Source organism: Peromyscus leucopus, chromosome 3 (genome assembly GCF_004664715.2).
Source record: "Peromyscus leucopus breed LL Stock chromosome 3, UCI_PerLeu_2.1, whole genome shotgun sequence".
Classification (NCBI taxonomy): Eukaryota; Metazoa; Chordata; class Mammalia; order Rodentia; family Cricetidae; genus Peromyscus; species Peromyscus leucopus.
This window is the reverse complement of record NC_051065.1, coordinates 59,266,325-59,843,040: the sequence shown is the minus strand read 5'-3', so window position 1 is coordinate 59,843,040 and position 576,716 is coordinate 59,266,325. Positions and strand designations below refer to the sequence as shown.

The 576,716-nt window shown below is 43.9% G+C and overlaps 7 protein-coding genes across 11 annotated transcripts; 4 read left to right on the top strand and 3 right to left on the bottom strand.

Moving 5' to 3' along the window:
- Positions 1-48,298: 48,298 nt before the first annotated feature.
- On the bottom strand, positions 48,299-56,044 carry Gcc1 (GRIP and coiled-coil domain containing 1). 2 transcript variants are annotated; one of them, XM_028866234.2, is made up of 3 exons: positions 55,620-56,044; positions 52,213-53,310; positions 48,299-50,910 (listed from the first exon to the last, which is right to left on the bottom strand). In XM_028866234.2, exons 2-3 carry the CDS (start codon positions 53,242-53,244, stop codon positions 49,597-49,599), a joined length of 2,346 nt encoding a protein of 781 aa, XP_028722067.1. In that variant the 5' UTR covers positions 53,245-53,310; positions 55,620-56,044; the 3' UTR covers positions 48,299-49,596. The 2 variants fall into 2 exon arrangements, with proteins under 2 accessions (XP_028722067.1, XP_028722066.1); XM_028866233.2 differs by lacking the exon at positions 55,620-56,044 and having other exon boundaries at positions 52,213-55,253.
- Arf5 (ADP ribosylation factor 5) lies at positions 55,364-58,478 on the top strand. Its single transcript, XM_028866235.2, has 6 exons — positions 55,364-55,534; positions 56,057-56,137; positions 56,680-56,789; positions 57,151-57,222; positions 57,726-57,851; positions 57,974-58,478. Exons 1-6 carry the CDS (start codon positions 55,468-55,470, stop codon positions 58,058-58,060), a joined length of 543 nt encoding a protein of 180 aa, XP_028722068.1. The 5' UTR covers positions 55,364-55,467; the 3' UTR covers positions 58,061-58,478.
- Positions 58,479-59,465: 987 nt separating this feature from the next.
- Positions 59,466-70,522, top strand: Fscn3 (fascin actin-bundling protein 3). Of its 2 annotated transcripts, none has more exons than XR_005091075.1 (7): positions 59,466-60,303; positions 61,931-62,627; positions 63,419-63,537; positions 66,193-66,352; positions 67,548-67,718; positions 68,063-68,263; positions 70,353-70,522. XR_005091075.1 is itself a non-coding variant. In XM_028866232.2 (7 exons), the coding sequence occupies exons 1-6, from the start codon at positions 60,160-60,162 to the stop codon at positions 68,261-68,263; spliced, it is 1,497 nt and encodes a 498-aa protein (XP_028722065.1). In that variant the 5' UTR covers positions 59,466-60,159; the 3' UTR covers positions 70,353-70,522. The 2 variants fall into 2 exon arrangements, 1 of the variants encoding a protein (XP_028722065.1); XM_028866232.2 differs by having other exon boundaries at positions 68,058-68,263.
- A 5,296-nt stretch (positions 70,523-75,818) lies between these two features.
- Pax4 (paired box 4) lies at positions 75,819-82,686 on the bottom strand. Of its 3 annotated transcripts, none has more exons than XM_028866261.1 (11): positions 82,512-82,686; positions 80,599-80,701; positions 80,119-80,249; positions 79,612-79,827; positions 79,251-79,326; positions 78,578-78,703; positions 78,274-78,356; positions 77,876-77,945; positions 77,224-77,279; positions 76,791-76,932; positions 75,819-75,981 (listed from the first exon to the last, which is right to left on the bottom strand). In XM_028866261.1, the coding sequence occupies exons 2-11, from the start codon at positions 80,609-80,611 to the stop codon at positions 75,845-75,847; spliced, it is 1,050 nt and encodes a 349-aa protein (XP_028722094.1). In that variant the 5' UTR covers positions 80,612-80,701; positions 82,512-82,686; the 3' UTR covers positions 75,819-75,844. The 3 variants fall into 3 exon arrangements, with proteins under 3 accessions (XP_028722094.1, XP_028722095.1, XP_028722096.1); XM_028866262.1 differs by having other exon boundaries at positions 77,224-77,240; XM_028866263.1 differs by having other exon boundaries at positions 76,791-76,929; positions 77,224-77,240.
- Positions 82,687-111,868: 29,182 nt separating this feature from the next.
- Snd1 (staphylococcal nuclease and tudor domain containing 1) lies at positions 111,869-543,976 on the top strand. The gene is made up of 22 exons (XM_028866246.2): positions 111,869-112,192; positions 146,391-146,540; positions 153,938-154,058; positions 157,852-157,930; positions 162,319-162,383; positions 167,064-167,205; positions 170,465-170,555; positions 184,263-184,376; positions 270,497-270,586; positions 311,488-311,588; positions 351,757-351,867; positions 369,707-369,779; positions 397,027-397,168; positions 448,292-448,401; positions 529,257-529,445; positions 535,276-535,417; positions 538,421-538,544; positions 539,375-539,444; positions 540,091-540,204; positions 541,946-542,149; positions 543,220-543,264; positions 543,379-543,976. Exons 1-22 carry the CDS (start codon positions 112,115-112,117, stop codon positions 543,442-543,444), a joined length of 2,421 nt encoding a protein of 806 aa, XP_028722079.1. The 5' UTR covers positions 111,869-112,114; the 3' UTR covers positions 543,445-543,976.
- Lrrc4 (leucine rich repeat containing 4) lies at positions 481,944-486,254 on the bottom strand. Its single transcript, XM_028866231.2, has 2 exons — positions 485,735-486,254; positions 481,944-485,558 (listed from the first exon to the last, which is right to left on the bottom strand). Exon 2 carries the CDS (start codon positions 485,456-485,458, stop codon positions 483,497-483,499), a length of 1,962 nt encoding a protein of 653 aa, XP_028722064.1. The 5' UTR covers positions 485,459-485,558; positions 485,735-486,254; the 3' UTR covers positions 481,944-483,496.
- Positions 543,977-549,224: 5,248 nt separating the features above from the next.
- LOC114691094 (60S ribosomal protein L38-like) lies at positions 549,225-552,931 on the top strand. Its single transcript, XM_037203698.1, has one exon. It carries the CDS (start codon positions 552,561-552,563, stop codon positions 552,768-552,770), a length of 210 nt encoding a protein of 69 aa, XP_037059593.1. The 5' UTR covers positions 549,225-552,560; the 3' UTR covers positions 552,771-552,931.
- Positions 552,932-576,716: the final 23,785 nt, after the last annotated feature.

Below are 576,716 nucleotides of genomic sequence, written 5' to 3'. Positions count from 1 at the left end.
TCCTGAGTATTTTAGGGGTAGATAAAATAGACATCTGTGTTTCTTTTTTTTTTTTTTTTTTTTTTTTTTGGTTTTTCGAGACAGGGTTTCTCTGCGTAGTTTTGCGCCTTTCCTGGAGCTCACTTGGTAGCCCAGGCTGGCCTCGAACTCACAGAGATCCGCCTGCCTCTGCCTCCCGAGTGCTGGGATTAAAGGCGTGCGCCACCACCGCCCGGCCCTGTGTTTCTTTACTATATAACCCAGATGAGCCAAAGGCATCTGACTCTTGTTTCCTCTGACCTGTTGCTACCATTTAGTGTTAATACTGACATGAATTAATATATATAAATCTTATGGTTTAGTCTCAACCTTCAAGAAAATAATTTTAAGCTTTCCTTTTTCCCTAATCTCATTCCAAAACTCACTCTACCACTGACCTCAACCCCAGTGCAACAATATGATGTGGAACCTAATTAGATGCTTAGCCACTGAAAAGTGCGCTTCCAACTTCCCACTTCTCAAACCAGAAAGTAATGAAAATATGAAGAAAATAAAACCAGCTCACAGAACCCTTTTCAAATAAAGCATCAGTTGCCATTACTCAAGCCCACAGCAAAACAAATTGAGTAGGATTTCTCATAGGTTCCAAATATAACAGAATGTTTCCCAATTATTTTATTTTTCTTTAGGAAAGATCTGCAAAGTCAGGTATTTCTTGTCATATGTACACATGAGAAAAGAGCCGAGCACTATGCTCCAGAAACATCAGATATATTTCCAGCTTCTTTTTGCTGTTAAAACCTGCCATCAGGCAGTTTATCTGCACAGTAGATGTCTACTTGGACACCAAGTGACAGTCTTACTAAATGTGTGACACTATAAACATAATCTCTAAGTGCTAACGATGCAGGGTTTTTTTTTTAATTAAAAGCATCTATTCCATCAGCAAAAGTCACTAAAAAAATAAATTGTGAAATTCAATGTAAACATAAAACTATAAAATTCTCAGAAACAAAAAATATGGAAGAAAAGTTTGAATCTAGGCTAGAAAAGAAGTTCTTAGACATGACATAAAAGATATGATCCATACAAGGAAAACCTGACAAACCAGGCCTCGTTGATTAATTTGATTTAATTAATTTGATGTTAATGAACTATGCCTGTATGCTGTAACACTGAGTTCCAGTATCTATCCCAGACTGGCCTGGAACTCCCTAAGTAACCCAGGCTGGCCACAAATTCATAATCTATCTCCTTCAACTTTCTGAGGCCTGCAATTACAGGCACGAGTCACCTCACCCAAGTAAGTTAAGGACTTTTGCTGCGCAGGACACTGGATGAGAAGGGTGAAAAGTGAGCTTCAGAGTAGGAGAAAGTATTTTCAAGTTATCTATCTGACAAAAGATTAGTAGTTAAACATATGATGAATTCTCCAAACTTAACACTAGAAGTGAACAATTAGAAAGGGGGCAAAGCCAGCAAGGCAGTGGTGGCACACACCTTTAATCCCAGCATTCAGAAGGCAGAGACAGGCAGATCTCTGTGAGTTCAAGGCCGGCCCTGTCTACAGAGTGAGTTCCAGGACAGACACCAAAGCTACACAAAGAAACCCTGTCTCGAAAAAACAAAAAGAACAACCCACAGTAAGATACCACTACAAATCTGCTCAGAAAAGGGAAACAAAAACTAGCAGTGACATCAAACACCAGTGATGGGGCAGGAACATGGATCACTCGCACTGATGATGAAAACAGTCCCTCTGGAAAGCAACTTGTCAGTATGGCAGACTGCAGGGTGGCCCTCAAAAGACGGCTATTTATGGTTTCATGAACTTTTGAAAGTGTTGCCTTATATGGCCAAAAAAAAATTAAAAAATAAAGACTTTGCCAGTATAGTTGAGTTAAAATGTGAAGAGAGAGATGATCCTGCATTATCTAGGTGCATGCAGCACTGTCACCGAGGGTCTTTGAAGGAGAAGAAGGGAAGTTAGAGAAGCAAGGATACTACAAATCTCACGTTAAAGATAGAAGGCCAACATAGGAATCAAGCCACTCAACATCCTAGCATTGCATGGGCTGGGATGTGGGAGCCCCACACCTAACCAGGGAGCAGCAGTTGATGGTTTTTTTTCACTCTGTGGGCCCGCCATCCAGATCCCAAATAAATACACAGAGACTTGTTCTAATTTATGAATGCCCGGCCTTAGCTTGACTTGTTTCTAGCCAACTTTTCTAACTTAAATTATCCCATTCCTCTTTAACCTTTTGCCTCTGGACTTTTTACCTCTCTTTATTCTATATATTCTTGCTTTCCTTCTTACTCCATGGCTGGCTGTGTGACTGGGTGGCTGGCCCCTGGCATCCTCCTCTCCTCCTTTTCTTACTCCTCCCTCTTCTTCTTTCAAACCTAGATTTCTCCTCCTATTTATTCTCTCTGCCTGGTAGCCCCACCTATTTTTCTCTTCTGCCTAGTTGTTGGTCATTCAGCTCTCTATGAAACCAATCAGATGTTTTAGACAGGCGAAGTAACACAGCTTTACAGAGCTAAACAAATGCAACATAAAAGAATGCAACACATCTTTGCATCATTAAACAAATATTCCACAGAATAAACAAGTGTAACACATCTTAAACTAATATTCACAATAAGGAGCTATGGACAGTTGGTGTCTCATGGGGGAAGGAGTGTCAATTTTCTTTAAGGGTATGGCTCCTGGTAAGTTGACTATACTCCATGGATGGCTCCACACCCAGAAGTATACAGGCAGCACAAATAATCCAATGGGTTATTTTTAAAGAGAATATAACTGGGTGTAGTAGCTCATACCTTTAATCCCAGCATGCAGGAGGCAGAGGCAGATGGATCTCTGTGAGTCCGAGGCCAGCTTGGTCTACATGATGAGTTCTAGCATAGCCAAGGCTATATAGAGAGACCCTATCTAAAAAGAGAGAGAGAGAGAGAATACATGAAATTGGGGAGATATTGAAGGGGCATGTGGGTGGATGTGGGAGGAATTATAGGGATAATATAGTCAGAATACATTGTATGAAATATATATATATATGTATTAAGTGCAAATTTTTCTAGTATAAGAAAGCAACTCCTAATCAGTTATGATTTCATATGCTAAAATTCTGCTATCATCTTTGCTGTGTCCAGTTCTGATGCTCTCATACTCTTTCTCTAGAAGAAGGATGGTTAAGGGTTCTGGCTCTCCAATCAGATTATTTGGGTCATATCCCAACTCTGGTCTTCATGATTTATGTGTGCCTAAGTTCTCCATGACCTAGGTTCCTCAACTTAGAAACTGGGTGAAAAATATTTACTTAAAAGGGTCATATTGTAATTAAATGAGTTAGTGTCCCCATAGAAAGTCCCAGCTCTTAAGTAAACACTCAGTAAATATACTTAACCATTACTTGTGCTATTTCTTTCTCCCTAGAGGGTATGCTATGACTACATACAGACAGGATCCAGTATTCTACGTGGAGAAGCTGTAGGACACAGCCAGTCGTTGATGAAGGTGCATCCATCCTTGTGATGGTATGAATGATCCTCTTGTTGTCAACCAATGACTAACTCCTGGGAATATCCACATTCCCTGAGAAATCACTTTGTCATCTCCTTTCCTTTTTTATGCACTTTTCCTCTACATTCCTACCACACAAGACAATCTCTTCAGTTAGGCTGGATTCAGAGTGTCTCCAAATAAACAAGTTACTGCTTTAAAACTTAGAAGACATAGTTTGGGTGTAGAATCATAGAAAAAACAAAGAGCTGAAAAGTTTTTCTTTTTAGGTTGGAACTTTTAATTTAAAAAAACTCAAAAATAAAAAACATAAAATGTACTATTTTAAAAATTATTTAGGCATTTTATTCCATAAAAAAAGTACTGGGTTTTGTTATATCTGTTTTATAATCATTGCTGTTTTTATTTTAGACAATATATGAGCGGTAGAGAAGATACCATTAGCTAGTCAGTTCTTAGAGATTTTAAACATCTTTATCCAATGCTAGTTTACCCTAAAACTTCTTCCATGGCTCACTGTTTACCCAGCTACCATGATTTAAGCCCAATGCCTACACTACCATTCATACAACCTTCTGTTAAACCAGTCTCTGCCTCTAGCCTCTGCTTAAAAATCAGATTCTGCAGGCCCCATCACCTTCCCAGAATACTGATTTGTTTATATCATATCACTGCTACTCTATGATTCCCCCCATTTTTACACAGCCAATACTAGACACCTTAGCATCAATTTTAAAAGTTCGTATTTGCTCATATTTCATCTGACTGAAATTACACACACACACACACACACACACACACATTTTCTGCACATACAGTGGTCTTTGGCTCAACAGAAAATTTGTAGGTTGAGCCAGTGTGGCAGCGCACACCTATAATCCCAGCAACTAGAGAGACAGGGGAAGGAACATCACTGCAATTTTGAGGTCCTCTTGGTCTACACAGAAAGCTCCAAATCAGCTCTAGCACACAGAAATACCGTCTCAATTTTTTTTTTGCGTTTTTTTTTAAATTTTATAATTTGATTTAATTTTACAAATCAGCCACAGATTCCCCTGTCCTCCCTCCTCCCGCACCCCCCCCCGCTCCCCCACCAGCCCACCCCTCATTCACATCTCCTCCAGGGCAAGGACTCCCCTGGGGATTCAGCTCAACCTGGTAGATTCAGTCCAGGCAGGTTCAGTCCCCTGCCCCCAGGCTGAGCAAAGAGTCTGTGGGTTAAATTCATTGACTGTGATCCTCACCTAGCCACAAATCTAACAAACCTAAGAATAAAGAGGTTGTCAGTTCCCCCAATGCACTTCCTTGCTGCAAGAATACTCGACTCCCACTTCCAAAAGAAACAGCCTACCTATTGATGGCTACTGCTCAAAGCAGACTGGGCAATATTGTTTACAATGACCACTCATGTTGACCTTTAACTGCTGGGATTCAACCTTGAACTTTCTTTACTTTGTGTCTCTAGTTTTGACTTTCTGCATCATAAATCAGATCTAGGTACATCTTCCATGACTGCTAATTACTAAATTTTCTAGGAATCTTATAGCAAAATTACTGGTGCCAAATATGCTCCCTTGTAAGGTTAAGATCGGTCTTCAGTGTCTACCTTCCAGGCTTTTGATTTCCATCTTAGGCTCAGCCATTACCAATAATAATGATGTAAAATAACTAATTCCATCCAACAAAACAACAATTCTAACAACAAAATGTACCATCTTGTTAGCATTCACCTTGTATGTTGGTGGAGTTGGCTTCCTTATACCATAAGTATACCATACCTATGCTACTACATGTAGCAGTTTCATAGTCATCATGGATAAGTTGTAACCATGAGCAAATCCTTCCAACAGCTGAGGAAGTCATTCTTATTTCTAGACTGGAAGTACCTAAACTGAATCCTGAAGATCAGGATTATTTTTTTCCAATTCCAGTAGTACTCTAGGAAAATATTACTCAAAATAATAGTTGGTCATATCTAAGAAACCAGATGAGGTTTGCAGGCAAATGGATAGAACTGCTTATGAAAATGTGGAGAATAAGGGACTGTGGCATACCCAACCCCAGTTGATACATCTGCAAAGAACCCCTACACCTAAGGCTCAAGGAAAATAACAGAAACTTGGGAAGAATGACTGTCAAAGCCGAAAGTTTAGATAGCTGTGGTGACATGGGTCTTTTCTACGTGTGACAGGGAAGCTGCACCCATCACCTCTGAACAATGATTGCCTGAACAAGACCAGCGTAATGACACCAGTGAGCATGCCAGTGTGGACAGGGGCAATCCCGTATGGTTCCACCCCATACGGAATGAAGAGCTAGAGGTGGGCAAGGCCTGATGAGAAGGCGAGAATCCTCCTCCAGGAAGGAGCTCCCACATAGGTTGTCCAATCCCAAGTGGTCAGCCCTGGACACATGCACACACAACCAAATATAAATGGACTCAGTAGGTTATATACATACATGTGTTCATATATATAATATGCATGCATATATATGCAACAAAAATAATTAAATAGCAGATCATGAATTTGGGAGGGGGATGAGGGAGGAGTTGGGGGAAGGGCAGGAGTGACACAGATACAGGACTCATGTATGAAGTTCTCAAAAAAGTTATTAAATTTTCAAAACACACAGGATGGGTGGGCAGATGTAGGGTCTCAGAAGCAAGGCTGTCTGTCCTTGACCTTCACTCCTGTCCCATCCCCCTCACCACCTGTCCTTCCACCAGACAGTTTCTGCATCTCTCAGCAGCTCTCTCAGATCCACAGTGAAAGGCCTAAGAAATTAGACTGAGCTGCAGAGAATTTCATCTGCGGGACTATTCTATTTCAATTAAAAGTTGAAAATCCACGTTGGGTAATGGTCTAAAAAAACATCAGGTGGGTAAGATGCATAACTGCTTCTAATAGTACGTCCTTTGGATCACAGAACCAGGCTCTGTGAAGAACAATAAGGAATTAACTGCTTTACCCATTCTTAATCTTCTCGAAACTGCCAATACTAACCTCACCACCACCACCCCCAAAAAAGAACTGGGCCCAGGGCTCTGTGACTCTTGGCCGTGGGGTGAGAGACTGGAGCACACCATACACCAGCTGCACTTGGATCAACACAAGGGCACAATGGAGGTAATGGAAACACTAACTAGATATTTATTGTTAGACAGTCTTACCTAAGTGTTATTCTTCTGCAGTTTGTTGCAAAGAGATGAAACTTCTAGAATATAGAAGAAGCTATTCTCTGGATGTGAAAAGGCTTGCATTATGATGTGTTTATGTTGACACTTTTTAAGGGGGAGAGACATCTAACAAAATCCATACAATAAATCCAAGTGTAAAGTATAACATGAGAAGAAACTCCCAAACCCTGCTGCGTACTGTATCCCAACACTGACATCTGTTGGCTGAAAATGTAGTGGATCCTCCTTGGCTAGTCTTCTCCCTCTTTCTCTGAGGCCTGAGAACAGCTCCTTCTGAATGGCACAAACATCTTACCATCTAAGATATGGCATGTTCTTCATTCTGAATGCATCACAAACTCACAGTCATGATTTCTCACATTACCCTTTAATTTTTATGAAGTTAGGTTTTTTAATGTCATTTTGGTTTCTTTTTGTTTTGTTTTGTTTTTCTGAAAAACATTTGTATTTGAAGAGTGGAAAATTAGAAACTCTTACAAATTTATATAATCTTTTTTTTAATTTAACAATTAACTCAATTTCACACATCAGCCACAGATTCCCCTGTCCTCCCTCCTCCCACTCCCCAACCCCCCCCCCCCCCAATCCACCATTTCCTCCATTTCCACCTCCTCCTAGGCAAGGTCTCCCTGGGGAGTCAGCCCAGCCAGGTAGACTCAGCCAAGGCAGGTCCAGTCTCCTCCTCCCTACACCAAGCTGAGTAAAGTGTCCCAGCATAGGCCCCAGGCTCCAAAGAGCCAGCCCCTGCACCAAGGACAGGTCCCAGTTCCACTGCCTGGGGGCCTCCCAAACAGTTCAACCTAATCAACTGTCTCCCTTATCCAGAGGGCCTGGTCCAGTTTCATGGGGGCTCCTCAGCCATTGGTTCACAGTTCATGCATTTCCACTAGTTTGGCTATTTGTCCCTGTGCTTTTTCCACTCATGGTCTCAACATCTCTCACTCATACAATCCCTCCTCTCTCTTGCTGATTGGACTCCCAGAGCTCTACCTGGGGCTCCACCGTGGATCTTTGCATCTGCCTCCATCAGACACTGGATGAGAGTTCTATCATGACAGCCATGGTGTTCAGCCATCCGATCACCAGAGCAGGTCAGTTCAGGCACTCTCTCGACCATTGCCAGTAGTCTACAGTGGAGGTATCTTTGTGGATTTCTGGGGACCTCTGTAGCACTCTGCTTCTTCCTATTCCCCTGGGGTCTACATTCATCATGGTATCTCCATCCCCATTCTCCTCCTCTGCTCCTGATCGAGCTGGGACCTCCCGCTCCCCTAAGCTCTTTCCTCCGAACCTTGCCCTCCATTACCCCCTCCACCCCCAGTTTGCTCATGTAGATCTCATCCACTTCTCTGTCATTGGGCAATCCCTGTGTCTTTCTTGGGGTCCTCTTTACTAGGTAACCTCCCTGAAATTGTGAGTTGCAGTCTAGTATCCACTTATGAGTGAGTATACAAATTGGAAAGGAAGAAGTCAAGCTTTTACTATTTGCAGATGACATGATAGTATACATAAGTGACCCCAAAAATTCGACCAGGGAACTCATATAGTGTATAAACACCTTCAGCAATGTAGCAGGATACAAGATTAACTCAAAAAAATCAGTAGCCCTCCTATATACAAATGGCAAACAGACTGAGACATCACCCTTTACAATAGCCACAAATGATATAAAATACCTTGTGGTAACTCTAACTACACGAGTAAAGGACCAGTATGACAAGAACTTCAAGTCCCTGAAGAAAGAAATCGAAGAAGATGTCAGAAAATGGAAATATCTCCCATGCTCCTGGATAGGTAGGATTAACATAGTAAAAATGGCAATCTTACCAAAAGCAATTTACAGATTCAATGCAATCCCCATCAAAATCCCAAAACAATTCTTTACAGACCTGGAAAAAACAATACTCAATTTCATATGGCAAAACAAAAAACCCAGGATAGCCAAAAGAATCCTCTACAATAAAACAACCTCTGGAGGCATTACAATCCCTGACTTCAAGCTCTACTATAGAGCTATAGTAATAAAAACAGCTTGGTACTGGCATAAAAACTGACATGTGGACCAATGGAACCAAACTGAAGACCCTGACATTAATCCACACACCTATGAACATACGATTTTCAACAAAGAAGCCAAAACTATACAATGGAAAAAAGAAAGCATCTTCAACAAATGATGTTGGCATAACTGGATGTCAACATGTAGAAGACTGCAAATAGATCCATATCTGTCACCGTGCACAAAACTTAAGTCCAAGTGGACCAAGGACCTCAACATAAATCCAGTTACTCTGAACCTGATAGAAGAAAAAGTAGGAAGTAGTCTTGAACACATTGGCACCGGAGATCACTTCCTAAATATAATACCAGTAGCACAGACACTGAGAGAAACAGTTAATAAATGGGACCTCTTGAAACTCAGAAGCTTTTGTAGGGCAAAGGATATGGTCAACAAGACAAAATGACAGCCTACAGAATGGGAAAAGATCTTCACCAACCCCACATCTGACAGAGGGCTGATATCCAGAACATATAAAGAACTCAAGAAATTAGACATCAAAATACCCAACAGTCCATTTAAAAAATGGGCTATAAAGCTAAACAGAGAATTCTCAACAGAAGAAGTTCAAATGACTGAAAGACATTTAAGGAACTGCACAACATCCTCAGTCATCAGGGAAACGCAAATCAAAATGACTTTGAGATACCATCTTACACCCGTCAGAATGGCTAAGATCAAAAACACTGAAAACAGCTTATGTTGGAGAGGATGTGGAGCAAGGGAAACACTCCTCCACTGTTGGTGAGAGTGCAAACTTGTACAGCCACTTTGGAAATCAATATGACACTTCCTTAGAAAATTGGGAATCAATCTCCCTCAAGACCCAGCTATACCACTCTTGGGTATATACCCAACGAATGCTCGATCATAACACAAGGACACATGCTCAACTATGTTCCTAGCAGCATTATTTGTAATAGCCAGAACCTGGAAACAACCTAGATGCCCCTCAACTGAAGAATGGATAAATAAAATGTGGTACATATTCACAATGGAGTACTACTCAGCAGAAAAAAACAATGACATCATGAGGTTTGCAGGCAAATGGATAGAACTAGAAAATGTCATCCTGAGTGAAGTAAACCCAGACTCAGAAAGACAAACATGATTTGTTTTTGTTTCTTTGAGACAGGGTTTCTCTGTGTAAGCCTCGTTGTCCTGAAACTCACTCTATAAACAAAGCTGACCTCTGAACTCAGAGATCCACCTGCCTCTGCTTCCCTAGTGTTGGGATTAAAACCATCCAGATCATTTTGGCTTCTAAACCATACCAAATCCCTCTGTAGACAACAGTCATTAATCTAGCATACAGTACACAAATAAGAACTATAATTTTACAGACAAAAAATTTGAAATGCAAATAAATAAGTAGGAATATTGCACCCATGTTTAGAAATATCACCTCCTCAGGTGAATGCTTCCTGCTGTTGGCACTGCTTACCACTGTCTCCTCCTGCCTCATGCAGAACCCCCACTCTTGGCTCAGTTCATTATATGTTTCTCTCTTCTTTGTAATCCTAGGCTTCTCTTTGTCTTCTGTCATTTAGTTGGAGAGCTACAGACTCCCTATCCAGTGCTCCACAGATCTAGCATTCAATGCCTAAGCAATGCTTAATCTCCCACACACTGAGACTCACAAACTGAAACCTTCAGCCTTTGATTTTCTGTCATTTCTCCCAGTCGATATCTCTTAATGTTTCAAAGACTCGGCATAAGAATGACTTTTTCAGTCCCTTCTGCATTATGGTGATTGTATAGCCCTCTCAGTATTCAAAGCTTAAACATTCTAGAAACAAGAGAATCATCTCCCATCTCCCCTTTCTTCTACCAAATGGAGTGTCGCCCACCCGGTTCTTCCCTGGTGTTGTGGCTGGTTCCTAACTCTGCTCCACAAACTCCCCAATCAATGTGTACAGCAAGAGGCTGGTCTCTGATCCCCGTCTGGACAAAGACAACAAGCAGTCGCTCCCTCCCATGACACCCTCATTACCTATTGTTGATGGCTCCCCCAATCCCTGTCTGCAGTCCAGTCCTCTCCCCTACTTTAGACTTTCATAACCCAGACAATTGCTGGCCCTTCTCACTTGGCTATGCCCCAAGTACCTGAAGATCCAGAGTCCACGCCACATGTCTGTCCTCAGACAGGCGTGGTGGTGTACACCTGTAATCCCAGCACTTGGAGGGATAGAGACAAAGGGATCAGGAATTCAAATCCAATCTTGCCTGTAGACAAACTTGAAAACAGCAATACAAAACGAAATCCTGAATCCAAAACAAAAACTTCTATTCTCCCTCTATCTCCTACACACCTGGCTCCAACTCCCTTCCTTATCTACGTAAATTAAAAGATGACCCAGGAGTCAGTCACAGCTGCTTTGTCCCTCAGTCATTTTATCTAATCAATCATAAGATGGATCCTGGGTTATAATTTATTTCATCCCACTCTCACCTACCCAATTACAGCACAGCCTGGTCTCTGGCCAACTAAGATCTGTCTAACTCTTCTCTAATATGTCACAGATGTCCAGTCAAGAACTATGTCTAGGTCCCTAGTCCCTGGGGTGGAGAGGTAGACAGACAATAGCCCTTCCCCTGTGGAATGTCAACAGATATTGCTCGTGTTGCTTGGCATTACAAAGCTAGTAACCTCCCTAAGACTCATTCTTCATCACTAACCGAGTGAGAGGACTCTTTAGTCTAAGAGGACCGTGGGGCCATGAGGTAGGAGACAAGATTTATGAAAGAGAACTTGGAAGACTGACTGTCACACTCACATTGAGCCATGGCACAATATCAAACAAGTTTCCACTGGATCAACCCACTGAGAATGCTGGGCTTATCTGTTACAGACTCTGATATGCCTAGTTCAGGCTATCACTATCTATCCCTCACATTATTGTAGGTAGCTCCTAGCTGATGTTTGCACTTACAGGCTTGTCTATGTCCTACCCAGTTTTACTGCTGTGAAGACAGAGGCTGTTCTGTCTGTTCAAAGTGCACCCCATCACATAGCATAGTGCCTGCTCTGCAATAAGATTAACTAGGCTCCTTTCCCAATCACTCCCTTGCTCTGACACTCCACTCTTGGTTTTTGTTACCGAACACCACACACACACACACACACACACACACACACACACACACACACACACACAATGGGCTTGAGCCCTCCTTCCCATCCTCATTGATGATATTCTAAAAAATCCCACCTCTCCCTTTCATTCCCACCAAGTCCACCCTTCTTTCACATTGCTTATGGAGTGTCTCCCATACATGTTCCATGACCTCATCTGATTTTTTTTAACACTTAGTGATCCTGTTTTCTTACCCACTTACCTTGTTGGAGCCTTCTCTACTTGCATGGTGTTTAGTGTATTTCTCTCCAAATTTCTTCACTACATGACAGGCTTCTTGAGGGAAGGTTCACGGATCATATTCTCCTCCCCATCCTCTCCAGGAGGTATGTGTTGCAGGGGCAGGGGGTGCTGTACACATATATGTGCAGGTATGCAGGCAAAAACATGAACTCATGTATGTGTGCAGAGGCCAGATCAACCTTGGGTGTTGTTCCTTAGATCAATCATACATTTTGTTCTTGTTGTTGTTAGATTTGTTTTAATTTATTGGTTTGCATATTTGCCCAGATGGATGAGTGTGCACTACATGTGTGCCTGGTGCCTGCGGGGGTCAGAAAAGGGCAACCTATCTATGCCCTGGAACTAGAATTATAGATGGTTGTGAGACATCTGGGTACTGGAAAGCAAATCCAGGTGCTCTGCAAAAGCAATAAGTTCTCCTAACAATTAAGGCATCTCTTGAGCAACCGTTTTGTTTTGGGTTTTGTTTTTTGATTTTTAGTTGTTTCTTCTTGTTGTTGTTATTGTTACTATTATTATTATTATTATTATCATCATCATCCTTCTTCTCTTCTTCCTCTTCTTCCTCTCCTCCTCCTCCTTCTTTTCCTTCTCTTCTTCCTCTTCTTCAAGACAGGATATCCACTGGGACCTAAGGCTCACCTTTTAGGCTAGACTGGCTGGCCAGAGAGCCCCAGGTATTCTCTTGTCTCCTCTTTGCCTGAACTAGGGGTATTCCACCAAATGTTGCACTGAGAGTGTTCCACCAAGCCTAGCACTTCGCATGGGTGCTGCGATGGAATTCAGGTCCTCAAGCTTACTCAGCAAGCACTTTATAGACTGAACTATCTCCCCAGCTCCCACAGATCATTCACAGCTCTTCCTTGAATGCTATTCATTAAATTCAATAACGTACTTTGCATAATACTGTATCTAACATCTGGACGGTCTCTGACCCAATGTTTGTTTTTTCAGTATGTCTCAGTTTGAGAGATTTTAGTGGCAACAATCCATAAGCCAAAAATGGAAAGCATAGCATTTACAAAGAAAGCTATCTTTGTATTACATCTTTTTATTTAAATATTGTACTTTAAATCTTTGTTGTATTCATTTATTTATCATAAGTGCTATTGGAAGTTAGAGAACAACTTAAAGAAGTCCCTTCTCTCCTTCCACCATGGGATTGAACTCGGGTTTTGTGTGGGATTGGCAGCAAGATACTTAACCCTGCTGAGTCATCTCGCTAGCCCCTTATATTATATCTTCTATGGCTACATAGTTTTCCATAGAAAAGAAACAGTCTTAGAGCTTGAAATAAGCAATTAGGTAAAATGTATAATTACTATTAATAACTTAGTAACAATTTAATGTGTGTTAAATCAGTGTCTGACACATAGGAAATGCTCTGTAAACATCTCATTTAATTCCAACAACAACACTATAAAAATGCTCATCTTGTCCTGAATTGTATCAGCTTCCCTGAGCTTTCTTTCTTACAAAGACCGTTACTTAGGATGAGAATGCTGGCCAGGTCTTATAAACACGGTGGGTTTGGTGAGCATATCAGAATATGGCTCTGCAGGATCAGCCTCAGGGAAGAAGGGTGTCTGCTTGGATCTTCCAGGGAAATTCTATTCCTGACACAGCCATTACCAGAAAGCTACTCCATATGCTCTGCTCACCACACAGCCTGCTCATCAGTGTCTGACACTGGGCCCACCCATTTGCCACGTGTTGCCTTAACCACAAGGCTGGGTATCCAACATCCCTGGGATGCTGACCCCAAGAATAGCCTAGAACCAAAATCTCTCCTCAAACCATTCAAGTTAGTTGTCCTCCAAGAGACTTGACCAGGCTCTCTACTTAGTTTGTCAAGGCTCTCAAGCATGCCTCACTCTGCTTTTTGGTAAATTATTTTTCATTTATATGCTGTACATTATTACTTTGTGTGCAGACGCCATCGATATTGTGCTGCACAAAAATAATTGATTAGTTATGAGTGACAGAGTAATTGGCACTACCCTGGTTACTCAGCTATTTTTATGCATTATAATTACCAGCTTCAGCATACCAGACAGAATTTAATGTTCTTGAAAATTAATATTATTGGAAGATTTTATATAGAAGAATGTAATGTTCTTGCATTAAAAGCTTGTCAAACACTAGTAGAGTCTCATATTGTTGGGTATTTATCAGCATTTTGTTTTAGTCATTTCAAATCCCTCTATCAAGCTGCAGAGTCTATAGACCACAACAAGTCAATACAGCTGAATTCTAGTGACTGTATAGTCTGCATTAGTATTTTCATTAGTATCATTGCATGTTTAATGCTGGATTGAAGCCTAGATTCTTTTATATACTAACTTGTATTATTGCTGTAAGTTTCATGAAAGTAAACAGATATTTACATATGACCCTACTAAGTGTCTGATGTGCCATGGCTGCATGAAATATAGTAAATAAACAGAACAATGCACAGTGGTGATGATGACTAAAAACACATTAATACAATTCCTTCTCTGCCCTGCAGCCTAGCTGTGATACAGAACAAAGACCCTACCAGGATGTGATGGTGTAGAGCTCAATGTGGCTCATAAACTAAGCTCATCCTACCAGGGTGATGAGACCAGGCCAGGATATCTTTAGTCATGATGGATAAGTAAGTGTCTTCAAATGTTTACCACATCTTGAATTTGATTTGCTCTTCGTTGCCTTGTGTAATTGTGTATAGTGCGTTGTGGGTTTGATGAGTATGCCAAAATTTATTCTCATCTGGTATGTGCATCTTGTCTCTTTAAAGGTTCAGAATCCAGGGTCACTTATCTGACTGTCTTTCCCATTCCCTATCGCTCACACTTCTAATCCTCCAGGCCGTGTAAGCCAAGAGGCCTCGTAAGGCACATGCCCAGGATCCTCCTCACTGTCTGTCTTCCTCTTTTCTTCATTTGACCTCATCCTTGACTCCAATCGCCTTTCTTTTCATTCCTCAGCATTTTGCCAGTGCACAGATAGAACTACATTTATAGAGCTACAACACATAGAGTGGCTCCAGTCTCTGTTCCTAAAGCATGATGTAGAGGACTGTATTTTTAAATTCTCCACTTCCTTTTAACATTTGCTTCCTTTAAAATGTTAAATTTAAGGAGCTCAGCCTGGTGGGAGGACGTGCAGAGATGACTGGCCACACTAGTGGAAGCCCATGAACTGTGGACTGGTGGCTATGGAGCCCCCATGGGACTGGACTAGGCCCTCTGGATATGGAAAATGGTTGTTTGGCTTGAACTGTTTGGGGGGCACCCAGGCAGGGGGATCAGGATCTGTCCCTGGTCTATGGGCAGGCTTCTGGAGCCTGGTGCCTGTGGTGTGACGCCTTGCACAGCCTTGGTGCAGTGGGAAGAGGCTTGGACCTACCTAGGCTCAGTGTGCTGGGCTCTGCTGACTCCTCATGGAAGACCTTGATTTGGGAGATATGGGGATGTGGGGTGGCTTGGAAAAGAGAGCTGGGAAGTGGGAGAAGGGAGGAGGGAGGAGGGGGGATCTGTGGATAGTATGTGGACTGAGTAGAAAATTCCTTAATGAAGAAAAATGAAAGAAAATAGTTCCAATATGAAACTTTAAAAAAAAATGTTAAATTTATTCCCGTGACTTAGAAAAACTTTCCCACATGTTAGCAAAAGTTACTTAATTAAAGAACTGTTCCCTGCCCCCATTATGATTGCTTAATAGATATGAATTAAACAGTCATAGACATTTATCATTACTGACTATAGGAACACTAAATTCAGAAAGAAAAAAAACACAGTAAGAATCTATCTTAACTTTGGAGTCAAAACTCTAATATTTTTTACAACCAGTTTAAGACATAAATGCAATTGAAGTAATCCATCATAAATTGTCTAATGTACATCAGCCAAAATGGCTTATTCCAACCTGATTAACTCTTCACAGATTTGCACAGAAAAAAACATACAAACAAGCAAACAAAAAAAACATTTACTTCATAGTATATACAAACATGAACTCAAAATGGGTTATAGACCTGAATTTAAAAACTAAAACTATAAACTACTTTCAAAAAAACCTAAAAATAGGGCTGGGGAGTAAGCTCGGCAAAGAGCTCGCTGCAGTCGTAAGGTCCTAAGTTTGATCCCCACATAAAAAAAACCAAAAGCGCTGGTGCAATTGCAATCCCAGTGTTGGAGAGACTGAGACAGGAGGATCTCTGGGCTGGCTAGTCAGCCTAGCCGACAGTAAGCCCTGCCCCGTCCCATCAATCAGAGACCCTGTCTGAAAAAACAAGATGGACTGCACTTGAGAAATGACACTCAAGGCTGATCTCTGGCACAAACACATACACACACACACACACACACACACACACACACACACACACACACATTTGCATACATACACATGTACCCACATCTGCACACACACATGCTCAGAAACAGGAACAAATCTTTGTAATCTTATGCTAGACCTTTTTTTCTTAGAGAGACCATAAAAAGCACAGTTTACAAAAGAAAAAATAGACAAACTAGGTATCATCAACACGAAAATCTGTGTTTTAAAGGATACCATAAAGACAATGGAAGGACAATGCATAGAATGAAGGAATGTTTGCATGTCATATATCTGACAAGGGCCCCGGTATCCAGAGTAAGTTAAAATAAAATCCTACAACTCAATCCAAGTTTAAAATGGGAGAGAAATGAAACAGTATTTCTCTAAAGATCCAACTAGCACCTGAAAAGGTGTTCAGTATCACTTGTCATTGGAAATACACATCAAAGCCACTATTATACATCACTTCACATCCACAAGAATGACCATAGCCCATAACATGGGTAATCATAAGCAAAACTCTTCCTACCACCAAGCATTGACAAAAAATAAAGTATCATTTAGAACACCCTCCTAATGGAAATAACCTATTTTCTGATTGATGAATAGATAAAGAAAGTGTGTTAGAGAATTATACAACAGAATAAGTCAATTAAAAAAAAGACAACTGAGTCACCATATGGGTGAAACTTGAAACTTGAAACATACACTAAGTGAAAGAAGCTATATGCAAAACCCCATATACTGTGTTACTCCATGTATCTAAAATGAGCAGAACAAGCAAACACAGTAGAGGCAGAAAGTAGTGTGGTGGCTTCTGGAGGATGGAGAAGAAGGGAACAGAAATTGCTAATAAATCTGGGTTTTGTTTTGGAGTCGTATAGATTTAGAAAACTGGGGTGACTGTACAACTCTGTAAATATACTAAAAACAACTGAATTGTATACTTTTATTCTCTTGCAGTGTTGGAGACTGAGTCCAGGGTCTTGTGTGTGTAAGCACACCCCTTACCACTGAGCGACATCCTCAGTACTTAGAATTTCACTTTAAAAAGGCAAGCACTCCTGGAGTTGATTGGGGGGAGGGCTGGAGGGTTGGGAGGAGGGAGGACAGGGGAATCCATGGCTGATTCCATGGCTGTAAAATGACTAGAAAGTCTCTTATATTAAATGAATGAATGAATGAATGAATGAATGAATGAATGAATGAATGAATGAATGAATGGATAGATAGATAGATAGATAGATAGATAGATAGATAGATAGATAGATAGATAGATGAATAAATAAATGAATGGATGGATGGATGGATGAATGAATGAATAAATAAATAAAGGCAAGCACTATGGTTCTGTAAAGTCTACCTCAGTATGGACTTAAGTTTCCTTGTGAATGTTTGGTAATAGGGAGATCTTTGTGTTGTAAGGCTGATGGTTCCAGGGACAGAGATAGGGGTCATGGGAGTTCCTAAGACAGGGACATGATAGACTATCACCCTAGTGCACAGGTTTCTTCACCAAAGCTTCATGCTGTCTTCCTCTCTTTTCTCAGAAAAATTCAGCAATGTGTTGTTGTTACTTTAGATGAATTACCTTCTCCTGACCTTATTATATCTTCCAGAGTATACCCCCAGAGAAGTCATAACCTAGACAGCAAGTACACATATTGGCATCAGCAAGACTACTATTTTCAGATAGTCAGTGGTGGCACACGTCTTTAATCCCAGCACTCAGGAGGCAGAGGCAGGTGGATCTCTGTGAGGTCAAGTGCTGTGGATATCGCTCCATATAAATAAAACACTGATGGCCAGTGACCAGACAGGAAGTATAGGTAGGACAAGGAGAGAGGAGAATTGGGGAAACAGGAAGAAGTGGGGAGAGACACTGCAGCCACCGCCAGGACAAGCAGCATGTAAAGACGCTGGTAAGCCACCAGCCACATGGCAAGGTATAGATTTATAAAAATGGGTTAATTTAAGATATAAGAACAGTTAGCAAGAAGCCTGCCACGGCCATACAGTTTATAAGTATTATAAGCGTCTGAGTGATTATTTTATACGTGGATTGTGGGACTGCAGGGTTTGGTGGAACCTGGAGAGAAGCCCTCCAGCAACAGTCAAGATGAGCCTGGTATACAGTGTGAGTTCCAGAACAGGCTCCAAAGTTTCACAGAGAAACCTTGTTTTAGGGGGGAAATGGGTGTGTATGTGTGTGTGTGTGTGTGTGTGTAGTGATGGTGGTGGTGATGTTATACAACCTTGTAGGGTTTCATTTATCACCACTGTAGGGAGGTTGGTGACAACTGTACTCACTTCATAGATTATAATGAAACCATCTACCTAGCCCTTACTGGGGTCCCTGACAGGGAGTAAGTACAGTGTAACTACAGCTATCATTCTGCCAAAGGCTTCTTCCTGTTCTCTACACACACTGCCAGTGTGGAACTGGGTATTTCTTCTGCCAATTGCCTGATGTCTCAGACAAAACAAGTGTCCAATAAAGTTTGATATGGTGTCTCAGTTATTCCCAAACACACAGGTAGTTTCTCTCAATAGTGTGGCTAGATTCTGGCCATAATTATTTCTCTGATCATGCTTATGGTTCCCCCTGGTGGGTCACAAATTTAATGGATGTGCTCATATAAGACCAGGACAAACCACAGCCATGAATGCTCCTCTCTCTGCACCTGTGTTCTGAGGCAAAGAGAAGACATATTGATGATGGCCATGGGGGTTTTCCCAGTTAATTTTGATGGCGTGTGCTAGACATCCTATGGCTTAGATCACCAAGAAGACATGATTGTCAGCAGTTGCAAAATGACAAAATTGTAGGGGTGTCTCCACTGTCTGTTTTGACTGGCTGATTTCTAGTTCTCAGGATGCCTTCCCTGTTTTTCAGGCAGCAATTTTTCTGAAAGTTAATTACCAACCATTGGTTCCCCCACAGAGCTAGGCAGCAATCTGTGTTAAAAGAGGAAAATCCTCTCTCTTATCTCTTATCCTCAGTGCAGTGACCAGTTCTTGCAGAAAATAGAGAAATAAGATAAAACTAAAGGAGAGCCTCAATAATAATAATAATAATAATAATAATAATAATAATAATCCCAGCAGTAATAATAAACTCCCTTGGAGCCAGGTGTGAGATAATGAGGCTGCCTATTATTTTCAAATGACTACATGTCATACCAAAAAATAGCAGTCTGAAATTAAACTGAAGGCCACTCAAACCCCTCTGAGCCCATGAGCATGTATAAAATAATTTTCAAATGCCATGGTGGTCATAGGTCAGACTATCTGTAGTGAATTTGCAACCTAGAGCAGGAGAATAGCAGATATACTCCAAATAATTCCTCTGAAATGCACTGGAGTTCCTGCAGCCAGACTGTCCTTCATCTTCAAAGATGCCCACAGGAAAATGACAACCAGTTAATCTAAACAAATGACCCATTATACTGAATCAAAATCCCAAATAAATGAAAATGATTCAATTCAAAAATTACTCCATATTACCAGTAAATTTTACAAACCTCATCAAAACAGTTAAGATGCAAATGATATTTGGAACAGCATTACTCTATCTTAATCTTGTTCTGCCATCTGCAAGATCCTACAGCTAATGGATCCTACTGCGACTTTACCATTTTTTACACTAGAATATTGAACATAGGCCCACAGGCTTTGTGGCATTGCCCTTCATGGATAAACTGATTCAGAAAAGAGAATCAAAATGAATTCCAGAAATGCGGGGTCCTCTCGAAACTAAAAATGTTTAGCATTCAAATGAGTGACCTACTATAAAAACTTTAAATGTTGCCATGCTTTTTCAGATGGGAGTAGCAAAGTCAACTGCAGTGAATTTTGCTAAGTTTTATGACTTTGGGCAATATAACTTCTCTGTGACTTCTTTTCCTCATCACTAAAATGAAGAGAAGATCAACACCTGTTGATTGTAAGGGGAGTTTTATGAGTTAATATGAACAAGAACGCTTAGCAGAGGGTCCGCACACAGTGGACACTGTTGCTATTGTTCCGATGGCACTGGATGTGGGGACTTCATCGTGGTGCCATTTTCACATGACCAACAGCATGAGCCCCTTTGGTTAGCACTTCAGGATGCTTGGACCGGAGATACAACATAATTAATCATCTAAGCCAACAAACAAGCTGTCCTGTTAACAATGTAGTAAACAGCTGATTTGTCCCCATTTGTCCAGGCACCTCCAACCCCTGAATATCTGGGGACCTGGGAAGAGCCCGCTCTGTTCTGCCAACACTAGTTAAGAGACACTATTAGGAAGCAACGTATGGAACACTCCTTTGTGGGAATGTGTGATGCCTAAAAACCTACAATGACATTTACACGACACCGTTGACAAGAAAGCCCTTCAATGTCTGATTGGAGTTCAGAACCACTCTTGCAGCATCAATTTTCACTTTTCTAAGAGATGCAGGCACAGGGGGATGACAGACTGAGTGCATGTCAACTGGATCCTAGAAGCAGACAGACCTTCTAACACCAAATCTTCGGCGTATGTTTTCCTACTGCTTGTATTTTCTACTTTTCAAATTTTCCCATTTGCTGAGCCTCTTTTTCTGTGTCCTGTGGATGTTGCTTTTACCCAGCACTCCACCCTATCAGGCAGGCTGATTCCTCACTGAATGTGCCAATCCTAAATCAATGCAGACCTAGTAAGCCCGGATTACTAGAGTCCAATGTTGTCACCTCCAAGAATCCCTTGTGTTTCATTTTTCTACAACCTGCATGGTTTTGAAAGGTTTGTCTACTGAAACACAGTTAACCCCTTACTTGCCAAAGGACATATGGGTTGTTTCCAGTTTTTAGTTATCATAAATAAAGCTGCTACAGACATACACATATGGAGGGGGTATATCATTTAGTATCTCTGTGATAAATGTCCAAGGGTTTCTAGAACATCTGATAGCTGCATGTTTACTTTTGTAAAAAGCTAACAAACTCTTTTCTATAATGACTATACCTGCTGTAGTTTCACTAGCAAGGTATGAGTAACAAGTTTTTCACAGACATATTATCTGTTGCACTATGATACCACCCATGAGTGATGCATTTTCTCTACATCATAGCCAGCATTTGGCATTGTCATTACTTTTCATTTCATTCATGTAAGGCATGGCTATCTCACTGAGATTTGTATTTAATTAACAGCTAGGAATGCTGGCCATCTTTTCATGTGTTTTATTTACTTTCTGTATACCTTCATCAATAAAATGTCTGCCCATGTCTTTTGCCTATTTTCAAATTGCTTTGTCTTTTTTTAAATTCTTGGTGTGTGTGTGTGTGTGTGTGTGTGTGTGTGTGTGTGTGTGTGTTGTATGCATGTGTTTGCATGTATACCTGCCTGTGTGAAGAACAGAAGTTGGCATTGAGTGCCTTCCTCTATGGTTTGCCATTTTATCATTTGAGACAGCCTCTCACTGAACCAGTAGCCCATCATTTTGACTGACTGACTAGCCAGTAATCCTCGGAGGTCCTCCTACCTCTGACTCCCCAGCTCTGGGATTGCAGGTGTGTACCACCAAGTCCAGCACTTATGTGAGTGCTGGGAATCCAAGCTCCGGTCCTCCTGCCTGCTGTGTGAGCGAGCATATTATACACTGAAGCATGTCTCCAGCCCTGAAAGTTCTTTATATGTTCTCTCTGCCAGTCTCCACATAAATACACAGCTTGAAAATGTTGTCTCCTAGGCTTCGTTCTCTCTTCATCCTTTAGTGGACACTTTCTCAAAACAAAAGTTTTTATTTAGTGCTGGGCCACTTATCAGTGTTTCCTTTTCTCGATCTGCTTGGAGTGTCAAACTTAAGAAGCCCACAATAGAGTCTGAAGCCAGTCTGGTCTACAGAGTGAGTTCCAGGACAGCCAAAACACACACACACACACACACACACACACACACACACACACACACACACAAACTGTCTTGAATGTTTTGAAAAACCAAAAGAAAAAGGAAGGAAGGAAGGAAGGAAGGAAGGGAGGGAGGGAGGGAGGGAGGGAGGGAGGAAGGGAGGGAGGGAGGGAGGAAGGAAGGAAGGAAGGAAGGAAGGAAGGAAGGAAGGGGCAGCCTACCCTAAGATTCGGTGCACTAGAAGGAAGATGACTGGCTCATTTGGGTTTCCAGGACTTGCCAGACTTTAGCACTGAAAATCCTTCATCCTAGAAAATTCTTCAGACCAAGACACACAGGACAGTTGACACCCCAACTAGAACCAGACTTTTTTCCTGCCTCACTTTTACAACTCCACACAAACAGTAGAGGAGTCGGTGCCAGGTAGACACATCCTTTGACAGCACCAGGATGCAATGTCCCTGTGAGTACGTAGAGTGACATACTGTTATGTTCGGACACACACCCAGGTGACTTTGCCATTCTCTCCATCATTATGGTGGGCATGGTGCTCCAGAAAAGCAAGCTTCTAGAGAAAGAAAATTTCACTGACATGCTCATCCCCCTGCTCCCAGATCTTTGGAGTTTGTACCAGAGGCAGCTCTTCTCAGAGTTCCCACTCACACCTAGTTTATATCCTTTGGGCCATAGGTCCTCGGTGCTGGCTACACACTGCACTCAAAACACTAACGAGTAGGACTCATCCAAATCATGGAAATTTTATTCTCTGGGAGGGAGAGGGGACCCAGGCATTTGTTACTGTTTTTAAAAACTCTTCCGAGGAGTCCAACAATGGGTAGCAGCACTGTGTCCCGCTGTTCTAGAATCTGAGATATAAATTGCTGGAGGGTAGGGATGAGCTCCACCTGCCCCCCGGAGCCCTTAGCACCTAGTGCAAGGTTCACCCACAGTACGCAGATTGTATATATGTATGTGTGTTTGTTTGTATGCAGATATATAATGTAATTTTAATGAGTGAGTAGGGGCTGAGAAGACGACTCTGTCACTGAAGTACTGGGTGTGCACACATCAGAACCTGAGTTTGATCCCAACACTCATGAAAAAGGAAAGCCTGTAAGCCCAGCACCAGGGAGGTAAAGATAAAGGAATCTCCAGAGTTTACTAGCCAGCAGTCTAGATGAAATGGCTCAGTAATAGAGTCTATATCAAACCAATAAGGTGAAAGGCCATTGAGGAAGACATCTAATGTCAACCTATGGCCTCTACTCAACACATTCAAGTGTATATACACACACACACAAAGATGTACATACACATACACAAAATACATACATATATGTACAAAACGAGTGAATAAAAGAGGAAAGATCAGCAATTCGGACCAAATATCATTCTCTTTGTCTCTCTTGCTTGAAATTAAAGAATCAAAGCAAGTAATAAGATAAATTAGGGCTGTCCCCAAGCCCTTTCTAATCTGCCAAGCTTTTGGAATTCAGAGACTGACACACTACCTCATTTCATCAATGGGCATTCTTACCCCTTACTCCTTTTATAGAACTATATCCCATCCCCAGGTGAGCTAGAACCTAGAGCTCCTAACAGCAGCGACCTGAAGAGGAAGCTTGTTCGATGTGTGGGGTTTCCAGGCCTCATTCCAGACTGGATGACTCAAAATGTACACGGCAACAACATCTCCAGATCGCCATTTGGTCGTTAAAGTTTGAGAAGCGGTGCTCAGCCCAGCTGTCAAGAAGCCATGGCAAGAGAGACACACAAGTGTGAGAAGCAGAGAGACCCTTTCGATGAAAGAGGCGGAAGGAGTAGAGCCACACGGAGGCCAAAGCAGGAGCTCTTCAGTCCTAAGCCTCCAAGGCATCTTAGGACTTGACTCCTTACCTCTCCAGTCTAAGTTGATACATGAGCAATCGAACTCACACAGCACAGGAGGATAACCCATAGGCACCACAAACTGTCTGTTTTTATCCCTGAAGGGCTGGCTGGGGGCAGAGCCAAGAAAAAGTACTAGATATCATCCTGTGACAGACTGAAAGGTGGCAGGCTTTGAGTTAACTACCATCTGAGGTAAGCTCTCCAGAGTTGCTCCCAGGAGGCCTTGTGGGTGGGTCTCCTCACTCCCACCCTCATGTGGCCAGAGTTGGAGGTTCCCACATGACGTGGTCTGTGCTGGGCCATCCCCTCTCAGCACTAAGGTCCCTTAGAAGCCTGGGCTTGCTCCCGCCTGACGTTTTAGTTCATACTTTGGCACCCTCACTCGAATTTCCAACTGGCAGCTCTTTATTTCTAAAAGAAACTACTTGCGGCTCGGAGATGAAAAGGGAGGGTTGTGGTCCCTCTTTTATTTAGCAGAACTTACACCTATAAGGAAACAATTCTTTGCATTTGTCTCATTTCTGGTATTGCTGATGTATCCTTTCCCGCAGAGACACCCGTGGATAGCAGTCATCCACCTACAGCTCCCAAACCAGGCTAGCCCTCAGGCAAAAGTGAAAACCCAAGAAATTCTGCCCGAGCCCTGCTCTGTCCTCCACCCTCACCTGAGTACAATCAAAAACATTTGCTAGCATCAGAGCAGACGACCTCAGCTAGAAACTGCACAAACAGTATTTTGCCCTTGGTGAAACTGCTTGAACTATTTTCTGTTTTACAGGATACACACACTCACATACATGCACAAAAAAAATTTTTTTTAATTTTTGTGCCTTGACTATAGTTCCAGGCAGTTTTTGCAATCTGCATCAGGAGGAGATTGATTAATGTGAATGTTTTAGCTGTGGTTTTTGTTTGTGTATAAACTTTTGTTAAAACAAGTACGGCAGAAGAAATGACCTTTATGTAGACACCTATTAAGGCACTAAAAGGCTTGGCTACATTCATCTGAGACTCGTACACATAACGAGGGGGACAATAAGGGGATCAGCAGCTGCAGGGGTTGAATTGAATTCTTCAACAATAGAAAAGTTTTTCAGACCCAAATACCGGCAATCAAAGAGAATTTTTGCAGATAATCCGAGAGAAAGAAAATAAAGGGGGGGGGAGCTAGCCAACTTTGTACCGGTTAGCATAAGGTTGCCATCTGAAACATGTCAGCTTAGGGGCAGTCCCTACCTCCATTCTTCGGCCGAACTGCAGTATTCAGAACTGTTTCCCCAAATAATCCCAGATGGCATGCCACAAAATTTCAATTCATTGTAAAAGCTTTCTTTGCTGTTATTATGTGATTGGAAGTACGAAAGCAGCGTGCCATTCTCATGGCACTATTTGCATTGGCTATTATCCCCTAAAATCCCTTTTAAACAGCTACATTGTCAGCCCATAGGCCTCATTTAGAACTACAAAAAGGCCCAGATTAATTCGATCAAAGAAAGAGCCAAGTACAAAATGCACTTTTCAAACTGTATCAGAGTATGTTCGCTTTACAGATCGCTTCGGGGCAAGAACCGCGGGGAGAAAAAGAAAGAACTGAAATAAAGGTTGGTTACGAAGCGAAATAACTCGGTTTGGCTCCCTGTCTGATTTATCTGAGCATCTTAAGGCGAAATCTCCAATTAAAAATTCTTCCAGGGAAATATATTTGAATATAAATGTGGAAACAGACACCCACAAATTGCAGCATCGCATGCGCGCCACCGGCTTTCAGCCATCATTCTTCCGCGGCAGTTTGAAGCCTTGCGGGGGTAATCCGGTTGGTAAAAGGCAGTTCTGAGATCTCGTATTCTACATTAAAACCAAGTCGTTTGCAGATTTTTTTTTTAAATCTATCTGACTTTTTGCATTCGATCCCAGAGGAAATGTTCGACGTCACCCCCAGAAAAGAAAGTGCAAGAAAACAAAGAAAAAGAAAAAACGGTCTGACATTTCTTTCCACAAAACCAAACAGACTCAAATGCAAGTGGAATTCCGGGATTATCCGCAGGCGGCCGAGGCTTTCTGCTAGCCTCTGGGTTTGCTGGTTTTAGTCTCACCTGGGGGTCTGGAGGGTGGGGAGCACGCTGCGACGAGCCGGGCTGGAGTTTGGGGCTCTTAGGGACGCTCCATTAGTTTCTTAGGCAGGGTCAGCCGCGTGGTCCCGCTGGAGAAAGCGCAGGCTCCAGGACTCAGCGCCCGGAGCTGTCTTCCTCAGCCGCGGCTTTTGTGCACGCAGAACATTTTATAGAGGAGCGAACGGCCGCACAAAGGTAGGCCGTGCGCAGCAAGATGTGCAGTTTGCCTCTTCAGAGACCCAGCAGGGCTGAAAACACCAGCAGCTGCAGCAAATGGGAGAGACCCGCAGCAGCGCGCAGCCAGCGATGGTTTTAGTCGGTTGTTTGGACTGAGTCTTTTGCTGCAGGAGACCTGGGCTGTCTGCTGTTCAAAGCCACCCTGGAAACAAAAGACCATCATACCTCTCTAATGACATAAAACATGGATTTAGAAAAGTCACGCGCCCCAAAGGGTTCCAACCGTAATCCAGTGGTCCTCTAGATTCTTAGTCACATGCTTGCCTAGAAATCTGCAGACTTAATAAATTACTCAGATCTTTTATAGATGTTCAATATCCCCTACAACCAAACCCTCATAATGGTCCCAAGAATCCCCTAAAGCAGTGGTTCGAGACCCCTTTGTGGGTTGAAGGACCCTTTTGCGGGGAGGTTGCATATTAGATATCCTGTATATCAGATATGTACATAAAATAATATATTCATAACAAAATCACAGTTATGAAGTAGCAACGAAAATAAGTTTATGGTTGGGGGTCACCTCAACCTGAGGAGCTGTAATTAAAGGGTCACAACGTTAAGAAAGCTCCTAACTGCCCTAGAGAAATCAAACATGTATAGCAAAACTTGGAAGAGTTACCCTTCCTCCCGCTGCAGGAAGCAGGAAGACAGGGAAAGAAGCGGATGGTGGGTCCAGCATAATGATACATGCCTGTAATCTCACCACTGGGGAGGCAGAGGCAGGAGGATCACTGCACGTTTGAGGCCAGTTTTAGTTACTTCGCGAGTTGCGGTACAGCCTGGGCTATATAGTGAGACACTGTCTCAAAAAACTAAAAACCTAAGTGGGAGGTGGGTGAGGAGGTGGGGAGGAGAAAGAAGAGGAATGGGACTTGGAGGTGTTGAGGCAACGGCTCAGTGGTTAAGAATGATGGCTGCTTTGATTCCAATGCCCAGCACCCACCTGACTGCTCCCGGCCATCCGTAGCTCCACAGTCCCAGAGGAGCGATGGCCTCCTCTGTCTTCCTGAGGGCAGTAAGCAGTACACAAACATTCATACACACAAAACAATAAAAAGCGATTTAAAAGAAATGGGAACAGGAGGATCGGGAGTTCAAAGCCAGCTTCTTCTGCACAGAGAACTGGAGGCTAGCCTGGGCTACACAAGACCTGGAGAGAGAGAGAGAGAGAGAGAGAGAGAGAGAGAGAGAGAGAGAGAGAGAGAGAGAGAGAGAGAGAGAATATACACAAGAAAAGGAGAGAAAGAATCAAGTTACTGTTGGGCCTGGTGATACACATCTTTAATCGCGACGGTCAGGAGGCCAAAGTAGGTGGATCTCTGTGAGTTCAAAGCCAGCCTGGTCTACATCGTGAGTTCCAGGCCAGCCAGGGCTACATGGTGAGACCTTATCTCAAAATAAAACAAACAAAAAAGCAATCAGGTAGTTTTCCGGAAAGAAAAACATTTTATTTCCTTCCAAAATCCCTCACGTGGTTTATCTGGACTTTTCCTGCTTACAGCAACACAGTAGAAAGAAAACTTGTTCTGAGTTTTTGAGACCTACATAAAAATGTTAAAGTTCTATAAACCTAGCCTTGCCAAAGAAATGGGGGAAGACAACCATATTTATTTATTCACTACGTCAGCCAGAGAAAACACACCTGAAGTTATTCCTAATGAATTCTAACAGACTGTTCAGGCTCTAGAATGAAAATATTCTCTCTGACTTTTATGCAGGTCTCACTGGGGCCCTAGCTGAAAATACCATGACTCCCTTTCATGCTATGTATTTGCACGATAAGGAGTCAAGAGTCACCTAAATTAGGCAGCAGGGTCAAAATGTCTGCCAGCTTCTCCTCACTACTTCTCCAGGCGACATCAGGACTCAATAGGACAGTGTTAAAGGCAAACCCAAGTAAGTTTGTTTCTTGGAGTTTGAGTGTGTGTTTAGCAGATGGGGATAAGGAAGAGCATCCCTGGTCCTACATGGGATTTTGAAGGTCTGTGCCTTGCCTCCTAGAGACAGTAGTAACCACTATGCTGCAGAGATGACTCAGTTTCAGTGTGACTGGTGTAAAACTTTTAGCCTCATTAGACATGACTAACTGAACCAGAATCCAAATCCTCTGTAAGGATACATTCCCCGAGCCATGCGCCCCAACTATTGGTACCTTATAAACCACTTCTCTGTTTTCTTTAGACCAGTGGTAAAAGACTTTTAAGTCTTTTTAAAAATTGTTTGACAAGGTCTGGAGAGATCACTCGGAGGTTAGGAATACTGGCTGCTGCACTTCCAGAGAACCTGGTTCCTGTTCCCAGCACCAGTGTGGTGGCTCACAACCATCTGTAACTCCAGCTTCAGGAGATCTTCTGCCCTCTACTGGCCTCTTCAGGCACTGCATGAACATGGTGCACAGACATATATAAGCCCAACACTCATGTGCATGAAATAAAATAAATCTAAAAAAAAAAAATAGAAACTTTCATACGTGTTTCTAAAGTGTTTTGATCAGGCATATCCCCCACTCTCTCCCTTCCAGTCCCTTCCACAGCCCCTTACCACCTTTCCCTCCCACTGCCATGTTTCTCTCTCTTGTTTAAGCCACTGAATCACTCAGTGCTGCTGGTATGTGCGCAGGTGTAGAACCATCTGCTGACGCATGGGCAGCCATTCAGGGGTGCATCCCTGAAGAAAACTCACTCTCCCTCCCTCAGCAGTCATCGACTGTTTCAGATGGAGCAGGACTTCCTGAGCCACTGATCGGTGTAAGCTAGGATTTCTCTGCATGTCTCATACATGTAGTCATAGCCTCTGTGAGTTCATGTGTACCAGGGCCCTGTCATGTCTAGAAAGTGCATTTCGCTGCAGATATCCTTACCTCTGGATTTTATAATCCTTCTGCCTCCTCAGAATTCATCCTGTTTAGGGCTAAGCACTCTGCAGTCTCTATGCTCTGCATGCTGACCAGTTGTGGGCCTTGGTATCAAACACCATCCGCTGCAAAAAGACACTTCTCTGAAGAAGGTTGAGAAATGTACTAACCTTCTGTCAGGTGTATAAGATTTTGAAAAAGGGAACTGGGAAAGAAAATGCCCTTTACCAAGATCTATTGTGTATTAAATACAATACACAATAGTATGGTCTAATGTGCCATCATAAGTAAGATAGTAATTGAATGCAGTAAAAAGAAAACACACTGATCATGTTACAAGGAGGATAAGGGGGGAAAAAAAGAAATGGGAAACCCACCAAGTCTGCTAAAACTAAGCACCTAGTGTAGATTCCTTAACAATGTATTGTTCATAGCTGTAGAAGTTTGAAGTCCATGATCAAGGCATGTCTGGTGACTTGTCTTTAGCTGATTTCTAAATTGTCTTCATTAAATAAAAAAACACGGAGCCAAATATAGGGGTGAAAGCCTTAGATCAGGAAAACAGGTAAAGCCACCAGCCAACCTTACCTCACCAACTCTGCAGCTTCCAAATGAGTTACCTTCTGTCTACCCATGCCTCTATTGACTTGCTGTTCTGCCCTCTCATTGGCTGTCTTAGCCCAGCTACCTCACTTTCTCTTCCTACACAACTCTGTCATTTTCTGTCTGTACAGACTCCCAGGCCTCTATGGTTGGCACTGGGATTAAAGGTGTATGTCACCACATTTGGCTCTGTTCTCTACTGTGGCCTTGAACACACAGAGACCCTGCCTGCTAAGTGATCGAATTAAGGGCATGTGCTGCCTGACTTCTTGTTTTCTTAAAATGGCTGGCCTTGTCCACCTGATCTCCAGGCAAGCTTTATTTATTAACATACATATAAAATATCACCACATTTCGGCACAGATAAAATATCACAATTGTCCCTTTCTGGTTTACAGACAGATCCTTCTCACTTGTACCCTCTGTTGGACCCCAAAGTTTAGGGTCTCAAGTGGGCACCCCAAGAACCCAGACTCCAGTCCAGTTGATGCAACAGCATGAGGTTTTTATTGAAGCTTCTGTACAGAAGAACTCCTCTGCTCCTAAGAGCAAGAGTCACATCTTACTGTAATCACATAGGTGCTTTTAAAGGAAAAACCCACAAAACCATAAGATTACAATTCCCATACAATTTCGTTTCGATTGATTTATGTCTAGAGGCTAACTTCACAAGATCATGGTCTGGTTACAGAGTGATCACAGAGGGGGTACAGTTATGTCAACAGGCACATTCTTCCTGAAACCTCAAGGGGGGGTATCAGGGTGGGAGTGGAGTTTACACAAAGGTCACAGTGGTCCTTCCTGGAACACCTGCAACTATCCTAGTCACAGTTGAGCACATCTCTTAACAGAAATCTTTTTACATTGTTACGTTGTTGAATAATGGCTGAGTCAGGTGGCCCTTGGAACTAGATTTTTTGTTTCTCATTTCCTGGGGCTTGGGGGTGTAAGCCTGAAGGGTTAGGGTCTTTCACCCTTCATGGCAGAAATCCACGGAAAGGGAGCTAGCTCCCTGGCTTGCTTCTTACAAGGGCACTAACACTACCCGTGGGGCCACATTCTCATGACCAAATTACCTCCCAAAGACCCTACCTTTTAATATACTGAAAGTTAGCATTTCCATAAGTTTGACAAGTCATACAACTTAGCCCAAAATAATCCAATAGATTAAAGCAAAGGGCATGACTGAACATAATAACATCAATTAGATGACCAGTTCTGAGGAAGAGAACTGGAGATGTTGGTGGCTAATAGTCCAGAGTAAATAAAAGATTCCTTGAGGCCAGGAGCTACATTTCCCTACCTTTGTATCAGCATTTAGCCCACACCCTCACATGTCCAAGGCTTGAAGAAAAGATATACTGTTGGCTGAATAGAAACTCTGGAAGTTCCTCCAATGTCTCATATGGACCTCAAACATCTTTGTAGGACTACTTCTACCCACAATGTTTATTCAGCATTTATTCCTCCAATCCATCCAGCGGATGAAAAGTAAAAGAGAACTTGCTAAGATTCAATTCCCCTCACCTTGCTCTCAGAGGAAGCCCCTTCAGGGACAGCGTGGGTACCAGCCCCCTCGTGGAGAAACAGTCATCTGACTCGTGTGTGGTAGCACAATCTAGTGTGTCAGAATTCCATCTGCCAGCCACCCTTTTCCAAAAGCAACAATAACAAACGCTGCTGTGGGAATTACATTTTTCAGATGATTAGGTTATACAGCAGACTAATCACTTCTGCTTTTATGAAGAGCAAAGTGCACTGCACTGCTGGCACTGTCCTTAGAGACTGTCGACCAAATAATGTAAGCAGGGCTGTTTATGTAAGTCCCTAATTGCTGATGAGATTTGGACAGTAAGGAAGCGTTAATGGTCTTTTCTGTCATATCTATTTTGTAATGTGATGACTTCTGTGGGCCTCTTCCTTCTAATTACATAAAATAACTAAAGTATTCTGTTAAGGAAAACATGGTAACTAAATAATGAAGAGTCAAAACCCACCTAATTAAGACATGGCTGCCAGAAATGAGGCCAGAGCTGCTTAGGGGCACCATTATCATCATTACTGGATGTCTCAAAAGCCTGCAGTACACTAATGTACCAGGGGAAATAGCCAGCATTAGCCATGAGGCATCTTCATCAGTGCATTCTGGAGTCTCATGTCTGTCAAAACCTCACTGTCTTTAGCAACATAATGCTAGAATTAGATAATTTCATACATTTGAAACTGGATCTTATTGTGTAAGTTCTTATTCTATCTACCTCTCAGCTCCCAAGCTCACCTCTGGTTCCATAAATACTGTTAAGCTTTTAAGGAAAGTGGCCCTTTGGGCTAGACTGGAGCTCCACAGTAGAAAGTGACTATTATACCCCAAACTCTGAAAAATAAAATAGGAAACCTAAACCATTGCATGTTTTTGTTTTGTTTTGTTCTTGTCTGTGATTTCATAGACAAGTTTGCTGACTCTGATCTCAGGGAGCAGCTGAAGTAAGGAGAGCTGGCTTCAAAACACAAGGACATAACAAAAGATCCTAGGTGCATTTGCCCCGGAATACACTAAGAGCAGAACCTAGAGTGCATCGTCACTGAGAGGAAGGGCAGAACCTGATGGGGGGGTCCAGGATGGGGGCCAGAACAAACTAACTTTCTACCCATTGAGAGACTTCCAGGGGCTTGGCATGAGGATGAGGCAAGGTGGCCAAAAAGAGTGACCCCCATGTTGTGCCTGCAAACTGAATGGAAAAGACACAAAAGGATCAGGAAGGTGTTGTTGAATGTATTATATTTCTGCCTATGATTTCTTCTAGAGTGTATATTTTGTAACCTAAAATCTGTCGGTAGCATGTTAAAGTTGGTAGAGACAAGCTTTCATAGACTGTTGATTGGTTAATGCCTGCATTGCCACTAGCCATAATTCTTTGGATAGCTTTCATTCTCCTTTATTTCTCTCCCAAAACTGCTCAGTATCTATCTTTTGAATCAATAAAGCCTCTAGCCAGACATGATAGTTCATGCATATAAATCTTAGCAGTTGGAAAGCTAAGAGGTTGGTTGCAGGAGGGTTGCTGCAAGTTCGAAGTCAGTTTGGGTAACAAAGTGAGGCCTTGCCCTGTCATAAAATTTTAAAAAAGCAAGCAAACAATACACAAAAATAAAAAGATGTGGGACATTGCCTCAAGAAACAGACAAAAAAAGAACTGTGTGACTTTTTCACTTTGAAACAGGGGATTCTGTGACTCCAGCCAAAGGAGATGATGAATAAGGAAAAGGCTTAGAGCTAACTGAGTCAGAAGTCACTGGCACCCTGGGCAGGAACTCTGCACTAACTGCAGGAAGCTAGAGTCCAGGGGAAACTCTAAACTGGAGCAGAAATGGGAGGCACACCGTGTAGGTGGCAGCTAAAGTTGAAGAAACTGGACAATTACCTGAGACAGTTGCAGGGTGTAAAGAGAAGACCAAATATAGGACCTAAATAAACATCAGGGTTTAGTGCATGTGATGGTATTGCACTGGGGGACGCTGGCTGGCCAGGGTATCCCACATGTGAGGGAAAACATTCTGGGCAGATACAGCAGTGGACCGCGAATGGCAGTGCTCCATCCGGGCACACGGAAATGTGTTTATTATAATAAAGAGATGAAGGGAAAGATAGGAGAAAGAAGGAAAGACAGAAGGAAGAAGAGGAAGAGAGGGGTGGAGGGTGCACACCTCATGGGTATGGAGAGAAAGAGAGTGGATGAGAGAGAAGAAGGGAGGGTTTTGTTTGTTTGTTTGTTTTGTTTTTCTTAAATCAGGCTTTTACATAAGGACGCAGGGCAGCCCTAAGGGGCTGGTTTCCAAGGGTGGGTTTCCAAGGGGCAGGTAAGAATATTAACATTCCTCCATTCTGATTTTTATAAAAGGGTGAGTTATGTATAGCAAGTGGGGGAGCAAGGTGCCGAATTCTTGAGACTGCTTCAAGCTGACAAGGGGTGAAGTAGGGAGGGGGAAGTCGGGAATCATGCATGTCGGGAGATCTCAGGCATCTGTTCCTTGAGGGAGCTGAGAAGGTAAGTTGCAGCAGTGGTGTGTTCCAGGAGCTTGAGGGGAATGGTATACCAAATCAGGAATATAAAAGCCATGGCATCTGCTGTTTCTCTGGAGGTCAGGTGAGAAGAGTGAATCTGTAAAATATGCTTAAAAAAAAATTAAAAAAAAATAGGTGGGGTCAACAATGGGCTCTGGAGATTGTTAGTTTCCATCAGACCAGATTTCTTGATACAGTGGCAGAACTTTTCCCAGGAACCTGTAAGACAGCTAGAATAGATTTAGCAGAAGTTTTTCCAGGAACCTGAGGTATCTGTAAGACAGCTGGAATGGATTTACATCACAGCAAAAGGTTTAAAATCTTAATAACCGCCTGGCAGTGGTGGCGCACTCCTGTAATCCTAGCACTTGGGAGGCAGAGGCAGATGGATCTCTGTGAGTTCGAGGCCAGCCTGGTCAACAGAGCTAGTCCAGGACAGGCTCCAAAGCTACAGAGAAACCCTGTCTCGAAAAACAAAACAAAACAAAAAATCTTAATAACCATTTGTAGCCAATACTGTATCAGTTTATCAAAACTCTATTTATCAATATTAAAACTTTGAATTTAGGCCGAGTGATGGTGGTGCACACTTTTAATCCCAGTACTTGGGAGGCAGAGGCAGGTGGATCTTTGTGAGTTCAAGGCCAGCCTGGTCTACAGAGCAAGATCCAGGAAAGATGCAAAGCTACACAGAGAAACCCTGTCTCAGAAAAAAAAAAAAAAAAAAAAACTTTGAACTTCTGGAGTTATATCTGAAGCCAATCTATCCTGTACCATGAAGTCTGTGAATGAGGCGTGCCTGTTTGTAATTTTAACAGGAAACTTATTAAGGAGCTAACAAAGTACTTGTAATCTTGGGATTGGGGCTGTTAAATTGGCATCCCCTAGTCATCAAACACCGTCATATGTGAGAAGAATAAATTTAAGAAGTGAGACAGTTTTCCTATCTTCATATAAACAAACCAGGATATGCTGAGAGAAGTCAATAGCAAAAAGTTACATTGGAATTTGTTCTGTGAGTTTATCTGATCTGGTAACAAGGTAAATTATGTCTAGACCCAGTATTAGCCCTAGGAGAGGGGGACCTGTGAATTTTATATCGAGAACTGAGAAGGCTACTGAAGCAAAACCTGGTCATCAAATGGAGTCAGAGATCCGAGAAGGGTAAGTCTTATCTGAGTGCAGACCAAGCAGCTTTTGAATCTGTTAAAAATGACAGGGACCAGCCCATTCAGTCCATACCCGGGTCTCCATATTGTAGTCACAACAGCATCAATCTTTGACCCATCAGGACCATAAAGTGGAAGTTTTTCCCGTAGAAGAGGGACATTGGGAACACTGATCTTACTTTGTCTAGGCAAAAGCAGTGCAATCAATTCCCCAAAGCCCTGCTGTTTGTCCACGGTCTGGGCCAGGTCCTGGTTGCAAGTGTAGCAAAAAGGGGGCATCTTGCCCAGAGGTCAGCATTGCCATCATCCAGATGGAGACATCTTCTTCGGAGACCTTGGGTCACTGTTAGGATCTGGGAGTCTCTGTCAGTTATATTAAGCTTTTTGATTAACATTTTACATGCCATATTCTGTAGGTCTCTGAGCATTTGAGGACTGCCTATCTATCTATTAGGTATGAATGGTAGACTATCAGCTAATATTCTCTAAGTCTCTCATATCTTAGCAGCTTTCATAAGGCTAGGATTTGTTGTCTCCTGAGAAGTCAAAGAAGAGTCATAGAGGAAAGATCCCAAGGCTGAATGAGAACAGGAGAAAAGGGGCTTGTGAGTCAGGGTGAGGCCCAACTCTGAGAAAAGGAAAAGAACCCTCTCAGTGGACCAGAAACTCCATCCTGAATGATTTATATAGAAATAATTTCTCAAGGTTATATATTACCTCTTCTGTTTTGCATAAAGGAGGTCAAGTGTCTTATTGCAATATCTGATCCAGTTTCTTGGTACCTCAGTGGGCATTAGGTAGCCACTTGGTTCCCTATGCCAGGGGTTCCACTGTAGCATGAATCTTAACATTTCTTATTAATAAAATCAAACCCAAGGCCGGTTATTGGGGTGAATACTGGAAGGTCAGAGAGACAGAACAAGCCACAGCTATCTCACCTCACCAGTTCCTCAGCTGGTCCTGTTTCCTCAGACTGGAAGCCTCTGAGTCCTCATCCAGAATGAATCTCAGCTGAACTGTGCTGCTTCAAAGCCTGAAAGCTTAACCAGCCGAATGCTTAACCAGCCAAATGCCTCTAGTTTCTGGTCCTCATGCCTTATATATCTTTCTGCTTTCTACCACCACTCTCTGGGATTAAAGGCTGGCTTTCTGGGATTAAAGGTGTGAGTCACCATGCTTGGCTTTTTCCAATGTGGCCTTGAACTCACAGAGATCCAGAAGGATTTCTATCTCTGGAATGCTAGAATTAAAGGTGTGTGCTATCACTGCCTAACTAGTGGCTTTTCTGTTCTCTGACCCCAGATAAGTTTATTAAGGTACACAATATTTTGGAGAACACAATATCACCACATTCCACCTTTAACTTGGCCTATAGCCTGTCCTGAGAACAGGGAACATAGGACGACATATTCTCCTCCATAACTGCTTCAAGCTGAAATGGGGTACAGGTGTTCAGGACCCTGGCTAGTCAAAGGTAAGGAGGAAACCCAGGCAATGGGGTATTTATCAGAAGTATGTGGTCATCTGATCTAGCTGTAGAGATAGGAAATAATTATGTTTTGGCTGGATTGGTCCATCAACCTTCAGCAGGTCCATGTCTTATAGGTTAAAGTCAGTAGCCAATGCTTGGATGTGTCAGTCAGCCAGATGGAAGCCCACTGAAACAGATACAGACTAGAGACAAGAGTTAAAATTTTATGAATTTATTGGGAATCTCTTGGCCCATGGTCTTAGTGATTGGGAAAGGGAAACCAGGAGGGAGAGAAATACCATCCTCAGGAACAGATATGTAAGGAAACTCATTTGTCTGGAGCTCGTTTGACCTCTGTGAAGTGGATCCAGTGGTTTCTTTTGATCCTGTGAAGTTTATTGCTGTGGGATGTTCTGTATGTCAAATGTGTTGCTCTAATTGGTTAATAAATAAAACACTGATTGTCCAGTAGCCAGGCAGGAAGTATAGGTGGGACAAGCAGATAAGAGAATTCTGGGAAGTGGAAGGCTGGGTCAGAGAGACACTGCCAACCATGACAGGGAAGATGTAAGGTACCGGTAAGCCACGAGCCATGTGGCAAAGTATAGATTAATAGAAATGGGTTAATTTAAGATATAAGAACAGCTGACAAGAAGCCTGAGCTATTAGGCCAAACAGTTTAAATAATATAAGCATCTGTGTGTTTATTGTATAAGTGGGCTGTCGGACTGCCAAGGCTTGGCGGGACCCAGAGAGAAAACTCTCTAGCTACAGTTTATATGAATTTTTATTTTGTAAAAGGACATAAAACTTTTAGATAAATTAGTAGTATCAATCATTACTGAAATCCAAATCATAGAAAAGCAGGTAATAAGTATCTAGGCTCATACCTTTGAGTCCTAGCAAGAATTACAGATTTGGGTTAAAAAGAATGTACAATGTTTACTTAGAGAGAGCCAGGTACAGATTGGGCAGAGATATCTTCAGCCTGATGAGAAGTTTAAGTTTATATTTAGAAGACAATCAAGGAAAATTTAAAATCCTGAGCTTATGACTCAAACTGCATCAGAACTCTATTAATATTAAAATCTGAAATTTTAAAATCTTAATATAATGATACCTCCTGCATGTGGTTCTGCTGATGCCCCAGAGGGGAGTGGATACATCTCTGGGCCCCACCCACATGAGCAGCTGAAGAGGAACAAATGCCAGGCCATGACTGGACCTCTGCCCCACCCAGATGTCTCAAGTGCCAGGTGCCCTGCCCATGCTGAAACCACTGACAGGAAGTGGCTTTTTTGCTGCCCTTAATAAAGATGGCAGTGAAGTCATGGTCATATGACCTGTCTGTTTTGACCTTGTTTAAGATGGTGCCTCACCACTTGGGGCTGCACACCAAGGTCCCACGGGTGGAACAGGAGCTCTTGTCAATAGAGTTAAGTGACAGAGAGAACAGATTTAAGAGATAGAATTACAGACAAGGAGAAGAATTAGAGGCAAAGAGAACAAGGTTTGCGTGGCAGGCAATTTTAAAGGGTGTACATGTGACAGAAAGGAACCTGGTGACAGATGATGACATAATTGCTTAGCAGAGACTGGAGGACCAATGGGGGGTGGGCGATGAGAAGGGAGCTGGGATAGGAGGTGGTAGGCACATTTTCCACAGAAAAAGGTCCAGCAGACTGACCTCAAGCATCTCAGAGGGTCAGCAAGGGCCAACAAACCAAGCAAGATAGCCAATGGACCATTGTACCAAGGCTATGGGCCATGGGATAGAGTGGGCACAGGCTGTCTCCATACGCCATCACATAGGGACAAGGGCTGGGGCTATGAGTCCAAAAGACATGTGGTTCTGGTACCAGTGAGAGACCATGGTCTAAACGAGAAAAATCCTCACTTGTGGGAACTGGCAGAAGGGAAGGGAGGAATCTTACCAATCCATCCTATAGGGTGAAGTCCCCAGGATGCTCCAGTCAGAAAAAATGGTGGGGGGGGGGCGATATAGGGTCCCCGAGCTCATCTCCGGGAGACAGGAGAAAGCAGTGGGATTGCCTGCTAACGTCATGGCACCAATGTTATGATATTGCACTAGGCGACCCTGGCTGGCCAGGGTATCCCACATGTGAGGAAAAACATGCCGGGCAGATGTAGCGGCAGGTGGTGGGCGGCAGCAGGTCATTCATAACCCAGGCACTGCATCCACACAGAAATGAGTTAATTATAATAGAAAGATAAAGAGAATGGTAGGGAAAGATAGAAAGAAGAGAGAAGAAGGAGGATGGAGGGTGCACATCTCGTGGGAATGGAGAGAAAGAGAGCCGAAGAGAGAGAAGGGAGGGGCTTTTCCTTAAATCAGGCTTTTACATCAGGGTGCAGGGTGGCCCCAAGGGGTGGGTTTCCAAGGGGCAGGTCAGAATATTAACAGTGCAGGTAAGAGAAAAGACGCTTACATCACAAATATAAGAGGACAGATCCCAGGAGAAGAGAAGGATGTTGTAGCACAGGAGGGAAGGCTCGGGAAGAGTTAACAGAGTCCTAGGCCACAGTGATCCAGGGCGGGGAGGGAGGGGGCTTCCATCTGGAGGTGCAGAATGGTAATCTAGAGAAAAAAAGGGAATTAGTAACCCTGGGGAAGTCTTTTTGGAGGGCTCTGCACTCCTTCAGACACAAGATTTCACAAAGAAATTCCCTGTGGGGGAAGCCCTCACTGTGGGGATAGAAGGTGGCAGTACTTACTTATTGCCTAAATTAATTACTAATTAATTTTTGGCCATGTCAAGACTCACAAATGGAAGCACCACCTTCTGGCCTGGCACACATCTAGGAAATGGGAATCCCGATAACCGCAGGTCCTCGTAAGGTCAGTTAGCTTAGTATTTTCGGCACACCCTCCCCTCCAACAGTCTCACCAAACGTATGCATTTTCAAGGGCTGCCATAATAAAGGACTACAGAAACGAGCTATTTAAAGCAGCAAAGACTTAGACCTCCATAGTCCTAGAGGCCATAGGTGCAAAATGAAGGAGTAAGTAGAGCCATGCTCCACCTGTAGGTTCCAGAGAGGAATCCTCCGGCCTCCTCCTGGCTCTGATGGCTCCTGCTGTCCCTTGACTTCTAATGTCTCCTCAAATAAATAAATTGTGCTGTGGGTTACAGGGAGGTGCCTCTCGTGTGATTATAACTCACACATAAGGGGTGTGAGCCCTGCTGGTTCTCTGTATTAGCATGTTAACCATTTCTAGCTCCATGATACCTAGGGTCAGCCTCAGATAGTGATCTGTTGACTGTCAGAAGGGGGAGGAAGAAAGACTTGGTATGTGGAGAAGAAAGTAAAGACCTCTAGAGAAAGAACAGCGTGTGTTGGGAGGTGGTCTTGAGTATGTGGAGGGGGTGGTCCTGAGCATGGGGGAGGGGGTTCTGGGCATGTGGGGGTTCCTGAGTAGGTAGGGGGTAGTCCTGAGGGGGGGGTCCTTCTTCATGCTCCATAGTAGTCATCAACCTTTTTGCCTCCTTAATTCTCTTAGTATTCTCAGTGACTCTATTAAGATATGTTTCACATACAATTCACCCATTTGAAATGTACAGTTTAGTGGGTTTTGAAAGTTGTTCCACAATCATCACCTATGGTGGCTTGAATGAGAATGGCCCCCATAGGCTCATAGGTTTCAATGTTTGGTTCCCAGGTAGTGGGACTGTTTGGGAAGGATTAGGAGATGTGGCCTTGTTGAAAGAGGTGTGTCAGTGAGGAGGCAGCCTTTGAAGTTTCAAGAGCCCAAGCCAAGCCCAGTACCCCTCTCTCTGACTGCTGCCTGTGGATTAGATGTAAACTCTCAGCTACTTCTCCAGCACCATGCCTGCCTGCTGCCATGCTCCCCACCAAGATGATCATAGACTAACCCTCTGAAACTGTAAGCAAGTGCCCAATTAAAATGCTTTCTTTGAGCTGTCCCTTTCTCTCACCAGCTCAGAAGTAGCACTCAGAAGAGTGGCCTCCATACCTCGCCTGGGCAACACAGTAGAGCTGGCCCTGGTGATCGAGGTGTGGGTTAGCCGCGCCCACAGAGCATGAGAGCAGAGAACTGGCCCTTCCCCTTGTTGCTTACTGCATAGGGTGAGCTAGCCAGGATAGTGCTGAAGATGAGGGAGAGCTGGCAGACTGACCAACCCAGCACCCAGAACCCAGACCCAGAACCAGGGCTATGAGTTGTCCCATCCTAACATCCACCCCATCTAAGATCTACTGGAGCACAAGAAGGGGCCAGTCCTGCAGATCCAAAACTGTAGGACCTCCAAGACACAGAGCAACAGGATATCCAAGAGAAATCCCAGTGAGGGCCTAGTATCAATAGTACAGCAAAAGCCAGAGGCCTCAAACCAGACCAATGACTCATTGCAATGAACACTTGCAAGTAAAGAAGTATGGACTAAAAATAAATAAATGCTTTCTTTTATAAGTAGCTTTGACCATGGTGTCTCCTCACAGCAATGGAACAGTAACTATGACACCATCTAATATCCAAAAGGTTTATACTGCTCTAAAAGAAAGCCTTGTACCCACCCACAGTTATTCCCCGTTATTTTCTCCTCCCCAACCCCTAGCAACTACTAATCTGATTTCTTCATCTATAGACTTGTCTATTCAAAACATTTCATGTAGGAGGAACCATAAACTGTGTGGCCATTTGTAAGTGGCTTCTTTGACTTCCTATAGTATTTTCAAGGTCTGTCCATGTTGTAGCATATATCAGTACTTCAGGTTTTTTGGGGTTTTTTTTTGCTTTTTTTAAGGTTTATTTATTTATTATGTATACAGTGTTCTGTCTACATGCATGCTTGCAGGCCAGAAGAAGGCACCAGATCTCATTACAGATGGTTGTGAGCCACCATGTGGTTGCTGGGAATTGAACTCAGGACCTCCGGAAGAACAGCCAGTGCTCTTAACCACTGAGCCATCTCTCCAGCCCTTCCTCTTGTTTTTATTTTGTACCTGTGGGTAGTTTGCCTGCATATATGTCTAGGCACTATGTGCATGCAGTATCCACAGAGGACATAAGAGGGCATCAGATCCCCCTCAGACTGGAGTTACAGATGGCTGTGAGCCACCATATGGGTGCTGGAAAATGAACCTTTGGGAGAGCAGCCAGTGCATTTGGGTTGTCAGCCTATTTGCTGACATTTGCACATTTTTGTGGGCTCAGAATAAACCTCAGAAGGTATAGGAGAATCACCATCCTTCTCACTTTGGAGCAATGAGAATTCCCATTCTCCACCATCAGTCAGAGCTTTATTACGGGGAACTTTTATTTTCTGTCAAAGTTTCTTTGGAGTCACCAGGTGTTGCTGTTCTCCTATGAAAAATAAGCTTACATTTCCATAGTTCCCAACACAAGTGCAAGATCTTTTTTTTTAAATTGTTTTTAACCTAAGTTCTTTCCAGATAGAAAATGTATAAAACACATCCTGTGGCAGTCAGAACTCCAGCTTCCCCGCTTCACACACACACAGATGCCAGTGCCCTAATTCCCAGAAGGTGTGACTTAGGCGACAAGGTGAGGAAAACTGAACACTGCTCAGCGGCTGACTTTTAAAATAGGGAAAGTCGGCTATGGTGGCTCACATCTGCAGTTCCAGCTACTTGGAAGACTGAGGCAGGAGGATCATCAAGCCTAGGAGTTTGGGGCCAGCCCAGACAACATGGCAAGATCTTATTTAAAAAAAAAATTAACTCAACCAAAAAGGATAAGAAGATTGTCTGGATATTTGGGCATGGCTAATATAATTACAAGGATCCTTAAGAGTGAAAAGGAGGCAAAAAGATAGGGGGAAGATTGTGAGGGTGGGTCAGTGAGGTGCTTGCCTTGTGAGCATGCCTGGGAGTGTAAATCTGTTCAAAAGCTGGTGGCCTGCAAGGTCACAGGCCCCAAGGAGGGACCTATTACTCTTGTTTTGCTAAAATGACATGAAAACGAACTGTCTTCTAGTTACCCTTGTACTCACAGACTAGCCCTGCTCTCAGCCTTGGTAGAGAAGTTTCTTTTTGCAGTGGGCACGAGTTAATACAGTCTCATAAGTGGTTAAAGTGCCAACAGTGAGTGACTGTTGAGTGTCTAGCCCTAACCCAGGCATCTATATCACCCACGTACCCCAACACTCAAGGAACATCATGGAAGAGAGGGGGCAGGAAGAATGTAAGAACTGGAGAATGGGAAGGAGTACTGTAAAACAGTGTTCTGGACATGACATGGTTGTGGTTAGCACGCACCCACAGTAGCTGTGGTTACCTGCATAAAACCTGCATAAGACTGAGCTGTACAGCAGATGGGAGAAGGGTTCATGAGGTCCTGTGCCTCCCTGAGGAGCTACTGGCAATTCACGGTTGCCGGGGGTAGGGAAGTATTTTATTCAATGGTGTAGCCCTGGGAAGTCACCAGTGCTCCAGGGAATACCCCGACACACACCCATGCTTATGCAGACAGTCCTATTTAAACTCAGTGGGACACACATGCACACTTGTGCATACACACACACACACACACACACACACACACACACACACTAAAATAAATAAATTAAATAAATAAATTTATTTTAAAGATTTATAACTACTTTAAGTGTGTGTGTGTGTGTGTGTGTGTGTGTGTGTGTGTGTGTGTGTGTGTGATGTAGGTGCTGTGGAATTCAGAAGTGGGTGTTAGATTCCCTGGAGTCAGAATTACAGGCAGTTGTGAGCCACCCAGCATGGGTGCTGGGAACTGAACTCAGGTCCTCTGTAAGAGCACTACATGCTTTTAACGGCTGAGCCATCTCTTCAGTCCCAAAGATTGGGAATCTTTGTAGTTAGAGTGAAATTACTTTTATATATTTACTTATTTTATGTATATGTTTATGTGTGTATAAGCACATGCATGCCACAGTATGTGTGTAGAAGTCAGGGGGTAACTTTGGGGAGTAAGGTCTCTCCTTCTACCCTTATATGGATTCTAAGGTCATCAGGCTTGGTGGCAGAGGTCCTTTAACTGGCTGAGTCATCTCGGCAGCCCCTAGTGAGAAAGTAATTTTTTTAAGATTTTCTTTAGTGCTGAAAACTCTGTATGATACCCATCTCTAAGTAATGTGAACCACTTAACCTGTAGGACAATACTGGGCCCCAAATCTTTCTCTCTCCTCCTAGCTGCAGAGTTCACATATTATTTTTAATTCATGTCTACATGTATCGACTCTGGTGTGCTCCCAATTTAGCATTCCCCATCTTGAGGGCATCTTGTTTCCTCTGATGTAGGCACTGTCCCCTCTTGCTGCTTATGTTGGGTCCCAGAAGTCAGATACCTTTGCCGTGACCTGGGGAACAAGGGAGACACGGCATCTCCTGGTTCCCGTCAGAGCCATGCTGGCACAACGGAGGTGTCGCATGCCACCCACTCTCCCACTTAACTCTGTTTCCAGCTCTGACCTCCAAGGGAACTTTGACTTCCCCTGGCACCTGAAGTTGCAAGAGCAGTTGATGTTGTTTTTAGCATACTGCTTTCTGCAGTTCAGGAAGTTGAACCAAATGGAGACCAGAACAAATGTGGAATGAGCCCATGTGCTGAACCTGCCACACAGACCCTGCTCATCGCCACCACTGCAGCTCATCCATGTAGACAAGAGCAGAGATCCTGGCCCCTCAACTCCACCCACGCTTCACATAGTTCCCCGATTCCTCACAGACTAAGCTCAGTGTCTTGAGTCTCTCTGTACTCCTCCACGGTGAACTATAGTCGTTACTTTTGAACCTATGTCCTGTGCTTAACATTGGCCAGATGCATTTCTAGTGCAGCTCCTAGGATAGGGGTTCTGTCTTCTTTTTAAATGGACAGATGAATAGTGATCTAACCTGATGGTTGCCCATGTGGGCTAGTTGAATCGTGGTACATAAACACAGCACACACAGGTGGGCATTTCTGAGTAAGTCACCCTTAGCTGGCTGAATCAGTAGCACTATCCCCTCTCTTCCCCTTTCCTTCTTGAATCTCTGTAAGAGAGATAGAAGTACTAGTGGGAGAGGAAAGAGGAGACTCTCACATCCACGGAGCCTTATAGTTGCAGCTGTTCCCTCCCTCTGTGCCTCATCTGCCCTGTTAGCCCAAGACCATGGTGCACCAACCTATCGTGTATCTGATGATCCATTCACCTGCCACGCAGCCCCTGCCCATCACCTGCCAAGAGCCTCTACTTCACTTAGTTAAGTCTCATTTGCGATCACGCCAATCTATCCTGTGTGTCTCTTGCTTTCCTCTTCTGATGAGCAAGGAGAAATGTGATTAGACAAGCTCTACCATTCCTTTCAGACCTAACATCCTGCACTTTCTTAAACATGACCATCTTTCACAGAGCTAAATGGGTTTATATAATCCAGGGTTCCAGGTCATGCCTTTTCCCTCTGTAAGATGTACTTTGCACAACCTAAGCCATGTGATGAAGTTGCTCATTGCTCATAGTCAGACTCATCCCAAAGTTTCTGTTCTTCCCAGCCTCCTCATACTCATATGATCCATTGGTCATCTGCCTTTCCCTGTGCAGCATTTGGAGCTGGAATGAGAAAGAAGATAGACTGCACAGGCAGTATGACTCATAACAAGGTACAAAAATCCACTCTGGTTGGTGACCAGGCTGGTTCCCTCCACCCCTTGGCCAAGTTGGTCACTACAACTGTGAAGATCACAGAGTTATCTCTGACTTGCACACATCCAGATATGACCTGAGTCATGAGTGGGATAGGGCTTCTAACATAAGTGATGAATGGGAAGGCAACCATGTATACATGGTTTGAGGGGGGGGAACCTGAAATGCTTTAAGGCAAACAGGGAAAGTACTTCAGGATACAGTTATTGACAAGATCTTTTTAACTAGAACCCCAATAGCACAGGAAAGAACCATAAGAATTGGCAAATGAGACTACAAATTAAAACACTTCTGAACAGCAAAAGAAACTATTAACAGAGTGAAAAAGACAGCCTACAGAAAGGGAGAAAAATCTTTGCCAGCAACACTTAAGACAAGGGTTAATATGTAGAATATTATGTATCAAGAACTACAAAAATCAAATACAAATCTCCCCCCACCCCACCCCACCCCCACCCCAAAAAAAAACACTGCCAACCAAACAGCAACAGAGAGAATACCGTCAAATCAGCTGCTCATGACATCCGGCAGAAACTGAATAGGGATGCTATGGCAGTCTGCTCCATTTCCTGGCTGAGCTTTCCTCCCATGCCAAGCTTCCCACTTCTCCTAACTGTGAGCACTTTTATACTATAAGACAAACAACAGTAACCTATTGCAAATACTTTACCTTCTAGCTGTCCTCGGGGTACAGTGCTTTTACTCTTGGGCTGTTAGGCTGTTCTTCTCCTCTCTATCAACCAATAAATGAGCCAGTAGCAATTTTCAAAAGAATACAAATTATCAGCAGCAGGGGAGGGGCGCGTGGCACATACCTTTGATCCCAGCACTCGGGAGGCAGAGGCAGGTGGATCTCCAAGTTCAAGGCTAGCCTGATCTATATAGTGAGCTCCAAGACAGCTACAACTACAGAGAGAGAGACCCTGTCCCAAAAGAAAGGGGGGGGGGAGGAATTTTTTAAATGTTTGAATGGATGTACTCTCCACAGATGGATAGTTCTCCTTCCAGAAGCCATGGATTATTAAATGAAAATCCCAGTGCCAGATGTAGGACATCTACCTACAAGTTATTGGCTAGGGAGGTCCGAGAGGTTCCCCCCAAACAATATAGGCTATTGCCATTTCTCTTGGTTATCCACCCAAACTTGGTCGGATCCAGTTGCTGAGGATATTGCATAGTTTGGTCACAGGACAGAGAATTCAAGCTGGAAATGGGCTGGAAGTGTCCTTTGTACTGGCTAGCCTTCATAGCGTCAGAGAGTTATGCAGGCCACAGAGGGAGCAAAGTCATTAGCAGTCTTATTCGGATATGAATCCTATGAGCTGCAATAATACTCTGTCAGGGAAGATGTGCTCTCCAGTGCAACAGTGGCCTGATCGTTATGGGGGTAACCAACCTCCTTCTGGTTAAAGCTGAGCCCGACGTCACACAGTATCGGGTTCTATAAACTTGATCAAGAGCCTGTGGTCAGAGGTCTCAGGGAGAAACCTACTACTGTTGTTTAGCTAGATGATGCTGTCCAACTGCCTTCTAAATAGTCATTTTCATACCTATAGCTTAGTGCTCTGCCCAGCTATCATCAGAGAAGCTTCTTATTGCATCAGGTAGTGATTAATTCAGAAACTCCTAAATGGCCAAAGTACTTGGCAAGAACTAATTAAGGGATTGGAGAGATGGCTCAGTGGTTAAGAGCAATTGATGCTCTTCTCAAGTATCGGGGTTCAATTCCCAACACCCACTCGGAAATTTATGTTTGTTTGTAACTCCTGTTCCACAGGATTTGACAACCTCTTCTGACCCCTGGGGGCACCAGGCATGCATGTGAAACACAGACAAACTTGCAGGCAAAACATCCATACATATAAAATCCAAGTTTTTTGGTTTTGCTTTTTAATTAAAAAAAAAAAAGAGAGAGAGAGAGAGAGACTTCTCAGATGGTGGTGGTGCATGCCTTTAATCCCATCACTCCTCAGGAGGCAGAGGCAACTAGATCTCTGTGAGTTCAAGGCCAGTCTGGTCTACTGAGTGAGTTCCACAGAGAAACTCTGTCCCCCCACCCCACCCCCAAAAAAAAAAAAAAAAAAAAAAAACAGAGAGAGAGACTCTAATTAAACTCCCTGGGCATCACACACACACACACACACACACACACACACACACACACACACACACACACACACACGAACGTTGGAGGGCACTTGTTGAGGATTCCAGTGGAAGAGGGAGGGGTGAGAGAGGAGGAATTGCAGCTGTGGCAAAAATGAGTAATTTTCATTATATAAATGTATGACATGAACAAACTAAAAAATTTTAAGCACAGCAAATACTAGTTCTGGAAAAGCAACTGTAGCTATGGATCTTTCTATCATTTCCAGAACCACCTAGAAATAACAGTAATCACAGGATATCCTAAATTTAGAGGGAGCAAGGTAAAGAAATGAAGGAAGTCTATTATTAAAGAAATGAAGGAAGTCGTGATATCCTGAGATAACTTTGCAGGGAATCATGAATCCTGATTTAAAGATAAAGAAGCATTCTTAAACAGATTACTTCTAGAGTATGAAGCAGTAATTATGGAAGTATCAAGCCCACACACTAAACCCATTAGAAAACATTTTCCATTGCAGTTGCACGCGCACACACACACACACACACACACACACACACACACACACACACAGTCCCAAGCTAAGAAATTCATTATATGTGAGGCAGTTAAAACCCTGAGGTATTCTTCCCTGGAGTCAAGCTCATGATTGACATAATGAAATATGGATTCGAGCTCAGAGATCAGTATAAGGAACTATGTATCTAGCTTTTTCATTCACCACTTACATTCACACTCTACTTGTGTCCAGATGTAGAGACACCACCATTAAGGAAACACAGTTCAAGTCACTCAGGTTTAATGACCATTGGTATTACCATAAAGATAGACTTCTGTTCCATTCAAGTCTGCTCACGTAGATAATCGGGTTACCTCCACCCATCCAAAACATTGTTAACCAAAGCCTTTGATTGTAGAATCAAAACTTCACAAAACAGATCTCAGTAATAAAAATAGCAAAAAGATATATATTAATGGTCAAACATTGGTCTTTCAGGTCCAAAGGTCTTTATAACCACAAAGAGCAGACTAAGCCAAGAAAAGAATTGGGCAACTGATACTGCTTTGACCCAGGTTTTCTGAGAGCTATCTTTCCTTGGAAGGATGGAATTAACCTTTGCCAAGACCCACAGGGCAGAAAGTATGTCAGCTGAACTTCACTTTTCCTGTGAAGGTCATAACAGTCTTTTGGAATCTGCAGCAAATTACCTTCTCTTTCCTGTCCCTGCAAAAGCAAACACAGCTGGGACAAATCGTGGCAGGGATTCCTTGAACCCAAAGGGGCCCCTAGCTTACTGTCTGAACACCCTGTAAGAAGCTAGGGTCTCATTTCTTAATACAAGTTCAATGTTGATGGAAAGACAGTAAAGTCATTCATTTAGACTCCTGGGCTGACCTTAGGCAGATAGCTTAAGCAAGAGATGTTATTTTAATCCTGTCCTGGCACAAATCAGATCACTTGGGAAATCTCTAAGCTCACATAGGTGCTCAGGACCCTCTCTAGGATGGTCACAAGTGGTGGGCTGGTTCCTGGAACCAGGGTTCCAAGTTCAGGGAGGAACTCACTATTCCACAGCCCTTTGGACAAACCGTTACTATTTCTAATTTCCTGGTCTCTTTCTAGCTTGATTTTATGGCCCCAGAAAAATTAGGACAAAAGTGGACCAGACTCTGACTGACAAGGAATATACACATAGTTGTTGTGTGTGTTCCAAAGTCAGCTGAACTCCTCTGGGAGTCACATTTACTCCTAGCTCGGAGCTAGGAGCATGACAAAGCATCTCATTTCTAAGGATTCTCGCCGCTTCCCTAACTTGCACCTCTTAGCCCCAGCCTCTCTCCCTAGCCTACTCCACACACACACCTCCAGAAGACGCTGTCTCAACACTTGCAGCATCCCTAGAGCCCAAGGATAATGCTGCATTAATGGCACTTGGCAGAAAATCCCACCCTAGTTTGAACTGCTCTGAGTTCAACACAGTGAAGAAACACGTGAGAATTCGAGAGAAGAGGCAGCAGAAATCCGAGCCTGCCCTTCCCACATAAGAGGCAAAGAGATTTCAGGAGTTGGAAAAAGGTATCATCTCTTGCCAGAAGGCCACCAGCTCCCACCACTTGGGAGCCGCTTTATCTCTTGTTTCTCCTCAGGGCTGAAGTGTAAGATCGTGAGGATGGCGGTGAGCGTCTGCTGACGGCCCAGGCTGTCTGGCAAGGTAAGGAAGCGGTAGATGATGTTCTTGAGATACTCCAGGTTGGCTCCTTCCCTGCTCTGGTCCCTGATGTTCTTCTCGATATGGCTCTGAAGGGCTCCGACCTCCTCCCGGTGCCGCTCCTCCTCTTCCAGCAGCCTCTCCTGCAGCTGGTGGGTCTCCACCTCCAGCCTGTGTTTCTGCTTCCTCAGGGATGTGATCTCCACCTCCTTTCGGGCCAACTGCTCCGCATAAAGGAAGAAAGTGGGCTCATTGGCTGCAGCGAGCTGCAGGGCTTGGGTCAGGCTTTCTGAGGACGCTGTGTCAGCCGCATCCCCAAGACCTCCACCACCTACTCCACCCACTCCACCCACAGGGCTTCTGCGTCCTGGCAACCCAGAGGACAAGGCCACAGAACGCAGTTGCTCCAGCTCCAGGTCCTTCTCGGCGAGCACAGCCAGGGCCCGGTCCCGCTGCTTACGCAGCTCCTCCTCCAGTTTGAGTGCGCGGTCCCTGAAGTCCAGCTGGCTGTGTTCCAGCTCCTGCCGATGGAGCTGCTGCAGCCGGGCCAGCTCCTGCTTCCAGTGCTCGGCCTCCTGCTGGTGCTGGCGTTCCAGCTCCTCACAGGACAGCCGCAGGGAGATATACTTCTCCTTCAGCTCAGCAAGCTGTTCCTGCGCTGCCTCCAGCTCCTTCGCCAAGTTCCCATCTTTGGTATTCTTGCTCTTAAGCACGACCTGGGCTCTCATCTTGTATCGCTCAAACTCCTCCTTCAGCTGCTTCAGCTCCTGTTGGTAGTAGAGCGCAGTAGCCTTTTCTCCGTCAGCAGCCTCAGAGCTGGGCATTATCTCAGGGTCACAGAGCTTCTCCACATCCAGGGTCACCTGGCTTTTCCTAGCTGCAACCTGCAGTAGCCTCTTGAGCTTCTCCAACTTATCCTTCAAGACATTGATATCCAGATTGGATTCATCCCCGTGGCTGTCAAGCGAGGGCCGGCTAGAGGCGGCAAGGGCCAGTGTTTTGTTCTCCAGGTCCAGCTGCAGAATCCGCTCCTTCAGCTTCTGGATGGTCAGCTGGTCTTTCTGTTTGGCTTTCTCATAGGTGCCCAGCAGTTCAGACACCTCAGAGATTTGATGTTCCAGGGCTGCTACCCTTTGCTCTTCGACCTGGGACTGCTGGCGAAGCTGGTCCTCTGCAAGGGCTGTCTGCAAAGCAAAGGACAGGTGACAATGCATCCAGAGAAGTCACAAAACCCTACGGTCACCTGGGTGTGGAGGAGCAAGGCAGAGAAGTGAGGGTCACAGATGAGGGTGGCCTGGAACCAGAGGGAACTGGGGATTTTTCTCTTATTGTTGTTTCCTTTTTTGTTGTTGTTTTTTGTTTTTGTTTTTGTTTTTGTTTTTGTTTTTGTTTTTGTTTTTCGAGACAGGGTTTCTCTATGTAACCGCTCTGGTTGTCCTGGAACTCTCTTTGTTGCCCAGGCTGGCCTCAAACTCACAGAGATCTGCCTGCCTCTGCCTCCCAAGTGCTGGGATTAAAGGTGTGCACCACCACTGCCAGGCTGGGAATGGGGAATTTTTAACTGAAGTTCCTCTGTATATACGCTACTTCTATGATAGTTTTCCACTTTTCATTGCGCTTGAATACAAGGTACATTCCTGCTAAAGGTGTACTTCCCAAATTATTTAAAGAAGTTATGTAACATTCTTTCCCTTTCCCAACATTCCTGGAAATTCAAAGCCAAGTTGGAGTCCTCTCTACATTGGAAAAAAAAAAAAAAAAAAAAAAAAAACACTATGAAACAGTCGTTTTCTAAAACTACAAACCTTGCCCAAAGGCATACACAAAACATTTTTTTTGGGGGGAAGATCCCCTTGCTTCCTTCAGTCCTTCTACCTATAAGCACGCACTTTTCAAGATACACAACCTTTCACTACATAGCTGTCCCAATATTGTCTCAAACAGCACAACTGGTAAGGTGCCAGCATCCAGAGGCCTAGATAAGGCTATCTGGCTTAGACCCAGAAATACTCAGAAACTCCTCTTCCTGTTGTGAGGACACTACACGAAACAAGATTTCCTAGGACTCACTGGTGGAATATTTCAGTTGGCATCAAACATCAGAGTGCATGATGGGAATGTGGAACCAGATTGCAAACCCAGAACTCAAGAGGCTAACAAGCACCAGGCAATCCTTGATAAGAGCAACACCCTATCTTAGGTGGGAAGAAGGGTGCCTTTAATGCCAGCACTTGGCAGGGAAAAAAACAGACAGTTCTCTGTGAGTTCAAGGCCAGACTGGATTACATGGTGAGACCCTGCCTTATGAAATACACACAGAGAGATAGATAGATAGATAGATAGATAGATAGATACATAGATACATAGATACATAGATACATAGATACATAGATAGATCTATTCTAATGGACAAAAGAAAAATAATAAAATCCGAATATTTCCTAGGTAAGTTAAAACGATTTCTTGAAGGATATGAAAATAATTACCTTCCTCATTTCTTGCTGTAACTGAGCCTGGAAATGGCTTTTAAGACGGGCCGCCTCTTGCTGAAGCTCTTGCAGCCGAGGGTCTGGTCGGTTCTTCTCATCTCGAATGGCTTGCAGCTCACCTTTCAGTTCCTCTACCTCACGGGTCAGCTGCTTGGTCTGCAGTTCAAACCCTTCTATCTGATCAGCTGCATACGCCCGCCCGGCCAGGGCTTCCCTGGTCTCTTCTAACCGAAGTTCCAGGTCCTGGCGCTGAGTCCGTTCCTCCTGCAACAGCTTCTGTAGCTCACGAAGCATCACGGCATGGTCACTCTGCTCCTGGGCACGATCATGCTGCTGTGTGATCAGTCGGGCTTTGGTTTCTGCTATCTGCTCCTGCAACCCCTTCAGTTCTCCCTCCAGACGGTCCCTCTCTTCCTCTGCCTTTTTATTGGCATCCTCTAAGTCCTGTTTCATCTTCTTCTTGTCCGCCAGGTAAGATGCCTCCATGCGGGACTTTTCCTGGGTGACTGTGGCCAAGGAGCTAGTCAAAGTAGCCAACTGAGTCTTCAGCTGATGTAGTCTTTTGTCCATCTCACTACCTGCAGATGGCCCATCCCCACTGCTACTACTAACGCCACTCTCTGACCCACTGGCCTCTTCGGCCTTTGGAGGAAGTGGTCCATGGGCCATTCTGTCATCTTCGACCCCGAACTCACCCTTGATACTCGTAAGACTGGCTGCAGTATCCAAGCTAGTGGCAGTTCCGGTGCTATCCTCACTGTGAGTGGAGCACCGATCATCCACGGAGTCAGGAAACGTGAGACCAGGAGGCTGCACACCTGCAAGGCCTACATCTGCCTCGTGAGATACCGACAGTACCTTGATGCTGGCCTCCAGGGCCTCTTTCTCCTTCAGCAGACTTTTGTAGGCGCGGACCACATCCTTGAGCCTTGCCTGGTACTGGAGAAGCTGCTTTTTCTGTGTCTCTATGGTCTCCAGCAGGTCTTTTTTGCTTGGGCCACCCCCGAAATTCATCCCAAACTTCTCCATGGGGGTTCTGGAGTGGATTGCTCCACGTCAGCGTTCTGGCAGCCCCGTACAGAGCAGCAAAAACATCTAGAAGTGAAGCAGAGAGGACCGTCTGGCCGCAGGGCGCACCCCCAGCTGTCCGGGCGGGTGGAGGGGCCGCGGTAGCCAAGCAAAAGCGTTGCGGAGCCTGGCGGAAGGTGGAAGCCGGTTCCAACCTGGGGACAGGGCAACGCTGGCCCAGCAGAAGCGCTCAGCCACGGCTCAGCCACGGCTCTCCGATACCGGCCCAGAGGCCGCCCCGCTGGCCACCGCAACCCAGGCCCGCCCACCTCGGCCCAGGATCGGCCCAGGGTTTACACTAAGCTCGAGTCCATCACGATTTCTAACAACCGGGGCCGCCACAGCAGCGTTTCCGGGTCCACTGGAAGTGACGGCGGCCCAACGCCACAGACCCCGCCTCCAGTGTGCGCGGGGTGGGCGGGGCTTCCGCCGCCAGGGAGCAGGGACGGCCTGGAGAGGGAGTGTCCCGCCGGGACAGTTGGGAAAAGCAAAGTCCAGAACACCTGAGCTGTGGTTGGGAGAAGATGCCTGACTTTGCCCTCAAACTACCACCAGCGAGCGACAGGGGGCGACGTCGCACTGCGTTTGCCCCAAAATTCCCGGTTCAAAGAAGCAAACAACTATTTGGGGCAAGGTGCAACATGTCCCTAAAAAACAACAGGGCTCATACTAGGAAAACTAGCCCAGCACCTAATGAACATAAAGCATAATGGTTCCTTTCCTTCGTTCTGCTTTTAGAGGGGCACGATATAGCTCTAAGGTCCATATTTAATAACAGCATATGCTAGGGACCTCACAAGAGTTTTTGCTTTCCAGTCTTTGCAAAATTCTGTTCAGAGGATATCAGCACCAATTTACACTTGTGGGAACATACAGTACAGAGAGCTAACGCCACTCAGTTAAGTTTAGGAATACTATCTCAGCCCACTTCTCAACATATTAAGTGCTATGCCAGATGGCACCCTAAAGAAACATGGCCTTGCCCCCAAGAAACCTGTAACAGCAAGGAACCAGACGAGCAAACAAGGAGATCCTGTCCTCACACTAGCATGTATGGGCGTAGTCGAATGGTATAAAAGAGATGGGGCCCCTGTCTAGAGGAAGCGCAGAGGCTCTTAGGGAAAGTATTTTGGGGTTTGAAGAATGAGTAAAAGACTGTCAAGTAAATTCCGATGTGGGAAACTAGTATCAAGGAAAGTGGAAAAGTCTGCAAGGACCAAGAATCATTTCTGAACAGTAGCCTAGGGCGCGGGAGAGGAGCGGGTACTGATGGGGCTGGAACAAAGGGTAGGACCCCACTTAAAGGCATTTAGATTTCATCTTGGGTGACAAGACATTAAACGATTTCAATTGCAAGAGGACACCATCAAGACTCTCGTCGGGCCTATAAGATGGCTCAGTAGTAAAGGTACCTTCCACCAAGCCCAATGACCTGACCTGAGTTCTATCAGGAAAACCCACATGTCGAAGGAGAGAACATATTCCCACAGGTTGTCCTCTGACTTCTACACACCCCCACGCACAAACTCGAAATGCAAGTGGGCAGGGCCTAAAAAGCAAAACAAAACAAAAGGCTCCCGTGACATTGTGAAGGTACCAAGGGGGCGGGAAGGTTGTGAGGAGTCTCACTCATAAAAAGAGAGATAATAGTGAAATAGGGATGAAGAAAGTATTTCTGTTCTAAGAATCTACTCGGGAGGCCAAGGCAGCTGCATCTCTGTGAGTTCGAGATTAGGCTGGTCTATATAGCAGGTTCCAGGCTACATAGACAATAGTGGGCATCTCAAAACAAAAGAGAAGATGCTACTCTGAGGACCTTTCAAGTGTATTTTTCGGCCCTGCCAAAGCCTTCTTAGGAATGGAAGTCTATGACTGAAGAATAAAGCAAAATCCTGCAGTCTTCGGAGACCCAGAACAATCCCCTTCCCTATCTCTGAGGCCCGGGCAAGGCTGCCAGGCCTCGCTAGACTTCAGTTCTTCCGCAAACGCGCCTGGGGGCGGGGCCGAGGCGGGCCCGGAGGGGCGGGGCCACGTGACGTCGGGCGGGCCCGGACGCGCGGAGGCGGCGGCGGCGGTGGCGGCGGCGCCTCCTCCTTCTGCTGTTGCGCCCCATCCCCCCCCGCGGCCGGCCGGTTCCAGCCCTCACCCCGCGTCCCTGCCCGCACTCCCGCCCCGGGCCCCACCATGGGCCTCACGGTGTCCGCGCTCTTTTCGCGGATCTTCGGGAAGAAGCAGATGCGGATCCTCATGGGTGAGGCAGATCGAGCGCGCGGCCCGGATGGGGCGCCGGCCCCGCCGCAGCCCTCCCGCCCCCGCGTCCCTCCAGCCCCGCTCACCTGGTACCCTGACCCCGAGACACCCCTCCACCAAAGCCTCTGGGGCTGCGCTCTTGTGCAGGCCAGGATCTGCGGTGTCGGCCCCGGGCCTGAAACCCGGAGCTGGGGCCTGGGTGGGGTGACGCTTCCTCCGCCCCAGCCCGGCTGCTAAAGAAGGGAGGATTCCGCCCTTGGAAACGACTTTTCAAAGGAACGCGGCCTTCCTCCTGGGCCCCTCACCTCCCAAGCCCCTCTCGCCCCTCGGCCACTTGAGGGGCAGGAGTTGGCACTCGCCACCCAGACTGTCCTCAAGGCCCGGAAGGTGGAGAACAGCTCGCACCTGGAGGCTCTCCCGCTCTCCGCCCCCATCACCATCAGCTGGCCAGTCCTCTCCTTTTCCCTGGTCTCTAGGGGGCTCCCTCGCTCCCGTCTCCATTCTGTGCCCTTCTCCGTTGCAGTTGGCTTGGATGCGGCTGGCAAGACTACCATCCTGTACAAACTGAAGTTGGGGGAGATTGTCACCACCATCCCCACCATAGGTGAGTCCAGGAACGAGGCAAGGGTTTGCGGGAATGTCGCGTCGGGCCATCTCCGGGTCTGCTCCCAGTTCGGCTGAGGCCCTTATCTGTTCCTGACCCTGACACCAGATACAGCTACTTGAGAAGTGGGTCATGGTATCTCTGTGTGCCTGCTGGTGCCTGAGGCGTGGACCATAAACCTAGCATATCTGTTGACCTCTGGTCCTTCTGGATTCTATTCCCTTTGGCCTTGGTCATTGCCCCTGGGTTTGTGTGCCTGTAGAGATCTGGATGGGTTTTTTGTTTTGTTTTGGTTTTATTTTGTGATATTTTTCAAGACAGGGTCTCTCTGTGTGGCTTTGGCTGTCCTGGAACTCGCTCTGTAGACCAGGCTGGCCTCCAACTCACCCAGATCCTTCAGCCTCTGCCTCTTTTTTAAGTGCTGGGATTAAAGTCGTTCACCACCACAGCCCGGCTGATCCGAGTGGTTTTAGTGAGTTCCTTAAGGGACTTATTTTTTTTCTCTCTCTCTCCTTCAAAAAAAAAAAAAAAATTATCTGCAGGCTTCAATGTGGAAACAGTGGAATATAAGAACATCTGTTTCACAGTCTGGGATGTCGGAGGCCAGGACAAAATTCGGCCTCTGTGGCGGCACTACTTCCAGAACACTCAGGTGGAGTGGAGGTGGAGGGTGGAGGGGCAGCCCTGGGAGAGGGTTCTAAGGACCAGGACTGAACTGCTGGCTGAGCCCTGGGCCCTCACCGCGCTCCCCTTTGCTTAGCTAGGTTTTACTCCTTAAGAACTCACCCTCATCTTATTCCGGGAAGCAGGGTTCTAGGACCACGCTGTCTAATGTAGCTCTCAAACAGAACATCTTTTACCTTGCTCCCTCTATCTTTGTGGTGGTCCCTGAAGAGCCTTAATAGAAAGCTACTAGATGAGAAAGATTGGTACAAGTGAAGATAGAGAATAGGCCAGGCTAGGGCTGGCCATAGGTGGGAGTGATCCCTCCTGCTTCCCTTCTTCCCGCCCAGGGCCTCATCTTTGTGGTAGACAGTAATGACCGAGAGCGGGTCCAGGAGTCTGCTGATGAACTCCAGAAGATGGTGAGTATCCAGATCTGGGAACTGGGCCCTTGGCTTGGGGACAGCGTTCTCCGGGGTGGTATAGAGGTCCAGTAGTCTGTGGGCAGGGAATATGAGGTTTTCTTTGTGGTCCTGGGTAAGTTGCATCTCACCCAGTTTGAACAGGTCTTTTTCATTTAAATACTTTTCTAAGTCTAAGGAGTTGGGGAGAGGGAGGGGTTACCTATGGTAAAGAGAAACAGCCTCTCACATTTCTTGATTTTTTTTGTTTTTGTTTTTTTGGAATTTTTGTCATTTTCACTTAGAGCCAAGTTCTTAAATTAGAAGGCTTTCTGGAGGTAAAATTTAGGGGTTTCGTGCTCGCTTATAGCTGTCTTGTGTTCAGCAGTAAAGTGCACAGTACACTGTTTTTCCTACCAAGAACCCTGCGGCAGGTAGAAAGGGGAACTCCCCTACAATGTAGTCAGCAGGGAGCCTAGGATTCCTTGGAACCGTGGGTGCCACCCTGTCTTCCGCCCCCTCAGCTGCAGGAGGATGAGCTCCGGGATGCTGTGCTGCTGGTGTTCGCCAACAAGCAGGACATGCCCAACGCCATGCCTGTGAGCGAGCTGACAGACAAGCTGGGCCTTCAGCACTTGCGGAGCCGCACGGTAAGGATCTTGTCCCCTTTGCGCTGGGTCCAGCCTTTCCTCGGGAGCTCAGGCTGGACGGAGGTATAAAGGTACCCCCTCTTCTTCCCTGGTGCTGATTTATTGTCTCTTTCTTCCTACAGTGGTACGTCCAGGCTACCTGTGCCACCCAAGGCACAGGCCTGTACGACGGGCTGGACTGGCTGTCCCATGAGCTGTCAAAGCGTTAGCCAGCCAGGGGCAGGCCCCTGCTGCCCGGAAGCTCCCGCGTGCATCCCGGGATGACCAGACTCCCGGACTCCTCAGGCAGTGCCCTTCTTTCCCACTCTTCCTCCCCACAGACAGGCCTCTGCTCCTGCTCCTGCATGTTCTCTCTTGTCGTTGGGAGCCCGGAGCCTTGCTCTCTGGGCGCAGAGGGCTCTGCTCTCCTGCCTGCTGGGACCTGTGGAAGGGCTTCCTGGCCAAGGCCCCCTCTTCCAGGGGAGGAGCAGGGATCTGGATTTGATTTCTTTTTTTTTTTTTTTTTTTTTTTTCTGTTTTGGGTGTACCCTTGGGGCCAGGTTTGGGGGGAGGAAACTGAGGGCTCCGGGTGGTGCTATGACGTGGAACTGGATATTGAGTAATAAATTTGCTGTGGTTTGTACCCGGCGTTGTCTGTAGCCTGGAAGTTGGGAAGCTGAGTTACTCCGGGTCCAGAAAGACAATATGGGAGAGGCTCACAGCAGCTGAAGTTGTGAGGTCAACACACACAAGCCCTTTTCTTCCTCAGCTTCTCCCTGTAATGTTTTCAGGGGAGGAAATGCATTTCTTCCTCAGTTCTGAGGACTGTTATTTAAGGGTGTGAATCCACCTTTCTCATTCCACAAACCACAGAATCTCTTTCCTATCTCTTATCTAGCTACTTAGCCGTTCTTCATGGTAGCTTTGTACACAGGGGAGAAATGGGCATTAAAAAGATAGGTCCCAGGGGCTGGAGAGATGGCTCAGCGGTTAAGAGCACTGACTGCTCTTCCAGAGGTCATGAGTTCAATTCCCAGCAACCACATGGTGGATCACTTCCTGCAAAGCTCAAGGAGAAAAGCTCAGCCTAGAACACAGACAAACTGAAATTATGGAAAGAGGTACATGAAAAGAAATGGTGAGACAATAGGTCTTATTTAAACTTTGTTGGGATCCACAGGGAAACAGGCAATCTTGCTTGTGGAACAGCCCAGAGCCCTGGTCTTTTACACGTCCTTCTTGATTCTGCATAGATGGGGTCTTCCCAGTGGTTCCCAGCAAAGGCAACACCTGTGCTCTGTAAAATAAGGCCATAGATGCTGCCCAGTGTGGAATCGTCTGCGTAATTTTAAATACGCATGTTGTTGGGGAAGGCTTCGGACCAGATCAATCGTTTTTCTTAAGAGTGTCTTGGGACCTATCTTTTTTTTTTTTGGTTTTTCGAGACAGGGTTTCTCTGTGTAGCTTTACGCCTTTCCTGGAGCTCACTTGGTAGCCCAGGCTGGCCTCGAACTCACAGAGATCCGCCTGGCTCTGCCTCCCGAGTGCTGGGATTAAAGGCGTGTGCCACCACTGCCTGGCGACAGAGTTTTTTTTTTGGGGGGGGGGGCTAGGGGTGGGGCTGGTATCCTTTCTGGCACATCTGGCTTTCTGCCCAGCCAGTTCACCTGTAACACAGCTGAGGTTGTTGAAGCCCAGTGCTGAAATTCCCTGCAACTAGGCCATTCTTTGTGAGCCTTTAAAGTTAGAAGAGCAATTTTATCCTCAATGATTATGTGTCCATTTTCCTCACCTTCGCTGCGAAGTAATTTCCACAACAGCTTGACCTTGTCTTCCCAAGGTCTCTAAAGATGAATAGATTTAAAAAAAAAAAAAGAAAAGAAAAGAAAAGAAAAGAAGGAAGGAAGGAAATGAGCCGGAGAGCCAAACAGAACCCCCTTATTAAGGAAACAAGTTGACTCCTATCCTGTTAATAAGAAAGGGAGGGATGGGCCCAAAGCCACAGGTTACAGTACTGGTCCCCAGTTTAATCCTACCTCATTGCTTGGAGTCCAAAGCTCTGGACCCACTTCCTTTGGTCCATGGATTGATGCTACCAGGCCAGTGCTCTTTCCCCACTCTGGTGGTCTAAGAGGCAACCTTTACAGTCATAATGCTCCCGGGTCACAGAGGTGCTGGGCCTTAGGCCAGACCTCTGCCTGGGAAGTTTCCTCTGGGAACGGCTTCTGGTGGGTACTACGGGCCTTATTCCGGGCCATATGGCCTGTAGGACTTCACCACTGGGGGGAAGGCTGGGCCGGACAGAGTCATCACCTGTGGCACTGGCCCCATGGCTGAGGTGGAGTGGATACACAGACATCCAAAGACCGAGGACCTAAGGGTTGGGCTCATCAGCTGGGCAGGAACCTACCTCACCTTTGAAGCATTTAAGAGTACAGTCACAGCCGCTGCAAAGAGTTTGTGCAGGAGACAGGTAACAAGGCGAACCTGGACTAGAACCAGTTTTCTGAGTGGCGTGTGTGTGTGTGTGTGTGTGTGTGTGTGTGTGTGTGTTGCATTCCCATCCTCGTCACTGGCATAGTCTCTGCTGTTGCCAAGCCAACACACTTCTACTCCAGGCTTTGGCTGATGCGTCTTCATGGCTCCACCTTTCAAAATCGTTTCCCTAAGATGGAGTGTCAGCTCTGGCCTGGCTGCTTGCCTTCAAAGTTTCCTACACTCCATCCTAGCAGTGTGGTAGTGTCACAAAACGGACAGGTGGGGAGTCCAGACTGGAAGGCAGGACCAGGCTTCCAAAAGCAGCTGGGCCATAGTACAAGACCCATGTTTCTGATCTGGAGAAAACTATTTTAAAGTGCTTGCTGACTTGGTCTCTGTTTTAGAGTAAAGTCTTCTCCTTTACAACCAAATTTATCACAGTGGCGATAATTGTATCTCAACATCTATACCTACAGTCAGGATGCTCTCTTGCACTTCCCCTTTGGAGAAGTAGACTCTGCAGGGAGAGGTACCAGGTACTGTGCTCTCCAGGGCCTGCAGAAAGGGTGAAAGAAATAGAACAAAGCGGAGCTTGTTTTCTTTTAGGTATTGAAGGATGGGAGCAAGGGAAAGAGGAAGGTTTTGCTTCTCTGAGGTGGGAATCTAGGATTTCTCATGGGTCCTGTGTGTGTGTGTGTATACATAAGCATATCCATGAGGACAGAGGACAACTTTCCAGAATCAGCTCTCTCCTTCCACCTTGAGGTTATCTCTTGTTTTTGCCTACACTGTGTGCTCTAGGCTATGTGGCCCATGAGCTATCAGAAGATTCTCCTGTCTTTATCTCCCATCTTGCCATAGGAGTGCTAGGATTACAGACAATTGCCACTCTGTCTAGCTTTTTTTTAAATTAATACATTTTCTTTATTCGTGTGTGTGTGTGTGTGTGTGTGTGTGTGTGTGTGTGTGTGTGTGTTCATGCACATAGCTATACCATGGCACACATGCAGAGGTCAGAGGACAACTTGCAGGGGTCAGTTCTCTCCTTCCACCAAATGGGACCCAGGCATCAAACTCAGGCCATCAGGCTTGGCAACAAGTACCTTTACCCACTGAACCATCTCACCAGGTTGCATCTAGCTTTTTAAATGTGGGTTCTGGAGGTAGACCTCAGGCTGTCAGGTTTTTGAGGCAAGTGCTTTTACACTGAGTTATCTCTCTGGCCCCTCATTGCATCTTAAGAAGTCCTATAACTCTAGAGGTGGACAGCCCATAAGACCTTTTTGTTGTTGTATTTTGTTTGTCTTGAGACAGGCCCCCACTATGTATCCCTGGCCGATGTAAAATTGGCTATACAGACCAGGCTAGCCTTGAACTCACCAAGTTCTGCCTGCTTCTGCCTCCTGAGTGCTGGAATTAAAGGCATGCACCACCACCACCCCCAGCCTAGAAATCTTTTCAAGTATGTTAATTGAGCAAGTAGAAATGTTCATAGCAAGGAGAAGCCAAGGCAGGTATGGAAGGGAGGGTGACTAGTCTTGTTGGAGGTGCTGATGGTACCAAGGGTCTTGGTTTTCAGTTGACTTGGTAGCACTCACTTCCCCTCCTCCCAACACCTCCAGACCTGGGAGCTCCTGGTGAGCAATGAACATGACACACAGGCCGTGGTTCGACTGAAGAACTTGCAGGGCCTCTACCTGCTGTGTGAAGCCGATGGTACTGTGTGCTACGGCAGGCCAAGGACCAGCCACCACGGGTGCTTCCTGCTCCGTTTCCACCGAAATGGCAAATGGACCCTCCAGTGCATTATCTCGGGTCGCTATCTGGAGTCCGATGGTGAGGATGTATTCTGCAACTCCAGGGTTCTCTCAGCTTACCATATGTGGACCCCTAGACCAGCCCTGCACATCCATGTGATCCTTTACAGCCCTACCTACCGCAGCTATGCCCGAGCAGACCACTCTGTGGGCCGAATCTGGGTAGACGCAGCAGTCCCCTGCCTAGAGGAATGTGGTTTCCTGCTACATTTCCAAGACGGATGCTACCACCTGGAGACTTCTACACACCATTTCTTGTCTCATGTAGACCGGCTGGTCCCTCAACGCTCATCACAAACGGCTTTTTACATGCAAGTGCGGCCTAGAGGGCTTGTGGCACTGTGTGATGGAGAAGGAGGCACACTGTATCCACAGGGCACACATCTACTCCTGGGCCTGGGCTCCAATCCTACGAGGGGGGAGGAGTGGTTCATCCTACAACATTTCCCAACCTGGGTCAGCCTGAGGTCAAGGACACGGAGGTTCATCTCAGTCATGTATGGCAAGTACCGGGTCCAATGGGGCAGGGGGGGGTGAGGGGTTGTGGCGGGGGGGGGGGGGGGGGGCGGGGGGGGGGGGGGCTAGGTACTAAAACGGAGAAACTGTTCAGGATGTGTTCTAGTTTTCTTCCTGTTTCTGTGATTAAAAAAATACCATGCTCAAAAGCAACTTGGGGAGGAAAAGATGTTTGTTTTGTCCTGTTCTGGGTTTTGTTTGTTTAACTTCCCCCTGACAGGACAGCACCCAGGGAAGTAAGGAAAGGAACTCAAGCAGAATCCCCCCCCCCCCCCCCCCCGAGAAACAGCGCTTCCCAGCTTGCTTTCATGACTGGCCCAGTTTGCTTTCTTATGCCACCCAGGACTATTTATTTGCCCAGGGGTGGTAGTGCCCATGGTGAGCTGGGCCCTGGGCCCTTCCACATCAATTACTAATTAAGAAAACGCTCCCAACAGACTTGTCTACAGGACAACCTGATGGAGGTAACCCTTCAATTAAGATTCCCTATTTCCAGATGACTCCAGCTTGTGTCAAGTCAACAAAATACTTACTAGCACAGGACAAGCTAGACACTTTGAACCAAGTCATAAGAAAGATCCTGGGCCCCCAAGGAGACGTCTCCAGAGGCAGATTAACAGATAAAGATATGGCTTTAAGGGAAAGTTGCCTGGACTTCTCTAGATTAGTATGATCTAGCATACGGTTGAGGAAGGAAAATACAGGGAACCCCACAATAAGCATGGAGAAGGGGCTGGGACTGAGCTAAAAAGCTGCTTGTGTGCACTTCCTCTCTAGATGCTGAGGTGTGTGCTGCCTCTGAGCGCTTGACCCCAATGTCCTTGTTCCAGTATGAATGTGACAGTGAGAGTCTTACCTTACAACTTCGTTCAGCCAATGGCTACTACCTGGCCCAGGTGAGACTTTGGTTTTCAATGCAAGAAACTATAAATACTGAGCTCTCCCTGTCTAGACATACTTTCTCCTTCCCCAGTGTGTATGGCCAGATAAGATTAGGTGAGCTGTAGAGGCCCTACCCAATAAACATTCATTTTCCTCCACTGGGCCCTCTTTCCTCTAAGAAAAAAAAAATTACTGTGGCATAATTTAAACAAATGTAAATGATATGATATATATGTAGTATATATTGTGTGTAAATATATGAGTGATGCTATATGAATAAATTGACCTACTTTAAGTGTAAAATTCAACGTGCTTCAACAAATGTATATAACCATGCAACCATATCATAGCCATACCACAAGTCAGAGAACAGTTCGGCCACCATCGAATTCCTGACTGTTCCTTACCGTCCGTTTTCCTCCATCCTTGGTCTTCTCACACCGCTGGTCTTTGCTTGTTCTGCCATTATATATCAGATGTGCCTGCTCTAGAATTTCATCGAAATGAACTCTTTACAGTATATATGCTATACTTCTCTTGAAGAGCAGAATTTTACTAAGATCCACCCATGTTGTTGCATATATCAGTAGTTCATCAACTGTGCAGTCTCTCATACTCTTCACAAGCATAAACATGATTTGTCTGTCCATTTGGTTGTTGTTAAATACTTGGTCTATTATGAATAAAATTGCTATGAACATTTGTGTAAGAAAATTTTTGCAGACTTTTAATTTTGTATATCTTAGGTAAACACCTAGGAATGAAATTACTGGGTCATATGGTAGATGTGTGATAACCACCTCAAGAAAGTGTTCAGCAGTTTTCAGCAGGGTGTGACGCTGCATGCCTGTAATCCCAGCAGCACTTGGGGAGGCAGAAGCAAGTAGATCAGGACAGGTTATATATTGTTTGAGGCCAACCTAAACTACATAAAGAAAAATAAGGACAGAAAATATGTTTTCAAAAGTGACTATACCTTTATGTTTTTCCAGCAGGGTGGGCGGGTTCTGATGGTTACCTGACCTTACCAGCCAGCCAGCACGTATATTGCCTATCTTTTCCATTGTAGCTACACTAAGGACTGTGTAACATCTTACTATGTTTCAGTTTGTGTTTATAGCATTTGTAAGTGGTTATCTAAGCATCTCTTCATATATCTATTTGCTAATTATGTATCTTCCTTGCTAAGTGTCTTCAAATTTTTGCCCATTTGTTACTGGGCCTATGGTCTTGTACCTAAATTGCATGAGATCTTCATATGCTCTAAATTCAAGTCCTTGCCAAAGCTATGTGCTGTACATGCTTTCTCCAACCTATGCCTGGCCTTTTCATTTTTTATTTATTTATTTATTTATTTATTTATTTATTTATTTATTTATGGTTTTTTTATTTTGTTTTTGTTTTGTTTTGTTTTTCAAGACAGGGTTTCTCTGTAGCTTTTGAGCCTGTCCTGAACTAGCTCTGTAGACCAGGCTGGCCTTGAACTCACAGAGATCCACCTGCTTCTGCCTCCCGAGTTCTGAGATTACAGTCGTGTGCCACCACTGCCCGGCTATTTTTGTTTTTTTGAGACATGGCCTCACTATGTGCCCTGGCTGTCCTAGAACTCACTATGCAGACCAGCCTGGCCTCAAACTCACAAAGATTCTCTTGCCTCTGCTGGGTTTAAAGGGATGTGCCACCATACTCAGAGGCCTTTGCATTTTTCAGAGTCCAGAGTGCTAACCATTACACCATGGAACCATACGGCCTTTGCATTTTTAAATGACATTTTTAAGAAGCAATTTTTTGTTTATAAAGTCCAATTTGCCAAATATTTAGATGTTTAATCCTTTTCCATCCCAATAAATCACTGTTCAACCCCCTAGATGCAAAGTGTTTTTCTCATGTCCTCTAGATGGTTTATAATATAATTTTTACTTTAAAGACTTAAAAACTGATTTTGGTGCCATGGTTGAACTTTGTCTCTCCTTCTATGATACCCTGGCCCCATTGCTTTACACTTTTCGCTGGGTGACACGGAAGACGTGGAGGTGGGAGAGCTGAGGTCACAAAATTATTTTTGTGGAAATCATTTTTTTCTTTCATTTTGACTTTACAAAGAGATTTTGAGGGGCTGGAGGGATGGCTCAGTGGTTAAGAGCACTGGCTGCTCTTCCAGAGGACCTGGGTTCAGTTCCCAGCACCTACCTCGTGGCTCACAACCATCTGTAATTCCAGTTCCAGGGGATCTGACCCCATTTCTGGGCTCCATGGGCACCAGGCATGTGGTACATAGACATACAAGTAAAACATTCATCCAAATAAAAAATTGAAAAAAAAATTTTTTCTTTAAAAAAGAGATATTTGGCCAGGCGTTGGTGGCGCACGCCTTTAATCCCAGCACTTGGGAGGCAGAGGTAGGCGGATCTCTGTGAGTTCGAGGCCAGCCTGGGCTACCAAGTGAGCTCCAGGAAAGGCACAAAGCTACACAGAGAAACCCTGTCTCGAAAAAAAAAAAAAAAAAAAAAGAGAGAGAGAGATATTTGAAAGCATAAGGCATAGTCTAGAAAATTACAGAGGCTGGGGAAAGGGAGGGTATGGGGATGGGGCCCAGCACTAAAACTGATGGGGAAAAATCTGAGGTTGTTAACCTTACTCCTGGTCCCTGATCCCCACATTTTCTCCAGAGGCGCCACAAGTCCATCATAGCTGATGGGCACCCCCTGGAGTCTGACACCTTTTTCCGTGTGCACTGGAATTGTGGCAAAATCATCCTGCAGTCCTCCAATGGGTGTTTCTTGAGCATCATATCCAATGGCCTGCTGATGGCAAATGCCACCATCCCAGGTGAGCCAAGTCTCCTCCCAGGCTAGCCCAAGTCAGGGATGCTGTGAGAGGAAGCTTTCACATAGGTTGTTGCATGTGTATGGGGAGAGAAAGAAGATGAACATGGAGGTCAGAAGACCTCAGGAGTCAGCTCTCTTTGTTTTCCCTCTCATTTCCATCCCAGGGATGGAACTCGGGTTGTTAGGCTTCTGCGGCAAGCACTTTCTTGAGTTATTTTTTAAAAAAGCTTTTGGAAGCAATGAGTTGACATCAGGTTTGGGTGTGTGTTATCTGTTCAGTTGCTGGAACAGACCCTCTTTGAGCTTTGGTTTTAAAGTTTGTGACAGACTTCTCTTCTGTTGCTTCACAGGGTTGCGGTGGGGATTAAACAGATTAACACATCCCAAAGAAAGAATATTTAGATTTCTTGTGCACTGTGCTCTGCTGAGTGCCCTGGCAAACATTTCACAGGCACCTAGTGTAAGACCTGGCACACAGCATGTGCTCAGTAAAGGTTAAAAGACAGACAGCATTCTGGGACTAGAGTGATTGGCAGCTCGGCAACGAGCAAAAACGCTTGCTATACCAGTGTGAAGACTTGAGTTGTGATCCCCAGCACCCACATGAAAAGCTGGGTGTGGTGTGGGTGCCTAGCACCTCAGCGCTGGAGAGGAGGGGATAGAGACTAAAGAATTGTTGAGGCTTGCTGCTGCCAACCTTTATGAAAAACGCTGCCGGGCGGTGGTGGCACACGCCTTTAATCCCAGCACTCGGGAGGCAGAGGCAGGAGGATCTCTGTGAGTTCGAGGCCAGCCTGAGCTACCAAGTGAGTCCCAGGAAAGGCACAAAGCTACACAGAGAAACCCTGTCTCGAAAAACCAAAAAAAAAAAAAAAAAAAAAAAAAAAAACAAAGAGAACAGACAAAACGACTCTGTGAGTTATACTAGGTTTCAGTCAGAAAAGCCGCTAACCAATCAAGAGGATAAGGTAGGGAGGGATGGAGCGGGACACCTGACCCTCCTCTGGCCTCCACGTGCGTACACACACACACACACACACACACACACACACACACACACACACACACACGCCACAAGCAAGCATACGGAAAAATACTGGCATCATCCTTGGGCACCCTTAGTGCTCCTTTCTTCCCTCTGGGAAAACACTTGAGAGAGCCAGCCTATCCAGATAACACCTTCCTGTTTCTTTCAGGGCCAAATGAGGAACTGGGGATTCGATTTGCCAATCGCCCCTTTCTCATCTTAAGAGGTCGGTATGGGTATGTGGGCTCCTGCTCAGACCATGACCTGATGCAGTGCAATCGAGACCAGCCTGACTGCATTCACCTCCTGCCCTGCCGCCAGGGCATCTATCACTTTCAAGGTGAGTGATTCCTTCTCCCATCCAGAGACCTGCATCCAGCTCAGCCTCAGCCCCAGGCCATCCTTAGGGATCTGCCACTCCAGACACTGCTCCTCATAAAAACAGGGTTTCAGTTTGTTTCCATACTTCAAGTTTCCAGGGTGGGTTAGCAGAATAGGAATTGGTGAGGTTCCCAGTGGTTCTGCTGCATTTCTCTAAAAGAATCTATTATTGCAGGCAGGATATGATCCCCTGGGAGATGGGGGAGGATAGCATACTTCAGGGAACTCCCCTTGGAGGTTGCATGCTTAGAAAACTGCTTTCCAAATGGCCAACCAACCCTAGCTCTTCCCTCCCCAGCACAGGGTGGATCCTTCTGGTCAATAACATCTTTTGGCACCTTCCGCCCTTGGGGAAAATTCGCCCTCAACTTCTGTATAGAACTTCAGGGGAGCAACTTGCTCACGGTGCTGGCGCCCAACGGCTTCTACATCCGAGCTGACCGAAGTGGCACACTCTTGGCAGACAGCGGAGACATTACCAAAGAATGTATCTGGGAATTTTAGGTAAGGGAGAGCAGTGTCAGTCAGGGAAGCAGGGGGGGGGGGGGGGGGGGGGGACACAAGAGGAGAATGGAGGTGGGTGGGGGAGGTTGTGGTACAAAGGCCAAAATGCAGTAATGGGCTCGCTTCTCTCCAGGAGCTGACCAACTCCAGGCATTTATTCCAAACCTGCACCATTCCTTGCACGCTTCTAAACCTGGCCTTGCTAGGGAGGGAAGAAAAGCATCACGCATCGTGTCTGGGCTGCTTAACTGTTATGCCGCGCTGACTTGTGGGTCTTCAGGCAGGCCTAGGTGCCCTGTCTCCTTTAAGATGCAGAATTTTACCCCATTTTGGGGGGAAAAAATGGGTGACTTTGAGAATGTATGTAGATAGGGAGGGGCACTTCCATCCTTACCCCTTGGTTTATTTCCAGCCCCGATGTTTCTCTGAAATGTCAACCTTCTTTCTCTCCAAATTGATGGTGATTTCAACCTCCCAGTTCCTCTAAATCAGCATGACTGATTCCTGTCCGTAGTCCTCCCCTTCTGAGGCAATTTTCTTCTGCCATATCGTCCCTCCCAGCCTGATCCTACTGTCCTTCCAGGTGGTCAGAGTCACTGCCTCTCTGAACCCCCTTCTGGCCGCCTTTCCCAAACAGTGCACATTCTTGGGAAAGTCCCTTGAGCACACTCTCTTATGATGACCACCACCAGTCTAGATACCGCTGTCATCGCTCCTCAGGAACAGTCCCTGTCCCCAGATTCAATCCCCGCCAGTCTCTTCTGCACCCAAAAGTTTTTGGTTGGTTTTGGTTTTGGTTTTTGTTTGTTTTGGCTTTTTTGTTGTTGTTTATTTTTCGGGACAGGGTTTCTCTGTGTGTAGCTCTAGCTGTCCTGGAACTCACTGTAGCCTAGGCTGGCCTCAGACTCACAGAGCTCCTCCTGCCTCTGCCTTCTGAGTGCTGGGATTAAAGACATGAGCCACCACTGCCTGGCTTGCACATCAAGTTTATTTTAACATGTACCTCCATTTCACCATTCTCTGTTCAGAACTTCAGGAGACTTCTTGTTCTTCAGCCCACCCTTTCACAGGCCCCATTTTCCTGCCGTGGAAAGTCAAATGAACTTTACAGAAAGTACTTCCGGTTTGTTGTGTTCCTGCTATTATTGTTGTCATGTAGCCCAGGCTGGCCCTTGACTTACTCTGTAGTCAGGGATGGCTTTGAATTCAGGATCCTCCTACTTCAACCTACTGAGTGCTGATTACAGGCAAGCTCTACCATGGCTGGTTTTACGTGATATCTGAGATGGAACCCACAGCTTCATGAACGCTAGGCAAGAATTCTTCTAGCTAGAACTGTGACCTTAGAGAAACTGCTTTCACATTTCAAGACCTCTGTTCCCTTGTATGTAAAGTGGAAGTAATCTATACCATAGGAATTATCAAGGCTAAAAACCAATCAGAAACTAACTATATAGACCCTCAGTATATTTCAGTTTTCTGTATGTTCTCTACACAGCCACCTTACTGTGCACAAACTGAGAAAAAATAAAATGAAATCTCATTAGGCTTCAACTCTTGTATCTATTTCATGAAGAGTTTGGTTTGACATAAATTTCTCAAGCTCTTCCCAAGCCCCAGATTCTAATAGACAATGTGCTGCAGTGCATAAGAACTCAGTCTCTAGACTCAAAGCCTGTCCCTTGAAGGTGAAACAAGAATACGGTTTCGACCTTGGAGGGCATTGTAAGCATTACGTAAACAGTAAATGCCCTGTGAGAGCTGGCATCTACTACATTCTTATTCTATCAGAAGTCAGTAACTCAGGTCAACTTCTTTGTAAACAGGGGCTTGTGCTTAACATGCTGGGAGGCCCTGGGTTCAGTGCCAGCATTAAACAAGACAAGACAAATATACAAAAAGACAAGTTCTTAATACATGCTCTCCCGTTAACTACATAGCCTTTCACTGAACTGATGGGGGCTTTATTTTTCCTATAAATGAACCTCATACTTGTTTAATGTTTCTCCTCAATCAGAAAGGGATAGATCACTCTATCCCCTCTCCTCTCACGGAATTGCTGAAGGTCCATTTCCTCTTCCTTTTCCAGGTCAATGGGATGCCGCCTGCCAAACTCTAAATCTTCCAGGCCTCCAGGAACAGAACAGGAGACCCAGAGTCAAGATCCAAGAGAAGAATATGTGTTGTACAATTTTTCCTACTGAGTTTAGCAAAACACCTGTTTCAAGAGACAATACATCACAACAGGCCACCCCCAGATCCGTATGTGTGTCTGACTCAGGCACATATGTGTGTCTGATTTGGGAGACATGGGATCTGGAATATCCCATTTTCTCTCATTGTAGAAAGCGCATGTACATATGAATGACATGATAATGGAAGGGGCACGATGAGGAATAAGGAGAGACCTAAATGGAAGGGGAAAAGGAACAAGGGAGGGTAAATGACAGGAAAGAATGACAGATTCATGTCATAAATGACAGTTGCAGGTTTTCTCTCACAAGCAGGGTGGTGGTGGCACACGATTTTAATCCCAGCACTTGGGAGGCAGAGGCAGGTGGATCTCTGTGAGTTTGAGGCCAGCCTGGTCTACAAAGTGAGTTCCAGGACAGCTAGAGACAGAGAAACCCTGTCTCAAAACATAAATAAATAAATAAATAAATAAATAAATAAATACATACATACATACATACATACATACATACATACACATACACATGCATATATATGTCTATATTTGAAAGCAGAAGGAGAAGGAAAGAGACCATTGGAAAAGTGGAGAGATATGAGGAGGGGAGTGCAAGTGAAGAGGAGCAGGATAAATGTGTATGTATGTATGTATGTATGTATGTATGTGTATATATATATACATACATATATACACAAAAGTGTCAAAATAAAACACATTATTTAGCTGGACGTGGTGATGTATACCTGTAGTCCAGTACTCAGGAAGCTAATAAGTTCCAGGCCAATTTAGGCTACACAGTGGGAACCTGTAAAAAACCATACACACATCCACACTACAACACAAGCCACACAAGCATTATTTTGAATATTAGCTAAAAATAAGAATAAAAAAAGAAGGCCAGAAGACTGTCTTCCCATGATGCTATAAGTTCTACCCAAGAGGAAGGAGCCTGATGGTTACCGCATGCTTCCCATCCCCCAGCCCAAATTAATAAACTTTTCCCAGTGGCCCCCCCTGAAGAACCAGCCGTGCCTTGAAGGATTCTGAATGAAGATGTGACTTGTAAATGTCTTTTAGAATCTTCTCTGAGGAAGATGATTTCTCCTGCTCTCAACATTCCTTAGTTGCCTGAAGTTCTTTGTCTAGGGATGACGCCCCGTGAGATTTCCCCCTTCCTTGTTAGCATGTTTGTTGGTTATCCAATACCAAGTGGTCAGACACAAAATCATATAAATACAAGTAACATTATGTGGGCTGAGTGGGATGTATATGTATGTGTATGTATGTATGGATGAATGGATGGACGGATGGATGGATGGATGTGTGTATGTAACAACAATTAAAAAGAGGCCATCATGCCTGGAAATCATGTATAAAAAAACCTAGCTAGCCAACTTGAGCTATTGAAATCATGGATCTTGAAGGAGAACCTATAACCACTACTTTCCTAAATCAGCATAATCCCTAACTACATTCTAAATATTTTTTTTTTAATGCCGAATGCTGTTTATTGAAGGAGAGAGGAGGTCTTGAATACAGGCTTACAGTACAATGGGAGAACCCTGGAGGGCAGAAGTTCGCTACAGATGTTTTACAATCTTGCATCTAAGCTGTTAACGCCCATTATGCAGGATACATAGACGAGGAACTTCCCTTAAGCATTCAGGAGGGTGAAACCCAGGAGGGAATTAGCATAGGGAGGATATCAAGGTCAATGTCAGCAAGCAAGGCAACAGTTATCCAAAACGGGGGCCAGGGCCCTACAGGTCCCCCTTTTACTAATAAATGAGCTTCTGACTTAGGTTGCGTGGGGCGTCAGCAGGTCACCTTACCTGTCATGGAGACGCCTGCCCAGGCCACACAGGCGCTCTGTCTTAGGTTGGTGAGCGCCCCCCAGGAATTATCCATCTCTGAATACTCATTATCAAACAGGCTCAATCGTGTAGCCAGAAGTTTTCTCCGGTCCTGCCTGGCCCCATAGTCTTGCAGCCACTTATAAAATAATCACTCAGAGGTTTAATATTATTTACAAACTGTATGGTCAATGGCAGGTCTCTTGTTAGCTAGCTCTTATATCTTAAATTAACCCATTTCTATTCTTCTATGTTTTGCCATGTGTTCTGTGGCTTACCAGTCTGCTAGCATGTTAGTCCTTGGGTGGAAGACTGGCGTCTCTCCAGCCTCCACTTTTCTCTTTCCTGTCTCTCTCCTTTTCTGTGTGCCTCTAAGCTGCCTTGCCATAGGCCAAAGCAGCTTATTTATTAACCAATGGGAACAACATATATTCACAGTATATATTCTCACTGAATTTGTCAAATGCAATTGGACTAGACATTGTTAATGTATTTATTGCCTGTATATATTGTATGTTGTTACTGTACTTATTGTATATAGTTTTTGTTATATTAGTTATAATTTTTTTAATCTTAGACAGAAAAGGGGGAAATGTGGTGATAATTTATTTGTTCATCCCAATAAAGCTTATCTGGGGAACAAAGGAAAAACCAGCCACTATATTAAATATAGAAGTCAGGCAGTGATAGCACACGCCTTTAATCCTAGCATTTGGGAGGCAGATATTCATCTAGATCTCTGTGAGTTCAAGGCCACACTGGGAATAGAGCCAGGCATTGTGTCACATGCCTTTAATCCCAGTGCTAGTTAACCATAGAGGTCTGGAGGTCTGTACAGAGAGACAGGAAGTGATAGAACTGAGCAGAAAAAGGAAGTGATGTAGCTGGGCAGAGAGAGGAAGTAAGATGACAGAGCACAGAAAAGCATATAAAGCATGAGTATACAGGAAGTAGCTCTCTCTTGGCTGAGGATTTCTAGCAGTAAGAATGTGGCTGGCTTCTTTCTGCTTCTCTGATCTCTCAGTTTTCACCCCAATATCTGGCTCCGGGGGGTTTTTTTTTTATTAATAAGACTGTTTAGCGGGGGCTGGAGAAGTGGCTCAGAGGTTAAGAGCACCGACTGCTCTTCCAGAGGTCCTGAGTTCAATTCCCAGCAACCACAAGGTGGCTCACAACCATCTGTAACAAGATCTGATGCCCTCTTCTGGCCTGCAGTCATACATGCTGTATACATAATAAATAAATAAATAAATAAATAAATAAATAAATAAATCTTAAAACAAAAAACAAAGCAATGCTATGAAATCCTACATTAGATTTCCCCTCCCAGCCCAAGCTGAGCACTAATCTTTCGTTTTGTTAAGGTTAGCAACTGTTTAAAGAGGCAATGAATGGACCCACGTGATACTTTCTCCTGATACAATCAGGATTGAAAGTGTTCAAAAAGTTATTATTTAGCATAGCAAGCTGCCTCCTAAAACCAGCATCCACGTCCCCAACTTTGGGCAAATTGCCCCATGTGACAATAAATGCTTACTCTTAAAGTCCTCTGATGAGAAAAGCTAAAATAAAAACATGAGCGATACTCAATTTGGAGAGAGGAAATGGCCTTAGGTTTCAGTATTTCTTCTCAAGATTCCTGAAAGAATTAATTTTTTAAAATTCAATGTTAAATAGAAAGTGCTAGAGAATAGGAGGCCTCTTTTCCAAGACGGCATTAAACACTGACACCAGGAAGAGAGAGGGCCTGCAGCCCCAGCAACCTGAAAGGATGAAGCAGAATTACTTGAGCTCAAGAGCTGGAGGCTGTCCTGGGCATTGTGAGACTCTGCTGCAAAACGGGGCTTATCTAAAGAGATAAGACATCTTGCAGATCATTTAATACAAAAGCCCTTCCTCAGCGTTCTGCAGACACAAATCCACACACAAAACTGAGGGAATGTGTGTGCGTGGGTGTACACAGTCGTTTGTAAACATGAGCACGCACACAATCCGATATCCAGTTCCCCACAAGTGACCCTTCATCCTTTGCTCGTTTGCTCATTCGTGGCCCTCAGCTGAAATAAGGCAGCTCCCACCGTCGCTGATGTCAGGCCTGTTGCTGAAGCAGTGGCTGTTCTCCAGCTGTGCCGCACATTGTCTTCTCATAGCCTTGCCTGTTTCCCTGGGCCACTCTATCAAGCAGATCTCCATCTCAAAAGCGGAGGAGTCAGGGGAGGGGCAGGCTGTGTTGCATTAGTCATCAAATGGCAGCCAGGGCTGTTGGTGGAAATGCTCCAAAATCTGTTCTGACCCACATGTGGTATTGGAAACGTGGCTGGTTCAGTGGTGGCTAATTGTTCATTTTAATGTGAATTACATATAAATAGATGTGTAGCTACTCACTAGTTCCTGAACCACCAGCTTTGGAGGATTTGCTAATAAGACTAGTTGAAGGACAAGCTCTAAATCAGTGCCTACTCCAGGGGGGACACACAAGCACGCTCCCACCCTGACCCCTGTAGCCACCATGGTTATCCACCCTCTGCCTCTCAGAAGAGGAAGGATTTGTTGGGAATTTACAGCATATACCTATAACTCTAGTACTTGGGAGGTTGAAACAAGCAGTAGGATCATGAATTCAAAGCCAGGCTGGAATTACAAGGGAAGAGGGGGAGGGAGGGGGAAGGAAAGAGAGAAAGGATTTAGAAACACAAGCCAATCTTCCTTCCCAAATATCCTGTACTCAGCTTCTTTTCTCTGGCTTCTTCCCTCTTCCCACATCCCAAGACTGCCTAGGAGAAGTCTGCGGCTTTCTTTGCAGACAGACTTGAGAAGATCTGGGACTCAAGTGTGCCCCTGGGGCTTGTATAAACATGAGAGCAGAATCTCGAAATGTCATTTCCATTCTGCTGCTCTGACAAAAATACACACACAATTAGGAAATTGATGTTTACTTATTTAGACCAAAGTAAATTGTCCTGGCAGGTGTGGTAGCATACACCTTTAATCCCAGTAGTTGGGAGGCAGAGGCAGGCAGATCTCTATGAGTTTGAGGCTAGCCTGGTTTACATAGTGAGTTGCAGGACAGCTAGAACTACATAGTGAGACTCTGAATCAAAACAAACAAACAAACAAAAACAAATAAATAAGAGAACGATAGTAAATTTTCTTAGGTGTGGCTATTATGGTTAGTTATGTAAGTAACATCTCATTTACATGTTTTCTTCAAACCTGCACTGAGGACTTAAGAGTGAAATGCTATGATGTAATATGATGTGTGCTTGTGTAACCCCAATACCTAAATAGATCAATAGTTACATATATATCTACATACATGGGATTGATAGACTCATTGGTATATAGATAAATATAATTCAATGCAATACATGTATATATATATATATATATATATATATATATATATATATATATATGGAGATAGATAATAGGTGATAGACAGACAGATAGGGGTACATTGGTGTTTGTGAAAAAAGAATAATAGCAAGAACTATTGCTAACTTTAAAAAAGTTTTATTACTGCCAAATGGAGTCCTCTTATAGCCAGTGTAAGTAATGGGTTGATGCTGCTTCTCCTGGCCCTCCAATCAGATGATATACAGGAGGGCTGGTGAGGCAGGGCCAGGCAAATTCCATACATGAAGAAGAAGCCACAGGGAGGAGGCAGTGGCAGTCTGTGTGGGGGAAAATAATAGTGTTAGATCCTGCCTGTCTCTGGGTCTCTCGCCTTAGCCCAAGTCTTACAACAGTGGGGCACCAGACAGATCAGGGCTGAAGTGTCACCAAGACTAGTGACAGGGCCAGTGGTAGGGAAAGCAAAGGTGGCGAGGGGGTTAACACCATGCAAGACTCTGTGGAGCTTGCTCGGTCTTCTCCCCCACAATAATGCGCTCACTATGGGTGTGTACGTGGGTGTTCAAATGCATGCCTGCATGTGTACAAGCAGAGGAACTTGGGCTTTCCCCATACACACATTCATTGGTCTACCATTTATGTGTTCAAATGCCTGCATGTGCACAGCATGTGCAAAGCACACATGTGGAAGCCAAAGGACAACTTATGGGAGTCGATTATCTCCTACCATGTGAGTTTCTGGGATCAAACTCGGGTCATCAGACTCAGTAGCAAGTGTTTTTACTTGCTGAGCTATCTCACTGGCACCCGAGTTGGGCTTCTCAGTCCTACCAGCCTCTCACAGTCACTGAAGAGGAGGGCTGAGATATACTTACCTAAGGGTATAGACACTCAGATCTCAATACCACTTCCTTTGCCTTCTGTAGGTGTCAGAGCTACTATGGACTCCCCAGCCTTAAGAGCCACACAAGGAATGAGGGAAGCTGTTTTGAGAGATTCCTTTGGTATCCTCAACTGGAGAACCACACTCTCCCACAGAAAAGGTGAAGAATACCCACAATACCCCTCCCCACACCCTCCAGGATCTGCACTGGACTCTGGGCACACACACCCTGTTCTCAATTCTTACCCCAGCAGGACTGGAGACAGGCTTGGGGTGGGGTGTCGCTGGCACACCTGTCTGGTGCCGTCCCCCAGCACAGCTGACAGAAGGAAGGACTCAATGGTTCCAGCACAGGCAGGGCTGCTGAGGGCACACTGCCAGGAGACTGCTAGAGAAATCAAAGTTGAGGGTCTTCTCAACTGCTAATGAGTCTTCCTACTCAGGAAGTCTGGGAACCAAGACTGAATAACCCTCAAGACACCTGCCCCCCCCCAGGCTGTGTCCTACACTCCAGAGGATGCCATCATGTGGGAGACCAGGGGATAGCACTGTGTAGAAATTCACTGTGAAGGCCTTGACTACCCATGGATTTTACCCATGCCTTCACCAGAAATAGGAAAGGCCATGAGATCTTCAGTCAGTCTTCCCAGTTCATAAACACCCCTCTCCTCTCAAGTACCTGAGCAGAGGTGATCCCTGGGAGAACTCTTGGTACCATCAGATCCTGAGAAGCACCTACAAGATGAGGGTGGATCCACTCAGAGGGAGAAATAGGCATGGGGACCTGGGGTGTGGTAAAAGACAAAGGTTCCAGGAAAGGTAACATCTTCTTACAGAGTTTGGAAGAAACAGATGTCACAAACTAGGCTGTCTTCTTCCCAAAACAGGCCTTAGGAAACTAGAAATAATAAAGTTCAAAAGATGATCCTAGGGACTGAGCAGCCCTTAAGAACAGGGTCTACGTATACCCAGGATCTAGTGCAGAGCCAGGCACATGAGGTTGCTAGGTAAATGTGGATGGATATATGGATGGATGAATAGGTGGGTGGGTGGATGGATGGATGGATGGATGGATGGATGGATGGATGGATGGATGCATGGATGCATGGATAGATGGATAAGTGAATGGATGGATGGATGGATGGATGGATGCATGGATGCATGGATAGATGGATGAGTGAATGGATGGATGGATGGATGGATGGATGGATGGATGGATGGATGGATGGATGGGTGGGTGGTGGGTGGGTGGGTGGGTGGTGGGTGGGTGGGTGGGTGGATGGTGGGTGGGTGGGTGGGTGGGTGGATGGGTAGATATGCACAGAAATCACCTGGCAGCTGTGTTTCCCACTTCAGCTTTTCTTGCCTGCGCCATTTGGCTCTTCTGTTGGAAAACCAGACCTGAAAGAGAGCAGGGACTGTATCACTAGCTGTGTTTTCAGCCACCTGGCACCAGCTGCTCTCACCATGTGTCCCTGGCCTGGACTCAGAAAGTAGAGCCTTCCTCCACCCTGACACCCTCTCTCCCTGCTCTGGCCTTTGCTCTCTGTCTCCTTCCTCACTTGAAGGCTTGAGTGGGGGAAAGAGGAGGGCAGTCAACAGAAAAGCAGGGACAATTTTTTTCTTTTCATCCTCTTGTTGTTGTCTCTACCTTAGCAGACCCAACGCCCTGGTCAGTACATCCTTCTCCTTTACAGTTTCCTCAGACTGTGTTACAGAGCTCACTCACCCTCACTGTGTCCTCAGGCAGAGAGGTGACAGCAGCCAGCTTCCCACGGGCCACTGAATCTGGATACTGCCCACGCTGGAACTCTGTAGAGACAGAGGTTCCCACAGTGAGGGTAAGGGAGGGAGCAAGGCATGGTCTCTTGTCAGTCCCCACTCCCCACCTCTTAAAACCCTAAACAACCCTCCTTCCCAAGGTCAAGTCACCCACAACCTGCACCCTTCAGCCTTTGCCCACAAGTCTCAAGGCTGTAGCCTTGTTGCCATACCAAGAACCTTCTGCTCCACTCTCTACCCCAGCCCAGCACCTTTCTCCAGGGCCTCAGCTTGGCCTGGGGAGAAGATAGTCCGATTCCTGTGGCTGATCCCTGGATGGGGACCTCGGGGAGCCTCACAGCTACTGTGGGGACCAGGAAGAGCTGGAGCTAAAACAGCTGCAAAGGAGGACGATGTCTTATGGCATTTGTGATGTTGACTTTTCTGTTCTATGGGGTCTCTCACTAGACAACAACACAGGCATAGAGGCAGAGCATGGCTAGAAGAGAATGCAGCTCCTTGGCAGTTGCTATACAATGTGCTCAGTATCTTGGTGCTACTTAGGGAAAACAGTTGTTCCATGCTTGATTGACCCCATAGAATATGGATGACATTCTGAGATGCTGAACAGGAAGCAGAGGAAGGGTGTGAAAGGCCCAGTCTAGCCTTGCCCTTAGCAGTTGGTGTCAATCCAGAAGTTAAGGGATTTAGGTTCTGTTCCAAGACATGCCAACCACTGGCTGATGCCCAAGCAAGTGACTTCATCTTCCTGAACTTCCATATTCCACCAGGAGAGAATAAAGCCATCTGCTAGACCCTCTTTAAGGAAGTATTGGGAGGGTGATTGATAAAAGAGTGAGGATTCCTCGGGATGGGCAGAAGGAAGAGCTATAAAATGCTAAGAATTTGGCTCTGGTTATCTCCGCTGGCAACTCTAATACCTACCTGGTAGTCTGAGTTGTGTCCAGTGCAACTTCTGATCTTCCTGTAGTGCCCGAAGGACTCGGTTGATAGAAGACACCTGGGGATATTGGGGTACACATTGGGAAAATGGTGTGTACACCCAGGATTGTATCCTGAAGATTCTTTGCCCTCTACTCACCATTCCGAAGACTAGCTTCCCCTTTCTCTCCCCATACTTCCTCCTCAGTTCCCTGACCATCACCACTTTTCAGAAGAGAAATTTGTGAGTCGAAAGGCTGATTCCAGCTTCCCCTAACACCAGGCTGAGATATGAAAATTGTCAAGAAAAAGGAATCTTCTCCCAGTCTACTGGCAAGCCCCAGAGTCGGGAGAGGGCACTTACACTGGGAGCCTTGTCCTGGGTGCAAAGCCCTTCAGCACAAAGCTGGCGCTGGATCTCCCAGGCAAAGAGTGCTGGACACTCGTCCTTGAGCTGAGCAATTCGAGCCACCACAGCTGGTGTGGCCAGACGTGGCTTGCTTCCCCCAATACCTTTGGGTTCCAAGACACCTGTGCGGTAGTAACGTCCTAAGATCTTGCTCACGCAGCCGTTAGATACCTGAGTGAGGTACAAAGCAAGAACAGGACACAGAAAACATCATAGGTAGAAGGAAGCTGAACATTCCTGGGACAGAAGGAAGCTACAAGGCAAAGCTACATGGCTTACTGAACCAGGCCATGGAGTTGAGAGGCTAAGCTCGTCTTTGGGCACCTAAAACTCCCCTTCCCAACCTCCAAGAGGGTCTTCTAGGAGGAGACCCTTGGGGTTCAGCCCTAAACTACTGCCTTAAGAGAGGTCCTTGGTGCCTGGTTCTTTGTCTCCATCACCAGATAAAGGGGTTAGCACTACCTTAAGGCTCCGTGAGATGTCACAGGGTCGCATCCCACTCATTGCTAGCTGCACAATTTGCTGCCGAGTGTTCAGAGGAAGAGGCCGGCCATTCACAAAGAGTCCCCCCAGCTGATTCACACTGCTGATTCCTGGGTATTAGAGATAAGCTTCGGCACATTGCATTCATCCTGGTCCTCACCCACACTTGCAGAAGGTCACAGGTTTTCCATCCTGGTCTGCTATCATATAATGCCTTTCTCTGAGACTGTGCCCACCTTTCCCCCAGGGTCCTCAAAACAAGCCACTTTCTTTAAGAGCTGGTTATGTCCTTTAATTCAAAGGAAGCAGAGTAAAGCAGGGAGGGAGCAACTGGAGAAAACTATGCCCAGAGCATTGGCTAAGGACAAATGAAATTGTGTTGTTGGGAGTCAAGAGTCGGGGGCAGTAATGTATCTCTGAACCGTTCTATGTTCTTCCAACTTCTCCCAGACCTCTCACCGTCCTGCTGCATGCTTCACACTGGTCCTCCTCACAGAAAGACAGGAAGCCAACGGGCAGGCTGAAAGGGGGAGCTTCTAGAAGTTTCCCTCCTGATCTGGTTCTGCAACAATATCGGGTTATTTAAGTGTGGTCTCTTGAAATGGTCGAGGGATGGAATGTTCGTGAGAGGGTCAGCAGGCTGGCTAACACTACAGCATTAAAATTCTGTTAAGTTCTTATGTGATGAACATCACAGGGTCAACTGAGGGCTGGATCTTTCCTAGTAAGGAGGCTGGGGGTGAGTAGGAACCAACTTCCCACGTATCTATTAAAGAGGGGCTGGGAGGTGGAAGAGACCACTCTTCTCAATACTTGGGCTTTCTCTCCACAAAGTGGACAACTTGACATCTGACCAGTGCCTGATTGACACACTTGAGCCAAAGACTCTGGTTCTCAAGTTCAGGTTTCACTATCAGGAAGTCCTAGATTCAGTTTTCAAAACTACCATCAAAGGCTTCCTTCAAAGCACTTAAAGAAAGCCCTACCCTAGTTTTTTTTTTTTTTTTTTTTAAATCTCCTCCAGGAAGCTCTAGGGGTAAATTTGGGGCTCGGCTCTACCCTCAGACTGGGATCTGGTCCCACACACTGGAGAGAGATCCATAAAGCCTGAGGTAATGGCTTCTACTAGAAGACACACCTCAGAGCAGCTTCTGAAGTTGCTGGGGCTGTTGAGTCTTTTGAAGAAGTCTAGCTTCCACAGTGAAGCTTCATTTTCAATGCCGCCTTCCAGACATTGTATGTATTCCTAACATTTCCTGACAGCATTTGGAAAGGAAGGAATGCTGGCTGCTTATCGGGAGCAGAAGCCATCTTGAACACAAGAGAGTCTGCGTAGCAACAGCCAGTCATGACTTCTCTGCTTTCAACAGCAAGCAGAAGGAGTTGAAGCTGTCTCCTTTCATGCCTGAAATCTTGGCAGAGCTGTAGGTAACTCCAGGGAACAGCTTATCCATGGAACTTTCCTGAAATAACCATGCTGCCTTGGCTCAGTTAACAGCAATTACTTAGCAAATAGGGGTATTAGGCATGAGCACATTGCTGTTTGTTTGGGACAAAGTGAGGGGAAAAAGGGGGACAGAGGCTAGAAAGTCAGCTACACCTGAGTCCTTGATGGATTCCTTCCTTTTAAATGGAGATCACAATGCAATAGGAAGAGAAAATCAGCAGGAAGGAAACACCAACAAACCCAGAGCCCATTGGCTTCAGTAGTTAAGGTGGCTTTTATTCCTTTATGCTTAGGCATTGGGAGAAATACCCCTTCAGTCTCTCAGCATTCCAGAAACTCAGTAAGAAAGTCAAATTTCCCCCCAAAGAAAACAGAGGCACAGACTAAGATTAACATAAATCAAGACCCCCTCAGAGAATAAAACTCAAGGTTCAGAAACCAGCTACTGAGCAGAAGTGAAAAATTCTGGCTCCAAAGCATAGAATTCTCTCTCTCTCTGTCCCCACCCCTGCTTCATACTTGGGCAACTGCCATTTAAGAAATGGGGAGGGAAGGTTGAGCTGGGGGTGCAGAGGGCAGGGGATGAGGGCTTAGACTATCAGCTAAACCAGGGTCAAAGTTACTGTGGAACACAGGTTCAATATTCTCATCTAAAAGACCTCCAAACCAAAATGAATCACACTCTAACTCACAATAGGAGACCCTATTTCCAACAGCCTCCCACACATTCCCAATATTTGTGGTAACTTGTCAGAAAAAAAAAATACCTTATATTCATTAGAGGAAAAGCAGGTTAAGGAGTTGAAGGGGCAGGAAGGTGAGTAACTGTAAAGACAGGAGGGAGCAAGTTGAGTTTGGCCACACAAAGGCATGGAGACAGTATGGGAGACAGAGCAGACAATGAGCATGCTGGTGAGCTAGCTACCTGGGTGGAGGAGAGGAAGTGGAAGCTCCAGCGAGAGGTCTCAGGCTCCTGGGCAGGCTCCAGGGGTTGGTGGTGGTCTGGTCTGATGATAGTCTCCACTCTGCTCTGCTTCTGTCCAGCCAGGGGGTCCAGAGCTACACAGAGCTTGTGCTCAGGAACAGAGGGCAGCCTTCTGGGAGTAGCCAGTGATGTCACAGGCCATGAGCAGAGGAGGAGGAGGGAAGTGTGTATGGGGCTGGCTGACACTGGCCCTGAGGCAGGGCAACCCACAACCAGTAACCCACTGTGTCCCTCTGTGGGGCTTCAGAGTCCACCTTGTGTCCACTTGCCCTGAAGGAAATAGAGAGCTATTCTCAGACTGGTTCTTTCAACACAGAGTGTACCCAAGCATGGGCTAGTATTCCTGAAAAGAATGGGGGACATGGAAGATGAGGAACTTCAGACTATGTTCCCAAAGTTTCACATGTATAGAAATACAAAAGAACATTCCAGAAGTACCAATATAGGTTCCCAGCCATAATGCATATGTCAGAGCTTTTAAGTCAACCCCAAGGTCATATGTGTATTATTATAAAAGGTAAATGGCATATGGCCTGGTCAAGTACAGACCAAGAAGGAGAGTGGATGGAGAAGGGTGTGTCGCACATGTCAGTTCTCTCCAGAGAGGATTCTCACCGATTTTCCAGATGTCCCTTGACTGAAATGACACAAAGGATGAGTCCTTCCCTGGAAGGGCCATCATGGACTTGAGAACACTGGCAGTACTAGGGATGGTGGGTGTCTGAGGATGATTAGAAATGCATGTGGTGCTTCTAAGGACACACACACACACACTATTCTTCCCTCTTTTATCTCTGGATGTTTTCAGACTCCATTTTACTTGGGATTAGGTACTTTTAGATTAAATAAAAAGAAAAAAAAAAAGATACTGCTGTTCCCACAAAAGACACCATAGATTGTCTGGGCCATTGCTGGGGTGAGGAAACCAGAGGGTGGGTAGGTTGTTCCTTGGGAGTGGGTTGCTGGAAGTGAACATTCTTGAGTGCTTGGGAGTCTTGTTGCTGTTGCAGTTGTGGGCAGATCCTTCTAAGGGTGTGGAGGAACAGATGTGGAAAGCCATTTGGGTCCACTTTATATTTCAGATTCTGTAACTCAGTCCCAAAAGTGATGTTCAAGTAAGCAGCCCTAATTTATTAAGGCATTAAGACTAGACCTAGATGTCATAGGAAAGAATAGTAGATCTCATTGATAAATGCTTTGGGTTTGGTAGTGTTTCAGAAGTGGGTATCGTACATGAACCTGGAGCTTGGAGTTGCAAACTCTTGTCTTCCAAGGCCAAATGTATCACAGAAATGGGTCCTCAGTCTCACCCTGACACATACTCCACTCCTCTTCCAGTCTGCTCCAGCTTCTTCAGGCTGGGGTGGAGCGCTGGAGCAGAGGGAAGACGGCAACAGATGGTTTCAGCACCAGGGGCAGGACAGCACATGCCCCAGGGCAAGGAGAGCCCTTCCACCAGGGGTGGCTGGGGGCTGCTGGTCACTCTGCTTAGCTATGCCTGGTGAAAGAAGGTCCCCAAGAAGGCACAGGGCAGCCCTGCTCTCAGTCCCCCTCTCCTGCCTTATTCCTTTCCCTGGATCTGCCCTTGCATCTTGGAGCTCAAGGCTCATGTCCTGAATGGCTTTTCTATAGACAGCTGCATGAGGGTGTAGGTAGGGGTGTCAGGGGGGGAGAAAGGACAAGCCCTAGCCCTGGCAGATGGTGGTGGCAGAGATTTCCCCCATAAACTACCCTCTCGCTCAATCTTTACAACAGGCTCTCGGGTCTGAACAAACAGAAGCTTTCGACCCAGAGGTGATAGGGAGAGGAAAATAAGGGGAAAGGGCCCTGGCGGGGGACCTAGCAAGCCCAAAGGCTCTGTCACTCAGCCCTCTGCTTAATGCGCCAGACTGTTTGAGGAGCAAATATCTGCCCTCACTGTCTGACTCTCTCAGCTGCCCCCTCCGTGTTTGGGGCTAATTGTCCCTCATTAGCTGAGCCCAGCCCCCAGGCTGCTGCCAGCCCCCGCCATCTGCTCACAATTATACATTAACTCAGAGATCTTGTCACAAGCCAGCCAGGCTGTGCGCCCCTCTCCTGGGTTAGCCAAGGCCATTCCAGCTCCTTCCTCACCTGGAGGTAGAGAGCCTGGACCGTTGGCTCCTGCCTTTGGGGAGCTCCTGGTCTAGGGGTCTGTGACTGTAGTAAAAGTTCTATTCTTAGTAGAGATGGCTAGAGTTCCTCCCTACTTTCCTCGCGAGGCTAAAAGGCGAGCTAACCCGTGCGTAAAGCTGGAGAGGACTGGGCGCGGCTGGCGCACAGGCCCGCTGACTTTGTCTGGCACCTCCCCGGGAGCTCTTGGCACCTGTTGGAGACGGTGATGCCAGTTCTAGGCTGTTTCACCCCTCTCTCTGGGGCCTTTGTGTAGGCTGTGGGGTCCTGGTCCTCATCTTCACCCTCTAAAGACAGCCCCATCTCCTGCCAGCCCTCAGCTTTCCAGAACGCACGCGCCACCTATCCAAAATCATTCTCCTGCAGCCGGCACCTCCCACTTTCAAGTTCAAACGGTTCCTCTGTTGCAAAAATATGGGAGTTCTTCGAATTCCCTGGATATTCCCGAGCGCAGAAGTCACACTAAAGTTGCATCCTCCACCCCACAAACTTTCAGACAGTCATTCTACTCCCCCAGTCCTGATTTTCCTCCAGTGTCAGACTCTGTCTGCCTTCAATCCCCTTTGCTCTTCAGCTCAAATTCTACAAGGCCCAGGTCCTTCCTCTGCTTCCCCCAGAAAGACAGAGAAAAGCGCACTTTCCATCCCGCTTTGGAGTAGGAGCGCAGGAAAAAAATCCTTTCCTCTGCTCTTTTGCACAACAAGCCCCTTATCTCTGAGCTCAAGCCTGACCCAAGTTTGATACAAAACTAGAGTAGGTCAGCTGTAAGTCTATACTTCCCTAAGACAGACTGGCACCAGACGCGGGAAGTTCAGAGAGACTAGAGCTACTGGAGACAGGACAAGGAAGCCCACTGGGTGTGAATGGACAGATCTGGAGTTTCCCGCCAAACACTGTGCCTGCAATCACAGTGAGACAGAACCTAAGGGTGACATTGTTCCAGCCACCAGCCCTGCGAACTGGAGTTCCCTGGGAATTGCTAAGGCTACCCTCACCTCGCTCTGCCTTACTTCGCCTGGCACTGAGTCCCTACACTACAAACAGCCAGTTGTCTGTTTTACTAAACAGCGTGTTTGACAGAGAGGTGCTGAAGACAGTGCAGAGAATTGGCATATACTCCACCCAGTTTCCCACGTCGGCATTTTACAGTAACACAGTACATGCATTGTAATTAATAGACAATATTGATGTTGTCACTTGCTGAAGTCCATACTCATTTCTGATCTCCCCACTTCTTCGCTGATGTCCCCATCTCAGTCCCAGGATCCCATCCAGGAGACCACTGGACATTTATCATCATGTCTCCTTCAGTTCCTCCTGGCTATTTCTCAGATTCCTTCTGTTTTTAGTAACTGGGATGGTTTCAAAGAATCAAGTGTTTTATAAACCACCTCTTGATTGAAAGAGCTTCTAGTTTATTTTTCCACTATGTAAAACCATAAAATCATACATATTTATGGGAGATCATGTGATATTTGATACATGCATCCATTGTGTGATTTTAAAAGTGAGTTTAAACATATCTATCTCCTCAAAACTTAATATTTCTTTGTGGTGAAAACATTCAAAAGTTAGGAAGAAGGGTCTCTGTGATTGGTATGTAAAATGAATAAAAAGAATTTCTTTTTTTTTTTTTCTTTTTTCTTTTTTTTTTTTTTTTTTTTGTTTTTTCGAGACAGGGTTTCTCTGTGCAGTTTTGCGCCTTTCCTGGAACTCACTTGGTAGACCAGGCTGGCCTCGAACTCACAGAGATCCGCCTGCCTCTGCCTCCCGAGTGCTGGGACTAAAGGCGTGCGCCGCCGCCGCCGCCACCACCACCCGGCAAGAATTTCTTAATAAAAAAGAAAAAACATTCAAAGTCCTCTCTTTTAGTTTTTTTTTTTTTGAAAAATACATTGCATTATATATATATATATATATATATATATATATATATAATGCAATGTAATATATATATATATATATATATATTACTGTGCAATGGAAGCGCTCTAGACCTACCTAACTAACTGTAACTAGGTCCCCTTGATTAACCTCTCCTCATTCACCCCTTTCCTGGGACTTTCCACTGTTTAGTTGTTATTTTTTGAGGCAGACTCTTATGCAGCCCAGACTGGCCACAGATTCAAATACAGCTGGAAATGACCTTGAACCTCTGGTACTTCTGCCTCCACCTCTCCAGTGGTGAGATTTACAGGCATACATCACCACAGCTGCTTCTCACACGCATGTCGCTGATGGGTTTGGGAGATGTGGACCAACGCGGTACAGTACCTCTTCTATCACCCAGACTAAGGGTACCTAGGCTAACATGGCTTGCAGCTGTTGATGTTGACCTTGATCATCTAGCTGAGGTAGCGTGTGTCAGTTTTGTCCACTTAAGTTACCTCTTCTGCATTCCATACTCTAATTTTCTGAAGGAAGATGTTGTGTGGAAGTCATATTTAAAGGATGGGGAGTTATAGTCACTTACTTGAGAACAGTGTCTGCATAGTCAAGTTGGATTTCTCCTGTGAAAATTTGTCTCCTCTCTTATTTATGTGCCTGATAATTTATTTGTTGGATATTATTCGTGATGTAAGGTTCTTTAGGTATCAATATAGATGTATTTACTCTTTGGGGTATAACTAAATGCACTACATAATTTTGCGGCTTCATTGCTTCAGGGCTGGCCATCCGTCCCTCGTCCCTTCAGCACGCCCTCACTGGCCAAACCCACATCGAGTTTGTGTGATTCTTGTTTGGGGGTTCTTGTGACAGTGCTTCCTCACTTTCTGACACTGGAAAGATCCTCCAGGCTTATCTTATCTGTTTCCCTCTCCTAGAACCAGCTGTTTCTTCAAGGAGCTCTGGTCCTTTTATTGGACAATGGTATGAGAAACCAGAATCTGGGGACTAGGGTACTAGCTTCTACTGGATGTCAGTGCTTCTAGTTTCTGTCAGTTGACTGACAGAACAAGGAAATACATGCATGTTTCCATATGTAAGCAATTGAATCTATAGTAAAGTAAACATGATGTTGCTAACTGTCGTCTGTTAGTACAGGAACCATTTCTGTTTCTCTCTAGTTTGGGTGTAAAACGTAATCCACCATCCACTTAATCATTTTTCCAGTTTCAGTACACATCATTGCTGTGTCAGAATGCTTAACGCAACCATCACTGAGTAGCATCTTATCCCCAGAGTACAGTGCTTATTTACATTTGTTTATTTCAGTGCTGGAGCTTTTGCTTTTTCTAGGAACCTCCTTATGCTAGATAATTTCTCCATCACTGGACCGCATCTCCAGCCTCTGTACTGACTCTCTAACCTTTCATTGTTTTAGACCCTTCTCCCACCCGGAGTTACCTGAAATAGCCACTTTGTTGCTCTCCTCTTCTGTGGGCTCGTTCCCAGATGTCCAGTGCAGCTAGCTGGCTTGCTTTGACACATTCTGTATTCCTTGTTTGGTCCCTCTGACCTCTCACGTGAGTGTTTCCGAGTTGCACAATTAGGGTTTACTGTATGCTCTAACAGTCTGTAGATCCCAGATGTGCAGCATTGTGTGTCCACAATTATATCATCCTACAGAATAGATTTGCTACCTAAGAATTATTGCCGTTCCAAGTTCAACCTTTCGCCGGGTGGTGGTGGTGGTGCACACCTTTAATCCCATAACTCGGGGGCTGGGGACAGAGGCAGGTGGATCTCTGTGAGTTCAAGGCCAGCCTGGGCTACAGAGTGAGTTCCAGGAAAGGCACAAAGCTAAATAGAGAAACCCTGTTTTGAAAAACCAAAAAAAAAAAAAAAAAAAAAAAAAAAAAAAAAAAAGGACCAAGTTCAACCCCTGGTAAACTGAACTTTTTATCATTATTATAGTTTTGCTTCTTCTAGAATATCACACAATGGAATATGTCACCTTTTCAGTTAGCAAATATCGGTCCAAGATTCATCCATGTTTATTCATGTCCTTATTGTTCTTTTGTTTTTACTGCTTAATACTATGGTATTGTATAGATGAACTACAGTTTATCTGTTCAGCAATGAGGGACATTGTATAGTTTGAGCAATTGTAAATCAGGATAGTGTAAACATTTATGTGAAGGTTTTGGTATACACACAAATTTTCAACACACTAGGAACACAAATGCTCAGTTACATGTGAGACTGTTTTTAGTTTTGAAAAAATCTGCTGAACTATATTCAAATGTTTCCACACCATTTGACACCCCTAGCAACAGCAGAAGACAGCTCCTATTGCTTTATATCCTTGTCAGCAATTGCTATGGTCTGTTTTGATGTCTGTTTTTTTTTTTTTTAATTTAATTTTATTTTTTTTTTTTTTTTTGAGACAGGGGCTTTCTATTTTGTAGCTCTGGCTGTCCTAGAACTCACTTCATAGACCAGGCTGAACTTGAACTCACAGAGATCCATCTGGCTCTTCCAACCCATTGCTAGGATTAAAGGAATTCACTACCAATTATGTGGTGATTTTTTTCTTTTGTTGTATTGTTTTGGCTATTTATTTATTTATTTATTTACTTGAGACAGGATCTCACTGTGTAACCCTGGAACTCAGAGATTTGCCTGACTCGGTCTCCTGACTGCATATGATACCACATCTGGCTGTTGCTTTTTTGAAACAGGATCTAATGAAGTCCAGGTTTGCTTGGAACTCACTAAATAGCCAACAATGACCTAGAGCTCCTAAGTCTCTTGCTCCCAAGTGCTAGAGACTACAGGCATCCACTACCATGTGCCAGTTAGACATTTTATAGATTCACATTTAACATTTAGGTTAATGACCAATTTTGAGTTGACATTTGTGAAATGTGTAGTCTCCTTTATTTATTTACTTATTTGTTTGTTTGTTTATTTATTTATTTATTTATTTATTTTAGTTTTTCGAGACAGGATTTCTCTGTGTAGCCCTGGCTGTCCTGGAACTCACTCTGTAGACCAGGCTGGCCTCAAACTCACAGAGATCCACCTGCCTTTGTCTCCCGAGTGCTGGGATTAAAGGTGTGCGCCACCACTGCCGGGCTCGTATCTTTATCTTTAATATGTCCTAATTGCTCAAATTTGTTTAAAAGACTATTCTTTTCCATTGTGTTTCCTTTGCTCCTTGATCAAGAGTATTTGACTGTGGGCTGGAGAGATGGCTCAGCAGTTAAGACACTTGTTCTTGCAGAGAATCTAGGTTTCATTCCCAGCATCCCCATGGTGACTCATAACCATCCATAACGCCAGTCCCAGGGGATCCACTGCCCTCTTCCGACCTCTGTGGGCACCAGTCACACACATGATACACAGATATACATGAGAGTAAAACATTCATACACATAAAATAAATCTAAAACTTTGAAAAGGAGTATTTGACAGTACCAGTATGGATTTATTTATCTCTGTGGTTTTGAATTTATCTATACCTCCGTGCTTTCACTAATACTACGATATATTGTAGCTTTAAAGTAAGTCTTAAGTTGAGGAATGTGAATTATCCAACTTTATTCTTCTCCATTGATATTATGCTGAATAATCTATGTCTTTTTAACTTTTTAAAAATTAAATGTGTGGTCAGACATGGTGGCACACTTCGGAAGGCAGGCAGATCTCTGAGTTTGAGCTCAGCCTGTTCTACAGGGTGAGTCCTAGGACAGCCAGGGCTACACAGAGAAACCCTGTATTGAGAAACCAAAATAAATTAACTAAATTAAAAATAAATGTGTTGAGAGAAGAATAAATTAAAAATAAATGAGAATTAAGCATGTGTGATATTTTATGCTTTAAAGCAGGTTCACAACAGAGTTGGGATGAAGGCACAAAGATCCCTTTTACATTTGCATCTACATAAAAACATCCTCCTCTGTTATCAGTATCTCCCACCAGAATGGTACATTTAATTACAACCGATGAGCCTGTGGGGATTTTGGAGATTTTTTTTTTTTTTTTTTTTATCACTGCGAAACTTCACCTTCAACTTAGTTTTCCGAGGGTGGTGGTTGGTGTTTTGTTGTTGTTGTTTGTCATGAATGGGTATTGGCTTTTGTTAAATGCTTTCCCTATATCAATTGATATAATAATATAGTTTCTTCTTTGTTAGCTTGCTGATGTGGTGGATTGCATTAATGGACTTTTAAATATTTAACCAGCATTGCCTCATTGGATTAAATCCCACTTGGTCACGGTGTATAGCTCTCTGCACTGCTAGGTTCAATTTGTCCACATTTTGCTGAGGACATGTTCATACACATGTCTGCACATTTCCTTTCCTACAATAGTTTTTCCCTCAACATTAGGGTAGTGCTGACCTCATTTATACGAGTTCGAAGGTTCTTGGATAGTCAGGTCTGAAGATGGGGCAGGGCTTATCAAGGTGTGACTCCAGTTGGCATATACCAAGACCATATCCTGAAACAGTATCTAGGACAGTGTGGTCACTTCTTGACCCAGCACATCTCAGCTTTTAGCCAGACCTGCTGTGCCCTCTGCATGATCGTGGATCGACTAATGGTTACTTCAGCAAATAATTACTGAACCCATACCAGGCTGGGAAGAGCAGTGAATGAGAAAGAATGAGATGCTTAGCAGGCCTTCTGCCTTGCATCTTTTTTCTCATGTTTCACTGAACAACTTTCTATAGTTTATCTTTCCAATATCTATAAAATGAGCCAAGCATGGTCACACACACCTTTAACCCCAGCACTCAGGAGGCAGAGGCAGGCAGATCTCTGTGAGTTCAAGGCCAGCCTGGTCTATGAAGCAAGACCCTCTCTCAAAAAACAACAAAAGAAGAAAAGACTATGGCTGCCTCATTGGGACTGTTGTATTACGTAAGCTAACACACATAATAACATTTTATGGGTTTGCTATTATTATCATCATTACTATTATGCATCGATAGTTTAATATTGCTATGTACTGACTGAATTTAGTAGTTACAATCTAGTCTAAGAGATTCTCAGGCCAACCTCCCTGCCCTGACTCTGTAGTCCTGTTGTTTCTGGCTCTCAACTTCTTCAGTCAACCCTTGTGATCTCTGCATTCACTGGCCTAGCTTATGAAATCCCTTTGTTGACCCAGAGTTACCTTGCTTAGCACCCTTTGTTGACCCAGAGTTACCTTGTTTAGCAAACAGTTGGGTGACTTTTGAAATGACAAAAAGGTGCACTTTAAGACACCCTCCTCCCCCCTCTCGTGATATATATATGTGAGTGCATACACACGTGTGCTACAACATGAGTGTAGAGGTCAGAAGACGAGCTTGGGTCTTGGTCCCAGCCCTCCGACTTGTTTGAGACAGGATCTCTTTGTTTACGGCTGTGTGAGTGTACTAGGCCAACTGGACTGTGAGCTCGCAGCCATTCTCCTGCCTTTGCCACCCACTTCGCTGTAGTGGTGCTATGGTGCTGTAGGGTTGCAGGTGCATCCTGTGGGGTCCAGGTTTATGTGGGCTCAGAGGAGCTCAACTTAGATCTTTGTGCTTTCATGGCAAGGGCTACCCACTGAATCATCTCCTCGGCCCCACATTTGCATCTATAAGAAGGAAGGAGATGAGGAACACAGTCTATTGATGATCCGAAGATTGTGGACTTTGGCCTAGGTTACAGTGATAGTGGATTCTACTTGTTCTTTTTAGTCATCACTGAACATAAGTTTATAATCTGCAGTCTGGAGTACTCTAGCTTGGCTAACCTTCCACTGTATAACCAGACGGAGCGGAAATGAGAAGGAAAATTCACTCCCTCCTGATAAGGATCCCAACTCTGTCCCAGAAATCCAGGGCTCTTCACCTTCACTGTGTCCACAAAGGTCCCCAAAACAACACCTGCTCAGCCTGACTGAGGCTGTGCACTACCTAGAGAGCGAGCTATGTAAAGATAGGCAATTATAAATAAAGTCTTATTACTATCTTTGGCTTGGCACCATTAAACACAATAATCAGATTTGAATGACCCATTGCCATGGATTTCATTACTAGCCCAGATGGCATCCCTCAACCCTAATCCTCCATCTTCTCTTTAGCAGTCCTCAAATGTTCTTGGTTCTACATCAAATCAGCTCTTTGCGGTCAACTCTCCTCACTGGAAGTCAACATTTTCAGCTCTGGCTAAATTTCGCATCACTCCACCCGCCCCCCAACCCCAACCCGCCACAAGACAGCCGGCCAATGTTGAAGGGAAGCTACTTTTTTATCTCTGACTTTTGTTCCCTCCTCCCCACCCCACCCCCACGCCCACTTTGCCCACTAATATGCTGGATTCTTTCTAGTCTCCAGCCCTTTGCATTCTTTCTCTTAACTTTTTTTGCTTGTTTGTTTGTTTTTAATTTCTCACAATTGAGTGTGTAGTTGGAAATGCTGCGACTGAGCACTACTTGGAGACAAAGCTGCTTGACCTCAGCCTCTGGGTTCAGTCACCCCGGAGTGTGGCAGGTAGATGCTGCTGCCTCGGGTCAGCTCCCGGGCGCCCCCTGCAGTCTTCCTGCAGTTCACAGTGACAGCAGGAGAGTAAGATCCACATCCTCACTCCATTCCTCTGCACACCTCCCCTGAGAGCAAGAGTGACGTCAAGAAAGGCAGCTGGCACCCAAATAGAGGTGACAAAGAGTCACATGAGAGATATGACAACAAACAGAGCGCTGAGACATCTGTTTTTCACCAAAGACCCCATCTCTTGCCACATGTCTGACTTTCTCTAGAGAAGGAATTGAAAAGATGCTCTGGACTCCAGCAATGTGGCCTCCTTTGGGTTATAAGCATAGTCAGAGGAAGCTGAGTCTGGGAATAATGGATCTCTTAAGAAAACAGGAAAGTATTTCAAAACAAGCACTTAAAAGATAGGTTAAGTTATCTAGTATAATTGCCCCAAGAAGCTAATCTTAGTAACCCAGGGAGAGGAGTGATGATGTTGGATGAGGAGGAAAGAATGTGAATTTTTACCTCTGGAGTTTTCTTTCCTTTTTAATTATGGCAATCACGTCAAACTGACCATTTTAGCTACTTCTAAGGGTACAACTGAGTGGCATTAAGTGTAGTCACAATGTTATAAGAATACCACCACTCTTTATTGCTACAACTTTTTCATTACCTCAAACAGAAATATGTGTCCTTTAAGCAACAGTTACCTCCACTTTCAACTGGTGGCGGCACTGAGTCTAGTTTCTGTCTCTGTAAATTTGCCAATTTTAGTTCCAATACATTAGTGGAATTATATGATATTTGTTGGGAATCAAATTCAGGTCCTTGCTCACACTAGACAAGTGCTCTTCTTCCACTGAGGCACATCCCCAGTCCACTGTAATAGTTTTTAGAGTGAAGTTCTTTTTTTTTTTTTTAAGATTTATTTATTTATTTATTATGTATACAGTGTTCTGTTTGTATGTATCCCTGCAGGACAGAAGAGGGCACCAGATCTCATTACAGATGGTCATGAGCCACCATGTGGGTGCTGGAAATTGAACTCAGGACCTCTGGAAGAACAGTCAGTGCTCTTAACCTCTGAGCCATCTCTCCAGCCCCTAGAGTGAAGTTCTTATACATTTCTACTTCCCTCCTCTTTCAGCACCCTAATCTCAATAAACAATGAACACTCTTTGAAACTTTTGGTGAATTTTGGAAAGGAAGGGAGATGCCAAGGTATGAGACTTAGGCAATAATAAAGATGTAACTCTAGGCAGATGAAGAATGAAATCAAGTCTGTAGATGTTGGTCTTTGAAGCAAGGAAATACCTGTGGAAACCATGGTTCACACATCTCCAGTACAAGGGAGAGGACAGGCCGGAGAAACTCATCACTCAGTTCACGGAAATGCCATACACTTCACTAGGCAATGGTGGTGGGCAGCTCTCCCCCACAGAAGAGGTTTTCTGAACTGGTGGGAACTTCCCTTGAACTTGGGTCTGGTTAAAAAGGTAAAAGAGAGCCAGGCAGTGGTGGTGCACGCCTTTGATCCCAGGATTCGAGAGGCAGAGGCAGATGAATCTCCCTGAGTTGGAGGCCAACCTGATCTACATAGTAAGTTCCAGGACAGCCAAGGCTACACTGAGAAACCCTGTCTTAAAAAACAAAACAAAACAAAAACAACAAAAACCAAAATCCAAAACAAAACAAAAACAAAAAAGGTAAAAGAGGGGGCTGGAAAAATTGCTCAAGGGTTAAGAGCAGTGGCTATTCTTCCAGAGGACCTGGGTTCAATACCCAGGGCCCACATGGCCACTCAGAACTGTCTGTGGCTCCAGTTTCAGGGGTTCTGACACCCTCACACAGACATACATGGAACAAAGTAACAATGCACATAAAGTAAAAATAAAATTATATATATATATATATAAAGTTCATCAAAGGAATCAGAAAACACTAGCTACATAGCTAAGGGCATATTGTCTATGCTGGAAACTGACTGCTCTCAAAAAAAAAAGGTAAATGAGATAGGGACAAAATAGAGAAATTAAGATGCCCTCCAAAAACCTGCCCAGTTTCTATGTTCTCTCCTAATGCATTCTTATTTTTTGGGAGATCTTTAAGTTGAAGTCTTGAAAATGCACGGTGGTATCATCCTTGTTCAGGTCTTACAGCAGCCATGTTGTTGAGACTTCATTATTAAAATTAAGAGGGGGGGGCTGGGCTGGTGAGGTGGTGCAGCAGGCTTAGAGCATTTGCCGGGCAAGCCTGATGACCTGAGCTCAATGCTTGGAAACCGTGGAAAGATGGAGAGAGAAAGGAGGTTTTACAGATTTGTCCTCTGACTCCCACACACGTGCCATGGCATGTATACATGCAAGTGCTCACGTGTGTGCACACACACCACACACACAATAATTGTAAACTTAAAATATTGTTTGAAGTTTAATAGAATAGGAAATAAAAGGGAGAATGATAAAGTAAGAGGAAGGAACGTGTGGGAACGAGACGAAGGAAAGGCATGGGAAACCTCCATCAGCGTGACTTCTGTGGCTGCGTGCTCTGCCTCATCAAGAGTGGGAGGCGCCAGTGTCAAGTGAGTGGAAAGGAGATCATTGCCTTAAAATACTGAGATGTAGGCTGTCCTCTGGCACTTTTTTTTTTTTTTTTTGCAGTCTCTATTTGAGACCTCAACTTACTAATTATTAAAGTGACTCCAGTCCATCTTTTTATTTTTAATGATAAATGAATTAGTTAGCCAAAGTTGCCATAACAAAGGATTAAAAAACGAAGTAGCTTAAACAATATGAATTTGTCTTGTCCGGGTTCTGGAGGCCAGCAGTCTGAGTTCCAGATGTCTGAAAGGCTATGGTTCCTCAGCAGGCACAAGGGAAATGTCTGCTCCAGGCCTGTCTTCAAGAGTCTTGGTCATGTTTCTTCATTCTGGCAGCACAACTCCAAATCCTCCACGGTGTTCTGCCTGCGCATGCGTATCTCTCCACTTGCAGCCTTTACTTAAGGGCAGCATTCACATTGGAGTGGAGATCTACTCTGCTCTGGTATGAGTTCATTTAACTAGCTATATCTACACAAAGTCGTCTCCAAATACAAGCAGATCAGGAAGTACTTGGGACTGAAAACTTCAGCTTATGCTTTTGGGAAAGATATGATTTAACCCACAGCAGGAATGATTCCATTGTTTTTTGTTTGTTTTGTTGGTTCGTTTTCGAGACAGGGTTTCTCTGTGTGAAGCTCTGGCTGTCCTGGAACTCGCTCTGGAGACCAAGCTGGCTTTGAACTCACAGAGATCCGTCTGCCTCCGACTCTCCAGTACTGAGATTAAGGCGTGTGCTGCCTCCGTGGCTGCTACAGCCGCAGTAGCCGCCACCATCACCTGGAAATTCCATAGTCTAGATTAGCACCTTTTCTATAGCTACCCCTTAACACTGTGGCCTACAAGAGGGACAGCTAGGCCCTTCTGGGCCCTAAGAACAGAGTGTCTTCTGTTCTATACTGCCTTGCCTGGCACCCAAAGAGAAACTCTGCACTGCTTCCTGTCTGTAAGTGAGTACCCAGCAAGGAAATACTCCCCCTGCCTTCCGCCAACACATCTCTGTTTTCATCTTCACTAGAAAGTCCTTCTCTGTGGTCCATTCAATAGGGTCCATCCTACTCTTACCTGGTCACTATGTGATGATCATTTTAGGTCTCAGCCTAGGTTCAGCTTGTCTTTTCCTAACAGTTCTAAGACCCAGGGGAAGGAGGAGACCAGAGCTGGCGAGTCTGCCTGACTGTCACAGTCCTCAAATTGTTTGATGCCTTCCAGAATGGACGAGTTACGGTGGAACAAGAGCCATGAGCCAGAGTAATGGGGTCCTGCCTAAGTACCCAGCCAACAAGGCCCCTCCTAGGAAATCAGAGGACAGTGTTTGGTTACCAAGGACCTGAAAAAGAAGACTGCCCTTACCCTGCCCCACAAAGGACAGGGCCTTGAAAATGAAGATGGAATTTAGATAAACAAGGACTATTAAGACAAATTATCTTTCTTTCAAAATTTTGAAGTAGCCGGGCAGTGGTGACACATGCCTTTAATCCCAGCACTCAGGAGGCAGAGGCAGGCAGATCTCTATGAGTTCAAGGCCAGCCTGGGCTACAGAGTGAGTTCCAGGGAAGGCACAAAGCTGCACAGAGAAACCCTGTCTGAAAAAATAAAACAACAACAACAAAACAACAAACAAAAAAAACACAAACAAAAAATTTAAAGTATTTTTAAGTGTATGGATGTTTTGATTGCACGTATGTCTATGTACCATGTGCATGCCTGGAGTCTGTGGAGGCTAGAAGAGAATGTCAGATCTCCTGGAACTGAAATTCTAGACGGCTGTGAGTGGCCATGTGCGTGCTGGAAATGGAACCCAGATCCTCTGGAAGAGCAACCAGTGCTCTTAATGGATGAGCCATCTCTCCAGCACAAATAATCTTTCTTAATTATTCTCAGGGCCTTTGAAGCTTTTGAAGATACTGACAGCTCTGTCTTAACCTAAGAAGGAAGTTATAAGAGTTCGTCTAATTGTTAATTTATAGGGTTGAACTTTGTTAACAGAAAATGACAATAAAGTTGTATAAACAGGAAAATGTATTCCAAGTGCTCAACACGAGTGTCTGCAGGAGAAACAGAACAGCGCAGAAGCTTGCAAGCCGCTCTTCTCTGTTACCCAGCTCCACGCTTTCCTCCAGTGATGGGAAAAGAGAGAAAGTCTGAGTGGGGGAAGCAAGGACAGCAGAGATCAGGCTGTGAGGTAAGGAAAGAAGTCCAATAGGAAATTGCATAAAACAGAAGAGACCAGTAACAATGGCATTAACTCGGTGCGGGGTGAGACAACCTCTAAGTGGCTCCCCAAAACAATGCCCTGTGAGCCTATTAATGGACAGAAGGGCTTGATTTGGGACTTGATTTGGGAGACAAATAGATTGGAATTTCCCTAAACCTATGCTCTGTTTGCCTTAGAATGGAAACGTTTCTGTTATGGGATTACCGTAGCAATTTCAGAAGATAATAATATATACATAAAACATATAGAATTGTCTCACCTCACTTTAATACTGAAAAATTGGAGGTAGTTTGAATAATTGGCTTAGGCACCAATAGAAGGCAATGGGAGGTGGGGGTGCTGGGAAGGGGTGCTTGCCCAAGCAGGTGCATGCGGAGGCCAGAGGTAGATGCTGGGGTCTCTGAGTTGTTCTATCTTACTGTTTCAGATGGGCTCTCTCCTTGAGCCTGGGGCTCACTGTTAAGGTTAGCCTGGCTGGCCCAGGAGGCATGGACCTGCTTCTCTGATCTCAGTGTTGGAGTTATAGGTCTTAGCTGCCATGCTCAGGTTTTATGTGGATGCTGCAGACCCAAACCCAGGCCCTCAGGCTTGTGCAGCAAAAGCTTGGCTCACCGAGCCATCTCCTTAGCACCAGGAGGCTTTTTAGCTACTAAAAATTATGAGTGTATGGATTATTCAGTGCATTGAAGTCCTCAACAAGGCAAGACTAAACAAAACACTCAAATAGGAAAGGGCCTTTTGTTACTTTTCCAAGCTGTTGCTTTACGGCCACAAGGGACTCACTCCTATTTATTACCTCTCACCTATGTGAATTCTGATCTGGAGGCTAGAACAGCATAGCTCTACAACTATCAATCATGCTGTCACTAAAAAGAAGCAATTTGCTCTCTTCTCAGAGTGCATGTTGGATTGCCTTGGCCTGAAGGCATGACAGAGACCGGCTTTGCCTGACCCAGCCTTCCTCTCTCCACTGCCTAACCCTGAAGGGACCTGAGTTTCGTCCTGCCTATAAGCCTCGGGCAGCAGGGTGGTAGCGACCTCTGTGAGCATCCAGATACAAAATAAAACAAAAAGAAACCAATTAAACAAGAAGCAGTCACTCTTGTGGTACTCTATTGGTTGAGAGAGCAAAGACTTACTTCTTAAGCCAAGAAATATAAAGGTCACTTTTGCTTTGTTTTGTTTTTTAAAGTTTTTTTTTTTTTTGGTTTTTCGAGACAGGGTTTCTCTGTGTAGTTTTGCGCCTTTTCCTGGAACTCACTTGGTAGTCCAGGCTGGCCTCGAACTCACAGAGATCCGCCTGCCTCTGCCTCCCGAGTGCTGGAATTAAAGGCGTGCGCCACCACCGCCTGGCTTAAAGTGTTTTAAGAGATACTGTTGTGGTCATTTTTGGATAACACAAGTTTTTAAAAGTCAAATGGCCCTCGATAGTAGACTGGATAAATGTGTGCTGGTGTCCTGATTTCAGCACCGAGGAATAAAGAGCTGATGGAAACAATGTAGTTGAATCTACTCACGTGCTTAAACCAAAGAAGCCACAGGAAGGAATGCATAGTGTTAAAGTCTAGATAGATTATTTTTCTTTTTTTTTAAAGCTTCACATTGAGAGAGGAGAGCAAGTAGGTGCTAACCGTTCATTCCTTGACCTGCGTGGTGAATTTCAACCTTCTTTTCTGTTATAAATTATTGAATGCTAAATTATTATTAAATTATTACATTTTTGCTTTGTATACTTTTCTGCCTTATCTTTCACAATAAAAAAGGTTAAGAAGTTCATCTCCTAAGAGAACTAGTTTTTGTTTGTTGTACTGGGGATTAAATCCAGCATCTCTACCACTGAAACAGCATCTTCATCCTTTTTTACTTTTTATGTTGAGACAGGATCTAACTAAGGGAGACCCTGTGCAAGAAGGCCTTGCAATTTCTGTCCTCTTCCCTCAGCCGCCTGAGAAGCTGGGATTTATAGACCTATACCATCAGCCTAGATGCCAGGCTTACTAGAAAAAGAACTCATTATAAACCCCAGAAACATTACTCAACAAGAAAACAGAATGTTAAATTTCATTTCAATGTGGAAAAATTCTGTTTTTTTTTTTTTTTTTGGATGTCTACTTGTCTTATTAAATCTTTGTACTCAATGTGCAAAATCTACAAAAATATAAAAAGCCATATTGCATTTTGGCCTATATGAATTATTGATGCTTACATGGCATTTTACATAGTTTATATATGTGTGATTTTAATGGCTACTTAGTATTTCATTGTATTTAAATACCATTGTATTTTGTTTGTTTGTTTGTTTGTTTGTTTGGTTGGTTGGTTGGTTGGGTTTTGGTTTTTGATTTTTGGTTTTTCAAGACAGGGTTTCTCTGTGTAGCTTTGGAGCCTGTCCTGGAACTCGATCTGTAGACCAGGCTGGCTTTAAACTCCCAGAGATGCCCCTGCCTCTGCCCCTGAGTGCTGGGATTAAAGTTGGGCAGTGCCCACTCCGCTCTTTTTGTCTTTTCTTATCCTTTCGACTTTCAATGGTTTTAAATTCTCTAGATTGTCATCATCTCTAAGCTGATTAGGTGCTAGATCCTAGGTACCCTAAATTCATTATCTGGGAACTCTGCATTTATCCCATCCAATTCCACAGCAGCCCATTTTATAGACGAGGAAACCGAGACTTAGAAATGATAAGAAACTTTCGAGTTTCTCTAGGACTGAGTTTCACAATCCGTTATATTGTGACAGCCACACTGGAGTACTGTTGTCAACCCCTAGGCCACATTTGTTTGAACTCTTTCCATTCTGCCCTAAGAAACCTTTTCTTGAGCTTTTCCAAAACAGAATCATAAGGTCAAAGGGTTTGAACAATGTTTGAAGGCTTTTATTCCAGACGTAAGGAGAGGGTTTTATTTTGCTCTTTGAGACAGGGTCTTATCATGTAGCTCAGACTGACCTCCAACTTTCAGTCCTCCCACTTTAGCTTCCTGAGTGTTAAAATCAAAGGTGTGTATCACTACGCTTGGCTCAAAAATATTCCCACTCCCCCACTCCCTCATGCTGGGGGTCTTGAGCATAATAAACAATGAACCAGTGAGCTACATTCCAAGCTAGAAGCAATAAGTGGAGGGCCAGAATCATGGCAAGCTTGGAGAATTCAATTTTAGGGCTTCTCTGTACAACTCCATTCATAAAGATGGTCTGTGTCAATGAATGCTCACACATTAGCCTCTCTGCTTGGTCCATCACACTATTTTAGAAGGTCTTGTTTTCTCTTTTTGATGTGTTTTGGTTGTTGGTGTCTGGGAAAAAATAATTAAACATTTTGGTACTATTTATTTATGTGTGCATATGCATAGTGTATGTGTATTGTATGCACATGATATGTAGGCCATCCAGAGGCTAGAGGAAGATGTCTGTAGTTTTCCTTTATTGCTCTCTAATTCTTCAAAGCAGTGGTTCTCAACCTTCCTAATGCTGTGATTTTTTTTAATACAGTTCCTCATGTTGTGATGACCCCAACCATAATTATCTTCATTGCTACTTCATAATTGTAATTTTGCTACTGTTATGAATCATAATGTGAATATCTGAGATACAACCCCTGGGAAAGGGTTGTTCAACCCCTAAAGCGATCATGACCCACAGGTTGAGAACCACTGCTTTAAAGAGATTGAACCAGAAATTTTTGATTGATTTTTGGCTAGGCTGGCTAATCAGAAAGCTCTCGGGATCTGGCTGTCTCTGCTCCCTGCTCTGGAGTTAGACACAAGCATAACCATGCCTGAATTCTTACATGGATTCTTGGGGATTCCAGCTCAGGTCTCCCAAGATGGCACAGTGAGCATGGAACCAGCTCCTTAGCCCCTGGTCCTACTTTTTGAATCAAAAATTTTCTTTTATAGTGATTGCTCTTTTTCTACCGTGTAATTTTCACTAACTTACAATCCAGAAATACTACATTAGATTTTTGGTGTGGACTTTATATGAGAAAAGTCATATTTCTCCATCTCTTAAAAACCTTAAAATATTGCCTGTTGTATTGTTTTTTTTAGATGGTTATATAATAAATGCCTTTAAAATTCAGTAACAAGGGAAATGGTTGGCTCTTCCCATCAAATAAAATGTTTCTTTTGATCAATGAAAACTATATAACCTTACATTATCATTTTTATTTTTGTCTTGGTTGCAAGTACTTCTTGCAGACTTCAAATTTGAAATCTACTAGAATGGGGGTTTTCAACCTTCCTAATGCTGCGACCCATTAATACAGTTCCTCATGTTGTGGTGACCCCCAAACATAAAACTTCATAGCTGTAAGTTTGCTACTGTTATGAAGCATAATGTAAATATCTGACATGCGACCCCTGTGAGGTTGTGACCCACAGGTTTCGAATCCCTTAGCACAATGATGCTACCCTGGAAGTTCTGTTGTTCTCAGAGGGCAGAGATTTTGCCTATCTTTGTTTTCTGTTTCAGGGGCAAAGCTCCGGGCAGAGAAATAGCTCAAAGGTGCTATGGTGAGAGTCTTATTTTCCAAATGTATAAACATCACATAACTCTCTGGTTGTTTAGCTTCTTTCAATTTCGGTATGAAACAACATCCTGTACTCTGAAGCACCCTTAAGAGAGCAAGCCCTACTAACCACTCCCTGCTGAACAACGGGCTGTTGTATAATTGAGACTTGTCTTGCTGTTTCACAAAACCATTTCTCACTGGAATTTATGCCACTCTGAAGCACACAGAACAGTCTTGGGGACGGTGTTCTGGGGTTTGGTGTCTCTTTAGTGTTAGAGTGGAATGTGGCTCAAATCCTTATCTTTTGGCAGAATTAATTTGGAGAAGACACAGCAAGGGGCACCCGAAAGCCGCGTGAGTGAACCGTGCACCCCTAAGCCGCCCTCTGCACCTTGGCTGCGTCTCGGCTCCACCCTTGCCCTTTGCCTGGCGCAATGATAGTCTTTCTGGACTCTGGTCTTTTACTTGGGGTCTACCCCACCCTCACATTCTAGCCACTTCCCTTCAAAGCCCTAGGCTCATTTCGCTGCTTCTTAGCCTTACACTCCTGACCTCTTGCTTTGGTTACTCTTAATTCAGACCTCGGACATTGCTTTCCTGGTGGGGATCATGCCACCCCAGAGGTTCAGCCTGTGATGATTTCAGGTCACTGCCTTCCCTGGAAAGGGCTCCAGGGCCACTCTTCATAGAGATTCAAGCTGTCTTCTGATTCTCTGTTCTACTTTATTCAGAAGATTGAGAACATACAATGTGACCACATCCATGTTTTTCTTCTCAAAATATTTGCTTTTTCCTTTGCTTGTTATTATTTTTCTATGTAAGCAATAAAATAAACCTGACTAGGTTAAACTACATGAACTTTTCAATAATCAGGCTGGGGATAGATCTAAATGATAGAGCATTTTCCTAGTGTGCATGTGACACTGGGTTCCCTGCTCAGCAGCCTGCTCTGTGGCTTTTGGGTTTGCCAACCTTTTAATTGTAAGAGTTATTCCTGGGGCTGGAGTGATGAGTCAGCGGTTAAGAGCACTTCCTGCTCTTCCAGAGGACTTGATTTTGGTTCCCATCACCCCCCACCCCCAATTGGGCTGCCCACAACAAATTGTAGCTTCAAATTGTAGCTTCAGCTCCAGAGGTCTGATGCCCTCTTCTGACTTCTGCAGGCATTCATACACATTTTACACACACACACACACACACACACACACACACACACACACACACACACGCACACACGCACACACGCACACATGCACACGCGCACGCACACGCACACGCACACGCACACACACAATCTTTTTGAAGTTAGTTCTTAAATCAACAGAGACAGATTTAGAGGCACACTCTTTTAGTTTGTTTCTCCTGAGAAACTTGGTAGAGTCTGGTACAAGACAGGTTTTAGAGGCCCAAACATTTATCTTTTACTTCTGTACTGTATTATGTGTACATTTGTGCAAGCTTGTATGCATGTGGGTATGGAGGACAGAGAACAACCTGAGGTGTTGTTCTTCAGGTGCCTGTTACCTTTCATTTGAGACAGGCCTGGAAACATTACCAAGTGGGCGAGGTTGGACAGCCACCAAGCTCCAGTGACTCTACCACAGCTTGCGATCACAAGTGTGTGCCACCACGCTTGGGGTCTGGGGATCTGAACAGCTTGTGGGACAAGTGGTTTACCAACGGACCCAGACCAAGAAGAACAAATCATAAGAATAATTTTTAAAAATTAGTTCTGTGGTTTCAAAAATTGGATCTCTAATCTAATTAACTATGAACCTACTAGAACTATGCCTATTAATAAAAACTTGTCGAAAAACCAAAAAAAAAAAAAAAAAAAAAAAAGCTGGGCGGTGGTGGCGCACGCCTTTAATCCCAGCACTCGGGAGGCAGAGGCAGGCGGATCTTTGTGAGTTCAAGGCCAGCCTGGGCTACCAAGTGAGTTCCAGGAAAGGCGCAAAGCTACACAGAGAAACCCTGTCTCGAAAAACCAAAAAAAAAAAAAAAAAAAAAAACCAAAAAAAAAACTTGTATGTATAGTCTATGTTGTGATGCGACAATAAATAGTGTCATCATTGGATACTTGAGATATTCCTGAAGACTTCTAGTTCTACACAAACATGTATATGATAACATCAAACACATTTGTCCAAGTAACAAGTATGACATAGACGACTGATCTGAATTTCATAAAGTAGTAAAAGAAAACATTGAGGACCAGGATTCAAACTTCCAAACCAAGTGCTGCATATGTGTCCTACAAAGTGACTAGTTTTGAGTGGAGCCTAGAGCAAGAGAAGACTGTGTGACTGCTCCAAGCTGCCCTGTAAACTTTTCTGTCCCTCAGCCACAGAATCCAGCAGCTGTGCTAGTGCTTGACTTACCAGTGGCAGATGGTCATGTATCAAGTGGATCTTACGGGGCCATATAGGTGAATCATGGACCAAATCATCATAGTGTTTCAACAAAGCCTCTAAAAATAATAAGCTGTCATTTGGCCTGTAACTGGGCCTTAATATGGACTAAATGTTTAACCTTGAACCAACAGATGATCATGCAGCCTGAGCAGTCCATCATGTCCTGGGAAATATCTGACCAATCAGGCCATGAAGTTAGCTATCTATAGCAGCATTGCTTCATCAAATATCAAATGATGATATTTATATACATACATGTACATAAACACACACACATAAATGGTTGGGTCATATAGGCCTTGAAGGCACACTCAGTTTGCATGAAAGGGCTCCAGTGTCCCCCATCCCTGCTCTTGCTGCAGGCCTTCCTTTTCCTAGCTGCGCCTGTGGCCTTACAGGCAATTCTCTCCGACAGTAGGTGAAAGAGGAAGAGAGGATTCAGGCCTGGCTTACCAGTGGCTACGTTCCACATGCAGGAACCCAGAAGTTGATTGGCTGCAGCTGCCCACCCATCTCTGGGAATTCTTGTAGGACAATAATGAATATAAATCCATTCAGTTTTCAGAACTTAGGGCAATGCACTTAGTTGACTATTTTGTAGGGAAGGAGAAGTGGCCAGACATTCAACCATTTACCAATTTATGAGTTGTGGTCAATATTGTGAAGCCCAAATATTAGAAGGGCAGTGGCTGGATTCTTCAGGCTAAAATATATGCTCTAGATCACGGTTCCATACTGGATGCTGTTTCTTCTATGGTTGGGATGAAGAGGTCTGGAAATGTTTTCTTAAACCTGGCTGTGTGTGAAATCTTCACAGTGAACTTCATAAGTTCACTTCTACATGATCTTTCCAATGTGATCCTGCATTAAGAGGAACTTGAGTAACCCTCCAAAACATGCTCAGAACAGCTTTTCTGATAGAATGCCTACTAATAGTGGAAGATTGGATAATAAAAAAAACCATTGTCTTGGGCTGTTACATGAGAGGGAAATACATTTTCATATGAATTAGGCCACTAAGTAATGTAGTGACCTATATTGGTTCTTTTGTTGTAATGGCTAACCTGTCCTATGTGAAATTGAGATACACATGGTTTCCTGAGGAGAGGAAGAAATGGAGACATAGACTACTGTAAGCAGAAGTTAAATAGAATTCATGTCCTAATGAATTAGTCTATGTCAAAATTTATTCAATAAGCGGGTGGGGAGGTGACTCACTGGTTAAAAGCACTTGCTGTTCTTGCAGAGAACCTGGGTTAAGTTCCCAGCACTAACATGGTAGCTTACAACCATCCATAACTTCAGTTTCAGGGGATCCAGCCTTCTCTTCTGGCCTCTGTAGGCAATAGGTACACATGCAGCACATCTACATACATGCAGACAAAACACTCATACACATAGAACATAAATAAACTAATTAAGAATTGTTCAATGATAATGCCCTCATTGTAATCTCAGCTTCTACTCTATCCCCAACATTGATGGAATGAGAAAGAGATATAAAACTATCTCCATCTTCTGTGCAGACACATGAACCAATTAAAAACTTAGTTTTCATTGCACCCCAGCCAGGCTGGCCCCAAATGTGGTATCCTGGAATTTCTAATCCTCCTGCCTCCATCTCCTGAGTGCTAGGATTATAGATGTCTGTGACCACACCCAGTTTTAGGCAGTGCTAGGGATCAAACCCAGGGTTTTGTACATGTAATCAGACACTGTACCAACTGAGCTATATTCCCAGACTCTGTTTTGGTTGTTTTCTTGAGACAAGGCCTCTATTGCCTATACTAGCCTGGAACTCACAGGCTCAGGCTGTCCTCAAAATCACAGCAGCCCTCTTGTCTTAGCTCGGTGTTGAGATTACAGGGATGAAAGAAAACAATGCTAGGCCAACAAGATATATATATATCTATATCTATATATTAATGACTTTTATATATTAACATATATATATGTTAATGACTCTTTGGAGCTTATTATAATCAAGGCTACAGGTCAGTCCAACCACTGCACAAATAACTATAGCACTGGGGGGATATGGAGCACATCACCTTGGAAAAGAACTTTTCAAAGGGTCTGGAGATACAGGGAAGGGAGAATTCATTTCTGGTTGGAGGGAAAGGCTGTGTCTGAACTGAGTAACAGGTGGTTCCAAGGGGAAGGACCTGGGTGAATAAACACACTTAGGTAGAAAAGCGGAGAGTGTGTTTGGAGTGAGTTGCATAGTGCAGCTAGATCTGCTGGAGCCGTGGTGAGCAGCCATGGCAATGAATCCCTGCTTGCATCTCTCTTGAAGGCAGTTGAGGGAGTCTGCCTTAGAAGTGAGAGTCTTGGTCCAGAGACAGCAAGGTTAAAACACAAACTTACTGCTGTTGGCTTTTTAAGCCTGGGAGCATGAGGGACCAGGATCCTACCTTGAAGAAGGTAGGAGACAGGGAATAAGGCAGAGTTGTAAGAGGACTGCATAGAGCTAGAAATAAAGAAGAGGTCCAGTGCTGAGGCCACCTTATACTTTCTTTCTTTTAGTCTCATCCTTGCTTTCTTTTCCTTGCCAACCTAAATGACACCTCTGCTACCTCTGCAGTGACAGGAGGCCTTGCAACAGGTACTTTCAAGAAAACTGGTGCTTTCCTGATAAAAGACGGGCCACTATTTCTGGTCCCGGCATTTCCTCTCTCTTGCCTCCTCTTTTTCTTCCAGTGCCTGGAGCTGAAGCAGCTCTTCTGCAACTATCAGAGGTAAGCCAAGAGAACTGCAGATGCTTTACTGACACGGCTGAGCCTCTGAACATGTATTTCTAACTGCTTGACCTGTGAGGGGGAAAGGTATACTTATCTCGAAGTTAATACAGCTTGCTATTATTTGTTGAAACCTCTGTAACTGAGTTTGCTAATCATTGGCTTCAGTGTTCTAGGGATAGAAAGAAATGCTCAGATTCCATTGCTTGGCCATCTTTAGTTAGAGACTCAGAATAATATCCTTCCCTATAACAAAGGTGGTGCCATTTTCTTGAGATTTGCTTATGTTCTGGTCTTTCGAAATCTGTATGGCAGGCAGGCTACAGTGATAAAACTCAACAGTGCTCCAAAGCCAATAGCTGTAGCAGGAGTAAAACAATATATAATTGTACAAGGCTACGACAACCTAAAGGGATTGAATGCTATTCAGGAGAATGAAATGAAGGTTGATTTTGCCACCAAATAGCAGTAAGACTAGGTTCAAAGTTGACCAGTTACAAGTTTTGTAACCATTACCCAAATCATGTAGCTGTATAGATGAGTATTATACCTTCATGAATCCTTGGCATGATAATAAAGATAAGGCAACTTGTCTTCCTTGGGTTAGTATAAAATTGCACTATAAGGTTTGCAAAATATTTATATCTCAAAGCATAGGACAATTTGCCTTCTTTTATTTGCCTTTTTGAGACAGAGTCTTGCTATGTAGCCTGGCTGACTTGACATTTGACATGTAGATCAAGTTGGCCTCGAACTTATTTCATTCCCCCAAGTGCTGGGATTCATAGCTGCATGCTCCTATACTCTTTCCTCCCATTTCCTCCTCCTCCTCCTCCTTCTTCTCCTTCACTTTTATTAAAAACAATTTCCCCAACATCCCACTCTGTAGCCAAAACTGACTGGAAACTCACTATGAAACCCAGGCTGGCTTCTCATGCTGTCCTCCTGCTTCAGCCTCTCAGTGCTGGGTGAGACTAGAGATACAGGAGCTATCAAGCCTGACTCTTTCCTTCCTTCCTTCCTTCCTTCCTTCCTTCCTTCCTTCCTTCCTTCCTTCCTTCCTTCCTTCCTTTTTTCTTTCCTTCTTCTTTTTCTTTTTTCTTTCCTTCTCTCTTTCTTTTTTTCCTTCAAACGGGATTTGAGTAAAAATTTTGGGCTGGTTCCTTGAAATATTTTTTTTTTAAAGCTGAAAGTGCTGCTACATGCCTGTAATCCCAGGTCTCAGGAGACTGAGGCAGGAAAATTGAGAGTTTGATGCTATTCTGGGACACTTTGGGAAATCCCATCTCACAAACTATTTTAAGAAAAAAATGATTTATGCCATCAAGCACTTACATTTTTTTATTTGATTGTTTATTTGTTTGGGTGTTTTCCTTGCAAGTATGTGTACCATGTTAAGTGCAATGTCAATGGTGACCAGAAATGAGTATCAGATTCCCTGGAATTGGAGTTACAGACAGTTGTGGGCTGCCATGTGGTGCTGGGAATTGAACTCAGGCCCTCTGAAAGAGCAGCCAGTGTTCTTAACCTCCAAGCCACTTCTCTAGCCCCAATTTTTTTTTAAAAAAACAAATGATTTCTTTATTTCCATGTGTATTGGTGTTTTGCCTGCATGTGTGTCTATATGAGGGTGTCAGAACCCCTAGAACTGGAGTTACAGACAGTTATGAGCTGTCATGTGGGTGCTGGGGATTGAACTTGGGTCCTCTGAAAGAGCAGCCAGTGCTCCCAATCTCTGAGCCATCTCTCCAGCCCCCCCAGCCCAAAATTTTTTTAAATGATTTATTTTTATTTTATGTGCTTTAGTGTGTTGCCTGCATGTATTTCTGTGTGTCATTATGCACTTTAATCAAGAATGGGCTATATTAGGCACATATAAACCTTTGAAAACCTACATAGAAGATTCTGGTAACAGACATGACAGCAAGATTAAAATTTAAGCACCTAGTTGGATAGTGTGTGATACAATATTTACCAGCCATGTGTGTTAAATTAATTAAAATTAAATAACATTAAGAATTCACTCCCTCAGATGCATCTTCAACACCGCAAGTGCTCATTAGCTAATGCTGGCTGGTGGCTACCATGTTGGATAGAACGTAGAGAGAACATTTCCATTACTGCAGAAAGTTCTAGGCAGTACCAATCTAGACTTTTTTGGGGTTTCCTTATAAATAAATATACACTGAAACTATAAAAGAAAGAGGGGAATAAGTGGCTGAAAAGTAGTTCAGGGCCAGGTGTGCTATGCTAAGGAATTGAATTTTGTCCTGAAGTTGAGGGGATTGGCTCAATTGAAAAGCACATTATGGTAAGAACCCTAGGGTAACAGTATGGAGGACTGAATAAAGTTGAAGGTAGGCTGAAGAATGGAGACAGAAGGCTCATACACAGTGGTGCTTTTTCCCATAGGAAGCTTATTAGAGAATTAAACACCTTTGTCTAGGTTCTGGATCCTATACTTGCAGGTAGAGGATGAGGAGGTATGTATGTCTACCAGAGAAGTAGGCAGATACCTAAGATCAGACTATGTATGGTAGACAGTTCTGAGTTCATATCTTGACTCCATCCCTTAAGATACTGGCCTCACGCTGCTCACTGAAAAAACTTAAAATCACATTTTTATTTATGTGTGTGTGTGTGTTTGTGTGTGCATGCGCATGCCACAATTTTCGTGAGGGGTCAGAGGACAACTTGCAGGGGTTGTTTTTTCTCATTTCACCATGTAGGTCCTAGGGATTGAACCCTGGTCATCAGACTTGCATGCAAGCACCTTCACCTGTTGAACCATTTTGAGGTCCCCGTTCACTTTCAAACAGACAAAAACAAAACACCAATGCCCTCCTTTGAAGATAAAGAGTGTATGTACTTTGTAGGCTTGTCCCAAGGACTAATTTATATACTGTAGGGGAAAAGTACTTAGCAGGTAGTGTATTTTGTGCATGCTCTGCTCCATATAATTTGGTTGTTAGTATTGACTAGTAGGATCAATGGTTGTGTAGAAGTATGAAATTAATACAAGGCAAAAGAGAGTTAACTGGATGAATAAGGGAAAAGGACAGTAATTATGATTAGAAAATGAGATATTTGGAATTACAGTTTCAACTACAAATTTATACTGCTTCAAATATCCTGGAGAGAGTGGTCAAACTGCTCCAAGGTCAAATTCACTAAAGAGGAGGTCCCGGAGTTGAGAGAACAGGATACTGGACAATACTGATAATATATACAATCCGGTGGAATGTACCCCAAAAGACCTCTTTTCTTTTTTGAATAGGGTGAATTCATGGCATGGAAGTGGCTTTGGAGATATAGAAAGATGCTGACCCCAAAATTCGATCCTGATGGGAGGCGTGGGTGAATACACAACTTCTTTAAAAAGCCACAGTGAAAAAGTGTCTTCAGTGTAGGGCCAGGTTTAATTATTAAATAATACATACAAGGACCTCTGATCTACAAAGGGGCACTCCAAGAATATAAATTCTCTCTGAACACTCACTTGAATGTGGCTTTCCTGTCCCACTTCAATATCCTTACCTAAACAGCTAAGGTTAGGAGTGAGGTAAGGTGTTGGCCGCCCAGCTCTGGGATGGCACATTCCAAGGATTTTCCTAAGCTCAGCTGGAGCAGTAGGGAAGAAGTCGAAAATCGAGGTCATTCTCCCCAATGGACAGGACGCGTCTTCCCTTTAAGAGATTATTACTTCTGTCAACAAACCTTAGTGGAACTCACAAGTACTAGACCCCAGCGGTAAAGATCCGCGGCCACTTTCCCGGCCAAGACTAACATCAGCAGGTTGCCCAATGACTGCGACTTTCCAAAGTTTCTCTACTCTGCAGAGGTGAAACATCGGAACTCCGAGAGCAGCCTGCACTGAGATCCCTAAGTCACCTCCTTGGCTCCAGGACCCAAGGCCTGCTTCTTCAGTTCCGGTGTACAGCTGGTCCACGTGGGCGTGTGCCTCCTGAGGGGCGGGGCGGGGGCGGGGCCAGGCGGGAGGGCGAGGCCGGCCCCGCCTTCGGTGCTCCCATGGCTCCCCGCGCCCCTCAGCCAGATGCTGACGTGTCCTTTCCTTCCCACTACACCTCCCGACACCACGGTCTCAGACTTCCCCGGAAGTCCCGCCCCACAGCTTGCCCGTCACCGCAAATCAGCTCTTTCAGCGCTTCCTGGAGCTCCCCACCCGTTTTGGGACCAAGGGGAGGGGCTTCACGAACAGAGTGCCTATTGGCTTGAGGTCCGGCGGGTTCTGGACGCTAATTGGCCAGAGGGCGGTGGCGCTCTGGCACGCTTGCGCGGCGAGTAGAACGTGTGGCGGCGGCGGAGATCGCGTCTCCTCTTTTGCTCTCAGTCCCGCTGCTGCTCTAGTGTGCGTGCGCCTGGCGCTTCCATCCAGTCCACCGTCGGGTACCCTGTCGCCTGTCTGCTCCTCGTCGCCTCAGCCTCTCACCAGCGCCGACACCCATTCTGACACCTCCAGTCCGGCCGGCCGCCCCACTCGCTGCCCTTCCAGCTCCACACATGGCCTCCTCCGCGCAGAGCGGCGGCTCCTCCGGGGGACCCGCGGTCCCCACCGTGCAGCGGGGCATCGTCAAGATGGTGAGAGCGGGGCCCCGGACCCGGTCCCCTCTGTCGCGTTGGAGCGGGAGTCAGGCATTGACTCCTTCCCCTTCCGTCTGCGTGCATGGTCTCAGTTCGTCTTTCCTCTGCCCCTTCCTTACTCTCCACCCTCTCCGAATCTTCACATGGCAGAACCCCGCACGAACTCCCCTTGACTTTTGCCTTCTGGGCACCCTGTCATGGTTCGGTCACAGTGATTTTCGTGGTCGCGGCTTTCGGAGCCCCTGGCTGTTTACCAGAAGCAGATCTATTACTGATTTTATGAACGGAGATAGTTCGTGGATAGTTCTTCCCATCCCCCTTTTTCTGTCCATTTTGACATGTGCCGACCAGTTTGCAGTTTTTCGAGCTCCTCACATCTTCTCTTTTCTGGAACCCCAGGAGTGCTTGGCTGTCATGAAGCTTTTCTCTTTCGACTGACTCTCAGTTACTTAAAGTTTTCTCAACTCTTTCCCCCTTTAGCTCTGTGTCTAAAGGCTTTCGTTGCATACTTTTTACTTAAAAATTTAGGCTGGCAGGGATCTTATGTTAATTAAAATTTCTTCACTTCCTAAGGGTAAGGAGACTGTTTTAAAGAGGGCAAGTGACTTGCCTTGAGGGCACATGGCAGTTTGGACTGGGGCCAATAAAAGAGCCCAGGTGTTCTGATTCCCTGTGTAGGACTCTTTAACAGTACAGATCATGCCTACTTACATACCTTCACTTTCTTCATTCTGAATTTTGAGTTCGATCACCCCCACTTCCACGATAATTTTGTAGCACAAATCTGTTTTACTTTTTGTATTATCTCTCCTGTTTACCCTCCCACGTCTTGAGATCTGACCTTTCTTGTTTGGTAACAGGTTTTCTGATTGAGATGACTGTCATGTTTTAGATTGTTTTTCATACATATCATAACTCCAACTTTTCTCTCCAGAGTGGGAAATACTTTTTTCTCAAAAGAGCCAGTTTTTAAACAATCTGTTTTGCTGTCCCATTGTCTTTCACAGGATTAATATATTCTACAGGGGGACCCGAAAAGATGGCTCAGTGGATTAAATCGCTTGCTGTGCATTCATGAAGACCTGGGTTCAAATATTCAGCACCCACATTAAAGCTGGATATGGCTGTTTCATTGCCTGTAACCTCAGTGTTATTCAGGGAATAGGTGGAGAGCAATAGAGGAAGACACTGATGTGCTCCTCTGTGTTCCAGTATCCTTACATGGCCTCTCCATGGGTGCTCAGGCACATGTTCCCTAACATACACCTGAATAGGTATACACATGTGTGCCACTCAGACACTAGTATTTTACAGTGTGTGTGTGTGTGTGTGTGTGTGTGTGTGTGTGTGTGTAAGTGTAAGTGTGTAAGTTCAGTCTACAGATTCCTGTAATTCTAATGTATTCATGTCTTAGGCAATAATCGACTGCCAGCTGAGATTTCTTGGGATATGCAATATTGCCTTTTTGCCTTTTCTGTTTATTTAAAGTCAGAATTCATTAGAGTTAACGAATAGGGAATTTTCAAGGTCCATGTTTTCTCTGAAATTTTGACTCTTGAAAGGATTCTCCTGAAGTGCTTCCTCTGACTCCCCTTTTCATTTGCACGGGTCTTCTCTTCATTATAGGAACAGAGTATTGCTTAGCTGTCTGCTGTGGTTTTAGTGGCCTGCAGTGGATTTTTTAGATTTCTTACTAAGGCTTGGTTTTTTTTCTTAAAGGCGTCCCTTTTGTAGGAAGCTGAACTTATTTTTGCTTCCAGCAATGTTGGAAGCCTCCAGCGTGTCCGTATTTTCTGAGGTAGTTGTGCCTGCTCACAAATTACTTCCCCTGTGGATACTGTATTATCAGTGATCAATCACATTTTCAGCTGGGTTCTCTCCATATTTCATTTATTTCATCTAGTAAGCAGATGTCTATAATCTGAGGTTCAGATAGGCTGACTTACCCAGGTACTTTTTTTTATTAGTAACATAAGAGGCAGAGGCGAAACTTGAGCCCAGGTCTGCCTGCCACAACAAAAGCTAGTGTAGACCATTCTGTGAGGCCTGACTCCGGGGTATTACTTTCTGACATGAAGGGTGGGGCCGGTGATGCATGGCCACAAATTACAGGAAAGTGAAGCTGACTGTAATTGAGTTGAGAAAAGATTAGATGCTGTCCCGTGCCTTGTTGGTTGCCGCTCTTGTGGTTGTGTGACTTCATTTGGTGCTTACGGCTGCTGTGTGCTTTGGAGTATTTGTTGTGTGGCATTTAAAATTCAGTGATTTGAGCAGTCTGTTCTGGGCATGGACTGCTGCACACCCTGACCACCCCGCAGAGGGTGGGTGTGTGAGTTACCAGTGGCAGATGTGTGCCAAGTTTAGGTGCCTTGTCTGGGATGAAAAATCGACCAGTGGCAAATTGCTCTCTGAAGCTCTTCTGCTAAGCAAAGTTGTATTTTCTTGGAGAGTAATAGTTTCCAGTGGTACTAGGAACTGCTTTGTAAGAAGTTTGCAAAGGAGGGTGGAGATCTCTTTTGCAGGAGAGAGAGAGAGAGAGAGAGAGAGAGAGAGAGAGAGAGAGAGAGAGAGGTGCTGCTCTCTTCTGCCTTTTGGAAGGGTGCAGAAATTGGAAATTGGAACACTGAGTAAGCAAAGGTGTGTTTTTGAGTGGGAACATTCAGGTTCCTCTGGACTGGGCTGGTCTGAGGGTCAAAAATGGTTGAAGGTGGAGGTTTTTTCAGTGAGAAGGAATAGTTCTCTCTCTTTCTCTCTCTCTCTCACACACACTCACTCTCTAGTAAAAGAAAGCGGTACCATAGGGAATCTGTTTCTTCTGACCTCTGAAAACCAAGTTTTCAAAGACTTTTTCACTAGCATTTTAAAAAAATGACTGTGATACCAGTGGCTGTGTGTGCTGTCTAGATTGGGTTCGAGACAGTTGGTTCTGGAGTATCCTTATGGAGGAAGTGGGCAATAAGTTGACACAAGCATTCTGGAGTTGTCTTGTTACTCAGGTTGGGGGAAAATGAACACAGGTTTCTGTGTTTTGAGTTGGGGTAAGACTAGCAAAGATGCAGGCGGGCAAAATGCAGCTTGAGTAATTCAATGTCTGGGTCAGGCCGATCTTACTCTTGAACCCCTGGAAGCTCCCCACTCTGGGTCTCGGAATACTTTGGTAGGCTTTCTTTTAGCTATGACAGAACATTGTCTGCAGATGTTCCTTAGGTGAGGTTCAGTTATCCCCTGCAGTGGCTACTTCGAAAAAGCTGTTTTCTCTGGCTTTACTGATCCAGTTTTCTTTGTTTTGGGGACAGAGCTTTCTGTGACTTTCCACTGTAACTTTGAAATTGGGTGTGTTTGCATACCTCCTCAGGCAGGCACACATGACAACTTGGCTTTCACAATTGTAGAATGAGACACATTCTTCAGTCCTCTGTGCGTGTTGCAAGTAGTTTACGTCATTGTACTTACAGGGAAGGCTGGAGGGCTGGATAGTCCCAAACTCACTCCCCCATAAGGGGAAAGCACCTTTTGTCAGTCTTCATGGTTTTTATTCATTACCTGTTTCTCACTGCTAAGTCAAAGGGAACCTAAAAGTCAGAGTGACTGACTGTAGTTTTGTTTCCATAGGATTCTTTTTTTTTTTTTTTTTTTTGGTTTTTCGAGACAGGGTTTCTCTGTGTAGCTTTGCGCCTTTCCTGGAGCTCACTTGGTAGCCCAGGCTGGCCTCGAACTCACAGAGATCCGCCTGCCTCTGCCTCCCGAGTGCTGGGATTAAAGGCGTGCGCCACCACTGCCTGGCATTCCATAGAATTCTTGCTGCCAGTTTTCTGTGAAGTGTAAATTTCCTCCCAAGTTGCTTTGTGGAAATTTCTTTGAAGTATAGCCTGTAGGAGAGTCTTCTTGTAATTCAGTTCATCATATATACTTAAATATATTTTAGGCTTCTGAGCTAAGAAGTGTGTTTCTTTTGAGATTTGAGTGGGGACAGAGTAGCCTGTTGATGTTGTTGGCTTGCTTGATTTTTCTTTTTTTAAGACACAGTATCAGGCTGTCCTTAAACTCCTGTGACCTGGGACTTCCAATCCTCCTGCTTCTGCCTCAGAGTGCTGGGATCACAAGCAAGCACCACACAGCCGGCTTTTGACTTGCTTCCTTCTGTATGTGCTTATTTTATGTGGGGACAAACACAAGCCACACTGTGCCTAAGCTACTTAGAATACCCTTGTCTCCCATTCAAAAATATGCAGTACCTGGAAAACAGTCTTTTAGAGGGCCGTGTGCACAGAAGTAGACTACGATAATACCCTGCCCTGTAGGTTTAACACTGCCCATTTCCCAGCAGTTACACATGGTAGCTTTCAGTCAAGATCAGTAAAGGAATACGAAGTTGTTCTTGTATCTTGAACACTGTTGAGATTTTTCCGTGAAAAGGAAGCATCCATCTGGCTCTAGTTATGTTAACTGAAGTACTGCTGTGTAACTAAATAAGTAGCGTGAGAAATCATCATATTTCCTTTTTTTTCTTTTCCTTGAGACAGGTCTCATTGTGAAGCACTATGTTGATTAGTTAGGCTGGCCCCAACGTGTGCCAGTCCTTCCGCCTTGACCTCCTGAGAGCTGGGAATGTGGGCACGTGCCCCTGTACCCGACTTTGTGATACTTCTTTTCTATTGAACAATTATTTACTGCATATCTGCTGTTTGTATGCTCTGTCCGGGCATTGGGATCCTATCCTATGGCTCATGGAGGAGTCAGAGAGTAAAGAAGGGAATAAGTAAGCATGGTAATAGACGAGAGTGAATTCACACAGTGGACTAGAACAGGTGGTTGGGAGCAAGAGAGTCGATTCCTTTAACTAGTGTGTTTAGGAAAGAATTCTGTCAGTTGGCATTTGCACTGAGATCTGATGGACATCAAAGAGCCAACCACAAGGGAAGTGTTTCCAGCAGAGGGAAGGATAAGTGCAAAGCCTGTGGGTTTCCATTGTTCTCCATGTTTTTATAGTAGTTCTTCAGTGTCTTTAAGTTCAGTCTCTCACACAAACGATATGGACTTACCATGAGTTATTACGTGTGTTTAAGGACGATAAAAGGAACAGGCAGTAGGGATGGCCATTGCTCTGGTGTCCTGCTGAGATCAGTAGCTGACAGTCTACTGAGTAAATGTGTGGAATGAGAGGTCGAGGGAAAATGTTTTGCTCTTAGTTATCTTAGTTTCTTACAGGGCCAAGAGTCAGGCTTTTCTGATGTCCCATGAATTAGTCCAGTATTTCCAAGTCTTCCTGTGATGGGTACACGGATGAAAATAAATGCCAGAGCAGACACAGTTAAGGGTGAAACAGCGTCTGTAACCATCAGTGTTTGTATTCTAAGCAGGTTCAGTAGGAGTTTAGTGTCTGTCACTGTCAGTGTTTATGCCTCTGTTAGCATTGGTTTTTCACAGAGTTGAATGCTGCTACAAGTTCCTTTTTAACCTGGTAAGCTTTCATTGTGTCAGTGAAGAGCTCAAACTAATGGTCGGGTGGTGGTGGTGGTGGTGGTGGGTGGGGTGGGAAGCTGGCTGTAGCACAGCTGGGCTCATTAGTCTGGCTTTGGTGGCCAGTGGCCAGTGCTTTGATAACTGGACAAATGATTCAATGATTTTTTTTTTTTTTTTTTTGAAAAAAGTCATGTGACATAACCCAGGTTTACCTCAAACTTGTGATCCCTCTTCAACCCCCTGAGTGCTGGGATTGCAGACTGGGGACACTGTGGGCTGCTAGGGACTCAAGTCTTACTGGGTGGATGTAGTCTTTTAAGTATTGCTGGGAATGAATACATCCCCACTTTCTGTTGCTACTTCCTCTCTTGGGAGATTGACATATGCTTTTTGTTTTTGTAGCAGAAACTGATGCTGAATCACAGGTTGTGAGCATTTAATGCAGATGGAGTGTTGTGGGATTCCACTTTCAGTGAGACTTAATATGATAAGCTAATGTGTTTTTCTCACTTAGCTTTAATGATTCAAAAGTGAACAGTAGTTTCAGTTGGCTTTTTATTTTTTTAAATTAGGAAGTCAAGCAACTTGTAGGAAACTTTAAGACATTTTGGTTTCATTTTCAGGTGCCATTTTTAAAAGTGTTGTATGTGAGAGAGGGTTGGAGAGAGAACAAACAGCACAGGGCATCAGTTCTCTTCAGGTGGGTCTCAGGGATTGAACTCAGGTCAGTAGACTTGGCGACAGGTACCTTCTCAGCTGAGCCATCTCTCCAGCCCTCAGCTCCCGTTTTTGAGATGTGCTGAAGTTTGTGATATAAATGTAAATGTGATGAGGGACTTACAGCAACATTTCCACTCTTACTAAGCTCTGATAGTGTAGGAAATGATCTGCTCCGGGTGGTCACATGATGTCAGCCTTGTATAATAGAGGTGAGGGTATTTGGAGACACTGTTTCAGTTAGTAAAATCCAATTTCTTAATATTGTCCCAGGGAAGCAGAGTGGCAGAGCTCATTGGCCTAGGATAGGAGATGAAAGTTTTGGCCTTCATGTGTTTGTTTTGGTTCTTCATCTGAATCAATGTGTTGGGTGAGATGTTCTACTTTAGATTTAACTTACCTCTACAGTGACTCATTGTCTCTGCACATCTTCTAGTCCCATAAAGCTATGCTTATACCGGAAGCCGTTACATTTCTTTTTCTTTTTCTTTTTTTCTTTTTTGGTTTTTTTTTGAGACAGGGTTTTTCTGTGTAGTCCTGCCTGTCCTGGATCTCGATCTGTAGCCCAGGCTGGCCTCAAACTCACAGAGATCCGTCTGCCTCTGCCTCCTGAATGCTGGGATTAAAGGCGTGCGCCACCACTGCCACCGCCACTGCCACTGCCACTGCCACTGCCACTGCTTGACTCTGAATTGGTGCTTATCCCACTAGAAGCATGCTTTCTGTTCCCATGGCTTTTTAATTAAAAACAAACAAAAACATTTTTTCTTTTTTTTTTTTTTTTGACTTTTCAAGGCAGGGTTTCTCTGTGTAATACTCCTGGCTGTCCTGGAACTAGAGTTGTAGACCAGGCTGACCTTGAACACACAGAGATCCCCTGCCTCTGCCTCCCAACTTTTTTTTAGAGGAGGTGGACTAGTTGAGATCCAGTTCTCTAGTGTGGCAGGTTAAAGAATGAATTGTACTGGGCTATGTGATTGGATGGTAGTGTGGATGGAAATTGGGTAGAGTGAGGGAGGGCTGGCTTCTTTTCAGTAATCAGAACCAACAGGTGTGCATGGTTGCTTCTGAGCGGGCTTTATCTGTTCATTCTCCCGTCTACTTCTGAATGCCTTCATGTTTTCCTGGAGCAGCAGGCCTTGATTTGTAAAGTAAGGGCAAGCGAGGAACTGGAGCAAACTGTTCAGGGAAGAGTCTGCTTTTGTCTAGGTCTTTGATTGAGGGACTCCTTGCCTGGAGGTCAGCTCTTACTTTTCTAGACATCTTCCCACATTCACTTTATGTATAGGAATTATCTTTATTTTTCTTATGCTTGGGATTGAACCTAGAGTCATGCATGCTGGCCAGGCCTGCCTACCTTGAGCCCCATTCCCAACCCACCTTCATCTGTCAATTCTTGGTACTTCTCTCATGGTTTTTCTTTTTAGTTTGTTTGTTTATTCTTGCTGTGTTTGTTTGTTTGTTTGTTTATTCTCATTGTGTTGTCCAGTCTGGCCTGAAACTCATAATCTTGCCTGAGTTTGGGTTATAGGTAGGTGCCACCTTACTAGACTTCAGTTTTTGTTTTTAAATAGAAAAACCTTCTTTAATCCTTTCAGGAGAAGATCTCAGGCTAGAAAAAGGATCCCCATGGTTTTTTAAGCAGGTCGTTGTATGGGGACCACCTTGGAGAGGCACTGAATTAGCATCTGGGAATCTGTGTCTAGAAAAGCCCCTTCTGTATGATTCTGAGAGGTTCAGTTTGGAATAGGGCTGGGACTAGCATTTGGGAGCCACTGATTTGCTTTACTCTGAAACTGTTTTATGTAGTTCAAGGGTCAGGACACATGATAGATAAGTACACTTGTGGGGTTGAGTATGCCAGAATTTTATGAGGGAAGATAGTGAATTCTCTTTTGGCATTTGTTTTAATAGCTCCCAGGATGCTGCATTGCTTTTAATCAGTTCAGTATTGGTCTGTCACCAGGGTCCATTTACAGTGACTGCCAGAGCTTATTCCTAGGTCATCACTGACAGCTGAGAAGTTCTTTTATGTGCCTGATTTAGACCATATGCTCCTTTTAGCACTTATCTGCCACTTTTCCTTGTATTTGCATAGATTACCGAGATCTTCCTATCACTTGGCACCAGAATCCTGGCACATTATTGCTATAGAAGTCTTTAGTATCATTTACAAATATGACAACTTTGAGTTCCCACTTTCTGGTCTTGGGATCTGAAAGTTTCTTTCCCTCCCCTTCCCTTCCCTCTTCTCTCCTCTCCTTCCTCTCCTTCCTCTCTCTCTCTCTCTCTCTCTCTCTCTCTCTCTCTCTCTGTTTTTCCTCCCTCAATCCCTTTCTGAGGATATCTTAAATCCCAGGCTGGCTGGGCGGTGGTGGCGCACGCCTTTGATCCCAGCACTCAGGAGGCAGAGGCAGGCGGATCTCTGTGAGTTCAATGCCAGCCTGGTCTACAGAGTGAGCTCCAGGACAGGCACCAAAACGACACAGAGAAACCCTGTCTGGAAAAACCAAAAAAGAAAAAAAAAAAAAAAAAAAAAAACCCGGGCTGTACTGATGATAACCTTGAGTTTTGGGTCTTCCAAGTCTACCACTCCTGATTTAGGTAGTGCTGGGGATCAAACCCTGGGCTTCATGCATGCTGGACAAGCCGTCTGCCACCTCCCCAGAGTCCCAGCTCTCTTTAATTTTTTTCTTTTTTTGTTGGTTGTTTTACTTGTTAATTAGCTATGCCTGTGTATTGCAACCCCCCTTTCCTCCCCTAAGTGACATAGGGCGTTGACTTGAGAGTTGGCGAACACATGGAAGGTGTTGGTTGAGTGGCGTGGAAACCACACCCTTCCCTCATGCCTTACTCTATGCATTTCTTCCATCTGGCTGTTCTGAGTTGATTCACTTTGTTAAAGTCCAGTGATCAAGTAAGCAGAAGAGGGTTCAAGTTTTTTTTTAAAAAAGTTAATAACCCTGGGAAGAGGATTGTGAGAACTCCAGTGTCTGACAGGTCAATTAGAAGAGAAACTGAGGCAGAAGAAACTTCTGAAGTCAGGTAAACTTGTAGGACCACTCCCTTAACTTTTGGGATTTGATAGTAGGTCTAAGTAGGCATGTCAGGACTGAATGGCAGGGCAACCCAAAGAGTGCCTGCAAAGAATCGGAGAATTGTTGTTGTGGGGACCCCTCCCACAATTTGGTATCAGAAGTGTTAGTGTGAATCCACAAGAAAAACAGGTTATTATTATTATTTTTTTTTTTATTTTTATTGTGGTAATTGTGGTAGGCGTGGCAACATCAACAGGGAGAGCCTGTGGCGTATAGAAGAGTATGAGGTCTCCTTGAGCTAGAGCACCCTGGGGTGGGTGCTGAGAACCAAACTTGGTCCCCTGGAGGAGCAGGAAGCACTTAAAGACATTATTTTATTTTATTATTTTATGTGTGTGAATGTTTTACATGTATGTCTGTGCACTGTGTACATGCAAATGCCCAGAAGAGGGGGACCGATTCCCGGGAACTGGAGCTACAGACGGTTGTGAGCCATCATGTGGATGCTGGGGTGCTGGGAATCAAACCTGGGTCCTCTGGAAGAGCAGCCAGTGCTCTTAACTGCTGAGCCATCTCTCCAGCCCCATGAAGCACTACCTTCCTAAAATTAATTTTGAAATTGAGCATGCAAGGTAATGCCCTATTAATGGCATTTTCACACAGTGGCAGTACACTTCACTCTGCTTTATGATCCTTACCCTCCTCCTCACTCTCTATGGTCCACTTCCCCACCTTGTGATCCCTTTTCTTCTCCAAAGTCTCCACTGCTGCTTCATCACAGGTATTCCATCACCCTCTTTCCCACACCTACCTCTCGTCAGCTCTCTCCCTCTGCTCTCATGGTCCTCTTCTCAGTGTCATTACTCTCTCTCACTCCCTTACAAACACACACACACACACACACACACACACACACACACACACACACACACAGAGTCTGACTTGTTTTGCTTAACATAATTTCTAGTTCCACCTCCTCCAGATGTCATGATTTTATTTTATTTTTTAATGGCTGAATAAAATTCTACTGTGTATATAATCCACATTTTCCTTAGCCATTCATCTATGAACGTATAGGTAAGCTGGTTCCATTTCTTAGAATAGTGCAGCAATAAATGGGAATGTGCCAGTGTTTGTGTGGTGTGTTGACCTAGAGTCATTTGGGCATGTAATCAAGAGTAGGATATCTGGGTCTTATGGTGCTTTGGGGAACCTCTGTTCTGGTTTCCATGATGGCTGCACAGCTGTCCCACCAGGTGTGGATAAGGTAATATACTTGCCATCGTTTCTTGTTTTTCATTTTCTTTGAAAAAAAAAAAAAGAATTTATTTGATTTTCATTTATGAGATATGTGTGTCTGTGCATGTGTGTGCTGGTGCACCAGAGGCCAGAAGAGGGTGTCAGATATCCCTGGAACCTCTGATGTGGGTGCTGAAACTAAACTCCTTTGCAGGAGTAAGCAAGCACTCTTAATTACTGAGTCATCTCTCCAGAATTCCCTACTCCTTTTTGAGCCCGGGCCTGATGTAGCTGAGGTTGACCTTGAACTCAAGATCTTAGTTTCCACCATGCAAGTGCTGGAATTGCAGGCTGCTGCCTCCAAACATGGTTGTAAGTGAGATGGAATCTCAAAGCAGTTTTTAATTTTCATTTTCCTGATGGCTAAGAATATAGAACACTTCCAAGTAATTACTGACTTCTTTGAAAAGTGTCTCTTTATTAGCTTACACATTGATTGGTTGATTATTTGTATGTGTGTTTTGGAGGCAGGGTCTGATGTGGCCTAGGCCCAGACCCAGGTTGGCTTTGAGCTCACTTTGTAGCCTCCATGTCTGGTTTGGTGTTTGCTTTTGTGGTTTATACATCTTAGACATTAATCCCCAGGTATGCATAGTTGGCAAGGAATGTTCCCTCCCTCTTTTGTTGACTGTCTATTCACTCTGGTGATTATTTCTTCTGTTGTGGAGAAGCTTTTCAATTTCATGTAGTCTAACCGTCTTTGGGGATTATTTTCTGTGCTGTTAGAGTTTTCAGGAAGAACTTGACTGAATATATTATCACTTATCTAGTAGTTTCAAAGTTTCAGGACTTCTGAGTGACTTTTGTACAACATGGCAGGTATGGCTCTAGTATCATTCTTCTGCACATGGACATCTAGTTTTCCTAGCAACAGGAGTTGAAGAGTTTTTGTTTCTAAAATGTCTTTGACAGTGTTGTAGAAAATTAGATGGCTGTAACTGTAAGGGCTTATTTCGGTGTCCTGCACTCCACTGGTCTCCGTGACTGTGACGGCACTCCATTATAATATGAGGTCAGGTGTCACGGTGGCACTCCTGGCATTGGTGTCAGGATTGCTCCGGTGTTGGAAGTCTTGTGTGTCTCCATGTGACTTTTAGGATTGCCCTCTCTAATTCTTTGAAGAACGTAGTTGATTTGAGTAGGTATTGAGTTAAATCTGTAGATTTCTGTCAGTTAATACAGCTATTTTCATAATAATCTCCCAGTTCAGGAATATGATAGATGTTTTTTCCATTTCAGTTTTGGTCTTTCAAAGTTTTTTCCTGTGAAGTTCTTTCACTTCCTTGATGGAGTTTATCATTTAGTATTTTGTCCTCTTTGCATCTGTAGACTTTATTTTAGGTGTAGCAAGGCTTGTAAATGCAGAGGACCTGTCTTTGCCTCTGACCACAAGTCCCCAAAAAGCTGTATGAGATTTGGTTGCGGGGGTGGGGGTGGGATGGGTAGTGGAGGCTTCACAAACCCAGCAATGATAGTGGCTCCTGACTACTTCTGTTTTTGGCCTTTGGCCTTCAACTTGGAAGGCTTGGAGACAGACAAATGGCCCCTGTCTGTGAGTGTGGGCTTGTGAGCGCATGCGTGCGTGTGTGTGTGCGTGTGTGTGAGAGTGGGGTTAGGCAGGAAGTTGGGGTGGTATTTTGTGACTTGGTTGACTGACTGGCTGGTCTAGGATTTTTAGTCATTTCCTCTCCTTGTGGCTGGCTGGTAGGAATGGCTTGGCCCTGAGGGCAGCTAAGGTCTCATGCTGTCTTTCTTTGAAGGGCAGGCTAGGCCAAGTTCTCAGCTGGACAGCCAAACATACAGCCCAGGAAGTAAGAGTCTGAAGAGAAGTCTGGGAAGCAGAACCTTTCCTGGGGAGGGAGGGGAAGGGGGGAAGCAGATGCCTGCAGTTGAGAAGGAGGGCACAGAGAAAGAGGCAACAGCCTGGAAGACACTCGCATATCCTCTATGGGGGAGAACAGGCCTCTAGAGGTAGTCCTGAGGGCCTCACCGCATGAGCCTAGTCTTTGGCACTACCCCTAGAGTGCTGAGGCTTCATCACTTTAGGAAGCTTGAGAGGCTGAAGAAGGCTCAGTACTGGGGACCTTAAAGCATTATTTTCTCATGTACTGTGCCTAAAGCCTGTGGCCGTGCTGTCTGCAGAAGCCACTTCTGTCATCGAGGAGCCAGTAGTCCTTGCAGAGCATCAGGTGGCCCCTGAAGATGCCCTCATCCGTGTGTTCTGTGCACATGGTACTCCTAGGCACTGGTGAAGGTGGTGGTCTGCCAAGCCATGAGAAACACCTCCATCTCAACTCGATGCTGGGTGAGGTGCTTGCCTTTCTTTCGCCTTTTTTGGAAGCTATTGTGAATGAGACTAATTTTTCCTCATTTCTTTTTGGTTTTTCAAGACAGGGTTTCTCTTTGTAGCCTTGGCTGTGTCCTGGAACTCACTCTGTAGACCAGACTGGCCTTGAACTCAGAGATCCGCCTGCCTCTGCCTCCCTTGTGCTGGGATTAAAGGCGTGCACCACCACCACCACCGCCGCCGCCGCCGCCGCCGCCGCCGCCGCCGCCGCCGCCTGGTTTTCCTGATTTCTTTATCAGCAAGTTTGTTATTGGGAGAAAAGCTAAGTTGGTAGCTCAGTTGATATAGTTTATTTAACGTGGGAAGTTGTGGGTTGAGCCCCAGTACCCTATAAATTGGGTGTGATACCACATGCCCCTAATGCCAGCACTTGGGAAGTGGAGATAGGAGGACTAGAAATACAAGGTCGTCCTTGGACACATTTGAGTTTCAGGCAGGCCTGGGATCTATGAGATCCTGTCTCAAAACAGATACACAGACTAAACAACAGAAATGACACCTACTCCGAATGGAAAGCTGCTGATTTTTGTATGTTGATTTCATATTCAGCAGCTCTATGAAAGTGCTTGTTACATGTTAGAGTTTCTAGTGGAGCCATTAGAGTCTTTTAAGTGAAGGATCATGTTATCTGATAATTCTTGTATGTATTATGACATTGAAATAGTATCTTGTCCTGTAGCCCAGGCTGGCCCCAAACTGGTGATCTTCCTGCCTTAGTCTTCAGAGTGCTGAGGTTATAGGAGTATGTCACCATGCCTGGCTTGTTCTTCAGTTTTGGAGCTCAGGGAGACATTACTGGTTTGTGAATCTTAAAATTCTAGGGGTCCCTGTCATAGTGGTAACTGGCAGATGTGTGACTTGAGTTCAGACATGTTATTCGCTGAACTGCTTTTAGGAGAGATGAAGCACCTTGAGGTAAGGAAATGTGCAGTGTGTGTACAGGTGCTAGGAGCTGGAGGCATGGGTGCAGTGGGCAGGCTAAGATACAGCAGGCAGAGATTTTCTCTTGTGGGCTCTTGTCCCATGTGCCCCTCATTCCCATGAAAAACGCTTGCCAGAAGTGAAGTTGGGATATTTCAGACCACAATTTCCTCTATAGTCTAAAATATTTAATATTTCCTTTGTTTTAAGGGAGAGCTAAAGAATTCAGATTTAGTTGGGGATTCCTGGTTTTTGTTTCCAACTTCGAGGGATGAGAAATGTGTTCAATTAGCAGAAATCTATTCTGTGCATAGATGATACCTGACTTCAGAACCACTTAAAGACAGCATAGTTTCTATCACAGTCTACCCAAGACCGCCAGGCTTTGTCCCTGTTGTCTTGGCATAATTATTACTAGCAGCCTGTTAGCTGATCTGAGTGATGAGGGTCAACTCAGGAGAACAAGTACAGGAGAGGATGTGATGGTGTAGCCCCCAGAGAACAGCATCTACAGTGTAGCTGGGCTCTGAGTCCCCCTGGGATGGCATGATAGAAAGGGGGGTATGTGGTTGAGAGTTCTTTGTGGGAGACAAGGAGTCTAGGCTTGACACCCAGGGCTCTGTGTGATTTGGGCCAAAGCTTTGGACTGGGAGGTTTTGCTGGTGGCCTCATGTGGTTGCTGCTAACTGGAGAGAAGCAGCTTTGCTTGTAGTGGAAAGAGGAACCTGTGAATTTAAATGTTTGTGCTTTCTTAGAAGTCAGATGGGTTGGAAAAGTCACGTCTTAGTTGTGGTTGGTTTTAAGATGTCTTTCCAGAAAATATGGTGTAAGGGACAGACATTTGGCAGAGGCAGGGGTAGGTGAACTGGTGAGGTACAGGCGGGAATCCTCAGAGTTGAGCAGAACTGAGGGTGGACGTTTGTACTAGAGAAAAGAGAGCAAAAGGGCCTTCAAAGCTTTTGCTTCAGTTCCTGAAATACACTCATGTGATGTCAGTGAGTATTCAGCCTCATGAATTCTGTCCGACAGAATTCATGATTGTCTTGTAGCCTTAATACCTGAAACATTTTTATTTGGGCAACAACCCAAAACATAATCATTGTGTCAAGTAAAATTTATCTTTTTACCCATTAGGGGACTGTCCTAGGCCTTAATGAGAAAAATAGTATATGCTATTCCTCTATGTATATTGCAAAGTAGAGACCAGAACCTACCTGAGTGCTGGGTTCCCACTGGGATCTGTTTTTCTGTATGCAGTAATTACTTGTATTATTGCTCTTGGCACGTCAGCCTTTTTACATCCCAGAGGCTGGGGGCAGCTTCTATTACTTAAAAGCTAAGTTACCTTGTTAAACTCCTCTCTGGTGAGAGCTGTAGAATCTCTCCAGAACTCCCGTTGGCTCTCTGTAGGGCACAGGTCAGCCCGTGGTTAAGGCTCCTCTGCCCTTGTATTAATTAGTCATAGCCTTCCAGCTCTGGGTAGAGGAGTAAGAATTTGAATTGAATTCTTAGGAGTTCTTTTGACAAGTGGAGTAGCAGCATGTCTGGGGGGAAGCCAGGAACAGTTAAGTGGTGAGGGACTTGCATTTTTATTCCTTTCTGACACTTTTCCCAGGACTTTAAGGGTAAGAAGAATCCTGAATGATATTCATCAATAAAAGACTGACAAGTCTGTGGTAGGTTTGTGATTTGTATTTTATTTTGAGATCTAATATTGACAGTCAGCATTTCAAATAGGGAATGTTTCCAAATAACCTGGAAATTAAGTTAGAAGAACTTAATACTTGTAGGTAACATACAAGTTGATGTACTTCTTCCCTCATTGTACCCTGTACATAAAGCAAAAATAAGCATTCAGTGTTCTTCAGAGATGATTCACTGAATAATTGTTCAATAATCTAGTGTCTTTTATTGCTGGTTTTTTTTTTTTTTTTTTTTTTGTTTGTTTGTTTGTTTTTGAGACAGGGTTTCTCTGTGTAGCTTTGTGCCTTTCCTGGAACTCACTCTGTAGCCCAGGCTGGCCTTGAACTCACAGAGATCCGCCTGCCTCTGCCTCCCGAGTGCTGGGATTAAAGGCGTGCGCCGCCGCCCTCCCCCCCAGCGCTGTTGCTGTGTGTTTTAAGAAAAGTGCACAGAACTTTACAGAAATAAAGAAGAGTCTATGCATGGACTTCCATTTCTTTACCAGATTCCAGGATCTCTCTCTGGTTCATTTGGCTGTGTATGATACAAAGGTCCTCTACCCGCTTTTGTCATTTGATGGTGGTCAGGTGGTCAGGTGTTGGGTGCAGTACATTTTGCTCAGGGACAGGATGAAAGCAGTGCTGTGATTGAGAAATTAAGAGATGCCTGGCATGGCTAGGAACACAGCAGCTTTTCCCTCTCCTGCCCTGGATTGGGATTTGGCTACTGTACTTCTGTCAGGATCTGGGCCCTGGAATTGGGGGGAGTTTAAGAAAGTGGGCTGGAGCCAGGCTTTTAATCCCAGCACTCGGGAGGCAGAGGCAGGCGGATCTCTGTGAGTTTGAGGCCAGCCTGGTCTACAAAGCATGTTCCAGGACAGCCAGGACTGTTAAATGGAGAAAACCTATCTGGGGGAAAAAAAAAGTGGGCTAAACATAGAGGTTCCGTTAGCTGAGGAGTCCTGGAGTGGTATTCCAGGTTTTTCTGCCCTTCTCACCACTGCTGCCTCCAAGTTTTGTTGCCCAACAGGAGTACTTCCTGTGGATTTACAAAGGTGACCATGTCTTTGGAGAACTGCTTCCTGTTTGTGCAGTGGTAGTACATAATTTGACAAGAAGTAAATCTTCCACTTTTGCTACACATGTGTACCCAGTTCTGAAACACCTTGGACATACATACAGAATATATGTGAGGAAAATCCCTGATCCATTACTCAAGATGCACAGTGCAGGCTGAAGCTGTGTTCTAGAAAGTACTTGGAAAGGAAAAATAGCCCCACTTTCCTCTGTCTGCTCTTAATTAGAGTCAGCACAGAACCTTATTGTGACAGATGTGTGGGTTATTTTCCACACAGCCCCACCTCCCTCAAGTTGCCAAGTGGATGTCTTATTTACCTCTGACATTATTTACCTGGAGATAGTGTCAGGTCCCACAATACCCATTTTCACAAGAGAAACTCTTCAGATACCAATCACAAGTTTTAGGTTGTAACTCTTATGTCTCAACCAACTACAAACCAGTGTCCTCCTCCCTTTCAGTAATTTGCTAAGACATCTCACAGTCTAGAGAAACGTTTGCTGGTTTATTAAAGATGCTTCTAGGGTGGGTACAGATGCACATCCAGGTGAGGAGATGGATAAGGCAGTGTGAGCAGGTGGGGATGCATAGAGCTTCATGCTCTTTCAGGACATGCCGCTCTCTCAGCACCTCTCTGTTCAGCAGCCTGGAAGCTCATCAGATCTTAGTCAAGGGTTTTAGAGCACGTGGATCTGGTGGCACAAGCTTCTAAGTCTCAGCTACTAAGGAGGCTGAGGCTGGAGGATTACTTAAGCCCAGGAGTTGGAGACCAGCTTGGGAAGCATAGTAAGACCTTGTCTGAAATTTTGCCCTCCTGTATGTATGTGCATATATGTGTACATGCTCTAGTAGGTGTCTGATGTCCCTGTCTAGAGTCTCCCTCTGTCATTTGCCATCTTATATTTTGAGACAGAATCTCTTACTGAACTTGATAATTTTTCAGCTAGAATGGGTAACTAGAGAGCCCTGGAATCTGGGTTTGTGGAGCTGCTATTCCTGGCTTTTTTTTTTTTTTTTATCTGTTTATTTTTAACTATTTTATGGGTATGGATGTTTTGCTTACATGCATGTTTTTGCACCATATACTTGCCTGGTGCCCTTGGGTAAGAAGAGAGCATCCGATTCCTTGGGACTGGAATTACACAGATGTGGTTGTGAGCTGTCATGTGGATGCCGAGAATTTAACACAGGTCTAATCGAAGAGCAGCCAGTGCACCTAACCACTGAGCCGCCATCTCTCCCGTCCTCTTTATCAGGTTTTTACATTCGTGTTGGGATCCAAGCTTGGTCCTCATGCTTGCACAGTAAACACAGTCTACTAACATTTTTAAGGTAGAGTTTCAGGTAGCCCAGGCTAGCCAAGGATAACATTGAGCCCAAGTGCTGGGATTACAGGTGCGTCCAACCAGCCTCTGATCCAGACACTGATTAAAGCTTGCGCCACCTTATGTACGTGCTTCAGTCTATATATTCTTCCTTTTTTTAGCTTCCTTCTTCTTTCCAGGCTAGCCAATCTTCCTCCGTGCTGGATTACAGTTGCTTCCAACCATCTTTCCTATCAGACACTAGTTATATTTCCTTCCTTCCTTTACTGTCTTTATCGTTATATTCCTTCCTTCCTTCCTTCCTTCCTTCCTTCCTTCCTTCCTTCCTTCCTTCCTTCCTTCCTTCCTTCATAAATTTTAGTCATTAGCACCATTCCCTTAGGTTGGTGGGTGGGGTTGAAAGTTGTAAACTTTATTCATTTTGTCTCATGGTATCTGGTCACATCCTGAGGCAAATGATAAGGTTCTATTCTAAGTAAACTCGGCTAGAGAGATTGCTCAGTGATTAAGAACACTGGGTTCGATTATAAGCACATGCATGATGGCTAACAATTGTTTGTTAACTCCTGTTCCAGGGAATCTGTCACCCATTTTTGGTCTCCAAGGGCACCAAGCATGCATATGGCGCATACATCCAGGCAAAACACTCATATACATAAAAGAAGAATAAATCTTGGGCTGGGGAGATGACTCCGAGGTTAAGAGCACTGACTCCTCTTCCAGAGGTCCTGAGTTCAATTCCCAGCGACCACATGGTGGCTCACAACCATCTGTAATGAGATCTGGTGCCCTCTGCTGGCCTGCTGTCATATATGCTGTATACATTTAAAAAAAAAATCTTAAAAAAAAGAATAAATCTTAAAAACAAAGCAAAACAACAACAAAAAAACTAAGAGTCTGCATTGTATCCCATTATGTAAAATAGGCTAACTTCTGCAACTTCAGTGTAAGTGTGGAAAGGTGGGATTGATGTTTGAATTTATGGAAGACTGATCTGGCTTGATTGGTGGCCTAAGCTTGATTATTCCTTTTCCTCTGTGTATCCCCCATCCGTTGTGTTCTGTGCCCATTCCTTTATGTTTCTCAGTGAGTTGAAAAGTAAAGACTATTACTTTTTTTTTGCTGTCAGTTTAGGCATTTAGGTACACATTTATTACCATGGTGTTTGGATACAGGCTTTGGGTTGTAAATCTGAGAGACTCTTGTCTACTAATCAAGAACAAATACAAAAATCATGGGGAAGATAATTAGAGAAGAGATGATAGCATTTGCTCAGACACCAACTATCCCTTTTGGGGATATGGGAAGTGACTGAAGAAATTGAATATTGAACAGTTAATTAGGAGATTCTCCAAAGTGGTCAGGGATATAGATTTGAGTGGTTTCTGTTGAAAATAGAGTAGACTTGACAGCTCACAGGAAATAAATCAATTGAGTGGTTAGAAGTGAGTTAGGCAAGACACTCTTGAAGGAGGTAACAAGGGAAATTCGACATCTGATGAGAGCACTGAAGGAAGCAGCTGGAGCGAACAGTGCCAAAAATAACATGAACTTCCTGGGGGAGAGCGAAGTGATGCTCAGGGAAGTTGGAGTTGTTAGAGGCAGAGGGAGAGGGCTGAGCCAGGGGACCCCTGGGGTGGAAAGAACCAGAAAAGGACAACTAGATGCTTAGATTGCCTGTCAGTCATGGTGAGGGAGTGGGGGCCTTGGAGAACATTTGATAGAGGAGTAGGAGTGAGTGTTACTGTCCTTAGGTTCTTGTTAGCTTCTGCAGAAATCCTGTAAACTTATGTTTACACACAAGCGTGTGTTAATGGTTTTTTGTTCTCACTTTCTAGAATCCAGTACTGGCTGTAAGATTAACAACAGCAAAAAAGCTTAGTCTTTGGTCATGTTCTGTGCCCTGGGCCTACCTTGGTGGTCAAGGTAGACATGGTCATTTGCACCCACAGACCTCACAGCCCAGAGGAAGACTAATGCCAGCAGTTACAGACTGATCCATATTGTCTTCAGTTCTGTGAGTGATTGGGAAGGCATCGCTGAGAAAACAGTTTAAGCTCTGTTTGATGGAGAATTACCAAGCCAGACATTTAGAGTGGGAGTTAGTGGACAGCACACCTCAAACTTCATTATTATGCAGTCCCCAGGGGAGCCCGTTGGATGCAGATTCTGATTCATAGGTCTGGTGCAGCATGAGGAGCTGCGTTTCTGGTGAACTTTGCAATGTCGCCGGTCTGTATTCTGCAGAGGCTTTCTGAGTGTCATTACCTTGCTCACTTGTTCTCTAGCATCTGTTGAAAGGTGATAGGGTTCAGCAGTCATTTTTCCTTCCCTTCTCTCCATGGCTATTGTTGGTCGAAGTCATACAACCAAGTTGTTAAGTGCTTGCAGTCTGGCTGGTTTTGTAATAGTCTCTGCTGGTTCCTCCACTTGGAAAGACTCTTGTTGCCTTAGCCCTGTGCTTTACACAGCACACACTGCAGACAACAGCTAAAGCACAGGGACAGCAGTAGGAAACCTTGGGAAAAAGAAAATCTAGTTATGTAGTAAATTATTAGTGAACCCCCTGCATTTCCCCAAATGTTTAGATTAGAGGTCGTCTGCCCTAGTCCCCTAAGCAATAGTTGTCACTATCACATTTGGCTCAGGCCTTGTATTAGTTCTTTTTTTTTTTTTTTTTTTTTCTATTGCTGTGATAAAATGTCGTGGTCAGTAAAATTGTAGACAGGAGTTTATTTAGACTTACAGTTCCAGAGGGACAAGAGTCCATTATGGCTAGGAAGCAGCAGATATGGTAGCAGGAGGAGCAAGCTCACATCTTGACTGGCAAGCACAAGCAGGAAACAGGGATTGAGTAACTTTCAAAGCCTGCCCCCAGTTACACACTTAATGCAGTAAGGACATGCCTCCTAAACCTGCCCAAACAGCGCCACCAACTAGGACCAAACATTCAAATGCCTGAGACTATGTGACATTTATCATTCAAACCACCACAGGCCCTGTCCTTGCTGATCTGATCTCTTCCTGATAATACAGAGAAAGAGGGCCAACTTCCAGGATTAAGGATTGTACCAAGATTGCAGGTTTTTACTTAAACCAAAAATCTAAAGACTATTCTTGATTTTTTTTTTATTTATTTTTTATTTTTTTATTTTTTTATTTTTATTTTTTGGTTTTTTTTTTCGAGACAGGGTTTCTCTGTGTAGCTTTGCGCCTTTCCTGGAACTCACTTGGTAGCCCAGGCTGGCTTCGAACTCACAAAGATCCACCTGCCTCTGCCTCCCAAGTGCTGGGATTAAAGGCGTGCGCCACCACCGCCCGGCAAGACTATTCTTGATTTTTTTTTTAACAAAAAGCTCTTAATTACTGTAATTCTAAATTTGATGAGTTTTTTCTAAAACTCTTGTGATATTAATAGTGAGGTCTGACTTTTAAAATATGCAGCCCCATTCTGTTATGTATTTAAAAGAACACCCAGTGGATGGCAGGCTTGGGAAGAAAAGGGGGGGTCTTCTTGGAACACAGGTCTTCTTGGGGCCATCATACTGAGCAGTATAGTGAGGAAGGTTTGAATTTTCTGAGTTTAAAATTTAAAACATTTTTATATTGCCGGGTGGCTGTGGCGCACGCCTTTAATCCCAGCACTTGGGAGGCAGAGTCAGGCGGATCTCTGTGAGTTCGAGGCCAGCCTGGGCTACAGAGTGAGTTCCAGGAAAGGCGCAAAGCTACACAGAGAAACCCTGTCTCAAAAAAAAAAACAAAAACAAAAACAAAAAAAACCAAAACAAAACAAAAAAAATCTTTATTTCATTTGGAAGAAGCAGTAGTGAGTGGATCACGGTTAAGGAGCTGGGACATGGAACGACACTGTAGTTAGTACTCCTTGTCTAGGAACGGCACTGTGGTTAGTACTCCATGTCTGGGAACGAACGGCACTGTAGTTAGTACTCCGTGTCTGGGAAGATGTGTGTGCCCAAAGAGTGAGATCAAGAGCAGTGGCTAACAAGGTGAGCAGTTCCACTACCTGTGAGGTCTAGTTCTAAGGATGTGTACTTAACCACTAAGATTCCAGAATAGCCTCTGTTGAAATGTTTGTGTGTTTAGCACCTTGATTTTTTAATTTTGTCTATTTTACAAATATCTTTTATTTATTCTTTGATAATTTCATATATGTACACAATGTATCTTGATCATATCCATCCCAAACTTTCTCATTCCCTGCCCTAAGACAGCTCCCACCACATCCTCCCCACCTTCATTTTTTTATTTATTTATTTTTTTAAATTTCTTTGTGACCCCTGGAGTCCAGTTAGTGTTGCTGACTAGGATATTGACTGATCTTGTTGGCTTGTTCTTGTGCAGGTCTTAGGCAGGTGACCTAGCTGCAGTTGGTGTATGAGAGCTACAGCCATAAAAGAGCATTTACAGCATTTTACATCACTCCTCGCCTGTCCTCTGGCTCTTACAGTTTTTCCACCTCCCTCTTTCCTGATGTCCCCTGGACCTTGTAGGATTGATACAGATGTCCCATTTAGAGGTGAGCACCCAGTAGTAGCTTGTTCTCAGCACTTTGACTAGTTGTGATTCTCTGCATTAACTTCAGAGAGAAAAGCTAATTTGGCCAAGGTTGGGAACAGCACTATTCTATGTATAGAAATGTAAATATTTAAAAGGCAGTTTGACAACATATACGTTGTTTAGTAAAACAACAGGAATAGGTTTCTCCATAGAACCTGTGATCTCTATAGCCATGGAAATTTGACTGGTATAAATTCCCTCCTATGGAGCAAACCTCAGATTTAACCAAATGTAGTATAATTAAAGGGGTTGGTTAGCCCCATAGCCTTCATGCCATTATTGTACCATGGGTTACATCTTGCTAGGAGTCACCACTGGGTGATGATACCACTGATGACTTTTCTCTCTTAGTAGCCTACATAGCGCCTGTTGGCATTCTGAAAGCTAGACCTCGGGGAGGAAGTTCTTAGGTCAATTCCAGATTGATTTCTCTATGTCCTACAACTAAGGTCTATGTGTTTTCAGCAGTTGGGTTTTCCCATCTGTTACGATGACTAAGCAAGAGCAGTGGCCGAATGGCCTGTGTTGATTTGGGGATTCTGGTGCTCCACTTTCAGAGTTCTTGCTTGAGTGTGTTATCACTGTGATTGTTGACAAATAACAAATTCCTAATTTTACCATTGCTCATACAGTTAGTAGTTTCACTCCAGAACTCTGTTTTGCAATTGTTCATTCATTTATTTGTCCAATGAGTTGGTCTATTACTATTATTTTGGTTTTCTTTCTTTTTTTTTTTTTAAAGATCCATTTTCCTTTTATGGTTTACTTACTTTTATTTCATGTGCATTGGTGTTTTGCCTGCATGTATGTATATGTGAGGGTATTGGATCCTCTGGAACTGGAGTTCCAGCTACTTGTGAGCTGTCATGTGGGTGCTGAGAAGGGACTTCTGAGTCCTCTGGAGTGAATGCTCTCAGCCACTGAGCCATCTCTTTCAGCCTCTATTATTTTGATTTTCAAGTTGTACCAATTTTGGCCCATGGCAGTTCTCTTAAGCAGGCTGCTTTATCGAAACGATAAAGTATGTTACCATTGTCCTTTTAAGCTTTTGGTCACAGCCACACATTCCTGGCTGAGACTGACCTTTTCCTGACCCAAACCTAGAATCAGCAGTTTCTCAAGGAGTTTTTGCTGTTTTTAGCAGAGAAGTTTTTAGAAAGCAGAATCTGGACATCAGGTTGTCATGCCCTCTTAGTAGGTGGACGTAGGAAATACATGTATGACATGGATGTCGGTCTATCTTTTGTTTCTAATCCTGATTGTGTTTTTCCAGCCTGTGTGTGTGTGTAACTTACTTCTCCACCAGTGCAAACCTGACTTGTTATCCCGTCTCTGTACATGATCAATTTCTTGCTCTTAATAGTTGGTTCCTCAGCTTCCAGTGACCTGTCAGTGTGCCAGCCAGTGGAGATAAGGGAGATTTAGGGCTTTTAAACACAGACACAGACACAGACACACATAGACACAGAAACACACAGACACACAGACACACAGACACACAGACACACAGACACACACAGACACACACACACACACACACACACACACACACACACACACGTGCGTGACACCCCTCCCCCATACTTGTTTTGTTTGCTTTTTTTCTTGGTACTGAGGATTGAAACTAGAGTCTGGTCCATGTGGAGGATGAACTATGCCATCAGTGAGGTTTTGGGTTTTTTTTTTTTTTTTTTTTTTTTTTTTTAAACCCATTGGTAGCACTGGTGATTTGGCAGTGGAAATGGTCACCCTTAAAACTGCAGAATCCTGGTAGGAAACTGGATCTTCCATTTCTTTTGGTAGAAAGAAAGCTTTGTTTCTAGGCTTTTCTTTTTTTGAAAGTGTCCCAGCGTTTCTTTTTAAATTGCTTGGAAGGTTTCAACTGGTTTTATTTTTTCCCCTCCAAATTGTGCCTTTACTGTTTGTGTGTAACTGAAATAAAGTACTTAAAAAAAACTATCTCTTCTGTGCTTTATTTACTGTTTAAAAACAACAACAAACCTTCATTTTTACTCCTCACATGAACATGTTTCTTCACCAGAGCACTTTTAATTCTTGCTGATAGTTTGTGTTGGATTTCTTTTTCCTATCAGAATGTTAAATGTAAGCGTTCTCAGCATCACTAGGCTGTGTTCTCTCCGGCTCTTCCGTATTCATTCGCAGTGTATGTGGATCCTGTAGACATATACTGCCAGCTATATTCTCTCATTGTTCAGGAAAGTAATATTCTTTTCTTAATCTTTACTGCGTACTTTGGTGTGATGTTCTTGTCTTTCTTTGCATTTTATTTCTCTAGATTATAACACTTAAGGAAATTCTTTTTTTTTTTTTTCCACGTTCAGAGCATTGAAGAGTCCTGATCACTGTAGTACTTTTCTATACCTTTAAGGCAGGGTACCTGAACCCGATCATTTGGTAGAGGGTTCAAAGTCCTGTCTATAGTCATATCCTTAGGATCTGGAGTTCATTTGCTTTTTTTGCTTGCTTGTTTTTGAGATTGTATTTTAATTACAACATTTCCCCCTTCCCTTTTCTCCCTTCAAGTCTTCCCATGTACCCTCCCCTGCTCTCTTTCAAAATTATTGCCCTTTTTCCATCAATTGTTATTACGTGTGTGTGTGTGTGTGTGTGTGTGTGTGTGTGTGTGTTCCTAAATATAACCTACTGAATCTATATAATATTACTTATATGTATATTTTTAGGACTGATTGTCAGTGGACATCCTGTAACTCCAATTGCTAAATGATCTCTTAATAAACACCCAGAGCCAGATACTGGGGTGAATGCTGAAAGATCGGAGAGACAAAGGAACAAGCCACTGCCACGTCTCACCTCTAGGACTCCTCAGCCTGAAAAGCTTCAGCCAAAAGGGCTTCTGCTGAAAAGGCTTTAGCTAAAAAAGCTTTCGTTCCTGTCTCCTCATGCCTTATTATGCCTTTCTCCTCTCAGCCATCACTTCCTTCTAGATGGATCTCTGTCTCTCGAGTGCTAGGATTAAAGGTGCATGCCACCACTGCCTGGCATCTATGTTTAATCTAGTGGCTTGTTCTGCTCTCTGATCTTCAGGCACAGTTTAGTAGGGTACACAGTCTATCACCACAACAACCAGTTGATCTGTCCTTCCCCAGGGAAGGCTACCCCTCCCAGCTTTGCTCAGCTCCTGGGCTGTCCTTGTGCAGTTGGGCAGCCATGTTGGTAAGACCTTGTGAGTAGAGCTTCTGGTGTTCCTAGGAGACACAGTCTTCACAGGAAGCTCCCTGATCTTTTGACTTTTCAGTCTTTTTACCCCCTCTTCCACAGTGCTCCCTGAGCCTTATGTGTGGAGAGTGTTTTGTTTTGTACATGTAACCATTGTGGCTAGGCTTCATTTACTTTTGCTTCTTCCTTTGACCAGGCCATATGACTATTGGTCTGAAATTTTTTGTTGTTGTTTGGCAACTGGAATTAAGTTCTTGGAAGTGACACTGAGTCTACTATATACTCGTCTTTTCTTCCTGAGTTCCTCTGTCTGGTTGACTTGTAGATCTTAGTCTCTCCAGTCTGGCAGTAAATAGAGCCCACTAGAAGGTTGTAAAGACTTGACTCTGGGGAACGAGGTCTGTAGACAGCTCTTCCGTGGCTTCCAGGAGCATGAGTTTCTGTCTTGCTGGGGAATCATCACTTGTACAGGGACTTGCCAGTACTTATTTTTGTAAGTCACCAGTATTGGTTCATGGTTCTCATATGTGTAGTATTTAGGGTTTATTGGAAAGTATGCTGGGATGCATCACATTACCATACCATGTTTTCTTCATCTATAAATCAGAAAATATGATAGAGAAAAGTGGTTTATGATCCCTTGCCATTTCCTGAGCTACACATAATAGATTTTGGCAGCTTGTGTATTATTATCATAGCCAGTCCATAATTAGTAGCAAATATCATTAATACTGCAAATTGGGCAAGGTTAAAAAGAAGAGATTTATTTTTGCTCTTGATTATAAATCAAGGGCAGGGGGCTAGATCTGATACTGGCCTTTAAAATTTTTATTTTAAGAATGATGGTGGTGTGTGCGTTTCACAAATGATGCTTTGATTTGGAGCCGCCAGCTCATGGGGGCTTGCGTTTTGAATGCTTTGGTCTCTGACAGCAGCTCTACTGGCTACAGAGAAGCTCCAGACACTTGTTTCTGTGTGCTGATAGTTACCATGTGGTTTTCGGCTGAAGTCACTATTGCTGCTTTCAGAGTCTTCAGCTTCAAAGGAAAAGTGCTGTCTTCTTCTGACTTCTTTGGTGACCCTGAGATTAACAACCTGAGAGCCTGTTTGTGGAGTGGCTGAGGAGGGAGCATATCCCGTCAGAGAAACAGCAGTGCCGTAAAGGGTTTCTGGTTCGTTGTTTTTGAATGGTGGGGCCTCTAATTTAGCTCGCCTCTTGATTTTAGAAAAAAAAAAAAAAAGGGTGGAACAAAATCAGGAAGAAAGATAGAAGCAGGTTGTGTTGACAACTGTTCTGGGATATCTCATGGACCACACGGCTCATGTTCTTCTGGGATTGCCTGCTTTGTTGGAATTACTTTCTTTTAAATTTTATTTATTTTTATTTCATGTGCACTGGTGTTTTGCCTGCATGTATATCTGTGTGAGGGTGTCAGATCCTCTGGAACTGGAGTCACAGACAGTCATGAGCTGCCATGTGGGTGCTGGGAATTGAACTTGGGTCCTCTGGAAGAGCAAACAGTGCTCTTAACCACTGAGCCATCTCTCTAGCCCCCTTGAATGACTTTCTGGTTCTCAAGAGATGATTCTTCCTGTTGTGGCAACAGCTCTGGTTGGCAGGAAACTGTTTCCTGATGGACTGAAATTTTCCCAACTTATTTTCTCCAGTTGTTCTGTGTTTATTCGGTTTCTTAGGACATTTCTGGATATTAAACAGTTCTGAGCTATACGCTTCACAACTTTTGTACCTTCTGTTCTTCCTCTCCTATTCCCTGCCTTCCATTTCTTGTGATGTTGAGGTTTGGGATTTAGGGCCTAGCAGCTGAACCAGCCTTGTTTTCATGGTCTTCCTAAGTGTTTATTGAACCAATGCTTTCAATTGTGATTAAGTTCTATTTCCTTCTTTCTTTTTCTGGTTGCTTGTGCTTTTGGTGTCGTATCTAAAAAATGATCATCTACTGGAAGGTTTTGTAGATTTACCTGTATGTTTTGTTCTTAGACTTTTATAAGTTTGACTTGCTTTCATATCTGTGATGCTTTTTGAATTTCTTTTGTTTATAGTGTGAAGTAAAGATCAAACTTCATCCTCCTGTGCGTGTCTGCACCTTTTGTTGAAAGTTCTGCTCTCTCTGCATTGAATTATCTCGGCACCTTGTTCAAAACCTCTTGGTTGTAAATGTGTGGCTGTGATGTGGCCCTGCTTTATATCTATCCTTAGTTGCCTGTTCGTAATCCTTTATACTGGCCCTTCCATCGACAACGTTGCTCTTGTCACATGTCTTTTATACCTCCAGAGACAAAAATGCCCCGGTAAGCAGAGCCGGTAAGATACCTTTCTTGAACCAAGATGATTTTGCTCTTGAACTGGGAAAAATACTAGCCAGTATTGGTATACTTAAGCATTTTCTGTATGATCATGTTTGTGTAGCTGGTGAGAGTATATTTTTGTATCTAATTTTCTGTCTTGTGATGGCAGTGGTCTGGATGTTTGAGAGTTAAGTGTACCAAATCATTTATCAGAGCCTAGTGAAGATTTAATGTCCTGTTCTGTTGCTGGGCAACATTTTAGTGGCTCTCCATATAGTGTTTCACTGTAGGTAAATCTCCCAGTAAACCTGTAAGTGGGTTTGAACAGTTTGAAATTCCATTTTTTTTTTTTCCAGTACCTTGTTTCAGCCTCTGTGGCTGTCTGTTTCGGGCCTTGAAGCCAGATCTTTTGAATCTCACCACATCCCTCTGCAACCTTTATAGGCAGAGCTGAGAAGTGTCAAATCTATACCCTCATTCAAGCTGACTCATTATGACAGCTGGCTTCACAATCCTCCTGCTGTAGCAGGTAGTCCCGAGATCGTTTTTTTCTAGAATATGTCATTTTATTATTCCAGTTGGATAAAGTGGTAACCATATGACTTGTTGTTTATGCCCTATAAATTAGCAATTAAGGATAATTAGTGTGTTCATGAAAGTTTGTAACATGAATCAGTCAGTGGAGCTTTGGCAGATCAATTACCCATGACAATTTCTTCACCGTCTTTATTCTTCTGAAATTACAAATATGATAAATGCTGTTTTCCTCACATCTGTTGTTTCCTGTTTGTCTCCTCACTTGAGCATCAGTTCCCCAGGAGCAGAAACTTCTGTCTTCTAGTCCCCTAAAATATGCAACTTGCCTAGAACAGTGGCCCACACTTTGTTGGTATTAAATGTTGATGAAAAGTCAATCAATCAATCAACCAATCAATGAATTAACTTTGAAAAACCCAATGTCTGTTTATTATGAAAACTGGCTTGATGCCATATAAAATATTAGTCTGATTTATAGGACGTTGGTCTTTTCCATGTTTTATATAGATATTTTAAGCATTTTGCCTTGGTTTTTATTGGGTAGGAGATCTTCAGTAATTGAAACCCTTTAGAATTTTTTTTTTTTTGGTTTTTCGAGACAGGGTTTCTCTGTGTAGCTTTGCGCCTTTCTTGGAACTCGCTTTGGAGACCAGGCTGGCCTTGAACTCACAGAGATCCACCTGCCTCTGCCTCCTGAGTGCTGGGATTAAAGGCGTGTGCCACCACCGCCCGGCCCCTTTAGAATATTTTTATTGAGGAAGGACTTGAATAAGAACTGTTAACAAGGCAGTTTATCAATGCTTAGAAAATGAGTTGTAGATAACTGCAAGAAGGGTATGGTGTATTTTGATTTCAGATCCTATAAATAGGAGGAAAACTAGTCTTCCTTAACATATAGGCTTCATTCTTCCACAGTGCCCTGCAGACGCAGTGTTTTCCTGCCTCTTCTTCAATGCCATTGGCAAACGCTGGGGAGACTATTTCAGAAGAAAGTTGCACCCATGTCAGTCCTTTCTGGCTGGAGGATAGGAAGATAGGTGTCCCTGTCATGATGAGTTAGGTTGGTTTGGTGACTGCGTCTTGAATTAATATACTTAATAATAAAGAACACACAGAGCATCTTAAGTGAATTGAGAGGGCCGGGAGGTGGCTTAGTCAGTAAAGTACGTGCTGTACAAGCATGAGAAGCTGCATTTGATCCCAAGTACCCATGTAAGAAAGCCAGACATGGTGTCACGCTACTCTAATTTCAGAGTTGGGGAGGTAGAGACAGGCAGATGGATTCCTGCAACTTGTTGGCTAGGGAATTGGGCTGAGTCATCAAACTCTAGGTTCTGTGAGAGACCCTGCCTCAAAAAATAAAGTGGAGAGTGATAGAGGAAAATACTGATGTTGACCCCTGACCTCCATACAATGAGGACTGGAGAGATGGCTCAGTGGTTAAGAGTGATTACTGCTCTTTCATAGGACCCAAGTTCAATTCCTGGTGGCTTATAACTAACTGCCTGTAATTCCAGCTCTAGGGAATCCATTGATGTCTTCTGGCCTCAGTGGATACTGATGCACATACATGCACATATTCACATACAGACACAAAGATACACATGAATAAAAAGTAAAGTCTAAAAAGGAAGAAAGGATAAAAATGAAGAGCATTTTCTTGTAACTGGATTGGGAAGACAAGTGTTTGCTTGTGTAGCCACAGTGGAGTGATTTAGGCCAAGGTCTGTGTGCTTAAGACATTGGCGACATTAACTGGAGTGCTAGTTTAAACAAGTATCAGGATCTGCATATTGCTTGATGGAATTCTCATGAAAAGGTAGTAGAGTGGGTAGATCAGTTGTGATAGAGTTATACATTGAAATACCATAGTCATGAAAAGTGAGTTGTATTTCACCCCAGCATGGATATATTTTACTAAAAAGAATTTGTAAAAGAAACAAGTCATTGTATATAAGACTTAGCTAGTAAAGCTCACAAATAGACGAAATGAAGTTCTGTTGCTTAAAGATTTGTAAGATGAATGGAACACGTGTGCAGAAGAGCAAGGGAGTGATTCTCTCATGGTGGTCATAGTGGTGGTAGGCATCAGAAGACTGGGTAGAAAGGACATGGAGAGTGTCTTAGGGTTTCTGTTGCTGTGAAAAGACACCCGCAACTCTTCTAAGGAAAACATTTAATTGGGGCTGGCTTATAGGTTCAGAGGTTTAGTCCATTATCATCATGGTGGGAAAGGTGGCTGTGCACAGGCAGATATGGTGCTGGAGAAGGAGCTGAAAGTTCTACATTCAGATTGGCAGGCAGCAGAAAGACAGAGTGACACTGGGCATGGCTTTAGCTTCTGAAACCTCAAAGCCTACCTCCAGTGATACACTTCCTCCAACAGAGCTTTACCTCCAACAAGGCCCACCTAATACTGCTACTCCTTATGGGCCTATGGGGGCCATTTTCATTCAAACCACCACATTTCACTCCCTGGCTCCCATAGGCTTCTAGCCATATCATAATGCAAAATGCAGTTAGTCTAACTTCAAAAGTCCCAGTAGTGTATCATAGTATCAGCACTGCCTAAAAGTCCAAAGCAAAGTATTTTCTGAGAATCATGGAATCTCTTAACTGTAATCCCCTATAAAACCAAAATGATAAAGCAGATCATATACTTCTAACATATAGCACAGGAGATGCATTACCTTTCCAAAAGGGAGGAAAGGGACCATAAAGAGGAAATACTTGACCAAAGCAAGACTAAAAACCAGCAGTGAACTCCAAACTCTGCGTCTCCATGTCTAATGTTAAACCCCCTTGAGATCTCCAACTCTGCTCAGCTTTGTTGACTGCAACAAATTTCTCTTTCTTGGGCTGGTTCCATTCCCTGGTAGCAGCTCTGCTTGGCCACTATTCTGTGGCTTTGGCATCTCTAACATCTTGGGGTCTCCAAGGCAATGCAGACTTAACCTTCACAAGCTTCACACAGTGGCTGTCTGGGCCTCCATCCAGGGACACCCTGACACAAGCCTGGCCTCAGTGGCTTAGTTGAGGAAGGAGATTCCATAATCCCTTTCTTTTATCCCTGACTCTAAAGCCAGAACCACATGCCTAAAGTCGCCAAGTTCTGCTGTTTGCTGGGGCTGGAATATGGCCCCCCAAAATACATTTTTACCTGCTTTCTGTTTTTGATGGTTTCCTTTACTGCCTAAGCTTAGCTATTCTGGAACTCATTCTGTGGGCCAGGCTGGCCTCCAACTCAGAGGTCCACCTGCCTCTGCCTTCTGAGTGTTGGGATTAAAGGCTCATGCTACCATACCTGGCTCTGAGCTTTTCTTTAATTCCTTTTCACAAGTTGGAGGCTTAGTTGGTGGGATCTTGCCCTGAGGTTACACTCCCTTTATTCCATTTAGCACCAGGCCTTTCTTTGATTTGTTTATCTCCTTGAACACAGGACATAGCTCTTTACCTTCCCCGGTAACCCCTTTCTCCTCAAACTGTACATTTTGTATGTTTTCTTGCTCAGCTTGCTCCTTTTCATAATAGATCTGTATAAGCATGGCCACTAATAACCAAGCAACACAGTCAAGACTAGACTGTCTGGAAATCTGAGCCAAAGCTGTTAATCTATAACTCTTCAGTTTAGCCTCAGATAGATTTTTTTTTTGGACAAGGGCAGAAAGCAGCCACATTCTTTGCCAAAATATCACAAGATTGGTCTCTAGGCCACATACTAATATTATTATTCTCTGTAACCTCTTGAGCCAGGCTTCCACAGTCCAAATCACCCTCAGCACCACTGTCTTCCATGCTCCTAATAGTAAGGCTCATTAAGCCCTACTTAAAGCATTCAACTGCTTTTCTAGTCTAAAGTCCCAAAGTGTTCCATAGTCCTCCAAACAAAAGCATGGCCTGGCCTATCACAGCAGAACCAACTTTTGTCTTAGTTAGGGACACTATGACAACTCTTGTTGTTGTTTGTTTGTTTTTCAAGATTTATTTATTTATTTATTTAATGTGCATTGGGGTTTTGCCTGCATGTGTGTCTATATGAGGGTGTTAGAGCCCCTGTAACTGGAGTTTCAGACAGTTGTGAACTGCCATGTCGGTGATGGGAACTGAACCCAGGTCCTTTAGAAGAGCAGCCAGAACTCTTAACCGCTGAGCCATCTCTCCAGCACCATGTTGTTTGTTTTTGAAACAGGGTTTCTCTGTGTAACAGTCCTAGCTATCCTGGAACTCATTCTGTATTTCAGGCTGGCCTCTGCCTCCCCATTGCTGGAATTAAAGGCATGTGCCACCACTGCCCAGCAACCATGACAACTCTTTTTTATTTTTATTTTTATTTTTTTTTACACGACAACTCTTATAAAAGAAAACATTTAATTGGGGCTGGCTTACAGGTTCAGAAGTTTAGTCCATTATTGTCATTGTGGGAAGCATGGCTGTGCACAGGCAGATAGGGTGCTGGAAAAGGAGCTGAAAGTTCTACATCCAGATTAGCAGGCAGCAGGAAGAGAGAGTGACAGTGGGCCTGGCTTGAGCTTCTGAAACTTCAAAGCTTACCCCCAGGGATACACTTCCTCCAACATGGCCACACCTAATAGTGCCACTCCCTTTGGGCCTATGGGAGATTTTCATTCAAACCACTAACACCTGGGGCAATGTTCTAGGCCTTGGATAGTGGCTACTCAATCTTTTACTTTTCTTATTCTCTGACTCATACATTTATGACACATTTTTAAAATTGAAAGCATTAGTTGAGTGAGGAGAGGGAGAATGTCTGCTAGTGGGTGTGTGGAAGAGTCTTCTCCTTATACTTTTTCGGAGTGAGCTTTTGTCTCAAGGATCTCCTCTGAGCTGTACCCTCCATTGACAGCCCTGCGGCCTTCCATACTAATCTTCAGTAGCTGTTGTTCGTTTTGAAGCATGGAGTTGAGAACCCTTCAGACTGAGTGAGCCCAGCTATCTGTCAGAGTAGCCTCATGAAGCAGAGGCAGTTTGAGTAGCTTGTGCCATTTTTACTGTGTGCCTTTTTTTCTCTTCTCACTCAGAATCTTTCCTTTTACAGCCCCTCAGGTATTTAAAAGTGAATGCCAGTGAACTTGAGAGCCCTTTCCACAGTTGCAAATAGGTTTTGTTCTGGCTTCTTAGCCAGGAGTGGAGAGAAGCCGCCACCACAGCTGGGAATGTAAATGTTTAGGATGTGGACTTCTAGAGGCAGTACTTGTGTGTATCTCATATGATGTTGCACATGCTTTGGTGTCCCCTGCTTCTGGCCTTGATTATGTGGGGTTTCTTTCTTTAGCTTCCCTTTCTTTAAGTGTTCATAGTTTGCCTTATTCTAGGATGGAAAGCGTGGAGATATTAACTTGTTAATAATTGAAAAGAACAGTGTTGATGCATGCTGGGATAAAATTACAAAGGTTATTAACCTCTATGTCTCATATGCCTTTTTATCCCAGTCTGTTTATTTTATGGCTTTTCTGTTGTTTGTTTAATTCCTACTTATATTTCTGAACCTGGCCCAAGGCTCTTTGTAGGTAATTTTTCTTATAAAATTCAAGCCAAATTCTGTTTATTTTATCATTTTATAGATATATTTGAGGACCTCTGGGGTGTAAAAGTACTTTTCTAGATGTTGGGGATTCATTAGCATATAACTTACATTATGGTGATATTATTTTTCAGGCCACCATTCTCTTTTCTTACCTATGTAGGTCCTCTCTGGGTGTGCTATCATTGTCCGTGGGCAGCCCCGTGGTGGTCCTCCTCCTGAGAGGCAGATCAACCTCAGCAACATCCGTGCTGGAAATCTCGCTCGGCGGGCGGCTGCCACACAACCAGATGGGAAAGATACACCGGATGAGGTAGGTGCTTGCCCAGGCCTTTCTGAGGCTATGGGCCTAGTTGGCAGCCTGCTCTCCCCTTTGATGAAATTTTGATGTGCTTTCTTTTCTCTTCATGGTAAGTATTTTTTGTCAGGATGACTGGATATATCCCCAGTAGCTTACATCTCATCTGTCATTATACGTACACTGCCTGACTTAGTTTCTTTTCATTTTTCTTTGAGTAACTCAAAGGAGAAGGGTTTATTTAACTCAGAATTCAAGGGTACAGTCCATCATAGCAGGGAAGTCAAGGCAGCAGGAGCAGAAAGCATCTGGTCCCAGCAGAATAACCAGGAAGCAGATGTGATGAGTGTTTGTGTCCAGCTGCCTGCCTTCCTTTATACAGGAGAGGATCCCATGTTATAGGGTGCCTTCCACAGTGGGAGAGTCTTTCTAGCTCAGCTAACCAAATCAAGAGTGATGCCCAGAGGCCTATTTCCCTGATGATTCTTTACCTCCTGATTGGTTAATTGTAGTAACAATCTCAGCGCCGTCCCAAATCCCTTCCTGTAGGCCTCACTTTCTCACTCTCGGAGAATAGATTTGAAGTCACATCAGTGTAACATTTTTATAAATGGCAGCCATCTGTCAATACTAGTGCTAACCTTTTGTTATAGTTGCTGATATCCCCAAAGCTGTCTGAATTTGTGAAACTGTAAAGTTTTATGTAAATGTGAGGTGTTTTTGTTTGTTTGTTTTTGGCAGTACTGGGACTTGAAAGCAGGGTCTCTCACCTGCCAGGCAAGTGTCTACTGCTGAGCAATATCTAGTTCCCTCTTCCCACACCCAATCCCCTGTCTTTTTTGGTGATAAGGTCTCATGTAGCATGAGCTGACTTTATACTTCTATAGGAGGGGATGACTTTGAATTTCTGATCCTCCTGCTTTTCCCTCCTGAGTTTTGGAATTACAGGAATGTGCGCGAAGTCTGGTACTGTGATTAAACCCAGGGTTTTTGTGTGAGATAGACAAACACTGCACAACCCAGCCCTAAAAATGAGTTTTTTAAATATTGTGTGTGTGTGTGTGTGTGTGTGTGTGTGTGTGTGTGATGCATAGGTTCATGTGTGGAGGTGTGTGTGGGTGTGGGTGGGTGGGTGTGGGTGTGTGGGTGTGTGTTATGCATAGGTTCATGTGTGGAGGTAAGAGGACAACCTATGTGAGTCTGTTTTCTCCTCCTACCATGTGGACTTAGGAGTTGGGCTTTGTGGCAGCCCTCAATCAGCTGAGCCATCTCCTTGGCCCTAAACATGAGGGTTTTTAAGGATGAGTTTTTTATCAATTTCTGGGCAGCTTGTGGCTTGTCATTGTGTTACACTCTGAGAAGCTACTTCTGAGCTTTTTCTCATCATCTCCTCTCTGCCTTCCACACCCCTGACTCTTACCACCTGGCTATGTGGCTTCTCACATCAGCTGATTCTCGACTGCTTTCACCCTTGCCTCTCCAGGTAGCTGCTGTCCATCCCAGTTGCTGTGGGAGGTAGAGAAGATGGTTTCTACACTTGGAAATGGTGGTGCTTGGTTCTCCTTTAGCTGCTTCTCTGGTCAGAAACAGGATTTCTGGACTCCTATTTGTTCTTGGCTGCAGCTTGGTGACTTTGGGTAGATTAGTAATTGGCTGTTCTCTGCTTTCCCCTTTCCAGGAAGTGAAGAAGAAAAAACAATAGCTCATGAGCTTTTATTTAAGGAAAGCATTTAGTTCTTTTCATCTTTAATAGTATTTTTTTAAATAAGGCAGTAGTGAGGCAGCATTGTAGATAATGGAGATGGAGAAAAATCACCCATAATTGTTCTATTAGCAGTAGTTGGTTAGACTCTAGAGATAATGACTAAATACATTCAAATCAGTTCCTTCTCATTGGTCCTCCGTCAGTAACGACAAGTGTTGAGACTAATGTAGTGTCTATATCTACCTCTGGATTGCTCAATGAGGATTAAAGTGCTCAGCACATTACAAAGTACTTAATAAATGTTTGGTCATAACTAGTCTGTTAGATCAAGGACTGAAGATTAAACATCTTTTGGCACCTCAGCCATTGAGTGAGCGTCACATGGGTGGATTGCTGTTTCAGGGTTCTCTCCTCCTTTCAGCTGTGTGCCCTATAACAGCTTGATTGCTCCTGATAGGTGAAGAGCTGCCTCTTCTTAGAGGCCATCAAGCTCTTTTCCCCAAAAGGAAGAAGCAGTGCAGCCTTATCTCAGAAAGGTTTGTTTAATTTCCTGTTTCATGGCTGAGAACGTGGGACACTTCCTCCTGTGTAACAGGGCAGTAGAATCTGAGCTGACTCTGGCAGGAATGATGGGCATGGAAGGTCCCTGGCACTCCATCTTAGTTTATAGTCCAGTGCTTTATCTTTTCCAGAGCAGTTTGGTGTCACAAGCCTTTTCCAGGAACTCTTCAGAGTTCTTTGTGAGGTGGAGCTCTTGGTAACTGCAGTCACTCTCTCCCAGCCCATGGTTATTGCTTCCTCCTAAGGCCTAGTCTGTCCTCCCCCTGTTATGGTCTGGTCTTCCTCTCACACCCTTGATGTGACATGGACACAGGGTTCCAGTCACAGCCTGATTTTCCTTGTGCTGGTCTCACTTTTCTTGAAACACCCGACCCAGTATCCAGGCCTTGATCAAGACCTAGCGAGTCTGCCTCTCTCCAGCCTATCTCTGTTGCACATTTCATGGCTGTTGATATGGTTCTTGTTCAACTCTTTTGTTGGGTTGGGACGTTTAAACAATATGCCCTTTGACTTCTCCTTTCTTCTCATACTTCCTCCAGAGATCTCAGATTTCTTTCCTCCCCTCTCTGGACAGGGTCTCACTCTGTAACGACAGCTGGCTTAGAACTCTCTATGTAGACCAGGTTGGCCTCATGGCCTCTGCTTAAGTACTGGGATTAAAGGGTGCCATCATACCCCCAGATCTTTTTAGAACATAATTTATGTACTCTTGCTTATTGTTATTCTTAGACACTCCAGTGGTTTTCATCACTCTGACAAGCTACATGCCGACCCTAGACCACAAGTCCATTCGTGCTCTGACTGCCCTTTTCCTTCTAATTAAAAAAATTACTTATTTTATTATTATTTATCTTTTAAGAATCTCGTATATGGGCCAGGCGGTGGTGGTGCATGCCTTTAATCCCAGTACTGGGGAGGTAGAGCCAGGCATATCTCTGTGAGTTCAAGGCCAGCCTGGTCTACAGAGCAAGATCTAGGACAGGCACCAAAACTACACAGAGAAACCCTGTCTCGAAAAACCCAACCAAACCAAAACCAACCAACCAACCAAACAAACAAATAAATAAACAAACAAACCTCATATATGAATACTGTATTTATCTCATTTCCCCCGTTCAACTTCTCTTGTGTCTACCCCCTGAAACTCCTCAAATTCATGGTCTCTTATTCTATTACTGTCACACATACACGCAAATACACACTTATAATCTGCTTAGTTGATTTTAGTGCTGCTTATATGTATATGTGTTTGGGGCCAACTGCTTGGTATTGATCATTTGTCATCGGGCTTGAACCACCTCTGTGGTCACTGGGCCCAGTGGTGATAACAGCACTGTTTTTCCCACAGCCTACTGGAGTCCCCTCTGCCTTTGTCCCCAGCTCATACTGCTTTCTCCTTCAGGAGTGTTTCCCCGTCCATGTGACCTGGTCACTACCCACTGTCTTAAGACACCGCCCCTGCAGGACCTTACTTTCCCTAGTCCCATCTTTGTGCTGTCAGAGCATTCACAGCCTTTCATTTCTGAGTTGGATGTTTTTCTCTACTGGATTGAGAACTCTTCCAAAGGAGGAACCTTTCCTCTCATCTCCGTGTCCCTGTGTCTGGTCGGCACCTGATTCAAAGCAGGTATACAGTGAATCAACACTTGAATAGATGAGAAAAGAAACAGAGTGACTCTCCTTTGGGCTTGGTGCACGGCACAGGGAGGCACCAGCTTTCCATTGCCGTGGAGAACATTGTCTAGCTTTTTTCCACAAGAAAGAAGAATCAGAAAGATTCAAGAAGAACCAAGGACATCATTATTCATTTGCTTTTCTTTGTGTCACTGCCCCAAATATCCTGGTATCTTCTTTCAGTGCTGCTCAGCTTTCTCATAAGTCCTGTGGAAATGAAAACAGGTTCGCTGTATGTCCCCAGCCGTCACTGCCCTGTGCCAGACTAATCCCCTGCGTTGCCTAGATACTCCAGGCAGCCTAGACACTGCATTGATGGGCACTGTGCTGGTTATATATTTATTTCCCAGAGATTAATTGAAGTGCCTGCTATGTGTGAAGCTCTATGCTGGTTTCAGGGGAAATTCAGAAATGAATGTCACAGTTCTACTTTCATTACAGCTTTTGAGGATTGAGGTGGTAGAGCAGGATAGCCAGGGAGTACAATGGGATGGTTAGAAGAAGAAGAGACAAGGAGTTCTGAGCATTGGGCCATGTATCAAATTCTCTAGCTTCACAGTTGACATTATTCTGGGTTTGATCTTGTCTCAGTAGTTTTAGGAGTCTGACCAAAGAGAAGATTGGAATTAAAACATTCTCTTTCATGACTTCAGACCTCATGCCTTTGTTTGGGTCTTAGCATGGCGTGCAGGCTGTCTGCTTCCCTGCTTCTGGGGACCCTAAAGAGAAGTGGTAGTCCAAGCTCAACTACTTAAAGGCATTGGTTTCTTACATAGAATTCTGGAATATCCTATGAACAGACCATGGCTGCTCTTCCTACTAGGCTGTTGTGACATTTGAGCAATTCTTGGAGCAAATTTCCCTGTATGGGCCTCTTACAGTTCCGGCAGGCTGTATTGGGACAGACCATCCCCCTGGCTACCCTCACTTTCATAAAGATTCTCCCCCAGAGTGTTCCCTTGCCTTTGTAAGGGACGGGGTCAGACTCTGTCCTGTGTAGCTCTGAGTCTTCTGATTATCTGTTGGTATTAGCTTATTCAGTAGCAAATTGCCCAGTTTTGGATAGAACAAAGCTTCAAGAAGGCCTGGTTTTGGAAAAGATTATAGACCCTTGGTGCTTTGTTTTTTTCCCCCCGTATGGAATCAGGTATATTTTCATTTCAAGTCCTCCAGTGTGGCTTGCTTTTGTTGTCTGACCAGCTAGTGACAGATGAGCTGTGAAACACGAGTGTCTAAGAACGGATGCCCTTTGAGCAGTCCTTAAAAGCTTTTAGAGAGCTTCTTTGTGGTAGATAGAAACTGGAGGATTTCTCACAGGGGCTAGAGATGAATTTCCTTGTGAACTGACCCTTGATGAGTGTTGTTACCCATGATAAATATGCTTCCCTTTGGAGCACTTGCTGAGCTCTCTCTCAGGTATTAAGAAAGCACTATGTTACTGAGGTTTGAATACTAATATGTTGTGAAGACAGCCATAGTTTGAACATTTTTAGAGGAAATAGTAAAAATACAGGAAGTTCAGTACTGTTGATTCAGAACCGTTTTCTGTGATGCAGTTTATAATTGGAATCTTATCAGATTTCACTTTGGCCGAGTGGTGTCTTCATTTTCAGGGAATGAGGTGATTGTAAACATGAGACATAGTGGTACTGTGAACTCTGCATTGCTGTTTGGTGCTTGTCTCTTTGCTTGTTGGTGTTTTGAGAAGAGACTCGCAGGATAGATGCGTAGAAGGTTGGTTTGGGCTTCTTAGCTGAGCCGAGTGCTTCCTAGAACCACTCACCATCTGGGTTAAATAACTGCACTGTTTTCATGACTTGCATCTTCCATTGGCTTCTGGTTTCCAGGAAGTTATATGGAGTTTTCAAACTTTGACGAAGTTTATTGAATGACCTCATAAAATAAGCTCCCTGGATAGAAAGGCTTATTCAGACCTTCCTTTTCAGGCTACTAATTATCTGATCTGCATTTTATTATGTGTATGCTGATCTGTGAAGAGATGACAGTGGGCAGGGTATGAAGATTGAATCGTAAAGGGAGAAGCTCCCTTTTATGCTTGCACTGTTGGTATGTTGGCTGCTGTTGTGCCCCTTGCCCCTTCCCTCCCCATTTCTGTCCTAAAGGAACTTGGGACAGGAGATAGGCCCTGGCTGTCACTTGAAGTGCCAGGGCTTCTCTGACAGACTTACTTAAGAGGAGACCTTTCCTCTTCCCTACCAGGCATGTCTAACCTTTTGACATTGTGACACAGTGTCATCTACAAAGTAAACATTTGAGAACCATGCAGTTAGAAAAAAAAAATCATACACACATGCAAAAAACCCCTCATAGTCTCTTAAATTACTATTTTATGTTGAGAAGCATTTATAGCCATCCTTAGCCACCTGTGGGTTGTGGGCTGTGGGTTGGACAGACGTGGACCATCCTAGGAGTGATGATGTGGACAAGACCATCTCTTTGTGGATTAGTGGATTATCTTGTTCACATAGAGCCTTTGTTTCCAATTATGTGTGCTCCCCCCCCCCCCGTCTGTCCTGAATGAGTGAGGGAATAATAATCACTATGCCATTTATAAGATGCTCCTTATCAAGAGCTGTCACTGGTGTCTTCCCAGGATTCTAGGATCTTTAAACATGAAAATTAGTATTAGTATTACAGTGTATGTACATGTGTGTGCGTGTGTATGCACGTGCACATGTTACAGTATGCATGTGGAGGCCAGAGGACAGCTTTCAGGTACCTGTTCTCTCTTTGATCTGGGGATTGGAGTTAGGTTGTCATGTTTGTGCAGCAAGAGCTTTTACCTGCTGAGCCATTTTACTGTTCAAATTCCAGGTTTTAGACCAGAGTAGAAGTAGAAGAGGAAACATTTTGGGGACTGCTCTCTCAACTTTATTGCTGTCCTTGGAATGGTGGTAGAAATGGCATAAATAAGGCTCCTACCTGAGCAGAGATTCACTCCCAAATAGTAACAGCACTAAAAGCTCTGCCTTGAACTGGCATTAAGGCAAGTACTTTGCAGACTGGAAGGAGACAAGCAGATGGGGTAGTAGTTGTTATTTATGATGATTAACCTCTAGGTGGTTCCTGGGGGGGGGGGGCTTCCCATGTCAGGGAGTGGGATGAGCTACAGAAAGCAGTCAGAGCACTGGCAGGCACGTGGAAGTGCTATAAAAATGGTGGCAGATATTGTGCACAAGGAAGCTGTAACTGAGCGGAGAGTGGTGGAGGCCAGTGCTGCTGGTGGTGTCTGGAGAGCTCTGAGGCCCGTGTTAGGCCTATGCTAGTTAATCCAGACCCTTTCTAGGAGGCCCCGAAGTGTGCTGTCAGTTGTCTGTATTTCCTCCTCGTGTCCTTGGCCAGACTGAGGTTAAGTGCCTAAACAGTTTTATTGAAGACATGAAGTTGCTTTGATGCTGATTGGGTTCTGGAGTAGGCAGTTTTCCCATGACACTTCTGTTTTGTATTTCAGCCTTGGGCATTTCCTGCTCGAGAATTCCTTCGCAAGAAGCTGATTGGGAAGGAAGTCTGTTTCACGATAGAAAACAAGACTCCCCAGGGACGAGAGTATGGGATGATCTACCTTGGAAAAGGTGAGCAGCAAGAAGAGTGGACTCATTTCTCTTGGAGCCTAAAGTTCATCCAAGGATCAGTTTTGATTTGGCAGAAGGCCAGAATGGGCCCCTGTTGTGCGTTAACTCTAGGAAAGTTGCTGTGGGTTGTATGGGAATTCCTGCTGGGCACATGCACATAAGAACAGAGACACACCTCCAGCAGTCCAGATCCTTGTTCACCCCTGTGCTTTCTTGGATTGGTGTAGGACCTGTGGCTTACTGTAGCATTCTTCTTCCAGTAGAGGCAACTCAACAGCTCTGTGCTTTGGGGTCAGAGTGCTAATTGAATTCCTATAGATTTCCTATATTGCATTCTGTATTCTTTTATCTTGTAGCTTTTCTTTCTGGGGACTCTTTAGCAAAAGAAGATCTGTTTGGGGCCAGTGGTTGTTATTTTAAAAATCTGTCTTATTGTTCGAATATTTTAGAATGAAAATAGGCTTTTGAATTGGATGGCTGGGGTTAGAATTCTGACTTTCCCATTCTGTATCCCTTTACCCTTTACTTCTACAAGCCCTAGTTTCTTCATTTGTAAGCTCCTGAGAGTTTAAAGGTATGTAAAGCAACCAGTTTTGACGTGGTCTACATCATCATTAACTTTGTGTGTGCTGACACATGCTCATATGCACATACAAACACATTTTTAGCTAGGTCAAATGATTCATGGAATATTAGGTGTGGTCTTCTTTGGATTGGATAGAGGTAATATAAAAGTGGGGAATAGAGTTTTGAGTGGGCAATGGGACAGTGAAAGACTTAGTTAAATGTTTTCTAGACAATAGCTAATGACATTTTTTAAAAGAGAAAGCCTGCTTAATCTGGACCAACACAAAGATTTAGTCTTAAATGTGTTAATATAAAAAAACAAGTTTATCAGGATAAATGTATAAGAAATGTGTTCATTATCCCTTTAGACACTCACACAATTTACTTTCAACTTCACTTTAAAGGGAAATATGCCAGTGTCACAGCAGTTTAAATACCTAAATAGTTTTGGAGTAGATTTTTTTTTATTAAGCTAACTGGTTAATTAATTAGAAGTCTTCCTAATATCCTAGCAACTTAGATTATCTGTTTGACTTAAATAGTCAATGCCTGACTCTAGGCCAGAATTAGAAGGTAAGCATAATGACATCCCATTAAGACTGAACTTTAAAAAAAAAAAAAAAAAAAAAAAAAAAGATGTCAAAAAGGATGAAGACGACCTTGGCATTTATGGCACACTGTGCCCAGAGCAAACATCCATTCATTCTCATGGTTTTGCCTAATCACACAGAAGGAGATAAATAAAATTTTTATATTATTTCTTTAAAAACAAACAAACAAACAAAAAGACTGAGTTTACCCAGCCAGTGGTGGTACACACCTTTAATCCCAGCACTTGGGAGGCAGAAGGAAGCGGAACTCTGAGTTTGAGGCCAGCCTGGGCTACAGAGTGAGTTCTAGGACAGGCTCAAAGCTACACAGAGAAACCCTGTCTTGAAAAACCAAAAAAAAAAAAAAAAAAAAAAAAGGAAAAAACAAAAGAAAAAAAAGACTGAGCTTAATTGTAGAAGTTTTAGAAGAGTGAATTGAGAATGGCAGTGGAGCCATCTTGTTCAGGTCTATTGGAATTTTTTTATGGAAGGTTGGGGAGTAGAACTTGTGATTAGCCTAGAACTTACTGTAGAAAGATGATTAGTCTTGACTTTTTAGGACTGGAACTTGCGATATAGATCAGGCTGCCCAGGAACTCAGAACACCTCCGCCTTCTGATTGCTGGGATTTAAGCGTATGACGCCAAGGCTTAGTCCTCTAAGATAAAATAAGATAGTTTTCTACCAGCTCCAAGATACTATTCGTTTGTAACCCCCTTTATTCATAATTTGATAGATAACATCCAAGAATGAGATCCTTGGCTTCTAGATATGTTTACTTTTCTTCTTTCCTTTCTGTCTGTCACATTTTGCTGCTTCCTTTGAAGCTTCAGTCTAAGGGAATGTATTTTTCTCCTTTCAGGAGAAATATTCCGTGTTAGTTTTCTTGAAAAAAGCAGTTCAAGGAAGGGAAGGTTCGCTTAGATTTGGCAGTCTGTCATGGCTGGGAAGACACGGCAGCAGGACCATGAGGTGACTGGCTGATCACATCTCATCTGTGGTCAGGAAGCAAGGGAGCAGGGAATACTGGTGCTCAGCTCACTTTCTTTTTTTCCCTTTTATTTGAACAGTGATCCCACCTGTTGTTGCCACCCAGATTGTGGGTAGCTGTTCCCTCCTCACTTTGGCTTCCCTGGAAACATCTAGAGTTGTGTCTCCTGGTGATTCTAAGTCTGCTTAAGTTGTCAATGAAGATTAACCATCACCCACTGAGAGCTCACTTTCTAAAAGTGTCAGCATTTCATAGTGTTCTGTAACAAGAACGTTTCTGAGAGCTTGGGGATATGTTGTTGATAGTGGTTTATGGTTTCTCACTGGTTTTGTGCCTGGGCTTCATTCTTTGCTATCTTCTGACTTTTTGGCCTCTTGGTGCACACCTTTTCCTTCACTGTTGCATCTTTTGACTGGACTCTCCACTCTAGAATTCTTGTGTTTTGAGGAAACCATTGTAATATTTATTAGTATTAGTGAAATCAGTGTTTGGATTTAACAGTAACCTCAGGGCAAAGGCTGAGGTTCTTAGCTGCAGAACCTTGAGAGTCCTTTGTATAAACATTGTTCTTAACATTTTTTGGTAGAAAAAGAAATATGCAATTTGCCTTTGTAGAGACATGTGTTTTCTAGTGACGAGGCATTAGAGATGTGTGCATTTATGTGTATGTATGTACATATACTTGTTAGTGCTTGAAGTCAGGATGTAGTATACCAGATAGATATAATTCTTGCAGAATTTCATTCTGTGCTGATATTACCTATCAGCTAGACTGCTGTGTTACAGTTTATCTGGGAACTTGCTCTCTGCCATATTAAAGATTTTTATGAAGTGATTTCTGCAAAGATGTCTTCTTTTATCGTTTTAGCCGACAAAGATTTAAGAGACGTACCAAGACTAAAAGCTTTTTCAATAGTATGGAAATGCAATTAATGTTTCAGGTGGAACCTAATGCTTAAGTGGAACCTTAATCAGGTTAAGTTTTATGTGTACCATCTTTTTCTTTCCTGTCCTGATGGCTGCTCTGTAAAAGACAAAATCTAGACACTGTCAGTCAGTCAGTCAGTCAGTCTTAAGCTGTGTGGCTTGTCTTAGTGGCCTTTGGAGTAGAGAATATGACATGGAGAGGAATTGGACTTTCTGGCATAAGTGTGATAGATGGCACTAAATGAGTTTATCTGCCTTTTTCTAATTCCTGACTCCGCCCTGGTTGGTGATAGCACACATTATTTAATTCTTGCAGGAAACCAGTGGAGCAAGTGCAGTCCTGATTAGAGGGACTACACAGGGTACAGGAGGCTGGATGTGTGTTCAGTGGCAGGTTCATCTTCGTGGCTGTTTTCCTGAGCTACCTGGCATGTGTGAGTCTCCTGTGGCTCCCACGATTGCTTTTGGCCTAGGAATACTCTAGAAAATTAGAAACAAAGTCCTGGGAAAAAAGGTTGTCCAAGAGACTAGATGTTCTGGAAGTTTCCTGAGAAGCCCAGTGCTGCATTTCTGCTGGTACCTTTCTCCATAGTATCTCCCTCCTGAAGAGTGAGGATGGTAGTGGCCCATCCTGTGGGCTGTTGCTAGCAGAGGCAGGTTTGGCTCTGGTGGTTCATTTCTTTCCTCAGATACTAATGTGGTTCATTTCCCTCCTCAGATACTAACGGGGAAAACATTGCAGAGTCACTAGTTGCAGAAGGCTTGGCCACCCGGAGAGAAGGCATGAGAGCCAATAAGTAAGTATGCAGCACTCACGACGTTCTTTGAGGCACCAAGAGGTTGGTAGCCATTGTAAACTGTTTTACTTCATTTCCTTCCTGTTTTTTTCCTACAAGATGGATAACCTCAGGTGCTTTAATCTCTTTTGAGATCTTCTTGCTCCTGGATTGTTTTGAGTCAAGAGGTCACTAAACATTTACTAATGGCATTTGATTTATGTATACCTCCTTTAAAAACAGACCTGGAGACTAGGCAGGTTTGTGGGTTTTTTGTTTGTTTGTTTTGTTTTTTATTCATGAGTTAGTAGGTCTTAGACAATAGATATGCAATTCCAGAGTATCTACCCAGCCAGCCAGCCAGTCAGCCCAAATATTGAGCCTCAACTGTGTATTAGGGTTCTATGCACTGAGAATATAGCAGTGAATAGACTTAGGCTGTGCTAGCATTCTAATGAGGAGGTAGACAATAAAACGATAGGCTGTCTCATCTGGTGTAATGTAAGGAACACTGCAGTGAAAAAAAGCAGGGGGAAAAAAAAGATTCTGCTTTGAATCTGTTTAATTGACAGGGCTACAGTTGTTCTGTTTTGAAGGTTAGTAAAAACTCTTTCCTGACCCTGTGGTCTTGAATCTGTAGATACTTCATTAATAGATAAAAGTGTATTTGTCTAGCCAATGGCAGTGTGAACTTGTTAGAATACACACACAGACACAGACACAGACACAGACACACACACACACACACACACACACACACACACACGGCTTATAGTACATAAATCATGTTCAAGTTCACTAGTATTCTCAGTAGGAGGGTGGATTGCAGCTGGCTTTAATTAACACTTTAGTCTCTGAAAAGTGATATGCTACATCAGTAATTTGGAGGCTATAAACATGCTATTTAAAACATTAAGTCCTTGCTATGTTATATGACTGCAGTAGCCAAAGAAAAGACTTTGGATAAATATTTGCATTAGGTATACCCATGATGAGAATGAGCCAAAAGCACAGTTACACCTTTTGCCTTCTTTCTGTCCTCTGAGACTTGGGACCAGGTCAATCATCATGTACCTGCAGTCCTTTCTGATTATAAGGAGACCTTTGCTGAACTCTGTAATTGTTGTGTGTTGCCTGTGGGAATTGGTTGAATTAAGACATTTGTTTTAGGTGGTGTTTTTGGAAGCACGCCACAGTTCTAACTTAAGGACAATTTATCTCTGGCACTGATTACTTGTGGCGATGTGTGAAAGGAATTTTAGCACACTTTGTGTATGAATCTTGGGCAAGGTCTTTGATTGGTTTTTTTTGTCTTTCGCGCGCAATTCTCTCTTTGTGTTTAGTTTGCACCTGTGAATTCATCGCCACTAGAAAATGCAAAACCTCTCTCTAGTCAGATGTGAGCTGAGTTTGCTCATACCATGTTGAGTGACTTACTATTGCTGTTTGTCTTTCTATTCTCCCTTGACCATACCTCGAGGAGGACTAGGTTCACAAGGTCGGCATGTCCAGACATCTTTTAATTGTTTGGATATATATTACGCTGTTTTCAACTTACCTCTATCTTGTACCTTACTGGCTGTCGCTATTCTGCTAGATCAATTTAAATTGAAAGTAGATGACACATAGTTTTAAAGTAAACTGGTGCCGCAACAAATCTAAGTTTAGCGTGGCCTCACGAAGTCGAATAGTTTGAGTACGCGAGGGGATGAGCAAATAGCCTCATCCATCGCTGCTCTATATGTCTTATGGTTTCTTCGCATCACTCGCTCGACAGTAGGAGAGATGACAGGAGTGCTACAAAGGAAACTTCTCATCCACGAGCGGTGAAGAGAGATTCTAGAAGAGAAGAAAGAGGAGGCCTGACAGGACACCAGAGAGTGGAAGAGTTTATATAATAGTGTTGGTATTTTGATGTCATGCCTCCATGGTTCTTCCTAGGTCGTTATAGATACATCTGTTGCATATAGCTTGTATTTTTCTCTATGTTTAGTTGTGTCAAGAGGTGTCGAATAGTGTAAACTTAGTCATTTTCTTTGCACTACTCCCTCTGCTTAGAAGTAATTTTCTATGTTTGGTTTGAGATTTTCCTTTATGAGGGCTGTACTCCTGTTGTTTCCTGCTGATTGAAGAAAGCTTATTTTCAAACTGCCATTATGCCTCAGTATGACTTTGGTATGTTCTTTGATATAGGAGTCTTATGCAGAGTACCATAATAATTATTGCTGTAGTTCAGCAAGGTTCAATACTATGCACATTGTTAGGAGAAGCAGTGCTTACACTTGGGTCAGAAGAAGAGATGGTTAGCACCGCAGCTAGCCAGCCACTAAGTGCAGACTGAGCGTATTACTAGCGCTTAGTTGCCGTCTTTGGATTAATACAGCTCACGTAGACAACGTGATATATGAACAGCGTGGGCTTTAGCTCACTATATACCAGTGGACGCACAACCAAACTAACTAAAAAACAGATAATCACCGCACACTAGATGAGTACCACCGTGTCTGAGGGAGAGGCATGAGCTTCTGGAATCTGGGATGCTTAAGCATTGAATGCTTGGTGAGCTATTCCCTGCGCAGTGATCTCCCCTTTTGAGAGCCATATACTTGTTCCCTCGCTCTCTCGATCCTACAGTCTTAGACCTGTTCCTTGGCTCTGGCAAGGCCCACCATGCTCTAGCTTCTAAAGATTTGAATATACAGGTATTTTTGAAAAGTATTCAGACCAAAAAGAGATGTCGCGCAGGGATTAGACTTTTGGATGCTTTTCTTCTAGATATGACCACTGTACAATACTCGTTATAGACGTATGCAGGATTGTTCACTCTAAGACATGCCACTCTCTTATTAGAATTACTCATCATAGTACCTTTATCGACCAGGTAACAGATGGTGGTAATTGTGCGATAGATCTGGAGTTCTGATGAGAGTGTGATTTTCTGGATATACACATAAATGCTTGGATCAATTTCTTTTGTAAGTAGAGAGGTAACCTAGAGATATGAAGAGCCACACCGTGCTTGTACCTGTAACTGACGCACGCCTGTGGGACTTAAGAGTCCTGTGTCTGTGCACAACGTCTCAGACTATACAGCTTTGCCAACAACGCTTGTTTTGCTTTTGTCATATGGCTTCCTATTCCGCTCCCAGCATCAGAGACAAGGGCTGAGCATGGAAGCCACGGCTGTCATCAGAGTGAGTCGAGGAGTAAACAATTTAGCAAAGAAAATGCACTAGGCAGTCGTATAGAAGAGTGGTGTGACTCGCTGATGTGTAGCGGGTAAAAGCGTTTCAACTACACCTCAACAGTCGCACGGGAGTAAGAGCGCTAGCTGTAGGTTGCAGTAATGGAATGCCGTGTTGTGTACCTGAATATCAGCAATCTTATACGGTATTCACTCAAGTATCTGATGTTCAATCCAGTCACATCTTCGATGAAGTTGTGCCTCTCATAGGGCATTCGGTGGAGAGTTGCCACAATGATGTTCAGGAGTGACTGTGCCTGTGGAGTAGTTGTGATAGGCTCCTGGGTCAGAGGAGGGCAGCCTGAAGCGGACAGAACATCTGAGAAAAAGGATGGCACTAGGCCAGAATGCGGTCACCAGTCCCAGCTTCTTCCACTCTCATTAAGAAGCCTCGTCAACTTGTGGTAGACGGAGGGCTGGAGATAGGGAGCGACCGAGCCTCAAGACCTCAGGGCTAGAATCTCCTCTGCTGCTCTTTGCTCTTGCCTTCTATTGTGATCTTGTGATGAGATTCATACAGAGATATCACAAGATAATCCTTCTCGAGATTACTTTCTTTGTTGCCTTACGAACTCTGGGCACGAGGGAACTCCCTAAGTAGGAATAGTGTAGAGAACTTAAGAGGGCTACTACATGGGATAAGAAGAGGCTTGTGAGAGTGTGGAGACATATTTGACTCATATATGCTTAACTACGAAAAGAATGTGGTAGCAGAGGCTAAGCTCCGGTGTTGATACTCAAGTACTTAGGGTACTAAGATGTAACGCATGTTATAGGTATTATTCTCGTCAGAGGTGTAGTATTGCTTTACTAGTTTTCGCGGCATACAAGACTACTGTAAAACTAACGTCCCCTGGGCGCGAAGAGACGTCTGAGCTAGCGTTCTAGACAAAATAGAGTTACTACATAATACTGTTATGTAAATCCACTCTACTAATACCACCCTATTTGATACTGTCTACTCACCGTTAGGTTTTGTTGTCATAGTTTTGAGACCACTTAATTGCTTAGATTAACAGATAGTCATTTGAGAACAAAAAAGATACATCAAGCGAAGCTCCAAATGTGGAGCTGGGCATGACTAGTCCTGAGTATTTCTTGTAAGCCATCCAGTTAGATTTTTGAGAGAGTTTCAGTGTATGTGTCTAGTCATGGGTGCTTGCAGAGGACCAAGTACCACGAAAAGCAGCTTTGTCTTTGTGTTCTCTCGGCGCTGGCACTGCATTCGAAGTGGGTATTTTCCACTTCTGTGAGGGTAGGCTGTGTTCAGCACAGGTATATATATATATATGGAAGAAAGAGAGAGATGGCGATCTCATTCATTACCAAGTGTTTCACAAGGCGCTGGGTAAAGTTACACGCTCAATAGGTCTATGGGTACATTTTGTTATAAAATAGGCCTCTCTGGGATGCAACTTCTCTATCTAATGATGACCAACCACCCTCTAGCTTTAGGTAGATATTTTGTTCTGTTCTATTTAAGATGAATGAAACCCTTATCAACACGCATAGCAATAAGTTCGAAGATTGGCAAGTGTGGTCACGCAGCTACGCGCCTGCCTTTACTCCCATGCATAAATATATCGTAGTTGCTTTTTTAACACTTTTAGAGGAGACAGATGAGTCTATGGGGCACTGTCTAAGAAAGGATTTAAGAGATTGAGAGCAACATACTGGAGGCCTACAGGCAGATATGGGGTTACGGATACCTGGACGGATAGAAAGTGGGAGTATAATTAACAGTATAAGTCCTAGGTCGGCATACTCTCTCTCACTGAGCTTAAGGAAGAGACTTGGGATCTTAGCTCTACTCTCTCTCACAGTTATGAGACACATGCCGGCGTACTTATGATGTGTTGCCAGCTGGCAAGGAGACAGGCTGGATCTCTCCAGTTGGGACTATCGCAGGACTGTATAGTTACCATGCTTGGGTTTAATCTAGCTCATCGAGAGACCACAGTTTATCGTAATATAGATATTTCCAACAAGATAGGATACATAAGGTCGTTTGGTATGGCGGCAGGCTTAACACTAGTGAGGTGTGACCCGTGGATTTGATATAGAAAGCAAATGGGAAGAAAACAGGAAAACAGAGACAGTTACGACGGACATTGCAAGCTTTTGTGGTCTCGGAAAGACTGGTGATGTCGCCTCGCGAATAGCGTCACACTTCTTCTGGACTAGTTTTGCTCTATGGTGACCTAGAGAGCCATGAAATCCCACTCATGAGTCGCATTATCAGGAGATATGTCAGAGGGAGCTCGTTTCTCAGATGAGTTTTGGTCCGTTGATGTAATCTCGGCAAGAGATACTTCTAAGCCCTTAACACTAACAGCGCAGAGGTGGGTTGCTCTCACCCTCCTGTCTTCTGAATAGCACAAAGTGCAACCGCTCTGCGGGACATCGGAGAGTTGAGTGCTCTTACGATGTGTGCTTTCCGCACCATACATGGTTGATAGCTTGACAACGCTTGGTGTGTTAGAGCTAGCGATCGGTAGGTTGTGCCACCATTATCACGCATGGCATAACACGCTCTAGCCCCCACATAGGAGGCCAAACTAGTCTCTTGTGCGAGAAAAAAAGAGGTTATCGGTCTGTTGGCTTCTAGAAGCAGAGTTGCGAAGAGAGAAACAAAGTGATATATACGGCTGAGATCTAAGTTTGTTTATGCCGTCTCAGTCATAATAGGTCTATTGGTAGCGAAAGATATGTGAGCTCATATAGAGAGAGAAGAGATCGAAAGTGCATCTGTGGATAGAGACTGACTCGGTGTATGGTGTTGTCGTAGTCTGCTACTTAGGAGAGTATGACTTGTAATTCGGTTTGACTGCGCGTCTGCTGCACATTACACGGATAATGTGAGTATGTCCAGATCGCACTGGCGAGGAAGAGTTATGTTTAGTAGACTTTACTGACGCTTTATAGGAAACTAGTGCGCGTCTGTTATGAATCATTGTACTTCCTGATGTTTGTGAAACCTGGAGTGCGATGTGGTGTATGGCAAGAGTGTGAAGCCCTTATTATGAGAGCTGCTGAAACTAAAGACGTCTAGTCGTAATTTCCTCATGTTGATACCGTGACCTACCTTCCTTTAGGCTTCGACCTTACAAGCAAACGTATCGAGGACGAAGAGAGTCAGATGGAGTAGTTGAAACACTAAGAAGACCCTATCTTTTGTCTCAGCAAGAAGCACTCGGAAAGTGTTATGCACAGAGTCTTGAGGAGTTTTCGGCGCTTGGTCATGAGAGAGAGCTTCCAATAGAGAGACCATGCTGTCACTCCATATCAGCCAGAGGACCCGAGTATACATTCAATTGCGGTCAACGCTCACAACTGTATCTTATAACTCTTCAGTCCAGTGTCAGTCGTAATTTGTTACACTGTGTATGAGTGGACGTCCTTTGTCCTGTCATAGGTGCTGCTTGTGCAACAGCTTATGCCTGCTACATACAAGTGCAGCTCTACTGAGTGGTGGCTGCTATGCTTTGTACGTGCCACTCGCAGTAGCTCAACACTATTAAATCACAAAAATAACAACACATATATTGGAGAGCAGAATTTTTTAACTCTTTATCTTTGTTAATATTGAGTCCTGAAATTTGACTTGAGCTCTTCTTCTGTTTATCGCATATTGTCCATTTATGTCTATGCTAGATATTGTCTTCACTCAAATTAGCCTGAATTGACGTCTTATGTAGGGAACTTAATCTCCTCTCATCACATATTCTCCTGCCTTCATAAAGGCGCACTAGCTCCTCTTTATACGTTCGCGTTGCGTAAAGTGCCCTACGTCGCGACAAAGCAAGGTCATAACGGGTGATATATCCAGAGACCGCAGTGTACTTCCTTAGAAACAGCCTTTCTTCCATGTCCTAATCTTAATTACCTGGTAACACTTGGCTCTCGTGGTTGCTAGAGAAAATGCCTCATGAATTGTGGCAAATATATGTTAGTGATTGTCTTTATTTTCCTGGTGGTAGGACACTCGCGGTTGGTTTCTTTGTACGCTTTGTGAAAGCTCAGAAAAAGTAAAAGCCAACAAAGAATACCAAGCTAAGAATTTCCATTGACAACTCCAGGAAAACAGCCCATTACTGTGGTGATGCTCGCCTGCAAAAGATTATGGGAATGTTGTCCTATCACTCGTGCCGCATGTAAAAAAGAGAAGAAAATTGTCATAAATTAAAGCTTAAATGATATCTACGAAGGGAATACGTGAGATAGAGGCCATTGGAAAAGAGCACGTTTAGACAGATATGTGTCTTACTGACCGTACATCCTTAATACGAGGCAAGAAAGGCACAACGAGAGCCGCAGGTTTTTGTAGAATTGGCCTGCTGTGAGAGAGAGTGAGGTTGGGCAGTTGTGGTATTTGAGAACAGATGCTCACTGTGGAGGGTGAATCTAACTAGAGTTCAGGGGTGGGGTTGTCTAATACGCGCTGAAACGTACTTAGGCACAGCATCTAATGTTATCATTTAGAGAGTGATGACTAGGGAGAGAGAAAGCTGGAGAGATAATAGATTTTATTGTCTCCTTCCTGATAGCGTTGATAAATCTTTGACCATAGTATATTATAGCTTCTTATGTGGTTATTGTACTCTTAGGACTCTCGCTCTGTTTTGTGAGAGTGGATGTGAACTGGAGCGGGAGAAGTGTGTTGTCTAACTATGTATTTGAAATCATTTTTTAAAATTGTGGAAACGAGGAGTGTTGCGAGCACCTCTTGTGCACATTTGATAGATATATTTGTTGTATTTATTTTGCGAGAGAGAGTTGCCTTGACTTATGATGATCTTACCAAATAAGCTCTCCATCTCACTCGCAATCATCTGCTCAAAGAAATTAGAATAGGAGAATTTGAAGTAACCACACAAGTTAATTCTACGTTGTTTACCTTCACTTGTAGAGGACCAGCCAGACTAACGCTGGGGCGCCGCGATGGAGCATCTGGCAGCTGCACAGGCAGAGGCTGGGTGAGCGCTCTTAGAACTGAGCGCGTGCCAAGGTCATGTCTGTTTCTATTCTGGAAGTTGCTACCTCTCTGGCTATTTACGTGGGGACTGACCAGAAATAGACTTCTGAGTGGTTATGCACTGTGCAGCAGATGAAGACACATTATGCACTATTGTTATTGCACAAAGTGAGAGAAAGGAGAGCAGTTGCGCTTTGACTGTGCTTTTTAGACACTAACGTTTAACGTGTTCTCACCAATTCGCGGAAAGTTCCAGGTGACGCAAGTATCTGCGAGAGCGTACTGCCTTTTCACACTGGTAGCAACGACTATAAGAAGAGCGCAGTGTCCATCTAAGTCTTAATAAGTGAACAGCCTTTGTCGTGCTTTCTCTGAGAAAAGGGGTAGAAAGTGCTGATTCTTATGTGTGGAGCAGAGGAAAGAATTAGGAGGAGTAAGTTACGTCTTCTAGAAAAGATTAAAGCAGCCTCCATAAAACTACTGCCTCCTAACCGCACACGAGCTATTGAAAGAGTGTCAAATTACGCATTTCACTGCCAAGTCTAATACATTTATTCTGTCTCCTATGTTTAACGTTATGAAAACGTTGCGTGTGTCTGGGTGTTGTTGAGGATACTTATGAGGCAAAGGTGACTCTGCTGTAGACGATAGGTATGTCATATCATAATGGCATCCGATGCTTTCTTGTGGGTGTGATTTGTGCTCTTATTGAGAACTGTAAGCTCATGCTTTTGTGTCGCCACTATTCTTATTGTATACACTTGTATATGGTTATACCAAGCTAGAATAGTGCTTTCTTAAGTTGCACGTGTTTGCTGTGGTCAGGAAATGAACGGTCAGAAAAGTGATAAAATGAAAAATGATGTTCTTGGGGGGTCAATAATGTGTGAGCTATGTGTGGGTCTGTTACTTCTGTGCCTGTTGTTGTGTCTTAGAACGGTCGAGCGTGAATCAACTGAAGCTGCTCCTTGAAGGAAGGCTTTGGGAGAGCAGACAGCTTGTGTGGACTCGGTGCGAGCTGCCCTTGCAGTTTAAAACCAACCGGGGTGGCAGAAAAGCTGAGGGCAAAGCTGAGAGGTAAGCGCCTGTTCCAGGGCACCTTGCTAGTATTCAGGGAAGAGAGATCTTGGCCGATGGGTTCCTGCTTCCAATCTGTGGTACCTGATGCTGTTTATTTCAGGAAAGTGGTTAATCGTGAAATATAATCTTGCCCTGGATGAGCGAAGATGGGCTAGAAGGTCCTAAATCATCAGTTTGATGGTTGTATTGGAGTATGGAAATATGATAGAGTAATGAGACGAGAACATTACTCTTAGGGCGTTAATCGTTATCAGATAATTGCTTGGCGGGTATTCGTCACACAGAGAATAGGATAGTGTCTTATGAATCGCGGGTGGTGATACGATGCCATATATATATATAATGGTATAGGCCCAAATCAGAGAAGACAACTTAAAGTGTTTGAGACAAATGCTGCTCTGTTTCTTTCTTCTCTCAGTCCAAACACTGGGTATTCCTGGGATTGACACGCTGTGCATCAGCGCCTCCACGCCAATTAAATAGGAATTGCAATAATCTATAAAGAGAAATGCGCTAAATTGTGTCAGCGGCAAAGTTTTCATTATAAGAAGTTTTCACTTTATGCTTCTCATCCAGATTGATAAAGCTTATATGCCCTATCTCACCAGCCACAGGCCATTAATAGGACCTTTACCTTTAAGGAGATTTTTGTTGTTTGAGCTCGTTGTGTAGTTTTGTTTGTTTATGTCCTGAAAGGTCAGCAGAGGTAGACACAGAGGAAGTACAGTGACAGTTTAGCGGTCACAACATCTCTAGCTGTACCTAGGAAACTGCTCGCATCTGCTTGGTATCTGAGTCCTATTGCGCGTGTCTCCTCATAGCGCCTTTCACTCTATGTATGGATCACTAGCCCATCAGGCTAGTCTCTTCTGCACATGCCTAGGCGGTTTCCCCACGATGATCCGTCCGTGCTGTGAGCCAACAACATACACTTGTGTGGGCCACTGCCGCCTGACTCTTTTTAAATGTTTTTAAGTCACTTTTCTCTAGGTTCCTCTCTTAAGTGTTCTGTTTTAGGTGTTTGAAATGAAACGAACTCGAGACTCATTTCAATAAGACGTGAGCTATGATGGAGAGGTGGAGCCTGTGGGTCTTAACTAGAACCAGCTCATAGCAGCTGATTGCTCTGATTTATTTGCAAGTGTGTTTAAATTATACGTGCTAATACATTCCTGAGGTGATGATAACCTTCCACAAGACATGACGTTCTAAAGACTGGTAGCTTGTTCAGGTATCAAGGTCATGAGGAGCTAGATGTTTAGCTGAACTCACATTTGGTAGAGTAGATGGAAGACAATACAGCAGGCACCTGGAATTACTGAAAGGGAACAATGCCACGCAAACCTGAACCTCCAGTTCCACAACAGTGGTGAGCAGAAGTAGAAACTTGAGTCTTTGTGACAGTGGACTGTCCTTAAGTTTCCTGGCATAGAACCTTAGCTCAGAATCTTAAAATTACACTGGTTTTGTTAATTTGCTTTTTATCGTTCAGATATACAGCTAAGGAAAAAGAAAAAGAAAAGAAAATAATGATTCTAGTACTCGTTAGGTCTTTTCTGAGGACTTTTACATCCTTCTGAGTCTATAAGCACAGACATTTGCAAGTTTTTCTGGAAACATTTTAATCTGTGTCATTTGATAGGATATATTTGACAAATATATCTTGTCTGATGAAAAGCCAGAGAGTTTACTTAACTTTTTAAAAGTTATATATTGTCTGGCAGTGGTGGTGTATGCCTTTAATCCCAGCACTTGGGAGGCAGAGGCAGGTGGGTCTCTGTGAGTTTGAGGCCAGCCTGACCTATAGAGGGAGTTCCAGGACTGGCTCCAAAGCTACACAGAGAAATTCTGGAAAAACAAAACAAAACGCTGTATATTGTGCCATAATTTAATTGGAAAGATACAGTAGCCTTATACATGATAAAGTGCTTTAAATACTTGTGATTATTCTATTATGCTCATTTTCTTTCTTGCTTTGGTTCAGAAACTTCTATTTTCTACTCATTACTGCTCTAAGTTCTTATTTTGGTTGATAAATTTTCTTGACATTTGTTTCAGTTCCTGCCTGTCTTTGAAGACAGTGAGTACAATTAAAATAATATCTATGTTTTCTAATAGCTGTAGGAGACTATAGATTTTTTAAAGTCACTGCAAAACAGACTTAGATCAGAGAATACAAATCATATCTCACTGCATGATTGCATCCCATATCTGAGCTACTTGTATTGTGGGTACAATTATATTCTCTCTGTGGAAATGCTTTATGTATTTTACAACTACTACATCCTTCTTTGTCTTTTTTCTATTTTAGTGCAGCTTAAAAGAATGGTTGCGATACTGTTCTCAGAAATAATAGTTCTTTCCCACTGCACATGCATCCACTATTCATAAATAGTTTAAAGCAGCTGTTCATTGATTTTTTTTTTTTTTTTTTTTAAATCTTTGCACATATTCGATTTCCCACTCTAGGTCTGACTCAGGAAATAATCTACTGGGTTTAGTATTTTGAAATGAATTTCTGACAACATGGTTTTGAAGTTTCATTAATGAAAATCTGCAGATTTTGTCTTATTTTTCAAGTACAATTTAGATAGATATACTGTGTTGATGTTTTCTGACTTGAATCTGTTAGCTGGTAACCCTTTTACAATTCAGATGGCAATCAGGCAGACCTCTGATTCTTTAAAAATGTTTTCATGTGTATCTTCTTGTTTAAGAAAATAGTTGCTCTGGGCGGGCAGTGGTGGTGCTTGCCTTTAATACTAGCAGTTGGGAGGCAGAGGCAGGCGGATCTCTGTGAGTTTGAGGCCAGCCTGGACTACAAAATGAATTCCAGGACAGGACAGCCAGTGCTGTTACACAGAAAAACCCCGACTCAAAAAACAAACAAACAAAAGAAAAAAAATGAAAAGAAAATAATTACTCTGTATTATAGTACTCAGTCAGAAGATACTAGATAAAGTAAAGGGCTAATTATTTAGGGGGACCTGTGCTCTCTGAGCTCTAACAGCTGAATACTGGGATCTCAGTGGGCCATTCATAAGTTTATTAGGTTCATGCATCTTTTTTTTCTATATGCTGCACACATTACATTTGTAGTCAGGTTTTGTTCAGGTTTAACTATGGTTTTTCTTCTGGATCTGTCCATGGGGTAGGGTAGTAGGATTTTCTTGTATTACCTGCTCCTGCAGTGCTGCTGGGTTCAAGTGAAATGGACTGGTCTGTGAATGATCTTGTGTTCTTGCTTTGTTGCCAGGTTTGCCAAGGAGCGCAGGCTGAGAATATGGAGAGACTATGTGGCTCCTACTGCTAATTTGGACCAAAAGGACAAGCAGTTTGTTGCCAAGGTGAGTCATTCTTAGCATTTTGATATGCCGAGTAGACATCGCCAGGCCAGTGGTAATGCCAGATTCTGAGTAATTAGAAATGCTGTCGCTTTTGACTATTTCAAGAGGAGCTTTCCCACCGTGTGTGTGTGTGTGTGTGTGTGTGTGTGTGTGTAGGGTGTGTGTGTGTGTGTGTGTGTGTGTGTGTGTGTGTGTAGGGTGTGTGTGTGTGTGTCTGTGTGTGTAGGGGGTGTGTGTGTGGGAGTGTGTGGGGGTGTGTGGGGGTGTGGGGGTGTGTGTGTATGGGTGTGGGTATGTGGGTGTGTGTATCGTTTCTCATTGTAAATTAGAGTAAGTTCATTATAAGTTCTCAGATTAAATTGTAGGCATTACTAGCTCAAAATAGCTCTCATATTTGAGATACCTTTTTATTTGCTTTGCTTTACAACTGGCACTCTGGGATTTCCTGTGTCCTCAGCTTTCTCTTCATTCTCTCTGGAACTATTGTGGTTTCAATATTTTTCCTGCCCTGAATTCTTTATTGGCTGATGTGTGTTGGGGTGGATTGCTTGCTTCCCAGGGAACTAGAGCTGTTGAATAAATTAAGTGGTTATATCACCAGTACTGTGCAAAAGATTTTCCTTTTAAGGTTTCAGTAATTTGAGTGGTAGAGTTCTATACTTTCCCAAATCCTATGAAGCTTTCAGTCTGTTTTTGCTTTTGCTAAGAGGCACTGAAGATTTTGTCTATTTATAGGCGAAGGGTGGTTAAATATCCTCACTTGTGGACAGTGACTCTCTTTATCACTTAACCATGAATTTAGGTTGGAAAGTCACTAGGTGGCACTGTCAGCTTGAGAAATCCCCAAACTATCTTAAAATGGTAAAATTCTGAGGAATTGGCTGATTTGTTCTCTCTCTCCTCTCTCTGCGCCTGCCTGCCAGCCAGCCTGTCTGTCTGTCTATCTCTGTCTTACCATGCTCAAAGTACTGGGTTACTGAGCTCAGCTGGCCTCTTCCCCTCCGTAGCAAGTGTCTAAGTAGCTGTTAGGTGATGGTAATCATTCTCGTTAGTGCACATGAACAGGTTTTGTCCAAGGGGACATAGTCCCCAGTGCATCTTCCATATCTTGGAATGGACCTTTGCTTCCTTTCTCTGATGAATATGCTGTTGTGCACTTGGACATGGGCTGTTTTGCCATCTTGAAGCTCATTTAGTTTTGTTTATATGTCTTATAAGGAAGACTGTATCTACGCAAAGGACGACCATCTGCTCAGCAGGGAAATGGGTCTTCAGTATGCTAACATCACTGAGAGGCTATATACCAGTGATATAGATGAAAGATGAACCTAGCAGATCCTACTGAAGTAAACAGTTGGAACTAATAACCTTGCCTTTTTTTTTTTTGAGGCAGGGTCTCACTCTTGTTGTTGATGTTTGCTTCCATCTTGCAATGGTCCTTGCTCAGCTTCAGGGTGCTCGGATTACAGGGACATGTTTATCTTAAATGTGACTCTGTTGTCAACTTGAAAAGGGAAAAAATGGCTCTTTCAACATTCTACTTTTTAAGTTCGGGACTCTTTGCTCTCTGGGTTTTGTTTTTTAAACACAATGAGTATTTTAATCACTCCATTGAATTTTTATTTATTATGTTGTCCAAGTGGGGTTTATGAAGGATAACCATCTCTCTAGAACCTTGATGTAAATTTAGGTCATTTGAATTACTTAGAAAATTATCTTTATGGATAGAAAAAAGACTTTATGTTTTCTTGAGCTTTAAAAATTCTTGAGCATCGTTTTGGTGTGTGAAAGAGGGCCAAGCACAGAGAAGGTAAGTAAAGCCCACATTCTTCTTGAAGGATTGTAATAGAGCTTTGCCTCTCCACTCGGCTCTTCATACTGCCCATCTCAAGATTGGCAAACCATGGGCCCATGCATCAAGCATGGCTCTGCCCTTAGTCGTGCATGACTTGTGGATTTTTTAAAGGAAAAGACTGTTGTGTGGCATATGAAAGCTCTGAAATTAAGCTTCACTGTCATGAGTAAATGGGGGTATAGCCAAGTGTACTTGTTAGAGCACTATCTGTAGCTCTTTTTCTTCTTTGTAGACAGTCTCATTATGTAGACAGGCTGGCCTCGAACTCACAGACATCTACTTGCCTCTGCCTCCCAAATGCTAGGTTAAAAGGCTTGTGCTGCCATGCTTGCTAGTGGCTCTTCATACCCTACTATCAGATTGTTACTGGGGTATGTAGTTGGTACTGAGCTGTTGAATCAGTTGCAGAGCATGAAATATGTACTATCTGGCCCATTACATAAAATATGATGGGCCTAGAGCTATGCAAATTGTGTCTGTGCTTTTCTCATTGTTGTGACCAAATATCTGACAGAAAACTTGAGAGAGGAGTGGTGTGTTCTGGCTGATGGCATCCTGGCTGGACAGGCCTGGCCCCAGCACTAGCTTGTGCATGGAGTTAGTAGCATGTGGCAGGCTCTGCACAGGGGCTGGAATAGGAAGCAGAGAGTTTATGTCAGATTTGAACCACCAGTGTATATAACCTTCAAGGCCCACTAGTGACCTACATCTGCCAAGTAAATGCCACCTCGCAAGGGTCCTCTAGCCACCCAAATCAATACCGTCATCTGGGGACCAAGCATCGAAACATCAGCCTGTAGGGGACATTACACACTCAAACTGTACCACTCACCTTGCTCAGAGAACCTTGATGAGACATGAGGAGCTTGAGAGGAACACAGTCCAGGTAGTTCTTTCATGAAGAAAGAATGGCTCAAAAAGGAACAGTGTTTGATACAATCTTATTATCTACTGCAGATTGGCAGCCGCTTTGTTTTTTTGAGACGAAGTCTATTGTAGTTGTAATTTTGAGCTCATGATCCCTCTGCCTCTACCCGCCACGTGCTGGGATTATAGGCATGTGCCACCATGCCTGGCCATGTCAACTGCTTGGAACATTTGGCTCTTTCATATTTCTGAATACAAGGTTTATTTATTATTTCTTCTTTGTAAGCGTAACTCCTTTCTTTCATTCTGTGAAAGAAAATACATTTCGATTTCTCATTCAAATACAGTTATTCACATGGACGTACACACGGTCTTCTCCATTTTCCAGTATGATTATGATTTTAAATTAATAGTATTTATCTTGTAAATGCTAATTACTTTATTTATTTATTTATTTATTTTATTTTTTATTTTTTATTTTTGGTTTTTTCGAGACAGGGTTTCTCTGTGTAGCTTTGCGCCTTTGCTGGAGCTCACTTGGTAGCCCAGGCTGGCCTCGAACTCACAGAGATCCGCCTGGCTCTGCCTCCCGAGTGCTGGGATTAAAGGCGTGCGCCACCAACGCCCGGCTGCTAATTACTTTATTAAGAGCTATATTGCATAGTAAAGCTAATTTTCATTTCCTATACTTTTTGTTTTCCCTGAAGTTAGTAATTTTTGAAAACATTTACATGCACATATATTATGCATATTATTAATTCACCTCTCAAATTCTCTACCTGTCTAAATTTTTTCTCAAAACATTCATTCGGTTTGCTGATCTTACTTCAGTACTTCTGTCTTGAGATGTAGGCAGTGCTGCTCTGGACTGATTGACTGCTCTTTCTCCCATGATGAGTTTCACCTTTCGATTTCATCGTAGGAGTTTTCTTTGCTTCCTCTCAGATTAGGACTATGCTTGTTAGATCCTGTGGCTTTTTCTTGTTGATTTGTTGTATCACTTCGGTGGCACATTTGTTCTTCATGAGAACAGACTGCTGGAGGTAAAGTTTTGAAGCTGTTCCTCTCTATTTCCCATAACCACTCAGTTGATAATCAGTGGGTATGTATCAGATGCCGTTTCCCATGAGAATTGATACAGTATTGCTGAGTTGTCATTTAGTTTCTATGGTTTTGTTGTTGTTTGTCTCCCCCTTCCCTTGTGATCTGAAATGACTGATATTTTCATCCATGTATGAGTCTTTTTCTCTCTAGAAGGAATTACCAAAATCTTTTTAAGCCTAGTATTTCGTCACGTCATAATCATGTGACATTGTGCTTCAGTGTTTAGACCTAAACTGCTTTGTTATCCTTCATATATTTTCTCTATTTTTCCTTTGTCTAGAACTCCTCTCATTTGGATGCCATACCTTGTGGCTAGTGTTTGGATCTTTCCTTCTTATTTTCTTTGTTTTTAAAAAATGTTTTATTGTTTGAGGTGAAGGTTGTATTTGATCACCTGGGGATTGCCTTGAACTTGAGATCCTCCAAAGTGCTGACTGTAGGCATGCATGACCTTTCTTTCTCTTTGTCTCTCATTTATCCTTTTCATTTCTGTGAATTTCATTTGTTCTGTGAATGAATCTCTTCTATTATTGCTATTTAAAAATCAAAATTCCAGAATTTGTTTCATGTTCTCTCCTACTCTCTCGAGAAATACCTTTAATTATTTTGCAGTTCCCTCCATGTTCTTTGTGTTCTCTTGTTGGTTATTTTGGCTCCTTATTTTTCGTATTAGAGGCGCCTCAGGTATTTGATAGACCTTGGTTGTCACATTTAAGAATAAGGTTTTAATACTAGGTTGTAAGGATTGGAACTGTGTGGATGTGGGGCATATGTCTTGAAATTTAGCAGCTGTTTCAGAGAGTTGAAGCCAGTCCTGGTGTCCAGCCCCTTGGTTGTTACTTTAGATGCCTGATTTTTAGTTCCTGAGTCCTTCTGGGCATCTGGGGTTAGGGAGTGGGGCTCTGTTATATGTATCAGATTGACTGTTCAGTTTTCTCACTTCTGGCTCAGGATTGGCTTTTATGAACCCATGGAATCAGAGCCCACCAGCTCTCAGGGTCTTACTGCAGTATCTACCTCTCCAGTTATCTGTATATTCTTGAGCTTATTATGTAAATAGATGACTAGGGATGTTAAACACATCACTTAAAATTTTTTTATTTAAAAAAATAATTGGAGAAGGAATCAAAATAAGTGTTTGGGGGACTGGAGAGATGGCTCAGAGGTTGAGAGCAAAGGCTGCTCTTTCAGAGGTCCTGAGTTCAATTCCCAGCAACCACATGGTGGTTCACAACCATCTGTAATAAGATCTGGTGCCCTCTTTTGGCCTGAAGGGATAGATGCAGGCAGAACACTGTATACATAATAAATAAATAAATCTTAAAAAAAAAAAAAAAAAAGAAAGAAAGAAAGAAAAAGAAACACACAATAAGTGTTTGGTTCAACTTCCTTAATTGGTACCTAATATCCCATCGTGATGCTGTACCATCATTTATTTAACCAGTCTCAAGAAGGTTGCTGGTCGTGTAAGCTGGTAATTTTCCTCATATTTAGAAAGTGTAGTGAATATCTGTAAATGATAGTTATTGGCTTGGAGGTGGTTAGAACATATTTGCAAATAGGTCTTCAGCAATATTACCTGATAGAAGCAAGCTTGGTTTCTAATATTTGTCTGAAGAAGGATTGACCAACTTCTTCTGAAAGGAACTCAAAATAAATATGTTATGCTTGGCAGGCCACTGCTTTTTGTAACCCCAAACCAACTGTGACTTGGCAGTCATTTGTAAACAATTGAAAATGTTAAGAGGTGGGAGTGTGGCTCAGTGGTAAAATGTTTGCCAAGCATGTGTGTGGGCCTAGTTTAATCCTTAGTGCCATTTCCATGACCTCCTGCATTACCCCCAACCCCAAACAAAAGAAAGGTGTGTTAATAATGCCCAGTAAGTTTTCAAGGAAGCCGAACAAAGGTCTTCACACCCACGGGCCTGTCAATCAATTCCAAACAGGGCTCTTTCTTCTGTAGTTACCAGGTTTAAAGGCACTAATTGTATAGAACACAACTAAAATAACCAGAAGTCCTTGCAAGGGTGACTCTTGACCTCTTCATCAGGATGCTTTGATGTCTGATAGTTGATTTCTGGAGAGCTGTAGATGAGTGTTTGTCAAAAGGTTCACTGTGAGAAATCTGAAACTCAACTAAGGATTTTCTTGATACTTGTGGCCTGTTGAAAGATTGGTTTCCATCATCTGCCTAAGCGGTTTTATCCCTCAAAGAAAGAGCTCCAAAGGAGGGCTCTCCTTGTCTTTCCAGGTTAGCAGAGAAGCATGTTCCTTTCACAGCGATTAGCTGAGTCTGCCTGAGACTTTTGTGCCTGTTGTGGCCTGCCAGTTCCCTGCCTGCCTTCCCTGTGGCGTTTTAGCTGATCTGTGCAGTTTGTAGCCATATGGTCCCCTGAGCACGTGGCTTGGCTTCCCTGTCCCTACTGCTGGATCTGTGGGCATTGCAGATTTCACAGACCTGAATAGCACTGTTGGGGGGAGGGGAAAAAGAGCTTGTTCCAGAGTTGTCTTCTCACTGCCCTGCTTGTTAGAGACCTCATGTTAGTTCTCTAATAACATAAACAAATAGCACCCCACTTTGTGCTTTGAAAAGATGTAAAACTACTCAAACTCCATCTTTCAAGCTTATCGTTTGAGACTTTTGCCTGAAGAGCCCAGGTAGTTGGCTGGCAGTGGTAGCCATGACCAGCATTGCAGATCAGGTTGTATGGTAGGTAGCTATGGATATAGCATGGATCTGCTAGAATGCAATCATTTAGTTAGCATGGAATTGATTTTACCCCAATATTGCTGTGTTTCTAGTTCAAGAGTTATTTAGCATCATAGCTGAGATTCCCTACCCCGATTTATTTATTTTCTTGGAGAATTCATCCAAATAGGTTTACTGTGGCATCTCCTTATAGTTTTGCTTTACATTAACTTTAGTGATTAGTGGTGTTGAGCCTGTGCTTGTCATCTGTTTGTGTAGTCTGCTTTAGGGAAATGTCAAAGTCCTTTACCTGTTTTTCAGTTTTTAAAAATGGTTTAGAGTGCTGGGTATTGAACCCAGTGTTTTTGTCCATTTTTAATTGCACTGCTTGGTTTTGTTGTTGTAGAGTTTTAGGGATTTTGCAAATATTCTGGGTATTAATTCTTTGTCAGATGCATAGTTTAGAAATATCATCTCATATTTTATAGGTTGCCCTTTTACTGTTAGTTCTACTTTTGGAGCACAGTGGTTATTTTTGTTTATTTATTTTTAATTTTTAGGCAATCCAGTTTGGTTTTATATCTAATAGATCATTGCTAGATGCAAAACAGTGAAGTTTTTGCTCTGTGAATTTCTTCTAAGATTTAAGTTTCATAATTAAGTCATGGATCCAGTTTGAATCAGTTTTTAGTGTGGCACTAGGTGAGGATCTAGCTCATTCCTTCATGTCTCTAGCTTCCTGGTATCATTTGTTGCAGACTGTCTTTCTTCACTTACGAATCTCCATCCTTGTCAGTGGCCTTTTGACCGCATATGCAAAGGTCCGTTCTTGCACTATTCCATTGTCTGAATTGCAAGTCTTTGACAGTCAGTCCTGTATGCTTTCCGTATCGTAGCTTTGGAGTAAGTTTTAAGATAAACAAGCATGCGTCATCCAGTTTTGTTCTTTTGCCTATTTAGGGGTCCTTTGAGATCCAGTATGAATTTTGTTATGGGTTTTCCTATTTGTGCAAGCCAAAATCAAACCAATGAACAACCCGTCAAACCTCTTTTGTTGCTCATTTAAGTGGTACATATAGTAAAACTTGAAGGATACACACAAATTGGTTTGTTATCTTACTTTGTTTTCTTGTCACTGTGATAAAATACCCTGACAAACAATTTGTTGGAGAGAGAGCTCACAACTCAACATATAGTCCATCACCAGGGAAGGCAAGGTAGGGGTTTGACAAAACTTGTCACGTTGCATTTGCACTCAAGAAAACAGTGGACTTCCCTGGCTCTTCTAGCTTAAAGTACCAAACTCTGCCACATTCTCGTCACAAAATATTTTCAGTGGCTTAAGAAACCTCAGTTAGATTTATCTCAGCAGCAACCCCACTTCTGCTACTGATTTCTCTCCTAGCTTCTTTTCCCTTGCTGTGCTAAAACTCTGACTAAAAGCAGCTACTGGAGGTTTATTTAGCTTACAGTCCATCATGGCAGGGAATTTGTTTTAGTAAGAGTCTGAGGGGACTAGTCTTACTGTATCCACAGTGAGAACAAGATAACAACGAACCCATGCATGCCAGTGCCCAGCTCCTTCTCTTCCTTTTTATTCTGTCCAGGACGCAGGGGATGGTGGGGGTGGGGGTGATGATCTTCCCACCTTGGTTAACCCACTTAAGAAAATGCCTTACAGGTATGCTCAGGAACTCATCTCTTGGTTGGTTCTAGATTGTGTCAAATTGACAGCAGTATTACACATAAGGATTATGTGTAAATGAGTGAAACATTGCATTTTAAGAGAAAAGAAAGCAAAAGTAATTACATTTGGAATTTTGATAGGATTGCATTAAATTCACAAATTGACAAAATCAAATCAACAAACAACCCACCCCAAATAATATTTACATATTGTCAATATTAGATCTTCTAATCCATAATCATGGGATGTGTTTCTGTTTATCTTTGTTGTCTAACAGTTTTTATATGTGTATGTGATATGTGCATGTACACATGCATGTGCAGGCCGGAAGTTGAATTACCATCAGTTAGGTAAAATGGCTAGCCACCAAATGCCTGCAATTTTCTTGTTTCTGCTTCCCGGTACTGGGATTATAGGCATGTACTGTCACACTTGGTTTTTGACACGATGTTGTGGGGGCAGGGCTGATCTCAACCGAGGCTTTCAAGCTTGCACAGGGAGCACTTTGCCTACTAAGCTGTTCTTCCAACTCCCTCAACAATGCTTTATAATTTGCATTATATAAGGTTTTTGTTTTTTTTACTTCCGTGGTTATGGTTATTCTTAAGCATTTTGTTCTTTGTGATGCTTGCTATTGGGGATGAAATTCAGATGTTATTGCTAGTGTATAGAAATAACTGATTTTGTTTCCACTACTTTATTAATTCATTTATTGGTTTAATATTTGTAGAATCCTTGGGTTTCTTCATATGTTTTGTGAGCAGTATAATTTTAGTATTCCAATTTTTATGCCTTTTATTTGTTTTCTTGCCTAATTTCTAGTTTTATACTGAGTGAAAGTGGCTCTTTGATGAACTTTGAAGCAAAGATACTTAATATGTTTGGTGTGATCTAAACTGGCCAGTATATTCTCATGCAGTCATACAGAGACATCAGAAAACAAAGAAATGAAAAAATTGTCACTAGTCTGACCTTATCAAAGGCCTGCATGAGGCAAGGAAGTTGTAGGGATGGCTTGGCCGGAACATTAGCCTCCAGTGCAGCACATCGGCTAAGGCTTGTGGAATTTCATTAGTGCTACAGCTGCCAGATGTGAATGGGAAGAGATTTAGGAGGGTTCGTAGGATGGTTGCAGAATAGACCATGCCAAGAGTCCACGTATTACTGTTCATTGCCACCCTATAATGTATTTTGGTATTTTACGTGAGTGTACTGCATTTGTTACAATTAGTGAACCAATACTAATTTGTGGGTATTAATTAAAGTCATTATTTTATTTAGATTTCTTGTAATGTCTTTTTTTCTCTTTCAGTAACATTAAATTTGCCTATTTTACTTCCTTACAGAATGTCAGACTTTCCGTGTTTTCCTTGTGACCTTGATTGTTTTGAGGAGCAGTGAGGTATTTTGTAGGATGTTGCCCATAGAAATTTTGTCTGATGTGTGCTTTCCTTTTAGTTATCTATGGTGGTATGTGATATGACTGTGCTTAGTTGGCTTGTACCAGGATATTGTTGTGATTATTAACTTTTTTTTTTGGTTTTTCGAGATAGTATTTCTCTGTGTAGTTTTGGTGCCTATCCTGGATCTCGCTCTGTAGACCAGACTGGCCTTGAACTCACAGAGATCCTCCTGGCTCTGCCTCCCCAGTGCTGGGATTAAAGGCGTGCGCCACCACCGCCCGGCTAGCTTTTTTTTTTTTTTAAAAAAAAGCAAGATTGCATGTGTCCTTCTGTGATGAACTAGGGAGAATAGACGTAAGCACACAATGCTAGGGTGCAGGAGAAACAGCCAGATGTCAGTTATCAGTGAGGTAAAGGGTGTGTGTCTCCTTTCCAGTGGTCTCATCAAAGAGCACTCTGGTCTGAGTGGAGAAGCCCTGTTTTGGTTGGTGCTTGCTTTGCTTCTTTCTGTACCGAGATTGGTAGTAGTGTCAGAGCTGTTGTTGGACAAGGCTGGGGTGCTGTTGGGAGGGCATCTGTAGCTGAGAAAGCTGTTGGAAGGCTTTGTCATTTGATGCTAAGAAGCCAAATAGCAGCAGCCCCTGGCCTCACAGTTAGCATTGTGGGGGGCTGTGCAGATAGGCAGTGTGGCGGGGGGCAAAGAAAGGGATCGGTACTTCTTTTCCCTGACACAGCTCTGTAGTTCTCCTGACTTGTGGTAGCCTTTAGCCTATATCTTACCATCACGAAGACATTTTTCCTGTTACAACTGGGCTTCAAGCGATGTGGAAGGAATTGGTTTAGTGCATGTAATGTTGAGTCCAGATGGTGACTTGTTCCTTATAGATTGCTGCTCTTAGCCTTGGGTGATCTCTTGGTGCATTTACACGAGGATGGCTTGGTTAGAGATCTGTAACTTGTAGTGAAAGAGAGCCATGGGAGCATACTTCAGTTATCCTGAAGAACAGCTTCCTGAGAAATAGAGCTGTTCCAGTGTAGTCTGTATAACTGAGCTGATGAGCAGGCTTTGGATAGGAATCCACTCTGCATTTTACTTATTGCACAGTGTGTGTCTATACCCAGTATTTTATTGCTTCTTCCACGTCTCTGTAAGCAACTGCTTTTTTTCTGGGCAGTAATGACACAGTTTACAGAGAAGTAGAAAACCATACTTCTCCCCAACTTCCTTTCTTCCCTCCTGCTCTCCCTCTGAAAGCTAAGCTTTACATCCTTGGCAGCGCCCGAGTGCGCAGTTCTGAAGAGGAGGTTGCTAATCAGGGATATGCCGAGCAGAGAGTCTGCTGCTGTGGCCTAAAATTTAAGCTTCAAAAACCATTTGCTGCTGTCACTAACATGTTCGAAGGGGGTGAGAACACCAACTTTGTCACAGGGGATGCTTAGATCTTCACATTCTGGAATCAGGGTGAAGGTGTGACACTGTGATACTTCCCCCCTGGTGTCACTGCTCGCTGAGCATGCTTGGAAGCCAGGGCTGTCAAGATATTCTCATGTCTTAGTATGGGGAAATTCTGTATGTTTTTGGCAACTGACAATTTAATAAGAGTTAATTTGAGTTTGAGAGGAAGTACAGATCTGTCCGAGAGTAAGATTTTGGAAATATTGTGAGACGTGTGCATTTGAGATGACTGAAGATTATCTTGTTTTTCTTTCGTTATCCTTTCGAAGGAGTTACTAACTGGTATAGTGGCTGTTCTGCTTGGTATGGCTTAGAGGAGTCTTTTCTTCTCTGGTTTGCAGTTAGAAGAGCAGATAGCACAATTGGTGGAGCCCACATCCCTCAGGTGTTCTGTCATCCATTTTCTTGTCACATAAATCCTCATCCTTTTGAAGGAGAGAGACAGGTCACTGGACCTTTTCTTCTGGGGCCTGTTGTCCACTCTTGATAGCTTTGGGAACGTACTCTGTTGCCATGAGGAGCTTTTCTTGGCATTAATATGTCTAGATGGTAACAGACATAAGATTTTTCTCTTTTGGTTTCTGTAACTGAATCTATTTTTTTAGTTGTATCTTCTAAGGCAGTATCTAAGTACCTCATGGGCTTTTTATTTATGTAGGAATTTTTATTTATTTGATTTGGAGGGTCTTATACCTTTTGATACTACCCGGTTCTGGTAACTAGCCCTAACTTGGTCCTGGTTTGCCTTCATGTTATATGTATATTTTTTTATTGCCTCTGATCTTGAAGTTTCTCTGGCCAGGAGAATTTTTGGTTCTGACTTTCTGGGTTTTTAGAGTTTAGCTTTCTTGACTCAAATCTGTCATATGGATATAGTAAAATGACTATGGCCACTTGACATTGTCTTTTGCTGCATTCAGAGCTGTAAGTTAACCTTAACATATAGCAGATAAATAATAATTCCTAATTTCCTTTAGTCTGGGTTAGACCCTTCATTATCTTTCTGACTGCTGGGCTTTTCTTCCTGCGACTTCCGTTACTCATCATGATCAAACTCAGATCTTTCCTTCTGCCAGCTATACTCAGCCTTCTATGGAGGGACACACAGCTTGGTTCTGACTGGCTTCTTTTCCTTCTTCCTGTTTGATGGTACTTAGCTACTGCCATTTTCTGTCGTGCATATTTTCTAACTTGTTTTTTCTTGTTCTAAAGATTGTCCCTTAGAGTATTCCTTATTTCACCCATTTATTTATTCATATATTTATTTATTTGTTTGTTTGTTTATGGTATGTGATTGGCTGGTTCTTTGTAAAGGTGGAGAATAGCTGCTTTTGGATGAGTCTGCAAATAATGGAATATATGCTGTGCTGAAGAATCTTAGGCCTTCCAAGAAACAGGCCTCCTTTAAGATAGATACTTCACAGTGTGCTGTCCATCATGGCAATGAACTGTCTAGCTGCTTTTGTTTCGTGCATAAAAGAGAAAAGGAATTTTGCCAGCCTTCTTCCTTTTGTGGCAGTTGACCCCATAGTTCAGCCACCTGGTGGTTCCTGATGGGGCCCTGATTGAAGCATAGTGGAGTCTGGTTTTCACTCTGCAGATGGAATGGATGGGAACAATATTTTGTAGTCAGCAGCTACCTTGTAATGCTTGCAAGGAAAGAAGAAGAAAAAAAATTCCCATACAGCCTTGAAACAACGAGGTCTGCATATAATTGGGTGGATTGTTGACTACTGGCCGTATTATAGGTTCTGGTTATAGCCTTGTTGTGGTACTGTCCCAGTGTGAATGGCATTTTATTCTGTACACACTGGTGGGATGTTCTAACCTTCACAGAAGAATATTTGTGCTTTTGCCCTTCAAATAGATATCCTTGTATCCCAGACTGGAAGTTAATCGTTTTCAGCTGAGAGTGGGGTGCAATGTTAATGATTTTCGGTTTCTAAAATCAGACGTGTCCATAGTAGCATTCTAAAAAGATGGCTTGTAGAGTAGCTGAGGTAATATTTTTGCAATTTAATGTGTCTGCTGTGAGATTAACAGCTAAGCAGCTCCTTCTCTGAGCTGAAATGACAGTTCTTTTCGTCCTTCACTTGTCTTTGATTTTTCTGCTTTCTGTTGGGGCATCTTGTTTAGATTCTTTCTCACCTTTTTCTAATCCAACCCTTGCCTCTGAAGGTAGGATTTTGATTTTTAGTTTTAAACTTGCATCAAGAAAATTTTTAGTCCAGACTGGATTTAGTGTGTTGGATTTTTTAAGTTTTTATTCTTATTTAAACAGAGTTTTTACTGTCTAGCCCGGGATGTCTCATTTTGGAATTTACAGTATAGCCCTCCCTGGCCTCAAGCTCATAGCAAGCTCATTGCATCTACCTCCTGAGATTGATTGTAGGTGTGAACCATCACACCTGGCTCAGATTTCTAGTTTTTCAGCTCTATATTTAAGCACAAGAAATAAAATTGATCATCTTTATGAATGAAACAGCTTCTGTCTTATTAAGAGATTATTATAAGGTCTTTGGAAATTGATTACCACAGATGGCTGCTTATCTCACCTTTTTTTATCTGCCTGTGGTGGCCTGGTTCTTTGCTGTGTGATGAGGACCCTTGAAGCCAGTTTAAGCATTGTTGCCTTCTTACTTGCAGGTAATGCAGGTATTGAATGCTGATGCCATTGTTGTGAAGCTGAATTCTGGAGTCTACAAGACCATCCACCTGTCGAGCATCCGACCACCAAGGTTGGAGGGAGACAACGTACAGGTGAGACCAAGGAAGTGTTTTCGTGACTTTTCTATTACTGTGATAGAAACACCATGACTGAGACAACCTCTAGAAGGAAGGGTTTCTTTGCCATATGGGTTTAGAGGAACACGATTCTGTCATGGTGGGAAACATGGCAGCAAGCAGCAACGGTGGTAGGAACTGGATGCTCACATCTTGACTGCACACACGGGTCGGGAGTTGGGGTGGGGGTGTAAGAACATGCACACATTCCACGAGGCTTTGGAATGTCAAAGCCTACACCCAGTTACATACTTCTTCTAGCAAGGTATCTCTTAGATTTCCCCAAAATAGTGCCACCAGCTGAGGACCAGGTGTTCAAATACATGAACCTAGGGGGGACATTCTCATTGAAATCACTCAGGAAGGTTCAAGTAGAGAAGCCAGAAAATTGGTTAAATATAATAGTTAGATGTGAAAATGCCACCACAGACAGAGACAAAAAGTGAGATAAGTCTTTGACATTCTGCAGATATTATGCCTTTATATTTGTAGCCCAAACCACAGCCTCTGCTCTACTCCATTTCAAATAGTTACTATTGGCACTCCTCCCAGGGAGCTGGAGAGCAGTTAGGATTGGGAATATTTGAGATAGTGGGTGAATTTTATTTGAAGAAGATCTTAACATTCCTGAGAGAATAAGATGGAGAGATTTTGTACCCGACTTACATAGTAACAGGGCCTATTTTTGATGGTCATTTTGGTTTGGTAGTTCCTTATGTTTTTGCTTTAGGAAAGAAAAAAATGAATGTGTATGTATATGCTCCTTGGGGTTACCTGCTTACCTTTTACAGTTGTTAACTATACTATTTGTATTGTTTTGTACTATTTGCTAAGTTTGGGCTGAATGAGTGCTTGCCTGACTATATGACTTGAGTGTGTATGTCAGTTCTAAGAAATTATGCTTTGGATGAAATTCCAGCAAGAGTTGGTCTTCAGTGTGCAGGTCGGTAGTTTGTGGTTAGATTTCATGATGATTTTCTTCCTATCATGCTGAGATTTGATGTGGTAGGGATGAAGATAGAGGTTGAGTATTTTCTTGGGTTTGCGTATGTCTTGCTTTAAGGCCATCACTCTTGCTCCTGGTACTTCCCTCTGATAACCTAAGGGTTCATGTTGACTGGTTATAGAATTAGGCCCTTGGCGAGAGCGAGTGCCAGAGGGCACTTTTTAGAAATTAAACATCATGATTGAAGTCAGTGTTGTGGATTATCCACTTTTTTTTTATTTACCTCATTTGTGGTTCTAAAGATGTGAAATTTGCACTTCCATTGTTTTGTGCACACACATGTTGTAGTGCACTTACAAACTGAGTTTCAAAGCCTGTTTCCATTTGTGTGGGAGTTTATAGAAAGCCCTGAAGAGTAAAATCAAAATATCATGATTGTCTTTTGAGTCAGATCATGCATAAAAAACACATACAGGATGGGTGATTTCAATGTCTGGCCAATCAGTTCATTTGCTTTCTTTTTTTCTTTGTAGAGGAGGCAATTTAATGCAGCCAACAGTACCGTGGTAAGGTTGAGAATTTAAATGCACGAAAGCTTAGGAATGCCAGAATGAGGTTGTCTCAGTGACTGTAGCTGTGCCTCATTGCACAGAGTAAATATACATCTCCAATTTGATCAGGATTGGGAATCGTCCACGATTCTGCATCTGTGCCCTACAGTTGGAATTAAGGTTCCCACAGCAACCACAACTTTGAAATTCTTGAATGTTAATTTTTATGTCTGCATCATTAGCCAAAGCATTATGTTAATGTTGACTGTGTGGCTGGATTTTAAGCAGTTTTTAGGGAATGGGTGGTGTTGAGCTTAGGTGAAATAAGAGGTTTTCTGAAGAAAGAGCTAACCTACCGGGAACTCAAGTTTTTCCAGGTTCACCTGGAGTTCCTCAGCTGGTGAAAGATACTTTTCTCTTAGCCTAGTAGCTGATGGGCAGTTGTTGATTTTTTTTTTTGTTTTTTGTTTTCCGAGTTCAGGCTGAATTCTGATTATCCATTTCTTGTTTCCTACCAAAATGAGTTATGTCTTTCTTTCTTCTGCTCCCCACCCCCCTTCTCTTTCTGTTCACTCCTGAGGTCTTACTCCATTTTAAGAAAGTTCTAAGTAAGGCTTAGCTATAATAGTCTGCAACATATGGCTTTGAGAGAAATAAGGACTGGTTGTCATTATTTGTTCATTAAATTCCTCTGGAAGATTGATCCTATTAGAGGTCAGTGATATAGCACCCCCGAACATGATGGCTGTTCTGCTGTTTCCCTGAGAAATCGTTTGTATTAAAAAAAAAAAAAAAAAAAAAAACGAGAAGTAAGCACTTGAGAGGAAGGGCACTGAAGGCCTGTCTTGCAAACCACACAAGCCAGTTATATTTGTTGTTTTAAATTTTAGTTAGCTACATTTAAAAACTAAAATGTATTAGCTTTCATATATGTTTGTTAAAACATATCCAAAATATATCAACATTTAATGAATGCTAAAACATTAATGAAGTAGATTATTGTTCCTCCCCCCATCCCCAGTCTTTGAAATCTGGTTTATATTTTACATTTATACCTCATCTCAATTCTTTTCTAGCACCATTCAAGGTTTAAGTAGCTGCATAAGGCTAGTGGCTACTTGTATGGACAGCTCAAGGATATACAGTGAGGGCCCTATGATGAACTTGAAATTATTTTGTTTAACCATGAATAGACTAGTGGATAGTTAGATGCTAGGGTATGAAAACAAATGGGCTTGGTCATTAAGTAAGGGTCATATGTCAAAGACTTTATGTTAAGTTTTTTAGGTTTTTGTCTTGAGGAATTTTAAGCCGAGGAGAAAGATGTATTTAGACTTACAAACTCTTAATGTCAGTGATTTGATTTACAAGATATGAAAGTAATTTACATTTGTACAAAACTGATCTATAAGGAGTAGTTCTGGATTTTTCTTTTGATAAGCCTTAATTGACCAAGTACCCAAGGGAGAATGGTATGACAAATGAGAACTGTAGCTGTTACTCTAGAAGTCCCTCTTGGTCCTGCAGGATTCAGAGTATTTGCCTTTCTCCTTAAAGAATTCCCCTGAGCTCTTACGAAGAGCTCAAGGTTCTCTTCTACATTTACTTTAACGTTAACAAAAATTTACAGTATTGGTGTAGGAAGAAAACTTGTCTCTAGTTCCCAGTGGTACTATAATTTATATAGACGTGTGAAGCCTGGGGAGTAGACATACCCTAAGTTTAAGGTTTCTAGTTTCCTTTACTACTTTCCAATGTTTGTACCTATGACAGGCAGGAAGCCTAATCAAGTATTCAGGGTAGAAGCAGGCATAGGGGCGCCTGCCTTTAATCCCAGCACCTGGGAGGCAGAGGCAGGTGGATTCTGTGAGTTCAAGGCTAGTCTGGTCTGCATAAAGAGTTCCAGGACAGCAAGGGCTACATAGAGAGACCCTGTTTTCAGTAAATAAATAAAAATAAAAACTATATTTAAGGTAGAGCTATTGGAGGCTAGTACTTGTGTTAGCTCATTTGGTACCTTAGTACCTTAGTGCCAATTAGAAAAGGATGTCCCTTTTGTAGGAAGCCTCAGGCCAGTCAGTATGTGTGCTTGGCACACAGAGTAGAGACTGAATTTCAGCTCCTGTTCTGTCTTTGTCCCTTTGGCTAGGTGCCCTTGTGTAAGATATAGCTCACACAAGAATATGTTCCTGCTCTAGTTAGAATAAGATCTGGTAGAATCTCAAAGCAAAAGATGGTGTATTTTTGGGAGATGGGGAGTGGCCGTGTGACGGCAGAAACCCAGAATGCTTGAGGATTGTTTGGGATGAAGGTCTGTGGTGAATGGATTGTACAGGGCCTTCAGGCCTGCACTTGGGAAATTACCTTCGGTCTAATTACCAGGTACTTTCTTGAGGGTGAGTGGCTTTGAAATGAAGAAAGGTGTAACTCAATAGCTTATGGTATGAGTCCTGTCCAAGTAAAAGAACCATATGGGAGAGGATGCAAATGCAGAGCTGGAGGATTCCAGGGGAGAAGTCTTGGGTGTGAGCATTGTGATGGGCAGGCAGATGGCCTTGAAGCAGTTCCTGCCATGGGGTGGCCTTCTGAGCTTCAGAGGAGGACCCAATGGGGCTGTTGCCTTTTAGGAAACTGGAGTACATTCTCTTCACCGTTTCTCTTCCTCCTTCCCTAGAAATATTTAGTAGCTAAACATCGTCGAAAACAGATCTTCTGAGACATCTAGAAATTGCCAGGTGGGTGGTGGTAATAGGAAAATTGGAATTTTCCGAATTTTCCTCTTTCGTGCACCATCTCTTAAATTTTACAGGAAGAATGTTTTGCCTAAGGCTAACCGTATACTTCCCCCTCCCACTCTCTGGTTATTTTCTAATTGGAGCTAGGAGAAGCACTTAAAACACAGATTAGAGCAACTTGTTTTTTTTTTTTTTTCTCCCAAGCCTTTCCTATATTTCCCAGACAGGTCCTGTGTTTTGATTGGAGCTTGGTTTGTTGGTGGACAGTGTGATGGGAGGGTTAAATGCAAGAGTATGTAGTATTTCCTTAGAAGCATTCAGGCGGGTGTGCCTGCAGGTCTTGGTCTTGCTTCTGGATTATTCCAGGTGAATCCATTGATAGCTCTTAGGAGATAGACAGACACTCCTTCATGCTGAAAGTCTGTTTAGAACTCCCATGTGATGCTTTTTTGAACCTCCACGGGTATCAGGGGTTCTCCAAAGGCAGAGCTTGCTTTATCCAGTTGTTTGCTATAAAGAAACACGTGCTAAGTCTCAGGGAAAGGCTCTGGCTTTTCCAGCTGCTGCCTTGAAGGAGGTAGTACATTGTGCAATCTCAGGGCTTCCTAGGGAGCTTTTGGCTTTGATATGAAACTGGAAAGCCTAGTGCTCCATCGCCCAGAGCCGCCTTGGGCTTTATGTTACACTTGGAGTGTTAATGACAAAGGAAACAGCCCCCAGGCTTCCAGTGAAGGGGCTGACTTATTCCCTCATGAAGTCTGCACTTGCAGTGCTATTGTAGTTGGCACAGAGAGATGGGGCTGAAATTTACCTCAGAAGTCAGGTGCATCCTTTGCCCAGCCCCCAGGTGTGTAGTGGATCAAGTTTGCTTTTGGTTGCAGAACCTTTCCTCAGAATCCTTTGTGCAGCACTGCTGGCTCTCCCTCCCTCTTTCCCCTTGGACTCTGTCTCCGAGCTCGAGCTCGGTACTCAGGCAAGTGTGCAAATCCAAGGGTAGCTGCTTTCCCAGCTGGTAGCCCACTGCTTTTGGTATTTAGTCACTTCCGTTCCCTGCCTTTGAGCCTCCTCCCTGTGAACTCACCACAAAGGTTCTTTCACACCAGGGCCTGTAAACATTCAGACCTGGCCACTGAAGGGGCTTTCTAATCTCCTTGTATCCTTGCTGCCTTTACTTTGGGTGACTTTCTCAGGCTTGTACCAACTGGGACTCTTGGACAGGCAGTTGGTAGAGAGGAACGGCAGGTATTTGCATTATCAAGGATGCCCTGGGATTCTTGAAGGCTTTTTGTCAGAGGCAAGGTTGATTCAGGTTCTGATAACTCCATTGTTGTGCAGGACCCTGGGATGCTTTGCCATTTAGACACAATTTCAAGTGGTTCCCAGACTATTCCTTCTGGTTTTGACTTCTGAAAGATAGGTGACTAGTTCCTCTGGACCCTCACACAGACCATGTGACCAGTAAGATGCCTACCAAGAGAAAACCGTGGGGCTGGAGTTCCCAAGCAAAGTAGGGGCAAACCAATAAGCCCACTGACTGTGATTGCAGGCTTGTAACTGGGAGCATAAGGCAAACAGCAAATTAGAGAGGGCATTAAGCTTGGCATTAAGGGCCTTGGAGACAAGCAGAAGCTCTTTGAAATGGATGTAGAATTTCACTGGTTTCCAATGAAGAGATTTTGGGGACCATGGCAGTGTGATCAAAAGACATAGAATGTGTCAGAGTGCTGGCAGAGGCATTCAGTACCCATTTCCAAATTGTTTGGGCATTTTTGATCTGGGCATTTTTGAGATGGACACTTGAAACCTCCTTTATTGGAGGCTGAAAACAATTACTATTAGGAGATGATAGCTCACCTATTTAAGATTCCAGAATGTGTATGTCCTGATATTAATATCTAGGTGCCATCACTTAAAACATTGCTGTGATTTGCTGCTCAGCTGGAGGGCAAGGTGATTAGGTCAAGACATTGGTATCTGGGCAGATAGTAGTTTCCTAAAATGTACACTCCACTGATCTTTCTCAGTGTATTTTAAACCAGAAAAGACAGCATGTGCCCGTCTTGTTGCGTTTGATTTGCTTTTTTTCCCTCTCTTACAAATTATAGTTCTTTTCATTCCTTGAGCTTGAGATCCCCTTGCCTCTTTCTTTCAGATTTTATTTTGTAGGATTTTAATAATCTCCTAGTGAGCCTTGGTGATTAATCCTCTGAACCTTGTACATTTACCTCTTTCAGCCCATCTCTCTCTTCTGTTCCTTTAATCATCACAATCACACAGTTTTACATTTTCAACTTATCTAAATCTTGCTCATGCTGTGTGTTCATGTTTCTTACCGCTTCTCAGTGCCACTGAGGTGTCATAATTCTCTGTTGTTTCTGGACTTGGTGGCACCATCGTTTACTATTCTCTGACCTCTTAATGTGCCTCTGTCTTGCTTCCATTCTTAAGAATCCTGTTAGGTCAGAGACTTCTATACACACAGCCCTTTCCTGCTCTCCAATATCCCGTAGTATTTGTTGATGTGCATGCCTGCTTTCTGCTGTGAAGTCTTAAATGCTTCTGAGGCCAGGAATGGCATTTCTCATCTTTATCTCCTCTTTCAGAATCTTGTAGAGTACTATGAATATAGTAGCCAATTATCAAATGTTTAAATCCCATATGCTGAGGCATAAGACTTAGTTCCATATATTGCTTTTGAGGGGCATCATTTTGCCCACTCTAAATCCTCTGCTAATCCCTGGACTGCCTCTGATAGGTCTTTTCAGCTGGGGCCCATGGACTGGGCCTTAAGTCCCAGGAGTCTCTGCTTTCCTGTTTCCCATCTCCCTCCTAATTGCATCGCTTGTTTTTCTGGGTAGTTTACACCTGGCTTAGAGTTTTGCAGCTCCTTCTTTTCCCCACTCTGTTTCTGTCTAGTTTCTGCCTCTGCGTGACCAGCTCTGCCCCTTCCTGTATGGTTTTCCCTTAATATGTATTCCATTAGCACAGTGCAGCCTGGGTTCAATCCACCCCAGGGGTTAATGTCAGGACTTTAGTGTCTGTGAAGATCAGTCCTTGTTTGACTCTTCTGACACCTGCTCTTCCTCAGGCCATTTCAGACACCTTCTTTTCAGGTGTGCTGATTCATTGACGTCTTTAGGTGGACTTTTTACTCAGGGCTATGCTTTGTTTTTCCCTTCCTTCCTGTTGTTGACCTTGTTAGTTGTCAGATTATTTCTTTGCTGGAACTAATTTTAAAATCAATTAGAGAGCTTCCCGTCATCTTTCTCTCTTTATTTATGAGGTGCTGATTGCAAAACTACCTACACTGTGTTTAGATAAATTACTTTTTTAAAAAAATGTAACATTTATATTCAAGGCAAGTTTAGTGCAGCCATCCAATGCTTTGCATTTTTGCAGGCCAGAGCTGTAGGCTTCAATTCTTGGTGGGCTAATTAGCTTTGGGCTGGGAGAATTTTGTTCTGTTTAGGAACCAAACATTTAAGTTCCTCATATATTATAGACTTTGTGGTTCTGAGGAATTATATTTATTAACAAGATGTTTATAATTTCAGGTGTGTGTGTGTGTGTGTGTGTGTGTGTGTGTGTGTGTGTGTGTGCCCTCCACACGCGCGCGCGCGGGACCTCCAGCAGAATGATGGATTAGGGTGAAGCAGCAGTGGGTCACCCCCACTGTTTGCACAGAGAATCTAGAGCTGAGACTAGAAAGGGAAGCTGAAGGACACAGATGCTTCTCTTTTCCCTAGCAAATGACAGACCCATTGGTTAGGCGTATTTTTGGTGTCACTTTTCATTTTAGCCTTTCTTTGAAAATCTGCAGTCATTTTCTAGGGTGTTCAAAGTTTATAGTCCTTAATTCACCCACTACCATGCGCCCGGCTGGTTTGGGGTACGAATGCCTTTGCTCAGCTCAGTGTCTTGTTTATGTCCACCTTGGTATAGGGCTGCTTCCCAACAGGACCTCTGTTCAGTTTAGCTGTGAAGACATTCTAGAAACTCTATGTACTTTACTTTCTCACATCTCTGCTTTGAGTCAGTTTGTCCTTGTTTAACTATGTGGCACACTTGGTAAGGCTAGGCAGAAGCATCACATGATCTTTCTGGTTACACACTGGTCCTCAGAGTTTGCTACTTCTGTCAATGCAGTTTGGAAAATCTGCGTATTAGATGCTTATAATTTCTAGTTTCTGCTTGCTCACTCCCTTTCTTTCTTCTTTTTCTCCTGTCTCTATGCAGTTTGATTTTCTGGGTCATGTAGATTCCTCATTTCTTCAAGTCTGTTGCAGACTAACTGCCTAGCATATAGTTGGTACTCAGTTATATAATGTCTGCTTGCATTCTCAGTTGCCATCTCAGCTCCGTGTTCATAATCTACTGCTGCAGATGGGCAGAGGGCACTGACCTTTAACTGTGACGCTGCCACTTGACGGCTACCAAAGGGTGTTTTCCTCATGACCAGGTGGGCTGGACTCTTTCTGTGTGTGGCTGCCTTTTGTAAGGTGGGCTGCAATTAGGAGAAAGCCTTGTTCTTATTCATATGGAGCCTGCCTAGCATCTGCTTCTCCAGCTGGATGGCTTGTTTTAGAATGACTGGTGTGCAGGAGCTGTAGGTGGAGCTTGGTAAGGGATTGCTGATGTATGTGGCTACCCAGGGCTCCCTTTGTCAGCCTCTTGCTTCTTCAGGCTTTGGCTTTAGGCCCAGACCCCATGAGTTGGGGTGCAGACTGTACTTGCTACCCTGTTCTTATCAGACCCTCTTTACCTTTTACTGCAACTGATGGGAAGAGAGCACACTGGGTCCTGCCTGACAGATTGACAGACAGTGCCATGTGCTGGTTTGGCTGGTTGGAATGTCCAGATGATTAGGCCAGTTAGCACCTTAAGAGGAGGAGGGAGACTTGACCTCACTCAAAGCAGCTCCTTTCAGTCACTTGTTCTTACCAGGGGACAGAAGCTGTCGTGGTGTTTTGTTCGTCCCTTCTAGTGTGTGCTGCAGCACCAGCTCAGCTGCCCAGTTCTGCCTGCTGCTTGAGCCGCAGTGAAGCCTTTCTGTCAGAGCTTGACTGGGGCTTAGAGGCTGAGTGCTCTGGGCGCCGCCTCCTCTCTCTGAAAACGTTTAGCCTCACTCCTCCTTCCTTCCATACTCGAGTCCTCTCAGAAGAGTAGCTGAGTCCTTTAGCTCAGACATTCCTGTTTGTAGGTGAAGTTACACTTAGTTCTGGGGTGCCTGGATCCAGAAATAGCAGGGCTCTGGGAGATTTCTGTTCCTCAGGGTAAGATACCATAAAGACCAGCAGGTAGAGGAGAGCAGTACCTGTTGCAAAGCCATTTCCCAACCCTAGAGACTAGAAATTAGTCTTTGGTGCCACTGAAGGAACCTGGCAAATGCGAATCTCAGTGCAGTAAAAACCCTGCTGCAGCCTTTCATTTTTAGCCACCTCACCTGGCAAGAAATGTGTCCTGAGGGCTGGAACCACAGTGTTTAGCTCCAGCCTCTCTCTGTGTATCAGGATTATGCTTGCATGTGCTCAGGTAGGAAGATGCTCCCCCTTTTCCTTGTCCCCATCCCAGAGCTGGGAGATTCAGAGGTTGTGTCCTGATTGTTTCCTCTTCCTCACCTCCTCACTCTCAGAAAGTTTGTTCTGCAGATGTCTCTGCAAATGTGAGCGTGGGTATTGCTTTCTTTTCCATTTGATTTGGATCACCTTCCCTGTCCCAGGTGTGGATCTTTCCAGTCCACTTGCTATTTATTCTCTGTCATGGAATGCTCTTTTCCCCATGCAAAATAAGAAATAATACCTTGTATTTGAATGAGAAAGTCACTCCTAGTGAGCCCAGTCTAGGCAGATTGTTGCTCTTGTACCAATGAGTGGGCCTTGCAGAGGGGCTTCTTGTAGTCTGTCTCTCCGTATTTTGTGTGGCTCTTAGATCCTTGGCGCTGTCTCAATGCCACATGAACCTGTCAGGAATTCTTAGTGATGTTAGGTTTAGGTTGCCTCTCATGCCTTGCTGGGGTTTAGCCAGAAAGAGCAGCCTCTCGAACAGGAATCTACTATCTCAGAAAGGGGCTACAACAAAATTGTCCTCTAGTTTTCTTTTTCTTTTTTTTTTTTTTTGTTTTTTTGAGACAGGGTTTCTCTGTGTAGTTTTGGTGCCTGTCCTGGAACTCACTTTGTAGACCAGGCTGGCCTCGAACTCACAGCAATCCACCTACCTCTTAATCTAAGAGTCAAATCCAGGATTTCACACATGCTTGCCATTATTTCTGCCTCCCAAGTGCTGGGATTGAAGGCGTGTGCCACCACCTCCCTGGGGTCTTCTAGTTTTCTTGAGCAACAACATTTAAACTGCTTATTTAATGTGGTCTTGTATTTTGTTTTGTTTTGTTTTTCCAAGACAGGGTTTCTCTGTGTAGCTTTGGAGCTTGTCCTAGAACTCACTCTGTAGCCCAGGCTGGCCTGGAACTCACAGAGATCAACCTGCCTCTGCCTTCTGAGTGCTGGGATTAAAGGCGTACGCCACCACGCCTGGCTCTGCGATCTTGTATTCTAAGAATTACATATGTGTGTCATTTAAGCAAGACTGGTGTACTACTTCTGGAGATTAAATCAGTTGATGTCTTCATTGATGTAGTCTCTGGCTGTTATTTCTAGATACAGGTTTAAGGAGGCAGCTTCTCAAGGCAGGAATCTTGCTTTGAAATAGTGAATGTGTGTGGCAAGGCAGAGTGGTCCTCATTTTAGCTGTTTTTGGTGTTGGTGGTTTTTTTTGTTTTTGGTTTTGTTTTTTTTTTTGTTTTTGATTTTTGTTTGTTTGTTTGTTTTGTTTTTTTGAGACAGGGTCTCATTGTTTAGCCCTGGCTGTCCTGGAACTTGCTATGTAGACCATGCTGGCCTCAAACTCATAGAGATCCTCCGACCTCTACCTCCTGAGTGCCAGGATAAAAGGCATGTGCTACCACACCCGGTTCATGTTAGCTGTTTTAATGGCAGCCTTCAAACTTGCTATTTGGTGCTAGTGGTAAAGATTCAAAACTTCAATTGTTAGAAAAGGTAAAGTTTGCCTTGTTGATACCTGTGGGAGGGAGCAGGCCTTCGACAGGTTCCACTTCTTTATGTTTACGTTTTCCTTGGTCTTAGTGTTTTTTTTTTTTTTTTTTCTTTTTGAGGCAAGGTCTTGCTGTGTAGCCTGTTCTTGAACTCCTGATCTCTCTGCTCAGGCCTCTCAGATGCTGGGATATAGTCTGTACCACCTTGCCTGGCTCCTTCCCCTCTGATTACCCCATACCTCCTTTCTTCTTCCCTGCTGCATAGTCCTCGTTACTAATGCCTCTGTTTCTCCTTTTCTTCTTCTATCTCAAATCCATCTTGGATCTGTTATGCTTGATTGTTGTGGGTTGGCTTGGCCAGTTCAAGGATGTAAAGCTTCTTCTGGTAGTAGAGCTAACCCAATTTTACATGCAACATGACACACAGAGGCCATAGATAGCAGTCTAAGGACACAGTGTTGACTCTCCCACCCATATATACAGTTGGATTTTTGTAACTGAGGGCTCCCTATCCTTGAATGCAAGGAGTTGTGCATTTGAAAGGTTTTTTTTGGGGAAAAAATGCATCTGTATTCAACATGCACTGATTTTCTTATTCTAAGAGTCAAATCCAGGACTTCACACATGCTTGCCATTATTTCTTAAACAAACAAGCGTACAAATAGTCTAGTCTGCCATTTTAGAGGGTCCTGAGTATCTTAAGCTCCCCCATCCTCTGCCCCCATGTAAGGGGGGGTTGTGATATGTTGTGTCCTGGAGAGCCAATCTATGGGTACTGAGGGATCTTTCAGCATCTTGGTGGCCCTGAATTGACCTCATGTTCTGAATTAGGGATTCTGGTGTTTCTGGCTGTTCTTTGACCTTGACATATCTCTTCTATCTCTGTTCCCTTCCCTGCTAGAAAATTGATGCCCATATGTGTGCTTCTAAGGTATCCCCTGATGCAGAGTTCTACAAGGGCAAATCATTTGATTGTTAACGTTAGATTCACTGCAAATATGGCTACCCAACATTATTGCTTCTCATTTACTGCAAATGAGCTGCAGGCCTTCTGGGCTTACACGGGACTGCTCTGAGGACAAAGATTAAGTGGATCTCTGCTGGTGCCATATATTTTGATTGAACAGTAGAGCTGCGGTGTGTATTCAGGGTCTGCCACTGCCTGCCACTGCCCTTGTCTCCCTGCCACAGTTGCGTGCCCTTAGTTCTCACAGTGACCTCTGGCTGAGCTTTTTTCCCTTTGAAAAGGGGCCAGATCAGCTTTTCTTAAGGTGTCAGTACTGAACTCCTTGTATTAAAATCTCTGTGGCTGGGGCCCAGAATGCTCATTTTCACAGCTGCTAGACATCAACTTGAGAAGCACTGTTCTAGATTGTTTCCCGTAGCAGTTGAAGAGTGGGTGTTTACCAAAGCTGTCTCTCAGGAGTTTGGTTTCTGACAATGCCAATTTTCTTTTTTGAGCCAGATTTAGAAGTAGTTTCCTATATAAGCACTACCATATCTCCAAGGTTAGGAGCCAACTGCCAACCAGACATGGCTGCTCTTAACTTGAATGTGCCCAAGGTGCCAGTGAAAGGCGACAGGAGGGTCTGTCTGAGAACAAGGCTTTCTAGGGAAGAGTCTGTAACACACTGTTGGAGCTGATGGTTAGGTACCTAGTGTTTTTTTTTTTCCAGGTCCATTTCACTTCATGGTAGCAAAAGGAAAGATTTATGAAGGACTACTCCGATGACTGGGATTTGCTCTCATTCATGTTATTCTGTCAGCTGGACTTGGTAAAACCTGGAAGAAGGAACAGTTAAAGAATGGGCTTGGCTCTGGCATGTGCAAATGGCCCTGGTGTAGTTGAAAGAAACTACATGGCACACAGAGAGAGAAGTCAGTGTTCAGTCCACAGTTTGGCAAACCGTCAAGAACCTTTTGAACCATGTGTACAAAAGTGTGTGGTGTGGGCTTAGTGTTCAGGGCGACATTGTTTTAAGATTGAGGTGAAGGAAAGCTTACCCCTTGTTAGGGCTTACTGGAGATGTGCTCAGGTCTGCTCAGGGCTCAGCTCTGGGCTCTAGCTAGAGGTGGAGAAATGCTGATAGCCATTCACTGACTTATGTGAAATAAACTATCAAAGACGTGATCTAAAGTCTTTTGAGTATACTTATTTATGATGTGAATTCTAACTGTCAGAAAGACTAGCATATTTGGATGGGCCGAGGACATTCTCTTTCTTATGGAGGAAGTTAGTATTTCTTTACGGAATCCAAGAAATGGAGGCTGCAAGATACTGCAGAAACCTGTTCGGCCGCAAGTGTCTGGATGTCCCAGGCAGGGATTGAGGCCCTGGACTTCTTGTTAAATCCATCGCCATTTGGTGAGACTAATGAGGACACAGGATTGGGTGGATTCTGAACTTGGCTGGAGGTCCCTTCTTTGGCAAGTGGGTTAGCCAAGTTTTACCTGCCTTCCCATGTGTCATGAACATGGATGTGGATTTGGTGGGTTGGTGGCCCTCTCTCCCTCAATGCTGAATGGATCTTTCTATAGTCCTGTTTTTCAATTTTTTTAGAAATGGAAACTGATTATCTTTAATACAGTACATAGTTTTTTTTTTTTTCAAAATAGTTTTTTGTAAAATCAGAGTATTTCCTATTACCAATTTTTGAAGGCAGCATAGTTGATGTATAAGAGAAACTTAATTTGTATTTCTAAGTGTTTAACTTTGGAAAGGAGTTGAACCAAATCCTCCCTCGGTCCCTTCCTCCCTTCGTCTTCCTCCCTCTCTCCCTTTTTTTTAAATGGCACTGGGGATTGAACACAGGATCTTGAACATGCTAGGCAAATGTTGTAACACCGAGTGAGTCTCAGTCCACTCTCTCTGTTTAATTATCTTGTCTCCCATGTGAGGTTTGTTTGGTAGTAACCTCCCCATTCAGAATAGTAAGGCTAACCCTGTGAGACCAGCTTCTCCCTTTTTCATAGTCTCAGTTATTAGTCCTTTTAAGAGATTTCCGTGCTCTGAGAGTGCGTGGACAGGTCACTGTCTCTTTAATATCAGATCATTATTTTCACACGGTGACCAAGTATAGAGGAGGGAGGCTTACACCTCTGCTTTCAGCTTTGCAGCAGTCTCTACTTGACAGATTTGTCCCTGGTTACAAATGGATAGTACTCATTTAAAGGAGCAAATATAAATTACTTAAATCTTACAACCCAGAGGAAGTATCACCACTGTTAATATCTTATGGCCTTTCACTGGCGTCTCTGTTCATGTTTTTTAACAGAACATTTCCCCTGGCCTTTAAATAATTTTCTAAAACAGAATTTTTAATGGTTATGTAGTTTTTAATAATATGGATGTACCATAATTTATTTAACCAGTTGCCACCTATTTTTGGAGATATAAATTATCTCCAATTTTTATGATTATATCTTTACACTTAAAATGAAAATGTGCCTTGAAGTAGAAAGCCTGAGAATCAGGTCCATTCAGATCAGAGGTGGCCCCTGGCAGATTGTTCTGGAGCACACTGTGCAGCGTTGCTCTGCAGATGCGTGCTCCCAGAGGAGCTGATGTTTAGTCCCGCTGGCAGTACACTCGCTAATCACGTAATTCCTTATCTGCCTGTGTTATTTAGAAGCAGGCTGGGATCCAGACCCTAGGGGTTGCTGCCAGCAGTACCCTCTCCCCTCAACTGCTAGACTTGCCACTTCTGCAATAAAGGATACAGGAGACTGGGAAGTCTGCTCCTGGGTTCCTTTGCTCTCTTCTGCTGCCCTGACTGGGAACACTGATGCAGGAATAGGATTGCTTATATGTGCACCTGCAGCATTGCTGTGTCTCAGCCCACTTGAATCTGCACAATTATACTGCAGATTATTAAATTGCATCCTATTGTGATAAAACAGTTGCCCCCACATAGAGGTATATGAAGCAATTATATTTAATTAACATATAATAGCACTTGTGACCAGCAAAGTAATTACAACCACAGTTGCTAGTTTAAAGGAATATAGCTCACCTCTGTCTTGAGGAGGTGTTGCCTCTTGGGGGTGGGAATGAAACAATGGTGCTCCCCACAGCCCTTCTGTGTCTCTGAGGAATGTTGAGTACTGCCCAGAGTCTTGTTTGAGCTCCAGAAGTGATGTGGGATTTCCAAGCAGTGCTGGTTCACACTGTTGAAGGCTCTGTGACCCCCAATTCCCATCATAGCAAAAAGCAGGAAGTCAGCCGTGTATCCACAGCCCCAGGTAAACCGTGTTCTCTGTACTCCATATTGTTCCCTCGTGACAGATTTTACTGGTTGGATGCTTGGGCGCCTAGTGAGCATCTGAGAATAATTCACCTAGAAATCACTGTAGCACTGTGCTTGACCCACCTGTGGTCGTAAGTAGAAGACACTCCCAGGCCCTCTACACCATTCAAACCTTCAAATTTGCCTTCTTGTCTCAGGTTATTTTTCTGTGCCTTTTCTCAAAGGGTCGGTATTTACTGTGCGTGGTCTCTTCCCCTTCTGGCTAAGGTCTTGCACTGCACTTACTTCAATATCTACTTAGCCCCTTCCTCTAGGCTCATCTCCTTATCTGGGAAAGCCCAGCAGCAGCAACAGGGGAGGCCCTCTTGTAGCTGTTTACTAGTTTGTTTTACATTTTGGGACTGTTTCTTATCTCCCTTCCTTCCCTCAGAGATGAGCGTTATGTCACTGCACATAAACCTAGAGAAAGATGAGGCTGGTGGGTAAGAACTGTTAACAGACAGTGATTTACTGCAGGAAGTCACCAGTGGGACCCCTCCCCCACCTCTGATAGACTTTTTTGCATCCTGTCTTACTGGCTCTGGAGAGAAAGCTGTGGAGTGGGGCGGGACTTTGGGAGGACACGCACAGGAAGCAGAGGGGAGGGGTTTTCATTTGTGCAGTGTGTAGCTTGGAGCTGCATTGGCTTCCTCTGGTTCTGTTCTGATGAGAAGAACAGGACCTTGTGCTGTTGACATGTTGCAATTCCAGGAAGAGCGAAGATGAGCTCAGGGCTGGAGATCATTTAGTAGTATTTTGACATTTGTATGGGCCTTCTCTGTAGTTCTGGAGAAGAAATTAGTATCTTGGTCACTTGGAAAAGTAATTTTAGTTCACAGAGTCCGCGCCACACTTGAGTAACTTTTGGAAAGTATAATATTTTACCTAAAGCCCATTAAATGTTAGGCACTCTTTCTATATTCCCTTTACTGCCCTTTTACCGATTAGGGAAATATTTATGTGAACCCAGAAGGCTGATTTATTTATTTTATTGTCCTTTTTAATAACTTGCTTCTCCCTGGTGCTGGGTGCTTTCTGAGGCCCAGACAGACGCCATGATTTCTTCTGTGATAATCATCTGGCCTCCTTTGGCCTGCATCCTCAAGGGCCTGCTTGGTACTTTCTGGCTTCAAGGAAGACTCGGGGTATTTGGAAATAAATCCAAACTAAATGCCCCACCCAGGAGCAGTGCAACCCTGGAGAGTGTAGGGCAGATTAGTGGGTAAGCCCCAGCAGGAGCAGCAGGAAAGAGATGTAGAAATAAAAGCACCACTCGAACCGGACTCGGTCCTCTTGTTTGTCTGTGTTGGAGTGGCTCACCTGGGCTGGAGAGCTAGAAGATAGGCACAGTGCTGCTGTTCTCCCCTATTTGCTGGCGCAAAGCAGCCACACCTCTTCTTACTAGACTGTGCCTGGGAGGGAGCCTGTGCTGGGGCCGCCTGTAATGAAATTCTCTCTGCCTGCAAGTGCACACCCTCAGGTCTGGCGCTAAGGTTTGGAGAAAAACTGGTTCCTGTAATCTCTCCTGTGCTGAGGATAACTGGCCTCTTGTTTTGGAAACTTGCCTACCTCTATGTGTATGTTTGTGTGTAGCAGTGGGGCCTCTTTCCTTCCTCATCGAGCATTTGTTGAATGGATAAAAGCCACTTTTTTAGCGGGTAGCTTGGGTATTTTTTAAGCATTTAGTTTTTATATGATCATGAAATAAAAAGCACACACGTTTTGCAGTAAAACACTAATGAAAAACAAAGCCTTGAACTCATCAGCATCTCAACACCACTAAATTAGAGGCTGTGATATACAGGAACTCATCTGCAAATCAGGAACAGAACCCGGTATTGCGTGCTCTGGGTTTACGGGGTAGCACTGTGATTGAGCCACACAGAGCAAACATGTTAAGTGTGGATGCTTCAGTGTGTAGGTTCGAAGCCCTTGGCTGCACATCAGAACCACCTGAGGAGCTCCTATCAGCACCCCTGTCCCAGGTCTCCTGAGTCAGCATTCCCGATGGGTGGGTCTGAGCTGGCTTTCCCTTTCTTTCTTTTCCTGTTTTCCTTGGCGCTCAGGAGGCTTCTGGTGGACAGCAGTGGCTGAAGCCCATCCTTTTTGCATGTTTGGGGATGGCTCTAGTGTCATTGGAGACCTGGTGGGAATAACTCTGGGTGGGGGCCCATGATTGAGAATTTTGGTATCTTTTTTTTTTTTTTTTGGTTTTTCGAGACAGGGTTTCTCTGTGTAGCTTTGCGCCTCTCCTGGAACTCACTTGGTAGCCCAGGCTGGCCTCGAACTCACAGAGATCCGCCTGGCTCTGCCTCCCAAGTGCTGGGATTAAAGGCGTGCGCCACCACCGCCCGGCGAATTTTGGTATCTTAACCAAATAAAATCTTACCGCTATAAATATTCTTTAGTAGTCCACCTTAAAAACTGTATGAAGAAGTCATATTCTTTTACACTGAGGGGGAGTTTTCACTTACGCTTAAATAAAAATGTCATAGCCACTCATCTCTTCAATGATGAACTTAAATATTTCCCTTCTGGAAAGCTTTTTCCTTATGAAGCACTTATTATCTGTCTACCTGGAAGGAGGAGAGAAATCATCCTGACTTCTCTTTTCCGTCCTATAGTTTGGACCAGTAGTCTCCTTAAAAAGCAGACTGCGTCTGGTTATGGAACTTGTCTGGGAGCTTTGATTCTCTCCTGAGAACACCTGCCTCGTGGCTGGGATATGTAAGTGGGTGTTTCCTCCTGTGCCATTGTCCTTTCTCAAGCAGTAAAAACTAGGCAGAGGATGTGGAGTTGTGTGTGGAAACACTTGCCTAGCACGCACAGGGCCTGGAGTTTGACCCCCAGCTCCATCGTACCGTGGAACAAGAATAAAACACAACAAAGGAAAAGGATGTAAATGTTGAGTTGTTTTTATTTTGTTTGTTGTTTTGATGCATCTTGTACTGAGTACCTCCCCATGACGGGTCCTTTCCCACTTTGTCCTTTACCTGCTCATTTTTTTGTTTGCTTGTTCTTTAAAATGTTAACTAAAATCTTTCAAGAAGCTTTAAACACAACTGCTGTCATCTCACAAGCCTAACAGAGCTGGCTTAAACCAGATCTCTAGACTTGCTGAACCACAGTGACTGTTATTAGTGATTTCTGCTGTGAGGGGGAGGTTGGGGTGGGGGGGGGAGGTGGCCTGCTGGCACGCCTTTCCTCTTTCTTCTTCAGCCTTTGTTAATGTCACCCTCAGCTGTCTCTTTTAATACCCATGGGACAAGGCTGAAGCAGTCGCCTTCTAGAGGGGACTGATCGTCAAAGACCTCGTTAGAATGGAACATAGTAGATTTCCTCACTTCCTAAACTTTGCTTTTAATGAACAACACAGCATTGTGTACTTATAAAGTTTAGGGTAACACAGACCTCTTTGAAAGCCCTATTACTAATCACCATAGTGTGTCCCTAGAATCTTGGAAGGTTTTCTCCATATTAAGTCTAATGCCCTGAAATTATTGGGCTGTTACCTTGTTCACAATGTCTGTACTCCCTGTGTTGGTTTGGATAGGGACCTGGAATGCCCTTTTGATAACCTGAGCTGTCAGACCCCCCACCCTTCTTAGTCAGCAGATTGCCCTGTGAGGACTTCAGAAAGATCTTCTTTTTGCTCTTGAGGGAAGAGATTGACTTGATGGGCAGCTGGTAGCTGAGAGTGGGTGCTGTAATCTCAGGGCTAGTGGGCATGAGAGCTGGACCCCATCCCGAGCGGAACCACTAAAACCAGAGGACAGCATGTGCCACCAAGATGTGTCTTGGCTGATGTTTAAATTGCATCAAATTAAAGGGTATTTCTCATTCTCCATTGACATGTCACCATAGGGCAGAATTAGTGTCATTTTTAACAGCTTTGAGCTTCTGGAACTGCCACTTTCCCTGAGGGTCACTAGGGATAGTAGCTCAGTAAGTCTTGTTCTAAAATCTCTCAGATGGAGGGCTTCTCACACGAGGGATTATTCCAGGGCTAGTGAGTATTTTTTTCCCCGTGGGAGGGGTTGTTTGTTTCTTTTTGTTTTTTGTTTTTGTTTTAAAACATTTATTTATTATGTACACAGTGTTCTGCCTGCATATATGTCTGCAGGCCAGAAGAGAGCACCATATCTCATTACAGGTGCTTGGGAGCTACCATGTTGTTGCTGGGAATTGAACTCAGGACCTCTGGAAGAACAGCCTTAACTGCTGAGCCATCTCTCTAACCTTTTTGTTTGTTTGTTTTTGTTTTTGAGAGAGAGTCTCTCTTTGTAATCCTGGCTGTGCTAGAACTTGGTATGTAGACCATGCTGGCCTGGAACTCACAGAGATCATCCTTGTATTGCCTCCCAAATGTTGGGATTGAAGACATGTGTGCCACCACATTTGTTTGCCTGCCCGCCCACCCTCCCTCCCTCCCCTCCCTCTTCTCTTTTCTTTAATCTAGATTTTAAAAGTTCCTGTAAATTTCTGTCTCGTAATATTGCACCACTATTAGGATATGTAAAGGGAATGTGGCAGACAGACGGACTTTTCCTCATGTGGAAGTGCTACACCAACAGTGAGCCCTAGGGATGTTAGCCCATCAGGTGGTTACTTTGTTCTTGCTCTAAACAAGTAGTTCTCAAGCTGTGAGTCATGACCCCTTTGAGAACGTGTCCTTGCAGGAGTCTCATAGCAGATATCGTGCATATCAGATATTTACATTACAGTTCATAACAGTAGCAAAATTACAGTTATGAAATAGCAACAAAAATAATTTTATGGTTGGGGAGTCACTACAACACGAGGAACTGTAGTAAAGGTTCACAGCATTAGAAAGGTTAAGAACCACCGCTCTAAACAGTGTATTGTACTAAGGTGGGGATGGGTCACATGTGTTCAGAGTAAAGCCCTTGTCAGAAATTTACAGTCAGGTACTAGGAGTAGTTTGAGCACATGTTGATCAAGGCAGCATGTGATAATCTGCTGAGAGATAGGACCCAGTGGTGTTTGGTTCAAAGGAGAAATAACTTACTTTTTCTGATCTCTTGTACTGTGGTGATAATCATGGTTGTTTCTCTTGTTCACCCATTTCCCCCTTTTTCTCATAACCAGTGTAGTAAGAGCATTTCCAAAACTAGCAGAGTGGAGTTTGGTGGAGAGGTTGATGCCATGAATGAAACTGAATTTTCTGCCAGCCAGACTCTGTGTTAGTCATTGGGTGTGTTTCTGTGCTTTAACCATAAGCATGTGCAAGGTCTTCCTTCTCCTTTGAAATTGAAATGTTTGCTTTTACCTAGCCGTGTTCTGAAGGCCTCTACTCAGGCAGCTCTTGGTATTTTGCTGAATGTCAGCAAGCATTGACTGTCACTTCTCTGATGCCAAGGAAGAAGGTGATGCCTTGACTTTAGGAAAATAGCCCCACCTTTTGGTAGCCATTTAAAGGTCAGCACCCTCTCTGTCCTTCTCTTGCCTCCTGTCCTCACTGTCATCTGTATAACCTGTCTTTTCTGGATGCTGCTTCTGGAAAAGGCCCTGGAGCTTCCTTTGAAAAAGATTAGTTCCCTTAAGTCTGAATGTGCTAGCTGATGGTAAGCTTGGGGCGGTGCAGCCCTGGAAATAATTCCATGACTTACAGAGTCTCCTCTTTCTGTAAGTCATTGTCTAAATGACCTTGAGAAAGGTATCTTCTGAGTCTTGTAAATTTCAGGAATTTCCTGAGACTATTTTATTTATTTGACAAGCTTTAAAGGAATGTTTCAATTTGCAAGTCACCTTGTTTCCTTATGATTTATGGGTTTAGCCCTAGACAGGTATAGTTTGATTCTTTGTTTTTAAGGGAAGTATTTTTGACTTGGACCATGTATGTCTGACATTCTTGGATTATACCACAACTGAAGTATATTTCAGTTTTGAGTCGTTTTCTTAATGAAATTAGCCAAGGCAATCTTAGTGGTTTTAGTGGAGGAATCTTATGTGTTGTTGAAGTCTCTTTTAATTTCACATGCCTTGCACCTGTCTTTTAGCGACTGGCATATAAATTGCATATAGACACAAATATTTTTTAAAATGTATAATGATGCTGGCTTTAATGAAGAACCTAGAGTTGCTGTAAAAACCTTTTTAAAATAAAGTTTGTATGTGGTGATTTTTAATGATAGATTATAATATATCTTTCATGATGGTGATTAAGTTGTAAGTTTAGTCAAACATCTGTTTATTTAGCAGTGATCATGAATATTCCTTTGCAATTAGCATTGATTTAGGGAAGATCTATATTTATAATTAATAGATAATGAAGGTGTGCTAAGTGTATTTAGGTTCCTGTTGGTATTTCTTCTACATTTTCATCATTTTTCAGCTAGACTCAAAGACATCATTTGCTTATGGTTACTTCCCTTTGTGAATGTACATTGTGACTTTTAAAATATCATTATGTTTCATGATAAAATGCTTGCTAAGTTCGTCTGTTTTCATTCCTTTATCTATGTGTACTACCAAGTTTCTAACCTTGTGGGTACAGTGTATGAAGTAAATACTGTTGTATGATTGGGCACTTATTTCTGCAGCTTCTGGTCTGTTCTATACAAGAATCATTTTGAACAGGGCCATTATTACATGACGCGGTGCTCATTTTCTCCTGGTGTCTTTGCTTTCTCTTAAAGTAATCACTGTATGTAGTCATCTTTTTTCACTTTTTGATTTTAGGAAAGTAATGTTCTTGCTAAAGTACCTTGTCAGATGGTAATCTTTCATCTTGGTCCTCCTGCCCTAAATTCAGAAGTGTAGGTGCGGAAAAGGAAATGACTTTGGAGAAGTGTGAAATAAATAGTAGAAAGAGAGTTTGGTGGCACAGAAACACCTGCTTATGAAGACACATGTGGAGCCCCCCAATGCTTCGGGGGGCTGCCGGAAGCCAGTTCTTAGCTTGCATGCACCTGCAGCTGGCTGCTCGCTCTCTTGTCTGACTTGCATTGTCCCATCTTGCAAATCACAGGGCCCTAGAACACAGTTTTCCCCCCTAATCTTCTGACGTGGAGATTGAGTCCAACAACTGTAAATTGTCAGACAAAGATACTATTAGTTTTTTGAGCACCTTTAGCAAGGAGGAAGGAATTTGGGGAGGGGTACTCCACTGAGTGATGATTTGGGGAAAGGCTGGAAACAAGGACCCTTATTGAGTTGTTGGTTTGTTTTGTTTTTAAATGTAGACAGCTTTAAGGATGCTGCTATGTTTTATTTTCAGAATTCTGCTACTTGGTACTAGAATCTTCTCCGAGTAGTCTGCTCTAGCCCACTGTTACTGACTCGTGCAGGCAGACATCTTGTTAGGACAAGGGGAAAATGACTGGAAGGTTATGATTAATACATGTTTCCCTCTCCTCTGCAGGGCTGCCACAGAGTTACCCATAAGTGATTTTATCTTCTTTTCACCACTGAGCATTCAAGGTCTTAGAGCATCCCCAAGCTCCTGACACCTTGTATGGTCTGAGTACGAGCTGACAGTAATAGTTTTCCATGGTCTGGGCCACTTAAAGGTGCTGGTGGTTGAGGGAGTGCTATCCTGCCTAGGGGTCTTTGGCTACTGTTTGGTCTTTTGCATGGCTTATTCAGCTCTAAGGCATTTTGGATAGTCAGTGCTTTTATTTGCTGAGGATGCTGAGCTGTGCACACCTGTGTGAGAGTATTGTATGTTACCTATCAGCACCTGTGAGGAAACAGTGGCGAGCACCTGAGGAGGATGGTCATGGTGGAGAATTAAATACCCCCAGAATGCCCCTTTCCCCCCTTGGTTTTATAACACAGACTCTGTCTGCCATTATCATGTGTTATAATTTCTAAAAGTACCTTTAAAAAGTAGTGTAACTTTACCATGTCAGTGTTTTACAGAAGCAGGCCAAGTTCATAATTTAATTCTCTTAAAGAAACAAGGTTAAAGATTTCCTTCAGCTCTTTCTTGACTGCTTTTTGAGCCCAAACCCTTGTGGTCTCACATTCGTTTCTTTAACAACAGTGTTTGTACCTCAAACTCCAGGAATTATGCTTTGAGATGGGAACGAATAGCAGGAGCCAATGAATGCTAAAATGAGAAATCTGTTTGTAATGTCACGGACTCATCAGAGGAGGGCATGAGAGATGGAAAGCAAGAATGGAAACATAGGAATCCTGCTGGTAGAGTAAAAGTCTCTTCTTCCTCCCCAGTTTTCTGAACCTTATTTCATTGGGAGCTATTGCAGATTGGTTTATGTGGCTGGCCTTTTCTTTCTAATTCCTTTCTCCCTGTGAGCATTCATCATTTCAGTAGGTGGTGTCTTAGGTCAAAAACTGATGCGTTCATAGAACAGAAATGCCTATTTGTACCTTGTTGATGCCTAGTCTCTGGTCTCCTTTAGTCCACAGCGGTGACTGGCCACTTTGAACTTCTATTTGAGGAGTTCCATGTGTGGCTAGGCAAGGCTGTTAGGATTCAGTTTTAACAATTTTGAATAGTCATCTAGTACAGTGTATAGTTATGTGCAGTATGACTGGAGGCAAATTATTGTGTATTTCTTTGTTAGCCTCTATTTTTATGTTTCAAATTTTGTTATTCATTTTTTAACTTAGTTGGAATGATTGTATAAATGTCATGTGACTGTCTTGGTGTTCAGTACCCGTACAGATGATTTGATTGCATATGAGGAGGCCATTGCTTGGGTGCCATGTTAAATACATAGAATTAAAGAAAAGTGTGATTTGCAGGGCAGTTTTCCAGGTTGGCCAGCTTCTTCAAAGTGCTTGTGTGTTACCTATCAAGTGTTTACATATTGAGTTCCTTTGACTTTATAGATATGTTGATGAACCCTATCCTTAAATAAATGTCTTGGGCTTTTGGTTCTATGTCTTGGATGTGGATATAAATAGCATTTGTAGCTGAAGAGAGGACTCCAATTGTAAGATTGCCTATGGCAATTCTTGCCCTTGTTCCAGAGGAGAATCAGACTAGAAATAACTTTGTTTGTGTTTCTCAGTCATGTAGAGAGCACCAGCAGTTGCACTAATATAAAAATTACCATATTTCATTGTTTTTGTTCAGAGCCTGGATGGCATGTCTATGACGGAGCCTGAGAACAGGTTCTCTAGGTGAAAATGGTTTCCCAGGCTACAGTTGCCAAAGGAAGCCACGGTCAGATAATCCCAAACTTTCACCTCTAGCCTGGGAGATCACTTAAGAATGCTATCATAGTCTAGTTGTGTTATGGATGACTGCAGCAAACACAAGTCCCGCTTGCACAGGCCCACAGCACAGTGTTTCCTGAGATGTACTAATTTTTCAGAACACACGAGTCCAGTAATTTTTAGCAGTGCTCTAGCTAAAGGCCATGTTGTGTCCTTGTCCATTATCAATTTCACCATGTTGTGTCATTGCTTACATGGCTTTCCTGACTTTTCTTGGCTTTATTTGACCAATATGGGAACAGATTGTAAAAAACATGGGGGAAAAAGAGGTTTTGGTCATTGTTGGAGTTTTTGGTCATTATAATGATGATTGACCCGTGTGTGGTTATTGTCACCCTTTCTTTCCTGTTTCTCTGGGTCTATTACTCCTCTGGGTCAGTAAGTAGCGTAGGCTTTTTCTGTCTTACATATTGGTCAGAAGTGCCCAGGTCAACAGTGATCTTAGGGCCCGATAGAGATGTGAGACAGGACACTGAGGTGAGAAGGAGTGTGGTACTCCCAGATCTGCCTGGGATGCTCTCTGGTCCCCTGCCCTCATGCCTTCCTCTTGACTCTTCTTTCTTTTGATTCTATAGCCCTGACCAAAATGTGTATGCTCATACTAGGTCTCTGTACCTTTTCTTTGGTTGAGCCAAACTTGTATGCTTGGAGCTGTCACCCCCAAATGTGCCCACTCTCGTGTTTTTGATCAGAACTACATCAGCCAGATATATGCTGGAGTCATTTGTCTGAATTGGTTGCTAAGAGCTGGTTAACCCTCTGATACAGGGCAGTGAATAAATGTGTGTTAAGAACTGAGCTAACTATCTGCTGAGAGTGGAAATAGATGAAAAATTGCTTGTTCTCTAAAGGAATTTATTGAGCAATAAGCTTAAAAAGGAAAAAATTCAAGGTCAGAAAGGAGTATGTATTAGAAATCACAATCTTAACTTCAGAATAAGCAAAATCATATGAATTGGTCTGCTCTGCATGAAATTGCTATAGATGTTAGGAGGAAGAAGAAAATGTTTAAAGGTAGGTTGGAATATGGTAGTTTAGTACAAGAAATGGCACTTGAACAGCCTTGAGGGTGGATGAGTAAAAGGTATGAGATGTATGGGATGCTGATACTAAAAAATTTTACAGGTCACTGGCCCATAATCCCTGAATGGCCATTCAAGTTTAGGAAGAGGTTTAAAAACAAAGAAACACAACAGTAACCAAACCAAAGGCCTGCTATTAGCACCTCTTCCATTTAACCCAAAATCTCTACTTGGGAAGAGAACATGCAGTCATGGATACCTTTCTCAGTGTCCTTCCAGGGTGATTCAGATGTACATCTGACTTTCAAGGAGATACTCAGAAGGACTGGAGAGATGGCTCAAGGATGTACTATTCTTGCAGGGGACCTGAGTTTAATTCCCAGCACTCATATGTTGAGCGGCTCACAACTGCCTGTAACTCAAGTGCCAGGGAATCCTTTACCCTGTTCTGGCTTGCATTCTCGTGCATCCCCCCTCCCCATATATATCCATAATTTAAAAAAAGAAGATAAGTGTCAATAAAATTGGAAGGCTGTGAAAGATAAGACGTTTTAGTTCTGTTTTGGTGGCTGAAAAATCATTGAAGGTTTTTGAGTTGGGATTCAATGTGATCACAGTTTTATGTCAGGAACATTCACTCTGCAGTTGAGGGTCTTGGGTGGTACTAATGATGTTTAGAACCATGGAAAGGGAGCCTGTAAGGTTTGTTGATTTTTCTAAATTTGAGACAGGGTCAGGTTTTGAATCACTAAGTACAAAATTGTCAATACAGATTTAATATTTTGATCCAGGAGGATAGGAGTTCAGTGAATAAAAATAGCTAGTGTTGGTTTAGTAGATTGAATAGCCACAAATGCAGGTTCAAGCATGTTGATTTGGAGGCACAGATTTTGAATAGAAATATTAAAAAGGAAGATGAAAAATGAGGGCAGTTTCTCAAAGTAATGTTTTGTATGGCAACAAAATGTTTGATTGAGGTTAACAAAAGCTTCTCGTCAATCCACTAGAGGTTGTGCCAGCTGCAGATGGGTCATAAAATAAATACTGAGAGATCTGAAGTTTGGGCTAGAAGATTTGAATGCTTTCAGTGTGCTGGTTCCCATGAGCACAGAGTTTCACAGCTGGGCTGTAGGTGAGAGGAAGGTTAAGGGAATGGAGGTCAATATTCCTTGTCATGGATTCTTAGGTTGTGTTAGGAAGTTATTGGATCTTAGAGAGAGGATGTGGAAAGTTGGGAAAATAGCTAAGTGGATGAGGAGCTCACTGCGAATGTGAGGACCTGGGTTCAGATCCTTAGAATCCACATAAATACAGAGAGCATCTGGTGGCCTGCAGATAATCCTGTCACTTGGGAGGTCGAGATAGGGAATCCTCAGGTCAAGCTGGATTGCTAGACTAGCCAAACTGGCAAGCTCTGGGTTCAAGTAAGAGACCCTACCTCAACGTAGAAGGTGAAGAGCAATGTCCATGTGTGCCCCAGAGAGAAAGGTTAGATAGTACATATGCGGTATAGTAATTGCATACTGCCCTCATATTGCCCTCAGTGGGTCGTGGTTAGCACCCTTGTAGTAATTAAACACTTTGGTGTTTTGGTCGCGCCCCCCCCCCCTTTATTGCAAGATGAATATTCACATTTAATGGGACAAAGACTTAAAGTCACTCAAATCCCTTCAGGTTTTGTAACAATTGAATTCAGGTTAGGTTCTGTTTTACTGCTAAGTGTGTTACAAGACAATCTTAGTTTTCAGAGCTTTTTGAAATTCAAAATTGTGGATCTGCAGTTTAAGGCTGTTCTGCTAGAGAACCTTAACAATGAAAGGACAGAGAGAAAGCCACATATGGCAATGTTCTTTTAAAAAATGACTATTCTCTTCTACACTCAGGAAAAGAATTCTTTCTCAGTTCCTCTCCACTTGAGCTAGTTTTCTTTTGTGTTCATAATGGTAACAGATACCTTATCTGTGTAGATGGTAGAGTGCTTTTGGTTTACCAATAGCCCTGGAGAGATGGGACATACTAGGGACTTTATTGATGTTCTTGAAATCAAACTGGAAAAGTAGATATCTATCATAAGCAAACAACTCTATTTTAAATGTTGTTGGCATTTGATCTCCATGATGGGCTATTCATTTCTTCCCTCTTGTTCAAAGTCCTAAGTGCAGAGCTGGACTTCTGATTATAAATGGCTATACTTGGGTCTAAAGAAATGAATGTAGCTTCTCTGGAGGGCTGTTTGCAGATTTGGGCCTCTATGCAGGGTAGAGCCTTTCACTGCTAAAGTGCTGTACTTTATTTCAAATGTCAGCGAGTCAAGCTGTCATTCTGTCAGTCCTGTCCATGACAGACTTCTTACGCTACCCTCTGTATTTTCTCAGGTTTTATATAGGAGTTGAGCCAGGGCTTAGAATTCAGAAACTTTACAGGGCAGCTTTGTATACTAATTAAAAAGAAAATTGGCTGAAGGGAATCTGTCTTCATTTGGCCTGGTGACATTCTAGACTGGCTTCAGTGTCCTCCTTTGTTTGCAAGATAAAAGTATGGGGTTTGGTATGACTCAGAGCCATACCCTGTTGTAGCAAATCTGTGGCTAGAGGAGGATTTGAAAAATACAGAGTCCTTGCAGTTTTCCAGGATTGTTGTTCTGAACAAATGACCCTCTTGCGTTCCCTGGTTACTCAGCACCCTGTGGACACTGGCCTAGTCATGGGCAATTGGCTGTCCAAATAGCGTGTGCGGTTTTGCAGCCAGAGCTCTTAGTGAGGATGAGGCGCAGTGCCTCCCCAGCTGACTGCTCCAGGGAGCATTACCCGGTGTGCAGCTGTTGCCTGAATCCTAAGTAGCATCCGGTGTAAGGCTGACGCCTGCCCGCTCCCCTTCCTTTCTACTCGCTGCTCTGTGAATATCTGATCGATGGGGCTGGGTATTGGCAGAGATCCAGAAAAGCCAGCCATGTTGTCAGATGTAGCATTTCGGCCTCTGTATTCTCAGCTTTTCTTTTTTGTCAACATTTAAGATGTGGTTTCCCAAACAGAACCGTAGAGTTATTCCAGCAGGAGTTGTATTGGTCACTCTGGACTCTGTAAATCATGAGTGATTTTCATTCTCTTCCCTGTTGAAAATGAGCATGTGGGAATATGGAAAGAAGAGGCATGAAGGTAAGCCCCTTGTATATTTACTTTGTTTTTTTTTTTCACATGCCATTCAACAACACACATTTGTTAAATACCTGTGTGTGCCAAGCATGATAGGCAGCTCATAAAGATGAGCACTTTCCTTTCTATAGAGACCCGTACAGCTTCATTGCCACCATACTGCTCTATTGTATTCTTGTTCCAGGGTTAGCTCTAGGCTTTTATGTTGCTTCCCATGTATCAACAGGAGAGAAATTTAGAGCTAGGGATAAGGAGGGACAAGCACACTCCCCTCTCCCGTGTAAGTCCAAATAGTATATATTGGGCCAGTATTAAGTTCTGAGGGCTATTACATATCTATAACCACACACCCCTGCTTTGCGGCTGAAATTACTAATAACCCAAATAAAGACTGTATCCAAATGCAAAGAAAAATTTAACCCTGAAATTTCAAATTGAAAAAGTAATTTCTCTAATTACCGTCCTTTTTATTCTTTCAAGCTATCAAAACAAAGTCTGCTTGGAGCTCTAAGTGTTATGCACTCTTTAGGCGAGATGAGGGCACAAGGCTTCTGGACCTAGTGATGCTTGCCTCTCCCTAGTGTTGTCTGAGGAGTGTCCCCTCATGACTGCCAGCACAGCATCGATCAGCTGCTGTTCCCTCAACTCCTGTTTGTGTCCTTTGGCAGAATGGAGATAAACAGGGTATTGACCCAGTGATCTTAGTTTTTTAGGGACAAATAGTGTCCCCCTTCAGATCTGCAGAGAACTGAAAGTCCAGTGGCTGCTTCTGAATAATGACTCCCTGTCAAGTGGCTTGGCTGAGTTTAATGTAGGAGAGGCTGGTTTCATTTCTTCTGGAGTAGTCTGTGCTTTGGACAGGATGATCTGACTGGAGAACTTGAACAGTGTAATGATAATAGGAAACAGTGTGCTGGGCTCTGAAAGGCAGAGGCAGTGTAGAAGAAGCTTCTGTAGCCGTGGGTACTCCAAGCCACATGTCGTTTGTAGGAGTGTTTGGAATGGAATTGAAATGAGGGTTTTTTTTTCCTAATATGTTTTTGTAACTGGAAAAAATCCTTCCTTTTTCTCTCTGCCACCTAACACAAAACCCCAGTTCCTCCTCCCTCCACCAAATTTTGTTTATTTGTGCTTACTGGTTCAGTGACAGGGCCAGGGTAAAGGTGGGACAGGAGAGGCCCTAGAGGGCCCGCATGTCTATGCGTTCTCATTTCTGAAAAATCTTTTGATGTTTTCCGAGAAACCTCAGGGTGTGTCGTCTTCCCCTTAAGTAAGCCAAAGCAGGTTAGTCTTGTGGATTTGCTCTTGCTCTTCATTGTATTCATGAAAAAAACCTTTTATCTTGCCTTCTAAATATTCAAGTAATTTTTTTTTGTACCAATAAACATTTCAACTCTTATGATGTCCTGTTTCTTGAGCCCTGCCCAGCTAATAAAGTTTTGTAACAATTGATTACTGTGAAATGGTTACTTCTTTGTTACTGCTTCACCTGTCTAAATCATAGTGAGGTAATAATCAGGTCTCTTCCCAAAGTTGGTTTATTCCAGAGTGCTCCAGCCTCTCAGGACTCACTTAGTACTTTGTTCATGTCTTGCCCAAAGTGAGCTATCAATTAGAAGTAAGTTGGAACTGGAAGTCTGCTAGCAAGCTAGGAGGCACAGAAAGATGAAACAGATACTAGACTAAAGATTGTATGTCATTTTGCCACAGTATTTTCTTTGTTGATTTTTGTTGGAATTGTATATATTGTCTTCTTTTACAATTTTATTAATTTAATTTAAAAATTATATTTAAAGAGAGAGAGAGAGAGAGAGAGAGAGAGAGAGAGAGAGAGAGAGAGTGTGTGTGTGTGTGTGTGTGTGTGTGTACACATGATGGTTGGTACATGTGTGGAGGTCAGTTCCCCTTTTACCGGGTGGGTGTGGGTGTTGAACTTAGGTCAGAAAGGTTTGACAGCAAGAGCTTTACCTGCTGGGCCATCTCTCCAGTCCCTATATTATCTTCCTGAATGTGAATAGGGCTCAGGTTCAAAGGACCATCAAGAGTAGAATATATTTTCTTTCTTCAAGTGGACCACCATGCTTCAGAACATCATGGGATGTTTTGCTGCTTTTTTACTATAACATTAGTGCCCTGTAGCAGGAATCTTAAAAGTTCTTATTAATAAAATCAAACCTGAGGCCAGTTATTGGGGTGAATACTGGAAGGTCAGAGAGACAGAATAAGCCACAGCTATCTCACCTTGCCAATTCCTCAGCTGGTCCTGTTTCCTCAGGTTGGAAGCCTTTTGAGTCCTCATCCAGAATGAATCTCAGCTGAACTGTGTTGCTCCAAAGCCTGAAAGCTTAACCAGTCAAATGCTTAACCAGGCCAAAATGCTTCTAGTTTCTGGTCCTCATGCCTTATATACCTTTCTGCTTTCTACCACCACTCTCTGGGATTAAAGGCTGGCTTTCTGGGATTAAAGGCGTGTCACCATGCTTGGCTGTTTCCAATGTGGCCTTGAACTCACAGAGATCCAGAGGGATTTCTATCTCTGGAATGCCAGGATTAAAGGTGTGAGTGCCACCATTTTCTAGCCTTTGTATTTAGAGGCTGTCTGTTCTCTGACCCCAGATAAATTTATTAGAGTACACAATATTTTGGGGAACACAGTACCACCACAGTGCCCTTACTGGGACCAAATTTCTTATAGCTTTTATTATGGGAAATTGTGCTGGAGTAACAAAAGCCAGTGGCTTCTCACTCCTATATTCATCACAGGTAGGCTGTGGCTGTGCCCAGCTCATGTTTGTGTTGAGATCCAGGCTGCCAGATTGTTACCAGTATCATAGTACTGAGGAGAGGGAGGTGTGGTGGAGAGGGAGGTAAGGAGGGCATGTTCATCCTGATTTTGCTGCATATCCTCATATACCAGGGCAGGAGCCACATGGCCAAGCTTGACAGTGTAGTGGAAAGTTGTTAACTGGTCCCACAGAAGTGCAGACAGTATTTTGAAACAATGCCACAGACTGGACAGTTACCAAGTTTATTCTGCCCTGAACATGGAATCCACATGCCTTCAAGAGGATAGAAAAGTTAAAATTGTTTTTGCCTTGCCAAAGGTTCACTGATTTGGTGAGCCAGTATTCATAGCATACAGAAACTAAAAGGATATATTATTCAAGCTGTGTCTACTATACTCATTAGCATTCTCAGAGTTCCAAAGCCTTATGTATTTATTTATTTTGGGGTTTTGTTTGTTTTTTCATACTAAGATGAATGCCTTTGTGTATATCAGCTTGTTAAAATTTGTAAAGGTGTGCTTCACTTTGGAGCCAGGTTGTAGGTGGTGACCTCTGGAACTCAGAAAAACATTTGGCTCAAGGTTTCCCACCTGTCACCAATTTGTATTTTGGGTAAATGATGCCAAGAATTATCTGTCGTTACTGACAGCTACTTCCTTTGGCTTGAAATAGCTGAGTAGATTCATGCTAACTTAATTCCCTGAGTCACTGCTTGCATGTTCGGTAGCAGAGACCAAGAAGAGAGCAGTGTCTTGTTCCTTCATAGCCAGTTGTGGCGATTAAATATTCCTACCTTTGTGCATCTGGAGGCATCTGTACAGCGTGGAGGCATCTGACTGAAGATGGGCTAAAAAGCAGTTCAGTCCAGGAAAAGCTTATTCCTCCTCTTTTCCATTTCTGTGTTGGAAGAATGACATTTGGTGGTGTGATTTGAGTGCTTATGCCAAAATCCAGTGTAAAATCTGATCATGCCTTTTCCTTTTGGCCAACTAAGGTGCAGACTTAAAAAAGTAGAACCTGTCTTGCTTGGAGACTTCTCAAATATGGTTCTGCTGATACTGAGCAGCCATCAGGGCCTTTGCACCTGGGAGTGAAACTTAAAATCTCTGCTGCTAAAGAGCAGCAGGGTGCATGCAGCATTGCTGTATTTGCGCCCTTCAAAATGTGTGGCAACTGACTGCAATGGATAGTCTAATTTGACGTGGTAGCTTCATTTGAAAGCGGAAGCTGCTGGTTTCAGAGCGGTTCCCTGTAGGATAATGAATTGTCATGCCTCTGCTGATTATCTAACAAGTTTGTACAACGTGTAACAGAAGCTGACAAGACAAACAATTTTATTAATTTAAGCCTGCTGCTAATGGGATTGCAGTGCTATATGAATGTAGGAGTATTATCCACAAATACAAGAGTGTACTACTCCTCAAATACTTGTAGTCTGGGCCTGGTAATGGAAACAGTCTATTAATTTTTTTAAACAATGTTTAGTGTTTCCATTTGTCTTCAATGAAATGAAATTCAGTTGGATTTGAATTGAAAAATACTTAAGAATGTCTGGGGATTTATGGAGCTCAAATAAAATGAGCTGTAATATCAGCTTTTGAAGTGTTAGAGTTGATAAATGCCAGTGGGCAGTAGATAAACATGGTTTTTACAAACCAATTACAATTGTCTTCAGTGTGTCTAGAGTTTGGTCTTTAGTTGAGAGTGCTGAGGCCTCTGGGGAGAAGGATTTTATTTCCAGTATGTGGCCTTTGATCTGTAGTATTTTAATTTCAAATTCTCTCATTTTTAAATGTGAACTTGGCAATTTGAGGTAGTTGAATCTTGGGTTGTTGACTAGAATTGATTATGTTTATGAAACCAATTTATCATCCAAGAGAAATGAGGCTAGTTTAGGTGAAGAAGAAAGAGATATCCTACGAATTCTCTATAATGTAATGCTGGAACCTGAGAGAGGTGCTCCCTGGGAGAAAGAACCCAACATAAGCTCCAAGGAGTCAGCACACACTGTAAGGCTAGACAGATGTTGAGATAATTTCAGCAAGAAAGGCTCCATGGCTTCTCCTCTGGGGACATTGGCTGGGGAGTACAGCAATGTAGCGGCTCTTGCTGCTTTGAAACTTACCAGCATGCATTCCTTTGGGATATGGGACATAAACTGTGCCAGATTAGAGTGGCAGGTAATCAGGAATATAAGGCTCTTGCATTGAAACAACAAAACAAAATAGGCTTTTGTTCTTTTATTAAAGTAAATCTTGGGCAGCCAGTGCCTGAGGCAGTAGTGTCAGCACTATGTATCATTTATCTGGGGGTCATAATAAGCACTCTGTTTACCCGGTCAGGTCAACCATCCTTTTCTCTTTGCCTGTATCACCCTTAAAAATCTGCAGTAGGATTGATTTAGACTCCTCCTATCTGATCTGTGTGATTTTCAAAGTGTATGGGACAGAGAAGGAGGGGACTATGGCAGGTGAATGCTGTAAGTGCATATTGGCTAATTTAAGACCCCCAGAAAGTAGAAAGTAATTCATTCTTCTCACCCAGAAGCTGAGCACATCCTGGCTTCCCTCCCCTTTCCCTCTGCTGCTTGTTGTAACTTCTGCACACCCTGAGGTCCTTCATTCCACCAGCCTGTGCGCCAGCCAGCCAGCCCCTGGGAATCCTCTAGTGCTTGTCCTCTGCTGGAGTCTGTGACACTGTACAATGAGGGCTCCCTCCAATTGTGCACCTGCCCCCAAACAAATTAGATGTACAGTTTCTGTATGTCTTAAGAGGCAGAATTGCTAGCTGCTGCTGGGGATAATAATATATTTGCAGAGCAGTACAAATTTCAAGTAATTTCCAATTCTATTCCCAGTACTAATAAAAGTTATTCTTCATTTAAATGTAAATGGTATTGCTCTGTCTATCTTTACTACTTTCAAAAAGCTTTTTTTTTTTTTTTAAAATAACTTTTGTATTGAGATCAAGATCTAGTCATTGGATAAGGTAAAACAACATTAAGTTCAATGAATTTATAGTTGTATATACACTGGAATATTTACCATCCAAATCAAGATGTACAATACTTTTAGGGCCCCAGAACATTCCTATGTGCCCGTTCCCAGGTGTGTTTTTCATGTTTGAGTCAGGGTGTGACCTACATAATTATCTCTTAGTTGTGCCTATTTCTTGAACTTCATTAAGTAGAATCATACAATAGGCACCTTGTTTCTGACTGTTTTTCACATAGTACACCATCTGAGATTTATACACGCTCTTATTTGTATCAGTGGTTTTCCTGTGTAGTGTTCGATTGTATGCACTGTGGCTTGGTTACCCATGTTCTTGTTCATGGCTATTTAGGTGATTTTCAGAGTAGGGCTAGTGTGTCTGTTGTGGCTGAACTGCTAATCAACATTATTGAGTAGTTTTATATTCTTTTCTATCAGGATTTTTGGATCATGGGGTAAGAAGTATTTGGTTTAGTTGACACTGCTAAATACTTTCCTAGTTTAAAGGCTTGAAAAGTTTCTCATTTACCAACTTTGTGGCTTTAATGTTTGTTATTCTGATCTCTTTCTAGTGGAATATCATTTTGTTTTCAGTTTGTATCCCTTGATGACCAGTGTGTTGAGCAACTGTCTACAATGTTATTGTATATTTGGGTGTCTCTTATGAAACATGTGCTTTCTTTTTTTTTAAAATTTATTTATATATCTTTCTATGTCTAAATTTTTTTCCTCCTCTTTTTTTAATTAAGAGATTTTCTATTCATTTTACAAACCAACCACAGATTCCCCTGTCCTCCCTCCTCCTACTCCCCCCGCCCCTTCCATCCTCTAGTCAGCAGAGCCTGGTACATTCCGTTGAGGCAGGTCCAAGCCCCTCCTCCCTGAACCAAGGCTGTGCAAAGTGTTTCATCATAGACACCAGGCTCCAAAAAGCCTGCTCATGCACTAGGGACAGGTCCCGATCCCACTGCTGGCGGGGGTGGGTGGGTGCTAAACAGTTCAAGCTAAACAACTGTTTCGTTTATCCAGAGGGCCTAGTCCAATACCATGGGGTCTCCTCAGCTATTGGTCCACAGTTCATGTGTTTACACTAGTTTGGCTAGTTGTCTCTGTACTTTTTCCCACCTTGGTCTTGATATTTCTTGCTCATAGAATCCCTCCTCTCTGTCATCGATTGAACTTCTGGAGCTCCACCTGGGAACTGGCAGTAGATCTCTGCATCTGCTTCCATCAGTCACTGGAAGAGGGTTCTATGATGACAGTTAGGGTATTCAGCCATCCGACCTCCAGAGTAGGTCAGCTCAGGCACCCTCTTGACCATTGCCAATAGTCTATGGTGGAGTCATCTTTGTGGATTCCTGGGAACCTCCCTAGCACTCTGCTTCTCCCTATTCCCATGGTGCCTTCATTTATCATGGTAGTTCTTTCAGTGGGAGGTTCAAATTGGAACCGGAACAGAGTGGGAAACGTGCTTTTAAGCTGATTTGATTTTAAAAATTGAACTGCTCATCTTTTTTGTATTGGTTGGAGTTCTATGTATTTTTTGAATGCGGCTCTTTAGTTGGATTTGTGTGTTATGAACATCATTTTCTATTCTATGGTTTGCCCTTTTACTCTCTTGAGTGACTGTTGGCTTTTGAGACAGGGCCTCGATAGATAGCCCTGGATGGGCTGGAACTTGCTATACAGATAAGCTGGCCTCGAACTTAAAGTAATTATCTTCCCTCTGCCTGAGATTAGAGCACACTCAACCATGTCTAGTTATTATCAGTTTTCTTAAATGGTTCTAGAAATAGTTCCTATGTCTTTGTTTCTTCATTTTGTTTAAGGGAGAAAAATAATTTCATTTCTTTTTATTTTTGAAAAGCTTCCCCCATTAGTGCTCCTGCCATGCTGGGGCATAGGTATGAGGCAATGTGGAATCATTAGTGTAGCCTTTCTGACTCCAGGTGAATTCTGTGGTTCCCTGTAAAGGCCCCTAATTTACTTTTCTTGTGATGGAAGTGGGACTAGCTTACCAGCCACTGAGACCATGCTATGCAAGCCCCAATCATTAAAAATACATATCTAAGTTATACAACAGCATTGTGTATAAGTGGTGCTCTTGTCTCTATTTGACAAATAAGGGAATGAAAGCTCACAAAGACGTCCTATGGAGAAGCATGGTTTGATGGAATGTTCGTACTTCATGTCCTTATTTCATTCACAGTTGGGATCTGTCCTGCACAATATTGATAGTAAATATTTACTATGTGTAAAGTGCTTCCTTAGAAAGTAAGCTATAAAAGAAATAATAGTCCCGTCCTGATAGAATTGACATTCTTATTCTGTCTATTGTGCACTACCTGTGATACATTAGAGATTGATAGTATATCAAGACATTTAGTTTAATTATAAATTTAACAGATTGGATTACTTTCTTTAATTCTTATTGATAAATTTCTAATAGCATGTAACAGTGTTGTTGAAATCTTGTTTTCAGCATGCGTTATTATTAGATCTTGTGGTTTTCATGCCGATTTTTATAGTAAAATATGGTGGGTGCATTTCAATTGATATGTAATCTATTGGTGAGAACTTGGAACAAGCAGTTTTAAAGGAGGGTTGTTGCTTTCAGATTGTTAAGTTAATAAGCACATATTGATTGGTAGACAGTGTATAGAACCTTTTTTTTTTTTTTTTTTTTTTTTGTTTTTCGAGACAGGGTTTCTCTGTGTAGCTTTGCGCCTTTCCTGGAGCTCACTTGGTAGCCCAGGCTGGCCTCGAACTCACAGAGATCCGCCTGGCTCTGCTCCCGAGTGCTGGGATTAAAGGCGTGCGCCACCAACGCCCGGCCGTATAGAACCTTTTTAATGAACAGAGAGTAATTTGTTATATAAGATGATATCTGTCAGGTATTCTCTCTATAAAAGAATTTTTTTGCAATTAATATGTGGGAGGCATATTGAAATTATGTAAATTCTCTTTAAATTATTTTAATATAGAGCCATGTTTTTATGCTTTATCCAATGAATAATGCATCAATAGTATCTTTTGTTTTGGTGCTCAAATTACCCCTGATTTAGCCAGTGATGTACCTTTTAAGCTGACTCCTGTGTCTGTCCCAATCCTTAACCTCATGGTTCTGGAATGAGACTTAATCAAACCAGCTCTATCTCAGCTCTTGAGTTAATGTTAACTCCAAGACATGTTCCTCTTTTTAGTAGAAAATCACATTTAAAATTAAGATCTGGGCTTTAGGTGTGTTCTTATTGCTGGAGTGCTGGACTGTTGCTTTCAGACCCTGTCAGTTAATTAGAACTAGAGGATAAATATATGAACACATGCACGCATGCACATGCACACACACACACACACACACACACACACACACCCTCCATAACCACCCTAAAACACCCCCCCCACACACACACACACGCACGCGCGAATTTATTTTTGTAGCTGTATTTTAAGAATTGGACACCATTTATTTACATCAATACTTTTCATTTTAACCCAACACCATAGGGTTCATCTCTCTTTCTCCAACAAGGAGCAGCCGTCCTTCTCTTCTCTTATTTACTGACTTGGTCATTTCCTCTGTATGTAACCAATTCTTTTATTTCTGCTACCAGCTTGTCCCTATGGTACCCAACGGTACCCCAATAGAAACTCTTGTTGAGCATACATGGGTCCCTACATTCCTGTTCCCCTCCTTGTCTGCCTTTCTTGCATTTCTGACACTTGACAGGCTGTGCTCTTTGTGTGCCTTTTTTAGCAACTTGTGCTGTGGCTAGAAATGCCATCTTAGTCCACTTATGATTTAGATTTGGGCTTCTGTGACTTGATTCATTAATCATTTATTTGTGTCACTAATCACTACTTATTTATTACTTGAAAAGGGATAGAATAGCATATATGTCATTTTGACATGAAGAAGTGACATCATCATCTATGAAGTTAGTGCATGAGAACTGTGTAATGATATTACAAAACAGCCACACACAGAGAAAAATGTCACATTGTTTTAAGTAAGCTTACAGTTTTGCATTGGTTGCATTTATTACTGTTGTATCTACATGGATTGCATGTAGCCACAGGACTCCAAGTTGGACATGCAGGATTAAGGTCGAGTTAGTTGTGCCTGAAACCAGCTTCATGTCTCGGTCTTAGACACTGAGAGGATATTAAGTTTAAATCTGTGTTTGAATCTGTAAATTGATACTACAGTGATGACTGTCCATGATTATTGCTTAGGAAATAAGGCTAAATGAGGGAATACTCTGGACTCTTCCAACAGATATCCCTTTCTTTTGGTTTGCTATCTAATCTGATTGCTTGCTCACAGGCAGTTAAGGGTATAGTATTTTGTTGACCTTAATACCATTCAGTTGTGAACTTTCCTACTTTTGTCTAGAACAATCGTGTGCCTCAATGATAACAGGACAATTACTTGAGTTGGTCAATGGATAACTTGGGAAGAGTCTTAAAAATTCTCTCCCCGTATTTTTGCCCTTGCCATCCTGCTTTTGCCATTATTAGGGGACGCTCCTTGGCAAAGACTTATATCCCAGGCTGGCCTTTCTGTGTAGCTGAAGTTGGCCTCGAACTTCTGATCTTCCTCCACTTCCTAGTTTTATAGGGAATAGTGTTTACAGGAACCTATGACCACAGTAGGTTTATGTGGTGGTGGGAATTGAACCCAAGGGTTTGTGCATGCTAGGCAAGTACTCCACTAATTGAGATACATACCCAGTCTTGTGAACTCTTCTTAACTGACATTTTTTTGTGTCAAGTAGCAGTTGTTTAAGTTTGTATTAGCTCTTTATTCTTGAGTTATTGAGGTCTGGCTATGTGTCCATATATGTATTGACTGCTGGTATTGTGAGGATGTGGACTTGAACTAGAATCTATATTATAATTGCAAACTGTGTGCTTATCAAATTTGTAGATTCTCAGTCTCAGTTTATAGCATAATTTTAGGGAAGATTTAAAACAGCATAGCAAGGTTTAAAAATAGATCTCAAGTGGTATGTTGTGCTCCATATATACCTTAACTAGGGCTTCTGGGAAGCACAATTCTTGTCACATCTCCATATGGTTTTCTAGGCCACCTAGCTCTAGCATTTTGGCCATCAGATACAAGATTAGCATGCTGGGAATCTTTAAATATTTTGCCTGCATCTAATTACGTTTCAGCTCCGTGGACTTGAGCTAAGTTCATCATTCCCAAATCTGAACAAATGTCTCTGTTGTGTGAGGACTAAGGCAGACAACACTTTTAGAAAATCTATATGTGAAATTTTTGTTAAGTTAATCCCTAGATCCCACGGGGTTAAATCTAAGGCAGTCCATGGCCGTGATTTTGTCAGCTATACTCTCGTGGGTTCTTCTTGGAATCTCCAGATGAGAAAGCTCCAGATGAGAAAGTGTACAGAGGTGTATTTTACCTCCTCTGCTCGTTGAGAATGGGAGGACAGTGAAACAAATAGAAAAATATGCCAAAGATAGGAGATTTTGAGACTTTAAAATAAACATGCAGTTACGTTCTTAGCTTTCTTGTCTCATTCATCATCCTTTCCCATGATTTTCTAGAAATCTTTTTACCTGGTCTCATTAGTCACTTCCTTCCTTCCTTCCTTCCTTCCTTCCTTCCTTCCTTCCTTCCTTCCTTCCTTCCTTCCTTCCTTCCTTCCTTCCTTCCTCCCTCCCTCCCTCCCTCCCTCCCTCCCTCCCTCCCTCCCTCCCTCCCACCTTTCTTTCTCTCTCTCTCTCTCTCTCTCTCTCTCTCTCTCTCTCTCTCTCTCTCTCTCTCTCTCTCTCTCTTTTAAGACAGGGTCTCTGTTTAGTCCTTGCTGTCCTGGAACTCACTTTGTAGACCAGGCTGAGATCCATCTGCCTCTGCCTCCCAAGTGCTGGAATTAAAGGTGAGCGCCAACACTGCCTGGCTTGGTTTCATTTTTAACTACCATCTTTCTTTGAAAGCTATTAAAATTAGTTTCATGCCCTGCAGGTCTTTACTCGTATTTGTTCAAAGCTCTCGTCTTTTCACATTACCCTGTCTTCATTTTTTTCTTTGAAGGCATGTCTTCTGTATAGCAGTTTGGATTGTTAATAGTATTCTCCAAAGGTTTATACCTTGATAATTTGTCTTTCAAATTACTGGCTATTTTAGGTAGGGGCTCTCAAGAAATGTACGCCTGAACTTAATTGATTAAATTGTAAATCGGTGGTAGAGATGCTTAGAAATCGTTATAATTATTCTTGTAATATATAATGGGTGGAGATTGATCTAGATCCCCTCCCTTCTACTTGTTTTGTGGTTACAAGTAAAAGCCACAGCAGGCTTGATTTCATGTCTGTAAATGTTTTTCAGAAGTTCTCTTTGTCCCTGATGTCCACATTAATGAGGATTGGTCATTAATGTAAGGACTTCCTCCTCATCCACTCCAACCGCTAAAGCCCTGTTTCTAGAAATAGTGTAGTCTGAGATAGCCCTGGGGTTAGGAATTTAACATGAGTTTTGGAAGAACATAGTTCAGTCTTTAAGTTCAGCAAGCATGGTGGACATCTTGCCCTATCAAAAGAGACTTTGGTCTAGACTATATCTGGAGTGACTGAGACCCAAGTAAGTTCAGATCCCTAGCACCCACATAAAAGCCAGGTGGTGAGGCATGCCTCTTTAACCTCAGTGCTGGGTGATTGGAGACAGGCTGATCATGGGGGCTTGATGGACAGCTAGGATAGTTCCAATGACAGGCTTCAGGTTCAGTAAGAGACACTGTCTCAAAAAGTAAGTGTACACTTTTATCTTCTATACCTACACATGGATGAGCATACATGCACACACATGCATACATATTGTATATGCAATTGGTTCATGTCCTTTACTGTGGGGGCCCAAGTGGTAAAAGTGGCTAAATATGTAGGTGGCTTAATCACTAGAGTACAATCTTTGTCAGGTAGTCTTCTTGTAGTGACAGGATTTAAAAGAAGAGCAAAACCGTGTTTCTAACAATATTCCCTATGGCACGGTCTCCCAGAAAGAGTAGAAACAGGCCAGATAGCCAGACATAGGGAAATAATCAAGTCAACTTTAGATGATTGATGCTTGTAAAAGATTTTTAAATTGTTATAACTTTTAGTAAAGTGCAGAAGTCTTAAATATATATTTTGAATTATATAGAATAAATATTCTAATTTTATATTTAATTTTATAATTATATTCTAATTAATGTTATAAACATTATCTACTTACTCATAAATTTATTTAGCACGCAGTGTTAAGTGATCAAAAAGAAAAGATGAGTTAGTTTATTTGTAGAGCAGTTAGGATTAAGCACATGGCAGGACCGTCAAAATCCTGTTCTAGGGCAGAGTGAAGCAACTGTGCTTGGGTGAGAGTTAAGTGGAATAAAAAACAGGCTTCTGGGGACTTGTCGTGAGAGTTGCCCATCTAAGTGAGTATCTTATATAAAAGCCGACGAGGCTTCTCTGACAGGAACTATGCTTTATGTTTCTCTGTGAGTTTCTGGAAAAAAAAAAACAAAAAAAAAAAAAGTGTTTCTCAAACTCTTTAGTTGAGAACTTCATTGTAAGTTAGAAAGTAACTCGAGAGTTTTTGTTTCTATGGATTAATTATAACAGTTGATACTTATGTAGTAGACATTTGAGAAGTTTAAAAATAGCCATTAAAACTAATGAATCCATGGCATCCTAGCATAAGTAATTTTTTGTATGCGAATGAAAAGTAACCATTATCAGAAAAAAAAAATGAGAATAGTAACACATTTTAAGGGGTGCAAACCTCTTTTTAATGTGACCTATTATAGCTTTGTGTTCTCTGGTCTGCCTCTGTAGTCTCTCTTCTGATGTATTATGTTAGTTGATGGATCTGAAAGAATTCTGGCTCTGGGTGTGTGTCTGATTGGTAGACGGGGAAGAAGAGAGAACCAAGAGTCTGGTTGCAGTTTCAGAACTGACTCCTTTTCAGCGGAATCTTCCAAGCGATAAGCACGTTGAACAGGCAGGCGTCTGCCTCGTGGAAAGCTTGCACGGAAAAGTGGCGTGGCTGTGGACTGTAGTCAGTGCTGTCACTTAAAAAGGACCAGGTATCGTCACTGTCTCGCCATCCTATGCATTTTGTCACCTGAAGTTGAAACTCACATAAAAATACCACCTGAAACTGGGAATGTGCCCCAATTCCACATAGATGTAGGGAAAGTAAGAAATCTCTGAAATCTTAGCCTTCCCTCGTCAAAGAACAAGAGCTCTTGTTCCTTGTGCTGGTCCTTGCTGCCTGTGGGTCCCTTGTTTAGAATCCAACAGGAGCCATTTTACTGAGCATTTGTAACTCTGCTACTCTTTAAGTTTAGGCTGACTTCTAAATAATTCCAGGTGGCAAACCTGGTAAAAAAAAAATGGTACAAAGTAATGTAATGCTCTCATTTTTAATCTAGATAATTCCCTTGCTGTAAAATAGATACATGAATGCTGTGAGTCCAAAAATGATATATATCAAGTAGTTCAGTTAAATTGAGCATAATTCATTTTTCCAGTTATTTCTATTAATAGTAACTGATTTTTCGTTGATTTATTGACACTTGCTGACAAATGTTCTTTTTTACTAAACTTTTGGGTGAGAATCCAAAATGGATACCATTCTATTAACCACCTTATTTTTTGTGGCACTATTATTTTAAGCAGTGACAAATACACTGTACTCTATTCTGTTTGAAAAACAGCAGTATTCCAGAGAAGTGTAAACTGAGACCTACTGCTACATTGTCATGGTCTATTAAATCTGATTTCAGATCATGATGTAATTATCTATGGGTAGCACATAGACTAGCATGCAGTTCTAAACCCAACATTATCACTGTCACAGAGGTGATCTTAAGGTTGCTGACTTTTTACCTATTCATGATTTTTTTTAAAGAAATTCTTTGTTTCCTTTACCAGAAGATCTGTCTGCTTCCTTCTGCCCACTATTCCTACATAGTGTGTACTTCTGTCTTTTCTTTGGTAGAGTGCATGCAAGTGTGGACGTATCTTAATAGTGCAATTTGTGTTCTCTTCGCCTGACTCTGCAGGAACTGCATGTACTTGCCAGGTCTCAGATGTCACTGTGTTGCAAAGGCCACTGCTAGTTTCTCTGTCTGGCCCCAGTCACTACCTTCAGTTCACTGAGTGCAGAGTAGAGGGGAACAAAAGCAAATTGAGTCAAAGTCTTGGCACACATAAAGCAGAGTGTGATTAGTATCAAAATTCCTTTTGATGTTAGTACATTTGAGCTTTTTGTTGAGTTGATTTTCAGAAATCATCTTTTCTTATTTCTTGTTTTCATTTATGTTTTAAACTAAAGAATTTGTGATTAGAGAAAAATAATTTGTAAGTTAGTTTCAAATGATGTTTCCAGGACTGGTTTGTAGGATCAGATGTGAGTTTTTCAAATTGGAACCTTTTCTAATAGGCCCTTGGGAAATGTCTTAGCTAAATTGCAACAGTGATTGGTGAAGTCGATCGAGGTAAATTGCTCCCATTGCTGAGGGCTCAGAAACCAGGCAGTTGAAGCTAAAATTCCGGGGAAATCGGCCTGAACTATTGCATATGGTTCCCCTTTGGATGGAGAGGGTGGTTAGTGTCACTCTTGATGAATGAGAGGAGATTAAAACGGTTTTTTTTTGGGGGGGGCAGTGAATTAACAGCGTACTTTCTGAGAAACTAAAGAGAAATTTATGAGAGGACTATCAGGATCAGTTGAATGATCTCTCTCTCTCTCTCTCTCTCTCTCTCTCTCTCTCTCTCTCTCTCTCTCTCTCTCTCTCTCTCTCTCTCTCTCTCTCGTTTTTCAAGACAGGGTTTCTCTGTGTAGTTTTGGTGCCTGTCCTGGAACTCGCTCTGTAGACCAGGACTGGCCTCAAACTCACACAGATCTGCCTGCCTCCACCTCCCTAGTGCTGGGATTAAAGGCATGTGACACTACTGGCAGGTGATTACTTTCAACATCAGCTACCAATGATGCCATTGGACTTGAGAGGTTTGACCCTAGAGAATAGCATCAGGAGGATTCTGCTTGCTCATTGCCAGTAAGCTCAGAGATTGAGGAGCTACCAGAATATTTTGAATTTCTACTTAATGTTCAACTACTGATAGTTTCTTTCTTTCTTTCTTTCTTTCTTTCTTTCTTTCTTTCTTTCTTTCTTTCTTTCTTTCTTTCTTTCTTTCTTTCTTTCTTTCTTTCTTTCTTTCTTTCTTTCTTTCTTTCTTTCTTTCTTTCTTTCTTTCTTTCTTTCTTCCTTCCTTCTTCCTTCTTCCTTCTTCCTTCTCTCCTTCCTTCTTCCTCCTTCTTCCTTCCTCTCTCTCTCTCTCTCTCTCTCTCTCTCTCTCTCTCTCTCTCTCTCTCCCCTCCCTCCCTCCCCTCCCTCCCTCCCTCCTTTCTTTTTTTTTTTTTTGGTTTTTCGAGACAGGGTTTCTCTGTGCAGCTTTGCGCCTTTCCTGGAGCTCACTTGGTAGCCCAGGCTGGCCTCGAACTCACAGAGATCCGCCTGGCTCTGCCTCCCGAGTGCTGGGATTAAAGGCGTGCGCCACCAACGCCCGGCCTTTTCTTTTTTTTTTTTTTAATTTAAAAAAGTCATCCTGACTGCTTGTGACTGGTTAGAACAGTGGTAATCAAGCAAGTATTTGTATTTGGTAATCTGTTAACGTTAGACATGTCCTGTGTCTTTGAGAAAGTCCCTTAAGCTCTCTGCCACATGGCAATAATAATACATCACGAAATTGTGTGGCAGCATTAGGTCCTTTGTAATTGGTAAAACTCAATACTAACAACATCTGTCTATTCATTTTTCTCAGTCTCTGGCAAGTGCAGACAGCACTGAATTAAGGAACAAGCTTTAAATCCTTCAATTAAAGATTTTGCTGCTGAGGCCTGGGGAGTGTTTCTGTTAGTTCTCTGTGACTCTTGGAAATCCTTCCTTTGTAGAAGTTTTAGAAGATGAAGGCTTTCATTTATCAAGGAGGATAAAGGATGTGGTGACTCCCTGAACTGTTGAATATTGTGGGCCTGGTACTTGTATGGGCAGAATAATATAGTTAGTAGGTTTGCAACTCCTCCAGACCTATTACAAGATCATATCTCCACCCATTTCTCTTTCCTCCTTTCTTCATCTATAAGCATTGGGATGTTTATTTAGTATTCATATTATAATTTCCCTCAGATGAACTTGTATCATATGGACAGAAAACTGTAATTTCTGTTTAGTGCCTGATGTGATCTGAATGTTTTCCCGGAAATGTATGTGCTGAAAACTTAATCCCCCATGTACTTAAGGGAGGATTTTAGGTCACCAGAGTGGAGTGGATTGATCCCCGTAATAAAAGGAGTTTGTTACCCCTTTAGCCAGTTCTGTGCTCTCCCACCATGTAAGGGCAACTGAGTCCCTCCTTTGTGGAAGATGTACCAACAAGGTACCACGTTGGGAGCAAAAGACAGGCTTTCACCAGATAGCAGGCCCCGTGGAACCCTGCTTGAAGGTAGACTCACAGTTTCCAAGTCTGTTCTTGATAAATGACGCAGTGCTACATATTGTATTACAAAGCATCCTCATTGGACTCAGATGATACCAGAAAGTGAGGGTTTAGATTACAAATAGGTTGATTGGTTTGTATGAATTCTCTCTTACACACTATACAATAGTCTTGTTTTTGCTGTCTCCTAGAATTGCTCTTGCCACGAATTTGGTGCAACTAAATATTTTCCTGTTTCCCTACCATTCTGTCCCTGTCTAATTTAGGCTGACTTCCTCCAGGCTCTAGTGCCTATGTTCTGTGGTTTGTAAAGAGCTGTGTACTTTTATAGCCTCTATAAATAACAAAATAGAGCTCATGGCAACAACACTGTTGCACTGGCATGTTTAGATAGTGTGTGTGAGAAAGATGAGAGAAAAGGGATGTGTGTCTAGAGTACAAAATATCTACATGCAAAACTATTCATGGTTACATACTCATCTACACTGTTCTAATTTTGCTCATTTATTAGTGGGTGACTTCCCTTTATCTCTAGGACATGTTATGTACAATATAGGCTTGGTTGCTGCTGCTCTCTTCTTGTGCCCCCTTTCATCTTTAACAGTAGAAATGGTAAACAGAGAGACTGCTTCACAGTATGGTGAGATTCCAGCCAGATGCTTGCGTGCTGGGCACCCAGCTTCCTATCCTGGTCATCTTTTTTTGTTTCAGTGGATCACCACAGCTGCCTTCACGTATTTGGAAGATGTGAAGCCAGGAGCTAGATGCTATTTCTATTAGTCCTGTCAATAGAGTTTGATAAAATGCAAATGTCTTTAAAATGGTAGACTTCCAATTAAAAGGCTCCAGCAGGGAGTCTGTTTTGATAATGAAAGTGATTAAGAAGGCTCTGTTTTTTCCATTGGTATGAATGCTCAACTAAAATAGCTTGACTTTCTGTCTGTAATTGGACTCTGTTAATGAGCTTCTAATAACTTTGGTTCTAATAATGATTCTAGCATCTCTTTGTTATCTTCAGTAATCAATGCTGGGGACTTGAAGAACATCATTTCTGGATGACGGTGTCATATAAAGTCCTTAATGTCACCCCTTTCCCCCTTCATTCTACAGAATCAACAGGAGTGAAGGCTAATTTCCTTTAATTTTGAAATCTAGGTGCATCCTTGGTCTGAGTAAAGCTAAACATACCATGGCTTAATGTCTGTGTTTGGAATTGCCTTCAAAACCTGCTCCTTATAATAGGCCTAGGAGCATTGATTTGGGCGTGTAAGTAGTAGGTGCAGAATAACACAGAATTAATGCAGCTGAGGCCCCATCTGAAATTCAATTTGAAGAGTGTTTAGTATGTTCAGCCCCTTTCCATAGAGACCTGGCAGCCCCAGGGAACAGCTGCATGTTAGTAGAAGCCTTTCTGGTAAAGGAAGCTGGAACATTGAATGTGCTGTGTCTCCCCAACCCACGTAATATGGGCTATGTACTGGGCTAGAATAGTTGTCAGGGATGGGCTGCATGGCTAACTCACAGCACCTCATTAACAGCCTGTCACCTTCCATCTTTTCTTATTAGAGTCAATGTTTATGTTCTCTGACTTTAATCAAAGTCTGTCTTCTCACTATTTTTCTATCTTGTTCACTGTTTATTCTCAAAGGACTTTCTACTTTCCCTTCTAACAAACTTATGAGCCAGTCTGCCTGTCTACTAGGAAATATTTCCAAGTGATTACAGAGGCAGCAAGAACAGTTGTGGTCATGGTTAGAATGGTCACCAAGCCTGCCTTGCTATGTAGGCTCATCATCCTTTGTCATATGGCCTTATGCGTATAGCCATCTCTGTGGGATTGTTGAGGATTGTTTTCTGTGCTTGTCTTGTTTTTGTGTGAGTCCCTCCCCCCCACTTTTTTTTTCTGGTTTCAAATGTATGTTAGTGTTCATGTTCTTTGGACCTTATTACATAGGGGGAGTTGTGGCTTTTAAAAAAGATTTATTTTTAAGAGTGTGTGTGTGTGTGTGTGTGTGTGTGTGTGTGTGTGTGTGTGTGTGTGTATTGGGAGTACATTCACATATGCAAGTACCTTGGAATTCGGAGGCATGATATCCCCCTGGAGCTGAAGTAATGGGAGGTTGTGAGCTGTCAGAAGTGGATGCTGGAAACTAATTCCTGTCCTTTAAAGAGCAGTATGTATGTACTCTTTTAACTGCTAAGGCTCAGTTAACTCTTAACTCCAGCCTAACTTGTGACTTTTTCTTTAAATGTCAGAATGGGCCAAGGAGACAGCCCAATGAGTAAAAGTACTTGCTGAGCAAATGGGACAAACCAGCTTTGTCCCTGGAAGCCATGTTAAAGACCCTGGAGGCATGTATTTGTGACCCCAGCACCTCTACTGTGAGAAGGGAAGCCAGAGATGGAAAATGAGCAAACAGCAGAAGCAGGAAAGCACCTGTCCCACCAACCAGGAAAGGAAGAATCAGCTCCTAAAATTGTGCTCTGACCTCCACCCATGTGTGTCATGGTGTGTGCATACCCTCTGCGTGCATGCACACACACAATAAACAAACACACAGATGTCAGAATTAGAGTAGAACATGGCCTTTCTTGGTGGTCAAGGTTAAGATCAGAACACACGCTAAAGATTGTATATAGTGTCCCCGTCCCGTCCCCCCGTCCCCCCCCCCCCCAGCTGAAATCTGTTTAGTGCCAGCTTTGTTCAAACTGTTCTTCAGGATGGTTAGGCACATTACATGGGGGCAGGAACAGTGTACAGTCAAATTCCTTCTCTTTTGAGTAGGATTGTAAAGGGGACAGCCAGTCAGTAATAATTTAAATTCCACCACTCTCCATCCCTCTCATGCCATCTTCCTACCTAAGAGAGTGAATTATACACCAAGAAGTTAAAACATTAGTATGGTGATCCTTTGTCTTCAGTGCTCTCTGAAGTTTATGATTTTATCCCTGCAGAGGTAACTACTTCATGATTCACGGAGGTATTAGAAGTTGAACTGAGGGTAAAGGACTTCCCTTGATTCCGAGTGGAAATGTGTCAGCTCCTGATGTAGAGTTAGAGTGGTCCAGACACAGGGAGAGGCTTTCGTTGTTTCTTACCCTTTAGCAGTGACAGTGCTATATAGTTCCCCTCTGCTTCCTCAGGGTGGTGACTAGCCGGAAGCCCAGGTTGGAGTGTCTTGCTCACGGGGTCAGGGGACAGAATGTCAACATGTTCGACTTGTACTACCTGCAGTATTGAATTACTGCTGAATTTCGGGGATATTTTGGTGTCTTTAGCACAATTAATTCCAGTTACTTCTTTTTCTGGCAGTCCTTACCTGGTATGTCTTCTGTTAGGTATAAACTAGCTGTTGTCTCTGCTGGCTCAGGTCTGGTTATTCACTGTGCCTGAATGGAATAGGGACAAGTGACTCTTTAAAGTATGTCTTTTCTTTAAATTATGTTGGTAGAATCTTATTTTAAAGTTCTGGATATTCCTGTGTTTTTAGATCAAATACAGAATTTCCTGTGGGGAGATGGGGGTGGGAGGAGAAAGAGAGAGAGAGAATTACAGAGAGAAGAAAGAGTCTGGCCCTCTCCTCTTTATTCTTTTCCGTTACTGAGGCAGCTGTATTAACTGCAGCTGTGCCCTTTTGTGGCCCACTACTGGTGTGTGCACTGCTCAATCCTCTCTTGCTTTTTAAACTCTCAGCCTGTAATGAATTAAAGAGTTTTGACTCCTCCTGATAAGGATATTTATGGGTCAGGCTGGCAGCATTTCTCCGAAGTACATTACTGTCTCCTTTGGGTTGAAGTGTTTGTATAGCAGCATCCTTCTGAATGGAAGGAAGTAGAACTGCTTGGAGACCTCTGGCTGCCACCGAGCTTTCCTCTTTGAGCCACTCCCCTTCAGTGTGCAGTGTGGCAGGCAGTGAATACCAGCACCCAAAAGGTCTTAAGCTGGTAATTAGGTTCATTCATGCTTCATTCATTCAGTGATCAGGTATTTCTTTAGCACCTCTATAGAACTCAAATGTTTTTCAGTATCGTGCAACTTACCAAGAGGCTACAAAGATGTTTCTGAGGGTAGATGGGGATAGTGGGTGGGTACAGTAGGGTCAAATGCAGAATAGCATTGCATGGTAGATGACAGTGCTGTGAAGAGAAGGAAGAACTCAGAGCAGCAGAGGCGTTTGAAGGGTGAGAGATTGCCTATCTTGGTGATGCTGTGCCTGGACTGATAGTAGCACATAACATCCTCCAAGTTTGCCCTGCGCCCGGCTTTGTGCCACGGGCTTTCCTGTGCTGGCTGTCTGATCACTAAGACATCAAAGCCCCATAAGGTTGAGCCTTTGTTACCTTTATTTTAAGATGTTAGGAAATTGAGGGCTGTCTACTTGAAGATACTCACACAAAGGTAAATTGCTGGTGAGTAGAGCCCTTGGGAATAGACCCAGGGCCTGGCCAAAAGAATGTGCTTGCAACCACTACATATTACTGTTGGAATTCGCTTGACTTTCAGTTCAGTGCTTTATCTGGGTCACCAGTTCTTTCAATTAAAAAAGTGTAGTGAAATGAATGGGTTGAGTAATTTGTGTTGTGCTGAATGCTTATTGCTATTTCATGCTATACAGTTAATTGCTTCTGTATGCTTATTGCTTAATTACATAAAATGCAGTAGTTCCTTTATCATCTTTCTGCAAAACTGCCCCTTATTTACTGTGACTTAAGCAAACCAAAAAAAGCAAGAGAGGATGTTAATTTTTAATTTTGGTGGGCAGAGTTCTTTGGGGGTAATGTTTTATGAGTGTGCTGATATCTGATAGTCAAAACATGTGTCTGGTCAGAAAGCAACTATCCAACATGGGGGCATCTAACAGCTGTCATCATGCAGCATCTTTTCCAGGCACCAGGATGACATCTGGACCTAGTATTTTGGTATAAGAGAAATGGTTCTTGCTAATCATGTTGTCACAGGATCATACATCAAACAGAGCTGGGGGCTGTGTGTTTCTGCCAGTTGCCTTCTGATCATTATTCACCATGAGCTGATGCAAAGAACATGATCAGCTTGGGGGCCACAGGCTAATTCTTAGTGTACACATACTATTGGTGTCTTAAGGGATCAAATTTAAGTTTTTAAGTCTCTGTGTTGGTGAAAGTGATGTGGATGGGTGGTGTTTAGCCAAGCAGAGGCCTGGTCATGAGTCTTGTGTATTCATGTTCTTCCACTTTATTGCTACATTATACCCTTAACTCTTTGAGTTCTACTTACAGATAGATTGATCTAACTTAATGAGAATCTTACAGGAGTGTAAAGGATAGAACAAGTCTAATAGCTTTTACTAGTAAGATTTTTCAGCTATGATGGATGAAAAGTAGACTTTGTATTTATGAAACATAACCTGCCATCTTGACTTTATTGGTGATATACGACACTTAACTTAATTCTTAAAAAGCACTCTTCACTCCCTCCCCCAATTAAACATCATAATAGATAGTGGTATATGAAATAGTGATGTGTTTAAAAGTGAGTAGACTCTCTCATTTGATTAAATGTGATAGCTCTAGCATGCATCATTACTTGGTTTAAGCCCCATTCTCATCTCTATTTCCAGAGACTTTAGATTGTTCAGCTGATCTGGAACACCTGAGTTCTTTGGTGCCAGCCTTCTAGTTTAAAAACACACACTGCTTACTTTTCACTGTTAGTCTTTGCTCTCCCAGCAGATAATTTATGTGACACCTCATTGGGAGCAGTCTTCATAAATGTAATCAGCACAGAGAGCCATTGGAGGATGGGAGTGGAGCATCTATTTCAGTGAAAACTCATTTAGATTTAATGCTGTTTACCTTCACCAAGATAAAGAAAGAGCAGTGTCTATGCCCTTGAATCTTAGAGACTTGGGCCTAGAGGAGACTTTTGAGTGTATGTGTCTTTTCTCACTAGTCAAAATTAGATGTAAAGACTTCAGCTGAATGAATCTTTTCCATGTGAACAGAGGTTTCATATTTCCTTATCATTCACTGTTTTCTTGGCCTGGAAAACCCTGTGTAGTAGATAAAGGGCTTTGTTCCCTCAGTTCTAAAGTGATTCATTTTAGCTGTGGTTATTTTAAAACAGGTGTGATGTCTGTGATCTTCCCTCTTAAACATGTTACTTTTTAAGGTTGGAAGAAATGAATGTATTAGATCTTTTGTTTGTTTTTGCCAGATCTCTAAGAAAGTATATTTTCTTCATATCCCAAACAAATCAAAATATTACCCCAGTTTCTCATGGTGTCACTATAGTGCTTAATGTAAAACAGATCATTAAAGGGTCCTTTGAACACTTAACTTATAATGGGCTTGAGGCTGTTGCTCAGTTGCTCAAGAGTACTTGTCTAGCATGTACAAAACCCTGGATTCGGTCTCTAGCTGTGTGTACCTGGTCATGGTGATGCATGCCTGTAATCCTAGCACTCTGGTGATGGAGGCAGGAGGATCAGGAGTTCAAGGTCAGCCTGGGCTACATGAGATCTTATCTCAACTGAAAAAGCAAACAAATAAAATAAAAAACATGAAACTCTTTCTCCAGCAGAGACTTTGTATAGGATAGGTGACCAATGACCATCTCAAGCTCTTGGCTCCAGCTCCTGGCTCTCGAATGCTAATGTGAGTCCTTCTGCCTCAGCCTCTTGTATACCATGTACTACTATGTATAGCTCTGTGGTTTTTGTTTGTATTTCCAGGAAATACAAATAAAAACTCCCAATTTCAGTCTTACAAATTACAGTCATGAACTCCACCTGCAAAACCCCAGCAGAATTCATATAAACCAGACATGTATATGCCGTGTTTGTCTTGATTTCACTCTTTAATTATGAAACTTATCCCATTTGGTAGTCCAGAGAAGTTTAATTTTCAGGTTATGCTGGATTTATGTGATTGGTATAAACACTGGGTAAAGAACCTTCCATTTGTCCTGTAATCTGTGCCCTTGATCCAGGGCATAGTCACCACAGTGTTGTCTACAAATGAGTATACAGATGCACATGATGGTGCAGATCATTAAAATGATATTTTAAAATCATAAGACTCAAACTTCCCTTAAAAGCAAATCACTTCTCATTTAAAACAAAACAACCTAACATTTCCCCTCTTGGTTATACACATAGTGTCATATCCTTGAAAATTCAAGCAATGTCTTTTGAAAATCAAAGTTCTTATTAACAAGAAGGAGTTAGGGTGAAATAAGGATCAGGGATGTTTGTTGTAATTATAATTTCAAAATAAGAAAAAAGAATATTTTTAAGGAAAATTATTTTACATTTATTTATTCGTTGTGTGGTTGTTGAGCATGTGGGCATGAGTACTTTTGTGTTTTGTCAGCCATTTTGAAGTGTCTTAATTTCACATGACACGGCCATCATTGTGCATTTAGCAGTAACATTGCTTCTTGCCACATTAACTGAACTCTCATGCTTCCTCGTTGCTGTCTCTTTAAGGAGACTCTGGTGTGAGTCCAGTCGCGTCCCTTCCTAGAGGCTCTTTAGAACCCTGTTAATGTGGCATCACCGGTCCATAGTCTGGCCGTTGTTGTCACATGTACAGTGCCTGGTGCCCTCTGAGAACTGAGGAGGACGCAGATGCAGAGGGAGGAGAGCCCGAGGCAGAAGTCAGGGTGATATAAGGTGGGACACCAAGCTTTGCCATCAGCCTGCAGACCTGAACTGGACGAGTGCCCCGAGACTGCAGAGCAAGCGGGATCTTGTCGGGTGCTCTCCTGGGGCTTTGAGCTCTGAAGGAATAAGTTCCTGTCATTTGAAGCCACCCAGCTTGTTTTTGCAGTTCTCCCATTTTACATTTGTGATTAAGAGTGACTTTCCCTTTTGAACAACATTTACAACAAACAAAAACATCACAGCGCTTTTAAGTGAACAACACATATGGTAGGGTGTCCATTTTATCTTATTTTATTTTTCTTCAAAAATGTGCTTAGGGTTTCAAGTGATCATAAGAAATGACTGTTTCTAGAATCTGTTTGAGAGGCCAACTCCAGCCATTGCTGCCCTTCTCTTCGTAAGGCTTCCTGTCACGTTTCACCTGGGCTTCCTGACACAGCTGTTCTCAGAAGCTGACTGTGTCTCAAGCATCTTGCTCTTCCTAGTGTAATCACATTCATTGATGCCAGGAAACCCTTGATTGGGAGTGGTGAGCAGAGAACACAGGTCAGCATTGAGGAATGGTAGTCTTTCTTTAAAATATATTTTCATTTTGTACCATCTGGGTCGGGTTTCTCAGCTTGTTTCCAGTAAATAAGAATGCCCTCTTAGATTCCATTATTACTTATGGTGTCAAGCTTTAACTCTAAAAGATGTCAACTGTTTACATAGATTCTTTCTGAGCCTGATTTTGGCCATTATATACATGTTGCTTTATTTCTGATTTTCAAGTTGTTTGTGCATCATGGTGGGGGGTGGGGTAGGGAGGAGAGCGAGAGGGAGAGCATGTGCGAGCACGTTTGAAGGCCAGAGCAGGATGTTGAGTGTCCCACTTTGTTCCTTTTTCCTGTAAGACAAGGTCTATGAATAAATGCAGAGCACAGCTGGGAGCCTGCCAGCCCCAGCAGTTCTCATTTCCACCATCACAGGGGTTAAGTTTACAGGTGCATTCAAGAGGCTACACCAGCCTTTATGTGCATGCTGGGGATTTGAACTCAGGGCATCTTGCTCAGGCAGCAAGCATTCGTACCCACTGAGCTGCTTCCTCAGCCCCGCATCATGCACTTTTAAAAAGAGTTGTATTGAGATTTATTGGTGTTGTAAGAAAACTATACATATTTAAATGCATAATTTGTAAAACTTCAGGAACTAGATATAACCCCGAAACCATAACTGTAGACAAGATAGTGAACATGTGCCCTTTTGTATTCATCCCCATGTCCCTTTTCCCCAGCTGCCAACCACTCATCTGCTTTCTGCTCCCATGCATCAGTTTGCATTTGCTGTAATTTTACATGAATGGAATTAGATAAATGTACTTTTGTTTTAAATCTGGTTTCCCTAGCTTCCATATTGTGATGAGCATCCATAAGTATTTCTTTTTACTGTTAAATAGTATTCCGTTGTTATATGGCAGTGCCGTGGTCATGGTTTGTTCATCCCTGTATTTGATGATGGTTTAGGTGGTTTGCTTCCAGGTTTTTTTTTAGTTTATATTTAAATGCTATGAACATTTATGTATAAGCATTTGTATGGACACATATTTCTTGACTTGTATGAATATCTTCTAGGAGAGTGACTGGATCATAGGAATGTGTTGGCACCTTTCCTTCTAATTGTTTCTAACAGTCCTTTCCTTGGCCTTACCTTGATCTTCTGCACACGCCTGTGCTGTTCAGTGCTCTGCTCAAGTGATGCTCTTTACATCAAGTCGTGGCTCTCTTTCTTTGCTGGCCTCATCTTCCTGGTAGTCTGCCTTGAACTCTGACTACCTCTGCCTCTCCAGACTACGTTTATCCTGATAGCAAGTCTCATAAGACAGGAGCAGAGGCCATTGTTTGCTGTCCCCTATAAGACAGAGAACAGGCCCCACTTGTTTTGTGGTCTGTTAGGATCACTTCTTTGCTGTGTTATCCAGAGTTCTGAAAAGCAGTTTGAGTGTCTCCTCCCCCTCTCTTTAGGCAAGAAAGCCCTTGTTGGCTAGAAACAGATCCCATACTTGACTTAAATTAATGCACTTTTAGTTTTTGTACTTAGACCTATATTTCTATTATGTTAATGTCCTAATTAGTCTTCCATTCCAGACTTTTAAGTTTTCTTAATACCTTTAGAAGTGTACTCCTCCCATGCCATTTAGAATTACGTGTGTGTGTGTGTGTGTGTGTGTGTGTGTGTGTGTGTGTGTAAATACATAAAAACACATGCTCAGACTCTAGAATATTACTTGTATGTATGTTTTCAGGATTGATCACTTGGTGTTAGATAGCCAGTTGGTGTGCTCTTCTCAGGGGAAGATGATTTCTCCTGCTCTCAGCATTTCTGAGTTGCCTGCTGTTCTTTGTGTCTTTTCCCTATCCACTTTAACATGCTTGCTGTTGTCCTTGTTCGACTAATGTTTAGGCAGTCATATTGGTGAGACTTTTTGGGTGTAGCTTCTGACACTCCTAGGAGACAGGGTCTCAAGGAAACCTCTCTGTTCTACTGCCTCTGACAGTCTCTTTGTCCTCTCTCCTGCAATGATCTCTGAGCAGTTTATGTGTGGGAGTTGCACTGTAGATGTATCAGTTGAGACTGGGCTCCACAGCTCTGTATTTGGTTGGTTTAGTTTTCTGTAGTGGTCTGTTGCAGAGAGAAGTTTCCTTGATGAGAGGACAAGATTTATCTTATTGGCTGCATATTTTTGTCTTCTTTTGTGTGTGGCTTTTAGATGATGTCTTAATTTTCTGTATTTGAATATTTGATTCTAGAAAATACTCATGTTTGCTGAACTATTTTTATTTTTCTATTCTTAAACATAGTTTTATTGTTACCATTTCGTGTCATCAGTTTATTGTCTTCTCACAGCTGGGTTTCAATCTCTTTAATCTTGCTTTCTCTACCCTATCTGTTTGTTTATTTGTTCAATGCTTAAGTCTTGGACATAGAAGTCTTTTGCAGTGCTCTGGAATATTCTGTTCCTTTCAGAAGTCAGCTCTCATTTTAAGTAGTGATTGGCATCCCATGTTGCTCTAGTCCAATTCTTCTTTTTAAAACTGTTTGTTAAATACCTGGCATGAACTCCCCATCTCTTCTGCCCTGTTGTTGCTTCTAGAGTAGAACCGGATCGAATCTGAGCAATTCATTTGTTTGAGTTGACCTTAAGCATAGGACACTCCTTGAAAGTACTCTAATGAAAGGACCTGCCATTTTTTCTTCATGGCTTTGATGTACCAAGTTGATTTTCCATTGCAAATAGTTGATTTTTACCTATACTTTCTTGTTTCTGTATTTTCCCAGTTTTTGTTTTAAGAAGCTGATAAATATAGGGGGTGGCAAAGCATTCAAGTAGAAACTCAATGTGCTTGTTGAAGTTTTATATCACAGCAGTTTCCTGGATGAAATAAAACTTTACAAGGGCTGATATATGGATGGACTATATTTAATAGCAAATTATGTTTAATAATTGTAAATATTATGTAAAATGGGTGAGTGGCTGGTACGCATACATATGGATGTTGCAAAGAAATTACAGGGAGCTGTCTAATGCCATTGTCTGTCTAAATCCCATCCATGTGCCAAATGAGAGCTTGGTTTTCCTGGTGGTCCACCTATTTGTTTGCACTCTGTGGGGAGGTGGGCAGGAGTAGTATGAGTGAGTAACAGTGTGAAGCAGCTGCAGCAACTGTGACTTTCCTCCAGTAGGCTGGGTCACTGGATAATTTCTTAACCAACAGTTACAAAATCCACTCATTGTGAATAAAGGGGAAATTTGAGGGGGGGGGGAGTTCTAGTTGCTATGCTGTTCAGACATCTGAGTGCTGGGTGGTTTGGAACTGGGCATTTCTTATAACCTAAGGCTTGAGATAATGGTAATGGCCAGCCATAGGGATGAACACGAAGATGTTGGGGTCATATTCCTTCTTCATACCTAGGGCTTATGACTACTCCAGCTCAGTGCTATGTAACTCCAACCCAGAACAGAAATTTCTGCTCAGGGACCAATTAGTTTTAAGAACATTGTGGCCTTTTACCCTTTGGGATCTGTGGGCTCAGGGAAGGCACATTCTTCTTTACTCTCATTGTCACCCACAGCATGATGATACATTTCTCCTGTCTGCTGTGCACTCACCTCTGGTTTTCAGTCATTAGGGCCCCTTTCCCTGTACTCACAGAGTGGATTTTGTAACTATTGGGTTAGGAAGTTACCCAGTGACCAGCCTGCTAGGAGGAAAGTCACAGTTGTGGCTGCTTCACACTGTTAACTGACCCTTTCTCACTCCTGCCTTCCTCCCCATAGAGTGGAAACAAGCAGGTGAACCACCAGTAAACCAAGCTCTTATTTGGCACATGGATGGGGTTTAGAGAGACAATGGCATGAGACTGGTTTAACATTCTGTGTAAATAAGATGACACAAATAAGCTCTGGGTTTCTTGAAAAACTGTTGTAGTTGCTCATCACTAGCAGGCTTTGGTAGAGGAAATATTTCAGTCTTGTACCATAACTCCGGGTGGGTTTTCTTCCTCTGACTTCCAGTAACCATGGTAGGTAGAGGAGGCCTGGCTGCTCATTCGTGGAGTGAAGGCCGAGTCAGCAATGGGTGAAGGGTGGCACTAGCTGCCGTTACTGAATTTAAATAGGATGTGACAGTGTTGATTTGAAAGTGAAGATCCACAGGCGGGAGTGCAGTAGATTTGTCAACTCTAAAAGAAACAGCCTATTTTGAGATTTTCTTTTAATGCTGCTACATAGTGGTTTTTTTCTTTTAATATAGAAGATTTATAGTAAACCTTTAAAAGTTAATGAAAGTTATTATTTTTCTTTTTATCTTTTTCCCTTGGTCTTTGTCTCTGCTTTACTTTATTTGGAAAATAGCCCAAAGACTTTTTCTTCTTTCTTCATGGTCACATTTGCCCATGCTGGCAGCTCTCAGAACTTAGTATTGTTTTTTTCTTATCCTCCTCTTGTGTCTACTGGCTCACATTCACCTTTCCTTTGCTAATGCTATCTTCCTATGTCTTCCACACAATGGCTTGCTTTTGCTATTCTCATGGAGTAATTTCAGAGTCAACCTCTATAGAAAGAAACAGGGTAGTTTTTAAATCAGACTGACCTGGGCTTGAAGTCTTTGTGTGGCTTAGTAATGACCAATCTAACTTCTTTGTACTCTACTTTCTTTTGTCTATAAAATGGTGATACTGTCATTCTTAATCTGAATATTGAATGGATTTCACATAGTACTTGCACGTGCTGTGCATTCAAATATAATATATATAGCTCAATACTTATTGTCTCTCAAGCTTATTTAGTGATTCTTGAGTAGTTCACTTTGGATCCCTAAGGTGCTTACCTACAGCCTTTAGCTTTTCATTTACTATGTATGCAGCTCACCTGCTTGAGAGCTGCTGGCTTCTTTCCTTAGGTCTGATATTTTTCTCTCTTCCCATTGAAAGATTTATCCTAGTATTCTTGACTTTCATTTTGAATGGCCGATTCTCAAGCGTCCTTTTTATTTGATTTGTTATGCTAATAATCTTAAATAATTTGCTTACTAATTAGTCTATGTGTAATAAGACATGGTACTTACCCGCATACAAAATTTCCTGTGCAAAAACCCATAGTTCAGCTTTTCAGTGGTGGCAGGGAATTTGTTGCAGCACATAAAGAAATTTCTCCTCTCTCTCACATGAGTAGTAGTGCCATGTTACACAAGAATATGTTGTGAAAGCTAGGGATTCTTGGTTGTTGGAGCCATTTAAAATTGGTTAGGGCAGTGTGAACAGAACACCTTTTGAACATTTCTAGTCCTAATACATCTTTCTTCTATCATAAATACCTCTGAATTGGCTCTTCATTTCTAGTTATTTCTTTCTCTCATCTAGTTATATATATATGACTTCAAAATTAATCTTCCAGAAATACACTTGATTCTGCTACTCATTATATGTTAAACTTTTAAAAGCATAGAAAAAAGGGCAGCTTCATATAGGCCAGTGTTATGGTTTCTGCTTCCATATACCCATTTCTTATATGTCCTTTATGTATGCATGGCTTTTCGAGTGGTTCATAAGAAGTTTGAGATGTGTGGAGACACTTTATATATGTGTCACTGGGTAGGGTCCAACAGGCTAAATGGGACAGTCATGACTACTGAAGATTTGACCCACCCAAAGTAGCAACAAGTTATATTTCTAATAAAACAGCACAATTTCCCAAGTCAGATTATTTTCCATGTGTACTTCATGCTTTCTTTCCCCTTTACTTCTCCTGCTCTGCCCCTGCCTGGATTGCTCTCTTCTGCTGTTGTGTTCCCACTCTTCAGCATTCAGCAGGTAGCACCATCTCCATGAAACTTGTAAAGATTTCTCATGTTAGAAGCAGCCTCTCCTGCTGAGCTGCCTCCAGACTTGATCCTCATCTTGTTTTATGTTCCACACTTTTTCCCCTCACATTGTAGTGTATGGCTCATCTCCATTGCCAGATTTTTAGCTTCTTTGAAGGAAGGATTCATGTTTGATTCATTTTTGTATCCCTGGCATGTAGAGTGATTCCTTGCAGGCCATAAACAGGTGCTTTATAGAGTGGTGGGAGAGGTCTTCCATGCCTTGAGGCAATAGCAAGTTTAAGAACTGTTTGTTACTTGAAAATTCCCTCTAAATGGGCTGAAATATTTTGTAGCAGTTTAGGTTTGTCTTTTTTAAATCTTGTCATGTAATTACTTTCATATTACACCTAGTAGACAAAATAGTTTTGGTTGGAAAATTGAACCAACATGTAAAGCAACTAAAGGATTTCGTGGTAAATAGGGTGGTAGTCTTAAAGGAAACAGTAGGCTGGGCACCTGCATCAGATTTCTTTTAATAGTTAGGATGATAAAGTATCAACATTGTCAGTAACTCTTCAAGTCCATGTGTCCAGACTCCTGATGCTATAGTGACCATGTAAAGCCCCATGAGGCTAACTTCCAGAAATAATCCCAATAGGAATGCCTTCAGCATTGTTGTATTGCTGTTTTCTTTGACATCTCAGATTTGGACCTGAAATCACGACTTCTTCAAAGACATCTTCCTTCCACTGTAATTTTTCTTCCTGGTGTAATGAAAGCCTGTCCCAGTGTCCTCTGTCTGCAGTTTAGCTCACTAATCATAATGACACCATTAGTCTGTCTTATCTCTTTTGCAAGAATTGTTTCAGTGCTGTAACTGACAAATTAGACAATGAGAAGACAAAATCCTTAATTTTAGATTCCGTTCTATCCAGTTGGGTCATTTAGAAGATGAGAGCAACAGGCAGCCAAGTTCCTGAAGAATGGTTTCACAACACACTGGGAATCTAGTTTCCTGAGTTGTCCTGTGGCTGAAAAGTGAGTTCTTTATGATTCTGGTAGCATTTAGAATCCTACTGAGCTATAGAAAACTCAAGTTTTAGGACTTTCTTGTTAGGCTGCATTGCAGAGACACTAACACTGCCCAGTCAGTGAGAAACATGAGGGATTTTCCCACAGGACACCAGGTAGCAAAACTTGGATCAGACACGCAAAATCCTATTTCTACTCAATGTGGGAAAAGACAAAAACAAAACAAAATACAACTGTCTAAGGAAAGGTGTCCAATGAGAGTGGGTATCCACAGGAGGATGCTGTCATCCTTTCCTTGAAGAGGTCTAGGCAAATGCTGATTGATTAACGGGATGATAAGAACCTAGAGATTTGAAAAGACTTTCAAGTTCCCATATCACCCATGGGTGTTGTGATTCTGTGGGTTTTTTAGTTCATAAAATGTTGAGACCAGTTAAGTTCACTATAAAAGTAATGCATTACTCTTAATATTTCTATACACTGATTATAAGTTTATGAAGTACTTCTTGCTAAAGACGCCTATACTATATGGCAATTACCTTGCCTGCTTTAGTTTTTTTTTTTTTGTTATTGTTTTGTTTTGTTTCTAAAATATATCCATTATACCAACTGATAAAAGTGAACTACTAAATTAAAGAAAAATGGAACTGGTATATTGCTATGGTCATTGATGTTCCTTTATAAGTTTAAAGCAAATTTGATTGATTGATTGATTGATTGATTGATTGATTGGTATAGGATCTTATACTGTAGTTCAGGTTTGTTAGAATTCAGTATATAGCTCACGCTGGTCTCAAATGACTGCGGTCCTCTTCCCTTAGCCTCCCAAGTTCTGGGGTGAGCCATTGTGGCTGGTTTCCTCTAATTTTAACCCCTCCAGTTCTTTCACCTTGCCGGGCCAGAGATAATGGCAGGATTATTGTTTCATAGGAGTTAGGAAAGGAGAAACAGACTTTTGTTTCTGGATTTTCATTTGGAATAGAAATCTTGCTATGAACCTTTGTGACTTGATTGACAAGTCTTCACTTTTTTTCCCCTCCTCCAGTCCTACCTTTCATTCAAGGAGTATTTTCTGGTTAGCCTTGCACAAAGCAAGGTGATCAGATACCCCTGTGTCTGGTGTAGCTTCCCTTCTCTTATTAACAAGCCAAAGCAAAAGTAGTCTTAATGAAGCCTCGCATTAGCAACAAAACTGACCCAAAACATGCTTGGATTTTCAATCTTAGAAATACACAGGAATAATACCGGAGTTATTCACAATAATCATTTCACAGAGGGGAACCCAAGATACAGAAATCTGGTAGCTCTTTTCAGAACCTGGTCCAGATTCTCTCTTTTCACTTCAGATCAATTCCCACAACAGTTTAGCCTAAGTTGTGTGTCATTTCATCAAGAGGTGGCCAGTTCCTCACAGCCAAGCTGCAGTATTTTGACTTTCCTCTGGATTGCCCTTTTTATCTGCAACCTCAGTAACAGCTCTTAGTACAGCATCTTATTTACCTTTTTAATTTCCTGGTGTGTGTGTGTGTGTGTGTGTGTGTGTGTGTGTGTGTGTGTGTGTGTGTGTGTGTGTGTGTGTATTGGAGGGAGGGTGCTGGTGATCAAGTCCAGGGCCTCTCATATCCCAGACAGTAACAATACCACCAGGCTGTATCCTCAGCCTCTTGTTTCTTGACTACCTCTCCTAAGCAAAGATGAATTTCAGTGCTGACTTCCCTTGTTGTTGAGTACAGTCACAGCTGAGGTCTGCTTATTCTCAGGGAGAAAGGTGAAGCTATTTTAGTAGAATCTTCATCAGAGCAGTAGTCTCTGTGATTCATTGCACAAGGCAATGTGCAAAGCCATGCTCGGTTACTGCATTCTCACCAGGAATGCCAATATGATTCTGCTCTTCAGATGGGGTGTAATTCCTTTGAGGTTATGATACCTCAAGCAGCCCTGGGAGTTTATTTTTCTACTTAAACCTCATTCTGTCATAGGTTACAGTCCTATGGGGCAGATATGGGTTGTTAGTTTGCTGAAAATAGAATTTAATTGGTTACTGTACAGAGTAATGATTTTTAATTTGGCAAGAGAGTCATGATTCAATCAGCCTATTAGGTCTTTAAAGTTATGTGGAAGGGAGAGGAAGTAGCCAAAGCCCACTTGGAACCTCTGTGTGATTGTGCACACTGGAGTTCTGGCCATCTTGAATATCAGTGATGATGGGCATTTAGTGGTCTATACTGAGGTTTTTTCATCTGCTATACATTTGCTTCATATGGGAATGCCAAAGAGAAGGACCCAGTGGGTGAAGCATTATCTTGGTCCCCAGTTTTCTAGGTAGGAGGGGAAAAAAAAAATTGGAGCAGCAACGTAGCCGACCAATGATTTCTTCTTTAATTCAACCAAAATAATGCAGGAATGTAGGGAATAATGGTAAGATGACACATAGAGCAATTAAGGGAAATAATTCTGGCTTTACTTTTCTTTAAGGGTGGTTATAGCTTTACCTGAGGAGGTGAAGGTGAGTCACTTTCCAGTATGACACCTCTTTTGATTTGGATATGCAGAACTATGGTGCTGTTCCCAGCAGACACTGAACCAGATGTGCCTACTATTACAGAAGTGGTGTCCGACAGCTGTTACCTAAACTTTGCATTATCCTGATTCTTTCTTCTTCAGCCCTTTTAATTTTCTGAAGCCTTATTAGAGGTGGATATGTTTTACTCATGAGGAACCGGCTACCTCTCCTTGGTGATTGACAGGGTATTGGTCTGGTGACAGTGATTAGCAGAACACTGTGATTCTCATTCCCCCCTGATGAATATTGTATTAACAGACTAGCAGCAGCTTCTTGCTGCCACAGTCATTTGATCTCATGGGGAAATGGATTTCCTTCCATTTTTAGGTTTTATAGACCAGTGCTTATGGGAAAGGCTGGGTGCATTTACCACACTGATGATTAAGGTTGCAGAATGCAAAAGAGGTTGTGGGCCAGGCACACTCACCCATTCCCATGGTTCCTGTAGTGGCTGTATTTGCTGCCTTTATCCTGGTTCATTTGCCTCTTGTGACATTTCATGAGGGGGAACATGTTTAGTTATCTAGTATTTATTAGATGTCTTCTCTACCCAGCTCTTTATATGCTATGCTTTGAAGACTCTAATCCAAAAATGTGTCATAAAAATTGGACTTAGTGTGCATAAAGATGAGGATCTCTCTTTATCTCATAGTGATGCACCTGCCTCTGCCTCCCAAGTGCTGAGATTAAAGGTGTGTGCCACCACAGCTGGCTTGAAATGTTTATTTATTGTTATGTGTATGAGTGTTTTGCCTGCATGTGTGTCTGTGCACTACATATGTGCTGTGCCCATGGAAGCCAGAAGAGGTTGGCAGATTCCCTTGGGACTTAGAGTTGTGAGGCACCATGTAGGTACTGGGAATTGAACCTGGGTCCTCTAAAGAAGAGCCAGTGCTCTTGTCTGTTTAGCCACCTCTCTTCTTTTTAATGTTGACACTTTAATTGTATTGATAGGAAACATGTTAAATAGGAATATTGAGGGTTCTTAGATATTTATAGAAAACCACCACCACCACCACCACCCCAAATCGATACTTTAGTAGACATGCCCAATCCTTTGACATTGGAACATGACATTATTATGTACAAAGTTCATGTTTGAGAATCATGTATTCAAATCACCAAAAAAAAAAAAACAAACAAACAAGTTTTGCAATAAAAAGGCATAATATTTTACATTAATTTAGAATTTTATGCTGGGCTATCTTCATTTCTGTGTCCAGTGATGCTGTAGGTGGTCTGTGGGTGACAGGTAGAAATGTCTGTATGTTTAAAAGCAAACATAATGAACAGAACACTACTCACTTTGGTGAACTTCTGCACCTAGATCATGTTTGTATAATAATCACTTTATAAGATAGACATAGACAGCATAGCTAAGCTATAGAATATTGTCCCAGAACCCCACTTCTCCCTCCCCCCCCCAAACTGGGGAAGCTTTCATCTCCTGTCTAACTGCATAGCTTTTTGACTCCCTGTTTGAAATGCTATCCTTTCGATCTCTCATCCTACATATCCACTCACTTGGTCCTTGTAAACTTCACATTGTGTCACCTTTCTTCCCAAAAGTTTTCCCCTCACTCCACAATGGCTGGCATCTCTGGCTAGCAAGCAAAGCTGGCTTCTTCGTGATTGATCCCGACTGTCTCACAGAGTTATCCCTTGTCCATTCTCCCTGAACCCTCCTGCTGCCTCCTTTTCCTCCCTCTGGAAACAAGCTCATCTTCAGGTCTGAAGAGAAGTGTGTCTCTATTCCTTACATCTGACATGATTCCATAGGAGAATGAAGAACTTTTCTCAAAAGGCATAATGTCAGATGATGGACTGTCTTTCAATCTGCAGTAATTTAGTAGCCCAGCCTCAGCACATTGTTCTTCTTTTTTTTTTTTTTTTCCACTTTGTGACTACTGGGGAGGACATCACCTTGTCAGTCCCAAGTTCATTGGCATGTGTTTTCCTGAACTCTAATCAGTATTGAGATGGACAGAAAATGGGGTTTTGAGTAAGTTTTTCTTTTCTTTCTTTCCTTTTTTTTTTTTTTTTGATTTTGAGTAAGTTAATGAAGAGGGAAAGCAATATCCTAGGTTTGATTTATTGAAAGAGAGAGTGTATAGAACAAGAATAAGTTTTAGAGAAAGCCATGATTACCTTGACAGCAGTAAGGCCTAAAGAAACGTGACAATCAGGGATTGATGTGTGTGAAAGCAAGGCAGGCCTTCAGATCACCAGTGGGAGGGAGAAAAGGATATCTGAGCAGAAATTAATTGAAAGATGAACACTGCAGTGAGCAAGGGCAAGACATGCAGCCGCTTCCAAGATTGTTTACTGACTGCTTCCGTCATGAGCTGAGTCCTATTATACAAAGACAGAAGTGATATTGATTCATTTTGTGACATCTGATGCATTCTACTCAAGAAAGGAGATGCTTGTACAAGTTTATTAATTGTGAGATGACATTCTTTAAGAAATATTACCTGTGATAGCCACTAGGGAGTTGAGCCATTTAAGCCTTTTGCCCTTAAAGTAATTTAACAGTTTAGTATCTTTCTGGGTGACTCTAATTGCTAGAAGTTCAATAGTCATGAAATTATGTTAGCATTCTTGCTATTGAATTCATTCTTAATGTTTATTTTCAAAACCTTAGATGTGTGTCTAAATCCTTGAATTTTTTCCAAGAGTTATTCATTGTACACTCCCTAGATATGAAATACCAATTTTACAAGCTAGCAAAATGGTATTTAATGGTGGCTGACAGGATAGTGTTTAAGGATAATATATATTGGATACTTAAATTTTTCTATTATCTGACTCTTGGTACAGATCATTGAATTTAAGTTGTATTGAGATTGCAGATATAGCTGCCTTAAGAACCCCTGCTATGCTGCCTGTTTATTTAGTCTCAGACCCTTCCCATGCCTTTTTGCTTTCCAAGCATGCACAGAAGAAAATAAAACATTTCAGCTTCTACCTTCATATCTACTTGCATTAGGAAAGACTTCTAAAAACTATGAGGGACATTTTTCAGGATGGTTCCCTGGCATCAGGCATGGAGCCATACCAGTTTTATATGTTTTATTGATAGCAGGTTTTTGTTTCTGTTTTCCCCTTTTCTTAGGCTTAACTTCCTGATTATACCTAATGATCCAGGGTCTTACCGCACACAAACTTGAAAATTGAGGTCTAAGTTTGGTAAACGTGGAGCTCATGCTCTGCTTCATATGCATATCATTTTCTCTTGAATTTTGTTTTAAATTGATCACTGTATTTTAGGCATATGCAATGTCTTCATAATGGCCTCTTGGATAAAATACATTGTTCAGTTAGATAAGTAAATGGACTCATCTGAGTTACTGAGCATGACTCATTTCAAATCTCATTTGAAACAATTTTTGTCCACCCTTTGTTAACCATGTGTCCTCCTGATTTGTAATACCTTTTGCTTTTCAGAAGAGTCAAATAAGCCATAGAGACCAGGATTTGGGTTAACAGCTCACCCTGAGGACTCTATCCTTATGTCTTTCCTTTGATCTGTTTTTGGTTTTCCTTTGATCCTCTGCTGTGTTTCTCTTAGTTGCCCGTGTGTGTGCATGCACACATGCGATGTCTAAGAATGAAATATTTGAATTCAGTTGCAAGGAAATGTGAAGTAATTAAGGTGATGTGATACTGTATCCATAACCTTTGGGGTTGACTGAATGAGATGCCCATGGTTGGCTTACATAGGTAAATTTGTTTATAATTTCTCCCATCTGTCAGTGCGGGAATGTCTGGGGCACACCCTTTTCTCATCTGTTTTTATTCTTTCATTCATCTGCCCTTTGGAACAATTTCTCATTCCTCTAAGGCCCTGCCACTCTGAACTCTTAGGGTACAGCGTTGGTGTGTGGTTGGAAGGGATAATATCTGTAATTATTGAATACCACATAAAGCTCTTACTAAAATGGAATGGAAAAAAAAGCAGAGCCATTAATGTTTGCTTCATTCTTTTATCTTCTCTCCTCTTGAACAGTTTAGCTTACTAGAGCTAAATTAGATGAAGTAAATAATGATAATTTACAGAGATGGTTTCAAGGCAGTGGCAACTGAAGTGGAAAGGTGTAGCTCTTTATTATATTGTTCCTGAAATTCTGCCACTACAACTGACTATACCAATGGTCAGTTTACAAAGTCAGTGTATGTAAGACAAATTCTTAAATGGTCCTATTAATAAAAAACACCCAGAGCCAGATATTGGGGTTAAAACAGAGAGCTCAGAGGAAGAGGACAAGCCACAGCCAACCTCACCTTATCAGCCCTCGGCCTCCAAAGAGACCTACTTCCTATATGCCCATGCCTATATGCCATCTCATTCCCTTTCTGTGCCCAGCTACATCATGTCTTCTCTCTGCCCAGCTCTGTCACTTACTGTGTGTCTGTCTGTACAGACCTCCAGACCTTTATGGTTAACTAGTGTTGAAATTTAAGGTGTGTGCCACCACACCTGACTCTGTTCCCTGTGTGGCCTTGAACTCACAGAGATCTGGATGGATCTATGCCTCTCAAATGCTAGGATTAAAGGCATGTGCTACCATTGCCTGACTTCTATGATTAATATAATGGCTAGCTTTTTGCTGTGATCCTCAGATAAGTTTTATTAGGGTGCACAATATATTGGGGGACACAATATATCACCATAAGTGTATGCTTTAGCAACTCTAAGATAGTAGCTATGCAAGTAGACAATTAATACTGTGTATGGGTGTGCATGTGCATTTGTGTCACATCATGCACTGTTGAGGTCAAAATATAACTTTGTTGTGTAGGTCTCTCTACCTTTTTGTGGACCCAGAGGGTCAGATTTCTCAGTGGCAAGCACCTTGACCCACTGAGCCTTCTTACTGACCCCAAGAGACAATTTTAAAAGTATCTGTGTAATGAGAAGAGTTTGATTGTTTTATTTTGTTGAGATTTCTTTTACTTTTACACTAAGTTTTACATAATGCTATTTGATTTCTATTTGAATTGATTGACATAATGGTCAACTAAATGTTTGCTGACTAGTGTAGAAACTAGAGAAGACCAAGTAGTATAATCCACCAATTATGGACACGTAGCCATTTGAGCTGTTAATGTTTAGAAATGATCTCAGGCAAAAAGCATTGCTACTAAAACCTATGTAATTGTGATATTTCTGGCAGATTAGTGTAGATTAAATTGCTGGCACTGTTCCTTTCTGTTCACACTCCTGTTGGATGGGGTCAATTTATTTTATAATTTAAATCTTGTCGGTCGAACTGGAAAGATTTGAGGAGCCACTGGTGTTAGGAGTAGAGGAAAAGTTAGCTGACGAGTCAGCAGCTTTGTCCTAAACTAACTGCAGCTTTTCTGGCTATTGATTTCCTCACCTAACCTGGTTAACTTTGGTGGTGGAGTGGGGGGGGGGGGGAGTTTGAGGTTGCTAGCTCACCAACCAGGTAATGTCTGGCATCTCTTCTTTTTCACAGTATATACATGGTTGCTTTTTGATCCAAGGCTGTTTCCTTCTTGATGATAATGAGAAGCTGATTATTCACTCGGTGGTTAGTGATACTGTGATGTGTTGCACTGCTTTCCACCCGGAGCTTTGTGTGCTCTACTGGCTTTCCTTTTTCTTCCTTCCTTCTCTTTTCTTTTTATTCTTCCAGAGTTCCCAACTGGGATTAAAACTTTTAAACAGCTTGGGTCTAGAAGATCTAAGATTTTTACAGATTTATTGGCTTTGACTTTTTGAAAATGAACTTCTAAAACTTTCTATTCCATTTTGAAGATCTCCATGTAGTGCCCATGTCTGGACAGACTAACAATTAATGCTGGGGGTAGGGAGGGTGGAAAAAGCTTTGCTCATCACATTTTCTGATGTGCCCTACCTTTCTTTGACCTGATTTAATGGAAACATTTCCACCTCAAAGGAGCCGCTCAAGAATGCACATACTCTCACTCCTAGGCTGGTGGCACAGCTTTGATGTTCTCATGCCCTTGGTTGAATGTGAATTGTACAACATGGCACATTTGCAAAGAATCATAGGGAATTGACCCATTTAATGTAACATTCCTAGGCTGATGGGCATTTAGAGCTGGAAGGAACATCATTTATATCTAGTCAATTCTTCTTTTTAACAGAGGTGGAAATTGAAGTCCAGAGAGATTAAGTAATTTTATTCAACAAACATTAATTGAGCAGTGCACCATGTGTTAGACACAGTACCAGGTGCCGGGGGCTACAGAGATGAATAAGTTTTAAGTCCCTGAGGAGACAAGTACATAGTTCCCAGATCATAAGTTTGCAATTAGCGGATCAGGGCATAGAGTATTTGTGAATCATTCATGATCACATCTTTCTGGATTGATAAGATGGAATTTAGTTCAACTCTCTGTCTCTTTTGCTATCTTTTAATCATTCAATAGATGATTTTTTTTTCTTCTTTAAAAACTAAATCCAGCATTCACCTGAACTCTATTATATTCTTTTTAACTAATGTTTGTTATTGAAAGATGAAATTAAACTAGATACCTCCATTTTCCCAACTACTCAACTGCCTAGAATTTGACTGAAGCAGCCCTTCCCACCTGTGTGGGTATGTTAGAGTTGTTATGTGGTTCCTGTTATTACGACACGTTGCAATGTTTGTGCTCTGTTGTCAGATCTTCCTTCAAATTCTCTTCTCCCTTGGATCACTGGTCTGTGAGTCTTCTCCCCTGTCCCTTTCATTCCCATGGAGTTTCAGCTCCCCACTTCCCAAATAGACCATCCTCCTGTGCATCTCTGTAACTGGTCATGTGTCTTCACGCTTAGCTCAAATGTCCTGTTCTGAAGCTTGGCACCTTTTCAAGAATCTGGGTCCTGCTACCCTTCTGCTGTTCATAGTGCCCCGTGTATGTTTTTCAGCCCTGTAGTTCTTGGCCTGCATATCAGGCTTTTCCCCCTTTTCTTCCGTTGAGAACAAGGACAGTTTCTCCAGTAACTGGCATATGCATATACTTTTTAAACAATGTAATTGACTTACCCAGGGTTACTTAACACTCTTAGGGAAATCTGTGTGATGGCTTTGCTCCCCCTTTCCTCCCAACTCCAGTCCATTTTGTGGTTGTGCCCCTCCACATTGTGCTGGGTCTATAAGCCAGAATCTTTCATTGCTGCCAAATAGCAGCCCATAGTGGTTTGCTGTTAATGGTAAATTTATAGTTCTATCAATTGTGTCAGTATATTAATTCAGTTAAGAAGCTTAAACATAACCCTTAGTTATACTCAAATCGATTGGCAACCCTTTTTTAATTCATAAATTATATACGCATAAACTTGAGCTTAGCTCTGTCTGATTAAATCTGAGTTTATAATTAGTGTGAGATAAATTATTGAATTTTTTTACAGCTAAAGTAAGGGAATTTTACACTTTTCACTCTGGCAGAGAAAATATCTTCTATAGCAATACTGTTTGCATATTCAATTTTAGCCGAGCCATTTGGGACCGTCAGCATGCAGGCAGTCCCTCAGCATGCCGAAGACTGATCTGCCTTCTAGGAACCCAGTATGCACTGCGCAGAAAGACAGGTGTGTAGGCTGGTTTCTCTCATCATGTACTTGTGTTGCTGCTGAGGATCTGCTCACTGAGGTTTGGTGGCTGTTTCACTCAGGTTGGGACTTCTGCCGTGTGCTTTTTCTCTCGGAAAGATATAAGAATTACAACATGCTAAAACAAGGAGTATCCTCAAAGTAGCAGTCGGGTGTTGCCATCAAAATATTCAGAAAGACACGTTCATTTTCAGAGTAGCCTTTTCTTTTAAATTTGACTTATTTTGATGCCAAACCTTTATGTGTTATCTTTTAGGGACACAGAGGTAATGATGTAGATTTTTAGGCTGGTGTGGCTGTGAATTTTTTGTTTGTTTTTTTATAGTAACCTCCTGGTCTTGGGTTATGTTCAAATCTGTATGATTTATTAGGTAAACATTGTGTAGCTTGGTGGCGAGATGTTCTGGCTTTCTCATTAGCAGTGACCCTGGGTAGTTTCCTCACATTCAGCAACATTTGCTGGAGCTGCCCAGAATTCTTGTCATCTAATAGTGAGGCAGAGCAAGGCTTCCAGGTGAGGAGGTCACCTTGTCCCGCTCTCCCAGAGAGCAGGGGTTGGTTCACGCCCAGTCCAAAGTTAGTTTCCCTTTTCTCCTCACATTTGTGCTCTGCTCTTCTAGGACAAAAGGAATACGACTGCTTTCTCTTACTCCAAGCTATTAGAGAGGCTGCATGGGGTTTTTAGTTGCCATGTTATAGTCTCCAATGCCTACTGATCTTGGAGTTAGTTCAAATTCTTGCCTGTCTTCAAGTGGTGTGCCCAAGGATCTCCACTTCTCTGAACCTCTTCCTTTTTTTGTGAAAAAAAAAAAAAAAAAATCGAGAATTAAATGGGAATGGTGTCATCAAGAAGCCAGTATGTTGCTTTTGCCCTTAAGTAGCTTTTCAGCTCTAGGATGTAAGGGGTATATGTACCAGCTTGGACCAGACATACTGAGGAAAGAGAGGAGGTTTGACCATAGAATTCACAGAAGTTTTCCTGGGAGTTAATGGTGGTAATTGAACATAATTTTGTTGTTGTTTGTTTGTTTAAGACAGTATTTTACTATGTAACCCTGGCTCGCTTGGAACTCCCAGAGATCCACCTTTCTCTGTCTCCCAAGTGTTGGGATTAAAGGCATGTGCCACTAGACCTGGCTTGAACATGTTTTTTGCAGAACATTTGATGTTTTAATTGATAAGTTGATTTAATTGATTTTAACTGAGATGACAGTCACACTCAGCTAAATAAGTAGCATAAAATGGGACTAGATGATGGCTTTGTGGGGCTTATTCAAGAAGCAAAGAGTTTGAAGATAGTTTTGGGGACCAGAAATGGGCCAGCTTGCTCAATTATGTTCCTAAATTGTAGCTGAGTAATCTCTTTTAGCACTCAACTAAATATCAGTATTCATATCTGAAAATTCTCATATTACTGTGGAAATTGAATTTGATCGCATGCCTGATGCTTCTCTCAGATTAGAGTAGTGGAATATTATCTTGAATGTGTTCACTTTTTTTTTAACTATGGTAAAACACAACACATAAAAATGTGTTATGTATACACACATTTTTGTGGAACCTACTTGTCGACCTTTTTCATCTTGTAAGTAACTCTGTGACTAGCAGCTTCCATTTCCTTTCTTCCCCAGTCTGGATTACCAGTGAACTCTGCTTCCTGCGTCCCCTTTGTGTTGCCTTAAGAGATGTTTCTAGAGTTCATTGCATGACAGAGTACAGAAGAGCAAACCTGATACAGTGGAGAATGGTATTTTGTTGCTGTTATCAGGCTCCCAGTGAGTTTTGCTGGCTGCACCGTTCCTTCCTTTATTTATGGCTCTGTGATACAGTAGTCATATTGGCATGTTGAAGCTAACTTTAGTTTTTCTTCTTTACCATAATTGTAATTTACAAGAATAAGAATGTGTCCTCCTTGTAGTTGGGCTTTACCACGGAATGATTCAGTGCCCATGAGAGAGTGTTCAGCAACATATCAAGAAGAGAAAAATTATAGGTCATCTTGTTCCTTTATTGTGTAAGTTTTCTGTCTTGCAGGCTCTGTAGATTAGCTACATACTGGCTTGAAAGACTCTGCTTTACTTCTTGCCAGTTGTTAAATCATTCAGGCATTTATTTCTCTGCCATCACATATTTAACTATGGAAGCTTTCCATGTGCCATGGTCCAGTGGGTTGGATGTTTGTGCGCATATGCACAGTGGAGGTAGACATGGGGGTTACAGAGTGCGATCTCTCAGGAATGTGCTTATAAAGAGCCCTGGAGACGGGGGCTAGTAAAGTGCTTGCCTAGCATGTGTGAGGCTTCAGGTTCAAAAGAGACTTGAATTACTGCTGTCCTCTAGTCAGTTTTCTTTGCCAGTTACACAGAGAGTACTTTTGGTTACCGTGTCACATCTAGACAGGAAGCAGACCACACCAGTTATTTAAACAATGCAAATATAAGGAATTTGTGACAGACTGGGAATACTGAAAGGGTACAGATGAACCCAGTGGCATAAAATCTTTTATACTGACACGTGTGATGCTGATTGGGCATCAGATTTCTCAGGTCTCAGAAGTAAAGCTCATAATTTCAGCTCTGTTAGTTGTTGTGGGGATTTTTACAGAATTAGTATGTTAATGTGCCAGTCACATAGCAGGCACCAAACAGTTCATTTTGCTTTACAATAATTAAAAAAAAATTAGAGTAGTGTTGGTTCTGTGTGTTGTGAAAGTTAGGAGACTAGCAAGAGGACAAGTTAAGGTATGGTTGTCATGGTGCAAAGGTGGTTATGGTGGACATGATGGACATGAAAATAATTTTTTTCCCCCTGAGGCAGGGTTTCTCTGTGTAGTTTTGGTACCTGTCCTGAATCTTGCTCTGTAGACCAGGCTGGCCTCAAACTCACAGAGATCCGCCTGGCTCTGCCTCCCGAGTGCTGGGATTAAAGGCGTGCGCCACCAGTGCCAGGCATGAACATATTCTTAAGTAGACACAATTTCATATTCTTTTATGGCTTGGTCTGGAGAACTGCAGCATTATTCTCCCTGATCTGGGTGCCAATCTCATGATCCTCACATGGCAAACAGTTGTGTAGTGAGAAGCCAGCCTCTGCTTGCTCTTGCTCTCTTCCACTCGCTGTGGCTGTCCTGCGGGGTTTGGGTATCTGTGAGCTTGTTTACCTTGTTACAAAGGATGCAAACAGGTGCCGTGTGGTCAGTTTGAGATGAGGTGAAGGACGTCTACTAACAACCTCCACTGAGTTCTAGTTAAGGTCCCTTCCTCATGGGTTAGGTCAAGACATGCCCAGTCACCTGTACTGAAACTGTTGTCACAACTGGGTGATGAGTCTGCGTGCATGCGTGCGTGCGTGCGTTTCATAGTCCCTTTTCTCGTCACTTGCCCATTGTTCTCCATTGTAGTAGTGGGCAGTAAATGATAGACCCTTTTGATTAATGCCATGTACACCATAGAGTAAAGGAAAGTGGTCTTCATTACGTGACATTAGGTGGGTGCCTGTCGAGGAATGGCTGAGTGTAGGCTGGCTTGGTGGTTAAAATATATGGTACTAGACATGGCAGCTTAATTTAGACCTTGGAGGGATACAACTGGCCAATCAGAAAGTCAGTGTCTAAAGGGGAGGCCTTTCTGCCGTGCTCTTACATAATTCAGTCTCCTGTTTTGAAATGCACAGGAATTTATTGCACAAATTTGACTGGAATTCTGGCTCAATTCAAGGTTCCTCTGGCACCAGTGAAATAATAGTGTCATATCCAGCATCATTTTCCCTTCTGTGTTGTTCCAGGAAGAAACTTTAATAATAATTATTATTTTTTAATATGGTGAGGAAAGGAAGATATTCACAAAGAGGCATTTCTCTGCAGAATGATCCAATTCTCCAAATAGGCCCATCCCATCTTGCTGTTGGTTATAGAGAAAATCGGTTTCCTATTGTAAGAGATGTATTTTTCCCCTCTAGTTCCTTTCTTCTCTTGGAGAACTGTGGGAGGGCTTGTGGCACATTGCTGTGCTGGATGGGTTTCATCTGGCTTGTAGCCTGTGCTTTAAGTAACAGGGTTGTCTCTTCCGAGGGCATTGGCTCTCCATTTTTAGCATGGGTATGAAGGGTAACAAAAATGGAGGAGACGATTTCTCCATTACTAGAAAACATGATTTGAGGCCAACTGGTTAATTATGAGCCTTCAGTGAGAAGGAAAGTGGTGCCAGTGGGGCAGTGCCAGCGGGGCAGAGCGGTTGTGAGATGGCCGCTCCCTGCGGCTGCTGTGTAGTATACCTATACTCTACCTCCGCGGTGCCTCGTTAGCCTCGGCTTCCACTTTTATGTTTTTATTTTTCATTTACTCACTGTTTTGTCTGTTTCGTTCTGGTGCTGGGGGTCAAACTTTGTGTATGCTAGGCATGCGCGCTACCACTCAGCTACATCCCAGCAACACTTTTCCCCAGTCCTTTCCTTCTGCCTGTAAACTCTGGTTTGTTGTTGGTAGGCTTTTTAATGTCATTGCCAGCAAAGGAGTTTCCCCTTTTAACACTGACTCACGTTTCTAGTTCATCTAGAGAATTCTTAGCCAGGTAGAAAAGAGGCTTCTCGGAGATGCTAATTATTTTTCGTTTCTCCTCTGTTCCATCTGTTCCTATGAACAGCAGATGAGTTCGTTTCATTTAGCAAAACTTGATGCTTGTCGTATCACTGCCCGATCCTCCTCTCGAACAAGGGAAGGAGTCCCCAGTCTTGAGCGGCCTCCTGTTCTCCTCTGCTGTTTACTTGGTTAGTGGTGCTGCATGGAGGTCAGGCCCAGAGCCTGGTGTGGGCTAGGAGTGTGGTCTGCCACTGAACTGCCTCCTCAGCTCCTTTTCTTTGTGGTGTTGGAGATGAAGCCAGGGCCTCACGCTTGCTAGGCAGACACTCACTCCACCACTGAGCTGTAGCTCCAGTTCTCCTTCATCTTAACTCCAAAACACCCCAGAAAATGCTTTGGTTTAGAATTCATCTCAAATTTGTGAGGCTTTGGGTGATTTTGTTGTTGTTTTTGTTTCTTTTTCTTTTCTTTCTTTACTTCATCTCAGGTAGTTACTTGTTTGTTTTTAATATATTAAGTGTTGAACTGTTACAGCGGAGGTATTTTTAGTTTATCAGTTTATCTTTCCTTGAATGGTAATTTGTGTTCTGTAAGGATTTCTGATTTCCTGATAACCACTGGCTATTGACAGATTGTGGTTTTTGTTTTTCATTTTTTTTAAAGATGGCAAGTAATAGAGTTCATTGTATTAAACTTGTAAAGAAACAGGCAATTGCCTTAAAGATATAGCCAAGCAGGGCATGGAGGCACATGCCTGTCTTTATTCTCAGGTCTCAGAAGGCAGAGGCAGGAGGATGACAAGTATAAGGTCTGTTTAGACGTCATAGCAACACTCTGTCTTAAGAATACAGGTTAAATTAGAAAAGAGCATACTGATTGTTTGGCTTTGGTTTTTCACAGTTGTGCAGTGAGATTTCAAGTCTAGGTGCTCTGATAGGATCGTTAATTGCCAGTAGTTCTTAGTCAGCTAATGTAAGTGGATTTGCTAACCATGTTATGGAGCTGCAGTGAAAGGTCTTTCCTTTTTAACCCACTTGGAGATGTATCAGTTTCACTTATTCCCATAATCACAATAAGTACATTTGAGTTGTTAGAAATGGTCCCCATTTTCTCTTTTTATTATTCACCATTGGCTCCATGCTGGGTACTTTTTAGAAACCACAGAGATCTTTTTTTTCCCCCTCACACTGATCTTCCCTTGTGGGGTGTGGCTGGTAAGATAAGACCCCTATGAAGTAATTAAATTATGGTACTAATGTAGAAACTGATTAGTGCTGTAACAGTGCCTTATCTCTTCTGTCTCTTGACATTAGCTCTCTTGTTAACACCCATGTCAGATGTTGTAAAACTCAACTCAGCTAAGTAGATATCATTTTCTGGTGGAATTTGTATTTTCCAGCCTGTGCTCTGAGCACCAACTTAGAGTTAGTTTCTAGTTTTGACGAGAACCTATCTTTTTGCCTAGTTTTCACTGCAAACCCACCCAAAGGCCTAGATGATTATTTTTGACAATCACCAGTTAGACCAGAGCTCCTACCAGACTCAGTCAGGAGCCAGACTTCTGTTATTTGGTTGGCAGCAAGTGGTCTACTTATTCCTGGTCATCTGGTGCCAGGGGATGACTGAGGAATGTCACCTTCAGATCAAGATCGCTCATTTCCCCTTTGACTTCTGGGGTGCTGACCTTGAACCTTGTTCTTTTCAAATGTCCTATGCCCTCACTGTTTTGTTATCCTGGACTTTCTCCTGGATCCTCTGCTCCTCTACAGAAGGTGGTCCTGCCATTGGTTCTCACCAGAGCAGGCTTTTCCTCTCAGAGCATTTGTGGGTGGGAGAAAGGTTTTTGCCCAGTTGCGTTCGGGAAGCCACAGCTGTGCAGGAAAGACAGCTGGGGCAGGTCCCAGGGCCGCCTTCTCTTTAAATGTCCTTCAGTGAATCTGGGACCTACCTTTCTGTTGACTGCACAGTTTCGTACTTGCAATTCTTGGCTTCCTTTGGCATTTAGGTCTGTGAGGTGTGGTGCTGTTCTTTTTATTCTACTCTTCCTCCTTCCTGCAGAAGCTTTTGCAGTGAGGTGAGGGGACCACGTATGGTTTGCTACTTGAACAGTGGTTAGGACCCTTAGAGCCTTCAAGCTATTTATTCTTAAAGTCCTGACAGGGTCTTTGGGGTGGGGGTTGACAGTTGGCTCCTGTTCTTCCCTCCCTCCCCACTCCTCACTGTCTGTTCTCTTTCCTCCCCTTTCTCACTGCATCTGAGCAATAAATAGCAAGCACTTCTGAAAAGGCTCTTAGTTGGCTTATGTAATTGAGTAGAAGAGCAGTCTCTTGAGGGAGATTTTTTTCTTACATGATAGTCTTGAAAATGGTTCTTTAATTTTGGGATGTGCAAGTTCCTGTGGAATATAATCATATGCTGTGCACTGGAGATAACGGGTCAGTCCCTTCAAGGACACGAGGCAGCCTTCATTTGCTTTACTTCACTCACTCTTGGTTCTGTGAAACTGTTCTGCTGGCAGTTTGCCAGGAGACATTTGTAACTGGGACTGTTTCATGGGAATGCCTCTTCCTCTGCCCTTTCCCTGTCACCATGGTTAGTGTGAGGCTGGCCCTCAGGAAAGAGTGAGGGTCTGCCTGTTCCTGTCTGCCTGGGTGTGGCCAAGTGGCTTCCCCTGTAACAGAATCTCAGATTACACTTCTAGCCTTAGACTAGTTGGTACTGAGGAGTATTTGGAAACTGTGTCTTCCCACCAGTACTTAAGTGTTACCATTTGTCATCTCTCTAGAAGGTCAGGGAGTATTGAATCCCCCAATTGTTATTAACCTACTTGTTTATTTTTACTGAACCATTTTATCATCGCCATGGCTTTCTAGCTTTTCTAAACCTCCAATCTCTTTTATCTTTTATGGCATTGACTTCGAGACTAAGCACATTTGTTATTCTTTCTTTTCTACTTCCCAGCATTTTCAAGTGTGGCTATAGACCTTCACTTTTTCCTTGAGATATGTGTGAAATGTATTGGATTGTAAATTTAGTACTTACCCATATCTGTGTCTGTAATAGACTTGCTTATTCTTAAAATGTATTTTGAGTGAGGAATACACATAGAATTAAGAAATAAAGCTGCCCCCACCTCCGTTGCAACAACTCCTGGTAGGTGTTTGAGCATGACACTCCTATAGACATACTTAGGTATCTCCCATCTGGCTAAGGTGGCTACAAGTTTAAACGTCACCTCTGCTGCCTTGTAGCTTTGTGGTTAGCAGACTTTTTTTGTTTTGTATTGTTTTGTTTTGTTTTTTTAAATAATAGAAATGTGCTGCTCTGTGTGTTAAGGACTACAAACCAATGGATATCCTTGTGGATCTGTCTCCTGGCTGCCAAGGGAATTGAAAGGTCCTTGATTGTAAATATGCCCAGGGCATGTGATACTGTTCCTATTTTAAGTCTATAATTCAGATGGAAATTGCAGCCTTTGTTTATTAAAAAGCCATGTGAGGCAGAGCTACTGGGACTGGTCCATTATTTACTGTTTGAAATTTTATTCATTTAAGTCTGATCATGTCTGTTCTTGTTTTAATTCAACAGTTTAAGATCATCACAGAGTGTGATTCTGCTTGGCTACATTAATTAATACATTATAGTTTGTTTCATTTTTTAAGGCAAAAGTCAAACTTCTTATTGACCCTGTTTATTTCATAGCACATTTTGAAGTTAAATATTCCCTCTGCATCATAGAAAGCCACATCTGTGCTGGACCAGCTTTTTTCCTTGTTTTGATAGAGGAGAAGAATATAAGGCATGTTTTGTGAGGGGAATAGCAGCCAGTTAGTCTGCTGCACACAGAAATAGAAGTAGAAGTCGTGGTGAGGAATGGCTGACAGTGATCAACTAGGTTTAGTGGTAATAAACACCTGGCCTCTCTTTTCAGCCTTGACATTATCTCATATTTGTTTCTTAATATCACATATCACATTTATGTATGAAAGTCCCTGGGTATCATCATTAGTCCTGTTTGCCACTGTCCTTTAGCTTCCTCTCCCTCTATCCTGCATCAGTAACCATTATCTGTGTTTCAGATCTGTGTGTGTGTGTGTGTGTGTGTGTGTGTGTGTGTGTGTGTGTGTATGTTTATACCTTTGCTGCTGATGCAGGTCTATGAATAACATAATACTCTTTTTGTCTGTTTATTCTGTATTTATATAGTGTTTTAGCGTGTCTTTCTACAACTTCCTTTTCCTGCTCAATATTATTTTCAAGTTTATTCCATAGTTTTGTTGCTCTAATTCAGCTTGATTGCTATATTTTATTATACAGCTACACTATGCACAGTGTTAGTATGGACATTATTATACTTGTCTTCTGTATGGGGTCTGAGGTCTAGGCTGTAAGTAACATTTCATTAAATAGAGGGGTGTGTCAACCAAACATCATTGTGCAATACCATGCCAGAGTGACATTTTATATTTCTACTAGTAGGGAAAGGACATTTCTATCAATTTCCCACATTCTTTCCTTAAGAATTTTTGTCATTGTGACGGTTGTAATGTAGTTTCTCTAGTTACTGAAATTATTCTTTTTTCATAAATGTACACTTCTGAGTTCTTTTTTTTTGAGCTTTCGTTTTATTTATTTATTTATTTACATTCATGATATTAATCACATTTGTGGTATTCATAGATTACATTCGCAGTATTCATTCATATATATATATATAATATATATATATAATTTTAAATGTCGAATGTCATGTCTTGAAGGGAGTAGGAGGTCTTCATTACAGGGTTACAGCACAATGGGAGGACCCCGGAGGGCAGAAGTTCACTACTGATGTTTTACAATCTTGCATCTAAGCTGTTAACGCCCATTATTCGGACACAGACAAGGAACTTCCCTTAGGCATTCAGGAGGGTGGAACCTGGCAGGGAATTAGCATTGGGGGGGAATATCAAGGTCAAGGTCTGCAAGCAAGGCAACAGTTACCCAAAACGGGGGCCAGGACCCTGCAGGTCCCCTTTTATTAAAAAATGAGCTTCTGACTTGGGTTGCATGGGATGTCAGCAGGTCACCTTACCCATCATGGAGATGCCTGCCCAGGCCACACAGGTGCTCTGTCTTAGGTTGGTGAGTGCCCCCCAGGTATTACCCATCTCTGAATACTCATTATCATACCGGCTCAATCGTGTGTGAGCTGCATGGTTAATTGCTGCCAAAGATCTCAAAGTGGCACTGGACTTGCAATCTGTGTGTTCGATACAGAAAAGATCAACAGAGGTCCTATCTCACCCATAGCCAGTAGGCTAAAGGCAATTGAGCCATTCCCTTCCTTATCGAGCCATACTGTACGTTGGAGTCCTTGTTAGACTTCTGAGTTCTTTAGTGAACTGTCTCTATATAGTCTTTGCCTCTTCTCCCATCAGTTTTATTTTTCCAGTTTGTCAGAGTTTCTTACCATGAGTGTTTGATCTGATGAGAAGAAAGTTCCACCACACCTCCTGTCCCTCCACCTAAAAGAAACTTGCATCTGCACAGATGTAGACCAGCAGGAAGTTGCTCTGTCTGTGTAAAGCCATTGCCCCACTGGTATTTAAAGACACTGCTTTAGTAGTTATTGCCTCTCTTCTGATGTCACTCATCTTTTTGCTGCTGGACTATTGCCTGTCACTTTTCTCATCTGAAATTGGAACCCCAAACTCTTCACCCTATTCTTCTCCCTGCTCCCACCTCACTTCTGTCTGCATTGCAGCACAACTTTCAACGTAGTCCTCTCACTTGCTCTCAATTTATTATTCTTCCCATTCTCTTGTATACTCATTCTGAGACCTAATGTGCCCTTTACTCCTCTTGTCCCCAAGAACTACTTTCATGAATTTACCAAGACCACCCTTAGCTGGATATAGAATTTGAACCTCCAACCATACCTTGCTTGGTCTGCTTTGCCGTAATTGATACAGTTGATCAGTCCATCACTTTTCTTAGCTGTTCTTCTTTCTCCCTATACAGATTCATTACCTCTCAGTGTTAGGTTCCTAAGGATACAGTTATCACTCTACATGCTACAGCTGTCAGACTATTAAACCAGTTTACAGACACTCCGGGTCCACATTTGTGCATCCAGCTGCCCACTCAGCTCCATGTGGATCTTAGCAGCTGAAGCTTGCAGGCCCACACCTCAGCCCCTGCTCTTACTCCTTCCTGTAGTCCACACCCTCTGGTCTCCCCCTCTCATTTGATGACCCCTACTCATCAGATCCCAAAGTCATCCTTGATTCTTGACTTTCTTTGACATTTTACATTCCATTTAGGATCTACCTTTAAATTCTTGCATTTTTAAAAATTCACTCAGTAAGTCTTTGCTTCCCCCTTTTACTTTGCTCTGTCTTTCTGATAGAGAACTTAAAAGTCTTACTAGAACAGCTTACCCACCTTTTACTTACTCCCAGCCCCAGACTTTTGAACCCCAAGAAGTACTGAATCGTACTTCAAGGTCATTATATTTTAGGCTACAGATTTTAGGCTAGGAAAAGCCTGAAAGCAAGGATTTGACAGGAGGTCTCTGTTTTGCCTTTCAAAAGATCTTTGACCCCCCACACTTCCCTGTTTTGGCTCTTGGCCTAAAATGCCTCCTGTCAAAGGTCAGATGTGTCTTCATGTGCTGGGCTGTGGGTGTTGGGCCTCTTGCTGGAGGAGAGAGATGATTGTGGTTGTCTCTCCATCTCTAATGTGAGTCATTGCAGGCCTACATTCAATGTCAGTTCTCAGGAGGGATAGTGATCACAGCACATATTGGTTTGTATTATTATCCACCTACCAGATAAAGCAAGCATTCTCTTGTATTTTTATTTTGAAAAAAATATTTCCATGTAAATTAGAATCTAAACTAGACAGTCCCTTTTAGCAGGAAGATTCAGCCACAGTCCTGTTTCCCCAGAATACATTCCATACCTCAATTGCCTCTTAGAGATTTCAAAGGCTTTTATGTACCTGGTAATTTGGAGGAATTGCTTTTATTTTGTGGCTTCTTAGGGACTTCTAATATCTCTCTTGTAAGATGTTTGTAGATGTCAATAGCTCCTAGCTCTGAAGGGTTAGAGTAACAAGATCATTCTGTTTTCACTTGTGATACCTTGTCTTCTGCTTGTGCTATTTGTTCTTTCCTGGCTTCATGAGAGGCATATAATCAGACTCTGAGTTTGCCCTGTGTTTTATTAGGGTGCTTGCTGGCATACTATTTCGTCGCTTGCCTTCTTTTGAGGGGATTTTGTACCAGTCCAGCCCCAAAGAGTATCTTCAAAATAGAATTCTCGTTTACATAACAATGTGTCACGCATATGTATGTACTGTCCAATGGCTTTCACTGGGATACTTTCCATTTTTAATTTTAGTGTTCCAGTCAATTGTCATTTTCTCATTCCTATATGGAGTTTCAGGGTACGTAGGTAAGACACGGAAATTTAGCCTTCATGACACAGCATAAGGCTCTGAAAGGTAAACATCATTGTTTTGTTCAATTAATTTAAACCATTTTTGTTCACTAAGGCTTTTGTAACCACACTACAACTCTTTGTAAAGAGATTTTCCTCTCTCATTGGTTCTACTTTATTCCTGAGGGCTGATTCTGATAAGCATTGATTTTTGTCCTTATTAAAAATCCTGTTGGAACTGGGATGGAGTTCAGTGGTAGAGGGCTTTTCCTAGCATGTGCCAAGCTTTGGTTTGGCTCTCCTTACTGCAAAAAGAAACAAAACAGAACAGAATCCTGTGCATTGCTAGTAACTAAAATATGCCAGCTAATCTTCTGTGCCACTGAGTGTCATCGATAACTCTGTCTAGGACTTCTTTGTTAAATGCTATACTTGGCAACAAGTATCAACTCATGTCACATCAAAGAGATGATTCCAGTAAAGTCCATCTTGGCCCACCAAAGAATTTACTGGTTTTATAGGAGTGTATGTAGTCCTTTATAGGAGCATGAATGACTCAAAGGTTACCACACCATGAGAAGCCCACCCTAGCATGAGTGATGATGCGTGAACTCTGGGTCCCTGCAGCTCTGTTCATAAATTGCAGGCTGCTTGATAGGCCAGGGGGAGGTGTCTTTTCTCCCTAGGAATTGTTTATGGCTTTTTTAACTTCCAGGGAAGGATGTGAGCTTTAGATTCAGCTTTCTGTAACTTAGGAGGTTGGTATTTTTTCTTCTTCTTCTGCACAACAACTTCTTAATTTGTGGCCCCTTGATCACACCTGGCTTCCAGGACATTTGTAAACTATTCATAGTACACTTTTTTTTTTTTTTAATTACCCAGCATTCCCTTAGACTGGGCAACTCCTACTTAGCACCTCCACTTTGATTCTTCTGTTCTGTAGAATTCTCACCTTTAGGGTCAGACCTAAACATAGATAGTGGTCCTTTTGCCGCAAGACCTTGTTCTGAGCTTGAACACTCATGCTCTTGAGAAGATGTGTTTTCTCTTTCTGAGAATGATTACCGCCCCCCCCTTTTTTTTAAATTCTACGGAGGAAGTAGATGACAGTGGGATGATGAATGTGAAGCTCAAAATTCCTTGTGACTGAAAGAATTATTTACATTCTCATAAGAGATTTTCTTGGCCATGGCAGTGAATTGAAATGTCTTAATATGTGTTCAATACATCAACGCTCAGTTAGCATCTGAGAGGAAACACCTACTTCATTTCCTTTTTCCTTAATGTTGACTTTAGGATGAGCTTTAAATGTAGCATTAAAATGATGAAGGTTCTTTACTGGAAAGCTACTTAGGGAAAAAACAAGTTACAAATGCCTTCTTTAAATTAAGTATTACACAGACGAGACAGAGGGATCTCACATTGTCAGAAACAAAATAGATGGTGAAGTCAGGACCATGTTAGCCCACCATGGAGAATGGAGATCACTGGTTTACATATATGATAGGAAGCAATTTCTGCTTTTCTCCTTTTGTACTTCTTTTTAAATGTAATATGGGTCTTGGAGACCCTTACATCTATACATGCATTTATGTTCTCTAGCATACTTAATCTGAGTATATACTAAAAGGGAGGTACTGTATGTGACTCTGAGGAGATAGAGGAAGAAAGAAATGTGTAGGGTCTTTGCTGTCATGGAACTTAACGCCTCGTGTGAAAGAGACACTGAAGTAATCACATTAGACCGGATACAATCTCTTTCTTAAGCACATCCATCAAGTTTCCACACTCCCACCAAAGGCAGGAAGCTCTGGACTTCTTAGCCCTGTCGTCAGGACTCAGTGTTGGATTTCTACCCTTTTCTCCCCTGTTCACTATGCCACAGTCACATTACATTAATTCAGTTCTAAAGGTTCTCATAACTCTGAAGTTCTGGTCATTCCTACACTTGTCACCTTCATCCAGACGTTCTCATTATCTGCAGGGGACGGTTGTTTGGAGCAACCTTGGAAGAGGAGTGTAGGGCCATAAGGTGATGAGCCAAGTTGTGCATGTTGAAATACATTCCTTTCTGTCTCTTTCCTTGTTCTGTTTTTTCTAATTCTAATTTTCACACTATTTTTCCCTGTCCTGCAAATACATTAAATTCTATATGTTAGTGAAACTTTTCTGAATCACTTTCTCCTTTCCATTTCTCTGAATTCTTATCACATCATTTTGTACTTATTCAAAACTGCTTTGTATTGCTACTTTGTATCTGGGATCTCTTCTATTACTATGTTAAATTTTCTTTTGAGTCCAGAATGTAAACGTATTAGCTAGTTTATATATAGTTAGTAATTGGTAGGTACTTAATAGCTGTTTTGAAATTAGATTTAGAGTATGTGTGTGTGTGCATGTGTGTGCATGAATGGGCCCAATGGGTCCCAGTGTATACTGAATTTCTTCTGTGTTGCTTATTTCCAGCCGGGGTCACTACAATTGCTCCTTTTGAGCCTGCCACTTGAAAAAGAAATTCTCCCAATGAAGCATTTCAATCAACTATTTAGTAACCAGTTATAAGATGTCTAGTATTTAGTTAATATTTTTGATCCTAGGAGACAATTGTTTCACATATATTCCTATGTGTTACAGTCTTGCCTTTGTTAATTTTTACCATTCCCAATAGCATATTCTATTTTGCTTGCAGGATAAGAACAAGAAGCTGCGTCCTCTATATGACATTCCCTACATGTTTGAGGCCCGGGAATTTCTTCGAAAAAAACTCATTGGGAAGAAGGTAAGTAATGAGTGTACATTTGCAAGTGTTTGGCCTTAGTCTCAGGCTTTAGGAGTGATAATTTTAAAGCAGGTCCTTTCTAGGCCCTTTAGCAGCAGATGACACTCCCGACCAAGTCAAGTGGAATTACTTTGATATGAAGAGAGGCGTGTCTGTGTGTGTCAGGAAGTGGCACCCTTTGGGAGAGTTTTAAAATTGGGGCCCTGACCATAGTTTGATTGTCAGTGCTCTCACGGCAGGTTCCAGGCTCAATTCCAGTTTCAATAATTGCATATTGTCCCACGCTGCATTCAGTTGGCTCTGCTCTTCTCTTCAGCCACCTTCATTATAAGTCTGGGGCCATGGGATTTAGTAGTGAGGGAAAGTTGCTGCTTTTTTTTGTGTTTCTTCTACTTCTGAGGGGTAAGATGTCTACAGGAGAGGGAAGTCTTGTTCTCTTTTAGGAACATGGGTAGGAAAATGCATTGTATGTGAATGCTACCTGGCCTCTACTCTAGCTACTGAGACAGTAGGGACTTTAATGGGAAGTGCTTGCATGACTTCACAGGAACTGATGTAAAGACTGTTTGCTGGGTAGTATGTTGACTTTACAGTCCCCGGGCTTGGAGACCTAGAGTGCCTGTCCTAATATTATTTTTATGGTAATAGTCTCCAAGCGTTATGAATAGTGAGCTTTTTAATGTATCTTTATTTTCCTGACATCTTATTCCAAAGTTCAGGACCAGTTGTGTCCTGGATGTGCAAAGAAAATAAATAGGATGATTATTCAGGAAGGGACTATGAATCATGTTCTAGTTTAGGATTTTAAGAGAGATTTCCTATTATGGGTTGATTTTTATATTATAATATCTTCCAAATACTATAGTACCTCAGAATACCATAATTGTCTTATTTGGTCTAGTCTTTTTTTAAAATATTTTTTATAACCATAATTTCTTCATTGATTCTTTGGGAATTTCACATTATGCATCCCAAGTCCACTCACCTCCCAGTCCCCCTGTATCCTCCCCTTACCTTTGCAGCACCCCTGAAAGAAAATTTAAAAAATCAAAACAAAATAAAATAAAGCAAGCAAGCGAACAAACAAAAACATGAATCAAACAAAACCACCTTGCTTCTCTATCTTTCCCATCTCTCCAACACCTCTTTATTTGTCCTGGTGGCATTGGGATCGGTATGTCACATAGTACACCTTTTTGTCCAGTCAGCTTTACTGCAAATGTTCATTGCAGTGAGTCACTGGTCTGGTTCAAGGACTCTGGTTTCTGGTATACCATCATCACTGTATTCTTACCAGAACTCCTCTGAGAATTTCTGCAGCTGCCCTGAGTCATGGAGATCCTATGTGGGTATCATTCCACAGGATCAGTCCTTTCTCAAGAGCTCCAGCAGGTCCTAGATGGCGTAGATCCTAGGGTGGTCCACCCCAAGGCCCACCTCTGAGCCTGGGTGGCAGCTGAGCTGGTCAGTTCTGGCCACTGGGGGCACCCACCTCAGGTGAGGGGGAGGAGCCAGCCCCCCCCCCCCAAGCTCATACCATCAGAATCAGTTCTCCCTTTACTGTGTCGAGGGGGTGTGGCTATCTCTCCTGAGTGCAGAGGTCAACTCTCTTGCTGCAGTGTCCAGGGAGAGGCAGGGCCACCTTTCCCAGGGCCAGTGAAGTGTGGGCCAGCTCAGCATGACCCTCTGATTTCATCTCGAATGATTCCTGTGGCCCCTGAGGTGACACAGGCCATAGATACCAATACGATCTGGTCTTTACCATTAAACCCATGTTATTTACCCCTCCCCTAGACTGATGATGTTTTGACAGTTTAATACAGCTCTGAGTCTCAGCTAGCCTAGGATGCACCCATTCCTACCCACAAACAAGATACAGTGTGTTTCAGGACAGCCTCAAACATGCAGTGTAGCAAAAGATCTCCCTCCCTGAGCTCTTGCCTCTACTTCCCAGGTTCTGGGATTACAAGCATGTGCTCCCATAGCAAAAAAAAAAAAAAAAAAAAAAAAAAAACCCTAGCTTTTGAAATAATGTCAAAATAATGTATTATAAACATAATCACTTGTCTGGGTATGGTGGCACATGCCTGCAGTCCTAGCATTTGAGAAGTTGAAGCAGAGAAGTCAAGAGTTCAAGGTCAGCCTAGATTACATGGGATCCTATCTTAAATAAACAAACTATATAAATAGGTTTATTATATATGATACTTGGTAGCTTGGTAAATTATAGCAAAATATTTTGAAGTTGGATGTAAGTTGAAGTCACTAATTCTGGATTCCCTAACATGAGTATTAAATCTCCTCAGGTTCCTTCAGAGAATAGGCTCATTTGTCATCGTATAAAACTTGACAGAGTGCTATATTCATTCATGAAGTGTAGTGGGAATGATGGCTTTAGGTCTCTTTCAATTTCCAGATTTGCTGTTATCTGATGCAACGTCTAACATCTCTATCTTTCCCACTTGATATCATATCACTCACTCACTGTCTCATAAACAGTTGCATATAGACAACCAAGGAATTCCATGGATTTGGAAGGAAGCATGCACAGTCACCCAGAAGTGACAGCACATACTTGATTTGTGTGGTAGGGTCTGTCATATATTATGACACCCACTAGTTTCTTTTAAGTATTGCCCTGCTGTGATTCTGTGTTATCCCTGGGCACACAGATCACAGTCTGTTGCAGCTGCTGCTGAGTAGCCCTGGAGTGCTGGCAAGGGCTGTACTCTTAAGGACTGTGTGTCAGGCCACTATAAAGTCCTCCATCACAGGATAAGAGGACTGACCTCAAGTGTCAGGTACGATGTCAATTCTTAAGCAATTAGGTATACCTTCTTAGTGGGAGCAGCCTCATTTACTGGTTCTTTTGCAAGGGACTTGATTAAATTCTGTTTGTGATGAGACCAAGCTTTGTCCCCCACAGTAACATTGTATAAATGATGAATACTGTATCCTCATGTAGGGAGCTGGATGCATCTCAGCTCTGTTGGGCTGGAACATTCCTGATGCAAGCCACTTTTCCTAATACACCACCTGAAACCACTTGCCTGTCTTCTGGGCCTGTCAGTTACGACAGTCAACACCCATGAGCTCTGGCGTCTGGGAGCAGGCAGGGCAGTAGCTGCCTCAGGGGGGCTGGCTAGCACATCATTGCACATTTCTGCCAATTCCCTTCAGACCTCTGCAGCTGTTCAGCATGGTACATGATGATTAGGAGCCACTGCGAGGAGCATGTGTGCCTGTGTGCATGAAAGCTGATTAGGGCAGCCTGTCACAGGTTAAGGAAGATGTGTAGGTGAAATCATCTTCTCTGCCTCCTCCCTGAGAGTCAGTGATAATGGCATTTTTTGAGAGATGTCTAGAATGTGGAGAATTAAGATGGAAGGTAAAATGCTAAGATGTTTTATTGGTTTTGATGGCCTTTCTTTCATCTGTGAACATTCACATTGATTTAAATCCATTTACATAGGTTTCACTCTGGATGTGGGCCATACAGCCTTAGTAAGGATGAATACTCTGGAGTCTTGCTTTCTTCATTGTGGACTGGGATAGTATTTGCTTCTCTTTTTCCCAGAGCTGTGCTGTGAGAATACAAGATGAGACAGTCTTTCATGTTAGTCCAGATGCCAAGAAGGTGTGAGGACTTTTTTGCTTAAAAAGAGTTATTTTTCTTTAGAATCTAGAGTCGCCCTGCCCTCTCAGATTGATTTCTGGCTCTCAGGTCAAAAGAAATGAATCACTATACAACTGGCATCATGATTACATTGTTTTCCTGTTTTTTGTTGTTGTTTCTATTAACTTTGCCACTTTTCAAAACATTGTGCAGGTTGATGTGGAAACTGATGAGCTGTGGGATCAGGATGTTAGCTTTTCCCAAACAAGTCTGTATTCCTTACTAAAGGGGGTGCACGTTTAAGGGTGTGGGGGATGTGTGTGTCACCTCATCCTTCTCTTTCCCTATTTATCACCTGCTGTCCTCTCAATAGGATCTCAACTGTCAGATAGTCATGGCAAATGACTTTCCTGCCATTTCTTCAGAGGCTCACCATGACATAGAAGCTGTGGTAATTTTAGCCTTTTGTTTGTTTGTTTTGTTTAAAGCTTCTCAGGATGATATTCTCAATGTCTAAGATGGTGGCTTTTTTTTTTTTTTTTAACTTTTTTTATTGATTCTTTGTGGATTTCACATCATGCATCCCAAACCCATTCATCTCCTCATCTCTTCGTATCCACGCTCTGCCCTTGCAACCTTTCCCCCAAAATAAAAGAAAATTTAAAAGAAAAACAAAACCCACAAACAAACAAAAGTCTCAGTAAGGAAGCTGTAGTTCAACAACATATACCCTTTAATCCATACATCTTTGCTTGTAAATATTCATTGCAGTGAGCTCATTGGTCTGGTTCAAATCCTCTGGCTTTGGCTACACAGATAGTGACTTCTTAAAGGAGCCATTATATCTGCCCACTAGTACTGGCAGAAACTGTGCTCTCGGTCTCTGTCTTTGTGTGTGTGTGTGTGTGTGTGTGTGTGTGTGTGTGTGTGTCTGTGTCTGTGTCTGTGTGTCTGTTTGTCTGTCTCCCAACTCCCCTGCTTCCCCTCCCCTCCTGTTGGTCTGTCTGTCTATCTGTCTGTCTGTCTCCCTACTCCCCTGCTTCCCCTCCCCTTCCTGTTGGTCTGTGTACCACCACCCCCAATCCATAAAGAACAGCTTATGTAAAAAAAAAAAAAAAAAAAAAGTGAGAGTGCACATCTCAATCATTTTGTTTTCAGTAGAAAAGCTGGGTCCTTCATTGGGGGTTTCCTTCAGCTTTCTCACAGAGTAAGTAATGCCAAGTTCCAGTATTTTCTCCCTTGTCACACAGCATTTACAAATGACATATGAATCATTCCTATAACTCTTGTCCCTTAATTGCAGAATTTCTATCACCATGGGAACCATTGTGTTCAAAGTTGGAACTTGTTTAAATAATTGAGGGTCAAAAATGGTGGAGGAGCTATGACTGTAAGAAGCTTGAGTTCATGGATGCATCAAGGCTGGTGGTGGATGCTCACTGGAGGCTTTCATGCACCAGAGACCCCATTTCTTTTAATAAATCTTTTGATGAGACTCATTTGTAAACTAATTGGTGCCTTTGTTTCATTTTTATGCCATTGAAATTTGTTCTGTGAACTAACTTGTCTCTTAAAATTAACCTTTTTTCTTGATTGATGAAGACATTTTAGAATTATGGGGTTATAAATCCTTTATTCAGGGTTATTTCACTCCCAGATTGTTTTCATTTGTTGGTTTCTTTTAAGAATCCACCTTTCGCCGGGCGGTGGTGGCGCACGCCTTTAATCCCAGCACTCGGAAGGCAGAGCCAGGCGGATCTCTGTGAGTTCGAGGCAGCTGGGTACAAGTGAGTTCCAGAAAGGCGCAAAGCTACACAAGAGAAACCTGTTCAAAAAAAAAAAAAAAAAAAAAAAAAAAAAAAAAAAAAAAAAAAAAAAGAAAAAAGAATCCACCTTTCTAAAACACGTATTTTTGGGATGCAAAGCTGGAAAAATCTCCTTGTATGCCAAATCAGACATGTATTGTCCTGTATCAAACATGTCGCTAAGTCATTTCTGGTTAGTGGGAATTAATGACATTTTCGTGCCAGTTAGTCCCTTGTCACTGAGACACAATTCCTCATTTCAGTAACAGATAGGGAAGAATAGTATATTTTGACTTGTTACTTCAGAGGTCCCATTGCTGTGGGCCTGTGGGAAACCAGACATCATGGTGGCAAGGAGCTTGTCACAAAGGATCCTGTTGCCTCATGGCAGCCAGGAAGCCAAGAAAGGAGCCAAGGGACAGTTGTGTGTCTTGACAAGATACTAGTTACTACTTATACCAGCAAAGGCCTGCCTCTTAGGATGCTGTCACAATTTAATTCCTTCTGTGTGACTCTGTGTATTAGTTGGAAACCAAGCCATCCACATAGGAGTCTTTTGTAGCACTTATTCCAGATCCTCACCAACTATCCCCATGTGTCCAGTTGCCCTTTGGTAGCCATGGGGTATTTATTCTTGTCCCTCACCGAGTGCCAGAATGCTCACCCAATTCCCCTTTATTAGATGATGTAGTATTTGCATGTATAACCTGTGCATATCCTCCCTGAGTCGTTTCAGTCATCTCCAGGTACTTGTACTTCTTATACTGTAAATGTTATATGAATAGGTGTTAGGCTGTATTACTGAGGAGATGATGGCAAGGCAACAGCAAGTGTTTGTATCTGTGGTGATGAACCTGTGCACTTGGAGCCGGGAGAGCTGTGCAGTGCTGCAGCCCGTGTGTCTCAAGTTTCCCTCTGCTTTTCATGAACCTCTGCTGCTCCTCTGGTAGCTCTCTGGCTGGGGCTCCTACAGTCATCATTTTGTTTTCAGTTCTTAAGATTTCTTTGTATTTCATGTGTGTTGACCTGAATTTATGTATATGAACCGTGTGGATTCTTGTACGTATAGAGGCCAGAAGAGGACATTGGATTGATACCCTGGCAACTGGAGTTGCAGCCATTTGGGAGTGTCCACATGGGTGCTGGGAACTGAACGTGGGTCCTGGCCCAGAGCAGCAAGTGTTCTGAACCATTGAGCCCTTTCTCCAGCCCCTCCTGCACCATTCTTACTGATGTTTCCTGTCTCTTTCTCCAGCCCTTCCTGCACCATTTTTACTGATGTTTCCTGTCTCTTTTTCCATGTAAAGCGGATAAATGGGACCCTTAGCTGGGCTTTTGCCTAATACTATTGGCTTCCCTTGCTCTTGGGGGCCTGCTGCCCGTGGTTCCAGCACAGTGCGGTCCTTTATTTCTTATTTTCTTTATTCCCCTTCACTGTTTACTTTCTTTTTGTCCTTTCAGAGACAAATTAAACTTGACTTAAGACAACCTTTCTTGGCGTTTCCTGCTTTCCCATAATTTACCATGTACACATTTCATAGTTTACAATACTACTATATTTGGTAAACCACATACTACTATATTTGGTAAACCACATGTAAATAGCCACCTCTCTTATTAGGTCTATTTTATTATGTCCATTAGGGCTTTCGATCTTTGTGTCCCCAGTAGAGAGTTCAGGTGCTCGGTTAATTTTTACTGAGTTAGTTACTGGGATCAGTAGTCACTGGGATCAAGTTGTAGAGATGAGTTTGCATCCAAAATAAGAAGTTAAGAACACAATGGGGGGGGGAGGGTTTGAAGTCAAACCCAATTGATTAATTTGAATCAGCCAAATGTGCTTGGTCCAGATGGTTTCCTTTATTCAATAACCCCAGAGAAATCTAGAAATGGTTAATGCTGTATGCAGTGGGATATCTGTGCTCTGAGGCAGTGTGCTTCTGTGAGCAAGGCTGACAGCCTAACTAAAATTCATGGCTTTCTTCCTGCTGGATGGATGTTTAAGGTATCTAAGCAGGCTTTATGAGCTGTTTCACTTTTGTCATTTGCTGACTACTTTCTATGACTTTCACTTCGTTCTGCTCTTTAAAAGCATATAATGTGCGGCCTCTGTGTTTTGCTTGTTTGTTTGATGTTGTTATGGTTTTGTTTGTTTGTTTGTTTGTTTGTTTGTTTTGAGAAAAAGTCTTACTATGTAGCCCTGGCTGGCCTCGAACTAGCTATTTAGACATGCTGTTCTTGAACTTATAGAGATCCATATGTATCCACCTTCAAAGTGCTGGACTTCAAGGTTTATAACACCCTTTTCATTCATTTGTTTTAGCCTGTTACAGCCACTGCTTATTGAAGTTTCTTCTCATAGTAGGCACTGAATTCTTAAGAATATGTTTTCAAACAATGCTGATATGAACATAGCTGAGCAAGTGCTCTTGTGGTATGGTTGAGCATTTCTTGGGTATATGCCCAAGAGTGGTATAGCTGGATCTTGGGGGAGATTGATTCCCAATTCTCTAAGAAAGCGCCATATTGATTTCCAAAGTGGTTGTACAAGCTTGCATTCCCACCAGCAGTGGAGGAGAGTTCCCCTAGTTCCACATCCTCTCCAGCATAAAGTGTCTTCAGTGTTTTTGATCTTAGCCATTCTGACAGGCGTAAGGTGGTATCTCAGAGTTGTTTTGATTTGCATTTCCCTAATGATTAGGGATGTTGAGCAATTCCTTAAATGTCTTTCAGCCATTTGAGTTTCCTCTGTTGAGAATTCTCTGTTTAGTTCTATAGCCCATTTCTCAATTGGACTGTTGGTCGTTTTGATGTCTAATTTCTTGAGTTCCTTATATATTCTGGATATCAGTCCTCTGTCACATGTGGGGTTGGTGAAGATCTTTTCCCATTCTGTAGGCTGTCGCTTTGCCTTGTTGACTATCCTTTGCTCTACAAAAGCTTCTCAGTTTCAAGAGGTCCCATTGATTGATTGTTTGTCTCAGTGTCTGTGCTACTGGTGTTATATTTAGGAAGTGATCTCCTATGCCAATGCATTCAAGACTACTTTCTACTTGCTCAGCTATGTTCATATCAGCATTGTTTGTAATAGCCAAAACCTGGAAACAACCTAGGTGCCCTTCAACTGAAGAATGGATAAATAAATTGTGGCACATATACACAATGAAATACTACTCAGCAGAGAAAAACAATGACATCATGAGGTTTGCAGGCATATGGATAGATCTAGAAAAAATCATCCTGAGTGAGGTAACCCAGACTCAGAAAGACAAATATGGTATGTACTCACTCAAAGGAGGATACTAGATGTGGAACAAGGATGACTGGACTGCTACTCACATCACCAGTGAGGCTACCTGGAAAACAGGACCCCAAGAAAGACACGGGGATCGCCCAATGACAGAGAAATGGCTGAGATCTACATGAACAACCTGGACATGAGTGGGAGCAATGAAGGGCGAGGGTCGAGGGAAATAGAGCGGGAGATCCCAGCTGGATCAAGAACAGAGAGGGAGAACAAGGAATAGGAGACCATGGTAAATGAAGACCATGTGAGAAAAGGAAGAAACAAAGTGCTAAAGAGGCCCACAGAAATCCACAAAGATACCCCCACAAAAGACTGCTGGCAATGGTCGAGAGACAGCCGGGACTGACCTACTCTGGTGATGGGATGGCCAAACACCCTAATAGTTGTGCCAGAAACCCCATCCAAGGACTGAGGAATCTGGATGCAGAGATCCACGGCTAGGCCCCAGGTGGAGCGCCGGGAGTCTAATTAGCAAGAAAGAGGAGAGTTTATATGATCGAGAATTGTTGAAACCAAGGTTGGATAAAGCACAGGGACAAATAACCAAATGAATGGAAACACATGAACTATGAACCAAAGTCTGAGGGGCCCCCAACTGGATCAGGCCCTCTGAATAGGTAAGACAGTTGATTGGCTTGATCTGTTTGGGAGGCATCTAGGCAGTGGTACCAGGTCCTGGGCTCATTGCATGAGTTAGCTGTTTGAAACCTGGGACTTATGCAGGGACGCTTGGCTCAATTTGGGAGGAGCGGACTGGACTTGCCTGGACTGAGTCTACCAGTTCGATCTCAGTCCTCGGGGGAGGCTTTGCCCTGGAGGAGGTGGGAATGGGGGGTGGGCTGGGTGGAAGGGGAGGGGGGCAGGAAGGGGAAGAACAAGGGAATCTGTGGCTGTTATGTAGAACTGAATGGTATTGTAAAATAAAATAAAAGGAAAAAAAAGAATATGTTTTCATCTTTGATTTGATTTTTACCTACACCTTAAAGTATAGAATAGTCCTATTTTTACAGGTCAAAAACCTGAAAATCACAGAAACCAAATACTTTACCTATATGCTTTCACTTAATTGTTATATTGAATTAAAGACCAAACTAGAAGGATCTGCTGTCCCGTGTGTATACTGACTCTAATGTCAGTAAGGCCATAGTACTTTAGGGGTAGTGTAGCATGAATCTTAAAAGTTCTTATTAATAAAATCAAACTTGAGGCCTGGAGTGAATGCTGGAAGATCAGAGAGACAGAACAAGCCACAGCCACCTCATCTTGCCAGTTCCTCAGCTGATCCTGTTCCTCAGGCTGGAAGCCTCTGAGTCCTCATCTAAATGGTTTTCAGCTGAACTGCTGCTAGAAGCCTGAAAGCTTAATCAGGCCAAATGTCTCTAGTTTCTGGTCCTCATGCCTTATATACCTTTCTGCTTTCTACCATCACTCCCTGGGATTAAAGGTGTGTATCATCATGCCTGGCTCTTTCCGATGTGGCCTTGACTCACAGAGATCCCAGATGGATTTCTGCCTCTGGAATGCTAGGATTAAAGGCGTGAGTGCCACCATTTTCTAGCCTCTGTATCTAGTGGCTGTTCTGTTCTCTGACCCCAGATACACAATATTTTCTGGAACACAGTACCACCACAGGGTAGTGTCAATTTCTGTGTATAACATGCCTTTTACGTGCTATAAGAAGTTGAAGAAGGATATTAGCCTAGTCCTAGTCTAGAGCTTTGAGGAGGAATCTGCCTTCTGAGTGCCTACAGCCCTCTAGACATTGTCTCATTAATTAGTCTTTGAGACGTCCCTGTTAGGGGGTATTTTGTTCTATATAGAATGTGGCTGAGATGGTGGTCAATCTTCATATCTGAGAGTAAGGAGGGGTAGGCACTGTTCACCCCCCAACCCCCCCCCCCCTCCACTACTCCCCATCCCTGCCCCAGTCAGAGAGGTGAGTGACTTTGGGGAGGTTATTTATTCCCCTAAACAGGAACATATCTCTGAAAGTGCCAGAAGTCACAGTCTTAGGCAGGGCTGTTTTTCATTCAGCCTGGATGAGCTCTTGAAGGGTAGAAAGTCTTCCTGAGGAGAGGACCTCAGCTTCTCTGGCCGGTGACCAGGTTGGGCCTCTTAGTTAATTGCTCATTTAAGGCCGGCTGGCTGTTGACAGTGTTAGCCAATCAGCTGTGCTGAATATGAAGCAGATTGCCAGCAGAGTGGGAATTCTTGTTCTTAACTATCTCTGGTGTATTTTAGTTTGAGTTTGAAAAACATTTCTTTTTTCATCTCCACATATTTCACTTCATATTAATTTGATTCATCCACACTATGGAAATGTCCTTTACATTAATGACCAAAACAGTCCCTACGGTTGTGAATGTATTGTGATTTAAATTGACAGCTTTATACGGTGAGGCTTGTCCTTGCCTTCCAATGCCAGCTGTTACCATCAATGTGGCTGTAAATTTTTGAACAAGTGACTGGAGATACTCAGCAGATGAAGAGGTGCTCTGACTTCTAGCTTTCGATATCTAGCAGGGGACTCCCATTGGGCATGATGAGGTTAGGCCAGCATCCATTGGACACCAAGGTCTATTGTGGATACTCTTCACACTTTGGTTTCAGCAATTATCCTGCTTGTCCCTTGTTTGGTGACAACTAACAAAAATGACCATGGAGTTGCCTTTTTGTGGAAGCTCGGCAAGGTGGCTTTCTTCTGCTGCCACCGAAGTGTCCCTTGTGACAAAGAGTTCTTGTTTCCTTCTTTGTTTCAGAATGTGCTAAGTACCTCTGCGCTTTGGGGACCATCAGTGTTTGAGCTGAATATACGGCTCTTTGGTGTAGTTTGTTAGTTTATGATACATATTGTAATATCCTCTTCAAAAGCATCTCTAAGTTAAATTAAGAAAGTAGAATTTTCAGCTGCATTCCTGGAAATTTCTGTGTGCTTACTCACCTGTGGGAAATGATTTATTATCTGTGAGAATCCTCAAGGTGCTGTCATCTCTCGCTGACTTTTGTATTACTTTGCTTATTATTAAAGACTTTTTTCTTTAGATTCCCTGCTGCTCGCAGTTTTCTGGTGGAAGTTCTTACCTTTGTAACATGGTTTGGAGTGGTTTTGTCTTAAACCGTCCTCTTTCAGTCTTTAACGTTAGGTTTTTGGGATGTCGTCCTTGGAGCTGGAACATTCCACGCTTATTTTCTGCAAACTGAAATTTTATTTTAGGGGGAGATTCGTGCTGAATCAGCTCAGCTGTGCTTGGGGGTAGGGAGAGGACCCCCCCACTTTAAAAATAACTGTTATGTGCCAAAAATCCTAGAAAATGTGCTGAATTGCAGATCTTCCAACTTCATATACCTCCGGTTTACAGAGGGTAGCTTCTTTGGAGCTCAAGTTCAGTGATGGAGAGGAACATGCTGTGCCGTGGAAGGGTGCAAGGCAGGACTCACTAGATGTGCCTTTCTCATCTTTTTGTTTGTGCCCACAGCTTCTTTTGCTGTCCCATGCAGGGACAACGTAGATAGGCTTACTAAGTAAAAAGAAAAAGCCCACATTGCCACAACACCACATTCAGAGATGTTGAGCTGTATCTTTGGAACACTGGGTTTCTGCAGCCTCTTTTGTTTGTGCTGCAGCCATTGAGGTGGCGCTACAGTATTAATAATCTGTACAGGTATTGGAAGTGTCTCTTAGTTTTGAGGATGAAATTCTGTTGATTCCTTAGCTATGTCATAAGAGTGATACTTTAGAGATACATCTATATAAATTCAATTATACATTTGTGCACTTAAAAATAAGAGTTCTTAATCCCAGCACTCTGAAGGCAGAGGCAGCTGAATCCGAGTTCAAGGCCAGCCTGGTCTACAAAGTGAATTCCAGGACAGCCAGAGCTACATGGAGAAACCCTGTCTTGAAACTTGCCCCACCCCACCCCACCCCCCAAAAAATAAACAAATAAAAAGCTCTTTGCTTAAATGTATTTAAAATCTGAACAATGCTTTTTGCACTTTGCTGAAACAAATTATTTCATTACTAGCTAGTTGTTTACTTTTATTCCTATGGTATCTTTTCTCTGACACATTCAGGTGTTTCTAAAATGCAGCCATTATATCCCATGTACATGGCCAGCTTGGACAAGTCTTTCTGATGTATTTGTGATTTTCCCCTCCCCTCCCCTCCCCTCCCCTCCCCTCCCCTCCCCTCCCCTCCCCTCCCCTCCCCTCCCCTCCCCTCCCCTCCCCTGTGTATGTCTGTGTGTCTGTGTACATGGTTGCTAGAGGTCAAGTATTATTGCACAGTTGCTTCTTCATTATTTTAGAAACCCAGACTCCAACCTGAACCCGGAACTTGCCCATTGAGATAAATTGGCTGGCCCCCAGGGATCATCTGCCCAGCACTGAGATTACAGATGCACACTACTGAGATCACCTTTTTATGTGGGTATTGAGGCTCTGGAATCAAAATCACTTTACTGATGAAGCCTACTTTATGATATTTTCATAATGTATGCATAGTGAGTTGATCAGTATCCCTTCCTTGCAGAATTCCCATCTATCTGCAGTCTTAGAATGTGCTCTGGTGATAAATAGCGTCTTACAGATAGATTTGAATAAAATCATATTGGTTTAAATGGGTTTCTGCATAGGAAGGTAAGGTCATAGGAAAGAGGCAGCTGTTTGGTGATGGAGGTAGAGATTGCAATGATTCATCTGAGACAGGGGAGGACAGTGACTACTCAGAGGTTAGGTTCTAAAAGCTTGGGTGACCCAAGAAAGGATGCTTCTGTGGGGCTTTTAGGCGGAGTGGGGAATGATGACTGCTTATGCCTTGATTTCAACTTGAAGCTTCCAGAATACTGAGGGGAGTACATTTCTTTTGTTCTCAGCCTGCCTGTTTATGGTGCCCCATTACAGTAGCTCTGGGAACTAAAACAGAGAAAAGTATGTTCATTTCTTGTATCTGGTCATCTCCCTGTTGGCCGGGGTCTGGTTTCTTGATTTTTATTTCAGGAGTGAGATTGCTTAGCGCCATAACTCAAGGAGTTGAGTCTGGTCCTCTACTGGCATGGTTTCTTCCCTTATTTTGTGTCTGTACTCTGTGATTACTCCTCCTAGATAGTAAGGCTGGCCTTCCTCCAGGCCAGGGGACAGTTGTAGAGCAATTGATAGGAATTTCCAGTTTTATGAGTAGGCTCACCCTCAGACTATAGTTGTCTCTCTTGAAGGATGAGTTCTGGTGTCCACTACAGAGGGCTACATTATTTTGTGGCCATCTTAGTCACAGGACCTCCCTCTTTGATCATTAGCAGCATTTTGAAATAAGACATACTTATTGGGAGCCTTATATGGACTCTAGCTTTTTTTTTTTTTTTGTGGCCACTAGAATCTCAGAGTTTCCTCTTTGATCTGCCTCTTTGTCAAGGTATCTGTCTATCTTCCTGCTACCTTTCCTTCTGGCTTAACAGATGGGCTCGAATGAGTCAGGATGACCTGATGAGAACGTAGTGCTCTGAAAATAATAAATGGTGGGGTCATTCTTTAGTTTGTGGGCCTTGCCACCTTTGGTCATATATACTCACTCAACCAGCTAAAATGCAGCTCAATGAGATTGATTTTTTTGTTACTTGTGCAGCTGGTACTTTTTAGTCCAAATCTTACTCCAGGCATTGGGAACAGAGCCTTACAAGTACCTCTCCATGAGCTAATATTTTAAAAGAGGCCAACACAGTTGCTGCTTTCCTTCTTAGAGGTGAAATAAAAATAAATGCAGTATCTCTTAAAAGTTGCTTATAGTCTAACTGGGATAAGATGACATCAACATGTGTGAAATTGAATGAGGACCAATTTGAATAACTGGTAAGATAACAGAAAAGTGTCCCCTGGCAGTATTTGATAAATATTAATGTGAATTGTGCAGATCCCAGTTATCTGTCACAGATCGGAGAGGTCTTACTGCTGGGTGACCTTATGTACTTTAGCCCTGGGTGGCCACACATGCTGCTGGCTTACTTAGGACTGTTTCACTCTTTCCTCCTTGGTTTGCTTGTAGGCTCTGTTTCCAGCTGCTGCCTGGTGGATATCTGAGTACCCATTCCAGTAGCCAGCTGGCACTTACTATGTCCAAAATACAGCTCGTAGGTTCCATATGGTGTGTTGTTTTTGCCTACCTGTAAATAGCCCTGACTTGGTTATTGATCTTTCTTAATGTTATTATCATCCTGTGTCCCAGATATCAGCAGTTTCCTGGTCGTTACCCAGCTTCTTAGTCAATGGATTCCCCGGATTCTGCTTCCCTTAGCCTCCTTCTTCTGGGTTTTCCAGGGAGCAGCTCTTAGTGTGCGTGTCCTAATCTCTCATTTTAATTATTGCAGCCCTGCCTCAAGTCATTTTCCTGCAACTGTGCGTGTGTGCCATCTTTCACCCTCCCGTCACAGTCGCTTTCTCTGTGCACAGTCCAGATATGCCACCCACTCTGCTGATACCTGATTGCCTGCCCAAAAGAATCTAACTCTCTAGGTGAACATAAAAGCCCCGAAAAGGAGCTGTTTATAAATTACCATAACTTTCAACGAGTCTATTTCCATTTCTCGTCTCGCTCCCTTCGCTACTCTTTTTGCAACATGTCTCCAAGGCCTTCTGACTGTCAGTGGTGTGCACAGCCCTTTCACAGCTTCTTGCCTCCACATTTGGTGTTCTGTTTGAACCTGTCCCCGTTCTGGTGCTCCTTGTCCCCTGTGGTAGTTTGTGCTATTAGCAGTTGTGGTCTCCAGGCCTGACCACCTTCCCCACCCCCACAGGACCAGCATCTGCCTGATGAAGAGAATCAGTTGGGGTTCTCCCCGAGTCCCAAGGGAGAGGTCCTGGTCTGAGGATGTCTTAGAAAGATCAGGAGCATCTCAGTATGGAGACACACAGTTTAAGTTGGGCAGTGGCTTTCTTGCCAGATGCTTTTTATTTCCTTATGCTTATGAACTTTGTGCTCTGATTCACAGATATCATAGGCGTGGTGATGACTGACTGCACCACAAACCAAGGGCACAATAAGTATGCTTTTTAGTGGTTTTTACTTATGCATTTAAATTATTATCTTAGCCCTCCATCGGATGGGTCGCAAAATGTCTGACACTTTATGTAGTCAGATCCCTGTCCCCCTGACATGAGACAGTCAAAGCCATCACTGTTTTCTGGTGATCTGGGTTAATCTTGTCTTTTTTCTTCATAACTGAGACTGGGCTTAACTTTTTATTTGTTCTCCCTACAAATGACAGAAGGATTTGCTAAACTAGTAGGTGATGAGGTAATTTTTTTTTTTTTTTTTGGCTTGAATCCCCTTAATTTTATTTCTCTCAGTGACAAGTTCAGTAGACTCTGACATGCCCTGCTGGCCCATGCTGGGGTTCATAATGCTTCTATTCTCTCATCACAGTCCACACAAATTAGAGATAATAAATGGGTGACTTGCTCCAGTTGGCAACTCCTATACTATGCCATGTGCCTTTTTGCCTGTTTGATTCTGTGCCGAGCCCCTCCTACCCTGTCTGATGCTCACTGGAGTCCTGAGAAGGAGTGTCTAGTTAAAAATCCATGTTATCCCTCCAGGCCAGATTTCACCCCTCTAACTTACCTTTAGTAAAATCACAGCAGAAAGGGGGAAAGGAATGAGAGAAGATATCATAGCAACCTTTGCTCAAGAACTGAAAGTAACCTGGGCTCTGATTAGCATGGAGGTGAGCTTGTTTGGGAGGTGGGGTACCGTGCACAGCCAGAGAGCTGGGAGAGTCTTTGTCTTTATAGATTCTGTTTCTACAGCATAGAAGACATATTTGGTGTGCATGGTGTATGTGTTCACAATGGCCCGTTCTTCATTTGTAAAATGTCCATGGCATGTTGATAGCTTCAGCTCCTCCATGGTAGTAGTACAGGGAGGGAGTCTAAGCCGTCAGCTGCTCAGTGTGGAAATGGAAGCTAAGCACAGCTACTACAGACCTACTTTGTTGTCCACACTGTTCTTAGCTACAGTAAAATGCAGAGAGAGGGCATTTCTGTAACCTTGGGGGCAGGAAAAGAAATAATTTTTACACTTGGGAAGAATTCATTGCTTTATTTTTTCCATTTGAGTTGCTTTGGCCTTGATTTTGCTATGTAGATGAGGATGACATTTTTAATTTCTAAAATTCAAAGGAATCTTGCCTTTGTCTTCTAAAAATAATGATCTTACTAAAGGTCCAGTTATTTGTCCAGGTTATTTCTAATCAGAGTCCAACAGCACTGGCTTACAAATGTATAGTTTTCCTAGAGTGTCTCTGGAGAGGGCCATCCTGAGGGCTCAGGTAGATTTCCATTGCTGGACACTGTTTCTACTCCTCCATTGCTAGAGCCCTGGACCAAAGTTAATTCACCTCCCCATCTATTCTCTCTGTTTCTCTGTGTCTGTCTCTCTGTGTCTGTCTCTCCCCTGCCCCACTCTGACACACACACACCCCATCTCCAAAAGGAAGGATTAGCTTACACCAAGGAGCTATTCATAAACTTTGTCTTGATGATTTGTTGCCCTGTTTTGTGATGATTGATCTACTTGATTAATTTGCAGTTCTGAAAGCTTAATTTTTTGTCATCAGAGACAAAAAAAAAAAGATTTGTTTTATTTAAAAGATCAGTGAATATAAATACCTATTGTGAAAGGATATGTGCCACTCACTTATTTCCTGAGCCCCATGACCCATGGGTGAGTCTTTGTGCTGTTCTGGAATCCTGAATATTACAGGTCTGCTGATGATGCTGTCTTTAAACCTATGAGTTCTGTGAAGTGATTTTACTCCCCACCCACAGCCTGGGAGTAAACCTGGACCTCACATGTTAGCAAGTACTGTATCATTGTGCTACACCCCTAGTCCAGCTTTGATCATCTGTTATTTCCTAATCCCCACCCTATCCCCCAAGGCCGACATTGAATTCCATTTTTCCCCACCTCTGCCCATGGTACTAACTTATGATCATATCCCATGTCTGAAGTTTTTAAATGGTTATAGTTAGAATTTTGGCCTGTTTATTATTAGAGATATGTCCTCCTTTCCCCCTTCCTAGATCTGTGTGTCCAAGTCCTTTTCTCACATCTGAGGTCTGTTATTGGTGTTCCTCAATTCATCAGTTGGCTGAATTTTGAAATATGGCTCTGAGAGTTGTAATCCATCCAGACGATTGACTCTGTGACTTTGGCCAGGTGCTTTTTCACAGTTGTTTTCTCCAGTCTCTCCAGTGGTGGAGTTTGCTTGCTGGCAGGAGGATGAAGAAAAGCAGCACGCAGTGTGAACTCCACAGCATGGCAGGGTTTTTGAAGATGAAAGACAGGATGAGTCAGGTCGCTGCTCTTCAGTTTTTCTGATTTGGTAGTTGTTAGCCATAGATTTCCAAGGAGAAAATGGCAGCAAAATCGCTGAGTCTAGATAGATGTATAATGTCTCTCATCATTTAGAGAACGAAAAGACATATTGATAGTGGCAATTATGCCCTACTTCATAAACATAAGCCTTTCCTTTTTGTCTTACAACCTTATTTGATTCTTACTCTGCTCCTTCCTTCCTTTCCTCCTTTCCCCTTGTTTTCACTTTTCGTCCTTTTCCTCAGTAGGTCTTAGACCTTTGATGTCAGAGTCCAAGCTGAGCCTCATTTTGTGTGTGTACACTCTGACTGCCTTAGTGCCCGGCTTGGCTGCTGTAATGGATCCCTGGGACCCTCCGGGCCTTAGGAAGAAAACAGTGACTTGATAAATGGTGTTTTGTTTTTTTTTTTTTTTCTTGTTTCTTGTTCGTCCTCCCAGGAGCTTGAAACTTCTTTTTCTACCAAAGTTGACGAAACTGTGACCTGTCTCCAAAGTTCCTCTTGGTTTGCCTAATGGTTCTAGTTTCTGTTTAGGCTTGAAGCTTCTTGGATGAACCCATAGAATTTTCTAGGCTAGGTAGATAATATTGTGATATCTTTAAAACTGTACCTTAATTGAAATTTATTACTTTTTTTTGAGACATGGTTTCTCTGTTTAGCTTTGCACCTTTACTAGAACTCACTCTGTAGACCAGGCTGGCCTTGAACTCACAGAGATCCACCTGCCTCTGCCTCCCAAGTGCAGTGATTAAAGGCATGCGCCACAATTACCCGGCTTGAAATTTACTACTCTTTATGGGAGAGAGGAAATATGAACAAAAATAGTATCAGCCATTCTTTTAGTTTGCCTTCAACTTCATGAGGGCTTCTGGTTGGCCACACCAAACGAGGGTACCTGTGACCTTCTGTGTACTCTAATTAAGGTATCACTTTGTTACTGTCTCAAGCACAAATACCATGTTGGGTGCTTGGATGTAACTGTTCAGATGACTCATGACTTGCTTCAGATTATATGTGAAATATGTTTCCCTTGCATGACCAACAATGCTACAATTCTCATCTGGCTCTGATGGTTCCCTTTTTGGCTGTGTATCCTCATCCCTGTACAGAGCCAGCACTTTCTTGGCTAAAAGGGCAGGTTGCATTTCTCTGGTGTCCTGTATTCTTTTTTCTTTCTCTTGCAAAGAGAAAGATTTTTGTTGTTGTTGTTATTGTTTTTGCTTTTTTACATTGATTTTTTTTTTTTGTAGCTTACTAAAGATACTTTTCTTTATAGGACTTTTTATGAAAATTTAATTTTTTAACAGACAGAGAGACAATTTTTAAATGTTTTATATAATATAAATTGTTCTTTACAATTTAAAAATAGACATGCAGGGGGGAAATAGATGGGTAGAAAGCATGTAAATGGATAAAGCAGTATTTCTTTTTGTCCCTAAAGATTTTCAAACTCATTAAGACAAGTCAGTGGATTTTGTTCTTTTATTTACTTGAAACAATGACCCTGAAGTCATTGGCAAGAAGGCCAATTTGGAGATTGGATTACCCTTACACACACACATACACATACACATACACATACACATACACATACACATACACATACACACACACACATACACACACATACACACACACACACACAGAGAGAGAGAGAGAGAGAGAGAGAGAGAGAGAGAGAGAGAGAGAGAGAGAGATGACAGACAGACAGACTAGAAAACCATAATATTGTATTTTTCATGTTGTGTTGTCTTTATAGTTATTTTGAGTAGCACTTACTAGAAAATTCAAATAGTAATAAAGAGTTGACAGAAAGGCCTTTCGCACTCTGATCTGTGACATGGGCCTCCTCTAGCTCAGCACATGTCCTCAGAAGCAGCCATTGTTGTCATTTCTTTGGGCATCTCTCTTGGCATGCCATAAGCCTCCATAGATAAGCATGTTTGTGGGAGGGTGAGCTCAATTCCTGCATTTTACACAGTTGCTAGCACCATAAATAAAGTCAGATGTAGGGACTATACACACACACACACACACACACACACACACACACACACACACACACACACACTCAAGCATAGTGTCTTTGCATTTGTTTTCCATTTCCACATACACACAAACACTCAAACCTCAGCCTATTTGATCTTCACAGTTCAGGAAAAATGCTGCTGTCCTATAAAATGCCATTCTAATTTCTCTGTGGGTATAATTTTTCTATTTGAAAATGCAATTATAAATTCCACTAACACTAGTGATTTTGTCCACTCTATCTTTGCTTATGATATTGTGTTCTGTTTTGTCACGTCCCACTTCATCAATCTCAAAACAATTGTTTATTATGTAAATTTTTTTAAAATTAAAACAAGAGGAAAGGATAAAAGAAAAGCTGTCCTCCCAGGGGTAGCATCTGCTAACACTTGAGTGTACATCAGCCCAGTCTTTTTTATGCATGTGGCTATTAGCATAATTTTCATTTTAGCTGGTAATTACATGGTACTTACTGCTTTGTAACCTTCAACATGATGATTTCCCTGTGTCGTTAAGTAGTCTTCTACACAATGTACTTTTATCATTTAATACCAAGTGAATGTTTAATCAATATCCTGTTGCTGGCTGTTTGTAGTGGTTTAGTGGGTGGGCTTTGAACCACATAGACATGAGTTTGAATCCCTGAGGCAGCATTCCCTAACCTGGGCTGTCAAGAGCATTAAATGGCATAATATATGTTAAGCACTCAGTACGATGCTCGGCACATCTCAGCTGCTCGATCGATATCAGCAAACTTCTGAGTCAGGGCGTAGGAAAATTAAGAACAGAGAGCAGTATATATGACAACTAAAATGAACTTGTTCTATTTTATGTCCTGATAAGGCAAAATGAGCGGGGTGTGTGTGTATGTAAAAGTGAGCAATGGGGAGAGAAAGATACATTGAGTACTTATGGGGGAGATGACCTACAATATAAGAGTGAAGTTGGCTATTGTCCTTAGACCCTGACTAGGGTCTCCTGGATCCTAGAGTGAGTGGAGTGGGCCTGGGGAAGGTAGAGTGGGAGAGACCTTTTACATCCTATTGCCTGCTTCCTGAGTTTGATGGCAAAACAGCTTGAAAGAGTTCCAGAGTTACCATGGGAACTGGCAGGACATCTGAGGACTGTAGCTGAAGAAAGGGCAAAACATGCCCATACCAGTTGTTTTTATACAAGAAATTTCTCTGCAAGTCTTAAGCTCAAAATTAAGGATTTCCAATCTACTGAACTTAACCATCTAGTCATCAGTAAGGGAGAATTGTTACATGCCCTTCCTGTTAGCTCCTTGAGTGGATCCAGCTTTTCTAAAGAGCACCCCCACATACCCTGACTCCCTCTCTCTCCCACTTTAATGTGTTTGCTTTTAAAAGCAGCACCGTTAATTGAGCTGTCATTGATGAATTCAGGTATTGACAAAATTTGAAATAATATTATGAAGTCAATTACTTCTGATCACACAGGCAGCATATTTTGCTTAAAATCTCTTGATGCTTTGAATGAGAAATTTGTTACGGTTGATATTACTGTGTGATGACTCTATAGTCAGGAGTTAAGCAGTGAAAAATTTACTCTGGTATTAAATACGGAGTATGTTGAAAGTTAAAATGGAGTAGAAATGCTGCTTCATTTAAAAATGTTTGTAGTCTGTTTAAGGCAGACTGGTTAGAAAAAACAGCGCTGTAATATTATGCTCTTCTTTCCCCATGGTGTCACCTTAAAAATTAAGTATGTATTTACCAAAATACTTAATTGAAATAAAATATCCACTTCTAACACATTTTCAGCAGCAGTATCATTTTATTTATCTCAGAAAAATTATCTGCCAGTTCAGAAAAACTATTTTTCCTTCCCAGTTTGTTATAGATGGCCAGTGTCTCATTTTCAAGAAAGTATTGAAATCTTATTTTGCTTTGCATGAATCTAAGCTAAATTCCATGATGTAGATGAAATCTCTCTCCTTATTCATTAGAGAAAGAACATGGGTTTAACACCAACTCTGAGGAGTTCTTTGTGGCTAGCTGAATTCGTAAGTTTTTTTCTTTGAAGACCAAACCAATTTAGGTTTCAGATTCACTTTAACATTATACCCAGAATTTAATTCTGATTCATACAGTTTCATTGCTGTAAACATTTTATGTTTCCTACTTATCCATTTCTTTGGTAAAGGCAATATTCTAGATGCTAAACTTAATTTCTTTGCAGATTACAGGTTTCTTTATGCATATTCATTCTCTCCCTCCATCTTGTACACATGTACATGGCTGTATTAGTGTGTAAAGGACAGAGGTCCACTGGATGTCATTCCTCAATAGCAGTCCACCTTATTTTTTGTGGTGGTCTCTCACCAGGACCTGAGGCTGACAGATTAGGCTAAGTTGACTAGCGAGCAAGCTCCAGGAATCTTCCTATCTTGGCTTCCACAGTGCTGAGATTTGCAAGTACATTCCCCCATGCCTAACTCTCACACACCTTGTAACGCTGCTTTAAAAGATGATTGATGGGCAATAGGGCTGTCATTTTTGGTGGTTCTATCTTATTTCCTTAATTCTTAAGTCTGGGAAGCTATGCAAACGTCTTGGTCTTACATTGTGAAGAACATTGACTTAGGTTGCAGGTAGTTTGTATTTGCCAAATTTGGGTCAGTTTTTGGGGAAATGATAAATATAACTACAGTACCTAAAGTCACTAAATAAAGTTGACCTGTTGAGTACAAGCATTTTAGAGAATTATAACAAGGACATTTAGTCTCCCAGTTGTCAGTAATACATAGGCTATGGTTGGCAAGGGTAAGAGGGAGAAAGAGCCTGTGTAATTCAAATAACAATATTCTGGGGTATTTACTTAGACTTGTTTATATAGGAATCAATCTCTTTGATTTTTTTAATTTATAATAAAATCTGTACCTTCCCACATACTCAAATGAAATGTTAAATATTTTAATGGCTTTATAATTTTATTCTGATTACATAATTTGTTTAACCAGTATATATTCATCTTAATTTATTTTGTATGATTTTATTTTGTTTTTATTTTATTTTTATTTTATGTTTTGGTTTTTCGAGACAGGGCTTCTCTGTGTAGCTTTGGTGCCTGTCCTCTGTAGATCAGGCTGGCCTCGAACTCACAGAGATCCACCTGGCTCTGCCTCCCGAGTGCTGGGATTAAAGGCGTGCACCATCGCCGCCTGGCTAATTTTAAGTTTTAACAAACAGGCCATATTGTGTATCAGCATTTGATTAAATAGTACAAAGTCACACAGATTTGTAGAGCTGGGAGGGTGTAAAGGGGGAAGTGGAGGGCACAGACATTTTACATTGCTCTCCTTTGAATCCTATGTATTTTATCTCACATGAAAAGTCAAGCTTTTATGATTCTTAGCATTTTTGTTCTTTCATTTGAAACTTCATTTTTATTCATTTTTTCATCTTAAATTTATTTGACCTGTTTTATGCTTAATTTCTTAGCCTTCATTATTTAAAAACAGCATAGCAACAGAATATTCCCTTTTATTTTAATTAAACAATTCTAGTATTTGAATTGCTTTTCTGTAGACAAGAGATATAGCTGTAGGGTGCTTAGTTTGAGAAAAAGCCAGAGTCAGTAACAGGGATTGGGAATTTTAATGCCTGTTACCTCTTTCTGGTTTGTTTTGTTGGTTAATTTTTTGGGTGTAGGGGTTGAACCTGGGGTTTCACATCTAAGAGGCAAGTACTCCACCACGGCCTACACCTTCAGACCCTGTTCCATTAATTGTCAAGACAGCTTCTACAGTGGTTCAGGTTTGGAAGACTGAGCCACTCCGTTAGACTGTAACTATTTGGACAACTAACAGACTTGAGTTATTGAAATGATGCTAATGCCTTTCTCTTTGCTATAGATCCTCATTTTCATAATTCAGAGTTGATTGAGTCTGATGTAGGAATTTAGTCATAACTTTGGAGATGTCATGAAGCTTTCTTGAATCCATTTCTCCCCCTGTGGGAGTGTGAACTTGCTTTAGGTAATAACTGTGATTGCTTTCCTTCCCATATAAAACAGACCATTCATTTATGTTTATTCCTTAAAAGTGCAGTTAACAAATTAAGAGTTGGAATAAACACTAATGGAATTTTCATATAATTTAATATTAATCAGCTAATGCTTTTTTACCATACAGGTATTTTGTTTTGTTCATAACCATTTATAGCCTTGGTCACTTAAATTTTTTGTATCTCTTGTATTGCAGAAGACCCCCTTTCCATCATATCCATGTAAACTGTATAACTTTCCAGATCATTAATAGCTATTACTGTTTTTATTGCTATTATTAATGTGGCTTCCTACTATTTTCCAGTCCAATTATACTTAAGTAGCTAAAGAAATTTCACCCAATGTTCAAAAGAAGCATAACGATAAAACAAAAAGTAGCATAAGGTCCCTACTTAACAGATGCATCATTCATTGTCTTACATCGCAGAATTATTCTCTGTAGCTCTTTGACTTTTCTAGTTTGGAAGTTATTAGACAAATACCAGTTGATGCTTCTAGCCATCATTTGTTCCAGGTTACACTGTCCAACGAAGCCTTTATAGTCTTTGACCATAAGATGTTTTTCTAGACCTTTCAGCTTCAAAGTTAACATTGAATATGAAAATTTATATTCACAGGAATTATAGCTGATGTCACTAAATAATATTTATTTCATTAGATTTTATGCAACATTTCAATTTATGACCTCCTGTCATCTGTAATCACTCATTATGCAGATTCAATTTATAACTACATAATTTTTATTCAGTCTTAACTATGCCTATGCATCTTGGTTTGTCTTTTATGAAGAAAATTAAGAGACAGTATATAATAGTCTTCTTTTATCTATTTTAGCAGATAATTAATCTAAAAACCAGTCATTTAAAAAATTTATTTACTTTACTGTTCTGTTTCATTTACTTACTAAATATGTTGAGTTAGCATTTTGCTTGTTCTTTTCCTGTTTTGTTTGTTTGTTTGTTTGTTTTTGGTTTTTTGAGACAGGGTTTTTCTGGGTAGCTTTGGAGCCTTTCCTGGATCGCACTCTGTAGACCAGGCTGGCCTCGAACTCACAGAGATCGCTTGCCTCTGCCTCCCGAGTGCTGGGATTAAAGGCGTGCACCACCACCACCCGGCTTGCTTGTTCTTTTTCTCACAGCAAGTTTCTCTCCTGTTTCCTGAACGTCTTAGTTATACTAAAATGTACACTTTAATTGTCTGGGCTTTAGATATGTCTCTCTAACGTGTTTTACATGAAGGTCTTGGGCAGTGAATGTAGTAAGCTCTGTGTGTAGTTGGAAGCCACACTTGCTGATTTCTTGGGACACTAGTATTTTTGTGTGGTCTTGGTTATTGTGTTGGGTATGCATTTCCCTGTTGATTGGGCATTTCTTCACTACTTTCTGTAGCTGCTGGAGCGTTGGCTTTGTTCTTTTCCATAGAGTTACCTAATATTCTGTGGCAATGCTATAGTGGTGGAATATTATTAAATACCATCACTAGGTGCCTGAAGCGATGGCTCAGTGGATAAGAGTACTTGCTGCTCCTGCAGAGTACCTGGGTTCAGTTCCCTGCACCCACATGGTGATTTACAACCACTCATAACTCCAGTTCCAGAGTATTCAACACCCTCTTCTGGCTTGCAAAACAAATACAAACATATAGGGAAACACTCACACACATAAAATAAAACAAATAAGTCAGAAAAATAATACCATCCTTAGCACTCTACTTAATGTTTTGACACCAGGATAATAAGTGTATTGCTCAAAACTTCCTTGTTCATAAGACATTGATTTAGTTCCTAGGCTAAACTACAAAAGCTTTTCTCACAGAGACTTTTATACTATCTCAAGAATAGGACAGGCAAGATGATTCTGAAGGGAAAGGTGCTTGCTGCTAAGCCTGACGACCTGAACTTAACCTCCAGGACCTACATGGTTGAAAAACTACTTCCTTCCAAAAGCTAGTAGAACAGCCATCGCTCTTTCCCAGTAGGCCATTTTTCCTAGCTGTAGCAGCTTTTAAAATAATTCAAATTCTTTCCCATGTGAACCAACTAAGTAGAATTGTCAGCCATTTCTCTTTGTCCCTTGACTACTGTGCCTAGTCTTAGTTTTCCCACTGAACTCCTAGCAGTAAGGGCAGAAGAGAGGGTTAACTAGAGATGACCTCAGGCAACAGATCTGGGCAAGATCCCTTGCTCTGTTTACAGGGGGTATTTCTAGAAGACTGGTTCAGTGAGAGTGTGTGCAGCGTGATGAAGAAGCCTATGGGTGCTGTCTTTGACAGACTTTCCATTTACCCACATGAAGTTACATACTGTATACAGTGTCTGTCTAGTTTATGTTATGCAAATAACCATTGTGGAGGAGGTTTCCTTTCTTCTGAAGTGATTGATAATATTTACAGCAGTGGTTCTCAACCTTTCTGATGCTGAGACCCTTTAATACAGGTCCTCACGTTGTGGTGACCCCAACCACAAGATAGTTTTTGTTGCTACTTCATAACTGTAATTTTGCTATTGTTATAAATTATAATATTAGATATGAAGGATATCTAATATGTGATGCCAAGACCTACAGTTTGAGAACCACTGATTTAGAGAGTGCCATTCAGCTCCCCCCACCCCACTTTAATAGATTTAGTTGAGGTTATATGAAGTTGGCAAAAGGTTGCATTATTTATATGACTTGATTCTGATGGCTTAGTTCTCTTTCATTACAGATAGCTTTTCTATGAAGGCCATCAGTTGCTCTCTACTGACTCCCAGTGCTCCTTCTCATAGTGTTTAAAACAGAGTTGTCATATGATCTTACTAGTGAAGTGGTTCTTAGCATATTTTTTCTTATGGTGCAGTCTCAGAAGTATATACATCATACAATCTACGTTAGGAAGCACCGAAGTCTCAGTGCATATTACAGTATAATTAAACCTTGTAAACATTGTCCTGATTTTTAAAAAAAGAGAGAGAGGCAGAAAACTTCAAAGTATGTGGGTTTTTATGAGATATTCGGAACAGTGAAATCCATAGGAACAGTAACTAGATTGGTGATTGCCAAGGGCTAGGGGAAGCTGCAGTTGGAGAGTGGTTTCTTAACGTATACAGGGATGCTTTCTGGTTTGATGAATGTGTATTAGGATTAGGTAATGGCCATGGTTGTAAAGTATCATGAATATTCTTAGGAATTCATTTTTATTTTTTAAATTTGTTTCTTTTTATGTGCATTGGTATTTTGCCTGCATGTATGTCTGTGTGAGGATATTGGACCCTGAAGTTACAGACAGTTGTAAGCTACCATGTGGGTGCTGGGTATTGAACCTGGATCCTCTAGAAGAGTAGTCAGTGCTCTTAACTGCTGAGCCATCTCTCCAGCCCCATATTTAAGAATTTAAAATGGTGAATTTTATGTTTCTAAAACGTTATGAATTTAATTTAAATTAAAAGGTAAATCTGCCTGTTGGGTGGAGTAATTACCGAAGAACTTGGTGATTCTTTGTGCTAATGCTAGCTGGCATTTTATTCAGTATGTTTAACAGTGCTAAGAGAAGGTATAAGCAAGCTGTTGAATGTGGGCAGGGTCTCCTCATTCAGAATCATGGAATGTGTTCCTTTCGTTCTTATCAGTAGACATAAAAGGGCTTTGGTAGCATGCATAGCCCGTTCCAGAACTCGCTTATGTGCTACTGTCTATCACCTAAACTACTGAAAATCTTTTTTGAGGACACACTTACTAGTTTGTTGGCTCATAATAGTAATGAGCCTTGTGTTTTTAGAATCTCTGTTGTATACAGTGAAGTTAGGGTTCTAGTTAAAGGAGCACAGTTCTGGCACAATGCTGCATTTTCCCCTATTGTAATATCTGGCCACATTATGTCCTTCTCTGGAGCAGTATTCCGTCAGCCTGCATTTTATGACTTTGATGCCTCACCTATGCTTACTTCTGTATTGCATCACAGTAAACAAAGAAGCCCCTTTGGCATGCTTCCTGTCCTCATTGTATTATGATAATTTAAGGAGACAGAAGATATTTGGTTTATGGTGGGAAAAGTGAGTTTCTTTTCTCCCTCCTAGTGGGGAGCAGACTCACTGGTCTGAATAGAGATCGGGCAGAGCCCTACAATCCTAGAACTCTCAATCTTAGAACTAAAGGAAGAGCAGCAGGCCACTCTGACACAAAATGTCGTGTCATGGTGAATGGTCAGTGGGGCCAGCCGTATCTTGTGTTCTCTTCCACTCCTGTCTAACTCTAAAGGGCTGCAGTGAGGTACAACAAACATCAACAGTAGTATCAGACTGTCAGTGATCAGCATGCCAAAATGCAGTTCCTTGTTATGTGACAAGTAGGGAAAACATATGGCAGCCAGGTGGTGGTGGCAGGATCATTATCAGCTCACAGTGAGATTGGCAGTTCATTTGCAGACAGTGATGTCCACCTGCCATGGCAACAGCACACCACTGGGCACCCGGAAGCCCTCCTGATCATGTCCTTCTAACTGCTTACTCTTTCCTGTATAATTCTTGCTACTGGCATATACTGCTGAGCAGTAAGTGACCATGGCCTCAATGTGAGAATTGTGGGAATGAAATAGATATTCAACACTGAAGATCCTGATTGTGAGCATTGGTTTTGCTTTTGAAGGTAGATATTTTTGTATATGTATATTTCAGATTATCTTACTATTAATTTTTGCAAATATCTATCTTGTTTTCTCCTTAAAAGTTTTTTTTTACTTCCATCAGAAAAAAAAATCCATTAATTGCAACTAAAGAAATAACTCTTCTGTGCCAAGTATGCTCCTCTAGATCCTGTGCATCTCTTACTTTTGTTCCTCCAGATCCCGTGCATCTCTTACTTTTTGCTCCTCCAGATCTCATGCATCTCTTACTTTGGCTCCTTCAGATCCCGTGCATCTCTCACTTTGGCTCCTTCAGATCCCATCCATCTCTTACCTTGTTCCTCCAGATCCTGTGCATCTCTTACTTTGTTCCTCCAGATCCTGTGCATCTCTTACTTTTGTTCCTCCAGATCCCGTGCATCTCTTACTTTGGCTCCTCCAGATCCTGTGCATCTCTTACTTTGTTCCTCCAGATCCTGTGCATTTCTTGCTTTGTTCCTCCAGAACCTGTGCATGTCTTACTTTTGTTCTGTCAAATGGAATCATTTCTATATCACTGAGCAGTGACATTTTTATCTGAACATTTTTCCATCACAGACTGTATAGACCTCCCTTGCTTTCAAAAGCTTCATCATTTCATTGCTAAAAAGACAGCCGGTGGCTCTGCCACCTCGAAATTCTTGGGCTCAGCATGTAGTTTCAGGTTCATGTTAAGCCACATCAGTACAAAAGGGACATGGCTTTTCACCAGCATTTAGTAGAATGAATTTTCAGAAATAGAGTTGCTCAGCCAAAGCACATCCTATGTTGAATGTTACCAGACTTGCTAACAGGACCTCCAAAGATGTAATATTTGCTGGTAGCAGTGGAAAATACCACTTGGAGAAGCACATGAAAGCGTAAGTTTATTAGACAAAAGTACAAATAGAAATTACTAAATCCAGTAGCTGAAGAAGTAGATGGAAGTGAGGAAATTATAATACAGTGCCAGAAAATGCTTAAAATAAAAGTGACAGATCTCGGGAGGGTGGGGTTGGGTGGGAGAGAGGCGATTCCTCATAGAGGAAATTTGTCAGGGTACACAACATCAAAAGATTGATCAATTTAGTTTTCCAGGTATATCATGGAAATAATGATCCATTTAGGCAGACTTCTCAGAACCTCCACGTGCAGTATGTGCAGGAAAGGTTTGGCTCTTCTTTTCAGAAAGTGAAAAAATAGACAAAGGCAGTTTTATAACCCAGGAAGAGTAGATGGTGTTGTACTATGTAAGTAGTACCTTTGATCTCTATTTATTGAAGTTATTAAACATGATTTCTAATAATCGGTTGCCTTCGAGAACCATCTCTTTCCCTGGGAATATGCTAGAACTGTCTCCTTGATGCAGGCAAGAAGTTCAGGAGTTTGTCAGACTTAAGCTTAGATTTGCCTGGCCTCTGCCACCTGAGCTGCCGCTAAACTGTCGCTGACCCATGGTACTTGTGGATAGTTGAGTCTAGTGGTCTTGAAATGCACATCATAGTCTTTATCTGCAGAATAATTTTCAGTGTACCTTATAGTGTTGTGCCCTGCAGATCATCATCCATTTCCAGAACTTTCTCATGTTGGGAAACTGAAACGGTATCATTAGACATCCCTCCCTCCAGCCCCTGCCTCACTGTATTTCCGGCTGTCTTGAATTTAAGTGCTCTTGACACCTCACTTAGATGGTGACATTCACTGTCCCTTTTTGTGTGTCTTCTGTGTGACGTTTGTTTTTACTTCCCATGAAGCCTTCACAGTACCTCTATGTCATAACATGTCCAGGGTTTCCTTCCTTGGAGCCTGAAGGCTATTCTTATGTGTCACATAGAGTTCATCAGTTCATCCAGTGATGGATACTTCTCTTTCCACATTTTGGCTACTGTGGCTAATTTTTGCTGCATTCAGATTTTTTGTTCAGACCCTATTTTACATTTTTAAAAATGTATACCCAGGAGTGAATTGATAGATCAGATGGTAAAACTAGCTTTTTGAGGAACCTAAACAATGTTTTTCTTCATGTATTTGATTAACTGAAGGATAGGATTTTGAGTGCTGGGGGATTAGAAGGTTCATTTGTTTATATAAAGAAATTCCTAGAGTGAATATTATGTAGTTCAGTGGTAGAGTAGTGCTTGCTTAGCATTCTTAGAGCCCTGGGTTTGGTCCCCAGAAAGGTCAATTATTTTGAAATGCTTACTTAGCTACAAAACTAAGAATAATTAAGATGCAAAGTGATCTATTAATACAAAGTGATCTATTATTGGGCTGTATTTTGTTCCAAACAAATCCTAAAGAATGATTACATCTTTCTCCACAATTCTCCTCTAAGGTCACCACACATCTCTATGAGACCAATTCACCATTTTAACATTGGCCTTTAGTTAACTCCCTTGAATGCATTATCCCTAGTCAGAATGGTTTCTGTGCCAGCTCATGAGCATGCTGGAGAAAAGGGAGTGAGTGTTCCATCCTGTGGTGATAGAGGACAGCTTTTCCATACTGGCTCAGCTCAGCATGCCTTGCTCCCACAGCAGTGGGAGCTAGTGGCACTGTTGGCTGGGTAAATACTTTCATTATTCATTTATTGCCTGCGTTCCCCAAGTTTTCTTCATAGTGAGTGGAGGACATTGCAAATCTTCATAGACTGTCTTTTTTTTTTTTTTTTTTTTTTTTGGTTTTTCAAGACAGGGTTTCTCTGTGTAGTTTTGCGCCTTTCCTGGAGCTCACTTGGTAGCCCAGGCTGGCTCGAACTCACAGCGATCCGCCTGGCTCTGCCTCCCGAGTGCTGGGATTAAAGGCGTGCGCCACCACCGCCCGGCCATAGACTGTCTTTATTAACAGATGTAACATAACCTTTTACTTTTGCACATTCCTTAGTAAAATACCCTCCTTCCCCTCTTCTCCTCCCTGTAATCCTTACAAGCCATTAAGCACATCCCCTTTCTGCAAACTCCCCACCAAACCTCTTCTCTTCACTTTATTACCTGCTACTGTTTTAAAGACTAGGTGACATTGTATTTATTTTCCACAAAGGCAAAGGCATAAGTATCTCCATGTTTTTGTGCTGCTTATATGGCTAGAACTCCTCCAAGGAGACTTCTAGACATTGTGATTTAATTTCCCCTGACTGCTGATGACCTTGGGAATTTTAGACACAGATGGCTTTGATTGACACTGTATAGAAGAAGGGGAAGAAAGACCCCTCCCTCAAGTTCTGTCCCCAGGGAAGCAATGAGAAGCTATAATTGTGATAAGGAATAAGCTGGAATGTACCAGGGAGCACAGTGAATCGTTTTGGTAGTGCCTTTGAGTTTTTCTTTAGAGACAAGTGGTTTGGTATTAAAAGTTATGGGTTTGAGTTATGACAGTGACATAATAATGAGATAATGGAATGTTAGGACAAACGCCAGTTACACTCCTTAATTATATGTGTGGGATTATAAAGATTTATGAAACAAGTTTGAGTCTGGAAAGATGGCTCAGCAGTTGAGAGCATTGGCTCTTCTTCCAGATGACTGGAATCAATTCCCAGCACCCACATCGCAGCTCACAACTGTCTGTAACCCCTCTTGTAAGGGATCTGACACCCCACACAGACATACATGCAGACAAAACACCATTGCAAATAAAATAAAAACAAAAATCCTTTAAAAGCAAAAAGAGTCAAGAAGCTTAATGAACATGCTGGCATCTGAGAGGATATTTTTAAATGGTGATCTCTATTTTATTCTTTAAATCCCCATCAAATTTAATTAAAGTAATTTCAATTTTCAAAGCTTTATTTATTTCCTCATTTATTTTTATATGGTTTTATTTTCTTGTATGGTTAATGGTACAGTGTATTTTCAGAATATTTTCATTTTATATTTTGCTGTCAGATTAGCTATTGCTACTTCAAAAAATTTTTGCCGATCTCACATGGCCCCTTACATAAAATGCTTCATCATATATTTTTGAATTTCGAATTTGTGTGTGCTTCTAATTAAATATTTACCAAGCTGAAGGTTTATCAGCCAGCAATGATATCCACTTAATCGAATGCTTAATGTCAGGTAGGGACTCTTAACGTCTCCCATGGCCTTATGTATGCTGTATTTTACCTTTTCTGTCAAAGCAGATTAAAGTGTCTGCCCATCTAGGTTGGGATGTATGTGTACTTGGGGTGGGATAGGAGAAATAAGAGACTCATCTGTTAGAAAAGAATCAAGAAAGGTGGGTCTGGGCTTTGAAAGGTATGTAAGCAGTATAGGTTACCACTCCATTGATGAAAATGAAATGTGGTTAAAATAGATCAGTGTGAGGGAGGTAGGAAGGGTGATTATAGATGGGAGAGCAACATAAATACACGAGAATAAACAAGCAGCCTCAAAACCTAATTACAGTGATTTGGAAGGGGGTGTTCCAGAATACGTCTAGGCTGGATTGCAGAGGTAGCCCAGGAGCACTGGTTTATGTCCTTCAATCTGTTGCAGTATAGATGAAGCAACACAGTGTGTACATTTTTATGAATGCTTGTTATAAAGGCTTTCTTAATTTAAGAGACATCAATATATAAAAATGGCTGATGAAAGCTTTATTTGTTAAAAACTTTTGCTTGTTTTCTTTTCAGTAGCACCTGAAGTCAAGGTGTGGTCGTTAACTAACATAGGCACTTGCCACCATCCAGTCACCACCTAGAAAAATCACCATTGAAAACCACCGTCAGTAAGCTACCAAGCTACCGACCAGAGCTGGGTGTGGCTTAAAGGCACTTGCTTGGCATACTAAAGCCCTGATTTGATTCCCAGTCCACTAAAAACAACCAGAAATAGGGAAAAACAAACAAACAAAAGTGTCGAGCACAGTATATTTTATACTTACAAGACTGGAAGTCCCCCTCCCTGCTTCTTATACAAATATATTCAGACACCAAAAATGGCTTTTCGAATTACAAAAGTATGTGATGTGTTTCTCTAGTCTAGTCAGATAATATTTTTAAATGAAAACAAGGGTTAAACATTATTTTTCGATTTTTTTTCATACCATATTTTTTCATACTTGTTTTTGGAATATTCACAAAGACTTGTAAAAACAGGAGATATTAAAAGTGTACAGGGAAAAATAAAGGGAGAAAATTTGAACCAAGAAGTAGGATCATATAACAGAGGAACAAGGTTAAAACTCTTGTACTGGTGGGCTGAAGAGAGGGCTCAGAGGTTAAGAGCACTCACTGCTTTTGTGGAAGACCCAATTTTGATTCTAGCACCCACATGACAGCTCACAACTGCCTGTAACTCCAGTTCCAAGGGCTCTGATGCTCTTCTCTGGCCTCAAAATTGTGCTGCATGCACATGGTATGCATAAACAAGCTCAACAAGCTCAGATCAAATAAAAACATAAATCTCTGTGTACTACGAAAGTCTTAAATAGGCTAGGGATACAGTGCCAAGTGGCTCGGGCTGTTGCCATATGTGACTGAGGGTGTCCAAGTGGAGATGTGTTGTACATATAAACATACCAAATATTAAAGGGTTCATACAAAAAGTCTTAATATTAGTGTGATGGTAGTGTGTAAATTATGTATGAAATAAATAAGATTAATTTCATCTGTTTCTTTTTAATTACTCACTGTTGCTACTAGCCAAATGTAGACATGCACAGGGGATCTCATTTTGTGCTCAGGGTTCTTTCACGTATTGACTAGAAGCAGGTAAGTTTGACAGTGTCTTTCTCATGAGAGTCATGTAGGTGCACTTGTAATTATATGTGAAAGGGTCATCAATACCAATGTGTTTTGAGGTTGTTCCATTCCTAGATGAATGGGTAACTGACCTGTTTCAAACTGCTAAAAAATATCTATCAGTATTTTCAGAATGATTCCATAACGTACTTTTAGCCAGGGAAGGACTAAGGATGCATAATTTAAATAGTGAGGAGCATTATGTATGGAAGGTTCCATTAGTACAAAGAAAGTGTACTGGTGGTCTTTCTTTGGTGTCCGTGGTCTTCCTCATTTAATACGTCAAGAAGTATCCTGCACAGAATTTCTCCAATTAACCTACTAATTGAGATGGTTCACAGCATTCTGCTCCAATTATCTTCAGTAAATAAAATATCCAATAACTAGTACCTGCAAAATTAATCCTTAAAACGTTTAAATAAATACTAAATAGTGTGTCATTCTTTAAAATAAGCCCTACTTATCTTGAAGTTGGGATGAATATGTATGAGGTACACATTCTTGTTTGCTGTGACTCCTTAAGGAGAAAAGTGTATTTAATTGAGTCTGTCTGTCTAATGATTTTAGAAGTCTAATGACTTGAGTCAACATGTGTCTTATTTATGCATATGTGTATGTGTAGGTGTGTTTATTTATCTCATATGTACTTATTTAGCACTTACTCTGTGCCAGGCACTGTTCTGAGAAAATCAGTACCTGTTTATCTCAAAATAAGTGCTTGCGTGGAACTTACTGAGTCAGGCCTGTTCCGATGTCTCATGCATACTAATGCTTTCCTTCCAAGCAGAGCAGGGCAGACACAGAGACACTCAGTGACACTTGCAGGTTCACACAGCTGCTCTATGAGGTTGTTGGGAGTCAGGCTGCTCCACTGCTTCCTTGCCTGCTTTTTGAAGCTCTCTGTTTTTACTCGCTATTGTTTCTGGGCAGTGGGCCTTGGATTTAGGCCCTGATGGTGCCATTTTCTGTGTGTCAGAGAAGCTTTCCATAACTACCCACAAATTCTGCCATGAGAACAGGCACAGAACAGCTGATTTCTAGAGGAAGAGTATTTTTTGCAGCTTCCTATGAATTTATGACTCACTGTGTGGACTAATACAGTGACTAATAGGTGGGATTATGTGGTAATTATACAAAATAGTTTCACATAGCTGATCTATTTATATTAAAAGTAAATTTTAGCCATGACCTGGAAATGTTATGGATATGCAGTTGCTCTTCTCCTTACCCCATCTTTAATGCTTAGGTAGGTCACATTTCCTTATTAAATTAGCATCTATCCAGTTCTTTGGCGATTTGATGTTTTTAAGTCTCTACTTATGTGAAGAATGTCCATAGATGCTCAGCATCTAAGTGTGTCCAATGTGATTTTATTATATTACCTGCTTTCAGGCTTTACATGTGAGATAGAGATGCAAACTTAGGAAACCATCTGCAATGTAGTGGCCTCGCATTGTTTAGACTGCTTGGTGTTCGTTAATAGCTTCGAGAAACAAATTTTATGAGAAATACTATAATGTATTTTTTTTCTTGCTTTGTCTCCCGTGGTAGTTACTTTTTCTTGTTAAACATTGGAGTTTCATCACAATTTTAAACTGATTTTCTTTCCTCAGGCATCCATCACCACACCCACAGTTGAAAGCATTGTTCTTGTTATATGAAACAGGAGAGTTGCCAACAGCTTTCCAAGGTGTCCTTAAAATGCCCAACCTTTTCATTTCAAAGTGTCCTCCAGAATTTTATGCCTGAAAATATTCCTGATTACATACATTCATTCATGTCACAAATATTTACTATACTGTATGTTCAACTGCAAGTCATGTGCCAGTTCTTTCACTGAACAAAAGACATGGTCATTCCACTCAGTGCTTACAATCTGTATGTTCCAGTTAATTGTGCAAAAGGAAGGTATAAATTACAAAGATAAAAGAAATTAGGATGTAATATGCCATTTTTGGCTAGGCTGTCTTTTACAGTTTTAGAGTTAAGTGATACTATAAAATTCCAATCTAGTGCTCTTGGATCCATGTGAAGATGTCACACACATGTCAACCAAACATTTCTGGAGTATCTGGCTGCCACGGTCTTTCTTTCTACCATCTGATCTTCAGTGGATGGGTAATTCATATTTTGTCATTTCGTAATCATCAGCATCTTTGCTGACACAGGAAGGACCACCTTTATATTTATCAGTTTCTTCTCTATAACTCAAGCTATTTCATATGAACTTACCACAAACCCAAAATTCAGGTCATCATTTATTCAAACAGACATTTCTAAGATTTCTAGTCATTTTAATTGAACCTGTTTAAATTTTGACTTTTCAGAGTGATTGACAGGTCAGTGATGATTATCTGGAGATGAAAAACTCCAAGTAGAGGAACAGATCTGAGAATCCACAGGAGAGGGACATAAGTGCTAATTACACATTGGCTTTCATTCCTGGTTTGTCATAGCTGCCTGCAGGTGTGTGTCTTGGCTGGGGGCTATTCTCAGAGCCTCATTTGTATCCGAGATTTTCTTTAATAATGTTGCCGCCATGAAGGGCCCTTTAATCTCTTACTCATTTGCAATTCTCTTTCTCTTGACATAGGAAATAATTAATTGAAAGATGAATGTAGTTGTTATTTCTTTTGGTTATTTAAGATTAAAGGGTGTGTGTGGGAGGTGTGTCCCCATGGGTTCCCTTGGAAGGCAGTCTGGGGGTGACACCTCAGGCTGACCGTCTGGCCTGGAAGCACGGGTGTTCACTCTGTGTTATCATTACTCCACCATAACCACAACTACCCCTGTGACCCTGTTAAACTAGAGAAACTGTTCCTGGTAATATTTCTATGCTAATAGCTGAGGAAGAAGCTTGGCATTGGCAGGTACAAGGTAACTTTGAGCTTCACTTAATTTATTTTTAAGCAATGATTTTTTTCTCTTTGATTCTACTAGTAGAAATGAGGGGCATGGGTTATTAAAAATTCTGGGATTATGTCTACTTTGTCGTTTCCATGTATTTAAAAAATATTTTATTAATTCTTTGAAAGTTTCATACCATGTATTTAAATCATATTCTTGTCTCCCAGTTCCTCCTAAATCCATCCCTATCACCCTACCTCTCCCACTTCATAACTCATTTTTGCAATCCATATGCTTCTGGGTATAGACCATCCACTGGAATATGATCAACATGCCAGAAGACATGCCCTTAAAGAAAATGGACTCTCCCTTCCCAGAAGCTATCAGCTGCCTGTAGCTCCTCAGCGGATGGGGCTAATGAAACCCTTTATGTCTCTTGCTGGAATAGTGACTGATGTGAGCTTGTTTAGGTCTTGAGCAGACCACCGCAGGTGCTGGGATCTTATGACTGCAGTGAGCCTCTCATGTCCAGAAGACACTCTTTGCTTCAGTCCTTCCTGGCCTCTGGCTCTTAAAATCTCCTGGCCCCTCTTCTGCGATTATGCCTGAGGTTTGGGGGAAGGGTGTGAGATAGATTTCCCATTTGTGGCCGAGTACCTCCTAGTCATTTGTTCATATATACATGTAATTGGGTCAGTTGTAAGTTGCTGCATTAAATTGCTATCTGCTGCACAAAGGAACTTCTTTGAGAGGTTTGAGAGCTGCACACCCTATGGCCCTGAGAGACTTTAATTCCATGGTTGGCCACCCCTCGACACTTGGCTGACATTTTGACCCTCTGTGTGCTTTTTGCCATGGCTTCAGATCCTCTTGTTAGTTTTCTGGCCTCTCACTGTGGCAGGTATGCTGGAGGCCTTTTCTGGAGAGTTCCAGGTGAACTAACTTACCTGAGACTTCTCCCTTGAGTCTGAGTCACCAGGGCCCTCTCATTGCAGCCCTCCCATGCCTCTTGCCTGACCTTGGCCTAGATTAACTGAGTTCACCTGCATGCTGGGAAACTAGTAAAAACTCTCAAGTATCTGTGGGTTCACCCCTGTTGGTGCCCATTCTTCACATTTATAAAATTGGAATGCAGATGCCTGCTTTTAGGGGCCATCCTTACTTGAGTCATCTTAAAGAAAGATTTACCTAGTTTCCGCTTTGTGCCTGGTCTCTGATATTGCTCCTGTTTTTTGGTTTGGCAGTTTTTCCCCACATTTAAAAGTGTGATTTGGTGGTCTCCAGGTTTGTAATTTGACAGTTGAAATTTTAAGACATCTGTCTCTTTTATGTGTTTTTTGAAAAATGTATGTACATGTGTTTCTGTATGTGTCTTCATGTTTGTGTGTGTGTTACTTGTTTGTAGAAGTTAGGTAGAGGTCCTCATCAGGTGTCTTCCTCTGTTCCTTCATTGAACTGGAGTTCACTGATGAGGAAGACTGGCACAAGCCCCAGGGATCCTCTTGTCTCTGTCCCCAGGTGCTGAATTTACATGCGTGTGCTGTTGGTCTGTTTCTTTTTTAGGTGGATGCCAGGAACAGAACTCAAACCCTTATGTTTTTGTGGGGACCACTTTACCAACTGAAACATCTCCAGAGGCCCCCCTTATTTTGTTTTTAAAACGTTTGTGAAGAACAGACAAAGCAAAAGAATTGGAATGGTGCTGACTAGCAATATAGCTGAACTTGATGTCTGTAGAGTATGCTGTCTTTAGCCTGGTGGTGAGAATTGATGATGTGCTTAGAAAAGGCATTCTGGACTCAGAAATAAATGGCTTCATGCTGTTTGAGTCAGGGTTTGTCTTTAGTGTAGATATATAAAGCTTGGCTGTGGCCCAGACCAAGCATACAGATATGACCTGTAATATTTTTTAATGGATCCCACATAATGTTTGTGACATATAAACATGTTTATATTAAACCATTTCATAAAGAAATAGTATTGTTCAGTATGACCACATTTATTTATTGAACGCTTCTCATTTTATTCCTGCAGCTTCCTATTTGTATGCATGTCCTTCTGGTCTCCTCTCTCCTTGTATACTTTTATTCCCCATCCCACAAACCTTCCTAACTCCAACTGTGTTGCATTAGACCTAGTTACCCGTGTCACTTTGATTGACACACTGTGAAATCAGATCCAAGCCTCCTTGTGATTGCCATCTTGTTCTTCTTGATAGTTCTTTCCTTGGTCCAGGAGAAGTCCACACTGAAATGACATGCAGTCTTTCTGAGGAGGTGAGTCATATATCTAGACACAAGTATTTGATGCAGAAATGGTCTAAGAAGTATTTTGTCCTAACATCTGGTGTTGCTCAAGAATCCTGCCACTCTTGTCGGTCAAGTGGAATTTCTGTGGATCTTTTGTTCAATCATTTGACTTCTTTGGGTTATCAGTGTTTTTCTTAATTTCTTTTTTAAAAATAAACTATTCTTTCCGAGTGGTTTTAGGTTTACAGCAAAATTGGGCAGAATATATAGAGACCTTTATGCATGCATTCTGTGCCCCTATCTTGCCCATGCACAGTGTCCCACACTAGAGAGAGATGTTTGCTAAAATGACACGATGCTGATGATCATCATCACTCCACACACACACAGGGTCCATGTCTGGTAGTGGACTTTCTGTAGGCCTTGACAAACCTAAGAGTATGTGCTGTCTTTGTGCTAGCAGGCAGAATAGTTCCAGTGCCCTCAAGGCTCCCCACCGTCTTGAATTCTGCTAACCTATTCCCTGACTGGCACTAATCTTTTTTGCTATCTTCCTAGTTTTGTCTTTTCTGTAATGTTAGACTGTTGGGACCCTGCAGTATGAGTTCTTGCAGACAGGCTTCATGCATTTAATAATAAGCATTTGAGGTTCTTCTGTATCTGTTCATGGCATGGCAGCTCATTTCTGTAGTGAATAATAGTCCACCATCAGGATTTGCCAGTTTCTGTTATCTCCAGAAGGTCATCATGGTTGCCTCTAATTATTGTCAGCTGTGAACAAAAATGCTGTTAACGTCCAGGTAGAGATTTCTATGTGGACAAGTCTTCAGATCTCTCAAGTAAATCTCAAGGAGATGTTTGTGGATACAATGTCTGCTTAGTTGTGTGGTAGAGGGGTACTTTTGCAATGCTGCAGATTGAACATAGTCTTGTACATGGTAGCCGAGTGCTCTGTTACTAAGCACCATTCTCAGCTCATATTTCTTTCTTAAAATTGCAATTACCTAGTGACATTTGGAGTGGAACAACATTGCCAGTGTTTTCTCATCGTCTATATGTTGTCTTTGAGGTGTTCGAGTCTCAAGGCATTTCTTAATCAAATTGTCCTATTGAGCATCAAAAGCTGTTTGTGGATCCTAGATACTGTCTTTCATAGTTTTTTTTTTTTTTTTCTGCTATGTGTTAGTTGGCTTTTTGTTGTAGTTAATCTTAGATCAGTAAAGTCCACCGGAGTTGATTGTGCAAGTGTCCATGGCTGCCATTGAGCTATCGTAGACTTCCAAACCTAACTCCCTTGATTCTTTATTTCCAGGTCAATGTGACTGTGGACTACATTAGACCAGCCAGCCCAGCCACAGAAACGGTGCCTGCCTTTTCAGAGCGTACCTGTGCCACTGTCACCATTGGAGGAATGTGAGTGTTCTGGCAGACTTGGCTTTGGTGTTAAGTAGCTGAATACTCTGTTCAGTGAGTTCTTGCCCTTCTTTCTCAATGCTTTGCTTTCTCTTGCACTTAACCCAGTGGATTATAATTATGTGCCTGTGTAGCACTTTATTTTTGTAAAGTACTTTATAATCACTCATTAGCTAATCATATACTTCCATTATTGTTATTATTTAAGATTTATTGGACTCTGTGTGCTTGGTCCTATGAAGTACATTATTACTATTAATAATGCTATTTATTGAGTATGAAGCTGTCCCTAGGTACCGTCCAAAATTAGTTAAGAGCTTCTGTATGTTGGTTTAGAAAGGTGAGCTTTAGAAAGGAGAGAGAAGCTAACTGGACATTTTCTTTGTATAGAGATAATGTACTGCTTATGCCCCAGCTGCATTCCAAGGTCCCTAGGTCCCTGGGTAGTCTAGCTGATGAGTGGAGTCTTTCAAGGGAGGTATCTGCCAGGGGAGGGAGGAAGCCTGCTGGGCCGTGCTCTCACAATAAATATTAAAACAATCAGTCAGTCCCCAGTAGCAGTTTTTACTTTGCATAAAATATACCAGCATGGTCATTGTTTCTTTCTCTCCTTAACAGTCTTAAGTGCTGTTTGTTACCAAACTGGTATTTTTCTTTTCTTTTAAGGGGAAGCAAAGAATGGGGCTTTCATCAAAACAGGGATTGTCTTATTGAATGTACAATAAAGCGCAGTATGAGAACTGCATCTAAGTTACAGCAACAGCCCGAAGAGGGTAAAGATGTTTCACTGTGTAGCTTCTAGAACTCTCCTGTCCAGCAGAAGCCTCTTTCCCTCATTCTTGCTTTTGCATATGGAAAGGACTATTTTTAGGCAGTCCCACTCCTGTGTTTATTAATGTTGCTAATGTTCACACAGCAATTGTAGGTTTCATTTTTGTGGGACAATCCCAATATAGGCATTTGATGTCATACTTTCACAGGCTTTATAGGAAGCCAGCTTCTGACAGATCAGATAATATTTCAAAATGTGGAAAACTAGGTCATGTTTTGGTCATCATTCTATCTAACTATCTTATAATATTATCAATTTATCACCAATCCTTTCAAGCTGAGTATACGGTTCTGTATTGCAAAATGCTGGAAGTTAGTATTTCCCTGTATTAAAATTGTGACTGGAAAAAACAGTCATCTCCATAGATTGCTGCTCCTGCTCTCTAATTACTGAGGAAACAGTTTCATGTCTGTTCAGACGTACATCTTTATTTTTGGCAGATGGCCTCCACCAACGTTTAACACTTCATCAGACTGGATTATCTCACTTACATACCACCAAAGTATATTTAAAAATAAATTTACACTGCCTAAAATCAGATATTTGGGGACTGGCTTTTTGGGATTCTTAAATTTTTATGATAATCTGGAACAGCCAACTTTAATGTATTTTCACATTATTGAAAGAATTGTGGCTATGCCCTGTGACTTAGACCTTTAGGTTCAAGTTTATTTTATCACTCCTTCAACCTGTTCAGGTTTTTATTTTTTTATTTTATTTTATTTTTTTTTGGTTTTTCGAGACAGGGTTTCTCTGTGTAGCTTTGCGCCTTTCCTGGAACTCACTTGGTAGCCCAGGCTGGCCTCGAACTCACAGAGATCCGCCTGGCTCCGCCTCCCGAGTCAGGTTTTTATTTAATAGTCCACCAGATGTGGATTCACTAGGGAGAATGAGAGAGAGAAATACATTATAGTATTTCTATAATGGCTGTGCTGTTTAGACTCCCAAAAAAGTGCTCAAGGTCCCCTTTCTCCATTTGTACCCTTTGTGACTTGTTAATGTTCTGATCATGACCATTCTAATTGGGTAGAGATGATACCTCATTGTCTCTTTGGGTTACAGTTTTTTGTTTGCCTGATCATTAGTAGTGATGACTCTGTTCTAATGTGGTTATTTGTATGTCTTCTTTTGAGAAATATCTATTTCAGTGATTTGCCTGTTTTGAAGTTCAATCACCTGCTTTTGGGGCATTGAGTTCTTGGAGTTTCTTATATGCTCTGTACTTGGTTTATCTTGAAAGGAGAGACCTGACATAGTCTTGACGTTAGAGGTTACTGGTACTGTTGGGGCCATCATTCCCTAGACTGTTATCACCCTGGCATGAGGGAGCTTTGTCTTCTCTATTCCTGTCAAAGCTCCAGCAGCGAGCAGACAGACAGTACAAGAAATTTTTTGTTAATGTAATGCTGTTCACAGCCCTTTAGGAAGCTTACCTAGAAGTGCTGGAATGTTCGTTCCCTGGATGGCTACACTTTTGTGGTGTGTGTGTGTGTGTGTGTGTGTGTGTGTGTGTGTGTGTGTGTGTGTGTACACTTTTTTTTTTTTGTACATATGTAGAAGTCAGAAGACAACTTTCAGGAGCCTCTTCTCCTTCATTGGGGATTCTGGGATCAAATTCAGGTCATGAAGCTTTCCCAGGAAGGTTTTTAAGCTAAACCATCTCTCCACCTGTTTTGGGTTTGTTTCTGTCTAATCAGGACAGTAGCTGAGTTTTCCTTCTTTACTTATTTTGGAATCTTGGTGTTAAAGGTAGAATCCCTAGCAGGTGGACCTCCAGACTTGCTTTCTGTGTTCCCTCTGAAGTTGATTTGTTTTTGCCTATCTCTTTTCACTCCTGAACTTTCATTAGTTAGTGAGTGAGTGAGTGAGTGAGTGAGTGAGAGAGAGAGAGAGAGAGAGAGAGAGAGAGAGAGAAAGAAAGAAAACACAACTAAAATAATATTGTAGGTGAATGAGTTATTAATAAGGAAATTCAAACATTTAACTCATATTCAGAAATAATTTGTATTAAGACCCCTTTGATTTAGTGCTTAGTTATCTAAAACCATTGTGTAGGAAAGAGGGTTTTCTTATGTTTGTTTGTACAGATAGGTGGCTTAAAGGGCATGAATCGGCCGCAGTGCCCATGTGGAGGTCAGAGGACACCTTGAGGGAGTTGGTTCTCTTCTTTCTACCACCTAGGTTCCAGGGATCAAACAGGTGGTGAGGCTTGAGCAGCACCTGTACCCACAGAGCCCATCTTTTCAGATCTCTAGTACGTGAGAAACACAGGTCACTTGCTTGCTACCCTAGTGAACAGCATAACTTATTGTCTGAAATGAGGACTTAAAAATACTAATTGCAGAACCTCCTCATTTTAAATTTTTCTCTGCCTTTTTCTGCTATACTTGTCTGGCTCACTTGGTTTGCAGCCATTTTAAAGTCATTCCTCTCTGTTCAACTTTTAAGGCATGTGGGTTTTCATAAACATATTCCTTGTGTGCTTATATTTCATTGCTTAATGTGATATTTAAAGAAGTACATAATTAAAATAGCAAGCACACCCAGGAAAAACTTGACTTGGAAACAAAGCAAATGACTGAACAAATTCAGTGAGGTATCCCGGTTGATGAGAATGACCCTCTGCCCCTCTCTCAAGCACCTGCCCTTCACTTGCTGTGGTCACAGGCTGTGTGGGGATGTTAAGGGAAGGTTAAGGGCAATCTGTAGCGATCACTTCCTCTCTGGAAGGCAGGCTTGTCAGACTAGTGTGCAGTGCAGGAGAGATCCGTCCATGCCTAGGCGGCATGCCCCACACCTCATGGCTCTCCTGTTGTTCAGACTCCTAACTGGAAGAGCTCCTTTGAAGTTGGCGATTCCAGGAAGAAAGAGGCAGATGAGATGGTGTCTTGCAAAGGGCTATTTCAAAGGAAACTTTCAGATGTACCACACATGCAAAATGTGTGAATTGTCTGTATTCTCAGTAGGGGTGAGTGGAAGCCTTATGGTTTTCCCTTGATGTACGGGAGGGAGTCGATTCCCAGGCCCCTGCTGTTGTCACCCGGGCTTCAGCTTCCTGTGTCTTACCCTCTAGGGAATCGATGCAAACAGGGTTCATCATTCCTCTAATAGATTAAAATTTTTTTCTTGATTAACTTCACTATGGAGTTGGCAAGAGCTGTTATCTGTTAATCAAAACAGTTTAAATAAAAAATAAAAAGATCAAACCTTGAGTCTTTCTCATTCTTTGGCTCCCGGGTTGGGAATTAGCTGATCTTTTTAGGCCTGGTTTGTGACATGAAGCTGTCAAGATGGCGCTTCCTGTTAATTACTTTTTATTGTATTTAAGACACTTAAATAACTCTTCTTGTGATTTAGTCTTCTATGTAATTAGCTGCAGTGATTAAAATCTCATTCTTTCCTTCTTGCCAGTGCTTTCTTGAAAAGTGAGATTTTTCTGGGGTGACCTTTCCCTGTGCTGGACTTCTCAATTACTTTCAGCTCCAATTTGGCAAATCCATAAAATCTATTAACTCACAGCTCATATTTTCCCTGTATATGGTATTAAAATAAAAGTTGTTCATATTTATTAAAAGTCACCTAAAACTAAAGCTAGAGTCAAGCTTCACACAGTTACACACTTCATCTCCCCATTTCCCCAACTTCACCCCTGGAAAACAGCTGTATATCAAGATAGAGTTGTCAGCCAAGCCATTTCCCATTGTTTCTCAATATATGGCGTATTTCACAATGGTAGGAAATGGTGCAGGGGCCTATGTTTTAGACAGGTAAAGAATGGCTCAGAAATGGAATAAGGACAACAAATGGTGGGAAGATGCTGTTACATCTCTCTTACCAGCTTACTTTTTGAGAGAGATGATTGGTTTTTTGGAGTAGTTTTGCCCTCCCTGTGTTCTCACCTGCATTTGTGCGTGGCCCTTCACCATCCCTTCATATCCTCTGCTACTCATCTTGATACTGGTATGAGTGTAGGGCCTTGCCTCCTGAGGAGTTGTCCAAGTTCTGTGGGTTTAGGACTTCTGAGGTGACCTCTTTGCTCCACGAGTGTCGTCCAACAGACTCAGCCCCATCTTTGTGAACTCCCTTCTATCTTTCTGAATTCTTCACAGATAGAGCTTCCCTTTCCTATACTCATATGAGACAGACTTTTGAAAGCAAAGGGGCTGACTTTTGCCTTTCTTCAGTTTTGATTTTCAGGGGTACTTTTGTTCCAGCTGTTCCACTAAAACATTGGGCTAAGTCTTGTCTCACTCTGCTAGAATAATCCTTTTTAAATCCTGGTTAGTTCTCTCCACCCCCAGCCCTCCACCCCCAGTCACAATAAGAGTGAGTATCATACAATCTTGAGCTTTTCTGACTCAAGTTCCATAGCTTTGAAGCTCTCTCTGTCAGTCAGTCTCCCACTTGGTTTTCAATTCCTAAAACATAGCAGTAGTATTTCACTTTCAACTGGAAAGAAAGGCGCTTCTTGAAGTTCTGTTTTCTGACTAAGCCCCACCTAACCCTACCTGCATTTAAATGAGATACTTAGGTTGTTTTCTGGGAGGCATGGGCTACGTAATTTGTACAGTCTTCACTTTGAGTAAAAGAAAGACTTCCATTAGTTTTTGTCTGTGACCGTAATGGTTAACAATACTTGGGAAAGTCCTTGACTCTGTCCTCTGATAGCTCAAGGATAGCAATCATTTAGAGAGATGCATCCCATAAGGCACCTCGAGAACATGACAGTTGGATAAGTTCAGGACTGGAGTCTAGAAAATAGTTTTGAGTTTCAGACAAATCTGTCTCTTTTGTTCAAATATTTTGTGACTGTCTATGAAAAGCTCACGCTGCCAAGCCTTGCTTCTTTAAAGCTCCTGGTTTCTGATTGCTTGATAGCCATTATTGCTTTATGGAGCTTCAGTGTGGCTCTTTATAATGGCACCTGTGGATGTACAAATTATGTGAGAGCTTTCTCTTTCCCTATTTTTTCCTTTTTTACAGTAGCAGTTGAGTAGACTGCCTGGCTATGGGGACTTGAATATTTCCTGAGCTGATTTAGAGCTCTCTTTTTTCCTTTTCCCACAGCAGACCATGGAGAGCCTGAGAGACAGTGAGGCTTTGCCTTAGGCCAGGAAGTCCCTTCTCAGGAAGACTGTCTTGGAATATTGATAGATGCAGGCCCAACAAGAGAGGAATTGAGGCTGATGTCTCCTAAGAACCATGAGACTTACGTGTTATTTATTTAATTTTATGTGTATGGGTATTTTGCCTGCACGTATGTCGAGGCACCACTTTTGAGCCTGGTACCTGTGGAAGCCAGAAGAGGGCATCAGATCCCCTAGAAGTATTGTACAGATGGTTATGAGCCAGTGCACCATATAGGTGCCCAAGAACCCAACCCAGATCTTTTGACAGAGCAGCCTTAAGATTTTGCCCCTTAAGATTTTGTTTTTTAATTATATGAATATGTGTTGGTGTGGAATATGCGCACTTGTGAGTATAGGTGCCTGTAGAGTCCTGGGGAGCCTATTGGATCCCTTAGAGGTAGAGTTACTGAAGCTGCCAGATGTGGTTGTCAGGAACCCAGCTCAGGTCTTTGGTAAGATCAGTAGAAGCTTATAACTGCTGAGCCATCTCTCTGCTCACCCTTCACTTCTCCCCTCCATTCTTCTTTTCTTTCTTCTTGTGAAAAAGGTTACCCATGGCCCAGGCTGACCTCAAGCTTACTATGTAGTGAAGGATGATCTTGAATTCTTGACTCTTCTGCCTCAGCCTAAGTATAGGGTTTCAGGCATACCCCACCTGCTTTTCTCATGGACATTCACTAGCTTTGCCATATTTATGAGGTTTTACTTCAAGAAACAGAAATGATGTTATTTATTTGGGGCATAAAAAGGTTAATTTCTGTTCCAGTTTTGCCAGGCTTTTGCAGAGACCTTACCTTACCACTTGGAAATAGGGTGAATTCAATACGAGAACTAATTCTTCCTATAACCACTAGATAGATCAACAACTAAAGGAAACATTCCCTTGCCACTCACTGAAATCTGCCTGTTCTTTGCCTTGGGGTCATTCAGGGTAGAAAACTCTGGGGATTTCATTCAGTTAACCTTGTTCCACCAGGTAGCTCAGATGCTCTCAGGAGCCTCTGGTGCTTTCACCTGATGGGTCATAGATGATAACTTTAAACAGCTGGCTTCTAACGTTCAGTTAATCTGTTTCTGGTTACCGTGATATTGACGTGCTCTCTATTCTGAATGTTAAGGAAAATGGCAGACTCAAACTTCTTTTAAACACTCGCCCCAGGTGATCAGGATCTGTAACGTTGATTGCATTTCTCTTCTGTCACTATAATTGTCTTCTCTACTTTGTCTGTAAACTCATCCTAAAAGTTTAATTCTGCCCCCAGAGCAGTTAGAATATAGAATTGTATTAGACATTAGAATTATATTAGACCAAAAATGAGACAATAGTGAGTAAGCCTGTGGAAGAGAAATCTGTGTTACTATCTTCTAAGATGTATTCATTGGTTTCTTCCCACCTCTTCTTTTCTCTGCTTCATGTTAAGCTACAATTCACCTCCTTGTTCTCTCTGTACTGTTACCTTTCATCTCGTTGGGGAAAAAAACATCTTTCATTTACCCCCTGTGTGAGAAGCAAACTTTTTGAATCCCCACATGTCTAGAACTGTCTTGGTTTGGGCTGTATCTCTTGATTATTCTACCTTCAAATAACCAATTTTTTCATCTTCTATGAATTTTGAAGTAATTATACTTATTGTTTTATCAATGTTTATGAGAAATTCAATTTCCATTTCTGTAAATGTAGCTTTTTCTTCCCATCCTGTTCCTGAAGTTTTACAATATTTTATTTAACTTTGGTTTTCCGAAATGCTATAAAATTGTTGCTAGATATATCTTTTCCCCCTGCTACATATTTATTGAGCCTTTAAAATGCGAACATTCATTTTTAAAAGATTTTTGAGACAGGGGCTTGCTATGGCTGGCCTTGAACTCACAATCCACCTTCCTTGGCCTCCTAAGTGCTAGAAATATATGTGTGTGCATCACCACACTTGGATTCTAGACTTTCTTTTTAACTTTATCTAGGATTAGTTTCTCCCTGTTTGACTCTCTCCTTTGCTTCTGTAAATTTTACTAGTATTTGACCTTTTGCCATGGCTGTCTCTAAAGACCTTTCTTTACAGTTTCTTTTGATATTGGTGCCTTCAACTAAATCTTCCAGGTAACTTGTTTCACTTTTTGTTGTTGTTGTTGTTTTATCGAGACAGGGTTTCTCTGTGTAGCTTTGCGCCTTTCCTGGAACTCACTTGGTATCCCAGGCTGGCCTCCAACTCACAGAGATCCATGCCTGCCTCTGCCTCTGCTGGGATTAAAGGCGTGCGCCACCACCGCCTGGCCTTGTTTCACTTTTTTGCTTATTTATTCATTGTACTTGTTTATCCATTTAGTTACCCATTAGCTTATTCTTCATGTATTTATAGAGTGCCTGTTATATTCTGTGCACTGTGTTAGGCATCATAATATGTTGGTAAACGAGAAGGATTTCCCACCTTCACAAAATTTGCACACAGTTCTATTAATGTAGCTCACTTTATTTTGTTTTATTTTAGCACTTACTTTAGTTTCTATTTAAATGTACCATTAGAATACCATCTTTCTAGTTTGTAAACCATTTTCTTTATTATCTCTGAATTCTTTTTGAAAGAGTGAACACCTGTTTGTGTTATCAGAAGTATCTGTTTCCTCTGTGATTGAATGTTTTCTTTGTTTATTTGCTCCTTTCCTTCTGAAGTCCCTGAGTACTTTGTGTGCTTTGACTTATATTTATGGAGAAGGGCAGATGCTTAATAGTTGATGGTGTTCTCCTCATTATCATAGTGCTGCTCCCCAGACATCTCAGATGGGAAAGGAAGAAGTGGGCAGCTTTATCACAGGCAGCCTTCCTTCTATGGTACTTCCTGAATATCAGGCCTGGAGCAAGAAATCACAGAGCTCAGTCAAGTTGTCATGGCTGACAGGGCTCTGTTGGGAGCTTTATGTACTTCACAGAGCAGCCACTGGCTGCAGTGTGCTGTGCAGAGGTCTCTCAGAATAATGCCCTGCTTTTCGTCCAGGCCACAGAAGCCATCTGGTTGTTTCAAAGTTGCATTTCCTACTGTCTGCATGACCATAACACGTTTCTTTGAGGCAAACTACCTGCTGATTGATAATTTGGAGACTGGCTTTGGTATTGAGTTGGAAGTCACATTTGTTTAAAGGGTATTCTCAAGGACTTAAAAATGGAAGATACCCATCTCACCTATAAAGGAGAGTTGTAGACTAATGAAGAGAGACTTACAAACCTGGAGCTCTAAATTGAGGAATCTACAGTTTCAGCTTCTTTCCATAGAAGGTGTTAGAACCTTGGTGGCTTCTAGAACCTTTATACTTTCTTCTGTTTTATGGGTAGCCTCTGTCGCAAGCTGGAAATGTAAGGAAAAAAATCTGTGAAGGTGAATCCTTTCATGTGAAAACAATGGACTAATGATGAAGGCTAACTGTGTTGGTTTTTATATTTTGATTAAAATAATCTGTTTCCAAAGCACCTCTCTCTCTTCAAATCTCATCTAGAAGGAGCTGAAGACAAGGTAACTTGAAGAACTAAAAAGTCCTCTGCCAGTAGACCCTCAGTGTTGTGGGTAATTTTATTAATGCATTTTTTGTAAGTCCATACTCTACAAAGGTCCATGGGCTTTAAGTGGGATATCTGCAGCCCTGTTTTTTTTTTTTTTTTTTTCCATAAGCCTTTTTTATGGTTTTCTGCTAACAACCCATATTTTTTGGGATTTCACATATTAGTATGGGATAACAGGCATGTTTGTAACAACATGCCTGCTCATAAATGTATTCGTTGAGTTTTTGCCCAATGTCAGACCAGACCCTTCTGTTCTTAGTGATTCTGTGGGCTTCAGGGAGATCCGGGAGTGCTCCCTCTGTGCAGCTCTTCTGAATGAGGTTTCTAGTGGATGATTTGATAGTGTCCTCAGAGCCTCGTCCGTATGGTCCTTTGTATTGGAAGTTTTCTGTCTTCTTGGTGATCAAGCTACCATTTCTCCACCAATCTGATCCCTTCTGCTTCCCATTATTCAGAATCTGCACATATTTCCTGCTGTGCTGCTATCATGCTCTCTTCCTATCCATCATCGTTAGAGCTTTGTTCTGTTTCTGTGTTGACCTTTGCCTTATTTTGTTGGGACCTTGTATGGACAGGTTGTGGACATAGTTCTCAGTCTGGCCATTCTGACCTCCCACAAGCATTCCTTCTTTATTTCTTTGGCTAGTACAGTTAATGTGATAAGAAGAAGGGGCATTTGACATGGTTACCAATAACCAAAATGTCTGGGTTATTTAAATACCATTTTCAAGCCTTTTGTCTTTATAATTTCTGTGGTCGTCACAGTTAAAAAATATTAAGGGAAATAGGAATGGAGTTTTTACTAATTTTTCTATCTCCAGTTGTGAAGGTGCTTAAGAGACTGGCTGCTGTTCATACTGAGGGATCTCTTAAAAAGTAATAGAAATTGTAGAGACATTTTCAGAAAAGGTTAAAAGCATAGGGGAAATTTCTCCCAGGCCCTGTAGTAGCACTTAGTGGGGGAGGGGTTATTCCTTTTCTGGGAATTAATTCAGGAACAGAAAATTTTGAGCACTTGAAGCATAATGTTTAGATGTAGTCTAAGACAAATTCTTTTGGGTACCTAAGGTTCTATGGTTCCCTCTCATCCCCCAGTAGATTTTGGAGGTAAACAGACATGAAATAAACCCCTCCATTTTGCTATTACATGACTGTATAATCTTGGGTCTCAGCTGTTTGTAAGTTAGAGATATTAATGGTGTGCCTCATACCGCTGTTATAAATGTTCAATCTACAGCCTCCACCCAGCCAGTCACTGTTGCCCTGACGTTTCTTCTTTCCCTCCGCACTCCTGTCTCCTACTCCCTCTTCTATTTCTAACCATTTCCTAGTCCTCATTTATAGCAAATTTTCTTTCATGTTTTATATGCCATCTTTTTATTGTTTATCACATTCACATGAGCTCAACCACAGATAATAATTTCCTAACTAATTAATCAAAACATTCATGTAATATGAGCATGTTACCTGACCTGAGTGCTCAGTGATAAAGCACTTCTTTGCCTAGTATATTTAAGATCCTGGGCTGAAATCCTACACCATCTCCTCCAACACCTGCCCCCACCCCCCGGCCCCCAGAAATCACCAAACAAAACTCATGTCCCCTTGGATTATGGTCTAGATTTTACCATAGTCTTGATGGTAAAAGCACTTTGTTCATATAAGACAATAATGATTGCCAAGGTCTTTCATAAATGTAGAGTAGTGGACTGTGCCATTCTCAACATTTCAAGAAACTTTACTTACCGTTACCAGTTAGCAGTACCAGATACTATCTAATCAATACAAGAAGTATGCCAGCATCTTCCTCCTGGGCTTGCTCTAACCGGAGAGCCAGGTATCTGCTGGCTACATGCGTATATGAATTGGTAAGAGAAAAAGGCCACTAACTTAGAGTTTAGCAGCCTGTAGAGTAGCCTTCTCTATTTCTCTGTCTTGAAGCCTTTATGATCTTTTCTGCCTTAAATGAAAATGAATTTAAATTATGGAACATTGACAAATTAAAAGAGATTTAGCAAACACCAGGGCCTCAGAGATAAGGCTATGGTAGAATTTGTAGCTGTTAAGAGTAGTGGCTTGGTGAAGGAGTTTGAGACTGCTTTCTATGGGGTTTACCGTGGGTTTTATATAGAACAACCTCTTGGCTTTCTGATGTATCTGCTTACAAATGAGAGTCAGCAGGCTGTTGCTCTAATTTGTGCCTCCATTGTGTTGAAATTGTGATTTATCAGCTGTCAGTAGCAAGGGAAGCTTTTTACAGTTCTCATGCCATCCTCCTCCTCCTTAAAAAAAAGGATCGTCTTGGCACTGGCAACATCCTTCTTTTTTTTTTGGTTTTTTTTTTTTTTTGGTTTTTTTTTCAAGACAGGGTTTCTCTGTGTAGCTTTGCGCCTTTCCTGGGACTCACTTGGTAGTCCAGGCTGGCCTCGAACTCACTGAGATCTGCCTGGCTCTGCCTCCCGAGTGCTGGGATTAAAGGTGTGCGCCACCACTGCCCGGCCATCCTTCTTTTTAAACCAAAAAGTAATTACATTGCACTTTCCTGACACTTTGTTTTCAAAACCTTCCCTTTCTGAAAGCTGTGTGTTCCTTATGTGTTACTTACCACAATCTGCTGCTATGGGCACATCAGGCCAAGAGAAAGTTGACCAGAGAGTCTCCTTAGTGGCTTATTGTATGAAACCAAGTCATTAAAGCATGAAACCAAGTCATTCCCCCACCCCCAGGGAAGAAAAGAATAGGATGTTTGAAAGCCCTTAACCTTTTGTTTGGGCTCAATTGTCGTTTACACTAGAAAGATGACTCATTAAGTAAAACAGAAAATTCTGTTTTTCAATTCTTAGGAAAACTCTTGACTCTTTCCCCCACATTTTTGTTTCCATGTATAGTTAGGTTCCACTGGCTCTTATTTCTAGAACTCTTAATTACAGACCTTCTAGACTTTGTATAGAAGTGAAAGTCGCCGGCAGCTGCCACAGTTTAGGCCTCAATACGGTAGACCTTGGATTTGGTCCAGGTGCTAATAAATTCTGGGAACAAAGGCATGCTCCCCCTGTTCTTGTGCCAGATGACTGGGCTGTGGCCATGAACTGTAATGGGCCAGGGTGGAAAAGTCTGCCTTTTCCCTTCCTCATCCAAACAAGACAAAAACTTAATTTGAGCTTCCTCCCTGAGAATCAACCTGTGCCAAAACAATTTTGTTCTATCTTATCAAAAATGATTGGGTTCAGTAGAACAGAGTTACACTTCCAGCTAGTCAAGGCTTGGTATTCTCTGCACAGAGTGACAGCCTTCTAGAATCTAAACTATTGTTTTGAATCCTTTTACTGTGAATGAAGCACAGTTTATATCAGTGTTTGCACAAACCATCAGGAATGTGAAAGAGACTCTGAGATTGTCCTATCCCTATTTTGGACATCACTAGGTCTGGCAGGTTCTGCTTTCTCTGTCAGAGCAGATCATTCCAGATGCCATTGTGTAATTTTCCATCTTGGGGTATGTGTTTGTGTGGGCGGGTGGTTTTGTTTTGTTTTTAAGTGGTGTTTAATGTCAGGCTAATAATAAACTAGATACGTAGGCCTGGTTTTGTCATAATGGCCATGAGTTATTTGTCCCTGTTCTTCAGAGAGGCAGAGAGCCACCCTCCCCTACCCTAAGTGATATGTACATTTTGGAGGGGGTTCTTGTCAGCACAGCTGCCTAGAGCTGCAGTATGGCAACTTGCAAGTTCTGTTGTGAAGAGGCAAGAGGTGAGGGATCATCTCCCTGGTTGCTGCCCAACTAATTCCCTCCTTTCTTACAACCTAAATAGAAGCTTTAAGGATGAGTCTCTATTTCTGAAACAATTAACAATGTTTGGTCTGTTCCCTACCTATACTTCTTGGGTTCTGAAGCACAGTTTATACTTTCTGAAGATCAAGTGCACTGGCAACTTTATGATGGGGGGGGGGGTGGGCTTAGATTGTGCTCAGTCATTCTTGGCCTTTCATTTGTTAAGAAATTGAGTATATTTTTAAAAAGGATTCTGACTACTGCTTTTCACAAAGCTTGTTTGAAATCCTGTGAGACACTTGGAAAAAACAATGCAACATGCCCCCAATTAAAATTAAGTACTAAGGCTTGGGCTTTTAAAATAGTGATTTCATGCCTATGGCTTTTTGCTTTGTTGGTCTGGAGCAGAGCTGGCATTAAGTCTTGCATGGTGATTTCAGCAGGAAGGAAGCCTATAAGGAAACAGAAGGCTCCCAGACCAACATCTTCCGTCCTCACAGACCAGGCCCCAGCAGAGTTGTAGGAAGCAAGGTGAATGAAAACCCTTACAGATGGTCGTTTTCTCACTTGCTATGATTCGATTAATTTCTCCTATTCCAAAGTGTAGGGCCAAGCTGGTGATGGCTAGATCTCCCTCCAGCTCAAGACAGGACATGTCATGGCACTGCTGATACTCTGCTTCCATAGTGCATTTCTTCCCAGCTGGCTAAGAGCTGCTTGGGAGTGAGAGAAACAGCAACCACAAAGCCTTTTCCCATTGGTTTTTAGCATCTAGCCATGAATTTTCTTTGATAACCAACCCATATCTTGTCCCTTAGCCACAAAGTGACTATCCTACCTGAGATAGTCTGCCCAAAGGGCCTGCCCTTTCATGAGCGCACTCAGACTTTCCCAAGCAGTTATCTCCTAGTGATTTCTATTTTTGTTCTGTTTTGTTTGGGAAGGGGATCTCACTAAATAGCTCTGTCTGGCCTGGAATCTTATCTGCCTGCCTCTGCCTCTGCAGTCCTGGGATTAAAGGTGTGTGTCACCACACACTGCTCTCCTAGTGATTTCTACCAAATTGCCTCCATAATCTTGTTGCCATTATCCTTCCAACAGGACCATAGTTAATACGCTTTCCTGAGAGAACGGTTGTGTGGTGCCTCCATGCAGTGAGTTTGGTTGGACCTATAAGGTTCCTTTGAACCCTAGTTTTGATTGCTCATGGAATTCAGATTTATTTATTTACATACTTATTTTGGTGGCTAGTGATTGATGTAGTATTGTAAAATTGTCTCCTCAACAGAAACTCGGTTGTATTGGTCTTAACCTCATTTGTTGCCACTGTTGATAATTAGTCCAAACTGCATCTCCAAATAATAAACACCTTTCAAATTGAAGTGTCATTTATCAATGTATCAGGCTCAGTAAACCATTTGTGGGCTTTACTCCATTTTAAGCTAATAGTAATATAGCCATGAAGAAAAGTTTATTGTGTTCTATTTTGGATATAGACTGATGTGTCTGAAATTAATAATGTGTGTTTTGATGACTAAAGCATGATTATTTGGCAGCCTTCAATTCAACTAATATCCTGGAGTAGATTTACTGTTTTATGTTGATGCCCTTCTAGATATAACCCCATTTATAACTCTGGCTGTTTTCTGTTATGCCTTCCAATTTGTTAAAAGTTCTTTCAGCAGCACACCCAGAATAGATAGAACAAACTATCCGGGGTCCTGATGTTAAATAGTTTGAGCACCATTTATAGTGATATAACACAAGATTTTAGAATTACATCACTTGGCCTTAGAGAGCCCTTCAAGGTATCTTTTCAAGCAGAGACATAATCTCATTCTTCACTGTTGGGAGAAAGGATTGTCAAGCCTAGCACAGTTGTTCCTCAGTATCCACAGAGGATTGATTCCAGGACCCCTGTAGATGCCCAGATCCATGCATGTTTAGTGTTTACATATAATCTGCACATATAATCCCATGAACTTGATCTTCTCTGGGTTGAGTGTGATACCTAATACAGTGGATTCCATGTAAGTAGTTGTTACATTGCATTGTTGAGGGCATTGGCAAGGAATGAAGTCTGTATAGACATTATAAGCATGATTCTTTTTATTTTTCCTGAATAGTTTTGACCTGTAGTTGGTTGACTTCATAGGTGTGGAAACCACATATACAGAGGAGGGCTGAATGTATTCCCAATTTTTGTTTGAATCCTTTGAATTAGCAGTATTTCTAAAACCTTACCCAGAGCATGTCTGAGAATAAATAACTAACTCAGCTCCCAAATGACAAAGGTCAAAGGCAGACATAAAATTTGGACAAATTTTAGAACTCTTCTGCCACTGTTACTATGTCTTTTGGAAGTTATTTGCCCAGTGATTTTAGGATGATGAGCCCCCATTACTGACATAACTTCTTTTGCCCACTGTCTCTTCCTCCTATAATAACAAAATTACTGTGATAGCTTCCAACCTGTTTTAAAAAGATCAGGTAATTCATTTCTAAATTGGAACTTGTTTCTTTTTAATCAGCCTTATAATGTATTACAGACATCACTCTCAGCATTGGCTACAGAAGTGATTTAATGTCGGGTCTTTAATGACTCCTTCATTAATCCTAGTATTCTGGGATTTAACACTCACTGGCCTTTGACCACTGGAAATGATGAAAACTTTGATTTCATGCATATTGGATAACACTGGCCTGTTGCCGGAGCCATGAATCTTGCCTCTGCAGTGGCATATGTGATTGACTGTGCTGCGGATGGATGGGTGTGCTCCCAGGCCGTGCTCTGCTGCTACGAGGTGACCATGATATCTCTATCAGCTCGGGGTGACCTCTTCCCAGGACCGTCGGATTGGAAACAAGAATATGTTCTGACAGCTTCATCTTCTAGACAGTTCTTTGGCCTTGTGAAGTCAGGGCTTGCCTCTTCATCCACTCTCTGAAAGGTGCCCTCTGTGAAAACATGTACCATGATGTCTGTCTTTGAACTCCTTTCATCTAATTTGTAGAATTTTACAGTTGGAAGCCACTTCCAAGACTGTCCACTCTGCATCCATCTTCGCCCCTGCCCCATCCACAGACATTGAGTTCAGCAGGGGAACACAACCAAGACATTGTTAATAATAATGAAAATTAACAGCAACAACAGCAATCCCTAACACACACCAGGCTTCCTATGTGCCGGGCAGGATCTAAATATAGCCATTCATTTTTCCCTCCTAGAAGCTTCAGGAGGTGAGATCGCACAGCAAGTCCCATGTTCCACACAGCTTTTCTCTGGATGTCCTGCTGCTGCTAAAAGCAGAGATGACAGTGTTGGTTGCTCTCTTTCCTCCTAATGGAAGCACTGTGAGTGTTCTTTGGAAAGAGGTGCAGGCTTATTTACCATGGTGTCTTTGGCCAAAGTTTTAGTACCTTGAATAAATGCCAGGTCCTTTTTTCCCCTCAGAAAATTATTCCAGGAGAGAGGAAGTCCCGTTTATCCCGAGAGTTTTCATAGAGGCTGCTGTTTTTCAGAGCAGTTCTTCAGTTGCTTCGAATACATGAATCAACCCCAGCCTGCTTCAGAGGACTGTGTGAAGGTCACTTGAAGCCTGTGCTTCCCCTCCCCACCTCGGGGAACAGTCAGTCTTAGGGTGTGGCCTCCTAATTGTAAGAGGAGTGTTCTGGAAGTAACCTCAAAGGTCAGTTTAAAGAGCAGTGCTGTAAGATAGGGGCTGGCACACTCTTTCCATAAAGGATCAAAGAGAAAACATTTTCAGCTTTGAGAGCCATCTGGTCTCCAGCACACCTCAACTCTGCCACAGCCAGTACACAAACACATGGACATGGCTGTGTTCCAGTAAACTGTGATTAGGGAAGCAGGCAGTGAATTCACCAACCGCTGTTTGAGGGCTTGCTTGTGGAGATGTGACCATACACCTGTAGATCATTTTGTAGGTAGAGAAACTAAAAGAAAACTGTCTCTAATGGTGATATATACTCTTCTATCACAGACACAGGCTGTGTGAATAAACTGAAAGCTTGCTTGTAGATTTATAAATAGTATAAAGAAATTTCAGGATGAACAGAAAACTTCACCCAGACTTTTAATTTTTTGGTTTTGGGAGACAGGGTTTCTCTGTAGCTCTGGCTGTTATGGAACTCTGTAGCCCAGGCTGGCCTTAAACTGGGAGCTCCGCCTCCTCTGTCTCCCGAGTGCTGGAATTAAAGGTGTGCGCCACCATATCTGACCTTTTTTTTTTTTTTCTTAAGGAAATCTAGAATTGCTCTGTATAAGTACATTTTCTTGTGGTTTCTTGTCCTGACCCTACCAGTCTCTCAATGGCTTATTTGAACCATCTCTAGGCTGGCCACCTTTTCCTGTTGATTCCCTTCTCCTGGTTCTGTGGTCCCACAAAACTGGTCTTGTTTCTCTGTATATCCATTTTCTTATTCTTTGTTAATGCTACCAGAGACTTTCTACGCAGAACACTTGAATCTATAAACATGGAGTCTTCCTATGAGAATCTATCACTTTGTTACTGCTCACTTCATTTTCCTTATCCCTTTCTAGGGTCTTTCTCCTTTTTGTTTCTCTTGACAATTGAGTTGTTAGTGACTTGCTTTTTCCTTTGTTGTATACTGTTGGGATTTTTGGTATGATCTCATAATTCCCTGCACAATAAGTTTTGCTGGTCTGGTAGAGAGAATTTCTTATTTTCAGCATGTTCCTTTTCAAATGCATCTGGAACAACAACTTTATTCCTAATCTTGGGTCAAACGGGTAGTTTTCATTTGCAAAGTGTTTGATTCTTCTGCAAGGTACGGAGGGGTCAATTTCAGACCAGATCCATCACTAGCAGTGTGGAAAGACCAGTTTTGATGAAGTGTGGGTGGCAATCTGTTGTGATATTCCTGGGAAATAATGAAAAAGAATGGTCATCTTCAGCATGTGCAGTGTTCAGGAAGTGAACTTGTACCCAAAGCAGCAGTCAGGCAGGGGATCCAGAGAGAGACAGCACCATGAGACCACACTCCTTTGTCCCTGTGAGAACACTGCCCACAGCAGCAGAGCAGCAGTCAGGCAGGGGATTCGGTGAGAAAGGCCACCATGGGACCAGTTTGTCCCTCTGAGGACCCAGGCACTGAGCTCAGTCTCTTGTATTTCTCACTTGTCTACATGTTCTTGGCCCTGGCTCTTTCTAAGTTTCAGGGCATTTTTCCTCCTCTCTATAAGGAATTTGAGATGGGCTTTCTCTGTTTTGTAAGTTAAGAAGGCCCAAACTGGTAAGTGAGTCTCAAAGCATTATGTTATTACAGATTCTCTTCAAAGAAAGATGGCAAACAAATACCAAGAACATTGTTGTCAGTCTTGAGAAAGGAACTTGGAATAATAATAATAATAATAATAATAATAATAATAATAATAATAATAATGGTTAAACCCTTTGGCTTTGCATTCTCCAAGGGGGCAGTCCTATTCCTACATATTTTCCCTCTGCAAATGGTTTTCCTGCTGTATTCCAATAAATCTGAGTTCTACTTGCCTTTGTGTGCTGCTGATCATCAGCTTTTTACCTCTCTTTGCTCTGCTTACCACACACCTGCTTTTCATTTCCATTTGTGTGTACTATTCACTTCTCAAGGCCAACATGTTTAATACTAATGCTTATTCAAAATGGTTGCAACCTCAAATGTGCCACTCAAATCACACCCCAGGCAGTGGGCTGCACCCAGGTTATACAGTTCTCATGGTTGTCTTCTCCCCAACAATTTGTTCCTATTTCCTGTCAGTCAGAGATGTGTTGAGGTTGGAAAGAAGGTAAACATCTAGAGAAGGGCTATTTCTGAGTCATTCTCTAGCTGGGTGGACAGCCGCCAGAACCAGTGACTGCTTGCTTGTGCAAGAAATAGTTCCAGCTGTGTTTTAGCTAGGCATGCTCTTTCCAATTTAATGGATTGAGTTTTGAACATTTAGATTGGTAAATTGAGTTAAAAGCATTTTAGAGAGGGAAATCTAAAAGCTATGAGTTGACCCATTTGTAGCTTTGGCTCCATCCAAGAGCCTTTTGATCCTGCTGTTTTAATCCGAAGGGTCTTATGGAAAACAATTGTTATTATGAAGATGATGGGTTTATATAGTGAAGTATTCTGTTACCAGTTCTTTTCTGTCACTACTTTATTCTCCACATTTAACAAATCAAATCTAAATGAACTTAGTAGTCTTCTAGATAAACCCTTGGTTGGTACCATAGGCTTTAACTCTTTCTAGTTCTAACTATATAATGCTATTAGGTTGATTTTCCATAAATGCTGTCTTCATGCTTTTATTTCACTGTAACTACTCTTGGAGGCTTTTATAATAGTTTCAGTCAGACCCTCTACCCATTCATATCTCCCTTCACTCTCAACCAGTCTCACCTCTTGCTTTATGGAGAAAATACAAGCTTGTTAAGAATGTGTCTTCAGCATCCTGCTTTCTCAGTCCATAACTTGGCTTCCTTGTGGCAATTTTCTTATCTCCTCTTTCCTACCACTCAGATTTCATTCTCTTCCTTTCTACACTGTTTTCTACCATTTGTGTTTTAAATGTAGTCTTTTTGGGGACTTGATACCATTAGTAATCTCATTTTATTTGTTTGTTCATTAAATTGTTGGTTTTGCTAAAACAGGCTCAGCGTGTATCTCAGGCTGACCTTGAACCTGAGAATCTTCTGCCTCACTCTCCTGAAGTTATCCTATTTCAGGGTAAGGTTTAAAACTGTTCTTCGGTTCTCTAGTCTATTATATCTACTTTTAGTCTCTTTCCTTATTGCTTTTTCTTAATGGTCACTTTAATTAGAAGAATTAAAAGAAACTTTAACTCTCTTCCTTGGCTACTTTTTCCTTTGGCTTTCATCATTCTACATCATTCAAGGGTATTTCTCAATCCTTACTTTTATTTGACCTCTTGCTATCCTTATCTCTTTGGGAAAAAAAAAGAAAGAAAAATTCTTATTTTCGGTAGGCTACTTTTCTGGAGTTCTTCCTGCAGCTTTGATCACTCCACTCAGGCTTTCTTTCTAGCCTTTTGTTCTCATTCCTCTCTTCCTTCAACCCCATCTCTGAGTCTTTATCCTGTCTGTTTCCTGTAGATGCTGCAGATTCGTTATCCATGTCTCTAAGTCTTTGTGTTCCACTTTCCACTAACATACTCAGCTGCAGACTGACATCATCCTTTAGGTACCGAAGCCCGTGGTTACAGATGAGTCTCAAGAGGCCTTCCCTTCCTCAGATGATGTCCTTCCTACTGATAGGTTACCATTCGATCACTGATCACCGACTGAGGTGTCCTCTTCATCTTCTGCCTTACTATGATCCTCATTTCCATACGGTGCAGCCCAGACACAGTCCACCTGTCTCCTCCTTGCTTACTTCCTGTACCCGACTGCTGCCTGGCGAGCTCCAGTCACTCCATCTTCCCTTCTCCACATCCAAATGAAACAGCATAGGAGTATAGACCAGCCTCTTGGTTTCTGGTTTTGTTCTACCTTGATCCATTTTCTACTTGACTGTTGTAATTTTCTTTCTGAAGCAAATCTGATTGTTATCTCCCTGCTTCAATGTCTTCATTCATCATTCCTCAGCCCTTGGGATTATACAAATCTGTGATCTGGCCCATGTCTATCTCTTCATGTTTATATTTATCATTTCCCTGTTCTCATCCATCATTCCTGGGCAAGAAAACAAAACAAAAAAACCTCACTATTCTTACATTGATATGCCCTGTCTGTCTGGAGTGTGCCTTCCTCCTACCTGGTACTTGCTCATCACTCAGCACATTGCTAAGAAAAAAACTTTGCCTGGATACTCTGCCAAACCTAACTCAGAATTGGTCATTTTCTTCACATTCTCACCACCCTACGCTTACTTACGATAAGGCTCATAGCCCTGATAACACTCAAGCACAGATACCTCCCTTTTTTCTGATTACATAATGCATATTTTACTCTGCAGAGTCTTTTGAGTTAATATATGCTCAGATACTTTCCATGGTTCCCCATGGCTTATCTCATTATTCCTAGACTCAGCTAAGTTTTCCCTGAAATGAGGACAGACTTTGCCTTTTGTGGCGTCATTTAGAACTTTAGTCTTGTCTGGGACCCTAGAGATCTTTCAGGTTGGTCTCCTTGGTATGATAGCATAGCAGAATATGACTTAAAAGGTAAGCACCTTTTCTCGAGATCCTCTAATTAAGACTAGAATTGAAGTGTGAAGTTCCAATTCCTAATGTGAGTGAATTACAACTGCATTTATATGTCATCCCCAAAGCAGACCATTTTCTTATATACCACAAGCATATAACATAGCCATCACTTACTTTTGAGTTTTGTTTTGATTTTTTTTTTCTTTTTTGATTCAGTGGATTACTAAGTACATGATGTTGCCAGGCTCATCCCCTGGCGCTGGAAATAAAGCAGTGAATGTAGTTCAGAGACATCTTCTTCTTTTTTCTTTAAGATGACAATATTTCCAATGGGAAAGCAAGTGAAGAAATAATGAAAACATGTTGATGCTAAAAAGTGCAGTAGAGAAAAATAAAACTAAGAAGGGGTATAAAGAAGTGTGCTGAGATTGGTAAGGTAAAGTTTTCCAGGAGGCTGTCCAGAGAAGTCTCAGTGACAAGATGGGACGAGTGGGAGTGAAGCAGGACGTCACAGGAAAGCAAAGTGAACACACACCAGAGGCAGATGAGTCGGGTGCGTGGAGGCCTGCACAGCCAAGGCACTTAGGGTTGGAGTTGGGGATCAAGGTTAGGGTGGAGAAAGATTATATTCCTGAGGTAGGGAAGGAAGACAATTACATTTTACAGGCCATTAAAATGATTTGAATGGACTTTTGACTTTCAATGCCTTTTTTCTGTTTTGTTAGGTTCAAATACTATTGACTTTTTAAAAAATCTGATTTTGGAGTAATTATAGATGGACACAAGTATCGAAAACAGTAGCTGCACATTGCATGTGCCCTTAATCCATTTTAACCAGTGGCTCTATGTCATATGATTATAGGACAGTATGAAAACTAGGAATTGGACATTGATATTTCTACACTTACATTTAAATTTGTCATTTATCATGTGTCAGTTCATGTACAATGAAGCCAAGGTAGAAAATTACCCAGGCATCATCAAGACCTCCCTATGATGTCATTGAATCTTCCCTTCCCTTCATTCTGAATTCTAATTTTGTTTTTTCTTTCTATACTTTTGTCATTTTAAGATTCTTATGTAAATGAAATCATATATATCATCTTCTAATATGGGCTTTTTTTTTCCCATTTAAGATAATGCTCTTGAAATGCATCTAATTCATGTGGCAGTAGTGTTTATTCCTATTGGCTTTTTCTAATCTCTACCTGTAATTTTATGATCTAAGACCTAAATTCTAGTCCAGAGTTGTCTGTCACTCAGTGTTTTTTAATGTCTTCATCTCAGTTTTGCCAAATGTAAGGATGCAAGTTGGACTGCTTAAAACTATTTAGCAGAAACTGACTTTTCTGGCTGTATAGATGAAGTTTTTCTTCTTCTTGTATCTCCTGTGGTCCTTAATATATTGTCAGACGCGTAGTCATCACTTAAAAAGCATCATATGATGACTTTAGTCACATGTTGTTGCTGCTTACATTTATCAATATAAATTAATAGGCCAAAAAACTACCTGTCAAGCTGTGTAAATGTGAAGACGAGTTTGATTTTCAGCATATTCAGTGCTGAGATATGAGTGAGCATCCTAGTTTGCACAGTACAAGGGCTGGTACATGAAAATACAAGCAATTGCTGGTGAATGTCAGTTCTATTCAAGTCTCCTTTCTTGCATCCATTCCTTGAACACGTTGTTGCTAATGAGCTTGGTCAATTGCAGATGAAAAAAAAGCACTTAGGGGCATTAAAAATGAGCTAGCCAGGAAGGAATCCTAAAGTTTGGGTATCTGTTTTCCTAGTGAGAAATACTACACTATCCTCTTTTCCACCTGCTCATTCTTTCTCCTCTTTATTGTGCTACAGAGTGTTTGGGTCATATATTATAGCTTAGCAAGAGGTGGATATTAAAACTAGGGGGAGGGGAGTAATCGGCATTTTCTCATAACTTTGTCAAGCCATCTAACCTCCCACCTTTTATCAGCACAGTTGTGTGCACAGCAGATAGGCCCCACAGAGCCTCTAATGATAGAACTAGAAGGAGTTCTTAGTGCTTGCATGATATTCCACAACCTAAGTGTAGAAACCCTATGTTATGTTAAATACCTGTTGAAGTGACACAGTCTGGTTAGTGTTGGACGTTATCACCAAATATTACAAGATTGACAATGTGTATTGAATGTGTACTCAGTAAATCCTAGTTCATGTTTTAAAAAACATCAAGGGTAATAGTATGTGATCTAGAAGGTGGTTTTTTTTGTTTTTGTTTTTGTTTTTGTTTTTTGTTTTTTAACAATACAATTCAGTTCTACATATCAGCCACGGATTCCCTTGTTCTCCTCCCTCCCGCCCCCCTCCCCTTCCCCCATTCCCCACCTCCTCCAGGGCAAAGCCTCCCCCAAGGACTGAGATCAACCTGGTAGACTCAGTCCAGGCAGGTCCAGTCCCCTCCTCCCAGGCCGAGCCTAGCGACCCTGCATAAGCCCCAGGTTTCAAACAGCTACCTCATGCAATGAGCACAGGACTCAGTCCCACTGCCTGGATGCCTTAGAAGGTGTTTTTAGGCATTTAGATACACTTTCTCATCTTAAGGGTGTGGAAACTGGCACAGGCTTAAGCACATGGAACCAGAGAAAATGGGTGGAAAAGCCCAGATCCTCTGCTTCCCTGACTAGATGGAATAAACCCAGAATGCTCTGTAGCCCCAGAAGGTGAGAGGAAGTAGAGAACACAACACAGGCTTGGTGATTGAACACAGGCTTGGTGATTGAAGGACAGGTGTCCCCACTGTGTGGCTTCTCTTTTGGTCAGGATGATAGACCACTTTTATTCCTAAAATTTCCTATTTAGCTGTATGTGTCTGTTTCCCAGTGTTCTCTCTCTCCATGTATTTGTATTAGACTGCCCTTTAGAAGCAAAACGGTCTGCAACATTGTAAACTGTCTTTGAGAAGGTTGGTTTCTTGCAAGGCTTTAGAAAACAAATGAAATAAGCAAAGCTGCAACAATCTAATAAGTTTTCGGTGCCCACAGCTATAGAATTGTTTTAACTAATAAGGGGTGTGGCTTGTGATTTGTTTATCCATTGAGAGTGTGAGTGTAGTTGGGGCATAATTTTTGTTTATAAACTTGCCATTAGCAGACCTTCTTCACATTTACCCTATTCTTTCCTTCTTATAAACTCCTGTAATTGACCCTTTGCCTGAATATAGTAGGCTTTCTTTTTCACTTTAAAATAGTCCCCTTTTGTGTATTCTATACTTGAATGTGTTGGTCATGGATATGGCTGCGCTGCACTTAGATTCTTTACCCAGAGTAGTGTCCTCAAAGCCATCTTCCCTTCATTGCTCTTTTTCCATTGGCGTTTTACTTAGCTGAGTGGCTGGAACAGTGGTTACAGGATGGTTGAGGACCCACATAGAGTTTCACACGTTTAGATGGAGAGCACACCGTGAAGAATCTGGAGGTGACAGAGTAACCCTAGAATTCTTCCCTATACACCAAGAAGGCTAAAGATTAAGTGCTGTCCAGCTACCTGCCCTGGACCCCCCCACTGCAGCAGAAATTGGGTGACTTATTGGAGCAGAGAAAGCACTGCTGGGCCTTGCAGATGTCACCTGTCTCTCGTCCTGGGCCTGATCTCCCTTGTGTCATGTTAGGGGAAATTGTGGCCCATGTAGTTCTGGCTATTTAGTTACTTAGTTGTACTAAGGCAGTGGTTAGTGGTTCTCAACCTTCCTGATGCTGCACCTCTTTTATACACTTCCTAATGTGTGTTGACTCCCAACCATAAAATTATTTTTGTTTCTACTTCATAACTGTAAATTTCGTAACTGTTATGAATCGTAATATAAATGTCTGTGTTTTCCAGTGGTCTTACGTGACTCATGTGAAAGGGTTGATTGACCTCCAAAGAGTTTTGACCCAGAGGTTGAGAACACGGTACTAAGGATTGAGCTTTGGGGCCTCATGAATACTAGAGAAACACTACTGATGAGCTATATCTTCAGCCCCCCCCCCCAACCTATTTTGAAACAGAAACTCTAATTTCCCCAGGCAGACTAGGAACTTATTGTTTTCCTGCATCAGCCTCTTGAGTAACAAGTACCTGAGATAATGGTCTTTGCCATTGGCAAGGTCATTTTGTTTTTAAACTCTTAGAAATGAGTTTTCATGATGTCAGAGTCTGTTAAATCTGTCAAGATGATTCTGGATGCAAAGAATAGTAACAGTTTTGACTGTCCTAAGAAGGGTGTTAGTTATGTGAGTGAATTATGGGACTAAGTCTAGGGTAGATGGTTGCAACAGTCACCAGAAAGCCAAGAAGCAGGAAACATTATAATTGCTTTAACCAGAAGTAGTAGCCTGGACAAAACACCCTTAGCACCTCCACTGGGTGTTGCTGCAAGGGCAAAATGACATTGTAAAATTGTAACTGTCCCTTCTATCTATCACTGGCAAAACAGTCTTCCAGGGATAAGAGCGAGGGTGTTCACTGATGATCGTCTTCCATGGGATGTGTCCCATTGAGAGTATGGAAGTGAGCTGTGTTAAAGGACGATGACATTTGGTAGCTTCCAGACACACACTTCAATGCTGCACTGCATTATAACAGAGTAGTCAGAATCGCCCCCTCACCCCACCCCCAGTTTAATGACTTGAGGCTAGAGTGGGATGGTGGTTAGCAAAAGAAAGAGCCTGCTGTGAGACTGGACAAGCTCAGAGGAGAGTCTCCATGATCATTCAGTAAGAGAACGCATGAATGTTTTCACCTTATAGTAGGCCCACACTCACCACACTGCATTTTTTCCTTCTTTGTCTTTAAAGCAGTTCCAATGCTTTATGCCTCCTGAGCACGTGTTCTGTCACTAAGGTGTACTCCCAGAGTTGACAACTGATCTATTGTGAAATACTGTTTCTCAATGGATAGAGGAGCAGAGAAAGTAAGAGAAGAAGGAAACATTGCTGTGCTTCCAACAAATGTTTCTGCTTTTTTTTGGAATATGTATTGAGGGGGAAAGAGAAGTCATTGGTCATTTTCAAATCATTCATCCCTCAAATAGGTCTCCTGTATCTCCAATTGGCAGGCAAATTATTGTAATTAAATGTCTAATATGTATTTTAGCAAGCTTATTAGAATTAGAGTGGTCAAATTTATAATCTGATGTGAATAGATTTCTTTTAATGTGCTGATATATTTTTAATGCATTAAGGGTATCTTAGATAATTCACATGCACATTATATTTATTTCCATTTCATAGAATTTTTTAAAGGACTGCAGTATAATAAAGGGAAATGGTTTGAGACTCAGAGGGCTCTTAGATACCCATTGTGATGGTGTCTGTCTCTGTTTTTCCCTTAAACAGCTCGTTTATAACTTTTCTGAGTTTGTCTCTGGATCTATCTTCATCTCTATATGGAAGCATTTGGATTAGTTTATCTCTGTGGACTCTTTTTGCTCAAAAATTCTATGACTCAGTCAGTTATTACTTTGTTTTCATCTGACAGTCTACAGAACCCCCTGGGAACTCAGTGAGTGAAATCAATCTGCTAGCCAATAAATATTTATTGAGTGCCTACTAAGTGTGTGACTTTTCATAGACCAGTAGGGAATACAGTCTAGGTGATATGACAAGATGTGTACAGGAAGGAAGACAATAATCCATAGCAATGATGGTAAGTGCTAAATGTGCATGCCATCACGGGCCACAGAGACTGGGTGCCAGGCCTGGGAGTAGCCCAGAAGTGCACTGCAGGAGTCATCACAGAAAGGTGGAAGGGGCTTCCTGGAGAAGGGCTAGAGAGGCCAGTGAAGGCTACACTGTAGTATAATAGTCTCTTGCTGTCGTGTGTGGCACTGTTTAGTGATAAGACACAAGATTTAGAATCAGGAAAACTTGGCTTCTGGTTGCAGCTCTGCCTCATAACAGTAGGATATCATGCTGCAAGACCGAAAGGATTCACTCTTTGGGGGGGGGGGAGGCATGTCTTCCTCAGTATTGATAGAAAGATTAGGTAAGCTATTGCGTGCTAAAATGACTGTCCTATAGTAGCCCCCACAGTAGCCCCTATTGCTCCAACAATCTTTCAGTGAATATGAGTAAGCTTTGTCAGCAGACATTGATAGATTTGGGATAGGGTGCTTGGCAAGGTCTTTGTCAGACTAAAATGCTGCCCTTCTACTTGCAGCCTCTTGGATATACATGACTCTATTGCTCATAGAGGTGACACAAGTTCCTACTTTGTGTCTTCTACTCGTGTCCTCAGAATTGTGTGGCAATCAAATGAGACGACAACTGGAAAGTATTTAGAAGAGGACTCAGTAAAGATCAGTCTTCCTAGCCTCCCCCAATCCCATATTCTCTCCTCTATTCCTCTCTTCTATCTTTCCTGTTTCTTCTCCCCATCCCCCTAGTTGAGTTCATACCTTCTTGCCCTTCCACAACATCATTTCAGATAGAGGAAGTTCATGCTTGTTTCTACGTTGAAACCTTCCAAGAACATGTTCGATGGTGGTGGTTGTGGTGAATTTGAGAATGAGGACTACTTGTCATCTAAATGCTTTGAAACAGTTGAGCTGGCAGTGTTAAGGATTGTTCAGCACTGCAGCAAAACTAGGTAGGGGATGCTGTTTGACCATAAAAGAGACAGTGGAGATCTCACCTGGGGTGAAGAGAAAAAGAGAAAACATTCATGAGAGAAAGAAAGCATGGAAGTTTGAGTCCAGAGATTGTCTTCTGGAATCAGACCAATGGCAGGCCTATGTGACTGCCTGTATACTGGTCCTGCAGTTGGAAGGAGGAGGTGATTTGGTACAATTCAGCAAAGTTTTTAATCTAGGAAAGTGCGTTTTATTTTTGAAATGCTGAGTTTTACGTGATGATGAATCACACCAATTCACATGTCCTGCAAATAGTTGGAAATGTGAATGCATGGAATATTTAGCAATGAGTAGACCAATTTGGCTGGGTTGGAAGCACGTGTTTGCTAGACCATTTACTTTTTTTTTAAAACTGGATTTAGGGACTGGTGAGATTGCTCAGCAGTTAAGAGCATCTGCTATTCTTCTAGAGGAACCCAATTCTTTTTCCAGAACCTACTTGAGGTGGCTCACAACCACCTATAATTCTAGCTCCAGGTACCCACAGTCACATGCACATACCCATGCATGGGCATACGCATGTACGTATAATAATTTTAAAAGGCTACATCTAGTGTTTTTTTGCTCCTGTACGAGGCACCTACTTGTCTTTAATGGAAGGAGCCCATTTCTCCCATGGGATGACCTTGGTGGTCACTCTCATGTTTCTGGTATCAGAGAGAGAGTCAGACAAGCCCATGCTTTGTTATTCCTTCGTCTTCTTTTTCTTGACTGATGGTTAGAGATTGAGGGAAATAAATGCTAACTGTTTGAAGGTTGGTGTTGTCTTATCACCACTTATGTAATAGCCTCCTCATGCTGGAGCCACATTCATCATTTTCCTCACTTGCTTAGGTGTTTGGCCAACTTGGAAGTGCCCTGGTATTTGGAGAAGAACTGGCATAATGAGTAGAATACTAGTTTTACTTGTCTCATAAAGTCATAACCATGATATTGCTGAATAAATGAGACTATCAAATAAGAGGTGGCAATAAGATTACAGCACTGCAGAAATCCTGGGGGCAGAAGAAAATGGTCTGTTTACTGAGCAGAACTGTTTGACGTTATGCTTCTTCTGCTCTTTTGCTAAACCACTTTGGCCCATATTTTCAGAACTATACTCTCCACTAGCCAGATTTATGAAGTGGGCTTAGGCATTTAATTCTACTTCTCGCAGCCATAGTTTTTATCTTGTTTTCCCCTTCAGTTGTTCTTTCAGGATCATCCAGTTAAGTATGCGCATCGTGGTAGGTAGAACATGAATGGAATGGGTACAAAGTGTGGTGCTTAGCTATGTTAGCATGTAAAGTGAGCTTTTTGACAGGGTGACTGTGAAGAAGAAAGCATCATTCGAGTTTTAAAAGCTGGGACCCTAGATCCCTTTGGTTTTATTTTTTTTCTTCCCAGTCTGAAGGATGCTATTGAAACTCAATGGAGCATGGCCTCTGAGGCTGGGGCATTGATTACTGCTCAAATGTAAGCCTAGTTTTTAAGTTTAATCATTATTAAGTGATTAACAATTTCAGTGGATATATGCTGTAGCAATTCATTGGTTTACCTATCTGCAAGGCAGCAGTATTCACAGGGAGAGTTTTTTCTTTTTCTCCTCTTTTCCATCTTTTCTTTCACTTCCTTCATTCATTCACAAAGCATTTCCACCAGTCCTGTTTATGGGTAGCCTTTGGTTTCTAACTGCATCTGTTGTGTTCCAAAAGTCTGACTGAGCCCATCCTTATCAGTCTTCATAGTTTTCATTCCCTGCCCTGTGATCTCTTCTTCCTTTTACTATGGTGATTAAAGATCAGAGAAAACACCAGCTGTTTGAAGATGGGTGTTAATTATGGCTTGCATTCCAGACTTATCATTGTTCTAACTTTCCCAGGTGTTTTGTTGGTTTGGAAGTGTACTATCAATCCCCCACCCCCCATGAGGAAAAGTGATTTTTTTAAATCTATTAATACACATACATAGTCATTGTTCCCAAGAGTTTTTCTTTTTCTTTGTTGGTTGTTTCACTTCTTGAGATGGACTCTCAGTGAGTAGCTCTGGCTGGCCTGGAACTTCTTGGTCCATTCCTGCCTCTGTCTCCTGAGTGCTGTTGTTACAGGCATGCATCAGCACACCTGGCCATAATAATAGAATTGAAATTCTAGGTTACAGTGTATAGATAGCCCTTGGCCATGAGGGCAAGATCTCACTCTGTAGCCCCTGCTGGTCTCAAACTTAGAGTTGCCTCAGTCTCCTAAATGCTGTGTTTAATTAGCTGGGCTAGTAGGCCCAAGAGTTCTAACTTTAACAACTTGTTCTTGTGCCAGGGTATTTGAGATTGGGCTCTTTGTGAGCTGTACTATACCTCTTACTGTCACAGCTGGACTGGTAGGTTGTCAAAGACAGGCACTAGACACTCAGAATCCCTGGTGATGATGCTTTGCTCCAAGCCTCACTGCACCTAAATTCAGTCCGTAATTGTCTGGGATTCCTTCTCACTTCGCCCTCATTACTAAAGCTGACTAGGGACGTGGAAGTATTTGAATCTTCCCTTTAGTTTTCAGTCAGTGTTGTGAATGCTGAGAGAGTCTCTAACCACTGTCAAGATCTCTCTGACTATCCTGATGATGACATTTATATGGAAAAGATTTAAAAATCAATTTGAATCAATTTTAGAACTATGTAAGTTTAAGGGGGAAGGTGATTAAAAAAAAAGGTAAGATGGAGGGAGAAAATTTAGAAAATCTATAAAAGATATACCACCTCAAATGCTTCCAATTATTGATGCTTCTGAAACAAAACATCCTGTCTGCACATGTTGCTTGGTTATGTGAGTTTTTCTTGGCTGTCTGGGTAGGAAAAAGGTAGGGCTACCCATTCAGCCAGTGGAAACTAGGAGACCAAAGGCATTGTTATGGAAACATCCAACTTGAGTTCTTGGAAAGATGATCCTATTAGCTTTTAAAAGCTATCTCTCACTTTATAGGGTTTTTCCTTTTTTGAGATCTGGTTGGAAAGTACTTGATAAGATTATTCTTCATTGCCTATTGTTTCTTAGTCTGTCTTATTTTGAATTTTGCTCTTACCCTTTATAGACATATTTTTTTTCCACCTTGGCTTAGAGAAGGCAAATCTGTCACCAGCCTAAAAGTGCTGAGCTCCTGCCTCTAAATATGAATGCTAGAGGTCTTAGTGTGAGCACATCTTTATGAAGCCTTGTTTGAGGAACTGTAAGCCATTAGGCTTTGGAATAGTATCAAAGTTAATCATTATTGTCAACTTTCTGGGATTTAGGATGGCCATGGAAGTACATCTCTGGCTGTGTCTATGAGGATGCTTCCTGAAAGGTTTAACAGAGCAAGAAAGACCTACACTGAATGTGGACAGCACCATGGCATGAGCCTGGGATGGAATAAAAAAGGGAAAGCAAGCTGAGCATCAGCATTCCTTTCTCTCTGCACCTTGACTCTGGGATGCAGTGTGACCAGCTGCTGCATACTCCTGCTGCCATGACTTCCCTGCCCCAATGGCCTGAATACCCCACTGTTAGCCTTAAGTAGCTCTTGTTAGAGCCTCAAGAAGAGGGACTGATACAGATAGAAAGCCCACTTTCCCCATGGATGTGTACAGAGTGTTCCAAAAGATCTCCTAATCTGCTAATCTGTCTGTCTCTTCATTGAGTCTTCTCATTGAACCTTTGCTTCCTTGCTCCTCAGCTGAGTTGCAAAGACAGATATAAGCACGCTGTAGATTCTGGTGTGTAGATCAGCTCCAGCATCGCATTTGTCTGAACAGCTGATGAGAAAGAAGTGAGACCAGCCATTTGTATGTCCAAAATCTTTGGAGTTCTGGGGACCTCTAACCCAGCACTTGCGAGAATGCCTGCACCTGCAGCCAAAGTATAGCCAGTGTGCCAAAAAAGCAGTAGGGGCAATGTTCCAGCCCTATGCTGTTGTACCCCTTGGGGATTATAGGTGACAAAAGCCTAAGCTGTGTGCTTCATGTCTCACAGTGTACAGACGTGTTATGCATGAAATTTGACCATCAAGTCTTGAAATTATTGTAAAGTTGTATGACGAGTGTGTAAATGAATACATATACATCCACTTGAGCTATGTGTCTTCCCATAGACAGGTTACTATGCTGCATATATTGAACTTTTTTTTTTTTTAATTACCATTCAGTCCTTTTCTTAAGTTTTACTAAAATATATTACAAAAGCATTTCTTTGTGGGTTTGCTTTATTCCAAATATGTGCCCACATGTGTTTGCCTTAAGGAAAATATTCTCCTTTTGTAATCTCCATGGACACCACAGTGACTGATAAAATGCAGATGGTTTTTAAGTGGAAAATATTAAGCTCAAAGGACCTAGATAAAAATCTTGGAGCCTGGAGTGCTGAGTTATCTATTATCCTCTTCAGATGGAGAGCAAAAGGGGTGGGCCCGCAGAGGTGTGAGCTATTATTCCCCTGCCCACTCTTAAGATCTTTATCCATTTAACCCCGGTTCTATTTATCACGTTAAGTATTTCAGTTAGCTCTGCTTCTAGGCACCAAATCATGGAAGTCACACAATGTGTGAGTGAAAGAGGTATATGTATGCATATAGGGAAAGTCTTCTCTCTATTCTCCCTGTTGAATATGCAGTAGCTTTGACTGTGATGATAACCAGATGGGTAAATGCATCATGTCTAATCACTTAACTCATGAGGTAAGATCATTCTTGAGAAACTCCTTGTCTTTTCATAAGTTGACTCTGAAAAGTTAGTGGTGGTTGATGTTTGTAGAGAAATGGAGACCATTTCATCTGCAGGCACTTAGAGCTCACAGGAGGCATGCCTTATCAGGGGATGGCCTGACTTGAAGTATCAAGGCCCAATAGGAGGGCATAGCATTCGCACAAGCACAGAGTGTGTGCCAGGTGCACACTTCCATGTAGGACGATGGCTCAGACCAAGGCCTTAGTGCCTAGCCAGCAACTCAGGAGGAGGACACAGCAGTGATCCAAGCGTGGTTCTCTTCAGGAGGATGGATCCTGTAGGGAAGCACACTAAAGATGAGCCCCTTCCTTGAAAGAAGAGAACTTGAAAGAAGTTGGAAGGGAAGAATGCTGTGCAGGTGCTTGTGTTACATCATGTCGTGTTGGTGAAGCTTCTCCAAGAAGCAGATGCCAAGAAGGACCAGGCTTGCAAGAAATATGAAGTCTCTTCTGAGGGAGAATGGAAGGAAGCTGTCAGAGGCTGTGGGACCATACTACAGTCCAGATCAAAGCCTTCTGTGGAAAACTGAGCGAAAGGAGAAGGCTGGATACTGAGAGTCTGAACTGTGGGGCAGTTCTAAGGAGAACTTTCTCTAATCTGATAGTGAATCTTTGCAGTGTTTTGAATGTATCCTTTTAAATTTACCTGTTGGGGATCTATTTCCCAACACAACAGTGTTGCTAAATAGGACCTAATAAGAGGTGACTGAAACCTAATGGGAGAGCCATTGTGAATAGATTTCATAGTTTTCCGGAAACAGGTTAGTTGTCACCAGAGTGGATTCTTTAATGCTCACTGAGCACTGTATTCTGATGCAGAATGAAGGACCTCAGACACAAGCACCATGGTCTTAGGCTTCTTAGCCTCTGGGACCAGGAGCCAAATAACTGTCTTCTCTTTGTAAATCATCCAGTCTTAGGCATTCTGTTCTAGCTTAAGAGAGTCCTCAAGTCCAAATTAAGTGTCAGAGGAGTCCCAAGTCTCTCAGTAGTGGGGCTGCCTTAATGTCCCCACTGGGCTGTTATTGGCTGATGGGAAACATAGCCTGGGCTAAAAATAAAGGGGTGGGGGAGTGATGGATTTCAGAGCACAGCAGTTAGGTTGTCAGTCAGTTATGCTTTCTGTGGTCAGAGATCTAAGAGCCATGTTGTTTTCATGACTGCCACGTATGGTTTTCAATAAATGTATGCAGAAATAAATACAAATTGTTATGTGGGCTCCTTAGATAAATGCTAATCTCAGAGCTAGGGAAGATATACAAGATAAGCCTGAAACCTGTCATGCTAGAAGAAAGGAAATGCTCAAACACTGATAGGGGACCTGTCCAAAGGGCACTGGAGCCAGTATGTCCTTATTTCCATGTTGGGAATAATTTAATACCAAAACAAAGAACAATAGCGGCAGATTATAACTCTGTGTAAGATGAGATCCTATGAGTTGACACTAAGAGAGCTAAATCAGTGAATAACTTGGGAGTGATGAGGAATAAAATTATATAGTTCACAGTGCTTCTTCACAAACTGCCTATTAATACAGAGAGGAAGAGTAACTTTACAGTAGAGATGCCTGGCAGATACTATTCTAACCAAGTTATCAAATATACCATTACCAGTGTGTTATTTACACGAGTTGTCTCATTACAAAGGAACAGACAAGACAAAACACCTGTCCTATCAGCTTTCAAAAATGCTGATTCTCCTAAGCATGGTGGCACATGCCTTTAATGTCAGCTCTTGGGAGCAGAGGCAGGTGGATCTCTATGAGTTCCAGGCCAGCCAAGGAATACACAGAGAGATTGTCTTCAAAGCAAAACAAAACTCAACTCCATGTTGTCAAAGAAAAGACAGAGGTGGTTCCATTTTAAAGAGATACAGAACCTTAACCAATCACCTGAATCTGAATTACAACACCTATAGTATCCACTCCTCATGGTCAACTGCAGTCCAGAATTCAGAAGTAATCATTTGTAAGTTTAGATCAGGCACTGTTCTGAGTCCTGAAACCTCATCATCCTGCGCCACGCTGCTCACAATAGGACTTGTCTCTGACCTTTCCATGCACACTGTGTTTGCTGCCCCCACGTACATCCTATGCACAGTGTGTGTGCTGCCCCCTTGTACATTCTATGCACACACTGGGTGTGCTGCCCCCACGTACATTCTTTGCATACTGTGTGTGCTAACTCCCATGTATATTGTATGCACACTGTGTATATTGTCCCCCATTTGCCAGTTAGTAGGCATCTTGATTTTTTTAGTTGAATGTTTTGATAATGCCATTTGTTTGCCTTCAGGTAATTATTATTTTGACTTATTATGTCCTGCAAACCACGATAGCAGTGATGCCAGCAATTCAGATACTGGAAGAAACGCTGCAACATGCTTCCTTTGAAATGATCTCATACTGTAGGCCAGGCTGGTTTCAAACTGGGCAGTCTCCCAAAGTCTTGAGGTTGTAAGTTCTTTTTTTAAAGTAAAACAAGTGAAAACATAAAGGAGTATTTTGAGACACCACATTCATGTAACTTTTAAAAATATAATTTATTTATATTTTATGTGCATTGGTGTGAGGGTGTCAGATTTCCTGAAACTAGAGTTGTGAGCTGCCTTATCGGTGCTGGGAATTGAACCCAGGTCCTCTGGAAGGGCAGCTAGTACTCTTAACCATTGAGCCATCTTTCCAGCCCCTTATGTAACTTTTATTACAGTATCTTTTTAATCATTGTTTTGTTATGACCATATCTCCTATTATACCTAATTTACAAATTAAGCTTCGTCATGGGTGAAGGGGTGGGGGATTGAAAAATACAGCATACCCTAATGTACAGTTGTTCCTTGATGTTTGTGGATGATTGACTGTAGGATAGTTCACCCCCACCACCATCACACCAAATCCACAAAATCCTGAGCCAAGTCCTATATATAAAACATCATAGTATTTGCATATAGCTTATACATAGCCTACTATATACTTTAAACTTCCCCAGTTTACTTATACTGTTATTAATCTAGTATAAATACTGCTAAGTGGTTGTTAAGTTGTATTGTTTAGAGAATAATGATAAGAAAATGTCATTACATGTTAAGTAATGAACACAACTGTTTGTTTTTGTCAATATTTTCATCCAGAAGTTGGTTGAATTCCACACATGTGGAACCATGAATACAGAGGACTAGCTGCTGCTTAGCTTCAGTGCTGTCTTTAGTTACACGCATCTACTGGTGATCTTCAACTATATCTCCCATGTATACCCATGAACTAATACTGTAGGTTCTTTCCTTTGTAAGTATTCCGTTAGAATAGTTGATTTGTGGTTACATGACAGTGATGTGTCTGTTAATATCTTAATTTTGTTTTCTTGTGAATGTGGGAAAATGACATGATTTATAGGAATTACACACTCAAGTATTAGGAGATGAGAGCAAAACAGATCAAGCCTTGCTTTCAAATGGGTCAGAGAGAACTCTATCTTCTTTTTGTAGTATGTGCAACTTTTCTGGAACTCCACGGACTTAAGAAATTATACACAGGGGCTGGAGAGATGGCTCAGCGGTTAAGAGCACTGGCAGCTTTTCCAGAGGACCCAGGTTCAATTCCCAGCAGCCACATGACAGCTTACAACTGTCTGTAACTCCTATTCCAAGGGACTTGATTCCCACATACAGACATACTTGCAGGCAAAACACCAATTTATATAAAGTAAAAATAAATTATTTTTAAAAGAGAAATTATACACATATATCGTGAAGCAATCCAAGCAATTGTAGACAATTATCTTACTCATTAATGTATTTTTTTTTCTGTTACTTTCAATATTAAGGTCTAGGGAGGCAATGGGAAAGGTAATCAAAAACATGTTTAAATGCTTAGAGCTTCCTGTAGTTAAAATTTCACTTTTTAAGTTCTTAATTCTCTTTCATGGGCTTAATGTACCTTTGTCCACATTTGTAGACTATAGGAACTAATGGTTTGAAACTGTCTTCTGAAGGGAAATTAGGCTTCCTATAATCTGCTTGTAGTGTGAAAAGGAGTGGGTGATGGAAACGAAAAGGAAGATGAAAACCTGCTCGTGACCCCATGCCCATGTGTTTTCTGTGAACACCTGATTCTGCATTACGCCAACAGTTCATGTTTGATAGCACTCTTAATGTCTCCTTTCATTTGGAAAAGCATTTCAATCCCAGCATTAATTCTCTTTCTAGCCAATACAGAGAGAGATGATGTAATGTTAGACAGCCAAGGTTGTGTTAGAACTCTTTTTATATGCTGATTGTGAATTAGCCGTTGTGCCTGCCTTATAATTGTGGTGGAATTACTGACACACTCAAGAAAATGATATAATGTCACAGAATATGGCTTAATGTTTTCTTTTTATTTTTTATTTTATTTTATTTTATTTTGGGCACCTGATTAATGCACTCATGTTAGGTTCTAAGCTGTCTTTTGCCAGGAGAGAATCTCCTGGCATTTTGTTAGCAGCCAGAAGAAATAAACTATACAGTCAAGTACTATGTCTAGACTAATTCTGTTTGTGCTCTCCCATACTTTTTTCTAGTTGTGGTCTCGAATAATGGAAAAGAGACAGAAAAAGTAGAGAAAGCCTATAAAACTTCTTGTCCTTTCGTTTTTCTTTTTTCTTTTACTGTGCTAGCCAAACGTGGCTAAGGAAATCCTTTTAGAATTCCAGCACTGTATTTACAGAATGACTAGGAGATTTTCTTATGCTTTAGCAAGTATATCAATTTTCTGGATGTTTTAAAACAAACAATGTGCTGTAATTTTTCCACTTTAAAATTTTCTTTTTATTCTAAACAAGCTAATTCCACAAAACATACATACAGTCTCTCTCTCTCTCTCTCTCTCTCTCTCTCTCTCTCTCTCTCTCTCTCTCTCTCTCTCTCTCTCTCTCTCCCTCTCTCCCCTCCCTCCCTCCCTGCCTCCCTCCCCCCTCCCCTGTGCACAGGGCTGTGCTGGGAAATGGAGTATAAAGCAAGATAGCCAGGAGCCCTGCACACTCAGGGCACACTGTCTGTCAGAGCAGACAGACAGTGAGTTAATAGTTGCACTGTTATAGCATGATGCTTTCTGATGCTTTATCACGAAGAAGAAATGCATGTGACTCTCACATGCCTGGAATGTAGTAAATACTCAGTAATGAGATTGCTATTATCTCCTGTGTTTTTACTCTCCTGTTGCTGAGCACTGGCAACTGTTCCTTCAGGGAAAATCCATAATTAGGAAAAGAAGCTAAGAGCTGCTGAGCTTTAAGGGGAGGGAATTGGGAATCTAAGGCCTGGGGAAGTTGTGTGGCAGGCTTCAATTGGTTTGCAAACATTTCTGGATGGATGAGGAGGGCAAGGATGATAAGTAGGGAAGGGTTGTCCCTGGCAGGGACTCAGTAATTCTGGGAATTAATTTGAGTGTATTAACGGGGCTGGATCATTAGACATTTGCAGCGTTTTGCTTCATAGTCTCCAGACTTTTACATCGAAACCTGTTTTTATGAAAATTTCCTTGCTTGCTCTGCCATTCCAACTTTGTCCTCCCAGACCTCATGCATCGACTGTAAAATGTCAGTGCTCAGTAACTCAGGATACAGTAACAAACATTCCTTTACTCTCTTGGCATTTAAAATCACCAAGACACCATAACCCGTCAAAAGTAGAATTGTCTTGCAAGCCACTTCCTAGCTTTCTAGCTTGCTGGCTCTTTGGTGGGTGTAGCCACTATACTGCCCTAGTAGGGCCCCTTGGTGACAACCTTAGTGAAAATCCTCACCATGAATCAATGTCTACATCTGCTGATTTGGGGCTGTTGCTTTCTCTGTGCTGCCAAACACAACTCTGTGATAATGACAGCATTTGCCAGCATGCTTATGCAGTGACTCAGGAGATGGGGTGGCCAGCAGAGCAGCCTCTTTGTGGGAGTGGATTTTAAGAAGTGCTAATTCCATGGTGGTTTGGAGATATTAATATCATGCTGGCAGTAGATAAACAGGCAGCAGAGGGGCATATAATGAGAACAGAACCAGCCACAGCATCTTTCCCTCCTTACTTTACCGTCATATTTTGTGCTGCTTCTTTGCAAAGTCTGTTCCCCTAGGTCTAGATGAATAGAGTCCTACGTGGTTTAAACATGCACGGGTACTGCTCTGTCGAGCTGCCAGCGTCCCCACGCTATGTATCACTTTCTGAGGATCACCAGCATGTTAAGAGTTAAACTACATTTTCAAGCAGTACTAAATCATAGCATATGGCACAGTAGCCTATTGCTTACTGTACCCTCTCCCTAAAGGGCAGCGAACCAGATGGTGTGAGTGGGGCCTTTGGTGTAATTATGACAGACACAAAGAAAGACATAACCACCACTCTTTCTCAGTAATATCTTGTCTCTTACTTTTCAACATTTGATATTAAGTCTTTTACATTTTTTGTTTGTTTGTTTTTTATTCTGCAGTTGACTCTTCATATCAAAGTTCTCTTTCCAGGTTAGGGAGAAACCATGCAAAAGAGCTTCATTGGTTATTTGAGTGCCGTTCTCCGCACATTATTCTCAGCATAGTAGTTGGACACAATTTAAAGGGGCATGTCTCATTCTGTAGTGGGCACAGTGTGTGTGAGAAGTGGTTGAGGATGGATTCTCATCTGAGGTCTGTCATCAGTTGGAATGTTGTTGCGAACCTGGTTACCTCGGGTCTTAGCCCTCTTTCATTCCTCCTCCTCCTTCCTTTGCCCCCCACCTGGCTCTCTTCTGCCAGAATGCCTATTTTCTGCCGTTCCCTCGGCCCAGTTCATTCCTGGCTCTTCTCCAAGCCTCCTGAAGGTGGAAGATCTCCTGTTGGGAGCTGTGAGAAGAGAAGCGTGTTGACTGTCTTGTTCCGCCAGTGTTTGCAACACTGTGGAAGCACAACTAGGCATCTTCTAGCTTTTCCTATGGGCTGAGAAGGAGACTGAGAAATGGAGGTCGTGCTTGGATGTGCTCATTTTTTATCTTGTGTGCTTGATAGTTTAGAGCAGATTTTCTTCAGGGTAGTGGCTTTTTTATAACATTCTGTAAATAGCCCAGCCTAATGTGGGCTTCTTACGGATAGTTTCTGCTGGTTTTATATTTGGATTGATGTAGATCTGATGCTACTAGCGAGAAAAATGCTGAGCTGGAGGATCTTGGTTCCGTTCTATTTGGATTCCAGCTTAGCAGCACACTAGTCTTAACATGCTCAGCCTCCCCCTCCTCCTGCCAGAATGCCTTGTGCCCTCCAGGTGCCCCTACTATTTCTGTTTGCTGAGTCCCATGTGCAGCCCCGGTGTTCACTGACCTCTCTTTTCTGTTGCAGAAACATTGCTGAGGCTCTTGTCAGCAAAGGCCTAGCCACAGTGATCAGATACCGGCAGGATGATGACCAGAGATCCTCACACTATGACGAGCTGCTGGCCGCAGAGGCCAGGTAAGTGGAGAGATTACTAAACATATTGAGAGCTGTAGCAGCCCTTCTCTTCTGTGTCACTCTGGGCCTCTGCCTGATTGGAAATGATATACAGCTAGAGCTGAAATCACTTCTGTAGTCCAGGTTTTGCCAGTGGAAAACAAGAAAGCTTGTTTAAAGCTTTGATAAAACTTAGGCCTCCATGCCTCTCCTCCCCAGTCGGTAGCATACAGAATATGGCCACTCTTAGTTGACATTGTAAAAGGAAGGAAGCCTGGATGTGAGTGAGCACCTCATGTCTGATGATCATCACCATTCCTGGACTATCGTGGAAGCCCAGCTTACGTGTGCAATGCATTTGGCTCTGTGCTTTCCTTCAGAGGCTTCCCCTCCCTTCCTCTCCCCTTTCGCCTCTCCCATTTATCACCTCTAGACCTTTTGTCGTGTTCAGAGGAAATGAAAACATTTATTAGGAAATGAGTTTTGGTTTCAAACCCCTCTGACAGCTGGCAAGAGAGCATTTGAGAAGCCCTGTGACATTTTCCTTTTGTCCTTCATCCCTATGGCTGGTTACCCCTGAGGGAAGAGTAGTGCTCAGCTGGGTTTCTTGCCATTGACATGCCTCAAGGCTCCTACTCAGAGAGACTTTAGTCGATGGAGCTGGTAGTTCCATGGTTTTCAAACTTCTTGGGAAGCAGTAAGAACTGAACTTTTTCTGCTGAACTCATGTGGATATCTCAGCAGTCTGTGTAGACTCCACAAACTATCTCCATTGTATCCGAGTGGTTGCATGGCTTTACCACACTCAGCAGTTCTTCCATGGCCTCCAGGACCTATGAGTTAAAAAATTTGGTCATTGTGAGATTGTGCATTGCATTAGAGAAGGCTTGAGTTGGGCACATATTACCTAATTTTGGTTTCACACCTTGTCATTGAGATAAGTTCTCTTGCTCTTTGGCATAGAACATTGTCCTCATACCCTTCATTTACCTCTAATGCTATGTCACATCCCGATAGAGTGTCACACAGAATGCCAGTGGAGAACTCAGCCTGTTGTGACTTTTCTGATTCTTTCTTGTAGGCGTTTCTCAGTTGTCCAGCCTAAAAATGAATTGTTTCATATCTTTGGTATGATTCTTAGTAGTAACCATTAAAAATAAGGCTCTCTGTGCCTATAACTTGGTAGGCTGAGGCAAGAGAATCTTGAGTTCCAGCCTGGGCTTTACAGCAAGTTCTAAGCCAGCTTTGGTTATACATTGACTCTGTCTCAAATAATAGTAATACAGTAATAATGTGGTATAGATTTAAAGATGTTTCTCAGAGATAGGTGGGCATCTCTCCCAGTCTTCTATGAATACAGTGGGCTCACAAACACCATGATGGAAGTGTGGGTACACTTTTCTTTTTTTTTTGGTTTTTCGAGACAGGGTTTCTCTGTGTAGCTTTGCGCCTTTCCTGAAACTCACTTGGTAGCCCAGGCTGGCCTCGAACTCACAAAGATCCACCTGCCTCTGCCTCCCGAGTGCTGGGATTAAAGGCGTGCGCCACCACCGCCCGGCTACACTTTTCTTAATACTATACAGGCTAGCCCCTTCAGGAAACAGACCTTCACCAAATGGGTGGAATTCGTGGGGTGGGCCAATGGGCAGCTTGGCCGTTCTGATCTGATAGCATCTTGAAGAGCAAGTGAGGCATTTACAGTGTAAGGACCACCAAGCAGAATGGTGGGATGGATATATGACCATATTTCTAGGTCTGAGTTCACCGTGCTGCAAGTGAATGCCTAATTCTAACAGGCAGGTGGGCATGGAAATAATCTGCAAAGGAGCTTAGGAAAGGGAAGCTGGAGTCAGCTCTTATTACACTGTTAGAAATAGCCACAGTGTGAGGATTGTTGAGTGGTGTTTAATGAGTATACATATATAAGGAAATTTGGGGGAGATTTGGGTTTTAAGAAGAAAACAAGCCTCTTTAGTGCAGATTTTGTGCTGAAGTAATGTAACAAGATGCTTGCTTGCTAAAGCAGTGAGCTACCTAGGGATAATTGTGTTGAGCCATTACTTTCAGACTGATGGTGGAAAAATTGGCTTCTAGGTCCTTGCACAGTTGCTGGTTGAGTAAATGGAGAGGAATTAACCACTTCCCCAAGGCCAGGAGGCATTGCCTGAAGGCAGTACAGGCCCTATAAAGGATTAGGAAGAACAACTGAGATGAGCTGGAGTGGCTTTTCCTTTGGAGCACCATTGTCAGTGATCCCTAGGATGATGGCCCAAGGCCATCTCCTAGATGCTAACCCCCAGCCAGGTAAAAAAGGAGAGTCAAGAAAGACCAGGATTCCCGCTAGGTAGTGATGGTGGGTTTATAGCCATTCAGAAAGATTCTTGTGTAGAGTGGACTTGTTTTCCAAACGATCAAGCCAGTCTCTTCCCAAATCACCTATCTGCTGACACTGTTTTATTTTAGCTTGCCATCAGTTCACCCTTCCTCCCCCATGACACCTTCTCTATGTCCCCATCTTTGCCTCTGTTACTAACTCACAGCTTGTCAGAGCTCTTTGTACATGCTGCTTCTGTCCCGCGTCCTGCCTGTCTGTTGAATATTATCCAAGTTTAGGGCTGTTTTTCCCTAGATGGATTAGCTTCTTGTTTCCAGTTGAACTCTGCTGTGTGATTTGGTGCCCTGTCGATTAGGTTTCTCTACCTCCCAGCTTAGAGTCCTCTGCAGATCTCATTAGTGAGTTGTTTACTCCTTTGCTGGGCCATGAATAGAACCCCTCAACAAGAAAGGCTTTGGTGTTGACCTCAAGTCTCTCCCAACATAGACTGTCTTTTGTTTATCATTCCTTCAGCCACTTTTTAATCTTCAGTGATTGTGTACTGAACCAAACCAGTTTGAATTAATTTCCCAAGGAAAATGTCTTGAGCTACTATATCTAACACTTTAGCAAAGGCCAAATTAGTAACATCTGCTGCATCCCTGTCAGTCATCCACTCTGAAGCTCTTCAGGTTCCTACAAGGCTGTCATTTTCATTAGTCTCTTCCTGCAGTGGTGTCGATGGCCACAGATTTCCTAGCCCCTGACCTTGGTTATCTGCTCTTCTTGGGTTATCGCTGGTGGGATCGGCAGTGGCACAGCATGCTCTTCCATTGACTTTGCTTTCCAGTGTGCTGCTTGGCCAGTAATCCTTTTAGAGAAACATTGTAAGCTTTGGGAAAAGGGCAGCCTGTTAACTTCTCTGACTTCTCGGGTCAGTACAGCTGCCTGCCTAGGAGTTGATGAGCTTTCTCCTGGCTCTCTCTGCAGCTCCTACTCTTCCTCTGCAAGTGCTTATGATCTAGCAGTCCTTCTCAGGCTGTCTTCTGATAGGAGCTCAAGGGGTGATACTTAGGCACTCACTGGGTGCTCGGGTGAGAAGAAGGGGAAGGATGGACACCACTGTTCAGTCAGTCAGCCAGTTGTGTTCCAGTATATCAACCTGCTTGCTTGAAACAAGCTCTCTTTTGCTCTCTCTTCAGCTTGCTGACCCTTTGAGCAGCCTTTATTCAGCTGCTTGTCTGCTTATGGGCAACCCTCATTATGTCTCAAATGCCTGGCCCATCTAAAGGAAGCCACATCTCTTTGTTTAAAGAATAAATAAGCCTGTTAATTCCCCAAAGGTAGCCATCCTTTCTAGCTCAGGTGTCTGTCATCAGCCACCTCCTCCCTCGTCACCTTGTGTGCAGGAAAGATAAGGTTTTGGCATTTCGTGGGGTATTCTCTGGTCTTGTTTCTTTCCTGGGCTCTATTGAGAAACCCTTGATTTTTGTCCCAGAGTTTGACAGCTCCAAGTTGCTTGTCCTTGGAATTCTTTACAGAAATTATTTAGGTGCACTTGACCCATGGTTCACCGAGACACATCTGGATTTGTTTCCCTTTTTGAGGCATCACATGGACCCCTAGGGAGCGACCCATAATCAGTTGTTGTCTGGATGGTTCTAATGTTTAACTCCCACGTTGGTTTGCTGTGCTAGTCTGGACTAGGATTCTAAACTTTAGCCAGAGCTTCTGACTCCTGGAGGAAGTACCTGTTACCTTCTTTTGAAGTATTTCCAAGCCCCTACCCCAAAGCATTTCTCCTGACAGTGCTATAAAAATGTCTCATATTCCATCCCCTCTATTTGCTGTAACACATCCAGTTTGATTTTGCAAAGGCCAACATGAGATTTTCATCCCCATGGGAGATGCCTTTACTGTGGGTTTTTCTTGTTGATCTTGTAGCATAGGCTGGCTTCAGACTCGCCGAGGGTGGCCAGATGTGGAGGTCTGCCTATTTCCATCTGTAGAGTGCTGGGGTTACAGGCGTGGGCCACCACACCTACTTTTCCATGTGGGCTTTTAGTGAACATGTTATTCACATTTAAGACCAGCTGGTAATACCTGGAGTCAGATCAAAGCCTGGCTGGTGCCATGCTTTCTTTGGGTCTGTACAATTGGGAATAACATTAATGTGTGTTCTCTCTCCTGTAGCTAACCAGCTCTTTCTTTAGAACTATAATATTCTAAACAGTAATGTGCCTGTAGGCCTAGCAGTTGAGTGTCTTAAGCAGGAGGAATGAAAGTTCAAAGCCACCCTGATCTACATAGACCCTATCTCACAAAACAAACAAAGCAATGACAACAAAGGAAGACAGTCCTACTATGTAGTATCTCTCAACTGCTGGGGTTAAAGGCATGTACTATCATGCATAGCTTACAACCTAGTATTTTAATTATGTCTGGAATCTATTAGAGTCTGTAGGTTATTGCAGAAAAACAGAAGTTAGGGCTTTATTCATTTAAGGTACTTTTTCATTTCAGATTTTGTGATTTCAAGGATAGGTGTATATATCAAAAAAAAAAAAATCGATGCCCCAGCTTGACTGTGGGAAAACAATTGTACTGAGCAATCTAGCATCTGAACAGATTGAAATGAGTTGAGATTCATTTTGGACATATGAGATGAAGTTAGGGTGACAGGCCTTCCCATATCTTTTCATGTATATTCCATCTCTTCATGGCACACTGCAAGCTTGGGAACCTGGCGCTGTCCTTAGTCTCTGAGAGGCAAGCATAAACCTGCCTTTCTCTCTGCTCTGCATGGCTCCCTCAAGAACTCATTTTTCTGATTGAGCAAACTCTCTCTTTAGAACAACAAAAAACAAGTGCTCCTGCCTTGCTGAGTTCTTTCTCTCCAGTCTCCAAACCCCACAGGCACCAGCCTCTTGCTTTTTTCAGTATGATTGGCAGTACAACGGGAAGTTGTAGGCTTCTCTACCTGAAACTCTAGGAAACTGTACTAACATTGCTATCAGTGTCGGATCAAAGGTTGTATGCTTGATGACTCTTCCTTTGCTAAGCCAATTTCAGTGGGCATTATTAGGAAGGATACAGCTCTCATCAGGTGACTCCTGGTGGTCTTCCCAGTATCCTCGCATTGATAGCCATCACTTAGTGAATGCATATTGTAAGTCTCTCGAAGTCTTTTCAGGGCCACTGGGAGAGAAATGCCCTTGTTCTACACCTACTCAGTCAGAGCTGCTCCCCTGAAGGGAGTTTTCTAGAAACTTTCAAGAAGTAGGAAAAAGTCATGCCTCTAAAAACAAAAGGAATAAAAAAGGTGAAGTCCTCCATGCTGTATCTTCAGTTGTTCTGTCCTCCGCTTACTGGTTTTAGGAACAGAATAGAATACACCTTTGGAGGATGAGGGTGTAGCTCAGTGGTAGAGCCCATTTCTAGTATGCACAGGATTCAAAGTCAATACTCAGCACCATAAAACCAAGACAAAATGGAGCCAGCAAGGCGCCTCAGAGGACCAAAAACTCTGGCTGAGCAAGCTTGAAGGCCTGAATTGAATACCCAGAACCCACATTTTAAAAGACTGATATAATGGAGACATTTGCAATCCTAGCACTCATACTCAAGATGGAAGTTAGAAACTGGGAGTCACCCAAAAGCCTATGGGCACCCAGCCTGGAGTATGCAGCTGTGCAACATAGAAACAGGAAACACCCTGCCTCAACAGTGAAAAGGGAAACTCCTAAGAGTTGTCCTTTGATCCCCCTACAACAGCGCACACACACACACACACACACACACACACACACACACGCGCACACACACACACACACACACACGCACGCACGCACACACGCATACATACACGTGCAATAAATAAATAGTAAATAGACAGACAGCAATGTAAACATCATGACTTAGTAACAAAAGAAGGCAATGTACTTGTATGACGTATTTCCGGTTGTTAAAGATCTTGAGCTGAAAAAGCAGCAAATTTCATCACTGGACAGCCCATAAGAAAATTAGTGTGGAAATTGAATGTGTGTTCCCTGCAAATATTTGTATATTTTGAAATGTTAGAACTGCTATGTTCTATCCTAAGATATAGATAGCATGCGTTAATCCAAACTCCAAGGAAGCAGATCTTGCTTTGTCTTGCATGTGATGGTTTTGCATTCATTTCTCCTCTGTCGTCTCTTTTTTTCCTTAAGTATATTCTGGGTCACAGGCATTGAGAATAATAGTGACGAACAAAAGAGAGAATAGATTCAACCCTTTACAAAGCATGTAATCTCAGAAGGATGGACATTACATAATTTGAGTAGTATCTCTAGATATTGCCATTTTTCCTGTTTCTTTTCCATTCTCGCCTGTTTTCTTAGCCCCTCCTTTTTTATCCTATTTATTACTAACAATGCTTGCCTTACATCTATTTCTATCCCATCTCTAATTTCTGTTAAATTTTCCCATGAGGGTGTCTCCTTGAAATCCATCTTTTCTGTTCTTAACTTCAGCCTATGTTCTTACCTTCTCCATAGTTTAATGGTCCAGCTTTAAATAAACCAAGATTTCTCACTTTGAATCTAATGACCTCAACAAGTGAAAATTCTCTTTAAATAAACCAGGAACTACTGAACAGTGTTAAAAACAGCTTTTACCTGAAGCTTTTCTCTTCCCTAATCATTCTCCAGTTCCTGTAACACCAGGGTACTTCTCTGGCTTTTCGTGTGAGCATCATAGAAAGCAGAGGTAGAGAAATAATTGTCGGGCCTCTTCCTCCAGCTGTATTACCTCATACCAGAGCAGGTTGGAAACCAACACTGAGAAGGGAGAGTGGACTTTCTCTGAAACAGTTTTCTGGCTTCCTTTCTTTTTAACTCTGGAGGTGCCCCCCCCCAACCCTATTTTTGGATTGCAGTTTGGTGTTACAGTCATGAGATTGCTAATTGGCTTCAGCACATGGTGGGGACTTGGGGGAGGGGGTTCACTGTTGGGGAGTAGGGTGGATCAGCTATTGCAAGTGGATTTGATAACAGGAAAATGCATTAAAAGAGCTGGTATGGGGAAGTGATTTGAAGACACAGCTGAATGTGGGGAAATTTAGCTTTTTCCCTTTCTTCAGAAAAGATGATGCACTCAACATCCAAATAGCAGTAATCAATCTGCATTTAAGGCAGCACAAATGGCCACTTCTGGAGAGCTGTATAATGCCTCCATTTCCAATGAATTTTCTCCTTTAGGATATTAAGAGGATCTGTTCACTCCCTCCATCCTCTTCTCTTCCTTCCCTCCCCTGGTTCTGATGCAAGCTCTGAGGTGACTGAGGGCCAGGGGGCTAAGTTGGAGCCCCTTCACTTCGTTTGCTCCCCTGGGTGCCAGGTTTGTGGAGAGTTCTGCCAGTCATGGTCAGATACTAAGCTGCTAATGAGCACGTCTTACATAATATTTCCTGCAGTCATTAGTCTGTGCTGATTGTATTCCTTCGGAGGACATTGTTCCAGACTCGCCTTTCTGGACCATCTGATCACAGTCACCATTCTTTCAGCACATGCAGCTGGTCTCTTCAGAGCAGCTTGTCCATTGTTTCCCTTCTTCTTGTCCTCTTAGTGGAGTTCTTGGTCCTTCCAGAGAACATTGACACATTTGAAGATCATCATCATATGCTGAATACAATTTTAATCTGAAATAAACTGTAACAGTGAAGTGATAACCGATTGAGGAACACAGCTGTAAACAATTCCTGACCACTGTAAAGCAAATCCCATTATGTGACCTTTTATGGCAGATTTCATCTTCATTACTTTAGCAATTGTAACCATGGTTATAAGCAAAGCGAACAAGGCAGGGAGCAGACAAGCTTAAATTCCTCTGCATGCTTGACTCTCCTTTCTTCTTCTTGACTCTGGTCTCCTTCATATGCAGCTTGGGGCTCCTCAGTCCTGTTGCTTCTGAGCAACCTCCAGTGCTATTGACTAATGTAGAGTAGTCGGCAGTGCCCAGATGCTTGCTTGGTTCAGCTCCTCTGCAGTCTATGCTAGGTGGCATAGTGCTTCTGAGAGCTGAGATTGTACTAGGTATATCCCTAGCCTACGTGGTTATAACCCTTGAAAATCTCTTAGAAGGCTGATAACTTGGGTAATTAAACATTGATCCATCAATGCACAGTATTTTACAGCTGCTTGTGAATCCACTTCATAGCTTTCTTTCATTGGCCTGCTTCTTTGCATCTCAATTTCTAGTAACCTCCCTCGTGCATTTCTATTTTATCTTAAGCTGCCTCTGTTCCCCTCCTGCTTTGGACCCAGAAATTGAGAAGGATTACTTCCCATTCCTCCTGCTTTTGCATCGATTTCAGAGAGCCGAACTTCCAGAGAATGCCAGCAGGTTCAAGTCAGCATAGCTTACATTGGAAAAGCATTTTCTAAAACCTGTGCTAAAGATGTGTTGCTTTTCACTCAAGTCAAAAGACACATTACATTTTTCTAAAACTGGACTGGTGAGATGGCTCACTGGGTAAAGATACTTGCTGGACTACATAGTGGGAAGAGAATAGAACTACCTTTCAGTCCCCCTGCATAATAAATAAGTAGACGTAATTTTTTAAAATATTTTTTTAGTTCTTTTTTAAGATTTATTTATTGATTATGTATACAGTGTTCTGCCTGCACATATCCCTATAGGCCAGAAGAGGGCACCAGGTCTCATTACAAGTGGTTGTGAACCACCATGTGGTTTCTGGGAATTGAACTCAGGACCTCTGGAAGAGCAGTCGGTGCTCTTAACCACTGAGCCATCTCTCCAGCACCAGACGTAATTTTTTTAAAGTAATATAAAAACTTCTATAACTGCCCTGTGTCTGTTAAGCAACATACTTTATCAAGTTTATTGTGATAAATGCAAGAATTTACAATACATAGTTGATTTAGATGAATAAGTAAATAGCTGCAAAAGCAAAGATACATTTGAGGAGTGAGCTGCTGCATGTAAGAATCACTTGAATCTAGAGTTTTTCCACCGGTGTCCATAGAGGCCACTGTATTCTATCCAGTTTCCTCTGGGGAAGGGAGGTACAAAGATACATCACTTCCTCCTCACTCTGTGCCATAGCAGTGACTCCATGCCTCTGAATTTATCTTAGGAATAAGTTGTTCCTTGTGGCATTATTTATAATAATGAATATAATCTATTCATGGAAATATCTAGCAATAGAGGATTGATTAAATGATGAACCATGGATCCATGAGATGGATTTACTGTAGAACCATTAAAAATGAAGTAAAGAAGTCAATGGCATAGGGAAGTGTTCTTTTAGCCATTTGTTATGGAAAAAAATTATGAGCCCACAAAACTTTATCCACAGTGGTACCATTTTTTTTAAGTATAAATGGGAAGATATATGTGTATTAGCACTCAGAAGACATTACCATAGAATTATGAATCATTGTTTCCTATTTTTTATGATGGGCTTTGTAATCAGGACAGCAAAAACTATAAAGCAGTGTCACTAAGGCACTTTTAAGTAATCTGCTTTCTGAGCCTTTTTGATTCCTGATGACCATTTATTCCTACCTAGCAATAATACTCCTTTGATCCTAATCTGGGACCAGTAGCATTTGCTTGTCTTCAGCAACTGCACATCCATCCCTCTGCCGTGAGCTCGTAATCCCTCCTCTCCCTCTTTCCTCTCTGCAGACACAAGAGCATGTGCCTTCATTTCTCTCCTTATTAGTTTTAGATGAGAGGATGACCTGGAGTTCTTTGTTATTTGCTTCACTGCCTCATAATATCTACTGACTCATTAGTTCGCCCACCTCTCTAGACCGTAGGACTCAATTTCCTCATTGCCAGTCTGTGTGCTCTCCATCTTTTCTGTCTATCTTATCAGTAATACTCATTTTTGTTGAAAATGCAGCTGCATAATCTTAGTGGTTCTCCTCCCCGCACCCCCCAAACACACACACACCTGCCATTCTGCACCTGGGTCTGGTCTGCCTCATTTCTGAATTGCAGGACCCAGGAACCAGCAGAAAGGCCAAAGGGATTGTTTATTGTGACTATGTTTCATAAATCTGTGTTTAGTTCATGCTGAAGCACCATATTTCATCACTGTGGCCCCCAAGCAGTGAGAGGTGTTGGAGGGCTAGTGCTTTTTGTTCTCTTTGTTCTGATTTGTAACCTTTATGTTGAGATTATTTTTACTTCTTCTAAGTTATTTATCATTACAATTGGGTCAGTCTGTTTGTTGTTTACAGTGGTCTGAGCTCTGTGCCCCCTCCCTGCTGTGCAGACTTCTGCTCACCCAGTGCCCTGGGGTATGAGGGAGAGATAGTACTCTACCCTAGAGCTTGGGTCAGGACACTGCATCCCGCGGAGCCAGCAAGCCTCAAATAGTTGCCCTTCAGTAACTTCAGCACTATCCATGTCTGTAATTTGAAGTGATTTCAACATTCTACAAAGACATTTATTGCCAGGCTGTGGTGGCACACACCTTTAATCTCAGCACATGGGAGGCAGAGGCAGGTGGATCTCTCTGAGTTCAAGGCCAGCCTGGTCTATAGAGCAAGTTCCAGAACAGCAAGGGTTATACAGAGAAACAAAAAACAGACAAACAAAAAGCATTTATTTGCTCAGCGTTGCTAGGCACACTTTAACCTGTGTTTCTGTAATAATGAAAGGGCAGATCTGTGTCAAGTGCTGTATCAAACATTAAAAAACGTTATCCTAAGTAACCCTCAGAGGGCCTGCAGTTTAGCCTTAGGAAGGAAGACTAGAACAGGAAGCAATGCAGATTTGTTTGTTGCCAGTTACAGCTCCATACTAAACTTAGCAGTTACACACACACACACACACACACACACACACACACACACACACACACACACAATTTTACTACAGTTTCAGAGAAGTTCATAGAAACTACCTGATCCCAAAACCTAGCTTTAGCTTAAAAATAACTGACATAGCAGCTTTTTTCTTGTTTTTAAACAGAAATTTAATGGGATTATATTGCTAGCAATCATGGACCCTGCTTAATGATCAAAGCAATTTATTCAGCTATCTGCTACCCCACTGAGGGTGGTGCTCAAACAGCCACCCACTACAGGGTTTTTTTTTTGTTTGTTTGTTATTTTGTTGTTGTTATTTATAGCATATGTTCATGTAGCCTAGGCTGGCCTCAAACTTACCGCGTAGCCAAGGATGGGCCTTGAACTCCCTAAATCTCCTGCTGCCTCCTCCCATGTGCTAGCATTATAGGCATGAGACATCTCACTTAGCTGTGACATCTGTTTTTAAGACTTGCTGCAGATAAATGACAACTCTTATTTTTATATTGATTTTTTTTAATCTGCTTATATGTATATACACATGTATATACACATGCATGGGTTGCCCTCAGAGGCCAGAAGAGGATGTTGGATCCCCTGGAGCTAGAGTTATAGGTTGTTTTGAGCCACTTGACTTGAGTGCTGGAATCTGAACTCTGATTTCCTTCAAGAGCAATAAATGGTCTTAACCACTGAGCCATCTCCTTAGCTCCCAAGTATGTGACTACTCTTTTCATTTTATAGTGAAGAACCTGGAAGGTCAGATGAGATGGAAGAGAAACAAAGCTCGTATGTACAGTAGATAAGAGGAAATGGAGTTAATTGGGTTAAAGGCTGGGGTTTGAAATTATAGAAAGATATAATTGGGACTACACGGTAGGTGCCTATGAAAGTAAATTGTGAGAATAAAAATTTCTCCTTGATGGTAAGAGTACATTAGCTTACGGTATGTCACTTGCTAGCATACATGAGGTCCTGGGTTTGGTTGCCATTGCTATCATTAATAACAAAAAAAGAATTTCCATCCAGTTTCCTCTTGGCCTTTCTGGAATCAAAGCAGAGGAGTCAAGTGATGAAATAGAAGTCATGATGGTAGTATGCAATATGGAATCCAAGTTAATATCCATCATCAAAAATGGCTGATGAATTTATTAAATATTTGTGTAGTTGTCTTGGGCTGGACCCTGAACCCAGAGGGTTACAAAAGGGCAGAGTGAGCACTATGAAGAAAGAAGAAAGTGCTGCATGTAGCAGCTAAGACAAGGAGAACTGAGAGGCCTCTTGTTACCCAATGACCAGAAATACCAGAAGTTCAAGGGAAAATGCAGATGCTGAGTTACGTTCAAGCATTCCTGACTTCTGGCACGGTGTCCTTTCTTGTCCATCATCTCCCTGCTACTTATCCTTTCTATCCTAGGCCATTTTTACTTTCCATTATGGTATTGTCTTTAGATCTTTTTATGTATGAAAGCAGTCCCTTTACAAACCTACAGAAGGCTACTCCTCTCTAGGAAAATTCATTGAAATAATTATGAGTCATTTCCTGTCCCTCAGGCGATGGGTATCTCTAGTGCCCTTGCTGAAGCTCTTGTGCACACATGGTAAGAATTCACTGTGCTGCAACCGTTTTATGATTTCAATAAATGCTTTAAATTTATTGAAAAATTTGTAATTTAACAAAAAATATTAGTTCAGAATAACAACCTGCCATCCCTGAATTGATAATACAGTAATTTCCATAGGATGGGCCTGTTGGTTGGTCCAGTTTAGATTCATTCTGCAGTACCAACTTCTGCCTGGTGGGAGCTCATCCCTAGAAATTTTATATGCTAGAGAGCACAGACCCTAAGAGTAGACTTTGTTCCTGCTCACTGAAGGTGAGTGAGGTCCTGTTTCTGGTGTGCCCAGGTGCTGTGGACGGGGTTGCTGTCACAGCTCTCATCTGTTTTTGCAAGGTGCCTGGTTTCACCTTGGAGTGGTAGGACCACAGCTCCAATGTGTGTGGAGCCTGCATCTTACTCTTAGACAGAGACTGTTCCAGTGACCTGGACGGAGATTATCTTCCACACCGTAGCACCAAACTGTCTTACTGGGCTGGGGAGAAAGGTAGAAAGCTGTTTTCATCCCCTTCTGCCCCATCACCCCCTTTCTTGTATCTGGCTATATACCAGCTCTTCCTGGCCAGTGGCAGCTGTATCCATTCTTGACACTGCTGGTTTTTCTGGCTTTGAACTGCTGCTTCTCAGAGAATGAAGCTTCTGAGAGGAACAGGCTGTTCTGCCCTACTGCTTCCCTTCTCCTGGCTCATCTCAATCCCAGCCTTCCTTTGTAGGGCTATAGCTATTAAGCAGAGGCAGAGGAAGATGTTGAGAAGTCAAGACTTTCATCCATTGCCTAGTGAAAGGAAATTCGAGCTGTTCTTGTGGTCTTCAGGGCAAGGCCATGTGGGGATGGTGTCATTGTGCTGTCACTCAGGTGTCTCTGGATGCACATATACCTCTTACTCACCTATGTATGTAATACACAGTATGTAGTCCACAGTATTCTTGGAGCTCTGCCCCGGAACGAGGGTTGTCTGAGCTGACCAGGAAGAGCAATGCTGAGCAGTGACATCAGGGCAGTACACTCAGCAGAGCCTGGCTCTTCTTGATCTCATATATACAGTGTTTATAGTTGTCCTGGGGTGTGTCCTTAAAGACCTGAAATAAGGATATTTACTGCTTTGCAAAGAATGTAGGTTTGGCCCTAACCCAGACCAGTTCCCCCAAATTCTTATTCTACCACATGTCCCCCGTCTGTAGGGCAACCCTACGATAGGTGAAGGGAACTTGCTAGAGGTGGCTCATGGTGGGTCATTTTTGCAGAAGTAAGTGAACAAGAACCAAAGTGACTCTGCTCAGCAAATGAAACTCAAAGTGAGTCCTTGTATTCATTTCTTACAAATCTCTCTTGCTTTGTGGCTTGAGTCCCATGTGCCTTCGGGGTAGCAATACCTGAATAGTTAATTAACCCCTGTGAATTATAGTTTCCTTCTCGTTGTTAAAAACGAACACAAAGAGCAATGTCAGGGTTGTTGGATGTTTTTAAGTGAGTGTGGGCTTGTTATGGTTTGCATTTGTTTGTTTGTTTATTTGTTTGTGAATGGAGATTTGTCCTGGTGGCCCAGTTAGTACCAGCTTCATAGATTAAACAGAGATCTTACTTAGAATATGGTGTTCTATGTGGAAAAGTTCTTGCTTCTATTGATGCATACTATACCTCTATTATTGGTCTTTTTATGTAAGTACAAATAAATATCCATATGAATAATAATTTGAACTTTTGGGAACTGGTTATGCTGTCAAGAATTCCAATTAATTGTGTTTAGCTGGCACCGGACAGAAATTGACAACCATGTTGGTCTGGGAACATTAAGCTTGAGTGTTTTCTGTTTGTGCAGGGATAATACAGTGTAGTAAGTGTGTATGGTCTTGTGTAGGCTTGATTACAAAAAGTAGTATTCTCTAGATAATGGAAAGCAGGCCTGATGTTATAGTTCACCTTCATTGTTACCTTTTGAACGTGCTAGAAATTGATCTAATTTAACCATCATATCTTAAGCATAAAACAACCTATCTGAGGATTTTTCAAAATGAATGCCTGGATGCAAGGAAGTATCAGCACCTTTTAGGAACAAAGCAGAACACATCTTGTTTGCTTAATTTTTAAAGAAAAGCAGTATTAGGACTTAATTTTAAAGAACTCTTGTTTTCAATGTTACTACTTACTACATTGTTGTCCACATTTTCTGTTTTCTCTTTGGTAGCTGAATGTTTCACCTTGGTTAAGTCCCAGATCTGGGGCCACAGAAAGAAATCTGGGGCACAATTGTAACTTACCATGCCTCACTGCCCTTGCCTGGCTTTCTAATTTACTCGGTGCATTTTTCTTCATGTATATGAGTTGTTGTCCATTCCAGGAAACGCTACCAGATCAGCAGCCTTTTGACATGAACTTACCTTTTCAGAGGCGTATTTTATTATTTTGAAGGTTCTTCTTGGGAAAGAGACAAATTCAGGCCCCTGGTGCTCAGAGGCCTCATTGTCTTGGCTTGTAGGGGTGAGGTATGTCCAGGTGGGAGTCAGTTTGCCAGGCCTTCTGAAGACTGATTCCCGAGGGGCCAAATCCAGAGAGTCTGTTGGTGACAGGAAAGGTAGTGGAAATGGGGATTTAGGGAACAGAAGCACCTCATCTGTGGCTTCCAGCCACTGGTTTCTGTCTAAGCTTGTTGTTCTGTTAGTTGCAAATCCTAAGAACTGGGAGCAGCAGTCCATCCTTGACAGTCAGTCCTTGTCAGTGGCCGTCAACAGGATCCTGAAAAGTAGCAGACCAGTGGTGATGGGAAGTACCCCTATCCATTTGCAATTGATTCCAACTCAAGAGTAATTTTGGCACACAAAGAACTTTGAAATGCTTTCTTTTGAGTAACACATCCTTATCCTTAGTATAGAGTAGACATAGACTGGCTCATGTGACTTCCGGGGGTGAGGGGCATGAGGAAACATGTAGAGTGGTGTGATGGCCGGGAAAGGTGCTTGGCACCAAACCTGATGGATTCTTTCTAGGTCTGTAGCAGCAGGTTTGTTCTCTCCACCAATTAAAAGGTTTAACCAGAGGAAAGAAATAGTAAGAGAAATCTTGGGGAGTTCCGTCTGACCCACCATATGATATGGAGGAAATTGGATGTCTACTCTTGGGTTCTTGGTCTCTTTAATGAAAAAATTAAGAACAGATTCAAACAGAATTTACTAGGGTTTAAAAGAAAATACACACTATAGGAAAACTGTAATTCTTCAGCTGCCCAGAGGAGGCGAATGGAAAAGATAAGCCCAAGAGGTCGGCCCAGTGGCAGGGATTGTAACTCTACAAAAAGAATAAAGAAACCCAAAGAACGAGAAGAGTTCCAAAGCCTGTGTCGGCTCTGGCCAGCATCCAAAAGCAAAAGAAAGAAGAAATAGTTAATTCTTTCTGAGTCAGGAGGGCAAACAGACCCTGCCAAAGCCCTTGGCAGCTCCTAGGGACTGCACTACAAGATGGGAATATCGGAAAGAAAAAGTACTTTATCTTAATGTGAACCTGCCTCTCTAGGGGTGGTTCCCTAGCCAGGTCCTTGACCTGCCTGACTGAATTAAGTCTCTTGGGATGAGACAGGCATATCTAGAGGTAGATCCCATTCTTTGCTGTAACATGATGACCTACCCGGGTTCTGTCCCCTGGACCCACATGGTGGAAGGAACAAAACCTACTACCCAAGTAGCCCTTTAACCTCTGAAGGTGTGCATACACATTGCTCATACAAATACATGAGTGTATTTTTTTAAAAATAGGTATCTGTTCACTCCAGATATGGAGGATATCCACAAATCCCAGAAAGAATGTTGCATAAGTCCATCTTGGTGAACCCATGAACTTATTGACGTTATGTACAGGAGCCATGCAAAAACAACTACACCACCATGAATTCCCCTATGTAAACTTCCAGGCACTGTACCACTCCCTTACAGGAATCTATACCACTTAAGAGTCTCCCTCAGAAACTGTTCACTGGTGGAAACAGCACACACAAAAGGAAAGCCTGAGTGTGTTGTTTTTGAAAAGCATTTCAAGCAGTTGTGAGTGACAGATTGCCTGGAATGGCGGAGAGGATTACTGAATTGTCAAAGCACCAGCTACAGGTGAGAAGCATGGCCATTCCAGGTGTTGCTGAGCAGGTCCTCCCTGATTTGGTTTGTTGAGATTAGGTGACCCCAAGAATAACCTGTTTAGGGAGATATTGCCACCCCTTAAATGCAGACCAGAGGAGGAAGTGTAACCAAGTGTCCATGCACAACCCTGGTCCTGCTCCAGCAACTTTCTCCATGTTTTCTTTCGAACCCAGAAACCCTACAAAGGCTGGAGTAGGGAGCCCTGAACCTTTGCTGTGCAGGTCTGAAGCTATCAGTACTCACATGTGCCTTCTCTAAGTAGTAGAAGGGCTTAATGACTTAACCAACCAGCTCAACACTGTGGCTTTTTCCTGTTCCACCAGTAAGTAACCTTGCCCAGTAGTGCTGGGTAGTTAAGAGATGGGAGATTGGTACCAACCAACCCATGGCCAGATACGTGAATTTCAGAGTTCCCTGCGAAATCCTGCTGTTTCCACCCCACAACTAATCAGAACAAAGCTTAGTATCCGTTATATAGCACTCGCTAATTTTTCCCCAGTCTTAAATGGCTTTTCTGTACAATATTGCTTCATTCCAGGCAACTTATCTTTTTACCTGGGAGGAACTTATTTCCATTAGAATTGGAACACTAGCTACATATTTTGCATTTAAAATGTTTCGTGTGATTAAGCACTGAAACATTATTACTTGTGCTTCTTAGGAGTGTGCGCTTCCAACTGATTCTTCCTTTGTGTCCAGAACAATGCCTTTAATTTGGAAACAAGTGAGGGAGCTCTCTGATTACCAGGCACAGCTAGTTGAAACTGGCAGCAAATGCTGGTAACTGGGCTGGGGAAAAGAGCACCTTCCACTGCCCTGTCAGCGCCTGCTCCTCACAGGCTGTCTGCTCCGCGATGTAGATGGGGTTTGTGTAGTGGCACATTTATGTCAGCAGCCCTGCTCCTCTCCCCTCCCCTGCCTCCGACTCTCTCCTGGTGTGGTTTCTATCTTAATGGGTTTCTCTTCTGCCCTTACAGAGCTATTAAGAATGGCAAAGGACTGCACAGCAAGAAGGAAGTGCCCATCCACCGAGTTGCTGACATTTCTGGGGTGAGTTGTGCCCTGGAATCCCGCTGTGAGCTCAGAGCCTCCAAGAGCCTGTGTGCTTAGTACTCACTAAAGGACTCCACTTAAGTGTTTTCTGTAGTTCGGTGCTTTTCAGGCCCTAAATGTTCCTTTTTCCAGGGTATTTTAAGGCACGTGTAGCGACTCTGGTTTACATTAAGGAAAAGGATGATTTAAAACCTCCACTCTATTTCTTCACCTGAGCTGTTGCTCCTGTTTTTAACTGTTGTGAGTTTAGAAGATACTTTATACTTCCCTGTCGTATTGAAGTAAAATTAGCTCCTGGGTTTTTTAAACCTATTTTATTCTGTGAATGAGAATTCTTCATGGTAAAGGTCAAGTGTAGCTATGAGAGAAAGTCTAGGAATTACTTGTGACTTTTAAATGAGTTCTTTCTTGCAGCTTGCCTATCAGCTGGACAGAATGGAGGTCTATGTGACTGTGCTAAGAAATAGTAAATAAGGACAATATGTAGAAGAACCGGGGATGAATACTTCTAAACCCCCAAAAGGCTGTGTCCTAGCAATTTTTTCCAGTGTAGACTTACCCATGCCTGTTTCAGATTCTTCTGACTGAGCAGTGCCCTGCGTGTTGAGGATTTCTCCCCACAGATGCTTAGTGAGTGCCCAGTATGTCTGGGAACTGCTGTAGGCACTCTGACTGTAACAATTATTGGGGGGGGGGGAGCATCCAAGTGGGGAAGAAAAAACTATAGTGCCATCTTCTATGAAGAGAAGTGATAGCAGTTAGAGGAGGTGAATGATGCTGGTCACTCTGGCGACCAGGGAAGGTCCCCAGCATGTTCTTTTCACACTGCTCACAAATGGCTAAGCAGGGCATTGGTGTGTGCCGTAGGTGAGGAGGACCATATTGCACCATGAGCTAAAGGAGAAAGAACCAGTGAATCAGAGCATAGACATGCAAGGAATGTGCCATGGACCTCAAGATGGCAATACCAGTATAAACAAACTATTTTAGAGCTCAGCCTGGTCCCACAGGGAAGAACTTGAGTGTACTGTCTTCTCCATACATGTTTACATGCCTGACCACAGCCTTTCCTCTTTTTCAGTTTGGTAGCTTATTGTAAATGTGGCCAAATCTACCTTGTGTGGGTGTCCTCATACCTATTTGAAGCAATGGGACTCCAGTGAGCTTGTCTTTCGACATAGGCAGTTAGCTCAGGTGCAGATTCAATAGGATTGTCTACTTCATGTGAGCCAGGAGTAGTCTATAAGTTATGGTCTCTTGTAGGTGGGTGAGAAACAGTGATAACACATTTTTATGTGTATGGCTTAGAATCCTGAGAGGTCAAGAAACTTTGTGCTAATGGCCTTCCAGCCATTAGCTAGTGTCTGGGTGCATCTGCTAAAGCTCATTGTTGCCAGAGGTGATGCGTCCAGTACACTATTTGGCCTGTTTTCTCTGGGGTCTAGCCTGTGAGTTATTCTTGTATATGTTATTAATTTCTATGGGTATGTCCTGTGGTATTCTCAACTATATTTTCCTTAATGTTGGTCTTTAGCTGAAGAGGTTGGTATCATAAGGCAATTTGGGGACTGTTCAGCTGCAGAGAAAAACATGTTATAAATACTAGTTTTGTAAAACACAATGGAAGCTCCTCTACATGAGGACCATCTGCCTATGGAAATGTTTATGTAAAACTCACACTCTAGGACCTTTCCAGAGCTGAATTAAACCTTGGAAACTATGTCATTAAAACTGAAAACATATTTTAGACAAATTAGTAAATCACACACTAGTATGAGCTGCACCTCCCCCCAAATAAACAAACAAACAGCTTGAGGATAGATGCTCTCAATAGCCCAGACTTGCACTGTTGGTGAAGTCCTGAGGAAGTGAGTGGGGTGGAGGGATGCTGCCTTGGCTTCCCCTAGGCCCTCAAAGGGCAGCATCAGAAAATCTTCAGTGCTGACTTTCCCTCTCGCATGCCTTGGACCCTGGTGTTTTCGGGTGTCCCTTGGCCCTCCAGTTGTAGTTTTGCTGTCAGTGGCACTGTGCAGACTTGCCTTCATTTTGATCGTCATTAACATTACCATCCCTATCCCACCAACTCACCCTTAAACTTTTTTTGTACCTATTTTTATTCTCTTTTCTGTCTGTATATTGAAAAATTGGTTTGCTCTTAAGTTATTTAAAAATAAATGCCAGTTAAATGTCCCTCAGTGACCACATAAATAAAAGGGGAAAGCTTGCGCAGGTGGAAGACTGGAAGTGAAAAGCTATTCAATTTAAATAGATGTCAGATGTGACCTTGTCTGCCTGAATCACAGATTATTCAGCTAAGACTGCAGTTTTTGTGCCCTGTGTAATAGAGGAGGTTTCTCTTTTCCCCTTTCTCACCTCTCCGTCCCTCCCATCACAGTGTTAAGTATGCAGATGGGTTGGGCGCCCTTGTGTTATTTAAGTGAGATGTATGGGTTTTCTGCTCCCTACAGCATGCTGGTAATTTTGCTTTCTGGGGGACAGGTAGGCATGTAGGGTCATGGGTAAGCAGTGTGCTGTGGTGGAAATACACCCCTGTAGTAATGACTGTGTAATGTATGCTTATGTAAAAGCTTCGTAAAAGTTTCTTAATCTCTTAAATTTTCAGCTGTGTCCCCCCACTTCCCCAGATTGACTCTCCCTTTTAGTTTTAGGTCATGATAAATGGGAGATTTTGTTGAGCTGACAGTATATGCACTATACTGCCAAAATAATTTACTGCAAACTGTTATTTATGCATAATGCGCCCCTCTATTCTTCTCCCACCACGATGCATATCCTTGGAGAAAAAAAGATAGGAATAAGTATACACTTTGTCTCCTAAAGACAATCAAGAAATGTGCTCTGCAGAAGATGTCCTGTCATAATTATAAGGCAAATAGTCTGTGGTTTTTGTCCCAGAGTTAACTGAATATCACTTTAGAAGTTAAATTTGTGCCCATTCTTCATATCTCTCCTTTTGGATTTTTAATTTCACAAGACCAGGGGTTAGGATGCATTAGAATATTTTGATATGGAGACTTAGCAAAAGCAATATCTTCTTGACTGACTGTGTGTGGTAGGAAGTAGGAACCTAGGCATGAGAATGAGATATTAATAGACTTAGGAAATGAGACACTGGCATGGGGTATTCTAAATTTATGAATGGTAGATGCTGTTTAGCCTTAGGTTGAATTTTTTTAAGATAAGCAGATCACCTGTGTGATACCAGTTAGATGGACCTCTATCCACACTTTGATAAAAGTTGGCCCATCTTCATCTTTTGCATGTATTTTCAGAGTGACCTCTAAGGAAGATTACTCACTGCCAGGCCAATAACATAGGTCCTTTAAAAAAAAAAAAAAAAGATTGATAAGCTGGCAGAGGCATGAGGATCACCCAATGAGTTCAGCCAGCCTGGTCTGCATAGTGAGGTCCAGGCCAACCAGGGCTACATAATGAGATACTGTCTCATAAACAAGAAGTGATGAGCCGGGCAGTGGTGGCGCACGCCTTTAATCCCAGCACTCGGGAGGCAGAGGCAGGCGGATCTCTGTGAGTTCGAGGCCAGCCTGGGCTACCAAGTGAGTTCCAGGAAAAGGCACAAAGCTACACAGAGAAACCCTGTCTCGGAAAAAAAAAAAAAGAAGAAGAAGAAGTGATGAGCTTCTGTATTTTCTCATTTTTCCAGGTATGGAGAGTGGGCTATTATAAGTACCAGTTGCATACATTTTTATAGTCTGGTTTCCTTTTGGGGCACAATGCCCCTAATGTGAATCCAGGCACAAATTTGACTGGCCTGGTTCTGTATCTCTTTTGGTTTGAAAGGCAGTTCTATGGTGACTGTCCATTCGCACGTCTACACTTCCATTATCAGTAGGTATAGTTGTTTCTTGATCCTGCCTCTCCTCCTTTCCTTGCTAGTGTAGAAAAGTTGGACTTTACATGTCAGTAGAATATAAGGCTGTTCGTTATCTTAGGTGTATTACTTACTGGTTTTGCTACAGCCTGTTCTGCAATAAATACAGTCTCCTGTAGATACAGAACGTAAAACAGGTAAGAAAATGGGGCTGGTGCATGGCTGTTGTTCTGGTAGATGAGACAAATCAATTATGACTCCAAAGTGAGGGAGCACAAGTTTCCCAGTCCTTTAGGGCAGCCATCACTGAGAGTACACATGGCTTCCTCTGCCTCCATCGCTTCCTCTCCCATCTGTGCATGAGGAGTTCTAATGAGTCGGGGTGTGTATTTGTGAGTTCCTCCCTGTCATCTCTGGTCTCTTTGTTCTGATGCTTGAGGAATTTTAATGATCGTGTGTTGTTGATTGGTGACACACAGAGAGGTCCAAGCCTATGCCCATACCCTCTCCAGTCAGGTTTCCTCTCCTGTCATTTCTGGACTTTCTGCTCTGGTGCAGGAGGAGTTTTAATGATTGTGTGTTTGATTATTGGTTGATCTGTTAATCAGTTGTTTGGTGATCACAAGAGGTTGGAGCCTATGCCTATCTGATCGTGTTTCTATAAACTGCAAGGTGTGTTGTATTGCCAGAATGGGGATCTTCTGATGTTATGTGGCTGATAACACATCTGTTAATTTCACAATTATTCACTCACTGAACTGCTATGCACTCTTGGACATTTGTCAACTTGTGACCGTTTCTTGCCCAGTTTTCATACTGTTTTTGAGCATATCTCTCTGTGGCTGATTCTGTTGGAGAAACATAGTATTACTGATAGAATTGTGTGTGAGTTTCGTCTGGGGTGGTGCAAAGGCTAGCTTGGGGGGGTGGGAGGCAGTGGAGGGGCACAAGATTTGAGAAATCAAACCATGGGCGTATTACTGCTGAAGTGAAGGGAACTATAGAAAAAAGGCTTCCAGAATGAACCAGTAGGTCTTAACTTGGAAATATCAAAAACTAGAAGTCCTCACTTGAAGTAGGTGGGTAGGTAGATGAAATAGGATTTATTGGGAGGCTCTTCCTTTCTTTCCTGGTTTTCTTGAACAGCACTGCTTTTCTTTTCCTGAGATATCCCCAACTGTCTTCCTTTCTGTAATAGACTTGGGGCTCTTTGTAGATGTTACCTTTCCCCGGCTCCATATGGAGCTGAGTCTTGATGGAAGAGTAGGAAGTAAATATGTATTCTTTTTGGCTGAAAAACATTAAAAAGAAGGGCCAGCAAGATAGCTCAGCAGGACACGCTCTGCCAAACCTGATGACCTGACCGTGATCCCTTGAGCCCACATGGTAGAAGGAGAGAACTGACTCCTGTCAGGTGTTCTCTGACTGACACACTCACACAGTGGCATTCACAAATAAATACATATAAAAGAAAAACTACTTTTGAACGTGGAAAGAGATGCAGGGAGAGAAGTTCCTTGGTAAGCCCAATCAAGGAGCAAGTCTAATCGGGGCTCTGTTAAGTCATGCTCACTTTGGTCCCCTTCTTCCTCTCCTAGGATTGTAACATTCCATTCAGCTGCTTTTCTGTTCTTTATAAGCCTTACAATGATACAAATGCTCATTCTTTGAACTTTAATCGTAAGATCTCTTCCCTCCCTTACTCTGGCTTAGTTCCACAGCATGATCTAATTGTCTTTGGGACCAGCTATGGTCTAAGTTACTGTACAGATGGCCCAAGGTCAAGACCTGTGCCCCTTAGTGGGTTTCCCTGACCTGGAGGAGTTGCCTGGAGTGAGTGCTACATTTGCATGCAAGCCATACTACTAAGTGCTATGCTTGCTGTCCTGGACAAACATAAGAAGAGCTAGCTCACTGTCTAGTCCATATTCTTTAGGACAAGCATGTTGTGCTCCATAAACAAGGTTGGTGCCCTGGTCAGAAGCTATGGCAGTAGCAGTGTTAGTCTCCTGTCTGTCTTATACCTTGCTTCATTTGACAACTCCAGTTCTTACTAACCTAAGAGACGATACTGCTCTCTCTATTCTCTTCTTTCTTGAAATGGTTCAACTGTGGTTGCATCTAATTGGCTTGGATTCTGTCCACGTAGAAACATGCCCCACAGCTCTGCAGCACTTGACATCTCTACTGGCAGGGGGACTGCCAGATTAGCAGTCTTTCCTAGGCTGCAGAGAAGGTTTGAGGCATTTTGTTTTATTCTGTTTTTGAAACAGGAGCTCACTCTGTAGCCCAGACTGGCCTTGCCATCTTCCTACCTCAGGAAGACAGCTAGGATTTATATGCATGCACTGTCATGTATAGCTTTTCTGTATTTTCTGGTTTCCTTGATCATTTTTCTTTTCTTTTTGTCCCTTTTTCTTCCGGTTCCCTTTCCATTTCCTTTCTCTGAACCCACCCCACCATCTCTGGAGAAAGGTTGGATGTCATCAGGAAGATCTTGATTGTGGCAGAAAGTTTGAATTAATCAGTTGCCCTCAGACTCATGGTGGAGAGCATTGTTCTATTGATTTGTGAGAGGAGAGAGGGTTGGCCTATAGAGCCATATGAGTCCTGTATGTCTAATTCATTTTTTTTTAGCCCTTGTTAAGTTCCCTGGAACTGCAAAGACATGACTCTCTTCTGAGTAAATCAGAAAGCATTTATGGTTTCTGTGAGAGCTTTCCCAGGATTATATTTCAGCATCGACTACAGTCAGTGGTGGTTGTGTTTAAGTACATCTTAGAGAGTTTTAATACAGTTTTTGACTGAGTTGTATTTCTTTTGTGTTATTTGTACAATGTAGGGCACCAAATTTAGGACATGGGCTCTGGCTTTTATTTAGTTTTGAGTATCAGAGAAATTTGTTCAACTTTGAAATGAGCAGGAAGATTACTGGGTGTACTTCCAATAGAATGCTGGATGCTGCCCTTACAAGCTCTTCTGGGATGATGTGATTCTGTGAGTTTTGCTTTCTTGGTCTTCTTGGTCTGTTTTGAGCCTTTGTAGAGGGAGAATATGGCATATGAACGGCTGATAGTGATACACATAATTCTTGAAGACATGTGGTTCTTTAGAGACATAGCTCAACTCTGTTCTGTGAGGGAAATAGTTTCCAATTCGATGTTTTCACTCTATATTTTCATAAAGTAAAAATTAACAAATTTTCTTCAGCATTCCTAGTGACCTATATATGTCTGCTCCTCACTCTCCTCTGAATCTATTTTCCCTCATTAATAAATGGATTAAAATGAAGCTCTAAAGTGAATATCTCTCTTTCATCTGCGAAGTGTCTGATCCCATATACCTTGCTTGGACTGCCAGTTTCTTCACTTGGAGATTTGGCAGGGCCAGGGTCTGGAGATCAAAGGCAGGGCCAAGCATTCTACCCCTGGCCTAGGTCCCAGGCCTTTGGATATTGGAGACAAGGTCTCATTTGGTAGCCCAGGCTGGCTTGAATCATGGAATCCTCCTGCCTCTGTCCGTAGGGATGGAATATAAACAGGCCCCAGTGCCTAACACTCGATGACAGGCTTTTGTTGGGAGAAAAATCCCAGCTACTGTAGCAGTTAGGACTGAGAGTAGCAAGTCTGGAAATTGAAGGCAATTTGACCTGGGGTTGGGTGTGTCCCAGCTCTGCTGCTTACTGCCTCTGAAGAACTGCTGGATCAGGTGACTTTCCTGGAGGTGGTCACTATTAGAGACAAGGCTCTTGTTTGTTGCCTCTTACAAGGATGACATTTTGATCCCCATGTACTCAGTAATCTTAATGTGTTAGTGCTATAAATTGTGTTATAGAAAGATCTTCTATTACTACAAATAAATAAATAAAATGATAATAAATTTTTCCATGCTCCTTGATTTCTTACTCAGGAGTACACGTGGATGAGCTCCATAGTATCAGGGTTTGTGCAAGTTTGCTTCCTATTGCTGTGATAAATACCATGACCAAAAGCAACTTAGGGAAAAAAGGCTTTATTTTTTCTTATGGCTTGTAGTCTATAACGAAGGGATCTTAGGGTAGGAACTAGAACCAGGAACTGAAGCAGAAACCATGCTTCCTACCTTGCTTCTCATGACTCAATTGTGTGTGTGTGTGTGTGTGTGTGTGTGTGTGTGTGTGTGTGTGTGTGTTGGAGAAATTATTTTGGCCACTCCACGTAGTTAAAAGGATATTTATTTAATGGCGTAACTCACAAATTAAGTGAAAGGTAGATCGCAGTGTCTGGGGAAGGTGTATCGCAGTCCAGCAGTGTTCTCCGGAGCTCTGCACAGTCCACCTTCACCGTTCAGCGTCCCGGCACAGAGAGAGTGCACAGAGAGAGCGCTGGCCCATCCAGGCACCTCCCCTGGCGCCGCCTCGTAGGCGTGACAGTTGCCAGAGTCTCAATGGGGGTTGGAACTTCCAGATCCAAGCTGGAATGGCTACCCACTACATCTCCCCCTTTTTGTCTAAATAAGAAAGTTCTAAACTAATACAAGACTATATACAAAGGAATGGTTATCAAATATTGTCCAGAAATAATGAGGGATAATGACCTAGATAAGATGTAACTACAACCAATGCAAACAATATCAAGCAAGAAACACATACTAAAATCCAGGGAAGTATAGAGCATAGGTAAATGGCATGTTATAAAGATCATTCAAAGGTGTCCTATCCTAAAGAACCTGAATCTAATACTTAATATGTTCTATCTAAGATATTATATATACTAAGTTGTAACTATAACTGCTAGTCTTCAATCCCATCAAAGACCTGAGAAGGAACATAATGGTACCTGAGAAATGGTAGATGGATGCAAGCAACTTTTGGGAATCTTGCAAGAATAGACCAAGGCAGCTGGCAGCCTGGACAGTCACCTAATGTTTCTCAGCATTGTTGGTGCATTCAAATTGGCTACAGGCCTAGAGTATCTGACAGACCATTTTTAGAAGCAGGATTTCTGAAAGACCATCTTACCCTGTCTTGGCAGAGTACAGTGGTCGCTTTCCTTGTGTCCCGCTTGTCCAGAAAGGACAGCATTGCATTTGTACTGTCAGCCATCAAGGCAAGGGCAGTTCTTTGCCCAGTAGGCCATTTTGTGCCAAAAAGACAAACTTCCAAATGGAAATGTCTTAGAAGCCCAACATTCTCTCAGGATCAATTGGTGCAGCCAGGAGCAATTGTGTCTCACGTCAGCAGAATTCTAAGTTATTTAAATGCCATATTCTCTAGGTGTATGAAGTGTTTGAAGATTACCTGTCCATCTGACCTATGTATCTGTAAATCTGGATAACCTAACTAACGTAACTATAGAGATGACAGGCATAGGCGACTATAAATCTATAAGTCTTATCTACCAAAGTAACCTAAGGACTAAGGCTTCACATAAACAAGATGAACAGTCTATAAGCAAATGTATGGTGAAGAACGATGACTTCAAAATTGTGACAATACACAAGATATAACAGAGGTAGGAATATATAGTGCGATATGCAATATGACAATAATCATAAATATATATCAATATACCGAATATCCTAAACAGAAGTAGAACATATATAAAGTATGACAGATATAAATTTACATTTGTATCAATATAAAAATGTTTCAAGTAAGAGTAGAAATATATGTACATTATAACAAATATAGTTCTGTATTTGTATCAATATACAAATTATCTTAAACAGGAGTATAAAAATAATTTACATTTGTATCAACATATAAGAATCTATAACAGTACAAATTACAGTGCAAATTATCTAAGGTTGCTATATTACTAAATTTGTTTACTAATATATACAATGATTTACCATCATATCTTATACCTATCCGTTCCATTTCTTCTCCCCGCCCCCCTTTTTTTTTTTACAATACTGAGTCTAATATTTTCTTCCACCTCCAACCCTATAACCGTCATCCATAACCCTGAGAATTATGAAATCTAAGGGAGAAGGTGCATCGTTTTCTTAGAATTGCTTCCTGCCGTTTAGGGGGTGATGTTATCTCTGTTGGGTACTGTGAGAAAGCTCAGATAGTTAAATCTCAGTTAGACTAACTGTAGGTTCTGCAGCAAGTTTTAGAGTAATGGGTAAGATTGTCTGAAATTCTGGCAAGAAGTGTAGTATGATGATGATTACCATGGCATCATTCTGGATTGGGTAGAGTTGTTGTTGGGGCCCCATCTTCCTTCTGGAGACTTCTGAGATTGCTATTGGAAAAACTTATTTGTTATCAAAAATGGGAGGTTTGGATTTAAAGAGGACATAGCATGTAAGAAAGGATTATGAGAAATCAAGAGTAAGCATGGAGAGAATTAGAATTTAGAGCATGAGACTCTTAATCTCAGGGTCGTGGGTTCGTGCCCCACGTTGGGCGCCAGATATTGGAGAAATTATTTTGGCCACTCCACGTAGTTAAAAGGATATTTATTTAATGGCATAACTCACAAATTAAGTGAAAGGTAGGTCGCAGGGTCTGGGGAAGGTGTATCGCAGTCCAGCGGTGTTCTCCGGAGCTCTGCATAGTCCACCTTCACCACAGTCCACCTTCACCATTCAGCGTCCCGGCACAGAGAGAGTGCACAGAGAGAGCGCTGGCCCATCCAGCTCTTGGGTCTCCAGGTGCTTCCCCTGGCCCCGCCTCGTAGGTGTGACAGTTGCCAGAGTCTCATTGGTGGTTGGAACTTCCAGATCCAAGCTGGGATGGCTACCCACTGTGTGTGTGTGTGTGTGTGTGTGTGTGTGTGTGTGTGTGTGTGTGTGTGTGTGTGTGTATCCCAGGACAACCTGTCCAGGGGTGGGCACAGTCCCCACCCAGCATGCTTTTTCCCAACCCCAGCACCTAGTATCTATCATTAATCAAGAAAAAGCCACACAGACTTACCTATTGTCCCTAATAAAGGAATTTTCTTAATTCGAGTCCCTTCTTCCTAGATGGCTCTAGCTTCTGTCAAGTTAACAAGAAAAATAGGGTCCTAGATCCTATTTCAGTTAACTAAGCCATAACCTTTCTTTTGTTCAAAGAAAGTTGCAAGAAAATGGAGCAAGTGTAGGGACATTTTCCCTGAACCAAATGGTATTTCTTTCCAAAGAGAAGTGCTTCTACACATGGATTCGGCTGTCACTGGTTCATTGCCTTCTGTTTCTTCCATTCTTTGAACACATGCATATTGCTCTGTGATTCTATTTCATGAGTCCAGATTGGTTAAATGAGCCCAATATGGCATAAGTAAATAAATGTAAGGGTATTCTGACGGCATTGACTAACATTCTTGGTTCCTGGGTTGAGATGTGTGACTGAATTGTCTGATGTATCCCATGTCCATAGTGATGTGATAAAACGTGAAGTATTTCTGTGCCACCCTGGTGCCACTCTCTGCTTCGTCATCATAATACTTAGCCATAGATTGAACTCATTTTGTCCTGTGGCTATTGCTTATGTAAACATTTCAAAGTAAGTCATTTTACTAATATAGACATTCTGCTTGCTTGTATTTTAAGCCCTTATTTAGCATGTTTCCAACATATTCTCTACAGACTGTGTCACACAGAATTTTGGAAACTCTGCAATGTTGACATCCAGATTTTCTTGAATTAGAGATCAGGGTACCTTTGAAATACCCAGTAGTTCTGTGTCTATTCTTGAGGAAGTGATGTTCCCAGGAGGAAATTATAGAATTTCTGATACAGCATTGGAAAGTCCTGAGAACATAAGCTGTTAGGGAGGTTTCTAATCTGGAGAAAGACCTGTGTTCTCTTGTGCACTGCTGCAAGATACTTGGATGCTGCACTCACAGTCAGGCCTATTTACTTCCCTTTGTGTCATATTTACCTAACCCTCAGTTGAAGGTTCTCAGATTAAGGACTTTGATTGCTGTGGTGGTTTGAAAGAAAATGGCCCCCAAAGGGAGTGGCACTTTTAGGAGGTGTGGCCTTGTTGGAGTAGGTGTTGGAGGAAGTGTGTGATTGTGGAAGCAGACTTCGAGATCTTGTATGCTCAAGCCACACCCAGTGAGAGACTACTTCCTGTTGCCTTTGAGTAAGATGGAGGATCCTCAGCTACTTCTAGCACCATGTCTGTCTGCACACCACCATGTCACACCATGATGATAATGGACTGAACCTCTAAAACTGTAAGCCACCCAGTTAAATGTTTTCCTTTATGAGAGTTGCCATGGCTATGGCACAGCAGTAGAAACACTGACTAAGACAATTGCAATTACTCTTTTCTTTACCACTTGTAGCGGGCCTTTCTTTTTTGAATGTTGTCTCTTCTCCCTTAGGACCGTGCTTTCTACTGCCTTTTGTTTGTGTCCCTTTGCATCCATCCTGCCATCTGATCATGCCCATCTTTAGCATTTACAAAACCGTATTACTGTCATCTTGTATATGCTGATAATTAGGTAACTTTTCAAGTTGGCGTTCTCCTTATTAGCTTCTAAACCCCTAACAGGAATGAGTCACTTATTTATTTACAGTGCCTTATTTACATTTGAATTGTCAAGTAATGCACTTCAAGGGGTGAAGTTCTGTTTGGCAAAAACTGATGCTAGCTCTGTAAGTTCAGAATTAACTACTGGTTAGTAACTCTTAATAGGCAGGCTTGTAAAGGGATGCCACAGGAGTGTGTGCTTCTAGAATAGAGTCAGTATTAGCAGCATAGGCTCTAGTCTCAGATCATTGAGATTCAGGTCAGGACTCCATTACTTAGTACTTTGTCATCCTGAGGAAATTATTAATGTTTCTGTTAGCTTCCCTAGCTGTAAAATGGGTGTGATGATGGCACTTGCTTTCTTAGACTACGGTATAATTGAATGAATTAATACATGCAAAGTATTCTGAGCAGTTGACAGAACAAGAGCTCAGCAGAGATCAGTGGGTAATAAATACTGTGTGTTGATTGTTACTAAATTGCTTCGCCTTCTACCTAGCACACAGAAAGTCTTTTGTGAGTGATAACTGTCATCATCTGTAGTATTTCTGTTTCAAACTCCTAATCCACTTCCAGTTCCGAGTCATACTACTTCCTCCTCCAGCTCTTTACCATTGTTTTATATCACTCCCGACATGGGATATATGCCATCTTGGACTTCTTCTTGTTGTTTTTCATGCATTTCTCACATAGAATCAGTGAATGAATGATCAAACCATATGTGTTTAGTAAGAGCTTTTTAAATGCCGGACATAGAGCTGGATATTGAGGATTGAACCAGACAGATGTATTCTTTATGGACACACACAGTTGGTTATATAATTATAGTGGGGATTCGAGCAGAGTCCTGTGAGACTGTATACTAATGACCACAATTATGCAGGATGGCCTGACAAGTGAGTAGTGGCTAGAAGTAGAGTGGTGGCAGTGAGCGTAGAAAGGCAAATGAGATCTATATTAGTGGAAGAACTAGTAGAAATGGGTGATTGATCAGGGATTGGGGCAGGAGAATCCAGTAAGGTGTCATGCAGGAACAGTGCAGGTAACTGTCACAATAATTCTTGGGTGGGAGTATTCTTTTTCCATATGGTAAATGCAGTGTTCAGCTACGGTTTACTCGATACTTGAACTGTAAAGCTCCAGAGTGAAGCTAGGAGTATGCATTGCATATTGCTTTAGGAAGGGTTTGGAACCTCCAGTGCACCAAGACCGACAGTGTAACTACCGTAAAGATGTCTCGCTGTGGGCTTGTTTCCTTGCTTTGTAAGCTTCTTATCAACTGTTCCCACTTCTGCGTGGAATCCTGGGTACACTTTATTAATCTGTTGCTGAGTATGACTTTGAGGCATTTTACAACATGCTACTGCCTTGCTAGGAACACATTTTTTCAGTTCTCACACCAGGCCTATGTGTGGGCTTTGTTTATTTTGTGCCTGTCTGATTTTGCACCGTAATTATCTGTTAAACCTTCATTCCTTTGAAGAAGGGCTGCTTAGTCCCATATCCCTTTACAGACTGTTTATTTAACATCAAAAAATTTGTCTCAAAAGATAAAGAACAGATTTATTGCAGATGGCTCCAGAACTGGAGAGACATTATCTGACCTACCTAACTGATTAGTAAGTTTATCTGGGCAAAGCTGAATTAGTCTTGAATGTTAGTAGTAAATAAGAGCATACTTTTTCCCCCTTACACAGAAAAACTTTGTTTTTAATTAAATCTATTACAAGTGGATGAAAAGAGGAAAATAACAATCGTCTGTACCTCTATGCCAGGAAGATTTCTGTCAGTACATCTGTTAACCAGAATATGCTCCCCTCCTCCATTTCTCTTAACCTTTGTAAGTGTTGTAAGCTCTTTTCAAGAGTAGAGACTGAGCATTTTATCCTTTCTTAGGAGCTCCTATCAGTTGACATATATTGTACAAAGAGATAGGTTTAATGGACATTTGTCTTTCAGGTATATCATGTACTTTGGCCATATTCACTCCTCCTCACTCCTCACTCACACTTCCCCTTTCTCCCTTTCCTCCAACCCAGAGGCTCCTCCTTCCTTGCCCCGTCTCCTTCCATGCCGTGCATGGGTGTGCACGCACACACCTGGCATTTTGTATCTGTATAAAATCTAAGAGTCATTAGCAAAAGATAGTGATACCGGTTTTCTGAGTTTGTTTTAATTTGCTTAATATGATGAGCATTTTCTCTGCAAATGACATAGTGGCACTCTTTATGGTTCAGTTTGTTCTTTTGTGGGGGCTGGAGAAATGGCTAAGTGGTTTAGAATTCATACTGCTCTTGCAGAGAGAGGTTCAGTTTCTAGCACCCATGTGGGGCAGCTCACAGCCTCCTGTAACTGCAGCTCCAGGGGATCTGATGCCCTCTTCTGCCCTCCATCAGTATCTACACACACATGTGTATACACACAGACAGTGTACTCACAAACACACACACACAGAGATTAAAAAATAAATCTTTTTCTATTTAAGTACACGCACACACACTTCACATTTTATCCTTTCTTCTAGGAACACGTTTTTAAATTTTACTTCTGACATCATGCTAATGTGTGAGCTTGGCTTGTTTGTTTATTTTACCTTTCTGGCTTTAAACCTTAACTGTCTGTTTTAAACCCTTGTTCCCTAGGAGAAGGGCAACTTAACTTGATGTTATCTACACCAGGAAGCCCTCTACTTAGAAGCCTTTGAATCACAAGCAGTCCCACCCGCCAAGTGGCGGGATTCATAGCCAGGCTGTTGGGAAGAGAGTGCTGCAGTGAATGTGGGTGTTAGAGTCAGGAGTGCTGGAGCAGAGGCAGATGTTGCTTTTAGAGTTCGCTTTTCATTTTCTTTTTATTTCTAAGGAAATTTCATAATGGTTTCCATGATATTTGGAAGAATTTACATTCCCACCAGCAATATATACGGGTTCCCCCGCATCCTCATCAGCTTTGGGGTTTTGTTATTTGGTTTTGGCTTTAGGTATTGTGTGCGTGCGTGTGTGTGCATGCAAATCCTTGTGGAAGTCGGTTGTTTCCTTCCACCTTGTGGGTTCCAGGGATTGAAATGAGGTCACCAGGCCTAGCAGCAAGGGCCTGTACCCACTGAGTCACTTTACCAGCCTCTGTTGGTTTCTTAATGACAACTCTTCTGACTAGGGTGAGGTAGAATCTCAAGATAGTTTTAATTTGCATTTACCTGATAGTTAAGAACTTTTATCACTGTTTTTCATCTTTAATAGCCATTTGTTTTTCATATTTTGACAATTGTTTGAAAAGAACTCCAGTTGCTCAGAAAATAAAACCAACAATTAACAGATAGGATTGAATGAAATTAAAATTTTCTGCATACCAATGGAAATAACCGGTGGCAAGACTGATGTTAGAATGGGAGGAAATCTTGACTAAACGCCTGACAGGATTAATAGCTAAACTAGAGTTTTTTCTCAACTGTACAGTCAGTTCCTAGAAGAGGACATAGGTGGTATTTAGCACTGTTAGGCTAGTAGATGCCTTAAATTGCTGTGTACCTCTTGAAGTTGTATTTAAGGATAATTTGGGTCTTTATATATACATAATTAACAACTTTTAAATCGTGGTCAGTAATTATTTTTTTTAAACAATACCACAAAGTAAAAAGCTAGACCAAAAATAGCATATTTTACTGTTCTGGAAAGCTATTGAGTAAAATAAGTAGATTTTTAATTTGATACATTTTGTGTCATTCAAAATATCACCTTCTGTTTTAGTTAATAAGTTTCTACCATAATGGTTTACATTTGTCTCCATATTGAGGAATCTAGAACTTTCTCTTCCAATTTGTATAATTATCTAATTTTTTTTCTTTCTTTGTTTGTTTTGGTTTTTGGTTTTCGAGACAGGGTTTCTCTGTGTAGCTTTGTGCCTTTCCTGGAACTCGCTTTGTAGACCAGGCTGGCCTCAAACTCCCAGAGATCCACCTGCCTCCCGAGTGCTGGGATTAAAGGCGTGCACCACCACTGCCTGGCCTAATTTTTATTAACTCTGGAAACACTTTGAAAAGTCCCAATTAAACATAATAAAAATGCTTTTGCTTAACTTTATTGGACCAATAAATACCTCATGTATGGTTGAAACCTCAATTTTGATAATTCTATTTCTATTCAGTCAATCATCTGCATAGAGAAAAATATTTAGAGAAAATGCTTTTGTCCCGACTAGTAGCTATTTGACACTTACTTTACATTTTCTGAGTTTTATGTTGTAGGTTACTGGCTGACATTCTTTTCTCTGTCCTTTTCTGAAGTTGTGTTCTTGTCTAGAGTAGGGCAGAGTTTTTGCATGACATCAATTTCCTTGCCCCTGACTTCTTGATTTGCCCATGAAATGAAAATGTGTGCTTTATCAGGCTCTCTTTAAATTCTTTTCTCTGCACATTTCATTTTAATTATCTGTTGAGCCATTTTCTCATTCTATAATACATTCTTACCTCTAACCTATAGAGACATTGGAAGTAATAAAAATCTGTCTGAAACTTTAAAAGAAAAATAATGTCTTAACACCTGTAAGTTACTTTTTAATTCAGCCTTGCAATAGATACCCAGCTGGTATCTATAGATATCTCTGGCTGGTACACTTTATTCCATGTCCTAAGTGCCACATACCATAGCTAAACTGTCCTTAGGTCACTCTTGTGCTTCACTTCTAAAGACACTGTTATGGTATCACCATAAAACTTGGTTATTTGTGCCAGTGTGGTGGAGCACGTCTTTAATCTCAGCACTGGGAGACAGAGGCAGGCAGATCTCTGTGATTTTGAGGTCAGCCTGGTTGAGAGTTTTAGGCCAGAAAAGACAACATAATGATATACTGTCTCAAAAAGATAAATAGGTAAATAAATAATCATTATTTCATCCTTAGAAAAAAGCAAAGAAGGTTGTTGAAAGCATAAACCTTTGGGGTTTCCCAGTTGGCTATGTTGTTTCCTTTCATTATTGCCTCCTCAGTTTAGAGATTTATTTGGATAAATGAGGCATTTACACTAAGAAATTGCATGTTTGGGCAGAATATTTAATCAGAAAATAATTGAAAGGTGTCTCTCCCAGTTATGCTCTGCCTATAAACATTTTTTTCCTTACAGATTGGTATTTCTGAACCAGAAAACAAATTACCGTGTCTCCTGCCTATTTTTTAGAGTAATTACAATTGTTTTATAATAAAATAACTTTTCTTTACATCGTATTTAAAGCCTTCAGCACTATCAAAAGTATAATGTATTGCTCTGCTGTTGCATAATGAAAGGGATTTATTAACGATTGGAGGCTCTCTGAATAAGATAGTCTTTCTCCTGAGTAGAAATAAAGAAGTAGTTCTGTATTTGTTTGCCTGACCTCAGAGAGGTCAGACATTTTCTCTGTGAAATATGAAGAGAATCAGTTTTTTTGGTTTTTTTGTTGTTCTTGTTTTGTTTTAAGGAAAAGAAAGTGGAACAAGAAAGTGAAAGGCATGGATCTGGGAAGCACAATGCAGGGAAGGGCATGAAGGCATGGCCAGGGTCTTGATGGAAAGGCCGGCAAACCCCCATGCAGAGGCTAGCCCTGAGTGGAGGGTCTTCAGAGGGACAGCTATTTTGTGTACAATCTTAGGACAAAAAAGCATGACAACTAATTGAACCAAAAGTTATAATAGTGTTCCGTTGAGAAGTTAAGAGTACCGACAAATAGGAAAAAGTGTAAGAAGAGGGCTTGGGATGATTTGGGCAGAGGGCAAGAAAATATGAGCCTGTGCGGAAGACTTTTCTGGATACCATGAATTGGAGTTGTAGTCTTGCCCTAGCTATATTGGTTAGCTGGTCTCGGGAAGAACCTGATTTGGTACCTTTAACCCTGCTCTACTGGGTACACTGCATCCTCATTAGAAAAACGAGGGGTAAACCTGGGTGTCTTTAATCCCAGCACCTGAGAGGCAGAGGCAGGCTCTGAGTTTGAGGTCAGCCTGGTCTACAGAGTGAATTCCAGAATAGCCAGGGTTACATAGAGAAACCCTGTCTCAGGAAACAGACAGACAGACAAAAAAGATGAAAAGGAAAATGAGGGCTGAAGACCGGAAGAGACGGAGGTAGTCTGTGTGTTTCCTTCTTCTGTTCGGTGTGTGCTGCCATCCTTTTCATATGAAGCACACACACACACACACACACACACACCTGTGCTGCCATCCTCTACAATTTACATGCCTAACTTAGCTTACCTGTAGAGCCATCCGGTTGATGATAAAATGCAGATTTTACCACTAAAAGGCAATAACTTCATTTCTAAAGTTCAAATTGAATGATTCTCACAGCTTATTTTCAGCTGGCTAAATTTGGGAAGCTGAAAGTCATTCAATAAAAGAACAATCTCTAAGCCTGTGTAGAATTTTTCTTTTGCTTGAGAATTATTATTTTATTTGTTAAGTCATATCAACTGCTTTTGTTTCCAGGGAGGCATAAGGACTTAATGAAACCTTTTATTTCTTTCTTTTTTTTTAAATTTTATTTATTTGTTTGTGTGTGGAAGTTCACATGGAGCACAGCAAATGTTTGAGGGTCGGGGGAGGGGGGGGACAACTTCATACCACGTGGGTCCCTGGAACTGAGCTCAGCTTGGCAGCAAACACTTTTGACCCTCTGGGCCATTTTGCCAGCCCTTTTTGCTTGTGTTTTGTTTAAGACAAGTCCCACGTAGCCCACACTGGCCCCAAACTCCCTATGTAGATAAAACTGTCCTTGAACTGTAGGGAATTGTGTTCTCCAAAATATTGTGCGCCCTAATAAACTTATCTGGGGTCAGAGAACAGAACAGCCACTAGATATAGAGGCCAGAAAATAGTGAGTTCAAGGCCACACTGGAAACAGCCAGGCGTAGTAATAAGAGCCTTTAACCCCCAGAAGTGATGGCAGAAAGCAGAACGATATTAAAGTGTGAGGACAAGAAACTAGAGCTGGTTAAGCTTTTAGGCTTCTGAGCAACAGTTCAACTGAGATTCATTCTGGATGAGGACCGAGAGGCTTCCAGTCTGAGGGAACAGGATCAGCTGAGGAATTGACGAGGTGAGGTGGCTGTGGCTTGTTCTGCTTCTCTGCTCTTCCAGCATTCACCCCAATAACTGGCCTCAGGTTTGATTTTATTAAGACCTTCTAACAATTCATGCTACATTGAACTACTTGCCTCTACTTCCCACGTGCTGAGATTACAGCATGGACCATGATTGACTCTAACTTTGTTCCTTATTTGAACAAAGCATGTCCACTCTGGTCTGTTAAGGATGGCATTTGCTCCTGCTGCTTTCTTTTAATTGCCTAAGAGTTTAAACTTTGTTATGCAACTTTGGAAAACCTAGTTAGACTGTTTCCCCTATTCTCCTAATATCTGTCTCATCTAAACCTCTTTTTTTTTTTTTTGCTTACAAGTTTTAAAGTACTTTAGCCAGGTGGTGGTGGTACACACCTTTAATCTCAGCACTGGGAAAGCAGAGGCAGGTGGATCTCTGTGAGTTCGAGGCCAGCCTGGCCTACAGAGAGAGTTCCAGGACAGGCTCCAAAGCTACACAGAAAAACCCTCTCTCAAAAAAGAAAAGTTTTAAAGTACTTTGATACATTCAGCTTTTTATTATATTAAAGTAATTCATATAAAAAATAACTGCTGAGCTATTAGTTTTAAACTTGTCATTTTTCTCCTACTTAATGATAAGTTAGTTGACTAGGGTAAAAGTTGCCTTGAATTTAATATCAAGGAAGTGCATTCTTCATATTCAGGTTATTTTTACCTTTTAAAATTTAAAAATTGTGCAGCTAAAATACATTACCTTCAGCATATAATTCTGTGAGCTTTGACAAATGTGCCCCATAATCCCCTTTTTTTCTTTTGGAAAAAGGGTGTCCTGTATCCCAGGCTGACCTTGAGCTCATGGCGTAGCCAAAAGTGCTAGGACCATTACCAGTTTTATGTGGTTGTGGGCATGGAACCCAGGGCCTCATGGCGTATTAGACAAGTACTTTACCAACCTAGCTCTATTCTCAGCCCCCTCCGTAGTCTTTGCAGAAATGTTGTGCTGTGAAATTACATATTTAGGATTCATACTTGTTCTGACTAGTTTCATGTCAGTTTGATACAAGCTAGTATCATCAGAGGAGGGATCCTCAATTGAGAAAATGCCTCTATTAGATTGGGCTATAGGCAAGCCTTTTCAACATTTTCTTGATTAGTAGTTAATGGAGTAGGGCACAGCCCATGTGGGACCCGGCCTGGTAGTCCTAGGTTCTATAAGAAATCGGGTTGGAAAAGAAAAGAAAAGGAAAGGAAAAGGGGAAGGGGAAGGAAAGAAGGGGAAGGGAGAAAGAAGGGGAAGGGAAAAAAAAGGGAAAGGAAAGGAAAGAAAGAAAAGAAAAAGAAAGCAAGTTGAGCAAGCCATGGAGAACAAACCAGTAAGCAGCACCCTTCCACAGCCTCTGCATCAGCTCCTGCCTCCAGGTTCCTGTCTTGTTGGAGTTCCTACCCTGACTTCCTTGCCTTTTGGTCATGGTGTTTCATTGCAGCAACAGAAATCGTAACTCAGAAAATACCCATTGTGTTTAAATCATTTGCACTGCAGAGTACTATTCATGTTGTGGTGTAGACAGGTTCTTTATCACAACCTGATGAACTGTTAGGCCACTCCACATTTTAACTGTTCATTAAAAATCCAGAACATATTCTGTAGCATGCTGCATGGCCGGCCAGGACTGTCAGGATGGTCAGTCAGCACATCACTTTGTGTGTTTTTATTCTGAACACAAAAGTGAGTCTTATCTTTTTAGCTTTCACCAAGCCTTTATTTCTTTTCTCAGTATTGTACATGGGAGAAAAAAGGACATAGATTGTCAGCTGGGTCAACCAAATGAATCTTTTGTAGATGCCTGTTTCTTGTAGTACTCCTGAAATGGGTGTGTCTACAAAGTTACAAAGGATTTAGTTTGTCCTTATTTGGAAGAGAGGCCATGCTGGAACTAAGGTGTCTGTCTTCTCCTAGATCCGGTGGTAAGCCCTCCATTCTGGCTTCTCTTGCCTTTTGTCTATCCTTAGCTTGAAGGTTCCCTTTGGAAATTTAATTTAGCCAGTTGGCCTGCGTTCCTTCAATAACAGATGAGGGTATAGAAGTTTTAATTTCAAGAGAGCGGACTTCTACAGCTTGGGCATCTTCTTGTAGACTGTGCATTTACAGATGTCCTCTGAAGTCCTATTCCAGAGGTGGAGCCCAAGCCCAGACACTGCTTCTATGCTCTAATATATGGGAATCCTGGTGATGTGATGTGTCAGCTAAGCCAACAATGGGAGAGGATGTAAACCAGACATCACTTAATGAGATATTATCGATGGCCTAGATTTAGTAGCTTTAGAACAAAGTGTTGTTAATTTTTGTTCTGTGAGTGTTTTTCTCCACAACTGGCTCCTGTTTCCTTTATTCCTGTTAAATGTGCAGCTCGATGAAGTTTGCACACACATACCAGAACCCCCTCACACACTCTTACTGTGAAATATTAATAACTAGCCAGAAAGGTTGGCTTCAGAGTTTTAAGTGCTTTGTGGTAACACTAGAGCTGGAGTGCATTCCCAAGTGTCCTCCCCACCAGAGCCCCATTTATTTCAAGAGATTATCATGCTGTACAGTTGGCTCCTCACAGAGAATCATAAACCCATTCCAAGAATGAAAATCACTTGTGGCCACGGGACCAGGCGTGTGGAAGGGAGGAAGAGTGTGGAGTGATGAGTGGTGTGTTTGCCTTTCTGGTAGGGGACGTCTCTGTGATTTGTCTTCTGTACCGCGGCAGAAGTAATTCCCTTCATCTGGACAGCCCTGCACAGATAGATAACTATGGCAGTGAATGATCACAACAGTCCTTAAAATGAAAGACCACGTTTGCTTCAGTGTCCTTAGCGATTAGTTCTGATCTCCACATTCTTATCTCTATCTGCCCTCTTGTTTCACTGACTGTGCATTATGATTGCTTGGCCCTGATGGGGCCCAGTAAGACAGCCAGTTCTAGATGGGAAGAAGCATTCTAAGGTAGAGAATATACCCATGATACCTCCAAGAAGCCTCCTTGGGGACAGTGGTCTCTTCACCATTGAGCTTCTTGGGTGATGATAGAGTACATCTGTATTAACAGCTTCACCTATGTATGTGATTTGGTTTGCTTCAAGGTTATTCTTTGATGTTCATGGAAAAGTGATTGTAATGATGAGAATTCATTGGTGAACTTCCTTATTATCAATTCTCATTTGAGGCTTGCACATGATAATCCTGAGTGGTTACCTGGTAACTAATAGGCTTACCCTTTTCCCATTTCCCCATGCTCTTTTGAGTCTGTGATGTTTCCTGTCTACCATAAGGGATTTGGGGGGGAAGATGATAGGGTTTCTTTTGCTAACATTAGGTGCATCTGAACAGCTTCGTAGGACTCTCATTTCTGTAAGTTGTATTCTTCTAGGCTACTGATGGCCTGGGACTGTTTAAGTACCGCCCTCCCAGCCCTGTCCTGTGCCTACTCTTCTAGGATTCTACTTCATCAGTTGTCCTGCCTCCAACCATCTTTGTCCCTCTCCAACCCTGGTAATTACAAAATTATTTTTAAAAAATCAGTTTTAGGCCAGGTTTGGTGGTGCTCACCTTTAATCCGAGCACTTGAGGCAAAGGCAGGCGGATCTCTATGAGTTTGAGGCCAGCCTGGTGTACACAGTGAGTTCAGTACAGCCCGGGCTGTTACACAGGGAAACCCTGTCTCGAACTCGCAGACACACACAAGGGTGGGGTGGGAGGGGGAGTGCATTTGTGGTCACAGGAAGGTCTTTGTTCGGTTTGGTTTTATCTGGGTTTTTAAGGCAGTTTGATTTATCCTGGGCTGTCCTCCAACTCACTAAGTAGCTAAGAATAACCTCAAAGTTCTGATCCTCCTGTCTCAGCTTCCAGGGACTCAGCTTCCCAGTGCCAGGATGAATTCCAGTATGTATCACCACTCCCAGTTTGTATGGTCCTGGGGGTTGTACCCAGGACAAGCAAGATAGGTCTTCTGTAGCCAAGGCTAACCCTGGACTCCTGATCTTCCTGCCTCCTACTCCCAAGTACTATGATTACATATGTACCACCATGTCCAACCCACAGGAAAGTACTTTTTACAGAAGAGTTGCAGGCCAGGTGTTAGTAGCGATTTTGTATAACCACAGAAAGTTCTGGTGGAAGGCTGGGGGAGTAGCTTAGCGAGTAAAGGCCACTTGACCACAAGCCTGATGACCCACATAGTAAAAGGAGAGAACCAACTCCTGATAGATATTCTTTGACCTCCATGTGCATGTTGTGACATATACATACAGTAAATACATGTTTCCACATTTGAAAGATTGGGCCTGATCCAGAAGAGGGCGGAATTAAGACGTGTCTATATCCTTTGACTCTCTGTAAGGAATGTCCAGCCTTTCTTGGGTCATTCTAATTCCTGTTGCTCTGAATTTGAGGTATAGATATTAACTGCTTTGAAATGAAGTTACCTGGGCACATTTGTTGCATCATTACTTTCTCAATTTCAAGGTGTATTGAGGAGGCAGAAACATTCCTTAAAGAGATGCCATCCACAATAGCAGGTTAAACGTGGCTAATGCAACCTTAAATTAGCTCTTCTAAGAGGACAGAAAAATGCTTGTGCATGGCTTGTTGTGAAGCACAGGTAATGGGAAAACTACCAGTGCACCAAAGAGGAAATTCTTCTGCCCAGAAATACAGTTGCTGCTTTATTTTTTTACACCAGTGGAGGAGAATATTGGTATAGATAACAGAGAACCATACCTATTTTATCTTCTTGGATCCTCAAAGCCTTGAGCCAGTTTTTATTATGAGGAAACTGTCACATAGAAAACCCGAGGATGAGAGCCTAGCCATCTAAGCAGAAGTATTCGATATGCCTTGGAATGAGCATTCTGTGCTACACATCTCAAAATTATCCTGAGATCTTTAATGTCTGTTTTTAAGAACAAACTTGGGGCTTCATTTTTCTACAGAAATCTTTGATATTACCAAATTTGAGTGAGCTGTGCTTCTGTGTTATTGGAAAAGGAGTAAACTATCATGTTAGTGACATCTCTGAACTTTACCACTGTATTAGCCTTAAGATCTGTTGGTGTCTTCAACTTCACAGGAGAGTGGAAACTGGTCTCTGTTATATTTTATTTCTTATAATCAAATTTTATCTTGTTTACCTTTTAGTTAACTTTCTCTTACTAACCCTAAAAATGGCTGTTAGACTCAAAACACTTTTCCGTGCTTGCATGAGTTTCTCTGAAAGGCAACTAACCTAACCACATTCAGTCCATTTTATTGTAATATACTCTGGATTTCTAAAATAGATAATTTCTACATCTAAATTATCAGGGGGTGACTTAATGGCTACATCACCTGAGGAGAGTTACCAATATTCTTTACTATTCTTTTTATCTGAGTCACTGAAATAAATGGTCTCAAGAATTTTCATATTGAAAAAGAGCATGCTAAGCAGAGAAGTGCTTGCCATAACAAGAAAAGACAGATACCATCCTGTGGCTGTGAGTGAGATTCGAAAGAGCTGACATCTCTTGGTTATTAGAGTCAGGTTAATTGACTTCATATGATCCTTTCATTCTTAAAATGCTGTCAACTTGAATGCAGTCTCCATTCTTCCTCCTAATGGGTGTTCCATGCCGATCCATCTCCTCACTAAGCCTTTGAATCCTTGCCTCAAGAACATGGGCATTCACTCCATCTCTTACTTTGTAATTTTGCATCTGGAAGTAAACATGGTAAGCTTTTAAAGTTTCTTGCCTTCAATTTTCAATTTTCATTGTTGACTTTCACTTCTGATCTCTGCCAGAGTCAGTAGCATGCGTGTGTGTCTGTCTGTCTGTCTGTCTCTCTCTCTCTCTCTCTCTCTCTCTCTCTCTCTCTCTCTCTCTCTCTCTCTCTCTCCTTTCCATATGTCATTTTTGGAGTCAGTCTGGTAGACATAAGTGGAGTCAAGGCCATCTGTGGATTTCATTGCATAGAGAACAGTCAGGTCGCTTGATTTCCCCTTGATTGTTCTTGAATAAGCATCTCCCTGATAAAACAGGGAATGTTTTACCCTGCTCCTTGGCCTTAGCAAAAAAAAAGGGGGGGGGATAACATTAACTCTTATGAGCTGCTTTTTCCCCCCTCCTCCCAGGTATAGTCAAAAGACAGTGGTGAGCAAAAGTCTATTTCTGGAAAATGTAGATAACTCCAGGTTTGGAGGAAGACTTTTTCAGTGATACTGGGTTGCCTCATGATTTGCAATAATCAATTTGATAATTGTTGTTAACTTACTGGCTCAGCTCATGAATAATGCCCCAGATTTAGACTAGTATGGCAAAAGGATTTGAATCAGGTAGTGCTTTTGTCCCTTGGAACATTTGTCTTGCTTGACTGTTCTGGACTTCAGCCAACTGCCAGAAAGGCATTTTGCTTGCTGTATGTGTATAGTAGAATATGTGTCACTTAAGTGTTCACTAGGGGAGTTTCCAGCCCACTACAGCTCATTGTTAGCTTACCTTTTTACCATTGTGCTATTAGAAAGACTGAGAATGGATGACTGTCTCTCCTTTTCTCTAAAAGTCTGTTTGGAGGGAGGATGGATCTCATTACTATAAATATTGTTTTCATCACAGCCTACCTCGCTGGTTCTGAATGAGAGCAGCACCTTTGGCTGCTGTGGAAACTCTGAAATACTTGATGGCTTGTTAAATTTTCATTATTGTATGTACATTAATTTAGATACAATAGCTCTGTTGCTAGGAGAAGCATCAGAAAGGAAGAGTTTGGCTGAGTGCAGACTGCCTGTGTGGCAGAAGTCAGGAAAGTCTGCAGAACTTGCTGTCCTCAGAGGGAGTTTGTAGTTCTGCTGGCTGGGCTGAAAACCTTGGAAATTCTCAAATCCAGCCACTATTCCCCAGCATATGTGATGTGATATTTTGATGCTTGCTTACTCTATCATCTGTTTAATTAGCTTGAGAGACTGAAAGGATTTGAAAGCCCTTAGCGCCACTGTGGTCAAGAGCTCTGAGACTCAAAATGTTCATGCTTGGTACTCTTGAGAGCAGAATGCATGGACTTGTGTTGATGCATTAAAACTGTTGGAAAAATACTAGATGGTTCTATGTGGTTTTTTGTTTTTAAATTTCTATAATTACTTATGCTGATGTGATGTTGTCTTTGTCTTCATGGAATATAACCTACTATTATATATTTTTCTGGGTAGGAGAGTATACCCCGACACACACACACACACACACACACACACACACACACACACACACACACACCTCTTGAAAATACATATGAAGCAAGAATAGTTGTGTTGATGTACAGAGAAGGCCAAGTTCTGGACAAGGTTAAGAAACCAGGAAGTTTGGAGTTTTATACAACCTGTTTACAGTTGAAGATAGACTAATACTTGTGGCTTCCTGAGCAAGGATTGTAGGAGCATGTGACATTGCCTGAACACCACTGTTTTGTTAAGAAATTTAAAGGTTTAGTTAGTCGCCATAGAAGGATAGTATTAGTTTTTTTTACCTCAGTTTCACCTTAGGAGAAAAGGAACTCTTCGTCCTGCACCAAAGCAGGAGTGGACTCAGTTTCCAAGCACTCACTCTCCTATATAGACAGTGAGTGCTTAGTTACTGTACAGAAGGAAGCACTGAGCCAACGAGAATGTTCTGGGAATTGTTGTTTGATACTATTTCTTCTAAAAAGGTCACATGAGCAGCACATCTGTGCCATATCTCCAAAAATTACAGATTCTTATGTGGTTATTTGCTTAATTTTCTCTGGACTTTTTATCCAAACCAAAGACAAAGGAACCTGTATTTGTGTCCACTGCTCCCCAATGATTATTTCCTTCTTTTCTCCATCAGGACACCCAGAAAGCAAAGCAGTTCCTGCCCTTTCTTCAGCGGGCAGGCCGTTCTGAGGCTGTGGTGGAATATGTCTTCAGTGGCTCTCGCCTCAAGCTCTATTTGCCTAAGGAGACCTGCCTCATCACCTTCCTGCTGGCAGGTGAGTCTGTGCCACAAGTGACTCTGAATGGCCTTCCCGGAAGTTGCCCCTTTCCTGTTCTTCCTCCATCCCACCAAACACAGGCCTTGGCAGCATGGTTTGAAAGACAGCAGAGAACTAACTCATCCTACTTAGATGGACGGAATAGAAAACGAATACTGGAACTCTCATAGTTGGCATCAGCCATTTAAGGTCGTCTGCTCCTGCCATGTCAGATGTAGGCAGGCCTCAGGAGCTGAGCTGCCCTGTCCTTGGACTTCCCCAAGAGACGCCTCTTGCTTCTTCCTTTTTATTCAAATGTCATCAGGATCCCAGTCCTTTAGAAAAACCTAGCCAAGACACCGCTTTTCACAGGCTCCTATGTCTGCAGTATTTCTTGTTGACTGAGGGTGACATGCTGGGCAAGCCTTCCTCCTTCCCTTGCCGTCTAATCGTTCAGCTCTCCTAGCCTGCCTTGCTCAGTGTTTTCCCAGCCAGCAAGACTGTGTGAACTGTGCTCTTTGAACAACTTACATTTATGTATTCAGGGAATAAACCACTTAGTTTCTTCGCTGCTGGCCAATAATAAAAATATTTATTTCTAGTCAGCCCTTACAGGAAGCGTGGTCTATGAAGGAAGGCTGTCATTCCATCCTCCCACCCCTCACTCGCATTCATCCGCTCACAAAGGACGCGCGCCTTTGTGCTCCCCAGACGCACGTGGCCTCTTCTGTGACCGTCCTGTTGCCTCAGCACTTCAGTTGAATTCCTGAATAGAATTTGCTGTGGTTGAAGAGAAGCAAGAGCCTCGCTTTCTGTCTGTCCGCTGCCAGATTCCCTTGGCCCCTTTTTCCTGGAAGGCACTGAGAACTTCTCATCTGTACAAGGGGCTCCCTTAGGCCCCAACTAAAAGGGCTGAGTTATGTGCAGTAAGCCACTCCCTGGACACCTGACTGCGCAGCTCACTGCTTCTCCTTGACTGTCCTTGACAAGGCACCTCACCAAACTCCTACCCGTTTGATGGTAGCTACCCAGCTCTGTAGGTTTCCTGAAAGGCCCAAGTGAAGTGTGACTCCGTGCTCAGGGGCAGTTGTGGAGAGGAGGCTTGCGTCAAATCCACACCTGACGGAGGCCCAACTTGTGTTTCTGCTGATGGCGGTTGTAGTCAAGGGAAAGCCGCAGGGTGGTGCAAGTCTGATCTTGCGGTCGTTTTTTGCCCTCTTCTTAAGATTTCTGTAGCTGAAAGATTTCTTGGCTGTGAATTCTTGTTATGGGGTTTAAGGTATATATATATATATATATATTCAGCTCATTCTCTGCTCTACCCAAAAAACAAAAGCAGCCTCTTGGCAGTGTGGAGTTTAGTCCACGGTGAAAAATAGAAAAGGTCTGATTGTTTCCTGGAAACCTGACCTCAGATCTATAGAGGAAAAAAAACACTGGCTTCTAAACTCAGCTCCTTCGATGGACCCAGCTCAAGGTTTATGTGTGGTAGGAGAGTTCTTGCAGGATGTTGTTTGTTAAACCTTGCTTAGAAGGAAGCCATGTTAACTGCCTGACTCTGCATCATCCAATTCCTCTGTATACTTGGCATTATCCTAATCATCATTGTTCTAAGACATTGTCTAACTTAACTTTCAGCCTGAAAGGTAGATTACACAGCAGCAAATACATGCTAAGAAATATAATCACAGACACTCAGGAGGTAGACAGTCTAGACTGCACTTTTGTTTAAGGTGAGTGTAGCGGAGAAAGTGTCCTAGGCTTGAGCCTCAGAGTTGATTATGAAGGCCATAGTCAAATCCAACACAGTGATAGGAACTGGTTAGATAGATGGGTAATTGGTTTGGCCTTGTGTGTGTAATATTTATAGTTTCCATAGAAATGTTCAAGCTCGTTTGAATCTGGGCAGATGCTCAGGTCAGGGAGTACTTAGCATAAGTGTAGTACTTTAGGCTCTTTGCATGCCTCTAAAACAGCTTTAAGAGTGGCTTATTCCACTCCATATGTGAAGTAAACAACCTAGAAACTCCAACATAGGCTAAGGATCCATATGCAGGCAGAGAAGATATGGCCCAGGAAGTAACAGAAGACCACGGAGCATCGTCCTCACGTATCTGAGGGAGCAGAGAACTCTGAGGAGCCAGCACTGTCAGAGTTCACATAAAAGAGCAAGTGTACAAAACTGAAATGATTTTGTACTGTTTATCAGTCAGAAAGTCACAGGTGACCTTTGTCGGTATATTTTCATCAGAGTTTCAACCAAAGGCAGATTCCAGATGGTCGGAAAATACCCATGACTGCTGGAAAGGAGCAAACTTACCAAGTAGAGATTGCTCTACTCAAAAACCTAACAGAGAGTGAAAAATAGTGCACAAAAATGAGAGCTGACTGGGTAATATGGAAAAGGGATATTAGCATCGTGGGTACTTCTAAAATTGGTGCATGCTCTTGAATCATGAAGGTGGTGTGTTAGAGTTGGAAAGCTATCAAGAATAGCTATTGTTTTTCTTAAACCAGTTATAGAATGTTAGGTAAAACACAATAAAATCTTCATATACAAAAGATGGAGTAGCTAGGTCTGGTAGTGAAAGCCTGTAATCACAGTACTAAGTAAATGGAGGCAGTATGATCAAGAGTTTGATGCCAGTCTCTGCTGTATATCGAGGCCAACCTGGATGAGGTGCTATCTCCAAAGAGGGGCATGTGGAGATGGGGAGGGTTGAGAAAATCCTAGGGAATATGTAGTTGAAAATGTTGAGGAGTCCTGTTGAGAATCCGGAAAAATGAAGGAGACTGTGGAAGGATAAGGAAGAGCACAGTGACCTGGGGGAGATGTGAGTTCTCTAGAACATGGATGGAGTGAGAGTCTGCTTAGAGAGAGACCATTTGTGACAGTGAAGGTGAGTGAGTATAAGCATAGACCTGGAAACCTGAGTTTGACTGTTTACTTAGAACAGTCTGTTCTCATGGTAGAACTCAACGATAGGTGCCACATGCACTCCACACCATATAAAATGACACTGCAAAAATTGTCTCTATTTGCAACTAGGAAAAATTTGCATTGCAATTCTCCAGGGGAAAGTCAAGACATTTGTTGAGATCAGTCCCCTCCTTGCTGCTCTCATTAATCCCAGCCTTTTGGAGAACCCTCTGTACTTGAAGGTGGGGTGGACACTTTCCATTTTTATGTGGCCTTTTTTGGGCAGACGGCCCCACAGCTTGATAGGGAGTGGCATTTGGCCCGAGCCAGCTGGTCTCTCTGTCACGGTTCCTGCACCCCTGTACGTGAAGTGATTGTGTAGTCAGATGGGGTAGCAGGTGGGGCTGGGAGAGGCAGCCGCAGCTAACAGGTCAGCGCCTCCTGACAGCTCTTGCCTTTAGTCCTTTCAGCACCTGGCTCAGGTTTGCTCAGCGAGCCGATGACCTTAGCCCATCAGAGCTGAAAGTCTTCAAGGTCCCTGAGCCTGCTGCTGTGGCCTCCTGTGCACACTCTTTTGAGTCTTGGAGGCAGATCACAGCCCTCAGTTAGTGGGAAGCCGAGACCCCCTGGCCGCTTGTATTTGTTTTAAGGCATCAGTTTTCCTCCAGTAGCATTTAGTAAGCGGCATACATTCCTTCTGTTAGAACAAAAACAGCCTACCCTTACTCTTTGATTTTAGGTTGTGTTCGTTCGCCGTGTGTTAAGCGTTATTTTGGTATCTTGTTTAAGGTAGACTGAAGCATGTATTTGTAAATCATGTGCCTCTTGATTCATATTTTGTGAACATGGAGTGTATGTCCTGCTATTGCCATGACCTTTGTATGGAGTTTTCTCAATGTAAATCACCTAATGCCTTTTGGGCCATGCCGAGGGCACAGTTCGGGAAATTGTCATACTGACTAAGCATAGCAGGTATCAAGGTAGTGTCCTGTAAACAAAATGCTTCCTCCAGAAATAAAAGAGAAGAATAATTTGAGGCTTTAGGGTAAAGTAATATAAGGAGTCTTAATTAGGTATTTGAGATCTTTTGCCAGCCTAGATTGAGACCCGCACACACCTCTGTTTGCCTTTCCATCTTCTTGAAGGTGGTGTAGTCTGGTGAATTACAAGCCAAGGTGAGTGGGGTGAAGGGCCAGAGAAGATAGCACTCACCTTATGCAGAACTCATGGGACAAACTGCCTAGAAGGCAGCAGCCACTTGGCAGGGGTTCCATGTAGATCACAGCAGGTGACTTATAATTAACCAGTTACCTAGGCACATGAAACAGGACGAGAAAATGAGGCTTCCCTTCTCCTGCCCTTTGGCATCTATCTTACTTTTCTGTCTCGCTTTCTGATTGTAGTTCCCCCCAGTGATGCATTCTGACTAGGGAGGCAATAAGGTTCTAGATGTCTGTGTTTTAATGAGCGATAGTGGGTTTGTTCATGGTGAATAAAAGGTGTGGCTGTGTGTCTGTCTTTCACCTTGCCTGTCTTTGAATGGTGTTTCATTTCCTTCCTTCTTCCCTTCCTTCCTTCACTTTCAAGTCTCTCCTCCGGCCTGTTGTAATTGGAATATCAACTGCTTGTTTCAGTAGACCAGAAACTGTAATGAGAGGAAGGGAGAGAAGGTAAACAGGAGTACCCTTCTCATCTCCGGGCCCCAGGAATGGTGGATCCCCATTGATTACTAGTGCCTAACCAAATTACACAATTAAAGCCAGTGTATGTTTAAGTGAGGAATCCCATTCTGCTATCACAGAGGTGCTAATGAGTCAGGCTGTTACTGTGGTTGTGTTTGCTGGGCTTCCATCCTTAATTAAGCAATTACAGGGTCTGCTGATACTTATGAATTCCTTTCAGATGCTTTAATTGAATTGCAACTTAATGGATATTTGTAAAGTAGGGTGTTCATTCTCTTGGGATTTCACAGTTTGGATGTCTCCTCTGCTTGTGTGTTTTCAGTTGGGACCCATCACCCAAAATGGACACCTTGACAAGAGACATTCCTGAAGCAAAGTTAGAGTTAAGTTCATCTTAGATCATCCTAAAAGGTCACTTCTAGGTAACAGTTAGTACAACAGGTTTGGGGAACACTAGTGACAAGGCCAAGAGTTTTCACAAGTTTATTATAAGGAAGATACATAAATTAACAAGACAGTTTACGCCCTCAAATAACTTTTAATCTTGTAGTGTAAACAGCCCTATAAAACCGCGGTAGAATGAAGTTAGAGTCAGCAGAGGCCTAAGCCGCACACCACAAGGATCGCCTTAGTTTCTTCTGTGTCACGGCCATGAAATTCCTCAGCTAAGAATGGGTAATGCATGAAGGAAAGAAGTGGGTTTTGCCTCTCAGTTCTGGAAGCTGGATCATTTAAGATCCTGGTGGTACACAGCTGCTTGCTTCTGGTGGGGACTTCCTCCTGCTGCTTCAGCTCACAGTGGAAGAGCTGAAGGGCAAGTGTGTGAAAGAAAGAGAAGAAACTGTGAGGGAGGGAGGGACAGGGTCACTCCTGTCAGCCTACTCCTACACTAAGTAACCCATCCCTTAAAGTCCCTGTCTCCCAACACTGCCACTGTACCAGTCAGATTTCAGCATAAATTTTACTGGGGATGGAGGGGCATCGAGGGAGAGTAATACAGCGTGGCAAACCAGATTCACCGCCGAGCAGAAGTACAGAGGAAAGAACGAATAATTGAGGGATGGGAAGTCTTCCAGGGGAGGTAGCATTTGAGCATCCAAGAAGATGTGGAACTTCTCTTTGGTAGAGCAACTTTGTATCAGTTCTCAGAAGAGTTTCCTTAAAGGATGAGTAGTCATCCTCACTCTTCTGTTTCTGTATTAGTGCATAAACATCCTTCTTAAGGGCTTTCCTGCCGCTGAGCTTCAGTGCTCTGGCCTCAGCTGTCAGGCAGGTGAAGATGCAAACCTCTGATGTTAGGTTGATTGTCTCCCATCTTTAGATTGTGACTCAGTCCCAGAATAGGCTGCCTTATAATTTATGAGACGGTCAATGGCATGGTCATTTAATAATGTTTTCTATCCTCTGGGTACCATTTAGGGACACGGAAATGCATGATCAAGTTGTAACCTTCTAGCAGGAAAGAATGCATAGACATAAAGGGGAACAAATATTTTAAGGATAAGGTAGCTGGGCTTGATGGTTCACACCAGTAATCCCAGCACATAGGAGGCTAAGGCAGGAAGATTGCCATAACAACAACAACAACAACAACAACACAAAGCGTTAGGTAGCAGAAGCATACCTTCAAGTCTAACACATGGAAAGCACTTGGAGATTCTGAAACAGCGGCAATCGTTGTGACACTCACCATTGTGACACTCTCAGAGGGCTCTGTAACCTGCTCTGTAGCCCAGAAGCTCTAGATTCAGAGACCAGTGGGGCTGACTGCTGGTGCGTGGTATTTCAGTGGATCTAGTCAGAAGAGAGAGACCTGATTAATAACAGCCTAGAAATGCCCATATCTGGGGGTGAGCCCGAGGACTCAAACGTTCAGGCCTGTGGGACATGATGGGCTATTGCAGGGGAAGAGAGGAAGGGCTTCCGTTTGTTTAGTAGCCAATTCAAATATTTTCTTGTTTGAGGCAAAGTATAAAGTCATCATAATAAAGTCATCAGTAAAAATGAAATTTGTTCAGTGTAATTTAAGGCACCCACAGGCCTTGAAGCTAGAACATGTTTAGGAATTTGATTTCCATCTTCCTCGTTGTTTTGATCAGACCAGCCTGCTTATCTTGGTATGGTGCTGGTGACCAGGGGATGAGGGAGACAGCAAGACCCCTCTGGCAGTTCTGTGCTAGCTTGTGTAAGCTGGGGGCTTCTTAGCTGAGGGTAAGATAGTCGCCATCGTGCTGCCCTCTGTGGAGTCTTGTCAGGCTTCTGTGGCCTCCAAGTCGGGGTTTGATCCACACCATCTCATTTGGGTTCCGTGTGCCAAAGAAAGGGAGGTGTTGTATAACCCGCCACTGGGAGGGGCCCTGGGAATGCCTTTGGCTAGTCACTGAGACGTTCCCTCTGAACTTCTAATCTGCAAAAGACTGCTAGATTTTTGTGCTTACTACCTCAGAGTTTTGGTGTAGGTGAGTGAGATAAGGGCGATCCTGGCTAGAAACAAAACCAGTTATCCACAGTAAATGAGAGCCTGGAGAGTGAGCCAAAAGCAGGGCCATGAGCGTTTTCCTTTTCAGTTCCTCCTCCTTCCCTTCCTACTTTAAAAAGCCTCTCATTTTGAATCTTCTTAGGGCAGGGGAGGATGAAGAGGAAGTTTCCAGAAATCTAATAGCTCTCCTGGCATGTATCAAGTACTAGCCCCCATCTCTGTTGTGCCCATTCCATTTAGTGGCTTTTTCAGAATACATTTCAGCATAGGGTTGTTTACTGTTTTCTTTTCAATACCATCTTGTCAGCTTGCTGGCATTTCCATTAGCCACTTAGTAGTAGTGATGTAACACCATCTACTGTTGGGCTACTCTCCACTAGCCCAGCCTTATGGGGAAGTCTGTTTGGCCATAAGGATTGTAGAAACAGACCCTAGATACAAGACAGGGAGAGTAAATGTGGTTTGGTGATTTAAAATTAAAGGGAGGGCTGGAAAGATGGTGGCTCAGCAGTTAAGGGCCCTTGTTTGCAGAAGACACAGATTTGATTCTCAGCACCCACATGGCAGCTCACAACTATCTATAACTCTAGTCTCAGGAGATCTGACACCCTCTTCCAGCCTCCACGGGCACCAGGCAAACATGTGGACAAACATGCACAGCCCTACATGGCAGGCAAAGCATCCATATAAAAATTAATAAATATTTTTTAAGAGAAATGCTGTGATGTCTTGTAGTGAGCAGTCCCTGGGTGAATAGTATACACTACCTGTAAGATGTATCATGGTTGCTATGGGAACTACTTCTCCCATCTTCTTTTCAAACCAATTTTAGGAGTTTTTACGTTACTTAACCTGCTCCTCATTTTGCCCTTCTCTTCTGCCCCAGGTCATTGCTCCCCTTGCAGTTCGTTCATAAAGTTACTGGGGCTGGATTTGAACGAGATTGTACAGTTTGAGTGGGAGCTGTACACTTGTCTGTGGTGTGGGCCACCACCCACATCCCATAGTTGGCCTGCAGAAGGCCTCACAGACTTGCAGTCCTGGAAGTGGGACGCACTCACCATGTATGCGGCCACTAAGGAGGCCCTGGGAGCTGTTCCTTATCTCAGTGCAGTAGCAGCATTCCCAGATTCTGATACAGAGGTGCCAGACACAGGCCTCGTAGGTGCAAGGATGAGACACAGAAGTCCCTGTCATATGTGGAAGCCATCTGAGACACAAATAGATTTACCGCTAGAGCTTTTTTCCATTTATTTCAATTACTTAGAAGTTTTGGAAAGTTTTAGCCAGCGTTTCTTTTTCCTGTGTCTATGATTTAATAAATGAGACATACATCTTCTATGGCTCCCTGCAGGGATGGCTTACAGGCTTCTAGAATGGACTTAGGGAAAACTTCACACTGGAGCTTTCTAGCTTCCCTGTAGTCTTCCCTTCTGTGTATTTTAATGGTGCTTTACAATAGAATTCCTGAATAAACACTACGAATCCCCATGCATACCTTTACTGGGGAGGAAGATATTTAAGTCTACCAGTCAGCAGACCATCAGAGAAGTCCCCGTTTCTCTGCCCTTGTGTGCCTCCTTTTCCTGAGCTTGTACATCTGCTAGTGATTTTTCTAGGGTTAATTTGGGTGTTTTTATTTTTAAATTGGAACATGGTGTCTGTCTCTTTTCTGTGTGTGTTTTGGATGCAGCCCCTGTGCTAGGCATGCGGTTATTAACTCCACTGATACACCAGTTCACTCATTAGCATTTGCATTTTAAATTACAAGCTAGAGCAGACGACATTTATGCTATATTTGTACCATTGCCTTCTTCATGAATGATGTTGTATGTGCAGGGAATGCAGAAATAACTCTTGTAGAGCCCTGATATATTTTAGTCTCTTTTTCAGCATACTGCTATTTCTTTTTACTCTTGATTTTCATTGTTTGATGGGGAAATTTTTTTTTTTAATTCTTTTCCAAGTTTAGACTTACTCGTGAGTGCTACTGATTGGGAAATGCTAACAACAACCAACCCTCCGTATCAAAATAGGCATATTGCGTAGAGTGGCCATCTTTGCTGTTCACGTGGTGTTCCTTGTAAGCAGCCTGCTTCAATTTGAGAAGAGCAGAGTTTTCTCCTTCCCAGAGTAGTGGGTGGGAAGACATGGTAACAGATACTGTTCTTGCTTATATCTGTGCTTGCATCCTCCTTTTTAAAAGGAGATTAGTCAGTGGTTACTTGCTAACACCTGTTATTGCTCAGCACTGCACGGGGAGAAAAGGAGATGGTGGAGGCCCTTAAGGGATAGCATTTGGACTTCATTGCAGTACATATTAAAGTATAAAAATGCTAACACAACAGGAGGCTTCTCAAGATGAGAGGTTTCAGTGGCTAAATCTTCTTGCCCAGCTCCTGTTCATGGCAGATGGTAACTTCATCATATTGATCCCAAGAACCAGAGGAAAACTACACAGTTCTAGACTGTAGACCTGTGACCAGAGCCTTCTCAGACCTCCCCTGCTCTTCCTAACCTGAGTTTTCTGGATGAGGGCAGAAAGCCAGCTTTGCCTGATAGGTCTGCACCCAGGTTGTGCTTTCCTATAATCCAGCATCTGGTTTTGTCCCTTGGACTTCTGTCTTACAAGGACCTCTTTTTGTTAATCAGCTCTTTACCACCACCACCACACACACACACACACACTTACACATGTTTGAAATAACAAGGGGTTCAGAAACTCCGTACTGAGATAGAGGTGCATTCTGGGTGGGCAGTCAAAATTCTGCAGGTAATACAAGTTATTTCCCTTCCTTCTTTGGAAAGGGTTTTCTCCTCTGATAGTCATTCTGCTAATTAATTCTTGAGTAAACAAGACATAAAGAGCTACTTTTGAGACTGGTGATCCACATACAAGTAACTCACTAACTCAGAAGCTGAGGCCCAAAACTGGGCATTTATTCTCTGCTTGTATATTGCCTGGTATATGCAAGCTCAGTCCCTATCACTGATTTTCAAAAATAAAATAAAATCTTGACCCTTTAATATATGTTATTACTGCACATACTGTGTCATATACTAAGCAGTAAAAGAAGTTATGTGGCATGGACAAATAGCACTCTAAGCCTCCTTTTGTAATGATCTGCCTCCTGCTATGAGTTTGAACTTGCAGTAAATACTGTCACATTGTATTTATTCCTTCAGAGGATAGGTCTAGAAGGAAGGCTGGGGTTGGTAGCTTTTATTTCTTCAACACTGTGGTATTTGAGTTGTATTGCTTTCCTAAATTCTGCTTCATATATTTAATGCAGGCTTCTGTGTGTCTTCTAATTGTATTATTTAGTCTCATAATAACATCTTGCCTGGGCTGTACCAATTCAGAATTCTCCCTAAGAGATCCACGCCCAGTCTGACAGACAGATACTGAAGTCAGATCACCAAATGGGCTCCAACGTCAAGTGAGGGGTCCTTCCACTTACGACGTATCACAATTCAGCCTGGGCTGATTTCTACCAAACACCTTCACATTAGTTCATCTTCTGTGAACAAAACACACGTGAAATTCCGTTTTAAGAACTAATAGACAGTGGACAGTAGCTTGGGTGATAAGTGCTTACCTAGCATTCAGGACACTCTGAATTCAGTCCCCACCACCACAAAGATCTGAAATTCCTATCATCCTTGGCTACATAGCAGGTTTAAAATATGGCCAGCCTGTACTACATGAGTCCTTGTCTGAAAACATGAAAAAATAAATAAAAATAAGAAGTTGATGGACATGATAAAATTAATATGAAGTTATTCCATACCTCTGTATGTCTTCTGTGGAGAAGTCCTTTTGGGTACATTCAGTGTTTACCACCTGTGAAGACAACTCCTAATGCAGGCATTCTGTGCTTGGTTTTTTAGCTTCTTGTGGTTTCTGGGCCTGTTTCCTGTTGAAGCTATTCTCTGGAAAGTAAACTGCCTTACAGGACAGCCAACACAGCAAGGGATGGCGATTGGTCCCCAGGTGACAAGACAGGGCAGAGGACATGTTGGCTGGTGTCACCTTCGCAGTGCACTTGGGTGGTGTGGCAGTGGGCACTAGATAGCACTGCACATGTCCGTTCAGTAACATGTACAAATGCTACTTACGGTGCTGATGAGAACAGATGAGGCAGATAGCTTGCTGGAATCGGCTGGGCAGCGGTGGCACGCCTTTAATCCCAGCACTCACAGAGCCAGGCGGATCTCTGTGAGTTCAAGGCCAGCCTGATCTACAGAACAAGATCCAGGACAGGCACCAAAGCTACACAGAGAAACCCTGTCTCAGAAAAACAAAAAGAGAGAAAGAGAGCGAGAGCGAGAGAGGAGTGGTGAGTGCCCTGGAATCCTGTAGCCTAACATCTCTCTTACATTGGCTATCCAGTTGAAGTGATGATTGTTGCCAGTCATTCCCCATCCTTTGCTGAGCTGGTTCTCTGGTAGGGGAAGGAAGAATGTGGCTTAACTGTGTCCCCACAGTCTCCTAGACATCCAGCCCTCTAGGTTCTCTGTGCCTGCCTCCACTATATCCTGGCTTCTGACAGAAACCTTGAATTAAGTGGGTTAGGAATAAACTGCTTGACTGCGTTTGTGCAGATAGCTTCTCTCACCAGCTATCTGAAGTGCTTTTTGAAATACACGGGAGCCCTTTGTAAGCTGCTTTATAAGCTGTGAAGTCCATTGTTGCCACTCTGCAGCCAGCGTGGCTCTACCCTAAGTAATGTCTCCTTGGCTCATGGCCAGGACTGGGTATTGCAAACTCTAGTAAGCAGGAAAGCCGCCCACCAGAGTCACTAGCAGCTGTTGCAGGTTGGAGGATTTGCAGAAATTGAGATTGCTGTTCCCAGATATTGGCACTTGCCTGGTGATGAATGACCGAGTCTGTGCAAGGGGACTCTGTATGCTTTCCTTCAGCCTTTTATTCTCAGCCCTCTATTGTGGCGCCGGCTCAATGGCCCCGTTGTGGAGGAGGGCCGCTAAATGCTGGAGTGAGTAGCCTGCCTCTGCCTCCGTTCCCTCCTTCAGTTGGCCTGCCGGAGACATTAAGAATAGCTCTTTGATCCCCTGATCTGAGATTCTTGAGGCAAGAATTTCAGGGGACGTAACACAAATGCCAAGGGCTAAGAATTCAACCTCAAGAGGGAAGAGAAATAAACTTCACCTGAAAGAGTTTGAAATGAATTCAGCTTTGATTATTCTGGTGCTCTTACCTTAACCCACCCATCTCCACTGGAATAGCCTGGGAGGTAAGACCAAAAACCTGCAGAGGTCTGTTCATACAAAAGTCATCAGTGGATAGTGTGTTTGTTTATGATGATAGCCCAAGAGTGAAATTCTTAGAGGGCACTGCCACTCTAATTTCTTATCACATGTATTCATGCATATTCATGTATGCATATGCTGAAGCTAGTGTTATAATGCCATCTTTCTAGAGATCAACTAAGGCATGAATGACCTCAGTTAGGGCATGTCTAACTCCTAGCTCCAATCCCTGCCATCACCTGCTCATGTCACTCTGTCTTCAGTGTGTAAGATGCTTGATGACAGAGATTGCCTCTCTTGTCACTTCTTAATCTACCATAGCAGTGCATAGAATAGTGCTTGAACTGGAAGGAAGGAATGGAATGAATGGGGGAGGTTGCATTTTGATTATTTAAAAATTCAGAAAATAAATTAGCTCCACTGTGTTCCCACAGAGTGGTAAAGCCATAGCAGTTCTGATGGCTAAGAGACTAAATTGGGTGTCTCTCAAGAAAAACAGAATAGTGCTGGGGTTTGCCCCAAAGTTAATCCTGAACAGGTACATTAGCCTCTTTTTTCATAGGATAAGTGTGTTGAATTTGAATTTCTCTGACTCATTACTGTGCTGATCTTCTAATAATAGCTTTTGATTAGTGATTATTTACTGTAGTTGTGGATTTAGCTCCAACCACAGCCTTCTGAGGTAATTAACATTACAATCCCTATTTTACAGATGAGAAAACTGAGGTATAGAAAAGTATATTAACCTGCTTAAAAAAAAAAACAGCACAAGATTTTCTTAATCGTGCTGTGTAAGCTTTCCTTTAGAATATAGAGCCTATATTGGCAATGAACACAGTTACCCAGATCTTACTCTTCTATCTTAAATACTGTTATATTTCTGCAGGTAGCAAGGAGGTTTCCCAGTCTTTGCTCATTCATTGCATCTGCCTGTGCTCTTCCTGGCTAGAAACCAACCCAATAGCACCTTTCTTGTGGCATAACCAAAAGCTTAGAAAGGAGGTGATGATAACTGCCCCTCTTGGGAAGTATAGTAATGGAGGTATAAGTTTTTAGTCAGAGGTGACACCAGTAAGAACATACGTACTTACGACGAGAGCATGGGTAGGACTTGTGATTGTGGAAAGAGCAGGTCAGACCTGTGGGATGGGTTTATGAGCTGGGGTGTTTATGGTCAAATTAAACTTTAGCCCTGAGTAAGCAAAGTCCTAAGCCAGTTATTACTGCCAGGACACTTCTAATGGGCCCTGTGCAACCGTTATAAATTATTCAGCTGCTTTACTAATAAAAGGCCAAGCAACTTGCCTGATCCTGGTGGTACTTAAGCAGATAGCTGAGAACAGGTTAGAGGGACAGAGGATCGATCTGCTGACCCCGAGGAAGCCCTCCTTTCTTGCTTGGCGGTAAAAGGGTTAAACAGATGGCCTTGACTAGTGGTGTGGAGAGAAAATGCATAAGATGGGGAGGAAAAGTTAACATTGTTGCCTGACAAGGGGCTGTCCATGCTGCTAAGCAATTCCAGCAGCTTGCCCACAGTGCATGGTTATTGCCTGACACAAATGATATGGTTTTAAATCATCCAGAGGTGTGTTCCCCCCCAAACCTTGTACCTTTTTATTTTGATATGATTTTAAAAGAAGTTACAAAAGCAGAACAAAGTTTCTTCGTTTATTCACTGTTGTATTGTTGACACACTGGCCCATTTGTCGTCTGTGTTTGTAGTCAGAAGATGTTGGTGTGACTGCCACTCACATCTATAAGAAATGGGAAGAAAGGTTTTTTGTTTGTTTGCTTGTTTTTCTGTCCATACGTCACTATCACTTTGCTTATTCCAGCAGTTTTAGACTTCGGTTAGCCCCAGGTGCATGGGTGTGAGATCTGGAAATAATAATGCATGAAGAACATAGTTACCAGCTTGTCTAGAAGCCTGTTGATTGAATGTGCATGTCCTGGATATCAACATGTTTGCTGAGTTATTTTGTGCTACCATTAGATTGATAGAAGATTTATAATCTCCATATTTCTAGCAATAATGGGTTAGAAGTGTGCAAAATGATTCCTTTACCTGCAAGTGTGTTTGGAGCCTTTTGTCTAATGGTATTCCAAAAAACACTTGGATTTCTTGATGATCTTAAACATCTAGATTCTAAACTTCTGACAGCAATAGCTGACTAGAGAAAGAGGAATCTCAAGCCCAATGCTTCCCAGCATGCCCACTAAAACACATGTTTAGAGGCCAGCAAAATGCCCAGGTCAAGTGCTTGGGGCACAAGCCTGACCTCCACTTGTGCACTTAGGCATGTGCCCCCCACACACACACATATACAAACACAGTGATGACTTTTTTAAATGTACAATGGCAGCCAGTCTCCCAGGACCCTGGACTCCTTGTCTAGAATTTCATGGCACAAATATTAAAGAGAAGACTTTCCTTTCAACTTTGCACCCTCTTGTCATCTTTTCCTTCCAACTCACTACATCTTCCAGAATTTTCACTGAAATGAATACCATATCGGATGTATGTTCATCTTCCTCATCAATTATGTTCCTTCAAGTATGTTTTTTCTCATTCCTCAGAATGGTCTTGGTTTCATACCAGAAAATATTGAAGCCACCATTAACATTTACGTCCAGGAGCATTGATTTACCGGGGGGTGGGGGAGTGGGGTGGGGGGGGGTGTCACAGGTGTGAAGGTCAGGGGACAGCTCTCAGAAGTCAGGTCTCTCTTGCCACCTTATGATACCTTGTCAGGTTGTCAGGCCTGTGTGAAGATGCCTTTGCTGGCTGAGCCACCTCATGGCTCCCAAATTTTTATCTCCTAGTCACATCCCTCAATACCACAGACTGGTAAAGCCATAGCAGTTGTCTTTGATCCTGTTGGGGAATGCAGGGAAGTTGTTACTTTACATTGCAGCAGGGGCTGTTCCACGTAGTAGACTTGATGGAAAGCTAATTCCAAGGAACAAAATAGGTGAGAGATGAATGAGAAATATTTGTAAAGGAACGTTCACTCGGTAAGAAAATGGAAGATTGTGTTTCTCACCCAGATTCCACTTCCTGCTGGTAGCTGCTTACGACGCACGCTTCTTTCCCTGTCGCTTGTCTCATTGCCTGCACTTTTGTGGGCTCTGCCCCCCAAACCGCTAAGTACAGCTTAAAGCCCTGGTGGTGTTGCTTTGGGTTATGTTAAGTAGTAGCTGATGTTCTTTCAAGGCCATGGTCTTACAAACTGTTCTCCTTACTCTTACATTTTGAGTTTGAAATCAAGTCAGCTGATCAGTAAATTGAGTTGATTAAATTTTCACCCTGGCATAAATGTAATCTGTATGAGTAGGAGATGACAGTTTAGAAGACAACCTGTGTCTTCCCTTGGTTCATCAGATAAACACTCTAATTGGATGACAGAGCTCAGTTTTAAAGTGTCCTGAGCTCAAAGGTGAGCTAGCCAAGGGCTAATGCTAATGTTATCGATCCAGTTCCTCAGAAGAGCAATTAGAGCCCTAATGAGATGAGGGCCATGAGCTTCTGGGCTGGCACCAAGAGAAGTTGAGAAGCTGGGTTGAATTTTCTTATCATCTTCTCTGAGGCAAGCTGATTGTTTAGGTACACCCTTTGATCCTGTCTCCAGAATGTGCTCCTTCTCCACCATAGCCCACCCTCCTTATATGCCTACTTTTTTGCTTGCTGGGATTACAGCTTTGTTATGCTAACTATCGGTTTTATCTGTATTAGAAACAAGCCAAGAGCAGTCTCAGTGATGAAACAAAGCGAAAGGAGTTAAGCAAGGCAATTCACTTTTTTGAGAAAAAGCTGTGCCATGAACTAAACTCAGCTAGCAAGCACACTGAACAAGAACTTCACTTGGTTTTTATGCCAGTGCACATGGTAACTGTTTCCTCCACTGGCTGGTGTCCATCCTCACAGTCTTTCCAGGCTATGGTGGCACACACCTGTAATCTCAGCTCTTAGGAGGCAGAGGCAAGTGAATGTCCGGGAGTTCAAGTCCAGCAGGGGCTACATTTAAAAAAATAACAACAACAACAACAAATGGCTCAAAGCAAAGGGAGAGGGAGGTTGGTTGCTGCAGGCCATCAGGTTGTCATAAATGGGCGATAAACTGGAGTTTTACCAGGTGGGGAGAATCATGGGACATTGGCTTTTACTGAGCCAGCTCCCTTTGATAGGAAAAAAGAAGCCGACATTTCTCACATCTGAGCTTTGGGTTTTTAGGTTTGGTTTGGTTTTTTTTTTTTATTTTGTGTTTGTTTGTTTGTTTGTTTGTTTTGTTTTGTTTTGTTTTTTTCCAGGCAGTTTCTCTGTGTAACCCTGGCTATCCAGGAACTCTCTCTGTAAACCTTGAACTCAGAGATCTGCCTGCTTCTGAGTGCTGGGATTAAAGGTGTGTGATCTCCTCCTGAGTTTGGATTTTCTCTATCTTTAAGGCCTTAGATTTAACAACACATAACCAAAGAAAGAAAGAAGTTTAAAACTCTGTTAGAATGCTGTCTCACCCCTTCACACATGCAGCAGATTAAGGATGAAGGGTTCACCTTTAGCAACAGCCGAATTAGCAGCTGCCAATACTGCCTTGTGCATTGTGGGACCAGCAGTTGCCATGAGAACCTTAACTTTCACATTCCCTGACTCATTTTACAGGAGCAGTGCAATTGTGAAGAGGTTTGAGGTGTAGGGATGAGAAGACAGAGAGAGCTGGCAAGGAAATGAACCCTGTTCGCTCTTAAATCACTCGGAGTGTTAAACTCTGTTCATTCAGCTTTCCCACCTCCTGCAAGTTTGTTTCCTCTAAATTCTTAATAAGGAAGGAAAACAGTTTGACCTTTATTTGCATCAGACTTAAAAGCAGTTCAAGTTCAATACTTAGCTGGGAGATTGCCTTTAATGAGCCAAGTTTAAAGTAGGTGCGTTTTAATCTCTTAATGTTTGCATGGAGATGAGATGTGCATACACAGTAAGAAAGCACATTTACAGCTTTCACTGTTACATTTAAATCAGAACCACTCCTCCCAGCAGCGCTGCAGAGCAACAACAACCAAGGCAAAAATCTGCAAAAGTGGGATTCTTTTGTTGTTGTTGTTTTGGGGGGCAAAAAAGCATCTCATCCACAGCATGTGCCTGTATGTGAAATCTTGAATTAGAGAAACACTTCCTACAAGGTAGCTTGGAAGTAATCTGCACTTCTAAATAAACATCATCCCGTTCTGTACCCAGCTCCTTCTCCTCCTTCAGACCTCCCTCCTATGTCAGGATCTGGCCCCAGCTCAGGGTTAAGTGCAGGTTAGATCCTCCAAAGGACGACAAGGTGCTTTTCTCAGCCTTTGTCAGCACTAATGCCAGCTGTGTTTAGTGCTCCATCATTTTGTTTTTCTGTCCCTTGTTATTTAATGGGCTGCCTTTTATGCTGAATAGAAGATAAAGAGACTACCCCCCCCCAATTCTTTTCTCCGCTGTGCTTGAAAGACAAATGGAATGCTGAGTGAGGACTTCTTGGCTTATATTGTGGGGTGAAAGCTTGGAGGGACTGGTCACCAGGCTCCCAGTGAGTTCTGGTATCCTGAAAGGCCCCAGAATGAAGCCTCTTAGGCTTGTCTATGCTGTGTGTCAAGGAACAGGGCATTCCTAACGCATTGCCAGTAATGCAGTATTCATGGCTCATATCACTCTCAAGTGGAAAGCATCCAGCCTTCCCTCCCAGGTTCCTTTTTCTTTTTCTAGATTCACAGACACAGAAACACACACACACACACACACACACACACACACACACACACACACAATGAGTCTGCCTACTCATAGTAGTTTGAGTTTGGACTTTGCCACTTATCCTTCTTTCCATATTAAAGAAAAGGAGACTCTGTGGGGCTCTTTGCAAAGCATTCTGGGCTGGTCTGTCATTCTGACCACCCCATGCTGACTGTGATAGAAGTCTTCCTTCCTTGACTCCTGTAGTTAGGTTGTCTGTGTGGAACAACTGAATAGGTAAATAAGCCTACCACCCAGAAGGGTGTGCAGGCAATGTTGGGTGTGGCAATGGTCAGCTGATTCAATCTCAGATGTATAGAAGATTACAGACTCTTAAAGAACCTGACCAATTATGGTGGAAGTCAGCTAAGAAACAAAAGATAGTAAATGTTAGCAAAGATGTGGAGAAATTGGAAACCTTGTAAATTGTTGGTATAATTGTAAAATACTCCTGCTACTGTGGGAAACAATGTGGAAATTCCTCAAATTGTGGATACCTATCTTCCAAAAGTAGGTCTCATACTGCTAGCTCAGGCTCACCTTGTAGCCCAAGCTGACATTCAAGCTGTGGCAGTCCTCCTTCCTTGGGGTCATAAGTGTGCACTACCACATTGTGGTGGTATTGTGTTCCCCAAAATATTGTGCACCCTAATAAACTTATCTGGGGTCAGAGAACAGAACAGCCACTAGATACAAAGGCTAGAAAATGGTGGCACTCACACCTTTAATCTTAGCATTCCAGAGGCAGAAATCCGTCTGGATCTCTGTGAGTTCAAGGCCATATTGGAAACAGCCAGGCATGGTGACACACGCCTTTAATCCCAGAAAGTGAGCCTTTAATCCCAGGAAATGAGGGCAGAAAGCAGAAAGGTATATAAGGCATGAAAACCAAGAACTATCCTGGTTAAGCTTTCAGGCTGAGAGAAGCAGTTCAGCTGAGATTCATTTGTATAAGGACTCAGAGGCTTCCAGTCTGAGAAAACAGGATCAGCTGAGGAACTGGCACGGCGAGGTAGCTGTGGCTTGTTTTGCTTCTCTGATCTTCCAGCATTCACCCCAATATTCCAGGTTTGTTTTTATTAATAAGAACTTTTAAGATTCATGCTACACCACATCAATCAGATTCCTCAAAAACTTCAAAAATAGAACTGTCATATAATCTATCGATCGGACTTCAGGGTATATACACAAGAAATAAAATTGGTGTATCCATTGCAGAGTTATTCACAGTAGCCAAGACATGGATAAAGAAAACATGGTAGAGACACACAAAGAAATTTTATGTGAACTTTTAAAAGGTCGGGGAATCGTCATTAACCACAGCTAGATAAACCAACCGTCAGGTCATTATACTAGATGAAAAACCAGAGGACAAATACTACATGTTTATACAGATATTTAGGCAAAATAGCCAAACACAGGTGAGTGCCAAGTGCCTAAAGGAGGGTGATGGGTAGTTGCATTCAGCAGCTCTCGAGTTTCAGTTATTCAGAGTGAATAGAGTTCTACATATCTTCTGCACAATGTCATGCCCATTGTTAGCAATACTATACTGTGTGTTTCCAAATATGTTATAAAGGTAGATCTCTTGGTAAATGTTCATACAATATTAAAAGAGGAGTCAAGAGTCAGACATGGTGGTACCCTTAGTCCCAGCACTCTAGAGGCTGATGCAGAAATGATCTTAAGTTCAAGGCTGGCCTGTGCAATGTAGAGAGACCATGTGTGTGGGGGGGAGGCATTAGATGATGGGCTTAAGGCTCCAGGATTCCTTCTACAACATAAAAATAATTTGTTTAGAACAGAATCTGGTGGCTAAAAGCGGGAGGTGGAAATGTGGGACTAAATGGGTAAAGGCTTCCTGAGATGAGGGCTTTTTATAATCCTGGGTCGGGCTCTTCTAAGATAGTATAGAGTCATCAGATGGCCCCAGGTACCACTGGAAAAGGAAAAAGCTACTTCCTCTGGCCAAGGGGCCTGTATTTCTTTTCCTGGTCCCATTTGAGCTTGTGGGCTAAAGAATCTACTTTTGCCACATTGAAGGAAGTAGCTCCTGTGGACCCTTCTGACTCCTAGCAAATACTAACCCTTTCCCAATGTCTGTGCGCCCAAAGTTCTCCTACCATTTACACATTGTTTACTTAATGTAGGCCTTTTCCACCATACCTTAAATTCCTGGAGTGTTGCTTGTGTTTGTTCCCGGGCTTGTAATCAATACTTTATAAGTATGTTCCGAGTAAGTATAAATTTGCCTACTTTTTTGTTGTTTAAAGCAAGGGTCTTACTGCATAGCCCAGGCTGGCCTGGAACTTAAGATTTGCCTGACTGGCCTTTCAGATTACAGGCATATACAACAGTGTCTACTTTACCAGTTTTTGAAGGCACCATTTTCTTCAACAGAAAATAGAGGACAAGGTCTGGAAAGATAGTGCGGCCAATAAAGGCTAAGTTCTTAACCAAAAAGAAAGCAGGAAACAAAAATGTTATGTATGTTCTAACCTACAGGTTCATTGCTTGACAGCTTTGGTCTTGGTGTCTTTAGTTTTGAGACAGGGTCTCACTATGAAGCCCTGCATGGTATATAGACCAGGCTGGCCTCAGACTCAGAGAGATCTACCTGCCCCTGCCTCGAAAGTGCTGGAAGTAAAGACCTGCAAAACTCCACCCAGTCTTTGGTCTTGGTTTCTGTTGGATACCCTTTCCTGGGTATTTTGGCTCAGAAGTTGTATTTGTGGTACCAACATGAATTTCTAAGTCTCCAGAGACTGTTCTACCTTCAGGAAAGAAGACTAAACATAAATAGGGATCATCGCTGATATCCAAAGGGCACACAGCAGCCTCACAGGGTGCAGATTGATGGGAGCAGCTTGGGTACAGGAGCAAGCTAACTTGTGTAAACTCTTAGCTTTAGGCATACAATTAAGAACTCTTAGCTCTCTTGTGTTTTTCTTGCCCCATGGCCTAAGCAGCCTCTGGAGATTCCCAACAGATCTGTCAGCCACTGAGGAAAGCAGCATTTACGTTTGATAGCTATTTGCTGTAGCTTTCTGTGCTGGTAGCTCATTTTTGACATGACAGTTTACAAAATTGTGGATTTGTTTTCTTAAATTGCTTATCAAAATTGAAAGTGTCAGATAACCGATATTATGAGGCCAATAATTAGCTGGGACATTTTTATTTATGTAGATACCTGTAAAACATCTTTTCTGTATTAACAGACTCTTGACCATTTTTCCTAGGCTGGGTGACTATAGAACGCTTTAAGAAAAGCAGACTAGTGGTAGAGAAGGATGTTGCTGACAGCCAAGGTGTGCTTATGGGTGCAGGGGTGCTGTACCAGTGCCTCTCCTCCCCTGGTGTCCACTCCAGCTCCCACTGCTCTTGCAGGGTTTTTAGTTTTAAGCATATTTCCTCTTTACTTATTTCATTTATTCTTGCTTTTTTGCCCCCCCCCCCCCACCTTTTTCTTCCCCCATTCTTTAGTTGAAAACAGAGGTAGATAAGAAGTAAACTTTGGGGAGGTTCTGGGAATCAAAATAATGACCCTCTGCATACTTTGCACTCACTCTACCACTGAGTACCTCGGCCGGAATTAGACATTTGTGTGTGTGTACTGAGCCAGTCTTTGGGCTCAGAGTTTTTGCATTCATTACTCCTTTATCTCGCTTACCTCCCACCCACTGTACCCCTTAGTTGATGTATTGTCATGGTACTAATTGGGCAGTAAAGAAAAGTCCAATGGAAAATACTTTTGATGCAATGCAATCTTTTCCTTATCTGTTCCATCTGCAGATTCTTTTTACTTCAGTTGGAAGCTATTGGAAAACAGCTCTTGTTAATTTTCATTTCTTCAGCAACGGCTTATCCAATTTGGCAGTTATCATTTCCTCCTCTGGTCTCTCCTGCTGCTACTCTTCCCTCAGCCTTTTCACTGTTCCGCCACTACCACCAGGAGGGGGGAGGGGAAGACACATTTAATTTAATCAGTTAATGCTTGTGAGGCAATTTATAAGTTTGGAATAGGCAATATTTAGGTTTCAGAAATAGTATTGGCTTTAAAAATAATGCTACTGTCTAGGCTGGGAGTGTAGCTCAGTAGCAGAGTGACAGCTTAGCATGCATGAGACCCTGGGCTCAAAACTCAACACCAACAATACACTTAAAATTAAAATTAAAAAACTTAAAATTAAGTTTTAAGTCAGCTCTTCCTGTAAGCACTCTACAGGCCAAGATGGACTGGCCAAGTAATATAGACTGGAAGATAGTCAGGGTGGCTAGGCAAGAATTCTTGAGTGATGTGACCTAGCAGAGTTCCTTTCCTTCTCCCACCTTCCCTTTAGCACGTATGTGTTGATTATACACTGTCCTGGAGACCTGACTACACAGGACAGCATCTTCAGGAAGCTACCAGTGGGTCTCATATGAGGTATATGCTGAGGTCTTATCTGTGGATGTACGAACCTCTCCAGATCCTGAGTGTGAACCTCTTGATGCAGGGAACCTTTGCTAGTATAAGGTAGGATGGTGCCTCCTCCCACTTCTACGTGATTACATTTCTCTGGTTAGACATGGCTCTGCAGGTCTCTGAAACAGGATTGACAGAAACTTGGGCAAGGCAAGGCCATCTGCTCCTTTTCTCTCTTAGGTCCTCGGCTTTGAATGTTGCAGCCTCTCTCCCTGTGGAAGCTGTCTTCTTCCATGTGACTACTTTAAAGAGTTTGTGTTGGCAGAAGTTAGGATCTAGAGAGCAATATTTCTTGTGGATTAATTGTCAGAGTAATTATATTGTAAAATAATATGCATGATTGATACTTAATATATCCATCTCCAGGGAGCTGGAGAACTTCATTGATCTGACAGGATGAGCCAGTTGGTTGTTTAGGAACAAAGCTTGGTACAAAAGGCCAAGCTATCCTGATCATAAAGGCAAAGAGCATCCACCTTGATCACATAGGACACTGTACCAAGAAGTCTTCCACTGGACACAGTGCAGAAAGTTGCCAGTCCCTAGGAGGTACAGGGCAGCAGCGTGTCCTCTTGTCCCAATACTACTGATTCAGAATGAATCTCCCTGGACTACACAGGGACATGCTGATGGAGAATCTCCTCCCTGCCCTCTTACCACCCCCACTGGTACCAATTTGAAGGTCACTGGCCCAAGAGCAGGCTCTGGCAGTTCTGTAATGTCTCCTCCTCTCCCTGCCGCTGCGTGTAGCCTCTCAGTGTGGGTGGTGTCCACAGGAGGAGGATGCCTTATTTATTTTGGGTCTATGAGCTTGCGTAATGTGCCTATTTAACACTCTCCTAAAAGCGCTTTTTCAGCACATGAGCAAGTAACAAAGCCCACTAAATCCTGCCTCTTCTGGGCACAGTGGGCTGTTTAAGGTTGTTCCCGCCGCTGAGTATTTATGGACAGGGGCTGGAGTTATGACATTTATCTCTGTTGCTTAGGGTACTGATATATATCTGCCTGCGTCTCCCACAGAGAGCTGCACCTTATCTTGAGAGTGAGAGATGAGAGTGCACCCATAACTCATCTTGGCACCAGACTACCAATATGGGAAACTACTTCACCTCCTGTTCACCTCCTAACCAGGGGCTCTGGGTAGGGTAGTGAGGTAGGGCTCATGACTATACATACAGTGGAGTCTTTGGTAGTAAAATTATCCAGGACTTAACATAGTAGGGTGAGAAAAGATGCAGCTCCTAACAAGCTCTCCTTTGGATACCCTGTCTGGATGTGTCTCTGGCAGTCTCAGGAATCCATGCATTTTGTATAATCTGTTTGTTCCAACCCTGCTTCACGGTCGCGAGTGTCACTTCACTGGCCTATCTGTTCAACCTTTTGCATAGTGTGTGTCTCACTGCAAATTCTGTATATGTGGATGCCAACTGAACAGAAACATGGGGTAATCCCTGCTAGCGTTCTACCCCGTCTCCCCCTTCATGACTCTGCATGCTCCCTGAGATAAAGAACTTGGATACCCCATTGCCCCAGTTTCCATGCTATATTAGCATGATCTAGCAGAAGGATGCAATACTAGATAACTACTTTCTGTAGGAGCAGGTGTCAGGCAAGAGGCCTAGAGAACAGTCTCTAGGTCTGCCAACAGTTACTACTGGCCTGCTGCAGAGCTCCAAGGGTAAGCACTAATCACAGGAAAGCATAGAGCAAATCCTGGTCACTCCAGGCATGAACACTGGCTTTCAACCACTGTGTTGTAATCATCAGAGTTCGTACATGGTTTTGGGTTTTTTTTTGGGGGGGGGTACAGTTTCTCTTGTTTCTGTCATATTCTACCACACAGTATAATGTACTTGCTTAGTATCCTTTTCTCCTCAGCATTCCAGCCCATGAAGGCAGAGAGTCTTGTCTCAAGCATGGTTTAAGACATGGTGAGCTTTTAATCTATGGTGACCATTTCTCTGAATAGGGAAATTTTGGGAGGCCTCATAGAAACCTAGCACCTATCAGCCTGTTCTTCAAAGTTCAGTGAGAGTGGAACAACCAAGAATGAAATCACAACAGTCCTGTAGTTTTACACCTAGCTTCCCTAGACAATAAGTCCCAGGTAGTTTTTCTTCAGACATGTCTTGCTAAGTTGTCTCTGTGGCTTCTAAACTATGGAACAGAGAAAGGACAGTGTGTAAACCACTCAAAATCTCATAGAGGCAGCAGAGCAGCCCTTGGTGCCTGATAGAGAGTGTCTTTTCCTACAGGAGTTCTCAGCTTCCTGAGGAACACCTACCCTGAGGGGGTGAGACCAGTTGAATGGCCAGAGCATTGAGAGAATATCTTTGATAAGTAAATGTCACTCCCTCTTCTTGTTCTTAGGAAGCCGCAACTGCCATCATGTTGATTCAGAACAGCAACTGATAGCATGGTCTCTAGTTATGCCTTTTAGCAAGCACTCTGGGAAGCACTGGGCTTGAGAGTCCTCTCCTCTAAAAACTCACATCTTGATCTACGAGAGAGAGAGAGAGAGAGAGAGAGAGAGAGAGAGAGAGAGAGAGAGAGAGAGAGAGAGAGAAGAGAGAGAGAGAAGAGAAGAGAAGAGAAGAGAAGAGAAGAGAGAGGAGAGAGAGAGAGAGAGAGAGAGAGAGAGAGAGAGCATGGGGAATCTCAGGAGTCTTTCAAAACCTCAAAGCTTGCCCCCAGTGACACACCTCCTCCAATAAAGCCACACCTTCTAATCCTTCCTAACCAGTTCCATCACTGGGGACCAAGCATTCAGATATATGAGCCTATGGTAGCCATTCTCTTCTAAACCACCACAGTAGAATTCCTTGAAAGAACAAAAATAAAAGATCCATCTAGATTCAAGTTTCAATTTATCTACTAAAAACTTCATCACTGTCTTAGTCACATGGTCTTTTCAACCCAACAGTTTAGTATGAAACTCTTCTGAATTACTTCAGCAGGTACTCAGTGTTCACTAATGCTCTTACATGCTTTACAGTGAATAATTTTATACATGTAAGAGTTCTGTTTTCATTTTAAATTTTATTCTTATCTTACTGAGGAAACAGCCCAGTCATACATAGCCATGCATGGTGGCCCTGAAACACAAAACTAGGGTAAACCCTGACACTTTGCATTTGAGTACAAAGGTAGCAGGGATATTAATAGTAGAATGTTTCAGGGCTGGGATCCGGGTTCCCAAAAGAGTTCCAGGTTTGTACGTGAAGCTATCTGAATACCCCTGGATAATACGGAGTCTCATCTTCAGTTGATGCTTTGCCTTGTTTTCAGCTGTGCTTCTGCTCAGAGTTTCTCCTTGTTCTCTGTGGAGCTCTGCCTGCTGCATTTGGAAAAAATCAAGTGGAGCTCTCCCTGACAGCAACCATCTCCTTCCTTCCCTGGAGCCTCTGCAGAATGCAAAAATAAGGCCAAGCCGCAGAAGAGTAAACCTCCAGACAACATGTGGGAGGCATTGGGTATGAGGCTAGAGTAGAGCCAGTGACTTATCTGCCCCTGGATTCTCCACATACATGGGGAATGTGGCCCGGAATAAGAGCTAAAAGTAAGAGATGGTGAGAGAGAGCATGCAGCATGCTAGTGTGTTCACGCATTCCCACCCTTAGTACAGCACTTAGGCAGTGTTCAATTAGCCAATTAATAAAAATGAATATGCCATTGGAAGCTACATTTCTGTGGGGCTTTTTGTTGCTGTTGTTAAATTGGCTAATTGAACACCAACCTAAGATGGTAGCGATGGTAATAGCAACAGCCCACAAGTTCAGGAGAAGGTGGGGCAGTTCTTTGGCAGAGCTTTCCCAGACATTGCTGTGTGCCCTGTGTTTTCACTCTGAAGAGTAGAATAATCAATCCATTGCTAGAGATCTGGTGTTAGTAGCCCTCAGGACTCTGCAGTGTGTCCTGACAGATCTGCATGGGTCCTGGGGATGCCACTTAGGCGTTTTCCCCCACACACTCTATTGCAGTTATTTTTCTGCCCACATACATAGCTGTCTGTATATTTATTCATCCCGGAATGCCATGCTCACGGTGGCTTTCCATTCCAGGCATAGTATGAGCTGGTTCTTACTCTGGCCTGCCTACCCCTCCCTGTGTTTCATCTCTTGCCTCATCTTCTGTTCCTCTCACTCCACTGTCTATTCCTGAGTTGAGACCATTGCACACTTTCCCCTAAATAACTCAGTTCTCCCATTTTGGTCAGATGCAGCCTTTCCCATCAAGTCTCCTCTGTCCCTCTTTGGAGTTGCAGAACAGCCCTCAGTACCTTGTCATGCTTTAATCACCCTCCCCACCTCCAGTTCTGTCACCGTCTAACATAGAAGGCAAAGAAAAGCAAATACTGTTTGAACTGAGTTCTGATGAACACAGAAAATGCTTGGCCCATAGTAGGTAGACTTCTTAAATCCTTGCTGAATGAGAAGGCAGTGCTCATTGCTAATGCTACTATTTCAGTGTGGTCCCCCATGGAATGAAAATATGGAAAAGTGTGTCATAAGTATAGCTTTTCTTTCTCTCTTCCTAGTTGGCAAGCAGGCAGTCCATTCATGTTCTCTGCTCCTCATCTCCTGTCTCTTACTTCCACTCATCTGTCTACCCTCACCTAGGTGGAAAGGAGATGGAGAAGACTGCTGTCTAGGCTGTTACCCATTCGTCCTGTAGAGTTGACTGGTGGGATGATAGAAAGGGGCCAGTGAGACCTCTGCTTTCACCACGTCTTTCTTGGTCCATGGAACAACATATAGGCCAGTATTGCTATTGCTGACATAGGCACCTGTTTTCTCAAGCTTCTAGAGCAGACTGTCATTGATTCCCTCCTCATATTGTGAGCCTTGGCATTCCTCTCGCTACTTAACCAGAAGTCATCAGTTGCAACAGCTAGAAATGACCCCAATTCCCCCATACTTTCTAACACTCTTTGAAAGTTGACACTGCCCCCACCCCACCCACCCCCACCCCCCACCATAAGAACCACTCCTCTGTAATAGGAAAGGGAAAAAAAAATTTCCTCACTGCCATCAAGAAAAGAGTGACGTACACATTTTGTTGAGGAGCAGAAAGGCCCTAGTTGAGATTAATTAACAATGAGTATTCATGAAGTCCAGTCAGTCTGGCTATATGACTTTTCTAATTCAGTTATGTTCTACAGCCTGGGACATTCAGACTGAGACAGTAGACACTGAATCTGTATTCGCTATGGTCCTTCTGTGTTGATCTATGAAATATAAATGGACCAGGTTCCATCTATATTCAGATCCTCTCTGAGTGATACTTTAGTGGGAGATTCGAGCTAGACTCTTGAGAGTCTTTAAGGGATTATGTCAGATGCTGCAATGTTAACAATGAAACTGGAAGGAAAACCCAACCTCTGTGAGTTTCAGTACTTGCCTGCCAGCTGCCCTGGGACATCCAGAGATGAAGCCAGGGAACCCCTTGCGAGGTTAGTCTTTGGGAGGAGAGTTCTCCAGTGCCTATTGTACCCTTTCTTTCCCATGTGAACTTGTGATATTGCCGAGTCTTTGGTTTGAGACTAGAGCCCCAAACCCTGAGATGTTAACTTTATGTCCTCCAAGTGAGAAAGAGCCTTAATTGGACCATGGAAACCCGCTTGTGTATATGGACATTTTATAGCATTTTTTTCCAGATAGTTGGTTACTGTAGTGAGATAATACTCTAAAATGCAGTGGGTGATCTCCATTTGTCCACAGGAAATATGTTCTAAGACTCCTAGTGGATAAATGAAACTGGAGAGAGTACCAAACTCTGTGTATACTCACCTTTATTTTACATAACTATTTAGGATAAACTGTTATGCTGTATAAAACTTAGGAATTATTTCTGGAATTTTTTATTTAATGTATTTGGACTGCAAATGTATTTGACTGTTGATAACCAAAACTGGATAAGTGAAGAGCATTGCTACCTAAATATATTTTTAAAATAATTAGTAGCAGGTTTTTTCATATAGTAAATACAAGTGGCATTTACTTGCATAGTCTTTACAAATGAAGCTGCATGATATTGGGATCTAGATTTAGACTGCTTCATTCTGAGCAATATGAGAAGCAAGCTTGGAAATAGAAAAAAAAACCTTAAGATGATAGCAAAACAAATTAAATTCTTGATTGTTTGCTGCTGTTAAAAAGTGCACAAGCACTCATTTTTGAAAAAAGAGAGAGGGAAGAAAGCACCATCTAGAGCGAGAACCACCAGGATTTGAAACTACTTCTGCCGGATGAGATCATCTCATCAGCCTCGTTTTCTTCTCTTGCCATCATCAGTTTCTGTTTGTTCGGATGCTTCAGTTTTAGTGTCTTCACAGGCTTATGGAAGCAGAAAGAGGGCCTGGCTTGGAACAAGCTTCTCTCCCATCCTCTCAACCAGAATAATTCAGCACAAATGCCGGTGTCACTCTCAGCAGGCCTTGGAGACCTACTGGAAAGCAGAGATGTGTAGTTTATCAAATGAGGTACAGAAGTTGTCCATCTCAAGGAGAAGCGGGCTTACTGTTTCCTTCCTAAGCTGACCAGCCTGGCCTGTCTCAGCACCTTATATGAGGGGTAGAAACTGATCCTGTAGTATATTAATAGCATACTGTGTAACTCATAGAAAATAGCAGTAGTGTATAAAAACACAATAGCTACATTAGTGCACATAAGGTGTGCCTTTTCTTACTGTTATTAAAAAGAAAAGGTAATTCCAGAGTGCTGGCAGAAAGCTGAGAAACTCTTTGCATAAGGGAACATGATAGATTCTCTCACTACTTAGAATTGCTGTGCTGGAAGGAAGATGGGAAGCGGGAATGAATATAATCAAATAAATTAAGCCTTGAAACCCAAATAGTGCTGGGTAACCAAGCTGACTACAAATCAAACAGAGAAGTGTTTGCTAAAGAATACATGAGCTTAGTTGAAGCTGAACGAAATGAGACTCTTTGTACATATGTGTATATTTCTCCTGACATGCGCAAAGAGTTGTTGCACTTCCCTTGGTTGCAGACTTCTTTGGCAAAGAACAGCATCTTTCCATGAAGAAAATACTGAAGAGCATGTTTCGCCAAATGGCAAAGGGTAACCTTTATCAGATGTAGACAAACCTACTCAGAGCAGGATGTTTCTATTTTCTATTTTTAAAGATTCTTTCATGTTTCATGTGTGTGTGTGTATGTTTGTGTGTGTGTGTGTGTGTGCACATGCGTGTATTCATACTTGTGTGTTCATGTGTGTTTATACACATAATTGGTCTGTGTGAGAGAGAGAGTTACGTTTCTTAACATTTTTCTGTTTTCCATATATTAATCCTGGAAGATTGGATCGTGGTATGGGACATAACAACCTAGCCTGGTATGTTTATTCTGTAGTGCTCTCCCTTAGGCGGCCTCTGATGTGAAAGTGTTGGAGTCTATCCAACCATTCTGTAGATGAGGAACCAGACACAGTGAAAAGAAGTGGGCTTCTCTCTGTCATAAGCTGTTAGGAGCATAAGCAGGGACTTCATCCACTGGAGCTGTGGTTCTCAACCTTCCTAACGCTGTTAGTACAGTTCCTCATGTTGTGGTGACCCTCAACCATAACATTATTTTCATTGCTACTTCATAACTATATACTGGTACTGTTATGAACCATAAATATATTTTTGGAGATACAAAGAGGTTTGCCTAAAGGGTCATGACCCACGGGTTGAAAACCCGCTACACTAGACTCTACATTTTGTACTCTAGCATAAAATGTTCTTAGCTTGCCTTTGTTGAACTGATACCTCTCACCTCAGAATGAAAAGTGTATTGGGCATCAGTTCAGCCACCACTGTAATCTCTTCGAGTCTTTAGAAAACTGGAGTAAAGTATATTTGACTTCAAGTTAAAACAGCAGCTGCTTTCTCATTTATTTTAACAGCACTCTACTGGGCTTGTTTTCCTTAAGTTGTTAAATAGCCTTAGGACAAAAAGATAATGTTCTGACCCCAACAAGGAGATTGAAGGAGGGTTTTTTTTTTTTAATAAAGTTTTTATTATTTTTAAGTGCGTACAGGTGTGTGTGTGTGTGTGTGTGTGTGTGTGTGTGTGTGTGTGTGTGTAGGTATGTACACATGAGTGCAGGTGTCTGAGGAAACCAGAGGCAAGGTGTCCATTTGGAGCAATGAAGATGGGAACTGAGGAAGAGAAGTTAAGCCTAGAGTTACAGAATTCTTACAAGAGGATCCAGATGACATTTGAGAGAAGCAGTTCTTCCTTATGAGGGATGTCCCGTGAGTAGCAGAATCCTTCTGCCATGGGAAACATTGAGAGCATCAGTTGGTCAGCCTCACAGCTTTTCCCTGACTTGTGCATCATATCTTTTGGAAATCAGGCAGGTCGGAGAAGTCAGGAGATCTGAACTTGAGAGCATGCTGAAAAGCTGATCTCCAGGTTAGGGAGCTAGCACTCCCATTTTCAGTCGAGTCTGAGTTCCTTACTGTAGCTTCCAGAGAGAACTCTCACACTGACACTGCCTGCAGGAGGGATGCGGCCAGGGATGGGGTGGTTTAAACAAACCACTCGGTTTGCCAAAATGATGATAGAGAAGATCAGCAAGGACTGTGGTTCTGCTTTCATGGAACTGTCATTTGTTGTCATCTCTGCTGTACGTTCCCAGGAGCATAAAAACTGCAGCTTGATCCACTCCCTTCCTGAGTTCCCAGCTGTTGTCTGCTCTTCATGCTTCACAGGTCTCAGCCAGGAGCAAATCCTGGGGTCTGGATCAGGCCCGGCTTCCTGTTCATCCCCCTGCCGCTGCTTGCCTATATTACTCTTTAGAATCAAGTTTTCTCTTACTGTGTTGTACCCATCCATACTTACTTTCTCTTGGTTTGTTCTGCTTTTACATTTGAGTGTGAGTACTCTTTATCTCCCAAGAAACCAACCTTCAAAGTATTTCCAAGAGGCAGCTATGGAGTTTAGTGAAGTCATGAGCTCACTCATCATTGGTGTGGCCATTTCCAGATAGTGACTTGGACGATGATTAAGTAAGCTAAAACTTAAGGAAAACTTCTCCACGAGGGTTCAGATTATGTAATAACACTTTCTTTTCCATGGCGTTTTCCCATATCCCCTACACCATCCCCTTGGGTGCTTATTCTGACACCTTTAGAAACGCTGTTGTTACCACTAAACAAGTGAGTATTAGAGGCTCAGTAAAGATGTTGCTTGCCCAGGGTCACACAGCTTTCTTAAGGCTGGAACCCACACTTCCTACTCTAACACTTCCTGCCTTTCCTCTTTAGGGACAGAGGGAGGAGACCAATTTGATTTGTCCTTTCTGGATGTCAGACAATGCTTCTTTTTTTAAAGGAATATTTTAAGCTTTTCAATTCCAGTCTTCCATTGAGACAAGTTCTGTATTCTTCTGCCAGTGAATTATGACCTCCTGTCAATCACATACCTCCATCTTTTTTAACCCATTCTGTTCTGTTTTAGAAGTTATCTCAACAGCAGAGACTGCGGCCCGCGTTATTTGATATGCACATGTGATATAGTAAAAGCCCTTTCCACAAGAGTGGGAACTGAAAGATTATTGTAATATGTGGTGGTTATTAAATAGCCCACTTTTAACCCTTGGTTCCCTTTGGATTTCTGCTCAGAAGGTTGGATGATTAGACACCTTCAGAGGAAAGGAGAATGCTGTGATAATGGTTCGGAGTTAGCTCACAATTTTAATTAAAACAAAATCTGACTGATAACATTTTGAAAAGCTGTGTTTAAATAGTGGTTATACAGAGTTGAAATAATCATTTTTATGTCTGTGAAATTACAACAAAATGTATTAGAAAAAACATGCATGGGATACAAATGTTTTTCTGAGGCCAGATCCTTCCTAAGGCTGAGAAGCAAGAGAATAACAGAATTACTCTTCTGCTTGCCCAAAGGAAGCAGAGTAGAAATTGAGAGTGATTTACTGGTGCTCCCAGGGTTTCTATGACATTCGAGGACAGCTAAGATGCTAAGCATCCAGCAGTTCACAGGATATCTTCCACAGGGAGGAATTGTTCCACCCCAAAGGCCACATTGATAGTTCTCAGAGGGAGACTGAGTTTTCCTTACTTTTGTCCTGCATCCCAAATGCTGGACTGTCTTTCTGTCATTGGAAACATTGCAAGCATCCACAAACCCTTTACATGGCTGTGCTTGAGCATGTTCCTCTACCTGGGCTGTACTCAGTCCTCTGCTTCCTCGATGCTCACATTCTGTCTCCATTCTTGAAAACTGGGCCTGGTACCTTGGAAATTCCACAGCTGGAACACAGTAGAAACTTAGTAACTAGTTGGTGGGGAGGTAAATTGATGATGAACTTGTCATCCTACACATGCACTAAGGCCCAAGGATCCAGACTATCATGGTAGAATAAACATTCTTCAAGCATCCTCATGTATGGCTAGACAGCTAACTTGCTTTGTGTTCTCTTGAGCACTCATGCAGAAACAAGCTCTGTAGGAGGAAGCCGGTGGTATAATAGGATGCTCTGTTTGCTCCTGGTTCCATTTCATCAAATGTGAATGAGAAAGTTGGAATAAAATAATTAAGGTCTCTTAAGAATTCCAGCTTTGGAAATTCTAAGCTGTATCACATGTTGACGAGGGCACTTCAGTACCATTCACCATAAACATGAGCTTTAGAATAACCAGAATAGGTGCGACTTATGGGCTGCTCCTTTATTTAACCTATCTTTGCCTTATTTTTCTCATATGCAAATTATAATAGCCCTAAGCATTAAATAGCAAAATACATGTTTTTCAAAAGTACTTGATCCAGTGCCCAACACAACAGAAGCTAACATTCACAGTGTTGTAACATTTTATGCTAATTTCTTCTTAAATATGCTATCTGGTATATTCATGCACTATGGAACCCTTTTAATTACATGTGAGCTTAGCTGTGATACCTAAAAAAAAAAAATTGAGAAGTCTACAATATCAGATTATCTCTTAATTCAGGAAGAGATACCCAAAGTCAGAATTCTGCAAGATAAATCAGGACTCCAGACAACTTACATAAGATGAAGTGCATTCAGCTTGAACTGACAGGATCCAGCAGAAACAACAGCCTGTCAAAAGATAGGGTTTGCCGGGCGGTGGTGGTGCATGCCTTTAATCCCAGCACTCGGGAGGCAGAGCCAGGCGGATCTCTGTGAGTTCGAGGCCAGCCTGGGCTACCAAGTGAGTACCAGGAAAAGGCGCAAAGCTACACAGAGAAACCCTGTCTTGAAAAAACCAAAAAAAAAAAAAAAAAAAAGATAGGGTTTATAATCTGTACTTGATTGCTATATGAGCTTGTGTAAGTCATTGAACGACTCTAATTTCTAGTTCCCTCCTCTGTTAAAAGAAGGAATTTAGGCTAAGCCATTTTTAAGATTCTTTTCAGGTATAAAATTCTGGGATTCTGTGAATGTTTAGTTGATGAGTGATGATGCTTTTACTGTAATTTATTTATTTAATAGTCTGGGAAAGAAACTTCAGCATTTCTGTTTTCTCAAGTTACCTTGTATGTTTTGAGTATCATGTAACCATAGTCAGGTACATGTGCTTTCTGGGTCCTTCATACATGAACTTGCATGAACACTGTTAAGCATTGGTTGTTATACTTTTTCAATTTTATCTTAACTTTGGCTTTATATCACCTTTTCTCTGTTTACAATCTCATGTGTTCTACATTTCAAAAGCAGGTCCTTCACCTTCAAATCCTTCACCCAAGTGGACTATCATCACATTTTTACAGGATCACAAAAACAGTGGATTCTAGTGTGCGACAATCTGATTGGTTGGTTGGTTGACTGGTTGGTTGACTGGTTGGTTGGTGGTGTTGTGTATTTTGTGCCTGAGTGTTCAGGTGCATGTAGAGGCCAGGGATGGCATTCTTTTGAGATGGTCTGTTAATTTGGACTAGACTGGGTTGCTAGTAAGGCCGTTGCATCTGCCTGTCTTTGCCCTCTGACACTGGGATTCCAAAGAATAAAGCCACACATGGCTTTTGTGTCAGTGCTGAGGATGTGAACCCGATCCTACTCGGTGAGCCATGACCCCAGCCCTTCTTCTGAAGTCTTCTCCCAGCATCCAGTCTCCCTGCCTCTTTTGCAGGCTGATTGTATAGCTATTTCTTTGCTGTTTGGCTTATTTGCTAATCTTTTACAAATCTTAAAAAGTTGAAGGCTTTCTCCCTGGTAGATTTAAAAGAAAAAAAAAAAGGAAAGGAAAAGGTAACCAGAAATGGGCATAAAAAGCCATGAAAAAAGCATTGTTATTCAAAAGGACAAAGGGTTTAGTATGGCTGGTAGCTGACTGCTGCTAGAGGGGCAGTGTGAAAGTCTCAGAAGGACCTGCATCCAGTCTAGGATGCTTGGATTGTGCCTCATAGACCAGTTCTTGATAGCTTTAACTCATGTTCATTCTTAGGAACTAAGAAGACACTTTTTATCTTTGCTTCAAGGAATTGATGCACACTTGAAGATTTTCATGCAGGTTCATTGGGTCCACAAATGCTAGTCTCCCACCCCTACCCCCTGCCAGCCCATCCTTGACTTACTTCTAAGGTAGGAACTGATAAGAAAACTTATCAGAGAGATGGCTGAAGCATTATATTATTTTTTTAGTGCATTTTAGGTATCGCATTGGTAATAAAGCACGCAAGTCTTAAATATGCTACTTGGTGAATGTTTATCTGTGTACGTACCTCCAAGTAACACTCCCATGAAAATACAGACTATTTCTCGTGTCCTAGTGTGCTCCCTTGTGGCCCTCCTTCCAGACAGAGCCAATGTTCTGACCTCTTTAACTATTGTTTAGTTTTGTCTATTTTGAACTTCAAAACTGAAATCACATTAAACACCTACCAGCTTTTGACCGTGGGAGTCATCCATGTTACCAGATACAGCAAGGAGTTCTTCTTCATTGCACTTGTGTGTTTTTGATTACTTTGACTACAGTGTGGAGACTAGATTTGAGAAGCCCTAAACAAGCATGAGCGCATGTGACTAGGATATGATTGCCATTGACTGGATAAGAGCTGGGGCAGCCTGGTTAGCAGGGTGACAGTGACAGGGTAGAGCTGACCCAAGAGTAGCCTAGTAGTGTTTGAATCTGTGGGGTTTTGTCAGTCGCTTGGTAATAAAGGGTGAGAACAAGGACATCAATCTTCTGGGTTGTAAATGATAAAAGGTTTTCCGAGGTTAGTTTTGAAACCTTGTGTTTTAGATGCCTATAGACGTTTGTAGGTACAGGTGCATTCAGAAATGAATTGGGTTTATAGAAGGTTTGAAGCTCAGCTGTATCTCTGTGATAGCTCAGTGATGACAAAGTTTGATTACAGATATGATTACAAAATATAATGTAGCCAAGAATGAACTTCCATGAAGCTCCAGCTCTTGAGAAACAGTCAGGAGAAAGGATTAGAAAGCAGAGCTCTAGGGCCACGGGGTGGGAGAACCAGGAGAAATGGGTAATGAAGCAACCTGTGTGGTTGCTTATGACAAGGCTTTGAAGCTATCTGTGTTTCCCCTAAAACAGTTCTAAGGAAACTAAAGGAACCCCACAGTCTCTGGGGACCTTTGCCAGAGTCCCTAAGCTTGGCTAGAATTGACACTGGGTAAGATGAGAACTTGAGAGCTTCACGCAGCCATCACTGGACACTGGTCAAGGCTACCAAGACAGAAGGGCCCAGAAGCCTACATGGAGGCTGCCAGTGCAGATCCATCACCAGACTCCATACTGTCATTATTTGGGCCCTTGGGCTCAGTGACTGTGCCAGAGAGGAGGGAACTATTGATGCAAATCAGTGAGCAGATGATCTCAATCAATAGGCACCACCTGACCTACTGGGATCTAGCAAACAGGCCAGTTACCTCAGGCTTCTCCCTCAGCCAGCCACATACTATAGGTGTGGACCGGATGAATGTGGCCCAGGGACTGATACTATTTTGTCTAGCTGTGGGTAGGTATTGTGAGAGGCTCTGCAGCTGCCCCTACTCAGTACCCTGCCCCCAGCTTTCTCCTTTGGGTTCCTCTGTGCCTTTATCTGTAGGGAACTGTGTGGTTTCTCATGAGAGGCCGTGTTAGCTCCTCTCCTCACTACTTTCCCAAATCTAGCTGAGTAGACTTTTTCTATAGTAAGAGGTCACTAAATGGAGTTGCATTTATGTATCAGGCAGTTAGGAACTGGCAGTTTTCTCACCTCATCTCCTTGGGTATCTTCTCACTGAGGAAGCTTGGGTTCAGCCACCACCATATTGTGGCTGCTTTGAAAACCCAGCTCTGCCGAGGGCAGCAAACCGTGCTGCCTCTCTGGGAGTGCCACCGTCTCCCAACAAGCTAGGTGGCTTCTTCCCTTACATAAGATGTGTGTGTGTGCTAGCAGAGACGAGCTGCCTGAGTGAGTGTTTAGCAAAGATGATTTGTGTGGAGTTATTTTGAGACCCTAGGGGAGGGAATGGCAGCCAAGCCCTGCAGTATTTTAAACCATATCATTCCACTACAAAGATTAATATGTTACAACATCTCTGCTAGAACACTGGTAAAAGGGAAATAAGAACGTAGGGGCCCTACAAATTATACTTGCCAGGTCTCTCTGAACACACAAGGTCACTTCAGTGTTTTTGATCCATCGTGATCCCTTGGAGTTTCTCACACTGTTTCCTCACTCCTGCCTGCCCTGCAGATCCCTAGTGAATGTCTGTGGTGTTTGTTCACCAGGCTGCTCTGGAAGAGAGAGATCTGATTCTCTCTTGTTCCCTAGGTGTGGAGCAGGTAGGTGTCTGGGTATGCAGAGAAGTAATAAGTCCATACTCTTGCAGTTCAGGGAAGACTTCTGTCATTATTGATGGAGCTTCATACTCTAGGCTGACTAGAAGCCATCCCTACCAAGCACCCACCTGTCCTCCTGACTCCAGAATGAACTACTGTCTGCTCAGGATGGGTGAGTCACAAAACAAAGGATGCTCTAGTTTAGTGACCTTAGGGGCAGCAGTCTCCATAGGAAACACTTACCTTGGTTTTGTTTTTCTTGTGGCTGCTGTGCTGTGGAATGTGCCTCATCAGGCCCGCCCTTCGCTGACAGCTGTCCTCTGCCATTCAGGAACTAGTACCTCCTAGAAAGGCTGCTGGGATGGGATTGCCGACGCATGCGTGCTTATGTAGCCCTAGCGTTTTGATCACCTTCTTCTGATCTAGAGGGAACCGTTAGTGGGCTATGAGATGTCCAGATACTTGATAAATTGTGGAAGGCAAAGCCCAGAAAGATACCTGTCCAGGACTGGCCGCTTTTATTTTGCTCTGGTTTCTATTCAAAGAGGACATATAATTAATTATCTTAGTGACCAAACCCTATGGGCACAAATAATATTTGTTATTACATCAAATACTTTATTTCATCAAATAGATAACCACATAGCATGTAGCTTCCCGGTTCCTCCAAGTTTTTGCAAGGACTTGTAGCCCTATACTTCTCTTTATAATTTAGGGATCTTGTCACCAGCCACCCCTTGCATATACTCCAGCATTGGGCACAGTAGAAAAGACACGGATGGTGGCACAGCTTAGAAGAAGCAGTGAGGTGTGAGCAAAGTTGAAAGGTCCAGCTATGGCTGTCCCGATCCACTGTCCTCCTGTGATAGGCAGGCACAGCCTGGTCTCAAGCTTTCTGAGTGACCAGGATCTTTAGAACAGTCACCTTCGCCCCTGTTAGGCTCCTGTATATGATTTCAGCCCTAGGAGAGGCCAGTACTATTTCTTCAGCCCCTCTGCCCTCACTATTCTTGCCCTTCTTTGTCCTCTTTCCTTGTGTAAGTAAGTGCACGTGTGCACTCACACATGCTCTTGTATCCTGTCCGTCCATCCCCCTGTCCCCCGTCCCCCATCCCCCGCACGCCCCCTGCCCCACACCTGCACTCTTTGGCTGTAGTTATGTGCCAGGCTTCATTATCAAGGAATGACCTGTACTGAGAGCTGTGTTCAGGAAATTTCACTCTCCCTGCAGCCCTAACACTCTACCGCCCCCACCCGCACACTTGACTTGTGTGTGTCCTGAGTGTGGGCCCTGGGGCATTCCTCACTAGTACAGTGGTATGTGTGTTAGGGCAGTCTCCAGGCCTGGATGGACAAGCACAACATCCACCAGGTTCATCTCGGGAAGCTGGTCTTTCTGGGGTCTCAGGCTTCCTTCTTGCTGTTTTCATCTTTCTCCCATCTCCCAGTTGAAGCTTTCTGTCCAGCGTCACAGTGCAGACCCTGTTGCTCCTATGTGACAGGAGCCCTACCTAGTACACACTATGCCGTCCTTCCCTGAGCACTGGCTGCAGTGCCCGAGATGGTCTCCACTGCAGTGCTGTGGCATCAGTGAGAACTAAAGATCCTTTTCGTCCCCCTCAGGTCCTCCAAACAGGATATAATTGCTTCCGTAGAGCAGTCTTTCTCCGAATTCTGCAAAGTGGATTCTGGGCAGTGGTTTGGATTCGCTGTTCCTCTTTATCCCCAGAGAGCTTGGCTGAGAGAAGGAAATGAATAGACTGCTTGTCACAACACCACCAGGGTCTCCACTGTGCCTTGGGCTGCTGCTGAGAGATGAAAATGGAAATGGGCTGGAAAGAGGGCCAGTGAAGGCCAGAAGCCTCTGAGAAGACAGGTCCCACCTCCCCCACCTCTAGGGAGGGCTTTTCCTCAGCTGGCTAAGTCCTACTGTGTCGCTGCTGTAGCTTCCTGCCTAGAGCAGGGTAAGAATCATACACCATCTTTACCTTCCCTGCCCCAAGTCTTCCCTAAAGCAACACATCTCTAAGCTCCCGAACCTGACTCTCAGTAGTGCAAAAGGAAAATGCTCCCCACTGTACACTCCACACCCCTTTAGACCTTTTTAATTAAATCAACCAGAAAGATATTTCCAGATGGAAGACTTCATATTATGTAAGTTTAAAGAGGGAAACGAATGAGATGGTAGGAAATCAGAACTCTTTTCCCGTGGGGGTCTTGAGAATGTTTAGCCTAGAGAAAATAAGATGTAAGGATGAGAAAAAATAGATGTTGTGTCTTCAAATATTTGAAAGCTGTCAGATGGGTAGTAAAGGTTTTATATGGTCCCAAGGAATTACACAAAGTCTTATAGGGCCTGGAATGTCAGATTGTTGAATTCTGATATTATTTGGTGAAGTATAGGATGCCACTCAAGGGTTTTGAGTAAAACGTGTGCTTTAGGAGATTATTCTGGTAGCTGTGTGGATGAAAAATCTCTATAGAGGAATATGGAGGGCGGGCGGGGAAACCAGAAGATTCTTGGCAGAGCAAGCACCGGTTCATGTGGGTAGAGAAGGAGAGAAACAAGGAATAGCAACTGCTTTCCATCATGGGAAGAGGTGATAAAACCAGATGCAAGGAGCACAGGATGAGAAGCAGCCAAAGGAGAGTTTAGCTTAGGTGCACTGAATCTGAGCTATTAATTGGACACCCAGGGGGAACCTCTGTCTGACATTCGGAAATGGAGTTTAGTGCATGGAGGACAGTTCAGGATTCTGTGAGTCTTGTTCTCCATGGTCATCACCCCAAGGCAAGGTAAGGGTGGATGGGGACAGGAATGAGGCTCCAGAGGAGGGCACAGCCGGGGTTGTGGTGCAGACCCTTAGTCACGGTACTAGGCAGCAGACCTCTGTGGGTTTAAGGCTAGCCTGTTCTACACAGAGTTCCTGGACAGCCAAGGCTACATAGTAAGCATAGGAAGACCCTGTCTCAAAAAAGCAAGGGGGGTAGGGTACTTGCCTATCATAAACAAAGCCCTCGGTTTGATCCCCAACACTGCACAAAACCAGGTGTGGCAGTGTATACCTATGATCCCAGTACTTGGGAAGAATGAGAAGATCAGAATTTCAAGGTCATCTCTGACTCTTCCAGGTCAGGCTAGGCTCCATGAGATCCTGTCATGACAGGAGACAGATCCTGCAGCCCTGGATGCTGGAACAACTAGATGGAAGCTAGGTGGGGAAGAGCCCCCTGAGGGATGACACAGTACAGCATGCTGTCAAGACGTCTGTAGAACCTCTTGGTTCTGTGGGTAGAAAGGCAACCTGAGTATGACCCCACTATAGGAGCGAGAACTTGTGCCCAGTGCATGTGGCAGGAGGTGGGAGAGCTGAGGTGAGGCACCAAGACAGGCAGCTGCTTAGGGATGTGTGCTCCAGGTTTGAACGGCACGGGGAGATCTAATCAGGAATCAGGGAGCGGTGATGGGTAAATTACACTGTTCTTATGGCTTGTTGTGTCTACTGTTGGAACTCTAGGAGGTGAACCCTCTGCTGCCTGGTGGTTTTCTTGTTCTATTTTGTTTCTATAGCAAATGACATCCTCGGCAAACTTTTCTGTAAAGGCCAAACAATAAATAATTTAGGCTTCTTAGGCCTTATGGTCTCTGTCAGACTACTCATCTGTCTTTATACCATTAAAACAGCCATAGACAACAAGTAAATGTGGCCATCTTTCAACAGAGTTTCACTCACAGACACTGACATCTGAATCTCATGATTCTCAAATACCATAAAATATTATTCTTTGGATTTTTTTTTTTTTTTGTCAGCCACTCAAAAGTATGGAAACTGTATCCTAACTTGTGAGCTATACAAAAGTAAATGGTGGGTCAGCTGGCAGATCTCTAGTTAGAGGCCAGCCTAGTGTATACAAGTTCTAGCTAGTCAGGATTATATAGTAAGACTCTATCTAAAAGAAACAACAGATTATGGACAGACTCAGTTCTCGGGACATTATCTGTTGACCCCTGCCTCAGAGTATGGTAACCCGAAAAGAAGGGGGTAGGAGAGAGCAGAGCCTGTAATTCCAGCACTTAGCACTGGGGGAGGGGGGTGGAGGGGTAGAGGCAGGAAGTTCATGAGTTCCAGGCCAGCCTGGGCTACATAAGGGGGACTCTGTCTCAAGAGAAAAGGGAAAGGAATATCATTCTTCACCCATGCCCCAGAATGCAAGCTGCTTCACTTATCAGGATGTGCTGTGTCTGTATGTCTGAGATCAGTCTGTCCTCTTGGAGAGCACTGTCTCTTCTGAATGCCTTTGCTTTCCTCTTTCCTGGCTGTTGGCTCTTCCTTTATTTTCTTCTTTTCCTTGTTTCTTTAAAGTTAGTAAGAGAAAGGACTCTCTGCTCTTGTTTTTTAATCCATTCTCTCTATTCATGGGCCTTAGTATTTCTGACATTAGCAGTTTTCTTCTTCCTCCGTTCTGCTAGCTAAGTGTACTAATTTCTAAACATTTGGAATTCACTCTCCTCTGGAGGAGGAGCCCAGAGCAATTGTCATTGAGTGAACGCTCAAGAAAAGCAATAGTTTGGAAGTACACTGAACACATCTCAAAACCATTTTGTTCAAATAACACAACACAGCTTGGTTTAGAAAAAGTCACTCTAAATTTATGCAAGTAAGTAGCTTTTACATTTGGCTGCCAGGTGTGTGCCAGAATACCTTCTGGAAGCTTGTACTTGCAAGAGCCATGTGGATATTTCCTATGGCTTTTTCCCTACCCTGAAGCTAATGTCTTTCGGAGTCTGGATGGTAAATTCAAATTTTTCTCTTTATCCATTAGTATAGAATAAAAGAAACCAAGACAGGGAACTCTTTGGTACCAGAATTGAAAGGGGGAGGGGATGAATCTAAGTTTTGTTTGATTCAAAGATAACGTTCCATGTTTAAAATAAGTCAGTAAAAGCAAAGTTGAGGTTCTCATAGAAACCAACTCCCCCTCCTTGCTCGGGTGCAGGATGTTTGTTCTAGGGGGAAGCTGTCTCCACAGCCTGTTACATAAAAGCCAGCGCCTTATAGGTGCCTTCTTGGTACTTGAAAGGCTATCGTGGCTCCACGTTTTTCCCTCAGAATTCTTCGTTTTCTGCCTGCTAATACAAAGATAGGCTGTTTTTTGATGTGGATGATGAGGAGAAACTCCAGGAAGGACATAGCAGAGGGGACATAGCAGAGGGTAGGTACCCCGTCATCCCGTGCCTAGTTGTTCTAATCTCCTACTTAGTGGACAGGTCCATCATTGCAGTCCCCCAGTTGAGCATGGGAAACCATAGCCTGCCACAGCTAGCCCCTCCCCAAAACACCCCAGAGACAGCCTGCCACTTTTTTTTTTTTAAAAGCTATGCTCTTGGGGTGCCACGAGAAGGGAAAGGCCTCATTAATCAGGGAGAATATTTTTCTCTTTAAAACTCAATTGTTTTCTGATCTTGCTCTGCAATAGGTAGAATTATAAAAGGTTGTTCCAGTGCAGGCTTGATTGTTATCTGCTGTGCCAGCTCCATCTGAAAAGCTTTTCTCCCTTTCTCCCTTTGGGGAGTGATTCTTCGGTGTCTAAAGCTGGCTGTAAATCAGGTTTGGAGGAGCGGGTTCTGCATGCTGCCCAGCTAGACTGAGAATGAGAAATCTAGTGTCAGCCTCGAAACCAGCCCTTCCTTGTCTCCTCCACTTACCATGACCAATGATCTGCATTCAGCACAAGCTCGCCTTGAAGTCCTGGAGATAAGTGTCACTAGAATTCCTCTTTAATTCTCCAAGTGTTCACTGAAGCATACAAAACTCAGGAATAGAGATGGATGTAACAGGTTTGTTGTATTCTTTCTACTCACTTTCCTCCGCCTGGCATTCCTGTTCACAGTTACTGAGCTTCTGCCATGTGCCGTGCACTAGAGGTGGAAGGATTGGTGTCCCTTCCTCAGCTGTCTCAACAGAGTTTGGGCTATGGTAGGACTTGGGCCAGAGAACGTAAAGTCCCTCCCTTCCCCGGAGCTAGCTGCAGTTCCCGCCGCAGTGTGGAGGCTCGGCCTTATTGTTCCTGTACCCAATTAACTCCAGGCCCTCGTCTTTCAACAGATGCATCAAACATCACAAACCCCGAACAACCTAATAAAAATCTGTCCTTAAAAACTCTAAACTAAAAGCACTCATTCTTAGCTCCTGCCCAGTTCTGACTCCCTTGACTACAATTACCTGAGATGTTTGATCCCTTTAATTAGATCCTTCACTCCTCTTTTATCCCTTTATTCTGATCATTGAAAAAGCTTTAGCAGTGGCATGTTCCAAAATTGGCCCACAAGATTCTAGCTTCCCTTGAGAAAACGAAGTAGGACTTTAGAGAAAAGGAAGAGAATAAAGAATTTGAGGCAATGTAAAATCCTGATTTTATTTCTGAACTTTTTAGTACAAATTGAGGCCTGATATCACAAAGAACTAACTCTTCGGGCCAGCTGGTCCCCCACTTACCTTTCTCTCTGGACCGTCTTAGGAATGTGAAGCCCAGAGCCAAGTGAGCAGTCTCGTCTCCATTTTTAACTGAGCCATTGGCAGTGTTGCAGCTTGAGACCTCCCGATCGTTCTGAAACCTGTGAATGGGACCTGAGAGCAGGCTTTTGGTGCATGAGATGTGGAACAGTTCTGAGAACCAACAACTTGAACTGATTCGGTTTTTAAGTGATAACCACAAACCTTACAACTAAGCAGGCGCCCAGCCTGCCTGCCTCTGCCTGTCGTGAATGTCTGAGGGTTTGTTCTTAGCACGGAGGGAAGGAATCACTATCTAAAAGTACTTCCCCTCCTACCCCAGGTCTGTGTGCACAGTTGAAGTGCTCTGCTCTCTATGTATAGTGGGGCTTTTTCCCTTTTGTTTGTTGGCAGGGAGAAAGGCGGCAGGGAAGGTACAGAAATGGAACTAATTGAATCAGGGGTAAAAACTCTGCGGAGGGCCTGTGGATTATAAATGGAGTAGCTGCAGCAGCAGGAACTCAGGCAAAGGTATTGGAGTGCAATCAGTGTGACAGGAAGCTTATTTTGGTGTTCTCTCTTGCCTTGCCTTGCCTTGTCCTTGACAATTCCTCCAGGGGGCTGTGTATATAAAAGGAAGGGAGAGGGATCCACACTTTTCCATCTGGAAAACTCAACAGCATTCCTGCCTGGGGTTTTAGAGACTAGAGAGGAGGATGACCCATTCGATGAGACAGTCTGCCTTCCCTGTCCTAGCTGTCTGCCTCTTGTGTCTGTATCCAAACCCACTTTAACTACTTGCCAGGCATGTTGCTAGCAGATAAAGCCTGTTGTTGTTGTTGTTGTTGTTGTTGTTGTTGTTGTTATTCTAAAATTCCCACCAGAACTACTGTTCTGTCTCCTCCGTGATTAGATCAACAGAAATTATGGAGAAATTTCAGGGGGCCAGAAGTACTTAAATCAGAAATACTTAGAGTTGAATGATTATTAAGATCTGCCCCTACATGTAGCAAATGAAGTCACAGTTGATTGGTGTGAGCTTCTTTGTAAGCAAAGGGGTGGCTGAGCACCTTTCAGCTTTAGGATCCAATAACAACATTCCTGTTGCCCTTGGGAAACTTATTTATAACCCAGTAGTTATCTCCACACTGTTTTCCCGAGATTTTGTCCAGATTTTCTTTCCCCTAATAATTCTACCCTCTGCTCTCAGGCTAAGCACCCCTCCCTTCTGGTGTTTACACCTTTCAAATATTTGCAGATAGTTATTGTGTTGTCCTCTTAGTCACCGCTTAGCTGAGCTGTACAGATTTAGCACCTTCTATCTTCTCTTTAAAGGCAGGCCTCCCTACCCTGACTCATTTTCTCCTGTTCTCTTTAAGGGTGCTCCAGTTTTCTACATTTCCACGTGGCTACATTAGCTTCCAGTGCTACATGGGAATTGCTGTAGTGTTGGAAGCTAAACATCTCTGTGGTGCCCCAACGTTCCAGACATTGCCGCTCACTGTTGATTACTTTATCTCTGAATTTAAACCATGTTCTCAAATGTGACACTTTAGAGACCGGTGGAGTACATACGTGTGGCTATGCTATGTGTCTCATCTTGAGGTGTTATACAACCACGGGAGACTGGGATGTCTGTAGTTAAGGACTCTGAACCCCTCTTCTGGTATCCATGAAAAATATCTCTGTCTTCCAAATGGGTCACTCCAGACCTGTATGCAGCAGAACGGGCTTTTTCTGCCTGCTGGGACCTTCAGAAGTCCAACAGCTCACCTAAGCCTTCTCCCTTCCATTTCACTAATGCTGTCTAGTCCATTACAGACACTGTGTGGGAAGGGGGTGTCTCTGTGAGAAAAACTTTGAACTCAGAAAGCTGTTAGCAGCTAGAAAGTACCCCACTACTACTATATAAGGCATGTTAGTGGTGACTGAATTTGCCATTTCTGTCTTGTGATGTTGACTTCTTTTTCTCAGAATTTTTCACTCCTATTCATTCAACATTTCTTGAGAATCTACTTTGTTGCTTGACAGTGTATTGGGTGTCTGGTGTAGAAAAAAATAAAATCTGAATATGACACAGTTTCCACCCTCAGAAGCAGTTTTTCTGTTAGTTTCAGTTTTATTTCTGTTGAAATACTACACTCTCATAACTCATGGTGATAGTGAAGGGAGAAAGCAGATTTATAGGAACGTCATTGAAGGCCAAACAGGGATCCTAAGTAGGATCACATTTCACAGATGCGAGAACCTGGAAGATGAGTCTGAGGAAATCTTTGTTCATACAGGTACCTCTGTGTTTATTGCTTCCTTCCTGTGGTTCCTCAGTAGGCTTATGTTTTACACGTCGTACATGCAGCTCCAGTTCCAGGAAGAGGATCAGACTGACTCACCTGCCATCTACCATCTTTGTGAAGGCACAGCTCTTTTGCTGGCTTAACTGCAGATTGACCTCCCCTGAAACTGGCATGGCTCAATCTGTCCATCCTTCTCTGCTACCCCACTTCTGCTCCTGGCTTCCCATTCGAGCTGTGGACTGATGAGGACAAATACCAGCCTCGTGTGTGGGAGGACATCACTGCTTGGTCCTGGGAAGCCCTACCATTAGCTCAGCCACAGCATCCAGGCTGCCATCTCACAGTTGAGATGAACACTCATCTGTCTGCCTAATAGACTCCAGCTGTCTATCAGGTGTTAACAGTGTTAACCTCTAGAGTCATTAATTCACTCACCACTAATGTGCCTTACACAGTAGTAGAGGGGGATACGTTATATCTGGTGACTTAGCTGGATGACCGCAGTCTTTCTCATACTGATGCCCTACCTTCCCACACAGTGTCTAGCCTGGGCTAGATGACATTAGTGAACCGAGGAGGAAGGCTTAGGAGAGCTGTTCCAAGCAGACAGAGAAGGAGGTTCTGCTGCATGCGTCCTGCTCCCCTCCTGACAGCAGGAGCAGCACTGTGGACAGAGAGCACTGTGGACGTGCGGCCAGCAGCACTGCCTAACCCTTCTGCCTGGTATTTCTTTCCTCTTTCTCTCTTTCCTTCTGATAATGCCTGGTTTGTTTGCGGGACTGATGGCCATTGGGAGCTGTTGGTTCTAGGCAAAGCAAACTGGCCATATTTTCCCTCAGTTCCCATTGTGCAATACAGGAAAGAGCAGACACACATTGAGTCCTGAAGCTTAATTATCAGAAAATTCAACATTCATTCTAAAATATTCAAAGTGATACATAACCTTTACTTGACCATCAGTAGACTCTCTTATATGGCCATTATCTTGTCATTAGCAGGATTTGTTCTTCTTGTTCCAAAGCTGGCTGACCAAAGTGTTTTTTGTTAATTGCACTAGTTAGTCAATGTCTCTAAGTGTATAATTTTTTAATAGATTGATACTCCACAGCCCAGCCTTTTAAGTTTGAAAAGAAGCACTCTGTACTCCAAAAGTCAAGCCTTGGGTACTCAAAAGGACATACCTAAAATTGTAGGATTTTTATGGCCAATCTAGACCTTGTAGACCCTTCCTGTCAGAGACAAAGACTGTGAGCTGGTGACATTTAATAGTTCTTAATGGCAAAGCAGGAGCCAGAGTCATGATGTCCTGACAGCATGTCTCATCCTGAGCCCTCCAAAAATCAAGCAAATGTTCTTTTATGTTGTGTTTTATTTTAAGTAATTTTGTTCAACCATTCATTTACTAGAAAGCCCATGAAAAGCATGAAAAATAATGAGTTTTACCTTTAAGCAAACAGGCCTTAAGGTTTTCATGAGCTGCAGGGAGTGTATATGGCTCACCAGCCTCTTCCATCTCACATCATCCCACCAGTGCATTGTAGAGAAGGAAAGGGCTCAAAAATACTTAGGATTTTTCTTAGGTGTGGTATTTTTTTCAAGTTAAAATGTTTTTGCTTCTTGAGTGGTTTGTCAGGGTCAGTGAAAAGACAGACACTTACTCTGTACCTGGGGCATTGGAGGTACCGCTTAGTCCATACATCCTTATTAGCATGCGGCACCACGCCAGTGTGCTAGCAGGAAAGGCAGCTATTAGCAGTGATATGCAGGATGCAGAACTACAGGCATAGGCCAGAGACAGTCTCTCGGACTCACTCCCTGTCTCCAGTCCAAGGCACTCCAGAGCTTGGGAACTCCCACTTTCTGCCTGTCACAGGCCCAGACCGGCTGCTTCAGTCTCACTGAAAAGCAACCTTTCTTCCTGTCTGTTTTCTTTCTCCTCTTTATTGATGAGAAAGTGGCATATTTGGGATGGTAACCCCACAGCATAGGCCTTGTTTGAGATAAGGAACAGTGCACTCTGGGATGCCTTGCTCCATGGACCCTGGACCACTTCCTGCTCAATGTGTTCACCTGGATCTCAGCAGCAGCCAGCCACCTCCTGAGTTCTGCAGGTTAAAATTGACACTATGTCCCATTCATCACCAGACACTGTTCTTTGTTTCTTGATCCCTTTGGACACAAAAACAAGTCTGAAGCCTGGTAAACCCTTGGTTTGGATGCTCCAAGGCCATGGAGCCCACCTTTCAGCCTTGTCTTTGCATCTCATTTTCAGTGTTTCTCAAGCTGTGTGTTGCCACCCACTCAAGTCTTCAATCTAGTGCCAAAGCCATCTTGGTTTTTGTCTGTGATGAACTACAGTAGACTATCACTTAATGCATTTAGTCAAGATTAACCAGTTTGTGAGGATTTAATTATATACCGGTATATATGCTTATATTCAAATATACATATGGGGCTGTTTAGATGGTTCAGTGGGTAATGGTACCTGCTACTAAGCCTGACAACCTGAATTGAGAGAACCAGTTCCTTCAAGTTGTCCTGACTTCCATGACCTCTGACCTCTCATGCTTGTATGCATGTGTCCATGCACATACTCATACACCACTGCATGGATGTAGTCAAGGGACAGTGTGTGCAGAAGTCTCCCCCTTTACCACGTAGGTCCCGGGGGTTGATCTCAGGCTGTTAGACTTGGCAGCAAGTGTCTCTCTTCTCTGAACCATCTCTCGGGCCTACACTAGCCTTTATCTGCTGGTGTTGTAAGATTCTTCCTGCTCTCCTACCTCTATCTGCAAACCTTGGTCTGGTCGCAGGTTCTGCTTCTCCCTAGGGTTCACTTTCCCTTTGTCCAGGGGTTTCTTCAAAGGAAATGAATCCAAGAGAAAGTTCTTCCTGCCTTTGCCCATGTTTGCTAGGCATTGGTGTGAATGTTTACTTATTTTTACGTCAAAAGCGGCAAAGGCTTCTTTCTCTGAATGAGCTGAAGCCCTAGTAGCAACAGCAAGGAACTTACTTTTTTGTCCACAGAGAATGAATGGACTTATTTCACAGGCTCAAAGGACCCTGGTCTAAATGTGGTTCTGTTTGATCTGCTTTAACTGCCTGGGCCCACTGACTGTCATGTTTCCTCAACTTGATCTCTGGTGGTCTGGATCCCATAGGGTGTTCCTGAGGTCCCTGCAGCTTGACCGGTTTCTTGCTGTTTCAGAATACCAAAAAAAGTAACATGGGCTAAAGCTAGTTACTCTGAGATCTGAGGTACTTTCTATTTTAAAAAAAAAAAAAAAAAAAAAATCCCCCACCCCTCAGTTTCTGACCTTGCTGGTCCTAGTTCTGGTCCCTGGTGCATAGCAAACCAAACACTTGTTTTTGCATTATTCTTGTCTCTGCAGCAATGCTTTATCTATGGGTATGTGGCAAAATAGTTCAACAGAATCGTTTATTTTTCTCCCTGGCAATTCTCCTCTTGCTTAGTTTGCAGATCTAAAATGAAAAGTGGTTTTGGCTATTGATGTCATGAAAAACATGGGCTGTCTTTCATTCCATTTTGCTCTAGCCTCATCTCTCCCTTCAGGGTTAATCTCAGGTTCTTGGCCCCTGGAGTTCTACTCCTCTCGTAGACACTGAAGTTCAGGGAAGGAGGCAGCCCTGTTGATCTTCAGCCACGTGACTGGCACAGGCCCTCAAGCTGTCCCATCTTTGCAAAGTGAGAGGACGTTGCTTACTGCCAGCCGAAGCTGCCCGCTGCTGCAGGCTCTCTTCTGCTGCTGTACCCCACCACCTAGTGCTTCATTTTGCATAATCTGTTCCAGTGGAAGCCTAGCAGCTCAGAGAGAAAGCTGTGTTCTGCATCTGCTGAGAACCAAACATGGAGCCTGCTCCTTTTCTTCTGGGCTTTGGTGTCTTGAATCCATCCTAGAAATGTGAACCCAGCTTTACTCAAAAGCATGTGGACCCTGTGTTCTGTTGGTGATGGGACCTCTATTCCCCGGAGTGTCACAGACTCGGGGACCAACAGAGGTCAGAAACTGGGTCACAAATTTTCATCACTTTTCTTTTTCTGGAATTGTCATTACTTTATTTTCCTGTTTCTCTCTAGCCTGGTTAAGTTTCTCCTTCATAATTACAGTTGCAGTCTGAATTACTTTGAAATATTTATGTCTTCTCCAGACATCAAAATACAATGTACTTTATGGTCTGTCACATATGACCACTGTTAGTAATAAATGTATCTTCAAAATGAGTGATTGAATTGAAGAAAGAAAAGGCTGTCTAGGTCTGCCAGTAGGTGTGTGTTTTGTACAAAGTACATCATTGGAAACAAACAAGTATACAGGATAAGTTTCTGTGCTCATGGATGTTATAGGCTTACTGTGGGAATCAAAGAAAGTGTGAGAATTGTTAAAGGTGATAACGATAGTGATAAAGATGATAGTAGTAAGAGCTGAAGTAACCAGCCTTGTTCTAACATCTTGCATATGTTATCTCTCCTGGGCTAATACAGCACCTTTAAGAAGTCGATGTATATTATATAGGGAGTTGAGCCTTTGTTCAGTAATTTAGCAAAGGCCATGACGATAATAAATGGGACGTGAAGCCAGTATTTCTGACTCCACACACCCACTACTTCATCAGTATTCTGTTTTCTTCTGCCTCTCATTCTGAATGAAAGCTGGTGGTACTAGTATACAAAGCACAGCCTAAGGACAGAGGGGTGTTTATTTGAAAAGGAGAGTGACACTGAATTAACACTTTGGGCTCTGGCATGAAGTCAGATAGTAAGGAGGAAGAGCTGGGAGCCAGCGGCAGTTGTTCTCCGGTCGCACATGGCTGGGCTGGCAGTGTAAGTGAAGGGAGGAAAGCCATTTGTAGAAGAGTGGGGAACACCGTGAAGGGCCAAAGCGGAGCATGGGGAGGAGTCCTCCCAGGTTGAGAGTAGTGGGATGGGGAGTGTTTCTGCACACTTTCTCACAGATTTTCCTTTTCTCCTGATACAGGCATTGAATGTCCCAGAGGAGCACGAAACCTCCCAGGCTTGGTGCAGGAAGGAGAGCCATTCAGTGAGGAAGCCACACTTTTCACCAAGGAACTAGTGCTGCAGCGAGAGGTAGGGCATTTCCTGTAGCTTCTGCGGGCGGGGCACACAGTCCTGCTCCAGGGATTTCACCCTTCCCGCTATGGCAGAGACAAGAAGTCTGTTGCCTTTTCCATCACCCAGGCTTGCCCTTCATGAGCCATTCCTGCGTCTGCCCATATCTTATTTCTTTGAGCCCTGCGTCAGCGGTCAGCCATCCCCAAATTGTTCCTCCTCACTGGTAACCTCCTGGCACATGAGGCCAGCCCAACCAGAATCCTGATGCAGAGAGCTTAAGCTTTGCAGTCCTCCTCCTTGACGAATTAGCCTGAGCTGCCTGCCTCCAGCTGGATTTAGAAGCTTGACTAACCCTGTCAGGGGCCAATTTTCTTTGAACATTTATTTGTATCTTTGAGTAATTGCATTTTCTGTAGCGGGTTTTCTGACTTAATTTAATTGTATTTCTGTATCTGCCTGTTGGGCTGACTCTTGCAGGCAGGAGTTGGGCTCTCTGCTACTATGGTGTCCTTCTACCTGCTAATTTTACTCAAGTCTTCATCAACAGATATATCTTCTTTCTAGGAGTATGCCAGCCATTCATCCTGCTAAGTGAGCACGAGAAAATAGTAGTGGGAAGTGTGCCTTGCTCAGACTTAGGATTGGGATCTGCTTCTGCCCCTGTCTCCTCCTTAGTCAGGTCTATCGGGCCACTCCAGTTATAAAGTATTCACAGAGCTACAGTCATATGCTCCTAGAGGCTCTCTCATGGGTCACTCCAGGGCCTTGAGAGCAGATATATGGGCTTCAAGATGTTCAGTGTTGGATAAACCTGGGTAGAAAATTCAGCATCTCGTTTCCGTTGAACCATCAGCCATTCCATCCATTAATATTGGGAGCTGTGGGAGAACAGGTCAGCCCTGAGGGCTTGTGTTGGGCTGCCCAGGCTCTGAGAGGTCCACCACTTTTTTAACTCACTTAGCAGTACACTGTGCTCTTGCTGTCCATGGCCACCACTTTGGGATTTCCCTAACATTTGCCTTCTTGAATTAGTAAAAGAAATTAATTTGGCCAAACAAATCCTGAGTCCTCTATTAAAGAAGTATTTGTTCCACTTCCCAAACATCAACTACAGCTACCTGGGTAATGCTGCTTCTGCTTTGCTGGCCATCCAGTGGCTGGGGTGTACAGCACTTAATTGTTTCATTAAGTTTACATTGCTCTCTGTTCTCTTTGTCAAGATGCACTTACACTTGAAAGGTAGAAGTCCTAGATAGTAACACATATACTGGCCCTATACATTCACATACATGTTGTACCTACACAATGTAGTTTGAATTTTTATTACTTAAAGATAGCAGTGTCCACCTGATCCTCCATTAGTGTGTGAATCCATAACGTTGTCTAGCAACACCTGGAGAGTAGATGGAAGGGGCAAATACTATAGATTTCCCTTCTGACTTTGTGGACCTCTCATTACTGTACTACACAGGAACTGGGAAAGCAAGTGGGTCCACTGTAGTTTGTGACCTGCAGACATCACAGGAAGTAGCAGCAGATCCTTTTGTTCTCTCGGTTTGTTTGAAGATAACATCTCACTATATAGCTCTTACTGTCCTGGAATCACTATGTAGACCAGGCTATCCTTGAAAGAGAGCTGTCTGCCTCTGCCTTCCAAGTGTTGAGATTAAAAACATGTGCTACTACCCTGGTACAGCATCAGATTATTGCTGGTTTCTTATGCTTACAAAGGGTCCTGAGACTCTTGTGAGAAGTTGAACTGTATATTACATCTCACCTGACTCGACTCCTCTTCCTTTTGACTAACATCTCCAAAAGCAGTGGTTCTCACCCTTCCTAATGCTGCAACCCTCTAATACAGTTCCTCATGTTGTTGTGACCCCAACCACAAAATTATTTTCATTGCTACTTCATAACTAATGTTGCTACTGTTATGAATCATAATGTAAATATCTGTGTTTCCCAGGGGTCTTGGGCAGCCCCTGTGAAAGGGGCTGGACAACCCCACCACCACCCCCAAAAGGGCTTAAGACACAAGATTGAGAACTGCTAAAGTCCCTTTTCTCTTTTTTAATTCTTGATTCCCCTACCACTTTTCTTCCTGGCCTTGTTTCTGGCCCCTGGGTGACAGCTAAAAAGAATGGCCAAATGTTCTTTCACTGTCTCCTGGTTATTGTGGCCTTACCTTTATCTGTGTGTTTTTAATACTTAGTGGTGGAAAAGGTGGCATTTTCTCCACTTTTTTTATGCCTCTGCCATATAAGCTCGTAGAACCTTAGTCTAATCCAAAGTTGATATTTATCTTTCTTGATTGTAGTGGCCCCATCTTTCACAGCCCTTTGTTTAGGGTCTGTCTATAATGAACGTTCTGCATTGTCTGTCTTAGCGCTGATATGATTACTTGGTCAGACTGTTTTGAAAGGTCATTATCCAGAGGAAATGGGAGTATGGCCTAAACCGCAAATAATTTAAGATGTTGACTAAAGGAGCCAGCTGTAGTCAACTCTCCTGGGCATTTCCCTTCATGGAATAGATGAAAACTGTTTTCTGAATGGTAAGAGAGTCAAGGGAGGTTTTCATTTAACAAGAGTGTTGTTTATTTACTATTCCCTGTGTAGTAACTTCACCTGCTCCATAAGATACCTTAGAAAGCAAAGTTCTTGCCTTCCTACTCCTCCACAGAAATAAAGGAGCAAGGTGTCGTGCACTGGTACCCCTGCCTGTTGAAGAAAGGCTGTGTGACTGCATGGGAGCCAGTGGGCAGGGCTCCTAGGCCACACATAACTGTGTTGTGTGACATATCAGGAACTCGGAGGCTTTGCTGCCGCTTGAATAGTTGCAGTTGAGCATCGGGTTTATGCCTGTTCCTTTGATAATCAAGCATAACTGGATAGTTTGATTATCTGTCTGTCCTTGGCTCCTCCCCATCTTCCCTTTTAAGTCTTTAAACCTTTGTTCACATTATCTCATTTGAGCCCAGGATTTCTCTACCTTGGCCTGCTTTCCCCCAGGTACTATAAATCTGAATTACTAAGGGAAAAGTTGTTACTGGGTTCTCCATAAGTGGAAGCCCATCATGACCAAAGAAGGATCTAGACTGAGAGAGAAAGTATCATGTTCACTGTCACTAGGCCAGACCTCTGTCAGGGAAGGAATGGGAAGCTGGCTTTGAATGAACGGGGCACAAGTCCTCACCTGTCTCTCCCTCTGCATTGAGTGAGTAGAAAATTACTTAGCTTTCCATTCCCATTCCATTCCCATTCCCATTCCCATTCCCTATGTAGAGCCTGCAAGGGGCAGACAAGGCTTTTTTCTACGTTTCAGATGGTCTCCCATATCTTGAGACCTGATTACCATGCTTTCTTTAGACATAGAACTACTGACATTAGCACAGAACTACTGACATTTGCAGCTACCATTCAGTCCCATTTTCCTAAATGGCGCAATTGTCCTTTTCATGAAACCACTTTTTCCTGTCTCCTACCAGGTGCTCCCCTTAGCCACTGATTCCTTTTGGCTGCAGTTCTCTTGAATTTAGGAGTCCTGGTCCCGGGCAGTGGTCTGTCATGCAGATGGTGTTGCCAGCCCCAAGGCAGGAAGAGCTAGAAGTCAAATACCAGGTTATTACCTGATGCTCTGGTCTGAAGCTCAGAGCAGCCAAGGGCCTTTCTGAGGATTTAAATTCTTACCTTTACTCAAAAGGAAATTTGAACCACTCAACATCTCTTTCCAGCCTTACCAAAATGGTGCACGCTAGGGCTGTGTAAATATGGCCCTCTGCCAGTTTTCTGAAAATAAAGTTGTGTTGAAATATTTCCATGGTAATTCTCTGTGCATTGTCTATGACTTCTTTTACACCATAAGTCAATGTAATGGAGTTGCGTAATAATGTCAGAAGTTGTATGTGCTGCAGACAAGTTTGCTTATAATCCCTGTAGTATAGATTATGCTGAATTGGGTTAAATGACTCGTGGTACCCATGTAGAGCTTCGAGAAGTCTCTGACCTTGAGGCTGGGCTGCTTCTGGGCCATAGAACTTAAAATTGTTGTTTTATCTGAGCTGTAGTGCTGTGTCCCATTGGCTAGCATGTGTTTCGTGACATACTTTATCCTCTCCCCACCCCCACCATACAGCTGCCTTTTTAAGGCAACTCCCTGCGACAGTGCCAAGGACAGGGAGATCTGGTGTAATTTCCCAGACAGGGAATTGCGCTTGGTGCTAGCATCTTCCCAGAAGTAGTGATGAGAGATAGCATTAGCTAATGGATAGATAACTGGCTTAAAAGTGCAAACTCCTAGGTCTTCACACTCCAGTTATCATGTGGTCCCGAGAATATGATTTTTTGCTGCCTTGCCTTGGTATTTCTGTCTAAAAGATTGATCTAGCAATCCAGCCATCCAAGAGCCCTTTGAGGCCTTTGTCATGAATTCAGCAGTCCTTTGTGCTCTTTTGACATCGTCGTTGTCCAGAAGAGCAGCTAGCCAGCATATACTTACCGTGCCGTCACTGCCTGCCAGCACTCTGCTTGCTGCTGTGCTGGAGAAACCTGAACTTTTAAAAAAGAAGCTGTAAGGTATTAATAAAAGATCAGTGTCACAATGTTTACTTGAGACAGGGTCTTAAAATGTAACCCAGGCTGATTTGGAACGCATGATCCTCCTACCTCTCAGGGATCCCAGAATGTCAGTTTTACATCTCTCCTGGTTCCAGGCTTAGCAGGTATAGCTTTGGAGGAAGACGAGTCTACAGGGGCTTGATTGATAATCATTCCCAATGTTTTCTGATGACTCCTTCGTCCTCTCTAATACCTCAGAATTGCTCCTTGATGATGCCTGGGTAATGACACCCTCATGCTGGACAGCTCCAGCAGAAAACTCAGGCTCCTGCCCTGACCTATTTCCCCTCTTCCTGCTGGCATCAGAAGGGAAGATTTCTCCCAGGGAGCTCAATCTGCAGCTTCCCTGCACAGCCCTAGTTTTCCTCTGACCCCCAACCCCTGCATTTTTTAAAAAGCAAGGACTAAAGCATTATAAGTAACTGTTGTTGTTGGGGGAAAAAAATACCTGTTCGGAGGAACATGGCCCTATCTTGGTTATTAGATCTATCTAAGGAGGAACATAGTATACATAGGAAAGAAAGCTTAGCCAAGGAAAGAAGGAAGGAAGGAGAGAGAGAGACAGAGAGACAGAGACAGACAGACAGACAGACAGACAGACAGACAGACACGGGCCCACCTCCTTCATTTAGGTTTCATGTTATAGTGCCTCTTGTGGGAGAAGGGGGTTGAAGGTTGATCTAACTATGTGCCTTTTGTGCACCCTCTGACTGAGCCCCATAGCGTCCCTCAAGCACTGTGTAATGTGGCCTCTCAGCCCCCTGTTCCATCTGTTCATGTAGCCTACTCCCTGCCGAGGAGAGCCATGGGAGGAAGACAGGTACCACACAGTGCTGAGGGGAGTTCAGCCCTGGGAAATGCAGGAGGGTGCAGTTCACCTGGCCAGGATGAACCCAGTGAAATCTGCTCTCCCACACTTGGTGGTTGCCACGTCCACTAGGAACCCTCACTGAGCCACTAATAACTGCCTGCTGAAAAAATAAGCAGGTTTCTCAGCTGTGTTTCACTTTTTCTGCAGAAATCACTTTATTCTGGATTATCATAGCCACCATCCAAGAGAAAGGGGACGTCTACAGTCTTTTCCAAACATCTCTATTTCCCCCACAAGTGCTTAAGTGCTTTTTGTGGGGAGGAGGGTAAGATTTTTCTCACCCACCCTTGACAGTTCAGCACCCACCGGTGATGGTTTTCAAAGTTCAGTTTGTTCATAGTTCACTGCTGTTTTCTTAGAAGGAAACTCAAGTAAAGGAACTCTAATTTTATGGTGTTTTCTAGGGGTTTTGGTTTTTAAGCCTTTTCATATATCTTACAATAAATCTATGCAAAGTTGCTCTCCCAGTCTCACAGTCCAGGAAACTCTCTTACACCTGTTTCTCTTATAGCTGGTGGTGAGGAAGACTAAAATAGAAATATCTGCACTCCCAATCAAGTACTTTGCTCCTCAAATATCGCTAATTCTGTTATTAGAAAGGGATCGCTTTTTAAGCCATATTTTATCATCTTTTCAACTCCAGAGTGTCTAGAACTAAAGGATTTTTCCCAAAGGTCAAACACTGACTGATGCTGTTCCATGAAATATTCCATTCTGGTTCTGTTCTGGGGGCATGAGGGATTTGCTGTGGTCCTGACTCCCTGGAGATTTTTTCTGCTCTTTCTGTTGACTATCTGATTCCTGCTTGTTTCATGTGCTGTTAACTTTTCTGGACCTTGTTCTTTATATATGACTACTTCCTTCCATATGATAACATATACCCACATTCCTGTGTCTAGTCATTCTCTTAGAAGGCAAGCCTGACTATGAGCATGCATCTGTTTACAAAGACATGGCTCCCTTGCTCTGGATAAAGTGCCATCTCTGATTTATACATCTCCTTGGCCACTTCTCCAACCTGTATCTCATCACTTGTTTTATATCTGCACCTTGTCAGAGCAAGCCTGTGATGCTAGTAGTACCCAATCTATATCAGTCGACAAGAGATACTCAGGCTTTTGTAAAATGAAGTGATTTATTCCCCCACAGTTTTAGGACTTGGGAGGAAGGCCTGTTCTGTTATTATTTGCTGTTCTCTCAACTCTCTCAACTCTGTGGGAGAGGAAAGAAGGCATTAGAGTTCTGAGGCTAATATGTGACTTCTAATTGAGGAATTTCCTATAAATTTGACCTTACTGTGCACTTACAACCTATCCTCTCTGGGTTTTCCCTGTCCTTCTAACCAAGATGCTTACACAAAAGTAAACAATGGTTGATGTTGTAGAAAAGCTTCAGTGCTTTAAAAAAAAACTTTTGGTGGTCTAAAAGAAGCCACCAGGGTCCCTTTCAGTTTCCTGATACAGTTCCTGTCTCTCTCCCTTGTATGGGTCTGTCCTTTGCTTTTGCTAATTAGCCTGTTATCCCCAAGAGATTTTGTTTGTTTGTTTGTTTGTTTGTTTTTCTTTGTGTGGCCCTGGCCGTTCTACAACTAGCTCTATAGACCAGGCTGGCCTCAAACTCAGAGATCCACCTGCCTCTGCTTCCCAAGAGCTGGGATTAAAGGCGTGCGCCAACACCACCCAGCTCCAAGGGATTATTTTAAAGTGTAGGCACCCACAAATTCCTGTTCTGAGTTGAGTTGTCAACACTATATGAATATCAAACTGTTATCTGAACTTTCACATTTGGACTTCAAGCTCTTCCTGAGTACTTCTAAACCCCTGAGGAGAAGAGTCCTCAAATCCCATCACAGCCTGTAAATGGAAACAACATCATCAGAAGATGTCAGAAAGCCAGGTGTGATGGGTGCACACCTTCAGTTGGAGCATCGAGGAGACAGAAGCGGATGCCTCTGAGTTCAAGACCTTGTCCAAGAGGGTAGGGGGCTTAAGATAAACGTTTTAAATGAGTACTACTGTCGCAATGCCCTTTTTTCTCTTCTTCCCTTGGCCTGCTGGATCCCCTGGTCAGTTTTAACTCCTAGGGCAGCTTCCAGTGGCCTTCCTCAGCAAGCTGAGCCTGCATGCTGGCTCCAGTGGGATTCCTTTCTGCAGAGCTGCTGGCTCAGCATTGCTCTTCCTCTGTTCTTGTGCATAGAACTTTCATAGCCAGTATACATTACATCCATTCTTCTGAAATAGTTGCTAGGGCTAATTTGTCATTGGCTTGGCTAAGATCCTAATACCTATGTGTCATAGGGGCTGTCTAGTCTAGGTTTGATAGACCTCAGTGCCCTCCAGATAATAGTGTCCACATCTGTCACTGCTGCTGGAAGTGAGGGTGGGACAGGCATGGCATAGAACACAAGAGATGTAGCCTCCTTGGGACATGGAGGGGGACCTCAGGGGTGTGATTCTGTCCCCAGGAAGAAAATCCTATTCAGCAGAAAACATCTCCTTTTCCCTCAGGAACTGGTCTCCATTGTCATAAACTCTTCTCTGAGAGGCTTGTATTTTTCTCTGCCAGAGCAGCTTGTTTGTGGACTGTTGTTCCATCAAAAATTAAGTAAGAAATATAGTGCTTGGGCCTGACAGTTGTACTTTCCTTCCCCCAAATAGAGGCAGCAACACCCTTGGCAATGCCAAGACCATCCCAGCACATTATTCTCCTCTTTGCATCTTTAGTCCTGACCCAGATCAGTCCCAGGGTAAAGATGAAGAGACTCAAACATGATTTCTTCTTGCATCTTTCCACCCAAATGATCCATGGTACTCATCTGAACTTCATTTAAAGCAAGGTCTCAAGACAAGGCTAGTATACTTACTGGCTCTGAGAGCATTATTGTAGACACAGGGTCCTGAAAACCCTTCAGACAGAGACACACTGAGTAGAGCCCCTGCCCCTCACCAGATTTGATACTGTCTATTCTGATAGGACATGTTCTTTACGAGTAATATCTGTAGAAGACAGCTGTTGCCAAACACGTTCATCTTCCTGGGCTCTCAGGAGCTATGTATGTAGGTCTTGTAACCCAGGACAAATGGAAAAGTGTTATCAAGAGAAAAGAATGCTAAACCACCCCCCACTCCAGGTAAGGTTTGGGCTAGGAGAGCTGGGATGTAGTAAATGCTCCTGAAACAGAATCCCCGGCCTCTCTTTCTCTGTAGTTGTCCTGAACATCCACTCCTGGAGCTTTCAAAGGTGAGGATTCTTTTTAAACTGGGGCGGCAGAAGCTAATATTCTTAATATAATAATGAAGAGCTGAAGGAAAGTAGCTCAGAGTTGTTGTTTCTCAAGCAGAGCACCTTCCACTGAACTCCTTACCTTCCCTGCTAAAGCCTGGTTTGGAAAGTAGTTCTCTATTTCATCTGCTATCTTTGGATAGGCAGATGTTCCCCTCAGAACCAAAGATGACCTCATATAGATCTGCCCCCTACTCGTCAAAAGCATTTCATGCAGGACCCCAACACTCTGTCTAAACCTACAGCCACCACAGTGAGGTTTCATATTGGTGTGTTTAGAGGCTTTTTCGGTCCTAGGGTCTCCCTGTTCTCTTTGTCCCAAGCATTCTAAGCCATACCCACTGCCTGAATTTCCCCTCTCTCTTGGTATTGCATAATTCAGTTGATGCCTTTTTAGAACACAGCTCATAGTATATAATAGCAAGGCTGCCTGAACCTCGAGCAAAGGACAAGCAGATCGTAGATTACATTTGCTCTCCAGGTAGCACTAACATTGTGCTGTTCCATGTGTGACTCCCCCAAGGACACAGGCGTGACTGTTCTGGTGGATGAGCTGACCTTAATTCTGCCTTCTTCTCACCCACTCACTGTGTCTCTTACCAAGGACTAGGGAGCCTCTGTGTTCCAAACGTGGTTCTGCTGCTGAACTTCCTACTTGCTACTCCACCCGTGACAGTTTCTGGTCAGCTGAACTTAAATGGATTTTTAAAATGAAAGTGACCAATTGTCTGTTATGAAATGCTTTGATGCATGAAATAAGATTATGAGCAAGGTTGAGAATTAACAGCAGAGATACCCTAAACCTGGCCCAGACAACAGGGTTTCATAGTCAAAGGGGACAGCTTATTCTCAGACTCATCTTCACTATGTCTTAAGGTCATCTCTTGTTCTTTGTCACTGAACAAAAACTGAGTAACATATGGAGACTCGGACCTGGGTCCTCACTTCCAATTCCTACCTGATATTAGACACGATCCTCAGCATCTAAACAAGGTCAGTCTCACTGTGTACTGAAGTTGTGTTGTTCAGTCCTGCACAGAACATTTCATTGCTTCGGTTGTATACAGAATGTGCTTTCTCGATGAGGTTACTGTGAAATGAAATGTCTATGTAAATGCTTAACATAGGACCTAGTGCATAGGAAACACTCCATGAACAGCAGTTTGCAGCATCATTTTATTAGGGACATTAATTCTCTATTTGGTTTGCTAATGTGGGATTCAAATTCCAATGTGGATAAAACACTACACCCACAGTATGGTGGTAGGCTTGATATAGGTGCATGTGCTGTGAACGGTATTCATATTAGAATCGACAAAAAGTAATGTTTCTTCCACTGCCTCACCCATACCTGTCTAAGCTGTTGTCAAGAAATGTAAATATATTCCTTCACCCCTCATCCAGTCTTGTGCGTTTTCAGGGATCTTCAAAACTACTGCCAGTTGAGCTGAGCATGGCAATATACATCTCTAATTCTAGCACTTGGTAGGTAGAGGTAGGTAGGCAAGATCTCTTGAGTTTGAGGCCAGCCTGGTCTGTTCAGACCAGTAAGGGCTATATAGTGAGACCCTATCTGAGAAGGAAAAGAATAAAAGTTTTTTTTTTTTTTAATTTTGTTTTTGGTTTTTGGTTTTTTAAAGTTCCTACCAATTAGATGGATTTGGCACTTGGATGGAAACCCATTTGCCATCCTTCATCTAAGTTCTCAAAAGAGCTTTTCAATAGTTTGGGCATCAGCCAGTCTTTTTCCTAAGTGTGATAAGACTGGGCCATTTTGCCTCTGGTTCTTCATGCCCCATCCATCAAAACCACTTCTTTCTGGGCAGTGCCACTTTCACTGAAAAAGCAAAGGGCTTCCCAAGAGTCTTAACCTTTGCAAGAAGACCTTGCTAGATTTGACCATGAGCTGATGAGGCCAACCATCACTACAAGAGGGGGCAGCCAGACACTTTGTAGGTGTCTGAGAAATAATGGCTACGTATCTTCACTGCTTGAACTACTGTGGGGGTTCCCTGCTTTTCTCTACTTACATAAGAATCCTAGCTTTGCATGATCCCTAGGGTCTCAGCAACTGCAGAGTGAGAGAGGGCCAGCCTTCTAGATCCCGGGCAGCCCAGGCCTCCTTGTCTTCGGATGGATTCGCTGTGCTCCTTTTGACCCCATCCTTCTATCCCACAGTCACCACAGTCTAAGATCGCCATATGTTTGGCCTTGATGGGTATTAAATTGGAAGACTTGGGAACTAGCAGGAACCCTAAAGAAAGATCTAGGTGTTAACCAGGACAGAAAGGGACAGGAAAAGAACCTCAAGTAGCATTGTCTGGAACCATCACTATCGGACTAACAGCTGTCCTCTGAAGCAGGAATGAAAAGGGAAACTGGAAGCCCCTTTCCCATGCCCCTTTCTCCCTAGGTTAACATGATGCTTTCCTTTTCTCCATTTCCTGTCTCATGATACAGTAGAATTCTTTTTAGTGGTAAAGAAAGAAGTTGGCTAGCAGTGGAAGATTGTGCGGCTACTACAGATCTTTCCATCTCTTCCCAAAGGGTTACATCTGCCACTTTACTTTCCAGGTCTCTCTAGTGCTTATGGTATGAGGATGCTGTTACCCCTCCAGCTCAATCTAAAACCACTGACCTGGGGTTTTTATGGCAGCACTGGAACCTACCTTATATGAGGAAATGCAACAAACAGTCCATTGCCACTGATTGGATATGGATTTTTGGCCTGGCCACCTGCCACTTGGTAATTTTAGAATAAGGTCACTTTCAGAATAGGAGGATTCCTTGTAGGAGGGGACAGTTGTTTCTTATTGTCATGCCCTCCCACAGCCATGTGCCCCATCTCTTGAGTGTCTGACCAGCTCTCAGCCTGCCTGGCAGAGAGAACCAGAGCTCTCCCTCAGCTTCCAGGACTGCAGATGTGGCCGTTTCCAAATGCCTGGGGTGCCCTTAAGTACTTCCTCCTTCTAATCTCAGCACTTCCACTCTCTGCACATCAGCAGCTTTGTAACTCACATTTAATTTGGCTCTGTGTTTTGGCCTTTCGGGTATTTGTGGGAGGAAGGTGGGGATGCTGGTGAACTGTGGGTCACTGTTTTCAAAATTATGCGATTACACCTGAGTCACAATCTCTGGAGAACCATTTAAGCAAGAGTACCAGAAGCAGCCTGAGGGCTCTTGCTGTTTTCACACCACAATTTTAAGTCTAGATTCTGTTTCATATTGTTCATTGACTGCCTGCCCTGGTCTTACCGGCTGCAAAATGGGGTTACTAGAGCTCTCTTCTTCCTTCCTTCTTTAAGAATGTCCAATAAGGGGAATGCTCAGACATGAGGAATTTCCTGAGGAGACCTAGGCCCCAGGAGATCTCCTGAGAGTGTCATGTGGTCTGAACGGGGGAATGCTAGCCAAAGTTTCTCTTCTCACCAGCATCTCAGAAATTAGGGCCCAAATGATGGAGCAACAGAACTGTGATCTGGAACTGTGGATAATTCTATACTCTATTGGGTTCAACTTTGGTCAGTATTTTCCCTTTTCTCTGCTATCAGATCTGTGTGATATGTTGGCTCACATGGTTGGGTCCTGATAAGTGATGTAAATCCAGAAGACTTAGTAGTTCTCATAGTCTCCATTGTCATTAACTTGTTGAATGAAGCTCTGAGCTGAAGATGCAAAGCAGACACTAAATAGATTTATCTTCCTGTTATGAAGCTAACACTCCTTTTCCCTGGTTGTCTGGATAAGACCATATTTGCATAACGGTCTTCCTGCCTGTCTGAATGTGCTCAGGCTCCTTTTAGGATCAAGAAAAGACCTAGAACTTTTTAACCAAAACTCCTGATCTTTATGTCATGTCATTCAACCTGAAGCCATGATATTTGTTCTTGAGTATAAATTTCACTTTTCTGCTACCTATTAGTTTTCTTGGCATGTTACCCAGAAGTGGGTTAATAAGGTCTTGCTAGAGATTGTCCTTGAAGCTGTGGATTCTTGCTTTTCCATACAAAATTATAGTCAGTGGTTGAGATACCCCAGTTCAACGCCACTAAAGTATGGCAACTTCAAAAATTCATGAGACCTTGGGAGCCCCATCATGCTGTAATGTATAGGCCTTTAGCCTTGTGCCCAGGCAGTTGTATGGAGCCCCGTTGGCCCTGCAGAAGCACTGCCCCATGTGAAAAGCAGGTAGAGGTGCTGAGGTGCTCTGGCCTAGCCCTTGAAGGGATGAGGAAGGGGGCTATTCGTGACATGTTCACAAGGGCACCAAGCATGCCTACTCCGGAGATTAGGAGACTACTCCAGGAGAGAGCAGTTTCACATGGCCCAGACTTAATTACTTCTGTCCTTCCTCTTTTCCTTTCTTTACCTACGCCCTGTGTTTCTGTAATTTGTACAGTATCGTTCAAGGGTGTTAAAGAGATCAATAGCAATTCACCTTTTCCCTTATTGATTAAATGATGGCAAGGAAAAATGGCAGGCAGTACCAATTCATTTGTCATAAGCTATCCATTTCCTGCTATGTAACCACTGACTGTCCGCTTGTTGGGTTCCTGGTCTGCAGTCGGTATTACTTCTGTTTCCAGGCTGCCTTAAGGAAAATGAAAGAACCGTTATGTTTGGCTCTTCTAATCAAAAGTGGACACAAAAAGGGGGAAAAAATACAAAGAACAATGAAATTGCTTTGGGACCTGTTCTTTGGTTTCATGGCTTATCTGAAGAGCTTGCCACTTGTGCTGTGCCATGAAAAAAAAGCAGCTTGGCACCAGTTGTTGGACTTCGCTCTGTCACTCAGCGGCGCCCCTCTCATTTTTTCAAAAGTGCATAGGATCCCTTTCTTGTCTGTTTTAAATCTACAGAATGTAAATTGGGTGTGGTGAATGAAAAGGCCATGACCCCTGTGAATGGCTCCGGTTTTGCTGATGGTGTGAAGTGTATCAGTCCTCCATGGCTTTTCAATACGAAGTGGACTCACCTTTAGAGAATGTGAGATGCCAGGGATGGATTTAGGGAGACTTGGAACATGAAGGAAGGGTTCTTATGGTAAAGGGGTTTTGTGTCCACACGGGGATAAAACACAGAGGCGATTCTTACCAAAGAGAACTTGATCCTAGAAATAGGCATGGAATAAGCATGTGTACATGTGTGTGCTGTTCACCTTCACTGGTCATACCTTCTGACTGCCACTTGGGAAAAGTGATGGAGAACATGTTTTAAATGTGCAACTTAAGCCATTTCACAACAAAGTGCTCATTTTTAAAGTTCAGTGTTGCGCACGGTAACATACCTGGAGAAAGACTTGTTTTAATCCCGGGACTCCAAAAAGGGAAGTTAGCACTGACTACTGAGCCAAAACTTGGCTAACCCAGCTACTGCTTCTCTCTTTTCGACATATGAAGGTAAGGTTGCTTCTTACCAAGAATTCTCACTCAAGCTGGTCAGTACTCCTTTCTGATACTCCATCCATGCCGAGGTTCACTGCTATCGTGCAAAGTAGGCCAATTCCAAGAAGCATCTTCCTGGATTGAGTTTTGATGGAGAAGTATATTTGGGGGGCTTCCTGGAGGATAGCCCTGCTTAGCCACTTACCTGAATATGTAGTTAATGGCAGTCTGTGTGGAATGGTGTCCCAGGGCTGGCTGCTGGCTATTGTCAGGGACTGCAGTCTTTCATGTTAGCCCATCACCCAGCCAGGCTTGTCCAGAAGAGCACTGCCACCTCCATCATGCTTTCTGAATGCTCATGGGTTGAGGTCACTGTTTTGGATATCCCTCTTCCATTAGGGAGATGTCACTGAAAACCCAGTGTGACTATGTGGTCTGCAGGTGCTAGATCTGAAGAAGGCAGTCAGCTCTGTGTAAAGTTGGTTAGTTACAAGGGAGGCTGCCAGCAGGATGACTGTTCTTTTCCCGTGAATCATTAACAAACCAGTATCTGCATGGATGGGGTGAGGGGAGCCTGACATCCCCTCATCTTCCTCAACTTTGTTCGACAGCTTTGCTTTTTAGGCCAAAGCTTTATAAATAGCTGGAGATGGTGAGGAAAAAAAAGCAATGAAGACTATATTTCCATCATGTAATGTGTTTTTCTCCTAAACTGGAAAGTAGCCCCCTGCTTTGGCATCATCTTGGCAGCCACGGTGCAAAGGTTCGAGGTTTGCCATGGGCGGGAAGTGCTGGTGGCTCAGCTCCTAACATGGGCAGCAAACTACAGACTAGGCATGGTTTGGAGATGCAGCAGCCAGTGCCGCAGATGGCCCATGGTCTTGCTCCACGGGCTTGAGACTCATACCATCTTCTTCCTCTAGCCAAGGCAGCCTCGTTCCTGCTAGCCCTGAATACAGAACGCATTTCTGGTTTTTTAGAAACTCCATTTTTAGACAAAGATGGAAGAAGGCAAAGCAAATATAATACAGGAAATTCAATCTCATTATAAACATTTCTATGTCAAACAAACTAAAATAGAACTTTTCCTTTGTTGCCTAGAAAAATTTAGAATAGCAATCTAAATTTCTCCACGGAGCATTGAGTGCAAAAAAAATTATAAATAGAAGTAAGTATGACCCATTCAGTTCCAAGGACTTAGAATATTTTGTAGCTAGAATGGCTCCCGAGGTTATGGAGCCCAAGCCAAACATTTTGCCGCAGGTGAGACAACTGAGAAATGAAGTTAAATCACTTGAAATGAGTTAGAACTCAAGTTTCCACACTGCCATCGCCTCCACAGTACCTCTGAGGCAGCAGCCACCATGCCCTAGTCACCCAGTTGAAGTACAAGTAATAATGTAAGAATGCGACAGTGGCTTCTACAGAGGAGTGAGGGTGTGACTGAAGGGGACAGAAGAGGTAAATAAGTGACTTTTCTTCAGATTGCTTTTCTTCAGTGAGACAAGGACAGGAGGCTCAGTCCACAGAGAAGTCACCTAGGCCTTACTGTTTCAGGAGACTCGTCCAGATAGGGATGCAGAACTAACAGCACATAGGACCAGAAACCATGACAGAGGGAGAGGAGGACAGGTGTGTGATTGAACTGGAATTTTCCGTCACTTTTGATGTGCAGTTGGAGCAAAGCTGCTGTCTGTTCAGGCCAAATCTAAACTCGAGTGCACCCAGAGGAAACAATGAGGAGTGCTAAGCTGCTCACTGTTGGGGGCATTTTCTTTTTCTTCTTTTTGGGGGCGAGGGGCATCTTGTTTTATTACCTAGCTGACATTGTCCTTGAAGTCCCTGACTCAGGTTTGACACAGTCCCTTCCTTGTCCCCAGTATCGTATGTTCAGGGACCTGCTCCTTCTGTCCTCACAGAAGGCCTCTGGAGAGCTGGGCCATGTTGTCAGGGTCTGGAAGACTTTCTCACTCCGTGCTGAGATTGCCCCCCCCATCTTCTCGTTTGTCTTTTAAGGGGTTGTCAAGTGGTGGTGGGGGGGGTGCTGCAAATCACATTTTTAGCAGTTTAACTTTATTAGCTGATTTCCCCTTTTTCAAAGCATAGCTAAATGAAGCTAAACATACACACAAGGGCTATATTTAGTCCTGATGGTGTGGTAGCGTAGAGAAGGCACAAACAGAGGTTTATCTGCTACCTAGTAAACATAGGGAGGTGTCAGGGCTGGAGAATTCAATAGTAATAATAAGCATTTATACGGTGCAATGACAACTTTGATACAGGGCATAATTTTCTGGGGATTGCTATTAATTGTGACTCTGCCTGTGAGCGGCCCCCTGGTGAGGGGCTTGGAACACCATGCAGAGTTAAGCTATATTAAACATCAATTAAAATAGTGTAAAATAGTAACTGAGCAAAACATGCAAAGGTCAGAGTAGCTGTGAACATGTAGACAGGCACTAGGATATGAAGGGTTAGGACCTAAGGAACCCACTGCCCTGGTGGATTTGTGTGGTCACTTATTAGCTTCTTCAAGAGCCCAGGGTGACTGGGTTGGGTGGAGAGTGAATTGTGGAGCCCATTGGCTTCTTCCTAAGCTCAGTTCTTGCTCAGAAGAATTTTCAGAAACCACTGCTATCCAGCAAGAGATGAGATAGACAACCAGAGTCAAGCGATGCTAGCACAATTTTCCGTATTGGTAAGGGTCTTTATCTGTGTTGTCCAGTATTTAGCCACTAGGCACATGCAGATACAAAACATATATGATACACACACACACACACACACACACACACACACACACACACACACACACACCCCTGAGAAATGAATCAGCAACTAAGTTTTAGTAGTAGAATGTGGCTAGTAGCCACCATATTGGACAGTGCAGGACCCCAACAAGAGTTCATACTGAATACTGGAGATATGCTCCTTGACCAGACCACTGGGTATGTTTTCTAAGATTTTTTTTAAGATTTTTTTTTTTTTTAATTTCATGTGTATGAGTTATCTGCATGTATGTTGTGTACATTACATGCATGTCTGATGCCTGTGGAGGCCAGAAGAGGGCATCAGCCCCTAGAACTAGAGTTACAGGCAGCTGTGAGCCACCATTTGTGTGATGGGAATTGAGCTTAGGTCCTCTGCAAAAGCAGCAAGTGCTCTTAACCTCCAAGCCATCCCTCCAGCCCCTCCTCATGCCCTTAACTTGAGAGCAGCTTTCAATATCAAGGAAATCAGCCTTGCCCCCACACACACACCTTTTCTCCCGACAGGCGCTTATCATGCTTATTCCAGGTGTTGTTTCCTGATCTCTCAGACAGAAATAGCAATGGCCACAGAACTCTGGCTGAAAGTCACAGATCTGCAGAGTTGTCACTGTGCCAACAGAACATCTAACTCAGTTGCTGTGTGTGACGTTGGGTTTCCCCAGAGCCTTTGGGGTGCAGGGCCCCCAGTCAACTCTCATTCATTGGTCCCTTGGCACCTGAGCTGCAGATACCTTTCCCACAGCTCTTGGCACTTGTTGAAGTTAATGGAGTGGTAAGGTGTAGTGGCACACTAGACTCTTGATCAGAAATCCCATGTTTGAAAGTGCAGACTCTTACCAACTCTGACCTCCATGAGGTTTGATCTTCCCCAGTAAAAATAACTATGTTGGATTAAATGACCTTTACACATTGAGACAATGAAGAAAAGAAATCCTGAGAAAGCCCTGTGAAGCCCTGTGCCTCTACACAGTGTCTACTCAAGTGCCAGCCTGCATTGAAAGCAGCCCTTGTTTCGGCACCACCAATCCACCTGCTCACTTTCAGCCAGGCTTCACCTGGGTTGATTATCCCTGAAACACACTTCCAAGTTGCTGCCCAGCACCCAAATGTCCTGAGGCAAGCTGGATGGCATCATAACCTTCTTTGGTTATGGTACACATGTAAACCACAAGGAAATCAAGAACAGAAATAAGAGGGGTATAAAAGTTACCTGCAGTGTTCAGGTCTCAGATGCTGACTCAGTGGCTGTTAGCCAGTCCCCTCCACCCAACAGTAAAAAGTCACTGCTCCAGAGATTGTCCCTGGCCGCCCAGAGCCCCCGTGGAGCTGCCAACACTGCACAGCTCACAAAGGGCCCTGTAGCATCTCTAATTGAGGAGCTGGTGAGCGGCCGCCTTCAGTGGAAGTATTTTTAGCTACAGTGATACAGCCTCATCTTTTTGCAGGATGTTTTGTTTAGTTATTTCCTTAAATGAAATAAATAAGTAAAATTGAAGACTGTACTACTTATACTCCAGTGCCAACACCCAAGAAGTTTTGGTGCACCCCCTCACCATGGCCTATGTAATTAATTCTTCCTGAGACCCAGGTGCTGAGGCACAGCATTAGTCAGAATGTTAGAGAGACAGCAGTACAACGCCAAGAAAAGCTAGCAAAAAGAAGAGAAAGAATGCAGTCTGGCCTCATGTCAGTGCTGAGGGCTCTGTGAGCAGCGTGGGCAGCTGGGAACCACCCTCCTCTCAGGCTGCTCAGGCCTTTGATGTATCTGATGCATCAAGTGAGTGGGCTTCCACTCCTGAGCAGAAGCATCCTGGCACTACACGGGATTCCATTCTGTGGTTTGCTGGGGCTTGGGGGGGGGGGGGGGCGGGGGACAGGGGTTGAGGTTTTTTGCTTGTTTGTTTTGTTTTGTGCTTTTATTTTCGTGTCTTTATCCTTCTGTGACTTGTCATGCTTTCCTGGACTTTGGTTTGGTGTTGGTGTTTGCTTGTTTGAAGTTTTGATTTGGGGTTTTATTGATAAAGAACTAGAGAGAGGATATTCACAAAACTTCAGACTCCTTGGCAGTAATTCATCACCCTGGAAACACACACAGGTCAGGGAGGCATAGGAAAGCTACTAATATTTGAACCTTGCTCCAGAAATTCTAGTTTCATCAACCACTAGTTTTGGGATTTTGTTTTGTTTTTTCCAAGTTCCCCAGGTGCATTAGCTGACACCAAGGGAAAGCTTTGTTAATTTTGGTAGGTGTGATAATAGCATTGTGGTTATGTAAGAAAATGACCGCATATTTTTAGAGATGCATGCTGAAGTACGTAAAGCTGAAGTGGCATCAGATCTAGGATATACTTTAAAACCCTGAAGCAAAGAGAAGGAGAAAGATAGGACAATGAAGACTTTATGGAGTCTATGTGAGGGGTATATGGAGTACTCACTACTATTCTACTTTGAGTGTTTCAAGTTTTTAATTTCACAGAAGTTTTTGTATAATTAAAATGTTTTAAAGATTTTCTTAAAACTCCCCAAGGAATTCCAATATGCATCCAAGGTTAAGAACTACTGGCTTATTGGGAGATTGAATTCGAACCACCACACTCTAGCCTATCAGTAAACTGTGTTCATGACTGCGGATTTCTATCAGCAGAAGCTTGATCTCTCCAGCTCATAAGCAGTTGACAATCTGATGATGGGATGGACACAAAGAAAAACTTCTACCTCTAGATTAGAATTCAGGAGTAGCTAAATAGACAGCTTCATGCCTCCTATATTCCCTGCACCTCCCATGGAGAGCTGCTGTGCCTGGGGGTTCACCTGGATTATCCCTTGCCAATGCTCCATGATCCAGCCTGAGAACGTCTCTGGCCACACCAAGGAAGTCAGCTGTGGTTGCAGCTACACTGTGACACACAGTAGAAGAAAGTCCTCGTCTCCTTGAAGCACTTTACCCAAGGATGTTTGGCTCCCGCTGGTGTGAGCTAAAATTTGTACCCACCCTCCATTCCCAAAAGTTCATATGCTCTCAGCAGTCTCTGTATCTGTCTGTCTGCGCGCTCGCGCTCTCTCTCTCTCTCTCTCTCTCTCTCTCTCTCTCTCTCTCTCTCTCTCTCTCTCTCTCTCTGTGTGTGTGTGTGTGTGTGTGTGTGTGTTGTGTTGTGTGTGTGTGTGTGTATACTCTTTTGTATCCTCAACATTGTTCCAGTTCCCAAGTGCTATTTTGTTCTGGCTGCTTAGCAGGTGAGACCAACAGCAGCTTGTACAGCCAAATTAAATGGAGTTCTGGAGTCATGCTGGAGCTTCTATCCTACATTTGCACCATGGCCTTGATTAGGACCCTGGCTAAGCACCTCTTCACTCAGAGGCAAGCTGTTGGCTAATCTTTATTCAGGGGCTTTGTTACTTGCACCTGAACATTTAGCTAATCTGTTTGCCGTTACAGGGTCCTACAGAGGGGGTGAAACTACAGATGATCTAGGTCACTTATCAGCCTAGAATAAATACAGTTTTACCAGGGTATTTACTGAGAGCATGGCTGCCAGGTTTCCAACTCCCAGGGCAGTCCTTTTAGCAGATTTCTGCCTGAGAAGTGTTGAGGTCATCTACCTACCCTGTGCCTGTGCCAAAGGACTGGGGCATCTCTGGCTCCCTACAGGGTTGAAAGTCAGTCTTGGCCCTAACAATACACTCATATTGCCTGTGTTCACAATCCAAGCTGTGTGGTTTTTCTCCTGTCCTCTCCTGAGAGTACACTGCAGTGGGTACTCTGCAAGCCCATGGTACACCCTGCACTATGTTTCTCCACAGGACTCTGAGCAGATGGAAGTGAGACTTCTCCTGCTCTTGGCTTGCCCTAAGCACACATTCCTGCCATACATACCCCTGCTGTCATCCTCCCAATCTAGCCATCTCAGTGTGCTAGATAACCTCAAGAACTTCAGTCTTTATTGTTCTCTTGCACTTGGCTTATTCCTGGCCACAGAACGGGTTCTACAAAGGCATACAAAAATAAATAAGCCAGGCATGCTAGTTAGTTCTTGTCAACTGGACATAAACCTAAACATCTGGAAAGAAGGAATTGCAGTTGAGGAATTACCATATCACATTGTCTTGTGGACACATCTGTGGGCCATTTTCTTGTTATAGATTAACGTGGAAAGGCCCAATCCACTGTGAGCAGTACCATCCATGGGCAGGTGGTCCTGGGTTATACAAAAAGCATGCTGAGCAAGCATGTCAGTAAGCAGCAGTCTTCCACGGTCTCTACCTCAGTTCCTGCCTCCAGGTTCCTGCCCTCAGCTCTTGCCCTAGCTTGCTCAGTGATGCATTTGGACATGCATTGTGACTTGGAAATGTAAGCAAATAAACTTTTTCCTCCCATAGTTTGTTTTGGGTCATGGTGTTTTATTACAGCAACAGAAAAGCAAATTAGGATACGGAGAAGTAGCTGAGGCCAGGGGTGCAGTTGCACTGAGCCAGAAGCCTCACCTAAAAATTGTTCCCTCTTTGACTTGAGCTTGGGAACCTAGACCATAGGGCAATCTGGAGTTGGCCCTGTGTTCACCAAGAAAGGAGCCTTTGGCTGATTGGGAAGGTCCATGTCTGTAACAGTCTCAGAGAAACGAGCTGTTTGGTTTTCCTCCTTGCTTTGGAATAAACGGTAGTCTCTGACTAGGTTTCTCCCATTTGTTATTCTTAGGTCCTAGCCATCTTTCCTCCCTTGGCCTGGCCTCTGAAGGGACCATGTTTGTGGGAGGGTTCCCCCATGTTTTCTAGGCCAGGCATTGGCACCTGGCTAACTCTTAGAAGTGACTCTTGCTGAAGCGGAAGGAAAGCTCTGGGCAGTAGCTCCTGCTTCTTTTGGCTGTGAGTCTGACCAGTCTTCTCCTTGCCTTCTCAATCTACAGCAGAGCTTTCCAATCTCCTGGATGATTTAAAAATCATGCCACCCCTGGAGATTGCAATGTGACCTAAAGTTTAAATGCTAGTGTCCTTTTCCCTACCCCCAGAGCAAAGATAAAGGGAAAGTGAGGAAAACTCATGAGAATGGGAGAGGTTCCAAGAGAAAAATACCTAAACACTGGTATCTAATGACTCCCCCAGTGAGGCTAATGTGTACCTAAGAGAGGGAAGCATTGCCTCAGAAGTCCTCAGTAGAAGGAACCAAACTCCTGCTTCACTCCCTAAGCAGCCTACTGTTGGCTCCTCCAGCCAAGGGAAGGCAGGGGAACAGAGCCCTATATTCCCTCCTTAGATGGTGCCGAGACAGACTCCTCATCCTGTGTGGTTAGTAGCATGGCAGATAGACACCAACATACCCAAGGCCCACTGCTTCTCAACCTTGAATACTAAAGTAGAGGAGATAAATGTATCTGTAGACAAGAGCTTACTTTTGTTTTCCGAGATACCGATGAGAAAGAATAATCCAGAGGTGACTCCACAATCCCCAGAATGAGTTTTAAATTCTAGCTCAAGGAATGCTTGTCTGCCTCCAACCCCTAGTTCCTACACCTCACATCCCACCCTTCAGTAGCAGAGGAACCTGCCACAGCAGTGAGAGACAGGCAAGGCCAGGCACTGTTGAAATACCAGACAGCTTCCTACCCTCTCTCTGTATCTTGTCAGATTTCAAGCTTTAAGTCCATATTTGTGCTCTGCCTACTTGGCTGGCTGTTCTTGCACTTGAGCGGCTTGTTTGCCTGGACAGGTCCAAGCTGTCGGAGCCATCAGCAGCTGCACCTCCTCCCTCGCGCCTTCTGTCGGAGCCAACCTTGATTCACAGTAATGCAGATGGCCCCAGCCGTACCCAGAGACGTCTGCCACTCTCAGCCCCTCTCCTGCCTGTTTCTATGAGATGAGGGGCTGCCTGAACCAAACTTGCCTACAGGTCAACCTGGCCAAGATGAGGACGACTTGTGGTTAGTTCATGTTCTAGTACATCAAGCTTCCTGCAGGATTTTAAAGACAAAATGAATGAACCCAAGGGACAAGGACAGGCCAAGGCTCAAGTTCATTCTGTGTAAGAAATGCTTTCCAGCTTATATGAGCACTAGTCTAGTCTTGCAAATAGCCTTAGCAGTGCTCACTCTGCTTCCTAAGTATTAGTGTGAACTGGAAGAGAATCCATGGAGGAGTAATAGCAGAAACTACTTTTCTTTCTTTCTTTTTTCTTCTTCTTCCTTTTCCGATCATGACAGAGTTGGGCAGTTTTCCAAAGCACTACTCATTTTTTCAGCCCACTTTCATGTGCTAAAGGTAGTACATTGTTGCATCAACTAGTTTCTCTTTACCTTGTCCCCTTCCAACAAACTGAGTAACTAGTAACAAACATGAGGTGTGTGTTGGGGTGGGGGGTATGGCTGACCTTTTATGGAAGAGGAACATGGCAGAAACTACAGGACAGTCCCCAACCTTTCCCCAGGTAGGCTGACTGCTGGGCAGCAGGACTATAAACAAAATAGGAGGTCCTAATCTATCAGGCTCTGCCTGAATGAGACCCCCACAGGCATCTCTGGGAACGGCCTGCTGAAAGGAGAGAAGCCTCGGCAGCTGCTCTGCCTGGAGAACTCCTCAGTCCCAGGATGCTGATAGGAGGAGGAGCATGGGCCCTCAAGGCAACCCCTCCTGTGGAGGAATCTCAAGATTGAGACATTTTCTACTCTGTACAACTTGGTGTGTTTGCTGTAGGGCAAGGGTAGTTTCAGTCGCTGGTAATGCTAAAATAGTTTAACATCTGAGGACCAATAACATCCTGACTAAAAACAGACAGAGGCCTAAAGAGGCCCGGGCCTGTGCTCCACTCCCTTGTGTACTCTCGGTCTGAGTGGAATGAGGTCGTGCTAGTGGCATGGAGTTAATGGACCTCGGTCTGCTAAAATGCCACAGTAGCTGAGGGCTACAGTCTGCCATCTTCTGTCTCGTTTGTTACAGAGAAAGTGTTCTTTGTCAGAGTAGAACACCCGGGAACCTTCATATTTCCGTAAAGCCATACAGTAGATCTCACCAGTGTGGTCAGTTCTGTGTTCTTTGTGACTGCTCGGACCTCTTTACCTAGAATTAGATGTCACTTTCTCTTCCTGTTACAATGGTTACTTAATCTCTTAACCATAGGAAACATAATCTGCCGGCTCTTTTTAATCCATAAAGTCCAGTCAGGTGGAAATGCTGGACTATAAGCAACCTACAGGCATAGTTCAGGTTGTTGAGGTGGATTCCCAGGATCTAAATCAACAGTATTTGTCATGGTCCTGAGAGGAACCATCAGATTCATGGCCAGATTGTTAGCCAGCAACACATGTGACGGATACACCATCCCCACCCACCCATCCACCCCCTCCCCCATTATGTCTCAGAGAAGAGCCCTGGGATGTTCAGTGCAGTGTCAGGACAGCAGGGCTCCAAGAGAGTCATTGCCTTCTTGTCTTGCCATTTTAGAGACTTCCAGTTCCGGGTAGGAAGGTTCTCCCCTCTCTTGTCACAGAGTACTCCATAAGCCTGCCTCGAAAGGGGACCCACAGAGGCTAGTCACCTCACAGCCATCTGCACTACACTATAGTCGTCCAGGCATCTGCCTGATGCCAGAATGCCCTGGCCATGAGAGAGATGTGAATACAACTAGTCTCCCAGGAAGATTTCCTGATGGCCTGGTACAGGACCACGCCCTCAGGCTCCAAGTGTTGTATCCCACAGTTTCAAACCTGAGACTGCTCTGTTTTCTCTGGGGGAAAGCTGAGAAAAGATTCCCCAGCTGACTCCTGTCTCAGCTACAGTGGAAAAGCCACTGTGCTATCGTGTGTTTGCTTTTGCCATGCCACACAGATTCCATCTCGCCTGGTTCCCACCAGCAGAGGGGAGGTCTCATCTGGCTCCAGTAGCAGCATTTCTATACTTGTGGAGTCTACAGACCAGAGCAGTAAGGCCGGAACTCCAGGAGGGAAATAAAGTGATCTTACACTGTCCTAGCTGGTGATACCCATGTTAAATGCCCAGCCTTCCTTGACTATTTGCTGCTCAGGTCCTCTCCTACAGTGGCACTTACTTGTGCATGGAAAGGGAAGAGGAACTCTGTGCTTTATTCTGGCACCTGACAAGAGTTCTCTATCCAGCAAGCCATTGCCAGTAGGGAACTGCTGAAGTAGCACTCTGTGAGTCGCTCGGGAGACCCCTCCATCTCCTGCCAAGTCAAACAAACCTGCCTGTGCACTGGTGAATTGTATCTCCCAGCACAGTGCAGGACATAGCCTTACGGGAAAGTCCTGAGTGCCAACAAGAGAGGCGTCTGAGGAGAAATAATTGGTGCAGAAAGGGGCGGGGTGCCACTCAGTCATCTAAATGAAAAGGAAAAGGTCAGTGGCGCTATATGGGGCCCAGGTTGGATTGTTGACTCTGCCTTACTGCAGCAAAGGCCAGCTAACTGTCCAACCCTAGGCACCGCCAGCCCCTTCCAGCTGCTGACAGCCCAGCACGAAGACACACATGCTCTGAGTACACAGATGGGTTTGCATGTCAGCATGAGCCCATCTTTAGCCCTGGCCCAGGAAGGGCAGTCCATGACACAGTAATTTAATTAAATTTGCCTCTCTCCATGGCCCACAGATTTGAAGAGGTTTGGGGGGAATGGATCTGGCTGAGGAAAATTACCCTGCCGCTCTGGCACTGCCCCAGAGCTGAGCCGCAGTACCATAAAGGGTCTTGCCATCCTGAATACAGCCCAGGGCATCTGTCCGCACTGCAGGCTCTCTGGCCAGGCTGCCTGCTGACACATCTGGCAAAGCAGCCTCTGGAAGCGGTCCGTCTCCATCACAGGAAAGCCAATGGGGGCAAAATAAGGGGACTCCCTACTCCCCTCAGTCAAGACTGGCTGGCAGTGGTTTCCACAGAGCGAGGGCCACGCCATTAGCTCTCACCAGATTACAGTGTGTTAGCATAGAGATGAGCTCACACACCTTCACTGTCTCTGCAGCCCCAGTGACAGCTGCAACCCTAACCTCAGAGCTGTCGGACCACATGCATCCATGTGCGTCTGCCCTGGAGATGATTGGTTTGGGAACCGGAAAACAATTCCCCTTCCTCCCCCAAAAACATACTCCCGTTTTATAGCTCAAGTACTCATCAGCTTTCACTCATTGCACCTGCATTTACAACATACCCAAGAGCTGCCTATGCCTCTTAGCCAACCAGCTAGTGTTTCCCTCACATGAGACTCATCAGCTTGTCAGGAAGTCCATAGACTTTTCACTGGCCATCGGCCCTGGTCACTGAGATGACCATCGCAGGGAACCCTTTTTGCTTATCACCATCTTCTCATCTCCACTTAGTTTGGTCCTGTGTATCAAGCCTTCTAGAAAAGAATGCTCTTTGCTTATCTTCCTTGCTCAGTACCAAGAACACATTCTCCTTGCTGGATAATCTCTCCTCCATAATGATAGCAGCTCCTCCAAGAGAAAGGGAATTCTCTGGCACAGTTCGTCTCAACACCAGCATAACACAGGCTGTTGCTTAAGAGTGGGACTCATTACAGTCAGGACATTATTGAAGGGGACCGGTCTCTAGGGGAACTAGCCGAAATTACTACTCCTTAATAGATGGAAACTCATTTGCCTGAAGCCCCCGCCCTCCTCTTTATTTCTCTGCGTCCCCCACCTCCCCTCTTTTCTCAGCTTTGAAGTTGAAAAGAGAAGCAACTCCACCCCATCCAAGACAGCAAATGTCTGCTAAATTAACTTGGTCAAGAGACACCCTTTGCTGAAAGTGTCTGTTCTTTCAGAATACAGAGACTTCATGAGAAACCACCATGAAGGCAGCACACTGTGATCAAATATATGTGATAAAATTATAGCTAGGGCCACTTTGTTTCCCAAGAGAGGGTTACTGGCCCCATGGTTCAGAGTAGGTCCTCCAAGTCAGCATGAGCATCCCCTCCGAGGACCTCAGTGCTGCACAACACCAGGGAAAGCCAGGATGGTGGAAGCAGGACTCCAGACGGGAGTGGGCTTCATGATCTCGGCAAATCTCTAATATGATTTAGCCTTCTGGGGCTGGAGAGATGGCTCAGCCGTTAAAGACTAGGCTAACAACCAGAAATGATTTAGCCTTCCCTCTACAGAGGCAGGTGTTGTCTTACTGCCCTCCACCAATGTAGAGGGAAGGAAAAGACCACTTATACAACAAAGGTCCCTTTTGATTATCTGGTTTGTACTATCACTAAACCCACATGCCCTACAATGCTTGACAGCTGAAAAGAAGTGATAAGTCGCCTGTTTCTCCACTCTTAACTGTTTGAACGAACTCCTGAGTGAATACCATTGGTCCCAGCATTAAGCACAAGTCAGAGAAGAAGGTCCTTCCTTCTCCCCTGCAAGAAAAACTAGTGGAGAGTGTACAGAATTGCAAACTCCAGGTGTCACCAGTTACTGTGCCATTCTACACATGGCATCCCTTGGATCCAAAGTTATGGTCACCCCGCTGGATTGACCAGAGATCTGGTCTACATGATACTAGCAAATCACATCTCATTGGGGTTCATCTTCTTCATAAATAATTTGGAGTAATTCAACAAAATTCTCAAATGAATTTGGAGGGTACTCTTGACTATGTTCACATTCCTGACTGTAGCCACACTCTGCTACAATGTCCATTGTCCTTGAGGTTAGCTACCCTTGATAAAAGCCCCTATGGTGTAAAGATGACATGGTTCTACCCAGAGTAGATATGTACTTGAACAAGGAGGAGGAAGAGAGATTAAAGGAAGAGGAGCTATATGGCTGACACGGGGGACTTAGATAAGAAGGACTTGTAACGGGACAACACTTGGATCTTGTTCTAATCATACTTCTCTGTAGCTTCAGAACCAATCTGACGTGCACACACCAGATGCAGATGTGCTTTGAGGTGATCAGTTGTCGTCTGAGTGCTTTGCCCTTGTTTTTAATAGGGGAGAAATGTCGTCTTCTTTTCCCTGGTCCCTCTAGCAGTCTTTTCCTTGTGTTTTTTCTTTTCCTCCTTCCTTTCATACTCCAGACTTGCCTCTCCCTGACCTTAAAGAGATGAATTGGAAGAATATGCTGTCATGTCAGAAGGAAGCCATTGTCAGTTCACACAGGCAGGCACTAATAGGATAAAGTATTATCCGACTTCATTTAAGTCCAGAAATTAAGTCTTCTTGGAATGGTAATAGATTATCACTTGTAGCCACTGTGGCTGCCAGGCTCCAGAAACAGGCTGCTAGTGTCTGAGACCTCAGCTCTCTATCTGAGCTATTATGAGAGATGCATTGAGCATTCCTCTAGTTAGGACCAGAGGCTGGCACTTGGTTCCTGGCTGGAACTGCCTATATAGGGAACTGTCTATAACTCATTCAGTTTACCTATTGGGGTAGGGGGACCCTGAGTTGGAGCAACTGTCTGAATGATATTAATGAACCCAAATGAGTGGGTAGATAAAGGAAGAAATCCAGACCTTGAAGACTGGGAAGAGGTAGTCTGAGGCCAGAAAACCAAACTTTGCCCAAGGAACAGTGTGTGAAAGCCTTTCTCCCTCTGCTTGCTGACTCACTGAGCAGGTCGAGTGACTTATCTAATGACTAAAATACCACCAGCTCAGAGACAGGGAAAACCAGAGTTGAGACCTTAAAGGAACTGTAACAGATAACACTGGAGAGGCAACAGCATGCCAACCACTAGCGGTAAGAAAGAGCCGTCATTCTTGGACGGAAGGATCACTCAGGATTTCCTAAGCTCTATCATAGCGATGAGTAGACTCAAATGGAGATAATGAAAGAAAACCTGATACAATAATTGAAGGGTGTCTTTCATAGTGGGTATATAAGAAGGTAGGTGGATACTAAAGAAATGAATGGATCAAGGACTCTTCTGTTACTATTGTATAATTTATATGACCATTAGTAACTTTGTTAGTACTATAACTGGATACACAGAATGAGTGAGTTGAAAGGCTGAGTCTCACTCTGGTCCAGCAGCCCTGACACCTGGTTCGAGAGTGGCCTCTCAACTCAGTGCTTCCCAGATACAGGTTCCAAACTCTCTGAGATGCTGCTGCCCTCTCAAGTGCTAACTTGCTTTGACAAGGCAGCTTCTCTAGTGTCTCTTCACAGGCCTAGGCCAACTCTGTGACTCACTACAGGTATTCATATGCACTGAACTCGGCCATCATAATCTCCATAGGACCTTCCCTTGTGGGTAAATAGTGAACTGTGCCCTCTACTTCTCCCTTGGTGAGTATACCTTACTATAAATGAGGAGGTGGAGTCATAGTAGACCAATAGAAAGCTGTCAGAGTCCAGATTAGGGTACCACCTGAAGACTGGCTTGTTTTCCCCATCAGTGGACAGCCTGCAGGAGAGGGAACAGGACTACTGTAGGTAGGTGTGGTTTGGCCCAAGTCCTGGCAGCAAAGTTGGCATGTACCAGTGAATAAAACCTATGATCATCCTTAAGTCTAATTCTAGCTCCTCATTAGGAAAGCAAAATGCATTGGTTTTTTAGCCTGCCTTGGAAAGCTGATCTCCCTGCTTTTCATCTCCTCTGTTCCATGCCATCAGTGCCACACTAACAGTCCTCTGCCATCCAGGGTCCAGCCAGCATCTTGCTTATTAAATCAAGGGAAAAAACAAAACAAAAACAAAAACAAAAACAAAAAAAAAACCTCCCTGGCTTTCATTCTTAACTGCATGCAGGCACTTGCCTGGGTGTCTTCTCCTTAGCTTCATTTTTCTCTCACTTGCTAAAATCATGGTGCTAGCCCCCTTTCGACAAGAGACCCAGTAGTTCTCTCTGTGCCAAGAGCCTTCTCCATTTGCTGCTTCTCCCTTCCCACCTCCAGGCCTGGTGAGGCTTCATAGTAAGGAAGTATTTTTAATCACTGACCTTGATAATATTGGTTCAGTTGCCCCCCAGTAGAGAACCACAGATAGATGAAGAGTCTAGGAAGCTTGCCATCTTGTTAAAGACCAAGATTTCCTAGGTAGAAACATCCTGTTCTGGCCCCCAGTTTTTAACATCACTATCAGCAGAAGTGCCTTTTCAAAAACATAATCCATTTCAGGACTAAGATAGTGTGTGGGCCAGCTGCAGAGTTACTTTAGTTACAGAACACAAGACAAGACAGGGTTTTCCTGGGAAACAAAGTATGGCCATCTTTCTACCATATTTGGGCTTATAGGTAACATTGTTTCCAACTTCTAGATAACCATCCTCTCTGGAATAGTGAGAGTAACATACTGTTCAAGAATAGGGTGGTGATGGGCACTGGTCTTTTGGGCTGTGAGGTTCTATTGTCAAATAACTGCCAGATATAAAGTGCCTACTGTGCAGCATCAGCCACCACGCCAAGTGTGAGATGTATGGTTTTCAATGCTTGCAGCAGCCTGTGAAGTAGTGAAGTGCCTACTGCTTAATATTGTCTTCACTTTACAGAGGAAGACACTAAGTACTTGCCTAAGTCAGAGCTAGAATTCAACCCCGATACTGGCTCCAGGGTCTGTTTGCAAACATCATGGTCTCCTCCCCCACCACCCCACCCAACCCGTGTGTGTGAGGGAGGCCTGGGGAGGATAACAATGGTAATGACCTACTTTTTTAACTCCTTAAGCCTGCTCAAGATACAGTTGACTTATTTTAAAGCAAAGATGGAAACAGTCCAGTACCCAAGCCATTCTTCCCCTGCAAAGGAAGGCGTGCTTTCTAAGTGGACGGAGACCAAAGGAGCCAAGCTGCCTTGCAGTTTCGCTGAGGCAGGGTTTAGAAATGGCATGAACGGTGCCTGCATTAGGGGATGGCATGGTGTGCTGAGTGCCAGCAGAGGAGATCAAATCAGACATATGTTTAGATATATAAATGTCCCCTCTCCTCTCTAAATTTAAGCCCTTGCTGCTTTAGTGCACAGAAGTGGTAGACCGTAAATTGTGAACTCTAACCTCCTGAGGTAAAAGCCTGGAGTAAGAAAGACCCACCTAACCCTCTTGCAGTTCCTAGTCATCGGCCACTGAAGGAAGCCAGAGGCTGTTGACTCCAGCCCTCTTGCCTGCCAACAATAGGAATTGTCTTGCAAGAGGAACTCTGCACGTTGTTCTACCCAGCATGTTGAGTTAAATAGCCACGATAAACTATTATCTCTAAGCCTTAGAGACTGCCTGCCTACCTTCACTGATAATGTGGTGCAGTATTATTGCACCAAAAGGTGGTAGGAAGTCCTGGAGTAGATTCTAGAAAAGGAAACTACGGTGTGACATTTAAAGAACTAAGGCTGGTGAACTAACAAGATGGTTCAGCTTCTCATTACCAAGCCTAATGGCCTGAGTTCTAGTCAGTCACACATAGTCCTCTGACAGCCACACATGTCCCCCCACCCCACTAAACAAAGAGATATGCACATTTTAAAGGAGCTAAAACTAGGTAGGTAGGTACAGTAGAGGAAGAAGAACTAAGATCCTGTTCTTCCATCCCAGTCTCATCATTGTTGAGCCAAATAGGCAGACCACTCCCTGTAGAGATTTTCTCTAACAGGAACTTTAAGACCTTGTCAATCATCTACATTGCAAAGCTTCCCAGTCCGTGGCTGGGAGGAAGCCAGGTTTCTCACTGGAAACACGCCATTGCCCCCCTGTCATCTTTCTCCTGTAGCTGCCACCCTTGTGGATTCTGCAGTCTCTCTCTGCCACTGTCCTGAGAGTCCAGCACAGACAGAGCTCCTGGTACCAGAATTGTGGTCGGGCCTTAGGCAGTAGCAAAGCTGGTTGGGATGGAGAGTAAACAGCTCTTTGTGGAAGAAGAAAACATGGAAGGATCTGTAGGAAGTCCCTCTTCAGCTGCTTATCAGCATAGAAAGAAACACATTCTTGATAGCCAATAAGAATCTCAAGGAGAAAACACATCTGGCTTGGGAGTCAGGAGACCCGGCATTAGTCCCACCTCTCCCACTGTCACCGTGACCTTGGATGTGTCTCTCCATTTCTGTGGAGCTCAGTTTCCCTGACCAGAAAATATTTTTTAAAATTAGACTAAGTAATTTTCATGACCTTAAGAATTCTATAATGAAAAGTCTGTAATTCCATATACTCAGCCACAGTCTTTCCTCTAATGTGTTGCTATAACTACCCCTGAAGAGCTACCAACCCACGTTCCATTCCCAGGTAACCAGCCTTCGAGCTTGGCCAGCCAGGCTTGAGAATGAGTCATTAACACAGCCTTAGAGCCTCACTTCAATGCTCCTGAGGCTCTTCTGACAAACTGTCCCAAGCGCCTGCTTAGAGGAGGCTCTACCCCAGCTGTATAGCAAAAGAGGGTTACTTCTCCAACTGCATAGCAGCGCCAGGCTAGAGGGCAGGCCACTGGGGAAAGAGCTGCCCTTGAAATGCCAAGGATACTTTTGCCTAGGGTTCCCCCTCTTACCTCCCACCCCCATCCCTTCGGGTTCCTTCCAGAAAGCAGTTCTCCCTCAGGTTCTAACACTGGACTATGCTCATCCCCAGGACACAGGCACTCCTCCTTAGGATTCCTCCCCTTTCTCTCTCTACCTCTATCCTCAGACCTTTGTTTACCCCAAGACCCTTCGTCACTGCAGTCACTGCGTGATTTCTGACTTTCCAGACAGCTGCAGGAGAAGGGGGTGTGAGGCAATCAGCGCCCCACCTTGTGGTGCTGAGGCAGCAATGTCGTTAGCACTTGCCTCAGAGTATATACCCAGGAAGCTGTTCTCAGCAGCCCCAGTTGTGTCGTGTGGCACTGGGGAACCAAATCGTTTCTGTGATTTTCATCTGATCCTAGCCAAGTCCCACCCTTTGCTCTGCTGCAGTTTTCTTTCTTTATTAGAGGCAGAGTGCTAAAAGGACAGAGAACCAACCGTTGTTGCCTGTACTGTAAGTGCATACCGGCGCGTGTTACCTTAGGCCCTGACAGCCAGAAACGGTCTGCATACCTAGGAAGATTCCAAATTGGCCATTTCTTAGCCAACTGCTGCAAAGTGCTACCTGCTTCTTTCCCTCCTGAGTGCCAGATAGATCACACCCACTCAGTCCTCATCCCTGCATGAGGATAAATATATGCTGAAGAGGGTCCTTGTTCATAGAACCTCCCTGGAAGTCATTGCTCTGTGAACCTTAAGAGCCAGACCCCCCCTCCTCCAAAGCACATCTGACTATTTAGCACTGGGGAAGCAGTACTGCCTGTGGGAATTTGCAGACAAACTACATTACTGCAGCCCTCTAAACCCAAGCCTCCCAGGGTCCTTGGGTTGAGCTGGGACTGCCTGACCATCAGGTTCTGCTGAAGTGGCGGTTCACTTCTGGCCAGGTCCCAGGAGCTGAGGCTGACCCATTTCCCCTGCTTTTACCAGGGCGTGGGGAATTTGGTTATATCCCCAACAAAGCCAGGGACTAACACACTTAGCTCGTGGAAGATGCACTGGAGTCGGGGTGCATTTATTTAAACTAAAGAAAGGTGGTTGACAGCTTTTAGCATTTTCCCACACTTTAAAAAAATGAACATTGTCTCCCCGCCCCCAACATCACACCTCTTCCCTCCTCCCAACCCCTTTATTTAAATATAAATGACTCGGCCAATGCTTATAAGACTGTAGAGGTTCAAGGTCTTCTTATTCAATTTAACCCTTTGGGGACATTGAATTAAAAATTGAACAATATTTATTAAAATACAAAAATACACTTTTCTCACATTACAATCAGTGTTCTTTTGTTGGCATTCCCCCCCACCCATACCACCCCCTTCAAATCTGAACCCTTTATTTCCTCTTAAAGCTAAAATAATAACTGAAAGTTACATCATTAAATGGACCAGAATAACAGATCTTGCCCCCTGCTTCCAGCTCTACTGGAGGTAGGCCTAGGGGAGGGAAGCTTCCCTCCATGGTGCCCCATTCAACAGGACTCCATGCAGAACTCATTTATGTGTGCCCGCTGGTCACTTTTGTTGTCACTGGATTTCACGTCTCTCCCCCCCTCCCCCAGAAACATCCTGCTTGGCAAAGGCGTCTTTAAGTTGAGCCTGAGCCCTTTTTAGCTCTCCTTTTTTCCTCTCTACTCATGTTCTGCCCCCACTCCATCACCACAACCAGTTGGCATCAGCTGTAATAATCCCTAATGAATCAGCATTTAGAATAGTCACCAAATCCCAAGCATGAGAAAAGCTTCCACTCCCCTAAGTTCCCCCCACTCCCAGCCTCTCCTCCTTCTCTACCTTAAAACAAACAAGATCTTTTTTGAAAAATCATAAAATGTCATTGTCTACAATCATTTGTCAGATACCCGGAACAACAACAGGTGGACCCGGCCCAATGCTAATTTATGGCCTCCTGTGAATCATTCCCTCTGCTGCTCTGCCTCCCTCCTTCCCCAGTGCCGCACCCCCTTCAGGCCACCTCCTCCCGGGAAACCCTGAATAGACACATGCCTTGCAGAGTGGGTTATGCCCGACTGCAAGAGTGTGGTGCAGTGTGAAAGCATTTGCCTGAGAGCTACACCAGCTCCCTTCCTCCTGAGCTGCCCTGTGGCGTTGTCAGAGGAGATACATGCAAGTCTTAGGGCACAGACCCGAAGGATTTGTGCACATGGACAGACAGACAGCCCCTTGAAGGATTCATTTGGATTTAGGTGGTTTTCCTACTTAAAACATATTTACAGATCTATCTTCCCCTTTGCCTCTGAAGGAAAAAAATTATTGCCTCTCAACATTTTGGCACAGTACAAATTTATGATGCTTTTTTAAATTTTTTTTAATAAGATAGATCTGTAAAGACGGCTCTCAGCTTAAGAAAGATGTCTGTAGAAATGGTATTCCTATATCCTGGGAAGCATCTTCTAAAAAATGACAGATGCAATCTGTCCTTCCTACCCTCAGCAGCCCACACCCTGCCTCTCTAGGGGTGTTGGTTGTTTGAGCTTGTCTTGTCTGAGCAGTTTCCACCTTACACCAGTTGACTTGAGGCTCCTACCCACAACATTGCCAAGAGTCCCTTCCCTCCCCCTTTAAATAGAACTTACAAGTTAGAAAATAGTTGTGTTTTGATTTTTTGTTTTTAAATTTTAATATAATCTTTTTTTAACCAGCCCATAGATTTAATATATAAGCATATACAAGAAAAAGTCTCTCCCCACTCTGTACAAAAGTTGCTCTTTTTGTGCATTCTATTGCATTTGATAAGTTTTTTGAGGGAGGGGAGTCATATTTGAGTTTCCTGTACCTTGTCCTTGGTATGGGTCTGAATTATATAAGGTTCAGAGATAGTGGTGACCGTGGGGTGCAGAGAGTTCCCCAGGCTGTTTTCTGTCCAGTGGGCCCCATGTGCTGGTTTGTAGGTGTTGTAGTTAATGTGGTCATGTATTGTGGGCAGCACTACTGCCCCCTCACCTGATACAGCCGACGGAGCTGCCGTTGCTGCAGATGCTGCTGCTGCTGCTGGGATGTCTTCATCCACCTGGATGATCTCTACTGTCCGGGCAGCTGTGACTGTACTCCGCTGCTGGTGCCGCTTGCGAAGTTTATAGAAGACAATCAACATGGCAGCAGCTAGGAGGGTCACGGCCACAAAGCAGCCAATGATGATCTTGGTGGTCTTCATGACTTCATCCAGGCTGGTCTGCATCTTGTCAGTGGTGTCTGTCGAGGGCACTGGCACCTGCTTGGGCACACGGGTGGTCTGAATGAGCACCGTGGTAGAGGTGGTATATGCCGGCTGGTAACCAGTGGATGTGGTGGGAACAGGCTTGTACTTTCGTGTTATGTCCTCAGGTGAGATCTCTGTGGTCTCCACTGTTACTGTGGTGAAGAAGCTGAAATTGGGGGTATTGAGCTCGGCCGAGCTCACATTGAGGTAGGCCGAGGCATTGGAGTTGCCTGCCACATTGGTCACCATGCATGTGTATACTCCAGTGTCTATGAGCAGCACACGAGAAAAGTTCAAGGTGCCATCATTAAGAACAGAGATCCGTGGGTGCCGGGAGGCGTGGCTGAGCACCGTCCCATTGGGCAGCAACCACTTCACAGAGGACATAGGGGGAGTCCGACACTTAAGTTCTGCCATCCGATCCTCAGAGATATTGAGGTCCCGGGGTGCATCCATGATGAAGGGGGCAGAGCACTGGAAGGAGGCCTGGTCCACCTCCACCAGGTAACGGCCTCGCATGTGCATGGGAGCATGACAGCGGCCACAGCAGGTGGAATTGGTGGGAATATACTCCCGAAGCCACCAAGCCAGCCACAGAATATCACAATCACAGTTCCAAGGATTGTGGTGTAGGTGCAACTCCACTAGGTATCTCAGGGGAGTGAAGAGGTCATGGGGCAAAGATGAAAGGTTATTGTGGGCCAGGTTGAGTTCCACGAGGGAGGCCAGCCCATCAAAAGCATTCCGCTCAATCAAGCTGACTTGTGAGTTCATCACCCACAGCTTCTTGAGGGAGCTAAGGCCATGGAAAGACCCAGGCCTGATCTCAGGAAAGTGGTTCCCTGACATCTCAAGCTCCTCCAGCCCCACTAGGGGTGTAAGATTGGGCATGTCCTTAATATTGCACATGCCCAAGTTCAGGTACTTGAGGTTGAACAGCCCCTCAAAAGCCCCCTCAGAGATATACTCCAGCTTTTTGAGCTCCCCCAAATCCAGACGCATGAGGGAGGGCACCCGGTTGAAGGCATAAGAAGGGATGCTTTCAATGGGGTTGTTGCGAAGCCAGAGCTCCCGCAGCTTGGACAGGTACTCAAAGGCCCCGCTGGGGATGACAGTCAGCCAGTTGTCAAACAGTTCCAGGGTGTTGAGACTGGCGAGGCCATTGAAGGCCCCCACCTCTATCTGCCTGATGGAGTTCCTGCCCAGCTGCAGGACCTCCAGGTGGTGGAGGTGCCTGAAGGTGTCGGCCTGAATCATCTGGATGTTGTTTTCCATGAGGTTGAGATACCGGGTGTTGGAAGGAATACCCTGCGGGACCTCAGAGAGTCCCCGGCGGGTGCACACCACCTTGCTGAACTGGTTACTGCAGGAACAGACGGAGGGGCAGTTCTGGGGCCCGGCTGAAGCGGCAGCAGCGATGGCCGCACACAGAATCCACACTCGCGCCGTGAGGTAGACGACGGGAAGCAGGACGGCATTCCAGGTGTGGTGCACAGTTACCTGCCACAAGAGCTTCATGGTGTGGCACGTTCATAATTCACCATCGCCTGGGATTTTGGCTTGGAAAAGAGAACCAGCCTTACCCCGGCTTAAGTGAGCTAGGAGCTCCTCTTTCCATCTGGAGAAGGAGGTGGGGAGGGGGCGATTAGAGAGGAGCAGGTCGGCCTAGAAAAATCCTGCCAAACTAGAGAGCGGGCCCCTCATCCACCAGCCCACCCCCAAGGCCAGCCCATAGAAAGCTAAGACTTTCTCTCCCACGTTGCAACCATCCCCACCCAATTCGCTGTCACCTACCTCGGAAGGAAAGCAGGAAAGAATTAGCGCCTTGTCCTTAAGCTTTCTCCACCGGAGCCGGGGACATCGTTCCCATTCTGACTTTAGTTTTAATTAACAAAGGGGGAAGTAGTGGGGGCAGGGAGGGCAGAGGGGAGGGGAGGGGAGGGGTGGGGGAGACAAAATGGCTTCTAGTAAATCCGGAGCCGGCGAAGCCGCGGAGTTGAGGCGCGCCAGGGAGAGCCAAGGCCCGGCGGGCTATGCAGGTGCATGCCCCCCCGAGAGCCCGAGGAGCGGCGCCACCAGCGCTTCCCTGCTTTGTCCTTGGACCCTGGCACCAGCTCGCTCCAGCCGCGGGGGAAGGCGCTTCATCGCCAAAGTGTGTCTCCGGCGCCCCCAGCCCTCTCCCTGGGCTGCCGCGGGGGATGAGGGTGCGGGGGCGCCCCGAAGCCGCCCAGGCCGCGCTCCCCGGCTGCTGCGCTGCTCTCCACTCCGCTTTCCCAGCGTCGGCCGCCGGAACTGGCGGCAGCTGATTGCAGTCGTGAGCTCGCGGGGCTGCGAGAGTTAAGAGGTGTTCGCTGCGCCTTCGCCCTCCCTAGGCACACACCCCCTTTCTCCTCGCCTCCTCTCGGAAGGGTTAAAAAGACAAAAACTGGGCTCAGTTCTCCAGTCCCGCCGTCTGCTGGCGCGAGGAACGGTAATCCGTCCAGCCCCGGAGGGGCAGCGGCGTGGACGTGGCGTCGGGACCCGGTCCGCGAGCGGAGGAGCGCGCAGCGCCTGTGGTCGCGCCCGCACCGCAGGCCCCTTCAGGGAGTCCGGGGGCGGGCGCGGGTCCGGCGGCGGCGGCCGCAGCCCCCGGCTACGCGCAAGCGCCCGCCGCCGCCCGCCACTGCTGGGCTCCCGGCGCGCCGCCGGCCCCGGCTTTGTGCGGAGAGTACGAGTTCGCCGCTGGGGCTCCGGGAGCCTTCAGCGGCCGAGCTGCCAGCGGACTGCTGCAGCGGCAGGAGCGCTGGGGACGGCGGCGTGAGCAGTGGGGGTCGCGGCTGCAGGAAACGCTCCGGAGCCCGTGACCATGGTTCCCGCTGGCTAGCGGCGGCGGCGGCGGCAGCACCGGGGCCCCTGCGCTCGGCTCCCACCGTCTCCTCGCGCCGGGCTCGCGGTGTTGCAGGCGGCAGCCACGCAGACTGCTCTCTCATCCTTTTGTCCTTCAGTCAGAACGTGAATGTACTGCTGACGCATACTGTTCTGGGGAGAAGATTAGCGTGATGCAGTGCTCTTATGTATTAACACCGCTCCCCCTCCGCCGCCTGCCCTCAAGGGGTTAACGCCGCGCCTTCCAGCGCGCGCCGGCCCGCGCCGCGCAGCCCCGAGTCGCGGAGGGCTGCCTGCCTTCCTGGCTTCTTCCTTCCCTCCCTCCCTTCCTCCTTCCTTCCTTTCTTCCTTCCTTCCTTCCTTCCTCCTTGCTCCCCACCCCCCTCCCCCCTCCCCGGCAGCTTCCTCCCCGCCCCCTCAAGACGATCGGAGCGGCCCGGGCGGGCGAGCGGGCGAGCGAGTCCGAGTGAGCGTCAAGTGAGGGGCTGCGCGCTAGTCGCAGGCGTTCGCAGCTATTTTGGTCAGGTCGGAGCGAGTGGCTGGATGGCCCCTGATAGACTGAAGCGGTGTGGGGCTGCAGCGGGAGACTGCGCGGCCCCCACCCGGCCCACCCAGCACCCTCCAGCCCTGGACTGCTTGGGCTCAGGGGCCCGGGTGCAGCGGCCCTCGGTGGGGCTGCAGCAGTTGGCCGATCTCCTACGAGCGCCCGCGTCATCCGCACCCCCGCTGAATGCTGACGGGGTGCCTGGCTGCGCGGCCAGGAGTTTGGATCTGCAGGACGGTGGGGACTCAGGGGCGGGCAGCCAAGACGCTAAGGCTGCCTTGAGTCAGAAGACCACGAGCCCAAGCTTCGCCTTGCTCTGTGCCTGTCCTTCCAGTCCTCTCCCTCCCCGGCTGTAACTGGGGCTTTAAATGATAGTTTTCTTAATGAGGGCTGTGGGGGCGGGAAACAGTGGAAAGAAAAACCAAATCGAAGGAGCTGAGGGAATGACAACCTGGGAAGGATTGAGGTGAGCTCCCAGAACCCATGGTGCAACCCACGGTTCATTCATGGAGCTGCAGCCTTGCCTCCCTGTCACCCCCTTTCCTTCCCCGGTATGCAGGGACCAGAAAGGTGTTTTATGTCTTCTGCCCCTTGAGCTGCACCAGCCCCTCTCTCTGGGACTCCCTGAGCACTGCAGCTTGCCACAGCAGTTTGCTGGGAAGGGAGTTCTGGCCCCCATACCTGCTTTGACAGGCTAATGTAAAAACGTAGGTCAGCATTTACTAACCCATTCCTCCCATAAAAGAACCTCCTTTCTCAGCCATGTGAGAGTGAAACAGTCTATTAGGTTAGCACTGTGATGTAGGTCCAGCAGAATAAGACGTTGGTTTACCATCCCCTCCTTCCAGGCTCATCTCTTGATAACAACCCCTTCCAGTCTGTTACCTAACAAGCATGCTTGTTTAACTCCATTGTTTCCAGGTGGGCTGTTGCTTAAGAATGAGGGATCCCAGGATTTCCCAACTTTCTGAACTCCAACACAGCCATAAACTCATTATTATCAGCTGCCCAAAAAATCTAAACCTTCAAGTCCTGGAGAGTTCCAGTGTGGGCAACTTAGTGTCCCCATCCTTCACCAAGACCTTATAGCTTACATTTGCTGTCAAGGAAAAACATAAACATAATATTTCTGAGCCCTTACTTTATGATTCATTTTATGAATGGGTAAAATGTGTCTGTGTGTCTGTGTCTGTGTCTGTGTGTGTGACACACACACACACACACACACACACACACACACACACACACACACACACACGGGGGTCACATTAAGTTGTAGCACCAGGACTTGAACCCTGGCAGGCCTCACACAGATTGATGTCAGGAACTTGGGTATGGAAATGATTCCTGAAAATATTGTTCCAGAGGAATGAAGTCAAATTTTACCCACCATTCTAAGAATTTGTGTGTCTGTTGTGGTGAAATCTTTCCCCAGTGTTGTCTCCATTTTCCAGGTGAAGGCACTTAGCTCAGGCAAACAGTAACTTGGTTATAGTCCTACTGCCAGATAGTGGCGGTCAGCTTTTCAAGTCTTCAATTCTGTCACTAGCACAACATCCACTGTATCCAGTGCACAGGCTAACGGCCGGGGGCAGGGTGGGGAGAGACTTAACATTCAGTGAAGGGTGTATTAGAAATCAGAAGAGTGTCCTGTAAACTTGTCTCGCTGGTGATGAGAGATCAAGAGGAGAAGTGAGAAGTTGAGGTGAGTCACCCTCATGCTCAGGTCTAGTTTCATTTGGCTCTGTTACAGTTCTTTCTCTTTTACCACATGGAGACAGGGTTTCATTTTAAAGCCCAGACTGGCCTTGAACTCATGGCAGTCCTTTGGCCTTGGCCTTTAAAGTGCTGGAATTACAGGCTTTGAGCCTCCAAGTGGCTCCAGTTCTTTGCACTCTTCATTAAAGCCCCATGTGTAAGCCTGGTACCACTGTCTTGTGGGCCCAGGAAATGTGAACCTGCAACACCAGGGATCTGTGGGGAAAGTTTCTTTCTTTGACACAGCTGCCCCTGAGCAGGGAGAGTGCTGAGATATTGGGGGAGGCAGAGGCATCAGCAGGGTCTGTGTGGCACAGTGGAGTATGGCGCCCCTCCTTCCTTGAGCAGAAGAGGGGCTGTGCCTGAACTAGTTTCCGGCCTGTGTAGACAAACTCAGCCCCATCTGTTCAGCTACAGTAGGGTAGGAGGGTGGGCTGAGTTGGATAAAAACCACTCCATAGGAATGAGCTTATCTCCCAGTGAATGTGGCTGCTGTGGATGAAGGCAAATGCTTCCAAATTCAGTGGAGCTCTACATGGGACTGCTTTGTCCTGGGTGGGCCAGCTGGGCCAGCAAAGTTCCTTGGACCTAGAGAGTAGACTGAGGAAGAGGCTGTGGCGCCTGCAGTGCACAGTCCTGGCCTAAAGCAGTCCTGCGGCCTCTAGATCAACTGAGTCCTCCCTGGGCTGTGTCGCCCCTCACAACTGGCAGTGCTGACTGGGGGAGAAGTACCACCAAGAAATTAGAGAAGGCAACTGGCACTTAAATAGGAGGGACACTGGGCTGGTCACGGTCAGTTTTCACACAGACACTGTGAAAAGAGTGCTGGAGAGAGTTCAAGAGGCTGGGAAAGGCCTGGGTCAGAAGCTCAGTTTGGAAGAATGGGCCTTGTACTGAGGTTGGGATACCTGAGTTCTGGTTGATTTGTTTTGTTTGTTGTTGTTTTTCCTGTTACTGTTAGACAAGATGAGTCGTAAGGTACATCTTGATTTCTTCATTTATGAAATCAAGGAAATGGACTAGAAAGTTCCTTTCAGTTCTCATAGTCCGTGGTTCTCACTCCTTTCTAGACAGGCGGCTTAGGAAAGGTTGATCCTTTGGGATTGGAACCCAGCCTCGGAGATGGGCCATGAAGTTGAGAGAATGAATGTTTCCTTCAGTTTCATCTAGACATCCACAGGACTGTAGCAGAGCTGGTCACTAAAAGGGCTCATAGATCACAGAATGTTCACTTTTAAAGACTCCTTAAGAGATGATCTTGCCTGGTGGTGGTGGTGATGCATGTCTTTAATCCCTGTGCTCAGGAGGCAGAGGCAGGTAGATCTCTGTGAGTTTGAGGCCACCCTGGTCTACAGAGCAAGTTCAAGGACAGCCAGGGTTGTTATACAAAGAAACCTTGTGTGTGGGGGGGATCATCTTTCTTGATTTGGCCTATCACTTTACTGATGTTAAGCTCAGAGAGGCACAATGACTTAACTAGTCATAACACCAGTTAATATCAAAATCTGTCCCTTCTGAGCTCAGTCAAGATGTGTGTGGCTTATTGGCCCTTAAACACTGGGCTTGAAGATATCACCAAATGCCTGCACTGTATTCTGTGTGAACAGACATGTTATATTTTGCTGGTTCGGGGAGAAGGACAGGGCTTTGATAGTGCTGGTATGCCATTCCAATAACTTGGATCTTGACTAAGAAGCCAAAGGACTAGTCACACAGGAACCCAGGACTGCCGGGCAGCCCTCCCTACTCTGATAATGCTGCTGTCCCTGAGGCATTATCCTAAGCAGCCACTAGATGTCACAATACCTCATAGGGTTTACCAGGAATAGCAGGCTACCATCTTGCTTCCAGTATGCCTTTGGGTCCCTTTGGAGAAGTCCAACAAGAACAGAATGAAAGTAAGCCGGCGGGGGGGCTTCAGAGACAGGAAGAAGGAAGGAAAAATAATATGAAAATTGTTCTCCGAAGAGACAAGGAAAGATCACCTCCTCCTGTCCCGTACAGTGAACACAAGGAACCTTGTACTTCTCATTCACTTCCTCTCATGTGCAAATACCTGTCTAGGATCACCTGGTCACGGAGGTTTCCGTCCATCGTAAAAGGAGGTTCATTTTTCTTGCTTGTGATCTCATAGTGACGCTATGCTGTCGCTGCTCACATTCATAAACAGAATGGCTTTTCTTCCTTGATTGGATGATTCGGGGCAACACAGATGCTCTGAAAGTTACTTGTTTTGCCTAGCGCCCCAGATTCCACTGTTGTTTTCTCTAAAATCTCTGCTCTTTTAAAGAAGGTCGAGGCGGGGGGTTAACACTAAAGAAGAAAGGAAGGAAGCGGGCTAGGAACATAGCTTGGTGGTGGACCTCCAGCTTGGCATGCTCAATCAGTGCCTTGGGTTCCGTCCCCAGTATCGAAGGTGGCAGGGCTTGGGGACTCTCCATGGAGCCTATCAAGAGCAATTTTCTAAAGCTTCAACTGAAATAAGACAAAATGGCTAAAAACATTTACAAAGAACTGGCCTTGCGAAGTAGCTCGGACCTACCTGGCATCAACAATAGCTCTGGCTTCCCTCCGCAGCACTGCACTAACTGGGTAGGATGGAGCACATCTATAACCCAGCATCCAGAAGGTAAAGGCAGGAGGATCCGGAGTTTAGGTCATCCTCCGCTACATAGCAAGTTTGAGGCCAGCCTGGGGTATATGAGGTGCTGTCTCAAAGGGAATGGGGATTACAAGGAGCTATACAAAGGCCTCTTTTTCTGCTGAGACTAGTTTCCCAGACTGGTGGCTTCTTTGTGGGTAGGCTCCCAAACTGTAGTGAAGAGACAGCCTCCTGACTGCTAGCTGCTGCCTCTCCCTTTCTTGGGAAAATGAGCTTAGGTGTCATTCTTGCCAGAGCCACATATGTGGGCCAGCACTCCAGAGGGTCATGTGGAGCACCTGTAAACATCCCTCCCCCTTTGCAGGTGTGCTGGCCCATCCAGGCCCCAGGGGTTTACCATCTTTAATTAGCCATATCAGCAATAATAATTTAGTAACGTTTTCTGGGTGTATAGGTACATATGCTGTTAACACATACAGCTCTGTGAGCAAAATCCATCAGATTTCCCCATTTGTTGGGTAGATTTAAGTTTTGTTTTGGTTACTGAAGTAAAGAGTGACTTAATTTCTGTGGCTGCCATAACACATTTCCACCTAGTCAATGACTTCAAACAACAAATTCTCTTGGAGATCTAGAAGTTCAAAATCTAACATGGCTTTGTTCCTTCAAGAACCTTGACTGGTCTGGACCTCTGGAGACATCCCTTGCCTTGTCAGGGTATCACTCTGGCTCTGCCTCCATGATCACAGTGTCTCACTTTCTTCTCTTCCCTGACTGTAATTTAGACATTTCTAGTTGGATTTAGGGACCACCAGGATAATCATGTACCCCAGGTACAAACTAGATCATGAATTAGGGGTCCACACCTACAATCAATTGCTTCGCAGATGCACATGTGATGTGTCTGTTAAAGTCATGCATATACCCAAACTGCATTATACAAAATACATTACATGCTCTGTGTGTGTGTGTCTGTCTGTCTGTCTATCTTTGTCTGTGTATATCTGTGTATTCTCATCTATCTAGCAAGCATTAGAACACAGTGGTAGCTATGAAGTATCTCTGGAGTCAGACAAACTTGAACTCAAATCTAGATCTGCTTCTTACTACATATATGTAATTCTTTATAAAAGCCTCAGATTTTTCAAGTGTAAAGTAGTTAACTTATTCTGTCATATTGGGCTGCAAACAAATTTCGAAATCCATAGCTGGTCTCAGTAAATTGTAATAATATCTCTTGTTTTTAATATGGGAGCTAGTATAGAAAAGAATTGTTTTGTCTAAGTTTTGAGTGAATTCTCTTTCTGTTATCTTTTTATTATTTAGGATCACTTGCTCTTGGCATTGCTCCTAATTTAGAACTTCTAATTCTTCATTCATGGTACAAAGTGGTTTTTACTACTTCAAATAGTTAATACTGTTTTGAGATCTGATTTCACTATATAGCCCTGACTGGCCTAGAATTCACTATGTAGACCAGGCTGGCCTCAAACTCCCAAAGATCTGCCTGCCTCTGTCTCAGCAGGTGCTACCACACCTAGCAGTTAATACTTTTTAAAAAAATTTTTAGTTAATTTTAGACTTTGAGACAGATCCCAAATATTACCAAGTTATCATGTACTCTGCTTAGCTTACCAGTGTATCAGCATCTCACGTGACCACAGAACTTAGATTCAGAATTGCTGAAGTAATCTCTGCTAGGCATGGGTTACCATGCCATTTATAATCTATTCTCCATAGCAACTAAAGTGATCTTGGTGACATTACATCAGATTATGTTATTGATTTATTTAACATGTTCCTTTTGCCTCATAAATTGAATAGCAACCAAACTGCTTAGCACAGCTCCTCAGCCTTCATCCTTTCCCTTCAACCTCTGCGCTGACATTTTGTTAAACTCCTCCAGACTCTCAGCATAACAGTTACACTGGTAGTCATCTGCTGGAACATTCTTAACTTGATTCTCTCCTTCGGGATTTTGCTATGTCCTCAACCTAGGTTGTTCTTCCCCACACCCTTAGGCTAGCTTCTTGAGCTGGTCTCCCAACAGAGACTTAAAGTGACCTACCAGGCTTAATCACATTAACCAGTTTCATCAACTTTATACCATGTTCAGAAGTGATCTTGTTTGTATATTCGTTAGTGTGTTCATTGCACACCCTCATAGAAGCACAATATTGGTCCTTCTTTCTCGGTCTCATCCCTTTATCACAGTAGTGAATAATTATCTCAGAACAAGAAGTCTGGGTCCATGAGAAAGAGCTCAGACCCCTCCCCCAATGGATATCATTAGTCCTAACTCTGCTCCATTATCTGAAAAAGTAAATGAAAATTTGTCAGCTTTGTTTTTATAATGCAAGAAAAATTAAAGAGGATCCTGGTCATCTCAAGATTTCTCCAGTTATCCATTTTGACTTTACTAGCTCCTGCTGATAGATTTCTAAGACGCTTTTCTGGAGGCAACACAAAGACACGCAGGTTCCTGGCACCTGTGACTGCATGAGGAGTGAGCTGAAGGATGGACACGGGTGTAGACACATCTGCACTCACATCTGCATGTGCCTGTCATTTCAGTTCTGCTAAAGTGCGTTTTCTGCTGGGGAGTGAGGGCTGTTGAGCCTGAAATAGAGAACACCAGGACAGTGAGATCAAATGCTTTGAAAGTGGCTGTGCCAACACTTTTTGCTAATTAAAGAATGTTAGGACAATCACCACTAGCAGCAGTAAAGGGCGCCCCATTACTTCCCTCTATGGCGAGTTGGGTAAATTTAAAGGCGGCTATAAATACCCCACTGAGCTCCTGAGCTTAAGCACAGTTGGGACTGGGTGAAGAGTCCTCGCTTCTGTCTCCTTCCGTCCCTCTGTCCCTTCTCTCATAGCTGTCAGTCCCTAAATTTTGTGTGACAACAGAATCAACAACAGTTCCATCACCAGACTCCTCATTTAACTTAAAACACTCCAGAGGAGGTACCAAACAACTGAGTGTCAGCCTGACTGGGAGCCCAGACCCCAGGGCCCTGGTCCTTCTGTGTTGTCTGTGACTCTTTTTTGTCTTTTGCCCAGAGGGGAGATGTTTTGTCCTGTTCCCTCCACCATGGGTGTTTTTAAGGCAAACAAAGTCACTAGACATAAGGCCACTCTCCCAGGAATATTCTAGGAGCCCTTACTGAGAATTCAGTATTTAGAATGTGTGAGTAAGTGGGAACATAATTTCTACATTCAGTCTCTGCAATCTTGGGCTAATTTTAAGAGGTCTGATCAAATTTGGAACTTGCCTGTTTTTACTCTCGTCAGCTTGGCCGGCTGGATCCTTGTGTGGTTTCCTGAGGTTCTTCCTCACCTACAAGTCATTTCTACCCCTTCAGGTTAGGAAGCAGCGCCAGGTTGCTGCTCCCTTCTGCCTGCCAACCTCCTTGATGTGTTTGCTTTCTTTGTAGAGATCATCATTTCTGGCCATCAAGCTGCTTTATATAATTTATCAATTGGTTTTAGTCCTACACTGCCAGCTTTTGCTGTGGCTAGGATTTTCCTAATTCCAAATGGTAGAACTTCAGTTTGTCATTCTGTATTCGACTTAGCAACTTGGGTTCCTCTACCATGCATTCATTGGCCCATCGTAAAGACTTGAGGGAGAGAATCAAATACATACACTTTGGGGCTAAAGTGATCTCCGTCTCTGTGGTGACCACCCTCACTGCGTCACTGGTGCTAAGCGGGGAAGGGGGTGCGGCACTAGGAATGCCAGAACCAGCCACACCACTGGCTTCCCCGTGAGTCATCAAATGAGCTATGGGTGGGTTGGCTGGCACCCAGGTTCCTGGATGCTGCATCCTTTTTCTTATGATAGGAGCTTCTGGGGGAGTTGGAGTTACTTGGCATTCAGCCTGCTCTCAGTCCACACATTCACAATGCGGCTTCCACCTGCAAACACTGCCAGCGGGACTTGCCTCTATGTTTAGAGGCCGTGGGTGTTGATGGGTGTTGTGGGTGCTGATGTTGAACTAATGTTGAGCTGGGGTCCTCAGCTCCTCATTCATGCTGAGACAGGTTAGAGTGCCGATTGGTTAGCTGGTTTGCCCATATATGTGTTTTCTCCTATTTACTTACTGCCTCTTACCACAATTTCTGGATTTGACCAGAGCCAATAGGTAGATTTATTTCTTCTTAATTGAGGCTAGCATGACTCTTGAAATTTATTCTCTCCCACCCCCAGAATAGTATTCCCACCATAAATCCTCATCTTTCAATTTTTGTGTCACTACCAGCCAAAGGTGTTATAAGTGAGAAGCACATAGGAACATTTTGTCTTGGGCTATTTACAATTTTCTGTAAAGGACACCAGACTGAGGTGGTTCTGTTTCTAGTGAGCAGACTGAAGTCCCAGTTCTACAGCTCCTAGTTGAGGGAGCCTGGCTGGAGGAGCCTCTTTCTGTGCCTTGCCTCCTTCTTGGTAACTGTGGCTAGTTTGTGTGGCAGACCAGTGAGACTGCTTGATTGGTATTCTGTGCACAGGCACTGAAAAAAGCCCAGGAGGAATTCTGCCAGCCAATAACTCTGAAAGGGCTCTTTGTGCAAATGAGCAGCGTGTGAGCTGGACAGGGGCCTCTTCCTCCCCCGCCAGTGTTCTCTCTGGCCAGGCAACTTGGTGGTGCTTTGGCGCTGGCATAGAGCACTTGGGGATCCCTCCCCAAAGAGAGACCATCTTGGGATCCCAGACACAGAGCAACTAGAGCCCTGTCCTTCCTGCCCGGGTCCTGGCAGTCTGCCTCTAAGTGCCAGTTAGTGGGATCTATTCAGGGCTTTGTCTACATAGAGGAGGGTCAGGAAGTAAAGAAAGGAGGTAAATGTGAACAGACCAACCACCAGCAAAGTAGGGACATTTTTCGCTTCTCTCTGTGGTGGGATCCCTAGAGCCCTGAGGGGGGTGGAGCCGCACTGCGCATGAGCTTCCTTCTGTGCTGGCCCATCACTTTCCTCCAGCAGGACCCGAGCCATTTGATTTCCTAATCAACTAAAGCTGCCTGAAAAAGGAAAGAAATAAGACCCTTTGTGCCTGCATAGCTGACAGCTGCAGAGTAAGACTCCATCAGTCTAATACCAAGAAGCACCCTGGTGCTGTAGAAGCTAAGCACAGGCAGGCCACAGACACCAATGACTACCCAGCCCCATGCTTAATGCCTCTTAGAGAGTTGGCTCCTACCACTGCCGTCCCCACCTGACACTGTCTCTTCTCAGATGTTCTTTGTTATTAATGAGTTTTCTAAACACATAAGCTTGACTCACTTGCTTTTGTGAACGAGACCATTCTCATTAAGTACTGTTTTCTAGGAAGGAAAAGAATTGAATGGGTGTTGAAGGATATTCTGCAGTCTCACGATCACATTAGCCTGGAAGACAAGAGGGCTGACCAGTGAGGGGTGGTTCTGAGTGGGTCTCCTGCAGGTCTCTCAACTCCCTCTCCATCTGATCTCTTCCTGAGACAGCCACAGAAGGTGGCTTCATTTTGTCTGCTCAGGGGGCCCAGCTCGGAACTGACGCCCTCTGTCTCTGAACCCCCACTTCACATTACTGGTTTTTTCATACAAGCCTCACTTTTCAAAATGTGCTACTTCTGTATATCTCATTTCCCTTAGGTATTTTGAATGTGTTGCTCAAGGGCCCAGGCTAAAAATAGGTGAGCTGGAGCGACGGGTGCTGGAGCGATGGGTGGTAGAGCAATGGGTGGTTCCATGGATAAAGTGATTACTGTGCAAACATAACAACCCAAGATTGAGTCCCCGGAATTCACATAAAACCTGGATAGAAATGGTGACCTGTCTCTGATCTCAATGTGGAAAGCAAAGAAAATCCCCTGAGCATGCTGGCTAGCCAGACTGGCCGGATTGGTGAGCTACAGGCTCACTGGGAGACATTGTCTCAACATAGAGGTAGGGAACAATCGAGGAAGATAACTAATGTCAACCCTGGGTTTTCACATGTACCCACAGAGAAGAGCACACATACACACAACCCACATGCAAAAAAACAGAAAAAAGAAAAAAAAGACTCATAGTTCATCTTAAGCAATGCCACACTATCAGTAGAATGAAATAGGACAATGTCATAAGACAAGTTTCTCCTTTTCTACCAGATCAAATGCCCTTATTTTTTTCTTGAAGCCACCAAGAGAGGGGTTGGGTAGAGCAGAGTAGAGGGGGAACATCTACAGGCTCGAGGTGGAGGCAGGTGGGAAATCCAAGGAGAGAGACAGGAAAGAGAAAGGTGGAGTCTGGAGAGAGATGCCAGCCTGACGCCCAAGGAACAACATACCAACAGACCAGTAAGCCACAGACCACGTGGCAAAACATAGATTAATAGAAATGAGTTAATTTAAGATATAAGAGCTAGCTAGCAAAAGGCCTGCCATAAACCATATAGTTTGTAAATAATATTAAGCCTCTGAGTGATTATTTTATAAGCATCTGCGATACCATGTAGCTGGGCGGGACCAGAGAAGACTTGCGGCTATAGGTGGGCTGTCTTAGGACAAAAGCTAGCAGAGTAGGGCTCCTCGGCTTGTGCTTCTCTCTCCTGAGCAGTGTCTGCTCCCAGAAAGGAGCAAAGATGTTGTCGCCCTCATCAAAGCCCCTCCTGGACTGTTGCTTTCACATCAAGATACTTGGAGGAGAAAACCCAAGAAAATGTTCCCATTTGCCTGAAGGAAATAGCTTGTCCAGACACAGCTCCTGTCTTAAGTAGGGCCACTAACATTTAAGATTCGTATGTTCCCGTGTCTCTGCCCCATGTGGTCGGGCAGCTTTGCAGCCTGGGCAAGCACAGAAAGAAAAATGTATTCAGGCCCATCCACTCTGGGGCAGGCAGCTCCTAGAGAAGCAGACTTTGTAAAATATGCCAGCCTACTGCTTCCCAAAGGCCTTTGTCCCTGGACTAGGTCAGGTGGGCAGCAAATCTGAAACCAGTGCCTTGAAAGCTTTTTTCTGCAGAGTGTTCTGCATGGGCCCCATGCATTTTCAACACAGCCCGTAAACACCTTCCTTGTTTTCACCTTGCTGGAATCACTCATTGTTTTTGTGCCAAAGATGATCATTAAAAAAGGTTTCAGGATTTTAGAAAGAGCTGTCCTCCCCTTCTCCTCTCCTGTCCCTTTTATCCCTGCTCTTCCATTCCCAAACAACTGAAGAGACTCTTCCCAAAGATTGTTAGGATGGGGACAATAGACAGATGTTGGTCAGTAGGTACAGAGTAACAGTGGGTGACAAAGTCCTGGGGTTCTGTTACACCATAGAGTGACTGTAGTTCACAATGATGCATTGCATATTTCTTTGTTTACTGTGTGTATGTGTGACCTGGGCATGCGTGCCATGGAGAACATGTAGAGGTCAGAGAGCCACGTTGAGGAGTCAGTTTTCCCCTTCTCCTTCCTGTGGGTTCCAGGATGGAGTTCACATTGACAGGCTCTGCCAGCAAGTGCTTTATCTCCTCCTCAGCCACCTCACCAGTCACACTGTTTATTTCAGAATGTAAAGTGACAGATAGGCTTGTTACCCTGATTTGATCATTATACAATGTGTATATATATCAAAATAAATGTGTGCAATTATTATGTGTCCATTAAGCTAAATTTTTAAAATACAAACCAAAAAAAGAAGCTTTTTGAAAGAGGAGATGGCTTTATTGTCATATCTCGAGGTCTCCTATGCATCTGCTCCTTGATTTTTCCAGGTGGTTAGTGTGGATTGTATCTGTGTCTGTATTGATGGATCTCATTGGGTTGTTATGTGCATTTGTCTCGGAGGCCTGCTAATGCCATTTGAGTTTCTGAAATCCTTATTTTGCAAATCCATTTGTGTCCTGGGTTTAGCTCCCGATTACAGGATTAGCAGAGATTATAGGGTCTGTCTGATGTCTTCTCCAAGCTTTCTATCTGATTTATGGCTATGAACTGAAAAATTTGTACACTGATAGAAAGGAAACTAAGGACAGATATAGGCTGCTGGAGAAAAACAAAGAAAAAGGTGCTCTTGGGAAGAACTGGAGTGGGGCCGGCCTTGGTATTTGGATCAGAACCAGTTAAGAACATGAAACCTTGGCTTGCTGACTGTCACGTGACTTCACAGCTGTGCCAAGCTGCCCACTCCCTCCTCCTCCCCCACCCTCAGCAGCAGCCCCTGGAATGGAGGGGTGGAGGTCTGAGCTGAGCACCAGCCCTTTGGGTGGCATCCTTTGCTGAGAGCTCTCCCTGTCGCCAGCAGTCCTGTGGCCTCTACCTTGTCAGTTCTCATTAGACAGGCCTCCCCTGGACACTGCAGAGCCTGAGAGACTGGAAAGAAGGGCAGATAGGAGTTTGGGGCACAACAACCCCTGCTGCTCCTGTCCTGCCAGGGGTCCAGTGCCTGCGCTTTGTTTCAGGGTTGAAAAGGTCATCTATAACTGTTAAAAATTCATGAGTCACATTCAGCTGTTTTATACAGGTGAGAAAACTTTGAAGCAGCTTTGATAGTGAGGATTATCGTGTTACATGTAAAGTCAGTCTCAAAAGTACGACAGCTCCAGGATGGGCTAGTTTAACAGAAATGCAGCCCCAGAATCAGGCTCCTTGGTACTTTCCATCTTTCTAGTTTTCAGTGATCACAGGTGTCTTTCTGGGCTGCAAGATAGTTGCCATAGCTCCGGGCATTTCGTGCTTATACACCCAATTTCCAAAGTCAGGAAAGATACAGGTTCCTATTTGATGTTTGTTTGTTTGTTTGTTTTAATCAAAACAAAACCCTTCCCTACAAGCCTTTTACATCTACATCATCCAGATCTGATGACATGCCCAAAACCAATATGTGGGATCACCAAGAGAACTCTCCTACCCCACCCAGTGAGTGGCTGCAGTGTATAGCTTCGATGGGTTTACATAGGGAAAATGTATCTTTATTTTATTAACCATAACTAAGACCTAGCATTTCATTTGAATATGAATATAACCAGCAAATCATAGTAAAACCATGGTAGCCATGACTCTTGTCGCTCTTTCTAAATTGTGGCAGTTTAGGGAGGGACTGGAGAGGTGGCTAAATGGTTAAAGCTGATATTCCAGAAAACAAGGGTTCGGTTCCCAAAACCTATATAGTCACTCCCAACTGACTGTAATTCCAGTCCTGGGGAATCCCATACCTTCTTCCATCTTCTGCAGGCACCAGTCATGCATGTGGCACACAGACATACATGCAGGCAAAAACATCCATACACATAAATAAAAATAAAGGAAAAAAGTTAAGAAATTATAGTGGGTTTGGGACCTACTGTAAAATCTTGTTACTTAGTGTATTGGTAAAGAAGTGAATGTACTTACTGTATTTGGATTTGGGTGGATTTTTAGAAAGCATTTTAATAACTGTGTCAGTATAATTGGTTTCCTGTGCACTCTGTATTTGACTTTCCTGTGTGTGTCTGTGAAAGGGCCATGGCACATAACTGAAACCAGTCAGTGTTTCCCTGACCCACATTCAAGGGAAGATGACGAAGTCCTACCCACGGGGAGGAAAGGAGGAAATGGCTGTGGGTTAGTGACCAGTGGACCTTTGTGTGGTGTCACAGAATCTGGTAGCCTAAGTGCCACCTGCACCGTTCCCTTGCTTGCCACCGGCTGTTAATTCCTTAATATTTTCATTTAAAATCACTCCAGTCTTTCTAAAATAATTTTTATTTCCTTAAATAGAAAAATGTCACTTATCTTAAATGAAAGAAAACCTTTTTTTAAAGCAAATACAGTGCATAGAATAAAGGAGCGTATTACTGGATTCTGGCAATCCCATTTGCCCTCAAGGCTCTGCCCCTCTTTTGTTAAGGAGATGCTAAAGGCAGATTAGCAGCACACTGGGACTTGCTTCTTAATATAATCAGAGCTGAGAGATAATTGAAAATGGAATAACTCAGTTTGTGGTTCTCCATTTAGTGCCCTGTCTTGTCACTGACCTACCGAAAATAATTCAGTGTGGGGGCAAAGGCAGGTTTATGATCAACTCCCTGTCTTAACTATTAGTGACCCCACCCACCCACCCACCAAGGAGATCAGCATCACTTATTTTTTATGCACGTGAATCATTTCTTAATGATTCCTTTCTCTTCTACGTGCTCATGAAAACCTGTTTCAGTTACTGGTTGCAGAATTGGTTTAGGGCAGACTTGAAGCTTCCTCACCCGTGACTCATAGAACGCTTACTTTGCTTCCCTCACACACTTTTTTCCCTTCTAAAAGTCAAACCAACATTTGCCTCTCCCCTTTCTCACAGCATCTCTTCTGCTCTCCGTGATCCCTGCAACACATGCCAACTGTGATCCAGCAACTACTGGTTAATTGATGGGGCTTGACAGGGGCACCTTGTGACAGAGTGGAAATTCTTTATGGCACAGTCGCAGAGCTCCAAAAGATGTGGGAACCCAAAGTGCACCCATTGCCGTAGCCCCTAAGAGAACAGCACTGGATGGTTTGGCACTGAGCATGCAGCTTCAAGGTGCAGAGGCCAGGATTAAACCAGGGCCCTTGAGAGCTGGAAGGAAGCTAGAAATCAGTCCCATCCCCTAGCAAGAGAGATGAGGTGTGGCAAAGCCAGAGAGCTTCAGTGGTTTTCCTTAAAGCCACACTAGCATGCACAGTGACAGAGCCCAGGGCCGCCCAGAGATGTTCTCACTCATTGTCTGAAGACACTCTCAGGAGAAAGCACATTCTTGTCTTGCTGCCAAAGCATTCAAATCTTCCCAGGGTCACATCCACCTTCCCACCATACTCTTCTTCACTGTGGCTGTTCCTGTGTCGCCAGAGCTGATGGAGGTTAAAGCAGCCAACACCTTGGGCCCTGGTCCTTCCCTTAGCTGTGCTTCCCCTGAACCCACACCTCTCCCTGCACAGCCTGGTAGGGCTGTATAGAGTACTGCAAGAGAGGATGTTCTTTGCGGCCCTGTGGGCCTGGCCCTCCTGGTATGCTCTTGCTTACTAGTGGAAGCCTCTAGAGGATGGAGTGGGAACCCTGACACTGGGGTGAGGAGAGGCTTGCTCTTCTCCCTTTTTGTTCCCTTCTTCTGCTCTAAGTATGTTTGATTGCCATGTGAAATCTGGTCTCTCTTCCCGTTCCTCTTCTGCACTTCTTTCTGACCTCAGAGATAAAAGCATTGGGGGGAGGGGGGGGAGTGATACCACAGTTGTAATTCTAGACCCCAAATTAGACCTGACTGTTGTGTTGTTTTTAATTCGGTGATTCTATAGAGAAAGATCAGCTGGCACTGACTGACGCTTTTACAAAACTTCTCCTTGGGCTGTTAGTTGTATGTATGTTCACATGGTGAGTGTGCCCACAGGCCCTGGTGGGCACATTGTTGTGTATGTGCGTACTTCTAGCCTGAAGCAGGCTTCACGTATAACAGTCTCAACTGAGAAACATTTCTTAATGGTTCACAACGGCAAATGTTACTGTCTTTAAGCTAAGTGGTTCAATTAGCTGTGATTGGAAGGAGTGGAATAAACTGGGAAACTCACAGCTTATTGGGAACAGAGGAGGAGGAAGGTAATGTGTGTTGTCCCTTAAGAACGGTCATGGTGGCTTGGCTAGCATATGGCTAGGAGAGAATATTGCCCAGAGCAGTCTTTTGTTTGGGGGTAGATAGGAGAGCAGAAAGCCTCGAGGGGAGGATAACATCTCAAATAAGGTGAGGTGTACATGTATCCTCCCTGCTGCTGGAACAACCCATCAGTTCCCAAATAGTCCTTCCTCCCCTGTGTGCACTTTCTCTGCCCTGCTGGTGCAGCGCAGTGCACTCTCGGTTACAGAGAATGCCCTCCACTTTGTAGCTTCTCAAAGCCGTGCTCATGGCTGTTTGTTCATGGTCTTCCTGCCTACCAAAGAGCAGGAGCTTTGGGGAATGTTCGAACCATAGCAGAGCCTTTTGAAGCTCCTTACAGGCGGCCACAGACACTGATTCCCAGGGTGGGGGGCGGGATGGACATGTGGCCAAGGCCTTCAAAGTCTGCTCCCTCCTCTTTCCCATTACCCTTTGTCTCTGCTGCCCTTGGAGGAACAAAACCAAGACCATTTCAGTCTGAATTGTTCTTCCCCTTTTTACCCAGCCTGCATTTCAGTATTGTAGAGAGTTACATGATTGAGATGTCACCATCAGGTCCCCCAGCACATCTTCTTCCACTCTTGCAAAAAGAAGCAGGGCCCTGTTGGTCCTCCTCCCCAGCATCTCCTTGCCTAAATGTTCATTCTGCCCACTCTCACCCAGCCTCCAGTGAGAGCAGTTTTCTTTTCAGATGTCATTTGGACACAAGGCCAACAGCTCCCTCTTCCTTCTGTTCTCACTGTCCGTGTGTAATTGTTATAGTTGTCTGCCCCCCAACACACACACACACACACACACACACACACACACACACACACACCATGGTTCTAAAACATTTAGCTCCCCAGCCACCTCCTGTGGGGAGGATTGAGAAGCTTTGAGTCCAGCAGTGGCACTAGGCCATTCATTGGGAAGGCAATCCGACCTGACATGGTGGGGTCCATATTTACCTTTGAATTGTAGCCCTGTCAACTTCTTACTAGCTTTCCAGCCCCAGACCTCAGGCACCTTACTTCTTCAAAGCCATTCACCCATAAAACAGGGTGCCAGGGAGCCCACCACTCAAGGAGGGATAGAGTAGTGTGGTTTAAAGCAGTGAGATGAGGAAAAGGAGCCTTGCTTGTCTGGCAATCTTCAAATGAAAGCCTAGCTAAACCTGGAGAGGCCAGGATGAGCATATGAAGGAAATGTGTCCCAAGCAGTACCGCTTTCTGAACCAAGAAGCACAGACCTAGTTGGCATTTTCTCTCCCATAACTTCAGGGACCACAGGATGACTCCCATTGGACTTTAAGAAGGCCCAGAATGGGTTGGGGTACAGGAGAGGGATTAAAAAGAAGAGGCCTGAAACACTGTTTACCTGGTTCTCCCTTTTCTTTCTCATCTTCCTTTTTTTTTTTTTTTCCAATGTGGAAAGTTTTATTTGAATACCCTTCTAAAGACAGTTTGTTCTAAAGCATCTGTTTTTTGACAGTCTTAACTCCATTTTTTCATAATTTTGGACAAGTGGGACCAATGAGATCAGATAGGTCTTGTAAGGAGAAAGTACCTCCCCCTTGCCTGTGTTCCCAGATCAACGACACCCCCACACACACACACACACACTTATAGCACTGACCCTTGCAAGTTCCATCCTCACTGATTTCTGCAACCCAGTGACCATGCTGAAGCAAGGAGTACCCTGCTGCTGACCCACCCAGATAGGCTCCAGTATTGCCATGTCAAATCCATGTTGCCCTCGGCTTCCCAACAGTTTGGATCACTGAAATAATGGTTGCAGAAGCTTGCTTTGGCCTCTGGGTCCTGGCTGAGTGTTTGGCTCTCCCTGTTTCAGCATCCCTGCTGGCCCCCACAGCCTTTGGGCACAGACCCTTCTCCATGTATTATGTCATTTATAATTTACTTGGCTATGCTTCTGCCGAGATCCTTTTCTTCATCCCACATCATCCACCAGTGACCCAGCTAGTCTTCTCCAAAAAATGTCTAATTTGAGAGAACCATTATGTGTGTGGTTCTGGTATGTAGAGGAGGCAGGGTACAGGCTGTGTGTCACTCTTCCCAACCTGAGGAAGGCCACCCAGATCCTTCTGAGCTGTCCTGTCTCACCTCCATGGTAAGTATGGACCGAGCAAGTCCATCTCTAGGTCTGTGTGGATGGCAGTAGCTTTGCTGAGGGAAAGAAAGCCTCACATCCAGTGAGTACAGCCTGGCCCTTCTAGTCCTGCCTGTGTGCCCTGCTCTGCATATGCAGACTTCCAGCACAGGTGTTTTCCTTTTTGTCAAGACACCAGATCCTTCTGCCTGGAGCATCTTGGTGGTACCCGCACAAATTTCTGTCCCCCAGGCCTACCGTTCCCAAGACTTGACCTAGAAGATTATTTGAGACTAACAAGACATTTTCTTGTAGACAGGAAAGCTAAACTTGGAAATTTCTTACAGGGGTGAAGAGAGATGGACTATGACTTAGGTAAATGTGAAACATAATTTGCCAGTTGTAACAAACACCACGTCCTGTGTTTAAGTTCAGAAATCAGTTATACAATTACAAGATGAAGGTGACCCAGCTTAATAACAGTTCATTTGAAAATTCCTCCAGGGGGTTTTGTGTACTACAAACTGTACACTAGCAGCAGTATGAAATAACTGATAAAATTGTATTGACAGAGGAATAGTATGGATTGAAGGAGGTAATTATTCCCTACTGCTCAGTAGTGTCTGGGATACTGAGCTTCCTTCTTAGTGCTGCACCTTTAAACCCTTTTGTTATTGGTACAATTAAATTGTGTGTGTGTGTGTGTGTGTGTGTGTGTGTGTGTGTGTGCGTGCGTGCGCGCGCGCGCACGCAACTGGGGCGGGTAGGTGGATGCCACAGTGTGCCTCTGTGGAGCCAGTTTCTTCCTTCAGCTTCTCTGTGGGCTGGGGTCAGACTCAAGCAAGCCTCGTGCATCTCACCAGCCCTAAAGGCTCCTTTAAAAAAAAAAAAAAAGATGTGTTTTATTATTTTTAATGGAATTTCTGTGTATGGGTCTGTGTTTGAGTGAGTATGTATGTCTATGTATGTGAGTGCCAGTAGCAGCGGGGGCCGGAAACATTAAATCCCCCTGAAGTTACAGGCGTATTTGAGCTGGGAATTGAATGTGGGTCCTCTGTGAGAGCAGTATGTGCTCTTAGCCACTGAGGCATCTTTTCAGCCCCCTTTCCTCCTTGATATGTTCCCAGGACATTCCTAAGAAGGGACTTAAGTGATGTGACGGACAGACAGGATTCAGTCATGGACTGCAAGTCTCTAGGGAAGCAAGAAAGCAGAAGGAACATCCTGGTGTCTGCTCTGCAGTGGAAGGAGACGTGTCCTTTGTGTGCTGGTGTGCTCTCCACCCCTGTGCTCCTTCTGTCCTAAAAGCAGCTCTCTGAGCTAACATGTCTGGACTCGGGGAACTCTTCCAGATAATAAGGAAAAGGAATCCTGTTTGTTCCAGATTGTGCTGGAGTACAAAACTTCGGCTGCTAGGAGTTCAGACCAGAGAGACTAGAGAATTTGAAAGAGCATGTGGCCTAACAGTAAGGTGGGCTCTTCTAGAAGAAAGCTCCCAGGTGCTGAAACACCTAATGGAAATTGATCTATCAGAGGTATGGGAACATCTGCATCGGGTGGAGGGGGTGGGGATAAAGGTGACCTCTGGTTCCAGTAGAATGTTCTGGAATTCTCTAAGACTTTAAGAAGGTGTCATGAAGCGAAGCTGCTAGGCAAGAAGAGAAGAGTAGAGCTGCCAGCTGTTCATTTCCCCTGCTCAGGCTTCCAGATTACAAGCCGTTTATGCCCGGTTTTAGCCTAGTGCCCTGTTGGCTCATCTCGACTGTCTGAACAGGCATCCATCTGGCAGCTTGTCTGTCAAGGATGCTTCTGCCCCTCCTCCCACTTTAATTCCCCTTCACTGCCATAGCCTTGTCTTCCCTCCATTGGTACAGGCTCCCTGTCAGCAGCATCCACTGGAGGAAGGCTGGTGCACAGACATCCAGACAGAACTGTCTTCCAAACAGGCGTGGTGATGAGGCTGTGTGTGGATCTGCATGCTCACACTGCAGCCTGATCGATGCCTGTCAGAGCTCAGCATCAGAGTGACAGCTGCATGCCGGGTTGTTTGCTGAACACAGCTCGTCCGTCAAGGGAAATCAGACAAAATCCATCTTCTTGTCCAAAGTAGGGCCCAATGGGCTATGCCTAGAATGCCAGTCCTGTGTGCCATCCTACATTTATGAAAATCATTGCTCTTGGAATTTCAGTGTTATATTGATGGGTCCCATGGGCAGGAGAATTATAGTCAATAAAATTATGCAGAGAGACCAATACTCCAGCCCCTCCCTGTAGCAACTTCCTTTTATTGCTAGTGTCTGTTGTCATTGCTTGTGTCATTGTGTTGACAGCATAGGTCCAGAGCATAAAAACTGACACATAGTCATCCTAACTGGTACAAAGTACAAAGTAAACCACAAATGAGTTTTGTAAAAAAAAAAAAAAAAGTTGCAAGTGTATATTGAGTAGGGCAGAGCTAAAGTAAAGGCTGTAGACAATTGGTGGGAAAGGGGCTCTTCAGAGAGTCTCATTAGAGAGGCAATTATGAGGCTTTAAGGTTTTCAGAATTGACAGGGACACACTTTGGCAAAGGTTCTGTGTTTGTAAACCATTTGGGGCTGCAGAAAGCTCTGCCACCCTGTGTTTTGGCAGCCACCCAGCTAGCGCCTCTCTCCTCTCCCTAAAGCCTCTTTTATCCCCTACAAGCCTGTACCTGAACCTTCAAGGAGCCCCTCACCAGCCCTCAGCCACTCCAGCACTCCCATTTCCCAGGGCCGCTGGGCTGGCTCTTCAGTGGAAAAGAGCAGGGCCCATCCCACCTCTGTCTGAAGCTGAGCCAGGTGATTCTACCCACTTGCCTCCCTCCCATCAGGGTCTGGACAGTTCTTAGAATCCAAGGGGGAAGTGCAGCAGGTAGTCCGTCACTTAGCAAGGTGGTATTTTTCCTGACTCCTTGGAAGACCAGAGCATGAAACTGTTTGTAAGATACAAGTAGGCTGGCTACCTGGGCAGCAGAGGAAAGAGGTCAGTCCAGAGGAAAGAGCAGGAGGTGGACAGAGGCAACGGAGAAAGGTGAGGCTTCTCTGGTGGAGAAGGACTGCCTTGCAGAAACCACAAGAATGGGGATTCTGGATGAATGGCAGGCGGGGGAAAGCCTGCCACAGTTCCAGAGGGCTCCTTTCTCTGCCAACACTCAAAGGGCCTTTCAAACCAGGGAAGGATTCTCTGGTATGGCTGCCCTGGGGATGCTGGGGATGTGCTTGCTGGAATGGGCCCCCTGCTTGGGCCTCCTCTCCACGCTGCCCTACTTTGTCAAGCTGAGCTCTCCTCACCCCAGGCCTGTGGAGTGCAGCAGTCAAAGCTTTATTGCCCACACACTGGAGCCGCTTTGCAATAAAAGAAAATAAAACAAGGTAATGGGAATGGCTGGTGCAGGGGGCAGCCCCACAGAGAGGTGGGCCTGTTGCTGCCCGTCTCCCCAACACCACCCATCACTGTTAAGATGGTTGTCAGGGAGGCATCTGTGATTCCCCCCAGGCCTCCTTTCCTGTAGTCAGCAGGAGCAGTTGCTGCAGTGTGAGCACAGGAGAGCCTGTGCAGCAGTGCAGACCCAACCTCAGGGTGTCCTCCAGGATTCAACCTCTAATGGCTGGAAGGCAGGGAACAGAAAGGAATCCTGCCCGAGGGAGTCCCAAAGGGTAGCAGAAGTCACTTGTCCATAAAACTGCCCAAGGATATACTTTATCTATCTATGGCAAGTGCTGGTAGTAACAAAACTCACTGGAAGAGGTGTAGTCTGGGGATGCCAAAGAAAGTAGAGGGGCCCTTGCCCCTGGCTGACTGCTCCCCCCAGGTCCCACCTCACAAATGCATTGGTCTGAACAGCAGTTATTTATGCCTCGCACGGAAGATGGCATTAGCAGTGATTCAGAGTCTCCAGTGATTTTCATTTTGTCATGCAGCGTGTCTGGCCCTTTGACCAGAGAGCTTTTAAATTCCTCTCCTTAGCCCCCTTTCTCCTCTCCCTCTCCCTGGTTCCTCGTCCCCAGGCTTGATCCAGACTTGTTGATGAGCCTCCCTCTCCCGACACACACACATACACACAGGAGGCACTAAATCTTGCCTGCCTGCCTTGCGACCCACCATCATTTCCCAAGCTCACCTACGCCCATGAATGCTTAATTTAAAACTTCTGCTGCCTCTCAGCAGTTTGTAATTCTGAGGCCGATCTCAGCAGAGGAGACAAAACGGGCTGATGAATGTACTCAGGAAAGTGAGCAGAAAATGATACGGAGCATCTCTGTGATGTGAGGCCAGGCTTTCTTAACTATTTAGTGTAAAAAGATGGATATCTACAGTCCTGAGTTGTTCTAATAGGATGGATATCTGCCTGATCTATCGGCCTGCAGGGTAGTTATGAGTTTTAAATTTCCTCATCTCTACAGCAATAAATTCTCTGGGCTTTTCAATTATAAACTCACTTTTTCTCAGCTGGGGAAGCCAGAAGAATTTTGTTTTGGTCAAGGTTAAAAGCAGTTGGCACAGCGAGGGCTGGGAGGCAGGGAGGCATGCAGACTGAGCCTGTGCCTACCCTTTCCTCCTCAGCAGTATGTGCCCTTCCCCCAGGCAGCGCTCTGGGCCTGTTTCCTTTGCTCTTGTCAGTTCGAGGCTCCCCACAGGGATCTAAAGGGGTCACTATTGCTTTGGACTAACCTTGAACTTACCAAGGTTAAGACCTTCTCTGGGTCTTGCTTCATCAGAGGGATAAAAGCTGGGGAGAAATGAAATGGGAGCCCCAGGAAGGGGATGCCCTGGCCGGCCACCTCCTGAAGGAAGCCCAAGAAGAGGTTGCTGCAGGGGCTCCTAGGCAGTCAAGGAGGTGGCTGAGTTTCTGGGGCTTGGCCCATGCTGAGCAGCCAGCAGAGAACAGACAGGGAGAGTCCCAGAGGGTAATGAGCCCAGAGCGGCTAAGTGGAGTGCTCAGCAGGGGTCCTGGGGACAGTTGCTCAAGCAAATCCTGCTGAGGGTCCGCTTTTCCAGGTGACTTTCCCTTCCCACAGGCCAAGAGCAAAGCAGCCTGGCCAGCAGAAAGACAGATGCCTCTCCCCAGGGCTGCTTCCTGGCCAGAGCCTCCACCTCAATTCCTTCAGGAAATTTAGGTATTGGGGAGTATGATGCTTCCAGATGCCCACAGGGCAGAGTCACTCTGCCCACAGGTTAGTGACAAGAGCCAGGTTCTGAAAGTAAGCAGAATTGAGTTCAAATTCTGGCCTCTACACTTACCAAATGACCTTGAGCAGATTCATCTTTTCCCTTTTAATCTACATTTAATTAAATGCAACCACTGCATATTAATAGGGCACCATATGATGTTTCAATACAGTATGCACTATATTGTATTTAAATTAACATAAGCATCTTTCTCAAATGCCACTTATATTTTTTATTTATTGGAGAAGGGCTTGGTTTTTTGAGACAAGGTCTCTCTATATAGCCCTGATTATCCTGGAACTCATTATGTAGAGCAGTCTGGCTTTGAACTCACAGAGATCCACCTGCCCCTGCCTCCCAAGTGCTGGGATTGAAGGTGTACACCACCAGGCCCAGCTTCATTTTTATGGTGAAACTGTCCGAGTCCTTCCTCCCATCCTTGCTGAGATGCACAGTATATCATCATTATCCATAGTCATCCCCCTGTGCAACAGTACGTTAGAGCTTCTTGCTTCTATCTAACTATAACAGTACCTTAGCCCTTTTCTTTCCCTTTCCTTCCTCTTCTGTATTTTTTACTTATTTGTGATGCTGGGGATCTAACACAAGGCTTTGTACCTGCTAGGCTGGGTCCCCAGCCCAGTGGTCCCCAGTAATCAGACTTTTACGTCAGCAAATTGTTAATTGTATGAGCCTTTCATCCTTATCAGTAGAATGGAACTATAAAAAAGCATTTTTTAAATAAACTGTTGTGAGGACTAAATCAGCATATGTCGTGTCTAATGTATGTTCTTCCATGAATGGCACTCATAGCCAGAACATGAAAAATGTTGATTTCGTTCACTTTTCTCTGATCTTCCCACCAGATGTGGAATTGACAGCTCTTACCTAGAGCCTTCTTACCTAGAACATTTATGATGCACCCTTGCCAAGCCTGGCCATTAGACAAAGCCTACTGGGTACAGCCTTAATGAGCCAGGCACTACATAAGGGCCCAGCACCGTGGTTTTGTCAGCTAATAAAACAAAAAAGATCCTTGTTTCTCTGAGATTGTCTGCTTTTATGTCCAGGTCAGACAGTCTTTAAAAGCAAAGACAAATTGATAAATGCCAGTAATAGATGTTTGTATCTCCTCCTCATTTTATTTATTGTACCTATGTTGACCTACTGTGGGGATCAGAGTTGGGTCCACGAAGTCAAGGGGTTGACAGGCTGACAAGCACCTCAGCAGTCAGAGAGGATGATCTGTTCTCTGTATTGCCCAGGATCCCTCAGAGCACAGCAGGGGACTAGGTGTGACTTGTTGTAGGATGTGCTGTGTGGGCCTAGTCAGTGAGGACAAGTAGGTGTCAGCTCAGCTGAGTAAAAGAAAGGCATGCACTCCAGACACAGCAGTTAGAGTTGCGTCCAGTTGCACTCAGTGCAGACCAAAGCATTTGCTTAAATATGAGCAAACTTTTCTTCATCTCATAAAAGAAGCTCAGAGGTAAGTGGCCCAGTTCCAGTACAGTGTCTCCCAGTGTCAACAGGGTACCTGTTCCTGTGTGTGTAGAAAGGCCCCTTTACTCTGCTCAGTTCTTAGCTCACCCACCATTCTCAAGGTAAAAGGTTCCCAAAGGGCTACAGCCATTGAGCTTTTCCTGCTAGCCAGGGACTCAGAGGAAAAAGCACACAGAGCGTGGGCTTTCCTACAAGTCCTGTCCCAGGATTTCTGCCACATCTCTCTAGTGTTACCAGTGAGGGAAGAGACTGGGAACTCTAATCTTGGAGCTGGCCATGTGAACGCCTGAGATAACAAGAAGAGAAAAAGGAAGGAGGAAAGCCTATTGGGATATCTCTACCACAAACAGCAAGACAAAGGTGCGAGACTGCGGGGTCTGTCTAGGGCCAGATCGGAGTCTGTGTGGCATGAGGGGGTAGGAGATGATAGAAATGAGACTAGAGAAGCACTCACACCCCATCCCTTCCTGCTAAGCCTTAAATCTGCTGCTAATTCAGCCAAGGGAGAGTTCCAGTGGCCAAGAAACAGCGCCTCCAGTTCACACTCGCTGTCTCAGGGGCAAGGTCCTTGCATATTCTAGAAGGTCCAAAAGAAGTGTGCTAGGCTACACACTGGCCAAAAGCCAATCATTTTTCCATAGAAAACTATAGACCTTGGTAACCCTATATATCCAAATTAGGTTTCTATTTACTATATGTGTGCAGTCCAGTAAGAAGAGCCAGCGTTGGTTAAGCATTTATTGTATATTAGATATGGTTCAAAGAGCTTAATATACATTAGTTCACTTAAGCCTTATGAAGGAGACTCTGTTTTCTAACTTATGTGTCACAGCTTGAAGAAGTGTAAGCAAAGATTTAAAATGCCTTTCCTAGAGTTTATAAATGGCACAGGCTGAATTCAAACCCAAGTCGTCTGACTGCAAATCTTACCAATAACCAGTACAGTCAATAGATATGGTCCCCAAAATCAAAACAGGAATATTTGGAATGGAGAAGACTGAGTAAGAAAAGCACAGTGCTTGTGTTTCCTGCAGGGAAGGAGTGAAAAACTGGTGCTGGCTCTCCAGCCTAGCAGTGGCTGGACCTCCAGTCTTGGGTGATGTCTGATCTTCTCTCCCTCCCTCCCTCTTCCTTCTCATTCTCTTCTGTGATCTCTCTGTACAGTCTGACTTGGGGTGAGAGTACTTCATGGTCCGTTAACAAGCTGCCACAGTGTGTTTTCATCTCTTCTCATTCCTTTGTCCCCTAAACCATGATCATAACAGGATTTCTGTGCACCTTGTTCAAGTCCCCATCCTTCCTGTCTTCCTTCCTGCCTTCTTAAGGGTGTCCAGAATTCAGCCTGATTCATGTGCCTGGTCAGCTCTGAATCGGAAGGAGTTTGGGCTCCACACCCTCTCTCAAGGTCAGCCCTCCAGAGCTTTGGTTCTAGGCTGCTTTGCACTTGCCCTTGCTCACTCCACCATCCCTACTTCGTTACTACAGCATCTGTTTATATCTCCTCTGATCTTGTCATCGTCTTCTTTCCCTTCCCATCATGCATTGCTTTCAGAGCTGCTCCTTATGCTCCACCAGGTTTGTCTTTGTCCATCCTTTAAAGCCCATCTCCTTTCTAAAGAGTCTTCTGACTGCTCATCTGTCCCTCAAAGCTGTCTCAGGCTCTCCTCTGAACCCATCTAGTATTTGCTGTCCATATCGGTGACTTGTTATGTGTTTTACATGGCATTTTGTCACTAATTGACATGATGTGGTTTCATTGTGTCTTCTCAACTAAATCTCAGGCTCTTTGCATTTTCCCCCCTTTTAGATCAGCTGCAGTGTCTCATGCCATGCTTTTCTGATTAGCAAATGCCAAATAATGATTCCTTGGTTGGTTGATTACAGTGAGCCCTCAGCCTCTTTATATATCCTTAGTGATTTTGATATATTCCTTGGCATTTGTGTTTCCATTTTGAAGGACCATAGTCATTGTTGGATGTTATCTCTCTCATCAGCTCAGCCTGGCATCACTGGTGCTTCTGCAATTCTGTTGTATCTTCCTGAGCCACACTGACCTTCCCTTGCAGTAGACACTAGACCCTGTTACAATGTGAACCTGTATTTTTTGCTGCCTGTCCGGCCTTGGAAGCTTGTCTATGTTAAGAAAGCTCTAGATAGCAACCAGGAATATAGCCACATGGAAAGCACTGCCCAGAAGCCAAAGAGCCCTGCCAAGCACAGTCTCTCCCAAGCAGTGCAGGATCCTTCTCCTTCAGGCCCCTCCCAACACTGCCTAAAATCCTGCTACACTTGTGCAAGCTCTGGGGACCCAAATGGGTTGAACAGAAACAGAAAAACAACCCCCTCATTCAGAAGGCAGAACACATAAAAGGTCATGAAGAGCATGAACAAGTTGATACAGGGCGGATCTGAGCACTAAGATGGAGTTAGTTATTAGGAAAAGTGGATGAAGGAAAGCTTCCTGGAAGACAGAAGAGCTTGGGATGCATCTTGCAAACTACTGCCCGTAGTTTCACTCTAGATTCTCGATAGCACCTTCTAGAAAAGGCTTGCCATACTGTTCTTTACCAGTGAATGGATAGTTCCCTCTGAATGAGTTCTGTCTTCTCTTAGCTCTGCGGGGGAGACTCATCACCCAACCATCACAGCCCTAATACAGGTTTGTGGCCCTGAGACAGGTAGGGATGTGAGAGGTGGGAATGGGCAACTCACACATCAAGCAAACCAGCTTGCTGAGCCAGAACAAAGGGTCCTTGAAGAAATATCAGAAGAAATGAGGCTGGTAGGGTGCTACATCAGCTCTGTCTAACATGCTTCATCTTGGGAAAGTAGAAGGTGCTGAGAACCTCCTCAGTCTTCTCCCCGCTGTGGTCCTTGCAGCATCTCAGTAAGTCCCTGCTTAGAAGGAGATTAGAGTTGCCCTTTTCCTTCCTGCTTGCTGCTTCTGACCCTCCCATCTGCGTTGCCTTACCCACTGGCTCCAGGCAGCAGCTCAGGAGCAGTGGGCTGTAGAGAGCACCCCCAGAAGGCATTGAGAGAATCAAGTTGCTTAAATGGTATTTACACTGAGTGGCGGGGTGGCGGCAGGAGTCCCAAAGCTTTGTCTGAGGGCACTGTGGCAAGAAGGCCACAGCGGGGAAAAGCCGTGTTGACAGCAGTAGCTGCATCCAAGTGTCCTCTGTCAGAAGAGGCAGCTCACTGATGCCAGGTCAGTTCACTGTTTCTCCTTCGGGTCAGAAGGATTCAGATGCTAATTGTGACTGCTGGGTGATCTTTGGAGACACTGAGCATCTTCATTTCCTCTCTCCAGTTTTAGAGCACGCCTTCCTAGAGGCACTCCCCTCACAGGGAGCAGAGAGCAGGTGGCTGTGGGATTCTGCCTAGTACAAGAGAGCAGGGAGGTGGAGCAGAGTGAATGAGGCCAGCTATTCCCTGTCTCAGATCAGGGCAGAGGGACCACCAACTGGCTCCTGGAGCTTTGTTATACTGCATCGTATTGGGGACATTTAGCTGAGATTAGAAGGAAGAAAAATCAAGATTAATGGAACACTAGTTCCTGTCAGGAAGACAGAGTCCATCAACAGCCAAAGAGGTGACTCTTTCTCATTACTAAGAATTCCCGCTTGCATCTCATCTCACGTTAGTGACCTGAAAACTTTCAGAAACTGATCACTAGGCCCAGATGAGTATGAAAGCCTTACCGTGGGCTACGAGACAAGTGAGGGAAGAACGTGGTTCCAGTGTAGGTTCCCATGCCCAAGTACCCCAGATCCATTGTTCCATCCCCTCTGTGGGCAGGAGCACTGGCCCTGCCACAGACTAAGGCAGGCAAGGCAGGACTCAGGGCAGAAGTGTCTTAATGTAAACTCCAGCCCTACACTAAGTGTTTGGAAGGGTTTATAGCCAGTTAGGGCTCCAATCTAAGAGGGTAAGTGATGCCATATTTTAATTGTCATAGCAATAAAAAGTCAGCAGCAGGGAAGCACAAGCTCTCCACATAGAGGAGGGCAAGCCCAGTCATTAACTAGGCCGATCTGGCCTTTGGCAGGCTGCATTTATCCTTATTTCATGTGTACATGCTCAAACCTTATAATGGGTGGCTTTTACCCATGGGCTTTTCTGTGCATTACTGAGATGCCAGAGAGATCATGTGCCCCTTGGGTCACAGAAAGCAAGAATCAGGTTGTTCTCTGTGCAGAAGGGTGGACACAGAACAGCCCTCTAGCACTGATACTGCTTGGCCTCAAAGACCAGTCTCCCAGGCTCAGCATCATCTCAAAGGATGTTTCCTTTTCACTGTGGTGGGGATTTGAAACAGTTTGGAAACATACAGCAGACAGAGGCATAGCTCTGTCAAAATGCTCAGATCTCTTCTCTCTTAAAAGCAACTTCTTAATGGGGTCCAAGGAGAACCTGGGACTTTCTGTTTTTTGGTGTACTGACCAGGACGGGAAGTTAACAGAGTTGCTGCTAGCCCACAGTAGTACCAAGCACAGATCTGTAAAGGGTGCCTTACTTATACATAGCATACACAGTGCATGGGTTGGCACAGAGGCAGGTAAATCACAGAAGGTAGGGACGAATACAGGGGCTTCCTCTGGATGATCTGCAAGGGTGGCTGATAAGGGAAGCAGGCAGTTGCTCGAAGCGTAGGATTCTGTCCAGGCTTTTTGCTGTGTTCCTTTTTATGATCTGCAAGAGGAATGAGTATCTGAGTCCCTTTTGCTAAGAGGTCAGGTGATAGTAAAGAAAATGCCCCCATAATTTGTGAGCAGACTCTATGGCCATAGCCCAGGTTTTCTGCACTCTCCCAGAGGACCTAAGACCTCCTGGCACTCACAAGTGCCCTGTAGCATAAAGCTTCCTCAGTCCTTGTTCCCTAAGTGACAGAGGCCTGACTTACCTTCTGACACGTCGCCTGGAAGATTTAGCACTGGCCTCTCTGGCTCCCCCCCTCTCCGCCCCCCCCCCCCACATCTGCTCCAACCTCTTAGCTCCTGTACTGTCATCATGTGTCAGGTCTGCTTCTGCTCTTCAGCCCTTCCCTGCTGAGGGATCAGTAGCCAGGAGGCGATGGATGTGTAGGAGACCAGGGGGAGGTACACACAGCTGCTGCCTGCACTCATGCCTGGATAAATAGAGGAATCCATCCTCGCTCCAGTTCTGCTTGGCCCAGACAAAGCCAAGTACAAAAGAGCCCCTTCTGCTCATTACGTCTGGACTGCCTCTGAGTCATCAGCACTGACTGCCCTGACCACAGCCAGGCCCTCTGAGCTCCCATGGGCAAGTCTGCTACAACAGGGCAGCTGTGGGCCAGCCCCCATGGCAGAGTGTCTCACACAGGCTTCTCTCATCATTTCTGTGCTACTGTGTGTATATAGCAGTAAGAACTTCCTCCCAGTCTGCTGCTGCTGCTGATCTAAGGAAACAGGACTTCTACCTTTCATCTCCTTATTGAGCACTTACCAGGGACCATTAAGAAGTGTCCATTCCAATATTGTGATGGTGACATGAGGTGAGCCGTGAGAGAAAGTCCTCAGTGTATAATGGCATGGGTCAAGCGAAATCGGGATTGCCAAATCTTAATGGGCAGGAGATTGCAGCAGGAGTAGTGGTAAAGACCATTCCAGCCGAAGGGATAACGTGCCGAGGTCTAGAACAGCAGAGCATGTATGGAACCCGAGACGTTTGGCATGACCAGCTTAAAATAGTGAGGGCTGTAAGGTGCAGCCAATCCTAGTTCTGAAGGTACTCAACACTGCACTGTGCTGAGAAATTAGAACTTCAGGAGAACAAAAAATGAACTTTAGCAGAGTGGTGATAGACACAGTTGTTTGTTTGTTTTAATTAACAACATGTATTGAGTACTTACCATAAGCCAGACTCTTTGAATGTTTTACATATTCTTCATCAAAGCCCTTTGAGGTGGGACTCCCTCATTATGTTCACTTGGCATAGAGGATGTTCTAAGCCCATGATGATTAATAAGTTATGTACAGTCATGTCACTAGTCAGTAAAAACAGATTTGAAACAGGTAATCTGGCTCCAGAACTGCGTCTAACCCTTGTGCTACATTTCTTGGCATAAGCCACATTCTGTGAGAGCATAGAGGGCTAATGAGGACAGCAGTGAGGGGGATGTTACCTACAGCCAAGACCCAACCTAAAGAGTGGGACAGTAAGAGTGATTAAAGGGAGGTAGAATCCCAGTAAGTAGAGTCAGTGTGAGCAGGGTCATTTATGACAGTGCACGGAGCCCAGGATGAGTGCCTTGTGAGTGACAGGTGGGAGGAGTGGACTTCCCAGTAAAGTGAGAGGTTGAAGGCTGGACTCATTCCATTGATCCTACCTGATGGGGTTGGATTCTGTAGTGAGGCCTGGGTTGCAGGTATTCAGGCCACTTAGAGTAGTAGAACACAAGAACTGCCCACAACTTAAGTTGCACCCTGGGAATATCCATATTCAAAGGTCATGCTGTTGAGGAAGAATTCTCAGCTGAGTTCAAGAAAAAGCATGGAGAAAAAGCCAAGATTGAGAATCAGAGACCTAAAAACACAAAGTTTCAAAATGATAGGGGTTGCTTAGCTTGGTCAGATCATTTGAAAGGTCAGAACTGATGAAGTCTACAAAGAAATTATTAAAATGGCAATTAAGAGGTCTTCAGTGACCTTTTGAAATAATAGTGACAAGTGGAAATAGTGACCATAGGAAGTGACTGCTTTGGATGAGGAAACTGGAAGGGAAGGGAGTGGGCATGTGCAGAAAGCTCTTTGCATGGGGAGAAGGTGGTGGTCAGGCCAGGTTTCCTAAGATAGGCAGATTTAGTAGGCAAAGGGGATGGGGAAAGCAATCAGAAAGGCAGTATAGAAGATGACTGACGGAAGCAGAAGGAAGGTATAATCTAGTGCCTGGTTGATTTCTTTGTCCCTCCAAAATGGATGAAAGGGAGAGAAATAACCATGGATGCCAATCTAAGTGGTTCTTAATAGCAGAGTTTAGGTCCTCACAGTGATGTTGCCCACAGTATTTCAGGTAAAGGAGTTTGAGAATTGGGGTCTGCAATGGAAAAGTGCCATTTGAACGCGACCTGATAGAACATTTAGTTACTTATAGTCCACCCGAGAGATTTGCTAACCTCAGGCAGTTGCTCCATAGATCATACACAAATTGATTTTCCTACTACAAAAATAGGCTGAAGCCTAGCTCTGTCCCTCCAGGCAGGTATAGCTTTGAAGCCAGAGAATACACTGGCTGGGCTTGGGAGAAGACCCCTCAGAGGCCTCCTGGCCCAAGCCAAGGTCTTTGGAGAATGTTGTCTGGAGGCACCAGATGGAAAGCGGTCTTCACACCTCCTTTTGGCTAGGACCACTCTCCATATTAGCTAGCAAGCACCAGAAGGGTCAGGGCCATTCAAAAGATCTCAAAGCCTGCCTCTTGCTCAGTGAGGAAAAGTACAAGCACTTCCCAGGTCTGGCATATTCACTCCATGAAGCTTGGGGAAGAGAGAGTTAACTCTCCCTCCGGCCTCCAGCCTGGGGTTTTCCTGGGAAGATGAACAGTCTGCTCTCCTTATTGTCTGCACCAAAGGAACAGATTGCGTCAGTTTGTAAACTGTGTTACCGCTTGCAAAGGCCTGGAGTCAGCAGGTCTGCATTTCCCAGCAGACTCCAACGATGCTGATCGCCTTGGCTTCTGCCTCTCTCTGCCTCAGGCAGGACCAAAAGTGTGTTGCCACCCTCTTGTCATCCTACCCCCTACCCTAGAGGTAGAAGAAAAGGAAGCCCTTCCAGCCAAGCCAGCTCACTTGCTACCCAGGCTTTCCCTGCATTTCCAGTAGCTCCTTGGCCCTCCTGCTGTTGTGCCACCCTGGCTGGACTTCTGGGCATCCCTGGTGCATTGGCATAGCACAGTGCTAAGATGTCAGAAAAGAGATTGTTTGGAAAAGCAATTATCAATTTGGGTTGGACATGAAAGATCATGTGGTGTAGAGGTGAAAGAGCATCCCAAGGAGGTGGGGACAGAGCCACCCTGTGCCAGCAGCTCATGAAAGAGCTTGCTGCTGCCTGCCTCTAGCCTGCCCACTCCCCACTGCACTGCGCTGACAGTAATGAGACCCAGGAGGCCTTTCATAGGCCTAGCCTCCCAGCTCCCAGAGCATTGAATTATTAATTGCATTGTGTTAATGTTCATCATCTCTGAAAGAAGTTGGTATGTGTGTGGCCGCAAGGGGAGGCCTTAAGTTGGCCGTGTTAAACTGCTACTATATTAAGGTGAAGTGTCTCTTCGAGTTCACACTCTGGCCGTGGCCGCACACTACAGCTTTCATGCAGCATCAGGGACAGTGGAAAACCCAGCTCCATAGCATAGCTCCCTCTCTGTGTCATAAAAGGATTTCAGTCATGCTCTGGTTGCCCTGGAATTCTACTCACATTCTCACAAAAGGCTGGGCAGAGTGCGTGGGTTGGAGTCTTTGACTGTCTAGTGTTGCTATAACGGAATAAATGATACTGGGTAGTTTGGGTTTTGTTGTTGTTTTGTTTTGTTTTTTAATGAGTTAATTTGGGCTCATAGTTTGGAAAGTCCGAGAGGATACATTGTCACCAGCACTGGTACCATGGTGTAGGTAGCATCATATCTGGAGTTCTTGTGAGAGAAATACAGTATATGACACAAACAGAAAACAGAAGTGGGGAGGGACTAGGCCTGCTCTTCATAACAAGCTGGTCCTTCCAAAGGTGATATCCCTATGACCTAATTCCCTTCCACCAGGTCCACTGTGTACGCATGGTCACTGTTGTCTACTGTTGTACATGTAAGTGCTACCATGCCCATTCTAGGCTAGTTGTAAAGGGTACTGCCAAGCCATGGAGGATGAGACTGGAGTGTCCCAGAGCCCACATTCTTATTCAGTCAGTCTTTCCACTTAGCCACTTCCTTTCCATCATTTCCCCTCTGGGACATGATTAGCAAGCAAGGCTCCCCCACCTGCCCTTCTTTCTCATGTAACCCATTGCTTTTCTTCTCTTGACACTCCCTGCCTTCCATGTGTGCTCCCTTACCACAGCCTCAGGAAACCCCAGGAGAACCTCAGAAAGAGAACCAGAAGCTGGTTCAACTTTCACTTTACTGGAGGAGTACTGAGCCCAAAGCAGGTATGATGCACCAGCCAGTAGGATTTCTCTGGTCCTCGTTGGTTGTCTGCCTGTCACTGATGACTTGAGGGAGTTGAAAGCATTCGTGTGGCCAACATGGGAGTGATGGAGATTTCCACCCCTAAGGGTTCTTGGTACCCCCTCTAGAGAAACCTGCAGCTGAGCACAACCATGTACAGGCAGTGTTCCTTTCTAGGTGCCTTGGGGCTGGAGCTGGGGTACCCCAGGGCTGTGTTCCAAGCATTCTGTAGGCTCCAGTCATTTTTCTGTGATGCCTTAGGCATTGTGCAGAGGCTTTGCCAGTGCCCTGGGGTAGGGGCTACTGTTCTCCATCCTCCAGGAAAGGCTGGCATATTTGTGTGTGGTCCCTGCCCATACCCAGTAAAGCCCATGTGAACTGTCTCCTTTGGCTGCCTGCATTCATTGTCTGGAACATGGGCTCCCCTTGCTGCTTTTCCCTCATCTACCCTATTTCTTTTGCCCTTGGTACCCTGGCTACCTTACTCAACAGAGGAAACTTCCAGTGCATGCTTTCTTCTTTCCTTCTGCCTCCCTGCACTGGGACCCTGGAAGAGCTTTAGGAGGAGGATGTAGCTATACACCTTTGCCCTTTAGTACCACTAGGCATCCAGGTCAGCATCTGCCACAGAACTTAGGACACACACCAACCCCCCAGAGCAGGCTGAGCTCAGAGCTTCCTCTGTGGTTGAATACCTGAGCATTTTAAAATCTCTCCCATCTGAACCGAAGAGTGCTTGCAGGCTCTCAAATTCGTATCAAGGCGAGATTTCAGAATCTGGAAGCTAAATGGCTAGGAAGGCCAGAAGGTGTTAGCATTTATGAAACTATCAGCTTTGCCTGGCTTTCCTTCTCTCCCTTCCTCCACACCCTTGGCAAACCCCAAGTGGCTCCCCAGCCTGCACTGCACCCCAGGCAGGGAGTATGTTCCCGCTTAGAGCGGGAGAATGACTCAGCCCCACTGCCTGTCTGATTGAAGTAGTTCCTGTGTTAAGGAGCTGGACAGAATCCAGACGAGAGGGGAAAGGGGGACAATTTGGAGGCGGAGACAGAAACTGAGTATGTATTTCTGGAAGTGAGGGCACAGAGGCCACTGAGAGAGAGGCTGTGGAAATGACACAAACTGCTGGCCACCACCATCCTCCTGCTCCAAGCCATAGCACTAGTGGTCGCTTCCAGTCCTCCTCCTTCTCCTCTTTCCCCTCCTCCCACTTCTTGCCTTCCTTACCCAGCCTCAGCCAGAAAGGAAGAGCCCACAGCCCAGCTGGGTGGGCACTGAGGTGTACGCGTTGCCTGGGCACCAGGAGCTCTTCCTCAGTAATTGGGAGACATGCGGATTAACAGCCTGTGCCGTTTTATTAATTTGGTAAATAAGCCAGAACAATTTCATTAGTGGCACATTAATGTGCTTGGGAGCAGGAAGGGTGTGTCCCACTGTGAGGCAGAAGGTCCCTCTGGCTGCCCCAGCCCACAAACAGGCCAGGTCCAGAGTGTTTAGCATTTTATCTCCCTGGGCTTGGTTGACTCTCAGCTCTCACCCTTTTAGCTTGATGGTGAGAAAACACACATACACACACACACACACACACACACACACACACACACACACACACACAGAGAGCAGACAGGCATCTGTCTGTTGCGGTGGATTTGGGAACTCTTGAGTACTTCCTGTCAACCCCATTTGGCTTACCTTCACTCTTTCATAAGGACCTCCAGTGTAAGAAACACAAAATGTTTTAGGGAGGGCAGAGGATGACAGAACTCACTCAGCAGGGATTGATCCCCAAGTGTGCAGAGTTCAGGGCATAGCTTGACCAAGCAGGAAGCTTCTGTATATAACTGATCCAGAGATGCAGAGCCTGCCTGTGAGCTCTTGGCATTAGCTGATGGGAGAAGAATCATTTTCACGTTCCTCCACTGAGTGCACAGATCCCCACTCCTTGTCTGATAGTTAACAGAACAAGTCTTGAGGTTGTTTGGCCTGCCCCAAAATTCACAGCTAGTACGAAGGGTTGACCCACAGTCCTTCAGATTCCCAAATCCATGTAGTTTCTAATCCCTCACAACCCAAGTAGTAGGTATTTCCAGGCTCTGGGAAGATTTTGAGTATCAAAAAAGCTTCATTCCCTGGTGGAACTGACTTTCTAGTGACAGAATGAAGACATTTGAGCTCCTGCCAGGTAGCAGGGGAAATGACGGTGACGCTGGTCATGAGGAAACATTTATACACTGACACTGTTTGTGTACCTAGCATATTTACAGTGACTCATTTAAATGTAATGAGTTAGGATTATGACCTAGGGCAGGTCCTGCCAAAATCCCAAGTTTCTATCAAGGTTTGTTGTTGTCATTTTGTTTGTTTGTTTGTTTTAAAGGCCCAGGGAGGTTCAATGATTCAACAAAGTGCAAGCAGGTAGTGGGTGAATTTGAACTCGGGCCACTTGTCTCTGCAATCTACATTCTCAACCTCTATTCTACACTTAGCTCCCTAAGAGCCAGAAGAAGCAAAGTGATTTCCCCACATATTCATAGGTGGCCTTTTGCAGGTGGTGCCAGAGAAGGTAATGTTGAAGCCAAGCAGAACACAGTTCACTGAGGCTGGTCTAGCTTGGTTGTCCAGCAGCCACAAAAGCCACAGTCACTCCAGCAGCGTCCAGGGCAGAGGCCTAGAGGCGCTGATGGAACAGCAAGTAAGCCAACCTGGAAGTGTCTTGACTCCTGATGGTCACATCTATCTTCAGCTAGCTGCCTACCTCTGCCTTAAATAGCTACCCCAAGCCCCTTAGAGTCTTTCAGGAAGTACTGGCCTCCCCCCAGAACCATGTCCCCCTAGGTCTCAGCTCTGTCATACACCCAACAGGAGACTAAAGAACCAGCATCTGTCTGCTGTTATATAAACATACACAGACCCCTGAAGTACCTCCGAGACCATGACCACCCACATGTGTAAACAGCAGATGCCCACTCCCAGAGTGTGGCAGTCCATGGTCATCACCTAAGATCTGAATTCCTGGATGTCACCTTCATTGTAGGAGTCTTCCCACAGAAACTGTTGAGTCCAAATCACTTCAGAAACACTCCAAGACGCTGAAGAGACTATATCAGATAGCTTTTTGCAGTTTACACAGCACTCCATGGATAAGATCTCGGTTAATGCTTGCAATCGCCAGTTGGGCATGAGGAAGTTTCTTGTATATTTCACAGGAATAAATCTCCAGTAGCTACTGTCTGTAATTTGAGACAACTTGTAAGGAACAGCTCTCCCTACAGAGATCTATATGTAGTCAGTCCTCATCATTTGCAGGTTTTGTGTTTGCAAGCATGCTCACTAACCCCAAGATCAATTCTGGTGCTTTTGCAGTCATTTGTAAACATGCAGAGTGGCAAGAAGCTTGAGTTACTTGGCAGGCACATTCCCAGCTCAGGTTGAATAAGGCAATACTGCCGCCTTCTTTTTGACATAGGATCTCATTAAGCTGGGGGTGGCCTCAAACTTGCCATGTGCATGAGGGTAACCTTGAACTCCTGGTCCTTCTACCTGTACCACCCTCCCAGTGCTAGCATTACAGGCATAGACTGCAATGCCTAGCACTTTGAGGCTTTACTTTATTTTTAGATGGGGGTCTCCTATTAGCTCTAGCTAGCCTGGACCTCTCTGTGCAGACTAGGGTGGTCTAGAACTCAGAGATCTGCCTGCCTCCATCTCTCAAGTCCTAGGATTAAGGTGTGGACAGTGAGGTGTGCCTAGATAACTCTGCCGCCTTCTTGTTTTAGCTCTCAGAGTATAAATCATTGTTCTCTTGGTGATCTGTTTAGTGTCTTGAGTTTTGTGGGGAACAGTGTTTTTTCTTAGTGATTTTTGTTGTAGAAAATGGTCCCAAGCAAGAGTATGTCAAAAAAGCTAGAATATACCTTAAAGAGAGAGAAAAAAAAAAAATACATGTTACATAACTATCATTCAGGCCTGACCTCTTAAGGTGCTGAGAGCTCAGTGTAAATGAATCAGTGATACATATTAAATAAGGAGTCTTTAAACAGAAACACATTAAGACCAAGGTTAGATATTTGACAAACAGGTAATAAGAGACTCCCAGATTTCTAAACCTTTTTTTAAAATTATTATTTTTAAAGAAAGCATTTAACTTTACTTTATGTGCATTGGTGTGAAGATGTTGGATACCTGGAACTGGAGTTACAGACAGTTGTGAGCTGCTATGTGTGTGTGTGCTGGGAATTGAACCTAGGTCCTCTGGAAGAGCACCCAGTGCTCTTAACCGCTGAGCCATCTCTCCAGCCCCCCAAACCTTTTATTCCCTCTAGGAATAATGGTTCAGTATTTTCTAATTCAGTCTTCATGATCACTTTATAAGACTGTCATGGATAACAAGAATGGAGTGTGTGGGCTGAGGCTGTAGCTCAGTGGTAGAGGAAGTGCCTAGCATGCACATAGCCCTAGACTAGTTCCTGGAACTATTAAGTAGACAGAATAAAGCCAGGCATAGTGGCACACTCCTGTAATCCCAGCACTTGGAAGATAGAGGCAGGAGGATCATGAATTCAAGGTTATCTCCAGCAACTAAGTGAATTTGAGGCCAGCCTGGCCTTTATAAGACCCTGCCTCAAAACAACAACAACAAGAAGTCTGTATCTATGTAATCTCTTTCCTTCTCTGCTCTCATCTCTCTGGGAGCATGTCTGTTTTACATGGCTACCTGTGTTGACTATGCTAGACCTTGAACTCCTGGACTCAAGTGATCCTCCTGACCCAGCCTTCTAAATATTCCAAGTAGCTATAATATAAATAAACACAGCATCCTTGGCTCGTTTTTGGAGAGGTGAGGGCGGAGTGTCACAAGTTTGAGTCCTGGAGGTAAACAGAACTAGAATTTGTGCAGGTATAGATCCTCATACCGTTACAGTTATACCACAGATTCCTGGCAGTCGGTCTGAAGGAGAGAGGTAGAGAAGACTGGTCATACATTCCACTCTGGGAGCTCCCTGCTTAACCTCTGCCCTTGAGGCCCTCAATTCTCCATGCCAGAAAAGAGTCACAGACTTCCAGCACCTATCCAGCCCTAGGTATATCCAGGAAAGTAGAGCTATAGCATGGAACTTGACTGCAGAGACCAGGAGCCAAGTAACTCCGGAGCCTGCAAAAACAGTAGACCAGACACCTTCCCCTGAGAGCCTTTGTTTGATTGAGAAATTACTATGGCATTGGCAGTTGTAATGAAAGAGGAAGCTGAGCCCTACCAGCGACAGCTTTATCTCCTTCGACAACCCCAGATGGAACCTGTGGCAGCACACTGCCCAAGGCCAAAGATTTCTTTCGCCAGGGCCTAGGGACTTGTCAAGCCCAAGTTAGCACATCGATTGCAGGCAGAAAGAAGCTGGATACGTGTGAGGTCTGGGCTTGCTTGCCAGGGGGAACCCACTGCTCCTTGATGGATTGGCCCCAGGTATATCCGCTAGCTGTGGTTCTCCCTGGCAAGCCCTGGAGAAAGCATCTAGATTCTGGCTTCAGAAAATTTGGTGTCAGATTGGGGTTTGCCATGTGTAGTGAGGTCTGAGCATGGCACTGTGTAGGATGAGAGAGATTGTTCCTGCCTGGTTGCCTCAGCAACCCATCTCTGAGCTTCTTACATCAGTGCCAACAACCCAGCCCGCTGCAGAAAACCACAGTGGCCCACTGCAAGCTGCCTAGGAGCCTGCCAAGCCTGGAGGGATGCTGTGTGGTCATGTGGAGGGAGGGGGGACATTCTCTGTTTTTTTTGGGGGGGAGACACTTGGCTACTAAAACTCTGTAACATGGCAGGTCAGAGAAGGAGGAAACTGGTGTGGGCTTGGACTCCATGTTGGCTGGGAACTGAACCAGCACCGCTTGCTTTTGGCTGGGCACATGTCCCCTGAGCTTCCAAACACAAGGCAACAAGCCCATCTGTTCTTCCCACTGCCACCCCCAAGTTCCTCTGGGACCTACTGCTTCTTGGCCTTAGCCTGTTTGGTAAGACTTGGCAAACTAAAGCAAATGAAAGGTGGTCTTCCACGGTGACATCATGCCATCCGTTTTTCTCTGGTTCCTACAGGCCTGATGGCCCCTTCAGCTCCCCCAGCCCTCTCCCTGCAGGACACTCAAGTTTGCAGTGCCCTGGGCTGTTGAGAGGTGGATCGGAGCATGGAACTCGTAAGCACCACTTGCTCTTCTTCACAGGTTAATTGCTAGACTGAGAGCAAGGAGAAGTCTGTTTTAGCACCTACCAGGCACTAAGTGCTGATTCTCCCCACTACATGTAACTCTGCTGAAGAGCTCCAGGGTCCTAAGTCTGTATGGTGGAGGGGCTGCCATTACCTCAGCAGAGAGCAGAAAAGCACGGGGAGGGACTGACTGCTCCTGAAACAAGCTGTGAGAGCCCAGGGGCAGGGGGAGTTGCCCTGCTGGAGCAGTTTCCATGGTGTTTCCACTCATTAGGAATGGGCCCAGGAGCAGAAGAGTGGCAAAAAACTAGGATCAAGTCAGGGCCCCGCCTCCCTGGCCCCACCCCCTTTACCTTCATCTCTGTTACCTTGTCTCTGCCCCTCCTAACCCAGCCACCTCTTTCTGCTTTGGGAGAGTAATATCACCGGACATTTCCCAACTACCCACTCTCATTCCTTTTAGCCCTCTGCCACTGGCACCAGCTCAGGCTTTGAGAATTCTTAGGTATTTAGACATTCATTTTATTGCTTAATCGAGCTTGAAGCCATTTAAATTAATACAAGTTTTACATTTAGCAGCAAAGGCTTTTATAGACCCCTTTAGCAGAGAAAGAATGGGGGTCGAGAGAGAATCAAGGAAGAAATTTATTGTGGGCCATTGCTTTTCTGAGGTAGGGTCAGGTCAACCTTCCCAAAAGACACAACCCTGAGCCATCTACCTGGAAGAACAGAGTCTGCCAGCCCTGGGGTCTTGGGAATAGAGCCCTCCATGAAACTCTGCTGCAGTGTCTATCTACCTTCCCTTTTGAAGAATGACCTCTGGAGTTGCCCCCCTCCCCCAGACTGTCTGTCCCGTGTGCTACTGCAGCTCCACCCACACCCTCCGTCCTTACCTGTCCCCTTCCTCTCCTCCCATCGCTTTCTGGAAGCCTCTTTAATTACCTCCATTAAACATTAATCCTTTCAGTTCTTCCTGGAAGAATGCAGTCTCCCTTTCCCCAGGGACTGCCTGCCTGTCTTCCCCACAAGAGCTGTGGTGGGTACGGGTAGGAGCATCATCATCAGCCTGCTTCTCACCTCACTCCTACACACACATGCACAGCTCAGCAGAGGGCCTCCTTCAGCCAAGGTGAGTCAAGTGCACCCCAGAAGCTAGCTCCGTGCCGAAAGGAAGGGGGAAGGGAAGCGGGCTGGTGAATCTAGAAGGCTGCGCTCTGCACAGCTGCAGGGATTGGCCGAAGCGGGGCAGTGAGGACATGAAAAACACAAACATGTGACACAGAAAAGCTGGGATCGGGTGGCCTGGGCTCTAATGGAGAGGCTGAAGCGCAGTGTGTTTGATTGTATACAGTTGAATAGGGAGGCGGGGCTATTACATAGAGATAAACAAGAAGGCAGGATTTTTACATAAGCTGAACAAGGAGAGAGGTTTAGCTCATCTCAGTAGGAGCAGTCTTCAGGCTATAAACATGGGTGGGGGAGAAAGCTCCAGTGGAGATTTTCTGAACACTGTCAGCATTCACACTCACACTCAAGGAAGGCTCTGTCATCCCTCGGAGCCTCGCTTGGGGAAGGTTTCACAACTTCCATGGGGCTGAGGCATTGGGGTCCTTGACATCGATCGCTGTACCCATGTCGACAATACGTTCACTCTGGACTTCCGGTTCTAGCCGCTTCTGCTGCATAGGATGAATGTAGGGGTGACTGAGGCTTGAGAGCCTTGGTGCCACTCCCAACCCTTACACGTGCAGACCTGCCCCCACAAGTTGACACACACCTATCTTTTGTCCCCAGGTGGAAGTAGAAGTCGAGAGCATGGATAAGGCTGGCAACTTCATCGGCTGGCTGCACATGGACGGGGCTAACCTGTCTGTCCTGCTGGTGGAGCAAGCGCTTTCCAAGGTCCACTTCACTGCAGAGCGCAGTGCCTACTACAAGCCCCTCCTGTCTGCTGAGGAGGCCGCCAAGCAGAGGAAAGAGAAGGTACCGAGTGTGGCAGTGTGCTGGTCACTTCTTAGCATGTGCTTTTTCTCACCTCCTCCTTCCACACACCACAGAGCCAAGGATAAGGTGTCAGTGTAGGCACCTTGGGTCATAAGCCTGCTACAGACCTGCAGTGGGCCAGGGCCATCAGCCTGCAAGATTCCCAGTGGTGTCCCAGGCCTATAGCGGGATACTGTAGATGACCTTGGAGCAGTAGAAGAAATGACCAGGACACCACAGGTGAAGAGTCTGTCGGTGCCCACCAAGGTACAGGGCAGCCCACCTCTGAATTTCCTTCCTACTGCCCTGTGGGGAAGCAGCCCAGGGAGATGCATGGAAGCCCTTAGAACAGCAGATTTACAGCCTCTCTCTCTCTGCAGATACTGCATTGAGGAGACAAGGGGGGTGGGTCCAAAGCAGCTTTTGGAAACAAATTGACTATTAAGGAACTCTGTGGCTTAGGGGTGGGAGCTGGGTTGACCCCCTCCCACACTAGCCTGTCTCCGTTGACTTATAGCCTGTCTAATAGTGGGATAAATCAGCCAGCCACCAATCTGTCAGGGCTCCTCTGAGCTTGAAGAGGGTTTCGTGGGACAGCTATGCTAAACTATAAATTGTTCCAAGAATAAATGTTTCCTTCCCCATAGGGTAGCCATCTGGCTTGAAATCCACTTCCCAAAGCCAAGACACCTGCCAATAGGAGTTGGGGGTTTGTACCCCTAATACCCCGTATTCTTCCTTAGGCCAAAGCAGCTGCCTCCTGGCTCAGGGCCTCCTTCCTCTTTCAGTACTGGACCTAGGGATCTGTCTTTAGTCGTCCTCTAGGAATTGGGACAGGTGTCACACACTTTGGTGGCAGGAGAACACAGGTGGACAAACTCCATAAGGAAGTGGCCCAGAAACCCTGGCTGGGCACAAGAGACTGTCTGCGGCCTAGAGGAGCTTCAGGGCATCAGAGGAGGTTCCCTTCCTCCTTGCTGCAGTTCCTGGTCACTTGAAACCCCATCTCCTGAGAGTGGACGGGGAAGCAGACAGCCTTGGCTTCCACAGGAAAGGAGAGTCACACTCTTTATAACAGCTGAATTTAGACTGCCACCCCTATGTCATCTGTCTGAGGCACATACTGACTGGAGGCACAGTGGATTTCCTGTTACAAGGTTGAACTGTCCCAGAATAGATGCATTGAGGGCCAGACTGGCATCAGTGTGTGAACTAAAGGTGGCATCTGTGCCTATGGCACAGTCCTCTAGCACTCAGCACATAAAAACTCACTGGAGCCCAGAAGCTGCCTCCTCAGGTCTGTCCATGCACAGTAGAGGCCCGGGGGGACTTGGATAGGGCCAGGGAGTGGTACCTGGCCTGAGGGGCTGGCTGGATTCCCTGCCAGGTCCAGCACGAGGCGTCCTTATTTACCGCACAGTAGACTTGTCTGAAAGAATCCAAGTTGTCATTCTGTTGGTGCCACTTGATGATGCTAAGGAGTAATTACCAGTGATTAATTACTTACATGAGCTGCACATTTTTATTCCATTCTAATTAAAATGCAGCACACAACTCTCTATACTGGGCCACCTTCCCCGTGGATCCCTCTCCTGCAATCCCAGTCCACTATAATCCAAAGGAACCAGCCTGGCTCTCCACCTCCCAGTGGGGCTGGTTCTGAGGAAGAGCTTTCTCTGCAGAACCTGTTAGTGACCCTCAGAGTTGGCAGCTGATGAAGGAGTTTGGAAGCCAGCTGGGCGACTGGAACCTGGGTATCTCAGGTGTACCCAACACTTCCCACTTGTGACCTCCCGAGGGCTACGTCTGTTACTGAGGAATAAAGGGTTCTGGTTCCTTTACAATGTGTAAATGTTTATACATACAGGCTAAACCAGGAAAGGGAATACTGAGAGACTGTGTGAGACCAGGTGTGTGCAGAATTGGACAGCGTGACTGTACATGCGTGCATTAATGAGTGTGTCTATCTGGAGGAACTTGATGCTGTTGAAGCCTAGAAGCTGCCTCTTCAAGAGTCTGTTCAGTACACACTAGGATCAGAAGCTCAGTCTGGCTAGAGAACTCCGCTGCCTCCCTGCAGGGTTTTATTCTTCTTCCCTGTGCCCCTAAGACCCTCCCCTTCCTCTATACTTAGGTGTTCTGGGAGGGAACAAGGAGGGAGTCACAGGTGGCAGATACCCCACACACACATTCTCTCTCTCCCTTTCTTCTTCTGTCCCTCTCCCTCTCTCCTTCTCCCTCCCTCTTTCTCATCCCAGCAGGGCCTTGAACAGGACTGGATTGACCATTGATTAGTTTTTATTGAGCTTGGCCTCCCTGCTGTGCGTTTGAAGGCCTCTGCCACCCTGGCTCCTTGCCAGTCACACCCTTGGAGCCTAGTGAGCAGGGATATGGAATAGGACTTAGATCGGAGAGACTCCAGCCAGTGCATTCCCTGTACACAGTTTTCTCCCCTGGCAGGAAGAGAGGCTGGGGTTCCCTGGGAAGAAATACAAAGAAGAGAAAGGACCAGGGGTGCAGAAACCAGGAAGAGAGAGAGCCCCCCTGCTCCCACCCATTCTGATCTATTCCTGTGCCCAGCACAATAGGCTCCTTCCCTCATGGTAGCTGCAGCAACAGGGAACCCTAAAAAGCTGCAGATGTAGAAGGAACCTGAGAAGATCATAAACTGGCTTTGCAGACCAGCCTGGAGCAGGAGCAGAGGAGGGAGGAGGCACAGTCTATAGCCAGAGCTGTGAAGTGTCACAGCAGTGCCTTGCCCTAAGACAGATCCACCACAATCCTAGCTTTGAAAAAGAAAATACGCCACTCTTCAGCCTGGCCGTAAACCCTACCACTGTCAGAGCTCAGGAAGACATCTCCACATTAATACTCCGAAATGGCCCAAGATCAGGGGAGACTAACTCTAACAAGCTCCTCATCTACCTGGGCCCTGCTGCTGAGTCCAGACTCACATTTCCCTGGATAACATCTTGTCCATTGGGGTCTTTTCCCAGCTCCTCCCTCTGTCAAGAGCCTGGGAGTGAAGCCTTAACTCTGAGTGTCTGTGTACACAGTTACTGCTCCTTCTAGAAGAGGTCTTTGAATTTTCCTAGTCACCTTCCCATGAGTCCAGGAAGAGGAGCATCCACAAAGATGTCTGTCTTTCCTCCTGAGGTAGCGCTGTACAAAGGCATTATCAGCCAACAGAGGTCTAAGGGTGAGGACCATGCCCATCCCAGAAGACAGGCTCCATCACACCAAGAAAGAGACTTGGCATTGACCACCTTGCCTAGGACTACTGGCTGCCAAGTCCCAAGGAAGAGCTGTGCTGCCCCCTCTCCCCAAAGAGAAACAAGGAGCCTTTATGGCTTCACTGTCCAAGGAGCCACGTCCAAAGAGTTGAAGCCTCTCTTAGAATCCAGCTTCCTTTCCTGAGGAACAGCTACCTCTTCTACCCTGGGATGCTTCTTCACAGCCTTTGGCACCTGCCATTCCATAATGCTTTCACTGTCTCCTCAGCCCAGGAGGCAGTGTGACCTCTCTTGTCCTCCAGCCAGGTGAGCTCTCTGACCTGGGACACAGGGCATCTGTCAGGCTTTGGTTTGCATCATTGGTGACCTCAGCTTGCTGCCCACCTGAGCCTGTCATGAACAAAGCTCCGCCCCCTCTCCCCAGGGAGGGAACCCGATGCTGTCGCCTGAGGCTCTTCTTGAGGACTCATTAGCAGTTTCTGCTCTCACCCTGTCAGTCTGCTCCAGATTCATCAACACAGCTGAGGAGCACCCTCCCCAACAGCCACAGCCCAGGAAGCAGGCTGGGGTAGGATGGGTCTCTGAATGGCTCCCAGACCCAGGATGCTCTCTGTCGGCTAGCACAGAGGCCTGTCTCTTCCCCAGGAGGAAAGCTAGGAAAGGAAGCAGCTGGAGAAGCTGGGCAGAGCAGGCGAGGGGAGGAAAGGACTGCTGCAGACGGCTGAAGTACTGGGGTGCTGAGGGGGAGGGGAGAAACATGGGTGCTGGCGGAAGGGAAGGGGGCTGGGTCAGAAAGGTGGCCGGCAGTGGCCCCAGCCTCTTTAAGGCAGTGATGACAGGCTTGTCTTAGAAGCAGTGTAAGTCCTATTGATCTGTGGAGTTCCAAGGGCTCTAGAGGGCCTAGGAGCCCAGTCGATAAGAATGACTGGCTGAGTAGACACCTTCCAGCCAGAGAAGCCTAGGAAAAGAGCCCAAAGCCGTATTTGAAAGCATTTGACTATCTGCCAAAGTCCTCTCATGGGGAGCTGACTAGCTAGAGGCACATGGGCCTGTGAAACCATAGGGGAGACAGAGCTGTGCATTTGTGTTCCACTGCCTGCTTCTCCTGGCCAGCCAGGGCTGGGGCTGGTGTGTGTCTTAAGTCTCTGGGTGCTGGAAGGGGAGCGGTGGTAGGAGTGATGGAGAGATGACAGCAGCTGGAGGCCAGCCAGACTGCAGCCCCACAAGTGCAACTGTGGAAAGCACCTCTTTGTGTAGCACGCTGGGAAACTTTGGCTAGATGGGCCTTAGCCACTCCCCCTGGCACCCCTAAACTCAGGAAGCCTGCATTCTTTGCTCCTTCTTTTGATAGAAAGACACACACTGACGCCACATGAAAGACAGAAGTGTAGGCTTGAGGGGTGACCCAAGGAGGTTCCATAGTTGCAGCATGCCTGCCTTTCAGTCCAGCCCCCTCCCCCCCCAAGAATCTGCTTGTTAGCCGAGAATATCAGTGACTGTAAGTTAATGTTCTAATCAAAGGAGGTGGACCTGGAGATGGCTTGTTAAAGTCAAACCCAAGATAAAGGGTAGCAGCCCATGCCGTCTAAGCTTTTCTCACGGCCCTGTGCCGCCTGTTGCCTCCAGGACACCCAACCAGTGCCAAGGACCTATTTCTGACTGCAGAACTGTGTACCTCAGTTTCCCCATTAGCAAAAGAGGAGTTAACATGATACCCGTTCAGAAGGTTGTTTGTGAGGCTCAAATGAATCGATACTTGGGAGAATGTTGAGGTGCGTGGCAGTAGTGAGCAAGCGAGTTTCTGGCTAATACTTGAACCATTCTTTTTCCTCTGTACGTGTCTTCATGATGCCATGTGTGGTCCCATCCCCTGACCCCCCGTCCGCTTCCTGCTGCTCAGCCGGAGAGCCACTTCCCTCTCATGCTCTGACAGGCCTCACTACTTGGCTAATCTCCTGGCCGCAGGATTGGACTTGACACGCTGTCACGTCGAATCAGCTTCTGAGCTGCTGCAGCTCTGGCACAGGGCTTGGGGAAGGAAGGAAAAGAGGGAAGGGTGGAGAGGGGTGGCCGAGCCTCTGAGCTGAGGTCAGAGCAACCTGCTGGAGGTGAGTGGCTCAGAGCAGAGGAGATGCTGCAGTTCTGCACAGAGACATGTCCCCCTCTCCCAGCTACAGCGTGGTGTGCCTCGGGAACAGGGACGACCTTGCAGGGCACTCTGGGGAGGGAGATGGAGATTGGAAGCTAGAGGGACTAAGCAAGCAGCCCAAAGCCAAGGCTGCTCATTGGTGGGATCCTCACGCTCCACTCTGCATGGGATCACCTGAAACTTGGCTTGATTTTGGTTTGCCTCTCCCCCTAGCTTTTTAGATTCTAATTTAATGAGCCTGGGGTGAGATCCTGGAGCCTGCTTTTAGTAAGCTTCCAGATCTTCTAATTCCTACCAGAACCAGACCTTCTACACCAAATCTTCAGAGACTCTACCTCTCCTGCTCAGAATCAGCCCTCCAAGTGGCCCCATTTGCCCAGACCCCTGGTTGGTGTCCTCACTGATGTCCCTCTCAGCAACCCCGTCCTCACTCCTGCCGCACTTGCAGGTCTGGGCCCACTATGAGGAGCAGCCTGTGGAGGAGCTACTGCCTGTGCTGGAGGAGAAGGAGCGCTCCGCCAGCTACAAGCCCGTGTTTGTGACTGAGATCACAGACGACCTGCACTTCTACGTGCAAGACGTGGAGACTGGTGAGTGCCGTGTGCTGCTGCCGCCTCACAGATCCCGGTGTGGTCCAGCCTGCTACTGCCCCTAAGGATTGCCTCAGAAACCCACAAGTGAGCCCTGGAGTGGACACGGGGTTGTGGCAGGCCAAGCAGGTCCTCTGAGGACAGGTGACATTACAGACTCATCTGGGTGGTTCTCTGAGACTCTTAGGTAATGCTTTTACTCCCAGACACCCCTGGCAGGGCTGGGCATGAGGATTTGTTGCCTGAGTGTGTCAGGAATCATGGAGTAGATTGTCTGATGTCAGGGATCCCTGCTTCTTAAAGAGGACCAAAGGAGCCTGCCCCTCTCTCTCTTCTCTTATAGAGGTTAGTATAGAAGTGTGATGGTCGGTTTCCATGGCAACAAGCAGGCTCTAGGGGAAGCTATCCCCTGGCAGTCTTTATGAAAGACCCTCTCTCCTCTCCTCAGCCCGCCACCCGATAGCCAGGGACTCCACAGAGACCTCGGGTTTCTAGAGGACAGGGTAGCAGCCACGTCCACCACTCGTACCTCCCCTGACCTCCCTCCTCTTCATGCTGCTCTTGGGGCGGGTCATTTGGGAGCAGAGGGATGTGCAGATATGGGCAGCCCCAGAATGGCAGGATAAGGTGTTTGCCTGGCTTCCTCCGTCCCACTCCCCAACCTACTCCGAGCTGCCATCAGCCCCACTCAGCCACTTGGCTCTAATGCCATGTCCCAGGCAGCTGCTCCTGTGACAGTGTTATTTCACTAAGGAAAACTTCAGGTCCTCTTCCTGGGCTGAGAAAAAGTGGAGGAGGGATGAACGTTGATCAGCCTTGGGGAGTCACTTCTCCTGAGGGTAAAAGGTGGCTCAGCGATTTCCTTGGCAATGAACCCAGAAAACAGCCAGCCTCAAGACTGAAAAGGAATCTTACCTCATAGGATCGAAGTAGAAATTAGGTCTGTGAGTGAGCAGAGGAACTTCTAGAATGGTCATTGGAAGCCTGGGGAGGAACTCTACATAGTCCCTGCCCAGGGACAAGATGCACCTGAGGGCTCCACTAGGAAGGACCACCCTACATGGCCTCACTGTGTTCAGAGGCAGAGCTTGAGGGTGCAAGTTTCCATGTGCCTCCCTCATGGGAAACCCTATCTGGTTGTCTCTGGCTGCTCTAGAAAGCCAGGATGCTTGGAGAGAATGGTGTCCAAGGCAGAACTAGGAAAGAAAGGACTAGGAAAAGCTCAAATTCCTAGAATATTGTCACCGGCTCTAGTAGTGAGTGCCAAAGAGGATGCTTCTGTGACTCTGTTAAGTCCATGAAAATAGACCCAGAATCTATAGCCTCACTCTTGGAACCTTTTTGGGCTCCTCAAGGCACATTCTCTCACCCTGTCCCCTTTCTATTAAAGTTCATCTTCACAAAGAGTCTGATAAGAACATTAGCTGCAAGTGACCAATCAGACCCTATGTAAGAACCTCCAGTAGGCTGTGGCTGCTGGCAGGAGGCAGGAGCCTGTTTCTTTCTGTTGCCTTGGAACCCAGAAATACAATAAATTGCATAGACTGAGTTCAGGAGAACCTGTCAGTGTAAAGGCTGCTTCCATGGAGCTTGGGTATCTGTGAGCAAGGAACACTCTGGAGGAGCCCAGAGGCCTCACCACTCAATTGAATGAATGCCAGGACTGTAGGTGCACAGCAGCTCAAGAAGAGGACATGTGTGCATATGCAGAGATGATTTCAGTATGGTTGGATTAGTAAGCACCCCGCATGCACTGGGAATCCTACCAGGCCTGTGCAAGTCAACAAACAAGTGAGCTATGGTCTGTGCCCTGAAGGAGCTCCCAGTATAATGGCAGAAACATAAACACAGACGGGCACTAACAAGGCTGATGGTAGCAAGTTTAACCACAATAAACGTGTGGTCTGTACCTGTTACAGTGGAGCCTCAGCCCTGAAGGGAAGGAGGAGTGTCACACTTAGACTGCACACCTCCAGCCCTGCCTTCACCTGCGACGTGGAAGGGAGCAGAGAGGCCGTGCGGCTGAACTGGCATGTGGGCCGCAAGACCCATAAAAGGATAGGCCACACACAGGGGTTTTCCATGAGGGAGGCACACGGAAACTTGTACTCTCAAGCTCTGCCTCTGAACACAGTGAGGCCATGGAAGGTGGTCCTTCCTAGTGGAGCCCTAGCAAAGCGGGGATAGGGAAGGAGCCAGAGAAGGGAGATGAGACCTCGGGTACTGCTGAAACTGGCCAAGGAGCTATAGGTAAACATCAAGGGCTCTGACCCTCAGCCAGGGAGATTGGGCAGGAAAGTGGGGCGCTGCCCCCTGCTGAGGAGAGGGCGAACCTGGCAGCATTGGAAGTGCTGTTCAGCAGGAATTTACAGGGTGACAAGGGCCAGAGTGCCTGTTTGAATAGGTGGAGCTTCTGTGTCCCACTCATTCCTCTACATCTTTCAAGGCTCTGATTCTGTCTGTGGTTATAAGGGATCCATCCTGTTGCCTCCCAGGAGACACTGGGCAGAGTGGTTCCTGCTAATCATGAGATCCAGCCCAGGAGCTGTTTCTTGTAAGAATGGGGTCCAGGCTGCCAGCCCTTATTCTAGAAGCTGCTCAGCTGTGCTCCGTGTCCATTTTCCTTCCTACTTCCTCAGTCAAGACCTACCTAGCCACAAGAAATGTGCCCCAGTGGTATGACACTTCACTAGGATGCACAGGCCCTGAATTCTATCCCCAGTACTTGACAAAGAGTTAAGAAGGCCCAGACACATTCCCCAGGGCTCCTGCTCCCTGGCCAGCATATTAGAAAGGTGTGCACATGCAAGGCCCGAGGTAACCAAGTCACCAGTTCACTTCTGAATGTGGCTGCCATGAAGCTGCTTGAGTGGGAGCCACAAAGGACTGCCCTGCATGGGCTGAGGTAGCCAGTGCTTGGTGCCCCCACCCCCACCCCCACCCCCATCCCTGTGTTCACCCAGGAGTGAGGCTCCGTGTTTCACTGCCCTCTTTTCCTTACAGGCACCCAGCTGGAAAAGCTGATGGAGAACATGCGCAATGACATCTCCAGCCACCCTCCTGTCGAGGGTTCCTATGCCCCCCGCCGGGGCGAGTTCTGCATTGCCAAATTTGTAGATGGAGAATGGTGAGCCACAGGGACCAGCAGGGCGACAGGGCTTAAGCAGAATGGAAAAGTATCCTGGGGCACAGGCCTGCAAAGCTGCTGTTAGATGGCAGGCATTCACCCAGAAGTGCTTTCTCTTGGGTTGTTGGTGACAGCCTCTACCAGATCTCCAGGGTATCCCCCCTCATTGGGGTGGAGGGGTGGGGGTGTACTGTCATCCAGCCAGCCTCCAGAGATGGTAGGATAAAGTGGTGCCACTCCCCCTTTCCTGGGGATACAGGATAGTAAGTACTGGCTGATACCCTCCAACCCAGCCCTCACCCCTCAAGGAAGGATGATGTCAGGAGTCAGTTGGAGGTTTGTCCACAATGAGCCCAGACCAGCCAGCCAACCCTGCACCTCTGCTGTCTCAGATCCGAGCAGCAGAACCTCCAGGCCGGAAGAAGGTCACTCGTGGATGATGTACCAAGGGTGGAGCTCCTGGCCTTCCCAGGGTGACGAAGTGACTTGGATGTGTTCCCTGCTGCAGCCTCCCAGACAGACCTGCCGGCTAATTACAGCTGCTGTTTAGTGTGCTGGCTTAAACAGCAGACACCCATCTAGTCATTATTCTTGTTGCTTTATGCCCCAAGGACACATCAATCTGCTCCACATGCTCCCTTCTCCCTCCTTGCTCCCAGGCCCACTCCCAACTCCTGGAGATGCTGTGCAGAGCTCCCTGAGCCTGGGCCTCCTTAGTCTAAACCCTGGCCTCTGTGACACCCAGTGACCCTGAGCAGGACATACTGTGTCCCTGAGGAGATCAGGTTGCTAGCGCTATCCTCTGAACTCTGACCATGATGCTGTTGCAGGTACCGTGCTCGGGTAGAAAAGGTGGAGTCCCCTGCCAAAGTGCATGTCTTCTACATTGACTACGGCAATGTGAGTGCTGGGGACCAGGGTGGAAGGCAGGCAAGGCAGGGACCATCAGGCACTTGGTAGGTCCCTTGGTCAAGTCCATCTCATCTCTTGAAAGTCCTGCATACTGATGGAACATACACATTGGGCACCTCTGCTCTTTGTAAAACAGGCCAGGGCCCCGGAACTACTGGGAAGTACAGGGAAATGTGGCCAGAGGCCTTCAAACACTGATAGATCTTAGGGAACTTGACACTTGAGGTGTGGCAGTGGCCATCTACTGTCCTCATCCCTCAATGATAAGATCTGAGGATCTTCTAGCAGAAAGTCCAGATCTGGGGCCATGCTCTCCCATGGTCCTGGGGAGAACACAGTAAAGAGGTATTGCCAGGCCGGAGTGAGTCCAGCTACCTGGGCCAGAGTCAGAGACATGCATGCCCAGCACTGTCAGGAGCCTTCATGATGTGAGCACCCTACCCTATGGAGTACCAGACAGGGAGCCCATGTGGCAGAGAGCCAGCAGCTGGTTTTACCAACTAGAGAAGCCTGGGAGACTAGCAAAATGGAACTGAGCCAAAAAAGTGGGAGAGGCCCAAAGTGAAGTTCCCAGCAGCCTGGTAGAGAGGTTATCCTCATATGTGACGATGATGTCCTGGTGCTTCCTCTCTAGAGAGAGATCCTGCCATCCACACGCCTGGGTACCCTACCACCTGCCTTCAGCACTCGCGTGTTGCCAGCTCAAGCCACAGAGTATGCCTTTGCCTTCATCCAGGTGCCCCAAGATGTGAGTACAGACCTCATCCTCCTTTCAGAGGGACTGATGCAGCCATTCCTGCAGCCCTCACAGCCTGTCAGGAGAAGATGGAAATGTGTTGCATTATCTGTTGTTGTGCTAGGACTCAGGAGTTGTGAGTGTTAGCTTTGACCCTGGGAGTTGAGGGAAGGTACCACAGACAAGATGGCATGATGGCCATTCAGTTAGTTGGGGTTTTTTTTTTTTGGGGGGGGGGTTGTTTGTTTTTGTTTTCCAAGACAAGGATTCTTTAACAGTCCTGGCTGTCCTATAGCTCCCTCTGTAGACCAGGCTGGGCTCAAACTCAGAGATCCACCTGCCTCTGCCTTCTGATGCTGCGATTAAAGGCGTGGGCCACCACCGCCTGGCTCAGTGAGTTCTCAAGCAGAGGGTAGGCCTGGTGAGTTAGGTGCACTGGTATAAAGACTCCGTCCCCACAGCTGAATCCTAGGGAGTAGTGGACAGTAAGGAGAAGACAAATGTGATTTAGGGCCTGGTTATTGTGGTCTTGTCTGTCCTGGCAGGAGCTTATGCTCTGTACCTTAGGCAGGCAGGGAAGTGACAGCATTTTGACCAAAGTATGACATGGTCAGATATGTTTCTGATAGCTTTGTAAGTGGGGGATAGACTGGAAGAAATGGTTGGAAATGGTCCTAACAATCTAGGCTAGAGATAAGGGCAGCCTCACCAGGGCCACTTGGGGAGTTAGGGAGAAGGGGGTGGACGAGTCTCAGAAACACATGGCAATATCAGAGAGGTGGGACAAGGCAGAGGAAGCTGAGATGCCACTAACTTCCTGATACATGGCTGTGTTGTTGTTGGTCCAGGGAAAGGAGCAGTTTGAGCTTGGAGGATCTCCACAGTGCTCCACAGGGTCCAGTATGGAAGAGAGGTTAGACCGAGAGTTATGGATTTGAACATTGGAACCATGGGAGTATTTGAGATAGTGCAGAGTAATGTGAGAGCTGTGGCAGGGGGAGAGACTTGGGAGGTACAGATGAGGTGAGGACAAGGAGCCCAGGGGCAGGAAAGGGAGGATCTGTGCTCAGAACTGTAGTGGGCCCAATTCCAGGAAGAGAGAACCAGTCAGCAGCGTCTCCTCCCTCAGGGAGTTCCAGCAAGTAGGCAAGGCTTTATCTTCAAGGAGGTACCTGGTGCTCAGAGCAAAGGTGCGTGAGCAGCCTGGCTAGTGCTGCTTCCAGGGACAGGGTACTGGATGCAGGAGGAAAGGTGGGAATCATCACCATTTGCTTCCTAACTTTTCACAAAATGTGCCAAAGGAAAACATCACAAAAGGTGTGGTGGGCAAGCGCACAGATTGAGCTGGGGAGCATCTGTGAGGATGGGGAGATGTGTGGCGAGAACCCAGGATGCTAGTGTAGTGGAGACGAGAGAGAGAGATGATAGGGTTGACATGCTGGAGCAAGACTGTACAAGTTTAGAGGCCTGAGCATCAGTCACTGGGTAAATTTTGGCAAGAGAAGGCCACTTTCCCTCAGAAACATAAGGCAGGTGGGTAGGGGTTCAAAAGTTGAAGGTAAGAATGGTTTATGTACCATTGGGTAGAGGAAGGGGTCCTTCATGTCCAGGACCTGTTTGTCATTCACAGAGACCTAGAGGGAGAGTCCCGGGCTCTGCTGGAGGTCTAGGGACAGATAGGTCGTAAAACCCAGGCAGCACTTATTTGGCCTTCGTTCATCCCCCTCACTAACACGGCTATATCCCTGTCCAGGAGGATGCTCGCACAGATGCTGTGGACAGTGTGGTGCGGGACATTCAAAACACTCAGTGCCTGCTCAATGTGGAGCACCTGAGTGCCAGCTGCCCCCACGTCACTCTGCAGTTCGCGGACTCCAAAGGCGACGTGGGGCTGGGCCTGGTGAAGGAGGGACTGGTCATGGTGGAGGTGCGCAAGGAGAAGCAGTTCCAGAAAGTGGTATGTGATTTGTGAGGGGCCCCCACCCTGGAAGCAGGCCCTTAGCACAGACCCTGCACCATCAGCAGCGCCACCGATGAGGGACTGGGGACTGTACCCAGAGCCAGTGCGGAAGCAGGGGATCCACCAGCCTCCAGGTCCTGCTGGGGAAAGATAATGGGTTTGGGTTTGTTGGGGTTTAAAAAAAATCTAATTAAAGCACAAATTAATTGGCTGCGGGTTTGGCTGAGAATGCAGCTGCAAACTAGAGCAGAAAGTTTCCCTCTGCATGTGCCCCAGTCGACAGGCTCGGGAGCTGTGCCAGGGGTGATGCAGAGGGTCCAAACCTACCTCCTCCCTCTCAGTCCTTTTCTCTAACGTGGAGTCTCCAAGTCCTGTTACCCAGGACCACCCATAGCCATGTGGTAGCCATGAATGTTCTAAAGACTCCGTCACAAGGCTCCTCCAGCCCACAGGTCCACATGGTGGTTTGGGGTCAAAGGCATTGGCTATCTTAATGAAGCTACCCACAGGGCTCTGATATCTAGAAAATCCTTTTGCCGACATCATGAAGATAAACACTTTCTATGAGTTCACTCTTTTGTCTGCCATCTATAATGAGAACAGACAGACCCTACCCCTACTTTGTGGAACTTAAATTCCAGCCTGAGGCAAGGAAATGAACACAACTAAATCAAATCAAATGTCACAAGAGAATAACTGTTGTGCGAAGGGGAACATAGAAGTCTAGTCCAGAGAGGATCAGAGGTGGGGTGCATAGTTTGAAAAGGGGGTCAGGGGATATGGCATGAAGAAGGGGATGTTTTATCAGAGCCTTGAGGTGCACACGAAGGGAGGAGCCCTCCAGGCAGACGGATTAGCCAGTGCAAAGTTGAGCAGTCCTGACAGCAGTGTGACTACGCACTGCTGTGTGCTGAGTGCTGGACTCCACTGGCCGCACGTCTGCTGCAGTGTGTTTAGTTGCTGGACTCCACTGGCCGCACGTCTGCAGCAGTGTGTTTAGTCACCCCTCGTTGCTCATTCAGGAACAGCTCCACCTTGACCACTCCCCATCTTCTTGTGTCCTTCAGATCACAGAATACCTGAATGCCCAGGAGTCAGCCAAGAGTGCCAGGGTGAGTTCTTGCCAGGGGCCCCTGGAGGTGCTGAGTTTGAGAGGTGTGGCCCTGTGGCTTCCATTGGGCCCCAGGTCCCTGAAGAACCATGTTGTTCTGTTTCCCTCCTCACAGCTGAACCTGTGGCGCTATGGAGACTTCCGAGCTGATGATGCCGATGAGTTTGGCTACAGCCGCTAAGGAGAACTGTGCCTGGCCCCCAGCACCGCTGATGCCAGACCCTTTCCCTCTGCCAGGAGGCCGTTTTCAGCTGCAGACCTGGTTGGGGAGCATAGATTGGGTCCAGCTTTGCTTCAGTGTACAGAAACCTCCTGTGGTGGGCAGCATTGGAGCTGGGGTGGGGAGCCCGAGGCTTGCTGGAGCAGACCATCACAGTGGTGCTGCCATCCACAGTCTCTCCCGGATGATTTTGTGTTTTTATTTGAGGGTTTGTGGGGCTTTTTTTAATTGTCTTCAAATCAGGAAAGAACAATGAGAGACTTTGTCTTAGTGAAGGGGATAATCGTGACACCCAAGGCAGCTATCAGCTGGCACCCACCTCTACCCCAGACCACCCTTCTTCCCAAACTCTGTCCACGTGTTGATTATGTGATTTCTGATACGTCCGTTCTCAAATTCCAGTGTGTCCACATCTGCCCCTCACCAGCCTGTTCTGTATTTAAAGCTTTGAGACCCAATAAAATAGTACCTGCTGTCTGCAACCGTACTGTCATGGTGGAGCCGGAAGACTGGATTCTTGGCCCCAGCCAGAAGGAAGCCTGGAGACAGTCCCTAAAAGCAAGGCTGCTCAGGAAGTTCTAGGCAGCCAGGAGGCCTGGTGGCCCCACAGCCATCCTGCAGCAAAGCAGCCATCTCAGCTTCAGAGGAGCATGGCCTGCTACGCTAGGTCGCCTCTCTGGCTCATCACAGCCTGAACCCAGCAAAGGCCCCAAAGGAAGCCAAGGAAGGAGTTCCCCAGTTCCTGCTGTGAGCTCACATCGGATTAAGAACAAACTGGGCCTAGTAGTTCAGGCTGTAACCCCAGCTTCAGAAGACTGAGACGGGGAGATCATGAGTTTAAGGCCAGCCTGGACTAGAGTACTCAAGGTCAGCCTGAGCAACTTAGACCTTGTCTCGAAAATAAACAGTTTAAAAAGGGCTGGCCTTAATGATACAGTTGCTCACCCAGCAAACATGAGACCCTAGGTTCAATCCCAAATTGAACCATTAAAAAGAAAAAGAAAAATAGCCATAAAAGCCCTTGGAGAATAGGACTGAAATCATAGGCACCTCTGAAAATGATCCCAGTTCCCAGTGAGGAAGGCCTGTTGCTGTGAGCTAGCTCTTGCTCTAATAAGTGGTCTCCAGTCTTCAAGGACATAATTATGGACTAGAAAAGGCCAGCGCAGTCATGTGATAGGCAGTGAAAAGCTCATCATTAGCAGGGAATTCTGAGGGGTGGGCAAAGACCAAGATAAAGCCTAGACACTGGCTACCCATTTTATCCCTATGGCTCTGTCCTTCCTAGACGCATTCTTTGAGGAAATCTGATGGTATGACCTTCTGCTTTTCTGACCCAGGATGATACTCCAAAACTGCCTTGGCCTTACTGTAAGGTACCAATGGAAGTAGGCTGACTCTCCCTCTTAAGCCAGACGCCACCAAAACACACTGGGCAGGCTTTATTTACATGGGATTCTGTTCAGAACATATCTTTAGATAAAGAAAGTGTTCCTCTTGGTCTCAGGGTGCCTGTACAGGATGAGAGGCAAAAATGATAAAAGAACCAAGGGGGAAGGGCTAGAGAGATGTCTCAGCAATTAAAAGTGTGTGCTGCTCTTGCAGAGGACCTGAGTTCCGTTCCCAACACTCAGGTCAGACAGCACCTAACCATCTGTAAACACTGGCTCCTCTGTGATACATCTGTGATCTTGGTGTCGTGACACATCCCCTTAGTCCCCGCACTATGGAGGCAGAAGCAGGCAGATCTCTGAGTTTGAGGATAGCTGGGTCTACAATTTCAAGACAGCCAGCACTACACAGAGAAACCCTGTCTCCAAAAACAATAATAATACATCTTTGAAAAGGGAAGCAAGGAATTGGCAGGAGAAACATGGAGTCAGTTTAGCTCTAAGAGCCCTGTACCCCAGCACTCGGGAGGCAGAGCCAGGCGGATCTCTGTGAGTTCGAGGCCAGCCTGGGCTACCAAGTGAGCTCCAGGAAAGGCGCAAAGCTACACAGAGAAACCCTGTCTCAAAAAACAAACAAACAAACAAAAAAAAGAGCCCTGTGCTTGTTTTTATCTCTTGAGCCCCTCAGGGCTGCTCGGAACAAGTCTTGTACTCCTTGACCCAGACCCCTTACAGTCGAGTGAACTTCACACCCTTGAGGGTGTCCGCCAAGTCCTCAGGAGTGATGGTGACTTACGTGACTCATCGCCTCGCTCCTGGAGAAGCCATCCAGCCCCTAGTAGGCAAGCATACATTTACCATAGCTTCACTTCATTTTGGTCCATGGGAAGAGAATGCCCAGCTCACTCTATTCTTTACCTCCACGGTGCTCCCAGTAAGGCCGAGAGGCAGGGTGCTGCATATTCACAATGAGCGCAATCGGCAGAGGGGCAAAATGCCAACCCACTCATTGTGAAAGGGTCTGAAATCATCTCCCTGTTGTAACAGTTGCCTTGGTTACATCTGCACCCAAGGATAAGCCTTCCTTAGTTTTCCAGTTGAAATTATGCCTGAGCCTTCCCACTTCTTACTTCCTTTCTCTTCCAAGGCTGGTTTAGACAAAGGTCAGAGCAGTCACCAGGTAGGCAGGCCCTGCTGCAGGTCCCAGCAGCCTGCTGTGCCTCTGCTACATCTGTTGAGCAGCTGAGGCTCCTCCTAAGACCAGAGCAAGTCCCGTGTGAAGGGTACGGAACTGAAGGAGACAGTCAATGTGTGAGTGCACTGGCTTGTTCTGTCTCCACCCGTGCTGGTCCAGCATCAGTATTTGCGAGGGACACCAGAAGAGCCCCCAGAATGCCTCCCCAGCCCCTGGGCTTCTAGAACTGCTCCTTGAACTTGGAACCATGGATTCTGCTCTCTCCCCATGCCTGTCCAATTGCACCCCCAATTGTTCATTTCCTTCTTGCTTCTGCTACACAGGTTAATATCCAAAAAACATTCAGCCCAGCACTGGGTCTAGCAAATGTCGGGACCATTTTGAGGTCCCCCAGGGCCTGTCAGGTAGGCCAGGAGGTAGCCAGTACCATACAAGAATAAAACCCAGCAGTGGGCAGTGCCCCTGCAGTTTCAAGGGTCTAAGCCCCCGCCCGGCCCAGGTGGCTAGAGAAACTTCCCAGTGGGAGAGGGGAAAGTTGGTCTGACAGATGGTTCACTCGTCTCTAGCTGTGTGCTGGGAGTTCCTAGAGCTCTGGGGTTTAATGATGGTCAGGGAGATACTGATACTTGAAGCTCCTTCTCCAGGACCATCATCTTCCTCTCTGCTACACACGGGGCCAGCAAAGAAGGCAGTCGTGGGGGAAAGGGCTCACATGGCTGCCTTACTTTATTTATTGGTTTGATTATTTCTACATCCTGGGGAGAGTTAGTCAAATGGACCCCTTTTCTTGCATTAGCCCATGTTGGGAAGCACTAAGGAGGGGCTAGAGAGCTGGTGCCTCAAGAGTGGTTATTGATGTCCTAATTACAAGAGGATGCTAATTTAATTTGAACCTAATTACAGTGCACTACCCTGGGTGGCATGTGTTTTAATAATTAACGTCCTTCAGATGCGTGGGAGTGTAATAATATTTACACTAGGTTGGCCAGCAGCCTGGGGAGGCGGGCTGGGGGCCCATACGCCACCCTCTACCCGGCAGCTTGGCTGCTAGCAGGTAGGGGAGAAGGCACATGAGTCTTGGTCCCCTGGTGTCTTGTCATCCTTCCCAGGGAATATGCTGGGTCTCATTTCCAGCCACTTCTTGACCCAGCGGGCTGCTTCACTCTGCAGGGTGCCACGCTGGGATTCTGAAATCCATCAGACCTTCAGGATCTCCAGGCCTCAGCTCCAGCCATGCTTAGCCTCCCCCACATCCCAAACCACACCCACAAAGGCCCTGTTTCTGGCTCCCCTGCCTACCTGAACAGTTCCAGGGAAGGGCTTGTGTAAGTGGATGTTAGGAGGCTGGAAGGAGAGCTGCTTGGTATTGCTCCTTCCCTTCTTTGCAGGCAACCTATGTAAGAAACACATTCAGAAAAGTTCACCGTTACAAGGGCACAGCTAGAACACGTGACCAGCACCACGCTAAGCTAGAGGCCATCACCAGCTCCTTCCCAGTCAGCCCCTCTCTGGCCTCCATCCCGATGGGTGGGCTTGGTCTATTGTGTGTTTTTGCTTTTCAGTTTTGGCTGATTGTGATGTGTTTCAGTTAGTGTCGATACCTGTGTGTTGACTTCTCAACTTGGTGTGTCTTGGCCTCAGGAGGTAACGTGGCAGTGTCTTTGTGTTCTCCTTTGTCTGTGTTCCCCGAATACACCATGCTTGTCGTTAAGAAGGCAGGGGCTAACAGTCTGCTGGAGCCAGAGCCACACCAGTCCCTGAACGAGAGGTCTCGTCACTGGCACCTGACACCGGTGACACTTCATCAAGAGAGGTGTCAGAATGATGAACAGAGCAGTTCCACACCCTCCCCAAACCCAGAGCAATGTGGTTACCAGCATGATGCCCACAGCCAGCCTTCTAGACCATCCAGAGGTGGGTGTGCAGCTAAGCTGTGCAGTGCTCATGTAACATCAGGAGAGCCCTGGTTCAAATCCCAGCACTGAAAAAAAAACTTTTTTTTATTTTGGAAGAAGCAGACTGTTAAGATGCCTGAGAGGACATGTGTGTCCCTACCGAAAAGTCTCCCCGGGCAGTTTGATCCCAAAGCATGGCTGGCAGACCCCACTCCATAGAATCACTTGGGGTGCTCATTAAAATATCGCTGTCAGAGCTATGGTGGGGGTGGAGTGAGGGAGCGAAGTCTTCATCTGTCAGAGCAGGAAGACAATGGGCAATGTTTGAAGTTGATGAAACAAGAGCTGGCATATTATTTAGCAATAAGATGGTAACCCCCAGAAGATCAAAAGCAGATGATTAAAAGTGGTTGCCTGTAGACAACACTACAGGGGGTGGGCAGCACGATTGAATTCTTTAACCATAGGCAAGTGCTTCTGATGCTCAGTTTTTTTATTCATTACCATATAAATATTGTACCGATCCGTTTCACTCTGGACTGCGGCCTAGGAATGTACTTTCAACATGCTTCCTCTGTGGTTCTGATGAGTTCTCAAGTTCAGGCATTAGCTATCACTGTCCAGACTCATTTTACAAGATGAGAAAAGAGACAAAGTGACTCGCCCAAGGTCACCCAGCTTATTAATGGCAGACCCAGGAATAGAAAGTAGCTCTCCTGGCCCCAGGCCTATGATTTTTCTCTACATCATGGCTCTCACCTTGGTGGATGTCCATCTCAGCCAGCTTGACCCCTGGGGACCTGCGGGGTAAGCTAGGATCCTGGCTCAGCTGGGAAAGCCAGGGTGCCCTTGTCCTTATACAAAGGAGGCAGTTCTTCCTGCTGCAGCCCAGATCCTCAAACCGTCCACAGCATGTTCATAGCACCTGCAGCCTGTGTGGAGCATTGTGGGAACCAGCCTCCAGCACATGTGTAGCTGCAGCTGCTCTGACTGCCAGACGGTAGCAGTGCCTTGGAGGGATCTTCCTTTCTTCCTTCCTTCCTTCCTTCCTTCCTTCCTTCCTTCCTTCCTTCCCTTCCTTCCTTCCTTCCTTCCCTTCCCTTCCTTCCCTTCCCTTCCCTTCTTCCCTCCCCTCCCCTCCCTTCCCTTCTCTCTCTCTCTCTCTCCCCCCCCCTTTCTTTTACTTTCTTTTTTTCAAGACAGGGTTTCTCTGTGTAGTTGGTGACTGTCCTGGAACTTGCTCTGTAGACCAAGCTGGCCTTGAACTCAGAGATCCGAGTGCTGGGATTAAAGGTGTGCGTCACCACTGCCCGGCTGAGGCATTTTTCCTAAGAATGGGAACAACGGGTCTGCCTACACATTTAACATCTGTGTGCTCGCTGCAGGCAGGTACTGTTCTGAGGGCTGGGGACAATAAGGTCCTAGCTTCATGAGGCTCACAGAAGGAGCAGATGATGAGGGGAGGCTGACATAGTAGGTGGGTGAGCAAGCATTAGCTCAAGATGACACTATTCCCAAGTGCCCTCATTCAGAGCCATGCAAGAATAGGCATTACAGTCTTGTTCCCAACAACAAAAATATGGGCACCGCAGCCATGACTGTGGGAACATGGAGATATCTTTAAAATGTTGAGTAAGGTATATCTCAGAGGACTTCATCTCACTTAACACTATTATTATTATTACTATTATTTAAAAAGCACTGTTCAGGCACGTGATGTCCAAATTGGGATTGAAAGGAGACAAGTCCATGTGTTTGGATCGGGGCTGTGACACCACTTTGAGTAAACTGGAGCATATAGAGGCCTGCTCGTGGATAATAAACTCAAGAACTAGAAGGGCAAAGAAAGATGCCAGGGACCACCTGTCAGCCTGGCAGGAGTGTGCACAGATCATTACATGTCCGTGTTGTGTGGAGCGTGAGGGGAAGGGGGCTTCCCGGGGGATGAGTGTGTCCTCAGAAGGAGCACCTCTGAGGAGCTGTGGGAGGGTTCAGGGACTTGAACAGGTAGTGCCTGGTGGAGTACAGGTCTCAGAGCTCTCTCCTTGGAGAAGGCTGCCCACAGCCCAGTGCAGTACGGCCGCAAAACTCGGACCTTTTCTTCATCAGCTAGCAAAGCCTCGCCTGTAGGAAGAAAACAGCCTTAGTAGGGGGAGCTGGGAAGCCTGCGAGTTCCTGCTCCCTTCTCAAGTTGGAGTGTAAATTCCAGATCTACAGATCTTGAGTTTATGTCCTGTGGATTTCTGACAGATCCTGCATTTCTGAAGCTACCATGCTGATCAAAGTATAGAAACTGCATCCCAGTAGCTTCCTGCCAAGATTTTCAACCTTGGTCACCATTGCTCAGATGTTGTGGTCACTTCTCTTTTAAAAGACATTTTCCCTTGAAACAGCCCTAGTGGAGGGGGGGGGTCTCACACTCTGGAGACCTTTGTCAGAGCCCCTAAGCTTGAGGCTAGCGTTGGCACTGGGTAAAGTGGCCCTCGGGCTCACCAAGCTCTGACTTGACCATATCAAGACTATCAGGACACAAGGGCCCCAAAGCCTAGGCGCCAGCAGTACAGATCAATTATCCCGGCTCCATGAAGTCATTATTGGGCCCTTGGGCACAGTGACTGTGCCAGAGAGAGGGTACTATTGATGCAAATCAGTGAGCAGATGATCTCAATCTATAGGCACCACCTGACTTGCTGGGATCTAGCAAGCAGGCCAGTTACCTCAGGCTTCTCTCTCAGCCAGCCAGATACTCTAGGTGTGGGCCGGATGGGTATGGCCCAGGGACTGATACTATTTCGTCAACATTCCCTATTCTCAGTTGTGGGGAAGGAGATGAGTCCAAAGTTGTGGTTAATATAAATGATACATGTGTTTGGCTTTGCCATGTGCTCATATGCTTAACTCCTCTGTGGTCAGGAGTGTCTCATGGTAGAGGAAACTACAGTGGAGGAACCTGAGTCAGCCTCCTCTTAGGCTGCCTTCTCTCCAGCCAAAGAATCTGAGTTTCAAAGAATGTCTTACCGAGCTGGGGCTGTGGCCATAGACTGATATAAATAGATGTCAGCCAGACTACATGTGTTCACACTAGTTGAGAACTTGCAAATGAGGTTTGCCTCAAGGAGCTTTGCAACATGGTGCTCGAGGACACTGCTTTTATGACGGGCAGACAGACTGTGTTCTGCAGGCCATGTACTAGCTGAGGACCCTCACCCCCACCCCACCCCACCCCCGGTTAATCAGTTTCACCGAGGCTGATTACTCATCTGTAACCTGAAGACCAAAAAGTCCTTAGGCATGGGACAGATGGGCTCGGCAGGTAAGGGTGCTTGCTTGCTACCACACCTGGCAACCTAAGTTCAGTATCCAAGCCTCATGTGGTGTAAGGAGAGAACAAACTCCTGCAAGCTATCTGCTAAACACCCACACACACGTAAACATTTTAAAGAATTCTTAGGACTCACAAAGAATCCAGTGAGACATTTGTGAGGCCCTTTGTGTGAGCACCAGCACAGATTCGGAGCTGAGAGAAATCGGTGCACCCTCTCTGGCTTATACCCAGGTAACCAGTCCCTGGCTTCCTACTTGGGGAGGGGTGGTGAAGCATCCCTGGACTATCCAGTGAAAGGAACTAATGATGTTAGGAAATCCAAACTCATGGGAGCAGACCCCTGCTCCAGAGACCACTGTGTGGCCAAAGCCAGGTGGCATCCAGAGTGTCAGGAAAGAAGGGACTGAGGTCACTTGGCTGTGAGACTCTAGCTGATCTGGGACTACTGAGGCAGCCAGTCCCTGAATACTGAGCATTTGTCACAGGCCAAGCACAGTTTTGGTCCGGAAGGAACATCAGTCTTTGATAGGCGGCACCACACTCCACTTGGCAGAGAGAGAGAGAGAGAGAGATGCTGACCGGTCAGAACCTACACATGGACATCTTTCTTGGGACCTAAAACCTAGATCTAGCAGGTAAAAGGGTAAGTTACTGTAGGTCTGGCTGTGTCTTGAACTGCCATTCTGATCAGAAGTCCTGATCATCAGCAACTGATGAACCCTCACATATGACTCCCAAGAAAGCCCTGATTTGGGAGGCCACACTCCTCCCTCAGCCACCACAGGAATTCAGTGCACATGTGAGCCTCGGCTCACACAAAGGCCTCACTGGCTATGAAAGAAACATGAATCTAAGGCCAGGGACAAGGACAGCAAATACAGGGACCCACATGACTGCCCCCCTTCCCCACACTCTGGGCAGACATCAATAATTGATGGCAGCTGTCTTCGTGGCATGATCTCCCAGTTGTATATAAAGGGAGCCTTCCAGGCCCAAATTAAGGTACCATGCCAGGCAGAAAATGTTGACACCCATGTAAAGAACATTTTTTGCCCTTCCATGTTCATTCTCAAAAACCCTGGGGGCTGAGAGACACCACGTGTGTGATGGTTGGGAGTGTTCCCATTTGACAGGTTAACAGACAGGAAGAGGTCAGTACCTGGGTGAGGGTATATATACAGGACATGGGAAGAGATCAGGTGTGAACATAGAAGACTTCGTGGGGCTGTGAGTATTTTGGGTGCAGTCTCCAGCACGGAGCATCCATTGCCATGCCTCAGAAAATTGAGGAAATAGAGGACTTTCTGCTCACAGCCCAGCAGAAGGATGCCAAATCTGTCAAGATCAAGAACAAGGATAACATGAAGTTCAAGGTTCACTGCAGCAGGTACCTTTACACCCTTGTCATCACAGATAAAGAGAAGACTGAGAAGTTAAAACAGTCACTGCCCCCTGGTTTGGCAGTGAAGGAGCTAAAATGAACCAGACCTCTGTGTTTTGACTATGAAAAGTCAAGAAAAGAGAGAAAGCTATGTGGAGGCCCATGTTGAACCCCATGTGATCTTGATCTCTATTAAACGTGTGGGGCAAAAGTGAGTTTAGCTGCACCCACCACCCAGCTTTGAGCAACTGGGGAGGTTGTTTTGAGGATCTTCCTGGGTGTGGTAGCGCGCGCGCGCGCGCGCGCGCGCGCACACACACACACACACACACACACACACACACAATAGACAGTGTGGTGGGAGTAGAGAACCATGGGCATCCTTGGGCTCCAGCCTGACTGCCTTGTCTCATCTGAACTGATATGTGGAGGGCAGCACCCGCGAGGGAGTCCAGAGGCAAAGATCACAAACAGTGCCATGTCTGATCAATTGATAGTGGTTTCCTGGGGTGCTGTGAGAAAGGACTAGAAGGTCATGCCAGAAAGTCAGCTGTCATCAATTATTGATGTCTACCCAGAGTGTGAGAAGGGGACGGTCATGTGGGTCCCATATATTTGCTGCCCTTGTCTTTGTGCGTTCATGGACAGAAGATTCAGGGTTCTGTCAAAATACAGCATCCTGGGCAGAAGAAGACTTGGTGGGTAAGGGCACTTGCCCCCAAGCTGGACAACCTGAAGTTCAGTCCCAAGGACCATGTGGTACAAGGGAGGCTGACTTCTGCAAGTTGTCCTCTGACTCCATACAAATGCTGCGGCACACATGGCCACACATACACATATAAAGAAATAAATGCAATGACAAGATTTTTTTTTTTAAAAAAGAAACCACACAGCACACCGACAGCAGACATGCACTTATGAAACAGAGGACTGGAAACGTCACAAAGCAGCGCTGCCCAGCCCAGCAAGCTCATGCCCTGCCTGTTAGGGTTGTCATGTTACATTTGCCAGAAATGGACCGGTAAACATGGGATAAGCACCTGTGCTATGCTGGGCACAGAGGACCCCCAGCTAAGCCCATCAAGGCTTCTGCCCTGTCAGCAGATGTCATTGGTAGGGTATCAGTAATCCACAAGCTATTTCCTTGGGAAAGAGTCTAAGGTCAAGAACAGGAAGTCACCTAGAAGTAAAAAAGAGTGAAGGCTCTAAATATAGAGGTGGCCAAGTTCTTCAAGCAGTGGGCAATTTTCTGAAGACCACCCTTCCCTTTTGCCTTGTGGGGGCAAGCCTTTCCAGGCAGCTAGAACTGCTTCTCACACTGTAACAGCTTGTGAGTCACTGGAGGGAGAGGGCTTGTTAAAATACAGGTTCTGATTCAGGAAGGATGCTGCAAGGCTAAGGACCCCCCCCCTTTTTTGTTTGTTGGGGAGGTGATTTTGCTTTGTTTAGAGACAGGGTCTCACTCTGTAACCCTGGCTGGCCTGAAGCTCCCTGTATAGACCAGGCTGGCCTCAAACTCGCAGAGATCCGCCCCTGCCTCCTGAGTGCTGGGTTAAGGGCATGGCACATTTCTAACAAACTCAGAGGATGCTTGGAGCCTCAGGCCCACCCTACGAGCTGCTGTCCCTCAGTCTCCCAGAGATCAAAAACTAACAGTAGGAACTAAGAAGTAGAGGAGTCTGGGAAGTCAGGCAGGACCTGAGTTTGAAGACTGAGAGCAAACAAAACTCCCTACATCGAGCCAGAAATCTAGGTGTAAGGACCCGACCCTGGGTCTGGCAAGATAACCTCACCTAGGAGAGGGCTGGGCTGCTTAGGAGCCAGGGGCAGCAGAGACGCAGCAGAACTAGACTCGAGGGCAAGCTAATGGATTACAAACCTTCATATGGCCATGATGCCAGTGACAGAGAAAGGTCTCTGCCCGGCCCTCAACTAAAGGGAAGTCTTTTTGCCTGTTTTATAACTGCATGTCTGCAGGATGAGCCATGTTTTGGGTTTTTGTTTTGATATATATATCCATCCCTGGTCCCGGAAGTGTCCATCAGCAAGTGAGCAAGTGATTATGAATGAGTGAATAAGTACAATTGGTCCAGGTAGATCCAGAAAGGAGAAAAAAGGTGCCTCTATATGACAACACCCTCCTCACCTCTCCACCAGACCCAGGCAGGAACTTGATCTGCACCAGGTGGTCTGGAAGCCCGTGACCAGCCTTCACTTGTTGGAAAAGCATGCTCCTTTGATCCTGTATTGCTCTAGGTTGATGCTTTCCCAGATCTTTTGGGGAAATACTAGACTTGTCTGCTGCAGAGCCTGGCAAAATTTAGAACTGGTTAGGTCCCCACTGACCACATAGCTGTATCCACGGGGCGGTGCTCTGTGCCAAACACATCGCATGCCTGCATCCCACCGCCCGGCTGTGGAGCAGGGTATTATGTATTCTGGCCAAGGTCGCAGACCGGATTCTGAGCCAGGCAACCACACCCATGCTCGGGAGACAGCGCCCCCTAGAGGTCCAGGCGAGGCAGTGGCATGAGCAGAGCGTGGGCGGTGAGTACCCTGATTGTAGTGAGCCACCAAGCAGGGCAGTCGTGAAAGGCGTTTCTTCCAAAGACACCCGCTGCTGGGTTGGGAGTATAACTGAACCGTTTTGTAAGAGTGTCTCTGAGCCTTTCACACCATAAATCCCCTGAGCTTCAGACCTGGAAGTTAACGTCTCCACAGCCCCAACCCCAATCAAGCTCCCATTTTACAGACGGACAGAGCAGGAGAAGCGGCTTGGCCAACGTCGCGGGACTCGTTAGCGATAGGGCGGGGCTGGAAGCCGGCCTCTGCCACCCGCATTGCATCCCCGCCTCCAGGCTCAGTCCCAAGCAGGGCGCTTGTTCTCAGCACCCTTGGTAACCACCAGGGACCATGTTCTGGTCCAGAGAGGCCTCGCAGCCACGGCTCGCTGTGTGCTCCCCCTCCCCGAAAGGGGTCATAGCTCCTGGAAATCCGGAATCTCTTGCTAAATGGTTCGACAGCTCTAAGCCATGAAACTTCGGTCTTGCTCTGGTTGACATGGCACATTGCACGTCGCAAGGTTGGGGAGGCCCAAGGCCTCCAGGATTCTGACCCAGATTAATCTGAGTTCCAAAACCCAGCAGCCAGGCAGAAGCCGACATCCGCTATGATAGCCAGGACACTATAGAGACCACAGAATCGGACTTTCTTATGGCTCCTGGTCCTTGTACTAATCCTGCTCAGGTCTCTGGGAACTTCTACCAACTGTCCTTTCTCATTTCCCCTCTCACAAGAACTGGGATGTGGTCCAGATTGCCCTCCAGTTGATCTACCCTACACAGAACCCTCAACAATCTCCCCTTCACAATCAGCCTGAACCCAGCAAGTGGCCCTCAAAGAGGGGTTCCCAGGTGGCAATCGTCACATTCTGGGTCCACTGCTAAAGGAACTGCTCAAGAAAAACCATAAGAAGCCTGGCAGATGCTTCTGGGGCACACTGAAGTGTGAGGGCTAATGATCTACACCTTCATTCCTTCACATATCCACTGGTCTATCAGTGGAGGAGGGCCCCTCAAGTACCAGCTGAATAACTAGTCACTTTTGGTCAGCACACAGAGGTTCTCCAAGGTGGTCGAGTGCAGCGTTGGCATTGGGGACCAGAGTAGGCCTCAGATGCAGACTAAGGAGGTGGGTGGAAGGGAAAGGCTCTCTCAGGATGAGAAGCCGCCTGGTTTTGCCTCCTGCTTGCCCTCAGTCCCTACCCTCAAAACTGTAAGGAAAGGGAAGTGACCCTCTTGGTCCTTACATAAAGACACTGCCTGGAAGTGCAGGGGTGTGGGGAGTGGATGAAGTCCTGAGTGAAGTATATGTTGACACAGGCTCACATCCATGTCAAGACCCCAATGACTCAGACCCATGAGAATGGCAAAGCCTTCCTTCCACAGGTGAGGCTCAGAGAGACAGTGAAGCCTCCTCTGGTCCAAGTACATTTGCTGACTAGATTGACCTCCAGCTAAAACCAGTGTATCAGCTGTGGACCACAGTTTCCTTCTCTCAGATGTTTACAACTTGAGACTTTCCCCCTACAGAGACCTCCCACCAAAACCAGCTAGCCCCTCCACCTTGTGCTGAGTTCCTGGGGTTAGGTGCCCTCCATCAGAGTGAGCACTACCCACCCGATCCCAGCTTTTCCACACGTGTGTCTGTCATTTCTGTATTCCCGAGTCACCCCAGCCAAGTTGTCAGGGCTGACCCATGCAGGACACAGCACCAGGGTTATCAGGAATCTTTTGGAGTCTTCCTTTTAGCAGCAGAGCAGTAACCAAACAGCTTAACCTCAGGCCAGGGCTTTCGACAAGGAAGCCACACAGTCATGTCGCCCTTGTAGAGATTGTGTAGGCTTCTACTTTGGAGGGCACCCAAAGAAAAGACCGAAGTTCTGGCAGGCAAGCGTTTATGGGATGTGTGGTCCCCACACAATGAAGAACCAGTGGATGGGTAGCCTCATTAGCCAGATGGGTCAGGCCAGGCCAGTGTGGCTTCAGAACCACAGACCAGAGCCCAGATCTCCTTGGCTTCATTCAGGCAGGCTGTGGCCAGGGAAGCAGGGCTGTAATGCACCCTGCAGGGTAGGTGCCAAGTGGGGGAAACAGAGGCCCCTTCCATTCCTGCTCTGCTTCCATCCCTGCTTCGGATGAATATGAAATGGAAGTCCTCAACACCCCAGACTGTGGCGCCACATGGAACCAGGTTTTGTTTGATGGAATCTTGGGTGCCCCAGAACCCTGCCTGTCATGAAGTGATGGCTGAAATTTATGTTTTAGCCTTGCTCTGATCTTAGGCAGAATATCTCACCATAAATTGGCATGCCATGGCAAACAATTAAAAGAGAAAAATAAACCTCAGTGCAATCTCAGGGTGTTTGGAAATGAGGAATTACAAGGTGGTGGCATGAAAAAATTATATAAAAATCTATTTTTACATCACAATAATGTGCTTTTATACGGGTAGTAATTTCTAGATGTGCAATAAAGTGGCTTTTACATCAGGCAAAATCAGAGTTTATAGGCAATCGGTGCTTTTATCTGGGAAAATATAACTCACTCTTCCTCACGCCATCCATCTTGCAGGCAGCAGGCCTCATCTTCCCCAGCACCAACATTACTGTGGAAATAATTATGCAATTAAAGTGTCAGACCTCTGGCCCCCCAGGTTCCCTGTACTACATCTTCCAGCATCTGTCATCGGTTCCTTCCGAAAGTGGGACAGACTAAGGGCCCAGACAGGTCAGGGAGAGGCAATGTTCACCATTGGTGGGCACGGGGAAAAGACTGCAGGACCAGCAAGGATCTGTAAGCACCATGAGTCTGCTGTGGGCCAGACACTGAGAGGGGAAACTGGGTGCTCAAACCCGGCTTTGAGCTGACAATCCTGGGGCCACTATGGTGCAGGCGGCAGAGCTCAGTCTTCAGCAGAGGAATCAGAGATCTGAAGGAGCCGCATGAGGAGCCCGAGGTGGGGAGAATCACGGTGCTCACCAAAGGTCACTTTGGGCTTTGGAGACACACGAGCGACTAGGTGGTATGAAGGGGAAGCTGTCTCTGGGTGTTGTTTGACTGGGGACCCGGGGTAGGAGCTAGACCTGTGCTCAAATGTCATCCAGACTCCCCATCATTTTGTGTACTCCTTTAACACTCCATCTTAGCCCAAACACCCAGAAGTCATGGCACATCTAGGTAAATATCTGACACTGTCATCAGCCCAGTCCTCGTGGGAAGCACGTCACACAGTCCCTTTAATAAGAAATGTACACACTGATGAATGGACGGGGCTTAGGAAATCAGCTATGGAGGGTGCAGTAGCCCACAGTGACAAGGGAGAGGCACTGCTCTCTCTCTCTCTCTCTCTCTCTCTCTCTCTCTCTCTCTCTCTCTCTCTCTCTCTCACACACACACACACACACACACACACACACACACACACACACACTGAAAAAAAGCTCTAGAGATCTAGACACATTTTGATGTCAAAGCAGTCAGAGAGGTAAATTCCCACTTCATTCTCCTGTCCCAGAGTCTCCTTCTAGTCCCGGGTGATATCCCTCAATGGCCACAACCAACCAGAAAGCCAAGTGAACCTCCCACACAGCTTAGCCTGCAGAGTGATGAGAGCAGGACTGAGCAAGTGGAGAAGGGCTGAGCAGGGGTAGCAGGAGGAGCTGGGAGAAGGAGCAGGAGGAGTGGGTGGAGGGGGAGGAGCAGGAGGAGGAAGAGCAGGAGGAGAAGGAGCAGGAGGAGTAGTAGAAGGAGGAGCAGGAGGAGGAGAAACAGGAGGAACAGGAGGAGCAGGAGGAGGAGAAACAGGAGGAACAGGAGGAGCAGGAGGAGGAGAAACAGGAGGAACAGGAGGAGCAGGAGGAGGAGAAACAGGAGGAACAGGAGGAGCAGGAGGAGGAGAAACAGGAGGAACAGGAGGAGCAGGAGGAAGAGAAGTAGGAGGAGGAGAAGCAGGAGGAGGAGCAGGAGGAGGAGGAAGAAAAGCAGGAGGAGGAAGAAGAGCAGGAGGAGGAGGAGCAGGAGGAGGAGGAAGAAGAGCAGGAGGAGGGGGAAGAAGAGCAGGAGGAGGAGGAGCAGGAAGAGGAGGAAGGAGAGCAGGAGAAGGAGCAGGAGGAGGAGGAGGAGAAGGAGCAGGAGGAGGAGGAGAAGGAGCAGGAGGAGGGGGAAGAAGAGCAGGAGGAGCAGGAGCAGGGAGCATGTGGAGTAGAGTGTGCAAACAGAGACACCCAGAACCCACATGGCCGTGGGTCTGAGGCAGTCTGAAAACGGAACCGTTATGGTAACACCAATAGTTGTTTATGTCTTCAGGCCAACTTCATAGGCTTTGTCTTCTCACATTTTGGCCCACCAGAACTTACCGGCAGTGTCAGCTTTACTGTTTCATGACCAGGGAGCCACATGACAATGTGGAAAAGAATCCTGAAGGTAGTTATTGAGGTGTGTGTGATGTGTCCTCTCCAGACTCACATGTCTGAACACTTGGTACTCCTCAGGTGACACTTTCTGAGAGTCTGTAGAGCAGTGGTTCTCAACCTTCCTGATACTGCGACCCTTTAATACAGTTCCTCATGTTGTGGTGACCCCCAACCATAAAATTATTTTTGTTTCTACTTCATAACTGTAATTTGGCTACTGTTAGGAATCATATAAATATCCAATATGCACATGGTCATAGCCAAACCCTGGGAAAGGGTCATTCGACCCCCAAAAGGGTTGTGACCCACAAGTTGAGAACCGCTGCTCTAGAACCTTCTGGACACGATACCTAACTAGTACATAGATCTATGCCCCCAAGACTTGAGAGCTGCTGACTCTCCTTCCGGTCTGCGGTTCACACAATGCCTTTCCCACCACAATAGGCTGTGTCCCCCAAGCCTGGAGCCAAGTAAGTCATCCCTCCCTTAAGCTATTCCTCTTGGGTGTTTATTAAAGAGACAAGAAGAGTGACCAACACAGTAGTGTAGATGGGGCATCGACCAAGCGACCATTCTAGAAGGGAAGTCGCGGCTCTGAGGCCGATGCGAGCCAGGCCCTCCCTGTGGTCCAGCTAGTTCTGGTCCCGGCAAGTGCCTCAAGGGAAGTCAAGGGAAGTCTCAGGAACAGGCTCCTACGGGTTGGGTCTCAGGGCATCTGTGTGCTGGCATGGCGGCATTGGGGCCCAGGCCTGGGGGACTGAGTCAGGATGAGATGCAAAACACAGCATGCTCTGCCCAGTAGGAGGGAAATTGCTCTCCAGAGTCTGTGGAAGAGCTAAAGGCAGTGCTGAGCGGCAAGAGAATGGAATCTGTACTTCGGAACAAGTCAAGTCGATTAAAAGCCACACACACCATTTTGCAAGCACCATGCAAACCTACTTCAGAGCAGTTGGCTTTAAGACAGGGAGCTGAGAACGGTGGCTGATGCCTGTAACCTCAGCACGGGGAGGCCAAGGCAAGAGGATCACAAGTCCAAGGCTACCCTGGGCTGTATATATAGCAAGTGGGAGGCTAGCCTGGGCTATATTAGACATTGTCTAACAACAACAAAAGTCCACCGAGGAGAAAGACAAGAAGGGGATAGTAGTGGACTGAGACAAACTATCTCTCCTTAATAATGATAATAATAATAATAATAAATGCTAAGAGAGTGGGCTCAAAAGACAATTACTGGCCTCACAAAGGACGTCACTGTTGTTTTAGCCTTTGAAAAAGAACAGTAGGAAACAGATCCTGCAGTGTGTGTATGTGACCTAGACCTGTCTGAAATGCCGGTCCATGGAGACTTGTTCCTGGGTGAGGTTCCACAAAGGTCTCTGGCCCAATGTACGCAGGGTGAGAGACTGCCTGGACTTCGGGGCACTGGCTCCCCAGCAGGCTCCTGGGCAGGTGCACGTGTGCGTACACAGGGTGGAGGTGTGATGTGTGTGTACACGGGGTGGAGGTGTGATGTGTGCACACACCTGCCCACTTGGGGCATGGGAGCAGCACACCAGAGATGGAGTCCAGGGTCCTACAAAGATCCTCAGGTCAGAAATTTAACTCACTATGTTGAGAATTCTCACCGATATCAATTCCTCTCTTCAGATTCAAAGTTCCTTCTGCTTGAAAATGACGATATGCACCCAGCCACTCCTGTGTGATTGAATGTCTCAACAGTTTCCATCATTAAACTCCCAGGCGGGTTTGTGTTTGTTTGCCTGGCAGATTAGCTCCTATCACCTGGAAAGCTGAGAAAATCAAGCCTAAGGGATGAGCTAGAGCTGCTGGATCTGGATAGGAGCAAGAGAGGGAGGAGAGGCTTCCCAGGGGGTAGGTGCTAGGGTAGGGGCCAGACTCCGGTGGAGGACTTTGGGATGTAAGGTCCCAGCGGGTGAAGGAGAGCTGAAGGTAAACATCTGAGTTTGCCAGGGCATGCTGGGATCCTGAGGTGTCAGCCCACCTCTCGCTCCTTGCTGAAGTCAGATATGGCGTGGCTGCAGCATCTCAGAGGGTTTCAGGCCTTCTCCTGTGTCTTGATTTAATGTGGGACACATTCTGTAGAATTCTGTTTAACCCTACGTCCTTCCAACTTCTTCATATTTTCTGTTTCCTTTAGTGAGGGAGGAGACAGACTTGATGGCCTCCTTTATTCCATGCTTGTGGCTCAGATGATGGATACATTTCACACTTACAACGGGATGGCAAGTGAGCATCCCAGAAGAGAAGTTGCTTCCTGGAAAGTGGGGTTTTTTTTGTTTTTGTTTTTTTCTAGAAGCCTCATGCCCTCTGACCTCATGCCTCTGTCGTACTACACTAGAGAATAGAGCTTAGAAGCATGTCCATAAGGACTTGGCCATGGTGGATTAAACATGGTGCCCTAAAAGACACGTCTAAGTCTGACTGGTGCCTGGGAACGTGTCCTTGCCCCACAGACAGTAGGCAAGCACTCTCTACCACTGGGCTATATCCTCAGCCCTGGAAATAGGGTCCTTCCAAACACAGTGAAGTCAGCACTTGACAGGCCCCCGGAGCTGTTGGAGGAACGGTGGCTTATAAATGATAGAAATGCATTGCCCAGCCATCTAGAAATTGGAACTCCAAGATAAATGTAGTGTGTGGTGAAGGCCACTCTTGGCTCCATGGGTGGCCTCCTCTTTCTGTGTCCTCACATGATGACAGGGACAAGGGCACGCTCTAGGGTCTGATAAGAGCTCTCTCTTCATGCCTATACCCCTCACAGACCCTGTCTCCCAACACCTTCTGTAATGTTGGGGCAGGCTTCAACATACAAACAAGGGGCCAGGGTTGAAGGGTGTGGGGGATGACACAAATCTTCAGACAAAGACAGCAAAGTTAAGGAAGAAAATCTTCACATGAGATCGTCATGGATACTGCATGGGCCCTAAATCTAGTCACTAGATTCCAGTAGCTGAATTGTAAGAGAAAGGAAAGAGGCCTGGAGATTTGAGCCACAGGACCACAGAGAAGGAGCATCTACCAAAAAGCAAAGAGGCAGGAACTACAGTTATGCAGTCAACAGCCAAGGAATGTCCACACTCGCCAGAAAGCCAGAAGAAGCAAGGAATAGGCCCCCAGAGCTTTCCCTAAGGGAGCAATGACCCTACTTATTTAGCAGAAAAGAGAAACTGAGGCACCAGGTCACCTTGGCACTCCTTGGGCATGAAAGGCTGAGCCCACAACTATGTCAGCCAGAGCCAACATGGGTCTAGAAAGCAAGCGCCTGTCTCTTGCCTCTTAGCATTAGCCTTTTGCAGCTCCTCTACAGGAGTCAACTACAGAGCAGTGGGGGACCACTGGAGATCCCAGGACCCTTGGCAGGAATCACCCTGATGTTGTCTTCTCAACTGCATCCTAAGGAGTCACTCCCAGTCAGTCACCTCTTGAGCGGGGCTGAGGGCAGCGCCAAGCCCACCCACCCCCTCCAGGTGGTTTCATACGCCATCAGATAGTCAATCAAAAATAACACACACACAGCAGCCTGCCTGGGGCCCAACGCTACAGTAGGCAGCTGCTGAGGTGGCTGCCTGGAAGATAAACTAATTCCCAGCCCTTGTGGGGAGAAATAACAGCATCAGCGATGAGCGCAAGCCGAGCCCTGGTCTGCAGAGCCCCAGCCAATAAAGAGAGCTAAAAATAAGCAGGCTGTCTGCAGCCGCGCCCTCCTTTCCTGACAGCTGGCCACATCGCTTGGCATGCTGAGGGAGCTTCATGTCCAGGCAGGTGTCTGTCTGTTCTACGGCCTTGCCTCAGGCATGGCCAGAGTGGCCTGTGTTGGGAGGCACAGGCTGTAAGATGAGAGAAGGAAGAGGTTGTGAGGTCCCACTGTCTCCCAGGGGCTCCCGGTGAGGCCTGACTTGGCCAGGTAGCCCCTGGCTGCTTCCTGTCAGCCCTGAGTATTGACTGTCATTGGTGAAGGATTCTGAATTACTGTGTTAGAGATGGGTCCTTGGAGCCCCTCTGTCTTCACTTGAGGGCAATGCAGACCTCACCTTGATTGTTTCTCTTTGAATGTGGCCTGTGGCCCACAGAGGGCAGATCTTAGCATGGGCTTCTGCTCTTGGAAGAGCATGTGGTAGCACCCAGCAGGCAATGTGTGTTGCCTTGAAAGAATGAATTTAAGCTGGGTGTGGCGGCGCTTGCCTAATAATACCAGCACTTGGAAGATGGATTTAAAGGGGACCAGGAGCTAAAGGTCATCCTTAGCTACGATGATAGTTCAAGGTCAGTCTGAACTGCTTGAAACTCTTTATTAAAAAGTAAAAGGAGTCCACCAAAACAAAAAGAACTAGTTAAAGAAAAAAATTATCAAAGCGCTGGATAAATTGGAATATAGTCCACCCCCACAAGACTCCTACAGGAGTTGAATTCCTAGTCTTCAGTTAATGATAATAAAAAGTAGAAGATGGGGGGCTGGAGAGATAGTTCAGTGGTTAAGAACTCTGGCTACTCTTCCAGAGGTCCTGAGTTCAATGCCCACCAACCACATGGTGGCTTACAACCATCTGCAATGAGATCTCAGTCCCTTTTCTGGTGTGAGCGTGAAGACAGAGCACTCAAATACATAAAACAAATAAATCTTTTTAAAAAAAAGTAGATGAGGGACTGGAAAGATCTCTCAGCAGTTAAAAGTACTCGCTGCTCTTGCAGAGAACCCAGGTTCAGTTCCGAGAACCCACATGGCAGCGCACAACCATGTATAACTTCTGTTCGAGGGCAATCTGACACTCTCTTCTGGCCTTCAAGGTCACTAGGCATGTACACGGCACACTTGTGTACGCGCAAACACTTATACACATTAAAATAAATAAATCCTTAGAGAGGTCTGTAGAAGCTTAATCCAAACACAGTGTGGCCATGTGAGGCATTTGGGGAGTGACTAGCACAGGCTAGGTCTTTGCCCAAACATGCCTGCCACAGTCTGATGTAACCGGTGGGGGTCCCTCTAGCACCTACTGTGCCCTGCTGTTTGAACAGGACACCTCCAGAGCCATGAGCCCAGATAAAACTTCGCTCTTTGACGGATTTATTCATTCATGTGTGTGCACCTGTGTGCTGGTGTAGGTGCACGTGTGCACACAGAAGCCAGAGGCTGATGTCGGATGTCCTTCTCTATCACTCACCACCTTATTTTTGGGGCCAGCTCCAACACAGGGTCTTGAAGTCGCTCATAGAACATGAAGCTTGTGAGTTTGCATAGACTGGCTGGCCAGTGAGCTCCAGGGATCCCCCACCCTCTAGCTCTCCAGTGCTGGGGTACAAGTGCATGTCACCATGCCCAGCTTTTATGTGGGCGCTGGGCCTCACTCGGGTCCCCATGTTGGTACCACAAGGACTTTACTGATGGAGCCATTCCCCCAGTCTCAGCCTGTGCTCTTTCTAAAGTAGCTAGCCTTAGGAATTTCCTTACAGTTATGAAAAGCTGACTAATAAGGAGGGCTCTTTTAAGCATCCACCTGGGGTTAAGGACCGGGACATGGATTTATCTCAATTATGCTGCTATTGATTAAAAAAGCCATTTCAGTAATTCCCCTTTCTCACTGAATCTGACTGATTTTTTAGCCCCATGGAAAAATTCCTTAGATTGCTTTTTGGCCATATGCTTCAGGAACTCTCAGCTGGAGTTCTGGAATCCCACACACCCAGGTCTTCACTAGCCTCACCGGCTGGTATTTGGGTGTGCAACGTCTCTTAGCGGTGTGGCTGCTACAGCCATTTTCTCACCCTCTCTACCTTCAACTCTGGCCCTCCCCTCTTAAGAGCTGGTCAGCCAAGCCTACCATCCAAGAGTTCAAATACTTCTCAGGCTGCCTGGACCAACTCTTTTCCCTCTCTGGGCATCTTACTGCCTTCCCCTTGCCTACCCATCCACTCTGTTCCTCCCTCCTGCCTTCCCTAAGTGTCCCTCATACCCCTGCACCTTTTAGGTGCCCCCCTGATGTTTTGTGAAATCTAATTCTTTCAACTCTCAGTTCACTTGTTAACCCTGTCCTCAATTCATCCTGGTGGAAACGCTCACTCATTCTCTGTGACCCCAGCACTTTGGATAGCTCTTGCATTTCTCACTACAGTGTCTTGAACATCTCTCCTGCTGGTGGCTCATCCTGAAGGTCTGCTCAAGGTCAGTGCTTGGCACAGCACAGCTGTGTGATAAATGTGTGCCGTTGGCCCTCAGACTCCTGATAGCCAGTATGTGTTGTTTCAAGTCATTGCAGCTTTGGAATGGTGGTTTATCGTGCTATCGAATTGTGCTGAGGACTGGCTGGGACCCCTGGGTCCGGGGATCCCCAGGAATGATGGGACCAGGCTTGTAGCATGAACACGAAGCTCCTTCGTGTACAGTGAGCAGCTGGGTGCTGGTGTTGTGTGGGTAATAAGATTGCATTTGGTGTGTCTGGCCAAGTTGCTCAGCCTCCTGGTGGCTCGTTCCCCACATATATAAGGAAGGGCTGGTAAAGCTGAATGTGGTGGCATGCACCTGTACCCTGGCTGTTCAGGAGACTGAGGTGGAGAACTGCTCAAGTCCAGAAGGTCGAGACTAGAATGGGCAGTGGGATGATACCACATCTCAGAGAAAGGGGAGCAGGATCAAAGAAAGGGGTGCAAAGATCCATCTGCATCCTGTTGTGAGAATCAGGAGGAAGAGTACCAAGCCTGGCGCCTGGCACACAGCGAGGGCCCTGGGAGTGTTTGCTGTCAGTAATTATGTATAATTAGGAAGGATTATCTGTCATCTGCTGCTTCCTCCCTGCCCACTGCAGTGAGCCCTGTCTGTTTGGAAGGGAGCTTACAGAAGGTGACGTCACGTTCCTCCGTTCCTCTGTTCACTCCCCTCTTTCTGTCCAGAGTCTGGGCTGGAAGTTGCTTGGGCCAAGCTTCCACTAGGTGAATTACACATGGCTCCAGCTGTTTTCTAGAAAGTGTAAAAAGAAAGTCTCAACCTAGAAAGAGTTTAACAAAAGCTAGCCGTGGGGGTAGAAGTGGTGGCTACGCCTTCATTTGCCCTGTTCTCATGAATACTCCCAAGACCACCAGCCTGCAGATACAGGCAGGAGCCTTCAAGTGTCCACATCACATTCTTGCTGGTGGTAGTCTTTCAGTTATACACTAAAGAACTGTGGGCATCCAGGAAGGGGGCATCAGAAGCCCTGCCTCCTGCAAGCTCCCTTCCAGCTGGGTAGTGGGAAACAGCTGAACAAATCACAATACTGTGTACTGAGAGGACTCTCCAAGTTACTCAACAGAATATCCCACAAGAAGGTGATGCAGAACCTTCGAGAGAACCCTGAGAAGGCCCAGGAGGATGGCCAGGGCTTGGACAAATGGAGCAGAGGGCTCTGCTGCATCCCAAGGCCCTGGGCTCCCGCTATGCCTCTCCAGACAGCCCACCTTCTCTGGAACACGGAGACTGGCTCAGTGTCACTAGAGGTCCCCAGACAGAGGCACACTCTCCCTGGGCAGCCATTTGCCAAGACTCCCAGAACTCCTATGGCTCACATCTGAACACTTGGCTGCCGGTGAGTGGAATTGTTTGGGAAGGACTATGAGATTTGGCTTTGTTGAAGGAAGTCCATCACAGGGTCATGTTTTTGAGGTTCCAAAGGCACCTGAGTCATTCACAATGTGCTCTTTTTCTCCATTTCCTACTTGAGGATCCAGATGTGAGCTCTCAAATGTTCACCGTGCATGCACTATGCCATCATGGACTCCAACATTTTGAAACCCTAAGTGCAAATTAAATGCTTTCTTTTATAAGTTTCCTTGATCATGGTGTTTTATCACAGCAATGGAAACTCTAACTAAACAACCCCAGAGGTAAAATGAGGGAAAGCGAACTCCCAGAGACATCTGCATCCCCTAGGCTGATCTGGTGTGAGTAGGCACCTCACTCTTGGGATGCTTGTCCTCAAGACACTATAGACCAATGCATGGATCTATAGTGTGGCTTCAAGGCCATGTTCACAGCCCCTAGGCAGCTGCCTGTGCTCCTTCAGGGTCTTTCCTGGTAAATCCTGGAAGTGTCCTAACCAACTCTTCACCCCCTCCCCAGCCTAGTAACTGGCAGGCTGGAGATGGGCTGAGGCCTCAGGGGTCATGACAAGACCATTTTTGCTGTGCAGTGCTCAGTAGATCAACGCAGAAGGCCTTGGGGTTAGTGGAGAGGCAAGACTAAGAGACTGGCAATTGCGAGAGAGAGGGAGAGGCACTTGGCGGCAGGCTAAATGGTCTGAAACCAACAGCTGCATGTGGAGCTGAGAGCAGTGAGAAGCCAGGGACAGAGGGGCTGGGAGCTGGAGCGAGAGAAAATGCTCCTTTCAAAATGATTTTGAAGAGAGAGGACAAGAAGGACCCCAGAGAGGCAGATGGGTAGGAAGCAACAAATGGGCTGCACGCAGCCTGCCTGCCCCCAGAGGCTTCGGTTCTGCTTAGCTCGTGCAGCCTGCCTGCCCCCAGAGGCCCCAGCTCTGATTAGCTCACTCAGCCGGACTTCAGCTCCCACTTCAGCACCACCAGGTTCAACATGGGATGCTTTCTCACGTGAGAGACCCTGGGTATAGCAGGCTTGCTGCTCAGAGCCTGAGGTACAGGGTTCTGGGTGGCCACTCATCCAGCACAGGCTTCCCACAGACACCAAAGCCCCTGTTATCAGGACCTGTGGACTCAGCCTCACGGGCTGGCTGAGGGGAACTTGAGCCAACCAGTGGGAGAGAGGAAATGTTCTTTTCTGGCTGGGCAGAGTGGAGCTATCTCTACCCATCATGGCTTTCTGCCTGGTCTGGTCTCTGAGAAGAACACAGTGAGGCAAGGACACAAATAGTCATGTCTGGCTTGTGGTTCAGGGGCGGGTGGGGCAGAAGCTTGAGCTGGACAGTTCAGGGACACAGCAGTCCTCACAAGTCCAGTACTTGTATAAGTGTGTTCTGGCCTCATCACATCTGGTACAACCAGGGACTGAGGGCTAGGACTACCCAAGGCTCATCTTTTTCTTTCTTTGTTTCTTCCTTCCTTCCTCCCTCCCTCGCTCCCTCCCTCCCTTTCTCTCTCTCTTTCTTTCTTTCTTTCTTTCTTTCTTTCTTTCTTTCTTTCTTTCTTTCTTTCTTTCTTTCTCTCTCTCTCTCTCTCTCTCTCTTTCTTTCTTTCTTTCTTTCTTTCTTTCTTTCTTTCTTTCTTTCTTTCTTTCTGGCTTTTCAAGACAGGGTTTCTCTGTGTAGCCCTGACTGTCCTGGAACTTGCTCTGTAGACCAGGCTGGACTCAAACTCACAGAGATCCACCTGCCTCTGCCTCCCTGTGCTGGGATTAAAGGTATGTCACACCACTGGCTCCATTTTATGCCTGTCCTTTGTGGCTGTGAGCTCAGCTGAGGTGGTGAATCTATTTGACCTCACATGGGTTATTGTGGACTTCCTCACGGCACTGTAGCAGCCTCAGGCCCTGTTACCCTATTGCTCACCAGCAACCGAAGCTTGCCAGAGTAAGAGCTCATGCTAGGCGGCGAAGTGGGAAGCTGTGGCACATTGTCCATGGCGCAGATGGCCATGCAGCATCTCATCTGCTCTCACTCAGCACCAACTTCCAGCCTCACCAGGCACAAAGATCCAGATCTAGGGGAGGTGACATTAACTTCCTGGTGCCATTCAAGGTCATGTGGTAAGAGCCTATAGGACAAGAGACAGTACCACAATCAACCCTGGCAAGTGGAATCTACAGGACCAGATGACAGCCCCAAGATAAGGAAGGCTTTCAGATACAAGTGAGCACAAGAATTCTGTTGTGGAATGTTGTCCTCCAGGCCATTACTGTCCTGAAATAAAATAACTGTGACCCCCCAAACACACATGTGTGCATGCTCTCACACACGCATACAAAAAGATTGGGCCTGCTAACATCCCCTAGACTGCTAGGGAAGAAAAGCTACCAATGGTCTTACTCAGCTGTGAACTCTGCAAGGTCTAACACCACCCTGCCAGTGTCCACTGGTGCAATGGTGGAGTGATTGTTATGGGAATAACCAACCACTTTCTAATTGGATGTTAGGTCCACCCTATACCAAAATTCATACCTAATACTGTAAACCTGGCCAAAAGTCTATGACTTTGGAGGCCACAGGCCCTAGGGACAAACCTACTACTGATATTTTGCTAAATGGATGTGGTATCAAACCACCTTCTAAATATTTATATTTATACCCATAGATTAATGCTGCCCTCAGCCTTGGTCAGAGAAGCTCCTGTTTGCTATGGTCAGCAGTAAATGTACAGACTAATAAATAACTGGTCAACGTGCTGAGAATAGGTGACAACTGAGTGCTCAGTCTTAAACAGGACTTCTATGTAACCAGCTCCAAGGCTCAGAAAATATCACAGAAGAGGGGGCAGAAAATATGTAAGAGCTAAAGGATGGGAAGGGGTACTGTGAAGCGCTATCTTCCGGATATGACCTGGCTGTTGTAGCCATGAACCCGGCAGCCATGGTTGCTGAGCCTTACAAAAGACTGAGCTCATCAACATCTGAGATTTCAAGCAGAGAGGCGGGGCTTTAAGATTCCATTCTGCCCTGAGGTGCTGTAGGCAGTTGGTGCTTGCTGGGAGAGAAGGAATCATATTCTTCAGTGGTGTAGCTGCTGGGAAGTTGCTCTTATTCAAGCAAACAACCCCCAATTCCAGCTCATGCAGATGATCCTGATTAAATGCAGTGAGCTGAAAGGAAAGAGAGAGCATGAAAGCAGGAAGGGGTCCATGGGGAAGAAGGGCCTCCATGGAAACGTGATGTGGATAAGAGAATGGAGAGAATATGCCCCAAGTGCATTATATATGCATGAAATTGCCAAAGAATTGATCGATCAATAGAGAGGTCCCATCAGGTCTTCCCCAAGGCACGTCTGTCAGTGCTCCAAGGCCGCTCCATGTCACGCTGTCACCTAGAAAATCACCTTGGTACAACTGTCTCTGTATACCAGCCAACCAGTGCCCACATACAGGACAGAACAAAGAACTCCCATTATAGAGGTTAGATCAACTGAAAACACACACGAGGAAGCAAGGGGAAACAGGCCAGTCAGAGCACAGATGGGGTCCTCACAGAAGACGGGCACTCACATCTCCAGTCCTAGGGCACAGTGCTCACGTGACCTGATTTGGTTGTATCAGCTTGTCACTGTGGTGGGGTGGCTAGGAAATGTCAGAGTGAGCAAGATGCCTAGCAGATAGAGTACCTGGAGGCTGCCCCTGCCTGCTCAGTCTGAGGGGTGCATGTCCAGCTCTCCCTCACCCATCAGCCTCATCAACAACTACTCATTTTCTCGAAGATTGGAGCCCACTTGATGTTTTCATTGTAAGAGGCATTTTCCACAGCAAGACTTAATAGAACATCTGGGGTGCTTCAAGTAAAGAACTGACTCACTTTCTTAGGCATAGGACATGTGGGGCCAGCACCAGTGTCACCAAAGGGTGGCTGAACCAAGATGCTGTGGGCAGTGAGTGGGTGGGATGCCTCTCCTGTTCAGTGTACTTTGGGTATTAAGTATCATGTTATCTTCTTATCTCATATACCAATAACATTCTTTTTTTTCTTTTTTCTTTTCCCTAAACAAGGGTCTCAATAAGCAGTCCTGCTGTCCTGGTCTACCAAGTTGACCAGGCTGGCCTTCAATTCACCTGCCTCTGCCTCCCAAGTGATGATAAAAGTGTGCCACCACACTTAACTTGGTGTAGTGGTTAATCTTTGTTGTCAATGAATCAACTAAAGTTCATGCAGCTGGACACACCTGGGGAGGATGTTCATTTTCATTTTATTGATTGATTGATTGATTGATTGATTGGTTTTCAAGGCAGGGTTTCTCTGTGTAGCCTTGGCAGTCCTAGAACTCACTTTGTAGACTAGGTTGGCCTCAAACTCAGAGATCCACCCATCTCTGCCTCCCGAGTGCTGGCATTAATTTATAAAGGCGTACGCCACCACTGCCCAGCTAGAGGGATTTTCTTGACTGGATCCTTTGAGATGGGAAGATCCACCCTAAATCTGGGCCACACCCCCTGGTAGCAGCCCACATAAAAGAGTATGGAGGAAGGAAGTATTTTGCATTTTGCCTGTTTACCCTCAGTCTACCTGGCAAGTTCATCCATCCTGTTACTAAGGCATTCCTTCTCTGGTATTAGAAGCCACTTCTAATAAATATCATATATAATGATTGTTATCTAACAATTTCATGCATGTATCATGTATATTTCATGCATATATCCCCCTCTATTCCCTTATCCACTTCACCTCCACACTCAGCCCATGTCTACTTTCATATCTTTTCTTCCCTTTTGGCCACTGCATTTAATTAGGGTGTAATATTTCCTAATATATATATATATATATATATATATATATATATATATATTCATTCTATCAGTTCTGTTCCTCCAGAGAACCCTGACTAATACACAAGGTAATATTCTTATTGTTGCATTATTTTAAATCTGTTCAATAAATATATGTACATACTTTATATGTTCCATGTTTCACCGTTATTTGCTTCTATATTTTATATTAGAATTTAATGTTTATTTACTTACTTGTGAGACAGGTTTCAGTTGTGTCTTTGAACTTTTGATTATTCTGCCCAAACCTCCCCAGTGCCGGGATTATAGGTATGTGCCACCATATCCAGTTACGGAATTTAATATTCTTAATGCAGCTAGTGCACTTTACACAGCACACTTTAGAAATGGCCCCTCCAGCTGTTTGCACTGTGTCTCCCAGTCTCTGCTCTTCTGTATTCCTGTTTCTGCCAATGGCCATAACTAATGTCCTTACTCCAGCCCCACTTACTGACTGCTCTCCTGCTCTTTGGCTTTTCCTCCAAAACCCAGAACTGGCTTCTTCCAGTTGCAGTGGACACGGCCGTCCTTGGTGCTCACAAACCCTCACCGGCTCTGCGTGGGCCGACTTCCTCATGAGCACAGCTGACCTCCACAGTGCAGAGCCCTGCTCGCTGCCACCCAGAGACTATATTCCAGGCAGAGCAAACCGCAGCTCAACACAGACCTCTCCATTCCCACCTGAGTCGCTCATTGCCTACAGGGCCAGCCATGCCTTTTAAAAAAGCCACAGGAGGTTGTGTCTGACCCTGGCCATCTGGCAGTGCCCTTCCAGAGACTTCCTGATGCAATTAAATCCCCGTGTAAGATCAGCAACCTTTCACCCTTCTCTTCTCTGGCTCTTTCTCCCAGTGATGTGAGAACAGCGGGCTTACCCTCCTCTCCAGCCACATTCCTTTTTCTGCTCCTATCTCCGACAAGCAAATGCTTCCATTTAATTCAGCCATGCAACATTTGTTGCGTCTCTGCTACCTGCCTGACATTACTGTCAGCCTAATTGATTCAGCAGTAAACAAAACACACGCATGCCTGCCCTCCCAGCCCCCACATTCTACTGGGGGAGGTTTGTGATTTAATGTTTGTCTCACCCAAAATTTATATATTGAAATCAACTTCCCAATGTGAGGGTATTTGGAATACACCCATGAGAGGTAATACGCTATGAGGGTGTGGCCTTAACAAATAGGATTAGTGCCATTCTAAGACGAGGCCAGAGATTTATCAAGCTCTTCCATCATGAGTTGGCAAACAGTCTGCAAACAGAAGCCAGCCATCGCCAGACCTGCTTGTGACTGGACCCTGACCCTAGACTAGAAGCCTTAGAATTGTAAGGAACAAGTGTTTATTGGCACCCAGCCTATGGTACTTACCTGAACTAAGACAGAGAAGCACACCAGATGCCGCATAAATGCACAATACAGGATGCAGGTTGAGGATCTCTAAGCCAGAAATTCTAAATCTGAGATGCTCTAGAATCCAAAGCCTTTTGAGCATCAATATGATACCTCCAGGCTGATGCTTTCATACACACAGACTTTCCTATGTCTGGTTGTGTGTTTCGTAACTGGGGTTTGTGTTTAGGCTTGAGCTCCATACCCATGACATCTCATTAGGCATCTCAAAACATTCCTAAATATGAAAACCTCAGAAATCTCAAACATTTTTTTGCTCCAAGTATTTGGACCTGTATTAACATCTTCCAAGTGCCATGATAGGGGTCAGTTACTATGCCAGGAAAAAGAATCTGCCCAGCAGACAGAGTACCTGGAGGTCACCCCTTCCTGCTCATTCTGAGGGGTGCATGTCCAGCTCTCCCTCACCCATCAGCCTCATCAACAGCTACTCATTTTCTTAAAGATTGATAGCCTGCTCAGTCCATGAAATTGGATGCCTCAGCAGTGCCAGTCAGGCACTGGAGGCCAGGAGGATTCCTGTACAGACACTGATCTTCAGTCCATGTTAGGAGGTTGAAGAAGCTGGATTCTGATGTTGGGAAAGGAGTACCACTGTGGCAGAAGCATCAGCAAAGTAGATGCACTCACAAGCAAGAGGCAAAGGCAAGTAGGCAAAAAGTAAAAGCTTTTTCCTCCTCCTCTGTGGACAACCACCAGGAGGTACCACTCACTCAGTTATGAGTGGTACCACCCCATGGACTGGAGTCCCAGACTGAGTCTGGAGGAGTCAGTGAGTTGAGCCCCAGCATTCATCTCTCTGTGCTTCCTGGCTATGGATGCAGTGTGACCATCCACCTCACCTTCCTGCTCCTGTGACCTCCTCTGTTCTGACAGACTGCAGCTTCAAACTGTGAACCAAAACATTCTTAGTTTCTTTTCCGGTTTTTGTGATAAAAATAGCCCGATGAAGGCAACTTAGGGGAGAGAGGGTTTGTTTGTGCTCACAGATTCCTAACTACAGCCCATCATACTAGGAAAGTCAGAGTGCAGAACTTGAGGGAGTTAGCCACATCACATCAACAACCAGGAGCACACATCAGCGGATTCTTTATGCTGGTGCTTAACTCAATTTTGCCACTGTTTAAATTTGTTCCTTTATTTTTATTTTATGTGTTTGGGTGTTTTGCCTACGTGTATGTCTGTTCACTATGTGCATGCAGTCCCTGCATAGGCCAGAAGAGGGTGCTGACTGATGTTACAAAGAGTTGTGAGCCACCATCATCCGTGCTGAGAATTAAACCCAGGACCTCTAGAAGTGCAGCCATCACTCCAGTCCCCAGGCCTGACACTCTTACAAAGTTCCAAATCCCCTGCCTAGGGAATGTTGCCACCCATGCCATGTGATTCTTCTCACCTTACTTAACGTAACACAGCAATTCCTTCCAGACATGCCCTCAGGCCAGCATAATCTAGACAGTCCCTCTTAAGACTCCCTTTCCAGGTGACTACAATGTGTTAAGTCAACAATCAAAATGGTCACACCTTCCTTTCTAGTGTCACAGCAGCAACAGGGTAAGTAATCAATACAGCATGAAAATATTGTAATGAAACTCATCATTGTGTGCTTTCTAAACCTTTTTGGTAAAAGAGTGTTATCCCAATTTGCATTCGGAAACTAAAGTTCAGAGCAGGCAGCTGCCATCCTGGAGAATACACAGCTGTCTCATAATAGACCTGAACTGTATGCTCAACTGGCTTCATCAGTGGTCCCCATCTGATTAAAATGCCTTTTCCAGAGTTGATGTTGGGGATTCAGGCAGAAGATGCAGAGAATCCCAGCCAGGGAAGACTCTCTGGCTGGTAAGGATGCTGAGGCCCAGGACCTCCTCCTGAGCCCAGTGCCTGCTGAGATGTGCCCTCTACCCTGTGGCTGCCCAAGGTTTCAGGCATGTTTCCCACATTGCTTCCGCTTGTTCCTGAGCTCTTTGTAGTTAGAGGATGTGGATCTTGGACTCTGTCACTTGGCTTTGGAGCCTCAGGATGCTCTTCCAGGGGAGGGATGGGTCTTCTGCTCCATCCCGACAGGGGCAGAGAAGAAACAAGGACTTAAGGAGTGCTGGCCCATATCAGGTGTCAGTCAACAGTCAATGTTGTTACTCTTTGAACAGGTCCATCAGAGGTGACAGCCGCTGCCACCCCTCCATCTGGCCTTGAGAGCCCAGGGGATACACAGGGCATGTAAGGAGCCTTGGGATTGAGCTGTTCCCCCAGGCCATCTGACCATTTTCTCTCTTATCTTTTTTTCAAGAGCCACAATAATTTAACAACCTTGGAATGAGAAAAGATAGCTGGGAGAGTAAATGCCGAATAGCTTAAATTAAAATATAATTGAAATAAATTAAATTAAACGGGCAACTTTCCGGTGCTCATCTCTCAGGCCAAATTATTGTGGAATCTTTGGGGCTGTAGAGGATGCCCTGGTGCAGACTCCAGTGCTTGCTGTGGCTCCCCCAGAGGCCAGCAGTGGAGGTGACCCTCAGCCGCAGGGGGCTTCCTTCTAGTTGAGGAGGTCCTAGGGGACACAGGGAGCCAGAGGCTCAAGGCTGGCTGTACCCACCTCTGCCCCCTTCATGCTTCCTGCTTCACCGTGAAGATGGCAAGTTAGCTGGAGATACCAGCCAGCCCAAGACAAGCCCCAGTCCCAGGTCCTTCAGCTTGGAGAGTTACCTCTCTCTTGCATTGGTCCCTGCAGGGCTCAGAGGTCCCAGAAGGAACATGATGTTCTTGGTACTTTGGGTTTTCAAGGTTGAAATTCAAGTAGAGAGTGGAGTACCAGACAAACTGAAGGACCCCTCAGCTGCTTGGCTCCCCTCAAGCCACAGCAAACCAGATCCCCCTCCGGGTCAAGAGTCCAGGACTTCTGTGTCTCTCAGCTGCCCATCAGGTTCCCTTTGGTCCTGAGACTGGAAGAGAATGTGTCCAAAGTCCCAGCTTTGGGGAAAAATTCATATGCATTTTGCATTCTGCAACAAAATGCATCCCTGTTTGTTTTCATGTGTAGCATTTTACAACATTTACCAGTGAGCAGAAGTGACAGGCCTGGAGGCTGTACCCTTTATCCTTTCTCTTCCAGGAGCTCTTGGCATGGGCCTGGCAGTGCCTGCTGAAAAACAGCTTCACGGTCCTTTGGTCCCTCGGCAACCACTGCCCCCTCAACACCTCTCTTCCCACCCACCCGAGCTGGATTCCTAGG

Bases quoted from the DNA above. Each gene is read 5' to 3' on its own strand.
- Fscn3 (XM_028866232.2), top strand. From the start codon at position 60,160: ATGGCTGAGGTGGAGTGGATACACAGACATCCAAAGACCGAGGACCTA. The intron at 63,538-66,192 runs GTGAGACTTTGG...CATTTTCTCCAG, and splicing joins ATGGCTACTACCTGGCCCAG to AGGCGCCACAAGTCCATCAT. The intron at 67,719-68,057 runs GTGAGTGATTCC...TTCCCTCCCCAG, and splicing joins GGGCATCTATCACTTTCAAG to CACAGGGTGGATCCTTCTGG.
- Lrrc4 (XM_028866231.2), bottom strand. From the start codon at position 485,458: ATGAAGCTCTTGTGGCAGGTAACTGTGCACCACACCTGGAATGCCGTC.
- LOC114691094 (XM_037203698.1), top strand. From the start codon at position 552,561: ATGCCTCAGAAAATTGAGGAAATAGAGGACTTTCTGCTCACAGCCCAG.
- Gcc1 (XM_028866234.2), bottom strand. From the start codon at position 53,244: ATGGAGAAGTTTGGGATGAATTTCGGGGGTGGCCCAAGCAAAAAAGAC. The intron at 50,911-52,212 runs GTAATTATTTTC...TTTGCTTTGCAG, and splicing joins TACAGCAAGAAATGAGGAAG to ACAGCCCTTGCAGAGGACCA.
- Arf5 (XM_028866235.2), top strand. From the start codon at position 55,468: ATGGGCCTCACGGTGTCCGCGCTCTTTTCGCGGATCTTCGGGAAGAAG. The intron at 55,535-56,056 runs GTGAGGCAGATC...TCTCCGTTGCAG, and splicing joins GCAGATGCGGATCCTCATGG to TTGGCTTGGATGCGGCTGGC. The intron at 57,852-57,973 runs GTAAGGATCTTG...TTCTTCCTACAG, and splicing joins AGCACTTGCGGAGCCGCACG to TGGTACGTCCAGGCTACCTG.
- Snd1 (XM_028866246.2), top strand. From the start codon at position 112,115: ATGGCCTCCTCCGCGCAGAGCGGCGGCTCCTCCGGGGGACCCGCGGTC. The intron at 529,446-535,275 runs GTACCGAGTGTG...CCGCACTTGCAG, and splicing joins CCAAGCAGAGGAAAGAGAAG to GTCTGGGCCCACTATGAGGA. The intron at 538,545-539,374 runs GTGAGCCACAGG...ATGCTGTTGCAG, and splicing joins AAATTTGTAGATGGAGAATG to GTACCGTGCTCGGGTAGAAA.
- Pax4 (XM_028866261.1), bottom strand. The intron at 78,357-78,577 runs GTGCTGGGCTGG...CTGTCTCTACAG, and splicing joins AGCTGAGGCCCTGGAGAAAG to AGTTCCAGCGTGGGCAGTAT. The intron at 77,280-77,875 runs GTGATTTCTGTG...CTCATCTTGTAG, and splicing joins GTGGGAAACACAGCTGCCAG to GTGCTTCTCAGGATCTGATG.